We start from the raw sequence: 576,716 nt of genomic DNA, 5'->3' as shown, positions 1-576,716 counted from the left end.
TAGGAAAAACCTGCCCCTATGATTCAATTATCTCCCACTGGGTCCCTCCCATGACATGTGGAGATTAAGGGTGCTACAATTCAAGATGAGATTTGGGTGAGGACACAGCCAAACCATATCACATGCTATGAACACACCTGTGAATAGCCACTGCACTCCATCCTGGGCAACATAGCGAGATCTCTGTCTCAAAAAAAAGTGAATGTGCAGATAAAACATCTTGTTAAAATGCAGATTCTGATTCAGTAGTTTGGGGGAGGGCTTGAGATTCTGCATTTCTAAAAAGCACCCAGACCAGCAGTTGCTGATACTGCTGGTGTGGTAACAATCCCTTGAGTGCAAAACATTCAAAACTCATCCAGTAGATGCAATGTTGGGTTTTAAAAGACTTTACTCTCTAAAGAAAAAAAAATTAATTAAATGAGAGAAAACCCAGACAGCAAGAAGCTAACATGATTTTCCAAGCTAAATGGTTGCCTCTTTGGACCAAGAGGGAGTTCTTTTAAGTTGAGACCTAGGGAGCAAACTGGCAGATAAAGCATTACAGACCAGAGCCAGGCAAGCTGAAGGAGGTAGGGACTAGTTCAAATTACCATATCCAAGGGGTTATGGCAAACTCGGGTCTAATGAAAGCCATTCTTAGTATTGAAGAGTTAAAGACTGGTTGGTGGGGTTTAGCAATAACCATAATTGAGCAAGAGGTCATGGTTATGTTTCAAAGATGTCCATCTAGATGGAAACTGGACCCATCTATATCTGGGTGGGAAGAGACAAAGTCCAGGCTTGAGAAGGTGGTTGGGCCCTGGTCAAGCGGGCTAAGACTCTGAGAACACTGCCTCTTACAGAGAGCTATACCAGGGCAGAAATCCAGTCAATCAGGATGGATAGACACATATCTTGTGGGTTAGGAAGAAAGCTCTAGCTTGGTGAAACCCATGGACTCATCCAAGAGATACCAGATGCTGGGATTAGGGCAGCAAAGCTAATCTCATGCCCCTGAACCTCAGCTGTTAATGCACTATCAGGCCTATTGCCAATTAACTCATGCATTGGGTGAGATTGAGCCTGGAAACCAGAAGTCTTCAATCCTTGGAGCTAAATAGTGCCCAGATAGGTCTGCCAAATATTTTGTGATTACTAGATGTCAGACACTAGGCTGGAGGCTCAATGCATACTATTCATATGTGATTAAAGAATTTTGTTCTGAGAATATCGGAAAATGTGTTAGATATAATATCTTGAAGAATTACAAGTCTAGTGGGAGAGGAAAACATTGACATAAATAATTACAAGTTCTCATAGTCTCCTAGATGGCTGTGGGGAAATTGAATGATTATGAATAAAAGGGAAATATAAAAACAAAATTATCTACCAGACTTTGTACATTTGACTGTGAAACCTAGCCATTCAAGTCAATGATTAGCAAGAATAATAATTATTGAATAGTATCAGGAGGAGGACGTTTGCTGTTGAAGAAAGTTTGCATTAAACTGGGTGGAAAATGCTCTTGCAGAAAATGCAACCGTTAACCTCATGACTATGAAACAAGCAAGTCCAAGGAAAATGCTCTTCCTTTCCTTCATGCAAAATATGAGATCATCTTCTCCTTTTGTGAGAACCAAACTGGTGAGGAGCTGCTGTGGATAATCCCCGTCTCCCTCACTTAACCTTGTTCAGCTCCTTACTGCCTTTTAAGTTGCCTTGTCAAATCTCACTGCAGGTGCAGATCAATTTGTTCTCTTTATTCAGGAGTTTACAAAAACTGACTTGCAAAAGATAACTTTAATAGTTGTGGAATACAGAGATATGAAAGTCGAAATGACTACAGAGATGTTTCCTAACTTGAACCTGGTAGTGGGAGCACGAGTAAGTCTGGGGTTGAACCTGGTTGTCATACTGTGTAGACAGGAGGTCTGGGTGACACCCATGGTGATCACTGCAGCCACACATTTTAGTAAAACTATGAAGCTGACTTTTATCGTTAAAATGGCTCTTACATGACAAAATCATCCCATCCTTCAATTATACCAAAAAAGCTTTTTCTGTCTACTTTTGGCCATGTTGCATTCTCGGGGCATAGATTCAGGCCCTAAACACAATAATAATAACAATAATTTAAGGCATTTCATGGCCTAACACTCAGAACTATTTCTCCCATTGATGCCTGAAAATACACTTTTGATGTCCGCCCTCATTTAGTTACTTTGGGTTGTGCAACGTTGCCCGTCCTGGAATTCTTATTTTTTTCTTAGGTACTATGTTTATGATTAGAGTACACTATCACTAGTGCCTTATGTATTGAACAATTTTCTGAACGAATAGGCTTGCCTGAGTCCAAAGAGAACAATAGGGTACATGATTTTTTTACTTAGTAGAGGAAACTGTAAGTAAAAATGCTGTTTGTTGTTGTATTTGTCAGGATTCTATAAAGAATAAATAGGAACTATACCGCTATCTATATCTATCTATCTACATATATACATGAAGAGAGAGATTAATTTTTTCAAAGGAATTCAACTGTCTCATAAAATTGTGGAGGCTGGCGAGTCCACATTCTGTACAGCAAGCCAACTGGTTGGAAATTCAGGTAAGAGTTGATGTTATGATCTTGAATCTGAAATCTGCAGGGCAGGCCAAGCAGGTTGGAAATTCAGGCAGAATTTCCATTTGCAGTTTTAAGGCCAAATTCCTCCTGTCTTTGCTCTTAAGGCCTTCAATGGATCGGATGAGGCCCACTCACATTATGGAGTGTGATCTGCTTTTCTCAGTCTACTGATTTAAATATTAATCACATCTAAAAGATAACTTCACAGCAACATTTAGGTTAGTGTTTTACCAATCAAGAGGGCACCGTAGCCTAGTTAAGTTGATGCATGAAATGAATCATCACTGTTGTATTCATGGGGAACATAGAACTTATATTTGTAAAAACGAAAAACGTCTATTTTTCAATAATCGATCATCATTGTTTAATCCAGCCCTGGTTTTTACCTCCAGACTTGAGTAAATCACACATTTTTAACTCACTCTAAGCAGTCTGGGAATGCTAGATTATCCCCCTGTCCCAAGTAGCTGTGCTCTGAACCTAGGAACATTTACCACCTCCACTGGGTGGAGAGGAATGATCATGGGTTTCGATCAACACTGTCCCTGTTGCATACACACATAGCTAGAGAACAAGCCCAGTGATTATTCTACAGACATAAGAAGCATCTACATCTCGGCTGTGGGCTGTTTGGTTACAGAAATGTGATCCTGCAAGTTGTCACCACAGCTTCTTCACACAGGACTTTTGTGAGCTATTAGCCCCTTTCTGTCTTTGGGTTCATTCATTTATTTTTAATAAAATTCCATCAGTTTACATTTTACACATGAACTGTTGTAAGGTATTTATATTCTCACTAATCCTTATAACCAATAAGATTGGTACTATTTTTTTTTTTTTGAGAGGGAGTTTCGCTCTTGTTGCCCAAGCTGGAGTGCAATGGCGCGATCTTGGCTCACCGCAAACTCCGCCTCCCGGGTTCAAGCGATTCTCCTGCCACAGCCTCCCTCGTAGCTGGGATTACAGGCATGTGCCACCACGTCCAGCTAATTTTGTATTTTTAGTAGAGACGGGGTTTCTCCATGTTGGTCAGGCTGGTCTTGAACTCCAGACCTCAGGTGATCCGCCCACCTCAGCCTCCCAAAGTGCTGGAATTACAGGCATGAGCCACTGTGCCTGGCCAAGATTGGTATGTTTATGATCTCTCTCTTTTTTTTTTTTTTTTTTTTGCCAATTTAAGAAACTTACTCAAGATCACAGGATCAGCCAATGGCCCTTAACCATCCTGTTAATTATTAGGCTACTTGCATGTTAAGAAAGCTGTTTTGTGGCATCCTACAATGGCTTGGAAGAAGCCAGAGATTAAAGTATGCATGACCTTTGCTTATCATTATCACAAATAAATTTTTCGTGAGAAGTGTTTACTAGATTATGTAATTATCTTTTTTATATTTTTAATTTCTGTGGGTACATAGTAGGTGTATATATTTATGGGGTACATGAGATGTTTTGACACCGGCATGAAATGTGAAATAAGCACTTCGTGGAGAATGGGGTATGCATCCCCTCATGTGTTTATCCTTTGAGTTACAAATAATCCAGTTATTCTCTAAGTTATTTCAAAATGTACAATTAGGTTATTATTGACTATAGTAACTTTGTTGTGATATCAAATAGGAGGTCTTATTCATTCTTTCTATTTTTTTGTACTCATTAACCATTCCCACTTCCTCTGTCCTCCCCACCAACACTACCCTTCCCAGCCTCTTGTAACCATTCTACGCTCTATCTCCATGAGTTCAATAGTTCTTTTAGATCCCACAAATAAGTGAGAACATGCAAAGTTTGTCTTTCTGTGCCTGGCTTATTTCACTTAGCATAATGACCTCCAGTTCCATTCAAGTTGTTGCAAATGACAGGATCTCATTCTTTTTTCTGGCTGAATAGTACTCCATTGTGTACATGTACCACATTTTCTTCATCCATTCATCTATTGATGGACACTTAGGTTCTTCCAAATCATAGCTATTGTAAACAGTGCTGTAACAAAAATAGAATTGCAGATATCTTTTTGATGTAATGAGTTCCTTTCTTTTGGATGCATACCTAGCGGTGGGATTGCTGGATCATATCATACCTCAATGTTTAGTTTTCTGAGGAACCTCCAAACTGTTCTCCATAGTGGTTGTATGAATTTACATTCCCAACAACAGTGTAAGAGGGTTCCCTTTTCTCTGCACCCTTACCAGCATTTGTTATTACCTGTATTTTGGATATAGGCCATTTTAACTGGGGTGAAGTGATATCTCATTGCAGGTTTGATTGCACATATCTAATGATCAATGATGTTGAGCAACTTTTGGTCATGTAACTATCTTTAAAACAAATGCAGCTTGATCCCTTTTTAATGTAATCAGTTCAGCTTCAAAAACTGGTATATTGCATTTGGGATACAAACAGTCAACATGAATCTTCCAACTCAATTTATTTGTTTCAGTTCACAAACTTTTCAGAATCCCTAGTGGCTTAGTGACAAAGACCTTTGGAGAGAATGATCATGGGTTTTGATCAACACTGTCACGATTGCATACAGACATAGCTAGAGAACAAGCCCAGTGATTATTCTACAGACCATAGGAAGCATCTACACCTCAGCTGTGGGCCGTTTGGTTACAGAAATGCGATCCTGCAAGTTGTCGCCACTATACATAAAGTCAGGCTATGATAGCATATTTCACTTAAAAATAAATTATCACAATGTAAGGCACATATGTATATGGAATCAGATTCATGATTTGAAAAATATGCTTAAATCACACTGAATCAGCTTAGCAGAAAAATAATTATAAAATTTGAAATATCCCCCTTTTTCTTTTTGTTTTGTACTAAATCGATGTAGAAAACACACTTTCTACCCTGAAGGAGACTGCTGTCTTATCTGATAAATTATATAAGCTCCAGTAAATGTATGTCATCACCCTCAGGAATGACAGGTCTCTCTTTCTCACGCTTGTGGGAGTTGAGCGTTGACACTGTAAGAACGCTTGCCTAATAACCTTTGCCTAGACCTTCCAAATTTTGCACGTAACTTCTTGAGAGATCTGAATAAAGGCCAATATTTTCACAGGTTGACAGGGTCTGGAGAAGTGGGTCACTGAGCACTCTGACATTTTTAGGTTCAGTTTACAGTAACTCTTTGCAAAACTTCAGGTTTTGCTGTACTTCAAATCATTTGGGCAAATTATAAGAAAATGAATACAAAATGTGTGACCCTTGGGTAATTCTGCACTTGGCTTTGTTCTCCCTTGGTGCTTTTGAGGACAATTTCTGCAAGGCCTGGTTTGGCTAAAAGGGACACTTCATTGAAGATCTCTAGGCTTTTTACTTTTTAAAGTGTCTTTTATTCTAAAGCTAGTTAACCACATATAGATGTATGGTGTTTATCAGTGAGGTAGATCCATTATGACAATGAATGGGAAGAGGTAATCTATTCCCCCCATTCTGTGCAAATCTCAAACGGCAAAGCTAAGTTTTACTACAGATAAATCCATAACCAGGGGAAGGAAGAATTTTTAAATGCCCATTTTTTTCTTGTCCAAATGTTTGAAAAAGAAACATTGAATCTCTATCCAGTGGTGTGGTTTCTGGTCTTTCTGGTGTGCTCAATTCTCTCTGTGTCATTTTGGTGTAAAAATACTATCCTACATTTACTTCCCTTGACCAGAAACCTTGAGACATCATAAAAATGTTAATTTAGCATTATTACTTCATGCATTCAACAATGCTGATTTCATGAAACCACACAAACAGGATTCTTTTGTTTTATTGATAACAGAAACTGTGCATAATTACAGATTTGATGAGGAATCTGCAAATAATAAAGAATGTGTCTATTGCCAGCAAAATACAATTATTCCATGCCCTCTCAACATACAAATATAGAGTTCTTCACACCAGATGGCTCTGGTGTAACAAAGCCATTTTAGAATGTTTAATTGTGCTTCTACAAAACCTTCAGAGCATGAGGTAGTTTCCTTTACCTACGATATTTTCCACATTTCCATTATTACACTTTTAGTGAGCTAAAATCCTTTTAACATAGCCTGCAGATGATCTTTCACAAAAGCCAAGCCTCATTTACAAAGGGTTTATTTCTTCCTACTCAATTTTTCTTAAAAAGAATTTCAAGAATCACTACACAGCTAAGATATCTGAGACTTGCAATGGCTGGAGTTTATCAGTACAATAGTAATTGCAATCAGATTCAGATACAAGAGAACAGGTTCTAACAATTTCATAATTAAGTTGATATTCTGTTTCTATCTATAAGCTCGAATTTAAAAACTACTTCCTCGAACTACTTATTTTTCCTCAGCCACAAGTAAGCACAAATTCTTAAAAACAGTGGGTTGAGCCCCAGCTCCATGTATTAGGTAGCTAGGTATATTGTGGATTATTCATTGTTGTTAAGTCACCCCAGAAAACATTTGCAGAATTTAGAAATGCATCCAGATTTGTGAGTTTATTTTTAAGACCTGACTCAAAATCTGCACTCTTCAAAAACTTATTGGTGAAGTAAAAATTGAGGCAGATATTTACATTCCTTTCTTAACCCTGAGAATGACTTTAATGATCATAGGAAACTAGTTTGAGGAAACTGCAATGTGTTATTGCACATTTTAGTTAAAAACTAATAGTCAACCAATTTCCAATTCAGTAAAACTTCCACCTATCAGGATGGGGGATAGTAAACAGTATCTCTAAGGGAAAAAAGTCACAATCTACTTCTTGTCTAAACTTATTATTTTATTTGGCCTCAAGAAGCTTCATGGATCTTAGAATAAAATGGTTGAAGAAATGACACAATAGATATTACTTACTATGCTATCATAAAATAAAGTCTAGTCCAAGTTGATAATAATCTAAAGTGGTTTCTATATAACACAACCTTCAGATTATAACCTCAATAGTGTGACCTAATTCTAATATCTGATGAAGTGTTTGCTATATTTAGTCACTACCTAGTAGCATTATTTGTATTTAGCAACTACATTGAAAGCTGAAGAAGATCTCAATGCTTGACAGAATAAGGAAAAAGCTCCTTTGGATAACACAAAAATATGTTTTGTTTTTTTCCCCTCCTCTATCATTCCTTTCTTCTCTACCTCCACTTATTCTTCCTCTGATATCATCTTTCATTAAATTTTTCTCCAGAATCCAATAGTGAGCAACAGGAAACCTAGCCATTGTGATAGTGGATATGTAGAGAAAAGCCAGTGAAACTATATTTTAATTCATTCTTACACCACAGCCTACATCAATTCTTACCATCCCAACAGTAGATTACATAAACTGAACATCATGCAACTCAAGTTATACGTCTTGTTGATTGGGTCTATTGTAGAATGAAAAATACACTTTCAGACAGAATAAGATGACTTAAAACTTCAATACTTGTATCCAGCAGATTTGAAAGGGCACTTCAAATTTGTTCTTCTTTTTCTCCCCCATCACCCCCCATTTCAATTTTTAAGACTGATTTCATGCCTTTATCATTTTGAAGCAAATATGTTTATATATGTCTGACCCCAGGAAATTATTTACCCACAAACACTACTATAACTACTATACTCTGTTGATATGTTTCATTATCAACCTCCCCAAATTAAACATCTGACAAGTCTTTTATATATGTATGCTGAAGAGAAAAAATAAATCACTTTCTTCCACCTTTGAATCTTTAAAAGGGGTTTGTGGTAATGATAAAAAATTTATCTCTTTCCACACATTTAAGACCTCATACTGTGCAAAATCATGGTTATATGAAAGTTATTTTCTGAATAGCTGGATCCATCACCTTCAAGCTAATACTTTAAACAGCATGGTTCATAATAGATGTTTTCTAGAAAAATTCACTCTAGGATCATTTTCTTTGTTTATTTCCATCTAATCTGGCTTTGCTGAGAAAATCAGCAAGGATGCTGTAATCTGTGGTGTTAATTTATTAGGTGCACCATGATAACTCAACATTGTTTGAAAAGAATTCAGTCAACACATGTACTAGGTTGGTAGTAAATAGTAAAGAAAGAGAAGGTAATTCACACCAGATGAGGAGTGGTGTGAACACTAACCTAAACACCAACCTTATTAAGTAGTTTTGCACTAGAAGAAAGGAAGGAATTAAAGAAGGATAAAGTTGCTTTAAAAATGAGATAAACTATTCATTGATTTCTTGATAAGAGATGTGTTCTGGCCTTCTTTGCTTATGATCTAACTATTCGGCTATCTAACTATGCTTTTATAGCTACAATCAGTTCAAGTAGTAGAATACAAACTCCATGAGGGTAATGTCTATATGCCATTGATTTCTTAAAACTAACTTCCTAATCTCTATTGTTGGTTATGTCAACATTTATCAAATGAACTATTAATAGAGTCTTCATCATCTTTGCCAAGTAATAGGTAATGCTCATTGAAAAGCTGGTACCCTTTGCCTCCTTTTGTGGGGAGATATCTGGAAAACAGCTGAACAAACTCTACATGTGGCAAAACAAAGTGACAGTTGTTATAAAATGTCCACTAAAATTACCTGCTAGCATTACTATGTATAACTGAAGTTTTTGCATATCCGCATAAGAAGAAATCCACATTACAAGGAAAAAGTACTTTGATCATTTTAGAATCAAGACATGAAATAAGGGGTTTCTCTAACCCTTAACTCTTCTGCCGGCTTACTTGGTACCTCTGATGAATATTTATTGCTCTAAATGTTTAGAAACTATCACTCTTTGAAAGTGAACAAACACTGTTTTCTGCTGAAAATTCATCTTTCCCAATCATAAGGGGAAACCAAACATGCAACTTGAAAAAAAAAAAAAGGAAACAGAATAGAGTGACTGAGCACTGAGTGGGACTGAAGAAAATAAATGAGCTTATTTTGGCAGCTGCTTTCATAGCACAATTCCCCAAAAGCAGAACTGAAACTGCAGCTTTAATAAAAAGCTCCAACAATTCTTTTGACTAAGATATACTCATTAATTGCCTCCAAGTGTTCAAGACTGCTTGGATTTGAGGCAAGCAAGACCACTTGCTTAGGTAAATTTTATGAAGCAGCAAAACTAATATGGTGAAGAATTTTAACCCAAGGTGTAACTTAGGTTTCCCATGTCTTCAAGAGAGCTGACATTGCATGTCACCATCTAGCTGATGTTACGCTCTGCTTTCTTGCTACTGCCTGCCTCTGCCTCTGTTTTTTTTTTTTTTTTTTTTTGTCTTACATTTTTTCTTACAACAATCTTTTGAGAAAAGAATAGAGAATGTTTACCAGGTGGAAAAAAACCTGTTTCCTTAACAAGACTTCTCAGTCACTTATTTCTCTTTCCCTTTCACTTTTCCTTTGTGCTTTTGAAAACAAAGGCTAAAGCAGGTGTTATAAATTTATTCATTCCTGTGCTAGAGAGCATGGAACACATCTCTGAAGTCAACTCTTCTTTTGGTGTATCACGAGTTGAATCCTTAATAAATGACTGCCACAAATAAAATTTCTAACAGCAAATCTTTTTAGGAACTGCTCAGGTTTTGCCTTTGTCTTGATACTTCATTTTAAAATCTTGGTTTCTACTGATGTGTTTTCAAAAAAGCTGACAAACTCGGTCTGAAATGTAAAAACTGAAAAAAGTGAAAGGAAGAGAACATGCAATATAAGTTAATCATTATCATTTTAAGTGCCACCAGTTCTGTTTATATTAATGCACTTGTGAATTGCTGAATCTCATTTGATCAACCCAATTAAACATTAAATAATTGCAGCCAATTATGCAAATATCAGCAACAATATTAATTTGTTGATCTTTTTGAGCAGATTAGCTTCACATGTTCCTAATGCTAGACCATCTTATGCCTTAAACGATCAATTAGTGTGACAATAACTAAGTCTTGAAGAATGGATAATTTCCTAGTTATAATGTGGCACTCTTGCTGTATTAATCCACTGCAATTAAGCAAATAGTGCACAAGGAAAAAAGATGTGCAGATGTTCCTGTTAAATCTGTTTAACAAGAAAGCGTCAAGGTCAATTTCCTGTCTTATTACTTAAATGACAATGGTGGATTGTGTTCTGCTTGTCAGGAGACCTCCAGTTTTTAAACATCTATCCTTAGTTTTCACTGGGTCTGATGAAAAGGGCTTAAAAATGCTCTTAAGGTTTTATGAAAGAAATGATACAAACATAATATTCTCTAACTTTCACAATGGACAAGTCTCGCCACAATAAATTTGGAGATGCAAAGTATAAAATGTATTGATGGCAAATAAATAATTCTCATTTCTCATAGGAATAGAAATTTAGTTACTATGTACCACTAGACAGTTTAAATTACCTGCAACTTTTTCCTAGACTACTATATGAAGAATGAGGTCAAAGGAGTTAGCCAAGGCGAAAGCACACCCTTAGAATGTTGCTCGGGGTACACAGTGCGCAGGCGACAGTCAAGAGCACCTCAGGCCTGAAAAGAACAGCCTCTCCCAAGATTTCAGATCACCAATTAAAAGCCCCCTAAAAGATATTTTTACCATTCCTTTTCATCTTACATTTCTCAATTTTCATTTTACTATCCCTGTCTATAAAAGATCCTATGGCTAAAAGTTTTGGAAAAGAATCAAAGCCCATTTGCTATGCGTTGCTAAATGCCTCAAGGAAATTTTTCCAATGCATCAAACTTTTAGAATCCTTTTTATTTTCCTTCTCTGAAAAGAGAATAAAATATGTTCAGCAAGAAGGAAGTTATGAGGACTGAGGGAAACCAAAATACAATGTCTGAGAGTTGACCTTCCAAGGAAAAATGTTTTCTGTGAAGATTTGACTTTCCTTAGATAAACCAGAAAGGATACAATTTTAACTCACAGCTCCTAAACAAGGAAAATATCACCCATAATAGCTCTCCCTGTATCCTAACCACTTGCTCATCAAATTTCCATTCAAAGAAAAGAGCACCTGCAAAAACAGAGTATAAAAATCAGAGTATGCCTCTTTGTTTTCTACCAAAAAAAAAAAAAAAAGATTTCTGCAATTAACACTTGACATAAAACATTTGTCATTTCCATTTGGTTGGTATGATATCATGACCTCTCTCTAGAGCAGTGGTCCCCAACCTTTTTGGCACCAGGGACCAGTTTTGTGGAAGACAATTTTTCCACAGACTGCAGGGTGAAGGGTGGTTTCAGGATGAAACTGTTCCACCTCAGGTCATCAGGCATTAGATTCTCATAAGGAGCGCATAGCCTAGATCCTTTGCACGCAGAGTTCACAATAGGATTTGTGCTCCTATGAGAATCTAATGCTGCCACTGAGCTGACAAGAGGTGGAGTTCAGGTGGTAATTCGAGTGATGGGAAGTAGCCATAAATACAGATGAAGTTTCTCAATGGCCCACCACTCGCCTCCTCCTGCTGTGTGGCCCATGGCCTGGGGGTTGGGGTCCCCTGCTCTAGGGATATACCTTCAATTCCAAGATAATTCTAACACAATCAATATGAAGTGATTTCCTAAACTAACTATGCTTCAGAGTATCTCTAATGACTTAGTAGCTCATGGAAAATAAAGACAATATAAGGTAAATCTATACACTGTCAGAATCAATCACAAATTCTAATAAAGAGGTTTCATAATATAGAAACAAAGAAGGTACACTTCTATAGAAGCAAAATGTTCATTGATTCATTATAAAACCATTTACTGAGTACCTACTATGTGTCAGCCATTGGGGATACAAAGATCTATAAGGCACAAGACCCTCAGTCTTGTAGTTGCCTGACAGCCAGCCAGCTACAACATAATGTGGAAAGGACAATGGTGGGAAATGCACTCAGGTCTTCCTAATGCACAGGGTATGCTCAGGCTGTGACATCAGGAAGAAAACAGATATTTACCTTAACATGGACTTGGAGGACCTTCAAAAAACAGTGATAGGAGGAAATCCAGTTTTAAAAGTCTTGATTTTAAAAAAAAGAAAACACTTTCTGTGGATAAAGATAGGCTGCAGGAAATGTAACCTATGAAATTTTCTCAAATTAGCTTTCAAACACACACAAAAAAATTGCATTGGGTTGAGGAGCAGAATGTAACTTATATTAAAGAATAAAATACTATTTAGTATCTGAGTGAAGTACAAAAGGAGGCACTAAAATCATTGAGGAAAATCCCATGTTATATGGCTTACATTAATATTTTTCTAGGTAAGGTAAGGTAAGCTACTACTACCAAGTTATGAAACACCATTTGATGATTGCAATTCATTTTCTCTGGCATGAAGAAACAATCACTCTTGTAACACATTGATACTACAAACTACATTATGCACAGGTAGCCAAAGAAATCTATCACAATTCAAATGCAACAGTCCGTCCCAGTAGCATACAGTTGGTATCCTCTATTTTCCATTGTATCCTCTATTTTCCATTCAGGATAGCACAATTGTCCAGTCGCTCTCTTCTCTTCCATACTGCAACAAAAGCAAGAAAACGTGTTTCAGTACAGAAGCTAACAGGGCAGAAATAGCTTACAAACAAACTTAATACCACCAAGGTTACACAAAAGGTTCGCTTCTGCTTTGAACAACATTTTCACATTAAACATGTTCACATTAAAAACTGGATTAGAGAGAAAGAGAGGAAAAGAGGGACACTATATAAAACATAAGATAAAAGCATACATAGGGAGTTTTTAAAAAACCAAATACCTGAAAAGAATTACAAATTTTACAATTATTGCTGAACTCAGATTCATAGCTGGTATAGGTCCTTTATCTATTTAGGTACATGCCTTTTCATTATCATTTCTCATTGAGTTAACTTGTTTAATGACTGTGACTTTTACTGTGAAAAAGTGATCCTCAAAGTGTATTCTCAGACCACTAGCATCAGCATCACCAGACAACAAGTTAAAAATGCAAATTCCCAGACCTCATCTCAGACTGAATCAGAATCTGGGGATGGGTTCCAGCAACCTGTGATTCAGCAAGCATCAGATGATTCCGACATGCACTAAAGAGTGTTTTATGCTCATAAACAAAAATATGAAGTTGACAAGTCCCATGGATTTTAACAGAGACTCTGTTCTCTAAATCAAAGTTGTTTATGCTGTGTTACCATTTTTCTTATTCCTTCAAAAGTTATGTAACTCTATCATAGTCAGAATTTGATTCTTTGCATCAGCAAATACTTTGGTTTAAAAGCAAGCCTGAATTTTAATATTCAAAATGAAATTAAATGAAATAGAGATATTCCATACATCACAAATAGAAAGCTAGCTCTATATTCATTCATTCAATCAGTCAGTCATTCAACAAAAATGCCTGTGTTTATAATAAGCTCTCACTCTGTGAGCAATTAATGTAGGCCAATGTCATCATGCCAGGAGTTTTACAGGCTTATTACCTCATTTAATACTCATAGTAACTGTACATAGAAGGTACCATTATCAATCCATTTTATGGATGAGAAAACTGAATATTAGGGAGATTGAATAACTTGCTCAAGTTTGCAGTTAACAGATGGAAGAGCCCAGACCCTAACCAAGCTCTCTCTCACAGCAAATTCCATGTTCTTGACCACCACCAAGACTGCTCTCCATGTGTTCACCGAGCCTTGTGTATTGAGACTGACTTGGAACAGATCTTTCCAAGCCAGTGTATCAGGCCACTAAATCTGTCACTATAGGTTTGCCTAAATCACTCAGGCTATGTCTATTTTCACACAAAATGGCTCTTGTAGTCCTAATTTAACTTTAGTTTAAATTAATATAAAACATCAGAATTTCTGAACTAGAAACAATGTTAATAACCATCTAAAAGGTAGGAGATGACTCAAATAAGTGGGGCTCTGGATTTTACTTCTTTACTTCAGAACAATCCTACTTTTATCCATTTTGTATATTGGGATTCCAGGAATGATCTCTTTTGAAGAAAGTTCTGCTGCATAAAAATCAAGTGTAAAGAGCAATGAATTTTAATCCAAGCTTCTCATCTTACATATAAGGACACTAAGGCTCTAGGTCACCCTTAATTTTGACAAGCCCAGTTCTCTGCCTCTGTCTGATGTTCTTTCTCCTATATCACAATGTACATGTGCTGTGTTTGTCTTAAAGACCTCAGAGAGCAGAATCTATCCAAGTGGTAAAAATACTGGCAGCCAAGAATGGGTCTACCTACCACCTGGTAGTTTACATGCGAAGGGGAATAAAGGAAGCCAAATGACTGTAAGTTTCTTGCATAATCCACACCAGAAAGCATTGCCTACAGACTGTAACTGCCCGCTATTGACTCTGTTGCTTCATGATGAATGCTGGATGAAACATCTTCAAATTCTACCTGATTTATGTATGATGTCAACATGACTTAAGGTAAGGGCAAAGTATGTGTTTTATTTTCCTTACTTGGATTCCCATCAATATATTAAACACTTTCACCATTAATAACAGTGCATTGGCATTTTAGCAGATCTACAGAACTGTGATTCATGACTACTGTCACTTCATCTGGAATTTCATCAGTTAAAGTAAATTTGCTTTCAATTAGTTGTTTTAGTTTTATAAATGATCAAAAATCAATTTTGATTACAATGACAGTCGTAGGCCACATATCACTCTGTGAACCTGCATAATACTCACTAAGCTTTACTCCTCTCATTCTGTAATTTATGCTTTTATGTAAAATCATAGCATTCTGAGAAGTGCCCAAGAAATGTGATATTACAGGTAATTCATGATGTCTAGAAGTAGGCATTTAGTAATCAAATTTTCCATTTGGCTGATGGATAATGCAATTTAATTTTTCAAGGGAAAATAATTCTAAGTAGAGATGGCAGATTTAAGCAGAAATAGAAATTATATTATTTCCTTAAGAGTAAGTAAGTATACATAGAGGGAGGGAAAAGAGAAAACATGTCTTCATGGACTAGGATGTCATTATACTCTTGTCATTATACTCTTGTCATTGTCAATACGAAACAACAGTGCAGACTCACACCTTCAATGTTTGGTAGGGCGGCTGTAAGTCACACTTACTTAGTTTTGTTCACTGGAATCAGAGATGGTGTCAAAGCAACGTGGCAAGTCAGGTCGAGCCTGCGGGATGGTATTTTGAGCCCATGTGGAAGACTTAATGAAATGTGCAGAATTTTAATCTTTTGCAAATTCCAGCGAGAACACTAAACTAAAACACGACTAACGACAAGTTCATTACCTCACATTCGAGGTACATAAGGCAGATAATTTCATATGGCCTTTGCTAAATGCCTTTAAATTCCTGGCAAAACAAAAGCGCAATCTGTGTATCATGCAGTCACTCAACGCAACGCCAATAAAAATATAGTCAGTGCTGCCTACCAGGTAGCAATCTGTCATTCTTGCTCTAAACCCTATTGAAAGGCTGTGCAAAGCTTTGTAATCCTGTAACACGTGGAGGAGGATGTGGTGGAAACAGAAGGGGCTGGGAAGCTGGTCCAGGGACTGAGTCACACGAGGGCAGTCTGGAAACAAAGTTTGTATGCACACGGAGGACAGCTTAAGACATTGGTAGGGAAGGGGGTGGAGCCTTTAACTTCTTATGTAACTAAGTCATGGAGCTGCTCCATTGAAAACAAGAAAAATACAATAACCACTAATAGTCATTTGTGCTTAGAAAACTGTAGCCACTAGTGAGAACATAGATTTTTTAAATTCTATCTGGTGACCTGCAATCAATACAGATCCTGCTCCTATCTCATTCAAGCTGCCCCTTTCCTATGCTTCAGATGTCCATCTCTGGATCTTTGCAGTCGGTGCTTCCCACTTTATGGAGCTTCAACAGCAGCAATGCTGGTTATTCACACATGCTCCCCCTGATACTTAAAAGCCAGGCTCTAGCTTTTATGTGATTATTTGTTGACAGCAGTGTCAACATGTATCTCATTTTGAAAAAAATCTAAATCAAGATCTCTTAAGAAATAATTTGACATTATTCAAGACCTTCCTCCCATCTCTTCTCAGAATGTGTTAATATACAAGAGCAATACATGTTTTGCTCTTTAGTATTTGTTTGGTGTTTCACTTGCCCATTCACTCCTTCAAGAAACATTACTGCATACGCATTATACCCTAGGCTCTGTGCTGAACACTGGAGGTATAAAGAGAGTGAACGATTCAAACAGCCCCAGAGCAGAGACAAGTGCATGACTAATTATAATGTAATTTAAAGGCCTTACGGGATCATCCCCAGCACTGTGAAACTGGAGGAAGAAGCAGCATTCAAGTGAGTGAATGTGTATTTGGACTGAGCAAAGGGAATATTCTTCAAGAGAGATTCAAAAGGCTCCTGAACGAGATGAGTCATAAAGGACAGCCAAGGCCTTATCCAGGTGAGCAATTTCTAGGAGGTGCAGCAAAACCTGGAGGCATCAGAGAGCAGAACACAACTGCAGAACAGAGGACCCCAAGTGGCGGAGGCAAAGGTGAGTATGATGGTGAGTAACTGGAACAGTAAGGAATTTAACAGTAGAGAAAAGAAACATGTCGACAACACAGCCAATGCTCTCCAAGTTTAAGTTTGGTTAAATATAAACACAGACGTGCTTTTCTTTGTTGCTTTAAAAGAAGAAAAAGGAAAAACGAAACTGTCATTTGAAAAATTCTTCTCTTAGGAGGTATTTATAGAGCAATCTAAGACCCAGGGAGCTATGTGGACAATTAGCTAAATGGGATGAATACTTAACCTCAGAGATTATTACTCATATGCAGAAGTACAGAAGTTGAAAAGTCAAATCTGTGGTTATGAGGGAATTTTTCCCCTGAGCCATACTGGCAAGAATCTTGAAGGTTTTTTTGGTGGCTGTTGTTGGCCTCTTCTTCAATTTATCAGAGCACTTTGTAGAAAACATCCATGCTCCCATGTAATGCCAAAAGTAATGAAATGTAAAACATGATGCAATTCTATGCTTTTTCCTTAATAATTACTGAAATTTATTTTTCTTGGAGAAACAGACAATCTAGGAGCTTAGCTGACAGCCTCAATTTGCCATCTTGTAAGAGAGTAATTTTGAGACTTTAAGTTCCATGCACATAGGCATGAGATAACCGAGACGTGCTCTTCGATTCTGAAGGGATGGTCCTTTGTTACTAAACAATTTGTAGCACATTTGGTAGTTCTGGTTTGTGGTTAGTTCAGAACCACTGTTTCCACCTGTCCCGTGATTGCATGCCTTTGTTTCTTTGTTTAGTATGAGGTTCTGAATATATCATTTAGTTTTTTGTGTTAACTACCATTATACTTTACTACCAACGGTGAAAAAAGAAATTATTCATTTCTTATTGGCCATAAGCACTAATTTATAGAGGGAGTGTATAAAGTTAGGGAGAAAAGTTTTTTTTCCCCCTGTCTCCCATCCTCTGCTTAAACTATATATTTTACTTTTAAACTTTTTTACGTGGTCTCACATTTACACTGAATATTTGTTTTGACTTTTTTTTTTTCATTTGTTTTGACTTCTTTTTTTTTTCAGATGGGGTCTCACTCTGTTGCCCAGGCTGGAGTGCAGTGGTGCTATCATGGCTGACTGCAGCCTCAACCTCCCTAGGCTCAAGGCATCTTCCCACCTCAACCTGTAGCTGGGACTACAGACATGTGACACCATGCCCGATTAATTTGTTTGTTTGTTTGTTTGTTTGCATTTTTTTGTAGAGACAGGGATTTGCCATGTTACCAGGCTGATCTCAAACTCCTGGGCTCAAGCAATTCTCACGTCTCAGTCTCCCAAAGTGTTGGGATTACAGGCGTAAGCCATCATGCCTGGCCACCTTCTTCATTTTTTTGCCCCCTTTTTCTTGAGTAAACCACCAGTACCTAGAATAGCCCCTGCATATGGCTTGCACTCAATATACACATTAAAGAGTTAATCAAGAACATTTACTTTAGTCACTAACATTTTGATATGGTTTGAATTTGTGTCCCCACCCAAATCTCATGTGGAATTGTAATCCCCCATGTTGGAGGAAGGGCCTGGTGTCAGGTAATTGCATCGTGGGAGCAAACCTCCCCTTGCTGTTCTCATGATAGTGAGTGAGTTCTAAGGACATCTGTTTGTTTTAAAAAGTGAGTGGCACCTCCCACCCTCACTCTCCTCCTCCTGTTCCCACCATGTAATATGTACTGGCTTCCCCTTTGCCTTCCACCATGACTGTAAGTTTCCTGAGGCCTCCGCAGCCATGTCTCCTGTATGGCCTGCAGAACTGAGCGTCAATAAAACCTCTTTTCTTTACAAACTACCCAGTCTCAGGTAGTTCGTTACAGCAGTGTGAGAACAGACTAATACATATTCTTTTGGCTTCTATAATCTTACTTTTAAAAATGCTCTTTCTCAGAAATTTGGTAATGATTTCCCATCTTACCCCAAAATTGTGTGTTTGGGCTTCTCTTTCAGTCACTTTCAGGTTTGAATGCACATATTTTGTCACCATTTCAATTTTGATGAGTTGCATTTCTGCTTTTGCCTCCTAGAGTTTCCTTCCTCAGTGAAAGCTTCATGATCATGTCTGCCAAACACCTCCACTTAGATCTTTATACCAATTATAATTCAATAGAGTTCAATTTTTCTCAGGCTAGTGACTACGTTTTCCTTTTCTATTAATCCTTTACAGCCAAATCAAATGAGTTTACATTTCCTTCCTTCCTTCCTTTCCTTCCTTCCTTCCTTCCCTCCCTCCTTCCTTCCTTCCTTCCTTCCTTCCCTCCCTCCCTCCTTCCTTTCGAGACAGGGTCTCTTTCTACAGTGAAGGCTGGAGTGGAGTGCTGTGGCACAATCATAGCCCACTGCAGTCTCACATTCCTGGCCTCAAGTGTTCCTCCTGCCTCAGCCTCCTGAGTAGCTGGAACTACAGGTGTGTGCCACCACACTTGCTAATTATTTTGGTTGTTTTGTGGAGACTGGGTCTTACTATGTTGCCTAGGCTGGTCTTGAAGTACTAGCCTCAAGTATTGTTCCTGCATCAGCCTCCCAAAGTTTTAGGATTACAGGAATGAGCCATCATGCCCACCTAAATGTTTTTATTTCATACAATCTCCAAGAGGTAACCCTGAAATCTTATTTGGTGTATTAACTGCTACAGAATGTACAATTTGTTTAAGAAAATACTGTACAATTTGTTCAAGAAAACTTTCCAAAAGGGTCTTTCTTTCTTATCACTATGGGCACACTTCTCTTAAAAATTTCTAAACTCCTAATTTTTTAAATTTTAATTAAGATAAAATACACATATATAATTTACCATCTTTACAATTTTTAAATGTTCAGTTTGATGGTAATAAATACATTTATATTCTTGTTTTTTTCCTTTATCCTCTACTTCCCCTTCTCGGCCTCTGGTAACCTCTAATCTACTCTCTGTCTTCATAGGATCTACTTTTTTAGCACCTGCATGAGAACATGTGATGTTTGTCTTTCGGTCCCTGGCTTATTTCACTTAACAAAATGGCCTCCAGTTCCATACATGTTGCTGCAAATGACAGGATTTCATTCTTTTTTATGGCTGAATAGTACCACATTGTGTGTGTGTGTGTGTGTGTGTGTGTATACATATATATATATATATATATATCTTTACGCCACATTCTCTTTATCCATTCATCTGTTGACAGACATTTAGGTTAATTCCATATCTTGGCTATTGTGAATACTATTGCAGTAAACATGGGAGTGCAGATATCTCTTTGATACACTAATTTTTTTCTTTTGGATATATACCCGGTGGTAGAATTGCTGGATCACACGGAAGTTCTAGTTCTACTTTTATTTTTGGAGGACCCTCCATGCTGTTCTCCATAGTGGCTGTACTATTTATATTTCAACCAACAATATATGATGGTTCCCTTTCTCCACATCCTCCCAGCATCTGTTATTGCCTGTTTTTTTTTTTTTTTAATACAAGCCATTTTAACTAGGGCGAGTGGATTTTACATTGTGGTTTTGTTTTGCATTTCTCTGATAATTAGTGATGTTGCGCATTTTTTCATGTACCTCCTGGCCATTTGTCTGTCTTCTTTTGAGAAATGTCCATTCAGATCTTTTATCCATTTTTAATCAAATTTTTTTTTCTGTTGAGTTTTCTAATCAGGTCTCATGCCCATTTTAAAACCAGATTACTAGATTTTTCCTATACAGTTGTTTGAGCTCCTTATAGATTCTGGTTATTAATCTCTTGTCAGATTGATAGTTTGCAAATATTTTCACCTATTCTTTGGGTAATCTATTCCCTTTGTGGATTGTTTTCTTTGCTGTGCAGAAGCTTTCCAGCTTGACATAATCCCAATTGCCTATTTTTGCTTTGATAGCCTATGCTTTTTCAGGTCTTACATAAGAAATCTTCGCTGGCCAGGGACAGTGGCTTATGCTAGTAATCTCAGCACTTTGGGAGGCTGAGACAGGAGGATCCCTTGAGTTCAGGAGTTCAAGACCAGCCTGGGCAAGATGGTGAGACTCCATCTCTACAAAAAATTTAAAAATTAGCGGAATGTGGTGGCATGCACCTGTGGTTCTAGCTACATGGAGAGCCAAGGTGGGAGAATTGCTTGAGCCCAGGAGGTCAATGCCACAATGAGCCAGGTTCATGCCACTACACTCCAGCCTGAGTGACAGCCTGAGTGACAGAATGAGATCTTTGCTCAGACCAATGTCCTGAAGCATTTCCTTAATGTTTTCTTCAAGTAATTTCATAGTTTCAGGTCTAAGATTCAAGTTGTTAATATACTTTCATTTGATTTCTGTGTATGGTAAGAGAAGCGAATCTAGTTTCATTCTATTATCCAATTAATTATATAATTAATTAATATAATTATCCAATTTTCCTGGCACCATTTATTGAAAAGACTGTCTTCCCCGTTACAGTTCTTGGCACCTTTGTCAAAGATGAGTTGATTGTAAACATGGGGACTTAGGTATCTGGGTTCTCTATTCTGTCCCATTGGTCTACTATGTCTGTTTTTATATCAGTACTATGCTGTTTTGGTTATTATAGTTTTATAATAAATTTTGAAGTAAGGTAATGTGGTGATTCTAACTTTGTTCTTTTTGCTCAAGATTGCTTTGGCTATTTGGGGTCTTTTGTAGCTCCATATACATTTTAGGATTGTTTTTTCTATTTCTGTGAAGAAAGTCATCAGTATTTTAATAGGGATTGCATTGAATCTGTAAATTGCTTTGTGTAGTATTGTCATTTTAACAAAATTAATTCTTCCAATCCATGAATATGGAATATCTTTCCACTTTTGTGTGTTTTCTTCAATTTTTTAAATCATAGTTTTATACTTTTCCTTGTATAGATCTCTCATGTCTTTGGTTAGATTGATTCCTAGGTATTTTATACTTTTTGTAGCTATTATAAATGGGATTGCTTTCTTGATTTCTTTTTCAGATTGTTCACTGTTAGCATATATAAATTCTACTGATTTTTATATGTTGATTTTATATCCTGCAACTTTGCTGAATTCATTTATCAGTTCTACAAGTTTTTTGAGGGAGTCTTTAGGTTTTTCTAGGTGTAAGATAATGTCATCTGCTAAGAAAGCTAATTTAACTTCTTCTTTTCCAATTTGGATGCCCTTTATTTTTCCTGCCTATTTGCCCTGGCCTCTAAACCTCTGTTTTGGAAAAAGGCTTTCATGTAATCTAGCCAGTTATGTATTTTTTGTTCTATTTGTGTTCTTTATTTGAGCAAAACTAATAATTTATTATTTTCAGATTTACTCAGGCAACCTTAAAAAAATTAAAATGCCTAAGCCATCCATGCAGAAATTTTTATTAGCTACTCTTCAAATTACTTGTAAGTGTTGCTGTGTACAAAGGTAGAAAACAACTCTGACTAAACTTTATTTCTTCCAATATTAAGATATTCCTTTACTTAGCTTACAGAAAATTCTCATAGAAAACCTTTGCTGGAGAGCAGAAGTATGGCAGCTCATTGATTAAAAAACCACAATCAAGGCCAGGGTGCGGTGGCTCATGCCTGTAATCTCAGCACTTTGGGAGGCTAAGGTGGGCAAATCACTTGAGGCTAGGAGTTTGAGACCAGCCTGGCCAACATGGCGAAACCTCGACTCTACTAAAAATACAAAAATTAGCCAGGCATGATGGTGCATGCCCGTAATCCCTGCTATGTGGGAGGCTGAGGCACAAGAATCACTTGAACCCAGGAGGCAAGGGTTGCAGTGAGCTGAGATTGCGCCACTGCACCCCAGCCTGAGCAACAGAGTAAGACTCTGTCTCAAAAAAACAAACAGAAACAAAAACACACATTCTTTCTTTTTAATACTATAAATTTGGCAGAAAACTTGCTGAGTAAGTCTCTTTTAAAACTGCCTTTTAAACTCTCTTTTAAACTTTTATTTTTATTTTATTTCCCTTTTTTTAGAGGAAGGTTCTCACTATGTTGCCTAGGCTAGTCTTGAACACCTGGCCTCAAGCGATCCTCCTGTCTTGGCCTCCCATAGTGTTGGGATTATAGGTGTGAGCCACTGCACCCAGCCAGAAATGCCATTTTTATCACTACCCAAGGACCTCCATTGCTCTCTGGAGGCCTGTTGCATTCTCAGCCACCTTTAAGTTTCGCTTAGTTTCATGACTTAATGCCATCCAACATCACTCAAATGATCAAACTTTATTTTACTTTTCAATGTAAGTCTCAGGCCCTCTTGGATATTTTTACTAATTGACAAGGATAGTAACTGGCTTCAACAAAGTCTTCTAACCTGTGAAATGCTTGCAAATTACAGGACAATCTCTTTTCCGAGTATCCCAGTGTTATCTGGTATTTAGCATGCCTGCTTAACTGCCTGATGAGACATTACTGTAGATTATTGCTCAGAAAAAAATAGGCAAAACAAAGTTAGCAGTATGAAAAAATAGACGTGTATACTCTTTGATCCCAGAGATTTATCCTTAGGAAGTAATCAAGGATGTACTGTTCATACTAGTGAAAAAAAAAATTGCCAACAACATAAATGTTCAATAATATAATTTTTTAAAAAAATTATGGTACATCAATATAATGGAATTCAATTAAACTTTATAAATGGTGTTGGAGAAAACTACTTATTGATATAAAAAAGCAAAGCATTTATTCAGTGAAAAAACATGTAACAAAATTATGTACAATATGATCCCATTTTGTTAGGAAAAAATAACTATCTAAAAGTATACTGGCTGGGCATGGTGGCTCACGGCTGTAATCCCAGCACTTTGGGAAGCCAAGGCGGGTGGATCACCTGAGATCAAGAGTTCAAGACCAGCCTGGCCAACAGGGCAAAATCTCATCTCTACTAAAAATACAAAAATTAGCCGGGAATGGTGGCATGAGACCTGTAATCCCAGCTACTCGGGAGGCTGAGGCAGAAGAATCGCTTGAACCCAGGAGGTGGAGGTTGTAGTGAGCTGAGATCATGCCACTGTTCTCCAGCCTGGGTAACACAGCGAGACTTAGTCTCAAAAATAAATAAATAAATAAATAAAGTATATAAAAGCTTACAAAATATTGAAGGTTAAGACATCAAAAAATGGCAGGGCACAGTGGTTCATGCCTGTAATCCCAACACTTTAGGAGGCCAAGGCAGGTGGATTACCTTAGGTCAGGAGTTCAAGACCAGCCTGGCCAACATGGTGAAATCCCATCTCTACTAAAAACACAAAAATTAGCTGGGCGTGGTGGCGCACACCTATAATCCCAGCTACTCAGGAGGCTGTGGTAGGAAAATTGCTTGAACCCGGGAGGCAGAGGTTGCAGTGAGCCAAGATCGTGCCATTGTACTCCAGCCTGGGCAACAAGAGTGAAACTCCAGCTCAAAAATAAAAAGACATCAAAAATTAACAGTGATTATATCTCAGTGTTGGAATCACATGCACTGTAATTTTCTTCCTGAAGTTGCTTCTACTTTCAAATTTTTTCTTCCTTTTTTTAACAAAAGTTATGTTATAATTCTTAATGAGATTTTTAAATGTTACCAAAAATTACATCTATTTTTTAATGTTAAGTAATGTGGAGTCCTGAACAATATTTTCTTTCTTTTTTTAAAACATACATCTTCTTTCCCATTTCTGCTTTGCTCATGCCCACATATTGTGTTGGGAATATCTTCCTTAAATTTAACTTATTGATCTCAAATTGTATTAGTTAATCCTCTTCATTGAAATATAATTTAGTTGTAAGCTCTGACAGAAATAAGGTGACATAAGAAAAAGAAAAGAAAAGGAAAGAAAAGAAAAGAAAAGCTTTACCTGGATATCAGTTAATTTGCTCAAGATGCGGCTTGCCAGCTTAGGACCATTCTCCATAGTTGGAATGTGTATTGTCTACAAAAGAAAGGGAAATGAGATAATTTGAGGGTACTCATGTATATGGTGATAACAGATAAGACACTCAAGCAATTCTTCTATACTAAGGCAATTCCACTGAAGTTAAGGAATAGCACTAAAACCTACTGACTCTGAGTGCTAGCACCTTATGCCAAAGACTTTCATATCCAAAATTTGAATAAAAACTAGCCAATGATAGCTTATACATTGCCTACCAATTAATTTTAGGGCATAACTGGTTTGTATACCAGCCTTCAGGATCATTTGAAGAACCAAGGAGAAGCTACAGATACCTAAAATAGTGGCTAAACTTAAAGAACCCTACCTCTTCCAAGATTCTGAGAATCTGTAAGGATGAATGATTGTCTTCTACATATTAACCCTCTGGCTAATATGAGAACTCAAAAGATATTTTGCCACAATTTAATGCAAGTCATTCTGGGAGCATAAATTAAAGCAAGTCTATGACTTCATAAAAGGGGCTTCTATATCTATATCTGGCCCAAGGTAAACTTCCAGGGGCCACTACCTCCACAATATCGGATAGCATGATTAAATGCGTGGCTGAAAGAGATTTCATGCTTCTAATTTGTATCTGAGTCATGCCTACTCATGCCTTGCTGGCTTGCATGTTTTGATAGTTTGATTTTAGGAGATAGTCTGTGCTCTCAAACACTTTTCATATTATACCCTTTAGTATAATACGATGATTAGATATACTTTTTGGCTGTAAATGCTTCCTAAGCCTGGATCATTAAAATTATGCTAAACCTTATAAACTTCTTATTTCTAGAAGTGAAATAATAATTCAACTTTAAAAAAATCTGGCCTAATGACAACTTCAGTGGATGGATCACATTACCTTGATGCATTATTATCAATGTAAGTATTGACATGAAACAGAATAATTCTTCTCCCATGAAACAGTCAATCTGTTGATGCAATTATGTCAAGAGCAATCCCTTAAAAGCAAGTTCTAAAACCTCAACAAATGAAGCAGCCATTATTAAAGTCAGAGGAGTTGAGCAAAACTCCAATCAGCTGAGGGAAAATAACTCTAAAGTAAAATTTGAAAACCAGTGGAGTTTGCATTTACGGTTGACACTTGAACAACATGGGTTTGAACTACACAAGTTCACTTATACGTGGACTTTCTTCTGCCTCTCCCACTCCTAAAACAGCAAGACCAATCCCTCCTCCTCCTCCTCAGCCTACTCAACATGATGGACAATGAGGATGAAGACCTTTATGATGATCCACTTCCATGTAATGAATAGTAAATATATTTTCCCTTCCCCATGATTTTCGTAACTTACTTTATTGTAAGAATACATACATAACATACATAACATACAAAATATGTGCCAATCGACTGTTTTTGTTGTTGATAAGGCTTCTGGTGAACAGCAGGCTACTAGTAGTTAAGTTTTTGGGAAGTCAAAAGTTATATGTGGGCCGGGCATGGTGACTCACGCCTGTAATACCAGCACTTTGGGAAGTCAAGGCAGGTGAATCACTTGAACTCAAGAGTTTGAGACCAGCCTGTGAAACATCTTGAAACCCCGTCTCTACAAAAAATACTAAAATTAGCTGGGTGTGGTGGTGCACACCTGTGGTCCCAGCTACTTGGGAGACTGAGGTGGGAGGATCGCTTGAGCTTGGGAGGTGGAGGTTGCAGTGAGCCGAGATTGTGCCCCTGCACTCCAGCACAGGTGACAGAGAAAGACCCCGTTTAAAAAAACAAACAAACAAAAAAAGTTGTATGTGGTTTTTTCAACTGCATGGGGGTTGACACCCCTAATCCCTGTGTTGTTCAAGGATCTGCTATAATATGAATAACTTAAGCCAGTTCACATTATAAGAATAATACTTACATGCCTTTAAGTTATAAAGTTAGATGCCAATGTTAATCATAAGTATTGGAGCTTTGTTATAAAGTGAAAAGCAAAACAATTTGACAAGAAAACAAAAGTATGGCACATATAAAATCAGACTAATTTACTAAGAGGAGAACATTTCTTCCAACCAAATCCTCAAATTCCTTTTGTAAGACTTTAGTAAATGCACCAGGTTTGCCAATGAATAATTCTTGTAAAGTGGTCTACTTACTATTAATAATAACAGCATTAATAGTAAAAACATCAAGGGATTGACCATTCGAATGCATTTTCCATAACTATTTGCCATTCCTAATCCAGTAGTTTGGAAGTACTTTTGGTTAACCAGAAACTGAAATGTAACTACCTATAGAGCCTTCCTTAGTGCGCTGGTAGGAAGGAAGAGAGAAGAGTAGAAGACTGTCGGCATAGCTCCAATCCCGACATGTAGGTAAGACAGATCTTACATGTGTCCAAGGACAAAACTAACTTCCCACCGTGTTTAAGCTTACACGAAATCACTGGAAACATAGTAGATATATGCTAATACAGTTTCATCTGGATAAACTGTCCCAGTTATTTTTTTTTGTAGTGCCAAGTTAAAAAACAAAAACAACAACAAAAAAGACCTAGCATGGTGCAGTGGTGCACTCCTGTAATCCCAGCAACTCAGGAGGCTGAAGCAGAAGGATTGCGTGAGCCCAGGAGTTTGAGGCTGCAGTGAGCTATGATCACACCAGTGAATAGCCACTGCACTCCAGCCTGGGCAACACAGCGAGACTCCATCTCTTTAAAATAAAGAAAAACAACAACAACGACAAAACTTTTGCATCTTGGGTCTGGGTCCAAATACAATTTTATTCATACACTTAAATTAAATGTAATTTAATGTGATTGGAAATGATAGGAAATGAGGAAATACTTGACGTACCTCGCCTTTGTACAGTATATCAGAAACTGGGCAAACAACACAGGCTGTACCAGAGCCAAACATCTCTCTCACTCTGTTCCCCTCCAGGGCTGTTGTCAAGTCATCCATGGTGAGGTATCTCTCTGACACCTTAAATTCACCCTGCATGGAATATAAAAAATAAGAAGTATATTTTAAAGGAAAAGGCATGCAAAACAATTGCAATACTTACTGTTCTGCTTAACATTCTGATTGCACTTAGACAAGGTCATAATCATCCTTTAAGGGAAAGCTGGAAGCAGCACACCACCTTATTGGTGAACACATTGAGGTGTTAAGTAACCTACTTCAAGGTCACAGATTTATATATGAGATTATCAGAATATAAAATATAAGATTATCACCACAAGACATATGGTATACTTTAACATATGCCTTCTTTTTTGCCTTATTTGTTAACTTGTATAAAGTCTCACAAAATTGATGCATCCCAAATGCTGCTTGATGCATGCTCCGTGTTAACAGTGTCTTAGGCCGGGCACGGTGGCTCATGCCTGTAATCTCTGCATTTGGGGAGGCTGAGGCAGGCAGATTACTTGAGGTCCGGAGTTTGAGACCAGCCTGGCCAACCTGGTAAAACCCTGTCTCTACTAAAAATACAAAAATTAGCCAGGCATGGTGGCAGGTGCCTGTAATCCCAGCTACTCAGGAGGCTGAGGCAGGAGAATCGCTTGAACTCAGGAGGCAGAGGTTGCAGTGAACCAAGATCACGTCACTGCAGTCCAGCCTGGGTGACGGAGTGAGACTCTGTCTCCAAAAACAAAAGAAAACAAAAAAATCAGTGTCTTAAAACCTACTTTACCATAAAGGAGAACAATGTATTATATAATATTAATAATTATAGCTACCATTTATCAAGCACCCGTTATTATGCCAAGTTCTGTAATTTTAAGGGCGAGTACTATCATCCCCATTTTACAGATGAGGAAACTAAGGTTCAAGGAGGTTGAAGGACATCTCCAGGGCCACAAAGGAAGTAAATGACAGAAACTCAATTTGAACCCAGGTCTGATCTGATTGGCTCCAAATTTGGTACTCTTTCTACCTTTGTCTCTCTTTTTTTTTTTTTTTTTTTTTTTTTGAGACAGGGTCTTGCCCTGTCACCCAGGCTGGAATGCAGTGGCATAATCTTGGCTCACTGCAGTGTCGACCTCCCAGGCCCAAGTGATCCTCCTGTCTCAGTCTCCTGAGCACCTGGGACTACAGGTGTATGCTGCCATGCCCAACTAGGTTTTATATTTTATATTTTATTTTGTAAAGATAGGGGTCTCCCTATGTTGCCCAGGCTGGGCTCATGTGATCCTCCCACCTCAGCCTCCCAAAGTGCCAAAGTGCTGGGATTATAGTTGTGAGCCACTGTGCACGGCTTACCTATATCTTTTATGGAATAAAGAACAGACTGAGTTCAAATATCTGAAATACTCATTATTTTTAAACATTGAATGTATATTTGGACTTTATTTGAGAAATTGTATTGTATGTATTTTTTTTCTTAATATGACTAACAGTTGACTTTACAGTGACAATTCTCTTCCTTCTCTTTCAGTATCACATTCAGTGGATTTTCATCATGGAATTAGTGGTATAACCTCATTGACGTCTGCCAAAGTGTTTGAATATATTCTTTGCTCAAGGATAGGAAATGGGAAAAAGATCCTTTTAAGCTATGTGTTTAAACTATCTGTTTAATTCTCGTTCTTTTACCTCAGTGGTTCAAGTTCAAAGTTTGTCAACAAGTTATTTGAATAAAGAGCAACAAAAATAGAGAGGTTTAAAAAAATAAGATGAGTATTTTTTCTTAATTTATAAACCCACAAGAGATAAAAATGGAAATCAAAACTCTTGGCAATTTTCAAAATATTTTGAACATATTCAAAATATTTGAATATTTAAAAGAAGAACTCATGCTGTAAGTAGATTTGGAAGAGCAGGAAAATATATCTGCAATAGAAATATGGCTCTTTGAAAGTTTCAATTTCTCTCAGTCTACAATTGCAATTATGTTGTTCAAAGGTAAATGAACTGCAGAAAATCAGGCAAATTAATTGAAAACAAGCTGAGCTCTGTGTCCTGAAAAAGAAAAGAAAACTCTTTTGTAAATAAGCAGAATTGTTTTTGCTCTGCTCACCCTTACTTATCTTTGGACAATTTCCCCTATCTGGCAAATAGTGGTGACCCCCTACATGCCTCTTGACATTTCACGTCTCATGTTTTAAAATAGCTTTTAAAATAAATTACAGCTATGAAGTCAAGAAAAAATTTCCTCCATAATAACCTATTTTTCATGCTAGCAAATCATTAGTGTGGGAAAGTATTTCCACTTGCAACTTGTCATCGAACCTTCTGTACTTGGTTGATATTTTTCTTCAATAAAACAAAAATTACTGAGCTTCAAAAATATCTTTCCAATTGCAAACATATTTAGGACAGGGCAAGCTGTTTGAAATTATACCAACGGTTTGTAAATGTCATGCCCAATGTGCCAGCCAGCATGTAGCAGTTGGGTCTTGTCTACTTCAGGGTTTTGTAGAATTATTTATAGCACATTTCATCTATTTTGAAAGTCTTTTCCAGAGAAACCATGCTGGTATGCTCCTAGATAACGTGTGTGTTTCTAAACATTTGTCCTATTACTACTAGTACTCTTTGACCACAGTAAGCTCAAAGCCTCTTCATGTTCTTTGGAGACCATTTTAACACCTGGGTCAAAAGTTCCATCCAAGAACCTTTACCAGACACCCAATTCATTCAATAATTTGTCTTGAATACATTATGTCATTTCCAAAACCAAATCTTTTTAAATTTTATTTTATTTTATTTATTTATTTATTTATTTATTTATTTATTTATTTACTTTTAGAGACATGGTCTCACCCTGTATTCAGGCTGTAGTGCAGTGGCTTGATCATAGCTCACTGCGACCTTGACCTCCTGATCTTATGCCATCCTCCCACCTCAGCTCCCCCAAGTAGCTGGGACTACAGGCATGTACCACCATGTTCAGCTAATTTTTTTGATTTTTTTTGTAGATTCGGGGTCTTACTATGTTGCCCAGGCTGGTCTTGAATTCCTGGGCTCAAGTGATCCTCCTCCCTTGGCCTCCCAAAGTGCTAGAATTATAGGCATGAACCACTGCACCCAGTCCACCAAATTGTTTAATATGCTTGCCTGTGTCACACGAATTTGAAAGTCTACTGAAAACAACTTTACATTTGCTTGCATGTTCTGATTTTAAAATAGGCATGTATATGAATTTTGGAGGATGGGGGTAGGACAGAGAGAAAAAGAAGGCAGTCAAACCAATAATGTTATATTAGTAAACATTTATATGTCAGTGAAATTATTTCATTTCTATGGCAAGCATGGTTACACTGGTATAAATAAAGGAAAGGAAGAAGTATCATTGCCATTTGGAAGCAACACAGACTTGGGAAGTTAAGGAATGTCTGGATGGAAGCACATCAAGTATGAACCAGACAAAAGTTGGTGGGAGATACCTGGTAGACTGAGACTACTACTAGAATACTTCTCCACTATGACATCTTGCTAAACTGGTTTCTCTCTGCCCTTGCTATCAACAATACTTATTTTAATAGTCTTGCCAAGAAAGCCCTTCTAGAAGAATACTTTTCATTCATGTTAGAATTTAAAGATTAGATAACATTGGTTGGAACCACAGGATATTATTTCAACACTAGGCTGGGCTTATTTTGATTATTTTTTATTTCAGGCTTACAAAAGTTGTTCATATCAAAGGCACTCACCCACTGATGTGCCAGGTCCAGAATGCACCGCCTTGTCACTCCTGGAAGAATGATGCCATCTAGTGGAGGAGTTGCCAGTTCTTCTTCTGTCAATCAGAAATTGGGACATTTTCAAACTTTCACTACATTAGGCATGCCTTATTATCAATAGCCATTTTTTTTAAAAAACCATCACAATTTTGCTAGCAACAAACATAAAGAAAATTTTACTGTTCTGCATGATCAAATTTCCCAAATCAGTTCACACTTCAGGTAGACCCTTATTTAAAAAAAGAAGAAAGAAGGAAGGAAGGAAAGAAGGAAGGAAGGAAGGAAGAAAGAAAGAGGAAGGAAGGAAGGAGAGAGAGAGAAAGGAAGGAAGGAAGGAAGGAAGGAAAGAGAAAGAGAAAGAAAGAAGAAAGAAAGAAAGAGAGAAAGAAAGAAAAGAAAGAGAAAGAAAGAAAGAGAGAGAGGGAGGGAGGAAGGAAGGAACAAAGGAAGGAAGAAAGAAAAGAAAGAGAAGGAAAGAAAGAAAGAGAGAGGGAGGGAGGGAGAAAGGAAGGAAGGAAGGAAGAAAGAGAAGGAAGGGAGGAAGGGGGGAGGGAAGGAAGGAAGGAAGGAAGGAAGGAAGGAAGGAAGGAAGGAAGGAAGGAAGGAAGGAAGGAAGGGAAGTTATCTAATCATCTTCAGTTTACTCTTAACCAGTAAAATAATGAGATGGTTTTCCACCAACAAACAGTAAGAGTTATTGCATGGTCTTAAGAGGAATATTCTGAAGTGAAAATTTACCTTAGCAGATGAAAGGTGGTTACTAATTAGAATAATGTAGATAGGATCTTACTCAGAAAAACTGGTCATTACCAAACCTTCTAAGAATGCTATGGAGGAGGCTATCCCCAAGAAGTGTGCGTGCCTACTCAGGCTGGTCACTGCTTCCACGCTGCCCTTGGAAAGTCTAATTTTTTTTTTTTTTTTTTTAGGTTACCCAGGCTGGAGTGCAGTGGCACCATCTCAGCTCACTGCACCCTCTGCCTCCCGGGGTCAAGTGATTCTCCTGCCTCAGCCTCCTGAGTAGCTGGGATTACAGGTACGCGCCACCACGCCTGGCTAATTTTTGTATTTTTAGTAGAGACGGGGTTTCACCATGTTGGTCAGGCTGGTCTCGAACTCCTGACCTCAGATGATCTGCCCACCTCGGCCTCCCAAAGTGCTGAGATTACAGATGTGAGCCACCGCGCCCAGCCTAAGAGTCTATCTTTAGTGATTTTCAAACCTGGTGGAGCATCAGCAACAAGTATGGAGATGCTGCCTTCGCCCTCTGAGATTCAAATGTAATGGGCTTATCAGAGTGAGCTCAAGCACGTATACGGTTAAAAAAGAAGACATTCAAGAAACAAAACTCCAAAGCTGAGCTACTGCTCTACTGTGAGATGACTGCAGACATCCCTAACTACTGTGAGGTCTAGTAGGACAATTGTTCACAGGCATCATGCGTGATCCATCAGCTGCACAAGCTCTCCTTACAGTACCCTCTGGCAATCAGCATCTCCCTTTCCTCCCCACTTCTGACACCCAGGAGTCTGAATCTAGTGAGTCCTGACACTGAGGCCACCACCCTCTCCCTCAATACATGGTGGTTCTAGGCTCGCCCACTCCACTGGGGTTACATCAGACATGCCCAATAATCAAGCTCTATCTGGAATACCAAACTCTATCTTCATCCTTCTATCCTCAAAACTGGGCATTGTGCCTAGCCCAGAGTGTATATAATAAATGTTTTTGAGTAAAAAATAAATGAATAAGTTATCTTTGCTAGGATACAGCAGTATGGCTTTTTTGAATTTTGTTTCTGAAAATCATCTGCTGAAAATTGCTTTCTGGAAAGGAGAAAATTTGTTCTTGGCAATGTTCTTAGGGCTACTCTTTGTCATGTTTAGAAGTGTTGATGATCTCAAAATAAACATGTGTTTTGCAATAGCTAGCCAACTAGATACATAAATGTATGGATCTATTTGTGTGTGTATATATATGTACGCACACACACACACTTCCAGTGCCCCCAAACCGGACCTTTCCTAAAGCTTGCTGAGTCCTGAGACTACATGAAGTTAAATGAAAACGGCAGCCCCGCATGTGCAAGTGCTGTTTTGTGAAACATATTTAACACCCAGAACTGTAACCACTAGCCTGAGGTCAAGGAACAGAACATCTGCTTCTCTGGTTGCCAGACAGAGATGATGACATGACAACATTTGGATGAGAAATATTCATTTTCCTCTGCAACCACAAACATACTTACAAGAGCCAGAAATCACTCCAGATTGCCCAACATGAGGAAAACAGAACCTACAAATGCAGCTTGTTTTTGACAAAGAAATCATTTTTAGGAGATGAGGAATTTAGAAGCAATAACAGCAGGATTCATCTGTGACTTCCCAAAGTCAAACACTAATGGAAACCAGGAATGTAGGTCTGCATAAGTGCCCTAAACACCATCAGCACAATTAGCCATTTATTCTACAAATACATATTGAGTGCTGTTTACTGTTTTAAGCTCTATGAATACAGCAGTGAACAAAACTGGCATATCTCCCTGCTTACTTTCTAATAGACACAGGTAAACATTTATTGTGTTGATAGTATGTTAGACTACACAGGGGGAAATAAAGAAGGAAAAGCAATGGAGAATGCTGGAATGCTGGGGAGAAATGGGAAACGGAGTTTATGATTTTGATTAAGAGCTCAAGGAAAGCCAGACTGAGAATGGGATTTGTAAGCAAAGATTTGGAGGATGTCAAAGAGCAAGCGGTGCAGACATCTGAGGAAGAGTGCTCCAAGTCGAGTCCGTATACACGCCTGACGTGTCCGAGAAGACTCATGATGTGGCCTGAGCAATACCGAGATTCACTGCTGTGGTTGTTTTCCCAAAGTGACTGTGAACTCAACCACAAGGCCTGGGTCTTATTTTTCAGGGTATCTCCAGGGTTCAGGATATGATACAATGCTTTGTTCAAACGGTGAATAGCAAGCGTATGGGTTAAATTACTCATCAACAGAGTGATGATGTGTGATCTTACCACCATGGGTGCTGTTACTGAAATCAAAACTCCCATGAGTTACAAGCTGAGTGCCACACATAGTGACTGTGCATAGCACTGTGCTTTGAACACACACTATCCACCACCCCATCCACCTTCCTGCACCAGCCATCTCAACCAACAGGAGCAGTGTGTGTGGGCGCTCATGAAAAGACGGCAGGCTATTACCAAAAGAACTCTGTTTATACCTCCTATCGGTAACGTTTGTGAAAATCAGTATTGTGCTGATTTCCAACTCGTTTGTTCATTGTATTTTCTTAAAATCATATGATATAAATCAAAGTTACTTCAGAACTGCATGTCTTTTTTTTTAGCCCAAAGGTTTTTCCTAACATTCTATTTACTTCAAATATTTATTCTATTTCCTTTCTCCTTATTCTGAATTTTATCTGTTCTGTTAGATGAACATCCCCAAAGTGAAGGAGTATATTAAAACTAAAGTTATCCCAGGCAACCATAATCCGAATAGTAACTAACAGTCTTAAGGTCTTGTATATTTTGCAAGAGGCAGAAGACAAACTCACTCATTTCTATTCTGACCTTTAAAAGCCACGGTGGAAATGTTTCATGATTATTGTTTGGATAAAGAACAATTTTCCACCAGGACAGTTTCTGGTGTTTCTGGTTAAATCATGTAGCTCTGATTCAGAGTGTACTTAAATTCTGACATCTCCCATCCATAAAAATAATGATGGTACCACCTCTGAATGATGTAACTGTTTTTGTTTTGAGCTGTGTGGTTTTTTGGTGGAGTTTGGGGTGGGGGTAAGAGTGGGCAGATGGGAAGAAGGGTTGAATCGGCCTATTATCTTCTAAGTGCAGAGGTCAACACTGGCTACAATCTTCCAAGTGTAACTTTTGTTATATGTCACATACAGTAACTCAAATTTATAAATCATAAATATTCCTGTATAAATTTTATTTTCAAACAGTGCCAAGTACAAACAGCAGGAATGGAAGGATGAGGATGATCTGTATCTGGTTTTTCATATGCCAAGGATTACCAATGGCCAAGCCCAGGACAAGGCGTACTCACCATATCTTCTGTTTATTCTACCTCTGACTGCAGTATAAGACTCATCTTGTTAGTCTCTGCAACTAACACTAAAATTAGTACTTAGCTCTGAATTCAGCCACATCTAAATTACCATTTTCCTCTTTTTGTAGCCAAATAACATTAGAGCAAGAGAGGCTACTGTAGCTACTTTCAAATATAAACTGCATTTTAAAAAATTTAATTGAAACTACTAACACTGAGACTTCATAAGTATTTGGAAACATCATTTATATTTCTAGTCTCTATAATTACTACTGTGAAATGAACAACCTAAGAATGTAAACAAGTCTAAAAATACATTTCTAAATTTGGTATGATTATCAAAATTCTAATAGAAATAAATGCCTGTTTTTCTCCCACCGTTGGCCATTTAATTCAATATCATACACATTGCCAACACTTCACTGAACCCCTATGGTCTCTGCCAACTAATAAAAAAAAAACAGCAAAGAAAAGTAATGAGTACTCAGGATATTAAAGATAATAGAGAAATATTGATATCTATAGTGGATATATGAAATTGTCTTGAATGAACCAGGATCTAGATACAATCCCAAGATACATTGATTTATCTTTTAAAATGGTGCTCTTTAATCAGATTGAGTTCTAGAGTAAATTTGGGAGATTGTGATACATTTTCAAAATATGTAGAAAAGGCAACAATTGTTAAAACAATTACAGCCAGAGAGTACACAAAATCCTTCCAGTAGAATCAGTACACTGCACTTATTACTATAGCATTTTATATACGGTATATGGTGAATGACCATTGACCTGATCTGAGACCTGTGTCTCAATGCAAGGTGTTCAGATAGGAAAATCGTTGGGGAACTGCAGAAGGGATAAGGAAGCAAATTTTCCAATCATGGTAACTTAAATCCCTTAATGTGACATCTCAGTATCTCAATAATCAGTACATCTAGAGCCAGAAAAACAAAAAAACGAAAAACAAAAAACCTCTAGAGCTTCTTTAAATCGAAACTCGGCCGGGTGCAGTGGCTCACACCTGTAATCCCAGCACTTTGGGAGGCCAAGGCCGGTGGATCACCTGAGGTCAGGAGTTCAAGACCAGCCTGACCAACATGATGAAACCCTATCTCTACTAAAAAAAAATACAAAAATTAGCTGGGCATGGTGGCAGGCTCCTGCAATCCCAGCTACTCGGGAGGCTGAGGCAGGAGAATTGCTTGAACCAGGGTGCAGTGAACTGAGATCACACCATTGCACTGCAGCCTGGGCGACATAGTGAGACTCCACCTCTTTAAAAAAGAAAGAAAGAAAAAAAAGAAACTTGTGTCTATTTGGGCAGCAAAAGCACAGTAGTCCTTACTTAGCCTTTGGAACTGTGCTACTTACTCCCTTGTACTAAGTTTCTAGCTCTTGTCTTTCTGGTCCTGTTGAAAATGACTGAGAAATGCACACAGTGAAATCTGAGTGGATTACCTCCATCTTCATTTATCCAGTAAAGAAAAAGATTCATAGTTCCCACTTCAGTGATCTGATGGTCCTCTCCATAGAGCCACAGGACCTGCTGACACCCATTATCTACTGCTTCACATTGGGCAAAAAGAGATGAGCCGTAATTCCTTTAAGAAAGAGAAAATACACAGGTTACAAACATACTTCATCCCCACTCCCTCATCTTCTACCCTCTGATAGCCTCAAGCTCTTAATTCACATGTGGACGTAGTGAAGGTATTATGTTCTTAATATATATACACTCTCTAGTCAACTGCATAACATTAAAGGAAAACTCATTAGAAAATCTAAGTGATTTAACTGCATTCATCGGAGAGAGAACAACGTGAAACCTTGAAATTTTAACTTGAAATGTAATGATAGAAGAACACAGGTAAATAGCCAAGTTAATGAGAACAGTTAAAAGTTACTATGTTTCCACACACCAAGCAATTTTACATGAATTATTTCATTTAAATCTCACACCAATACTATGAGATAGACACTATCATTATTTCCATTGTTCAGATGAGAAACTAAGGTTTAGAGAAGTAACTTCTGTCAAGTTGCAATAGAAGAGCAGCAAGTGTGAGCGCTCTTATCTAACACCTTTTAATGTATCCAAGGAATACATAATGCCCAATGTCTAAATTCCCCTAAAAGATAGGACAAATGTTAAAAGTCTCGATGTTGACCAAAAAGTATTTCAAAAGCCTATTTTTCTCAGCCTGCACCATTCATCTCAGATTATTTAAAATGAAAGGAACACAGCACATTTTCCCGGAATGACAATTTAGTGTTATAATACTTTTAAGGTATCATCTTTTATCTAAACTTATATGGGAAAATTATGGAATATATTATAAAATAGGGATGAATATTTTAGACAAAACATGAGAGTCCTCAAATAAATGTGATGACTGCTTGCCTCCCTACACCCCTGGTTGTATAACTCAGTAGGTCTGAGAAGTACTGCCATAAGACAGTCAGCGGTCGGGAATAAACTCTAGACCTCCTGTTGCACCATGAAATCCCCAGAAATACACAGAAACAAACAATGAAAAACAACTAAAACAACTACAAATGTAGTAATGTAAAACTCCTACATTACATTACATTAATGTAATCTACCACAAAATATCTATTTAGGTCTCTTAGACTCTTTTACATCTGGGTAAAATTACAATTTGTACCGTTGTCTAAATAAAAGTTGAGCATGAGGCCAGGCGCAGTGGCTTATGTCTGTAATCCTAGCACTTTAGGAGCCTAAGATGGGCGGATCACTGAGGTCAGGAGTTCGAGACCAGCCCGGCCAACATGGTGAAACCATGTCTCTACTGAAAATACAAGAATTAGCTGGGCGTGGTGGCGGGTGCCTATAATCTCAGCTGCTAGGGAGGCTGAGGGAGGAGAATCATTTTAACCCGGGAGGCAAAGGTTGCAGTGAGCCAAGATAGCACCACTGCACTCCAGCCTGGGTGACACAGTGAGACTCTGTCTCAAAAAAAAATAAAAATTAAACATTAGAGCCACATGTTAGTGTATATCTACTGTTTTCATCTGCACTGTATTCCATACTCTTATAAAAACATAGTCTTTCTATAGAGCTATGTCATTCTGCTTGGACTGATAATATAGCATCTTGCCCTACCACAACTGATGACAATATAGCATCTTGCCCTGCTGCAGCTGAGTTAAAGGGTGAGCATATAACCTAAGACAGTCACATGATTCCTTTTTTGGGTGCATTCACTCATTTTAATGTCTATAACCTGAAATACAGGCATTTTCTCCCTTCTGGGGTTGCTTACTTGGTATGCTGTAAAACTGGGGTCGGCTGTGTCCATGATCACCACACTTCACAGAAGAAAGCGTCTGAAGTGGGAGAGCCCTAGGCCAACATGGAGCCAGAAGCTCTGACCAGAGGCAGAGGAAGAAGGGAAGAAAAAGGGGGATGTGCAAAGGACACAAGAAACTTGGAAATAATTGCTTTAGCCCCTAGCATCTTAGTTTCATAAGCCCTTGTCTGCTTAAGATCATTTCCAGGCCGGGCACGGTGGCTCACGCCTGTAATCCCAGCACTTTGGGAGGCTGAGGTGGGCAGATCACCTGAGGTTGGGAGTTTGAGACCATCCTGACCAACATGGAGAAACCCCGTCTCTACTAAAAATAACAAAAAAATTAGCCGGGAGTGGTGGCCCATGCCTGTAATCCCAGCTACTCTGGAGGCTGAGGCAGGAGAATTGCTTGAACTCGGGAGGCGGAGGTTGCAGTGAGCCGAGATTGTGCCATGGCACTCCAGCCTGGGCAACAAGAGCAAAATTCCGTCTCAAAATAAATAAATAAATAAATAAATAATAATTTCAAGTTGGTTTTCTGACTTGCAACTGAAAGAATATTGACTAATAGCTGAAATATTCCAGTAAGCTGTGGAAAATAGACATCATACTATGGTGATTGCGATTGGAGCACGATGAGGTTGACTCACACCAAGGTAATGTTAAGAGTCCTTAAAAGGGCCAGGCGCGGTGGCTCACGCCTGTAATCCCAGCACTTTGGGAAGCGAGACGGCCGGATCATGAAGTCAGGAGATTGAGACCATCCTGGCTAACACGGTGAAACCTCGTCTCTACTAAAAATACTAAAAATTATCCGGGTGTGGTGGCTGGCGCCTGTAGTCCCAGCTACTCGGGAGGCTGAGGCAGGAGAATGGCGTGAACCCGGGAGGTGGAGCTTGCAGTGAGCCGAGATCACGCCACTGCACTCCAGTCTGAGCTACAGAGTGAGACTGTCTCAAAAAAAAAAAAAAAAAAAAAAAAAAAAGAGTCCTTAAAAGGGCCAGGCACAGTGGCTCATACCTGTAATCTCAGCACTTTGGGAGGCTGAGGTGGGCAAGTTACTTGAGGTCAGGAGTTCCAGACCAGCCTGGCTAACATGGTGAAACCCTGTCTCTACCAAAAATATAAAAAATTAGCTGGGTTTGGTGGACCACGCCTGTAATCCCACCTACTCGGGAGGCTGAGGCAGGAGCACCACTCGCACCAGGGAGGCGGAGGTTGCAGTGAGCTGAGATGGTGCCACTGCACTCCAGCCTAGGAGACAGAGCGAGACTGTCCCCTCCCAGCAAAAAAAAAAAAAAAGAGCCATTAAAAGATGCTTAAAACATATGCTTCTAAATACAGATGACAAAACATAAATTCTTGGTCAATGTGGAGATGAAGCAAGTCTGGTATACAGATAGGAAGCTATTTAAAAAACAATAAAATAAATAAATATTAAAAAGACAAAGACAACAGATAGGAAGCTATTGTTTAATGACCATAAAAAGTCAAATAATCCTTATTCATAACTGATAGTAAATAAATAACTGAGTTAAATTACAAATGCTTTTTAATAATGAGTATAAACCAGATTGCAGGGGACGTCTGGTAGAAAGACCACAGGTTTGTCGTTAACAGACCTGAGGACAGCTCTTGCATTTCTACTATTTGGTATATGTGAACTTAAGCAAGTTAGTCCTTATTTTTCCCTCATTTAATTATCTGGCAGATAAAAATATCTGCTTTATATATCTCATTGGGTTGCTTGGAAAAAATAAATAATAACAATAAAAGCCAAAGGATGAGTTACATGAGACTGTTACATCCTAATGAAATTAAGTTTTTAAAAAAATAACTATTTCAGTGGGGTGTGGTGGCTCATGCCTGTAATCCCAGTGACTCAGGACACCGAGGCAGGAGGATGGCTTGAGGCCAGAAGTCCCAGACCAGCCTGGGCAACACAGCAAGACTGCATCTCTAAAAACTAATAATAATAACTATTTTACTTGAATTTTTTCTCATTCGTAGACACAACTACGAAGTAGTGAAGCAGTGAAGTTTTACCCTACCTGAAAATAAATTATTTTTTCATATACAAAATGCCCTTTAGACTGTATTAAAAAACACATAGAGAATTCTTACAGGATGAATATTTAGCCTTTCAAAGAAGCTTCTAAATACAAATGCATACACATTTCTGAAAGTGTAGCTGAATTAAAACCACGGCTCCTCAGCTTCATGAAGCACTGGGCAAGGAAAGAGGATTAAAGACAGTGACTATTTCAATGCACTGAAAAGAAAAGGGTTTTTTATGTTTAAGTTTTAATTGATTGATTGATGTATTATTATATTCTGTAGATGGTCTTTATTCCCCCAAACAAGTTTTAATTTTCCCAGAGTTCTCTCACAGGTGTAAGCTGTATTATTAATGTCCACAGGATAACTGATACCATGGTAATATAGTTGGTTTCCGCCCATGTGCTGCCAATATTCATAAGAGAAACATGTTCTTGGAGGAAACAGAAAAATGAAAAAGTAAGAAAGCTGTTGACATAGAAACATTTCAATATGGTTTTAAATAGGTTATCTGGGAGAACAGACATATTAAATACATCCCTCCAAAAGAATAAATTCTATTATGTAAAATTTAACTGATTTCTTCTAAGATAAAGAGAGTCCAGGAAATGAAATGAGAAAGTGAGAAAACCTCACAACATCAGTGACTGTGAGAGTTTACTACAGGTTGAGGATCCCTAATTTAAAACTTTGAAATGCTCTAAAATCTGAAACTTTTTCGGTGCCAACATGATGCTCAATTTGGATTTCAAATTTTTTGGATTAGGGATGCTCAAAGAGAAATACTCCAAAATTTGAAATCCAAAACACATCTGGTCCCAAGCATTTCAGATAAGATATGCAACCCATACCTGCCAGACTGGGTACTAAGTACTTAACTACATTATTTCATTGAGTCATCTAAAAACAACCCTAGACTTTATTGTTCTTTGGAAGACTTGGAGAGAGGATTCAGTTGTAGAAGATCTCACAGATAGTTAAGCGTGTAACTCCCAGACATTTGACTCCTAAACCCAAGCTTTTAACCATTAGATTATCATACTGCATTTGCTGAGAGCTTTCTATATGCCAAGTACTATCCTAGGCACTTTCTATTATCTCACTTAATCTGTGCAAGGTATTATTGCCTCAACTTTAAAAATGAGGAAACTGACACATAGAGCAGTTAAGTAACATGCCCAAGGCAATTAGGTTGGTTTGTTTTTAAAGACTTCAGGTTTTTTTCAGAGCAGTTTTAGGTTCCCACCAAAACTGAAAGGCAAGTACAAAGATTTCCCATATCCCCTTCTCCCCATCCAAATGAATAGTTTCTACCATTACCAATGCCTCACACCAGAGTGGTACATTTGCTGAAATTAATGAACCACATTGACATACCATTATCACCTGAAGTCTAGAGTTTTCATTAGTGTTCATTCCTGGTGTACATTCTATGGGTTTGGACAAATCTATAATGACATTTACGCACCATTATGACACTTAGGTTTTTAAGCCAGGTCTTTCTGACTTCAAAGCTTGTACTCTTAAATGCAGAATCAGAATGCAAGGAAAAAAGAAAAATCTAAGAGAGAGAGATAATTTGTGTGTGTGTGTGTGTGCACGTGTGCATGTGCAAGAGAGAGAGAAAAAGAGAGAAAGAGAGAGAGAGTGACAGAAAGCCTTATTCCTCCCAAATTAACCAAGGAATCACCTGGAACTAAAGCTGTTTCTACAGTGCAAGACCTTTCTCTAGCTCAGTGCTTCTCAAGCTTGGCTGCATGCTAAAGAATCCTGATGCTCAGTCTCTGCCCTAGATTCACTTAGATAGAAAGCAGAAAGTTCTTGACTTTATGAGACTCAATAGTTATTTAATAATACCAGTTGACTACAGGTGTCAAGGGTAACTGTTGACTTAATTAGGTTTACAGATGTAATAATACACAAAACTAAAGTTGACTCCAAATGTCTTTGCCAACTCAACAGGATAATATTAAATGCGGAATATTTTGTTCCCCTTGTACTTCTCCAGGACAGAAGCATAGGAGGAGACAGCCCTAGAACTTTTTGGAAGTGATAGGCATATAGGTTAAATGCCCATCCTTTTGGTTACCACCTTCCTTCTTGCCATTTTTAATTTATGAGTTCAATACTTTCTTCTCCGGTCTCTTCCTTTCCTAAGAGATTTCAAGTCAATTTCCATTGATCATAGTCCACCTGAGCCTAATGAATCAAATATTTTTATAATAGATTTTATTATTTTAGAGTACTTTTAGATTCACAGAGAAATTGAGCAAAAAGTAACAGAATTCCCCTATTATACCCCTTCCCGACCACCCTCTCAGTTTTTCTTCTTATTATCATCTTGCATTAGTGTGGTCCACAAGTCCATAGTTTACATTAGGGTTCACTCTGTGTGGTACTGAAAACATTAATTTTTATCTGGCCTACAGTGATCATGTATTCTGCAATAGTGCATGAAATCATTGTTTACAAAATAAATTACAACCTGCCCAAATACCGGTTAATAAAGATTGCCCTGCAATTTCTGTGTCCCCATGTTATCTTTTTCCTAAACAGGTGGGGGAGCTAGAAAGCAATATTTTAAACAGGGAAACTTTTTCCTTATTACTTCTCATCAAGACTGTTTATTTACTCTCTATATACGGTATATATATGGTATGCAGTGGTACATAGGCACATGCTCTGCGAAGAAGTTTGAACCAGTAAAAAAAGAAATCAAGAGTCAAAAAAAGGAGTTTTCAACCTGGCTAGCCTAGGACACAGGAAGGTGTGCTCTAAGCCAGAAGGAGAATAGACTTCCTAGTTTTAATGCACTCCATTTGGATTTCTCTACCCATTGAGGGAATGCAGTTGCTAAAGTTGCCAGTGGGGATGACTTTTATAACCGTTCTTTTTTAATTTGGGTAGGTGAGGAGAGAAAAGAAAAAGGAAATACAGCAAGACTACAGAAAGGTCAAAGCCAGTGGTCATTGCCTCTAATACCCCAGCAGCACGTCATGTGACTCTCCCCTGCCTCCTGGACCTAAATGTCCTACCAGGGCCCACAAGACTGCCATGGAGTCACCTTCTAGGACAGCTGCTGCCCTGAGTATGCAAACAGCACCATTTGATACATGCAAAGCAAGAACCCATGCTGCTTAATCCAGTTATTCTCGTTCACCCATAGGGGCATTCCCAACTCATGGCCAAGTCCACCCCTGAAATCGTCCAACACTTTTCAAATGCTCTTTTATTTCCTGCCAGCTACATATGGCCTATGAGACTGGCCTGACAGAGCCAAAGCAGGGCTGTCCCGCAGCCAGTTGGCAGCAGGTGTGGCCACAATCTGTGGCAATGAAGACAGCACTTCAGTGAAGCGGGCACCTTCCCCAGACATGACTCCCTGGAGCCAACTGAGAGCCTGGGTCCCAGGACCAGATGCTCTTTAATGCCAGCCGTCAGCCTGCAGCCAGAGACCAGCGCCCAGGGGAAGTTTATCCAAAGCACCGATGTGATGCTTGTTGTAGTTTCTTACTTCAGTTCTTGCCTAGATATCATATCCAGTGTTTCTCCCTTACAAAGGGCCATGGGCTATCCTTTAAACTAGCACATCTAAAAGCGAGGGCACTGAATTCATACTGCGTTTATATAGGAAAAGCTACTATAGCTGGCTTGCTGAAAGATTAAACTGAAAATTAACCATGAAACACAATGAGCATTAAAGTTTGAAAAGTATTATAGGTGTTCATACTGAAGTGAAATGGCACTAACTAAATGGTCATGAAGGTGTCTTTCCTTTAGACAGAGACACAGATTTACTTACCCTCCCATCTTGCAGTCCCCAGTTCCACCTTTCCAGGCTCTTACATACTTGGGATTGGCCCACAGGGACACTGGGTTAAAGGTTCCACTTGAAAAATAAGGTCCCACTGGGCTCAAGAGTACAAAGAGCAGGGCTTTGGTAGGCTTCTTGACTCCAAGAGAAGGCTGCAACAAAGTAGAAGTACATACAACTGTAACTTAAAATGTGGACACCAGTCTTAAAGTCTAGAATAGATTTATATCTGTCTCCCAGAAGAAGCCATCGAATGACAGGAGCTATTACCATACTTTTAAAATTGAGTTACACAAAGCCTGATGGTTTTTAAGAAGGAAATCCTGAGAATGGAGTACATACATTTCATTTTGCTTTGCTTTCTGAGTTGTTAGAATTTTAGCAAAAAAAAGCTAGATTTGTCCATTTTTGTGTGTTAGTAGGGTTTTGGAGGACAGACATATTTCTAACAACTATCTATATAACACCTTTCAAGGTTGCATGATTGGGAATTGAGAAAGGGGAGAACCTAGACATGGTTTTAGTCTTTGGGGGGTAAAATATAATATTTACTTCTCTAACTCATCCTTCTGTTTCATAGCCTAAGTGACTGCTTCAGGACATGGCAGGGTCTTCAGCAGGTGGTAGGTGCAGGGGAATGTGTCATTAGCACACCTGCCCACATCAACTAGCAGGTAGCAAGAGTGCAATTTCAACAGAGGGATAAGTACTGTTAAATCAAGTTTAGCCTACAGCTGCCTCATTACATTTTAAGCTCAGCTTAAAGGTTTCTTTGTACATCATGAACTATAACCTAAGTGGACATTATAAACAGATGGTAGCCTACTCTTGTGCCAATTACTGAGTTTTGGCCAATCAAACGTGGCCAACTGTTCAAACCATGTTCAAATAAGGCAAACGCTGAGTTATAACCAATTCAGCTGTTTCTGAATCTCTTTTCTGTTTCCTGTATGTCACTTTCCTTCCTCTGTCCATAAATCCTCTTCCACCACGTGGCTGCGCTGAAGTCACAGGGACTACTCTGGATGGGAAGGCTGCCCGAATTGAGAATGGTTCTTTGCTCAATTAAACACTTTTAAATTTAATTCAGCTGAAGTTTTTTTATTTAACAATATCTTCAACAAAACAGGGAATGAATGACTTATAAATAACAAAGATAGAAGACCATCTTTCCCACAAACACTGTAAAGCCAGAAGCCCACAATGCAAAATCATGCCAATTCCTCCATCACAAGAGCAGTTATAAATAATTAGAGTTCATTGTTTATTAAGGAAGAAAACTGAGAGACCCAACGTTTTGAAGCCTACATATTAAGGTAGAAATGATCACTGGGCTATCCTCAGCAATTCAAGACCACATGAAGTAAAAAAATAAGGCAGGACTATTAGGTTAAGAGCTTCGGGATATAAACCACTTGTGTCCAATCTTCACTAGAGCCTGGTCTACCTGGATAGGAATGGGGTTCTGTCAGGAGAAGAAAGAGAATCTTTACAATAGAAGACTCAACTTCAGCTGATTTTGTGGCTTTGTAATGTTTCTTGAGGGATATTTTTATCTGAACTTCAATTAAACTTCCCCTTACTACCCATTGCCCCACCATCCCTCACCCACTGCTCAACACTCAGATCACCAAAATCAGGCAGGTAAAATATTCATGAGCACAAAAAAATGTGTTTACACAAGCGCACACCAATGCCATCTGAAAGGCATGTCACCTTAGGAAATGGGAAGGTAATTTCATTAGCATTCCATGGGAACATGACGACCAAAGGGCCTGGGTGGCCACAACAAACCTATGATGGTTGATGGAAGACTATGTTAGAGAAATCCGTCAGCAAGCAACAACAGGTTTTTATTGTTAGCTTGTGTTTGTTCTTTAATGGAGACTGAAGATTAAAGAAGGACCATCCTACCAGTAAAGGATAAAGCACCTTAAAGTTTCATTTGCCTTTTTGGGTTTCATTGTTTGGGAGGAAAAACCTAAGCATAATACACACACCTGCTTTTCTTCCCAGCTTCGATAAAACTTAACCATCTTATTTCTGCACTTTTATTTAACCTCTCAGTTAAGAAATGACACCTTCATTTCATGGGTGCCTTGAAGCAGAATATGTTAGATTTTTTAACAAATCCTATGATACGGTTTGGATGTGTGTCCCTGCCCATATCTCATGTCAAATTGGAGGAGGGACCCAGTGTGAGGTGATAGGATCGTGGGGGTGAATTTCCTCCCTGCTGTGCTTGTGAGAGTGAGTGAGTTCTCCTGAGATCTGATGGTTTAAAAGCGTGTGGCACTTCCCCTGTGCTCTCTCTCTCCTGCTGCCATGAGAAGGTCCTTGCTTCCCTTTCACCTTCTTCCACTGTAAGTTGCCTGAGGTCTCCCAGTCATGCTTCCTGTTAAGCCTGCAGAACTGTGAGTCAATTAAACCTCTTTTCTTCATAAATTACCCAGTCTCAGGTAGTTCTTTATAGCAGTGTGAAAATGGACTAATACACCCTAGTGATGAGGAATTTAGAGAAGCTTCTCAACATAATTTAGAGATATAATATGCTGGCATCGTCTCAATAATTTACCTAGCTTCTAAGTTTCTGAATAGAATAGCTTATTTGTGGACAAGCTAATAGCATTTTAATAGCTATCACAAAAATGGCTGGGACTTTTTTCACTCCAAACTAATGTATTTTATGCAAACTACATTATACTAAAAGAAGTAACAATAACGTGTTATGAAAATTTTTTCCTGAAATAAATTTCCCCTGGTTCATTTTCTTCTCCTGATTTTGACAGGTAAATTTGCATTTTATTCCACTAGGTGGTAGTATACAGAGCACAGATAGAAAATGGAATAATTCTGTACATTAAATCCATTTCTAGAAAAAAGGTCTTGATAAACCTCTAAGTAATATTTTTATTCTTAGCAAGCAGGTAAATTATAGACTATAACTTTTCAATGCTGAGAGAAAATGTGTTTATGTATACTAATACTTTATTTTCTGCAATTTAACCAAGGTCAATTCACGTTTTACAAGTACTTCAAGTACTGGTGTTGATCACAGACTAGTCACCTTCACCTCAAATGATTACTTACACCAATTCATTGTCTTTTCATGAATAAAACTGTGATTTCACTGAAAATGGTCACAGTGCTTTAAGACAGTAAATAAGATCTAACACTAGGCAGAAAGAGAGGAAGAGAGCTTTATGATTGGGTCTGTTTCTATGCTTAGGAGTCATTATTTTTTTCTATGTTTCAATTATCCCTTCTAGCCTGAAAAGCAATCTAAATTCTGTGCTACTGTTAAGAGTATTTTACTATGAACTGTTATACAAAAAAAAAAAAAAGGTAACTGCACTCATATGTTTATCACAGCCCTGTGCACAATAACAAAGACATAGAATCAACCCAGGTGACCATCAATGGTGGACTGAATAAAGAAAATGTGATACATATAAACCATGGAATACTATGCAGCCATAAAAAAGAATGAACTCATGTCATTTGTAGCAACACAGATACAGCTGGAGTCTCTCTATCCTAAATGAATTAACACAGAAACAGAAAACCAAAATATCACACGTCCTCACTTATAAGTGAGAGCTAAGCATTAGGTACATATAGACACAAAGATGGGAACAATAAACACTGGGGATTCCAAAAGAGGTGGAGGGGAAAAGTGTTTAGAAAAACTACCTATAGTGTACTACATTCACTACTTGGGCAATGAGATCCTTAGAAGCTAAAATCTTAGTATCACAACATATACCCATGGAACAAACTTGCACATGTAACTCCTGACTCTCACATAAATTTTTTTTAATTAAAAAAAGTCAATTAACTTGTTTCACACAAGAGTATTTTATTATATAATATTAAACAACTACAAGCAAAATCCCATGATGATAAGTTCAGTCATCTGATTAAATAAAGCAAAAGCCACATAAATAATGAGAACATATGGATGACAATAGCTGATGAATTGTGTAAGTCAATTTCGATGAGTCACATTCCTTATAAACACTTTAACACTTTGGCTTTTTACTCTACTAGCTTCCTGGAATATTCAAATACATGAGGAATTAAAAGGGGCTTTAAAAAAAAATGAAAAATGAGAAACATAAAATTTCAAATGCAGCATATTTAACTTCTCAAGAGACCACATTGACTTTGAAGCTGAAATGATGATGTGTTTAAAAAAATAAAGACTTTTTTTACTTCAGAAGCTATACCTCACAAATACATGGCAAATACATATACAAGGGTTTTTAAATACATGGATATTTTGCACAGAAGGACAAGACACTGAGTGTGATGGAAAATAAAAAGACATGTCACAGAGAAAATCATCACTTTCCTCTGGGTCAGTCAGAAATTACTTTATCAAAAGGCAGGATTTCAGAGGTGATTTGAATGACGGCAGGAAAGAGCTCAGTGAGCTGAAAAGAGTACTATTAGCCTATGTTTTGGCCTAGAAGGCAGAGAGGCACAGCAGCATGTGCAGGCTTGAGAATAATTCTGCCTAGGCAAGGCAGATGAGAGGCAGAAGAAATAAGATAATTGGAAAAGACAGAAGAACATTTTCCCTAAAGCAACACAATTTTTTTAATTTGAAGAGTAGCCTGTTTTCTTTTTTAAAAAACTACTGCCAGTTGTTTTGAAAGAAGTTTAAATTGTTAAAGGGGAAAATAGTAAAGAATACTAGACTAAGGGGTGCTGCAAGGGAGAGCTCAGCGGTCCATACAGGGCTTGAATGCTGTGAGGGTCAGGAAGGCGAGGGCACTGAATTCATACTGTGTTTATATAGGAAAAGCTACTATAGCTGGCTTGCTGAAAGATCGAAAAATAATAATAACCCCCAATAGTATGCATTGCTTTTTGGCTCCAAAATATTTCACTGTCATTATCTCATATAACAGAACAATTCAAAAAGTTATAATTCCTATTTTTAGGTTGAGGAAACTGAGACTTCAAACAAACAATTTGCCCAAATTTCATGGTTATTAAGTTCTAGTTCTTCTCCTCTTAATCCAGTCATTTCATACTTTACCAAAGCTTGAAAAAAATATTCATAAAGTACCCAAGATCTCCTTACTTTAAGAGAGTTCAAACTGGTGTCTAGCTTTCTTCCCGCTGAGCCTTCACCCATAGTGAAACACAGCAGGGATACCTCTTAGGGACCTGCTGAGTGCCCCCCGCCCCTGAGCATAAAAATAAAGGAACATCTTGAGTTCCTTCAAGAGAAAGTCCAGTCATCCTGCTAGCCTTGAGAAGTAAATGAGCAACTTGATAAGCAAAAAGGGAAACAGTAGCTTAAAATAATCACCAAGGAAGTCAGAGTCAGAAGATGTTTGGTTTCCTATAGAAACTAAAGATAACATCTTAACAGATGTCCCAGAGTTGTTTTCAGAACCTGGATCCCTGTCAAATGGATCCTCCAGACCACAGATACGAGGGAACTGAGACAACTCTGGACACACTAGCTATGAGGTAGCCCTGCTCCGCAGGAGCAGTAAAAAAAAAAAAGAAAGAAAGAAAGAAAAAAAAAAGAAAAGGAATTGAGGACTGAATTATCACCATTCTTTGTTTTCCATTTTGTTTTTTTAGATGGAGTCTCAAGTCTCGCTCTCTTGCCCAGGGTGGAGTGCAGTGGCGCAATCTTGGCTCACTGCAACCTCCGCCTCCCAGGTTCAAGCGATTCTCCTGCCTCAGCCTCCTGAGGAGCTGGGATTACAGGCGTGCACCACCACACCCGGCTAGTTTTTGTATTTTTAGTAGAGATGGGGTTTCACCATGTTGGCCAGGCTGGTCTCAAATCCCTGACCTCAAGTGATCCACCCTCCTCAGCCTCCCAAAGTGCTGGGATTACAGGCGTGAACTACCACGCCTGGCACCATTCTTTGTCTTAAATTTCTTTCTGAGAAGTCTGGAGGAAGTCCGCCCATGGGCCAGACCTAACATTCCTTTCTGCTGATTCCATCTTTATTTTTTTCTTTTTCTTTTTTTCTTTTTTATTTTTTTTAGAGACAGAGTCTTGCCATGTTGACTAGGCTGGTCTTGAAATCCTGGCCTCAAGTTACCCTCCTTCTTCAGCCTTTCAAAGTGCTGAGATTACAAGCATGAGCCACCACACCTGGCCTGCTGATCCCATCTTTAGACAAATATCCCCTTCCTTAAACAATGTGCAAATCAGAAAATATTTGGATTTACCTGTAACCTGTAAGCCCCTACTTCAAGATTTCCCACCTTTTTAGGCCAAACCAATATATGGCTTCCATGTGTTGATTGATGCCTTTGCCTGTAACCTCTGCACCTTACATGTAAGCCACTGTGGAGTTCAGGTCTTAAGCATGAGCTCCCTGATTCAGTTTGCTTCTTCACCTGCAAATAAACACCCTCTTTCTCCCACTGTAAAACCCCGGTGTGGATGATAGAGCTTACTGCACTGGGTGAAATAGCCTTCACCCTCTACACACCCCACGCTCAAACCATACTGAACCCCTTCCATTGCTCCTCACTTTCCTACTTCCATATGCTCTACTGCACTACTTCCTCTGCCTGGAACACTCTCCTTCCAATGCCCTCCTATTATGGGTTGAATTGTGTCCCTAAAATTTCTATGTTGAAATCCTAACCCACGGTGTGACTGTATTTGGACATCGGGCCTTTAAAGAGGTAATTAAACTTAAATGAAGACATGAAAGTGAGGCCTTAATCCATAGGCCTGCTGTCCTTATAAGAAGAGGAAAAGACACCAGAGATAGCTCCCTTGGCCAGATAGAGGAAAGGCCCAGAGAGGACATAGGGAGAAGGTGGCCATCTACAAGCCAGGAGGAGAGCTCTTACCAGAAATCAGCTTACGGGCACCCTCATCTTGGACTTCTAGACTCTGGAGCAGTGAGAAAATAAACACCTGTGGTTGAAGCTGCCTAGTCTGTAATATTCTATTATGGCAGCCCTAGCTAGCCACAGGATAGAATGCAGGCCTAGGAATCCTACAAATCTGGTCTTCAAGCTGGCCCGCAAACTGGTCAGTTACAAACTTTTCTGCAAGTCCCTGAAACAAAAACTGGATGAAGTTTCCCTCTCGTCTTGTTTTATGTCCTTGAAAGCTTGACCTTGTAACCACGTGGGGGTACTTTCTCCTGATCTCTGCCATCCAGAGGGTGTGAATTTTGGGGTTCCTGTCAATTAGTCCTAAAAATTATCTTGAGCAGTTAAAAGCCTTTGCAAGCTCAAAATTGGCTGCTTTAGGCTCCTTCTTGGAGGAGCAATGGAGACTGTGCAGTACGGCAGCTCAGTAACTAAGGCTTTGCTATTTCACAGTGGTGGCCTGGATTCAATTCCTAGCTTCGGGAATGAGTCCTTTCTGGTTTGATATCTATGTGACCTTTGCCATTTATTAATTATCTTCCCCTCATGAACAACTTCTGACTCCCTGTCTTGAATCTTCCTTTCTCTGAGCTATGTTTGGAGGTTCCAGATCTTGTAAAAACTGCTTACCACCTCTTTGAAAATACCTCCCACACCTGTGGTTAAATCATAACCTTAGTTAAGGCTTATTGGTTTCACCTGGGAGGTTACTTTTGGTAAAGTTCAAAAGCCAGAAATATTAGCTGTTTGTCCTGGCTAGAGTCTGATAATAAGAGATTTGGTTAAAAGTCAGCTTAATTAAAAGTGATGTCCAAGATTATCTATCTATCTATCTATCTATCTGGCAGGTTTTATATTGATTTTTTTCTAGATAAAAGTTTTTTCTTCTCAGTTTTTTTTCTCATTTTGTTTTCTTGCCACTCTTGATGCCCACATTGAGAGGACCTAAGACCATTTCTAACAGCCTGGGCTTCCTTAGAAAAAACTGAGGGAGCACCACAGGCTCCATTTTGGGAAAAATCTGTTTTCCTCATGGAACCCCAGGAATTGAAGGCAAGCAAATCCCTCTCAAAATCCAAGGCATTGCTCTGATTTGCATTGTGTTACCTAATGTTTTTTACTTGTAGGGGTATCAGAAATTACTTTGCATTATGGGAGAGCTTTTAACCTTGGTGTGTAATAACTAGGCAGGAAATATGCTTTAAGGGAAGGCTAATAGCAGTTATAGGGGAATACCCCACTCTGTGCACGTTTGGATCAGAGAAGCATGCTCTTGGCCACCTAGAAGGTATGGAAACATTCTTCTATACCTTCCAAAACTCCCAGAGGGGATGGGCTGATTCCCTCTTTTTGGGATCCAGAATCCAATATAAAAATGAGATCTGTAATTTTGGGGAATCTGTTTTGCCTTCTAACTGCACCTGTTTATTAGGCCCCAGAAACTGCATGTTTTCCTAGCTCTGTCCCCACACGTTGCTCCACCCTGAAGCCAGTAATCCAATTAAGATTCTTAAAAGCTGGCAAATGAAAAAATTAACAGCTACTGGGTCTTCTGTCTGTCTGTGTATTTTTGTGTGTTGTATGTGTGATATGCATAGAAAAGAGCTCTAATTAATTGGCTTGAAAAATAAGCACTTAAATTGAATATTTTGTCAGAAAAATAAAAACTTTAACACCTTTTAATTCATGGGACTTTAATAATCTTTGGGAAATAAAGAGAATCAAATATATTGGTAAAATAAAAATGTCTTCAAAATTTAGACATCTGGTCTAAATTAGGTCAGATTAAATTAGATTTGCTGAATGCTTCAGTGCCATAAACTGCTTCTTTAACTTGATAATTGTTCAACTCACCTGCTTTGGAGCCATTAGATTCTAGATAGGGCCTGGGGACATGTGGAGTTGGCCATGCCCCCTAGCTATGCTGGAAAGACTCAGACCTTATCTGCACTTCTGTCTGGCGTCCTAGGCTCCACACCTGGTACATAATTAAAACCACTTACTTATCAGACTTTTCACCAAATATAAAAGTTGCTAAGAGTTAACATTGTAGCACATGTAATTGAGGCTACCAGAGAAACAGTGTTACCTGCAAGGCGTGTAAGGAAAATAGAATGTGTTTTTGGTAAAAGATTATAAGAAGGCATGGGAATGTGGTCTTACTGCCTAGTTTACAGAGTTAAAGGATTGTTTTAAGTTACATAGGATAAAGCTAAAGGTTTGAGTAAGTTGTGGGAGGTCAGTGAAAATTAATCTTGTAAAAGAAATTCTGTGTGTTAAAATATTAGCTAAAGTTAAAGGGTATTATTCAGTTTTTCCATAAATAGAACATTGGAATAAAAGCACAACAGGGTTTTCTTAGAGCATTAATCTGCTCTTTAACAACAACAACAACAAAAATTGTAAAGGACCACAAAAGGTTTATGAGAATCTTATCTCATGGTAAAATTGATTAAGATTGAATAATTTGTCTACAAGGTTTTCTTAAGAATTGGATTTGACATTTATTAATGCAAAGATGAAATTTGGCTTTCTCTCTTGAACAAAATTTTCATGTAATATTAAAAGATCATGGAAGATTTTTGTTTGCCTTTTGAATAAACAACAAAATAAAGAAGAAAAAGTGAGACATTGTTTGGAAAGCTGTCTTCCCTCTATCAATGAGTAAAGGAATTTGCTGGCTGGGCGCGGTGGCTCACGCCTGTAATATCAGCACTTTGGGAGGCTGAGGCGGGTGGATCACAAGGGCAGGAGATGGAGACCATCCTGGCTAACATGGTGAAACCCTGTCTCTACTAAAAACACAAAAAAATTAGCCAGGCATAGTGGCGGGCACCTGTAGTCCCAGCTACTCGGGAGGCTGAGGCAGGAGAATGGTGTGAACCCGGGAGGCGGAGCTTGTAGTGAGCCGAGATGGCGCCACTGAACTGCAGCTGGGCGACAGAGCCAGACTCGTCTCAAAAAGAAAAGGATTTTGCTTTTGGAAAATCTTTGTGTTATCATTTTGGCTAAATAAATGACTTTACAGTGACCTGGGATTCAATTTTATAATATCAAGTGTTTTAAATCTTTGATATTTGACAAACTTTCCAAAATCAAATTCTATATTATGCCTTTTCCTGATCTGGTCAATACTTTAGATATGAGGTCCCCTAAAGTCCAAAAGTGACATATTTGGCTTACTTGGTATATTAAAATCATACAGGAAGCACTGTCAAATATGAAATGGTGTTTAGCTTTCTTTGGGTTGTATTTGTATAAATATGTTATTGGTATGTGCTCCAAAATTATGGGAAACTCCTAAATTCTGATATGACTTAGTTTATGTTATAAGTAATAATTATAACTGTTATGTAAAATTATTGTATGCCACAGAAGTAACCAAAATTTCTAGTCAATTGTGTCTTTAACCACAGCTTCCCTAAGACTTTATGTTATCCACAGAAAATTGTTGTCTTGTTTTGATCCTCTTTAAAAGATGGTTTATAATCAGATAGAGGGCTCTTAAATGCAGGTTTCTGAAAAATTTTGTAAAGTGTGCCATTAAGATAGAGAGGAAAAAAACTTTCAAGAGTCTCCCTTGGGAAACTAATATGTTCATAAATATTGAGCAAACAGGAATTAAGAGCATGGACTAAACTAATAAAAGAACAAAATAACCTTCTAGTGACTTGTTGCTTAAAATGTTGCTGATCCTTTGTTTCATTTTTCAGAGTCAAGAAACTTTTTTTTGAGCTATTTACAGTTGTTAAAAATTGAGTAAATTATACTCCTATGAGCAAACTTTGGAGCATATTTCTTTCTACCTGATTTCTCAAGAATTTGAAAACTATTTGTGAGTATTCTTAACTTATGGCAGCATAGCAATTTGCATATGTGCAATAAAAATCTGTTTTCCTTTGTAACAGGACACAATTAGAGACACTGCCTGTTTTACCAGGGCTTTGACTGGAATGGCATTCTTTCAAATATAAACAGATTGCTTTAAGGAATCAAAGTTGACTTACAGAACTGATGAAAGCCTCTGGGGAAAGCTGGCCTCATACCTTGTCTATTCAATTCCTTTACAGGGTTCCTGACCTGTGGTAAGTAAAGAATGTCACTTTCTGACAGGCCTAGGAGCTCCAGTTATCTTGGGATCTCAAAAGGAGAATTCACACAACTCATACAGTATTTGCAGGCACAGATAAATCTGTGTCTCAGCTCAACGCTTTAGAAAGTCTAAACTGAGATTTCTTATGGAACAAAGTTACATCAAAGTGAATTTTTAAAAAGCCTACGTGGCAAATAATTATTATTGCTATGCTTTATACAAATAACCAGGCCAAGCATAATAAGACTAAAGCTTACTGTGCAAACAAATCAGTCCTACCATGATTTGTTTTCAATAGAAATGGGAGACTGGAGAGAGAAAAATTATGTTTCAGAAACTATGGTATACTTGTTATTCAATTCTAGTCCCATTCATTGTTTCGAGTTTTTTCTTACATTTAGATTGACCCTGTTTGTTCCTATGAGCCAACCAGTGATCTCTAGCTGCTGCTCAGAAGAAATAGAAGGGTAACATAAATATCTGGATCAGTATTTTAATTCTGAACATGTGTTGGAATTGGCTAGCAACCCCATATAAGCTTGGTTCCAACAACTGCCTAGTTCATGGAAAGGCTTATTATTTAGTTTAGTTGGGATAATTATACTTATTTTGCTTTACTGTTGTAGAATATATTGCTGTGGTACTCCTTATGTAGCAATGCAGGATAAGATTACTCAACGTTTTCTTAAATTGAACACTTATTAATCTTCCAGATACCACCTTTTGTGAGAACTCGAGAGTTAGGAATGGCTTTCACCATACTGATGCTTTCTCACTGAGCTCCACTCTACCCTGAATAGTTACGCAAAAATATCATCACCTGTATTCAGCCAGAAGAAGCTACAGAAGATGGATCTTCATCTGTCTGCAAATTTTAGGATTAAGGGTCCCTTTGGGGGTATTGGGGGAAATATGTCAGAATTATTTAAACCAGAGCAACTCCATCTTGAACAGGGGATGGATAAAATGAGCTGAGACCACCTGTGCTCCATTCCTAAGAGGTCACGCATTCTTATTTACAGGATGAGATAGGATATCACAAGATAGATACAGGTCACAAAGAACCCACTGAAAAAACAGGAAGCAGCAAAGAAGCCAGCCAAAACCAAGATGGTGAGGAAATTGACCTCTGGTCATCCTCACAGCTTATCTTAGGCTATTTATAATGCATTAGCATGCTAAAAGACATTCCCACCAGTGCCATGGCAGTTTACAAATGCCATGGCAACATCCAGAACTTACCCTATATGGTCTAAAAGAAAGAGAAACCCTCAGTTCCGGGAATTCCCCACCCCTTTCCAGGAAAACTCATGAATAATCCACCCCTTGCTTAGCATATAACCAAGAAATAACCATAAAAATAGCCAACCAGAAGCCTTCAGTGCTGCTCTGCTTATGGAGTAGCCATTCTTTTCTTTCTTTACTTCTCTAATAAACTTGATTTGATCTTACTCTGTGGACTCACCCTGAATTCTTTCTTGTGTGAGATCCAAGAATCCTCTCTTGGGGTCTAGACTGGTATCCCTTTCCAGTAACACTCCAATTAAGCTTTCTTCTCTAAAAGTTAAACAGAAACCAGTGCTTCTGAAAGACTGGTATCAACCACCTGCCTGACACTGCCCCTCCCTTTTGCAGTTTCAACACAACAACAAGAATTCTTTCCTGATAAGAGACCTCTGACCATAGAGTGGTTCTGGCCAGTCTACAGAGGCAGAACACAGAGGGCTTTCGTGTCCTCTGCTTCACCTTTTGATGTATAGGCCCTAACTGTAATACATTTAAATGTTAAAGCTCCACCCCAAAGTGACTTGTGATGCATGCTGCATACACATTAGCCTACTATGTATGTGTGTGCCACCCCTTCATGAATACTAATAGCTCCTCCTATAGCCTGTTGAATATATATACTTAGCCACCCTGCTCAGCATAAATTCCTGTTCTCTTTACCCCCTCTCTCCTTTCCAAATTTATGAGCCCCATCATTCTTCAGTTAACAATATTTAGGACTGCCAGAACAACCTAGAGGACCTTCTACCACACTTCAATTATTTTCATTTGAAATAAAAAAAATCTGATGCTAGTCCTAACATGTTGCATTGACTGACACCCTAGAGAAAATGTCCTTTGTCTCTTGCCTGATTTCCTTTAGTGCTAGTCAATAAACTAACAGGCAATTCATACATAGGCATTTGAAAATGTATCACTGGGGAAGCTGAAGTCCAAATTTTCTGAGACTTGCTATAACAGGGCTAAGGGATAAATCCAGGTTTATTTGCCAGCCCTGTTCAAAGAAAAAAGATGGTATAAATTTAACACTTGATAAAAAGGCTGATCAACTCTTAAGTTTTTAGATAAGAATGACCTTAGAATTTAAAAGAACAGCTAAGAGAAAACTAAAGACAAAGTGGAAAAGACTAAAAGAACACTTAACACTCTTCTCTAACTTCCTCCTGTGTAAAAGAAGTGATAATGACTACTCCCAGGGTTAATATAAGGATTACATTAGATAATATGTAGAGAGCGCCAGGGCTTGATATTTTTAAGCACGTAAAACTAGCAAGTGTTATTGTTTTTGCAAGAAATCATTGCTAACAGAAATGGTAAATACATTCCATATGTAGAATACAAAGAGCATAAAAACGACTGTAAACATGACCATAGAACTTCAGTCAACACTCAACGTTTGAAGAGTGGAAAATGAGCATTTGGGAAAAAGACAAGAATTATCATGCCAGTTATTTGGGAAATACAGGTTGGCAAATTTGGAATCAATCCTAAATGTGGATTTTAGAATGAATTATTTAAAAAGTGGTCAAGGATACTTGATAGGAAAGTACTCAGGAGGTGCTAAAATGAGTTACCCTTAGAAAGGCCATGCTTTGGCTGGGCACAGTGGCTCACACCTTTAATTCCAGCACTTTGGGAATCCTGGGGCAGGAGAATCACTTGAGACCAGGAGTTTGAGGTGAGCCTTGGCAACATAGCAAGACCCCATCAATACAAAAAATTTAAAAATTAGCCAGGTGTGATGTCACATGCCTGTAATCCTAGACACTCAGGAGGCTGAGATGGGAGGATTACTTGAGCCCAGCAGGTCAAAGCTGTAGTGAGCTATGATGACACCACTGTACTCCAGCCTGGGTGACAGAGCAGGACCTTGTCTCAAAAAAAAAAAAGAAGCCATGCTTTTATTTCACTTTCTGGAATGATTCCAAATCAGGAATCGACAAACTTCAGACTGCTGCCTGTTTTTATTGGTTTTATTGGAACATGTTCATTTATTTATGAATTGTCTATGGCTGGTTTTGTACTATAAAAGCAGAGGTGAGTAGCTATATAGCCTACAAAGTCAAAAATATTTACTATAAGACCATTACAAAAAAAATTTGCTAATGCCTTCTCTAAGTGACAAGAAAATGCTACAGGATGGTTATTATTGCACCAGGAATGACCTCAAAACCAAGATCTCCTCACTGGCTTCTGCCTTTGACCTTGTGGTTATATCCAGTTTGGCTCAGTTGACTAGGCCTCCCACCGTGCTGGCCCTAGAATAGAAAGACAAATAAGACCACAAAGGATGCTAATATCTGCAATGAAGATGTACCCAACAACCCCAGCTGAGAAGATGAGGAAGAAGATATTGAGTCAAGTAATGAAGAGCTCACACCAAGACACTATGGTGTCAATGGAGCAGTATTTGTGTGACCGTGCAAGGTGGGGGTTGGATGCTGCTCTACTTAGTCACACGTCCCTGCCCACTTACATGGTCACCCTTAGAAGGAGAACTATGATAGGAGTGTGAGAAATCTTTTGAACATTTTAACTATCAGTTTTCCCTTCCTTCTGGCTAATTACTATTAGCTTAGAGATATGCCATAATATCTCCCATCTAAGACACACACTCCCTTTAGCATATATCCCATTCCAGGGAGGCATCCATTCTCTGTCCCACTGTGCAGCAAAATTCCTCCTGACATTTGTACATATTCAGCACCATAGCTACCCATTCTCTCATTCTCTCTCAAATCCCAAACACTGCAACCCCACCACCCTACTAACACATGCTTATCAAGATCACCAAGGCCTTCCACATTGACAAATCCAATACTCAATTCTCAGGCCTCATCTCACTGGTCCTATTAGCAGGATTTGCCACAGCTGCTTGTGGTTTCCAGGTTCACTTGGTTTCCAGTCCACTAAACCTCTCTTGTTTTTCTTTCTACCTTGCAGGCTGCTACTTCTCAGACAGTTTAGCATTTTACAAACTCCCTTTCTTCTAAATGCTGACCTGCCCCAGGGGTTAGTCCTTGCCTTCTTTTAATCTCTATCTACAGTTCTCCCCTTAAAGATGTAATCTGGTTTCTCACCTTCAAAGGCATTTTTATGCTTAAAGACAAGAATCTATCCCTTAAATTCCAAACTCTTCCCTGAATAATAGACTTTCACATCTATAGTACCTACATGCATGACTGTTTTAACTCTTTATTCTACCCATATCACTCCAACAAACAAACAAAAAAAGACTTCTTTCTCATTCTTCTCCATCTTAGTAACTGATTACTATCCAGTTGCCATCGCCCAAAAGGAAAACATCATCTCTCCTCTCACACCCACATCCAACCTATCAGCAAATTGTGTGAGCTGCAGTAAGTATCCTTGAATGTATGTCTTCACATGCAACAGAGGATATAACTATAACATAAATTTCTTGAAGAAAACCTACATCTTTAAGGCTCCCAAATGTAATTTTCCTGCTTTATTCAATTTACTAGTAACAGTTCTTATATTTATTGTATCAACAATATAATAGTTGATTAACAAGAGACTGAGAGTGAAATTATATTGGCTGTGTGTATGTATGTATATGTGTATGTTATATGATACATATACATGTTATAAAATATAGAATATAATATATAAAATCTGGTTAAATACATCAAATATAATTGTATCAACAATATAATGGTTGATCAACATTATAACGGTTGTTATCAACAATCTAACGGTTGATCAATAAGAGACCAAATTTAATTTTCCTGCTTTACTCAATTTACTAGTAACAGTTCTTATATTTGTTGTATCAATAATATAATGGTTGATCAACAAGAGACTGGTTATATAAATTATGCTACTGAGAGATGACAGTGCTTGCAGCCCTCCCAGCCCTCGCTCACTCTCAGTGTCTCCTCGGCCTCGGCGCCCATTCTGACCGTGCTTGAGGAGCCCTTCAGCCTGCCGCTGCACTGTGGGAGCCCTTCTCTGGGCTGGCCGAGGCCGGAGCTGGCTCCCTCAGCTTGTGGGGAGGTGTGGAGGGAGAGGCATGGGCGGGAACCCGGGCTAGGCATGGGTGCTTGTGGGCCAGCTGGAGTTCCGGGTGGGAGTGGGCTTGGCAGGCCCCGCATTCGGAGCGACCGGCCGGCCCTGCCAGCCCCGGGCAGTGAGGGGCTTAGCACCCGGGCCAGCAGCTGCAGAGGGTGCACTGGGTCCCCCAGCAGTGCTGGCCCACCAGCGCCGTGCTAGATTTCTTGCCGGGCCTTAGCTGCCTCCCTGCAGGGCAGGGCTCGGGACCTGCAGCCTGCCATGCCTGAGCCTCCCGCCCCCGGCCACCGCTGTGGGATCCTGTGCGGCCTGAGTCTCCCTGACGAGTGCCGCCCCCGCTCCACAGTGCCCAGTCCCATCAACAGCCCGAGGGCTGAGGAGTGCGGGCGCATGGCGCGGGACTGGCAGGCAGCTCCACCTGCAGCCCTGCTGCAAGATACACTGGGTGAAGCCAGCTGGGCTCCTGAGTCTAGTGCGGACTTGGAGAATCTTTATGTCTGGCTAAGAGATTGTAAATACACCAATCGGCACTCTGTATCTAGCTCAAGGTTTATAAATGCACCAATCAGCACTCTGTCTAGCTCAGGGTTTGTAAATACACCAATCAACACTCTATCTAGCTAATCCAGTGGGGAGGTGGAAAACTTTCCGTGTCTAGCTCAGGGATTGTAAATGCACCAATCAGCACCCTGACAAAACAGACCAATCAGCTCTCTGTAAAATGGACCAATCAGCAGGATGTGGGTGGGGCCAGACAAGAGAATAAAAGCAGGTTGCCTGAGCCCCGGTGGCAACCTGCTGGAGTCCCCTTCTATACTGTGAAAGCATTGTTCTCTGGCTCTTTGCAGTAAATCTTGCTGCTGCTCACTCTTTGGGTCCACACTGCCTTTATGAGCTGTAACACTCACTGGGAAGGTCTGCAGCTTCACTCCTGAAGCCAGCAAGACCACGAACCCACCAGGAGGAACGAACAACTCCAGACACGCCGTCTTAAGAGCTGCAACACTCACCGCGAAGGTCCGCAGCTTCACTCCTGAGCCAACGAGACCACGAACCCACCAGAAGGAAGAAACTCCGAACACATCCGAACATCAGAAGGAACAAACTCCAGACACGCCGCCTTTAAGAACCGTAACACTTACCGCGAGGGTCCATGGCTTCATTCTTGAAGTCAGTGAGACCAAGAACCCACCAATTCTGGATACACTACCATGTTTTACAGACTCGAAAATATCTTTTTTTTTTTACCTTTAACATGTTTGAGATCTGGACTCAGCATTCCACAATTGTTATTGGCTAAGCAGCAGTTATGGCAAAGCTGTCATTGCCAAACGTGGTCATAGCTGTTGACACTGATGATACTTCCAGTGGCTATGGGCATTGGTGACACATGTTGAGTGTGCCATGTTAAATGTCTTTAAAAACTTATGATTTAGCACTGAGAAGAAAAGTTACTGCACAGAAAAGCACAAAAGCAGGAGCATGGCACGTATTTGATGTTAGTGAAACAAATATTTATAAGACTATTAAACAAAAGCAAGTCAATGTTTTCTTGCAAAGCAACAACCAAGCCCTCTAATGAAACCCACAATAGGAAGAAACCTTTAAAAAGATAAAGCTGGCTGGTGGCTCACACCTGTAATCCCAGCACTTTGGGAGGCTGAGTGGGGCAGATCACCTGAGGTCAGGAGTTCAAGACAAGCCTGACCAACATGGTGAAACCCCATCTCTACAAAAAATACAAAAAGTAGCCGAGCATGGTGGCACATGCCTGTAATCCCAGCTACTCAGGAGGCTGAGGCAGGAGAATCGCTTGAACCTGGCAGACAGAAGTTGCAGTGAGCCGAGATTGCACCACTGCACTCCAGCCTGGGAAACAGAGCAAGACTCCGTCTCAAAAAACAAAAACAAAAAGAAGATAAAGCGGTGTTAGCATTTGTTACAAAATTACATGCAAAAATAAAAATGCCTATCACGAGCCAAGCAATGCAACTCATGGCAGGAGAAATGGCAGATTCCCTCAGAAAACGTACACCTCAAAGAAATAAGAGGCTAGTATAACTAACTCATGAATCACTCAGGATGATCAGGAAAGTACTGTGTTGCAGTTTGATCCTCCATCTCAGTGTATAAAATAATGTTACATCTTGTAATTTATGACATTCTATATTAAATTCAGTATGGTACATATGTCCAATAGATACCCCACATCTAGGAAAATGGAAAAAAAAATAGGGGTATATCCGTATGTACTAAAATGAAAAGATCTCCAAGACAAATTTTAAGTGCAAAAAACAATAATACAAACAAAATTGTTCATAGTATCACCACTATTTATATTTTTTAAAAAGGAAGGTACAGATAGAGAGCCCCAAAATATTCTTCATCTATGGAAACATGACATATCAAAACTGGCACTGTAATCAGTGAGGAAAGGATAGACCACTCAATAAATGGTGATGGGACAACTTGGTCTCCATGTAGAAAAAAAAGGAATATGTGACTTGATACAAAGTTCACTTTCATATGGAATTCATTTAAATGAAAAAAAGCAAAACTTTAAAAGAATGTTCTTGGAGTAAGAATTTCTTTAACCTGTATGACCTTGGAGTAACAAAAAATTTCTTTAAAATGCATAAAAATTATAAAACATAAAAATTTAACTACATTAAAATTAAGTACTTCTGTTCATCAAAAGATATCAGTAAGAAAGTGACAAAGCAAGACACAGACACAGAAGCTAGCCACAGACTGGAAAACTATTTGCAGTACATTTATCCAACATAGGATTTGCCACAGACTAGGAAGTTATTTGTGATACATGTATCAGACAAAGGATTTATATCTAGAATATACAAAGATGCAAAAAATTAAAAAGACAAAAGACTTGCAAAGGCACTTCACAAGAGGACTTCTGTAGCTAGTAAACATTTGAAAAGGTACTCAACATAATTTGTTATCAGGGAAATTAAACCACAAATAACACAAGACTGTATACATCAGAATGAGGAAAGTTAATAAGATAGTATCAGTATTGGCAAAGAAATGAAGCAAATACATACACCACTTATGGGAGAGTAAACTGGTATAAGCACTTTGGGAGTTTGGCAGTGAGACAGCCAGATGGGAAGGGGTCCCCAAAGAAACTCCAACTGGCCTGCACACTGGGAGGAGTGCACACTGGGGAGCCACAGACATTCACACTGTTCTTGGTGGGGAGGAGCCTGGGCCCTCCTCTTCCTGGGTGGTACCTGGGATTCAATCTGCAAGGCTGGACGCACACTAGCAGGACCTTGGCTTTGTGGAGAGTCCCTGTTTCCCTTTTTTCCCAATAAATTCCATTATTTTCACCTTTCAAATTGTCTGCGAGCCTAATTTTTTGTGGCCGTGGGACAAGGACCCCATCTTTAGCTAAACTAAGGAGAAAGTCCTACAACAGCAGTATCTACTAAAGTGAAACATACATACACCCTGTGACTCAGCAATTCAACTCCTAGGTAAATACCAAAGAGAAGCAACTACATATGTCTGCCAAAATGTCCATCTGCAGTAAAAGAGAATGCCATACCAGATGAGGGATGGGGGGACATAAAGAAGGAACTGCTATAACCCCCAACATGGTTGACTCTATTGGAGAGGGAAAGGAGGCAAAGGAGAAAGGTACACAAAGGCTTTCCACTGTACCCATCATGCTCTCATCTTAACCATGTGCTGGGTCCATAGATTTTCACTTTCACTCTTTTCTTTAAATTGTATGTTTATGGGTGTGTAATTTGTTTTAAAATTTTTGAGTAGTGGCAAAAACAGGACAAAGAATCACTGCCAATTTTGTAAAAAGACAGATAATGTACAAACACATGTAAGGGGGTGTGTGTGTGTGTGTATATGTGTGTATGTGTGTGTGTGTGTGTATTTCTGAAAGGGTATAAGAAAAGCTGGCAATAAGAATTGCTTGGAAGGAGGTGAACTGTAGAACCCTGGATGGAAATGAGAGTGTGAGAGTGAAAAGGAAACTTCCCATCTATTGTATACCTTTGGTTCTACTTGAATTTTTTACCAGATAATTTCTCTGCCAAAATGAAAACGAATAGTCCTGAACTTAGAAGCATTGTAATTGAACTTGAGACTTAATTGGCTGTGTGTATGTATGTATATGTGTATGTTATATGATATATATACATATTATAAAATACATAATACAATATATAAAATCTGGTTAAATACATCAAATATAGTTGAGAGCAAGAAAGCTGATAGCTCAGAAAAGAAAAAAGTAGAGATGAAAGTAGACATAGTAGAATGAGATGGGAAAGAACTTAGTCGCCCCCATCGGGGCTATGTTTCCATGCTAACCATTCCCACTTCTTCACAGCAGTGACCGCCATCAATATGCACTCATTTAGTGGGTTTATATTATGAAAGTCTGACCCCCTGCCAGACACTGAGCTCTTTGAAAGCAAGAAGATAGTTTTTGCTCAGCATGGTATCCCTAGACTTAGTGCAGGGACTGACACATAAAAGATGTTGCAGGATGGAGATTAAGAGCATACAGGCTCTTATTTCACTGCTTTGGACCTTACTTTCACATCCCTAAAATACTGCAGCAGCACCTGCTCACAAGATTGTTATCAGGTCGAGCTCAGTGGCTCTTGCCTGCAATTCCAGCACTTTGGGAGGTCAAGTGGATCACCCGAGGTCAGGAGTTCAAGACCAGCTTGGCCAACATGGTGAAACCCCATCTCTACTAAAAATTAGTCAGGTGTAGTGGTGCACACCTGTAGTCCCAGCTACTGGGGAGGCTGAGGCAGGAGAATCGCTTGAATTTGGGAGGCAGAGGTTGCAGTGAGCTGAGATCACACAACTGCACTCCAGCCTGGGCAACAGAGCAAGACTGTGTCTCAAAAAAAGAAGAAAAAAAGATTGTTATCAGAGTTAGTGCATGGAAAGCACTGAGTACAGTGCCTGACAAGTGGGGTCACTTCTGATGCCAGAGGACAGTGATGAGAACAGACCGAATGCCAATTTCGCCAAGGAGACCAGGCCATTCCCGAAAAGTAGCAGTACCTTCTTGGGGTGGAAGTGTAAGATGGGCCTGGGCCTTTTGCTGGGATATAATCACTTTCAATAATTCCTTGGGTTGTATGATTTTCCAGCTGTTCACTGGAGCATTGTGTGAGGTAGCAGGGAACTGGGATTCCAGTTAGGGAATTGGGATACAATGTGGAAGATGCCTCGCATCATGAACTATGCAACAGTTAGAAATGATGGACTTGATGTACACATAGTAGACTGGATAGAAATGGAACACACAGTGCTGGGCGAAAAAGAGAAGAAACACAATGAAATCTGTAGGACAAAGTCTCTTACATAAATTAAAATTACATGTATAAAAAGCGATGAGATTTTTAAAAACACATATAAGCCAGAATAATATTAATTTGATACATGAGAATGATTTCTAGTGGAGAGAGAGGAAATGAGAGTGGTGAATGAAGATAGAAGGGAATAAAACAAAGACAGGGACCTTATATGCCCCATGATGGAAGTACCATGAATCAGGAGCATAATTAATAACCTGGTGTACCTAACTCCAAAGAGTAAAAAACATCCCCTGTGACAAGTTGAAATGAGCAAGAACAGCCTCAAGATGATACTCACTGGTAAGGGTGGCCAGATAATAATAAGCTGATTATAACAGGCTAAAATCAAGGCAAATAGACTGTATCTCTAAAAACAGACTCGATGTCTTAAGACACTAAAAACGGAGCTGTTAATATAAAATATATTGAGTTATGCAAATAAAACTGAATATTGTTTATAAACAGTGGAATATATATATATGTATATGTATTTCACATAGGACTATGAAAAAGAACACATTAAATGTATAGACAGTACCCAAATTAATGATTTATAAATTGCTGCTGTGCTAACTAGTCTTTAAATCTTTCAGATTCTTCTGTTCATAGAAACTAACTGTAAAGGAAAAAGATGATCAGATGTATAAGCACAAATAGAGGCAGTGAATAAGGAAAATATTTTTCATGGGAATTGATATGATTACAGGCTGAATTGTATGTTCAATCTTAAGATTTAACAAGGTGATAAAAGGAAAAGAAAGGCATGTCTATGAAACGCACATGTCCTTAAGCTCCCTGTGGAGTGAACCAGAAATGAAGGAGTGAATCATTTGAGACTGACAAATCTCATCTCCAGCCTTTCTTCTGCCCACTCACAAAATGGCAGCAGGGTTTTAAAATGGGAGTTCTAATGAACATTTCATAATGTAAGATTTCCCAGGAAGTTGCAAATGGGGAAACTGCTTATGAGAGATGATTAAAATGTTGCTCTACATTATTCAAATTATATTGTGTGCATCCAATGCTGGTATTAACTAAATGCAGACAGCTTCTTTCTAGTTGAGCTCAACTCCAGAGATGTACTTACAGACAATCTAAGTGTAGGAGGATAAAGTTTACTGAAAAAGAGGAATTAATTAATTTCTGCACTAGCCAAAGTCAGCTTGTCACATCTGCAGGTAGCCTGCAAATCTGTGGTGGACAGCCTGGGATCTGGTCACAGTCCTGGTTGGGCTAACTCCTGACAGTTTCCAGGGCTGTCTCTAGCATCACAGATTCGACCCTTTTCAAAGACACTTATTCTCAGCCCTGGTATAGTTCAGTATTGTCTCACTCTACCACCTCCCAAATGGAGAGAGTGGGATGAAATGGGACTGACATATGCCTAAAAAGTGGAAGGCTAAGAGCAACAATCAAATGGAATTTCAGAGCTTGTGGTTGTGCATATTTCTGCTATTGACTATGGTCAAGACACCTCTACACTTACCAGAATCCCCGAGGAAATAAAGGTCTGGGTCTGTGTGTCCACATGTGTTCGTACCACTGTACCTGCACGGAGTTACTAGACAGGACGAGGTTAAAATCAGCAAAACCTGGCTTCCTTGGATGTAGTGTTGTTAAGTATCCAATATTGAACATGACAGTCATATAATTTTAGTTTCTTGTCTAGTAAAGTGAAAACTTAGAAATCATTCATGTAAATGTTTTTATTTAAATATTATGATCTGAGATTTTCTCTTAATTCCCAACTGATATGTAATCAGCAGTAGTTTAGAGCCCTCCAGACTCTAGTTTCTCTTTTAGATTTAACAACCCATAAATAAATACTTTAGGAGATACTGATTAAAATGCTGCTATAATCCTTTTTATAAATATGAGAAATCTTTTGGTAATGTGAATGATTTTACTCTCTAAACTTTTTACAAGAAGTTTATATAACATAATATCCAACAAAGTACATGGATTTAAATATTTGTGTACTATACTGATGCTATATATTCAGGTCAGTTATTATCCTGTATTATGTATTTATGTATTATAGGCTATACCTTATCCAAAAAGCTTCAGTCCAAAAAGCTTGGACTATCCCTTATCCAAAAAGCTTCTGACCAAAACTGTCTTTGATTTAGGATTCTTTTCAGATTTTGGATTAATCTGCATTATGCTTACCAATTCAGCATCCCTAATCTGAAAAAATGAAATCTGAAATGCTCCAATGAGCATTTTTAGTCATGTCTGTGCTCAAAAAAGTTTCAGATTTTGGAGTATTCTGAATTTCAGGTTGTTTTTTTCTTCAAATTTCCATGCACTGGTAGCCTGGTATTTTTAATTGGCAATCCCTACTCACTGGTTATATATGAACAGTTAATTAAACATGTTTCAGTAATACACACTTCCATTTATTATCATCATAAATCTATAAGGATTTTAGTAATGGATTTAATTATTTATCATGAGGAACTACACAAAAACATTAGTACAACAAGTATGTATCTATGAAGATTATTAAAAATGAAGGAGGCCGGGCATGGTGGCTCATGCCTGTAATCCAGCACTTTGGGAGGCCGAGGTGGGCAGAACACCTGAGGTCAGGAGTTTGGGACCAGCCTGGCCAACATGGTGAAACCCCGTCTCTACTAAAAGTACAAAAATTAGCTGGGCATGGTGGCACGCACCTGTAGTCCCCGCTAATCAGGAGGCTGAGGCAGGAGAATCACTTGAACCTGGGAAGCAGAGGTTGCAATGAGCCAAGATTGCACCATTGCACTCCAGCCTGGGCAACCAAGTGAGACTCTATCTCAAAAATAAAATAAAACAAAATAAAAATGAAGGATCAGTTAATTATAAAACATGTAAAGAGGCAGAGCTTGGCAAACATAATGAAATATTTTAAGTCCATCCAATAGCAGAGCCACTCCCTAATTATATGGCAGTGACTGAATCTTATTTTATGTGAAAAACAATAATATTAGACTGTTGTATCAGGGCCTATGGAAGTGAACTCAACACTGCCATTAGGATGAAGTTTAGCTTTCAATTATATAAATATTTCCACTTTGGTGCCATTAAAAGTTCAGCTTTCAATGACTTAAAGCACTGAAATTACTGGCAGACATATACTTCATTCCTTAACAAGGTTTGGGATGGTGATTCCTTTAAAAGTGGTTATGAAATCTCTGGAGAGTTTGTTGAATGCAGAGTCTCTGATCCTGGCTCTAGAAATTTAGATTTGGGTCTGGGCTGGGGCCCGACACCAATGTGTCCATTGTAGAATCCTCAATGTTCTATAAACACAGCGACTACCATACCAGGGAATAGAGACCGGACGCAAGTGATCAACTAGGTGTCTACAAAACCTAATACAGTAGCCTAACATAGATTTATTCATTCAAAGAAATCAAAATATCTCTTGGACATAAGACCCAGTTAATCTAACTATGAAAAGGACATGAAATAAAAACATATAGAAGTCAGCCAAAAGCAAGACAGGACCAAAAAAAAAAAAAAAATCACATAACTGACACAGAGTTGAGCTTGCAATTATACTATGAAGACAATGACAGGATAGGCCCATCATAGAAACAAGCAACATAAAAAGATAAGTAAAGCTAGTCATCTCTGATGAAAGAATCCCAGCAAACCTGAAGCTACTGGCACCAGTCTTCCAGCCAGTACTTCACATATCAAATGTAGCCACCACAAAAACCTAATGAATGATCATTACCAACATGAATTGCGTAACATCTGTGGGGGGCAGATCTATTTAAATCCATATACATTATTGGATGTTATTTGTATCATGTTCCTTTCTGAATCACAAGTGATGGTTTATTCTGCCTATACCATTAATTAGAAAATGATAGTTGATACAAATATACCAACCAAATATAAATAATATTGGCTCCCCAAATGGTATTCGTTAATAAATAATGTTGACTCCCCAAATGGTATTCATTATTTCCTTCAATTCTTACCTCACAACTTAGGAAGTAGATTTTTAAAAATTATTGATTTTGAGGTCCAAAGTATGATCAAGTACATAAGTTGATAGAGTGTATAGTGAAAGAGAACCACTCAGCAGGGCTTTTGTACCAAGGTTCTTGAATGTGGGCAGGCATCAGAATCACTCACCAGATCTACTCAGAGTCTCTGGAGCTTAGATTCCATATGTGTATTTTAAATAACACCTCGGTGATTCAAATGCAAAAAGTTAAGAATTCTCTAATAGTGAGAATGATCATGACTACAAGATGGACCACAAAACCTGATTTAAGATCTTGTCTAACTCTAGATTATAGGATTTTGGCAGTCTAAAGAATTCACTAAATCATGGAATTAGATACATAGATGTTCCTCAACTTGTGATGGGGTTACAACTCAATAAACTCATCCTAAGTTGAAAATATCCTTAAGGTGAAAATGCATTTAATATACCTAACCTACCAAACATCCATCATAGCTTAGCTTATCCTATCTTAAATGTGCTCAGAACAGTTACATTAGCCTATGGTAGGGCAGAATCATCTAAAAGTGTATTATTTTATAATAAAGTATTGATTATCTCACATAATTTATTGAATACTGTACTAAAAGTAAAAAAACAGAATGGTATGTGTACTCAAAGTAAGTTTCTACTGAACTCATATTGTTTTCACACCATCATACAGTCAAAAACTCCTAAGTAGGACCATCGTAAGTTGGAGTGCAGCTGTATTAGAAAACTAGATCAAGAGGAAGAGGAGATGTAAAAAAAAAAAAAAAAAAAATGAAAAGGAAAACGAAAACTAGATCAATATATTTCATGAACAGTGACACAAAAATTCTTAAAATATTAGCAAACTGAATATAGCAAGATAAAAAAAAATGGATTATTCACAATGACCAAGTAGGATTTAGCTTAGGAAAATAAGGTTGATTTAACATCCAAAAATAAATTGACATAATTCATTCATTAATAATGTAATAAAGTACAAAACCACATAATCATGTCAAGAGATTCAAAAAAAGCAATTGACAAAATCCAACATCCATTCATGACAAAAACTCTCAACAAACCAGGAATAGGAGTATCAGATCTTAGACTGAAAAAGTATCTCAGAATAACTGGAAGGTAGTGCTTTGAGATCAGTAACAATGTTTCAACCAACTTTAAAAAGTACTTCTTCCTATCATAAAGTTAAAAATAATATTAAAAGAAAACCAAACACTGCATGTTCTCACTTATAAGTGGGAGCTGAACAATGAGAACACATGGACACATGCAGGGAGCAGCACACACTAGGGTCTGTCAGGAGGGGCGGGAGGAGGAAGAGCATCAGGAAGAATAGCTAATGGATGCTGGGCTTAATACCTAGGTGATGGGTTGATTTGTACAGCAAACCACCATGGCTTACATTTACCTATATAACACACCTACCTGCACATGTACCCTGGAACTTAAAAGCTGGAAAAATAAAATTCAATTATCTTAAAATGTCAAAAAACTTATGGAAGTAGATGACTTTTTTAAATTGTTCCTATTCTTTAAAACTTGTCAGAGAGACTGCAATTCACGAAATTCATTATCTAGATCCTTAAAAGGCTGTCAAAAGGTATCAAGGATACCAAAGAAAACACTTTGGTATTTATTCCATGGCCCTATATATCTCTCTACCTTTTGCATTCATACAACCTAGTAGAAAACCTGGTAACCCTGCAACACTTAGTAGAGAATAGAATGGCTAGGCTATAGCAAAAGCGCTCTATCTCACTCTCTTATTCTAAATATCTCCCTATGTTCCCTATCTCTTTACCTGCCAGCCACATTCAATCTCCTTCCATCAATTATCCCTCAGTATCACCCACTCTCAAGCCACAGCTGCCTAGCAGATACCAGAGACAATGACAGGGTCTTCATATAAACATACTCGTCCGCTCAAAAGGCCTTGGCCCCTCCAGGCATGCCCAATCCATGCCTTTATTCACAAGGGCACCCAACCAAGAGACTGTGACCCACCAGGAAATCATAAGTTCATGTTATTTAAACCTACCATCCCAGCTCTTCAATTTCCTTCCTTAACTCCCACTGTGAACTTTATTTTCACCATTTTTCTATGTGGGAAGGGGAACCTCCATTCTCACTCCATGCCAAGTAATCCCAAGACCTCAGGAAAACGAAAAGTAGCAGCTCTCCCTCCCCTAAATTTTAAAACCATTTCTACCTCAGAGAAGTGCTGCCACAATGGGAGGCACTGCACTTGTAAACTTAGAAAATAATGACTAGTCTTAATTGGGCAAGGCAAACAGCACTGCATTTACTCATTTATGTGCTGTCTATGGCTGCTTTAGTACTAAAATGGCAGAGTTTAAGAATCCTTTCCGGTCAGGTGAAGTGGCTCATGCCTGTAATCCCAGGACTTTGGGAGGCCAAGGTGGGAGGATTGCTAGAGGCCAGGAGTTTGAGACCAGCCAGGACAACAGAGAGAGACATCATCTCTACAAAAAATTTAAAAATTAGCTAGGCATGGTAGCACATGCCTGTAGTACTAGCTACTTGGGAAGCTGAGGCAGGAGGATCACTTGAGCCCAGGAGGTCAAAGCTGCAGTCAGCCGTGATTGCATCACTGCACCCCAGCCTAAGCGACAACGTGGGAAAAAAAAAAAAGAGAGAGACCTCAAAAAAAAAAAATCATTTCCTACCTAAGGTCACAGAGATATTTTGTATTTCTTAATAAACGTCTTAGTATTTTGTCACATTTAAGTATATAATCGAATTATAATTGATTTTGGGGTATGGTAAGAGTTAGGGATCTAATTTCTTATTAGAAACTATATGGCCACAAAGCCAAAAAATATTTACTGATTGGCGCTTCACAGAAAATGTTTGCTACCTCTAATCTTGACAATCAGAAGGAAGAAGTCATTAATGATGCTACTGGGGGGCTACTGCAAACTATATGCTAGAAGTTTCAAACAACAATAAACAATAACTTGCCCAGCAAAGTAACCCAAAATAAGGAGTCAGTTTGCACCTCAGTTCCAATGAATGTAGGACGAATATACAGACTAGCAGATGTTGAATATGGGACCCATTCTTGATCCAATTTCACAAGCTGTTGAATACACTCTAAGAGCTCTTCTTTGTCAAATACCTGAAAGAATGAAAAACATAATAAATGACAGAATTTTCTCACAATGTGGCAATAATAAATGATCCTCACTGAAGCATTTCAACTGTTAAAAAAGTAATAATCCCAACACAAAGAAATAAGAAATGTTTGAGGTGATGGATATCCTAATTATCCTAATTTTTATTTCTTTCTTTCTTTCTTATTTATCCTAATCATTACACATTATATGCATGCATGAAAACATCAGTGTACCTCATAAATATGTATAATTTATGGTACCAATAAAAAAAATTTTAAAGTAATAATAAAACCAAACAATTTTTTCTGATTTTCCCCCCAAAAATTGTGATGGGATGACAAGCTATCCACATGTGAAAGATAAGATTAGATCCCTACATCTTACCATACCCCCAAATCAATTCTAATTAGATGATATACTTAAATGTGACAAAATACTAAGACTTTATTAAAAAGTACAAAATATCTCTGTGACCTTAAGGTAGGAAAGGATTCTTAAGTAGGAGATGTAAAACACAAATCATAAAGGAAAAAAATGGATAAAATGTGACTATTTGAAACTTAAAGACTTCCGTTCTTCAAAAGATGTAAAGCAACAAACTGGGTGAAGTTATTGGTAGCATGATCAACAAAGAATTTTAACTGGTATATGTATTTGGATATCCCCAAAGTCAGTGAAGAGATAGATAACCCAATAGGAAAATGGGCAAAAGCAAAGAGCACTTTATTTCTAAAGAAAAAAAAATTACATCTACTAGACGGGTGATACTTCATAAAATAATTTAGTCTCTGCTCACTTGCAAAGTAGAGAAACATACTTTCAGAGATGTGATGGGTCACCTAAGGTAGAAATGAGTCAGTCATAAGCATCTGAGTAAAGCTCATGACGTCAGAATTTGTCTATTTAAATATTAACCTGTAACAGCAATAATAATGTAGTAATGTTATAGCAATTGGGACTGTCAATCATATAGGTGAACCCTGTAGCACCTGCCTCAGCCCCTGGTATTGCTGTCTAGAGACAGAATTCAGTGAGAAGAGAACTTGACCAGGAATAAAAACACCTGGATCTAATTTCTTGCCCTGTCCTTTTGCTCTTTGTGACTTCAGACAAGTCATTTAATCTCTCTGGACTCAAGTTTTCTTCTCTGTACAAAGGCACTAATAAACTGTACAACAAATAATCTTCTCAGCAACGCCTTACTGCTGTGATTACACAGATAAGGAATGTGAAACTACATAACACAGTTTGGTGGCAAAATTGATGTCTAACAAATATTACTTCCCTTTCCTTCCAGCCCCATTTTAAAGACTTTTCCCCAGTGATCTAGCTGTAATGAGTAGAAGAGCGAAACTATGACCTAGTCCAAAGAATTTACCTTAATTTCCCCTCTGCTACTATATTATGGCCTCCAAAGGAGGTGGGTGAAATGCGGGTTACAAAAATAGGCAGAGGAATGAAGAACACTTGGATTTAGCCGTCCTCAGGCTTCCTGAATGCATAGGTTGGGCTAAATCCCTGAAGCTGGGCACGGTGGCTCATGCCTGTAATCCCAGCACTTTGGGAGGCTGAGGCAGGCAGATCACTTGAGGCCAGAAGTTCAAGTCCAGCCTGGCTAACATGGTGAAATCATGTCTCCACTAAAATAATTTTTAAAAAAATTAGCTGGGCATGGCTGCATGCACTTGTAATCCCAGATACTAAGGAGGCTGAGGCACAAGAATCACTTGAACCCCGCAGGTGGAGGTTGTAGTGAGCCAAGATTGTGCCACTGCACTATAGCTTGGGTGGCAGAGTGAGACTCTCTCAAAAAAAAAAAAAAAATCTAACCCATCTTACAATGATTTCTGCTCCATAACAAACATTGTGACAGCCACAATTCAATGGCCATGAGAAACCGTTTTGATATCTTTTATCTCAAAACATTACTTAAGATAAAATATCGAAATAATTAAGTTACTATATCTTGCTAGCATCTAAAGCAATTAGGCAAAATATCCCCAAAATACCTGTGCTGCACACCATATTTTCCATTTTTAATATTAATTTCATGTGGTCTTCCAATATTATTTTAGTTTGAGATACATTTTTCTTCCTTACTCTTTCATCTCTCACTTGCATATGAATCCCCCACAGACACTGATTTTAAAAAATTGTGGAATTGCCAAATGATATTATTTTCTTGGGTTTTTTTTTTGTTTGTTTGTTTTTTTACAGAGTCTCACTTTGTGGCTTAGGCTGGAGGGCAGTGATGTGATTATCTTGGCTCACTGCAGCCTCCACCTGCCAGGTTCAAGCAATTCTCATGCCTCAGCCACACCGATGGGACCACAGGCATGTGCCACCAAACCTGGCTAATTTTTGTATTTTTTGCAGAGATGGTGTTTCACCATGTTGGCCAGGCTTGTCTCCAACTCCTGGTTTCAAGTGATCCACCCACCTCAGTCTCCCAGAGTGCTGGGATTATAGGAGTGAACCACCGTGCCCGGCCATTTTCTTGTATTTTTACCTAACTAAAGTAGATCAGAAATAATGTTAATGTTCATATGGTTTGTACTGAATATTTATCTAACTATTCAGAAATTATTTATTTGGTGGTTAACACCGTGACCCGTTACATTAAAAGAAACACAAAAGAAACTCCTACACTTACATACCGGCAGAGTTGCCCTCACAGCAGAGCGATACATTCTATCCATGTTGAGGTTTGGCTGAAACAGTCGAATTTTATTATCTACTCCTCGAAATGCCTTCAATCCTTCAAATAACTGGAGATCAAAGAGAAAAAATCTTAGAGGGTAACCAAAAGAAAACAATCCCTGTGTTCAAGAGACTGACTTTCCTATGGGCGTTCATCTTATTCATCCCATAAAGCTGTTGACATTGACCTCAACTTGAGATCATTAAATCCAGGAAAGCTAACAGTTGACAGGACTGGTAAAAACAATGGTTGAGGTGGAGGAAAGTTATTTTATTATCAGAATTTGGTAGGAATTCCGAGTTCTCCTCTGCTTAGCAGGAGCCACACTGCTGAATAACAATTTAGGTGTTATTTAAGGGAGCAGGAAGAAAACATCTAGAATCACACAGCACAGGTTAATTCCCTAGGCAATGGAGATCGAAACCAAAGGCCTTGTGGCACCGTGGCCCCCAAAGAGTACCCCCATATCCTTTCATGTAATCTGGTTCATTTGAATGCTGGATAGTAGATAATCCAGATGTGACCAGAGCTGGTTCAGTCCCTAAATCACAGAAACCAGGCAGCTCAAGACCATACTATGTTAAGCCACGTCACCTCCTTCAAACAAAGTGCTGTCCCGAACAAACCACTGATCAGGGATTTGAAAAGACTTCAGTAGATACATACTGATAAATACAGAGAAAGACAAAAATCAATAATTTTAGTGGGAAAATTTAACACAGGTTCTCTAAGTAATTTATAGAACAAACAGGCTAAACCTTAGTAAAGATATGCAAGATATGAACAACAGGAAGAACAAACTTCCCTAACTGATACAGAGAACTCTTACACAGGCCAGCTGTAGAATTCACATATTTTCCAACCACAAGATAAGCCAGAAATCAATACCAAAAATTTGACTGGACACCATCCATATTTTGGAAAATAAATCCACCACTAACTAAACCATAGGTCACAGAAGAAAAATGGAAATTAGAAAATAAGTTAAACTGAACGATAATGAAAAGTAAGGCCTTTAAAGATGTATACCCTAAAAACTTACATGGGAAAAAAAGAAATACAAATCATGTATAATTAAAAAGCATAAAATTAGATGTTGTATTTAAGTGCAAATATATTATTAGTTTATTAAATATAACAGGACTAAAGCTTTGGTTAAAATATAAGTTTGTTAGATTGGACTCAGCTGACAATATCTGAATCAAAAAGACAGAAAAAGATATATCATGCAAATACTTTATTTTTTATTATTTATTTATTTATTTATTTATTTATTTATTTATTGAGACAGAGTTGTTTTTCTCTGTCACCCAGGCTGAATGAAGTTCAGTGGCAAGATCTTGGCTCACTGCAACCTCTACCCCCTGGGTTCAAGCAATCCTCCCACCTCAGCCTCCAGAGTAGCTGGGACTACAGGCGCGCACCACCACGCCCAAGTTAATTTTTTGTATTTTTTGTAGAGACGAGGTTTTGCCATGTTGCCTAGGCTGGTCTTGAACTCCTGGGCTCCAGTGATGTGCCTGCCTCGGCCTCCCAAAGTGCTGGGATTACAGGCATGAGCCACTGCACCTGGCCTGCAAATACTTTCTAAAATAAAACTGGCAAGCTTCCATTACTATTTATAAAACAAAAGAATTTAAGCCAAGAAGCACTACTGAAGATAAAAAAGGCAACTTCAAGGCTGGGTGTGATGGCTCACATCTGTAATCCCAACACTTTGAGAGGCCAAGGCTGTTGGATCACTTGAGGTCAGGAGTTCGAGACCAGCCTGGCCAACATGGTGAAACCCATCTCTACCAAAAATATAAAAATGAGCCAGGCATGGTAGCACGTGCCTGTAGTCCCAGCTACTTGGGAGGCTGAGCCAGGAGAATTGCTTAAACCCAGGAGGCGGAGATTGTGGTGAGCCGAGATCACGCCGCTGCACTCCAGCCTGGTGACAGAGTAGCAACTTCCTAAGGTTCAATTTAAACTTCATAATTTTAAAACTATACATACTTAGAATGGCTATTATCAAAAAGATAAAAGATAAGTATTAGTGAGGATATGGAACCCTTGTATACTGAGGGTAGCGGTGTAAATTAGTACAGTCATTACTTTTTGAGATTCTTACCAACACTAAAAATAGGACTGAGTGAGATGGCTCATTCCTGTAGTTCCAGAAATTTGGGAGGCTGAGTTGGGAGGATGGCTTGAGGTCAGGAATTGGAAGTTGCAGTGAGCTATGATTGAACTGCTGCATTCCAGCCTAGGTGCTAAAAATAAATTAATTAAACTAAATTAAATTAAAATTAAAATAAAACTACCATATGCTTCAGCAATCCCACTTCTGGGTATATATCCAAAAGCAGCAGTCCCCAACCTTTTTGGCACCAGGGACCAGTTTTGTGGAAGATAATTTTTCCACAGGGATGAGCGTGGGGAGTCTTGCAGAGTGCAATCATTCTACCTCAGATCATCAAGCATTAGATTCTCATAAAAAGTGCACCACCTAGATTCCTGCAATGCACAGTTCACAATAGGGTTCACACTCCTATGAGAACCTAATGCTGCCACTGATCTGAGATGAGATGGAGCTCAGGTGGTAATGCTCACTTGCAGCTGCTCACCTCCTACAGTGCGGTCCAGTACCTAACAGGCCACACATACCACTGCTGTTCCATAGCCTGGGGTTTGGGGACCCTTATCCAAAGGAATTGAAATCAGCATGAGGTATCTGTGCTCTCATGTTTATTGTAGCATTATTCACAATAGCCAAGAAACAGAAGCAACCTAACTGTCCATCAACAGATGAATCGATAAAGAAAATGTGGTATGTATACATGATGGAATGTTATTTAGCTATAAAAAAGAAAATTCCGTCATTTACAATGACATGGGGAACCTGTTGGACATTATGCTAAGTGAAACAAGACAAGTACAGAAAGACAAATACTGCACGATTTCACTCATATGTGGACTGAAAAAGTCAAACTAATGGAAGTAGAGAGTAGAATGGTGGTTACCAGAGGAGGCTAGGGGTTGGGGAATTGGAAGATGTTGGTCAAAGGGAACAAAATTTCAATTAGGAGGAATAAGTTTTTGAGACCTATCGGACAGCATGGTGACTATAGTTAATAATAATGTATCATATATTTCAAAATTGCTAAGAGATTAAATTTCAAATGTTCTCACCACAAGAAATGATAAATATGTGCAGTGATGAGTATGCTAATTAGCTTGATTTAGTCACTCTACAATGTAAACATATATCAAAACACTACATCGTACCCCATAAATAAATACAATTATTTGTCAATTAAAAATTTAATAAAAATTGTATGCACTTAATGACATGGCTTCAAATACATGTAAAGATTATGATAATCTCATTCAGTATTATAGATATAAGATATACAAAAGGCTAATACAACATGACTAAGTTGAATTTATCCCAGAAATGGAGATTGGTTTAACATTTGAAAAAATCAATTAATGTGATTCATTATATTCACAGTTTATGGGAGGAAAAAAACTATATGATCATCTCATTAGATGTAGCAAATGTATCTGATAAAATCAAACTAGCTTTTCTGATTTTTTAGTTTCCTAGATAACTAAAAAACAAAGATAACTTCCCTAAGTGACAAAGGATAGCTATAATAAGCTCGCAACAAACATTATACTTAATGGTAAAGTGTAAAAGCTTTCCTTATCAAATTGGGAACATCGCAAATTGCCTACTGCAATCACTCTAACTGAATATGTACAACCAGTATAAAGCAAGAATAATGAAATTTAAAATATCAGCTTGGAGATGAAAAAATATAACTGTCATAGATCATAAAACATAGATGATATGATTACAGAGATAGAGAACACAGAAAATCTGACAGATAATATTTTGAAATCATCTGTTTAGGCAAGCTGGCCAGATGCAAAATTATATTCCTATGTAATAGCAGCAGTTAGAAAATAAAAACACTATTTACAGTAGAATTAAAAGAGAGTACTTAGGTGGAGAAAAATCTAACAAAAGAAGTGAAAGATCCATAAGGAAAATATAAAACTTTACCAAGTTATTAATGTAGAAAGCAATTTCATGCTCATGGATAAAAAGCCTCAATATTATAAAGATGTTGATTTTCCCCAAACTGATTTATGTATTCAATGTAATCCAAATTAAAAAAAATCACATTAGGGCACTTTATTTTCTTTTAAAAAACTGCATGACAAAAGTTTATCGACTTGATAAACCAAATCTAAAAATTATATGGAAAGAAAATGACCAAGAATATCCAAGGCACTCTTGGAGAACAAAGTAGAAGGACCCTTCCTAGCAGGCAAGGCTCATTATAATGACTGAGAAACCAAGACTGTGGCATTTATGCAGACAAGTAAAACAACTGAACACAAATAGAGATCCAGAAGCAAACTCGTGTGTACATGACAAAGGTGTCATCATGACATATCAGAGGGGAAAGTACCGCCTGTTTAAATGGTGCTGGGAAAACTGGGTATACATAGGTGGAAAAAAATACATTGGGCCCCTACTTCATACAAAAATCAACTTCTAGGATTAAAGACCTAACTGTGAATGACAATATCAATACTATAGGATATCTTTAAAATATAAGGGCAGGAAAAGAGTCTTTAAAGGCACAACAAATACCAAACATAAGGCAGATTGACAAAACTGCCTTTAATTTAAACATATTTCTTGTCATCAAAAAATTATAAAGACAGCAATAAAAAAGTGAACAAAAAACTTGAACAAGTGGGCACTTCAAATAAGAACATATTTAGCAACCCAATAAACATATGAAAAGGCGAGCTGGGAACCGTGGCTCACGCCTGTAATTCCAGCACTTTGAGAGGCTGAAGCGAGAGGATTGCTGGAGCCCAGGAGTTCGAGACCAGCCTGGGCAACATGGTCAGACCTTGTCTCCACAAAAAGTTTAAAAATTAGCTGAGCATGGTGCTGCACACCTGTGGTCCCAGCAACTAAGGAGGCTGAGGCAGGAGGATCACTTGAGCCCAGGAGGTAAAGGCTGCAGTGAGCTGCACCCCAGTCTGGGTGACACAGCAAGACCTTGTCTCAAATAAATAAATAAATAAATAAATAAATAAATATCTGCCAAATGGCCGAATCTGCATTCATATTCATACTTTGTTATTTCAAGTAAAAACGGTGCTCGATGAAAAAAGTAGTTCCACTTACAAACTCAAGACAATCACACAACTCCTTTTTCTTGAGACAACCATAGTACTTAAGTATGTAAAAGCACTTTATGTGACATTGCTATTTCATCACACAGAATATTAAAATGACATTTGCTCAAGAGCCAAGATTTAATAAAATTAATAATTGTTACTGTTTCACCAAGAATATTCTGAGGGAAAACTGTTATTCTTTTTATACTGCAATGGATGGCAGTAAAGAACATAATGACTGAGCCAGCACTTTGGGAGACCAAGGACAGAGGATCTATTGAGGCCAGGAGTTCAAGACCAGCCTGGGCAACATAGTGAGACCCTGTCTCTTAAAAAAAAAAAAAAAAAAAAAAGAGGCCGGGCATAGTGGCTCACATGCCAACATGGTGAAACCCAGTCTCTACTAAAAATACAAAAATTAGCCAGGCATAGTGGCACGTGCCTGTCATCTCAGCTACTTGGGAGGCTGAGGCAGGAGAATCGCTTGAACCCAGGAGGTGGAGATTACAGTGAGCCAAGATCACACCACTGCTCTCCAGCCTGGGAGAACGAGAGAGATGCTAGCTAAAAATAAAAAAATAAAAAAATAAAAAAAAAATATATATAAAGCTGATGAGCCCCTCGGGTTTATCATCCCAAGAGCAGACACCACTAGTAGGGTACCCAGGCCTAAGTCCAAAGGACAGGCAAAGGTCATCTGCCTGCAGGTGGTATGGGTACCTATGCAGTGTCTGGAAGACCCCTTGTAGCACAGGGCAGAACTGGGATGGGAACAGATATGGAGTGGACCATGTCATCTCTGTCTATACTTAGGTCCCAGGCCCCACAAATGTTAGGTTGGTCCTTCCTGGTTAGATCTTACATAATACTAAGCTCAAACAATAAGGGGTATTCACACGTGTGCAAGCACACACACACACACGCACACAAACACACAATATATATATTTTTTCATTTACATTAAGTTCAAAAAGAGGCAAAACTATAATGTTAAGAATCTACACACTCCATAAAGGAAAGCAAAGAAAGGTTATCACAAAAGTAAGAATAATGGTTACCAGTAGAAAGATACAGAGTTTGTGATCTGAATGGGACACGAGAGGGCTTCTGTGATGTTCAACTGTTCTATTTCTTTATCTGGATGGCAAATATGAGCATTCATTTATTAGTACACATTAAATAGTACATACATGTCTTATCCATTTTTTAAAATTATGCTTTATTTCACTCAATATTTATTATAATCTGAAAATGAAGTGCCTATTATCAACTTTTCATTCCCTTCAATCCGCGTTCCCTACTCACAGTTGGCGTCTCTCCTCCACTATTTGAAACCTTCAAATATTATCACTATTTGAAACTTTCAGATATTAAAAATTACTTTCAGATATTAACAGAAACCACATGTAGTTGGAGCTCTCAAAATAAAATGGATTCTAGACTCAATAGGTCCGATGAGTGAAGGAGAACCATGTTCAAGGATATTACTCCTATTTAATTTTGCATTTAAAAAATGAAACTATTATTGAACTTAAAAGTCAGGTCGACACTCAATCATGTGATGTCCTAAGTCTGTCAGTCTAAGAGAAACAGTAATATCTATGAAAAAGCCTGAAACATAAATGGACTAGATGTTTCACCACAATATTTGGGAAGAAACTCTTTGAAATTAAATCCCTGCCTAACTTTCCATGTGGGGGTTAAAAAAAAAAAAGATAGAAAACAGGCCAGGTGCAGTGGCTCACGCCTGTAATCTCGGCACTGAGGCAGGTGGATCACTTGAGGTCAGGAGTTTGAGACTAGCCTGGCCAACATGATGAAACCCTGTCTCTACTAAAAATACAAAAATTAGCCGGGCATGGTGGTGGGCACCTGTAATCCCAGCTACCTGGGAGGCTGAGGGAGGAGAATCTCTTGAAGCCAGGAGGTGGAAGTTGCAGTGAGCTGAGATCAGGCCACTGCACTCCAGCCTGGGCGACAGAGCAAGACCTTGTCTCAGAAAAAAAAGAAAGAAAGAAAACAATTCTTTGAGAGCAAGGTCATGGTTGGTTTGCTTGCCATCCTGTTCCAGGCACCTTGCACAGCCCTGGGCACATAGTAGCCACTCAACATTTATTAAACAGGTAAACAGGGAATGAAATGAATATGATTAGTGAGAAAATCCAGGGACCCTGAAGTTCTCTCCAGAAGGCAATCACACTTCCTAGATTCCTATGACACTATAATAATGATACAGGAGTTAAGAAGAAATCACCTGCAGATAGTGAGGGTACAAGAGTCCTCAGTAAGGTTTTTGTTTTAATGAAAAGCAGCCCCTTTCTAAAGAAGAGCAGCCTGTAAAATCAAGCTATAGACATAGATACCCACAGCTGCGTCAATCATGTTCAAGATGGCGGCTCCATCTTCCCTTCTCTTTGTCAGCCACCTTTACAGTAAGGAGCAGACAAGATAGCTCCAATCAACTAGGAAAGCCCATTTGCATAAATGGATTAGGGTGGGGCAACCAGACATCCCGGTGTGCTATGTAAACGTCATACCTGATCAAAGCAACCTGTTAGCCCTAAGTAAATCAGACACTTCCTCCTCAAACCTGACTATAAAATCCAGCTCATCCGCTGCTGGATGGTCTTTTCCCTCGAAGATCCCTCTCTCCCTACAGAGAGAACTGTTTCTGTCTCTCTTCTGCCTATTAAACCTCCACTCCTAAACTCCTCGTGTGAGTCCTTGTCCTAAATTTTCCTGGCACAAAATGACGAACCCCAAGGTATATACCCCAGACAACGTAGCTACTTCAATAATATTTGGCCTGTGAAATCTTAGAACCCAATCTGGCACTCAGAGGAAAACAATACATCCACCATAGCTCCCCATTTATCACTGATGTCTATTACAGACTGTATTTTCCATGAAATGGCCGAACAATATTTCCAGTCCCTCCATGATCTTCCAGAACCCTGACCTTCCTCATCAAGAAGTGGAGTGCTTTTTTCCTCCTTTTGAACTTGGACAGGCCTTTGTAACCATCATGACTGATAAGAGTAAGGCAGAAATAATACTGTGTGATTTACAGTTCCTGGCTGGTAATTCCCATAGCCCTTGTTACAGTCTTTTGTTATAATGCTGGGTGTGTTAGGCCTCAGGGGCAGGAAGCAGAATCTCTCTGACCTTCTCCTGCCCTCCTTTCTAACTGTGAGTCTTAAGATCCTCTCCAAAGGTGCCGGGTGGCTCATGCCTGTAGTCCCAGCACTTTGGGAGGCAGAGGTGGGAGGCTTACTTGGGCCCAGGAATTCAATACCACCCTAGGCTACATAGCAAGACCCCATCTTATATTTTAAAAATAATGAAATAAAATAAAAGACCCTCTCCAGTGAAGGTCCTGCCTCATACCCCAGGGGAAGGAATATTGACGTGAAGCTTCCATAAAAACCCAAAAGAATGAGTTCAGTGAGCTTCTGGATAGCAGAACACATGGAGATTCCTAAAGGGTGGCACACCCCAGGAGGGCATGGAAGCCCTGCACTCCGTCCCCCGATACCTCACCCTACACATCGCTTCATCTATACACTTTGCAATATCCTTTATAATAAACCACTAAACCTAAGTGTTTCCCTGAGTTTTGTGAGCTGCTCCAGTAAATTAATCAAACCAGAAGAGGGGGTCATGGGAACTGCAACTTGATGCCACTCAGTCAGACATTCCAGAGGACAGGACTTGTGACTGGTGTCTGGGCCAGGTGAGGGTGGTTAGGGTCTTGGGGAATGAGCCCTTAACCCATGGGATCTGACACTATTTCCAGGTGGATAATGTCAGAGGTGTTTGGACCAGAGCGACTCCATCCTGATTAGGGGCTGGGTAAAATAAGGCTGAAACCTACTGGGCTGCATTCTCAGGAGGTTAGTATTCTAGGTCACAGGATGAGATAGGAGGTCGGCACAAGATACAGGTTACAAAGACCCCACTGATAAAACAAGATGTGGTAAAGAAGCCAGCCAAAACCTGCCAAATCCCATATGGCAATGAAAGGGATGTCTGGCCGTCCTTGCTGCTCATTATAAGCTAATTATAATGCATTAGCATGCTAACAGACACTCCTACCAGTGTCACAACAATTTACAGAGGCCATGGCAATGATGGGAAGTTAACCTACAAGGTCTAAAAAGGGGAGGAACCCTCAGTTCCAGGAATTGCCCATCCCTTTTCTGGAAAATTTATGAATAATCTACCCCTTCTTTAGCAAATGATCAAGAAATAACCATTAAAATAGCCAACCAGCAGCCCTCGGAGCTCCTCTGTCTATGGAGTAGCCATTCTTTTTTTCCTTTACTTTCTTAATAAATTTTATTTTACTTTGTGGACTCTCCCCAAATTCTTTCTTGTGCAACATCCAAGAACCTTCTCTTGGGGTCTGGATTGGGACACCTTTCCCGTAATAACAGTGTGAGAATTGAATTGGAGGACACCCAGCTGGGGTTCACTGCTTGGTGGTGGGGAGAAATCCCTACACCTTTGATCATAGAAGTCTCCTATGTTGACTATTGTTGTGGTGGTGTGAGAGTAGAGGAAAAACTCGGTTGGAGAATTTTTCCTGAAAGAGTAGTTTTGAGGCTAGGGCGTAAACAGCAATAGAGCTTCCATCTGGGCTCAGTCAACTGACACATACAGATTTTGGGCCCTAGGTCAGCACATAAGAAGGCTGCCTACTCTGTGACTGCCATCCTGAAGAGACCACATGGAGAACAAGTAATGCCGGAAGAGCCTTCAACTCCTTGAGTTTTGCAGCCCAGATGGCAATGAAAGTGACCTCTGGTCATCCTCACTGTTCATTATACACAAATTATGAAGCATTAGCATACTAAGAGACACTCCCTCCAGCACCATACGAGTTAGGAAGCCTGTGAGCTGACTCTAACCCCAGCCACTGACAGCAACCGTGTGACGGACCCCAAGCAAAAACCACTTAGCCATCCTAGTCAACCCCAGAAACATGAAAAATAATTTTAAAATGATGCTTGTAATTTTAAGCTATTAATTTTGTTACATAGTGGTAACCATGCAATATACAATCCAGTTATTAATACAAAACATTTATTTTACTTATATTGTAAGCAGAAGACTAATAATAAAAGATTTTGGTTTTTAACAAAGGATAACAGTAATTTGAGAGTTTTTTTTACACTACCCTAATTACAAAAATCTAAATTGGCAAAACCAATCAAAGTAGCATTCCAACTCATCTAAATAGATGGCCAAAGAGTTTTGTTTTTTTTTTTTTTTGAGATGGAGTCTCGCTCTGTCACCCAGTGTGGAGTGCAGCGGCGTGATCTTGGCTCACTGCAAACTCCGCCTCCTGGGTTCACGCCATTTTTCTGCCTCAGCCTCCTAAGTAGCTTGGACTACAGGCGCCTGCCACCACGACCGGCTAATTTTTTTTTTCTTTCTATTTTTAGTAGAGATGGGGTTTCACCATGTTAGCCAGGATGGTCTCGATCTCCTGACCTCGTGATCCGCCCGCCTTGGCCTCCCAAAGTGCTGGGATTACAGGCGTGAGCCACCTCGCCTGGCCGTTTTTTGTTTTGTTTTGTTTTGTTTTGTTTTGTTTTGTTTTGTTTTGTTTCAATAGAGTCAGGGTCTCATCATGTTGCAGCCCAGTAGGTCTCAGCCTTATTTTACCCAGCCCCTATTCAGGATGGAGTCACTCTGGTTTGAACGACTCTGACATTATCTACGTGGAAATAGCATCAGATCCCATGGGTGGAGGGCTCATTTCCCAAGAACTCCATCTCCCTGAAACTGCTGAAATTACAGATGTGAACCACCCCACCCAGTCTTCAAAGAGTTTTCAAAAACCAGTGACCAACAAAATCTTTTTTAACTTCCAAAAATGACATTAAATCATTTCTCATTTACTTCCCATAGGCCAGCAATTCCCAAAATGTGGTCCCTGGAGCGACAGAATTAACATGATCTGGACACTTGTTAGAAATGAGAAACTCTGGAGATGTAGCCAGCTGATTCTGATGCACATTAAGTTTGAGAACCAGTGACCTGGGCTTGGGCATATTATTCCTTTCAAATTTAAAAGCACATAGCCAGGAGCAGTGGCTCATGGCTGTCATCCCAGCACTTGAAGAAGCCAAGGCAAGAGGATTGCTTGAGCCCAGGAGTTTGAGACCAGCCTGGGCAACATGGCAAAACCCAGTCTCAACAAAATATGTAAAAATTAGCCAGACATGGTGACATGTGTCTGTGGTCCCAGCTACTCAGGAGGCTGAGGTACGAGGATTGCTTGAGCCCAGGAGTTTGAGGCTGCAGTGAGCCACGATCGTGCCACTGCACTCCAGCCTGGGTGACAGAGCAAGACTCTGTCTGAAAAATAAATAAATAAATAAAAGCACTTCATTTCACGTGTTCTTTATTATACCTTATGACATGGTGAGGGCTTGTGGCAAATAATGAAAGAACTCATTCAAATTGACATAAGAGGAAGAGCTGGGAACAGAAACTTAGATTCCTAAATTCAACATTTTGTGGATACATATGGACAGTGAATATCTTTCCAAAATTATATGAATTTATAATTTTGAAGCAGTTAATTGCAAAAGCATCCTAGTAATTTTGGCGTATACATGTAGGGGCTATATAACAGAAAGAAGCTTCTCATTAGAACCTTAGCTCCACCCTTACTGCTGTGTAATATTAGTCAAGAAACAACTCTTCTGAGCCTCCTTTTATAATGGATGAGACCACTGCTTCAAGAGTTAATTATTATTGCTAACAACTGGGCTCTCGCTATGCACCAGACGTGACTCTATATGCTTAGATAAATTACTTTATTTTACACTTATGAGATCACTATAAGATAGATATTATAACTACCCCAATTTTATAGATAAAGAAATTAAAGCACAAATGATTAAATTCCTCAAGTCATAAAGGTTCCTATGGAGCAAATGAGACTGAATTTGAGCCCAGGATGTCTGACTTCAAAGCCTGAATGCTTAATCACATGCCTTCTCACTTAAGGTAATTAAATGAGATGATTCATATATGGAACATAATACAGAACGTATTGCAGGAATTCAGTAAACAAAAGTTGTTATTTTATCATTAATCTATTAATATTTTACTATTACCATATTTTAGCACTTAATAGGAAGACTATTATTATTTCCAGCACCCCTATTATTCTGGGAAAGATGTCCAAATCATTCAAAAGTAAAATACAATGAGAATCAAGACAATGGGAAGTATACTGTGCATCTGGTTAATTGTGCACCCTGAAAAGGACCAGGGAAATAATTCTTTAAACATTTTATGCTTATAATTATTTCAACTCATGGCTGAAGGAGGACATTTAATTACATGTCCCTTAACATGCATAACTAGACATTATTACTGGTCATAAAAACATGGAGTTAGCATTAAAATCGAATCATAATATTGTTCTCAATGACCCTTTCTCAATTATTAGAAGATCTAAGAAGAAAGGTGACTTATTAAATTATCAACAGTGCTGGCTTTTTAATTGCCAATTTTCCCACCAGCTGTCCTTTCTATTTGCTTTAAATAATTTTTTTATTGACATCACAGAAAATGCAAGATTATCTGAAAAATTAGCTGCTAAGATTTATCTTCAATCCAACTGTCTACAGGGAAATTTTTAAAGACATTTTCGGCTTCCTCTGGTAAATATGATAAAGCCCATACTGCCCAAGAGCTATTTTAGCAGGAGAAGCTACTTAGTACCTACAGTGAAGTGCAAGCATGTCACTCTCTTTAATTCCCATGTACTTACTTCCACTGCATAGTGCAAAGCTGATGAGCCAGGGTGCAATGACAGGTTCTGAAGAGGCTTGATATGAGGTTTCTCCCATCCAAACTCTAAGGACCACTCCACCGTCAGCATATGATCCGTGAACACAGTTCCAAAAACCAGATTATTGGGGTCTGGTTTTTCCTTTAAAATGGTAGCTGGTGTGACTATTAGGTCTTTAGCCTGGGGAAGAAAAATCATCACTATTTACAGAAAAGTTACTGAGCATTCGCTGGCTAGATGATACAGAGGGGAAAAAAAAAAGGAAATCAATTGACTTTTAAAGGTTGGCAGCTAACACAGAAATTTAACACTCTGAGCTGAACAAATCATGCCTGCATTCAGAATTCGGCCAGTTATTCATAATCTCTGCAATGGACACTGCCTAATAGAATATCAGAACCAAATTTCAGTGATATATAGAAGAGGGACAAAATAGCAGATGGGGTAAGATGATGCAAAAAAAGAATACAACCCTTTTTCACTCTCACCATAGGACTCATGTTGAGTATTTGGGAAAGATGAAAGAGATGTTTTCCCTAATAAAAAATGGCAACACTCACAATGATTTGTTAAACTAAAATGAATGTCATTAAGTACTAAACTGCTATTTAGCAATGGTTACACTCCAACTGCCCCAAAGAATTGTTGGCATAAGCCTTCAAAATCCTCTGGGTGCACTGGAGAAGAAATGAGCAAAGTGAAGCAAATGTTTTCCTCTTTGAAAACAGGAAAGTTGATAATGAACACTAAGATATAAATCCTCTGTTCTGTGTGGAGGAAACAGTGAACAAAGGAACTCTTATTTAAACAAAGATAAATCAGAGTAATAGGAAACAACTCCCCACAAGCAGCATCTCACCAGCTCCCGACATAGCCAGTTTGCCCACTGCAAATGGTCAAACATTAAGCGTACAAATTGCATGCGATACCACCACTAACTTTATAGCAGCTGTGGAATGCTGACAAAAACACAGGAGACCAGCACTTTGGGAAGCCGAGGTATGCAGATCACAAGGTCAGGAGATTGAGACCATCCTGGCTAACATGGTGAAACCCCGTCTCTACTAAAAATACTAAAAATTAGCCAGGCGTGGTGGCATGCACCTGTAGTCGCAGCTACTTAGGAGGCTGAGGCAGGAAAATCGCTTGAACCCGGAGGGTGGAGGTTGCAGAGAGTCAAGATCGCACCACTGCACTCCAGCCTGGGAGACAGAGCAAGACTCTGTCTCAGAAAAAAAAAAAAAGAAAAGAAAAGAAGAGAAAAGAGAAGAAAAAAGAAACACAAGAGAAGGAACTTTTTGATCAGTTAAAAAAACAGGGGCAAGTTCAACCTGTAACAGGTTGTGAAGGGATGTCAAACTCCATCTCTTTGAATATACAAAAAAAGTCTTTTCCCTCCCAAATTAAATACAGACCTTCACTTTACATCATCAGCTCTTATCATTATTTTTAAAATGATCTAATTCTGTTTAATTCACTGCCTTGCAGCTACGTGAGTCATTTGATATATTATGAATGATAGTAAATTATATTTTTAGAATAATATTCAGGCTGAAAACATTCTAAAACAACCAGAAAGCTCATATTACAATGACACAAAAGGCATTAAGGACAGAATATTACTGTAATGTTCAGGCTAGTCTAGTAATGCTACTTTGTAATATGGCAATAAAATGCCAAGTTTCAATAAAAAATTGACTTTGTTCTACCATGATTATTATTATTATTTTGTATTTTTTTTAGAGATAGGGACTCACTATGTTGCCCAGGCTGGTCTTGAACTCCTGGGCTTAAGCAATCTGCCTGCCTCGACCTCCCAAAGTTCTAAGATTACAGGCATGAGCCACTGTGCCCAGCCTGTTTTACCACTATTTAATTCAAGTAAAAACGTTAATTTAAGACTTTTTACTAAGTATAATAAGTTTATTTAAAGAAATATATTCCAGCTAAATTATTTTTATCTTTGAATCCCTTTTCTCTCCCGTTGTCCTCTGGACTAGGTAGGGGGTCAGGCAGACTTTACTTGCAGACCAAATGCAGCCAGCTGGCCTGTTTTGAAATTAAAATGTTATTGGAACATAGTCACGCCATTCTTGTATCTTCAGTGGCAGCACAGCCAACTAGTTGTAACAGAAACCTGATGGCCCTCAAGCCTAAAATATTTATCATCTAGCCATTTAAGAAAGTTTAGCAGGCCGGGCACAGTGGCTCACCCTGTAATCCCAACACTTTGGGAGGCCGAGGCAGGTGGATCACCAAAGGTCAGGAGTTTGAGATCAACCTGGCAAACACAGCACAACCCTGTCTCTACTAAAAACACAAAAATTAACTGAGTGTAGTGGTGGGCGCCTGTAATCCCAGCTACTTGGGAGGCTGAGGCAGGAGAACTGCTTGAACCTGGGAGGCAGAGGTTGCAGTCAGCAGAGACACACCAGTGCACTCCAGCCTGGGCAATAAGAGTGGAACTCCATCTCAAAAAAAAAAGAAAGAAAGTTTAGCAACCCCTATTCTGGACTATTTAGACAAGAAGTCTGGCTAGAGTATTCACAGTTGAATTCCAAAGCTAACACAGTGCCTAGCACACAGAATAGTAAAGGGTTTCTTAAATACTGAAGATGTCTGGCTGCTTTCAGATACACTCACAGAAGATGTCCAGGATTTAAAGAGAGTGAAATTGTAACACAAACTTTTTATTACATGAATAATTTCACAGTATTCTTGCACAACAAATACCTGTGATTTACCTTAGTTAGCTTTTATCAGTGAATGGGGAGGACCCTGGGCTAAGAAACATTTGGAGCCATATCAATACAGTACGACAAACTTAATGCAAATTTTCTTCTACTAAGACTACTTAGTAAAAGGGGGAGGGTAGTAAAACACAAAACAAAAACAGAAAGATGAGAGTGGGTGACAAGAATGATTATGATCCAGTATATATAATTTTTAGTTTTCTGAGACCTCTCCTTAAAATACCCATAGGACCCACAATAACCCACTAATCCAGAGAGATCAAATTAGTGGCAAAGCAGGGATAGAATAAGGTAATTTTTAACCTCAAATAAGTGTTCTTATAATTAGAACTTCATAATATCAGTTAAATTTCTGACAATTAAAGATAAATTATTACATTTCTAGGTATGACCTCTATTTCAGTAAACTGCTACATTCTTTCGTAAGACACATTATTTCTTAATGATATGAATAGCAACCTCTAACTTTCTGATTTGTACCTAAGCACTGCCCTATATCCAGTTTTGTTTTGTTTTGCTTTTTCTTTTAGATGGAGTCTGACTCTGTCACCCAGGCGGAAGAGCAGTGATGTGATCTGGGCTCACTGCAACCTCCGCCTCCCAGGTTCAAGTGATTCTCCTGCTTCAGCCTCCCGAGTAGCTGGGACTACAGGCATGTGCCACAACACCCGGCTAATTTTTGTATTTTTGGTAGAGATGGGGTTTCACCATGTTGACCAGGCTGGTCTCGAACTCCTGACCTCAGGTGACCCACCCACCTTGGCCTCTGAAAGTGCTGGGATTACAGGTGTGAGCTACCGCGCCCGGCCTATATCCAGTTTTTCAAAGTAATATACGATTAGGTGGCTTCAGAATCTCATCATGAAGTTTTCTCTACTTGAAAAAAAAATTCTGCAACTCTGAAAACTAAAAATAACAACTTTTAACCTGAGCTCAAAGAGAAATTACCTAAGAATACTAAATTACTAGGTGATAGAATTGAATAAAGTTCAAACGTAAACAAGCAATATTAGCTGAAGACATGTGACTCGTTTGGGGCAGATATGAAATGTAGTTTTAAGGGAACGATTTGTTTCCTAAAGGAAACAAATTTTATAAACAATTTTTATCAGTGTTCTTTAAAAAGTATTTTATTTTTCTAGATTTCCTTTTCAAAGATAAATAAAAATAATATTTTGTCAAATGATACTTTCTTCTGCATAATTAATCTGTCTCTTTCCAATGCTCCACATTCCCTGATGATATCGAAGTCAGGATGTTTCACACCATATGTTTGTGGAAGAATTTGGAATGCCACAATAACTGATTGTGAAATGGCAAGAAATATTGACAAAAACAGGGCATATTAAAAACAACTTCCTAATTCAAAGTTTGCAGTTGGGTAATCATTTGTTCTGAAATAGGGAGGCTCAGGGCAGGGAAGTGTAAATTTGTTGAAAGCACCTGAAAACTGTTTCAGCCAGGGTTCAGTCAACACCCTTTTTTTTTTTTTTTTTTTTTTTTGCTCTGTTGCCCAGGCTGGAGTGCAGTGGCACAATCTCGGCTCGCTGCAACCTCCGCCTCCCCGGTTCAAGCAAGTCTCAAGCCTCAGCCTCCCAGGTAGCTGGGATTACAGGCATGTGTCATCACACCTGGCTAATTTTTGTATTTTTAATACAAACAGGGTTTCACCATGTTGGCCAGGCTAGTCTCAAACTCCGGACCTCAAATGATCCACCCACCTCAGCCTCCCAAAGTGCTGGGATTACAGGGGTGAGTCACCATGCCAGGCCTGTCAACACCTTTTGCTCACCATCGTATAGCACATTTGCTCTTCTCTTCATTGGCCACATTTTTCAAAAATCAAGTCTGTATTACAACTGTATCAGACATTTAATAACTTTATTCTAGGTTCTTGTGCATTATTCTTACTCCATTTGGAAAGCCTTAGGCACTATGCTCATCTTTTAGAGATACTCTTTTAAAATCTAATAAAGAGGATCATGAAGAGAACTGCAGATTTGCAGTGTTGCATTCTGTGGAGATATGTGAAGCTGGAGGAATTGGAAGAAATAGATGGCTGACCTCTTGCAAATGAAGAAAAAGAAAGGAAAAGATTATTTAAATTTGAGTTGATATTTTTCTTTGCAAAGAATTCTTCAGGCTAGGCTTGGTGGCTCACGCCTGTAATCCCAGCACTTTGGGAGGTGGATTGCATGAGACCAGCCTGGCTAACATGGTGATAACCCCATCTCTACTAAAAATACAAAATTAGCTGGGAGTGATGGCACACGCCTGTAATCTCAGCTACTCAGGAGGCTGAGGCAGGAGAACAACTTGAACCTGGGAGGCAGAGATTGCAGTGAGCCGAGATCGTGCCACTGCACTCCAGCCTGGGTGACAGAGCGAGACCCTGTCTCAAAAAACAGAAAAGAAATTGCAATATTCTAATTTTGCTTTTTAAAAAATCCTTGCTAAGATGACAGCAAGAGAAGGAAAAAGAAAAATAAAAATCCCTTGCAAGTAGAGACCTAATCTTGAATTCACCTTTGGATGTCCAATGCATGGCACAGTCTCCAGCACACTGTGAGAGAGCTGAATGTGTGAGAAACTGATGAGTCAAGTTTCCTTCCCTCTCTGAACCGCCAGGATGTGAGATCATTAGGACACTCTGTGCTATGGATGACAATTGACAGTGACTCAAACAGGCAGAAGAGCAGCACTAGGCATAAAACGAAGAAGCTAAAACCCCCACGAGGAGGGAGGGTAGGAGATCATGACTTATAGAAAAAATAATATTACATCTTACATTTGTATTTGTACAATTTTCAACGTGCTTTATTTGTTTCTCACTGTTTGAAGTATGAGCTATTTACTATATAAACCCCGCAATTCAGATAGAAAAGAAGAAAATGCAACACTTTCACTGTAGAGTGTTATGTGCTACTGAAAGAGAAAAATCACAGTTTAACTTTTTCTACAAGTAGACTGAAGGTTTGTACGTATTATGGAATCAGATAAACAACTAGGTTAATATTTACGAATTGACTATTTTTCAAGAAAAATATATGACTCAAAATAAAATCAGCAATTAGCTGCTAGATAATTTTTGTTGTGATTAATGTACTGTCACTCTCTAAATGGCTTTTTTTCCTCTAAGAGTGGAATTTTAAACGTCTGGCAACACAACCTAGGAACTGGGTAACCCACACAGTGAAAATTTCCCCGAATCTCAACAAGAAATGGATTTATTCAGTTGAACGTTGCTTTAGACACTAAGCCTCTGGCAAGCAACTTACCTTAAAAGTCCCCACCACCTCTTTTGATCCTCCTTCTCCGGTACACTCTGCGGAGCATCCGTTACTGCAATCCTTAAAGAAGAATTAAACCACCATTAAGTAAATGCAGGTGGGTAAGCGGGACCCGGGGTAACCTACATGACACTCACCATGATACCGTGCGCTCCTCTCCAGGACCCAGGCAAACACAAAAAAGGAGGCTCAGACAACCAAGCACCCAGGCCCGAACCTCCAACAAGCGTGTCTTGGGAGTGCTGCCCTGCACTTCCCACCCTGCCGGGGTCGCGGCGGTTTTTGTCCTCCTCCGCCGGCTCAGGGAAGACTGGTTAAATTCCAGGTCAGCTCTACAGAGCCAGGGTTCGCCGGCAAAGAACAAAAAAACAATTGTCTCCCTTATATCCGAGCAAATAGTCTAGACTGGGGTGTTAAGCCATTTATAGAAAAATCTCCAGGGCGCGCTCAGCCTCGTGGTCTTGTCAATCACAGACGCACAATAGCAAGCCTGCAAAGGGAACGGGGACGGGCGTGAACCATTTCCTCCACCAGCAAGGTCCTCCGATGCCGCAGCATCCACCCCACACCTTAAACCTCATGGTATTAGTGGGCAATTTAAAAGATAAAGACACAGGGAAGCGGGACTAATTGGGAAAACCTGCAGACATTTGTTTTAATGCCTAATCTGCTAAATAACTACGGGGGTGGGGGTGGGGGTGGGGGTGGGGGTGGGGAAGGAAGAGATCCAAGGAGGCAGAAGGCTGCGGTCAAAATATTTTGGGGTGGCAAAGTCACGTAGGATGTGGCTGTGGGTTCTGGCAGCCCAGAGATTCAGCTCCCGCCTCCTCCCTCAGAGCGAGTCCATAGCTACCCTCACGTTCCCCGTGGCGGTCCTCGCCGCGCTCCGGAGCGGGTTACCCATGAGGGTGCTAGACCTGGGCAGCGGGAACCTCGAAGAGGTGGAGATTGCAGGCTGGGACTCCAGATTTCGGGCAGGGATGCGGGGAAGGGAAGACGCCTCGCTGGAGGCGGAATGGAGGGCAAGGCGAAGGAGGATGGTGCAGGAAACGGCGACAAGGCGCCCGGCCAGGCCCGCGAGCTACCGAGACCCGGGTTCCAATCCGCCCCCCTTCCGCAAACGCCCGGGTTCGAGGTACCTGGCGGGCAAGGGCCGCAGCGGAGCGAAGCGGGCTGGCCATGGGGAGGCTGCGGGGACGCGGGGCTGCCGAGAGCGGCGGTGGCACGGAGCGCGCGGCTGGAAGCGAAAGCAGGCGGTGTGGCCAAGCCCCGGCGCACGGCCCATAGGGCGCTGGGTACCACGACCTGGGGCCGCGCGCCAGGGCCAGGCGCAGGGTACGACGCAACCCCTCCAGCATCCCTTGGGGAGGAGCCTCCAACCGTCTCGTCCCAGTCTGTCTGCAGTCGCTAAAACCGAAGCGGTTGTCCCTGTCACCGGGGTCGCTTGCGGTGGCCCGAGAATGCGCGCCACGAACGAGCGCCTTTCCAAGCGCAGATATTTCGCGAGCATCCTTGTTTATTAAACAACCTCTAGGTGAATGGCCAGGAAGCGCCCCTCGGTCAAGGCTAAGGAAACCGCGGAGAAACTACATTAGGGCAGCTTTTCCACCGACTCCAAATCCAACTGACAAAAAGCAGTTTCTGCCCTCGAGAGTTTGCGGGCGGGGATTGACATTTGTGCGTCTGCTCTTGTCTGCCACTGACCCCTATGTGCAAACTGAAGGGGGAGAACGTGAATCCAGCTTTTAGATTTCCCTGCGCCACCTACCCAAACGGAATTTGTAACTCGGGGTGTTATGGGGCTACCAGGCTCGCATTCCCTAAGGGCCATTTCTGCCCAAAGATCTCAATGCCTTTCATCGTTTTCAGGCAAAGCAGACCATCAAGAGCTCCAATCATACTGTTTTCATAGTTTTCCGATGTAGGCTCGCGATCGCAATATTTAGAAAGAGGACTGGAAAAGTGATGTTAGAAATACTATTCGTTTTAGAAAGGGAAAGGAGGATTGGAATAGCTATTGTCTTATATGCAGTGTTCGCCTGGGGCACCGTCAGCCTAAATTATGAGCCTTCCTGGTTTTTAAATTAATAGGAAGTGGTAACTGGGGCTGACTTGATCTTGGAAAGAGGGGGAGGGCAGTTTATTCTGGGTGAAAGCGGTTAAATCCGGTTTGGTTTTTTAAATGGTTTCATACAACACTACTGATAATATACTGTGGCTCTAATCTTATCAACTCAGAAAACCTACATTTTTCCTCTCCTTTATACAAGGCACAGAAAGGCCTCTTACTCTGGGGTGGGGCCCCAAGCTCCAAAGACCACAGAGTCCAGGCAGGTCACGTACCACCATAGAGCGGCGAGTGTCCCTGGAAGTCCAGGGTCGCTTATAAAATAAGTTTTGTCCTTGTTGTTTTGAGACGGAGTCTCGCTCTGTCGCCCAGGCTGGAGTGCAGTGGCGCGATCTCGGCTAATTGCAACATCCGCCTCCCCGGTTCAAGCAATTCTCCCACCTCAGCCTCCCGAGTAGCTGGGACTACAGGCCTGCGCCACCACGCCGGGCTAATTTTTGTATTTTTTGTAGAGACCAGGTTTTGCTATGTTGCCCAGGCTGGTCTCAAACTCCTGGACTCAAGCCACCCACCCATCTCAGCCTCCCAAAGTGCTAGGATTACAGGCGTGAGCCAGGCGCCCGGCCTCCATCTGTATTAACTGCTTCTATTTCCTCCCCATCAAGGGCTTCTGTCCAATTATTCCACCTAAATAAGGTCTCTAATAGCCTTCATTTTGTTCCTGCCAATGGTTTTGCTTCTCGTGCATTTTCATGGCTGCACCTATGTGCTGATGACTCCCAAATATATTTTTTCAGTCCACCTGTCTCCTGAGCAGTAGGTACTTGCTACTCAAAAATCTGTCTAAAATAAAAACGGTGTATCTATCCACCATGTTCGAAGAACTGGGCTAGTTGCTGGGGGAGGGTTGAGAGCTTACCATCATCCTGTTATCATGCATTGCCCCCAGCCAGAGAGAAAAGTGTTAATTGTGTTAGAAAGTGTTAAGGAATCCCACAGACAGGTGTAAAATTATAACAAGTGCTGCCTGTGCTCTAAGAGCCTCTAATAATGGATTGTATTGACTCAGAAAGGCCTGGAAAGGCTTTCAGCAAGTGATCCTTGAGCAGAAATCTGAAAGATTAAAGAAATTTACTAAAGGAAGAAAGGATGAAGAGCACCTGGTATGAAAGTGAGTTCCAGGACAAAAGAACTTCTCTGAGGAGGGCTGGAACAAAGGGCCAAAAGAGAGCCTGGGGCTGCGGTAGACAGAAGAGGATGGAGCTTAGGCTAGTGAGTAGCCAAAGGGCCAGCCAAGTAGTGCCTTAGGGAGAGCTAAAGAATAATTTTAAAAAGCAAAAATAAGATAAAAGCCTGACTGTCATACAGGTATAAAATAAACTAAATTACAGAGTTTATTTAAATTATTTAATGAAGTTACCAGGCAGATATAAAAACTGGTTCAAAGAACAGGCATGTTTATAGGTCAGAAATATTGAAATGAATATGCAAATGAAATTGGCTTCTTCCACAGTAGGGGAGAGAAGTTAATTGAACCCTGACCTTCAGATTTTACTTGCATGACTGCATGCAATAATTATTTTGCATTTCTATCAGTCATCTGTAAAATAACTCAAAAACAATGAAACAATGTAAGACCCAATGAAAGGGCCCATGGAATCAGAATCAGATAACCTTAAAGGTTTGCTCTAAACAATTCAGTTTTCCATTGAAGTACAAATTTTTCCCTACAGTAGGGTAATATAATTTCTTCATTCAAGAAGTGCTATTAGTCAGCAACAGCTGAAGTAAACCAGACATAGTAGTCACTGTACTTACTAGTTACGCTAAGAAGCTGTAGCTTTAGCAGTTTTCAATTTAGCTTAACCTAGGGGCAAGAGAAACCATTGAAAGGTTAAGGATTAGGTGGAGTGTGCAGGAGCGGTGACAGAATTGAAGGTATTGGCTGCAGTTTGGAGTTTGGAAGAGGGTCTGGGTGGAGAGGAATGGATTTTGAAGAAGATATTACAGAACCCACATACGAGATGATCCTTTTAATAAGTCAGACTTGGCTGGTGGTTGGTAATAGAAGTGGAGAGAAACAGCCAGATTTCAGCAAGAATGGAGATAAGGTGGCAGCCTGGGCAACATGGCAAAACCCTGTCTCTGGTAAAAATACAAAAATTAGCCAGGCGCGGTGGCATGTGCCTGTAGTCCCAGCTACTCACGGGATTAAGGTGAGAGGATTACCTGAACTTGGTGAGTTGAGGCTGCAGTGGGCCAGGATCACACCACTGCACTCGCCTGGGTGACACAGTGAGACACAATCTCAAAAAAAAAGAAAAAGAAAAATAGATGATATAAGGTGGGACAAGGATGAGAGAAGTGCCAAGGAGGCCTCCTTGGATCTGACTTGCTTATCTATTTGGTGATATTCACTAAGAAAAAAGGAATGTTGAAAAAGAATGTGTTTGAGGGGATGAGGAGGAGTCTGGTTTGGGACCTATGATTTCTGAAGTGTCTCCAAGACTGGCTGTGAGAGATCTGCCTGTCTGAAGCTCAGAGAAGAGGTCTGGATTAGAGGTATTATTGAATCATTGGCATAGAGGTGGTAACTGAAGCTATGGGTGCGAAAGAGAATCTCTATATGTCAGTTTTCTCCTCTGTAAAATGAGACAATAGCAATACTTCATGTTTGTCAACTGGGATAGATGAGCATTAATATATGAAACTTATGTATATTACTTAGAACCATGCCTGATGTCAGCCATGGAGAATAGGTGAAAGAATGGGCATGGCTCTGTTTCCATTAAACTGTATTTGAAAAACGGGACAGAGCAAATGTGGTCTGTGGACTGTAAGTTGCTTACTCCTGCTCTATGTAGTTGCTCTAGTAGAAACATAGCAGTTGTCCCTCAAATGCATCCAAGTGATGATCACCAATGTCTATCCATTCTTGCTCCAAATACCCTGACAGTTGCCATTTCTCCAACCATGTTATCCGCATCCTAGTACCAAACAGCTTCCAAGCAGCTCCTCTGACCCCAGCCTTGCTTCTCTTTAAGCCATTCTTAGCATGACAACCAGTGAAAATGTCTCAAACGCAAATCTGAAGACATCTCCTCTTGGTCAAAAAACCTTCAAGGCTTCACATCACCTATTTGACAAAATGATTGGCAAGCTCCCAGCCCATCCCAGATTCTGCCTTCTGCCTCTGACTCTCCAGCTCACCTTTTGCTAGGCTTTCTTTCTCTCTCCCCCGAAACATTTAATTTATTTCAGTCCTTTCGGACATCAGGCCTTCTCACAGGTGCCCAAATACCTGTAACATTCCCTGCCTTTGCCAGGCACTGTCATCCTTCCTTGTTCAGTCCCTGTGCCATGTCCTTGGCAGGAACGTCTCTGAACCCTGTCTAGGCTACAGTGGGTTCCTCTGCTGTTTATTTACATACAATGCTTGCCATTTCAAAATAATGGTAATATTTTATTCTAATCATTTGATTAATGCTCTTCTAATTTTATGATGGGAAGTTCATGTCTGTCAGGCCTCTGAGCCCAAGCTAATCCATCATATCCCCTGTGACCTGCACGTATACATCCAGATGGCCTGAAGCAACTGAAGATCAACAAAAGTGAAAATAGCAGGTTCCTGCCTTAACTGATGACATTCCACTGTTGTGATTTGTTCCTGCCCCACCCTAACCGATCAATTGACTTTGTGAGAATACACCCTCCCTGCCCTTGCGATAATGTACTTTGTGATATTTCCCCACCCTTGTGAATGCACTTTGTATGATACACCCTCCCCACCCTTGAGAAGGTACTTTGTAATATCCTCCCCCGCCCTTAAGATACTTTGTAATATTCTCCTCGCCCTTGAGAATGTACTTTGTAAGATCCATCCCCTGCCCACAAAAAATTGCTCCTACTCCACCGCCTATCCCAAATCTCTAAGAACTAATTATAATCCCACCACCCTTTGCTGACTCTCTTTTGGCCCGCCTGTACCCAGGTGATTAAAAAGCTTTATTGCTCACACAAAGCCTGTTTGGTGTCTCTTCACACGAACGCACATGACAATGCCTATATTATTCACCTAGCCATCCCACCTCACCCAGTGCCGGACATGCTGTGGAGAGTTAAAAATCTGTTGAACTGCAGCTCTCTAATATTTTAGAAAGCATGTACTTACTATACTTTGGAATTTTAACTGCCAAAGTTTAGAATATAATAGACTAACATGTTCTCAGGGTCCACTCCACTCCTAGATATGAGCTTCTTTGCTTCATAGAACTGCTCTCCCTCACCCTAAATCTTTCTTCTTCCTTTTTTTCTATTTTCTGCCTTCCTCTACTTGTTGTCTTCCCTTGTACAGTCATAATAAGGACTTTATATGCATTGTGACTGTTCAAAGAGATTGGATCAATGCTTTCCAGTAGAACTTTCTGTGCTGATGGAAACGTTCTATATCTGCCAGGTAGCCACTAAGCCACACGTAGCTACTGAGCACTTCAAGTGTGGTTAGTGTGATTGAGAAACCGAATTTTTAATCTTGTTTCATTTTAATTTATATTTAAATGTAAATAGCTGGGCCGGGCATGGTGGCTCACACCTGTAATCGCCCCACTTTAGGAGGGTGAGGCGAGTGGGCAGGTCACTTGAGCTCAGGAGTTCAAGACCAGCCTGGGCAACATGGTGAAACCCACCTCTACCAAGAACACAACAAATTAGTTGGGCGTGGTGCCATACACCTATGGTCCCAGCTACTTGGGAGGCTGAGATGAGAGGATCACTTGAGCCCAGGAGGTGGAGGTTGCAGTGAGCCAATATCACACCACTCCACTCCAGCCTAGGTGACAGAGCAAGACCCTGTCTTAAAAAAAATAATAAACATTAAAAATCTTTTCAAATGTAAATAGCTAACTACATGGGGCTACAGTCTGAGCACTGGTTTGGGCATTGAAGTCCCTTGGTTGAGATTCGTTATCCTGGTTCTATCATTTATAAGCCCTATGACTTTTGGCAAATTACTAACCTCTTTTGAGTCTCATATTTAAACTCAGAGTAAGTCATGGGCAGTGACGACACTCAACATGAAGATATCTATAAAGGACTTAGCAGTACTTAGCACTTAGTAACTGCTCAGTACATGTTAGCTAGTGTTATATACCATGTTTTAATTTTTTTAAGACCCATTTATTTTTCAGTTATATGTAGCCCTTGGATTACGGTATACTGATGATTAGGATATTATGTGAGAGAAAACTTAAAAATATACATCTAGTATTTCTAGGTTTTTGTTTGTTTAATAAAGTTTGTTTAAAAAAAATAAGGCCCAGTTTGGTTCAGAAAACAAACTGCACAGCTATTATTTACATGCTTCCTGGTTGGTATTGGGAAGACAATGACAGATGAGTATAATTCCTACCTGCCAAACCCTCCCCTTACTCCTGCCATGTCACGTCTCTGGAAAAGTGAGCCATAAAAAAATCTTGACAAAAGAATTCTCATTTGGGCTTATTCAATGCCAAGTCCCATTCAACGAAGTAAAATGAGCAATTCTATGTACTGTGTATGTAGTTACTGTATCATTTGCCTAGGACGGTAGTAACAAAGTGCCACAAACTGGGTAGCTTAAACCCACAGAAAGTGATAGTCTCATAGTTCCAGAGGTGAGGTGTGGACAGGCCCAGCTTCCTTTGGAACCTGTAGGGGAGAATCCTACCTTTCTTCTTCTAGCTTCTGGTAACCCAGGTGTTTCTTGGCTTGCAGCTGCCAACACTTCAATCTCTCCTTCTGTTGCATTGTGTTTTCCCTTCCTGTCTGTCTGCTTCCTGTAACTGCTTTGATTAATGGACTATGGAGAAATATGGAAGTGACACTGTTCTAAGACTAAGCATATACACTAACTGGCCAGGCAGTTTCTGCTTTCTTCCTCTTGGAAGGATCTTGGAACTACCCCACCTAGAACCCAGTCACCCCAGCTATAAATAGCCCAAATCACATGGAGGAGCCATGTGCAGGCTCATTAGTCAACAGTGCAACATCCAGCATCACTGTCAGCCCTGTGAGTGGCTGTCTTAAACATCCAGCCCAGTCAAGCCTTCAGATGATGCCAGCCCCTCATGACTGATTAAAAACACATGAGAGACCATAAGGCTGACTCAGACTGCTCAGCTGGGCCCAGGCAATCTAGAGACCATGAGAGATAAAAATAAATTATTGTTGGCCACGCACAGTGGCTCACACCTGTAATCCCAGCACTTTGGGAGGCCAAAGCAGGCATATCACCTGAGATCAGGAGTTCGAGACCAACCTGGCCAACATGGTGAAACCCCCTCTCTACTAAAAATAAAGGAAAAATTAGCTGGGCTTGATGGCGGGTGCCTGTAATCCCAGCTCTACGGGAGGCTGAGGCAGGAGGATCACTTGAACCCAGGAGGTGGAGGTTGCCGTGAGCCAAGATCATGCCGCTGCACTCCAGCCTGGGTGACATAGCGAGACTCTGTCTCAAAAATAAATAAATAAATAAATAAATAAATAATTGTTTTAAGGCCACAAAGTTTGGGGTGGTTGGTTATATAGCAATGTTAACCAAAGCAGCATGCAAACCTAACATGCTTATTTCATTATTTATTTAAAAACCTAATAATAATAAATCATGCCCAAAAATAGGGATAAAAGGGTAAGATAAACATGAAATAAGTAATCCTTTAAAATATCTTTCTAACTATGGTTATTTTATTGTACCAGCCCTAGCTAAAGGCCCAGTATACACAAGGGCCAAGTAATCAGTAATGACAGTGATACAAATCCTTCTTTTAAAGTCTTCTTGATGATCAAAATTGTGTCACCCACTATTTGTCAGTTCCGATGAAATCATTGTTGTTTTTTTAATCTCATGATATGGTTAATGGAGAACTTATAATAAGAACTGGGGCCAGGCACAGTGGCACACGCCTGTAATCCCAGCACTTTGGGAGGCCAAGGCGGCCGATCACCTGAGGTCAGGAGTTTGAGACCAGCCTGGCCAACATGGTAAAACCCTGTCTTTACTAAAAATACAAAAATTAGATGGGCGTGGTGGCAAGTGCCTGTAAACCCAGCTACTCAGGAGGCTGAGACATGAGAATTGCGTGAACCTGGGAGGTGGAGGTTGCAGTGAGCCGAGATCGCACTACTGCACTCCAGCCTGGTGACAGAGTGAGACTGTCTTAAAAAAAAAAAAATTGAAAAAATATTAGTTATCATGAAAAACATGACACATTTCCTTGTTTTACATTACTAATATTTTCATTATTATTCTGGCTTTATCCTTTTAAATTTTTATTTATGTTTGTTTAGAGGTTTTTTTGCAGACATCTCTTAAAGCCAATGTCCCTTTTGCAAAGATTATCAATTAACACCAGATGTCATAATCTGTAACTCTCCTTAACCAGGCTCACACAAACCGCCACAAATCACAACCCTCTGGAAGAGAATGAATGCGCAGGGCTGCACAGGCAACCCCCTGGGAGCAGGAGCTATGCCCTCCTCTCCCCTCAGGACCCTGCTCGAAGTTTGTGACAGCGTGGCAGGGTGACACACAGAATGAGCACATGCCAATCTATGTGAGTTAAATACAAATGCAGTTTAATTTTTCCCACATGTTAGAGGAAAAATAAACATAAGTTCTTCTGACATTCCAGTGGAGTCTGTTGCATATCTCAATATATACACACCACGATGCAACTCACTCTGTGAGCAGACAAAGTGCAAATTCCTGAGCTTGGTCTGTGGGCTCCTGCACTTGCTGAATCACCTGACTCCCCCTTCCCTCCCCACCCCTCGTCCTCATTTGCACTTCCCATCTTCTTCTGCACAGGGAGGAAACCCTAAGCGTGGCAAGCCTCTAGGTCATCTCCAGGTACCTTAAAAAGGAGTGATAGATGGACAGAGAGACAAACACATGAAGATTCTGGATAAAAAGATTAGGAATTTCATTTCCTGTGTGGAAAACAATTAAGCTTATAATTTTGCGTTTTACAGAAACAGAATCACTTAACTTCTGAAAGGAGAAATTAATCCTAATTAAATGAGGCTGCTTTTTTAAAATCCAGATATTATATACTGGATTGCTTTGGAGAAAATTCTGTTTTATACCAGTACCTAAATAGCTTTTAAGAGTTCAGGTTAATGTATGCTGAGGAAATTAATAGCAAAAAGAAAAGGCCACAATCAAGATGGAAAGGATTTAAGTTTTATTAATGATTATTAAGTGCATTATTTATAGTAGAATCCACAACATATGCTCACGAAAATAAACCAATTCTAGTAAATACATGATAAATATAAAAAATTAGAAGAGGGCTGGGCGCAGTGGCTCACGCCTGTAATCCCAGCACTTTGGGAGGCCGAGGTGGGCAGATCACGAGGTCAGGAGATTGAGACCATCCTGTCTAACACGGTGAAACCCCGTCTCTACCAAAAAAGAAATACAAAAAAATTAGCCGGGCATAGTGGTGGGCACCTGTAGTCCCAGCTGCTCGGGAGGCTGAGGCAGGAGAATGGCGTGAACCAGGGAGGCAGAGCTTGCAGTGAGCCAAGATTGCGCCACTGCACTCCAGCCTGGGTGACAGAGTGAGACTCCATCTCAGAGAAGAGAAATGGTTGATGCCTGACAATGAGCAATATACATACACCAAAAGGAGAAAATGGGGCCGGGCATGATGGCTTATGTCTGTAATCATAGCACTTTGGGAGGCTGAGGTGAGAGGATTGCTTGAGTCCAGAAGCTTGAGACTAGCCTGGACAACACAGTGAGACCCCATCTCTTAAAAAAAAAAAAAAAAAAAAATGGAGAACATGGGTATTTGGGAAGACAGTAATCTTTTGGAAAAAGTGTTTTTCCTATGAATGTGACATATGTTCAAGAAAATAGAGTGACTTATCCGATATATCCCTTGTGGCAGCAAAGGGAATACTTCCCCATCACTTTCTTCAGAAGGTTGCTCAAAATCATTGACAAGGGGCAGATTCATAGGAGAAAAGTCATACAAATTTATTTGATCATAATTTTATGTGACACGAGCGCCTCCAGAACGAAGACCCAAAGATATAAGGGAAACTGTCCATTTTTATGGTGAAACCCTGTCTTTACAAAAATACAAAAATTTTAATGGACAGTTTTTGTTTTGTTTTGTTTGTTTTTTTAAGAGCAAGGAGAGTATGCTTTTTAAATGCCATTGGTTCATGTGCCACAGAACCTAAAACAGCTTCAAATGGACACCAACTAAAAAATACCAGTTTTCAGAAGTCTGTCATTATGTATTTACACGAATTACATAATCCTGTATGTATTTACAATTACAGATTATCAAGTAGATAACACAAAGCTGTAGTGTTAATGAGACAAAATAGAATAAAAACACCACAAGGTAGCCATTTGCTTATCTACCAAGCAGGACCTAGCAAGGCCGATCCTGGCATGTGCTTCAACATTGCTTGGGGACATTAACGTGACAGATGGGAAGAGTTGTTCAGTCCATGCTAGGTAAGTCTTTGACCACAGTGCAAATGTTGGCACCAAGTAGATGAGAGTTCGGCTGTCTGAGTATCTATTTGTGAAACTGGAACCCCCCTTCCACGACGGCTCAGAGTTGCCATCCAACAGGCTTTGGGCCTTTTACAACAAGAACCGGATGCAAACCCATGAGCTGGGGATGACTCACTCTATTCCCCAACAGACAATGCCCAGGCCAAAACCCTGAGCCCCCTTAGGTTAAGTTAAACAAAGTATGGAGAGCCACGTAGAAATATGATTGGACAAAAAAGGTATGGTCTAATGCTAATAGACTGAGCAGGGAAATCCAGCACAGCCTGTCTGTCTGGACCCTTCTTGCCTCTCTGAGCATGCATTTCTTCCTTCTGGGTGTGGTGCTGGACCCTCTCTGGAAGGGGGGTCTTATAACCTTCAGTCAAACAAAGTGAGTCAGATCATTTCTTTATGGCCTTACACAGACAGGCTGGGGGTGGTGGAAGTTAGAGTACTATTTTTAGGTTTTATGGTTGGCTTTGGGGAAAAGGGGTTTGGTTTCTATGGCCCACTTTGGGGAAGAGGGGTTGTAGTCTTGATGGCTAGCCTCAAGGGAGAATGAAGGGTCAGAGACAGGAGAGCAGGAGCCCAACATTCCCCAGTTGAGAAATTGGGTTGGTAGATTATCTTTTTTTTTTTTTTTTGAGATGGGGTCTCACTGTATTGCCCAGGCTAGAGTGCAGTGTCATAATCTCAGCTCACTGCAAGCTCTGCCTCCCAGGCTCAGGCAATCCTCCCACATCCACCTCCCGAGGAGCTGGGACCACAGGCACATGCTACTATGCCCGGCTAATTTTTTGTATTTTTGGTAGAGACAGGGTTTCACCATGTTGCTCTGGCTGGTCTCGAACTCCTGAGCTCAAGCAATTTGCCCACCTCAGCCTCCCAAAGTGCTGAGATTACAGGTGTGAACTACTGTGCCCAGCGGGTGGATTATTTTATAAGCCATTGAACTAGTCTTGCAATCTCGAGAATAGGCCACTCCAATTAAACGGTTAACAGTTATATCTCATTTCATGCAGTGGTGTTGCTTCCACCAAAGTCAGGCCTCTATGAATCAAGCAATCAGATGTTTAATAAAAGGCATTTCTATGAAAACAAAAGAAAAACAAAGATTAACATCTGGAGTTGTCTATAAACTAATTTTCCTAGAGTCTCTGAAGTAGCTTCAGATTGCAGTGGCAATCTTACAGATATTTCTGGATTATAGTTTGAATCAGGTGTTCAAGTAAACCTTCTGAGTAATCCATACATCAGCTGACATGAACACTGCTCATATATTAAGTTGCTGTCATTATTTCTTCCAAAGTTTATATCAAGTTGTCTAGCTAAAGCCTGCAGGGCTTAGTGATTCCAAGACAGAAAAATGGTAGAAAAATTAGGAAACATTAGTTTGGAGACTTGTACCCAGGAAGGAATGCAGGATTCAGCCCAAATTGTAGGCAAATAACAAAAACTCAAAAAAAAATTGTCAAGACTAGAATCTAATAACAAGTATGGTATAATTTTCTTCTGAAATATAATTTTCTCTTCTACAGTCATCCCAATTTTTACCCACAAAGATAATAATAATAAAACTAATTTATTTGCAAAGTCAGTTTAGTCTCTGGCATGATTATCTGCTTAAAGTGCAGTAAGAATGGTGATTTATCATGAATGCTCTTTTTTTTTTTTGCTTTGATATTTTTTATTTATTATAAAAACTGAGTTTTCAACAAAGGCAGTTTAGCAGGACTATAGTTGTGAAAATAAATCTGAATGTAGCCATTCTTTAAACTTAAACTAAAAATCATTGTGGAATAAAATGTCAAGCAAGTGAAAACTTTTCTGTGATATATACAGAAATGATATAGACATAAATATCTTCACATAAACAAAAGCAAAGATCAAGAAAAAAATTAAATATCTTGGTGCGCAACAGAAATACACAGATTAAAAAGTTATTTTTATTTTACTTCAATGCTTCTATTGAGCACACCTGTCAGAGCAATAGGAATTAGATAAATCTTTACATTTCTTCAGGGAATTACATACAATAAAGACACCTCTCTAGAAGAAAATATATTAGCATCATTAGACTCCTGAAAGTCATGACTTTCAATTAAGTTACTCTTTTTGCTCTACCGTGAAGCTACATGCTTTATCAGAATTTTGCCAGTTGAAAGAAAATAAAGCTAACCCTGGTAAGATCCAGCACAGACACAGGTGGCAGCAAATTAGGCACAATGATGTCTGGATTTTCCTCTCAAAGTGGATTACCCATGCCTAGGAGATAACGGCTTGCAACGCAAAACAAACATTGTGGGATAAAACAGACAATATTTAAATAGATATATTTTCTACAGGGATGGCTCTTAAGTTGGCTTTGTTGGAACTTTTTCATAAGGAATCTCAGATTAAGACTTTTGAAACCTCTCAAGGGCCGGGCACAGTGGCTCACGCCTGTAATCCCAGCACTTTGGGAGGCTGAGGTGGGTGGATCACCTGAGGTCAGGAGTTCAAGATCAGCCTGGGCAACATGGTGAAACCTCATCTCTACCAAAAATACAAAAAATTAGCTGGGTGCAGCAACACATGCCTGTAATCCCAGCTACTCGGGAGGCTGAAGCAGGAGAATCACTTGAATCCAGGAAGCAGAGGTTTCAGTGAGCCAAGATCTCACCACTGCACTCCAGAATGGGTGACAGAGTGAGATTCCATGTCAAAAAAACAAACTCTTGAAGCAATGAAGCCAAGCCAAGGATTCGCCATCAGACTGTTCCTGTAAAACCTGTATGAATTGGGTGAATTGCTCTCTTTTCAACGTCTCCAAAATATCTTGAGGTTCCTGGGCCTGTCAGAAAGTGACATTCTTTACTTATTGCAAAGTTAGAAACGCTATAAAGGAATTGTGTGGGCAAGGTACCAGGTGTGTCTTTTTCCAGGTCTACTGGCTTTATAAAGTCAACCTCAATCCCTCGAAGCAGTCCGGTTGCATTCAAAAAAATGACATTCCAGTCAAAGCCTTGGTAAAATAACCACTGTTTCCATGTGTCCAGTTACAAAAGAAAATAAGCTCTTTTTTTTGTTTGTTTGCTTTTTGTTTTTTTGTTTGTTTGTTTTGAGATAGAGTCTCGCTCTTGTCCCCTAGGCTGGAGCGCAGTGGTGCGATCTCGGCTCACTGCAACCTCTGCCACCCAAGGTTCAAGCGATTCTCCTGCCTCAGCCTCCCGAGTAGCTGGGATTACAGGCGCCTGCCACCGCGCCTGGCTAATCTTTGTAGTTTTAGTAGAGACGGGGTTTCACCATCTTGGCCAGGCTGTTCTCAAACTCCTGACCTTGTGATCCACCGGCCTCGTCCTCCCAAGGTGCTAGGATTACATGCATGAGCCACCACGCACAGCCGAAAATAGGTTCTTATTGAACTTATGCAAATAACTATATTGCCAGAAAATAAGAACACTAATGAATAGTTTCCAAATTCTGAAGAATTCAGGTAGAAAGAAAGGTAAATGTTCCATTTTGCTCACAGAAGTATACTTTACCCCAATGCTGTAAGCTATAAATAGCTCAAAAGAAAAAAATATTTTCTTGAGTCTGGAAAACAAAACATAAAAAAATCAGTAATGTTTCAAACAAAAACCCTTTAAAATAGTAATTTCAATCCTTCATTCACTCAGTCCCATGTAATTCTCGTTCTCCTTGATGTTGGGTTAGCAATCTGCATGAATGCATCAGTTTTTCATTAGAGCTTTGGACTTTTTTTTTTTTTTTTTTTTTTTTTTTTTGAGGCTGGAGTGCAGTGGCGCGATCTCGGCTCACTGCAAGTCCCGTCTTGCCGCTTCGCTCCATTCTTCCGCCTCAGCCTGCCGGGTAGCTGGAACTACAGGCGCCCGCCACCACGCCCGGCTAATTTTGTTTTTGTGTTTTTAGTAGAGATGGGGTTTCACCGTGTTAGCCAGGATGGTCTCGATCTCCTGACCTCGTGATCCGCCTGCCTTGGCCTCCCAAAGTGCTGGGATTACAGGCGTGAGCCACCGCGCCCAGACGAGTTTTGGATGTTTTTACCTAGTCCAAAGGTGTGATCTCCAAAGTTATCAGAAACCTGTATTTAAGACTACTTGTCAAGGTCCCTTTCATGAATTTCCTTGAATACACAGCACTTCAGGATTTGCAAAAGGCTTTTAGAAAAAAAACATCAGAATAAAGCAATTTACTGCATATACCATGACATATCAGCCTTTTATTTTTATTTTCACTTTTTATTTTTGGAGTAATATGGAACTTTTTAATTTGGAAGGCAAAAGGTTACACTTAATTGAAGGCAGAAGTCAGGTTAATAAATGTTACAAAGTTGTTCTGACAGAGAGAGGGAACTTCTCTGGGCTCTCCTCCGGCACACCAAATCAGAGTTGGTAGTAAGCACAAATTTGAAGAAAATTCATGTGTCAAACAAGCTGCCATCTCAAGAACTCTTATCCAGGAAAATCAAAGTGAGCATTGTTCCAGTCTCTTACTCTTCAATTAAGTAAATGGGAATGATTCAGCCAACAAAGTTCATGACGATAAGGTACAAGATGGTGCTAGCAAAGAGAAAAAAGCAAAGTCTCACTCCAAGGAGATGCCTTCGAAGTCCACTTCGTTCTGTGGGTTCACCTGTATTCTCAGGCAAACTACTAGGATGAAACTCCCCACCCAAGATGTGAAACCCAAGAGGAAAGTGTTGAAGGGGAAGGTCCCCATGAGAAGACAGTAAGTGAACTGCAGCGCCCTAGTCAGCAGTTTATACAGCAGGTATATATCCAGCAACTTCAGACACTGCAGAGTAGAGCTCAAGTACTCTTCTAAGAACCATCGGGTGCCTGATACTACCAACGCTGACATGAATGGATGCAAGGTAACCGGCCAGTGCTCCCTAGGCTCATAGAGGACCCAACAACCACACTGGATGTCCATATCAGATTTTTAGGAATCTCATACAATGTTGGAACACATATTAACAACATATCCATATAAATATAACTCAAAGAAAGTGTAACACCATTTCTTATTTAACAACACTTCCTGTATGACTTTAACATACCAAATAAGCCTCATGTCTCTCTTGGACTTCCAGGGGTCCTATTTATTATTAATAATATATGTTAATGTATTATAGTATTATGTTCAAGTTAGTTAAGGGCAAAAATACTTAATTTTAGAATATGAAATTTGATTTTCAGAAGTATATCATATATCAAAAGTTTAAAACCCTTGCTATCAAAATAAAGATTTAAGACCTATGTTCAAAATAGAATCACAAGTCACTGTGACCTGATCGAGGACCTGGGAACTGACTGGTTTCCTAACACATTCCTGTCCTCTGTACTTCTCTGGAAAGTCTTCCTGTATCCCCAAGAGCACAAGTTTTGCATGGTAGAGATGCTAGTTTAACATTGCATGTAATAGACTAGTTATGACACTTGATTATTACCCTGCTTGTTTATGTGTCACCCTCCACCTGTCTAGGCAGTGACTTCATTCTCTTTGGGTTTCCAGTGCTTAGTACACAGTCAGGTAAATGTGTGAGCCTCGATAAATATCTACTCAATAAATTGATTGAATATATTAATCTACCATGTTTTTGCTTAAATTAAAAATTGATCAGTGGGCTGATATATTTTATAACACATGCATACACACATAAGTAGAGACAGAAAGAGCGACAGAGCAGAAAATAGATACCAGCATAAAGTCAATTGTGTTAGGCACAAAAGAACCAAATTAGATTTTAAATATGGCTATTTATTCAGGCTACTTACTGAACTGCCTTTATCTGTTTATGAGATACTTTGCCTTTTCTCCTAACTTCCTCGCATTTCTGGATAGACAGTGAAATGTCCTCAGGACTTTTCCCAAATCTTATTAAGCCTTGAGTTCTGAGCTCATTAGAAGATTTTGTTTTAAGCTCTAGCTCCATTGTCCAGCTGGGTTTAAGTTCTAGCTTTATTATCAGATAGATAATTATCTAGTTTCTAGTAGATAAAGCTTGGGTAAACCACCTAATGTCTCTAAACCCCACTTTAATGTCCCTGAACCTCAGCCTCCTCCCCTGTAGGAGTCAAAAGGAAATGCAAACTACTGAACAGAATATGTCATGGTTATTTGTTCTAACATAAGGTTATCAAGCTTATAGGTAGACCCTATAATATACCAGTAAATCACATAGACTCTGGAGTGACATTGGCAGATTTAATTCCAGCAATACCACTTACTAGCTTTGCAAGATTTGTCTAATTACTTACTGATATGGGTTAGCTATGTCTCCACACAAATCTCATCTTGAATTGTAGCTCCACGTGTTGTGGGAGGGACCCAGTGGAAGATAACTGAATCATGGGGGCGGTTTCCCCCATATAGTTTCTGTGGTAGTGAATAATTGTCTCACGTTACCTGATGGTTTTATAAGGGGAAACCCCTTTCGCTTGGTTCTCATTTTCTCTCTTGCCACCACCAGGTAAGAAGTGCCTTTTGCCTTCTGCCATGATTGTGAGGCCTCCCAGCCATGTGGAAATGTGAGTCCATTAATCCTCTTTTTCTGTATAAATTACCCTGTCTTGGGTATGTCTTTATTAGCAGCATAAAAATGGACTAATACACTTACCCTCTCTGTGCTTCCATTTCTCTATCTGTAAAATAATATTAATAATAGAGTTTTATGAGAACTAAATGAGATAAATCATGTAAAGCCTATTTCAGCATCCAGGAAGATCTCAATCTGTGTCAGTTATAATTGTTAAGTTGAAGATTCATATTGAGTCTTTAGACCTCGTGAGGTAATATGGCATGTTTGGAAGCTGCGTTATTTATAATTTTAGAGAGAAGAATGAATCCACAGGAACTCCACCTCTCTGTAAACTGCACTCTGTGGCATGGCTTAATTAGAGGTCTGCTGCAGGGCTGAGAAGTAATGCTTGACCTTAGATGCTCCATAAATCCTCTTGGCAAACTGACCACTCCAGATTTTTATTTTTATTTTCATTTTCATTTTTTATTTTTGGGGTAGCATATTTTATTTTTGGAGTGTTTCTACCACTATACTAAGAGGGGCTGTTTCCCGAAAAACTCTCAAACCATTTTTCCTCTGCTCTCACACAAAAACAATCAACACGGAAGACTTCTGGACCCCAAAATATATAGGGATTTCTCCCCAGCAGGAAGCAAGCAATCAGTTCTGCAGTGGACACAAGCTAGGTGTCCTCCAATTCAGCTCCAACACTGTCTACCCAGAGATAGCATCAGATCCACAAGTTGAGGGCTCAGTCCCACAAGAGCACCCCGTCCTTCCAACCAGTCATAAGTTCAGGTCTCTGGAACTGCTGACCAACAGGTTTCAAGTTGGGGTTGCCATGACCCCCTCTTCGGGTTCGATTAATTTGCTAGCGTGGTTCACAGAACTGAGGAAGACACTTACATCTACCAGTTTATCACTCAGGATATTTTTTAAAATACAAATAAAAGCCAATGAAGAGATACAAGGTCCAAGTCTGGAAGGGTTCTGAGCACAGGAGCTTTTGTCCTCGTGGAGTTGGGATGTGCCACCCTCCCAGCATGTGAATGAGTTTTTGCTTACCTTCCCGTGACCCTCCGTGTGTTCAGCACAGGAGGCTCACGGGAAGGTAAAAAACACTTCTTAGAAGCTCCCCAGTCCATTCCCTTTGGATTTTCATGGAGGCTTCATTACATAGGCATGACTGATTAAACCACTGGCCATTGGTGATCAACTTGGCCAGCCCCACTCTGAAGCTATCAGTCAACACTAATATACAAAAAGACAGCACTTTGGAGATTCCAAGCATTTTTAGTAATTGTATGCCAGGAAACAGGAACAAAGACCACATATATGTATTTCACAATATCACAGGGACACTGGCTTTTTTTAGGCCTTTCCTCAGATCGCTAGAGCAGCATACAGGAAAACCAGTTTTCCACTAGGGTTCCTTAGGTGTTCAGACTTGGTGCGATCCTCCAGTGAGTTAAAACGTACCTCCTCCAAAAGTCTGATTCATTTATCTCTCTACTTAGAAAAAACTGCTATGGAAACTCTTTTTCACCAATGATGATGACATACATTTTTCCCAATAATGTAAGCCCAATATATGCCAGTCTCAATTTACAAGACAGATACATCATAGGATCTTTGATACACATACCTAGGAAGATCTTTGAATTACTTAATAAAACATTCAGGAATATTCCCTCCACCCCAGAGCTGACAAAGAACAACAGTTATAGAAAAATAGTTGTAGAGGCAGTGAATATTTAAGATGGGTTGGTACCTTTTGTTTTAATAGCTTCCATTAGTCACAACTTGATAAACTGTAACATTCCTTTCTAAATCTGCTTCCTGCTCCTTCCTCACCTCTGTCATTTTCTGCAGCAGAATATGTAGTACACATTGGCTCTATAAATTGCCAGGTGCACATCAAAGGAAAGCATGAAAAAAATAGTAATGAAAAAGTAAACCTCCCAAAGGACTTCGTCGTTAGATAAGAAAACTAGCACACATGTGCACACATACACACACACATACACACTTTAATGAAAGAACTAGGGGTCCTGATAAGCTGGCACATAAACCTGTTGTTCCCATCAAATGAATAATCAAAGATTTGAGAGTTAATTTGAGTGACTGTGTCAGTATTATTCCAACAAAGACATGAGCACACACACAAACACAAGATTGTTCCTTTTTTTTGAGACAGACTCTCATTACGTTGTCCAGGCTGGAGTCCAGTGGCTATTGATAGACGTGATCATAGCGTACTACAGCCTTGAACTCCTAGGCTCAAGCGATCCACCTGCCTCAGTCCCCCAGGTAGCTGGGACTACAGGCATGTGCCACCTTGCCCAGCTACAAGATGTTTTTTACCTGAAGAGTTAATATGATCCATAATAATAACCACCCACTGTATGACTCATCCTACATCTGGCCCCTAGTTTCACACATATTTCACCATATTTTTCATACTTAAAACAACCCTATAAGGTAGATATCATCATTATTATAGCAACCCATTTTACAGATGAGAAAATTGGAAGCAGTTTGGTGATTCTCTAAGTTGATTCACAGGACTCAATACTTTCGACTATAATTTATTACAGGATAAAAATTATGGCCGGGCACAGTGGCCCAGGCCTATAATTCCAGCACTTTGGGAGGCTGAGGCAGGCAGATCACGAGGTCAGGAGATCAAGACCATCCTGGCCAACATGGTGAAACCCCGTCTCTACTAAAAATACAAAAATTAGCCGGTGTGGCAGTGCGCGCCTGTAGTCCCAGCTACTCGGGAGGCTGAGGCAGGAGAATTGCTTGAACCCAGGAGGCAGAGGCTGCAGTGAGCCGACATGGGGCCACTGAACTCCAGTCTGGGCAACAGAGTAAGACTCTGTCTCTCAAAAAAAAAAAAAAATTACAAGGCAAAAATCAGCAAAAGGAAAAGGCACATGGGACAAAGGAAATCAGACATGTGCTTCCCAGAGTCCTCTCCCAGTGGAGTCACACAGGATGCACTTAACTCCTCCAGCAATGAGTTGTGATAATATGTGTAAAATATTACTTACTAGGGAATCTCATTAGACACTCAGTGCCCAAGGTTTTTATGTGGGGCTGTCATGTAAACACCCCTACCTAGCACATCCTAAAATTCCAGACTCCCAGAAGGAAGCAGATGTTCAGCAGAAACTTCATTGTTTGTACAAATATTTTAGGCATCGTGAGCCATTCTTTTCAGGGAATGGTGAGAACCCTCCAGAAATTCAAGTTCCCAGACACCAGACAAGGGCCAACTTTGCAAGCCTTTCTAAGACTAGCAGCCTCAGGCCTACTTTAATTCTTTTCTACACAGGAGTAGACTGAGAAGCCTTGGTCAACTGTGCAGAAGCAGAGGACGGGGCTGTCACTGAGCAAGGGACATGAAGCATTCAAGTGTGTGTGTGTGTGTATATATATATATATATATATATATATATTTTTTTTTTTTTTTTTTTTTTTAGACAGGGTCTCTCTCTGTCACCCAGGCTCCCAGGCTGGAGTGCAGTGGCACAATCTCAGATCACTGCAACCTCCGCCTCCCAGGATTCTCCTGCCTCAACCTCCTGAGTAGCTGGGACTACAGGCGTGCACCACCATGCCTGGCTAATTTTTTTGTTTGTTTTTTGTAGAGTTGAGGTTTTGCCATGTTGCCCAGCCTGGTCTCAAACTCCCGAGCCCAAGCGATCCTCCCACCTCGGCTTCCCATAGTGCTGGAATTACAGGCATAAGCCACCATGCCCGGCCTTCAAGTATATTTCTTATGCTCATATCAGAGAGAACCAAACTGAGTATCAAGAAGATTGATTGCCTTGACCAAAGTAACACACCTGCAGAGGGAGAGCTCGTACTAGAACCCAGGTCTTCAGACCACACAGGGCAATTAACAAATATCAGAGTGAAAAGCAGAATCTGCTCAGTCCATCCCCTTCTCTGCCATTAATGAAGATACTGATCAATTAATTTAATTTTTATTCATACACTATAAGGATTTATTAAAAATCAGACAAAACAAAACAATACAAGTTGATTTTTCACAGGTGGCTTTTTAATCTGCATGATGGCATAATTACAGCACTAGACATTTTCAACCGATTATGTCGATAATATACATTCTCATTTCCTCCCTTTTTTTCCCCTCAGCTTTCTGACCCATCCTCCCTTTTCTAGAGTGAGAAGACCATAAATTACCAATGATTTATTGAAAAATACTGCCTTTGAGTAATTCTTAGTAACTTGTAAGAAAATAACAGTAACAAATTATAATGAGAGGAGGGAGAGAAAGAGAACCTCTTCTTTACACAAGAATGCTACTCAATGCCAAGAATGATATAATTAGATCCGTTAATGCTAAAGTCATCAGAAGAAAGGTTGTCAGAGAATGGGATATTTACACAGTCTCAAAGTCTTGTGCCACAAATTACATATTAATTTAAAAGGAGAAAATGTCCCTTTACAAGAGTGAGAAATGGTGGCGACCACCTTCACCAACTAATCAAACTTAACATGACTAATGCAGGAACCAATGCATATCATGTGTCTTTGATGCAGGGCAATTAGGAGTACACAACCTCACTTCAGTGTTATTCTTGCCAAGAATTAGAGCCTGGCTCTAATCATAAAGATAAAATTAGAGAAATTCAGGATGTGAAATAGCCAATGAGCCTGAATTATTCAAAACAGACAATGTCATTAAAAAAAAATAGCAGCAAAAACACACAAATATTGATCCGTATTAAAAGAAACATAACTATAAAGAGTAATATGTAAACAAAACAAACACATTTTGAGGTCAGCTAGGGAAAATTATATATGAACCAGATATGACATGATCTCTCTGAATTAATACTAATCTTCTTAGGTGTGCTATGTAGGAGAATGTCCCATATGAAGTATTTAGATAGGAAATATCACAACCATAATTTCTTTTCATATGATTCAGTACTTGGGAGAAAGAGAAAGCATATAGAAAGGTTAACCATTGGGTGAATCCGTTGATAAATGACGGATTCAAAAACAGTTGTTTTTTGAAACAGTAGTTCTTTCATCTCTACAGAGTGATGGTTAATTTCATGTGTCTACTTGGCTAAGCTATGGTGCCCAATTGCTTAGACAACACAAGTTTAAATGTTGCTGTGAAAGTATTTTTTAGATGTGATTACCATTTAAATCAGCAGACTTTGAGTAAAGCAGATTGCCCTCAATGTGGGAGGGCTTCATCCAATTAGTTGAAGGCCTTAACAACAAAAAAGACGGAGGTTTCCTGAAGAAGGAATTTGGCCTCAGGACTGCAATTGCAATAGATACTGTACCTGACCTGCCCTGCAAATTTCAGACTCACGACTGCAACATCAACTCTTACCAGAATTTCCAGCTGACCAACTTGCCCTATGGATTTCAGACTTGCCAGCTCCCACAATCACATGAACCAATTCCTTAAAATAAATCTCTCTCTCTCGATCTCTTGATAGAGAGATAGAAAGATTATAGATATGATATAGATAAAGATATAAATATAGATATAGATATGCCCTATTGGTTCTGTTTCCCTGGAGAACCCTGCCTAACACAATAGGTTTGGAAATTGCTAAATAAAAAATTGCAGCTCCCCCTCCCCCTCTCCCTCTCCCCACGGTCTCCCTCTCCCTCTCTTTCCACGGTCTCCCTCTGATGCCGAGCCGAAGCTGGACTGTACTGCTGCCATCTCCGCTCACTGCAACCTCCCTGCCTGATTCTCCTGCCTCAGCCTGCCAAGTGCCTGCGATTGCAGGCGCGCGCCACCACGCCTGACTGGTTTTCGTATTTTTTTGGTGGAGACGGGGTTTCACTGTGTTGGCCGGGCTGGTCTCCAGCTCCTAACCGGGAGTGATCTGCCAGCCTCGGCCTCCCGAGGTGCCAGGATTGCAGACGGAGTCTCGTTCACTCAGTGCTCAATGTTGCCCAAGCTGGAGTGTAGTGGCGTGATCTCGGCTCGCTACAACCCCCACCTCCCAGCCGCCTGCCTTGGCCTCCCAAAGTGCCGAGATTGCAGCCTCTGCCCGGCCGCCACCCCATCTGGGAAGTGAGGAGCTTCTCTGCCTGGCTGCCCATCATCTGGGATGTGAGGAGCCCCTCTGCCTGGCTGCCCAGTCTGGAAAGTGAGGAGCGTCTCTGCCCGGCCGCCACCCCATCTGGGAAGTGAGCGTCTCTGCCTGGCTGCCCATCATCTGGGATGTGAGGAGCCCCTCTGCCCGGCTGCCCAGTCTGGGAAGTGAGGAGAGCCTCTTCCCGGCCGCCATCCCATCTAGGAAGTAAGGAGCGTCTCTGCCCGGCCGCCCATCGTCTGAGATGTGGGGAGCGCCTCTGCCCTGCTGCCCCGTCTGGGAGGTGAGGAGCGCCTCTGCCTGGCCGCCTCGTCTGAGAAGTGAGGAGCCCCTCCGCCCGGCAGCCGCCCCGTCTGAGAAGTAAAGAGCCCCTCCGCCCAGCAGCCACCCCGTCTGGGAAGTTGGGGGCAGGCCCCGCCCGGCCAGCCGCCCCGTCCGGGAGGGAGGTTGGGGGTGCCTCTGCCAGGCCACCCCTTCTGGGAAGTGAGGAGCGTCTCTGCCCGGCCGCCACCCCGTCTGGGAGGTGTACCCAACAGCTCATTGAGAACGGGCCATGATGACGATGGTGGTTTTGTGGAATAGAAAAGGGGGAAATGTGGGGAAAAGATAGAGAAATCAGATTGTCGCTGTGTCTGTGTAGAAAGAAGTAGACATAGGAGACTCCATTTTGTTCTGTATTAAGAAAAATTCTTCTGCCTTGGGATGCTGTTGATCTATGACCTTACCCCCAACCCGGTGCTCTCTGAAACATGTGCTGTGTCCACTCAGGGTTAAATGGATTAAGGGTGGTGCAAGATCTGCTTTGTTAAACAGATGCTTGAAGGCAGCATGCTCTTTAAGAGTCATCACCACTCCCTAATCTCAAGTACCCAGGGACACAAACACTGCAGAAGGCCGCAGGGTCCTCTGCCTAGGAAAACCAGAGACCTTTGTTCACTCGTTTATCTGCTGACCTTCCCTCCACTATTGTCCTATGACCCTGCCAAATCCCCCTCTGCGAGAAACACCCAAGAATGATCAATTAAAAAAAAAAAAAATTTGCAGACAAATTTTTAAAATCCTCACTTGTATGTTACATGTGGGACAGAATAATTTTAAAAAACACATATAATCTCCAAACCCCAGTTCAACTATAAGTTATAATCTTTTCTCCCTGATTAAGATTTGTATTTGAAACAATAGTCATTTGCTTTGAGTTAAATTTCATCTCTTGGATGATAATGAAATGAGTAAAAATCAAGTTATAAGATGTCTGTAATCCCGGCTACTTGGGAAGGTGAGGTGGGAGAATCACTTGAACCCAGGAGATGGAGGCAGCAATGAGACGAGATTGTGCCACTGTACTCCAGCCTGGGCGACAAAGTGAGACTCTGTCTCGAAAAAAAAAAAAAAGAAAAGAAAAGAAAAAAATCAAGTTATAAGAGAGAAAGAAGAATGCAAGGTGATCTACATAGACAAGCTACATAGCAATACTGGAAAAACCTAGAATGTTATTTTTCCTTAAAAATCTACCAGTGACTCCAATTAAACATGGTAGACTGAACACATGAATCTTTCTCCACATCTTTTTAGATATTCACTTAAACAAATACCATTGTCTTTTAAAGTTTAATCCATAAGGGAAAGAGAATGGGAAACATGATAATGAGTGACATTAACACATTTTGGAAGGTAGAAAGCTGACAGTAGAGAAGGAACTAACTCTGTAGATTAGAAAGAACTGAAACTGTATTGCACAAAGAAGGAGATACTGATGAGAAGCCACCTTTCCCTCATCTCAGAAAGTCTCAGAATAGAGAATCCAGGTGTTTCCAAAGGTGAGGCTGAAAACAGGGACTTTTGATGCAAATCTATATAACCATTCATTGAATGACCTTGACTTGGGAGAGTACAACCAGAAATAGTTTTATTTTTCTCTCATTACTGCCCTTCACTCCCACTTTCAAAAATCTACCGTCCCTATCTGGAGATGATCACACTGATCCTATTGAGTTTCCAGTCACTTTTAAGTATTAGGAAAATCTTGCTGCAAGTACTTAAAAGACCAGTATGATCTGTAATAAAACTTTGACCTCACATTGCATTCAATGCTTTACTGTCTGAGCAGCCACCACCACCAGCCCCCAGCAAGCTGAGGTTGTTAACATCTGTAAAAGAAAACAAAATTCTTAAAACTCTCTAAAATTATTTATTATGCCAAGGGAGAAGTTAAGTCCTGGAAACTGAGTCACACAGCATGTTTGCAATTCTGCTTATTAGGTTATAGATTCACTCTCTTCTCATCGTTCTAGTTCTGTAAATGACTAGGAGAGACCAGAGACCAGACCTTCCCCCTTCACTGATCTTTGTTATGGATTAATGGATTAACTGCCTCCTTTATTGTCCTGTACCTAACTCACACCAGATGGCACAAAAGACCCCATGGGATGAGCACAGTAGCCCATGCCTGTAATCCAGGCACTTTGGGAGGCTGAGGCAGGAGAATTGTTTGAGTCCAGGAGTTTGAGACCAGCCTGGGCAAAAGGGGGATCCGGTCTCTATAAGAAATAAAAAATAAATTAGCTGGGTGTGGTGGCACATGACTGTGGTCCCAGCTAGTCGGGAGACTGAGGTGGTAGGATCACTTGAGCCCACAAAATCGAAGCTGCAGCGAGCTGTGATTGTGCCATACCAGCCTGCAATACAGAGCGAGACAGTCTCAAAAAAAAAAAAAAAAAAACCAAGAAAAACGAAAATACAAACCCATGACTGTTACACCTTCAGTGTGAAATGTCTGTTGTTGTTGTTGTTGTTGTTGTTGTTTGAGATGGAGTTTCATTCTTGTTGCCCAGGCTGGAGTGCAATGGTGCAATCTCAGCTCACCACAACCTCTGCCTCCCAGGTTCAAGCAATTCTCCTGACTCAGCTTCCCAAGTAGCTGGGATTACAGGCACGTGACACCATGCCCGGCTAATTTTTTTATTTTATTTTATTTTATTTATTTTGTATTTTTAGTAGAGAAGGGGTTTCCCCATATTGACCAGGCTGGCCTCGAACTCCTGACCTCAGATGATCTGCCCGCCTTGGCCTCCCAAAGTGCTGAGATTACAGGCATGAACCACCGCTCCCAGCCCGTGAAATGTTAAATATGCCTTTCTCAAATGAAAGAGACCTCCTTGACTAATCAGATCATTGTAACTAGGCATTAAGCCTTACACAGAAAGATGTTGAAATTCTGTTAAGCTTCCCTAAACTCTCTCTCTATAAACAATCCCAAACTTCTAAAGTTCAGAACGCTGACTTCCATTCTTTGGGATCCGTGTTTCCCTAGCACTGTCCTTAAACTTTGCACTTGAATAAAGTCTCTTTAAACTAGATTCTGACCCTTTTGATTATTTTAGGTTGGCACATCCAACAGAAATGGGGTTCCTGTTTTTTCAGCATTGGAGCTCAGGACGCACCATCCCAAAATATGACCAGAATATGCCACATCAGGATATGCTTATTTGATGTATTTCCAGTTAGTTATTCTGAGACACTGTAGACACAGGAGTAGCTCTGAAAAACTGTCTTTTTGTAAACAAAATTTATATCTATAAAGAAAAAAACTTTGATAAGAATCTCATCAACCAGGGAAGATTTTATCACCAGGGAGAAGATTGGACAGGTAGACCTTGTCACAGGCTATTACCTATTCTTCTGATGGGGGACTCTGAGACAACTTTTATCACCTGAGAGGCTTTTTATCTGCATAACAAGACAACCTATGCTCGCTATACACTTCCTCTCCTCACCCTCTTATAACCTGTCACCATCTCCCCTCAATAAGCCCCAAGCCCTGATTCCTTTTCTGTAGCTCAGGAACACTATATAAACTTCAATCATCTGGCCTTTCTTTGAGTCTCATATTTTATGGGACTCCCATGTGTACGCACAAAATAAATTTATGTCTTTTCTCCTATTTATCTTTCTACTGTCAGTTTACTTCATAAACTCAGTTATGAAAAGGGTAAAGAAAGTTTTCTCTCTCCCACATCACTTTCCTCTCCACTCTCCAGCTGCTGTTTCCAGGACCCACGGGGTTAAGTGTGGACCATTAATTAGAGGAAATAGTTAAAAATCTCATTTGTCTGTGACCATTATAATCTGGCACTGGGGGCCCTCTCCTATGGCAAATGCCCAAATTCTGGCTTTCTATTGCATCATGGTCACTTACGGATTCTTCACAACCTCCCCTCCCCCTTGTCCTCACCTCCTGTGGAGACCACTGCCTTGCACAGCCCCACTGCAATGATGCACATTCTGTCTCACCTCTAAGGATTCTCCTTCAACCCCAGCTCTGGCATTATTCCCTACACAGCCTCTGACCCCTGGGGTCTCCTTGCCCCAGCAAGTAGCCTTCTTAGACAGTGTCCTTTTGAGGTGTTTCTATGACACCTTTCCTCAGAGTTCACATAGTTCATGACGTCTTTGCTCTACTAAACTCTGGAACGGCAAACTGCACCCACTGAAGACCCCTCTCTTGACTCTAAACACAGGCAGCACCAGCCAGCCTTGACTGTCCCAGGGCAGAGCTGACACGGCTATGTCCCATACACCAGTGGCACAAGTCAAGTGTTTGCAAGCTACAGATCCTCTAGGCAAAGCATTTCTCACTTAATTTTTAGTGAATGCCCTGTTGGGGGAATGGGAGAATCACTTTTTTACCTCTTCCAGGGTAAAGAAGTTTCCAGAAATGCCAAACTCTCCTTGCTTGGCTGACAATTTTTTATTTCCAAATAATCTTATTTCCTTTCTGTTCAATCTCCAGCCTTCTATTAAATATAAATTGGAGATAAGTTAGAGGCTAAAGCTTGCAGAATTAGTTTAGTCATCCTTTAGAAGGTTCTTTAGATGTGTCAAACGTGTTTGGAATTTGGAGGTAGTATCCCTCCGTGCTCAGCACTGAAGCCTCAGTGGAACAGGGCCCCCCCCTTTTTTTTTTTTTGAGATAGAGTCTTGCTCTGTCACCCAGGTTGGAGTACAATGGCACACAATCTCAGCTCACTACAACCTCCACCTCCCAGGTTCTGGTGATTCTCCTGTCTCAGCCTCCCAAGTAGCTGGGACTACAGGAGCCCACCACCACGCCTGGCTAAGTTTTTGTATTTTTAGTAGAGACAGGGTTTCATCATGTTGGCCAGACTGGTCTTGAGCTCCTGACCTCAGGTGATCCACTCCCCGCTCAGCCTTCCAAAGTGCTGGGATTACAGGTGTGAGCCATTGCACCTGGCCCAGGATGCTATTTTTTTAAAGGATTAATCAGAAGAAATATGAAGAGTAAAATTTTAAAATTCAGGGGAAAGGCTGAAAGATAACATTGATGAAATCTTTCTCCCACCTCAAAAATTGGACACTAGGAGAGAAAAATTAAATTAGAAGATCAAACAAGGAGGTCTAATGTCAAACAAATAGAAGTTTAAGAATGACAAAAGAGGGAAAGCAGAGGAGAAGAAATCATCAAAGCTATAGGAAAAGAAAATTTTCTAGGATGAATGACTAAGGACCCATGTTATGATAAAGCTCCCCAAATTAGCAATAAAAAGAGACCCTGAATACCTCAAGGAATAAAAAACAGGTTACACATAAAAAGGACCTGAAATACGAGCCCCTTTGGACTTCTTATCAGTAACACAGGAAACTAGACAACAGAAAAGCAATTCCCTTAAAATTCTGACAAAAAATCATTTCTAACCTAGGATATTATTCAAAATCAAGTATTAACCTAGAGCAAAAGTAGAACAAAAAGTCAGGCATGTAAGGAATCAAAACATCTACCTCTGATGCACTCTTTATCTAAAAACAACTAGAGCATATGTACAACACAAATGAGGAAGTAAAGTAAAAAGGAGAACGCCACAAGATTCAGAAAACCGGGGATGTAACATAGAGAGAGGGTAAAAGATGCCAAGAGGAAGTCTTAGGCAGGCAGCTGTGCAGCTGGCTCAGAGAGAAACCAGCACAAATTAGTGCAAGAATGAGAATGGTAGCAGAAAGAGTACAGAGACAAAAAAGAAAATGAACTGTCAGATACATTTAACCTAAGTAGAATTACATTGCGAGGCTGTCAGGAAGTTGGGAATTGGAAAGAATTCATAACAAATATACAGTAAGGTAAGTAAATAAAAGGAAATAATGCAAGAATTAACTGCAGGAAAAACAAAATGAGGTATAAGGGGAAAAAAATGTAACCATAGTACACTACTTGACTCACCAGTGACTTTTAAAAATGGAATTCCATCTACTACCCAAAACCTCTCAGGGGCATTTCACCACACTTAGAATAAAATCCACACTTACCAGGACTAAGGAACTTCAATGATGTGGCTCCACTCCTGAAATCCCCCCTCTCAGATTATGCTCTGGGAAGTTTCATTTGCTGTTCCATATGCATGGGACACTCTTACCTCCAGATCATGGTACTCAGGTGTCAGCTGAAAGTTCACCTTTTCTGTGAAGCTTTCCCTGACCAGTCAGTATAAATTCGTACCAGCTTTCTCTCAGTTCTGTCACTACTGCATCATTTCATTTTATTCATATTGCATCACTGATTGAAAATATTTGATATGTTACTGCATGAGGATAAATTGTAATAATATTAGTTAATACTTACAGTACTTACATAGTACTTATTTCAGACCAGACCCTGTTATAAGTGCTTTATGTTTGTTTTCGGTTCTTTGTTGCAGACAGTCTCCATCTATCGCACAGGCTGGAGTGCAGTGGCACAATCTCAGCTCACTGCAACCTCCACCTCCTGGGTTCAAGTGATTCTCATGCATCAGCCTCCTGAGTAGCTGGGATTACAGGTGTGTGCCACCATGCCTGGTTAATTTTTTTGTGTTGTTTTGTTTTGTTTTGTTTTGAGATGGAGTCTCACTCTGTTGCCCAGGCTGGAGTGCAGTGGCGCAACCTTGGCTCACTGCAACTTCTGCCTCTCAGGTTCAAGTGATTCTCCTGCCTCAGCCTCCCAAGTAGCTGGGACTACAGGTGCCCACCACCACACTTGGCTAATTTTTGTATTTTTAGTAGAGACGGGGATTCACCATATTGGCCAGGCTGGTCTCAAACTCCTGACCTTGTGATCCACCTGCCTCAGCCTCCCAAAGTGCTGGGATTACAAGCATGAGACACCACACCTGGCTTTTTTTTTTTTTTTTTTTTGGATTTTTAGCAGAGATGAGGTTTCGCTATGTTGGCCAGGCAGGTCTCAGGCTTCTAACCTCAAGTAACCCTCAGGCCTCAGCCTCCCAATGTGCCGAGATTACAGGTGTGCACTACTGTGCCTGGCAACATTTGTTATTTTATTTAATCCTCACATCATCCATGAGAGGTGGGTTGTACTAATACCACCATTTCATAAACAAAAAAACTGAGGCACAGTTTAATAACTTGCTGGGGGTCACTCAATAGCAAAGCTGGGGCTCACACACCTGCAGTCCAGTCCCAGTTTGTGCTCATAACCATGTGTTATATGGCCTTTCCCTGCAAGTTGCAGGAGAGCTGCAACTTTACCTGCTCTTCACCCTCTGATATGGTTTGGTTTGGCTCTGTGTCCCTACTCAAACCTCATGTGGAATTTTAATCCCCTCACGCCAGGGGAGGAACCTGGTCGAAGGTGATTGGATCTTGGGGGTGAATAGTGAGTGAGTTCTCACTTAAGTGGCTATGTTTTCTGGGGTATATACCCCAGGTTCATCCTCTCATGCCGGGAAAATTCAGAACAGACACACACAGGGAGTTTAGGAGCACAGGTTAATAGGCAGAAGAAGGAGAAAGGAAAACAGCCCTCTCTCTAATGAGAGAGAGGGGACTTCTGAGAGGAAACACCAGCGGGTGGCGAATGCACCAGATTTTATAGTCAGGCTTGAGGAGGTGGTGTCTGATTTACATAGGGCTCACAGATTGGTTCAATCAGGTATGATGTTCACATAGCGCACTAGGAAGGCTGGTCACCCCACCCTAATCTTATTATGCACATGAATTCTCCTCTTGGCCGGCACCAGCTTGTCTGCTCCTTACTGTACACTTGGCTGGCAGAGAAGGGAAAATGGAGCTGCCATCTTAACGTGTCTGGTTCCTAGTTTCTGCCGGCATTCACCCGTGCAAGCTCCCAGCTTGCTTGTCTATGTTTGGGGCTGCTTTTCATTTAAAAGAAAAGCCTTACCAAGGACTCCCGTACCCTCACTATCTACCTAAGTGATTTCTTCTTAACTCCTATATCATCATAAGATCTGATGGTTTAAAAGTGTGGCACTTCTCCCTTCTCACTCTGTCTCCTGCCACCATGTAAGATGTGCCTTGCTTCCTCTTCACCTTCTGCCATGATTGTAAGTTTCCTGAGGCCTTTCTGGCCATGATGAACTGTAATTCAGTTAAACCTCTTTTCTTTATAAATCACCCAGTCTCAGGTAGTTCTTTATAGCAGTGTGAAAATGGACTAATACACCCTCACAGCCTCAAGACCTTGAGCAGTGTCTGATGCTTACATAATGAGTACTCCTCAAATATTTGTTCAATAAATGCATTATAAGAATCTCAGTTATCCTGAGGCAAGAGAAAAGAAGAGGGTACAAATTTTTCTTTTTATTTTTTTGAGACAGAGTTTAACTCTTGTCACCCAGGCTGGAGTGCAGTGGTGCGATCTTGGCTCACTGCAACCTCTGCTCCCAGGTTCAAGCAATTTTCCTGCCTCAGCCTCCCAAGTAGCTGGGACTATAGGTGCACACCACCATGCCCAGCTAATCTTTGTATTTTTAGTAGAGACAGGGTTTCACCATATTGGCCAGGTTGGTCTTGAACTCCTGACCTCAGGTGATCCACCTGTTTCAGCCTCCCAAAGTGCTGGGATTACAGGGGGATACAAATTTTTCCTCCTTGGCTATCAGTTGTACCACTTGCCACATCTCAGTTTTTTCCACATTTTGATACCAGCTGCTCTGGTTCTTCCAGTTTTAGGGTCTCTTGATCAAGATATTGTGGTTTCCTCTCTAGAAACAGGCTCCATAACATTCTTCTTCTTCTCTCTCTCTCTAATTAAGCTATTGCTGTATTAGCACTTGTAAGCTACCCAGTGACTGCAGGACATGACTGCCTCACCTTCTAGTCTGTGCCCAAGGTGAAATGGATGTGGTAGTGATTCTTCCACAGACCAAGTGGATCCAGTGAGTTGCCTATAGGACATCCAGAAGACTCACTGATGGAGTGTTGTGGGAAAGAGCAGAAAGCTAGAAACCACCTCTCATTGGATCTTTAGTCCAGAGAGGAATCCAGCATGCAAAATGCAGAAAAATATGATTTGTCCTCACGTGGACATGAAGGCAGGGCATTCTGGAGAGAGTCAGGGATATGGTCAGAGAGCTTAGGTGGCCAGGAAAGAGAGCTCTACATGTGTTTCCACTCATGGAATCAAGGAACTCAATACAAAGTCCCAACAGAATCAACTCATTCCTCTCTATTTTCCCATACCCTGTCGGACCCCTAGTCCAAGTCACCATCGTCTCTTCCCTGCATCCCTGCCACAGCCCCTAACCTACGCCACAAGGAACTCACCCTTGGCTTCCTCTCCAGAGCACACGTTCCTGACAATGAATCTTCTAATTTTAGCATCTTTTACAAACCAGGTATCCTGAGAATTTCCCAAGTCATCATGTCTTTGTTCCTTTTTCTTAACAGTTCCTACCTCAATTTATCCCTTTTTCTCTGGCATTTTACTATAAAACAGCAAGAGAAAACCAGGCTACACCTTCAATACTTTACTTGGAAAGCTAAGCCAAATATCCAAGTTCAAACAAATTCTGCTTCCCATATAACTGTAAGACACAATTCCACAATTTCTTTCCACTGTATGACAAGGATCTTTTTCCTCCAGTTTCCCTAAACATGGTCCTCATTTCTTTCTCAGCCCTCACCAACAACACATTATGAAAACCTACACTTCTGCCAACCTTCTACAATGACTTTGATATTCTCTAAAATGAAACACATTTTCTTTACCATGCTCTTCACTTCCAAGTCCTCACCAGCAGCGCCTTTAACATCCCTACTTCTACTAACAGTCTTTCTAAGGCAAGCTAGGCTTTTCCTATCATGCTTCTCAAAATTCTTCCACATGCTACCCAACACCCAATTCAAAAGCCACTTCCACATTGTTTAGGTATCTGTTACAGTAGCACACCATTTCCAGGTACCAAAATCTGTATTCGTGTACTACTGCTGTTGTAACAGATGACTGCAGACTTTGTGGCCTGAAATTATACAAAATTATTCTTTTTTTTTTTTTTTTTTGACAAAATCTCACACTGTAGCCCAGGCTGGAGTGCAGTGGCACAATCTTAGCTTACTGCAATCTCTACCTCCCGGGTTCAAGTGATTCTCCTGCCCCAGCTTCCCAAGTAGCTGGGTCTATAGGCGTGCACCACCACACCTGGCTAATTTTTGTATATTTAGTACATACAGGGTTTCACCATGTTGGCCAGGCTAGTCTCAAACTCCTGACCTCAAGTGATCCACCCACCTTGGCCTCCCAAAGTGCTGGAATTACAGGCATGAGCCACCGAGCCCAGCCTCAAAACTACACAAAATTATTATCTTATGGTTCTGGAAGTTCCAAATCAAGGTGTCAGCAGAGCTGCATTCCTTCTGGAGGCTCTAGAGTGAGAATGTTTTCTTGGCTTCTCCAGCTTCTACAAGCCACCTGCATTCTTTGGCTCATCCTTATCCTCAGATCAAGCAATGGAGCTCTTTTAAGTCTCAATCTCTCTCTCTCTCTCTCTCTCTCTCTCTCTCTCACACACACACACACACACACACACACACATACACACATACATACACACACACCCCTTTGCTTCCACTGTGGCATCTCCTTCTCTGATTCTGCTTTTGACCCTCTGCCTCCCTCTTATAAAGACGCTACTGATTATATTGGACCCATTTAGATAATCAAGGATAATCTCTCCATCTCAAGATCCATAACTTAATCACAATCTGCAAAATCCCTTTTACCATGAAAGCTTCTGGGGATTAGGCTATGGGCATCCTGGGGGGCTCAGCCTACCACATTCACCAACCCCCTATTATGGGCCAACCATTGGACGACATATGGTTGCACAGTGGTAAAAAAACTGGATATGCTCTCTGCTCTCAAGAAATGTATGGTCTAGTGGAAGAGTCAGATATCAATCCCAAAGTCATACAAATAATCACCCCAATACAATCATTGCAAGTTGAGATGAGGGCACTGAAAGCCTGGGAAACATGGGAGTCCCAAGGGTCTCTTTGAGGAAGTAGCATCCAATCTGAGGTTGGCAGGGCAGGGTGATAAGGCACCCCTGGATGGGGAATCAGAAGAAGACCTTCCAGGCAGAGGCATCAGCAAGTTCAAGGGCCCTGAAGAAAAAGAGTTTGGGGGATGAGGGAGGTGGAAACAGCAAAACAAGATGAGGCTGTAAAGATGAGAAGGACCAGATCCCTTGGGAACTTCTGGAGCATGGTGGGGACTTTAGCTTTTATTCAAAACATAACAGGAAGAGGTTGAAGAGGTTTTTTGCTTAATAAAAAAATTTTTTTTGGTTTTTGTTTGTTTGTTTGCTTGTTTTTGAGATAGGGTGTCACTCTGTAGCCCAGGCTGGAGTGCAGTGACGTGATCACAGATCACTTCAGCTCCTCCTGGGCTCAAGTGATCCTCCCACCTCAGCCTCCCAAAGTGCTGGGATTACAGTGCTGGGGCTGTGAGTCACCATGCCCCACCGGGTTGAGGAGTTTTTAAAGCAGGTGACTGATGTGATCACTCTGCTCTGGAGAACAAATTGTGTCTGGGAAACAAATGGGGATGAGAAAAAACAGAAACACATATATTCAGTGAAGAGAAGACAGTGGCCTAAACTGGGTACATGGTTGTTAAAATAGATAGGACTGCATAGATGTAAGATAGGTCTTGGACCAAAAATGACTCATAGGACTTGATGGAATTTGGTGTGTGATTCAAAGGTCTGGGATATGGCCATAGGGGTAGCTGGCATATGAGGAATGTAGCAAATTAATGGAAATGAGAAATTAAAGGGATTAAGATGCCAGGAAGGGGAATGGGCCATCCACATGCACCTTAAAATAAATGGGAAAACAGCACATGGTGGGGAAGAGAGGAGGTAAGTGCTAAAATCTACAGTGGATAATGGGGCCAGAGGGATTGGGGTGTCTTCCAATGATGGTTAGAGGAAGAGAGAGCACAGACTGCTGGTCTGAGTAGCAGAGAGCAGATGCTATGCAAGGAGTCTCATGTGGAAACAGTACTGGGCAGGGTGAAGGGCATCAGTCCCACTCCAGCCCTGGATGAGGGACAGAGAAAATGAGCAGCTTCCACTTTAAAGGCTGGCAGAGAAATGACCTCACCTAAGACCAGGAGGAGCAGGAAACCCTTAGGGAAGATAAAGTGTAGTGTGGTAATATTGGTTGCAAAGGGTATTGGGGGCAGATTTGAGTGGGAGGGTCTACTGTGGGTCGAGTTAAGAGACAAAATGCAGAGCATCAAGAGAGTGAAGGTGATGGGGACAATGTGGAAACAGTGACAAGGGGAATTTAACTGGATGCTGGGTTGCCAATGCTTTAAGTCCCAGTGGTGTATTCCCTGGGGGATGTTGGGTGCTTAGTCCTCTCTGTATTTACCAGTGGGCTGGAAGGGAAGCCCAGCATGCTTTTCCTCAAGGTCTTCTATGATTAGGGAATGAGCAAGTGAGTCTGAGCCCAGGAGTATGGGGTTGTGTACAAGTGCTCTTACCCCCATGTTCATCAGGTCTTCTTTCATGATTCTGCTTAAATGTCACCTCCCAATAAAGCCTTTCCTAATTTTTCTGACTTGTCTTTTCCACATACACAGAACCTTGTGCAGACTTCTACTGTAGCACCTACTATATGCACATTATTGCCTTTGCTATTTATTTATTTATTCATTGAGATGGAGTCTCGCTCTGTCACCCAGGCTGGAGTACAGTGGTGCAATCTCAGCTCACTGTAGCCTCCACCTCCCAGGTTCAAGCAATTATCTGCCTCAGCCTGCCCAGTAGCTGGGATTGCAGGTGCATGCCACCACACCCAGCTAATTTTTGTATGTTTAGTAGAAACAGGGTTTCACCATGTTGGTCAGGCTAGTCTCGATCTCCTGGCCTCAAGTGATCTGCCTGCCTTGGCCTCCCAAAGTGCTGGGATTACAGGCATGAGCCACTGCACCCAGCCACCTTTGCTTTTTATATATATCTCCCTAAATAGAATTGTTTCTCAAGAGTGAGAATAATGCTTGAATTATTTCTGTTTTCCTGTTACTGGGTACAAAGTCTGGTAGCCTTGGTAGGAGCTACACAAATGTCTAATTAAGTAAAACTTAGCCATTGTTTGCTGGTCATTATTGTACTATATAAATGGTAGATTTGAAGAAAACTTTAGACACTCTTCATATAATGGTTACTATGAATCATTATAATGTGTATACTATGAAGTATACACATTACATTTAACTTGCTTTCTTAATAGATAATTTTCAATTAGTTAAATTAAATACAACACTTCGGAAATACTGTCAAAAATATGTTACTGGTCTTAACTAAAATTTGCTTAAATGGCCGGGTGCAGTGGCTCACGCCTGTAATCCCAACACTTTGGGAGGCTGAGGCAGGTGGACCACCTGAGGTCAGGAGTTTGAGATCAGCCTGGCCAGCATGGCAAAACTCTGTCACTACTAAAAATACAAAAACTAGCCAAGCATGGTGGCAGGCATCTGTAATCCCAGCTACTCGGGAGGCTGAGGAGAATCACTTGAACCTGGGAGGCTGGAGATTGCAGTGAGCTGAGATCACACCACTTCACTCCAGTCTGGGCGACAGAGCAAGACTCTGTCTCAAAAAATAATAAAACTAAAAATAATAAAATAAAATGTGAATACGTACCAGTATTTCAGATTTTCTTGATAATGACTCTGGTGTCAAGCTAATTTCATTAAAAGGCTTCAATTTTTTTCATTCAATCTTGATTATAATAAACTCACGTGTCAAAAATCAAATACATAAATATATACAGTGAAAAGGCTCACGGTAACTTCTTTTTATCTCTACCTGAGAGCTTACTGGTTCTTTCCTCAATTGTTTTCTTTTAATGTCATTATTTTTTACGCCTAATGACTATGCAAATGACTTCCAATCTTTGTAATCACAAACAATGCTGCAATAAATAATCTTGTTGATAAGTCATTTCACATGTGTACAAGTTAATATAAGGCACTTTTAATTAAACTAAATATTAACAATGATGTTGAATCATTAAATCTATTGCAAACTATGCAGTTACGTTAATATGGTTAAAACAATCCCTTATTTCAAGCTTCGAAGTGTTGTCCTTGAATATCAAGTGGTAGACTAAAGTACTCCTGTACATACTGTTCTAAGAACATTGATCAAGAGGAGGGAAGGTGCCAGTTAACCAGCAAATACAACATTAACACACTCAGTTATTAAGGGGCATAAACTTTATTGACATCCTACATCTATATATTCATGGAACTACTGACAATATTAATAAAATATTTGCTCTAATGTTATTGAATTTTTAAAAGCCAGTTTAGTTAATATCATGCTTTATAACCAAGTAATGGTTATATGTTATATGATTAATGTTATATGATTTCTTTTAAATAAGCATAAAGAATCATGGAAAACTATCAGCAGAGCCAACCATGAATAGTTGATGTGTATAACCAAAAGAAAAAGGAAATCAGTTATCAGGACACTTTCAAAAGTGAATATAGTAGGTGCCAGAACTCTCCACAGGGAATTTGAGAAGTCCTATTTCTCGAGGCATTTAAATGGAATAGAACTGAAAGCTAGAAAAATAAACTCAAAAGAACAATCCTTCTTCAGCAGAAGTAAAAGCCCAAAATGACCTAATAGATTTTTTCTTTCAAAATTCTAGGATTCAATGAACACTGCTCTAAGTGCCTCTTTTGTTGGATTTGTTTGTCAGGGTATGCATTCATTAGTTTGCTTAAAAACTGCATTGTTTGCAACAAAGAAAAACATGTTGAACAGTATTGGAATTGGTTAAGATTCCCAAACACATGACTTTGTTCTATATTCTAAGACCATTCCAAGGATGTTTCCCTTTGCATACTGCCTTAATCTGAAAACTAGTGATTGAACAGGCTGGCATTACTGAGTTTGTTCATTACGATTTTTGTGGTGTTCAGTTTATATTCCTATGTAGCATCTTTTTGTATGAATTTTCCTACAATCAATTTAAAATCAACCAGCTATGTGAGTTTTCCAGTAGACATATATAGCAGCTATATGAGTTTGGCAATGGGCATTAAGCTACATGAGTTTGCAGCTATATGAGTCTGGCAATAGGCATTAATAGCAGCTATATGTGTTTGGCAATAGGCATTAAGACCGTGTAAATACTTTACTGTTCTCTGTGTTTTTATAATCCTCTGTCTTTTGGAAGTCAATTAAAGCTTTAACTTCAAAGAAATCCAAGTGTGGAAAGATGTATGTGCCATTCAAAAACAGAGAAGTATAAAACAGAATCACTTAATCTGAATCTTGAAAGTCCAGAAATAGGCTCTCGATTTAACTCAACCAATATCTGTAAAGCACCAACAATGGTGCAAGGTTCATGCCATGGTAGAAGAAAAGGTAAGTGCAGAGGAGTTGCAGCATATGATCAATATCTTTTTGGGGCAAGGTTCATGCTACAACAGAGGAAAAGGTAATAAGCACAGTCGAATTAAAGCATTGATCAGTATCTTATTTCCTGACTTCAAAATGTAAATCTATGCATACCTTCCCACCTTTCGCCCATGTTCATTCCACTGCAAAAACACGATCACTGTTCTCACAAGGTGTCTGGGGAGTGGGCTGCATGGTGAGCAACATGGTGCAAATTATAGATAGGATGGAGTTAAAAACCAGTAAATGCAAATATAAGAACACATTTTGAGATAGATCAAATCCTCTCTTATGACTAGAGAAATGCATGCACATAGAAGAGGTGTAGGTAGATTTTAAACGGTCTCATGCACTAAACTAAACTCAGGAGACAATGGGGAAGCCATAGATTTTGCGTGGTGGAATGACATCGAACAGCACATAATGAAAATTAAGCTTCAGATCAGTTGGGAGACTTTTGGAATAATTCAAGCGAGAAGTAATGAGAGCATAAACCAGTATGCAGGGCAATGGGAAAGAGAGAACCTATAGATTCAGAGAAGACAGAGTCCACAGGACATGGTACCTGCTTGAATATGTGAAATAAGAGAATAAGAAAGAAGTAAAAGATGGCTGGCTGGGCATGTAATCCCAGTAGTTTGGGAGGCCAAGGCGGGCGGATCACTTGAGGTCAAGAGTTCTAGACCAGCCTGGCCAACATGGAGAAACCCCGTCTCTACTAAAAATACAAAAATACAAAGCCAAGCGTGGTCGTGGGTGTCTGTAATCCCAGCTACTCAGGAGGCTGAGGCAGGAGAATTGCTTGAACCCGGGAGGCAGAGGTTGCAGTGAGCCAAAATCACACCACTGCACTCCAGCGTGGGTGACAGAACAAGACTCTGCCTCAAAAAAAAAAAAAAAAAAAAAAGATGGCTGGACTTGGGCCAAATATACACCCTTGTTACAATCAGCTGTGGCTAAGGTGGAGTCACCTGCAAAGAACATGGCCATACTGGCCTTCTCCTTTGACAGGTACAACAGGTAGGGGAAATTATCTAAGTGGGAAGTAAGAAGGCTAGGCACCCCAAACTCCTACACTCCACTAAGAAATTGCATATTAACCTTGGCTAAGAAAACACCCACACACACTTCCAAACTAGTTGAAGATCGAAGAAATTAGGGTGCATATGGTATGAACCGAGTTCTATTCTGTAACTATACACCTTAGATCTTGATGGGATGAAACAGAGAAGAAAGTGATAACTTATGTGCTGTGAACAAACAAACCATTGGTTGTTTATCTCTTGAACTAAAAGTGGAGATTTTCAATATTCAAATGGCAGCGTGAAGCTTCTGCTTATATAGTTTCATATCTCAGCTGACTGCAAAGGCAAGAGCCAATAGCCCTCCACTGCTCTGAATAACTAAACCATTTCAGTCTTTTCTACCTGTCTTCCATGCTATATGCACTCTATTGTCCTGGCTTTAATAACCAATAATTTAGATATAAAACTTTGTGTCTATATGTGTTTGCACATTTTGCAAAAGATTGGCCATACTTTTCATAAGATTTACAAACTGGCCCAGTGCAGTGACGGATGCCTGTAATCCCAGCACTTTGGAGGCCAAGGTGGGTGGATCACTGGAGCCCAGGAGTTCAAGACCAGCCAGTGCAACATGGAGAAACCCCATCTCTACAAAAAATACAAAAATTCACCAGGCGTGGTGGCACATGCCTGTGGTCCCAGCTACTCAGGGAGCTGAGGCAGGAAGATCACTTGAGCCCAGGAGGTTGAAGCTGAAGTGAGCCATGATTGTACCACTGCACTCCAGCCTAGGTGACAGAATGAGACCCTATCTGGAAAAAAAAAAAAAAAATTTACAAAGTGGTGTCAGACCCAAGAAAGCCTAGAACCTGGAGAGATCAATAGCACAATAGACTAGGAGTCTGTCTACTTTCTCATTTTCCTCTTTTATTTGTATTATTTATTTATTCTTAAGCAATTCTAGTAAGTTTTCTGATGCTTTCCTTAGGAGAATGTTTCCAGTTAAAGTAGTTTGAGGCCGGGAGCGGTGGCTCACGCCTGTAATCCCAGCACTTTGGGAGGCCGAGGCGGGCAGATCACTAGGTCAGGAGATCGAGACCTTCCTGGCTAACATGGTGAAACCCCGTCTCTACAAAAAATACAAAAAATTAGCCGGGCGTGGTGGCGGGCGCCTGTAGTCCCAGCTACTCAGGAAGCTGAGGCAGGAGAATGGCGTGAACCCAGGAGGCGGAGCTTGCAGTGAGCCGAGATCGCACCACTGTACTCCAGCCTGGGTGACAGAGCAAGACTCCGTCTCAACAAAAGAAAAAAAAAAAAGTAGTTTGCATGGCATTTAGAAAATGGAAAGCAAAAGCACCAATTAAGCAAGGAAGTCTTGCCTGAAACCTGCATGTGTTTCTTCTATAAACACCAGCACTATTCTTATAAGTGTACAGAGCACTCACCGACACTGAAAACCATGGAACCCTGAGTCATGCATTATGCTTCCCCATGTAGACTTTGCAGCTGTCTTTTAACTCTACCTTTTATCTTCAAAGTTCAAGGAAACATTTATTATGATTTCAAATTCCTGAACTCACATCTAGTCCTAAAGTCAAAACAATATAACTTGGTATCTAAATCAACTGAAATGAAATGAAATGCACTTGGCAAAATCACCCTTTTATGTAGTGGTGGAATGCTAACAACTGCCCTGTGACCATCCTGTGCAAATCCACCCTTGGCCTCATCCCAGGATATACCCAAACTTCGTCTCAACTGTGTCTCTTTGTCAGTCACGTTAAGAGACAGCTGTGGAATGTTTGGTCTAGAATATCCCAACAGGTGCTCCTTCCGTCTCAACTTCTATGGAGTCAAATAGAATTTGATCTGTAATCCTATGTCCCAGGCTTCCTAAGTCTTCCTAAAGCAGATATCCATTTATAGTCAAAACAGCAAAAACAGTTCTCACACTGAGGGATAAACTGTAAATGCAACTGATGAAACATTCAAATCTACACACCGAAATAAAGAACTGACAAATGAATTTGTTCTTTTTAGATTAAAGACTATTCTTAATGGAACTAGCTGAGTTTTGCAACTATTTCACAACTTTCAATAAGAAAGAGCCATATGTTTTTCAGTATGACTTCAGTTTATTACTTGTAATGTAATTTCCTCTATTTTTTTTTCTTTATTGGTCTTCCCTGTTTCCATTCTTCCATTTTCCTGTATTTTTGGGACATAACTGTCTCTTTCTTTTAGAGTTTGTTTTTCCCATTAATTACTGAACACAAGAAAAATGTTTTGCAAAATAGTCTTTCCCACCAAAAAGGTATGACAGTAGAAAAACGTTTATGTGACATGCTATGCTGTATTCATAAGGTAATCTAATTTCCAAGCTATTTTAAGGATATGAGGACTCAATTTTTAGGGGAAAGATAATTTAGTTTTGTGGACTTCAGAGCACAAATTATAAGCATAGTTGAAACCGATACCTGAACCTGGTGTTCCAGAAAAGACAGATTCTCCTTTGCGTTCACCATTGACATTGTGAGTCACTGACAAGGTCTTATGATGAAACTGTTTACCAATATTTGCAAAGTCATGTTTATGAATAAAAGCACCTAAATGCTTAATTTTGAAACATTTAAAAAATGTGAGTTGCACCTCACATTTATTTCTTGGCTGAACTGCATACAATCCCATTGCAGTGGCCTTAGTTGAATGGACAGAGGCTCAGGAAAGGCCAACAGTAGGAACATTTACCATATGTTAGGTGAAATGTATAGACCAGTTGGACAGCTGTTAAGGGGATAATGTTACAATACAAAAGCTGCCTATATTTTTGACAGTAAAATGAGCAGATCAGCCATAGTTTCCTCCTGTGCTCAAAAAGAGTGATAGCACATGCCTGTAATCCCAGCACTTTGGGAGGCCGAGATGGGCAGATCGCTTGAGGCCAGGAGTTCCAGACCAGCCTGGCCAACATGGCAAAACTCTGTCTTTACAAAAACATACGAAAATTAGCTGGGCATGGTGGTAATCCCAGCTTCTCAGGAGGCTGAGGCACAAGAATTGCTTGAACCTAGGAGGCAGAGGTTGCAGTGAGTAGAGATCACTCTGAGGCACTCCAGCCTGAACAACACAGTGAGATTCTGTCAAAAAAAAGAAAAGAAAAAAGAATGATAGCATCATATCCCTGGGGTGGGCATCTGTTATTTAAAGAAACTGTGGTTACCAACACTAAAGGGAAATAAAGAAAGTTCTTTATTTTCCAACTTCCTATACCAGTTGAGAAGAGGCCATTTAAAGAAGCTGGCAACCTGAAACCCCAAAAGATGTAACTAATCCAAAGGCTCAAGATAGCCGCCATTTAGAAACAATCTTTCATTTATGCACAGAAATAATTTACTCATAAGCCCAGCCCTCTCAGTTAGGTTAATAACACCACTATCAGCTTTCCAGCTGTTTACTTCCCTAGCTTTATTTCTAGACATGAGAAATAAGGAACAAAATATATAATTAGGAAAACAATTGGAATGTCAGCCTACGGACAAAACTGAGACAAAATTTACATAAGTAGAGAGTATATTGAGGTCAAATTTGAGGACTGCAACCAACGAAACACCAAATCAAGTTGCCCTGAATATATACAGCAGTTACAAGTGGGTTTTTAAAAGAAAAAAGAGGCAGTTTCTAAGTTGAGAAGAATTTATATTAAAATAACATAAACTACATAAACTATTGATAGGCTAAACATTGTTTTTTTGTATCACAAATTCCAGGAACATAATGAGTGAGGCAGTTAGTCAGGAACAAATTGTCTTTAAATAATTACTCCTGCGCATGCGTACGGCGGGGCGTGACTGAAGTCTCACACTCCTATCTCTCTGGGCCTGATAAATTGTGTAGCCTTCACAAAGCTCAGATCGCTCTGCGCTATTTTTCTTTTTTCAGGGAGTTGCACAGCTACTGACAGAAAGCACATCTTGGTTTTAGTCCATAGTACAAAACTCAATTGTGATCAAATGTTTTCAACTTCCTTTCATAATAAGGTTTTAAACTCATTTCAAATAATTAGATCTGGTTCTAATGGGCTGAAAAGCAAGAGAAATTCTTGCGTAAAAAAGGAAAAATATTTTTCCCCTTTTCTCTCTGTAGTTCTGAAATCCAGTGAAATTACTCATTACTGAAACTTATCAGATGAAAATATTGGCCAGCATTAAATTCTTTTCCTCCCCAACCCCCACCTCTTTTTTTCCTTTTTCTAACCACCACCCTTTTGTTAGGCCAGCTTAACTAGCTTTACATCTCTGAGCCTAGCCTGAGGGGCCACATCCTGTGTCTGGAATGTAAAACCTCTCTCCCCACTAGGCCTCCGGTCTTCCCTACACACACACACACACACACACACACACACACACACACACACACGGACTTCCCTTGCCTCCAATCCCATTTACATGTGTATCATTTTTAAATCTCCATCTAAATTTATTAAGTCATAATACTCACTTACCATTTTTGTACACATGCTACTCAGTGTATATCCTATGTTTCTTATCCAGTTGCCCATTCTGCATGTGTCTGTCTTAAAATACAAGCTTATGCATGACTTAAGCCCGGAGAATTTGCTGAGGACAAAGGCAATCAATATGCCATGTGCAAATAACATTTTTTTTAAAAATCAAGCTTGTGATAGCAATACATATTTAAGAGATAAGTGGAAAGATGTTTGAAATATTGTGATAAAACTAACTTAATGGAACCTTCCATACTTCTTCGATCATACCTAGAATACAATCATTTCTTTCTTAATCTTAGGAAATATCAGGAAACAGAAAAGAGACTACTTGTAGATATCTTACCTAGTTCCCCATGTTATAAAAGTATCTTGTGGAAGGGACAGGGTTTTTTGGACCTACAAAAATGCGTAATTAACCACAACTGCACATGGACAGGAAAAAGCTGGAAAAGCAAGACTGTTCATTCTTAGTTTTCTCCTTTTACTTACTAAAGCTATAATCAACTAAAGTGTGTTTTTCATCTGAAATGAAACAAGCACGAGGAAGCCAGAAATAGAACCTCTAACTATAGAAGAAAAGTTGTGTGATCTCTGTTGAATACAAAAACGCATAGTTTCCACTCGGTTACTGTTTAATTGTAGTGAAAGTTTTTGTTTGGCAACAAAGGCGCTATTTACATATTATTTCTTCTAAGTGAAACTATGGTCTGGGATGGGTTGTAGATAAGAGCAGTTGAGAACCACGCTTCATCTCCCTCCTTAGAAACTCTGAAACGAGGCTTTATTCCTACCAGAAGTTCAGATTGCATTATGGTCATCTCAATTCCAAAATGTTAGATGGCAAGAATATCTGCCCATCCTTCACTTTCCTTGGAAAAAGTTGCTCTTCGGGTTTTATATGCGATTGCAGTTTTCCAGAGTGTGAAACCAGGAAAACAAAACACTCAACGGTGTACATCCCTACACCTAAATAGTCAGAAATAATAGGCAGCTAGGCTAATTATCCGTGATTAGCAAGATCAGAGCCATTAGGGTGCTCACTGGTTTAACAAATGAATGCCCTTAGGCGTCTATCATTTGTAACTCCTAGAAGCTTTAATTTCCACAAGAAACAAAATAAGAGGCCCCTTCTGCTTTTAACAGTGAAAAGATCGTTCTCCCTCCCCTCTCCACCCGGGTCAACTCTTCCAGCCGCTCCCTCCTGCATCACGAACACACGCTGCAGGAAAGCGCATTTACAGCCCGGGACATCCCCAGACCTCCTCTCCAAAATTCCCCACCTCCTGTGCATAGGAGAAACTGAGAGAAGCCCTCACTTCCTTTCCAAACTTCACAAGCAGGGGAGGGAGCTGTAGCACACTTTCACCTCCGTTCCCAAAAGCGAATGTGAAAAAGTCCGAGAAGGCACGTCCTGCGAGTGGAGGTTAAACCGAAATCTGAACAGAATGCACGGTCCCCGCAAACTACGATTGATAAAGAAGATACTGCAGACGTTTGCGGGGGATATAAGCCATGGTTGTCTCGCCTTCCTCCCCTCCCTGCCAACTGTGTTTCTTGGAGAAATCGCCGGTTCGATTCACGCACACATTTTTGTAAAACACCGACAAAACCATAAGTAGTTACCTTCATTGTTCCGTCGGCCACGAGGGAAGCTCGAGCTGAGCGGAGGGCAGATCCCAAGGGTCGCAGCCCCTGGCCGTGTGGACCGGGTCTGCGGCTGCAGAGCGCGGTCCCGGCTGCAGCAAGACAGTGCCCGAGGCGGCGGCGAGTACACGTGGCGGGCTGGATTGCAGACCGGCCCTCTCGCGGCGGAGACTCGCGACCTAGCGGATTGCATCAGCAGGAAGACACTAAGGCTGCTCCCCCAGGCCGCCCCCAGATGGTGGAGTCTCTCCCAGCCCGAAGATTCGGAGCCAGCGCCCAGACCCGAGCCTCACTCACTGCTCACTCCCGGGGTGCAGGGCAGAGGTACCAGTGTTGTAAGCAAATGACACGGTTACCCCCGAATCAGCCACTGTGGGTGCGTATCCGAGTGTGGGGATGCCCGTGTAACATTTATATGGAGACGTCAAGGAGGAGGAAAGAAACAGATCAGAGGTCAAATGTGATTGCCATTCCGTCATCACTGGCTCCTGCCCACCTCCCTACTGTCCCCAAAGTAACTTTGCTGCATGCTGAGAGGACCACGGCACAATCCTGCCCAAAAGTATACATGTATCCCCCGCGGCTACTTTAAATGTACTTTTGCAGTAGTCAAGAACATGTGCCTGGTTTGCCGATCTCTTTCCCGGAGTTCCTTAGTCCACCCTCAAATATAACCATTTTTGCCAATTTATTACGTACATGGGGGAAAATTTTTAATCCTTTAATTTGAGCATATAAAATTCTTTATAATGTGAAATTGCCCAGTAGCCTAGTTGGTCCCCTGTAAGTTCCCTCCCCACATCTATACAAAGCTCCAGAATTGCTACTTTTCCATGTCCAGCGCCTAGGTCAGCCTCCATGACTGCTTAAGGGTGCTGCTGGTTGACCTCCGCTGCCTCTCTGTCAAGCTGGCAAACTCCTATTTTTGTAAATTTCAACCCAAGTCTTTGCTGTGGAAGTTGCCTCCAATGCCCTCAAACAGAATTGGGCCCTTGGTCTATGTGCTGCACTTTGTCCATATCCTTTCTCAAAATCAATTATTTTATTTTATTATTTTTTAATGGAGATGGGGTCTCACTAAATTGGCCAAGCTGGTCTTGAACGCCTGGCCTCAGCAATCCCCTCGCCTCCGCCTCCCAAATTGCTGGGATTACAGATGTGAGACTGTGCCCAGCTTCTTAATTTTACTTTAATTATTTGTTTGCACAGTTGTCACTTCAGTGGATTATGAGATTCATAAGGGCAGATCCTTTGTCATATTTATCTCCCATACCAAGTGGCCTGCCGTGGAAGAGAGGGAGTGTTGAAAACAAATGTGTCAGTGCTTAATGACTGTTGGTCAGGTGAATGAATGGTTAAATTATGTGTTCAATAAATGTACTGAGTGATTTCTACATGCTAGGCTGGTATATAACAGTGGTTTGTAATCTGAAATGTCTCAAAATGGAGCCATTTATGACAAGGGTTTCAGCCTCCAGTGAAATTGTTGACCCCTCAAATTGATAAGCATATGTATGGTGGACTGAGGTGATAAGATAACACCTGCTGTGGCCTGGCACCATTGGCAAGAGAGTAAAGAGAGAGGCAGCTGAGATAATGGCTATGGGCACTTGCGGATGCTGTGAAAACCAAAAAGTAATGAAAACCTGAAAGTAACTGACCACAGCCAAAATGCTTGCAGAAGTTCTGCCCTGAGAAATCTGTATCTGTAAGCATTTAATCAGCCATTGAGTCCTTGTGAAACCTCCTGGCCCCCGTCAGCGAAAGCACCGCTAGATAGATTTGAACCTGACACTGACATGAGACAGGCAATGTGCAAAATGCTAGGGACTGAGTGGGAAATAACAAAAATGTTCTTACCCTCATTAAGCTCATATACTAGTGTGAGAAACAGAAAGTAAGCTTTAAATCAGGTAGCAAAATGTTTATCAACTGAGGAATGGCTAAATAAAACATGGTATCATCCATACAATGGAATATTATTATATTCTGCAATAAAAAGAAATGAAGTACTGATTACATGCAGTCACATGGATGAACCTTGAAAACTATGCAAAGTGAAAGAAGCGTCTCACAAATGACTATATATTATATGATTCCACTTATCTGAAATGTGCAGAACAGGAAAATCCATAGAGACAGAAAACACATAGTTGTTTTCAATCTGGGGACAGGGTGGAATGGAGAGTGAATGTTCATGGGCATTGGATTTCTTTTTGAATTGATTAAAATGTTCTCAAATTAGATTGTGGTAATGGTTACACAACCCTGTGAACACACTAAAAACCACTGAATTATACCCTTTAAATAGGTGAATTGTATGTTATGTGAATTATATCTCAATAAAGATGTTACTCTATGGCCCGGCATGGTGGCTCACACCTGTAATCCCAGCACTTTGGGAGGCTGAGGCAGACAGATCACTTGAGGTCGGGAGTTCGAGACCAGCCTGGCCAACATGGTGAAACCCCGTCTCTACTAAAAATTAGCCGAGCGTGGTGGGGGGGTGCCTGTAATCCCAGCTACTCACAAGGCTGAGTCACAAGAATCGCTTGAACCTGGGAGGCAGAGAGGTTGCTGTGAGCCGAGATCATGCCACTGCACTCCAGCCTGGGCAATAGAGCAAGACTCAGTCTCAAAAAAAAAAAAAAAAAAACAACAGGTACCATGTGGTAAATTTTATGAGAAAGAGTAATAAGGGGATAGAGAGTGATGGGGTCATAGATATAAATGCATTAATAAGTTCTAGAGCAAGCCTGGCAATTACTCCTAGATCCAACGACCGCCCCTCGCCCCCCTCTCCCTCAATGCAGGATTTTTCTCAGTCCCTTTGCCAGTCAAGGACCTCTAGCCGGCAATGCCGGAGGCCTAGCTCGGGGCATACTACCTGCTGCAGGAGGCACCCCACGCAATTTGCCCGCCTGAGTCAAGTTTGCCTTGCACACTGGTTCCTGAGTTCTTGCCCCATGCCCAAGAAAAATGAAGATGTGCTGACAATTGAAGAGTGAGCAAGGCGGGGAGTTTTACTGAGGGATGAAACAGCTTTCAGCAGAGAGGGAAGCGGGGGTGGTCCCCCTACCCGAAGGCAGGAAAGTCCCCTCCATGAGGCTGAGTCCTGGGGCTTTTTATCGGCTCAGAATAGGGGAGGGGCAGGCAAACAGGAACAGAAATTCTCACTCTGCGTCATGGATTTCATCCAGGACCAGCAGTCTGGTCTTTCACCTTCAGGCTGTTTTTGGCTTGAAGGTACAGTTTCACCTCCAACCCTGTTGCTGTTACCCCTACTTAAGGATTCTTTTGATGTTAGCAACAAAGGAAGAGAGAAGGTAGTATATATTAAAAAAAAAAAAAAAAAAAAACAGCTTGAAGGGAAGTGAGAAAGTTAGGGAATTAACATCCACAGAAGAATATGAGGGCCGGGCGTTCACGCCTATAATCCCAGCACTTTGGGACGTCAAAGCAGGAGTTCAAGACCAGCCTGGGCAACATAGCAAAAGCCAGTCTTTACAAAAAATGCAAAAATTAGCTGGTTGTGGTGGTATGTGCCTGCAGTCTAAGCTACTCCCAAGGCTGAGGTGGAAGGATCACTGGGGCCCAGGAGATCCAGGCTGCAGTGAGCTGTGATCACTTCATACTTCACTGCACTCCAGCCTGGGTGACAGAGTGAGACATCATCTCCAAAAAAAAAAAAAAAAAAAAAAAAAAAGAATATAAGAACAATCTAGCTATGTCTCTCCTCCCATTTCCCTTCAGGGTTGATAGAAGGGCCCCACAGTTCTCCCTCATTGTCAACTGTAAACTCCCAAAGCTTCTCTCCCAGACAACACACATGCTTTTCCCAAATGATGAGGCTCATGATCAACCAAGGTTGTTACTCTGACAGTGGCACTGTACTTCAAACAAGTCACAGTAAAAGATATTTAAGGAAAACTGGATCCAAACTGGATATATACCATATACCCATCTATGGGCAGTGTCTTTTACTGAAGAAGAGACAGCATTTCTAACATTTCTAATAGACACTAATTTTGAGGTTGACTCGAGCGCCAGACAGTCCAGCTTCATTTTGTCCTCACTGTTATTAACAAAGGCTTTTATTGCCATCATTATGAAAAATACGTGCCAACTACCTGCAGAATGTCTTCCCTGTATCTTACTAAATTTTCTCTAGGAAAGCAGAAACTCACAAATATTCTCTGCCTTGAGTTATTAACAGTTCCTGGAATTTGAATAGGAGAGTTTACATAAGGCAATGATACTCTGTCTTAAAAGAGGAAAATCTACCCTAAAATTCTACTCTACACACTCAGAAAACAATGTCATTCTCTTTCTCTATTTCTCATAGTAAAAAATACTTCAAAATTGTACTGTTTTTATATTTCTTATAATACTTGCATTCATTGCCCATTACATACATGTGCACACACACATGCATACACACACAGACACACACACACACACCAAGTTCAATACTCGAAAATCATTTATACTGTACTTTTTCGGAAATTTCCCATGACAATTTTGACTCACTGGATTTATTTTTATCCTTGTTGTACACACTCTAGTACCTAATCCCCATGTAAAATTAGATTTACTGGGTTGGGCGCGGTGGCTTATGCCTGTGATCCCAGCACTTTGGGAGGCCGAGGTGGGCGGATCACGAGGTCAGGAGATCAAGACCATCCTGGCTAACATGGTGAAACCCCGTCTGTACTAAAAATACAAAAAATTAGCCAGGCTTGGTGGCAGGCACCTGTAGTCCCAGCTACCGGGAGGCTGAGGCAGGAGAATGGCTTGAACCCAGGAGGTGGAGCTTGCAGTGAGCCGAGATTGCACCACTGCACTCCAGCCTGGGCGACAGAGCGAGACTCCATCTCAAAAAAATAAAAATAAAAATAAATTAATTCCTATCTATTTTGAAAGGATATTGTAAAGTCTTCTTTCTGCTAGTTCTCTAGAACCTCTCAGGGTACTTTCCACCCTGACGCACAAAGCTATCCTCCTTCTCCTTGAAACTCCTCCCTTCCATGATAGGATTCTGAATCTCCTCCAGCCTCTCTGGCAGGTCCTTACACCTTATTTATGATCACCTCATGCCCTCTAAATATAGGCAAGGTGTTCATCCCACCTGTATCTGATCTTGAATCTCCTCTTTATACTCTGTCCTCTAGTGTCTCTACTATGACCTGTAGTCTGATAACTTTTAAAACTATACTAGATCTCTGGTTCATCTCTATTCTAACGAGCCCAATTAATCCAAATCCAAGCACATAATCTTCCCTTTTTAACCTGCTTCCCTCTCTCTGCTGATGTCATTAATGTGCTTCCAATTATCCAGCCTCCAAACTTTCATATAGCTCCTATCTTTATAGATAGTACTTAAAGCAAGAGAGAAAGATATGAGCCTCCCCCATCCCGTAATCACTAAGCTGTCCCAATTGTATCTCCACAAAATCTCTTAGTCATCCCCCTCAGTTCCCACTCTCACTGCCCTAGTTTGGTCATTCATTGTACCTTCCCTCTGGATTACTGTTATCCCTGCCTTTAATCTCTCCCTGCCCCAATCCACCCAACACACAGATGGCTAGTAATCTCCCTAGTCCTCCGTTCTGATTAGATTTTTTTCTCCTGTTCAAAATCATGCAACTTGCACTCAGATGCTCTGGTGAGAGCCTGACATGAGTACATGTTGTGTGCCTAAGCACACCTGAAATCTTCCATCATTGCTTCTGCACAAATGCTCCTTGGAATTTCTTTTCCTCCGACTTTGCTTGGCTAAATGATATCCGGTCTTCGAGATCCGTTTTAATTACTATTGCCCCATTTGCAGCCTTTCCTGAAGCACTCCTTGTTATAAACCAGTGATTCCCAATTAGGAGTGATTTTGTCCCCCTGGGGAGATTTGGCAATGTCTGAAGACATTTTTATTATAATACCTAGGGAAGTGGGGGAGATTTGCTACTGGCGCCTAATGGGTAGAGGCCAGGGATGCTGCCAGGCATCCTACAATGCACAGGACGAGCTCCCACAATAAAGAGTTATCTGAGCCAGGCGTGGTGGCTCACACCTGTAATTCCAACATTTTGGGAGGCCGAGGCGGGAGGATCACCTGAGGTCCGGAGTTCGAGACCAGCCTGACCAACATGGTGAAACCCCATCCCTACTAAAAATACAAAAATTAGCTGGGCATGGTGGCAGGCATCTGTAATCCCACCTACTTGGGAGGCTGAGGCAGAAGAATTGCTTGAACCCAGGAGGTGGAGGTTGCAGTGAGCCAAGATCATGCCATTGCACTCCAGCCTGGGTGACAGAACGAGACTCTGTCTCGAAAAAATATATATATATATCTGGTCCTAAATGTCAATAGTGCCAAAGTTGAGAAACCCTGCTTATAGACCCACACCAACTTTTGTACTTGATATGGTTTGGCTGCATCCCTACCCAAATCTCATCTTGAGTTGTAGCTCCCATAATTGCCACATGTTGTGGGAGAAACCCAGTGGGAGATAATTGAATCATGGGGGTGGTTTCCCCCATACTATTCTTGTGGCAGTGAGTAAGTCTCATGAGATCTGATGGTTTTATAAGGAAAAATCCCCTTCGCTTGGTTCTCACTCTCTCTTTGCCTGCTGCCATCCATGTTAAGATATGACTTGCTCCTCCTTGTCTTCCGCCATTATTGTGAGGCCTCCCCAGCCATGTGAAACTGTGAGTCCATTAAATCTCTTTCCTTTATAAAATTACCCAGTCTTGGGTATGTCTTTCTTAGCAGCAGGAGAACAGACTAATACAATACTGTTTCTATAATTACTGGTGTATAAGTCTTAGCTACTCTTCTCTTGGATAAATTCTGTGAAAACACAGAACCATTTTCTTTGTAATGACCATGGTGTTAGCCTACTAACTACCTCTCAAGAGTCTGCCTTCTCAATCCTTCACAATCTCTTTTACCTCTTAACATCTCCTCAGATAGTGTTCTCCCTTAGGGTTTCATCCCATGTCCTTAATTTTTTTTCTTTTTTTTTTCTTTTTTTTTTGAGGCGTAGTCTCGCTCTTGTCCCCCAGGCTGGAGTGCGATGGCGCGATCTCCGCTCACTGCAAACTCCGCCTCCCAGTTTCAAGCCATTCTCCTGCCTCGCCACGCCCCGCCCCCTCCGCCCCCGCCCCGGGGAGCTGGGATTACAGGCGCCTGCCATCACGCCCAGCTAATGTTTGTATTTTTAGTAGAGATGGGGTTTCACCATGTTGGCCAGGCTAGTGTCGACCTCCTGACCTCAGGTGATCCACCCACGTCAGCCTCCCAAAGTGCTGGGATTACAGGCGTGAGCTACCGTGCCCGGCTATTTATTTTTTCTAATTCATTTTAAATCCTCTCCATAAGGAAATCCATCTACTCCTTGGCTAATACTCTTACTTATCTAGCAACGGGCCATTTTTCCCGGGCGTGGTGGCTCACACCTATAATCCCAGCACTTTGTGGGGCCAAAGCAGGTGGATGGCTTGAGCCCAGGAGTTTGAGACCAGCCTGGCCAACATGGCAAAACCCCATCTCTACAAAAAATACAAAAATTAGCCAGGCGTGGTGATGCATGCCTGTAGTCCCAGCTATTCGGGGGGCTGAAGTGTGAGAAGCACTTGAGCCTGGGAGGTTGAGTGAGACGTGATTGTACCACTGCACTCCAGCCCAGGAGACACAGAGAGACCCTGTCTCAAACAATAAAAATGAAAATAACAAAAATCCATTGTTCTTCTTTTTTCTTCTAATAGAGCCCTGGTTCTTTTTTCTATGGTGAGGATACAGAATATGCCTAGTCCTGGGGATTAATAGTTAATCTAAGGCAGTGATGACAATCTCATTGTACTTTGCAATATATTTACTTTCCCATACTCTCTTGAGCTAGAGAAGATCAAATAATCAAGTTCGGATCAATGAGACTTAAGAGAAAGTCACCCCAGGAGCTTTTAAGGATTTCCCTTTTGATTAGGAAAACATAAATCAGGCAAGGAGAGCTTACTGGTGCCTCCTTCTTTTCCTTCTTCCTTTCCTCCCCCTACTCCCTCTTCTTCTCCACCTCCACTTCCTCCTCGCTCTCTTTTTCTGCTTTCTGCCTTCTTCTTAATTTTATTTTAGTAAGTATGCTTAACAGCTCTATCCTCTTAACAGATGTTTTTTTTTCTTTTGAGACAGAGTTTTGCTCTTTTTGCCCAGGCTGCAATGGCGTGATCTTGGCTCACCGCAACCTCTGCCTCCCGGATTCAAGCGATTCTCCTGCCTCAGCCTCCCAAGTAGATGGAATTACAGGCATGCGCCACCATCCCCAGCTAATTTTGTATTTTTTAATAGAGACAGGGTTTCTCCATGTTGGCCAGGCTGGTCTTGAACTCCCAACCTCAGGTGATCCACCAGCCTCAGCTTCCCAAAGTGCTGGGATTACTGGGATTACAGGCGTGAGCCACCGCGCCCGAGGTTTTTGTTTTGTTTTGTTTTGTTTTGTTTTTTCTTTAGACAAGGTCTTGCTCTGTCACCCAGGGTGGAGTGCAGTGGTGTGGCATGGCTCACTGCAGCCTTGAACTCCTGGGATCAAATGATCCTTCAGCCCCAGCTTCCCAAGTAGCTAGGACTAAAGGTGTGCACCCCTACACTCAGCTAACTTTTGTATTTTTTGTGGAGACAGGGTCTTACTTTGTTGCCCAGGCTTGTCTTGAACTCCTGGGCTAAAGTGACCCTCCCACCTCAGGCTCGCTAAATGCTGGGATTATAGGTGTGAACCACCATGCCTGGCCCCTCTTAACAGATTTTTAAGTGCACAATTCGGCACTGTTATTTATATGTACAATGTTATACAGCAGATCTCTAGAACTTACTCATCTTGCATAATAGAAATTTTATATCTGTTGCCATTGATTAGCAACATTTTCCCCTTCCCCCAGCCCTGGCAATCACAATTCTATTCTTTGTTTCTCACCCCATTCTCTTCTTGTTTTAAATGTTGTATACAGATAAATGTTTCAGAATGCTGCCAACAACCATCCTGCAACCATGAGTGGCAAGCCCAAGACCAAAAACCAAATATTGAGGATGGCAAAGAAAAAAGAAAGAGACTGGACTGTTGGGGACATCACTGAGCCACTTTGCCAAACCCGGAGTTGCCTACCTTCAAAAGTTTTGTTATATGACATAATTAATCTTTACTGCTTTGCCACTTCTGGTGGAATATTTTATTACTATCACCAGAAGCATTTCTTGGCTTCAATAACACACATACTCCAGTGCCACCTGCTTCAAGAGCACTCTACTCATAATTCTGACTAATGTACATTTCCACATGTCTGACCCAAAGGCATGTATAACTCAGTAGACTTTTATCGTATATATAATTAACTTATATTTACTCTTAAATCCTTCTCTGTGTGTGTGCATGTGTGTTTGTATGTGTGTGTGTGTCTTGCTACTATGTGTTGCATGCTTGGTAGACTCTTCTTGAATTTTCTTTGTTTTTTTTTTTTTTTTTTTTTTGAGATAGAGCCTTGCTCTGTTGCCCAAGCTGGAGTGCAGTGGCGCAATCTCAGCTCACTGCAATGTCCGCCTCCTGGGTTCAAGCAATTCTCCTGCCTCAGCCTCCCTAATAGCTAGGATTACAGGTGCACGCCACCATGCCCGGCTGATTTTTGTATTTTTTTGTAGAGATGAGGTTTCACCAGGCTGGTCTCAAACTCCTGACCTAAGGTGATCTGCCGGCCTCAGCCTCCCAAAGTGCTGGGATTACAGGCATGAGCCACCAGGCCCAGCCTTCTAGCTTTCTTAATAACAACACTATTAAACCAATATCCCAAACAACAGTCAGTCAACATCAGATCCTACCTTTCCTGAACTCTCTTCAAATCTGATCATTTATAATGTCCCTTTATTATTATAAAGATTTCCCTTTATAATTTCTTAAATTTGTCTTTCGCTCTTCACACTCATTAGAATATCTTATTTCAAACTTCTGTCATCTCTCCTTCAGCCATTAGCTTCTTTTTTTTTTTTTTTTTTTTTTTAAAGACGAAGTCTTGCTCTGTTGCCAAGGCTGGAGTGCAGTGGCGCGATCTCAGCTCACTGCAACTTCCACCTCCTGGGTTCAAGCAATTCTCCTGCCTCAGCCTCCCGAGTAGCTGGGAATGTAGGTGCCCACTACCATGCCTGGCTAATTTTTGTATTTTTAGCAGAGACAGGGTTTCACCATGTTGGCAAGGCTGATCTTGAACTCCTGACCTCAGGCAATCCACCCGCTTCGACCTCCCAAAGTGCTGGGATTACAGGGGTGAGCCACTGCGCCAGGCCCAGACGTTAGCTACCTAACTGGTATCCTCACGACATTTTGACATATTAACCTATCTTAGCCTTATTGTCCTTACCTGTAAAATGGGGAAAATAAAGCCCATGGTTTTCATGAGTATTAAGACTTAATATGCATGAAGTAATGAAAATAGTGCCTCGCACATAGTAAATGTTCAATAAATATAAGCTCTTATTATCATCTTCGATCATAATGTTTTTTAAAATTATTCTATGAGATTTTTTTTTCTACAAAATAAAACACTTTTCACTCAATCACCATTGCCCAAATACTCTTCCCTTTACCCAAATCAAATGTACTGATGGTTCTAAAGATAATGCTTAGAGCATACTGAATTAGGTTCAAGTCACTCTCTTTTATGTCCTCTCCACACTATTATTTATTACCTACTTAGGCTCTCTCTTTCAAAAAGATGAAGGTTTCCTTATTTGGTTCACAAGTTTCCTCTCTATCCAGAACCTTGCCATTATCTTAGGTCTTCAAGTGAGGACCAACACCTAGAATCTGGATGATCTTTATTTCTACTCTACATAAACCATTCCTTTCCATAGTTATACCCTTGACTTCTGCTAAAGATGCTCTCCCCCAGGTCCCATCCAAGATCTACTGATTCATAATTACTGGGGAGTAAGGTATAGGAGTAAAACACAAACATCTGCATTTTAGTAACCACCTGAGATACTGATATATTATTGTGCATACCAAAGTTTAACACAACCGAACTAGATCTTTTCATCTCCCAGAATTACTGTATCTCTAAATTTTTCATTAAAACATTATCCTTCAGGAGGAAGAGGCAGAGCAAGACGGCTCAATAGAAGCCTCCACTAATTGTCCTCCCCACTGGAACACCAAATTGAACAACTATCCACACAAAGAAGCACCTTCGTAAGAACCAAAAATCAGGTGAGTAATCACAGTACTTGGTTTTAACTTCACATCACTGAAAGAGGCACTGAAGAGGGTAAGAAAGAAAGATAGTCTTGAATTGCCAATACCACCCTTTCCTCATCCCTTGGCAGAGGCCATATGGCATGGAGAGAGACTCTATATGCTTAGGAGAGGAAGAGCACAGTGACTGTGGGACTTTGCGCTGGAACTCAGTGCTGCCCTGTCAGCAGAAAGCAACACTGGGCAAAACTCAGCCAGCACCAGCAGAGGGAGCATTTAGATCAGCCTTAGCCAAAGATGAATCACCCACCCCAGTGGTTGGAACCTGAGTTCTAGCAAGCCTCACCACAATAGGTTAAAGTGTTCTGGGGTCCTAAATAAATGTGAAAGGTGGTCTAGGCCACAAGGACTGTAATTCCTGGGCAAGTCCTGGTGCTGTGCTGGGCTCAGAGCTAGTGGACTTAAGGAGCATGTGACCTAGTGAGAAACCAGCCAGGGCAGCCAAGCAAGTGCTTGTGCCACCACTCCCCTAACCCTAGGCAGCACAGATTGCAGCTCTGGGAGAGACCCCTTCCTTCAGGCTTGAGGAGAGGAGAGGGAAGAGTAAAGAGGGCTTTGTCTTGCAACTTGGATACCAGCTCAGCTACCGTAGGATTGGGCACTACAATAGGATAGGCAGAGTCTTGATGGCCCCATTCCAGGCCCTAGCTCCCAGAAGACATTTTAAGCACACTCTGGGCCAGAAAGGAACTCACAACCTCAAAGGGAAGGGCCCAGTCCTAGAAGAATTCAACACCTGCTGACTAAAGAACCCTCCTTGGGCCAGGCCAGGTGCAGTGGCTCACGCCTGTAATCCCAGCACTTTGGGAGGCTGAGGCGGGTGGATCACGAGGTCAGGAGTTCAAGACCAGCCTGGCCAACATGGTAAAACCCTGTCTCTACCGAAAATACAAAAAATTAGCTGGGCATGGTGGCAGACGCCTGTAATCCCAGCTCCTCGGGAGGCTGAGGCAGGAGAATTGCTTGAACCCAGGAGGTGGAGGTTGCAGTGAGCCAAGATCACGCCATTGCACTCCAGCCTGGGTGACAGAGCAAGACTCTGTCTTGGGGGAAAAAAAAAAAAAGAAGTCTTGGGCCCTAAATAATCAGCAGTGGTACCCAGGCAATACTTGCCATAGGCTTTGAGTGAGACTCAGAGATGTGATGGCTTCAGATATGACCCAGCACATTCCCATCTGTGGTGGCTACAGGGAGAGACTCCTCCTGTTTGAGAAAAGGAGAGGGAAGAGTAAAGGAGACTTTGTCTTATAGCTTAGGTACCAGCTTGGCCACAGTGGGGTAGAGTACCAACTAGACTCTTGGGGTCTCTGATTCCAGGTTTTGGCTTTTAGACAGTATTTCTGGACCTGCCCTGGGCCAGAGGGGAGCCCACTTCCCTGAAGGAACAGACTCAGAACTGCCAACATCACCAAAAGCTGACAGAAGAGCCCTTGGGCCTTGAGTGAACATCGATGGTAGCCAGACAGTATTTGCCATAGGCCTGGGGTGGTGGTGGTCATGGGGAGAGACTCTTCTGCTTATAGAAAGGGGAGAAAAGAGTGAGAAGGTCTTTGCCTTGCAGCTTGGGTGTCAGTTCAGCCACAGTAGAATAGATCACCAGGTAAATTCCTAAGGTTTCCAACTCTAGGACCTGGCTCCCAGATGGCATCTCTAGTCATGCCTGGAATCTGGAGAGCTAGTCACTCTTGAACAAAATTCAAGATAACACAGGACACAAGCCCAGCTGGCTTCACCACCTCTTGATTGTAGAACCCTGGGGTCTTGAACAAACATAGGCTGTCACCAGGCAGTGGTTACAGTGGGACTTGAGTAAGACCCAGTGCTGTGCTGGCTTCAGGTCTGACCCAGCACAGTCCCAGTGGTGGTGGCCACAGGGGTGCTTATGTCACCTCTCCCCCAGCTCCAGGCAGCTCAGCACAGAGAGAGAGACTCCATTTGTTTCAAAGAAAGTAAGGGAAAAGAACAAGGGCTCCTTCTGGTAATCCAGAGAATTCTTGCAGATCTTATGCAAAACCACCAAGGCAGTACCTCTTGAGTCTGCAAGAGCCATAGTGTTATTGGGCTTGGGATGCCCCCTAATGCAGATAAGGCTGCAGTAAACAAAAACTTAGATCCCAACACCTAACTCACTTTGAATACCTGGAAAGCTTTCCCAAGAAGGGCAGGTACAAACACGCCCAGACTGCAACAACTACGATAAATAAAATAAATACCTAATTTCATGAATGCCCACACATCAATAAGCATCCACAAGCATCAAGACCATCCAGGAAAACATGAATCCACCAAATGAATTAAATAAGGCACATATCTCTGGAGACACAGAGATATGTGACCTTTCAGACAAATAATTCAAAATCGCTGCTTTGAGGAAACTCAACAAAATTCAAGATAGCACAGAGAAGGAACTCAGAATACTATCTGATAAATTTAACAAAGAGATTGAAATAGTTAAGAATCAAGCAGAAATTCTGGAGCTGAAAAACGCAATTGATATACTGAAGAATGAATTACAGTCTCTTAATAGCAGAATTGATCAAAAAATACTACACACATGAAGGAGAAATAAAGACTTCCCTAGACAAAGAAAAGCTGAGGAATTTCATCAACATTAGACCTATCCTATAAGAAATATTAAAGGGAGTTCTTTAGTTTGAAAGAAGAGGATGTTAATGAGCAATAAGAAATCATCTGAAGGCACAAAACTCACTGGTAATAGTAAGTACACAGAGAAACAGAATATTATAAAACTGTAATTGTGCTGTATAAAATACTCATATCTTGAGTAGAAAGACTAAAAGATGAGCCAATCAAAAAAATAACTACAACTTTTCAAGACATAGACAGTAAAATAATACATAAACAGAAACAACAAAAAGTTAAAAAGTGGAGGAATGAAGTTAAAGTGTAGAGCTTTTATTTGCTTTCTCTTTGCTTGTTTGTTTATGCAATCAGTATTAAGTTGTCATCAGTTTAAGATAATGGGTTGTAAGTACTATTTGCAAGCCTCATGGTAATGTCAAATCAAAGACAATATAACAGAAACTGTGAAAGGCAAATAAATCTTGGGACCCCAAAGTCACTAAGCTAAAGGGAAAAGTCAAGCTGGGAACTACATCAGGCAAACCTGCCTCTCATTCTATTCCTAAGTAATATAACTACAAAGATGTTTTAAAAGCTATATATGTCCATCACAATTCGCTCATAAAGAAATCCTTCTGGGCCTCAAAATCTTTACCCTAAAACAATTCTGTTGAATTTCACCCTTGTGATGTAAATTGATACCTTATCTTCACAGGTGCCAGACAGAAAGTCATCTCTCTGCTCAACTGAGACAAATGCAGATTCATTGAGCCAGACTAAGGCATAAGTGACTATTCCTCTATGTTCCCCAACATGTAAATTGTGGATTCAGTGAAAGGCTGATTGAAGAGTCAGAAGAATGTAACTTTTTGTCTCTTATCTACCTGGAACCACACCTTATCTACCTGGAACTGTCCCCTCCCCGCCCCCCCAATCCCGCCCTGTTTTGAGTTGTCCTGCCTTTCTGGACCAAATCAATGTACATCTTACACATATTGATTGATGTCTCATATCTCCCTAAAATGTGTAAAAGTGAGCTGTACCCTGACCACCTTGAGCACATGTTGCCAGGACAGAGCCTCCTGAGGGTACATCCTTAACCTTGGCAAAATAAACTTTCTAAATTGATTGAGGCCTGTCTCAGACACTTTGAGTTCACAATACACAAAAACTAAAAAGGAAGAAATTAAAAGATACCACCAGAGAAAATTGCATTCACTAAAAGGAAGACCACAAACAACCAGAAAACAAATAACAAAATGGCAGGCATAAGTCCTTACTTATCAAAAATAGCATTGAATGTAAATGAAATAAACTCTCCAATCAAAAGACATACCATGGCTGAATGGATTTAAAAACAAGACCCAATGATCTTTTGCCTACAAGAAACACATTTCACCTATAAATATACATATAGACTAAAAATAAAGGGATGGAAAAATATATTCCCTGCAAGTGGAAACCAAAAATGAGTAGGAATAGCTATACTTACATCAGATAAAATAGATTTCAAGACAAATGCTACCATGCCCAGTTAAATGTTTTTTTTTCTTTTTTAAGTGTTTGTAGAGACAGGGGTCTTGCTAAGTTGCCCAGGCTGGTCTTGAACTCCTGTTCTCAAGCCATCTTCCTGCATCAGCCTCCCAAAGTGCTATAGGCATGAGCTACTGGGCCTGCACTGTTTTTCTTTTAATACTTCAGAGACATTGTTCTACTACCTGCTGGCTTGCATTGTTAACACTGAGAATCTGCTGTAATTCTTATGTTTGTCCCTCCGTATGTAATATGCCTTTTTTCTCTTGCATTTTTAACATTTTCTCTTTGCCACTAATTTCAATCAATTTGATTATGAGGTGCCTTGGCATAGTTTTCTTCATGTTTCTTTCACTTGGGGTTTGTTGAGCTCCTTCAATCTATGAGTTTACAGTTTTTGTCAAATTTGGAGTTTTTAGCAATTATTTTTTTACATTTTTTCAGTTTCTTCTCTTTTTTATTTATTTCTCTTTCTTTCTTTCTTTTTATAAATAGAGTCAAGGTCTTTCCCTGTTTCCCAGGCTTGTGCAGTGGTACAATCATAGCTCCCTGTAGCCTTGAACTCCTGGCCTTAAGCAATCCTTCTGCCTAAGCCTCCCAAATAGCTAGGACTACAGGTTCATGCCACCACATCTGGCTAATAGTTTTCATTTTTTGCAGAGTTGGGGCCTCACTCTGTGGCCCAAGATGGTCTTGAACTCTTGGGCTCAAACAATCCTCCTGCCTTGGCCTCCCAAAGTGCTGGGATTACAGGTGTGAGCCACCACACATAGCATATTTTTATTTTTTCTTAATTTTTGTCTTTATTTTGCTTTTTAGTTTTTCTTTCAATCAGCTTTCTGAGGCTGAATGCCCTTCTCTCTTGAATAATTTAGAGACTATAATTTTATATATATTAGGCCTCTTGAAGTTGTCCCATAGCTAATACTGTATTTATTTTCCATTACTTTTTTCCTTGTCTCATTTTCAATAGTTTATATTTCTTTCTTTAAGTTTACTAACCTTTTTTCTTTTGTAGCATCTAATCCACTGTTAACGTAGTCTCTATTTTATCTCAAATATTATCTTTTTTATTTTTTATAGTTTCACTTGAGTCTTATTTTTTTCTCAGAGCTTGCAGGGATGAAAGAGTCATTTAAATATCTTCTTTATATTAACATACTTATGTTTCCTCTATCTTTGTGAACATATAAAACATAATTTATAATGCAATATAAATATTCATTATAACTTTTAGTATACTTGCTTTTGAATTCTATTCTCAATCTCATTTCTGGATCCCTTTCAGTTATTGATAATTCTCCCCATTTTGGGTCATATTTTCTTGCTTATTTTCATGTCACATGATATTTGTTGGATGCCAGACATTGTGAATTTTGTCTTGTTGAGTAATAGGTATTCTTGTATTGCTTTCATTTCGATATTCTTGTGCCTTGTCCTGGGACACAACTGTCGGTTGGAACCAGTTTTATCTTTCCTTTCTTTCTTTTTTTTTTTTTTTTTTTGAGACAGTCTTGCTCTGTCACCCAGGTTGCAGTGCAGTGGTGCAGTTTCAGCTCACTGCAACCTCCGCCTCCCAGGTTCAAGCAATTGTCGTGCCTCAGCCACCTAAGTAGCTGGTATTACAAGCATGCACCACCACGCCTGGCTAATTTTTGTATTTTTAGTAGAGACGGGGGTTTTGCCATGTTGGCCAAGCTGGTCTCCAACTTCTGACCTCAAATGATCTGCCCACCTCCGCCTCCCAAAGTGCTGGGATTGCAGGTGTGTGCGTCACCAGGCCCAGCCTATCTTTCCTTACTTTTAAACTTTGTTAGATGTGACCAGAGCAGTCTTTAGTCAAGAGTGATTTTGTCCCACTTCTGAGGAAATACTCTTCTGAGTTCCATACCCAATATTCCATGTATTACAAAGTTTTCCCACTCTGATTGGTGAGAATGTCCACTATTCTAGGCTCTGTGTTTTTTTGCTTGTTTGTTTTTTGAGACAGAGTCTCGCTCTGTCACCCAGGCTGGAGTGCAGTGGCGTGATCTCAGCTCACTGCAACCTCCATCTCCCGGGTTCAAGTGATTCTCCTGCCTCAGCCTCCTGAGTAGCTGGGACCACAGGTGCCCACCACCACGTGCAACTAAATTTTGTATTTTTAGTAGAGACGGAGTTTCACTATATTGTCCAGGCTGGTCTCGAACTCCTGACCTTATGATCCGCCGACTTCAGCCTCCTAAAGTGCTGGGATTACAGGCGTGAGCCACTGTGCCTGGCCAAGCAGTGCTTTATTGAGTTGTCATTAACCTTGGGAGGAAGCAGCAGAGCTGCCTCTCCATGCTCCAGGAAACCGCGGCTTGCAGGTACCACATCTATCCCATCTCACTTTACAGAAAAGTCCTGAGGCTGGGCGTGGTGGCTCATGCCTGTAATCCCAGCACTTTTGGAGGGCAAGGCGGACAGATCACCTGAGCTCGGGAGTTCAAGACCAGTCTGTCCAGCATGGTGAAACCCAGTCTTTACTAAAAATACAAAAATTAGCCGGGCGTGGTGGTTGGTGCCTGTAGTCCCAGCTACTCTGGAGGCTGAGGCAGGAGAATCGCTTGAACTTGGGAGGTAGAGGTTGCGGTGAGCCGAGATCATGCCATTGCACTCCAGCCTGGATGACAAGAATGAAACTCTGACTCAAACAACAACATCAACAACAACAAAAAAACAGTTCTGAAGCTTAATTATATAAAACTACTATACACGAAATTTACATTAGAAAAAGAGAACTGGGTGTAGGAAAGCCGGGTGTGGTGTCCTCTTTAAGCGAAGGTCTCTCCGCAGTTGGGGCATCTTCGCTTCCTCAAGGCAAAACGGCAGATGAAACCAAAGGGGAACAGGATGATGACCAAGAAAATGCCCAGGAAGCTGAAGCAGTCCTCCAGCACCCCCGACCCTGCAGACGGGACAGCTTCCCATGACCATGATGGAGTTGGCAGGGTACCAGGTGGTGGTCTGGCTGTGGATGTTGTAGACCCTGGGGTGGCGGGTGGGTACCCCTGTGACGAGGTAGGGGTAGGGCCTTGGCGGGGGCTGGCAGGGGTGGCGCCATAGCTGTGCAGGCAGCATGCATAGTTGAACTGGATGGACTCCAGGTTGTAGGCCAGAGGCCGCTTCTGCAGCAGAGGTTTGTGGTCCATGGCAGACCCACTCAGCTCAGTCGGCCCCAGTGGGGACCCTAATCTTGAGGAGCTTCCTCACAGATGTGTGCTGATCAGTACCTGCATAAGGGATGGAGGGATCCACTCACTGCAGATCCGCAGAGTTCTCCTTCCCCCACTCCTCTTCAGCACTGTGTTCTGCAAACCCTGGCTGCGTTGGCCTCCCCATACTCCCGACAATGTCTCCTCAACTCATTGACAACCCAGGTATATTCTCTATGCTGTAGTCTGGAAACTCTAGGCAGGAAGCTGGGTCAATCATTAGGCTCATTTGTTTTCCTGCTCTCAGGGATTACTGCTCTGTTCTGTTATTCAATGTCTGAAAACCATTGTTTCAAATACATATTTTTTGCTGTTTTAGTTATTTAAGGCCAGAGAGTTAATCTGGTCCTGTTACTCCATCTTTTTTACAGAAAGTACTAGGTGTGAGGGCAGGGTTGGGGTGGCAAGTAATTTAGAACTATTTGTCACAAATAAGCATTTTGGCACAACAGCAAAGCTGGAAAGTGCGCCTAATACGACCACTGCTCCCCACCATCAGATATGTGCTTTTTACGCCTTTTAAAGTGGTAACATTGAGCTCATGCACAATTACATAATGCAAAGTACTAGCCGTGCTATTTCATAAAAATAAAGAGCAAAAGTATATATTAGCTCCCAAAATTATATTTGGTGATTTATGCTTCAGTATTTTATCTTACTTCAAAATTACCCAGCCATCCAAAGATTATCTATTAATTAATTCAATTTACTATAGTCCAAAGACTTAATTTAACTAAAGATTTTAGGTATTATGCTTAATCTAACACATTACAAAATATAATTAATGCTGATATAAAAACATGTATCAGAATTATAATTCAGCCAGGCGCAGTGGCTCACACCTGTAATCCCAGCACTTTAGGAGGCTGAGGGGGGTGGATCACTTGAGTTCAGGAGTTCAAGACCAGCCTGAGAAACGTAGCAAAACCTTATCTCTACTAAAAATACAAAAATTAGCTGGGCATGGTGGCACGTGCCTGTGGTCCCAACTACTCGGGAGGCTGAGGTGGGAGGATCACCTCAGCCTAAGGAGGTTGAGGCTGCAGTGAACTGAGAGTGCACCAGTGCACTCCATCTTGGGTGACAGAGTGAGACCTGCCTCAAAAAAATAAAGAAAGAAATTATAATTCAGTGTCATTGATTGTATTATTTTATCTTTTCAGTATTCTTAAACATTATGTGGAGTATAATGTTATCTGATCGATAAATAGTATAAGTTTAGGAAGCTCAGATTAACTAGTCTCTTCATTAGAAAACAAACAATCTTATTTTTAAAAATTATATGTTTGTATTATACTCCATACTGATAAAATTGAGGAAAGGCAATGCTGTTTTTTAAAACATTATCAAACTAATTTGTCTAAGGATTCTGGTGATCTTTGAACTCAGCTTCTTATATCAAAATGCTCCTGAGCAAAACCTTCTATGAGAATACTTTGTTATTTTTTTTTTCTTGGCACTTCCTGAGTAGTGTATTACAAGTTTCATTTCTTTATTTTCAAGGACTTCTAGGAATATTAAATTTATATAAACATTTAGTATTCTCCATAAACCAATAAAATCAGAGCTCTTTTTTAAAAAATCATAATCTAATTTATTAATACTTTATACCCTAATTTACTAATATTTCATCTTCCATCCAAAAGAGGTAAAGGCTGTTTCAATTGCAGACACATGGACATCAGAGAGCACGCAGTTCAGTTCTACAATCTCATCCACAGGTCAAAAGTCAGCTTGGTAACACAATAACACTCTGGCCAGATCTCAAAGAGTTGTTCTCCTTTTCAGTGAGCAGTAAATATTGTTTTAATTGGCTTGCATTCACAATAGACAAACAGAAACAAAAAAGACTAACAAACCATATTTTCTGTTTGTCATATTTCACCCAATGGAAAATAGTTCCTCATCATCCTAAGAGAGATCACCAAGGGGACAGGCAATAAAACCAGGCTCTTAATTATTGCTGCCAACAGTGAGGAATTAATTATCAGTCGTGTTCAGAACCCAGAGAGCCTCAGGTTCTCGTATACATAGTGGGTGCCTGATGACCAGTCTGGTAGTGCATTACACACAACTTCCTTGAACATGCTGTAGAAAAAGACATGGCTCACACCACTATTTTCTAAGAACACATGAATATATGAGGTGCTCTCTTGATTATGAAGCCAAGACTGGCCTAGTGGTTCATTAGCAGAGGTGTGCTGTGGCCGGGCCCCACTGGCTCATGAGAGACGACTGTGCTCAGCTCTTCCTAACTCTGCATTCAGTGATGTCACATTGGTAGGTTAAAAGAGTCCATGTTACCAGTATTGATAGCACAGAATTTAATAAATGTTGAAAATCGGCCCCTCCCGCCACCTCAAAGTGAAGCAGCTGTGTTGTCTGGGATGACACCTGAAGTTCTTGGTTTCACAGCCAAGGAAATCAAGGATGTGGACACACCAAGGGTGAAGTTTAGAACAGAAATTTAATAGGTGAAAGAAAGAACAGCTTTCTGCAATAGAGAGGAGTCTTGGAAAAGGGTCGCCTTTTTTTTACAGTTGAATGCAAAGGCTTTTATAAGAAACCCATGAGGGCTGGGCATCTCATTTGCATAAGGTGCAAACTTCTGGGGGCCCCACCCCATCCTCCTAATGCACATGCAGGCCCTTAGCTTGAGTTACTCTATATTCCTTTGTTCCCCTTACTGTGCACGTGTTAGGGGATAGAATTTTCCATTGCAGGCATACCTGGGCAAGTCACTTGAGTAGCCTTTCTTATCTGGGTGGCTGTGGGCACGTCTTAGGCAAGCCCCCGTAAGCTCCCTTATCTGTGCCTGCAGGCTGTTCTTTTGTTTGAAATAATTCAACCGAGGACCCACCCTAACTGCCTGCCTGACTGGGTTTTTTCCTTTCTCCTCTCACGAAAGAACCAATTGTTAAACATTTACCTGCATATTATTTTTTTTTACTCACTAGTTCCTGAATCTGGGTAATGGAAAAAGAAATGGCCCAAATCACAAATTAGAAAAGACAGATTAATAGAGTTGTCCAACAAAGTAAACGAAAACAAAAACATGGAATGTTAAAAAAAAAAAAAAAGGAAGCAGAGGAACAGTCAGCCAACTCAAACTTGTGTTGCCACATACCTGGATTTCAGCAACCCATAAGGTAAATTTTTAGTCAGTTTAATTGTCTCTGCCAAGTGACTCTACCTGGACATTTCAGTGAGACCTCCAAACTGGTTTTAAAGTATAAATTGCAAAAACTAGTAACATGACTCTCACATACATATAGAATGAATATGTGTCAAAAAATTTATTCAATTTATCAATGAGAAAGCCAACAAGGGATTCAAGCTCATTCAAAGACGTATAGAAGAAATTTTCCATAAATCTGGTCAACCATTAAAGGCATTCTCCCAAGTCTCACTTAGTTTTGGCCCTTCCTAGTGCCTTTGATAGCCATCTTGTTATTACTAATCTGGTCCTTGCTTGTTTAATCTCTTGGTAAAAGTCTGTGTCTTCTAGATTACAATTCCAGATAAAGATGATGCTAACGCAAGGCTTCTAACACATCCCATCTTCTGACCCAAGAAATAAAGATATCCTGCCTTTTGTTCCCTTAGATCAGGCATCCAGAGATTTTTACACCTCCAATACTAGGCAAGGCCTACGCCCATCAAATCATCAGGCCATCACACAAACAAGAAGCTCCCCTGCCTCCCTAGAGGCTGACAGCAAGCTCTTATGAGAGAATCCTGTCTCTAAGGTCAATGTTCACTGCCAGCAGGAAGAAGTTACAGAAGAATGACCTTCAGCTGGGTGTGGTAGCTCACATCTGTAATCTCAACACTTTGGGAGGCTGAGGCAGGAGGATCTCTTGAGCCCACAAGTTCAAGACCAGCCCAGGCAACATAGCGAGACCCTGTCTCTACAAAAAATACAAAAATTAGCTAGGCATAGTGGAGTGTGACTTTGATCCCAGCTACTCAGTAGGCTGAGGTGGGAGGACAGCTTCGGCCCAGGAAGTCAAGGCTGCATTGAGCTGTGATTGCGTCACTGCACTCCAGCCTGGTTGACAGAGCGAGACCTTGTCTCTAAAAACAACAACAGCTTACATCTGTAATCCCAGCACTTTGGGAGGCCAAGGCAGGTGGATCACTTGAAGTCAGGAGTTTGAGATCAGCCTGGCCAACATGGTGAAACTCTATCTCTACTAAAAATGCAAAAATTAGCCAGGCATGGTGGCAGGTGCCTGTAATTCCAGCTACTCGGGAGGCTGAGGAAGGAGAATTGCTTGAATCAGGCAGAGAGGCAGAGGTTGAAGTGAGCCAAGATCGTGCCACAGCACTCCAGCCTGGACGACCCAGTGAGAGTCTGTCTCAAAACAAACAAAACCAAAAACAAAAAACAAAAAAACTAGCAACAACAACAACATCAACCTTTGTCCTTCATCTCCCTTTAAGATGAAGAATTGTCTCATAAGTAGAGGGGGGATTATGTTAAGGAGGCAAGAGCATAGGAGAGCCAAGGTGACACCATTTTACAATCAACTCCATCTTAAAACCAGCAAGGTGCAGTCCTTGCCAGTGAGAACCCATGATTATAAGATGTTTACAGCTAAAGAAATAGCTTAATAATGTCTGTAAGGACTGGTTCCCAAGACAATGGGTCACATGACCCTACTGATAAGACAGGAGACAGATAAAAACAGGTCACAAAACCCTGCTAGTAAACAACAGGTAGTAAACCTGTTGTTCAGGAGATAGTAAACAACAGGTAACAAGATTCTGCTGCTAAGAGAAGAGACAGTAAAGAAACCAGCCCAAACCAGCCAGAACCAAGAAGGTGATGACAGCAACCTTCACTGCTCATTATACGCTAATTATAATGCATCAGGATACTAAAAACACTCCCACCAGTGCCATGACAATTTGCAAACGCTGTGGCAACGTCCAGAAGTTACCCTATATGGTGAGGATAGGGGAGAAACCCCAGGTTTGGGGAGCTCCTCTGCCCTTTGCCAGAAAACTCATGAATAATCCACCCCTTGTTTAGCATATCATCAATAAATTGCAATAAAATAGCCAACTAGCCCCCTCCCACCCTGCTCTGCCTATGGAGCGGCCCCTCTTTTATTACTTTACTTTTTAATAAACTTGCTTTCACCTAAAAAAAAAAAGTATAGAAGAAACAGAAATATTTATAGTCAATGAAAGAAAGAATGCAAAAATAGGATTGCAAAGTTAGATACAAAGTAGTCAATTTCCTACAGAGCCTATTGGAAAATAAATATTTCATTAGCTATGAAAGCTGTAAATAATAGCTGTAATTATTATCTCACTTGAACAATCTTGTTTAAAGAGTCTGTTTCTTGCATCTTTACTTTGTCTGAGCTGGACCCTGGCAAAGAAGAGAAGGAAAATATTCATTCTGACATAGATTCCTACCCCTGAGAAAAGAAAAAAATTAGCTTCTAATAATGTTAATGTTAATTGGGATGTCTTATACAAAAATGATGTCATAGCTATTTTTCCTTGTAGATGTATCTGGTTTCTGTTATTACCAGTGACTGAGATTATAGAAAAATATGGAATAGACCAGTGTTTATCAAAATTTGAACTCACACACAAAGAATGTGTGAGCTTTAGCAACACTTTACTAAAAGCTGTATTAGTCCATTCTCGCACTGTTATAAAGAACTACCTGAGACTGGGTAATTTATAAAGAAAAGAGGTTTAATTGACTCACAGTTCTGCAGTCTGTACAGGAAGCATGGCTGGGGAGGCCTCAGGAAACTTACAATCGTGGCAGAAGGGGAAGGGGAAACAGGCACGTCACGTCCTACAGGGTTGGAGCAGGAGGAAGAGAGGGGAGATGCTACACACTTTCAAACAACCATATCTTGTGAAACTGTATCACGAGACAGCCCTAGGGAGATGGTGTTAAACCATTCGAAACTACCCCCATGATCCAATCGCCTCCCACCAGTCCTCACTACCAATGTTGGGGATTACAATTCAACATAAGATTTGGGTGGGGACACAGACCCATACCATATCAAAAATTAAAACATTGTTACTTAAGGTGAATCCTTCAATAATGTGATTATAAATACACACTTAAATGTGGGCACTGAAATCATGATAGTTTCTGGCCACAAGATGGTCATTAGAAAATGTAGGGGATAGTGAAAAAAACAGATAATATATGAACACATACATATATATAGTTTTGTTTTGTTTTGTTTGAAATGTAGCCCAGCTCTGTCATGCAGGCTGGAGTGCAGTGGCACGATCTCGGCTCACTGCAACTTCTGCCTCCCAGGTTCAAGCTATTCTCCCGCCTCAGCCTCCCGAGTAGCTGGGGATTACAGGCACCTGCCACCACGCCTGGCTGATTTTTTGTATTTTTAGTAGAGATAGGATTTCACCATGTTGGCCAGGCTGGTCTCGAACTCCTGACCTCAAGTGTTCTGCCCACCTCAGCTTCCCAAAGTGCTGGGATTACAGGTGTGAGCCATCGCACCTGGCCCCAAGTGTGTTGCCTTTAAGTGGTGTGTTTTTCCAAAGAGTGAAAGCCTTTTCCAAATTCCAAAGTTTGAAATTTGTCCCCTCCTACATGGCTGTTAGAGTCCTGGGAAATTGTTTATTAAATGATGCACAACATATTTTGAGTTTAGATATAAAAAGTAATTAGGTTCTGGACTCAGGTAATTACACTTTTTCCACCTCCATGGCTTTCTGGTGAGACGTTGGAACACCAGCCTATTTATCATGCAGTTAACAGCCTACGAGTCTAAATTTTAATGTGTAACTAGCAGAACAAGTGCAAATTTTCTGAAGATATAGGTGAGCATGAGGGGCCCCTCATAATTTGCTGTCTCAGCTCTTCAGTTGTAAAATATTTAGAATTTTTGGGAAAAGCTAATGAATGTGGAGGTATGTTGGTGAGGATGTTTTGGAAAGAGGCAAATTGGACATACATCCTGCTTAAGTTCCTATTTAACAAGACAACGATGACCCGGGGAAAATTTTTGGTTGTTGTAATTATTCACCTTTTAAGACATAATAATAAGCGTTAATTTCTCAGGAAAGCCAATCCTGGTTCTAGCCAGATGAATTATTCCACTTAACACTTGTTTATGGCAGTTTTCACAATAGTAATTTAAATAATTACTTATATAATTTTATTTAAAACCTGTCCCCTAAAAAAAAAAAAACCTGTCCCTCCATTGTACTGAAGGCAGCAGGAGGGGTAAGACAATGGTATTATCAGTGCCTAGTACAGTGCCTGGCACATAGATGAACCCAATGTTTTTGCAGAATGAATAGACAAATATCAGAAGCATTACAAAATTAATAAAAAGTCTATGAAAATGGCTGTATAAATAGTAAGACACAATATTTATCTTTGTTTTGGGACAGCTTAAAATCTGCATTTATTTATTTATTTATTTATTTATTTATTTTGAGCTGGAGTCCCACTCTGTCACCCAGGTTGGAGTGCAGCAGCACAATCTTGGCTCACTGCAATCTCCGCCTCCCAGGTTCAAGCAATTCTCCTGCCTCAGCCTCTTGAGTAGCTGGGATTACAGGCGCCCGCCACAACGCCCGGCTAATTTTTGTATTTTTAGTAATGACGGGGTTTCACCATGTTGGCCAGGATGGTCTCGAACTCCTGACCTCAGGTGATCCACCCACCTCGGCCTCCCAAAGTGCTGGGATTACAGGTGTAAGCCACCATGCCCGGCCATTCATACACTCTTACAAAGAGAGCCGCTGCTCCCAGATCTGTCCTATTGGTGCGTTTTAAGGTAGGCTTGTGTCATAATGAGACAGAACTGGAGTGAGATGCGGCTCTTCTTTTGCCTATTTTTTTCTTATTTTTTTTCTTCTCTTTTCAAAACCTCCTTTACACTACTACCTTGCTGACGCTGTACCTGCTAACCCTGAGGCTTTAGTCATAAAAGGAAACTAGCCAGTCCTCTGTGCTCTCATAGTGTCTAACCAGGCCTGTTACTTAAAGAACTCCAGAAACTGTCATTAGGAGAGCCAAACAGCAAACCAAGGTTGTGGAGTGTCCCACCTTGGAAAGCAATGCTGAACAATTGATTTATAGCCTTGTTGCTGCCAGCCAGACCACAGATGGCCCATTACTCAAGATAACTATGGCAACCAGATATGCTGACCTGCACACTCTAACCCACCCTAGCCTTGCTTACCCTACCCCTGATGTCAATTCCCACACTTTGCCTCATAAAAAATCCCTACTGGCCCTTTTCAGGCTGCCAGCCAGAGAACCCTTGTGCCTCTACTGCCTCCCTTGTGCTTGAGCACAAGCCCCAAAGTAGAGCCTTGTCTGGGAAACGTACTTGGTCCCGTGTTAATTTCCATTACACAGGGAGCCTAAGAGCCTGTGGGTCTGTAACAAAAATTAAATACTTAGGGAGAGAATGTGTCTGAAAACACTTGTTGCAAAATTGAAGCTGCTGGGGCTCTTTCAGGAACCTTCCTTCTCTTCAGCTTATGTCACCCAGGCATGATTATTTAAACTAAAGTTTAAACTAGAATACCAGCTGGGTGCAGTGGCTCACATCTGTAATCCCAGAACTTTGGGAGGCCAAGGTGGAAGGATCGCCTGAGGCCAGAAGTTTGAGGCTGCAGTGAGCTATGATCATGCCACTGCACTCTGGGTGACAGAGTGAGACCCTGTCTCTAAAAAAATAAAAATACAGCCGGGTGCAGTGGCTCATGCCTGTAATACTAGCACTTTGGGAGGCCGAGGTGGGTGGATCACCTGAGGTCAGGAGTTCAAGACCAGCCTGGCCAACATCGTGAAAGCTCGTCTCTGCTAAAAATACAAAAAAATTTTAGCCAGGCATGGTGGCGCATGCCTGTAGTCCCAGCTACTTGGGAGGCTAAGGCAGGAGAATCACTTGAACCCAAGAGACAGAGGTTGCAGTGAGCTGAGATAGCACCAGTGCACTTCAGCCTGGGCAAAAAGAGTGAAACTCCATCTGAAAAAAATAAAAATTTTAAAAAAATTAATTAATTAAATAACATACCAAAATAATTTCTCAAATAGAAATATAATTTGATATCAGGGTTTTGATGATCCACGATATTCAGGAAGGAATGTGATATTACACTTTCTTTAACAGATGGCCAGGCGTGGATCATGCCTGTAATCCTAGCAGTTTGGGAGGCTGAGGCAGGAGGATCACTTGACCTCAGGAGATTGAGACCAGCCTGGGCAACATAGTGAGACCCTATCTTTAAAAAAAAAAAAAGTTAAAAACCTGTTAATGAATGGCAATGGCACTACTCAGACTACTAAGATGAAAAAGACAAGCTGCTCTCCAAGAGCTTATCAGGTAATGGAGATAGATATGTGCAGAGACCTCTCTAATAGATGGCAGGATTTAATACCTGCTGAAAAATGAAGCAAAGTGTTCTAGAAGGTTAGGAAAGAGAGATATTTGTGCTTTTAGCTCAAGACATTTGATACTTTACTTGCTGAAAAAACCTTGAATAACTTAATTTTGGCTGACATTCACTGAGCACTACCTCCGTGGCAGGTACCATTTTAAGCACTTTATACGTTTTAAGTTATGAAATGTTTACAGAACCTCTTAATATTGGTAGCATTATCATTGTTGTTTTACTGATGATTAATTTGAAGCACAGAAAGGTTAAGCAACTTGCCCAGAGTCACACAGCCAGAAAGTATTAATAGCATAACTGAGATTTGAAACCAGGCAATGCAAGTCAGGACTTTCACCACCATGCTCTGCCACTAAGGAAGAAAGGAAGTTGCAGGAGGAAGTGGAATCAAGGAACTCCATATGAAAAAACTGGTCTTTGTGTTTTGTTTTGTTTTGCTTTTGAGACAGGGTCTCGCTCTGTTGCCCAGGCTAGAGTGCAGTAAAACAATTACGGCTCACTGCAGTCTCAACCTCCTGGGCTCAAGTGATCCTCCCACCTCAGCCTCCCATGTAGCCACCATCCCTGGCTAATTTTTGAATTTTTCGTAGAGACATGGTTTCACTTTGTTACCCAAGATGGTCTCAAACTCCTGGGCTCAAGCAGTCCTCCTACCGTGGCCTCCCAAAGAGCTGGGATTACAGGCATGAGCCACGAAGCCTGGCCAAGAACTGGTCTTTAAACAGAGTCTCCCTATAAAAGCAGAATCCTATGTTAAAGGAGTAATTCCTTTTATGCAAAATGGCAGGAAAATGTCTGCATCTACAGAAGTCCTACATCATTATTATTTTTCACTCATGTCATAACCTCCACTGAGGGGGTTTATGGGAAATTTGGAACGCCAGTGAAAAGTAAGGTAACAGATTACTGTAATTCACATCACAGTTCTAGAAAGTGAACCCCCCAAAGGCATTCCTGAGGTCTCATTCATTTTTGCAGTCTCAGTTCCAAGAGATAAGAAAAAACTCTTATATTATGTACACATCTGTGTCAGAGAGTAAGTAACCAGCATTTTCTGATATCGGGCAATCTTTGTATAATAGAATGAAGCTCTGTAAAGTAAAACTTACTGTGATAGATAGTTCTATATGCTACACTGCCCAATATGGTCACTAATGGCCACATATGGCTGTGGAGCACTTGAAATGTGGCTTGTGTGACTGAGGAACTGAATTTTAAATTTTATTTAGTTTTAATTAATTTAAATTTAAATAGCCACACATGGGCAGCACGGATTGCTATATGGATTTGAGTTCTTCCAAAACCTCTGGTGTGGTTCCAGATAATGGGTGGTGTGTGGACTGGGCAATAATCCACTGATGGGTCAGTGTAGAACAAGCAGGATCTGCTTTTAGTCTGGAAGTGACTGTCACAGCAATTTCCTCAAGCTTAGGAAATATAAAGGTGGAATGCATAGATTTGAGAACATATTTAATTCCTGTTTAATTAACTAATTTTTGCCACTTGGGAAAACACTTTTAAAAACAGGCAGCATTGGCCGGGCGCGGTGGCTCATGCCTGTAATCCCAGCACTTTGGGAGGCCGAGGCGGGTGGATCACGAGGTTAGGAGATCGAGATCATCCTGGCTAACACGGTGAAACTCCGTCTCTACTAAAAACACAAAAAATTAGCTGGGCGTGGTGGCGGGCGCCTGTAGTCCCAGCTACTGGGGAGGCTGAGGCAGGAGAATGGTGTGAACCCGGGAGGCAGAGCTTGCAGTGAGCTTAGATCGCGCCACTGCACTCCAGCCTGGGCAACAGAGCGAGATTCCGTCTCAAAAAAAAAAAAAAAAAAGGCAGCATTTCAGACATGCTGCGTCCACAGAAGAATGACCAACTAATCCTAAACCTGGAAAAGATACAGGTTCTTAGTTGGGCTATAGATTTTGAGAGAGATTAGATTGTCACTGTGTTTGTTCTAGAACAGAACAGGCTGCCTATATAATGATGTGAAGGGGCAAGAGCGGTGGCTCACGCCTGTAATCCCAGCACTTTGGGAGGCTAAGCTGGGGCAATCTCTGGACTCTAGGAATTTGAGACCAGCCTGGGCAACATGGAGAGACCCCCCTGGGCAACATGGAGAGACCCCATCTCTACAAAAAGTGCAAAAAATTAGCCAGGGATGGTGGCATTTGGTCCCAGCTACTTGGGAGGCTGAAGTGGGAGGAACGTTTGAGCCTGGGAGGTCGAGGCTGAGTGAGCTGTGGCTGTGCCCCTGCACCTCAGCCTAGGAGACAGAGCAAGACCTTGTCAAAAAAAAAAAAAAAAAAAAAGGCCATGAAGGAATTTTCTAGGTTTAGATGTTACCATTGTGTCCATCTCACTCTCCCTAAATTTATACCTTGAAGCCCTAACCACCAATGCAACTGTATTTGGAAATAGAGGCTGTAGAGAGGTAACTATGGTTAAACGAGGTCATAAGGGCGGGGCCCTCATCCTCTGGGACCGCTGTCCTTATGAGAAGAGGAAGAGATCTTAGACAGCTTTCTCTCCACTCGCCACAGAGGAAAAGACATAGGATGACACAGCAAGAAGGCCACCATCAGCAAGCCAAGCAGAAAGGACTCGCCAGGAACCAAGGCAGCTGGCACCATGATTTGGGACTTCCAGCCTCCAGAGCTGTGAAAAAATACATTTCTGTTGTTTAAGCTGCCCACACTGAGGTATTTGTGATGGCAGCCAGGGCCGACTAATCCACATGTTAACCTCTATATTCAAGGATAGCTGAATTCTGCCTTTTTAGCTTTCTAGAATGAACTTTCTGCATTAACACTAAAAATTCAATATGGAAGAACCCTGCTTAAAGCATGGATATGTGGACACACACGCACATCCCAAAAAGGCTTTATTTTGGAAATTTCGGAAGTTGAAGAAAAGTAAAATATCATCCACAATTTCACTACTCAGAACCTTCTTTGTTCCTAATTTGGATATTACTTTTGGGGCTTTTCTTCCTGTTGTCTATATATTTGAGATAATAGTGTATATAATTTGTTTTTATTCACTTAAAACCTCAATTTTTAAATTTAAAGACAATTTTTGTACTATTCTTACGTTATCAGTTTTGGATACTCCCTTTCTTTGAGTCGTACTTCAGTGTTCATGGAAGATCAACTTCTCTGAAGTCTGTGAAGCAGAAATGCCACAACAGCCTTTTGAACTGCCAGAGAGGGCTTTATTAAGTCAATAAAATACTTTCTCAGCTTTGAGTTACTGTGCAGTGGGATTCAACATAGACATGCCACTTGACTGGATTTTCTATTTTGAGCCTCATGTAAGTTAGAAAAATATGTAAGTTCAACCATTTTCTTTTTATTATATCCTTCACTTATTCTTTTATTTGTAGCCATACATTTTCAAAATTAGAGGAGGTTTTCAGAGTTGGTAGGACCTACAGAAAATCATAGAGGAAGGCATTATAAAGTCTGCTGTGTATGTATGTATGTATGTATTTTGAGACAGTCTCACACTGTTGCCCAGGCTGGAATGCAGCGTCACGATCACTGCTCATGCAGCCTCAACCTCCTGGCCTCCAGCAATCCTCCTACTTCAGTGTCCCTAGTAGCTAAGACCACAGGCATGTGCCATCATACCTGCCTAATTAAAAAATTTTTTTGCAGAGGTCGGGTCACCCAAGATTTTTTGTTTGTTTGTTTTAGTTTTAGTTTTGTTTTTGAGACAGAGTCTTATTCTGTCACCCAGGCTGGAGTGCAGTGGCACGATCTAGACTCACTACAACCTCCACCTCCGAGGTTCAAGCGATTCTCCTGCCTGAGCCTCCTGAGTAGCTGGGATTACAGGCACCTGCCACCACGCTCAGCTAATTTTTGTATTTTTAGTAGAGACAGGGTTTCACCATGTTGGCCAGGCTGGTCTCAAACTCCTGACCCCACCTCGGCCTCCCAAAGTGCTGGGATTACAGGCATGAGCCACTTAGTCCCGCGGGGTTGCCCAATGTTGCCCAGGCTGGTCTCAAACTCCTGGGCCTAAGCAATCCTGTCTCTGACCTCAGCCTTTGAAAGTGCTGGAATTACAGGTGTGAGCCACAGCGCCCAGCTGTAACTTACTTTAAAAATTTTAGTGTCATTGGCATATCATTATATACATGCCAACTAGTTTAAGCTATAACTCTAGGGGCAACCAGCTGACCTACCGTCAAAGATGTGTTCCAACATGGTCATCTGACACTGCACAGAAGAGGCCAGGCCCAGATGATTCCTGCAAGGTTCTCCACTATCCCATCCCCTCCACCAACCAGGCTTTGGTTAATTGCACATTGGATGTCAAAAATGGGTTTTATTGGCAGAACTAGTGTCTGTATATTATTAGGAGGGTAGATGTTGGAAACTAACTATCATTGGTGAAAATAATATTCTCTCTCTATACGTGTATAGGCAAAATAATTGAGGGACACTCCCTAAATCAGGTCACAATCTATGGTAGGGTGGGTTGGCCCCAGAGATGCCTGTCTTTCTGTAATCTCTTCTTTTAAGTGTGGGCTGAATTTAGTGACTTGATTATAATGAATAGAATGTAGCGAGTGATGAAATGTCACCTCCAAAATTAGGTTTCAAAAGACTGTTGCTATTTTTGCACACTCTTTCTTTCTCTCCCCTCTTCTCTCTCTCTCTTTTTCTGTCTCCTTCCCTTGGAGCATTCATCCTGGGGGAAGCCAACTGCCAAACAGTGAGGCAGCCCTGCAGAGATGCCCATGTAGAAAGGGATTGAGACCTGCCAATAATCATGGGAGTGATCTTGGAAACAGAACCATTTAGCTAACAGTACCAGATTTTTAAGCCACAGAAACTGAGAGTATGAGTGTTTATTGATCTAGACCTCTAAATCTTGGGGCGATTTGCTTCACATTAGTAGATAATAAAAATGGGTAAGACATAGAGAAACTGTTCAGTGTCTGATATGTTTTTGGCAATAATATAGCTAACATCTCAGAGTACCTGATATGTGCTAAGCAGTGTTCTATGTATTTTACACATAGCAATTCATTTTAACCTAACTTTGATCCTATTAGATCACCATTTTACAGATAAGGAACTGCTATAGAGAGGTTAAGTCACTTGGCCAAAGGCAAAATTTGGAGGAAAACCTAGGCAATCTAGATTTTGAGTCCATGCTCTTAACCCCTGCTATGCTGCTCCTCGCAGTCCGTTATGGCAGATGGAGTGAATCAAATTCTGTTAAAAGGCCATTATGGGCAGGGGTGGACAGGTGCAAGAACAGAGACAAAAAGTTGAAAAAGTTCACTGAAAACTAAATTTAAATTCATTAAGAATAATCTATATTAATTATGTTACCTATTCCCTGTGTCTTAGTCTGTTTTTTGTTGCTGTAACAGAATACCACAAACTTGATAATTTATAAAGAAAAGAATCTTATTTGGCCATGGTTCTGGAGACTGGGAAGTCCAAGAGCATGGTACTGATATCTGGTGAATGTCATCCCTGGCAGAAGGCAGAAGCAAGTGTACTAGACAAAGAAAAGATGGGGACTTATCAGGAGCCCAGTCCCATTATAACTAACTGACTCCTGTGATAACAGCATTAATGCATTCATAAAGGTGGAGTTCTCATTACCTAATCACCTCCTGAAGTTCCCACCTCCCAATATTGCTGCACTGGGGATTAGGTTTCCAACATGTGAACTTAGGGAACATATTCAGACCATAGCTTTCTGCCCCAGGTCCTCAAAACTCATGTCCTTCTCACAATGCAAAAACACATTCATTCCATTCCAATCATCCCAAAAGTCTTAACTCATTCCTGCACCAACTCAAAAGTTCAAAGTCCAGAGTTTCATCTAAATCAGATATGAGTAAAATTTGAGACACAATTCATCCCAAGGCAAACTCCTCTAGCTGTGAGTTTGTGAAATCAAAACAAGTTATCTACTTTCAAAATAGTAGGACAGGCATAAAATAGACATTTCCATTCCAAAAGGAAAAAACGAGCAAGAAGAAAGGGGTAACTGGTACCAAGTAAGTCCAAAACCTAAAAGGGAAAACAACAGTAAGTTTTAAAGCTAAGCTAGGTGTGGTGGTGTGTGCCTATAATCCCAGCTACTTAGGAGGCTGAGGTAGGAGGATTGCTTGAAGTCAGGAGTTCAAGTCTGTAGTGAACTATGATCATACTTGCAAATAGCCACTAACTCCAGCCTAGGCACCATAGTGAGAACTTATTACTTAAAAAAAAAAAAAGTTTTAAAGCTGGAGAATAATCTCCTTTGACTCCATGTCCTGCATCCTGGGCACACTGGGGCAGGAGTTGAGCCTCTGAGACCTCTGCCAGCCCTACCTCTATAGCTTTTCTGTGCTCAGTCATGCCTCAGCTCTCCCAGGCTGGAATTGCATGCTGCTAGCCCTACAGTTCTGTGGTCTTGGAGGTAGCCCCACTTCTTTGACTCCACTAGATATTGTCTTAGTGGGGCCTCTCTGTGGCATTTCCAACCCCACATTTCTGATCGGCATTGCCCTAGTAGGAGCTCTTCGTGGTGGCTCCATCCCTGTGGCAGGTTTCTGCCTGGGCTTCCAGGTGGTCCGTGGCATCTTTTGAAATTTAGGTGGAGGAAGCCATGCTTCCACAGCTTTTGCATTCTGCATGCCTGAATGCTACCAAGGCTTAACTCTTATACCTCCCAGAGTACTGAGTCAAGCAGCACCTGAAGCTGCTTGAACCACCACTGGGGCCGCCAACGGGTGCTTAGATGGAACGCAGGGAACAGAAACCCAAGGTGGCTCTGGGCAATGAGCCTGTGGACGAGGCCCCTGGTCCATCCCCTGAACCTATTCTGCCTTCCTAGAGCCCTAGGCCTGTGATGGGAAGGGCAACCTCAAAGAACTTTAAATGCCTTTGGGATCATTCTCCCATTGTCTTTATGAATAGCACCCGGCTACCTTCAATCCATGATAATCATTTTAGCTTCTGCCGAGTATCCTACTTCATTGCTCTTTAAATTTTACATTTCACAGGGCCTTAGGACATTAACACAATTTACCTAAAGTCCTAGCAATGGTATAAAAAAGATGGCCCTTACTCCAGTTTTCAATACCTTTTTCCTCATTTCCATCTGAGACGTCATCAGAATGGCCTCTACTGTCTGTATTTCTATCAACATTCTGGTCCAAACCACTTAAGTAAGCTCTGTGAAGATGCAGACTTTCCTAAGTTCTGGGATCTTCTGAGCCCTCACCAGAATGTTCCTTAGTGTTTTATTCATGGCAATCTAGCCTTTTTCTAGCCTGCTTCTCTAAATTCTTTCAGCCTCTACTCATTACCTAGTTCCAAAGCTGCTTCCATATTTTCAGGTAATTATTATAGTAGCAACTCCACTCTCGGTACTAATTTTCTGTCTTAGTTCATGTTCTGTTGCTAAAATAGAATTCCAGAATTTTTAAATGCCAGGATAATTTACAAAGAAAAGAAGTTTATTTGGCTCACGTTTCTGGAGGCTGGGAAGTCCAAGAACATGGTGCTGTATCTCATGAAGGTCATCCCATGGCAGAAGTGGGGAAGGTGGAAGCAAGCACACTAGACCAAGAGAAGAAGGAAACCGAACTTATCAGGAGCCCACTTCCTTGATAACTAACTCACTCCTGTGATAATGACATTAATTCATTCATGAAGGCAGAGCCTTCATGACCTAATTACTTTTTTTTTTTTTTTTTGAGACAGAGTCTCGCTCTGTAGTGCAGGCTGGAGTGCAGTGGTGCGATCTCAGCTCGCTGCAAGCTCCGCCTCCTGGGTTCATGCCATTCTCCTGCCTCAGCCTCCCGAGTAGCTGGGACTACAGGCGCCCGCCACTGCGCCCAGCTAATTTTTTGTATTTTTAGTAGAGACAGGGTTTCACCATGTTAGTCAGGATGGTCTCAATCTCCTGACCTCAAGATCCACCTGCCTCGGCCTCCCAAAGTGCTGGGATTACAGGCATGAGCCACCGCACCTGGCCCTAATTACCTCTTAAAGTTCCCATCTCCAAATATTGTTGCGTTGGGGATTACATTTCCAGTGCATGAACTTTGCACATGCCAACATAGCACCCTATTCCCACTCAGAACAACTAGCAGGCTATGAGGAAATCTGCCTCTATTGGCAGGGAAGGGCACTTTTCAAAGGAGGTATATAGCCCAAGTGATAGATACAACAGATATGCCCATCCATGCTCTTTTGTGATGCTGTATGTTCTGACATTTCCACCCCAACTGATTTACTCAAGAGAAATAAACTCACCAACAATTTGATCCATATGGCCCTCCTTCAAGATAAAATAAAATCTATTGTTGCAATTTTTCACAGACAAATAATGAAAGTCATAGACTACTTTGTCTTATTTGTCTTCCTTTCCATAGTGACTTCCATGTGCCTATATCTGGCATTTAGAATGGTGTGAAGAAAGAAGGCCCCTGGGAGTCTCAGCGAGCCTAATACACTGCACCCCAGTTCTGCCCCTGCAGATGACACCAAGAGATTCCGTGTCTTTACTCTGGGCACTGTCTGGTCTGATCAGTAAAAAACATAAGTCCGGCTGGGTGCAGTGGCTCATGCCTGTAATCCCAGCACTTTGAGAGGCCGAGGCGGGTGGATCACAAGGTCAGGAGTTCAAGACCAGCCTGGCCAACATAGTGAAAACCTGTCTCTACTAAAAATACAAAAAAAAATTAGCCAGGCGTGGTGGCGGGTGCCTGTAGTCCCAGCTACTTGGGAGGCTGAGGCAGGAGAATTGCTTGAACTGGGGAGGTGGAGGTTGGAGTGAGCCGAGATCATGCCACTCCACTCCAACCTGGGTGACACAGCGAGACTCTGTCTAAAAAGAAAAAGAAAAAGTCCCCAGCATCCTTTGGTTATTGCTGATAAAAATGTCTTGTTGACTGTCAGGGAATGACACCCAGCAAAGTTGTCCTAGTAATATATTGTAGACAATGGACATGCAAATTGGAACAAAGAATTTTAATGCAGGTATAAGCAGTGCTGTCTTCCTCTCATAACCTACATGGTGCTAATATATATTACAATAGTAGGATCATCCTTCCATTATAAAAACTTCACCCTGGGCTTCTGATTTCCAAATCCATATATTCAGGACTAGAAGTTCTTCTCTGACAAATTTCCTCTCTTCCATAAAAATGACAAAGGTAAGTCTGTTAATTTTGGTATGTAGAAAATACCGAGATTTTATGTAGGGTGCTTGATTTATTATACAACTCTGTGTGCTAGTTACTCTGAGTAGTTTTATGGGGAAAAAGTCATGGTGAATAAGTAATTCCATTTTGCACATTGTAAAAATAAGAAAGTAAATGCAATACTTGTGTAACACTAATTCTTACCTACCAGGCTGGAAAAATAAAAACATGTTTGTCCTACAAACTAAATAGGGCTCTAGTTCAAGCACTTATGATTGCACATTTGGGAGGAATGAAATACCTCTTTCATTTAAAAAATACTAGTATGCATTCTATTTGGTGTTCTAGTATATAATATGGACACATGAACCACCCAAGTGACTATTTTCAAAAGTACACACAACACATGTATAAACAGTGCACCTAAATCATATAATTCAGTCACTAGATGCCCTATGAGGCCTCCTCTTGGAGGCAGAATATAAACTACGGGTACAAGTAAAATGAGGACTGTGAAATGACCTTGGATTTATATAATAATAAATGAGGTGGCAATTGGTGATCTTGATGATAGCAATTTCACTATAATATGTTCTAAAGTGAATGGGTGGAGAGAAATTAGAGACTGTGAGTACAGACACTGCTTTTTAAGAGTTCGCTGGGCCGGGCACAGTGGCTCATGCCTATAATCCCAGCACTTTGGGAGGACGAGGCGGGCCGATCACTTGAGGTCAGGAGATCGAGATCAGCCTTGCCAACATGGTAAAACACTGTCTGTACTAAAAATACAAAAGTTAGCTAGGCGTGGTGGTGCACCCCTGTAATCCCAGCTACTCTGGAAGCTGAGACAGGAGAATCGCTTGAATTCAGGAGGCAGAGTTTGCAGCGAGCCAAGATGGCGCCACTGCACTCCAGCCTGGGCGATAGAGTGAGACTCTTTCTCTCTCTCAAAAAAAGAGTTTGCTGTGAAAGAAAGGAAAGAAATAGAAACCAGCAGAGATAAGTAGAGTGTGCATACAGCCACTCACTCCACAGCCTCTGCAACTCTTGCTTTCTGCATGCCTACAGAATTAGCACCACATGGATACTGCCATACCCTTGACCTTATTACCAATAGCTGCAGCCCTGTCCTATCTCAAGTGCTGTATTCCACACTTTGACAAACACCTGCTAACTTTCCAGCTCACTCCTTGTAGTATCTCAAATTCACCAACCTTCTATCTTACCAGAATCTTTAATCCACTGACTTTATTACTATTATAATGTCCCTCATCCCCACACTTGTGTCATTTGTTTTCTCCCTACCTAGTTTACATCCTATGGTCATCAGTAGAGTCACTACTTTGCATACATTCCACTCCACTAAGTCCTTCTTACTTCTCACATCATACTTGCTTGGATAGATCACAACCCTAGTTAACTGCAACTCCCCACCTGCTCCGTGCCTGCAGCCATGCAGTTAAAAGACATAAAACTGTGCTAGCTGCTCTCCTATTAAATTTGGGACCATGAATTTTCATGCAGTCTTTCATGCTGCCCAGCAGTCATACAGTGTTTCCCTAATCCCTTCTCTCTCACATTCTCCCCTAGATTATTTTATACTTTCTCCTCTCCCTTATTTAACACTTCCTCCCTACAGCTTTGCTGAGATGGTTGAAGCAATCAGAAGAAATCATCCCCACCTCCCTCCCCTATAACTGCCCATCTGCCCCTGTGCCCACACTCCAACCTTCCCTTCTTAGGAATCACCTGTCTCTGCTGCTGGTGAAGTCCCACCACCTGTGCACTTAGAGTCACCCCTGACTCATGCTCAAGGACAGGTTCTGGCATTCTCATCTCTCTCTTCTGCATCCTCAGTTTCCCCCTCCTGATTGGATAATTCCCATAAACATGCAAACATGCAGTTATTTCTCCCAACTAAAACAAAAACTCCATTAACTCCACTTCTCTGTCTGCTAGTATCCATTTCTTTCCTTCCTTTTACAGCAATTTTTTTTTTTTTTTTTTTAGACAGAGTTTCTCCCTTGTTGCCCAGGCTGGAGTGTAATGGCAAAATTTTCACTCACTGCAACCTCTGCCTCCCGGGTTCAAGCGATGCTCCTGCCTCAGCCTCCCAAGTAGCTGGAATTGCAGTCATGAGCCACCACGCCCAGCTAATTTTGTGTTTGTAGTAGAGACAGGGTTTCACCATGTTGTCCAGGCTGGTCTTGAACTCCTGACTTCAGGTGATTCGCCTGCCTCAGCCTCCCAAAGTGCTGGGATTACAGGCCTGAGCCACCGCGCCCAGCCCAAGCAAACTCTTAAAAAGCAGTATCCATCTTGGCAGTTTCTCATTTCTCTCCCCCATTCACTTTTGAACAAGTTATAATGAAATTGCTTTCATCAAGATCACCAATTACCTCCTCCTTCACTACTAATCCAAGATCGTTTCATAGTCCTCATTTTACTTGTCCTATCAGCAGCCCATTACTTTCTTCTCCGTAAAACACTTTGTCCACTTGGCTTCCAGGACACTGCACTCACCTGATTTTCCACCTACCTTTCTGCTGTTCCTTTTCAGTCTCTTGCTAGTTCCTCCTCATGTCATCATTCAGACTGGTGAGTGCTGATGTGCAGTAGGGCTCAGCCCTGGACTTCCCTTCTCTGTCTGCCTTCACACCCTGGGTGATCTCAAGAGCTCTCGCAGCTCGAAGTGCCACCTGTAGGCTCAGGACTCCCAGATTTTTATCTTCAACCCAAAACCTCTCCCTTGAATCCAGACATATATCCAAATTCCTATTTGACATTTCCACTTCACTTTTTTGACTTTGTACTTTATACAAATGCATTTTATTTTTATTTTATTTTATTTTATTATTTTTTAGAGATGAGGTCTCGCTATATTGTCCAGGCTGGTCTCAAACTCCTGAGCTCAAGCAATCCTCCCACTTCGGCCTCCCAAAGTACTGAGATTACAGGTGTGAGTCACCGTGCCTGGCCTACAAATGCATTTTATGTACAAGATTAATACATAAAATAGGGCAATAAAGAACTATTCTGGGTTTGGTGGGAGGATTGGGGAGATATTGGTCAAAGGGCATAAGATTTCAGAAGAAATAAGTTCAGAAGATCTATTGTATATCATGGTGACTATAGTTAACAACAATATATTGTATTCTTGAAAATTGCTTAAGACAGTAGAGTTTAGGTGTTCTAGTCACACACACACAAATGATAAGCATGTGGAATAAAGCATATGTTAAATGCTTGATATAGTCATTTCACAATATGTACATATATCAAAACCGCATGGTGTACACCATAAATGCATGCAATTTTGACTTCTCATTTAAAACAAACAAAGAAAAACAAATTACTCTGAGTGAACTGGGTGAAAAGCAACCCTAAGGGGCTTTTCATTCACGTGAATATTTAATAGCCTCTTTTTTTTTTTAAGTTAATAGAGACAAAGTCTCACTGTGTCTGGTCTTGAACCTGAGGCCAAGTGATCCTCCCACTTTGACCTCCCAAGGTACTAGGATTATAGGCTTGAGCCACCATGCCTGGCCTTAATAGCATCTCAGACTTCACATTCTAAAACAGCTTCTGGTATTCCTCCTGTTCTCGAAACCATCTCAATCAATGGCAGCTACATTTTTCCCATTGCTGAGGTCAAAATCTTGAAGTCATTCTTTATTACTCTCTTACTCTCATACCCACATTTGGTCTGCTAACATATTCTGTCTCATCTAACAGTCTATCTCCCTCTCTCTCTCTCTATCTCTCTATCTATCTATCTACAATTTACTGTCATCATTTCTCCTCTAGAATTATTGTGGAGTTTTTTGGGTTTGTTTGTTTGCTTGTTTGAGATAGGGTCTTGCTCTGTCAACCAGGTTGGAATGCAGTGACACAATCATGGCTCATTGCAGCCTCGACCTCCCAGACTCAGGCGATCCTCCCTCCTTAGCCTCCTGAGTAGCTGGGACTACAGGTGCATGCCACCATGCCCAGCTGATTTTTTTACTTTTATTTTTTGTAGAGATGAGGTCTCACTGTGTTGCCCAGGCTGGTCTCAAACTCCTGGGCTCAAATGATCCTCCTACCCTGGCCTCCAAAGTGTTGGGGTTACAGGCAAGAACCACTGTGCCTGGCCCTGGATTATTGCTGAAACCTCTAACTTGTCTCACTATTTCTGCCGTTAACTCTCTTCAGACTCTCTTCAATTTATTCATTTATTCAGAGCACAATTCTGCTCCGTTTAAAATTCTCCAGAGGCGTCCCTTCTCCCTTAGAGCAAAGGCCAATGTCCTATAACCCTAAGATCCTGTATAATTTTCCCCTGGCATTAGTGCTCCGCCCTCATTTCCTGCCACTCTCCCCTGTATTCAGGTCACTCCAGCCCCGCTGACCTCCTTGCTGTTTCTTGGCCATGTCAGGCACACTTGCACCTCAGGTCCTTTGCATCTGCCCTTCCTTCTGCCTGAATACATTTCCTCAAGTGTCCTCTCCCCAGTTCCTTCACTTCCTTAGGTCTTTACTCAAATATGCCTCCTGGAGAGCCCTTCCTGGGCTACCCTGTCTACAACTGCAAACCTCCCACCAAACTCATTCTTTGTATTTTTATATTTTCCTTTGGCATTTATCAGCCCATAACATGCTATATTTTTTGGCCTAGTATGTTAATTTTCTGTCTCCCCCTGTGAAAAGTAAGCTGTATGAGAGCAGGAAGTTTGTCTGTTTTGTTCACTGTTTATCCTTAACACTGCAACATGCCTGATCCTACCAAGTACTCAGTATTTGTTGAATGAATGAATTATAATGGTGATGGGCATGATGAAAATAGGCAGACAGACAAGGCAAACATATACAATAATGCTTACTTTTATACACATTGGTGACAATTGTCAGTTGCAACTATTGTTAAAAAGTTATTTTATCATCAATGTTCCTACATCACCAAAATAGAGTTCTGCACCCAGACAAGAGTTAAGGCACTAGAATTGTGGACTGCTACCAAAATGTGTGATTTTTGTAACTTAAAAAAGTCCCCACGGTGATATTTTAAATATTATGCTACCAAATATTGTCATTCTTTTTTTTTTTTTTTTTTTTTTTTTTGAGACAGGGTCTCGCTCTGTCACCCAGGCTCAAGTGCAGTGACACAATCACAGCTCACTGCAGCCTTGACCTCCTCTGGCTCAAGCAATCCTCCCACCTCAGCCTCCTGAGTAGCTGAGACTACAGGCATGCACCCACCATGCCTGGCTAATTTTTGTATTTCTAGTAGAGGTGGGGGTTTCGCCATGTTGCACAGACTGGTCTCGAACTCCTGAGCTCAAGCAATCCACCTGCCTCAGCTTTCCAAAGTGCTGGGATTACAGCCATGAGCCACTGTGCCCGGCCTTCTTTAAAAAAAAAAAAAAAAATCTTTCTTATGATACACAATTTGAGCTCACGAACCAGTAATCACAAAATTGAGAATAAGATAAATCATAGGTAGATTTATTAATGACTTCCAACTACTTACCAGCAGAGGGTGCTACTTATCCATATTTTCACACGTATAAAGCGTGTTTCGCTGAACTAATGGGCAGGCTTCAGTACTGTAAATGACATTATCTTACAAATCTGTATTGTGTGATAATGAATCAGCCACCCAAACATAAACATAAAACCTTCAGTTTTAAAAATCTGTATTTTTCTTTTCTTTATTTGTGAATTTAAATAGATGATACAGTACATGAATATGGTACAAAATGTACAGAAATAATTAACTCTTTCTTCTATTACAGTCCTCTAGTTCCTCAATTTTCTCTTCCAAGGTTATCATTGTCTCCAGTTTCTTCTGTATTTATGTGTATGTCTGTTATGTTTTGTGTTTGTATTGTATGTGTTCTTTGTTTTGTTTTGTATTTTAAATCAGAAATGCTATAAGTGCTATTCTTCAGCTTAGGGTTGATTTATAAACAAGCCCATAATTTTGGGATTCCATATCAGTACTTATAGAACATCTTTCTTTTAAACAGCTATATTTTATTCCAGTGTGTAAATAAACAGAAATTTATGTAACCAGTCCTCTGTTGATAGATGGTAAGGTTATTTTAAATATTTTGCCTTTCCAAACATTAGTAAATTAGTGTATTTTTACATTTATCTTTGTAAATATGTGCAAGTATATTTGTAGGGTAATTTCTTAGGGAAAATTGGGTAGCCATCTGAAAAATAATGAAGGTATAGTTTCATCTCTCTATACAAAGATAAATTCCAAATGTATTAAATCAAAGACACTAGAGAAAAACAGAGGAGAATGTCTTTATGATTTTGGAGTCATGAAAGCTTTTCTAAGGCTAACACAAACTCAGAAGGTATAAGAAAGAAGATTGAAATTTGACTGTACATTTTTAAAAATCTGTGTGGCAAAAACACCATAAACAAAAAATACAAATAACACCTGGTAAAAATATATTTGTAACACATCCTACAAAGAACTAAATCTTGTAATATGTAAAGAGCTTTTGTGTATTGATAAAATCAAGCCCCATTCAAAAATGACCAAAGCATACAAATAAAACATAGAAATGGAAATACAAATGGCTTTAAACACATGAAACCATATTCATAAGGAAAGAAATCGCAAATTACACTATTTTTTTGGTCTTTTTTTTTTTTTTTTTTTCCTTTTTGTGGAGAATGGGGGGGGGGGTCTCACTATATCACCCAGGCAGGTCTTGAACTCAACCTATCCTCCTGCCTCTGCCTCCCTAAATGCTGGGATTACAGGTGTGAGTCACCACGCCTCTTGAGAAATGCATATTAAAATAATGAGATGCTATATTTCACCTATCAGATTGGCAAAGACCAACATATTGTGTTCGTGAGGGTGTGGGGAAACAAGCAGGCTCACAGATTGTTGGTGAGACTGTAAATTGGTACAACCTCTGTGGAAACCAATTTGGCATCAGCTAGCAAACTTTTAAAACTAGCCAGGTTTGGTGGCTCACGACTGTAATCTCAACACTTTGGGAGGCCAAGGCAGGTAGACTCTTGAGCTCAGGAGTTTGAGACCAGCCTGGGCAACAGGGTGAAACACTGTCTCTACTAAAAATACAAAAATTAGCTAGGTGTAGCGTGGCTGTAGTCCCAGCTACTCGGGAGGCTGAGGAGGGAAGATCGGGCTTGAACCCAGGAGGTCAAGGCTGCAGTGAGCTGTGATTGCACCACTGCCCTATAGCCTGGGTGACAGAGTGAGACTTCCTTTCCCTGTCTCTCAAAAAAATTATATGAAAGTTTGTAGAGTTTTTTTTTCTTTTAGTCAAATCTGTTTATTTGGATTATCTGCATGTTCTTAACCAGAAGGAAATGCTACACAGAGTTGAAGAATACAGACAAAATATTAAAAATTTAAGGTAGGTATTATGTTCTTAGTATAATGTGGATAACAGCCATATTGAGCTATGGAAAGTAACATGACAAAAGAATCTCTGAGTGTATATCACTCACGGTCCTTTAGGAAATCGATAGTACCTTTTTTTTTTAAAAAAAAGGGAGGCTGCAAAGAGTTTCAATTCTTGAAAGTGTAGGCAAGGTTAAGGGAAACGGCATGGGGTGGTGGGCACCCTCAGGTGCTGGCATCTGGCTCTAGGAAGCCATTACCCTCCCTGGCAAGAGGCAATGGAGAAAACACTTACAGAACCAAGTGAACACTGTCACTTTGGGAGAGGCCACCTGACAGGAGCTGTGGAAAAGCGTGAGCCACTGTCAGACAGAGGCCTGGCAGGGTGGGAGCCAGGAGAACAAATGCTGCAGGCCCTTCCTCCTCCTGGCCCTCCATCTGCTGGGGCCTCCCACTGGCCACATTCAATGGGAAATCAGAGGGCAAAGGAGCCAGACTGATGCTGTCAATAGAGGACTGTCTCCTGGGATGCTGAACAAAGATGGGTTGCTCTTGCTCTGCATCCACGGGGTAGATCCGGAAGGGCAACGGATGATTTCATTCAGTGTAATATGCATCTTGGTAATATATTCAGGGCCTTGCTTCATTGCCACCTTTCTCCAAAAACATATTATCACTTTTCTTTCAAAGTAATTACTTCTGTAGTAATCCTTTTTGGAATGGAAGCCATAGATCATTCAAACTCCCAATCCTTTTCTTTCCGAGACAGCATCTTTATATGAAAATTGTCATAGCATGATGTAGGCTGATTTAAAAAAAGAAGAAAAAAGGCTTTCTGAAGACACTGCATTTGCACATTAAAGTCCAATTAAAAGGCCGGGCACAGGCACTTTGGGAGGCCGAGGCAGGCAGATCACTTGAGGAGTTAGAGACCAGCCTGGGCAACATAGTGAAATTCTGTCTCTACTAAAAATACAAAAATTAGCTGGGCATGTTGGCACATGCCTGTAGTCCCACTTACTTGGGAGGCTGAGGCATGAGAATTGCCTGAACCAGGGAGGCAGAGGTTGCAGTGAGCCAAGATCACACCACTGCACTCCAGCTTGAGCAACAGAGCCAGAATCTGTCTCAAATGATAATAATAATGATACTTCATTTAAAAAAGCAACTTAAAGGCAATGACACCTAGAATATAAGCACATTAAAGAGTATATTATGAGAAATAAATAGTGCATTTTACATAGAGTGGGTTTTCAAAAATAAAAGTTATGTTTGGCCATGCATGTACTGGAGGAGGATTCCATTATCTGGTTTTCTTCTTTTCTTTCCTTTGTTTGTTTTTATTATTATTGTTTTTGAGACAGGGTGTTGCTCTGTCACCCAGGCAGGAGTGCAGTGGTGCAATCTCTATTGGCTAACTGCAGCCTCGACTTCCCAGACTCAAGCTTGATCCTCCCACTTCAGCCTCCCAAGCAGCTGGGACTACAGGTGCGTGCCACCATGCCTGGCTAATTTATTTTTTACTATTTTATTTTATTTTATTTTATTTTATTTTATTTTATTTTATTTTATTTTATTTTATTTTATTTTATTTTATTTTATTTGAGACAGAGTTTCACTCTTTGCCCAGACTGGTGTGCAATGGCTTGGCTCACTGCAACCTCCACCTTCTGGGTTCAAGTGATTCTCCTGCCTCAGCCTCCTGAGTAGCTGAGTTTATAGGCATGCGCCACCACGCCCGGCTAATTTTGTATTTTTGGTAGAGATAGGGTTTCTCTATGTTGCCCAGGTTGGTCTCAAACTCATGGGATCAAACGATCCACCTGCCTGGGCCTCTCAAAGTCCTGGGATTACAGGCGTGAGCCACTGCACCTGGCCCCTTTCTTCTACTAGTGCCTCTCAACCATACACCTCCCCCCTCATTTATATTTGGTTAGACAAAGTGACTCCCTCAGATCAACCAGGGATTAATCCTGGAGCTCCAACACATATTTAAAACTACTGGCTTGATAGTCTAACAACGTTGTAGATTACCTAGAGAGAAGCACATATGTTATTTAAACGGATTTCTTGACCTATTTACATGATAAGATTTAATTTCCTTGAAATGCCATTTTGAAAACTGGGATTGGCATCCCTTACAGGTTCTCTAATTAGTTGCTTTCAGATTACTTGGCAAGTAAAGGACTATGTTGTTATGAACCCCACCTGCAGTGTATCCCGAACAGGAATCTCCATCTTGGGTTTCTTTTTGTAAAGTCTGCATTTGACCCCTTTACACTCTTTTCTGTGTTCATAAACGTGCTCAGGGTTGGAAAACCTGTTTCAGTAGAGATGGCATATTTCTGGTGGCATTCGGGGGCAGGTACAGGAGTTGCAGGCATCCATCGTATGCCGTCCAGCGTCTGCACGTTCCCTTGTTTGCTCCCAGTGGGCAGAGAACCCGGCATTGTGGGTACCTTATTAGAACTGTCAGGAGGTAATATTACATAAATAATGAAATAACATGTTTATGCAATTCATTACAGGTCCGTTGGAATTTATTGTTCAGGTTATTCCTTTCACTGCTCTGAGAAACATCAGGTATACTAGACTCACCTGAAGCAGGAAGTAAGAGTATAATTTGTCAGACAGGCAATATGGTCTAGTGGATCCAGAATTTGAATATTATTTCTGGCTCTGCTACTGGCTTCCTTTATGACTAGGAGGGAAATGTCTCTGGGTGTTGCCAGTTTCGGTATCTGTGGATTGATAAGCAGGTCTCAAGCATGGATGTTATAATAGGTTATTTCATGGGAAATTAAACACAGCAAATCTAATGAGAGGAGCGGGTTACTTGGTCATTTCTTTCTAGGTGCTATTTGGTGCTTTAAGAGGACATCTAGTATTGGATAAGTTAAAGGAGTTTCAGAAAGTGCATCATAACAACATTACTGAGAGCTCAGAATGTGCTACATGGTTCTGAGGGCCGTCTGCGTATTAACCTCATTTAATCCCTGCAGCACACCTGGAGGTCATTGCATGATATTGATGCAATTTTACAGATGAAGAAACTGAAGCACTTATGGTTAAATAATTTGTCCAAGATCACAAAGCTAGTAAGCAGCAGAACTGGGGTTTGAACTCAGGTTATTTAAATTCAGAGCCCCAGTTCTTATTCCCCAGTATTTGACTCCCCTTTGCTCTCACCTGGTGATAGAAACGATAATGAGCAGGCTGAGCACAATGGCTCACACCTGTAATCCCAGCACCTTGGGAGACTGAGGCAGGTAGATCGCTTGATCTCAGGAGTTTGAGACCAGCCTGGGCAACATAACAAAACCCCGTCTCTACAAAAAATACAAAAATTAGCTGGCTGTGGTGGCATGCCCCTGTCATTTCAGTTACTTGGCAGGCTGAGGTGGGGGAGTGGCTTGAGCCCAGTAGGCAGAGATTGAAGTGAGCTGAGATCATGCCACTGCACTCAAGCTTGGGCAACAAAGCAACACTCCATTTCCAAAAAACAAAAGAAAAAGTATGAGATTTAACTTAAAAATAATTTTCCTTCATCTGATTAGAGAGTATAATCAGGATGAACTTTAGTGTGTTGTTTTTTGTAGAGACGGGGGTCTCACCATGTTGCCCAGGCTGGTCTTGAACTCCTGGGCTCAAGCGATCCTCCCACCTCACCCTCCCAAAGTGCTGGGATTACAGGTGAAAGACACTGCACCTGGACTATCTTTCTGTTATTGCTGTGGTGGGGAGCACACCAAAATAGTGCCTGTCATCCTCATCCTCCTAGGCATCTTTCCCAGCACTGCTGCTGTGATTAGTACCTTAACTCCAGCCTAGGCAGGTGCAGTGCATCAGCGGCTCTCTTCTCTAGCTTCTTTTACCTCAGCCCAAGCCACTCTGTAGAAATGGGCTCCACCCACATCATCTGACCTGTAGGTCTCCACTCTTTCTTCCCAGTTCTCAGATGGTTCTTGGAGCACTGGCGAAGTCAAGCGAAAATAAGGTGGTGAGTTTTCCCCAACGAAATAATTAAATTTTGGCTGATGCTGGCCTTTAGTCATAGAAGGCCGAGAAAGTACCCCCCTAACCAGGGAAAAGCAATATCAGATGTAGGCTGTTCTGTTGTGTCTCAACCTCAAAATGCTTGCGGCAAAAGGGACAAACCTCCAATCAGTCTATATTAGAAGTTCAACAGAGTTCACTGAAAACTTGAAACAAATCTGAAAAGAAAAACACTCTACAAATAGGGGAAAAAGATGGGTAGCTGAGAGTGATAAAGTGAGATTCCCCAGATATGTTGCTGTCACCACAGGCAAATCTCAAATTGTTTTCAGTGGAGCTTTTGGAAATTTAAATTAGCCCTGTCATTTTCAGGCTTGGTCGTTTGGAACGTGTGTTAGTGAAACGCGGTGATGTAGTTTTATAGACCGTAAGAACCTTGGAGGCACCTGAATTCTTGAAGCTAGAGATTTATTGTAGGTCTTCTCTTGTTCTCTGAGAAGAAAACCAGACTTCATATAACAAGAAGTGAGACAGAAGAACAGTTTTCAGAAGCATGTGTCACTCTGCTATTTTAGGAATTGTTCCAATAAGAGATGTTTATAGTAAGCTTGGTGTGACCCAGCCAAGAAGCTTAATATAACAAGGTTAACTGAATGGTGGGAGGAAAGGTTCTAGCCTATACCAGCTTGCATTTATTAATAATCAGAAAGGTTGCGGATGACAGACTTGCTGAGCATTTACTAAATCTGGTACTTGTGGTTTGCAAATCATGTGATTAACAGCTGCTATCATCTATCCTAGAAACGGCAGGAAGAAGTGTTATTATTTTATCACATAAAATAGTAGTCACAAAGAGAATGAAAACAGTTTAATTTGGCAGATATAAAATTCACTGGTTAAGCAGAAAACCATGCTCTGCCCTCCCACTGAGCTCACTAAAGATGGGTTTCCTGGGAATGTCTCGGTGAACAGATGTTTCTTCTTAGGTTTTGACGAAGAGTTTAGTGGCATCTAATCATTAGTGAAGGGTTGTTTTGGCAAAAGGAATCTCTTGTCTATCTACACACATACTTAAATTTTTTTTTTACATATATTAAGGATTTTGCATTAATTACCAATAGGATCTCACATAGATGAATCATGAATGATTGACTGGCTTTCCTAATCAAGTTTTGAATGATTTTAAAAATCAGCCTGCCTGATCTAAGGTTTGGAAGTTCAATGCTCAATAAATAACTTCAGTAAAGGGAGGAAAACATTTTAAAGAAAAAAACAGGAAAGATAATTACATTGTTTACATAATCTGTTTGGAGTTAGAATTTGATTCAGAAAGCTTTCTAGAGAGCCTTTTGAATCACCCTGAAATCTGCCAGCTTTTTCCAGGATGCTGCTTTTGTACCTCTGTATACATCATATGCCATTCTTTGCAATAAAATGCAACTTTCTTAGTGATTGAATAATATAGATGTTGATAAACACAAATTATGTCATGTTGTTTACATATACATTCCTAAAGAATAAGAAATATTGTCTACGTTGCACATACATAGTAGATTAACTCATTGAAGTCAGAACAAATGTAGATTTCTATAAGTCCCAAAGAGTATGGATGTCTTAGAGGTTGATGTTGAAGTCTGCAGTTACACCGGTGGTGAAAATCAAATATATAACGAATAACTTTAGGTAAGAATCAAATCGGACTTGTTTTACAGATGTTGCCATGTGTTAGAGGATTTTACTTGTTGCTTTATAGTTTTGGATCGGGCAGATGGTTGAAAAGTGTTGATTCAAGAGCTTTGACTGTATGGAACAAGATAATTGAGGCAATAATAATAATAGGACTCAGAATCTATAAGCCAGAGCAATGAAGCATAGTTCAATCAATAGGAGGAATAAAAAAGATTAGCAACATAAGCAGTATCGATAATCTCTAACATCATTTTACATTACATTTAGCTCACATGAATCCAAGTGGAAATTCCTCTAACAGATTTATAGTTCCACTTCTTAATTTTCTGTTTATAACCCTAGAAATAGCAAACAATATGTATAACATTCTGTGCAGTGCATATAATAGCCACATAATAGATGCTCCTAAATTTTTCCCTAGCCTCACTCCCAAGCTGGGATAATTTCCTATTATAGGTTCTCATGGCTCCTGACTATGTAATTATTTATTTGACATTTTTCAGGTTGTCAGATTTAGCTAAAAAAAAAAAAAAATACAAGACAGCCAGTGAAATTTGAATTTCAAATAAACAACAAATAATTTTCCAGTATAACTATGTTCTGTGCAACATTTGGGGGCATACTTACACTAAATAATTAGTCATTGTTTATCTCAGATTAAAATTTTATTGGGCTTCCTAAATTTAACCTAATAGCTCTAGTGGCTTACTTGTTCATAGGTGTATCTTCCACAGACTACGAGTTTCAGGATACTGTTTTCTTCATCATTGTATCCCCAATATTTGCACAGGGCTTAGCACTTAGCAGGAATTCAATAAATATTGGTTGGCTGCCTAAAGGGATGGATATTAAATCTACTTTAATATATTAGATACATTGGCTCACACCAGTAATTCCAGCACTTTGGGAGGCTGTGTTGGGTAGATTACTTTAACTCAGGAGTTTGTGACCAGCCTGGACAACATGAGGAAACCCCATCTCTACCAAAAATACAAAAGGTTAGCTGGGCATAGTGGCATGTGCCTGTGATCCTAGCTATTGAGGAAGCTGAGGTGGGAGGATCACCTGAGCCTGGGAGGTGGAGGTTCCAGTGAGCCAAGATTGTGCCACTGCACTCCAGCCTGGGTGACAGAGGGGGCACCATCTCAAAAAAAAATGTATTTTAATTAAAAGTATACAAACTGAGCCAGGTGTGGTAATCCCAGCTACTTGGGAGGCTGAGGCAGGAGGATCACTTGAACCTAGGAGTTTGAGGCCGTGATGTGCTATGATCACACCTGTGAATAGCCACGGCTCTACAGCCTGGGTAACAGAGACCCAGTCTCTACAAAATTAAAAATAATTTTAAAAACCATGGAAAATGCAACTGAGTTTCATAGAACTTGAAAGCAAAAGAAGCAGTTCTTGCCATTGGGTTATCTACAAGTGTACTATCTTTATGTAGTAAATAATCAGCTAAGATCGCTAAGAGGGAAATTCCTTTTAAAAGAGAGAGACTCCAAGCAACTGATTCTCCTAGTACAATTCACTTTCAGTTCTTAATTTTCACTTAATGCCTTTTCAAAGGCAGTTACTGTACAAAGCAAGTTGGGCTTGTATTTTTAAGTATTCTGGCAGATTGCAGCTAATCCTTTCTACCAGGATTGAAAATTAAAAAAGACGTTAAGAGGTTTAGACAGAAGAGACAGGAGATATTTCCAAGCTGCATATGGAGAAGATGGCACAAATTTTGAAATCTTTATCGCCCCATCTTATTTATTAAACTCCCACCCATGTTCTGCTCTATATTAGAAAAAGCAAAACAAGTTAATCTTATGCAGCTTTGGTAGCTCATGAAGAGTCATTGTTTTCAGTGCACTCTTTATAAGGTTTAGCTTATAAACCACGAAGCAGGGCTCAGTTAGGTAAGTCAGGAAAGTTTAGAAGACAGTAGAAGAAGGCCTGGGAAACATGGTGAAACCCTGTCTCTACTAAAAATACAAAAAAAAAAAAAAATGCTAAGCGTGATGGTGCACACCTGTGGTCCCAGCTACTTGAGAGGCTTAGGTAGGAGGATTGCTTGAGCCTGGGGAGTTGGAGGTTGCAGTGAGCCATGATTGCACCACTGCACTCCAGCCTGGGTAACAGACCAAGACCCTGTCTCGAAAATAAATAAACAAATGAAAACAGATGGTTAAAGGAAAAAAATGCCTTGGAAATGCAAGTAGAAACATGTGCCTTATGTGCTAGGAACATTAATCTAGGTCAGTTACAAATGCCTACAAAGTGAGACTGTTTGTTATGGCTTGAACAGCATACCACATCATCATTCAGTGACAGGAGGAGACAGGATTTGGGAGCATGAGGTTCCAGTTCTGGGGTCTCTTTTAGCCTCATGTCCAACCTGTGCCTAAATTCTCTGGTTCTATAAGGGAGAAACGGTCAACTCACATTGAGAACAATGACAGATACTTAACTACTCTTCTGTTTTTGTTTTTTTTTTTTTTTTTTTTTTTTTTTTGAGACAGAGTCTCGCTCTGTCACCCAGGCTGGAGTACAGTGGCACGATCTCAGCTCACTGCAACCTCTGCCTCCTGGGTTCAAGCAATTCTCCTGCCTCAGCCTCCTGAGTAGCTGGGATTACAGGCATGTACCAACCATGCCCTGCTAATTTTTGTATTTTTAGTAGAGACGGGGTTTCATCATGTTGGTCAGGCTGGTCTCGAACTCCTGACCTCGTGATCCACCCGCCTCAGCCCCCAAAGTGCTGGGATTACAGGCCATTGTTCCTGGCCTTAACTACTGTTTTATAAGGCTCTTTGCTCGACATAGGGAAGTCAGATATGTTCCTGCCAAGTCAGTCAACTGTAGATTTGGAATGCTTTGTGTTCAAGGGTGAAGCCTCTTCTGTCATTACTGCTGCTGCACTTCTACCTTCCCCCTGGAGCAACTGAGCAGCTCTTATTTATTCAAGGTGGGAATTTCTCCAGAAAAGGTGATCCTGAAAAGTAGTTGGGAGCCAACAATCACAGCAGCTGGGGGATAAGTCCATAAGCCCACTAATTATATACTTTATATATAATTGTAGATTATCAGTTGTGCCAACAATAATGTATTGAGTATCTAGAAAAAATCACATCATGGTTTTGAGTACAAGAATTAAAAAGTATTTTTGAGGAGAAGGCATGCACACACATTGGAAACAATCCAAGAATAGAAGACAACATTGAATTAAATGACAAAATGTGTGTTACAATTATAAATCCTAGGAGAGATCAGAAAGAATGGAGTCCCATGATTAAAAACTGATTCTAGAATTTCAAGAGAGGAGTGTATTTTAGACTTCACGTTGAGAGATCATTCTTCTTCTTTTTTTTTTTGGACAGAGTCTTGCTCTGTTCCCCCCCCCCCGCTAGAGTGCCGTGGCATGATCTCAGCTCACTGCAACCTCTGCCTCCAGTGTTGAAGCGATTCTCCTGCCTCAGCCTCCCGAGTAGCTGGGATTACAGTCGCCTGCCACCATGCCCAGCTAATTTTTGTATTTTTAGTAGAGATAGGGTTTCACCATGTTGGCCAAGCTGGTCTGGAACTCCTGACCTCAGGTGATTCACTCACCTTAGCCCCCCAAAGTGTTGGGATTACAGGTGTGAGCCACCATGCCCAGCCAAGAGATCATTCTTGAATATAGGGAAAGAAGGGTATTGTCAGAAAACAATGTAAAGGTTGAGAGATGGTCATTACCTTAAGTGGTAAAGGATTCTGTTGGTGGAAACTACACTGGCTAGAACTGGTAGTCCTCATATTGAAGATCAAGTAAGATTCAGAGGATTTTGAGCATTTTCTTCTTCCCAGTAATTCTAGATACCCCTTCCAATTACAGTACTTTTAAAATTTCTGTATTATTGTTCATTCTCTATTCAGGGATTAAAAAAAGATTCATGGAAATTTCTGCTAATGTCCTAAGAAATCATAGTTTTTGAAATCAGTAATTCCATAACTATTCAACTATTTGTTGTAACTATTGAAACTATTTTAACCTTTTGCCTAGAGTATTTAAAAAATATCTATCTAATCTAATCTAATCTAACCTAATCTATCCATCCATCCCTCTGTTGCCCAGGCTGGAGTACCTGTGGTGACACCTTCATGGCTCACTGAAGCCCTCCCATACTCAAGTGACCCTCCCACCCCCACCTCCTGAGTAGCTGGAACTACAGGCACGCACCACCACACCCAGCCTAGATTATTTTAAATCTTACTAGTTTAGGTAAAATTTTGAATGTATTTCCAAATTTCTGAATTACTATAAGAAGTGAGATTATGCCTTTTTTTTAAAGGTCATATATCTTGCTATGCAATAAAACTATGCTGGAGTCAGACATTCTTTGACTCAAATCTTAGAGATGGGACCATTAGCAAATTACTTGGCATCTTTGATTCTTAGTTTCCTTATCTATAAAAGGAGGATATTTCCACACAACTGATAGGGTTTATGTGAAATTTAGACATAATACACATAAAACACCTAATATGGGGCATATTTAGTTAAGTTCTGAATAGAGGGCAACCAGTACAATACCAATGGTAGGTATTCAAATGAGAGTTGTTAGCATCATTGTCACCTGCCCTATTATAAATAAAAAGCAATGTGGTTATCTAGCCTCTGGAGCTGGACTGCCTGGGTTAGAATCTGAGCTGTGGCATTTATTGGGGTGTGTTGCTTATTCTCTTTCTGTCAGAGAATGGAGAAAGTAGTAACGTTTATCTCAAAGAGTTGTTTTAAGGATGAAATGAGTTGATGGGTATGAAGAGCTTAGTACCATGCCTGGCACTTGATAAATACTTTATACATGTTAGCTGTTATTTTCCTGAAATCTGGGGGCCAAAGTTAAATGCATGGAAAATTTGCTTAGAGAAATTGAACATCTTGTCATGATCCCACCAAAGTTGATTTGGGAATAAATTGCCTATTGCTAAATTATTGTTAGGAAAATACTGACTTTTAAACATGTGTCTACTTTTGCCTATACTTTAGCCACTTCATCTGTATACTAGGAGGAAAGTCAACAATGTCCTCTCCAAGGAAGGTAACTGAGAAGCGGCATAACCCAGTGGAAAGCATTTGTAGAAAGATCAGAGCCATCCACAAGAGAGAAGCAATTTCAAATCCAATTCAGCAGATTATCAAATACCAATCTAGCAGTTTTGATAGCCCACAGACGAACACCAAGAAAGATTTTGAAGAGGTACTGAGGAAAATGACTGCTGCTTGTGTTCCTATGCCTGACTCTCATTGGTCAAGTTCTGAGGAAGTCGATGCCTTCATTTCATCGCCTCAAATAATATCTCCAAGAACCCCGTCCACCTCTCACCTCAGCTCCCCTGAGACTGCAACATACTCTGTTATTCTCACAAGTTCTGAAAACGTCTCAAAGCCGAAGTCACAGAGCAACAAGAATTATACATCTTTGATGTCACAGATCAGAAAAGCAGAGTTTTTCTCTAACAGGGATTTGAATAACTATTGTAGTGAAAATAATTTTAGTACCTTAACACTTGACTTTGATTCCACCTTTGTTCAAAGCTTGAAGTGTTTTGATCCTCAGGATTCAGTGGTAAAAAAATTATCTCTGAATGAAGATGGTAAATATTCATCTTTTAATGTTTGTCCTTCCAATACAGCAATAAACATATCTACTTTTAGAATACCTGAACTAAAAAAAAATCTACATTATTAAATTTTGGATGGAATCATCCATCTTTCCCTTTCTGTTTTAACTATGTTTGTTTCCAGAACAAAACAGAATGTCATGATGGGAATACTTAGATATAGGGGAATATTTCCCTATATCTAAGGGGAAGGCTGTTTATTATGATAGGTTTTCTTTGTTAAACCAAAAAAAGGAAAATTAATCATTATAGCACAGAAAGCATCAGGATTTACAAACTTTTTCTTCTAATAGGATGGAAACAAGAAGCTGATGATGGTAAAGAAGATGTAATATACAGCATCAACAGGGCCTGTAAAGAAGAGGCACTCACAAGTATTTTTAATGCATGTGACATCAAACGGAAAGGTAAGCTAAAAATTATCTGTTTAAACATTTGGTAGGACTCGCCAAGTCATCTGAACTTTCTATTGTGAGAGAAAGGGAAATGATTTGTGTGTGGGTCTCATTGTCTGCGTCTACATATGTGATGGATGCCACCTAATTTGGGAATAAGGTTTGCTCTGTAGGGCTTGGTTATTTCGTTATAATTTCCCTGTACCTGTTTTGCATCAGCATATTTTAACAGTGACTTGAATGATTCTTTTTGAGCTTATCAGCTGACTTACCATCTTTATTTATTGCAACTACTTACATGTTGTAGGTGGTGCCCCACAGGAAATGTGCTTTTCAAATATGTAAAACCACTACACAAAATTTTTAGTTAATTTTGGGCTTTCACTTCTGTTTTTCTTTAATTTTTATTTTTGAGATGTGTTTTTAAAAAAATTTCCAGACCTAAAACTGCAAAAACCCTAGGAAATACCATTCTGGACATTGGCCTTGGCAAAAAATTTATTAATAAGTTCCCAAAAGCAATTGCAACAAAAAAAAAATTGACAAGTGGGACCTAATTAAAGAACCTCTGCACAGCAAAAGAAACTGTCAACAGAGTAAACAAACAATCTACAGAGAGGTAGAAGATATTCACAAACCATGCATGTGACAAAAGTCTAACATCCAGACTCTGTAAGAAACTTAAACAATTCAACAAACAAAAAAATAACTTCATTAAAAAGTGGGCAAAGGACATGAACAGACACTTCTCAAAAGAAGACGTACATGCAGCCAACAAATATATGAAAAAATACTCATCATTACTAATTATTAGAGAAATGCAAATCAAAACTGCAATGAGATACCATCTCACACCAGTCAGAATGGGTACTATTAAAAAGTCAAAAACCAGCAGATGTCGGTGAGGTTATCGAGAAAAGAGAACACTTACACATTGCTGGTGGGAATATAAATTAGTTCAGCCACTGTGGACAGCAGTGTGGAGATTCCTCAAAGAATTTAGAGCTACCATTTGAGCCAGCAATCTGCCCACTGGGTATGTACCCAAAGGAATGTAAATCATTCTACCTGAAAGACATATGCACTTATATGTTCATCACAGCACTGTTCACAATAGAAAAGACACAGAATCAACCCAAATGCCCATGAACAGAAGACTGGATAAATAAAATGTGGTACCTACACACCATGGAATACTATGCAGCCAAAAAAACAAACAAGATCATGTCCTTTACTGCAACATGGATGCAGCTGGAGGCTATTATCCTAAGCAAACTAATGCAGGAACAGAAAACCAAACACTGCATGTTCTCAATTTTAAGTGGGAGTTAGACATTGTATATACATGGAAACAAAGATGGGAACAATAGATATGGGGACTACTTGAGCAGGGAGGCATGGGCTGAAAAACTACCAGTCACGTGTTATGCTCAATATGTGGGTGATGGGATCATTTGTACACTAAACCTCAGCAACACGCAATTTACTCATGTAGCAAACCTGCACATACACCCCCTGAACCTAAAAGTTGAGAGAAAAAAAATTCCACAAGTAATTTTAAGTATATAAATGATTCATGCTCATTTGTAATAAAATTAATAATATACTGACAAGCAAAAAGAAGGAAAAAAAATTGGTAATCCTGTTTCCCTGAGTAACCATTGTTAGTGACTTGTTGTATATCTTTCCACAATTCCTGTCAATATGGTTTTGTTTTATTTGAATTCATAATTGTTTGTTATAGAACATTTCAAACATATACAGAGGTAGAATTCTATGATGAATCCTTATGTATTTGTCATAACCAATTATGTCTCATTTCTAACCCTGCTCATTTTCCTCTCCTCTACTCTGGATTATTTTGAGGCAAATCGCAGAGATCATAGTATTTCATCAACAAATATTTCAGTACATATTTTTAAAGATAATTGACTAATTTAAAACACAACTACAATGCCATTATCATGATTTTAAAAGTAATATACTTTTCTAATATTATCAAATGTCTTGTTAGTAGTCAAAATTTCTCATTTGTGTGATAGATACATATCCTTTTTTTCTTAAACAGTTTTACTGTTCAAGCCAATATACAAGAAAGGTTTGTTCATTGCAGTTTGTTGTCTGTCTTATCTCTGTGTTTCGCTTTCCATCTGTTTTTTGCATTTTGTTGTCTGTTAAAGAAACCCATCCATTGATTGATTGAGACAGAGTCTCACTCTTGTCGCCTAGGCCGGAGTGCAGTGATGTGATCTTGGCTCGCTGCAACCTCTGCCACCCGGGTTCAAATGATTCTCCTGCCTCAGCCTCTCAAGTAGCTGGGATTACAGGCGCCCACCACTACACCCAGCTAATTTTTGTATTTTTAGTAGAAATGGGGTTTCACCATGTTGGCCAGGCTAGTCTCAAACTCCTGACCTCAGGTGATCCACTCACCTCGGCTTCCCAAAGTGTTGGGATTACAGGTGTGAGCCACTGCACCCAGCCCATTCTTTTATTTCATAGTTTACCACAATCTGAAATTTGGTGATTGTGTATCTGTAGGAACACAAGCTGTTTCTCTGTCTCCTATGTTTAGAAATATAATCAGATAAAAGTTTGAGGGTTTTTATTTTATTTTTTTTTATTTTATGGGGGCAAGAATTCTAATAGGTTGGTACAAATGTGACTGCAGTTTTTAACCATTGAGAGTAATGGCAAAAACCACAACTACTTTTGCATCAACCTAAATACATAGATGGTGTTATGTGTTTTCAACAGAAGGCAACTATTGATGATGAAGGCCTAGACCTATATTTTCATTAGATGTTGCAAATGGTAATATTCTATCATTCCTTCCTAATGTATCACCTGAAATACATCTATAATGAGAAACTCTATTCCGCGTTATGAACTATTTTGCTATACTGGTGTCCTAAAGGAGAGAGGCAGGATAAAAGCTTGATTGATTCTCTTTACCTACCAGTTTTAAAAATACTAAATTGGGGCTGGGTGGGGTGGCTCATACCTGTAATCCCAGCACTTTAGGAGGCCAAGGTGGAGGCTCTGCTTGAGCCCAGGAGTTTGAGACCACCCTGGGAAACATGGTGAAACCATGTCTCCACTAAAAATAGAAAAATTTAGGCTGGGTGCAGTGCTTCAAGCCTGTAATCCCAGCACTTTGGGAGGCTGAGGTGGGCAGATCACTTGAAGCCAGGAGTTTGAGACCAGCCTAGCCAACATGGTGAAACCCCACCTCTACTAAAAATATAAAAATTACCCAGGCGTGGTGGCACACGCTTGTAATCCCAGCTACTAGGGAGGCTGAGGCACAAGAAGCGTTTGAACTCAGGAGTTGGAGGCTGCAGTGAGCTGAGATGGTGCCACTGCACTCCAACCTGGGAGACAAAGCGAAACTCCATCTCAAAATAAAAGAAAAATTAGCTGAGCAACATAATTGTTAAAGATAGTGTAAGGTGTTTTCTTGGTCATCCTTTTTTTTTAAAAAAGTGATATACTAATGTATTCTCTAGTATGTGTGAGAATGTTTTCAAACTTGTTTTATAATCTGCTTTTTCTCATTTAATAATTTGAGTACCTGTCTGCATCAAAAAATTTTCTTCGTATGCTATACCATTTTTGATGTAACATGTTTAACCAATCCATGTCAATTGGATATTAATTTTTTCTGCTTTAAAAATTATAATATGCCAGACATGGTAGCTCATGCCTGTAATCCCAGCAATTTTGGAGACCAAGGTGGGAAGATCACTTGAGGCCAGGAGTTCAAGACCAGCCTGGACAACCTAGCAAGACCCTGTCTCTACAAAAAATATTTTAAAAATTAGCTAGGCATGGTGGCACATGCCTGTAATCCCAGCTACTCAGGAGGCTGAGGTGGGAGGATGCCTTGAGCCAAGGAGGCTGAGGCTGCAATGAGCTATGATCATGCCACTGCATTCTAGCCTGGGCAACAGAGTGAGACTCTGTCTCAAAAAATCCCAAAACTATAATAAATATTTTACATATAAAATCACTGTATTGAACACTTGTAGCAAAATATTTGCATGTACCCTTATTTATTTCCTTAGGATGAGTGGGGCTTATTTGTTCCCAGAGAGCTTCTCTGCTTGGACAGGATTTAAGAAATTAATTCTCTGAAGAAAATAAGAAAGCTTCACTGATGGGAAATGGGATGTGTATTAGCCAGGGCTCTCTGGTGGGAAGAGATATGTATATTTGTATCTGTCAGTTTAATCTAGCTAGCTAAAGAGACTTATTATAAGGAATTGGGTCATGCGATCATGGAGACGGGCAAGTCCCAAGATCTGCAGGATGTCAGCAAGCCAGGGATTCAGTAGATCCAACAGTTTAGTCCCATTCCAAGTCCACAGGTCTAAGAACCAGGAGAGCTGCTGGTGCAGTTCCCATCCAAAAGCCAGCCAGCAGGCTTGAAGCAAGGAAGAGCCAACATTTCAATTCAAGTCTAGAAGCAGGAAAAAAAAAAAAAAAATCAATGTCCTAGTTGGAAAGAAGGCAGGCAGGAGAGATTCTCTGTTACCTGGGAGAAGGTCAGCTTGTTTGTTCTATTCAGGCCTTCAACTGGTTGGATGAGGCCCACCTGCACTAGATGGACAATCTGCTTTACTTGGTCTACAGATTTAAATGTTAATATCATCCAAAAATACCCTCAGAGAGAGACCCAAAATAATGTATAGCCAAATATGTAGGTACCCATTGATACATGAAATTAACCATTACAGGAGGCCTTTCTAGTTTTGATATGACAGAGGGCTTAGAGTTTCAGTGGAGGAAAATATGATAAATGATTATTGCTGGCTTTCCAGCTTGCTTTCCAGTTCTTCTACAAATAAAATAATGCAATTCTCTGCTGGGTACAGTGACTCACACCTGTAATCTCAGCACTTTGGGAGGCCCAGGCAGGTGGATCCCTTAAGTCCAGAAGTTCAAGACCAGCCTGGGCAACATGGTGGAATCCCATCTGTACAAAAAATACAAAAATTAGCTGGGTGTGGTGGCACATGCCTGTAGTCCCAGCTACTAGGGAGGCTGAGGTGGGAGGATTGCTTAAGCCCAAGAGATTGAGGTTGCAGTGAACCAGGAGCATTCCAGCTGAGCAACATAGCAAGACCCTGTCTCAAAAAACAAACAAAAAAAACCAGTTCTCTCTCTAAATAACTGTATTAGTCATTTTATTTCTCTTTCTAATACTGTCACATCTAAATGACATGTTAAGTTTAAATCATGTTAAAGTTATTAAAAACTTGAAGTTATTCAGCCTCCTTTATGAGTATCTCCTCCTTCTAATTAAGAGACTTTTTTTTTTCTGATGTCATGGTCTATCCTTATTTCCTTAAGGGAAGAACCTTCTCTGTGGCATCTGCCCTCTCAAACTTCTACTTAATTTTTCCCTCTCCTTTGCAAGTAGCCAGCCCAAGGCAGGCCTTTGATGGGAGTAAAAGAATAGTCTTATGTTTAAAAAAGATTGGTGTGTCAATGACTAACATAGTTTGGATGATTTTCTTTTCTGCATGTGATAGTAGGGATGACTGTCTAAAAATGCCTCCTCCACCCCCTAAAAAGTAGAAATTTTCACTTGAGATTGAAATTTTAACTAAAGCAGAGAAAAAAACTTCCTTCATTGAAGGCTTTTCAAGGAACTGAAAGGAAAAAGTGTAATGTCATTTTGGTCACCTCCCACGAGAAATTATTGATTACGTATATCATCAATATTTAAACCTTGCAACTCTGTGTGATAGGTATCATCGTCCCCATCTCAGATAAAGAAACAGGTTCAGAGAGGTTAATAGTCCCAAAGCTACACAGCTGGTAATCTTCAGAGCCAAGATTTGACACTAGGTCCATTAGACTTTAGCCCAAGGCCAGTGTTCTTTACAATATACCATGCCAGCTCCACAGGACTGCCAGGGTTATATATCATGTTTCTAGGATCAGGAAACATTAAAGAGATAGGGGCTTCACTTGTTAAAAATATAACTTTTCTGTCTTTCAGAACTGATCTGCTCTTCTTTTTCCAAAGGCTCAGTCGGAGTGGCCAAAATAATCAATTTCCTGAGACAAACAACTAGCCAAAATTCTGAAGACAGTGGCCTTGAGCAATTGTGGAACATGCTTGATCCTGAGAAGAGAGACCCACATGTGGACCTGGAAACTTTCCAGGCCATGATGAAAGACTGGATGGCTTACTGTGGAAACAAATGGTAATCAGAGTCCTAGTGGGATGCAGTTTAAGGTTCTATTTTAACAATTGATTATAATTATGCTAATCACTGTTTCCTGTGTTGATGGAAATACTATCGTCCAGTGCTTTAGCATGCATTAGAATCACCTGAATGATGTTAAACCCGATTGCTGGGGCCCCACCATCATGATTCAGCAGATCTGGGGTGAAGCCTGATAATTTACATTCTAACAAGTTTCCGATGATATTGATGCTGGGAGTGGGCTGGACATGCTTTGGGAACCACTGGTGTCATTCATTTCTTGTGATTAGTGGGGAGCACATGTGATATTCTCACAGAGAATTGAGCTGACATACGAGTCAGGTGAATTATTGATACTATCAAATCTCCAAATGTATTTAAATTCAATAATAGACTCCCTTTTAAGGGCAGTGGGGCTAGTCAGTGAATGTAATTTGGAATCCTAGAATATAGGGAGGCTAAGGGGAACAAGAAAGAATAGTAGAATAGAAAAAAGAAAAAAGTAAAGGAGGAGAAGGGCACCCCATGATCTCAGGTGCCCTTGGCAGATGCTGGAGATGTGTGTCTTCTTCCACAGAAAGCGAATTCCTTTTTATTTTTCTGAGACGGAGTTTCACTCTGTTGCCCAGGCTGGAATACAGTGATGGAATCTCTGCTCACTGCAACCGCTGCCTCCCGGGTTCAAGCAATTCTCCCGCCACACCCTCCAGAGTAGCTGGAATCACAGGTGTGTGCCACCATGCCTGGCTAGTGCTTGTATTTTTAGTAGAGAAGGGGTTTCACCATGTTGTCCAGGCTGGTCTCGAACTCCTGATCTCAGCTGATCTGCCCACCTCGGCCTCCCAAAGTGCTGGGATTACAGGTGTGAGCCACCCACTGCACCTGGCCAAGAAACCTAATTCCTATGCCTCCTATTCAGCCACCAATCTTCAGCTATCTGCTGATGCATGCTAGGATTTGCTTAAAGAAAATGTTGACTGGGCGCGATGGCTCACACCTGTAATCCCAGCATTTTGGCAGGCTGAGGCAGGTGGAACAGCTGAGGTTGGCAGTTGGAGACCAGCCAGGCCAACATGGTGAAACCCTGTCTCTACTAAAAATACAAAAATTAGCTGGGCATGGTAGTGCATGCCTGTGATCCCAGTCACTTGGGAGGCTGAGGCAGGAGAATTGCTTGAACCCGGGAGGTGGAGGTTGAAGTGAGCCGAGATTGTGCCATAGCACTCTAGCCTAGGCAACAGAGTGAGACTCCATCTCAAAAAAAGAGAAAATGTCAAGCCCAAGGAATGGAAAAACTTACCAGATTTCTGGTAGGATTAGGATGTATAGATAACTTAAGAAAATATGACTGAAATGTTGCATGCCATACACAGGTTATTCGTGAAGTCAAGATAAATATATAGAAATAAGTAATGTTAGTGTAATCAAAAACTGCAAATACAGATATAACATTTTTACCCATGAGTTTAACAAAGATTTTTTAAAAATGACTCTAGCCCATGTGGTGGACTGTGAAAAGGGTGGAGAAATAAGCCCTCCCATATATTATTGGTAGTAGTGCAAGTTAGCATAGCTTTTTTAAGAGCAATTTAGGAATGTGTATCAGGCCCTTAAAAATATGCAGTCTTGGCCAGGTGTGGTGGCTCGTGCCTGTAATCCCAGCACTTTGGAAGGCCAAGGCGGGAGGATCACCTGAGGCCAGGAGTTTGAGACCAGTCTGGGCAACTTAGCAAGATTCTGTCTCTACAAAAAAATTTTAAAATTAGCCAGGAGTGGTGGCATGCGCCTGTAGTCCAGGCTACTTGTGAGGCTGAAGCAGGAGGATTGCTTGAGCCCAGGAGTTTGAGGCTGCAGTAAGCTGTGACAGAGCCACTACACTTCAGCCTGGGCAAGAGAGCAAGGCCCTGTCTCCAAAACAAAAACAAAAGACAAAAGGCAGGCCCTTTGAGAAGTAATGTAACTTTAAGAAAGATAAGAAAGATAATTAATTGTAAATGCTAATATAGAAGGTAGAAGGTAGTTTATGACAGTGATAAATACAAGCAATCTAGATATTTAAAAAGAGACAATTGGACAAATTATAGTGCTTCCATACACTAGAATACTAGTCATTTAAAGTAATAATATTTGATAAGAGAAATTAATATGTAATTACTTCAAATAAATAGGTCATAGATCTATTCATGTAGTATAATCCCATTTTTGGAAGAAATAAAAATATGCATAGGAAAATATTAGAAAGAATTTATGCCAAAACGATTATTTTTGCATAATGGTTTTAATTTTTTGTTTTCTTTTTCTTTTTTTTGAGACAGAGTCTCGCTCTGTTGCCCAGGCTGGAGTGCAGTGGCGCAATCTCGGCTCACTGCAAGCTCCGCCTCCAGGGTTCATGCCATTCTCCTGCCTCAGCCTCCCGAGTAGCTGGGACTACAGGCTCCTGCCACCATGCCCAGCTAATTTTTTATATTTTTTAGTAGAGACGGGGTTTCACCATGTTAGCCAGGATGGTCTCGATCTCCTGACCTCGTGATCTGCCCTCCTCTGCCTCCCAAAGTGCTGGGATTACAGGCGTGAGCCACCATGCCCGGCCTAATTTTTTGTTTTCTTAAGAATTTAATATTTCCAAAATATGTAAGTTTGTATAATAAAAATATTAATAATTATAAAACAGCATGAAGACAAAAGAAAAAACATTTTTATAACAAGTGTAAAGGAAAAAACATGGAGGCTAGAAATACAGAAGATAAGAGCAGAAACTCAGAAATGGCGATGGGTGTGAACACGAGAATAGTCAGAACTCTGTGTGAGTTCTTTCATTCCTCCAACATGTGACAGACATCTCACAATGACAAACAATGAGATGTAAACATATATTTGTTGAATTTTGTGGCTATTCCAGAGAGAAGCTTGAGGATTTGGTGCTTAGGTTAAGTAACAAAACTTAAATTATAATATAGGACTCTGAAAGGAAATGGTTGAAATGTTAATATGTTTATTTTGCAGTTCAAGCTAGAGTGTGTGTGCTACACAGCCTGTACCGAGGCTTTCCCAGATTCCAGAAGTAAAATGCCCAAAGTAAAATTAGTCGAGGTTCTATTTGATTCTCCATGAGAAAGGGAAAATGTATCCCTGTCAATGTATCCCAAAGTATTCGTTGTTCGTGTATTTCCTTCTCAGTCTCTTAAGCCCCATGATCTTGCAGCCTCCACAAGTCTCCACTTACCAGTCCAACCTATGTCTATTTCCTAATCCACCGAGACCCCACATCTCCTAATCATACGCTGCCTGTGAGTTTTCTTTTTCATATTAGGTAAAAGTGTATGGATGATGGAGGTAATGCCTAATGTACCACCTACATTAGAAACAGTTTCACTAGGAACACAAACTATTTTCTATCACTCTAAGTACCTAGCATAGTATTGAGCTCCAAATAGTTGTTGAATGAATATGTATTTTTTTAACTCAGAAGGAATTACCTAAAAAGGAAAGTACAGAGCATAAATCTGAAAAAAAAAAAAAAAAAAAGGACAAAACTTGGTCAGGCAAAGAATCCTAGCTCACTGGTTTTTTTGTTTTTTTTGTTTTTTTTTTTTTGGCTACAGGGAAGGAGTGAATCATAGATTAAGCAGCATCATCGATGATTCTGTTTGTGAACAGGATGGCATAAAATCAGATGGAACAAGTATGTATGTGTTTCTTCAGGATTGTTCTGTTTTCTTACGGTTTGGAGAAAATGATTTTTTTTCATAAAACTCTTGTATGTGTTTCAGTGAAGATGAGCACAGATATAACAGATTCTACATCGGGGAGCTTCGAGGCTTTGGGAGGAGAAACATCTAAAGGAGTCTTGTAAGCCTTCTTACTCTGCTTTCGCAAGTGTTTCAACTTCATTTTTCTTGTTTATTTCATAAATCTACGTATTTCAGTTACAATGAAGTCACTTTGCTCTTTTTTTGCAGTAGAGCTAGCATAACTGATTTTAAATTCTTCACTGATTCTAATAATGCCTGCATTAGAAACAGTTTCACTAGGAACACAAATTCTCGTATGACTAGTAATCCAAAATCACTTGCTCTCTCATGAAACCCTTCTCCCTCATTAATTTCCTGTGCTTTCTGTAGGGAAAATTTCCACCTGAAGTAGGGTTATGATATTGACCTTACACTCTTTTGGAAATTATTTTAAAGCACTTCTTTAGTAGAATCTTTTAGGCATGAATGAGAAAAGCTGTTTTCCACGACATGTGTAAGTTTTGGGTATTAAGGAGAGTGATTCTGCCTCTCCCTTATTTTATCTTTGCCACTTCAGATTTATCCGTAAAGAAAAGTGGTGTGGGCTGGGCGCGGTGCCTCACGCCTGTAATCCCAGCACTTGGGGAGGCCGAGGCGGATGGATCACTTGAAGTCAGAAGTTTGAGACCAGCCTGGCCCACATGGTGAAATGCTGTCTCTACCAAAAATACAAAAATTAGCCGGGCATGGTGGCACGTGCCCATAATCCCAGCTACTTGGGAGGCTGAGACACGAGAATGGCTTGAACCTGGGAGGTGGAGATTGCAGTGAGCTAATATCGTGCCATTGTGCTCTAGCCTGGGTGACAGAGCGAGACTCCATCTCAAAAAAAAAAAGAAAAGTGGAGTGGGAACTATGTTCTCAACCTGAGCCCCAGGATAAGATAGCAAAAAAGAAAAAGAGACCTGGGGCTCCATGAAACACACAGTCCAGAGTCTTAAAGGATTTGTGAACTGATATCATGGCAAATGATGCTCATAAACATTGACAAGTTATACAAAACATTAGGAAAGATGAGTACTGAATTGTGACCTTCAGACTACAATGATAAGACTCTAGGAACTGTTTCCTAGGTAAACCTGCCGAGATCCCTTCGCTGAAAGAATATAGGCTGGGCACAGAGGCTCATGCCTGTAATCCCAGCACTTTGGGAGGCTGAAGCGGGCAGATCACTTGAGATCAGGAGTTCAAGACCAGCCTGGCCAACATGGTGAAACCCCATCTCTACTAAAAGTACAAAAATTAGCTGGGCATGGTGGTGCATGCCTGTAGTCCCAGCTACTCTGGAGGCTGAGGCAGGAGAATTGCTTGAACTTGGGAGGCGGAGGATCGTGCCACTGCACTCCATCTTGGGCGACAGAGCAAGACTCTGTCTCAAAAAATGAAAAAAAAAAAATGAATATTGTGTCCATTTATTTCAGGATCTCTCATATTCCAGGCAGAAATAGGAACTCTTCGTTTAGAAGACAAATGTTGAGAGTGAAGAGGAAAAGAATCAACAAAAACTGTAGAAGTTGATTTTACATCTGGCAAATGATGGCTACTTGGAAATTTTGGGAAACATCTTTGATGCTATTGTAATAAAATCTGAATAGCTATTTATTATATACATTAATTATGTTTATGATGACAGATGAGGGTAAAGTTAAAAAAAAAACTCACCAGAATATCAAAGTTTGGTTTGTTTAACCGTATACCTTATTTTATTAGAAGGAATTAGTGATGTGAAGGTTATTCTCATCTATTCTTTTACTTGCAGAGAGGTGTCTGATTTGATTGCCTACGTAGCAGACCTTCATTTCAACAAAAGAAAACTTGAGGAAGAAAATAATAAGTTTAAGTTGGCTTTAGAAACCCTGGAAGAAACTAACAGCCAGTTATCAGAGGACTGTACTGAATTGCGCCTTCAGGTAAAAAGGTGAGCCACAGTGGGGTCCAGTGTGCGGGGAACTTTCATTTCTTTTTTCTTTTTTTAAAAACCTTTTAAATATTGAGAGTCACACAGCATAAAATTCATTCTCTTAAAGTATACAATTCAGTGTTTTTAGGGTATATTCTCTGGCTGGGCATGGTGACTCATGCCTGTAATCCCAGCACTTTGGGAGACCAAGGCAAGTGAATCACTTGAGATCAAGAGTTTGAGACCAGCCTGGCCAACATGGTGAAACCCCATCCCTACTGAAAATACAAACATTAGCTGGGCATGGTGGCACGAGCCTGTAATTCCAGCTATTCCGCAGGCTGAGGCAAGAGAATCGCTTGAATCTGGGAGGCGGAAGTTGCAGTAAGCCAAGATCGTGCCACTGCATTCCAGCTTAGGTGATAGAGCAAGACTCTGTCTCAAAAACAAAAACAAAAACAAAACTTGAGTATATTCTCAAGGTTGTGCAATCATCACCATTATCCAATTCCAGGATATTTTCACCACTCCAAAAACAAACTCCATACTTACCAGCAGGCACGCTCCATTTCCTCTCTTCTTAGACCCTGGAAACCTCTATTCTACTTTCTGTCTCTGTAGATTAGCCTATTCTGGGCATTACATATAAATGGAATCATACAATATGTGAACTTTGGTGTGTAGCTTATTTCACTTAGCATAATGTTTTTAAGGTTCATCCATGTTGTAGCGTGTATTACTACCTCATTTCTTTTTGGCTGAATAATATTCAGTTGCATAGATATATCAGATTTTGTTTATCCATTCTTCAGATGATGGACATTTGGAGTGTTTCCACTCTTTGGCTATTAGGAATAATGCTGCCATGAACATTTGTGCAGGAGTTTTTGAGTGGAAATGTTTTTCTTTCTTTCTTCTTTTTTTTTTTTTTTGGAGACAGGGTGTCATTTTGACACCCAGGCTGTAGTGCAGAGGCACGATCTCAGCTCACTGCATACAACCTCCGTCTCCTAGGCTCAAGTGATCTTCTGGCCTCACCCCCTACCCCTCAAGTAGCTGGGACTACTGGTGCGTGCCACCATGCCTGACTAATTTTTGTGTTTTTGTAGAGACAAGGTCTTGCCATGTTGCCCAGGTTGTTCTAGAATGCCTGGTCTCAAGCAATCTGCTCACCTCGTCCTCCCAAAGTGCTGGGATTACAGGAGGGGGAACCACTGTGCCCAGTCATATGTTTCACTAAAGCATTCTCATCCTCAAAATCTTTGACCTTGTCCAGTCCAGTCTCCAAACTAATCTTTAAAAAAATTGCTTACCTCAAGTCCTCTTCATTTCACAATTGGCTTATTTATTATTTAACTGAGATATAAAAATTCAAAGTTTCTTTAACAAAACTGCTTTGGATGAATATGTTGGTCAGGATTTTTGGTTGCAAGCACTGGAATCTAACTCTGGTTTAATAAGCAGTCAAGAAATATATCAGAGAGGAATTAAGTAACTCACATAATGGACAGAAAGGCTGGAGAATCCAGATGGGCAATCAGAATGCCACTGTCTACAAAATTAAGCCACGTGTCTTTCTCTTTTCTCCTTCCCCTAATCCTTTCTGAAGACTGTCTGTTTCCTTTGGGTTCCCGCAACCTAGTTTTGATATTGTCCAATTGTCCCATCATAGTGTAATTTGTTTTCTGTATTAACCGTTGAGGTGGGAGGGTTCCCTTGACTGCCTCGTGGGACTTGCAACCAGGATGGCTTGTTGGCTCAGCTGCCATGCTCAAACCCCTTGCAGGAGGGGGAGCATGCAGGTGAGCAGGTGTAGGAGCTGGGGTGAGTGCCTTTGGGTGCCAGGAGGAACAAACCCCATACCAGCCTGTGGCAGCATCTAGGGGTTGCCCACAACCTCTGGAGCCCCAGAGGGTGTGTGTTACAAGCAATACTCTTTTAGCATTTGCCATCTATGGACAGCTAAGAGTTAAACTAGCTCAGTGGAGGATCAGGGTGACAGCCTTTTACACCCTACCCTCTTGGTACCCAGGTTCTTGTCCAACATCCAGGAAGAATCAGGTCACACAAACTTGAAGGATGGTGAATGTGGAGATTGTATCGAGTGGTGGAAGTGGCTCTCAGCAGGATGGGGAGCTGGAAAGGGGATGGTGTGGAAAGATAATCTTCCCCTGGAGTTTAGCTGTCCCAGCCAAACTCCTCTCTGACAGTCCCTGGCCAAACTTCTCTCTGACCTTAGTCTCTGATGTCCAGCTGCCTCTTCTCCTCTTGATGTTCAGAGCTTCTTCTCTTCTCTCCTTCTCTTCCACACTGCTCTGCTCCTCTGCCAGTGGAGCTTGGAGTTTTTGTGGGTACAGGATAGGGGGCATGGTGGGTCAAAAGGCAGCATTCAGGTGGGAAATCAGGGATGCGAAGTTCTCATTTAAGGCCATGGGTCCAGGCTTGAGGGTGGAACCCTTGCCAGGAACCCTGCCCTTTTCTACCTAGTGTTTCCCTGCCTCCTGTTTATATCACTGTGACCTCCTTGATGGGAGGAACTATGTCATATTCATCCTGTTTAGCCTAGTGCTTAGTAGAATACCTACTGTAGAACAGCACTACTTTCCTTCTAGTTACCTAAAAGCCAGAAACCCTTATTTCTTTTGATTCTTATCATACTGTATTGTCATTATGATTGTCTGTTTACCCCACTAGGCTATAAACTCCAGATGAGTAGAATTCTCTGGATTCAGTCATTCTTCCCTTCTTCAATGCCTAGCACAGTGCCTGGGACAGGTTCAGCACTCAATTAGTATTTGTTAAATGAGCAATGTAATTTCTTAGGAAAAAAATTGTATCTCCTTTGAAGGCTTTGTTCCTAAGGGAACAGTCTATAATCTAATGGGAGCTACAAGTAGGTAACTTCATGATATGGATTACCATAATTCATTTAATCAGTTTCCTGTTGGTGGATGTTTAGGTTTTTTTTCCAATGCTTTGTTATAATCAACAGTATGATAAACTTCTTTATAGAATATGTCATATAGAGACTTGGTAATTATTTATTTGTTTAGTTGTCATCTCCCTCCATAGTATGTAAGCTCTATAAGGCCAAGGACCATGTCCGTTTTGTTCACCATCGTAGCCTGCATTGTAGAGCACCTAGAACATGGTATTATTCAATAAATATTGGTGGAACTGCATTAACTAACATTACATCTTCTTAGTAGGGGGAAAGAACCAGGTAATTCAGCCAGTGATGATTTTCAAAGGGATCCTCTAAATCTTTAGCTTCAGGAATACATTTGTCTGTTTTCCCCATAGTCTCCATTCCCCATTCCCCATTTTCTCCAAATTCCTTCCTTTTCCAAGGACTGAAAGATCATGGGTATATTTTTACTATGCGGGCATCTGGTTTAAGCCTTTAGTGGTTTTCAACTTGGGTCCAAAATAGTCCTTGGCTGTTCTTAGTGTCTTTGACGGTTATATTTGAGGTTCTGCTCATGGCCTTCTCCCCCCACCCCCACAGTGCCCACCAGGCTATTATGAGAACAAATCTGTTAAAAGAAGAACTGGAGGAACTGAAACTTAGTATGAATGCTTCAGAAGAGCAGAAGAGCATGATTGTAGCCCAGAGCAAACAATTAGTAAGTCATCTATTATAGTACTTTGAATTTGGCATATAATTTACATAACTGAAATATACAAGAGGACTTATCCGGTGGAACATCAGAAGTCAATATCCTGATGAATGAATTGGTAACACTTTAGAAAAGTAAAGGCAGGTAGGATTTTTTTAAATCTGTGTTTTCCTTTTCTTTCTTTTTCTTTTCTTTCTTTTCTTTTTTTTCTTTTTTTCTTTTTTTTTGAGACAGGATCTTGCTTTGTTGCCCAGGCTGGAGTGCAGTGGCAGGATCGTGGCTCACTCCAGCCTCGACCTCCCAGGCTCAAGCGATCCTCTCACTTCAGCTTCCCAAAGTGTTGGGATTATAGGCATGAGCCACTGTGCTTGGCCTCCTTTTCAATCAAGATTTAAATTTTTTACATATTTGTCAGTCACATTCACAATAGTTTCTGAAAACCCAGAAAATATCTGGAATGCCTCCTAAAGTCGATAGGAGAATTCAAAAATATGTGATACTAAAAACCACTTGAATTTTAAAAAATCTGTGAAACTTTCACCTTTTTTCTCAGATTTAAAAAAAAACAGTTCTCTCGGTACTTACAGGTTACTGAGAAGCTCCATAAATCATTCCTTATGCTAAATAAGCACAGGCTTATAATTTCAGAGCAAAAGAGTCATTTAGACTAAACTTTAAGTCAGATGCCAGAGAAGTGATCATTTTTATTGAGAAGGTTCAACTGTTGTATAAAGAATTAGTAATAGTCTTCAAAATCCTGATAGATGCCAGCAGTACTCTAGTATCATTAACTATGGTAAGGAGTGGCTGAAAGTCATTCCGACTAATTTGTTTCAGGTATCAGTTGCAAAACTGTTTTTAGAGTCTCTAAATCATGGAGAGACTTGGTTCCAGCCCTGTGGCAGTCCCTTATGACCTCCCACAAACAAAATAACTTTGTTTAGCTTAGCTCTTGCCTCAGTAGTAAAATATGGGGACTAGATCATTGAATGCCAGGTCTTTTGTGACCCTGCAAGTCTATATGGATGCATTATAGGAAAGACTCAATCTGGGACCACTGAGGAGCTTCTAACTGAAGGCAATGGAGAGAACTGGTCAAGAGCCCACGCTTGGGAGTCAGACTGCCTGCCTTCAAGCTCCGGCTCCAAGGGCTGTGTGACTTTAGCCCTGCCACATAGTCACTCTAAGCCCGTGGGTCCTCCTAGATAAAATGGAGATAACAATACTACTTACCCTAGGGCTGGGAGGGATAAATGAGCTAGCGCATGTAAAGCATTCAATGTCCTTTCTTTCCTCTTAGGAATTGGTAATGTTAAATTGCTATTGATTAAAGTGCAGAATTTTGGCCTGCACTTTGGGAGGCTGAGGCCGGTGGGTCACTTGAGGTCAGGAGTTCAAGACAAGCTTGGCCAACATGGTGAAACCTCATCTCAACTAAAAATATAGAAATTAGCCAGATGTGGTGACACACACTTGTAATCCCAGCTACTTGGGAGGCTGAGGTGGGAGGATTGCTTGAACCTAGGAGGTGGAGGCTGCAGTGAGCCAAGATTGCACCACTGCATTCCAGCCTGGGTGTCTGAGACTTGGTCTCAAAAAATAAATAAATAAATAAATAAATAAATAAATAAATAAATAAATAAAAATAAAGTTCAGAGTCCTAGATATGGAATCCTAATCATTTGCATTTTGTAGTGCTTTATAATTTTAAAAGATTTAGTTGATACTTCATCTCATAGGTAATAACAGAAAATCTGTAAGGTAGAAACAGAAGTTGCTATATTTTTGTGTACTAAAAAATGTAATAGAGCAATAAAGTCCAGAGGAAGTTTTTAATTGTTCAAAGTCAATTGTCTAATAAATGATAGAGCTAAATTAACCATTCTATGGTATATATGTACTTTAGAACATCATGTTATACATGGTAAAAGCATATGATGTTATTTATCTGTCAATTTTTTAAAAAATGGTAGGGCCACCGGGCACGGTGGCTCACGCCTGTAATCCCAGTACTTTAGGAGGCTGAGGTGGGCAGATCGCCTGGGGTCAGGAGTTCGAGGCCAGCCTGGCCAACATGGTGAAACCCCGTCTCTACTAAAAATACAAAAAGTAGCCAGGTGTGGTGGCAAGTGCCTGTAATTCTGGCTACTTGGAAGGCTGAGGCAGGAGAATCACTTGAACCCGGGAGGTGGAGGTTGCAGTGAGCTGAGATTGCACTATTGTACCCCAGCCTGGGCAACGAGAGCGAGACTTCGTCTCAAAAAAAAAAAAAAAAAAAAAGTAGGGCCAGAATTGAACTCAGGTATTTAGATTTTAAGTACATGGATGGGGAGCGGGTGTTTATTATTGTGTCAATGAAATCCTAGCTTGAGATATTTTTTCTTTCATTTTTATATTATAAAGGTAATACCTATTTACTTTATAAAAATAAAGAAATGCACATTAACAAATAAAAAGTTTTGCAAAATTCTTAACCTACCCTTGAAATTTACTGTTAACATTTTGGCAAATAGCCTGTCCTGAAATATATTGATTTTTTTTTCTGATGGTTCTGAATTTGAGGCTGTTAATTGTAAAACAGTTTTTGATGCTCATATGTTGTGATGATGTTGCATCTGAGAATATCCACAGCTTCAAATAGAACGCTAGAGCTCTGTGATTTCAAGGTGCTATTTAAATAGCTGAGTTTACAACTACCTGTCATAAATGAAGCAGCAGGGAAAGAAGCCAGGTTGTTACTTTTTTGTTTCTTTTGTCTTTTCCTCCCTAACAACCATAGTTACATTGAGTCCAGGAGGAGAATGACTTCACTTAGATCCCCAAGTACCTGTAGGCCAAGGCTTAACCCCACATTGAAAATATTTTCAGAGTAGGCTCATTTGTGATAGGTGAATGCTACATTCAAAGTTGGTAGAGAATGTCAGCCTTGGAGGTAAATATGTGGTATTTTCATAAACATCTTAAATATATTTTAATTATTTTTCTCACAATGAATTAGGAGACAGAAAACCGGGCTCTGATTCTTAAGATTCGGATTCTACAGGAAGAGGTATGTCAGAATCGTTAAACACTGGCATAGACAAACATGCAAATCATATCATCGTGGTTTATGGCTGTGGGTTAAATAAAAATCATGTAAATATAGCCTCCTATAGGCCAGAGAGCAGGTTGACTTGTCAAATTACAAGTGAGGAGGAATGAATGGGATTTTCATGTCTGAACAGAGAAACTGTTACTTTTGCAATTATCCTTGGAAGAAATGGGATTTAAGAAATTCAAATTTAAGATGAAATACAATGAACCTATCTAAAAAATATCCAAATCAAGAAGGAAAGTATGGATGTTATCTAATCATTTTCCATTTAATTCCATTGAACAAAGTGGCAAAAGTCTTGAGTCTACGATTCAGATCTTAAATTCACTGAAAAAAGGACCTTGGAAAAGCCATTTATCTTTTCTGGGCTAATAGTACCTATGCCATGGAGTTATTTTCGAGATTAACTAAGATAATTCATGTGAAGCCATTTGGTAAACCACAATGTAGCTTATAAATATTAGGAAATATTAGTATAATCTCAAAGAAAAAGAATATAATTTTTTTAAAGCAACAAAATTGAAGCATTGGAAGAACAGGGAACAAGCTACTAGCAAGTTACTATTTTGCTGGGAAAATTCCTTTTATAATAGATACCATTTGAATATCAAGTAGTATGCCAGTTTTTAAATTTTGCTTTTATGTGAGGCTATCAGAAGTACTTATGAAGCTATGCAGCACAATCTGGAGAGTTATTCAAAATGTGGGCCAAGTGGGTATTTTAAAATTTCATAGTGGATTGGAAAGGAACAATTAAAGTTTGGAAAGAAAGCCTATATTAGATTCAGAGTTGGTATAGCCACAAGGCCAGGCTTTTGTGAAACTAGTGATTTACAATTAAACTACTAATGTAAGATATTTTTCTCCTCTTATTTAGATGAGTGACACGTATCAAAGAATTGTACCAAACCAGTTCAGAATTGAGATAGAAGGAAGATTGAAAGCCCTTCATCATGAAATAGCATTGCAATTATTGACTTACATTAGAAAACGAATATAAGTGTTGTCACTAGCTAAGATTCCTTTGGGAGGTAAAAATCTGATGCATTGTGAAGAGTAACATCACAATGGTTTGGGTAGTGATTCACTTTTATTCATTCATTCATTTTGTTCATTCAACACATATTCATTGGAAGATCTTAGAGCTATTCTAAGTGCTGACTATATGAGCTTAGCAAAATAGCTCATGTGGAACTAGTATGTTAGATGGTAAAAAGAGCTATAGAGAAAAGAAAAGCAGAAAACAGAATTGAGGCAGAGAGGAGTGCAATTTAAACTAGGGTGGTTAGGAAAAGCAGCCTTATGAAGCTAATCCTTTGATTCAAAACTGGGAAAGGAGGTTTATCTGTGAAAGAGCCTTCCAGGCAGAAGAAATAGCTGAAAATCGTGAGGCTGCAGCCTGCCTGCTATTTTGGAGGGACAGCGAGGCCAGAGTGTCTGGAGCAAAGTGAACAAGTAGCAAGAGATGCAGGCCAAGAGCTGGAGGGTCCAGACACAAGGGGCTTACACACGCATCCTAAGGACTCTGTCTTTTTTTAAAACAAAACAAAACAAAACAAAACAAACACTTGAGTGAGATGGGAGCCATTGAAGTGTTTTGAGCAAAGGAGTAATATGATCTAATTCCGTTTTAACAAGACAACTCTGGCTGCTGGGTTTAGAATCCATTGTAGCGGGGCAAGAGAAAAAGCAGGAAGACCAATTAAGAGGTCTTTGCAATGATCCAGGCAAAAGCTGATGGGGGCTTGGACTGAGTAGTTGCAGTGGAGGTGGATAGAAGTGTTTGGATCAGGAAATGCTTTGTAATATATCCAAAGATATTTGTTATGTTTTCAGGTAAGAAGGAAATTTTCTTCTGGTTGTTTCTAGTGTCTCAGTGAAATACAAAGCAAAGTCATCAGCTGAGAGTGAGGATGTTGGAGGGGTTATTGGAAATTTGAGGAAAGAGAAGGAATGAAATGAGCTAGGGGTTGGAAAATTTTTTGTAAAGGGCCTGATTATAAATATTTTTAGGCTTTGCTAGCCACAAAAATGACCTTTGTGTCAACTACTTACCTCTGCCTTTGTATTGTGAAAGCAGTCATAGACAGTATGTACCTGAATGGGCACAGCTGTGCTCTAATAAAACCTTATTTACAAAAACAGGTGGTCAGCTAGATTTGGTCTTTAGGGGTGGAGTGAGGGGGCTGGGCATAGTTTGCCACCCCCTGATTTAGGTAAAAGGCAGTATAAATATACCAGGATGATATGATATGGACACCAGTAAACACTGAGGTTGAAGGCCATGAATTAAACGTGTGACCTATCTGTTCATGCTTTCTTTAAGCATGTTCATCTGAAAGGGTGCTGGTGTGGAGTGGGTGGTAAGCTCATCTAGGTAAATGCTAAGAAGCAGGAGTTAGGCAGGGAATGGAGGCATTTGGAAGGGAATGATTATAATGATTGCCCAGGGAAGAACTGAAGCTAAATAAAGAGGGGTCTGAGTTCATGGGAAGGTTGAAGGATAATGAAAAGGTGGTCGGATCAATGGATTGCGGGTTCCAGGGGGGATTGAAGGTTTGTGGGTATAGAGGAAGTAATCTGGAAAGCCAAGAGGTGGTTGTTGAACGGTGGGATGCTTGCAGTTAAGGTAATGGAGGGGCTGCAGTGACTGGTAATAACAAGTTTGAATTTATGACTATGGGAGTAGTGGCTGAGGTTGAATGGAAGATAAAAAGGCAATACTGAGAGTGATGAAATGCCACCTCCTAAAAGAGACTTTGTTTGTCCTCATCTTTTATTTTTCTTGGTGCTAAATCCAAGAATACTATCTTTTACATTAGAATTTCAAGAACATCATGGATATAGACAGACTGGAAAAGAAGATTGAAGACTTGTCTAAAACTGAGACAGAGCACCAAGTAAGCACTTCCCAAATACTGGTAAAATATTTTTTTTCTGTCAAACCAGTATTATTTTATGAAAATGTCTATGCCTCATTGACAAACAAAACTTTGGTTATAAATTCTGAAACTTTTAGTCTACAAAATATTTGAGTTATATAAAAGCTAGTTTCCTTTTCCTTCTTTTTTTTTTTTGGCAACTGCTTTACTGATATGTAATTCACATGCCTTAAATTTCATCAACTTAAAGTATACAAGTCAGTGTGTTTTAGTACGTTCACAGAGTTGTACAACCATCTCCAAAATCAAGTTTAAAACATTCTCATCACCCCGAAAGAAATCCCTTTTACCATCCCCCACCCACCGTCCTCTCCCCAACCCTAAGCAGCCACTAATCTATTGTCTGTCTCTATAGATTTGTCTCTTCTGGACATTTCATATAAATTAAATCATATAATATGTTGCCTTTTGTGTGTGGCTGATTTCACTGAGCATAATGTTTTTAAGGTTCATCCTTGATATAGCACGTATTACTACCTCTTTTTTTTTCTTTTTTCTTTTTTTTGAGACAGAATCTCGCTCTTTTGCCTAGGCTGGAGTGCAGTGGCGCAATCTTGGCTCACTGCAAGCTCTGCCTTCCGTGTTCACGCCATTCTCCTGCCTCAGCCTCCCGAGTAGCTGGGCCTACAGGCACCCACCACCACACCCAGCTAATTTTTTGTATTTTTAGTAGAGACCGGGTTTCACCATGTTAGCCAGGATGGTCTCAATCTCCTGACCTCGTGATCTGCCCACCTCGGCCTCCCAAAGTGCTGGGATCACGGGCATGAGCCACTGCACCCGGCTGTATTACTACCTCTTTTTATGGCTGGATAATATTCTATATGGATATATCAAATTTTGTTTGTTCACTCATCAGGTGATGGGTGTTCAGGCTTTTTTCACTTTCTGGCTATTATGAATCGTCTGCTATGAACATTTGTATACAAATTTCTATGTGTACATATGTCTTGATTTCTCTTGGGTATATTCCTAGGAGTGAAATTACTGGGTCACTTGATGTTTCTATGTTTGTTTGTTTATTTATTTATTTATTTATTTATTGAAACAGAGTTTTGCTCTTGTTGCCCAGGCTGGAGTGCAGTGGTATGATTTTGGCTCACTGCAACCTCTGCCTCCAGGTTCAAGGGATCCTCCTGCCTCAGCCTCCTGAGTAGCTGGGATTACAGGCGTGCGCCACCATGCTTAGCTAATTTTTGTATTTGTGGTAAAGATGGGATTTCACCATGTTGGCCAGGCTGTTCTCAAACTCCTGACCTCAAGTGATCTGCCTGCCTCAGCCTCCCAAAGTGTTGGGATTACAGGAGTGAACCACCACGCCTGGCCTTGTTTCTATGTTTAACCTTTTAAGGAACTGCCAGGCTGTGTTCAAAGTGGCTGCACCATTTTACATTCCACCAGCAGTGCATGAGGGCTCAAATTTCTCTACATTCTTGCCCAAATTTGTTATCTTTTTATATTATATGGCAATTTTTAATTTAATTGTATCTGATTTTATGAATTTCTAAATCAGGAAATATTTCAGATATTGTACCTTCTTTAAATTTTATTTTATTTTTTTTGTAGTTTACCAACCTCAACCTGAGATAATGTACCTTCTTAATGCTAAAAATGAGGAGAGATGGGAAAAATTTATCCCTAATTATATTAAGAAATTATACCTTACAAAAATATTTTTTGTCTAGATAGTGTCTAAAAAGTCTATATTTCATACATATTTTTGTTATCTGTCACACATTCTCATCAGGAAACAGATGACAACGACTAGTAAATTCATGAATTTGTGTCATGCTTATTGTCATCTCTAATGGCTTATTTGAGAAATATTTTGTTGTTGTATGTGTCTGAAATGATGATATACTTAAATTTCTACATTCTGATGTAGAGTTTTCCAGTTTCCTAGCAGAAACTAACATTTCATGTGTGTGTTTACATATATATGTAAAACAACAGTTATAATTTAAACATCAATTTTTAAAAAATTAACTAACAAATAATCAGTTAATTTGTGAATTTAAAGATGGGATCTCACTCTGTTACCTGCGCGGTAGTGCAGTGGCATTATCATAGTTCACTGCAGCCTTGAACTCCTGGGTTCAAGTGATCTTCCCATCACAAACCTGCACGTTGTGCACATGTACCCATCTCAAACTTCCAAGTAGCTGGGAGTACAGAGGCACACCACCATGCCCAGTTAATTTATTTTTAAATTTTTTGTATAGATGAAGTCTTGCTATGTTGCCCAAGCTGATCTTGAACTCCTTCCCTCAAGTGATCCTCCTACTTTGGCCTCCTAAAGCATGGGATTACAGCTGTAAGCCACCATGCCCAGCCTTCTTAGACATTAAAATTAATTCTACACTAGGAGTGGCTGTCTTTGCAAAACACAACTGTGATAAACCAGTGGAAAGAGCCAGAAGACACGGGTTCAGATCCTGTCTTTTCTACTGAAAAATTTTATAACCTCAGGCAAGCTTTAAGTCTAAATTTTCACATCTACTAAATGGATGTGATGTTTGTACCTATCCCACAAGCTTGTTATAAACTCAGATGATGATGTGATTATATCCAGTGTATAAGATTATGGTGATGATTCTGCTTCTGACCATGATGATTATTTTTCCAGGTTCTCAATTCAGTCAATATACATATTTATTCATTCTATAATATGTAGCAGCATATGCCAACAAGCTTGCTTTTGATTTGAATAAATTGATATATCCTTTATGTTCACTTAGCTAAAAGAAATCTTAAGCATTGTTACAATATGTTTTTTTTTAATTTAAATTTTAGTTTTAGAGATGAGAGTCTTGCTCTGTCACCTGGGCTGAAGTGCAATGGTGTGATCATAGCTCACTGCACCTTCGAACTCTGGGGCTCAAACCGTCCTCCAGCCTCAGCCTCCCGAGTGCCTGAGACTACAGGCATGTGACGCCATGCCAGGCTAAACTATGTTTTTAAAAGGGGAAGAGTCTTCTATGTGTCCTCATGGAATCTCTATGTTCATATTGTATCTAGACTTTTTATTTTCACCAAAAAAGTGAAGATTCTGAACATTCCCTTATTATGTTAAGTGTGGAATGGTGGGAAGGGCACTTGGCTGGAGCTGTAGACTTGCATTCCAGGCTCAGCTCTGCCATTGACAGTGTGCGACATTGGGTGGGTGAGTCTCTGGGTAGTGTGGAGTTTGGTTTCCTCACTGGTAACATGAGAGCAATGACTCCTGCCTCTAGAGTTGGAAGGGAAAGTACTTTGTAAAGTGAAAAGTACATGCATGTTAAAGGTGCTTCAGAAACGTCTTACTGGAATGATTTTATGGCACTGTCCTTTTACCAAAGCAATGTCCCAACGGCCTTCCCTAAATTCGTCTCTTTTCAGATGCAGTTACACACATATGAGAACACTTTGCTTAATAAAGATACAAGTTTGCAGAAGGTTGGTATTGTTCCTTACCACAAAGTCCCGTGGAATTGGCTAGCTCTCTCCAAATCTGATTCTTTTTTTTTTGACGGAGTCTTGCTCTGTTGCCCAGGCTGGAGTGCAATGGCATGATCTCGGCTCACTGCAACCTCCACCTCCCAGATTCAAGCAATTCTCCTGCCTCAGCCTCCTGAGTAGCTGGGATTACAGGTGTTTTGCCACCACGCCAGCTAATTTTTGTATTTTTAGTAGAGACGGGGTTTCCCCGTGTTGGCCAGACTGGTCTTGAACTCCTAACCTCAGGTGATCCACCTGCCTCAGCCTCCTGAAGTGCTGGGATTACAGGCGTGAGCCACCGCGCCCAGCCTAAAAAATCTGATTCTAATATGATGTCATGAGACTTTCCTTTATAGTACTTCATAAAAATAAGTTTGAACATATCTTCTCTAAATTCTGGTGGTGTTCATCCACACGTGACAAATATTAGTGTGCCAATCTACCAGTCACTGGCTAGATACTGGTGATGTCATTTTAATTTCTAACAACATAAATGAGTCTGCAGCCATTCATTTTAGGGTGGAAGAAGAATATATACCCAAATTATTTGAAACCCAATTTGATTGATTGATTAGATAGATACATAGATAGATATCATTCTATTCTTGTATCCTGTGATCATAGCCAAGGATACCGGCTACAAAGGTGCTGGTTACGGTAACTTTAAGAGACACAGGAAGGAACACAGCCTCAGTCAATAATCTTCCACAGTCCAAAACAGAGAAGTGAAGAAAGAATGATATTTGCCACTCCTCTTTTCCATGCACATTTTGAAGTTTCAAAAGAAACATGCATAGCTGTGGACTTTGACTGGGATACTGCGTATTGTCCTAACTTGATGTCTTCATTGCGGGTGTTCTCTATGTAATGATATTGCGATAGTAGTGGCTACTCAGTTCCTCCCTAACTCTGGTCTTCTCACCATTCTGCACTCCTGCTCAGGGTTCATCAGGTATTGATTGATCATCTCCCATGTGCCAGCCACCACGCTAGCCATGGGATAAAATTAGAGATCAGGTACTCACTACCTGTACCTTTTGGTCTTGTAGAAGAAAACAATGATTTTAAGGAGGTATCATTAGTACTGAAAAAAATCAGATGCCTTTATTTCATTGGTCACTTGCAAGACGGAATTTTTTCTTTAACACATCATGATGATAAATATAATTTTGTTTTGGGCTTAAGAATCACCTTTTAGAGTTTGATTCCACTGGGTCAGACAAACAGATTATATTGACACCAGTTATATATTGCTCCCTTTTTGTCCCTGTGTGTGTGTATGTGTTTGTTTTTGTTTTGTTTTTTTGTTTTGTTTCACTCTTGTTGCCCAGGCTGGAGTGCAATGGCATGATCTTGGCTCACCACAACCTCCACCTCCTGGATTCAAGTGATTCTCCTGCCTCAGCCTCCTGAGTAGCTGGGATTACAGGCATGCGCCACCACGCCTGGCTAATTTTGCGTTTTTAGTAGAGACAGGGTTTCCCCATGTTGGTCAGGCTGGTCTGGACCCCCGACCTCAGGTGATCCGCCCTCCTCGGCTTCCCAAAGTGTTGGGATTACAGTCGTGAGCCACCACGCCCAGCCGTCCTTGTGTGTTTTTAATCGCAAAACACCGACTGGTTCAGTTTTCAAATAGTGAGACTGGTAGAATCGCATGACGATTGGGCATTTACAATTTTTCTGTGGCTCACATTAATAGTCTAATATATATGATTTGGTGGACCCATTACTTTTTTGCTATTATTTCTCTCTTCTACTTTTCAGAAAGGCTTATATATAGAAGAACTTAAATCAACCATCATAGAATATGGAAGCATTATAGAGGTATACCTGTTATTATTAATCTCACACCTTGCAAGGTGGGCTTGTTAAATGTAAATTCCCCACTAGAGTAACATGTACAGCCTAATGTTGTGTGCGATTCCAGAATTTACGAGGGGAAAAAAATAAACTGGCTCATGAGTTACAGCACTTGCAACAGGAACTCATCACGTAAGTAGAGGGCAACTCTTGCCAGCCTCCTCTCTTGTTCCTCTACCCTACATTATTGGCCCAATTGAGCTTTGTATGTGCCACATTCTTTTCTTCTATACGTTTGTATGTGATATTTTCTCTATTTTTCTCCATGAGAACTTCTTTGTGAGTTTTCTATGACCCCTGATTGTCTTAGACAGCTCAGGATGCTATGACAAAATACCATAGACTGTGTGGCTTCAATAATACTCATTTATTTCTTACAGTTTTGGAGGCTGGAACTCCAAGATCAGGGTGCCAGCAGGGTTGAGTTCTAGTGAGGGCCCTGTACTAGGTTGCAAATTGCTGACTTATCCTTGTACAAGCATGGAGGAAAAGCAGTTAGCTAACTCTTTGGCTTCTTCTTATAAGGACAATAATCCCATTCATGAGGGTTTCAACCTCATAACTTAATTACCTTCCAAGTGTTCCATTTCCAAATACTATCGCATTGGGGTTAGGAATTCAATATATGAAATAATGGGGGGCAAACAAACATTCAGTCCATTGTGTTGACTTTCCCTTGCTTGCTTTTCCCTTACCCTGGAACTAAGTAACTCTTTTTTTCTTTCTTTTTTCTTTTTTTTTTTTTTGGGAGGTGGAGTCTTGCTCTGTCACCCAGGCTGGAGTGCAATGGCGTGATCTCAGCCCGCTGCAACCTCCACCTCCTGAGTTCAAGCAATTCTTCTGTCTCAGTCCCTCAATAAGCTGGGACTACAGGCATATGCCACCATGCCTGGCTAATTTTTGTATTTTTAGTAGAGATGGGGTTTCACCATGTTGGCCAGGCTGGTCTCGAACTCCTGACTTCATGATCTGCCTGCCTCGGCCTCTCAAAGTGCTGGGATTACAGGTGTGAGCCACCCAGCCTGGCCTAAGTAATTGTTTTGAATGTAAGCATGGCACCTTGTTCTCACCTCTTTCCTGACACACATCATCCTGTATGATAATTATTTGTTTCTGAATGTGAGTAATATGCTAGTCCAGGATCCACAGGAGCCACTCAGATAACAAAAATGAGTAAAGCTAATGGAATATGCACGCATCTACATTATGCAAATGGCAAAGGAGATAAGTGCATTACCGATATAAAAGCAAAGGGGTTACTCTGTTTAGCTCCAACTAATTGTGACATCAAAATGGTATGGACCTAGTCTGGCCACATCTTCTGATTTTGGAAGAAAAGCCAGAAATCCAGATTTTTAAGTGACATTTTCTGATTTTTAACTGTTAGTACCAATTCTTTTAAAAAATGTGGCCTGGTGTATGACCTCCTAGACTCACCAGTCTGTGCAGCTCCTGGAGGACAGAGACAATTTCTGACCACTCTCCCTATTCCCAAGCACATTATACAATCCTTGGCACATGGCACTGATTGTTTGGTGATAAATGGACCCTATATTCTGTTGACTTCAAACGTAATGTTGGAGGCACACCTAACTAGACTATTGTTTTTGTTTTTTTCAAGAAATGGGATCCAGTTGAATGTTAATGGAGAATGTAACAGTATCATCTCTGAAGGAGAAAAGTCTTTACATTATGAACTCACTCTTGCTCAGTCTGCAGAGGTAGGTCATTATAAGAAGATGGAAAGCTTTGAAAGATAACTACCCCATGTGATAGCTTATGATTTAATGAAGGTTCACAGCTTGCCAAAAACTACCAGGGACACTGAGAGAATGTGCTGATAGTTCTTAGAGTCCAAGTCTAAAGTTTCTTAGCTTGGGGAGAAAGGACCATTTTCAAGTTATGGCCGAAAGCTACAGCAAGGTTGAAGGTTTGTGGAAGTGTGCATTCAGGGACTTTGGGACTTTAGAAATCTTTGTTTTCTTGACAGGACAGACAACCTGCCCCGATTCCCCAGCCTGGGATCCCAAAGGTAGCAGTAGATATCCATGAATTATTTTTTAGAATTTTCCAAACCCTCAAAGTAAATATATTTATCAAAAAATAAAGATGCCCAGAAACAATACCAAATTTATTTGCTTTAGATTATAATTGTATCAGCCCAAATTAATGACATTGATTATTACATTCTGAACAGAAACTAGCATTTTCTTACATGTGTTTCGGTTAATTTTAAAGTGGCAAAATGAATTTATTAGTTTAAACAATTTCCTTTTGTTTGGTAGACCCAGTACTTTATAACATGGGAAGAAATATTTTAAAAACCTTCTCGGGGATAAAGACGTTCTGACTCCCTTATGCTATATTTTCATTCCTTTGTATTCTCCAGTTTTGTGCTTGTTATGCTCAGAAATGCTTTATTTAGAAAAATGCTTTCTTTTCACCATTTGATGGTCTCTTCCTATCTGTGGACGATAGATATGTCAGAATGTTCTCCTGTTGACAGCTGTGATGCCACCTTGAAAGGAGAGAAAGAATGCCTTTGGGCAAACGCTATTTGAATTGCTTCTGCCAAGGATGCAGGGACAACATATGCTGCCTTCATCTGAAGCCATCTCCGGCAGCCCTGGACATTCTGCTGAGGGCTGTGCTTTCCTGACATTCTGTTTCAAATACTCATCATTTCACTGTGTTTTTGAAACCAAGCCAAACTGCCAGACTGAATGAAACTGTGGCAAATCTGCCACAGCAGTGTGTTTTTATCCTCAGTCCTCTGAGATAATAATGATGTCAAGATGCCAGCCCAGAAAGTTCTATAGTTCTAAACAGGAAGGTTATCAGCCGGCAAAGTTCTGGCTCTGAGGTTTACCCACTGATGAGTTGGGAAGTTTGTCTTCTAACTAGAATCTCGAAGTAAGAGTCCTGTAACCTTTTCAACAGGCAGCAAAAAGAAGGCTTGGGTCATATATTTAAAATATGACAGGAGGCAGAGATTTTGAGAGAAGTATAGGGAATGTACTTTGTGAAACATCATATGGTCTTTTATGAATGGAAGGGAGACAAAAGAAGCCAACCCGTTTTCAGTGGGATTGATTGAGCAGCCCTTCTCCACCAATTTTTTCCCTCTGGGTATTTCTTTACCTATTTTTATGTTAAAATTAGAGCCATAACCATTTATATCATCAGCATGTAAATGTCATCTATTGATAAATGAGTTTTCCTTAAGACAGAATAAATGTTCAATTGGAGCCATCCCAGAGAGAAAATATCAACAGCTTTTTTAGGATGTAGGAGAATTTCACAAGACTATTGAGAACCAAATGACAAGGACAATGACATTAACTCATGAGCATCATTTTTGTTAAGTGAAAATAATGAATGTTCTTTATTCAGATGTCAATTGTGGGCATTTCGATCCTTGTTTCAGAACACTGAAACAGAGAGGCAGCACAATGTAATCAACTTGTCATCTCTGGACGCCATGATGGATCAGGAAATGCTGCTATTACTAAGAGAGCCTGCGCAGAAGGCAGTGGAATTCACAGCCACGCTTCAGAAGCTGGTATTGTATAACATACCTTTATCGTGGTGTTCTGTTTTGGCTGGGAATATCTGCAGATAACTGACCTGCAACCTGTTTGCTGAGTCCAGATGTATCTGTGTGCTGCTGAGACCCAAATTAATACACTCTGAAAAGCGAAGGTTTTTCTCAAACCTTTCTGAAGCTGGCCTTTTAGTTCTGGGTCAATCAGGCCTAACAGATTGACCATTAGATACGGATTGCTTGAGGTTATTTTTTCCTGTGAGCTAATCTTTAGTATCAAAGGGCTGAAGACATGGTATCTATTAAACAGTTTCCTTCTTTAAATTTTCTTCTGGTTAATGGCTGGTATTCCTTTCTCCATTTTGACTTTTCACTGGAAACTTTGGATGATTGGAGAAATCAGAGAACAATATTTTCATACTGGTATTGCCAGTCCCTTTCATAGTGCCTAGCATATAGTAGGTAGCATTTAGTTTGGTACATTTTGGTACATTTTACATTTTGTACATTGTGGTACATTTTAGAATGGTAAAAATAAGTGAAAATGGTTGTTTTCTTCTATTTAAAAAGATGGGTTTTGTTCTGGAAAATGATTCTCTCTGTATATATTCAACATGTATAGAGCACCTGACGATATAGCATATACACATGGCAACATCCTGGAATAAAAGAAAGTCACTGGGGGCATTAGATGCAAAGGAACATATTCTGGTATTTTCCTGAGTTACCTATATAGTAGAACTTTGGTCTCAGTGGATTCTGATTATATAATAGCATATGTCTTCCATCTAAATTCCTAGTCGAAGATGTGGAACTCTTTTTTCAGCACGAAGAAATTTCTAAAATTGCAACCCTCATTGAAAACTCTCGATGGTGGGTAACTAATCCAGAAATTACTGTGAAAGAAAAGTGGGAGGAGCAGCTTACTGTAAGTGTTTTATATTTTGTGATTTTCCTGGTTTTTCTTCTACTTTGTTAAGCCAGGTAATAGTATATACAGTACCATTTCTAAGACTTTATTGTAGTCTTCTGCTATCTTAGTCTGATCATGAGTATAGACTATGTGTCCAGGGGTGTGTACGAGTGTGAGGGTGAGGAAAGTATGTGAGAGAGAGTGAGTGTGCAGATATGTGAGATGTGATAGAGAGAAAATAGTAAATAAGATGATTTAATGAAAAAATGCATTTATCTCCTTGTAAGAATTGGCTAGTCTAAATTAAGATTTTTCCTTAGCCTATTAAAATTGCCTAACTTTGAAAGAATGATTATTGTGTAAAAGAATCGTTTTCCTGAGACTTTGACGGTTTTACTATCTCAGGAACTTGCAGAACATTGGAAAAACAGGAACTTCTTAGGTAGCTATTCCCAGCTTTATTAGAAAGGAAGCATATGAGAAGGTATCTCTTTCATCTGTCCCTCACCTATTTACCTCTACTTCTTGACTGCCAGCCACTTTCTAGCATCTATCAGCCCCTTAAGTTAAGCTAAAGAAAAAAAGTAAACTCTGGAATATGATTTCAACTCCTTTGCCAATCTAATTTGTTTTTGTTTTTGTTTTTTAAGATGGAATCTCACTGTTGCCCAGGCTGGAGGGCAGTGGCGTGATCTTGGCTCACTGCAAACTCCTCCTCCTGGGTTCAAGTGATTCTCCTGCCTCAGACTCCCAAGTAGCTGGGATTACATGCATGCACCACCACGCCCGGCTAATTTTTGTATTTTTAGTAGAGACAGGGTTTCACCATTTTGGCCAGGCTGATCTCAAACTCCTGACTTCAGGTGATCCACCCACCTCAGCCCCCCAAAGTGCTGGGATTACAGTCAATCTAATTTTTTTAAGATTACATGTGAATATGATAATCTATAAATGCTGATATTATTGCATTATCTTGTCCCATCCTGTTCTAAAGCAATTGTGATGACTACTGAAGTTGTCAGGGGAAACTTAAGAAAAAGAAAGCAAAGCTCAGTTTTAGGGACACAATAGACACTTTATACATACTTGTTACATTGACATAACCAATAGGATAGTCAATCTCTGGGCAATTGGGAATTGGTATTAATTAACATACAATTGAGAATTGGTACTCATTGACATACAATTTTGGCATCCAGTATGCCATTGAGATGGAATGTCCACAGCTTTTTAGATTGCCTCTGTTATTTGTCCGTGTTTAACATTGGAGTACTGGGGTTTGTTTTGTGACTTTTCTTGTAGGAATTCAACAATATCATGGAAGAGAAGCTAGATCTTTGCATATTAATGCTGAACATCTTGGGAAACCACAAAGAGTCTCTTGATAAAGAATTTGCCAAATTAATAGAGATTTTGAAGAGATTCAGGCAGGAATATTTTTATTTCAGAAAAGAATTTCTTGCCAGGTGATGATCATTTATATATAAGAAATCCATGCTTTATATACATGGCATGTTTATGATCATGCCACTGCATTCAGTTTACTTTCTGCAAGTTGTATACATTGATTTCAGATGATACTTTTTTCAGAGAAGATATTCTGTTTGATAATTCTGAATTGTAAAATAGTATGAAATTGACTTACATGTTCAAAATTGCAAATGACGAACTATAAAATCTGTGGAAACCAGCCAAGCGCGGTGGCTCACGCCTGTAATCCCGGCACTTTGGGAGGCTAAGGTGGGTGAATCACCTGAGGTCAGGAGTTTGAGACCAACCTGGCCAACATGGTGAAACCCTGTCTCTACTAAAAATACAAAAATTAGCTGGATGTGGTGGTACATGCCTGTAATCCCAGCTACTTGGGAGGCTGAGGCAGGAGAATTGCTTGAACCCGGGAGGCAGAGATTCAGTGAGCTGAGATTGCACTACTGCACTCCAGCCTGGGTGACAGAGTGAGACTCCATTTCAAAAAAAAAAAATCTGTGGAAACCAGTATACTGAGTTATTTTTTCCCTAGAGAAGGAATTTGGAATTACAAAATATAATCTTTTACCAGAAGAAGCCTTAGAGATCCTCTAGTAACCTCATAATTTTTCAGAGGACTAAGGCATGAAGAGATAAAGTGAATTGACTAAGACCTGAGAGTTACTAATGGAAGCTCTAGAACTCGAAGCCAGGTCTGTTGGCTCCTCCCCATTGGGTTTTATGTTTGACCTCAGTGTATCATGTTGGGCACTGGGCAACTAAATGTCAGTTAAATGGAGTCATAGGGAATAGATGGTAACAAATGTAAAATAACTTACCCTCTTATCCTTTCTCTACCCTCAATTCTTATGATAATGGGGAAATTCTTGAAATTTTTACACCCTGGAAACCATAAGCACAGTGATTATATCTTTTGTTAACTACCATTTATATAGCTGCTAGGACCATACTTAGCACTTACTTAAGAAATGCTTTTTGAGCAAATGAGCAAATGAACACGGGTATATATTTCACTTAAACAAAATTTTAAAATGTAATTAGAGACTGAGGTAAGCTTGAAGCAAATAGCCAGAAGAAACTATTTTATTCCCCCCAAATATAAGGAAACTGGATACCAGAGAGAGAATACCAGAGGAACTCTCAAGAAAATGATCTTCTGCTTTCCCTAAGAAGCAGAGAACCCACACTTCCCCATAGTGGTAAAAGATGGGGGCTAAGTGGACACGCAGCTTCCTTACACAGATACCGTCTCCACAAAAGGCAGCGTCAACATTCTTCTTTTTTTTTTTTGAGACAAAGTCTCGCTCTGTCACCCAGGCTGGAGTGCAGTGGTGTGATCTCTGCTCACTGCAAGCTCCGCCTCCCGGGTTCAGGCCATTCTCCTGCCTCAGCCTCCCGAGTAGCTGGGACTACAGGCGCCTGCCACCACGCCCAGCTAATTTTTTGTATTTTTAGTAGAGACGGGGTTTCACCATGTTAACCAGGATGGTCTCGATCTCCTGACCTCGTGATCCGCCCGCCTCGGCCTCCCAAAGTGCTGGGATTACAGGCGTGAGCCACCACGCCCAGCAACATTCTTCTATTTAGCAACAAAGAACTATTTGGAGAGAGGTCTGCACTAATGTCATCTCGAAATGAGTGAATCTTCTGTATTGTCCTACTTAGACATACAAGCAGCCCGGTTAAATAACAGTAGGTGTCATTTGTCTAGAGGCTACTGTGTCAGATGTAGTGCTAAGAATCTGACATATATTTATCTCCAGAGAGGTTCCATAATTTGCCCAAGGTCACCCAGCTGGGATTAAGTGACAGCTGGGATTCAGACCTAGTTCTGTCTGACTTCAGAACCTGCGTCCTTTCAATGGTTGATCTCCCACCATCGACTTGTTAAATCTGATACAAGATTCTTTAAAAATATTCTGGGAACCTGGCATTGGGCAAAATACTCCTTATCAGCATAAGATGGTTATAACCTCTGGCTTTTGGACCCAATTTAAAACTGACAAAGCCACATAAAGGCTACACACAAAATAATTTGACTGTGGATTTTAGCTATGAATAAGTAAATAGCGGGGTGCCCCAGCTCATGCCTGTAATCCCAGCACTTTGGGAAGCCAAGACAGGAGGATCGTTTGAGCCTGGGAGTTCAGACCAGCCTGGGCAACATAGCAAGACCCTGTCTCTAAAAAAAATTTTACATGAGCTGGGCGTGGTGATGCATGCCTGTAGTCTCAGCTACTTGGGAGGTTGAGGTGGAAGGATTGAGCCCAGGAGTTTGAGGCTACAGTGAGCTATAATTGTGCCAGTGCGCTCTAGCAGCTTGTGAGACAGAGCAAGACACTGCCTCTTAAAAAAAAAGAGAGAGAGAGAGAGAAAAGAAAAGAAAAAGAAAATGAATGGAGTATTTTGTGAGAATGAGAGAGAATTCTGTTTAGATGAGGTAGGAAATGTTTATTAAAGGTAAATTTTTAGGGGCTATTTACTGAGGAAGAGAAGGTTCCCATTCTGCTGTGGGACAAATAGGCTCTAATGCTGAAGAATGGAAATAATTGAGTGGGCCAAAGAGAGGCATGGACAGGAAAGTTCTCTCAGAAGCCTTGGCGAGGAAACAAGTCTTGATTCGTACGACATCCGTCAGGATGTCTGCTCTTTGCCTGGCTTCCACCCCTTCCCCAACCCCAGGTGCTAAGCAATTATAGGAAATAAGACAGAAATCTCTGCCTCTATGAAACTAACATCTAGTAAAGGATGCAAATAACAAACAAATAAACATATAATGTCAGGGAGTGTTATAAAGAAAATTAAATCAGGATAAGAAGACAGAGAATGACTGGGAGCATTTTAGAGAGAATAGGCAGGAAAGTCCTGCCTGAGGAGTGATGAATTGAGTAGAGAGCTGAGTGGGGCAAGGGAGTGAGCTATGTGATGATCCGGGTGTGTTCCAGGCAGAGCAAGGAGCCGGTGCAAGGAGCCTGAGGTTGTAGTGAGCTTGTTGTTTTTGAGCAGCAGCAAGAAGCCGCCATGGCTGGGGCAGGGTCGGGGGTGGGCAGTGGTAGGATGTGGGGCCAGAAGGATAGACAGGGGCCAGGCCACACACAGCCTTTGCAGTCCATGTTTAGGAGTTGGGATTTCATTGAGTATGGTAAGAAGCCATCAGAGGGTTAGGAGCAGAGAAAAAATGTGATCTGTGTTTTGTTTTTGTTTGTTTTTATTTTTTTCTTCTTTCTTTGTGATTTGTGTTTTGAAAGATCTGCTGGATGAAGAATTATTTATAGAGGGCAAAAGTGAAAGCAGTGAGATGAGTAAGAAGAGTTTTCTTTTCTTTTGTTTTCTTTTTTTTCAAGACAGAGTCTCACTTCATCACCCAGGCTGGAGAGCAGTGGCACGATTTCAGCTCACTGGAACCTCTACCTCCCAGGTTCAACCTCCACCTCCCGAGTTCAAGCGATTCTCTTGCCTCAGACTCCCAAGTAGCTGTATGCCGCTATGCTCAGCTAAGTTTTGTATTTTTTTTTTTTTTTCAGTAGAGATGGGGTTTTGCTGTGTTGGCCAGGCTGGTCTCAAACTCCTGGTCTCAAGTGATCTGCCCACCTAGGCCTCCCAAAGTGCTGGGATTACAGGTATGAGCCACAGCACCAAGCCAGAGAAGAGGTTTTCAATAACAGATAACCATTTAGACATTCTGATATCAACTTACTGGTTTGTGACCCATTAAAAAAAAAAAGACATAAAATAATAGAGTGCATTACATATATTAAGAATAAGCAGTGCTGAATTGAATTTTTGTTTCAGCTGTGTGTGTGTGTGTGTGTGTGTGTATGTGTATGTGTGTTTGTTTGTATACTGAGTTGAAATATAAAATATTTCATGATTAAAAAGTTATAGACTTAGGAACTATTGCTGCAGTCCAGGTGAGGGATGTAGTGTGGGTCAGGGTAATAGTCATGGAAGTGATAAGAAATTATTAAATTTGAAGTGTATTTTTGAGGGTGGATCTGATCAAACATGCTGGCAAGTTATATGTGTGGAGAAAGAGAGGAGTCATCCTTGACTTAGAGGCTTTTGATCTGAAAACCAGGTAAATGGTGTGCTATTTAGACAGCAAAGTCTGAGAAAGATGCAGACTGGAATAGAAATCAAGATTTATCATTCGAACATGTTGGCAGGGAGAATTGTTGGATTTAAACACAAACACAAGCTAATATATACCTCTTTACATGATGATAAAATTTCTGTGGGAGAAAAATCTTCAAAGGTTTATCATCTGTTGAATATCTTTAACAGATGGTACCATCTAATTTTTTTTTTTATGAGACAGAGTCTCGCTCTGTCGCCAGGGTGGAGTGCAGTGGTGCTATCTTGGCTCACTGCAGCCTCTGCCTCCCGGGTTCAAGTGATTCTCCTGCTTCAGCCTCCTGAGTAGCTGGGACTACAGGCACGTGCCACCACGCCCAGCTAATTTTTTGTACTTGTAGTGGAGATGGGGTTTCACCATGTTGGCCAGGATGGTCTCGATCTCTTGACCTCGTGATCCACCTGCCTCGGCCTCCCAAAGTGCTGGGATTATAGGCATGAACCACCGCGCCTGGCCCCCATCTAGTATTTTTAAAAAGCTATTTCTAAGACTTATGATTCATAAAGTTCATAAAACACGTTGTTATATTAGTGAAAATACATATAAGTAATTGAAAGTATGAGTATTAATAAATAAGGATTTATGATGGTCCTTAAAGTCCTTTTGCTTTCTCTTGGAAGATAATGGACACTCTTGAGAATATAGACTATTCCTGTAAGAGAGAAAAGTAGATAAAAGTGATGTCTTTAAAATTAAAAAAAAAAAAGAGGAATGATTCCTGCAAGATGGTGGAATAGGAAGCTCTGGACCCTCCTTCTCTCCAGGAGCACATGAATTCAACAACAATACATGAACAAATTCCTATTGTGAAGAACCCAGAAACTAGTTGAGAGGCTCCTGAATCCTGAGTGAGAGTGAATCCAGCTTCATCAAGGCTGGTAGGAAAATCTGAGGAATCCTCACCATAATCCTTATCCCTAGCTTAGCGCCACGTCAATGGAAAGAAACCTCCAGCTCTCAGCTTCTCCCTAGCATGGTGGGGTGGGGAGGAGAATCAAACCACATGTCCAACATTTCAGCTTTCCTGGGGGCTGCCTAAGATACTGGCTTCTGTTTCACTTGTCTTATAGTGCTAATGGGACCTGGCATACTCTAGATGCCTGGATACCACTGAAAACGAAGAAGGTAGTTTGAACTAGCATGCATGCGCTTGCTGGAGCCCCTACTCCCAGCTCAGTGAAAAGCCCTAGGTCTCAGCTTCTTTCCAGGGATGAAAGGATGGAAGAGCTGGATTATGTATCCAATGTTTCAATTTTTCTGGATGCTGCCCAAAGAATTGGCTTCTGTCTTACCTGTCTCGGAGTACTATGAGACCCATCATGCTCTAGATGCCTGGGGGCTGCTAGAAACAAAAATGGTGGTTTGGATTAGTGTGAGTGTTTGAGACCACCTTTGGCCTCCAGAATCTCTTCCTGGATTGATTAAGGGATTTCTCCGGTATGAGACCAGTATGTGAAGACTGGGAGAGTTGGCTATTTTTTCTAATGCATAGTTAAAAAGAGTCAAGGACAATAAAGAAGTAGGAAAATATGTTGCAAACAAAGGAACAAAATAAAGCTCCAGAAACGGACCCTAATGAAACAGGTAAAGAACTTACCTGACAGAGAATCCCATAAAAATGCTCATGGTCAGAAGAAAATGCCTGTGCAAAGTAAGAATTTTAACAAAAAGAAAATACAAACACAGAACACTGTAACACTGTAATGGTTGCGGTTAAATCACTTTTAATTCTTATATAAAAGTTAAAAGTATTATAAGTAAAAATAACTATAAAAATGTTTATGATACATAACTAAAAATATGTAAATTATGATATCAATAATAAAGTGTTTGAAGGAGAGATTAATAGAATAGAGTTTTTATATGTGATGGAATTTAGGTTGTTAGCTTAAAATAGACTATTATAAGATGTTTTATGTACACTCCATGGTAATGCCAAAGAACATACCTATAGAGCAGACACACACACAAAGAAAGGAATCAAAGAATATTAACACAGAGAAGTCAACAAAACTCAAAGGAAGGCAAGCAGAGAGGAAAAGAGGGAAAAAATAACTACAAGACAGACAGAAAAATAATAAAATGGCAATAGTAAGTCCTTCCCTATCAATAATTACTTCAAATATAAATGGATTAAACTTACCAATCAAAAGACATAGAGGGCTGAACATATTAAATTTTAAAAAGCCCAGATTCAACTATATGCTGTCTCAAGAGACTCACTTTAGATTTAAGTACATACATAAACTGAAGGTGAAGAGATGAAAAAAGATATTCCAAGCAAATGGCAGCCAAAAGAGAGTATGGGTAACTATATCAGACAAAATAGACTTTAAGTCAAAAACTGTCATAAGAGACAAAGAAGGACATTATATAATAAAAGGATCAACTCACCAAGAAAATACGATATCTACACACCCAACATTAGAGAACCTAAATATATAAAGCAAACACTGACAGAACTGAAGGGGGAAATAGAAGACATAGACAGCAATAAAATAATAAGAGACTGTAGTATTTCATGTTCAATAATGGATAGAACATTTAGGCAGAAAATCAATAAGGAAACAGCAGGCTTGAATGGCACTAGAGAGTAAATGGACCTAACACAGAACATTCTGCCCAACTGCAGTAGAATATACATCTTTCTTAAATGCACATAGAACATTCTTCAGGATAGACCACACATTAGGTCACAAAACAAATAGTAACAAATTTAAGATTATTGAAATCATACTAATTATCTTTTTCCTACCATAATGGAATAAAACTAGAAATGTATAGCAGAAGGAAAACGGAAATATTCACAAATATGTGAGAATTAAACAACACACTCCTGAACAACAAATAGGTCAATGAAGAAATAAAGAAAATTAGACTTGAGACAAATGAAAACAAAAGCACATACCAAAATCTTTGGGATGTAGAAAAAGCAGTACTCCTAAGAGGGCATTTTATAGTGATAAACACTTATACTAAAAAAGAAAATAAATTTCAGATAAACCTAACTTTTTATACTTCAATGAACTAGAAAAAGAACAACTTAAGCCCAAAGTTCCTTCCCAAAAGAAAGGAAATAATAAAAATTAGAGCAAAAAGTTGTTTAAAATAGAAAAGCAATTAAAAAGCAGCAAAACTAAGAGATGGATTTTTGAAAAGATAAACAAGACAGACAAACCTTTAGCTAGACTAAGAAGAAGACTCAAAATCAGAAATGAAGGAGATATTACAACTAGAACTGCAGAAATACAAAGGATTATAAAAGACTAGTATAAACAATTTTATGCCAACAAATTAGATAACCTAGAAGAAATGGAAAAATTCCCAGAAACATACACCCCATCATATTTCTTTATGAATCATGAAGAAATTGAAAATCTGAAAAGATCTACAACCAGTAAGGAGATTGTCTCAGTAATTAAACACCTCCCAAAAAAGAAAAGCCCAGTATGAGATGGCTTCACTGGTGAATTCTACCAAACATTTAAAGAAGATTAATGCTAATCCTTCTGAAATTCTTTACCAAATAAAAGATTAAAAAAAAAAAAAGGAAAGGAAAAGGAAGGTACACTTACAAATTCATTGCATGAGGCCAGCATTATCCTGATACCAAAGCTAGGCCAGTACCCCTGATGATGCAAAATCCTCAAGAAAATATAAGCCAGTCAAATACAAAAGCACATTGAAAGGCTTATACACCATGACCAAGTGGGATTTATTTCTGGGATGCAAGGATGGTTCAATATATGCAAATTGATTATCTTGATATACCACATTAACAGAATGGAGCATAAATATTTTGTGATCATCTCTATAGGTGCAGAAAAAACATTTGATAAAATTTAACAGTATTTTCTGTAAAAACTCTTAAGAAACTAGGAATAGAAGAAAATTATCTCAACATAATAAAAGTAATGTATGAAAAACTCGGTGAACATCACTCAATGGTAAAACACAAAGTTTTTCCTCTAAGATCAGCAACAAAGCAAGGATGCTCACTCTCACCACTTCTGTTCAGTGTAGTACTAGCCAGAGCATTTAGGCAAGAAAAAAAAATAAAAGGCATATAAATATAAAAGGAAGAAGTAAAATGATCTCTGCAGATAACATGATCTTATTTATAGAAAACTCTAATGATTTCACAAAAAAACCTGTTAGAATAAAATTTAGTAAAGTTGCATGACACAAAATCAACATACCATAATAAATTTCGTTTATATATGAGCAACATTGAACCATCTGAAAAAGAAATTAATAATCTCATTTACAATAGCATCAAAAAGAATACTTTGAAATAAATTTAAAGAGGTAAAAAAATATAATAAAAACTACAAAATATTGATGAGAGAAATTAAAGAAGACACAAATAAATGAAAAGGCATCCTATGTTCATAGATTGGAAGAGATCATGTTGTTTAAATGTCCATACTACCCAAAGCAATCTATAGATTCAATGCAATCCCTAACAAAAATTCCAATCGCATTTTTTTACAGGAATAGAAAAAAAATCCTAAAACTTTTATGGAACCATGAGGGACCCTGAATAGCTGAAAACAATCTTGAGAAGAAAGAACAAAGATGGAGACATTACCGTTCCTGATTTCAAAATATATTACAAAGCTACAGTAATTAAACCAGTATGGTATTAGCATAAAGACAGATATATAGACCAATGAAACAGAAGAGAGAGCCTAGAAATAAACCAATGCATAGATGGTCAATTGATCTTCAACATAGACACTAAGAATATGTAATAGGGAAAGGATAATCTCTTCAACAAATGGTGCAGGGATAACTGGACATCCACAGACAAAAGAATGAAATTGGACTCTTATACCATAAACAAAAATCAATTAAAAATGGATTAAAGATGTAAATTTAAGACCTAAAACTGAAAACACCTAGAAGAAAACATGGGGGAAAGCTTCATAACATTGGTCTTGGCAAGATTTCTTGGATATGACACCAAAAGCACAGGCAACAAAAGCAAAATAGGCATGTTGGACTGCATCAGTCTGAAAAGCTTCTGCACAGCAAAGAATACAATGCAATGAAAAGACAACCTATGGAATGGGAGAAAATATTTGTAAACTAAAAAACTGATAAGGGGTTAATTTTTTGTTGTTGTTTTTTGTTTTTGTTTTTTCCTTTAACTTTTAAGTTCCAGGGTACATGTGCAGGATGTGCAGGTTTATTACATAGGTAAATGTGTGCCATAGTGGTTTGCTGCACAGATCAACCCATCACCTGGGTATTAAGCCCAGCATCCATTTGCTATTCTTCCTGATGCTCTCCCTCCTCACCTGCTTGACAGGCTTCCAGTATGTGGTGTTCCCCGCAATGTGTCCATGTGTTCTCATCATTCAGCTCCCACTCATAAGTGAGAACATGTGACGTTTGGTTTTCTGTTCCTGTGTTAGTTTGCTAACAGCTTCGAGCTCCATCCATGTCCCTGCAAAGGACGTGACCTTGTTCCTTTTTATGACTGCGTAGTATTCCATGGTGTACATGTATCACATTTTCGTTATCCAGTCTATCACTGATGGGCATTTTGGTTGACTCCATGTCTTTGCTATTATGAATAGTGCTGCAATGAACATACGCATGCATGTATCTTTATAATAGAATGATTTATATTCCTTGGGTATATACTCAGTAATGGGATTGCTGGGTCAAATGGTATTTCTACCTCTATTTAGATCTTTGAGGAATTACCACACTGTCTTCCACAATGGATGAACTAATTTATACCCCACCAACAGTATAAAAGCATACCTTTTTCTCTGCAACCTCACCAGCATCTGTTGTTTCTGGGATTTTTAATAATTGCCATTCTGGCTGGCATGAGGTGGTATCTTATTGTGATTTTGCATTTCTCTAATGATCAGTGATGTTGAGCTTTTTTTCATGTTTGTTGGCCATGTGAATGCCTTATTTTGAGAAGTGTCTGTTCCTGTCCTTTGCCCACTTTTTATTTTTTTATTTTTTTGAGACAGTCTCTCTCTGTTGCTCAGGCTGGAGTGCAATGGCAGGGTCTCGATCTCGGCTCACTGCAACCTCCACCTCCCAGGTTCAAGCGATTCCTCTGCCTCAGCCTCCCGAGTAGCTGGGACTACAGGCACACACCACCACACCCAGCTAATTTTTGTATTTTTAGTAGAGATGGGCTTTCACCACGTTGGCCAGGCTGGTCTCAAACTCCTGACCTCAAGCAATCCACCCGCCTCAGCCTCCCAAAGTGCTGGGATTACAGGTGTGAGCCACTGAGCCTGGCTTGACCACTTTTTAATATTTTTTTCTTGTAAATTTGTTAAAGTTCCTTGCAGACTCTGGATATTAAACCTTTGTCCAATGGATAGATTGCAAAAATGTTCTCCCATTCTCTAGGTTGTCTGTTGACTCTGATGATAGTTTATTTTGCTGTGCAGAAACTCTTTAGTTTAATTAGATCCTACTTGTCAACTTTTGCTTTTGTTGCAATTGCTTCTGGTGCTTTTGTTGTGAAATCTTTGCCTGTGCCTATGTCCTCAATTTTACTGCCTGGATTTTCTTCCAGGGTTTTTATAGTTTTGGGTTTTACACTTAGTCTTTAATATATACTGAGTTAATTTTTGTATAAGGATTGAGGAAGGGGACCAGTTTCAATTTTCTGCATGTAGCTAGCCAGTTCTCCCAGCACCATTTATTCCCATTGCTTGTTTTTGTCAGGTTTGTCAAAGATCAGATGGTTGCTGGTGTACAGTCCTATTTCTGAGTTCTCTATTCTGTTCCATTGGTCTATGTATCTGTTTTTGTACCAGTACCATGCTATTTGGCTACTGTAGCCTTGTAGTATAGTTTAAAGTCCGGTAGCGTGATGCCTCTAGCTTTGTTCTCTTTTCTTAGGATTGTCTTGGCTATTTGGGTTCTTTTTTGATTCCATATGAATTTTTAAATAGTTTATTCTAATTCTGTGAAGAATGCCAATGGCAGTTTAATGGGAATAGCATTGAATCTATAAATTACTTTGGGCAGTATGGCTATTTTCATGATATTGATTCTTCCTATCCATGAGCATGGAATGTTTTTCCGTTTGTTTGTGTCCTCTCTGATTTCCTTAAGCAGTGGTTTGTAGTTCTCCTTGAAGAGGTCCTTCACTTATGGGGTTAATATTTAGAAAATATAAGAAACCCCTACAACTCCAGAACAACAATAAAAAAACACAAATAACTAGATTTAAAAATAGACAAAAGACTTGAATAGGCATTTCTCAAAAGAAGACGATAAATGGCCAAACAGGTGTACAAACATACTCAACATAACTAATCATTAGGAAAATGCAAGTTAAGACTATAATTAGATATTGTATCATACCTGTTAGGATGGCTATTATTTTAAAAGACGGCCGGACGCGGTGGCTCACGCCTGTAATCCCAGCACTTTGGGAGGCTGAGGCGGATCACGAGGTCAGGAGATCGAGACCATCCTGGCTAACAAGGTGAAACCCTGTCTCTACTAAAAATACAAAAAAATTAGCCAGGCATAGTGGCAGGCGCCTGTAGTCCTAGCTACCCGGGAGGCTGAGGCAGGAGAATGGTGGGAACCCGGGAGGCGGAGCTTGCAGTGAGCCAAGATTGTGCCACTGGGCTCCAGCCTGGGCAACACAGCGAGACTGTGTCTCAAAAAAAAAAAAAAAAAAAAAAAAAAAAGCTACTCGGGAGGCCGAGGCAGGAGAATGGCGTTAGCCTGGGAGGTGGAGCTTGCAGTGAGCCGAGATTGCGCCACTGCGCTCCATCCAGCCTGGGTGACAGAGTGAGACTCCGTCTCAAAAAAACAAAAACAAAAAACAAATAAAAAAAAGTGTTGGTGAGGATGTAGAGATATTGGAGTCCTAGTGCACAGTTGGGGGAATGGAAAGTGGTGCAGGCACTATAGAAAATGTTATGGAGGGCCGGGTGTGGTGGCTTATGCCTGTAATCCCAGCACTTTCGGAGGCCGAGACAGGCGGATCTCGAGGTCAGGAAATCGAGACCATCCTGGCCAACATGGTGAAACCCCGTCTCTACTAAAATACAAAAAATTAGCCGGGCATGGTGGCGCGTGCCTGTAGTCCCAGCTACCCGGGAGGCTGAGGCAGGGGAATCGTTTCAACCCGGGAGCCGAAGGTTGCAGTGAGCCGAGATCGCGCCAGTGCACTCCAGCCTGGAGACAGAGCGAGACTCCGTCTCAAAAAAAAAACAGTTACAGAGTTTTCTCAAAATATTAAAAATTAAACTACCATCTGATCTAGGAACCCCACTTCTGGGTATTTATCCAAAATAATTAAAATCGGCACCTGGAAGAGCTATTTGCATTCCCATATTCACTGCGGCATTATTCTCAATAGCCAAGATTTGGAAACAACCTGAATGTCCACGGATGATTGGATAAAGAAAATTTGGTATATAAATACAAGGGAATATTATCCAACCTTTAAAAAGAAGGAAATTCTGCCACATATGACAACATAGATAAACCTGGAGGACACTATCCCAAGTAAAATAAGTGAGTCACAGAACAACAAATACTGCACGATCCCACTTCTCTGAGGTATCTAAAACAGTTAAACTAATAGAAAGAGAGAGAATAGTGGTTGCCAGGAGCTAGGGGAGGGGAAATGAGGAGCTGCTACTCAATAGGTATAAAGTTTCAGTTATGCAAGATGAAGATGTTCTAGAGATCTGCTGTACAACATTATGCCTGTAGTTAATAATACTGTATTGTACACTTAAAAATTTGTTAAGTGGGTAAATCTCCTGTTAAATGTTCCTGCCACAGTTAAAGAAAAAGAGAGAAAAAGAGAGAGAGAGAGACAACTATAAGCTATTGAAGGACGCTCAGTGGAAAGTGTGGTGATGTAGGCAGTTTTTATTTTTGCTTAGGATTTTGTTTGCTTGTTTACCAGTATGATAAGCATTCTGTGAGACCATTCTTGCCTCTCATGTGGTCCTTCGTGTAACCAGGGCTGGATTTGTGCCAGTGTGCAGTGGCATTCTGACTAAATGTTAACGTTTGAGAGGCATGCACAAGGCCTACGGCTGACAATGTCTTCCTTGTTGTTTTGCAACTCCCAACATTTATCACCACTTTGAGTTAAGGTCCATATTCAAGTCAGATTGTTTCCAGATAATCATTGATGTACTGGCATGTAACACACATTAAATAATCTCATCTGCTAACAGAGAGTAAGTGCATTTTTACATGTTTTAGAGATTAGAATTGGATCCAAATGAGGTGTAACGTAATGGCACCATGAGATCTGTGATGGGGAAGGGTGATGGGGAGAAAAGCTTCAGCAAAAAGAGGACTAAAGTAGAAATATCAACCGCCAGCTTTCATCTGTGCCTGGGGGCGGTCCTTCCTGTGCTCGTGGCACGTGTTTATACTATGATTGACAACCCTTAAGGAGAAAGGCTAAGGTCATGAAACAAAGCTCTCTTTCCTTTTCTTTTCCCTCCCTCTACCTTTACCCCATTCCTTTCTTTTTTCTGTAAAAGCTAGCTGTGATGTGTAAATGTTGCACCTGTCACCCTGACCTCATTGTAGAGCCATCTTCTGAGTAACTGGCAACTGGCAACTGATGCTAAGTGCTATGAATGCAGCTGGTGGGAACTGAACACACCAGTGTAAAAGATGAAACTAGAAGTCCTTATCTGTAAAGTGAGGGTGTCAGGCTAAGCGACCAATAAGCTTTGCTTAAGATTTTATATTTGTGAAGCATTTATATGTAAATACTTTCACTTTTTCCTCTGATCTCTAAGGAAGTGGTGTTAAGTTTGAGTTTGTCATAATTTCACAGCGTGACTCTTAGTTGAAATGTCACTGACAGCTTGTGGTTTGGACTTTTTTTTTTTTTTAACTCCAGTCAGAAACAACTAGAAGCCATTAAACAACTACAGGAAGATGCTGTCAACCAGGAAGGCATCCTTAGGAAGAGGCTCCAAGAAACCAGCCGACGGCTGGAGGATGTGGAGGAGCAGGTAGGGTGGCTCATGGCTACATTAGATTCAGGGGACATCTCCTCAGATGCCCTGCAAACCATGAAATAAAAATGGAGGAGGAACAACAACAACAAACAAAAAAAAAAGCAAAGAGGAACTGCAAGTTCAGTCCCTAGCGACTAACAGTGAGCAGAGGAAGTAAAGGGGGAGTTGTAAGAGAGGCGGTATCAACAGCCTGCTGATGAAAGAGGCGACTCTGCAGAAAGAGGCAACTTGACATATCAGGACTTTAACCGCTGTAGAAATAGCTCAGGCATACCAAGCCCATGCAAACACAGAATTGCAGAAGTTCAGGAGAGGCTTATCACTTCCCTGAGAAGAAAAACACATTTTCAGTTTTGCCTGCATCATAAAAGTGAGCACTCCATTGCTTTCTTTCCTGGCCACACTGCTACAATCCAGTACTAACTATCCATGTCCAGGGTAAGGATCGAGATCGAGAAGCCCACACTGCCAGTGAAAAAGCTACGTCTTTACTGCATAAATTAGAGGAAGCAATTTCGGAACAACGGAACCTTCAAACTATAAATACTGAATTATCGAACACTTGCCAGGCACTTCAGCAGAAGACAAGGAAACTGAAGAGTGAGTAGCAAATATTCCTTTATGACCCAGTTTTTGTCCACCCTGAGGTGGGGCATAGGACTACAGACATTTTTCTAGATTACAGCTAGGATATTATTCCTGAATTTATGACAATGAAATGGTTTGAGAAGGCAATATTGTGGGGCTTTCAGAAAGGTTTGCTGAGTGGCTAGGTGCATGCATGGGTTTAACCATTAACTTCCCTTTTTGCTTTTTTATTATAAGCTGGTTTTGTCTGTGGCTGTTTTTTTCTTTTAAATTAAATAAAACTTCTCAAAATTTCTAAAAGTAAACAAGGAGAAAAATCTAGTATGCATGGTATATTTGAACTTGCAAGTTGTTATATATTATACTCTGATTTTATTAGCTAGTTTTTTTCCTCTCATATGGTAGAAAAGGCCTTGCTCGTCTATTTTCTTTGGAAATTTTAGGGGGTTGGGCAAAATAATTATGAATTCAATGTATATCAGAATATCAAATGTGTGAAAATTCTTTTAAAGTTTTAATGCATTCTCTACATACATATTTTGCATTTTAAAAATTGGAATATTTGTCATTTTTCTGTATTACCCAAAAGTATATAAACAGTTACCAGAGATTTATGTGAGAAGACAGTTGTCACATTACAGATGTCAGATTAGCTATAAAATTGTTTCATTCTAGAAACATAATATGGTAAAAATAAACCTTACTTATTTAGCCATCTATCAGACAATTGCTTTGGTTCAGCCAGTTTCTTGTTCTAGCAGTATAAATATTCTTTTTATAGAAAGTTACTTGGTTTGAGAAATAAACATTGTTTATTTGTTAATTGTTATATAATTATAAATAATTATATATTTAATATATAAGCTTAAGGTAGGCTAGAGATGAAAAATTTCAGACTTGTGTTTGTTTTGGATTTATTGTACCCTTTCTACTATTATCTGGGAAAGCTATTTAGGAGTTTAAGAAATAGTCTAGTTTTAAAATAGCAATGGTTTGCCGGACACAGTGGCTCACCCCTGTAATCCCAGCATTTTGGGAGGCCGAGGTGGGCATATTGCTTGAGCCCGGGAGTTTGAGACCAGCCTGGACAACATGGCGAAACCCTGTCTCTACAAAAATTACAAACAAATAAATAAATAAAATGTTAAAATAGCAGTGGTTATTCAACATATTATTGTCATAATTTTTAAACCTTTATTGAATTTGCCAGTTTTCAATATTCTGAATATTCTGATTCACTCTGTTAAGCTAGTAAGGCAGTCTTTAAATTACACAGTCTGTGTGTTATTTTACTACTGCTCAGAGGGCATTGGAAAAGGTTCCCTTGTGATTAGAACTGTTCATGTTGAGACATGAATCATAAGGCATTCCAAAGTTGGTTTAAGGTGTGTCTGCTTTAGACACTGTGCCCAGGACTATTCTTTTGCTCCAGTTTTGCCTTTTGATTAAATCAATATTATACCTGAGTTTTATAAACTACTAAGAATTTGTTCCCCTTCCTCACTGTGATTTTCTTGCAGTATTTTCTTAGAAGAGTCAACTTTAATAACTTACCCCAAAGTGCACGTTCTTGATATTATGAACTTGCTATTGTTGTCTTCCCAGTTTATCTTCACGGCCTAATAGATTCAAATACACTTAAAAGCAGAATATGAAAGCTGCCCTGGCTTGATACGTGTATTTTTTTCTGCCTGGATAAAGTAGAGTGGACACTTCCTTTCTGTCTTGAGTTATGCATAACCTGTCCAGATGTATGAAATCCCTTACTTGTTACTTGTATCTTTTGCTGCCCAAAAAACCCATACAAATCAGGATTTTGCTTATATGACCATGTACTTACGATCTTTCTAACAATGCCCTTTAAATTCAATCTTTGAGAGAAGAGGGAAATTTAGATAGCACGTATTTTCGTAATGTTCTATATAGCAGATGTTCCAGATAGACTGCAAACAAATGTCAATGACTGCAGTTATCACACAAACACGTCCACGCACATCCCGCCATGACCACTGCCACCCCATGCTGTTTGAGTTCTGAGTCAGACATCTGATTCTGAGTCAGAAAACAAAACATATTTATATCTATTTAGCTTTTCTGAAACTCTCCGGCTAGTTTAATTCACAAAGTATTTCAGACAATTGTTTTCTGATCCATCTACGTTGCATCAGCACATTGTGTGGGGATGCAGCTGGTTTGTCCAAATGTTCAGATCAATGTGCATAATGTTCACACTACAACTGGAAATTTATATGTGACATTTGATCAGAAATCCTGAACTTTATCTTGAATAAACGATATTGTTCAAGTTTTCAATTGCCTTCAGGACTGGGCTGATTTATGAGGCAATTCATGTGCATGATATTCTTCAAGAAATGTGCCATGAAAACTGTTCAATTGCTTGAATGGTTACTTATATATTTTATTTCTTCTGCGTCTAAACTTTGTTTATATCCAAGTATCTTGTTAATAGACACATGACTGGATTATAATTAGTGTTTGCTTTAAAAAGGAATTTTTTTTTATTATACTTATGTTCTAGGGTACATGTGTACAACGTGCAGGTTTGTTATATATGTATACATGTGCCATGTTGGTGTGCTGCACCCATTAACTCGTCATTTACATTAGGTATTTCTCCTAATGCTATACCTCTCCTATCCCCACCCCATGACAGGCCTCAGTGTGTGATGTTCCCCGTCCTGTGTCCAAGTGTTCTCATTGTTCAATTCCCACCTGTGAGTGAGAATATGCGGAGTTTGGTTTTCTGTCCTTGCGATAGTTTGCTCAGAATGATGGTTTCCAGCTTCATCCATGTCGCTACAAAGGACATGAACTCATCTAAAAAAGGAAATTTTTAAAAGCTTATAGGATGTGTATATAACATATTAGGGTGAATCTTATGTACAGAAATCATGGACTAATTGATACCATCCAAAACTATCACCCCCTTACTATTCACCATCTCTTGTTCCCATCTGACGTGAAATCTTCATGGAGTCAGTCTTCTCATACACAATGAGAGAATTACCTTTAAGAATCACAAATTTTTCCTTGAAAAGAGATCCTGGGAAACTCTGATATAGCATAATTTCTTATTTGAACGTAGTATCTGCACATGAACTTCCTAGTTTAGAGGAGACTTTCACCTAGATGATATCACTGCAAACACTCTTTTAGCTTGCTATTCTTAGCATGGAGGGCGGGAGGTATGGGAGAGGTAAAACCCTTAGGGCTAGGAGCATGGATTCAAGATGAAAGCCGTGTCCTAAGCAGTCAGTAAACAGGAGGGAAATGAGCCAAAGAAGGCGGGTGAAGGGATCCAGGTGATTGAGATACTTAAAGATAGAAGGTTTTGGGGTGACGGCCAAGGAGAAAACCAAAGCCAAATACAGCTTGCTCAACAACTCTGATAGGATAGGGACCCAAGTTTTCCCAAATGAAAAATGCAGATATGGAGAAGTAATCTGGGAAGTATAGTATAATGATTAAGAACATGGGATTTGAAATTAACAAACCTGTGTTCTCACTCAAAGTCCACAGAAGAGTGGCTGGGTAAAGTTGAGCAAATCACATTGCCTCTCTGAACTTCAGCATCCTCTTCGGTTAAATGCAGTTGTTGTGAATTACATAAATAACATAATAAATGCAAAATAGTAGCTAATGCTTGGCCACAGTTGATATTTGTGTTCTGCTAGAATATGTTTCTATAACATGAATCATCTCATTTGTGATTTGTAAATGGGGAAATGCTGTGGTTATATAGTATAGAAATTATGTTGTTTCATTCACGATTTTCTTGGCACTTGGATCTGGATTGGTAGGAATAGAACTCTCACCTTCCTCAGGAAAGGAAAAAGTCCTTAGCTTGGCTGCTGAACAGGCAACAGGAACCCTTTCAGCTTTATTTTGAGAAAATTAAAATAAGTGTCTGCACCTGGGCCTCCCTCCCAAGAGTCACTCTGGGCTCTACAGGGCTCTGGACTCTACAGGGCTCTACCCCAGCCTTGTAGAGCCCTGGTCTGTGTCCAATCATACTCCCTCCTGCGTTCACCTTGTTAGCCTCGCTGCCTCTATCTACATTTGCCTTTCACCCCACCACCACTGTTCTAGTGAAAGCATCACCAGCATTTCCACTCTCTTGTTTTTGTGTATTTCTAATATCCTGTGAGGCATTTAAAGTTGCATGTCTGAGTGATGCATGTGATCTTCTTAGTACTAATAATAAGTGTGTTTGTTAGTACTCTGGTTACAGTGTTGCACATACATACAGATAGGTAGGTAGGTAGGTAGGTAGATAGGTAGACAGATTTTTTTTTTTTTTTTTTGAGGCAGGATCTCATTCTGTCACCCAGGCTGGACTATGGTGGTGGGATCATGGCTCACTGTAGCCTCAACCTCCTGGGCTCAAGTGATCCTCCTGCCTCAGCCTCCTGAGTAGCTAGGACTATAGGCGAGCAACACTATGCCTCGCTAATTTTTAAATTTTTTGTAGAGGTAGGATCTTGCAGTGTTGCCTAGGCTGGTCTCAAACTCCTGGGCTCAAGCAATCCTCCTGCCTCAGCCTCCCAAAGTTTTGGGATTACACGCATGAGCCACTCTGCCCAGCTGCATGTATTTTTTTAGTGGTTTCTTCTTAACCCTATTTCTCTCATAATCCCTGCATTATTTTGTTCTTATACTTTTAACTTCTTTTTTATTAATGTATTTAACATGTCATAAAATGTTCAGATCTCGAGTATACTATTCAACCAGGTAGATAAATACACATCAAAACACGGAATTTCTATCACTCCAGAAACTTCCCTTGTGCAACTTCCCAGTTAATGCCCCACCTCCACCTCTATCACCCTAAGGAACAACCACTGGTCTGATAGGTTAGCTTAGCCTGTTCTAGAACTCAGTTACACAGTATGTACTTTTTTGTGTGTTTGTCTTTTTTCTGTCAGCGTGATGGGATTATGTTGTGTTTCTTAGTAGTATTTTTTTATTATTGAGTTGTATTTCCTTGTATGAATATTCCAAAATTTGATTGTTTTTTCTGCTGTTATTGGATATCTGCAGTATATGCAGTTTGGGATTACGACGGACAAAGCTGCTATGAACGTCTGTGTACAAGTCTTTGTGTGCACATATGTTTTTATTTCACCTAGAATAAATATCTAGGAGTAGAACTGTTAGGTCATAGCATAGCTGTGACTGTCACTTTTTAAGAAACTGTCAAACGGTTTTCGGTAGTTTTTATAGCATTTCACGCTCCCACCAGCAGTGTGGGTGGTTTTAGTGTTCCACATCTTCAGTATTTGGTAGTGTTAATCTTTGTCATTTTAGCCACTCTACTAAATGGGTATTTCATTGTGATTTTAATATATATTTTTCAGATGTAATGATGTTGGGACCTTTTCCATGTGCTGATGGGCCATTGTATATCTTCTTTGTGAAGTGTCTAAGTCTTTCACCCATTTTAAAATTAAGTTTTCTGTCCTTTTATTCTTGGATATAAGTCCTTTGACAGATATGTGCTATGAATAGTTGATCTTAGTCTGGGGTTCTTTAATGAACCCTGATATTTTTAATATACAATTTTACAGAACATGAGGTTTTTTCCAGTATAGATAGTATTATACAAGCCCCGTACTCTATAAATGTCATCCATCATAGATAGCTAACATGATTACGGCTCTAATAATGTTATAATTTTCATTTTCAACAGGCAATTAATTGTGGGGCCTTTGCCTGAGACCTCATTGCTTAGTCATTTAGAAAGTTGCTTTATCTCAACTTTCTTCACAGGCAATGTATCCAAGACACCTGGTCCCATTCTACATAGCAGATGGCAACAGCAGGGGATACAGTACCCATTGTTTTACTTCCTTCTATATGAAGCATATATTTGTTCTAGAGGCATTACAGGTCCAACTCCAAACATGTAAAGCAGAATGCAAAGGTGAATGCAAATTGTGGTCATAAGCCAACTTGTTTTGCCATGTGGAAAATATGGAAATAGTTGCTATGCATTGCACAAAACATCTGTTGAAATAAGGCTTTCAATTTGAATGCTTCAAGATAGACTGTTTCTAAAACCCAAGATTGCCTGGTGAGCAAGCAGATGGGCAATTTAGACAATCTTATACTAGCTCATCATCGCTTCTGAAACACAGCTTCATTGGCAATTGTAAGATAGTATTCTGAATTTGTATTTTGGAGATACATGACCTTCAGAAACACATTATGGCCACTTCTTATTGCTTTGGTTGCTATTGTGTAGATGTAGATCAGAAAGAGGGCAGGGCCTTCCTTCTTAATACAGTTAAGACAGAATTTTTTTAAAATTTCATCTTTACCAGGGTCCTAAGTATTAATAAGAAATAAATTTTAAATTACTTTTGTAGGTTAGAAATACTTATTTTTTTTTTCCCCCCTGAGACAGAGTCTTGCTCTGTCACCCAGAGCTGGAGTGCAATGGCTTGAACTCGGCTCACTGCAACCTCCGCCTCCCGGGTTCAAGACATTCTCCTGCCTCAGCCTCCTGAGTAGGTGGGACTACAGGTGTGCGCTACCATGCCTGGCTAATTTTTTTGTATTTTTAGTAGAGACAAGGTTTCACCATGTTGGTGAGGCTGGTCTCGAACTCCCGACCTCAGGTGACCCATCTGCCTCGGCCTCCCAAAATGCTGGGATTACAGGCATGAGCCACTGCACCCAGCCCAGAAATACTCTTTTAAAAATATGCTTTTCTTCCTATGTGAGGGAGATGTTTGAAAAACAAACATCTGTTTTGCTCCTAGTGGGCCTAGTAACACTATGTCAAGCTTGATTGAGAAGTAAGTTATTTTTACCAAAAAAAGTCCTATAAAATAAAAAATTTACATAGGTAATTTTCTACATAATTGAAGCTTTTAGAGCCTTTTTCCTGACAAAAATTAAAAATTAGATTATGTGCTTCTTTTCATTAGCATTATGCTCATGACTCAGAATTTCTTCAGGCTATTAAGATATAAAACTGTTGGTTTATAAAATAAGAAGCACCAGATTTCTATGTATTTTGGATGCCAGAGTATCTGCTGTTAATAATTTTCCTGGCTGTTAGTGATTTTAAAAAAAAGTGGTAGCTATTAATATGCTTCCATCTAGCAGAGCTCCTTATATCCTTGTTTAAGTTTTGCTTTTAATCTTCTTTGGGCTGAGAAGGCAGTCAAACTGGTGAAAATTATATATATACCCAGAGCCCACTGCTTGAGTTGAAGTGTGAGATTTGCCACGTGAATAAAGGGCATAAATATCAGTATCTATTCTAGTTGTTCAAAAGATTTGGGTTTATTTTCCGGTTTTGACTATGTTTCAGAGAGTAGGATTTGTCAAATAAATAATATGTTATTATGTACATCAAAGAGCTAGTTAAATATTAGATACTTTTCCCCCATTTCCATTATTCCAGGCATAAGACTTTTAGAGATTTTACTTAAGCAGAAAAACAAATATTTTTAGTTTCACAGAATGATACCCTGAGTTAAGCTCTGTTCCATGAGTCTAATCTCAGCTCCATGATTTACCAGTTACCTTTTCAATCCTCTGCACATCAGTGTTCTCATGATCTGAGATCTACTTGTAGGATTCTGGGATCCTAGGGCTGTAATTTGAGGGCTCAAGCAGAGGCTTATTGGAGAGAGGATTTCTTTATCAGTAGGAGGTCAGACTGAATGACCTCTAAAATGTATTCTTTTTTTTCTTTTTTTTTTTTTTTGAGAGGGAATCTTGCCCTGGAGTGCAGTGGCATGATCTTGGCTCACTGCAACCTTCACCTCCCAGGTTCAAGTGATTCTCCTGCCTCAGCCTCCCAAGTAGCTAGGATTACAGGCATGCGCCACCACACCCAGCTAATTTTAGTATTTTTTTTTTTAGTAGAGATGGGGTTTTGTCATGTTGGCCAGGCTAGTCTCAAAGTACTGGCCTAAAATGATCCACCCACCTTGGTCTCTCAAAGAGCTGGAATTACAAGTGTGAGCCACTGCACCAGGCCTAAGATGTATTCTTGGCTTAAGATTAGACAATTCTGTGACTCACTTCTAGAAGACAATTCACATGTATCTATCAAAGTAAAATTTAAATACCCAAGGGAGATAATGGCTTATCTGTTCTAGCCTGCTTTTCCATTTTTCCCGAGTCATAAGTTGATAGTGCCATTCTCAGAAATCATTATTTTCCCTTTCCTTTTCTTCAGGCCCCAAATTTAAAGCCATTAAAAGTTTATGAAGCAATGAAATGAATTAAAGAAGACAAGGTTAAATATGCTCATACTGGGCATAGTGGCTCATGCCTGTAATCCCAGCACTGTGGGAGGCCGGGGTGGGTGGATCACCTGAACTCAGGAGTTTGAGACCAGTCTAGACAACATGGTGAAACCCATCTCTACAAAAAATACCAAAACTAGCTGAGTGTGGTGGCATGTGCCTGTAATTCCAGCTACTTGGGAGGTTGAAACAGGAGGATGGCTTCAGCCCAGGAGGCAGAGTTTGCAGTGAGGTGAGATCATGCCACTGCACTCCAATCTGGGCAATAGAACCAAATCCTGTCTCAAAATAAATTCATTAATTAATTAAATTAAAATGGTCATATTGAGCTGGTTATAAATTCTCTTTGTAGCAATAATTGAGTCACTTCAAAAGGAGTTCATTGAAGGGGAACACCATGGCTTGCTGTTTCAGGTAAAATATCTCTGATATGTGTTCAGTTACTGTGGAGGAAATTGTTCAATTCATGTAAGGTTTTGAAGCTAATTTATAACAGACAATGACTTTAATCATTAAGTTAAATAACCAGTTTAGAAGAAAATGTTTTGGTGGACTTTGTTCTCTTGTGCACTTAAAGTATTTAGCAAAATAAGAAAGGAGATCTTACATTAGTGAGTGGCTACTGATAATATCTTCTAGAGAGGAAGCATTTCAGAATTTTCTTTGCCCCACCACTATATCTATTAGCAAACAGCCAGTTTTTCAGTCTTGGGGACCTCCTTTCTGAGAGTAAGGGCATATCATTCAATTTATAATACGCTGAAATTTTGAGTATTCTTGAATAGGCTTTGATGGTTACTGTCTCTTTTTTCTTTCTCATATCTGAATTAAACTTTCTATTTCTTTCTGTATGGGTCATCTCAAGATATCCCTGGTAAAGTGTATTTCCTTCCCTTATGATACTTGGTGAATCTCCTTTTTGTTCAGAAATGAAGAACATAAGGGAACAGCAAGGCAGCAAGGTTGGCACTGGAGGAAGATGATGGAGGAGGAAAGAAAGAAGGGTGATATTTGCATGTATCTGTTTCTAGGGCATCATGCAGACACATCTGTTAAAGCAGGAAAAAAAAAAATCGTGGAAGATTAAGCTAGGCAGAGTGCCTAAAAAGCCCTCTGCAATAAGTTGAGCTGGAAAAACCTCCATATCTAAAGATGCTTTAATCATCTCAAGAACACCAACAACATTTTCTATTATAATATAACTATGATAGATGTGAATCTACCTCTTGGATTAAGGCAATAATTTTATAGCTATCAAATTTTCACAGACACCATTTTCACTACTCTGAGTTGCATCTCTAACAAGCTTCTTTAGCCTCTGCCTACAGATTTCAGTGACAAAGCCATTCAGTTTCTTGTTCCCGATCTTCAGATTTCATTCCTAGATCAAGTAATGGGGCAAATACAATGGGAGGTTTAAAATTACAAATGTGTTCCCTTGGAGTAGAATACAAAAAGAACTTGTCAATTTCACCCACTTTAGGTAGTGTCATATCTTCTATTAAGTCTAATGTGTTTAGAATATTTGACTCTTTCATCATTCTGTCTTTGAATACACTCTACCATTTTCTCTTGACAGAGCTTTTTAGATGAGGAATTTCCTCACTATGATTCCCTGTCCTGCACAGATGCAATTCAACAACCTCTTCAAGAAAAATTGGTAATTGCAAGCTTTTTGAAATTATTTAGGTAGTAATTGTGAATCAACAACTATCCTGTAATAGAAAGCTAAGTCCAGTATGTATCAGTAGTCTTAGAACTGCATATATTGCTTTTATCAAGAGATTATCAAGTGAGGCAACAGATACTTGTTTTTGTAAATGTACACATACACACACACAAACCTAGTTGGTCCTTTGTCGCCCAGGCTGGAGTGCAGTGGTGCGATCTCAGCTCACTGCAACCTCCACCTCCCGGGTTCAAGAGATTCTCCTGCCTCAGCCTCTGGAGTAGCTGAGATTACAGTCACACACCACCACGTCCGGCTAATTTTTGTATTTTTAGTAGAGATGGGGTTTCCCCATGTTGGCCAGGCTGGTGACCTGAAGTGATCCACCTGCCTCAGCCTCCCAAAGTGCTGGGATTACAGGCATGAACCACCGCACCCGGCCTGTTTTACTTTTTTTAATTGCAGTATCACGAAGAATTATGTAACTAAGTTTATTCCTCACCTATACCTCTTTCCTCAAAGCCTTTGTTTACATCAAAGTGTCAATTATTTGGAGTTGATGATGTTAGCATTCTCCTAGATTACTAAATTGTGACTTTTAAATAAGAATTATAAGTTACTCATACGTATACCTTTTGATCAAACACTTGAAAGCTTTTTTACTTGACAGAATTTATTTTCTTCTTGATCTCTCTCACAGGGTCACTTGAGACTAGAGATATTCTTTCCATCTTTGAAATGGAGGTAGTAGATTATGAAATATATGTTACATTCCTTTAGATGGCTAATACTACTTGGTTTTCTGTTCAGAAGCAGTGTTGCCACAAACTATATGGTGGTCAAGAAGCAAGAATACATCAGACACCCCTGACCTTGAAACATACGTGCTGGTACACACCTCTGCTGGGTAAGCCCCCCTTCTATACCTGCTCAGACACAAGTAGGGGTAGAGTTCTATTTGAAAGGGAAAATAACTAGTTATTATTACATTTGTATAGGAAGAATTGTTGAATACGTGTATATTTACCCCTGAATTCAGTCAATCAATATGTATTTGAGTACCTGCTCTGTGCAAGGCACCATATTATGCATGATAAAGAATAAGTCCTGGCCAGGCACGGTGGCTCATGCCCATAATCCCAGCACCTTGGGAGGCCACAGCAGGTGGGTTGCTTGAGCCCAGGAATTCGAGACCAGCCTGGGCAACATCTCTAAAACAAACAAATGTAAAAGAATAAGTCCTAAAGTAGCTCACAGACTAGCAAGGAGACAAGACCTGGACTCAGAGAAGTCGAAGATGATTCCATGGAAGCGGTTAGAGTTGAACTGGCCTTGAAAGATTAGTTGGCTTTGGAAAAGCAAAAAACATCAAAAAAAGTATTCTAATGGGTGAGAGTAACATGAGCAAACAAAACAAAAAAAATAAGAAGAGAAGTAAGAATCAAAAGCCTTAAGTGTTTGAAAAAGAGCCAAAGGTAGGCAAGTCATTTTGAAAACGAAAGGTTTCGGGTTGAGATACAGTAGAAGAGACATTTGGAGAAGGAAAATTGGGTTGTGGGTCAAATTTATACTCAATGCCAAGAGAAAGAGCTTTATTCTAAGAAGTGGTCAAAGTAGTGATACCTCTCAGGATAACATGGATGCAGTTAAAAGCTAAAATTAACGTCTAGTTCTGAAATGACAAAAGAAATGATTATCAAAGTAAATTTAAGAAGGAATAAAGAGAAAAAGTAGAGTGATTTGTGGATCATTTAAATTTGAGAAGGAAAAACTACTAATACTAATGGAGTGTCTATTTTGTGTCAGGCAATATAAATTAGTGCTTTTTAGAGATTACTTGCAATAACTCAGTAACAATAACCACCACCAACAGTGGGAGTACTTAAACAGTGCTTGCTGGCCAGGTGCAGTGGCTCAAGCCTGTAATTCCAGCACTTTGGGAGGCCGAGGTGGGCAGGTTGCTTGAGGTCAGGAGTTGGAGACCAGCCTGGCCAATATGGTGAAACCTCATCTCTACTAAAAATACAAAAATTATCTGGGCATGGTGGTGCACACCTGTAGTCCCAGCTACTCAGGAGGCTGAGGCAGGAGAGTCACTTGAACCCAGGAATTGGAGGTTGCAGTGAGCCGAGATTGTACCATCACATTCCAGCCTGGGCGTCGCAGTGAGACTCAGTCTCAAAAAAAAAAAAAAGAGAGAGAGAGAAAGAATGCTTGCTATGTGCCAGACACAGTTCAATGCTCTTAACATATCTATTAACTCATTTAATCCTCAACACATCCCTGTGAGGTAGATGTTAATATAATTACCATTCAAAAGATAAGGAAACAGAGGAACATTGAGTTAATAATTTGCCCAAGGTCATCTGTCACTTTATACATAAGCAAACTGAGGCTCAGAGTGGCTTAGTTATTTATTCAAGATCACACAACTGGTATGTGGCAGAGCCAGGATCTGAACCAAAAATTTCTGATTGACCCTAAACCATATGTTTTTTCTATTAAACTCTGCTGCTTCCTATACTCAGAAACACACATAACAAGATGGTTTTCCCTAATAAATGATTTGTGATCTCAACCTATTTCCCCTACCACTCTTTGATGGGTTCTAATTACCATGTCTAATGCTTTTCTCTTCCGGAGGCTGCAAAATTGTTCTGTAAAAGACCCGATAGTAAATATTTTAGTTTCTGCTGTAACTACTCAACTTTACTGTTGCATCACACAAACAGCCATGGACAATGTGTGAACAAATGGGTGCAGCCGTGTTCCAGTAAAACTTTATTTATTTATTTTTTGAGACAGGGTCTCACTTTGTCATTTAGTGGCACAAACATGGCTCACTGCAGCCTCAACCTCTTGGGCTCAAGTGATTCTCCTGCCTTAGCCCCTCAAGTAGCTGGGACTACAGGCACATGCCATCACACCCAGTTAATTTTTGTCATTTTTGTAGAGATGGGGGTTTGCCATGTTGCCCAGGCTGGTCTCAGACTCCTGAGCTCAAGCAATCAACCTGCCTCAGACTCCTAAAGTGCTGGGATTACAGGCGTGAGCCACCACATCTGGCCACAGTGAAACTTTACAAAAATGGGCAGCTGGCTGGATTTTCACCCGCTGGCTGTAGATTGTTAACCTCTCTAGTTGCTTAGTGGGCAGGGGTTTTCTGACCTCTCCCACACTTAAAAAAACTTTTTTGAAATTATTATTTTGTAAATATTATTATTAGAACTAAACTTATTTTATATATATTAATATTACTATCATTCCCAAATGCTTTGTTAAAATTAAGCATTTGACGTTTTTACCCTCTGTGATTAGGCATCAAGGGAGTTTATGTTAAAATGTTAATAGAAGCGGGTTAACTTTCACTTTTTCAGTCTCTCAAGAAGGAAAGACTTTATGCTTCAATATAGTTTGAACCAGAAATTGGTCTCTATTTTTATTTTTTTCTGTTCTACTGCAGATGCCTTATCTCTGGATAGTTTTACAGCAGTTCCAACTCTGGAATCAACACCTTTCTCAGGTGTAGCCAACCAAATCCACACTCTGTGTGAAAGGCCCACATATGGAGAAGTAAAGGATGGTGCTTTGGATGTAAGAAGACAACACAAGTAGGTTAAGAGCAAAATTTACTTACTCTACTCCTCATGGGTGGCCCATTCCCATTGCCTAACATTTTAATTGGTCGGATTTTCATAATGTGAGATCACATCTTTATTGTCGAACTTCTCTAACTTCCTGAAAATTTACAATTTCTTTCTTTCTTTTTTTTTTTTTTTTTTTTTTTTTTTGAGATGGAATCTCGCTCTCTTGCCCACACTGGAGTGCAGTGATGTGATCTCGGCTGCCTCCTGAGGTCAAGCAATTCTCATGCCTCAGCCTTCCAAGTAGCTGGGACTACAGACGCATGCCACCATGCCCAGCTAATTTTTGTATTTTTAGTAGAGATGGGGTTTTGCCACATTGGCCAGGCTGGTCTCGAACTCTTGGCCTCAAGTGATCTGCCCTCCTTGGCCTCCTAAAGTGCTGGGATTACAGGTGTGAGCCACCACGCCCAGCCGAAAATTTACAATTTTGAGATAAAGTTATTGCTGTAGTTTTCTTGCTTTTCTTGAATTTCATAATACCACTCTAAAGCTTAAAAGACAAATTAGACTACCTAAAATGTTTCCACTTTTTAGGAATATACCATAGACTGCTAAGTTAACATAGGTAGATTTTGATCATAATTCTCTTTCTTTCACATTCAAAGTTAACGCATCTTTGGGAACCTGTCCTTGTCCCTGCACCCTACCCTCTTCCTCTTTAAGTACACAGACTAATCTTCTAATCTAAAGGAAAAACACACTCACCAATGGAGTGTTTTTTCCTACTGTAGTCTCAATACCACACTTCTGATACCAGATGTGTGGGGGTTTTTTTCCCCACACTCCAAGCAATTTTCCACACACCAATCACTTCTCCAGCCGACATGAAATGGGCGTCCAATAATTCAGTTCAATTCCAACATTATCTACCTGGAAATAGCATCCGATTCCACAGGTTAAGGGCTCAGTTCCACAAGGCTGGTCCCTGCTTGAGATGCCCCTTGCAGGTTCCAGACTGTGACCTGTGCTTCTGACCAACTGTCTATAAATTGGGGGTTGCCAAGACCCCCTTCTTGGGTTCAAATAATTTGCTAGAGTAGCTCACAGAACTCGGGGAAACACTTTCCTTACATTTATCCACTTACTACAAAGTTTATTTTATTCATTTATTTATTTATTTAAGTTTATTTTTTTGGAGGCAGGGTCTCACTCTGTCACCCAGGCTAGAGTACAGTAGTAATTTGGGCTCACTGCAACCTTGACTTCCTGGGCTCAGGTGATTGTCTCACCTCAGCCTTCTGAGTAGCTGAGACCACAGGTGCCTGCCACCACACCCCACTAATTTTTGTTTTTTGTTTGTTTTTTGAGACAGAGTCTCACTCTGTTGCCCAGGCTGGAGTGCAGTGGCATGATCTCGGCTCACTGCAACCTCTGCCTCCCGGGTTCAAGCAATCCTCCTGCCTCAGTCTCCCAAGTAGCTGGGATTACAGGCGCTTGCCACCATGCCCAGCTGATTTTTGAATTTTTAGTAGAGACAAGGTTTCGCCATGTTTGCCAGACTGGTCTTGAACTCCTGACCTCAGGTGATCCACCCACCTCAGCCTCCCAAAGTGCTGGGATTACAGGTGTGAGCCACAGCACCTGACCTTGTATTTTTCATAGAGACAAAGTTTCTCCATGTTGCCCAGGCTGGTCTTGAACTCCTGGACTCAAGTGATCCTCCCATCTCAGCCGCCCAACATGCTGGGATTACAGGTGTGAGCCACTGTGCCAGGTGACAAAGTCTATTTTAAAGGATACAAATGAACAGCCAGATGAAGAGATACATCGGAAAGGTTTGGAAATGTCTCAAGCACAGGAGGGTCTGTCTTTGTGGAGTTGGGGTGTGCCATCTTCCCAGCACATGGCTATGTTTTAGTTCACCAAATCAGAAGCTTTCCAAGTGCTGTCCTTTCAGGTTTTTATGGAGGCTTTACTAGGCACGATTGATTAAATCATCGGCCATTGGTGATCAGCTCAGCCCCCTCCCCTCCCAGGAGCTTGGCAGGGTGGAGTTGAAAGTTCCAACCCTCGAACCACAGATTGGTTCCCCTGGCAACCAGCCCCTCATCCTGAGGCTATCCAGAAGCCCACCAAGAGACACCGCTTTAGAACAGAAGATGCTCGTAATACTAAGGAAATTTCAAGAGATTCAGGAGCTTTGCGTCAAACACTCCTATCACTCAGGAGATTACAAGGTCTTAGACACTCCGTATCAGGAACCAGGATCAGAGACCAAATATTAGAGTAAAGATTCCCCTAGCACCTCTGTCTACAAGGATTTTAGGAGGTCTGTCTCAGGAACTGGGGGCATTGATCACAATATCAACGACATCCTCCTAAGTTAACTTAGACATGTTTTGATCCTATTTCTGTTTCTTTCACACTCAAGGTTAACAAGCCTTTGGGAACCTATACCTGTCCCTGCCCTCATCCTCCTTCGGTGCTCATTTGCACCTGCCTTTTTAAGTATACAGACTCATCTTCCTTAGGAAACATTCAAAAATGTCAGTGCATTTTGTGAGGGCCTAATCTACCTCAATAAAATTTCCCTTCTGTATTGAGGGTGAGGAAGGATGGCTTTGAATTGCAAATGCTTCATTTTCATTTTTGACTGGATTCTCTGTTGTTTGTAACCTCTCTCTGATGGAGGTGGGAACTCTCTTTCATTATGTGTTACTTAAACCATGAACTTAATTAGAAATTTGATAAAATTAGGACTGGGCGTAGGGGAGTGAGAACCATGCTATAGTTTAGTATCTGCTAAGATTTGCAGTTTTTTCACCTGTAGTAAATAACTCTACTTCCTACTGCCAGGTGCCCAGGCCCCACAAGTGGCCCCAACCCAGGAACAAATCTCTCAGGCTGCATCAGGATGAATGATGACCCAAGTATGGAAGTGAGTGTTGGACTGGATTTTGGTTTCATTTTCAGTATTACCATATCCTGTTCTTCTTCTATGGGTATTCTTTTTCCCTGTCTTTTTTATTTTTTAAGTATTATGGATATTCTTGTAGCAAGTCTGAGTCTGCTATTGCAAAACTCAGATGCATGAGAAATAGCAACCTTTGAAGTCAAGAAATTAAAATTATTTAATATGAGGGCTTTCTACCCTGTGTTTAGTATGCACTGTGGGTTATAGAACCAAAAAGAATTTCAATGAAGTGAGCTAAACTTTTTGTTTGAGAGGCAGGCTGGTTTGGGACTTAAATTCACGAATGACTGTAAGAAGCCTCGGATCCCATTGATTCTCCAAGAATTGAGGTCGAGGCTGGATAATCTTTGAGGGGCTGGTACCCTTTGTCAAAGACCACAAAGCACGGCCATGCCCGTGGAGAGTAGTAAGGTATTAATTGGCAAAGTTAGGTGCTAGTGCCACTTTTCTACCCAAGAAGAGAATAATGCTAAATGACCTGAGAAGGTCACTTAGGTCACTGTCTCTATCATTGAGATGTGGTTGGAATGCCTTCCTCAGTCTGCACCCTGAGCCACGTGATCTTCTCAATCAAACAGAGCAGGCAGTTCTGTTTCAGGATCTGGCAGTCCATCATTCTTCTTTCTTTTACATTTTAATTGAGATATAATTCACCCACCAGACAATTCATTAATTTAAATTATTCACTTAAATGACTTTCAGTATATTCACAGAGTTGTACAACCATCACCACAATCGGTCTTAGAATACTTTGATCACCCCAGAAATAAACTGCGTACCCATTGGTAGTCTCTCCCTATTTCCTCCTGTCCCCAACCCCCAGCTGGAGGCAACCACTAATCTACTTTCTGTCCTATAGATTTGCCTATTCTGGACATCTCATATAAATGGATTCATACAATATGTGGCCTCCTGTGCCCAGCTTCTTTCAGTTAAGGTTCTCAAGGTTCTCAGCATAAGGTTCTCAAGATTCATCCATGTCATAGCATGATATCAGTACTTCATTCATTTTTATGGCTCAATAATATTCCACTGTATAGATACACACCACATTTTGTTTTTCCATTCATCAGCTGATGGGCATTTGAGTTGTTTTTACTTTTTGGCTATTGCAAGTGATGCTATTATGAGCATCAGTGTATTGGTTTTTGTGTAAACATGTTTTTAATTCTTTTGGGTGTATTCCTGTGGCAGAGTTACTGCATCATATGGTAACTCTGTGTTTAATGTTTTTGAGGAACTGCAAAACAGACTTCGAGGGTGGCTATATCCTTTTACATTTCCAACAGCAATGTATGAAGATTCCGGTTTCTCTGTATCCTCATTAAATATTTGCCTATTTTTTATTAAAGCCATCTTTGTGGGTGCAAAGTGATACCTCACTGTATTTTTGATTTGCATTTCTCTAATGATTAATAATGAACATCTTTTCCTGTGTTTGTTGGCCATTTGTATAACTTCTTTGGAGACAAGTCTACTCAGATCCTTTGCTCATTTTAAAGATGGGATTATATTTCTTTTTACTATTGAATTGTACAAGTTGTTGTTATTCTTCCTGTTAAGTGGGTATATGGCATTGTTTTTGTTCATAAATACCTGTCTGAGCAGCTAAGAAAAAGGAAATGAATCTATTTTGCTCTTACCTAGAGGCCAAGGTGGGCGGATCACTTGAGGTCAGGAGCTCAAGAACAACCTGGCCAATATGGTGAAACCCCATCTTTACTAAAAATACAAAAATTAGGTGGCGGGCACCTATACTCCCAGCTACTTGGAAGGCTGAGGCAGGAGAATTGCTTGAGCCCAGGAGGCAGAGGTTGCAGTGAGCCGAGATTGCGCCACTGCACTCCAGCCTGGGTAACAGGACAAGACTCCATCTCAAAAAATAAAAATAAAAATAAATTGAAAAATTTTAAAAATATATCTTGCTCTTACCTAGCAATTCTTATAAAGTTTTAGTAAAGGAAGTTGAACTTGGAAGCTTACAGGATGTTTGGTTATTAGTAATTTCCCTTTTATCTGGCACTGAGTTTACTAAGAAGAAGGAAGAAACAAATATCAGTTGTGTGCCAGGAACTTTGTACAAAAGCATTTCCACATGCCATGTGATTAATCTGCTCCACACTTCTCTGCTTTTTACAAAGGAGGCAACTGAAGTTGAGGGAGTTAAATAACTTGCCCATGATCACTCAATTAATAAATAACAAACCTGGGATTAAAATTCAGATTTGTCCAGCTTCAAAGGATACAGGCCTTTGTCATGGCCACTCTTAGTACACTGAATTCAGACATTTTAATCATAATTACTTAGCATTACCTTGAAAGTTTTTTTTTTTTTTTTTTTTGGCTAAGAAATGTACTGCCTTTTATATCTAAAAGGACCTCCATATTGACTCTTATTAGGATATGTGACTGCGTGGTTTTGTCTATGCTTCACACCCATTAAGAAATAGGAGCTGGGCTGGGCGCAGTGGCACACGCCTGTAATCTCAGCACTTTGGGAGACCGAGGCAGGTGGATCACCTGAGGTCAGGAGTTTGAGACCAGCCTGGCCAATGTAGTGAAACCCAATTTCTACTAAAAAATACAAAAATTAGCCAGGCATGGTGGCAGACGCCTGTAAAACCAGCTCCTTGGGAGGCTGAGGCAGGAGAATCACTTGAATCCGGAAGGAGGAGGTTGAGTGAGCCGAGATCGTGCCATTGTTCTCCAGCTTGGGTGACAAGAGTGAAACTCCATCTCAAAAAAAAAAAAAAAGAAAAAAAAGAAATAGGTGCTAACAGACATCACAATCGAGCCTCCAGTCACATGCTCCTGTAAGTTCCCTGAAGATTTTCTTGTGTCTTCTGTAGTTTGCAACAGCCCAGGAATTAGTCTGTTGGCTGCACCTTCTGACTGACCCCACCAATTCTCAACCTTCCCATTCCAGGTTTCTGCTCCACTGGAGAATCTCAACAGCCTGGTAACTGTACTCTCTGCCTCTGCCCCTTGTCCCTTGAGCAACTCCCCACCTACCATCATTTTATACTCACATTATCTCTTAAGAAAATAGAAAGCTCTCCTTAGAAAACACTTTTCTAAGCATTGTCATTGGTAATAAGTACAGGGAATTAGAGTAAAATATAAGATATAAATTATTTTTAAAACATAATATATGTTTATCATCCCAGTGGACCCCCCAAACGATGGGTGTTTTTTTAACTCCTTGTCCCTAAATGATGGATTCTGTCAATCTCTACAGCCTTATAACAAACGACTTGACCTGGTGTTGGAGTCCCTCTCTAAACTGGTTGCAGTCTACCTTTTTACCTTTATTTCCCCATTGTTGTGTATGGTTGTGCCTGTACGTCAGCCAAACCAGGTAGCATGTATTGTCAGAATATATCACACAAACCTGTTTGTGCTGTTTTCTTTGCCCAGAACAATGTTATGCTTTTCCATTTATCAAAATTCTATTAGACTGTCAAGCCCCATTTCAAAAACCAATAAAAACTTTTTTTGTGGTAGCATAAAATGTTGACATTCAAGCATCTCCAGTCCTTCTTGAGGTGGAAATCATAATGGATTAAGAGTGGGGAGATGAGGTTTTTCTGTGGGTTGGCCTCTGTGTGACTCTGGGAAAGTCGTGTTTTCAGGCCTGTTTCCTCATTTCTCAATGATCCAACTCAGAAAAAAACTAAGCTCACTTCCTTCTTTAAGACCCTTGTAATTCTCTGTGCCCCACATTTCTTGTCACCTGTATGCTGGTTTGCATTGTAGTTATTTATTTTCTTATATTTATTTGTATATTAGGTGATAAAATTGCTGGACAGTACCTTTATTTGGCCATTAACCAATGTGCATGTAGCACCCTGCATAGGATTACATACAGTAGCTGCCCAATACTATTTGTTGAATGCCTATTAATTTAGGTTGTACTCACTACAACGTCTGTTTAAAACACTGAGAGTGAGCACTCAATTAGCTTACCGCTTTCTGACTCATTTCTTTGGGCTGGTGCTCCTAAGAACTTGAGATTTACTTTCTGTTCCTTCCCCATATTCACAGAGGAAGCTGTCTTCTAATATCTTTCCCAGAAGGCACAGTGCAACATAAAAGTGAACATCATTATTCATAAGCAGGTCTTTGGGAGAGCAAAGAACGCTAACAAGGTTAATGTCTCAAAAAGAACATCTCAAAGTAAAATAATTTGGAGCCCTGTTTGGGACATTCTTGAGGAAGAAAGAACTTCTTTATTCACCCAATAAATTAGTTTATTTGGGATATTCTGGTGTAGTTAGGAAAGAAGGAAACAAATTATTTCCAGTCCTTATCTTTTGGAGATTCATTCTGAAATATTTACGGATAAAAATGTTATGATGTCTGCCATTTGCTTCAAAACAAGGCAGGTGTAGGTTTAGAGGGTGAGAGTTTGAAACAAGATTGGCCATAGGTTGGTAATTGTTGAATCTGCATGACGGATATACCAGGATTCATTAGATTCTTTGTTTTGTCTACTTTTGTATTTATCTGAAATTTTTCCTAGTAATGCTCTAGAATCTTTAGCCACATAGCATAGGCTGTAGAATGAAGCACATCTAGATTGAAGACTGGCTTTATTACTTATTAGCTGTGTGAACTTGGACACATGACCTAACCTGTCTGAATTTGCTGTGTCCCCTGTGAAATAGACATTGATTTTCATAGCTCTTTTGAGGATTCAAATAAACACACACAAATACTTTACATATATACATATATTTCCACATATCTGTATCACTGAGTTCTGGCCTAACCTGTCCATGGAAACAAACCAACTAGGTCATATGTAGAGGCAAGACACTGCCTCTCAATGCCTTGTTTCCCCACTTGCTGATGACTAAGAAGGCCTTTCCTTTCATGGAGTCGTTTCCCAACATTTCCAGTGAGCTCCAGAGGTGAATACCAAATATATCCCCATGTTCTTCAGGCCTCACCGACTAGTGGCTTCCATGTAGACTTTTAACCTCTCGAGAAATTGTGGGGCCAAGAAGTTGGTTTCACGACTCATGTCTCCGCAGTTCTTTTGGTTTGTTGTCCACACTGTCCTATGACAACAAAATTGATTCTTCCTTCTATCTTACTTCAGTCTCAACTCTGACCCCACCAAGATACTCTGTAACATACGCAAAATACCTGAATCATAGTAAAACCTCAAAAAGAAAATTAGCTGGTCATATTTCCCAGAATCAGAATTATCAGCAGCATGAAGGCCAGAGTATATCTTGAAACAAGCCAATGATTTGGAGATGAATTTCTCTGTTTTTCTTTTGGCTGTTAAAAAAATTACATATACCAAATATTAAGTGTCTTGTCTCTCTTTGCGTTATCCTTCATGTTATTACATGCTTTTGTCTAAGATGTACTATCACTGGGAGGAGGTGATTTATTAAGGCCAAGAACAGGATCAATTTAAAAATATCTCAGAAGATTTTCTGGCTATTGTCTATCCTGTTCTTCCAAGTTGTATGTGGGTGCAGCATTAATAACCTTGGAGAATAAATAACATTGCCAGTTGCAAAATTGGAACATGTAGAAGTTGACTGATAACTATATTATAAATGAACCTGAAAGTGGTGGGTGTAACCTGTAGATCTGAGGGTGTGGTATACCTTTAGTTAGAAAGAGAAAAAATAAATGCAAACCTATAAGCAAATTTAGCTTTGTTTAGGTTCCAGTAGTTCTAATCTTTTAAAATTCAACTTAGCATTGTTCCTCTTTTTGGAACATTTAAACAGACACTGAGTCAAGTCAGAAGTAAGTCTAATAGACTCTTTGTTAAGTTATTTTTTTGTTCTCAGAAAATCACGTTTATTTAAGTATCAGTTATCTAAAATGGGTCAAATAGTAAACATTACATTGGAACCATAAATATTTATTAGTAGAAGGTTTCTGATCACAAAATCTGTAGTTTAGTATTTCATATAAAAGAGCAAAAATAAAATAATCCTGGGATATTAGGCCAATTAATCTTAAAAGTTATTTTTTATTGTTCATGTTGTTCAATCTAAATATTGAAATAATATTGCTGTGTGTGTGTATGCGTGTGTGTGTGTGTGTGTGTGTGTGTGTGTGTGTGTGTGTGTCTCCTGTGTTTGCTGACCCAGCCCATGGGAGAATCTGTTTCATTTTTTCCATGAGTACTTTTGCTACCCCACCCTACATTAGACTCTTGCTGTCAAAAGCAAATGGGCTGGACCATGGATTTTTCATGTAAATGTTATGCAGGTTAATATTTGAATGGCTTGGACAGAAAGAGCATTCTCCCTGCTCTGTGCTATCGACATGTGTTAGATTCATTGACTTGAGCCAATCTTCTACATGTAAGTGAATCTCTCATCTGAACTTTCTTTTTCTTATTCTTCATTTTCCTTGATTTTAAATTATATCTAGTAGATTATCTTTCTCATGATCTGTCCAGGTGTCACAGTTGGTGCGTGCTGGTTATGTTCTGCTGTGGGCCTGGTTTGCTGGTTTAAATAGAGGTGACTTTAGAAGCTAGAAGAAAAGAGCCCAAATGTGGAAAGTTTTTGCCCAAACCCCTTGAGGGTTTCATCTCCAGCTTTCATGAACTGTTGTCCTAAATTTGAAACCAGGTTAAAAAAAAAAAATCTTCTTTACTCTAGTTAGTCTCACAAGAAGAAAAAAAAATTGTCATTAGACCAAACTTGTGAAAACTTAGGATTGGGATATGTTGTATATTGGGTTGTTTTCTGATTACTGACTTTTACAAAGATGAGTGCTTTGAGAATAACATCCAGTTGCTTACCTTGCTACTGTTCCACAACAAGGTAGTATTAAATGGCTACTAAACATAGGCAATTTCTCCAAAATCACATAATTATTTGTTTAATCAATAAATATTTTGTATTTATTGAAAGACTTCTAACTACAATGTTTCATATCTAAGGTATAGGGCAAAAGAAGGCCTTACACAGAGCATTAGGGCAAATGAGACTGATATGTAACATAATGGAGGCAAACTGTATTTTTACTGTATTTATTACTTTGGCTTTAAATACTAATTAGACCTTTTTTTGAAAAGGTTTGCAGAAATGATGTACTCTCTTTTCCCCAAACTGGAAACTGGCATAATGGAATAGAAAATAAGAACTGCATTCTCTTTCATATTTCTTAAATATGAATACCCATGATCTTGACAGGTACAAAATGAAGGCTTTTCTGACAAGTGTATAGTGTTTTTTAGTTATAGTGCAATAATAAATGTTATTTCATGCTACAGATAGTAACAATGTGTTTATATGTGTTAGGATATTATACTTTATTATTATTAAGAAATCAATTCTTATTGATTTTTATGAAGTGTTACACTCAATAAAACTGAAGGATATTTAATTTTCTCCTTTTTTTATAGCTTCCTTTCTTTTGTTTTCTTTCTTTCTTTTCATTTTTTTTAAAGCAGGGTCTTGCCCTGTCACCCAGGCTGGGGTGCAGTGGTATGATCACAGCTCACTGCAACCTTAACCACCTGGGCTCAAGCAATCCTCCCATCTCACCCTCCCAAGTAGCTGCGATCGCAGGTGTACACCACTGTGCCCTGCTCATTTTTTAGTAGAGATGGGGTATTGTCATGTTGCTCATGTTGGTCTCAAACTCCTGGCCACAAACAGTCCTTCCACTGCAGCCTTCCAAAGTGTTGAGATTGCAGGCGTGTGCCACCGTGCCTTGTTCATTTCATATATATATATATAATATGTATGTGAAATATATATATAATATGTATGTGAAATATATATAATATATATGTGAAATATATATATAATATGTATGTGAAATATATATATAATATGTATGTGAAATATATATATAATATGTATGTGAAATATATATATAATATATATGTGAAATATATATAATATATATGTGAAATATATATATTACATATGTGAAATATATAATATATATGAAATATATAATATATATGAAATATATATAATAAAATATTATATATATTATATATAAAATATATATACACATAATAGTATAGTTAAACAGATAAAAATTACTAATATATTTAAATATTTTAAAATAGGGCCATTATCACGTAACTACAATTTAAGGTACAGTTTCTCTTTAAAATTGAATTCAGATATCCCCACGCTGTTAATTCTGCCCTGTGCATATTACTTTCCTCTGTGGCATGCTGCTTATAAATTGTAGAGTAGGATTTGTATTATTGGCCTACAGGCTTCTTCAGGATAAGAACTGTGTTTTTATATATACTCTTTAGCCCTTGTCCCTGTTCCTAGCACAAAGTGGGCTTTGGATGAAAGTTTGTTGAATTAAATTAAACTGGTGTCATGAGGGGTTTCAGTCATGTATGAACTGACCCAAAGTCACTTAAGGCAGAAACAAAATGAAGTAAAAAAGAGAAAAAGTTGACCAACATCATTGATGCAGAAGTATTAGGTATAAATCCTCGCTTTGCAAGTTCGATTGTAGATTTTTCTAAACATTTGAGGTGAACATCTTACAAGTCTACATTACAATCATCAACCAGTCTAAGACAATAATTGGGAAGTCTTTTCCTCTCCAATAGCCTAGGTTAGTGTATGCCCAAGTTGGTTTTGTTTACAGTGGAGAGGACACTGTATTTAGTTCGATATGTGTTTGAAAGCTGACTCCACCATTCTGACTGGTCTTGGGAAATTACCTTATTAACTGGCCTTCATTTCATTACCTGTAATAAGTAAATCTTTTCTTGCTAAAATCTGCTAAGGTTGTTGGGAGAATTAAATGAGGTGATACATTAAAGGGCTCTTGTAAATTTTAATGTACTAAACATATATAAGCTACTATCATTGTACTGGATAAATACAAATTCAGCAAACCCTTAGTAAACCTGTACTTTACTTGTCTGTGACTATGGGAGATACTTTCTGGGACTGATTCTAAATACTGTGTGTGATATACAATATTCCCCCATGGGAACCTGTTGTTGGTTGTGACAGTTAATAAGTTCTGTTTGATTATGGAATAACTAAATGCCTTCTTTTTACTTTGTGTAGGTTTTCCATATGTCTGAATGATTTCAGTTTTATTGAATTTTAATTTATTTTTCTAAACTAAATCAAATAATTAAAATAATATACTAGAAAAGCTTGTTATTAGAAACGAAACTATGTTCTCACTGTATTTTTTGAAAAAGAAAGTTGTACAACTTTAATGCCCTAAAGTTACCCCCAAAATAGGAATTCCTTGTAGAAATTAAGAGGTTCATAGAAACTTTCAAACACTTGCCCTGGCAGGCTGGGACTATAATTTTGTTAAGTTCTTTTTGAGAATCAAGTAATAGGTGCTAACTTAGATGTAATCCTTCAGATCTCTCAGATATGGATTAAGTTTGAAATGCATGATTTTTCTAGCTAGAAAACTAAGAGCAATTTTAAAATTACCAGGTCAGAAATTTTAGGTTGAGTGCTATTCCCACACATAGAAATGTTGTTTCATGCCCTTGTAGAATTTTCTGTTTAAAGAAAACTTGACTTAAGCGTATGAAATAAACCCTATCTGCCATTTGAGTTTAGAATTTGTTTTGCCCAAAATTTTTATCAGATTTTTAAAAATATCAGACTTGTAAATATACTTAATATTGGATTTTTGGGTAAGTGCAGCTTTGAGGAAGTGTGTATATCCATCTGCCCTATACCATCCCATTCCCATATCCTTTCCAAAAGAGCAGAGTAAATATGGGTTCATTTAGAATTGTATGAAAATGTTTGCTTAAAACAACCTCTTTGGAATGGAAAATGTCAGATTGTTGAACTTATGTCTCCTTTCTTTTTCCTTAAGGAGAATGGTGTTGAACGCGTGTGTTCTGAGAACCTGCTGCAGTCCAGGTTTGCTTGTTTGTGTTGTGTGTGTAAATTTGTATGCATATTTAGTTGGTTTTAAGAGAATTATTTGGACCTGACATTCCAAAACATGTTTGCTATCTTTTTGGCAGGGAATATTCCTCACTACCATTACCCAGACGCACTTCATCGACAGACGGTACTATAACTTCAAGTGGTAAGTGGATTTGGAAATAATATTAAAATAGACTGTTAGTATTATAGCTTTCAGCCTGATGTTCTGTGACCTGCTGGGGTGTGAGCAAATGAGAAGAACATAGGCAAATACTCCTTTTGCATAGTATAGTTAAATACACTATACTATAATATTATGTGCATAGTATTCACACCATTTGTTTCTCCTGTTGACAGATCCTGGATTAGAAATTCTGAATATGGCTTCTTGTGACCTTGACAGTAACTCACTCTGTAAGAAAGAGGAGGATACAAGATCAGCTTCTCCCACGATAGAGGCCCAAGGTAAAATGTTGACAGGTGTAAGCGTCATTTTAATTCTAAAACACGAAGCAAGTCTATAAGCTAGTGAAGTAAGTATCCACACTAGCTCAATAATGTTATTTAATTTTTTTTGTAAAATAATTCTTATAAAACAATTTTGAAGATATAGTCTGCAGAAAAGAAATCCAAGTGGTAACTAACCATGGCCTTTCACACATAAGGATGGTATCAATTTTTTTCGATTTCGTAGCCAGAACAAAAATTATGATATATTGTAATGGGACAAATATTTCCTATGGCAGAGATTGACTGGAATTTACTGGGTTTCAACTGTAGCACAGAAGTGACATCACCTGCTTAGGAAATTCTTGGAATCCTTGTTCGAATTTATCAGGTTAGAACGATGGAGCAATTAGCAATGGTCCACCCAGAGGCAACAGAACTAACCAGTTGGTTTGTTAGGTCCTTTTCTGCTACTTGACTCTGAAAACAATGTAGTTATTCTCGACCATTCCCAGTGAGACACCACTTTAGTTGACATTCATGGGAGGAATAGGCTCTAATTCCCATAAAAAAAAATCAATCAAGGAAAATTCATTCTTTTTCTTTTTTCTTTTTCTTTTCTTTTTTTTTTTTTTGAGACGGAGTCTCGTTCTGTCGCCCAGGCTGCAGTGCAGTGGCGCGATCTCAGCTCACTACAAGCTCCGCCTCCCAGGTTCACACCATTCTCCTGCCTCAGCCTCCCAAGTAGCTGGGACTACAGGTGCCCGCCACCACGCCCATCTAATTTTTTTGTATTTTTAGTAGAGACGGAGTTTCACCATGTTAGCCAGGATGGTCTCGATCTCCTGACCTTGTGATCCACCCGCCTTGGCCTCCCGAAATGTTGGGATTACAGGCGTGAGCCACCGCACCTGGCCAAGGAAAATACATTCTATTGTTTGAACTCGACATTTAAGTTTGAGATAGAGGTGCTAAAATAGAATAGCCACAAAATTGCAGAAATGGAATCCATTTCATGGGTTAATTACAGAATGTCTTTATACTCCACCTTACGTCTAATAAGTAAATCTTTTAATTAAAAATACACTAAGGTTCCATTTGTTACCTATCATATAGACAAAGATGCACAAATTTGATTACACTCTGTTGGTAAAGTTGTAAGAACAAAAGAAAAGTGCTGTAGGGAATGTAACTTTTTGTAAATATAGTAGTCCCCTTTTATTCACTGGGGCTACATTCCAAGACCGCCAGTGGATTCCCAAAACTGATAGTGCCAAATCCTATACACACTATGTTTGTGGCTATATAGACATACCTACGATAAGTTTAATTTATTAATTAGATATTTACAACAATAACTAGTAATAAAATAGAACAATTTTGACAATATATTGTAATAAAACTTATGTGAATGTGGTCTCTCTCTCAAAATATATTATTGTGGCTGGGCGTGGTGGCTCACGCCTGTAATCCCAGCACTTTGGGAGGCTGAGGCAGGCAGATCACAAGGTCAGAAGATCGAGGGACCATCCTGACTAACACGGTGGAACCCCGTCTCTACTAAAAATACAAAAAATTAGCCAGGCGTGGTGGCGGGCACCTGTAGTCCCAGCTACTCGGGAGGCTGAGGCAGGAGAATGGCGTGAACCCGGGAGGCAGAGCTTGCAGTGAGCTGAGATTGCACCACTGCACTCCAGCCTGGGCAACAGAGCGAGACTCCGTCTCAAATATATATAATTGTATGTAATATTTTCAGACCATGGTTGATAGCAGGTAACTGAAACCATGGAAAGTGAAACCTTGGATAAGGGAGGGCTACTATAATGTGGAGAGAAATGTTCTAATATCTATCAAAATGTTGAATGTATATATCCTCTGATACAACTATTCATTTTCTAGGAATTTATCCTGCAGATAATATGCACACACATCCCAAATAACATATGCAAATGCTTATATATTGCAGCATTGTCTGTAATAACAAAATATTAGATTTTGGCATATCCATGTAATAGAATACTAATATGCAGGCATAAAACATAAATAAGGAGACTTTTTTCTTACAATAACATAAAAGGCTACTCTTTCTTGGGGGAAAAAAGTACAGAATGTTAAGTATAGTGTACACAATTTTGTGAAAAAAAGGACAGAAAAAGTTGGTTTTTGGTGCACATGGGGACGGTCTTACTCTGTTGCCCAGGCTGGAGTGCAGTGTTACAATCATAGCTCACTGCAGCCTCAAACTCCTGGGCTCACACGATCCTCCTGTCCCAGGTTCCTCAGTAGTTGGGACTACAGGTGCAAGCCACCACGTTTGACTAATTAAAAAAAGATTGTGAAGATGGGGTCTCACTATGTTTCCTAGGCTGGTCTCAAAGAAAAAGTTTTTATGTATGCATGAAATATCCCTGGAAAGCTAGACAAAATTTAATAACATTGCGTCTAGGGAGATAAACTGGATTTCTGGAAGTCATGGATGGGAGGAAAAATTTTCACTGTAAAACATTTTTACGCTTTTTGATTTATGAACCATATGAATCTACTACTTGTCCTAAAATTTTTTAAAAACTAAAGTAAGGGCTAGGCACGGTGCACATGCCTGTAATCCCAGCACTTTGGGAGGCTGAGGCAGCAGGATTGCTTGAACGCAAGAGTTCAAGACCAGCCTGGGCAACATAGTGAAACCCCGTCTCTGCAAAAAAATACAAAAATTAGCTGGGCATGGTGGTGCATGCCTGCAGTCCCAGACACTTGGGAGGCTGAGGGGGTAGGATCACTTGAGCCTGGGAGGCGGAGGTTGCAGTGAGCTGAGACTGAGCCACTGCCCTCCAGCCTGGGTGGCAGAGTGAGACCCTGTCTCAAAAAAAAAACAAAAAACAAAAACAAAAACAAAAACAAAACAAAAAACCTAAAATAAAATTTTCATAAGGAAAAAAATTGTATAGCTGTGAAGAAATTGCTTACCATTTTGTTCTTATTTCCATATAAATTTTACAAATATAATACATGCTTTAAATATTTTTCTCTTAAAAAGGAAGAAACAAAACCTGCCTGTGTCTGCTGACCTTTGTGCCTGCACTGAACTAAATGTAGGACAATGGACTGAGTAAACAGGAGAATAATTATCCGGTACATTTCAGTACAAATAAAGTACATAAAGATAAACAGAAATTACCAAAAGGAATGGCACAAGTTAAAAGTGCATCTTTTCCTCTTGGTTTCATGACATTTAATTTAGAAAGGTACCATGTTTTAGAAGGATATCATATTTTTTGTTATCAGCCTTGCAAATACAATATTGAAAGAAAATTTGTTAAGCTATTAAAAAAGCTACTAAGTTACCAATTGTTCATCCTTCCGCCCTCCACTTTCTATTATTGTACCAGTCATGTGTTCCATTAAAAAAAGCAGCAGCAGCCTAAAAAATGATTTTTAAAAAATCCTATTAGAAGGCCATTTGTACAGATGTTCACTTCTTTTAAGAAATCTTTTATGGCCTTAGCTGCTCCATCCTAATTCTGAGTCAATGGGCACGTATACATTTTTTGTAGTTCATAATTTGTCTCATATGTTAAGACCTTTGTCAGTTACTGGTCAGCCCATATTGCCACTCTCACTGTTTCCTCCTCTTTTACTTGCTCCTGCCCCCCTAACTGCTTTGTGTGTTTCCTGTTTCTCACAGGCACAAGTCCAGCTCGTGATAATATTGCATTCCAAGACTCTACGAGTAAGGATAAAACCATATTAAATCTGGTAAGGAAATACGTATGTTCACAACAAAGGTGGTGGTATCTTACAATGGTAGAACTATCCCTCTAAAAAGTAGTCTTAAAAGTATTATCTCATTTATCCTTTCAAAATATTATGAAGTTCATATAATTTAATTAATATTTTATCGGCAAAGTAGTTGAGGCCAAAGTGTTTTTGTGACTTGTCTAAAGTCACACAACAGGATCAGAACTAGGATCTCCTAGCTCCACCTTAATTTATTGTTCATTCATTCATTTGCTCACTCATTTATTCATCAAAAGTCAATTGGAAACAAGCTAAATATTTCTCAGTAGAGGACTGCTTAAATAAATGAATGCATTAATAAATGAAGTTGAATAAAACGGTGGTATCTATCCTAACGATATGTTCTAATCAGGTGAAGAAACAGATAATTACTGAATAATTAGAGTGTGCTTAGTGCTTTGAAAGAAAAAATGCTTGAGATGGCAGGCCAGAAAACATGTCACGGAGGAAGTACCGTGTTAATGGCATTGAAAGTTTTACAGTTGCATGGTAAAGCTCTATAAAACATAAGGAGAGCTGGAAATGATTAGAGAAAAGAGTTAAATTCCTTCCTTAAAGAGAAAATTCATTAGGCCCAGAGTGGTGGCTCATGCCTGTAATCCCAGCACTTTGAGAGATCGAGGTGGAAGGATTGCTTGAGCCTAAGAGTTTAAGGCCAGCCTGGATAACATAGGGAGACCCTGTTTCTACAAAATATAAAAACAAATCTGCCGGGTATGGTGGTGCTTGACTGTTGTCTCAGTTATATAGGATGGCAAGGCAGACAGATCGCTTGAGCCCAGGAGTTTGAGGCTGCAGTGAGCAATGAGCATGCCACTGCACTCCAACCTGAGCAACAGAGCAAGACCCTGTCTCAAAAAGAAAAAAAAGAGAGAGAGAGAGAAGACTCATTTCCACTTCTATGAATTAATAATCATTAAAGAGTAACTACAGGTCTAATTTCATGATTCTTCAAGGGTCTTGCTTATGTCTTGCTATGTTGTATGCATGGAGGGGTGTGCGTGTGTGTGTGTGTGTGTGTGTGTGTGTGTGTGTGTATTATTGTTTTTTTCTTCTCAATATACAAGCATTGTTCTAGTTAAGCATTTGGTTGCAAGAAACAGAGACCCATGCAAGCTAACTCAAGTTAAGAGGAGGCCATGGCACAGACTTGGGGCAAAAAAGTAGATGAAAATTTTTCAGCATTTCATTCTGAAGATAGTGAAATGATTGGATTTGTGATTTGGAACAATGACATGATGTCATTCGTTTCCTTTGTTATCCAGAGGCGATGGATTCCAAGAACCCCACAGATACCAAAATCAGAGAATGCTCAAGTCTCTTATATAAAAATTGCATAGTATTTGCATATAACCTAATGAAACGGGAGAGTTCCCTGATTCCCCTTGCAGGACATGCAGCAGTGGTGTGTCTCACCTGCTTAATCACCCCATAGTTCAAGCCCCTAGGGGGAACATGCAGACCAGAAGCTGCAGAGGCCAGGGCAAGCGCTTTTGGGCTCTGCCCCCTGGCAGCATCTAGGGGTCAGTGTCTGTGATTCCCAAAGTCCAAGTGAGTGTGTGTTACAAAGCTCTTTCAGATTTGCCATCTGCAGACAGCTTGTGTGTTAATTAGCTCAATGGACCCTCAGCCTTATCACAAGGGCAGAGGGCCAGTGTGACAGCTTTCTGTATCCTGAGCTGTCGCTCAGTGTCCCAAAAGAATCAGATCACACGTGAGCTGGAAGGATGAGTGCAAGGTTTTACTGAGTGGTGGAGGTGGCTCTCAGTAAGATGGATGCAGAGCCAGAAGGGGGGATGGAGTGGGAAGGTGGTATGGAATGGGAAGGGGGTATTCCCCTGGAGTCAGGCTGCCCAGAGGCCATACTCTTCTCCAACTGCCCCAGGCTAAACTCCCCTTGGCATCCAGACATCCCCCCTCTTCTCTTTTTCTCTGCCATGTCATTCCACTATTGTCAGTCTGCCAGTCTGCTGGTCTGCCAGTGTTGTGTGCTCACTTCAGCTGCTTGTGTTGTGTGCCCGCTAAGGTCTCGGGTTTATGTTGGCACAGGATGAGGGGCATGGTAGGCCAGAGTGGTCTTGGAAAATACAACATTCAGACACAAAAACAGGAGTGCCTGTTCTCACTTACGTCTGCAGGCACAGGCCTGAGGGTGGAGCCCTCACTGGGGACCCCGCCTTTCTCTATCCAGCACTTCCCTGCCCACCTCCCATATCACTAACACATCCTCTTATATACTTTAAATCATCTCTAGACTACTTATGATACCTAATACAGTATAAATGCTATGTAAATAGTTATAATGACAAGAAAGGAAATCTGTGTGTGTTCAGTACAGATACAACCATTGTAGGCCTAACTACATTTTTTTTAGTTAAATCCATAGATGCAAACCCACAAATACAGAGGGCCAGCTGTATAGGTAGGATATAGTGTTGGCTAGCACATAGGCTGAAAATGGTTGCTCCTAGTAAAAAATGAACAGAAGAAAATTCAAGTCCTTTACTCTTTCATAGTAGAATCTTCTGAGAGAATAAAATTCCTTCTCATCTCAAAAAATATATAGACATAAAGACACTTTTTAAAATAATGGATCAATTTGCCATTGGAAGTTGTGGGACTGGTTAAGATACTCTGGCAATAATTCAGATGAGATGAAGGTAGTATGAATTTAGTGAAGGTGGAGAAAAGGAGATAAATTTGAGAAATATTTAGGGGTGGAATTCACAGAGGATGATGACATGTCACGGGTATGGGAAACGGTAGATACCCAGGCTTATGGCGTAACCTACCGAATGAATAGAATAACATGACAGTAGGGAAGGAGGAAGGAGAGTAGAATTTGTGGGGTAAAATAAGATCAGTTTGAGACAAGTCAAATTTCAGGCTGACCTGAGACATTGATAGTCGGTAAGGAGATTTTATATACGGCTGCATACCCATATTCATGAACTCACCTGTGCGGTTTTTGAAAGCTGACATATATTTGTGAGTTATCAGCAAAAATCCAAGTGTGTGGATGAGATTTCCCAAGGACTGTGGCAGGAAGGAAGGGAGCACTGAGGATAATGGAATCCTGGCTAACAATATCTACTAGAGAAGGCAGAGGAGACTGAGAACGGGCTGTTGTAGTGATGTGGGGCTGGGGCATCAGAACAGGGAAATCAAGGGGAAAAAATCTTCAAGAGGAAGGGATGGATAGATAATTTTAGATGCTATGGTAAGGTCAAGTAAGATAAAGACTGAAAATTATCCACTGGATTTGGCAATAGGGAGTTCAGATAGCTGGTGAGAACACTTTCCTTGGAGTGCTGTGTAAAGGGGTAGAGTAGTTAATTGATCACGAGTGGGAGAGGAAGAGCTGGAAACAGCAGCCACACACAACTCCTTATGTGACCTTAAAACATATCTATATGCGGTAAAAGCCTAACATAACACTGTCTTAGCAGCCATCTTTGTCACAATTTCTCCAAAAACCTATCTAGAAAACTCCATGTGATAGCCCTATATCACCCACACCTTACCTTTTCATCTATCCAGTCCTACCTCTTCATCAAACTTCAGCATGTTCCTTGTCTGCAGAAATTCCATGCTACTCAAGTCATGGTGTCATGGTGCCACTCTCCTTTCTTTTTATCTTTTTTTTTTTTTGGTTGAGACAGAGCCTTGCACTGCTGCCTAGCTTGGAGTGCAGTGGCATGATCTCGGTTCACTGCAACCTCTGCCTCCCCAGTTCAAGTGATTCTCCTGCCTCAGCCTTCAGAGTAGCTGGGATTATAGGCCCGCACCACCACCCCTGGCTAATTTTTGTATTTTTAGTAGAGACGGGGTTTTGCCATGTTGGCCAGGCTGGTCTTGAACTCCTGACCTCAGGTGATCCACCCACCTCAGCCTCCCAAAGTGTTGAGATTACAGGCGTGAGCCACAGCGCCTGGCCATCTCCTTCCTATTTAAGAGCACTTGTTTATCTATCTCATTTATTTGGCAATTAATCCTAGTTTGCATTGTTGTAATTCGCATCATGTTTGCATCTTTTCATGTATTTACGCCCTTTTTGCTTCAACTAGATTGGAAGCGCCCTTGCAGCCAATTTTATTTCCTTCTTAACAGCATTAAAAACTGTACAGCAGGGGTCCCCAGTCGCTGAGCCAGAGATCAGAACCCATTCGAGGCTGTTAGGAATTGCGCCGCACAGCAGGAGGTGAGCGGCAGGCCAGGGGACATGACCCCCTGACCTCCGCCTCCTGTCAAATCAGCGGTGGCATTAGATTCCCACGAACCCTATTGTGAACTGTGCAAGCGAGCCATCTAGATTGCATGTTCCTTAGGAGAATAACGCCTGATGATCTGAGGTGGAACAGTTTCCTTCCGAAACTGTTTCCCCCTCACCTCACCCCCGTGGAAAAACTGTCTTCCAGGAAACTGGTCCCTGGTACCAAAAAGGTTGGGGACTGCTGTTATAGAGTGTTTTTGTCAGAGTAGGCTTAGGAGAGGACAGGAAGTAGGAAAATGACTGGTTATGAAGTATTTCCACTCTATGTACAGCGGTAAAATCTTATGATTTTAGGAAGCCAAAGAGGAACCAGAAACAATAGAAGAACATAAAAAAGAACATGCTTCAGGAGGTAAGGAATGTTTCTTTCAATCCCCATGTGAACTTTTGTTCTCTGCTGATATTTTTGTGGGTGAAATCTGTCTGAATAAAGCTATGTCACTTACAAATTCTGCATCTCTGGATAAGGTCAGTCAATAGGACCAATGATTGATTCCATTTGTGTCATTTTCAAAAAGCCACATTTGCATTGTGTTGACTGTTCAATCCCAGAAAACTTGTAATAACTGGTGCTCTATTGTGAACTAAGAACCAAGCGAATGTTGGTAGCAAATGCTATGCTCTACTGTTAGTTCTTTTTTAGTATCCCATCTAAAAGTAAAGCCACTATTTACAGAATAAGTGCTAATATGCTTTTCCCCTTAGCCTACCTCCATTGGGATGGAATAGTGGATAGAGTTCAGGCTTTGGAGTCATAGAGACTCTACATGGGATCAATCTCTGACTAGCTATTGGTCTTGGAAAGTTACCTAACCTTAAGTCTCAATTTTCTCATTTGCAAGAGGAAAATGAAAAGAAGAAAAGCACACTTAATTGAGAATATATTCTATGCTGAGAACTAGGCTAATTTCATGTGCATAGTTTTATTTAGTCCTCCAAATACTATGTGAGGTGGTAAATTGTGATTCAGTTGCCTAGCCTATAAAATGTGGACAATAAAAGTATCTACAACAGAAGGTTTGCTGTGAGGATTGAATAAATTAATATGTATGAAGCACTTTTCTAAGTGTCTGGCACCAAAGTTCTCATAAAAGTTAGTTACTATTATAAAAAAATCAATCTTATCTTAGATGATAAGATATCTTTATCTTATCAATCCTATCTTAGATGGCTTAATGACTTTGTGACTTGTTCAAGATCACATAACTGTTAAGATTCAAACAAAGCTCAGATTTAAACCAAGTTTGTTTGACTTCAAATCCAATGCTCTTAATAACTAATACATAGTCCTTGGTAAAGTTGTCATAAAATCATATGTGTAAAATGCTTTGCTCTGTGATTGGCAATATAATAAAGCCATGGTTGATGCCATGTTTATTGTCACTGTTATTGTTACCAGTATTATTATTACTACTACTATTATTACTACTACTGTTCCTGCTACTGCTAATAAAGCCTTGATCCAAAGAAGAACCAGGATACCAGTAGGAGGTTTAGGCTTTTAGCCATGGGATCAGGTATAGCAAACATGCAAATGCAAAGAGAACAAATTGGGCTGTTGCTTGATTCTGAGACATCTTTAAGTATGAAAGACTATTCACATGCTGAGGTATAAACAAATGATTGTAATGGCATTGTGATCCCAGTAGCTTAGCATAACATTATAATTTAAGTGCATACATTATTAGCTGGCGATCATCTCAGACATATTTAAATGAAATACTTTTGTTTAGTGGAGATATAACATTAGATCAAATGTGCTTTTACATGTCAAGCCTTTTTAACCAAATAATATTTTATTATATTTTAATAGACTCTGTGGTTTCCCCTCTTCCTGTAACCACCGTGAAATCGGTTAACCTTAGACAAAGTGAGAAGTAAGTGCTTCTTCATGTAGCATGTTAACATGTTTTATTTTTCTGTTGGATTATGTTTAAATATGTTTTTTGTCGTATCCTACAGCACTTCTGCTAATGAGAAGGAGGTGGAGGTGAGTTTAAAGCAAATTTTTTTTCCTTTTAAAAAAGTGTTCCAGACTCACCTGCTACAGTCACTTCATGTTTTGGCACAAGCTCTCATATGCTCGGTGTCTGTTTGGCTTGGCTGTGACTCAGTGCGGGTGAACCCTGTGCATGTCAGCAGTATGTTGCTGGGGGAAGAAAGAAATGCCTCAGTATAAAACAGTATTAAACTGAAACATCTGACCACATCCGGTTTTCTCTCCTCCTCCTCACCCTCACATTATTTTGACAACAGGCAGAATTTCTCAGATTATCTTTGGGATTTAAGTGTGACTGGTTTACCCTGGAGAAGAGAGTGAAGCTTGAAGAGAGGTCCCGTGACTTGGCAGAAGAAAATTTGAAGAAAGAAATCACTAACTGTTTAAAACTATTAGAGGTGAGAATCAGAACATTTGGGATATAAACATTTGGTCTAGCCAGGCACAGTGGCTCACACCTATAATCCCTGCACTTTGGGAGGCCAAGGCAGGAGGATCACTTGAGGCCCGGAGTTCAAGATCATCCTGGGCAACATAGTGGGACCCCATCTCTACCAAAAAAAAAAAAAAAAAATCAGCCAGGTGTGATGATGTGTGCCTGTAGTCCCAGCTACTTGGGAGGCTGAGGCAGGAGGATCATTTGAGCCCAGGAGTTGGAGATTGCAGGGAGCTATAATCACACCATTGCATACCAGCTTGGGTGACAGAGTGAGACCCTGTCTCAAAAACAAAACAAAAAACACTCACAGAAAACATTTGGTCATATTTTCAATAACACTTTCATAATTACATATGCAATTACTTGTATGACCCAAACCAGTACCAGGTGCCAAGCTCTGCCTGACCCAAATGTGAATCATAGAAAGTAAGAATGCAGGATCAGGCTGAAATAAAAGTTTCACTAATAGGAGAGTATCAGCTATAAAATGAAAAATGTCTTTTTAAAGTAGGTTGCATGAGTCATCTGCCTTTTCTCTGGATTTTCAAATTTCAGGCAGAAAAGGAATCATACAGAAAACTGAGCAATAGGAAATATCAATTTTAAGCTTCAAAGAAGAGAATCGAGTCTATTTCCATTTATGATTAACTGAGGAAAGAGAATGATAACTGATTCAGTCTTGCAGATGATGGGCAAGCCTGCTGTAGGGTACTGAGAGAAGAATGGGGGTGCATAGGAGTGTAACAACTACTATTATCCTTCCATATGGTGAAGTTACCATACATTTAGAGATGAGCTGGAAAATTAGTAGGCTTAGTTTTGGATGAAGGACATTAAAATTGAGAAACCATGGAAAAGAATCACGTTATTTTTTACCGTGATAAAATATGTAACATAAAATTTATCATCTTGAACATCTTCAAGTGCACAGTTCAATATAAGTTTATTTACATTGTTGCAAAACAGATCTTGAAACTCTGTACCTGTTAATTTCCCTTTTCCTCCTTACCCCATCCCCTGGTAACCATTATCCTACTGACTCTATGAATTTGACAACTTTAGGGACTTTGCGTAAGTGGATTCATACAGTACTTGTCTTTTGTAACTGGCTTATTTCACTTAGCATAATGTCTTCAAGGCTTATCCATATTATAGCATGTGAGCGGATTGCCTTCTTTTTAAGGCTCAATAAAATTCTCTCGTAGCTGTCAATTTTTGCTTATCTATTCATTCATCGATGGGCATTTGGGTTGCATCCACTTCTTGGCTATTGTGAATAGTGCTGTTAGAAACATAGGTGTATAAATATCTCTTGGAGACCCTTGGAGACCTTGCTTACAGTTCTTTTGATTATATCTAGACTCAGGAGTGGGCTTGCTAGGTCATATAGTAATTATATTTTTAATTTTTTAGAAACCACTGTACTGTTTTTCATAGCAGCTATATCATTTTAGATTGTTACCAACGGTGCACAAAGGTTCCAATTTCTCCAAATCTTCACCAACACTTGTTATTTTCTGTTTGATTTTATGATAGCCACCCTAATGGATGTGAGGTGGTATCTTATTGTGGTTTGGTTTGTATTTCTCTAATGGATAATGATATTGTGCATCTTTTCATGTGCTTGCTGGCCATTTGTACATCATCTTTGGAAAAATGTCTATTAAAGTCCCTTTCTATTTTCTTAGCAGAAAGAAAATTTTATTTATAAAAGTATGGTTTCAGGGCTGGGCACAGTGGCTCACTCCTGTAATCCCAGCACTTTGGGAGGCTGAGGCAGGCAGATACCAGAGTCAGGAGTTTGAGACCAGCCTGGCCAACATGGTGAAACACCATCTCTACTAAAAATACAAAAATTAGCCAGGTGTGGTGGCGGGCGTCTGTAGTCCCAGCTACTTGGGAGGCTGAGGCAGGCAGATCACCTAAGGTCAGGAGTTTGAGACCAGCCTGGCCAACATGGTGAAACACCATCTCTACTAAAAATACAAAAATTAGCCAGGTGTGGTGGTGGGCGCCTGTAGTCCCAGCTACTTGGGAGGCTGAGGCAGGAGAATCGCTTGAACCCGGGAGGGAGAGGTTGCAGTCAGCCAAGATCACACCACTGCACTCCAGCTTGGGCAACAAGAGTGAAACTCCATCTCAAAAAAAAAAAAAATTAACTGGGCATAGTGGGACACACCTATAATCTCAGCTACTTGGGAGGCTGAGGCAGGAGAATCGCTTGAACTCAGGAGGTGGAGGGTGCAGTGAGGCGAAATCATGCCATTGCACTCCAGCCTGGGTGACAGAGCAAGACTCTATCTCAAAACAAACAAACAAACAAACAAAACAAAACAAAAAACGACAGTTTCAGAAGGTAACATAGTAGCATAAGAGTACTCTTTCTATAGGCATATTTTAGTAGACTGGTCTCTCATTCCTGGTGGAGGAGCTTCTCTCATTGATGGCTGATATTTCACAGAAGATTTTCAGCTCCCAAAAGTGTTCCTACTTTAAATAACACCTGGAAGGCTGGATGAATCTTATGTTTCCTTTACGTTTGGTTCTTTCTCCTGAACATCTGAATACTTCCGATGGAGTTGTTTTGAATTAGATAAGAAATAGCTGCATTCCTAAGGGAAGACTGTTCTCTCCTTAAGTTCATAATATTTTGTTTGTAGTTGTTTCAGTTGGTGGCTCTAACCAAAGCAGCTCATCCTGGACTTCAGTCAAACGCTGTCATTTCTTTTTGATATCTGAAATTACCTTAGCATTCTTCTTTTTCAGATTTTTCAATATCTGGACTTTTTAAGCATTTTGTTGAGTTCTTCTTTACTAGTAAAATAAAATTTATTGATGTGTTTCTTACAAATTTTAGATTCTATTCTATGTTTATACTGGACGAGGGTTTTCTCAAATGCAGGCAAAACAATATTCAATTCCATGATGTCGTTGGTTTTCTTTCCTTCCAGACACCAAATATGCACAATGTTGGAAATATCTGAGTCTGTTGCTTCACTTCTTGATTTCTTCCTTTTGCCATAAGATGTATTCCCTTTTTTCTGGGTTTTGCTTGACTTTCTGTTGTCAGTGTGTCTTTTTCAGCAGATGGCTGGGCATTAATGGGTCCTATGGTTTTGGAAGTGACTGAGTCGGCTGGTTTCTCTGAAAGGGCTGAAGATGCTGTAGTTGGAATAGCCTCGTGTTGTTGGGTCTTTATTTTCTCCACTGACTTAACTTTTCTTCTCACATCACTTTCTTCAGACTCATCGCTGAGTTTGAGTTTCTTCCTGGCTTTTTGCACTCATTTTTGCAGATTCGTTTTCACTTCCTTCATTTTCAGAAGTGCTCGAGCTTCTTTTTGCTTCTTTTCCTGGAGGAGTTGAAGTGATAGATAATCCACAATATTTGGAGAATTCTTCATTGGCATACATAGATGAGCTGTGTAAAGGAGGATCAAAGGTTTCATAAGGTTCTTCATCTTTCTCATTTTCACCAAGCCTGCCAATTCTTGAGACGGCAGAATTATTAGGAAAATCAAACACATTGGTAGGCTTGCACTTTTGACCAGCTTTATCTTTCACAGGATGTATTCTTCATAAAATGTTCTTTGAATATCATGGACCTGCATGCCCGGGAGGCTGCACTCAATGTGGCAGGGCCATCAGGCCACTCTCTTTCCATTTTTTAATTGAGTTATTTGGATTTTTAATTGTTGAGTTGCAGGAGTTCTTTATATAGTGTGGATATTAACCCCTTATCAGTCATATGGTTTGAAAAGATTTTCTCCCATTCTATAGGTTGCCTTTTCTGTTGACTGGGTCCTTTGATGTATAAAGACTTTTAAATCTGATGTAGTTCCATTTGTCTATTTTCACTTTTGTTGTCTGTGCTCTCGGTGTTATATCCAAGAAACCACTGCCAAAACCCATGGCCTGAACTTTTCCCTTATGTTTTCTTCTAGGAGTTTTCTAGTTTGGGGTCTTACTTTTAGGTATTTAATCCATTTTGAGTTAATTTTCATATATGATGTAAGGTAAGGGTCCAACTTCATTCTTTTGCATGTGGATATCGAGTTTTCTCAGCAATATTTTGTGAAGAGACCATCCTTTCCTCATTGTGGATTCTTGGCACCCTGGTTGAAGATCATTTCATATACATTTATTTCTGGGCTTTTAATTCTATTCCATTGGTCTATGTGTCTGTTTTTATGTCAGTGCCACACTGTTTTAATTATTGTAGCATTGTAATATGTTTTAAAATTAGGAAGTATGAGTCCTCCTACTTTTTCAAAAGTGTTTTGGCTATTAGGGTCCCTTTAGATTCCATATGAATTTTGGGATAAATTTTTCTATTTCTGCAAAAAAAAAAAAAAATGCCATTGGGATTTTGATAGAGATGCCCTTGAATCTGTGTATCACTTTGGGTAGTATAGATATCTTAACAAAATCAGGTCTACCAACCCATGAACACAGGGTGTCTTTCCATTTATTTGTGTCTTTTTTAATTTTTTTCAGAAATGTTTTGTGGTTTTCGGTGTACATCTCTTTTATCTCCTTTGTTAGGTTTATTCCTCAGTATTTTATTCATTTTGATGCTATTGTAAAGGGAATTGTTTTCTTAATTTTTTTCGGAAATTGTTAGTGTGTAGAAAGACAACTAATTTTTTGTGTTAATTTTGTACCCTACAATTTTGTTGAACGTGTATATTAGTTCTAACAGGTTTTTTTGGTGGAATTTTTAGTGTTTACTATGTATGAGATCATATCATCTACAAACAGAAATGATTTGACTTCTTCCTTTCTGATTTGGATAACTTTTCATTATTTTCCTTGCCTAATTGTTCTGGCTACAACTTCCAGTATTATGTTGAATAATATTGGTGAGAGTGGGCATCTTTGCCTTGTTCCTGACCTTAAAGGAATAAGCTTTCAGTCTTTCACCACTGAGTATAATCGTAGTGGGGTTTTCATATGTAACTTTTATTAGGTTAAGGTAATTTTCTCCTATTTCTATTTTTTTAAATTAGCACTTCAGTGACATAGTAAAAAGAATGTGTGGTTTTTTGCATCTTTTTGTTAGTATTCCTAGTTTTTGTGTTTTTTAATCATAAAAGTGTGTTCAATCTTATCACATGCTTCTTCTGCATCAGTTGAAATGACTATATGGTTTTCGTCCTCCTTTTTGTTAATGTGGTATATTATATTGATTGGTTTTCATATGTTAAACCACCCTAACATTATAGAAATAAATCCTACTTGTACATGATGTATAATCCTGTTTATGTGCTGTTGAATTCAGTCTACTAGTATTTTGTTGAGAATGTTTACATTAATATTTATCAGAGATATTGGTCTGTAGTTTTTTTTCTTTAATGTCTTTTTCTGGCTTTGGCATTAAGGTAATGTGGACTTCATAGACTAAGCTTGGAAGTATTCCTCTTCAATTTTTGGGAAGAGTTTTATGAAGATTGGCATTAATTCTTTAAATGGTAGAATTCCCCAGTGAAGCCATTCAGTCATGGACTTTTCTTTTTTGGGTGATTTTTGATTACTGATTCAATCTTCCTACTAGTTATAGGTCTGTTCAGATTCTCTGTTTCTTCATGGCTTAATCCTGGTTGACCATACTCTGTTTTGCTAACAATTAACATCTGCTCTTTCCTTCCCAACTGGAGGTGGTGGTTTAAACCACTGTAAGAAACTGCATGTCTGACAATTGCCATCCTAGTTGGTTAGCAACTCTCTAACTACAACTTATACATATCTGTCTGTTTCAAAAGTGGTTGTCCTTCATTGAGCACCAAATGTGCAACAAGCAGTTGGCATCTCTTACCTATCATATGACAGTATTTCTGGAGAGGATACATGATTGTCCCCACTGGCCAGATAAGGAAACAGCAAATCAGAAAGGTTGATTTTTTTTTAACATTTCTAAAATTGTGATGCAATTTACAGTCGGTGGTGCCTAATGGTTTTATTGACAGCCTTTTCTTTCTTAATGATATACAAAATCGTGGTATCTCTTAAAATTCATGTTGCTTTAGATTTGGGAAAGTTTTAGAAATTTGCTCACAATCACACAGGTAATGAGCAGTGTCATGTCTGCTTCCAAATCTGTTATTCACTTAATCCTGTCTGTACTTTGGTGAGAAGGATGTTCATCAGGAAGGGCATCATATTGTGTAAAGGGCACAGGATTGAGAGGAAAATTCATAAGGCAATGAATGTATATTCACCTAGCCAGCCCAGTCATACCTTATCATTCATGGAAGAACAAGCATAGTCGTCAGAGACATTTTTAATACCAATATGTTTGGTTACGTTTCTTAAAATTCCAACCTATGCTCCTTATATGATACATTCACCTCTTTTGTAAGCATAATCTCTTTACCATTACCAATTAATTGCAGCCCATCCTATTAGCTGTAGAAGAAAGATGTGGCAAATTTGGGAAGTAAAGAAAAAAGGGATCAAGAATAGACATAAAAGATTTGTGGTCACCTGCGTATATCTACCCAGTACCCAAAAAAGATAATAATATATCAGTATCATTCATTATTGGTCTTTGCTGCTTCTTTTCATCTTCCACCGAAATAATTGAGATTAGAATGTCATCCACATTTCCAACTTAGTCAGTGTTAGAATCACTCGCTGAATGCTTGTGTTAGATATCTTTTAATATGCTGTTTTCTATACAGTCTTTAACACCTCTGTGTGAAGATGACAACCAGGCACAGGAAATCATTAAGAAGCTGGAGAAGAGTATAAAGTTTCTTAGCCAGTGTGCAGCACGAGTGGCCAGTAGGGCTGAGATGTTGGGAGCCATCAATCAGGTAACCTGTCTTCATTTCTCTAGTTAGAATGAAATTACAAAAAAGATTCACTTTTCCTGAGACTATGGATTTCTCACTTCTAGGAATAAGTTTTAAAAAATACTTTTGTTGTATAAGACATATGTGTTTAATACATATGTGTTTAATACAGAAAAAATGGAATATACAAATAAAAAATGTTTAAAACATCTAATAACACGATCTAGTGACAATCATAACATTTTTGTAATATATTCTTCAAGATGTATAGTGTTATAGTGTTTATAATCCCTTATATAGTGTTATAATCTGCTTTTTATTCATCATATAACATAGGTAACTTTCTGTGTGATATAATTATATACTCACATGTCACCATTTTATGGTATTCTACTGGTTGAGTAGATATAAATTATTTAACCAATTCCTTGTATTCAATCATTTCAGGATGTTTTTGGTATTTTTCTGTTATAAACAATGCTCCAGTAAATATCCTTGTATATGCATCTGTGTGTATTTGTCCTTAGAGAAGTAGAATTCCAAAATTTCTTTGTGGGCAAACCTGGGGAGATATGAATTTTTTAAATCTATACCTAAGCAGACTTGTTAAAATATATTTTCTTAAGGAGAAATTTAATTGTGGTAGTAATTTTAGTTTGATCATTTGTTATATACTTTCACACCTTAGTTCCTTTTTAACCCCTCACTAGAGAATACTGTTATTCTTTGTTTCATTTTTACTAAAGTTATATATGCATATAGTTTTTTAAAAGGTCAATCAGCTCTATAAGCCTTACTAATTTCCCGTGATCCAGAGAAACAACTTTCAACTCTTTTGTCTTACTTGTTTTGTATTTGCATTCACATTTTTCAATAACATGCTCATGCTGCCATTTAGTGATTTATTTTCAGTTTTAGGTATTATCTGTTGCTCTTCCACTATGAAGACAAATATTTAGTTCTTTTATCAATCTCTGGCCCATCACACCTTTTCACTGTCCCTCAAGCTACTGTTGGCCATCCTGCTTTCCTGGCCAAGCTTATACTCCACAGTTAAACATAGTTTTCACTACCTTGCATGTCCCCTCATCACTTACCCCTTTCTTGCTTTGTCTTACTCATTTGGCGAATCTACAAGTAAATCCGCTTCTCCACCTCTCATGCCTGCATAGCTGGAAAATGTCACATTCTCATGCTGACCTGTTTCTCTTTGAATTCATTATCACAAACCTCAAGCGGGTCCTTGGGGCTTCCCCTCAATCACCCTCCTTCTCTTTTAAATATCAATTTCCCACCCTTTCCTTTCTCCTCAAACCACTGTCATGTCTTTCCCCATATTCTCTCTCAAACACAGGTAATGACTGCTTCCAACCTCACTGAGGAAACTGGGACAATCAAAGGAAACTGCCACAAAGCCTCCCGGCGTGTGAATCCTTACACACTCCCTTGCTCTTGTTCCTAAAGATGCGTTGTCTCTAACCCTATCCAAGGCCAGCCTTCCCCGCTGTAGATGGGAGCCTTCCCCACTAATTTACTCAGAGTCATGGGACCAAATTCTCCTGACTTTTCTCCATTTACATTTTCTCCACTCTACTGAACCATTTCTATCAGCACACAAATAATATGTTGTTTTCTAGATGGGAATAATAACACAAAACAAACACAAACAAAGTAACTTTTTATCCTTTCTTTTCTGGCCACCACCCTGTTTCTCTGCTCCCATTTACAGCAAACCTCAACAGAATGGTACTCACTGTGTTCAGTCTCCCTCCTCCCACGTTCTCTCAAACCCACTCTGTATCAGCCTTTTGCTTCCACAAAGCAGATTTTTCCAAGGTCACTAGTGACCTCCACATTACCAAATTCAGTTTCTCAGTCCTCATCTGGCATGGCTGATGTCTTCCTCTTCCTGGAAATGCTTTCCTCACTTAGCTTCCAGGCACCATGTCCTCTAGCTTTTCTCTACATCACGGGCTGCTCCTTCCAGGCTTCCTGCAGTTCTACCCCTTCTCCTGGACCTCTGAATATTGAAGAGCCCCAGGACTCCACTCGTGCACATCTGATCTCCATGTGCACGCAATCCCCCTGTGATCCCTTGCAGTCACCTGAGGACTCTCAAATTCGTATGTTTAGCCTAACCCACTCCCATGAGCTCCAGACCAGAGTATGCTACTGCTGACTCAACAGTTCCACTTGGATGTTTGATAAACTCAAACCTAACATTCAAAACTGACTGTTCATGGTCCCCCCGCCAAACCTACCCCATGCATAAGCTCCTTACTTCACTCAAGGGCAGCTCTGTCCTTTTAGTTGCTCAGGCCAAAATAGGGGCAGAGGGAGCTGGGGTAATTCTCAACACCTTTCTCTCTCACTTCACATTAAATCCTACAGAAAATCCTATTGGCTGAATTGTCAGAATATATTCAGAATTCAACCATTTATTTCCCTTTCTACTGTTACCATCTTGATCTAAGCCTCCATTCTATTTTGTCCAGATTAATGCAATAGGTTCCTATATGGTCTCCCTGCTTCCATCCAATTCCAATCCCTCCTCCCAACATAGTCTGTTCTTAATAAAGGAGCCAGAGTAATCCTTTTAAAATTAGATTGTGTTACTTTTTGGTTCAGCGTCCTAAAGCTCCTCAATTTACTGGGGGTAAAACCCAATGTCTTACTGTGGTTTGAAAGGATGTGTGGCCGGGCGCGGTGACTCACGCCTGTAATCCTAGCACCTTGGGAGGCCAAGATGGGTGGATCATGAGGTCAGGAGTTTGAGACCAGCCTGGCCAATGTGGTAAAACCCCGTCTCTACTAAAAATACAAAAATTAGCCAGGTGTGGTGGCACGTGCCTATAATCCCAGCTACTCGGGAGACTGAGGCAGGAGACTCACTTGAACCCGGGAGGCAGAGGTTGCAATGAGCCGAGATCGTGCCATTGCACTCCAGCCTGGGCAACAAGAGTGAGACTCCATCTGAAAAAAAAAAAAAAAAATGGGCAAAAGACTTCAATAGACATTTCTTCAAAGAAGATACACAAATGGTCAATAAGCAGGTAAAAAGATATTTAACATCCTTAAATGTGTTAGGGAAATACAAATCAAAACCACAATGAGATACCACTTCACACCCACGAGGATGGCTATGGTGAAAGAAGAAAGGAAGTAAGGAAGTTGGAAAGGAAGGAAGGAGGGAGGGAGGAAGCAAAGAAGGAATAGTGTTGGTGAGGATGTGGGGAGATTGCAAACACTGTACGTTGCTGGGAGATGTGAAATCGTCCAGCCACCGTAGAAAACAGTTTGGTGGATCCTTAAAAGTTAAACATAGAATTACCATATGACTCAGCAATTTCATTCCTAGATGTATACCCAGAAGAATTGAAAACAGGCACTCAGATACTTGTACACAAATATTCATAGGACTATGAACATTCCAGATGTTTCACTGGGGTACTCCTAATGTCATTAGTTATAGGACTTTTATCTTAGAATATTAGAATCCCCAGAGAAAAACCTTCCAACTGCCTGCCTTGAGGGTGTAACTCTGGCTGCCAGTGTTTGGAGGCTGGAACGAGGAATAAGGCTGGATCTCAATATTCAATATGCATATAAGTTGTTGCTTAAATCTGTTGTTTTCAGCATGATAGATCCATCATCAACTATCTGTTCTTTCCCAATCCACAGAACCTCAAGTTAACTCTCTCTAGATATCCAACTGTATATAGTCTTTCACCAAAATAGTGGAGGGAAAATTGCTGTGCTGGCCAGAGTAAGGAAGGAGTCTCTGGACCTAATCTTTTTTTTTTTTTTTTACACAGACTTTTAACCATTTCTTCTGTTCACATACCCACCATCAACCTTACTGAGGTGCAGTGTAGGTTGCTTCTAGGCTTTTCTTACTGCCTTTTTTAGGGTTCAGCTTTTCCAGGTCTTAGTCATTTGCCACTAGTCCTTCTATCCAGCTTTCAAAGTCTTGTTGTCATATTCTCTTCTGTTTGCCCCTGTAGATGCATGTCTTTTTTAAAAAAAACCATTTATTGCCACTTTAGTGGGATTTAGGAATGGAGTGAAGGTAAATGTGTTTAATCACCATCTTTTAATTGAGAGTAGTATTTTCAATGTAAATGTGCTCGTTTTTTCTCTTGCTAGGAAAGCCGGGTTAGTAAAGCAGTTGAAGTGATGATTCAGCACGTAGAAAACTTGAAGAGGATGTATGCCAAAGAGCACGCTGAATTAGAAGAACTGAAACAGGTTCTTCTGCAGAATGAAAGGTCTTTCAATCCTCTTGAAGATGACGGTAATAAAAGTTTATGACAATAGTATTAGTTGTGTTTTTCTACATTCTCCTCTTTTTTGCTAAGTCTTATTATTACTTTAGTATAATAAAACTCTTAGGTTAACTTTATATTAGAAAAATAATTCATTCCTGTTATTTATATAGCTAAAAGTGAGGTGTCAGAAAACAGGTTGGGACACATGAAGGATTCTTTGGTAATGACACCAAAAATTTATTAACTCAATTTAGATTACTGAGATGACAGAATATATTTAATCCAACTCATGAAGTTGACCTTAGTGTTCCCCTACTTAGGATACATTAGAATTTCTCCACACGTAAAAAGTAAGGAGAAATAATTTAAATGGGCGCTGCCATCAGCAACGGTTTTGATTCCTCACGGAAGGAATGACCCTGGCACAGTAAGCTGATTGATGAACTGGAAAATAGAGAAACATATCAGGCCACGGGGAGTAACATATCATTTCTATAAATCTTACAATAGTTTTATTTAAAATAAACAATATGAACTTTTCTGAGCAGAATTCTTATTTCAAGAATCTGTTCCCTGTTCTAGAACAGTAACCATATTTGATACTCTTCTGAACTGTACTTTTGGATTCCTTTCTCCAGCAGACACACATGTAGTGCCTACCCTGTGCTAGCTAGGCATTATGGACATCACAGTGACACAGAGGACTGTATTCCATTGGTTAAGATGGTAATTGTTATGAAGCATGAAATGAATGATAAACAGATATTTATATTGCTCAGTAGTCTCTAAAGTCTTAATATTTTCTGAATTTTGCTTTACCTTTAAAGAATTAAGACGTTGCTTTAACCTAAATGGCATGTGTAATAGCTAAAATGTGTCAATGTGTTTTTCCTTTCAGATGACTGCCAAATTAAAAAACGTTCAGCTTCTCTAAACTCCAAGGTAATTACTAATTCACTTAACAAATGTCTAGCAAATACTTACAAGATGGTTTTAAAATGTTATTTGAAGTTTCAGGCCTTTATATGTAAATAACAAAATAGCGATTTTAATTCATATAGATGTATTTGTTTATCTAAGTATGCTTTTATACTCTTTGCTATATTTTTGTATCAATTAAGTGTGCCTGGCAGCATGAAGAAAGTCAGTACAACAATGGTTTCTCTCTGTTGTGTAAAACTGAAGTTGGAAGTGGGTAACCCGACAATGGCACAGCAGCTTCATAAGATCCTGAGGGATCAGCCTCCTCTTTTCGTGCTGCCTCACTACCCTCAGCCCTTGGCTTCTGCCTCAGGGTCTAAGATGGCTACTTTAGATCCAGGCACCAAGCCCTCATCATTACATCATCTCATTCCAAGAAAAAAAAAGAAGCAATGACAAGTATTCCCTCTCCCTGTAAAGACACCCCCTAGAAGTCCAAAATAACATTTCTCTTTCCATTCTTTGTTACGAATGAGACTGGAAAATACAGTGTGTATTTGGGAGGCTGTATGCCTAGCTAAAAATCAGGAGGCTTATTACTAACTAAGAAGGAAGAATGTGATACTGAAGGTCAACTGGCAGGCTTTGCCACAGTGTAAAAATCAGGATTTCATAGATATGCAGAATTTTTGAATAAGTGACTTTAAAATCATTCTATACAAATCCCTCTTTTTCAGATGAGGGAAGAGAAACACAGAAGTTAAGTGATCAGTTATGATCATGTATTGGTAGGAGCATGATTAGAAACCAAGTTTCTTGGGCTGCAGTTTCATATTCTTGATGCTCAACTAACCTATGAAATTAAATTAGGGATGATGGTTTAAGAAAACGATTCACATGGAACCCCCTTAAATTAGTTTATTTATTACATATTTTAAAAATTTATCCTGATGTACTTATTTAAACCTTAAGAACCACATAATACTATATAATGCTTTTCTGTACAAATCTCAAGAAACACTTTCATTCATTAAAACATCATGACAATCCTTATATGTGTTAAATGGAAAAAAATGAAACCATGAACAAAAAAGCTATACATGTAGGTGCGTATTTATCTCCTCCTGAGTTGGGAGAAATCTTTCTAAGCATAGACACAATGGTAGCAAAAGAGAAGAATAGATTTGGCTGGATTAACAATAAAAAATTTCTGCCAGAAATATGAAAATTCAATTTAGACAAAATTCAATATAAACAAAATTAATATAGACAAAGGTGGTAAACATAAACAGGTGGTTCTCAGAGAAGATAAATACATGATTATTTAACATAAAAAGAAATGTTCAATGTTTCTAGAAGACAAATAATTACAAACCTAAACAAGAAATTTTATATTTGTTAGATTGGCATAAATTATAATAATCCAACATTGAGTTAGGTGGAATATAAATTGGTAAAATATTTTTGGAAGACAATTTGGCCACAAGAGGATCCTTTAAGATATGTCTGTTTAACTCAGCTGTGGTCAAGTGCACGGATATGCATGTACAAGGATATTTATTGGTGCTGCATATAATGATAAATTATTATAATGATAAATTATTGAGAGTTTTCTAAATGTACATTTTCCTCCTTCTGGTAGCCATCTTCTCTACGAAGAGTGACTATTGCCTCTTTACCCAGAAATATTGGAAATGCAGGAATGGTAAGACAATTCCTAAGTGTTCTTAGTCAAAGGTAAATTCATTTTCATATGACAGAAAATATAAATGTATATTTTATCATTTCATTTCTTTTAACATTTGAACTTCTACTAAAGGTGGCTGGGATGGAAAATAATGATCGATTCAGTAGGAGGTCAAGCAGTTGGTAAGTGTAATTTTATGGTTCCTCTTTGGGAACCTTACTATTTTATACTTGGGCTAACCTAAATGAGTGCTCGAATTAAGTGATATAGTAATGTTTGATTTGTACAAAGTGTAAACAGAATAATTATATAAATTGGTATCTAATTATGAAGTTTTTTTTACCATAAAGTAGGAGATCTGTGAATGTGCCAAGAAAAAATAATTAGGACATATAATTTTGTATTTACTTAAGCAGTAGGAAATAAATTTATAATGGCTACAGATGTATTTGATTTGACAAGTGGCTATAATCATCTTTATTTAGGCGTATTTTGGGGTCAAAGCAGAGTGAACATCGTCCCTCATTACCTCGATTTATTAGCACCTATTCCTGGGCAGATGCTGAAGAAGAAAAATGTGAACTAAAGTAGGTGAAGCTCAGTGTGTTTATTAACCTGACATGAACTGGGGCATAAACAATGGGAATCACTTTTATTCCATGGAGATGAAATAATGCTGTATAATTAAAAAGATAATTCATTGTAAAACACTTTTATAAACTGTAAAGCACAATATAAATGTTATTTGTGAATATTAATACATTCACTCTCATAGCTCTCAGAATGGCAAAGTTTGAGGTCTTAAGTTAGAAAAGACCCTGGAATTTGCCATATTTGTGAAGATAATTTTTTTCCTGTCCAGGTCTCTGTCTACAATGGGGAAAGGTCAATAAAGAGCCACAGAAGTAAAATGTCCATCTATTTATATATTTTTAAAAACATGAGATATATAACGTACGTATTATATAACATATAGGCACATATGTAACATGTATGTACATCTATTTTCCATTTATGTAAGTGAAGAGTAGAGGAAACATGAAATTCTGAATTGCCATCTCTGTATCTAGTAAACTAAACAAATATACATCTACAGTGAAAAGTAGAGGGCAAGAAGGAGGGATATGCAGAAATGCTACCTCTGAGTCCTTGGGTGACATTAGAAAAAGTGCCTAACCTTACTTGCTCTCAGTTTTTTTTTTTTTTTTTTTTTTGAGACGGAGTCTTGCTCTGTCACCCAGGCTGGAGTGCAGTGGCGCAATCTTAGCTCACTGCAACCTCCACCTCCTGGGCTCATGCCATTCTCCTGCCTCAACCTCCCAAGTAGCTGGGACTACAGGCGCCCGCCACCACGCCTGGCTAATTTTTTACATTTTTAGTAGAGACGGGGTTTCACCGTGTTAGCCAGGATGGTCTCGATCTCCTGACCTCATGATCCGCCCGCCTCGGCCTCCCAAAGTGCTGGGATTACAGGCTTGAGCCACCGCGCCCGGCCTTCAGTTTTCATATCTGTTAAAGTGAAGGATCTTAAGGAGATGATTTTATGTTTATTTTATACATTTTCGTGAGTGCCTACCATGGGATGGACACTCTGCTCAATTCTAAGGAATATAAAGATGAGCACGACATGGTGCAATCCTCAAATAATCTGTTTGTTTTGGTGTTTTTTTTTTTTTTTTTTAAGTCCTGGGAGCCTACTGCATGTGTTACAAACTCTTTTCAGATTTAGAGTTAACATAATGAATTTGAGCTGGTTGGAAAAAAAAAAATCAGTTCAAGAGTCTCCTTCAAAAGATTATCTAGTTTTTGCTTTTTGTTAGTATGGTATGATTTCTACTGAGAAGTCTTTGTAAACAAGACTGAAACCTTGAGAATCTTATAGAAATGCAATGCAATTTATTCTGGCTTTTGGGTCTTGTTTTCTTTAAAAACTAAAGTCTATCATATTTATTTCCCATAGATGTTTGAATGAAAAAAAAGTCTTTGAGACACATTTCCCTTTGGCAATTCTGAGGGTATTATGAGCTTGAGATTTCAAAATTCAAATCCAACTAGGAACTCATCAGCAAATATAGTGGAACAATTACGTTTTGCTTAGGTGGAGGAACACCTCTTTAAATAATATGATTTGATTTAAAATGCAGTCAATCAATTGCTATTTCCAGTTCACTGAATACTAATTTATTTTAACCAGTTTTATATTGAGAATATTTTCAAAAACACGTTTTAAATTATTAAGATTTTCAGAGAAAAACTCTGATGTTACTCCAAGTTAGCACTGATTGGAAATCATACAGAGAAAGGAATAAAATCAATAATAATGAGAAAAGATTTTTACTAATGTTAAATAAAATTTAAAAGGAAGAAATATGGTGCCCACATTTGTTTTATATATACACATACACACACGCACACACAGGTATATGTACACATCCATATACAAAATATATATACAACATATACATACATATTTTTATATATAAAAACATATATTATGGAATATGTGTGTATATATTATAAACTGTATAAGCATATATTAATATGCATATATTATATGTAGATATGTGTGTATATATTATATATATGTGTATATATAGTATATATTTATATATACTATATATATATGTGTATATATAGTATATATTTATATATACTGCACTCCAGCCTAGGCAACAGTCAGACTCTGTCTCTTAAAAATATATATATTATATATACATGTATTTATATATATGCACACATATAAAAATATATATTAAATGTGTACATATATTATATAAAAATGTGTATTACTAAATATGTATTATATAAATACATAATATATGCATAATATATAAATATGTGTATATATAATATATATTTTTTTAAGAGACAGAGTCTGACTCTGTTGCCTAGGCTGGAGTACAGTAGTGCAACCATAGCTCACTACAGCCTCCAACTCCAGGGCTCAAGCAATCCCTGGAGTCCTGAGATCCTTGGGAGGAATCCCCTTTCTTGGCCTCCCAAAGTGCTGAGATTAAAGTGTTTAATAAAGTATGGTTAAACATGCACACACAAACACACACACATATATATATATAGTTTTGGAAACAATCTGCCTCCCACACTTTGTAACTATTAGGATTAAAGAAATGCATATATATATATATATATATATATGCAGAGAAAGAATTCATAGTAATAACATTGGTTAATGATGAGACTAACTTTTGAAAGTTCTTTTTAAATTTTCCCTTTTTGTATATACTTGGCTAATATTCTAACTAACTTTCTACACATTTATTATTTTTCTAAATAGAAGAACTTATTTTTTAATTAAATTTCTATAAAAGGTTTAAATTATAAATCTGGTGATTTGATTTTTAGAGTTAGATATTTATTGACTTTCCCTAAACCAGAACAAATATTTGTGAGCCTCTTGAGTTACAGTAAGATTTAGCAATATTTTATGAATAATTATAGCATATTATCCTTAGTTTCAAATATTAAAAACAACGTTTATTTACAGAACTAAAGATGACTCAGAGCCACCTGGAGAAGAAACAGTAGAAAGGACAAGGAAGCCAAGTCTTTCTGAAAAGAAAAATAATCCATCAAAGTGGGATGTCTCTTCAGTGTAAGTTATCTACTTGATAAATTCTACCATTTCAGTGGAATGGGAAAGGGTGAGGCAGGGCTGACAGTATTAATCCTAATCAAATTACTAAAAGACATGCCAAATTGTTGTATTTAAGATGAATAACAAACTTTGTATGTCAGGTTATCCTTGAACCTATGTTATCTATTTTGAGAGACAGACTACATTCACATAACTTTTACTGTAATATATGTTATAAATTATTCTATGTTAGTTATTGTTCATCTTTTACTGTGCCTAATTTATAAACTCAATTTTGTTATAGGCATGTATCCATAGGAAAAAAACAGTATATACTGGGTTTAGTACTATTTTCAGCTTCAGGCATCCACTGGAGGTCTTGGAGCATATCCCACAAGAATAAAGGGGGACTACTGTACACACACATAAGTACATACACAGACATCCACTCTACCCAGCAAATAACATTTTTGTTTCCACTGTAGGAATATGTTGCCTTATCTTACTGAAAGAATGAGATACTTGTATGTACTTATTAGAAGATACTGCCTACATCACGTAATTTTCAGATTCTCACCGTAGCACATCATTTCTTTAATCCTAATAGGTACAAAGGGTGGGAGGCAGATTGTTTCCAAAACCAAAATGATAAATCATAATATGTAGATTAAAAGGCAGTTTTGGGGGTATGGAGGGCAGATCACCTGATTGGTGGTGTTAGCAAAAGGAATGTTTCTAATGACAAATTACCGATTACCAAATTCTATTTGTGTTTTCCTTACAGTTATGACACAATAGCTTCCTGGGCAACAAATCTCAAGTCCTCCATCAGAAAGGCTAATAAGGCCCTCTGGCTCTCTATTGCATTCATTGTACTGTTTGCAGCTTTGATGAGCTTCCTCACAGGCCAATTATTCCAGAAGTCTGTGGATGCCGCTCCCACACAGCAAGAGGACTCATGGATGTCTCTAGAACATATCTTGTGGCCATTTACCAGACTCCGACACAATGGGCCACCACCAGTGTGACAGCAGGACATCCTAATATATGGATCTTGATTTTTAAGTTTCAGTATCTGAACTTTGTAAATTAGTAACTTTTAGCTGGGAAAGTATAGCATGAAACCAGAGGTTCTCAGAATCACTGTAAGATAGCTTACATTTCCTCTTTTTGCCTTTATCTCCCCAACTAAAATACAATGGGGAAGAAGTCTGCCTATGATCTTTGAATGAGCTTTTTAAGGAAGAAATATTATATATTGTTTGTTAAAGTTTATTGAAATAAAGAATCATTTAAATCTTCATAGAGTGAAAGCTGAAATTCTTAACAGGCCAAGTATTCAAAGGAAAAAAATACCGTTTTTAAAACAAAACTTGAGTAGAAAATGCAGATTAGAACATTTTAATAGTTGATTTGAAATGTATTCATTCACTCATTACATTGTGTTGCAGAAATACCTGTCTTTCACCATGCTTGGTTCTTCATACTTACAATACAGTTTGTAAGTGGAGGTTAGGAGTAGCTGAGCAATCTGGTAGAGAGCAGCATGTGGCACACAGAGTTGACAAACTGACAGTTGGAACTCCTGACTTTCTCCATTGCTTCCTCAGAAGAAAAATCCTTCACCATGTGATATAAAGTAGAATGAAACTCAGTTTCTTCTTTAAGCGCTTCAGAAAATGCCTCACTCTCTTCCTTGATCTTCAGTCTTTGTGCTCTGTCACCACTAAACATTAAAAGGGCCCAATTAGGATTCTCAGTACATTCTTCAGTAAGGTGTTCCCTCACCTAAAAAAAAAAAAAAAAAGAAAGAAAGGAAATTCAAGCAAGTTGTTAATAATTCCTCTTCTATTCAGTATTTTGGTAGCAGATTATTATTTGAAGGGCTCAATTTATCCCCCAAAATTGCAAAGGTTAAAAGAAACAGTCTATGTGTTCCATTACTGGGTTTTGAAAAACCATCACACTGTTTATATTTTGGTGATTATGGAGCTTATCCACATGTATTAATTCATGCAACAAATATTTATTGAGTGCCTATCATGTGTGAGGTACTGTTCTAAGTGCTGGGGATATAACAGAGAAAGAAAACACAGAAGAAATACAGACATACAACATATATAAATAACAACTGCAACAACAAAGCCCTGCCCTCAAGGGGCTTATATTTGAGTGGGGGAAACACACAATAAACAAGAGCAATAAATACAGTGGCTTGTTTAGGCCAAAATATTCATCAGCTTTTAGAATTTGATATGGTTACTACCACCTGATAACAAGAAGGTATCAGGAAGTTAAGTTGGAGGACTAACCCTCTCAGAGGAGAGGGGCTGTAAGTCACAGATATATTAATGTTAAAAGCCTCCATTTGTTGTTTTTTTTAAGAGATGGGGGTCTCACTCTGCTGTTCAGGCTCGGGTGCAGTGGTGTAATCATAGTTCACTTCAGCCTCAAATTCCTGGGCTCAAGCGATCCTTCCACCTCAGCCTCCCAAGTGGCTGGGATTACAGGTGGGAGCCACTGCACCCAGCAAGGCTTCCATTTGTTCTTGAGTCAATTTGTAAACAGATACAAGGACTCTGGCCTGGCTTGAAGTCAAGAGCTTGGACAACAAAGGCATAAACTTTATATAATTTGGATTTATATTTTTGACAAAAAATTTGAATTTTTTTTTTTTTGAGATGGAATTTTGCTCTTGTTGCCCAGGCTGGAGTGCAATGGCATGATTTTGGCTCACCACAACCTCCATCTCTCAGGTTCAAGTGATTCTCCTGCCTCAGCTTCCTGAATAGCTGGGATTACAGGCATGCGCCACCACACTTGGCTAATTTTGTATTTTTGGTAGAAATGGGGTTTCACCATATTGGTCAGGCTGGTCTCGAACTCCTGACCTCAGGTGATCCGCCCACCTCAGCCTCCCATAGTGCTGGGATTACAGGCGTGAGCCACCGTGCTTGGCCCAAAATTTGAAATTTTAAAATTCCGTATTGAATGTTAATTTTTTTAACTTTTCTAAGAGGGGAAGCCATGGTCTACATTCATTTAGTCTTTGAGTACTTTATCTTCTTTTGGAGGACAAAGTAGTTTTATGGGTTTCTACATATCATACCTTAAATACGACTTTTGTAGAATTACATAGTAGGTTCCACTTGCTCCAACCAAATGCAAAAGCAGAACTTAGTAGGGCCATCTGTCGATAAGCTTTCACTTCTACCAAAGGAACCTGTCAATATAAAAACAAATAGAATTGATCTTTGAGCCTCCCAACAAGTCTTCCTCCATCTTTGGCCTCCTTCAGTCTATTCTCAACACAGACAGATGCACTTAAAATTGTAAGTCAGAGTACGTGACTCCTCTCTCAACACTGGGCAATGGCTTCCCTTTCTCTGAGAATAGAGTCCAAAGTTAACAAACGACTTGCACGGCCCTCTGACATCCCTACTCCCGACTCCACATATACCCCATTACCTGCTGACCTCTTTTTCTTCTCCCTTTGCTCTCTCAGTTCCAGGCCCCATGGTTTCCATGGTGTCCCTCCAATCCTCCAGGACACCAAGCCACTCCCTCGGGGCTCTTGCTCCAGTTGTTTACCAGGAAGCTGCTTCCCCAGATGTGCACATGGCTAAAGTCCCCACCTTTGAGTTTCGCTCAAGTGTTATCTCTCATTGAGCTGCCCTCCCTGACACCCTATTTAATATGGGTGTCATATGGCCTCAGCCTCACTATTCCTGATCTACCTTTTCTTTTTTTCCATAGCACTTTTCACCTTTTTAACATACTAATCACTTATTTTTTAAATGTTTTCCTTCGACTGTGAAAGAAAACAAAGGTAAGGACCTTTGTTTCATTCATTGCTATATCCTAATAATCTAAAATAATGCCTAGCACACAGTGTTCAGAAAAAAATATTTCCTGGAGTAGAATATTCTGAAAGCATGAACAGAACACTACATTCAACAATGTAGAGTAACAGGCAATTTGAGTTACTAAAACCAAGGGTTTTTTTCCTATGCATATATGTACATACACTTATTTCTAAATATTATCTAAATACCTACTTATATTGTCATTTTCTGATATATTCATAAATATTCTTGAGTATAGAACTCTTCTGCCTACAAATTCACTTTTCATGATTAGAAGTTACTTTGTGTCTTCATATATCACAAATGTTTACTAAGCATCTACTATATTCTAGGACTATGCTAGATGCTAGAAGAATCAATGTTCATTAAGAAATGACCCCCATCCTCAAGAAGCTCACAGTTTAACCTGGAAGGATCTTACTGAACTAAAGCCCTTATGACGAACATGAAACAGTACATAGACAGGGAGGCTTTGCCAAGAAACTAAAGGAAGTGGGTTTTGTACATTGGTGGTCCTTGTATTTTTAATTCTGCCTAACTTACCGTGTTTGGGAAAGTGCAGTTATTTACTCTTTTAAGAAATCTCATATAATATCCAGTAATGCAAAAAGAAAGTATATAAAATGAGAATTGCTTAAACTACCTTTGCACTAAACTGACCGTCTGTGGATATGCTCCATTTGTCAATATGAAGATCGTACTACAGGCTTACTTTCTTAGGGAAAATTAAGAGAACCCTGGATTTCTGGTCTTTTCACTTATTTCTTTATAATACGGTATAAATGAATATATAAAATACAGTGTATATAATATTAAATTATATAACGTTTAATAATTGCTAACATTTTAAATGCATGCCACATTAAATTTGGAAAGATTCATTCTTGCCTTATTGTTTATAATAACATAAAAATGAGAGTGTCTAGTAGGAAAGATATTCAGTCCAGCTTCTTTCAAAGCAATAATGAAAGGAATAGGAGTCATCCAGGTTCCTTCCAAAATAGAGATATGTTTCTTGTCTTTTAGTTTGATTGAAGATAACATGCAGAGGTTTTCCTAGTTTAAATAAGAAAAAAGAAGCTTTTATGTAAGTTAAATCATTACTTCAGTATCACTCCAGGTGCAGCCTTTAGATGCTTTATACATTTTTAAAAGTCATCTATCACTCTATATTAGAAAGAATGCAGGGCAAGTATATCTTAAGCCTCATCTGAATGCTCTGACACAAAGTCCCCATGTTACGTTAAGCAGTTTACTAACTCTTTTTGGCCTTCATCAGAACATTCAAAGAATGGACTATAGCATCTCTCAAGCCTCCTATTTTAGAAATTGTAATATAAGAATATGCATATGTTCACACTGAATTAAAATAGTTATTAGATAACAATTATGATTGTACTTTTAGGGATCATTCTTTTCACATCCGTAAAAGTTAACATCATGAGGCAATATTATTATCCAGTTTTAAAGTCTTGTGCGAAGTGACAGTTTGAAGGTGTATAGAATTCACATCTGGTTTTTTTTTTTTTTTGAGACAGAGTCTCCCTCTGTCTCCCAGGCTGGAGTGCAGTGGCGTGATCTTGGCTCACTGCAAGCTCTGCCTCCCAGGTTCACACCATTCTCCTGCTTCAGCCTCCCTAGTAGCTGGGACTACAGGTGCCCACAACCACACCCAGCTAATTTTTTGTATTTTTAGTAGAGACAGGGTTTCACCGTGTTAGCCAGGATGGTCTCGATCTCCTGACCTTGTGATCTGCCCACCTCGGCCTCCTAAAGTGCTGGGATTACAGGCATGAGCCACCACACCTAGCCTACACATTTGTTTTTTTAAATGTTAATAATATATTTCATTTAACCCAATATATCTAAAATATTTCAATATGTAATCAGTATGGAAATTATTGAGAGTTTACATTTTTTTCTTCATACCAAGAACTCAAAATTTGTGTTAATTTTACAGTTAGAGCATGTGCTAATTTGGACTAGTCACATGCAGTAGCTACATACGGCTGGTAGCTACCACATTAGACAGCACAGATCTACTAACCTGAAAACGCACACTGAGCAGCCTTGGGTGTTTCAATCGTCATATTAATAAGTGAACTTTGTGAAGATGCTTGTATTTTTCCATGAGTCTAGAGGAAGAATCTCTGCACAAGGGTCGTCAGGGCTGCTGGAATGGTGCAGGGAAGCCTGAAAGGAGGCTCCAGCAATACAATCCCCTTACACAATCTCAGAAAGGTCACATAACCTCCTAACCTCTGTGGGCCTTAGTTTCTCTCTATATACAACAGGAGGGTAGACCAGAAGCATTTTAAGGGCACTTGCACACTAATAATTCTATGGCACTCCATCTCCCATCTCACCTAGTTTTTTGTTGTTGCTGTTGTTGTTGTTGTTGTTGTTGTTGTTGTTGTTGTTGTTGTTTTTGAGATGGAGTCTTGCTCTGTCACCCAGGCTGGAGTGCAGTGGCACAATCTTGGTTCACTGCAACCTCCGCCTCCCGGGTTCAAGCGATTCTTCCGCCTCAGCCTCCTGAGTAGCTAAGACTACAGGCGTGTGCCACTATGCCTGGCTAATTTTTGTATTATTAGTAGAGATGGGGTTTCACCATATTGGCCAGGCTGGTCTCAAACTCCTGACCTCACGATCCACCCACTTCAGCCTCCCAAAGTGCTAGGATTACAGGCGTAAGCCACCGCTCCCAGCCCTCATCTAGTTTTAAAAGCAAAGTTTAATAATATTCTAGGCTTTCTGTGCTCATAATGAATTCCAGGCTATCTCTGTTTTTAAAAACAACTTTTTAAGATATATTTTACATATCATAAAATTCACGTATTTCAAGTGTATAATTCAATGATTTTTAGTAACTTTACAGACTGGTACAACTATCCCCATAAATCCATTTTAGATCATTTTCATCCCTCCCAATAAGATTCCTCATGCTCATTTACAGTTAATCCCCACCCACTCTCAGCCCCAGGCAACCACTAATCTACTTTTGTCTCTAAACATTACAGGCTATGTAATTTCTTTCTTTCTTCCTGGGTTTTTTTTTTTTTTGAGACAGAGTTTCACTCTGTTGCCCAGGCTGGAGTGCAGTGGTACGATCTCGGCTCATGGCAACCTCCCCTTCCCAGGTTCAAGCGATTCTTCTGCCTCAGCCTCCTGAGTAGCTGGGATTACAGGTGTGTGCCACCACGCCTGGCTAATTTTTGTATTTTTAGTAGGGCTTCACCATGTTGGCCAGGCTGGTCTCGAACTGCTGACCTCAGGTGATTGCCCGCCTTGGCCTCCCAAAGTGCTGGGATTCCAGGCGTGAGCCACTGCGCTCGGCCCAGGCTATGTAATTTCTGACTGATGAGCAATAGGGGATCATTCAGAGAGAAACCAACCTCAAAAAGGATTTCAAATGGCTGGATGATAAAGATCACATAGCCCCTTTAGGGTGGATCAAAAACTCTGAAATTCATACTGCAATCAGGGTTGTTGGTTCATCAGTTGATCTATCCCTAGTAACTTTAGGGTACAAATTTAAGTTTGAGCCTTGCTATTTACATGTTATTGCCTATTTAATTATTCAACTAATATTTCATTTAGAAATATAGCTCAAGGTACATTTTTAAGGTCATTATAAGACACTTATATTTCAATATATAAATCAGCAGCCACTGATTGCTTTTGACAAACTAGTATTCCATCAAAATGGTTTACCTCTGATACGACAGTACGTAACAGCTACAAGAGTAACTCACCTTAATTTGTATTTGAATCTCAGTAAATACTGTAGTCACAGTTAAAAGTACTTTATTTACATCAAGTGGTCTTAGTTCCCATGACTGGTACGGCATGTTAATATGAGCATCTTGAATCAAGGTAACAGGGCCAAAGGTGTCCAGGCTGAATGTTACAAGTCTTTCTTTTGGTTTGTAGGATACATTGCTGATGCCATCAGTTCTCCAATGTTTACCTTTATAATTGATGAAGAAAGTGACACTAGTTTCATTTTTTCCCTATTAAAAAAAGATAAATGAAAGCACCGAAAAAATTGCTTTGTGTATAAATTGATCTTTCATATTTAGAATAGAAACTCAAAAGAAGGCCAACTTCGCTGAGAGATTTCCCCTGACTACAGGATCAAGTCCCACCTCCTCAGCATGGTAAGACCTTCAGAATGAAGCTTTGACTCACTTTCTTGGCTCCATCCCTTGCCACTCCTCAAGGGAAAAAGTTTTTCTCTTTTCAGCCCCACTTTTTTCTTTCCCTAACAACACTGTATGTATACCTCTGGGCCTCGGCACATACAGTTCTTTCCTCCTACAATACTCTTCCCTAATCTTTCAGAGAAACTCTCTTCAGCTTTGCTTTAAAATGACTTCAAAATTCATGTATTTTTTGTATACAATTCAATTATCTTTAATTTACCCAGTTGTGCAACCATCACCACAATCCAGTTTTAGAACATTTTTATCCCCTCAGTAAGATCCTTATGTCCATTTACAGTTAATTCCCATTCCCACCTCCAGCCCCAGGCAACGATTAATGTACTTCCTGTAGGTGGTCTTTTGTATCTCTTACAACTCAATAATAAAACACAACCTAATTTAAAAGTGGGTAAATGATTTGAATAAACATTTCACCAAAGAAGAGATATGAAAGGCTAATAAGTACCTAAAAAGATGATCAACATTATTAGTAATTAGGGAAATAAATTAAAACTACAATGGAATACTACTTCACACCCACTAGAATGGCTATCATCAAAAAGATAAATAACAAATGTTATGAACAAACAGAAAACCTCATATAGTGCTGGCAGACATGTAAAATGGTACCGCTACTTTGAAAAACAATTTGGCAGTTTCTTTGAAAGTTAAATATAAACTCAGCACTCAACCCAGCAATTCCACTCTTAGGTACATACTGAACTGAAAACATGTCCACATAGAGACTTGCATGCAAACATTCTCTTCATCTTTGAGGGCCCTGTTCAACATTCCAACCTGTGAGAAGCCTTCCAATACTCTAAAGACTGAGCCATCTGTGTCGTGCTCTATAGCACTTTACATCTATGCTAGCACCCTACTATGTTGTATCACAATGTGGTGTTTTCCCATCTGCCCCTCCTACAACTTTTGAAACTCCAAGAGGAAGAAACTATGCCTCATTTATCTCTGTATTTCTTTCTTTTTTTTTTTTTTTTGTTGGGGGGAAGGGTCATCTTTATAGGACAAATAAATGAACCATTTTCTTCCCAGACGTGCTCTCCATTTCTACTTAGCTCTCTTTCCTGCTCTCGATTGGAGGGTTCTGTTGACAAGTTTTTACTCTTAAATTTCATATAATAAATACAATTACATTCACAAACTTATTTTTAATTCCTCTTTTTGTCGCTACATTAACAAATAATTTTAATTTATAAGGTAAAAAGTTATTACCTATAAATAAATTCTCCAAATTTCTAGTAGTTCCGGGCAAAATGTTTCCCCATGGTTTAAAAATTACTAGAGTTGTAAATTACTGCTAATTACTGAAGTTGTAGAGTGAAATTATTCCCCTGAATTGTGTGGAATAATTTACCTTGTCTAATTCTAATTTCATGTGAATAATTTTTTTTTTCAGACAGAGTTTCACTCTTGTCACCCAGGCTGGAGTAAAATGGTGCGATCTCAGCTCGCTACACCCTCCGCCTCCCAGGTTCAAGCAATTTTCCTGCCTTGGCCTCCTGAATAGCTAGCATTACAGGCACGTGACACCACGCCTGGCTAATTTTTTTAAGTAGAGACAGGGTTTCGCCATGTTGGCCAGGCTGGTCTCAAACTCCTGACCTCAGGTGTTCCGCCTGCCTCAGCCTCCCAAAGTGCTAGGATTACAAGCATGAGCTACCATGCCCAGCTGTGTTAATAATTTTTAATGTGATAAATACTTAGGAATATTACCATTAAAGTGACACCTCTGAAACAATATCAAAAGAGATACAGTTGTTCATGTTGATGTATTTTATAGTTTAATATGTAAGAATTTACTAGATTTTTTAACTTATTTTTTATTTTTTGAGACAGGGTCTCACTCTGTCACCCACCCTGAGTGCTGGGGCATGATCACAGCTCACTGCAGCCTCAACCTCCTGGGCTCAAACAATGCTCCCACCTCAGCTTCTGGGGTAGCTGGGACTACAGGCATATGCCACCACGCCCGGCTAATTTTTGTACTTTTTGTGGAGATGGTGTTTCTCCATGTTGCCCAGGCTGGTCTTGAACTCCTGAGCTCAAGTAATCCACCCACCTCAGCCTCCCAAAGTGCTGGGATTACAGGCATGAGCCACTGCGACCGGCCTACTGTTTTTAATACATAGACTATTTCTAGAATATAAATAATACATCTTGTAGGTCTGTCTATACAAACAAAAATGTAGAGCACCAGGGCATTCATTAAAAAATTTAAAATACAAAATATTTAAACTTCTTGGTATAAATTCCTAAATTCTCTGTTCCTAAATTTTCCATAACTAAATAAGTAGATTATGTAAAAGCTCTGTGCCTTAGTGATATTTGTTCCCAGCCTATCACCAAGTATATAAATCCCTTCACCAACAGATGGATATAAAACAACCTTAAAAACAAAGGTGTACTCCTCTCATCTAGGATCCTTAAAATGGCATACATTAACTCACCAGACCAAGATTTTTCAAAATTCAGCAAGCCTACTCCAAAAGAGGTATTTGTTAATGATTAACAAATCATTAGCTTATATCACTGTAGATACTTATAATTTTATTAATATTTAAGTTTTGAATAAGCAATAATGTCCCATGGCTCAAAAATAAAAAGGTATAAAAAGGTATACAAGTGGCTAGTTTTCCCTTTCTCAGGTTTCCCATTTGCCCATTCCTCATCCCCAATACTTGTGTACAATTTATAAACGATTAACATTAAAGTAATCAAATACTAATTATCCAAATCCGAACTATTTGGTTATTTCAGAAGAGTAGACTTTTTATCTGTTTTTGATTTGCTAAACTATTTTGATATTTTCTTTTTCTTTTTTTCTTTTTTTTTTTTTTTTGAGACGGAGGGAGTCTCGCTCTGTCTGGAGTGCAGTGGCGCAATCTCAGCTCACTGAAACCTCCACCTCCCAGGTTCAAGCAATTCTCCTGCCTCAGCCTCCCAAGTAGCTGGGACTACAGGCATGTGCCACCATGCCCCATTAGTTTTTGTATTTTTAGTAGAGATGGGGTTTCACTATGTTGGCCAGGCTGGTCTCGAACTCCTGACCTCAGGTGATACGCCCGCCTTGGCACTCCAAAGTGCTGGGATTACAGGCGTGAGCCACAGCGCCCAGCCTGATTTTAATATTTTCATTCATTTTTGCCTGTTTGTTTTGTTTTGTTTTGAGACACAGTCTTGCTCTGTTGCCCAGACTGGAGTACAGTGGCGCCATCTTGGCTCACTGCAACCTCTGCCTCCTGGGATCAAGCTATTCTCCTGCCTTAGCCTGCGGAGTAGCTGGGATTACAGGTATGTGCCACCACGCCCCGCTCGTTTTCTATTTTTAGTAGAGATGAGATTTCACCATGTTGGCCAGGCTAATGTCAAACTCCTGACCTCAGGTGATCCATCTGCCTCGGCCTCCTAAAGTGCTGAGATTGCAGGCATGAGCCACCATGCCTGGCCTGTTTGTTTTTTTGAGACAGACAGAGTCTCACTCTGTCGCCCAGGATGGAGTGCAGTGGCACCATTTCAGTTCATGGCAACCTCCACCTCCCGGGTTCAGGTGATTCTCATGCCTCAGACTCCCAAGTAGCTGGGATTACAGGTGCACACCACCACGCCCAGCTAATTTTTGTAATGTTTTAGTAGAGAGGTGGGGTTTCACCATGTTGCCCAGGCTGGTCTTAAACTCCTGAGCTCAGGTGATCTGCCCACCTCGGCCTCCCAAAGTGCTGGGATTTACAGGCATGAGCCACCGTGCCCAGTGTTTCACTCGTTTTTTAGAAACATAATGATATAACCATAAAGTAATTGTTCATAGGCAATGGCAGATACAGATACTTTAGGAGTTAATAGTTACAACACTCAGCAAATTTTAAACTCCAACACTTATTCATTTCCATTAAGAACAAACAAAACAAGACCCTTGAATTGGCATAGAAATATGTAAGATAGTAAGCTCAGTTAATACACTACACTTTCTGATTCAACTTAAGGGTTTTTATGATTATCCCTCCTTTTATTACATAATTATAAAAGCTGTACCTTCAGCATCCCACCTTACAACCACAGGATCCTCAAAAAAGATTACATTCTCATGAACCTCAAGTGTGACCTCTATAGGTGGGAAAGCATTTTCTGTCTCAAACTCTTCTGTAGTTTCCGGAGGATATGTGTATTTCTGTAATCCTTCTTTGAGTATCTTTTAAAAATGACCAAAACAACATCAAGTTAGTTGACTGGTAGCAGTGAAAAATGTAAATAGTACTGAATAAGTTATATAGTTATTTTTAGTAAGCACTGCAGTTTGATCCTATTTATACATAGATTAACAAAATGTCACAACAAAATTTAAAAGATACATGATTGAGAAAAAAGTTACTAAATATGAATGTACAGAACTTCCTATGGGCCAGATTGTGTGGTGGGGCTTCCTCAACATTTTATTCCTCTAAGCAATCCTAAAGGCCTATATTTAACAGAAATGATAACTAAGACTTAGAAAAATCAAGTAATTTGACAAAGATTACAAAATGACTTCAAAGTGGCACCAGAACTCAAAAACCGGTGTATGGGACCCTAAATCACATGCTCTAATACCATGCTAAGGGTGTGTAGGTAAAGATAAAAAGAAACATAGACAACCTATTGAGAAGAAAGGAAATGAATGAATGAAAGTGAATTAACCAGACAGCAGATTTTTCTGGGGTAAGGAAGATTTGTGCATTATCTGAATGCAGCAGACAAGGATCTAGGGAAGGAAGAAAGATTTAAAAATATTAGAAAATAGAGGAAAAATTAGGGCAAGATTCTAGAAGAGGTGGAAAGTTATTGAAAAAGCCTTGAAAATGAGGAAAGCCTCTTTGTTGCAGGAGAGAAAAACAGCTGTGAAGGAGGATTCTTTGGGTTCAAGGGGAGAGCATGAAGTGGTCTCAGGACACTGTGACAAAAGTCAATAACAACAGATCTTTAGATGGAGTCTTGAAAACCCCAGCGCAGGCTGGGACCTTATGGATAAAGAGAATATTAAAATTTTGTTGGAGTGGCAGGTGATTAGGGCAATAACGGGGGAAAAAAGGTTGGGAAACACTTCTCAAAAACAAGAATGCACCAAGGTCCTTAATGGATAGGACTGTGGGTGAGAAGTACCCAGCAATCTGTGTACAGGCGTGTTAGGGGAGAGAGGGTGAGGAGAGAGAGAGAGACAGGAAGAGGAAGAGGGAGAGAGAGAGAGAGAGAGGAAGGAAGGGGCAGCCTATGACAACATAACTGGGTATATATGGTATTATTCTATGGGAAGCAAGCCACCACGAGGTTAAGTTAAAAATAAACCAAGTCAATAATAGCGCAAGTGTTACTACTTATAAAACAGGGGTGAGAAACTCCTTGAAAGGTGATCTAACAACTATTATCACCAAAGTGTGGTCAGGGCATCAGCAGCACTGGCATCATGTGGACTGGTGATTTTCAAACTTCAATATGCATAGGAGTTACCTGGGGATCTTGTTCAACTGCAGATTCCGTAGCTCTGAGGTGCAGCCCAAAATTGTGCATTTCTTGCATGTTCCCAACTGACACTAATGCTGCTGGTTCAATGCTGTTGATTTAGGACCATATTTTGTATGTCAAGGATTCAGACTAGTGATTTCCAAACTTTAGGGTGTATTTTTCCAAAACAGATTGTTGAGCCTTACCTCCAGGGTTTCTGACTTAGTAAGTTTGAGGTGGGGCTCATTAATTTGCATTTCTAGCAAATTCCCAGATGATGCCAGAGGATGCTGATGCCTCTGCTCGAGGGAACACATATTAACAACCACTGATTTAGACTGGAGTCCATAAACTACGGTCCCTGGGAAATCCCACTCACCACCAATTTTTGTAAATAAAGTTTTATTGGAACATAGCTGTGCCCATTCGTTTATACACAGCAGTTTTAGTGCTGCAATGGCTGAGTTGAGTAGCTGCATCAGAGCTAGTACGGACTGTGAAGGTGAAAATATTTACCATCTGGCCTGTTACAGAAAAAGTTTGCCAACCTCTGATCTAGAATATTATTATTAAGACCAAATTGGCACTAACAAAACATAATGATGTAAATTTACAATGAAGTTAACATATATGAATTCTAGTATAAACGTCATATTATTTTAGATTCTTTTAGCATCTGATTCAAATTTTCAATACCAATACATTTAAGACAGTTTAAAATTACATTTTTTCCTTTGTGTTTGATAGGATTAAAGCTTATTAGATGTTAGATAATATGAAATAAAGTAAAAGCGTGAGCAATTATTTTACTTATAAGTTTTGATTCAAGAATCAACCTACTTCCACAATCATCCATCCCTTCACTGGTTTACACTGTGGAGGAAGCTCCAAAATATCCAAGTGGTATACTCCACCCAGAGTTGTGAACTGGCATAAATCCACCACATTGTCTTCAAAGAAATCTGGCTTTTCAGAAGAATTCTCTACCAGCAACAACTGTGCTAAAATTAATCAGATTAACAGTTTTCAAATAGATTACAGTTTAGTATGTTCTTAGGAAAGAAATTTAAAAATTCTCATACTGGTAAAGGAAGTTTCTATTCAACCAGCTACTAAAACTTTTCAAAAAGCAGTTAACTCAAAATGATTCATAGAGCTGACCTTGGAAGTGGAAACAGGCATGAGTAATGGTGGGGTGTAGGGGAGGACATAATTTTTATTTCATCTATGAAACCATACAATAAGCATGTGTTATTATTAAAATGAAAACAGGCTGGGGGCAGTGATTCACGCCCACTACTTTGCGAGGCTGAGGTGGGAGAATCGCTTGAGCCTAGGAGTTTAAAACGAGTCTGGGCAACATAGCAAGACCCCATCTCTATAAATAATTTAAAAATTAGCTAGCCTGGTGGTGCATGCCTGTGGTCCCAGCTACTCAGCAGGCTGAGGTAGGAGAAATACTGGAGCCTGGGCAGTTGAGGCTGCAGTGAGCCATAATCTGCACCACTACTGGGCAACAGAGCAAGATCTCATCTCAAAAAAAAAAAAAAAAAAAAGAAGGAGAAGAAGAAGAAGAAAGAAAAAGTGAAGTTTAAGGCCTGTTATGAAAAAATATGCTAAGAAATATATAGAAAATAGATTCCTAGAAGTTACAGGGAAAGAAGCATAAAGTTAACAGAAAAGATGTTTATAAATCTCAAACTAAAAGATTGACAAATTAGACATCACTATTGCCTTGACATTTCTAAACTATATCCAACTGCTATTTGCCAGGACAAGACTGAATGCAAACACTTGTTAATACCCAGAAGTATTGCGAGATTTTCAGTTGTGTATGTGTACTTGTGAAAGTTCATTACAATATTGTAGTAATACAAAATTAGAAACAACCTGTCTATCAATAGGGATTTAAAAAGTGTTCCATTATTGGATGGAATTATACAACTACTTAAAAAAGTGAGGTTACCAATGTATTCTTGGAATAATGTTGAATATTCATTTACATGAAATATATATTGTGTTCTATATATGTAACACGTTGTTAGGTGGGAAAAAAGTAATTCTCAACAAAAACATTTGTATAATATAATCCCATGGTTTTATTAGAAATTAAGAGAGACAGGGATAAATTGAGCAAAGAAATCTGTTAACACTGGTATCTCAGAAAAGGGACTATGAAGAATTTTCACTTTAAATATATTTTTGCAATGTCTGAATTTTTTTTAACAATGATCCTGTATTTCTTCTGTAAGAAGAAAATCTCAATAAAGTTAAATTCTTAAAATGTAATTTAGAATACCTGCTGAAACAGTTTCACTTAATACTTTCATCTCTCGTTCACATTTTATGGCTTCAGATTCTTCCTCAGCAGAACTCTATAAAAAACCACAGACATATGTGTGTGATTGTCAGTGTCTACATAGTACAGTCATTGTCTTTGTGTTCCAGTCCTCACTTCAGATGCCTGCTACCTTAATTCTAGGCTGAAAACCCCAAACTGATACTTGCTCTACCATAAAACTGGACTCAAAAGCAATATTTTAACAAGCAATTAAAATATCTACAAAACTTCACAAGGGCAAGAGGTTACCCTGCTCAGATTCTCTGCTGAAAATCCTCAAGTGTAAAAGATGGAGATTAGGAAGCAATGCAAGCTATAAAAAATATTATTTATATTTGCATTTTGGTTTATCCAGGAGGTAGATTTTGCTTAAATTTGATAATCAGCTCTGGTAGAGTCATCCCAAAGCCTGCTTTTGGGTAAGTCTCTCAAGGAAATTAAAGATGTTGCAGCTCAAGTAATGTAGAAGATAGTATCCCATTGTACTCTAGTGCAGTAAAAATAATCTAGACTTTATGTCTAAATCTGCCACTAACTTACCTTTCTGACCTTGAGCAAGTCATTTAACTATTATGAGCCTCAAATTCCTGATGTAACAATAACACATTTGGTATTTAACTGTGTATCAGACATATAACACATCTTGCAAACAATCCGAAGAAATAAGGAAACTGAAGCTGAGGGAGATAACTGTTTTAAGGGTCAAATAAGATAATGGAAATAAAAGAACTCTGGGTAATGTAAAGCACTAGATAAATGCAGTGTTGCTAGTATAAAAATTGTGTGTGTGTATGTGTGCTAATACTTGCAAATTGAATGATATCCAGCAAACTTCACTTGACTTCAGGTAGTACCTGTACTTCTGCAGCAATAGAATAACCTTATACCAGAGTTCTAGTCAGAAATTTAAAGCTAGTTATTCCCATGACTCTTAACCATCATACACAGACAAGTCCCCCTTAGTAAACTAGCCTTTCCCATCTCTCATCACCATATTGCCCTATGTGTCTTCCTCCTGACCAGCTTTAACACTATTGCATTCTCTGCAAACCCTTTCCATCATGCCTCTGAACCTTCTCCCTTATTTATTCATTCAAAAAAAAAATTACAGAGCTCCTAAATAGTAGTGGCATTGCTAGACACTGGCAATAAAAAACAAGGTCCCTGACGTAAGGAACTTCCAGTCTATTAGGGAAGCAAGTAAACAAATGGGTATATTTTTGTGAGTGTTGTAGTATAAAGGAGCCACAAGAGGAGTACAAGGAAGAGGAGTTAATTCTGTGGGAAAATGTGTGGGTGAAGACAGGCAACACCTCTCTTACCTAAAGGTAGTAAGTTTGAACTAAATTTTTTTTTAACTTTTATTTTAGGTTTGAGGGTGCATGTGAAGGCTTGTTGTATAGGCAAACTCAGGTCACAGGGGTTTGTTGTACAGATTATCTCATCACCTAGGTATGAAGCCTAGTACCCAATAGTTATTTTTCTGCTCCTTGCTCTCCTCCCACCCTCTATTGCTAAGTAGGCCCCAGTGTCTGCCATTCTCTTCTTTGTGTTCATCAGTTCTCATCATTTAGCTCCCACTTACAAGTGAGAACATGTAGTATTTGGTTTTATGTTCCTGCATTAGTTTGCTAAGGATAATAGCCTTCAGCTCCACCCACGTTCCTGCAAAAGACACGATCTCATTCTTTCTTATGGCTGCATAGTATTCCATGGTGGGTATGTACATTTTCTTTATCCAATCTGTCACTGATGGGCATTTAGGTTGATTCCATGTCTTTGCTATTGTGAAGAGTGCTACAATGAACATTCACGTTCATGTGACTTTATGGTAGAATGATTTATATTCCTCTGAGTATATACCCAGTAATGGGATTGCTTGGTGAAATGGTAATTCTGCTTTTAGCTCTTTGAGGAATCACCATATTGCTTTCCACAATGGTTAAACTAATTTACAGTCCCACCAACAGTGTATAAGTGTTCCCTATTCTCCGCAACCTCACCAGCAACTTTCATTTTTTGACTTTTTAGTAGTAGCCATTCTGACTGGTGTGAGATGATATCTCATTGTGGTTTTGATTTACATTTCTCTAATGATCAGCGATATTGGGCTTCTTTTCATATGCTTCTAGGCCACACGTATGTCTTCTTTTGAAAAGTATCTATTCATGTCCTTTGCCCACTTTTTAATAGGGTTGTTTCTCTCTTGTAAATTTAAGTTCCTTATAGATGCTGGATATTAGACCTTTGCCAGATGCATAGTTTGCAAATATTTTCTACCATTCTGCAGGCTGTTTGTTTACTCTGTTGATAGTTTCTTTTGCTGTGCAGAAACTCTTAAGTTTAATTAGATGCCACTTAATTTTTGCTTTTGTTGCAATTGCGTTTGGTGTCTTTTTCATTAAATCTTTGCCCATCCTATGTCCAGGATTGTATTGCCTGGGTTGTCTTTCAGGGTTTTTATAATTTTGGGTTTTACATTTAAGTCTTTCATCCATATTGAGTTGATTTTTGTAAACAGTATAAGAAAGGGGTACAGTTTCAATCTTCTGCATATGGCTAGCCAGTTATCCCAGAACCATTTTTATTGAATAGGGAGGCTTTTCCCCATTGTTTGTTTTTGTCAGCTTTGTTGAAGATGAGATGTTTGCAGATGTGTGGCCTTATTTCTGGTCTCTCTTATCTGTTTCATTGGTCTATGTGCCTGTTTCTGTACCAGTACCATGCTGTTTTGGTTATTGTAGCCCTGTAGTATACTTTGAAGTCAGGTAACATGATGCTTCCAGGTTTGTTGAACTAAATATTGAAAGATAATTATTAATAGATCCTCCCCCAAAAAGGGTAGGAGAGAATTCTAATGTGAGTGAAAGTGAAAAGCATGAAGCAAAACAGGATTCCAAGCACTCCAAGTGGTCAGGTATAGCTGGAGTGAGGCATGCTAGGAGGGTGTAAAGATCTGAGGCTGGAGAGATGCAGGGGCCAGATTGTGGAGAGCTTTGAATGCCACTCTGAAGACTTTAAAATGTCTCCTATGGGTAAAGGAGAGCTCATAAAAGGCCTTCAGTAGGAACCTAATGTGAAGAAATTTGCATTTGGAAAGAGTATTCTGGCAGCCACCTGATGAATGGGCTGCTCAGTGAAGTGCTAGAAGTCCAGTGTAGACAAGATCAGGACCTACCCAAGGCAGAAGCAACCAGGGCCACTAGAAGGAGCTTATAGGAGAGATGATAAGGAATTAAAAGCAATCTAACTTGAGGAGGGACTGGATATAAAAGTAAAGCAAGGGAGAGGCTACGGCTGATGTTCAGGTGTTGGATTTAGGTAATTAAGGTAGAGAGTGATAACAATTAGCACCAGAAAAAAGAAAAGGAGGAAGAAGGACAGGTTTGGGGGAAAAGTAATGAATTTGATTGTGGAATGTTGAATTTGAGGTGCCTGTGGGATAGCCAGGTGGCCTTTGGCATTATTTACCTTTAAAAACCAAGTTGCATTTATTTCTTTCAGGGAGGATTATGATCAATAAAAATACCAAAGATATCAGACCAATAGGTAAGTCAGTCTAATTCATATCTTTAAAAAGATGAGAACTCTTCAAAGAGTTTAGACCAAACTGGCTTCTTATCTTGCAGGAACACTAGGAATTCAGACTTTCTCAACAGAACTTTTCCCTTGATAAACACGAGTACTTCACCTCAGCATGCAACAACAGGAATTTATCAGTTTCTATAGTACCACATCATAAAGAGGATATTCTTGCATGTAACACATTGCCTTTACATAAGTCAATTTTTAAAAAAATTGTACTACTCTTTAGCTCAATTGACTCTTTTTTGAAGTTAGACTTCTAGAAGGATGCAGTGAGTCAACTTACATTCTAGCACAAGCTCCTTAATTTTGATAACTAGTCTAGAATGGGTTCCTGTAATTGCAACAGTGTCATCAGAACGTGCTCCTGCACAAAAACTTCAAATCTCATTTGCTGACAATACAGGTATAATGTATAAGCTTTATATATAATAATAATAATAAACTCCTTGTGTTTGTTGGCAATGAAGCCAAAAAAATACTTCTTTATTGCTATTTTCATCATGTTTTATATCTGGTAATGAAGGTCCTCTTTCATCATAATTCTTTTACAAAATTGGGTGTTTTCCAAGTATTTTTTTCTTCTAGGTAAACTTTAATAGTATTTTGTCAAGTCTCAAAAACTGACAACTGGAATTTTTACTTCAATTGTATTAAATTTATAGACACAATAGATTTAGAGTAAATAACAATTTCTAAAAGATGTTTGCTTAGAAATGTTGACAGAATATGAATCAGACAAGGTAGCTAAAGTACAACTTTTCAATGATATCTTGGCTCAATGTATACGAGAACTGGCTTATACCATGAAAGAATGTCATGGGACACTAGCAAATAATTTTCATTGCAACTTGATAAATGCACAGATATTATAGAAATTCCTTAGTGTATGTGCAATTTGAATTTGATATAAAAACATAACCTATCATTAATAGGTGGATCAATAAAAACAGAATATAGATTCCAGACATAGAGAATAGGATCCACTTGAAAATTTAGCATATGGCATTTCAGATCAATGGAAAAAGCCTAGGTTTATATGGTATGTGTTTTGAGACAGCTGGCTAAGATTTGCAATAAAATAAATTTAGATTCATTCTTCTCACTTTACACTAAAATAAATTCCAGATGGATATAAGATTTAAATGTAAAAACAAAACTAACCCAATCAAAAGCTATAAAAACCATGAAAGTATTGGAAGAGAATATATGAAACTGATGCCAACAATTATTAATGAAGTAAATGATCTTGATAATATCTGCAAAATGTCAGCACTGAACACTTTACAAGTTTGACAGAATGTCTTGAATTTTATTATCCATCAACAGAAGATCTATGCAAAAGAAATTCATTGATCTGAAATATACTTTTTCATCAAAAGATAACTTAAATTTTACTATAACTCAAAATAAATTGTTGTAACTGATTCTTGATAAGGAATTGAAAATGAATTTTGAAAATACAGCATTAATTAAGAATAATTATCCTGGGTCTACTGGTCTCATTCATTCCAGTGGCTTTAAATACTATCTACAGACCAATGGTCCCCAAATATAAGCTAGTGATGCTCTGTAGGTCACACACATTGTACCGCTTGATTCCAGAAGTTCAGAACATAACCTGCACATGAACATGTACGTAGCAGCTGTGTCTGACTTTCCTCTAAACTCCAGGTTCACATTGGCCTACCTGTCATTTCCACTTGCATCCCCCAAACTTACCCAAACAGAACTCTTTGTTTCACAGCCACTCTCAACTGTTTCACTCTATTCTTGTTCATCTCTGTAAACTGTATCACCATATGCCTCATTTCTCAAAATAAAAACTCAGTAAGATATATTTTACCTCCAAAACATCTCCCAAACATATTCATCTTTCTATAACTCTTACTGCAACCTCTGTCCAAACCACCATGACTTCTTATTACTTACCAGTACTATTTAACTAGACACTGTGCTTTCATTCTGGCCCCTCACAATTTGTTCTCTATACAGTAGCCAGAATAACCTTTCAGGGCCATACATCACATCATGTCACACTCCTACTTACCACCCTCTAATGGCTCCCCACTACATTTACAATAAAAGCCTAAATTCTCACTCTGGCCTGCAAAGCCTGACTTTATCTGGCTTCTGCCTCCCTTTCCAACTTTATTACATACCACTTTGCTTCTTGCCCATCATACATCAGTCGCTGGCCTTCCTTCTCACTTCCGTTTTATGACTTCTGCAATAATTGTGCCTGAAGACTATTTTTACCTTCATTTTAAATAGCTGATTCCTTCTTGTCATCTGGGTCTCGGCTAAATAATACCCCATCAAACAGGCCCTCCCTAACTACCCAATGTAAAGTCACTCCCAGTTTAATCCTGTTTAATTTGGTGCATGAATGATTACTATATGGTATTTTCTACTTTTTCTTATTTATTGTTGATTTCTCCTAACTTGTATGTAAATTATGAGAGAAGGAGCCTTATTTGTCCTTTGGCCATCCTCCCCGGAGGGCCAGAATGGTGCCTACCACATAGAGGTAGGCGTATGATAAATATGCAGTAAGTGAGTAAGGAAATGAGAACAACTCCCAGGGTATGACCTGGAAATGCACTGAAAACATACATTTGTGGCACGTTAAAGGTTGTTGAATGTTAAGGAGCTCTGATGCTAGGTTTTTTATATAACTTATTCCCATGGATTTTTAATTTATCCACGATGATCACAAAACATCCCAAATTACTAAGGCTATTTCATGTCTCCATACTTTTCCCTCTGACTAGAATAACTTCCTTTCCTTCCTATCTAAACTTCTCCATGCTATACCAAAAGATTCAGCTCATGTTACCTCATGAGAGAAGACTTCCAATCTGTTCATTTGTTTTTATTTGGGGTTTATTTTGATTTTTTTTTTTTTTTTTTTTCGAGATGGAGTTTCACTCTTACCGCCCAGGCTGGAGTGTAATGGCACGATCTCAGCTCACCGCAACCTCTGCCTCCCAGGTTCAAGTGATTCTCCTGCCTCAGCCTCTTGAGTGGCTGGGATTACAGGCACCCGCCACCACACCTGGCTAATTTTGTATTTTTAGTAGAGATGGGGTTTCTCCATGTTGGTCAGGCTGGTCTCAAACTCCCAACCTCAGGTGATCCCCCTGCCTCGGCCTCCCAAAGTGCTGGGATTATAGGCATGAGCCACCACACCCAGCCTATTTTGATCTCTTAACCCCCATGTAGAATCTCTCTCATTGCATATATTAGAATATATGGTAACTGTTACTCTTCTAATCCACAAGATTGTTAGCTCATTAAAAACAAGATCGTGTTGAATCCCTTATCAATAGCAGGTATTTAGTAAATGTTTGCCAATAACATATACATTACATATATAAAATATTTATATGGGCCGGGCGCGGTGGCTGACGCCTGTAATCCCAACACTTTGGGAGGCCGAGGCAGGCAGAGCACAAGGTCAGGAGATCGAGACCATCCTGGCTAACACGGTGAAACCCCGTCTCTACTATAAATACAAAAAATTAGCAGGGCGCGGTGGCAGGTGCCTGTAGTCCCAGCTACTCGGGAGGCTGAGGCAGAAGAATGGCGTAAACCTGGGAGGCAGAGCTTGCAGTGAGCCGAGATAGCGCCACTGCACTCCGGCCTGGGCGAAAGAGCGAGACTCCCTCTCAAAATAAAATAAAATAAAATAAAATAAAATAAAATAAAATAAAATAATTTATGTTAAATCCTGTATATGTTTGCTTAAACTATCTTAAAGCCAGAGACTACTTTAACTTTTAAAAGTTCAAAGACCCACATACTATAATGCATGCCCCTTAGATCACTAATGTAGTTCTGAAGGTAATTCTCATTAGAAAAAAAAATTTCTCACAAATGTGCTACACTTAAATTAGGCTTTTCTAAAAAGTTTGCATGATATAGTAATTGGGAAGACGGTATTACCCAATACCTATAATATTATTAGTATTACACATTTAAATGAACTAAAATGTGGTATTAAGAGCCCTCTAGTGGCAAACTTCTTGCTGCACTCATGAAAAAGAAAATGTGTACATCATCTAATGTAAGAGATTTAATTTTTTAAATGACCAAAATACTAAATACTTGTTATTTGTGATTACCTAACGTATCAAACATAACTCATATGTTCTGGGCCATAATTGCCTGCAGTATTATATCATACTTGCCTTGCATCAGTCTCTAAAGTCATTATAAAGATATAAAAAATGTAAGATTTATAATAAAATATGCCAACCTAAAATTGTGAGGTAAGCAGTTTACCCCCAACCAAAAAAAAAAAAAAAGCTGGAAAAATAGAGAATTTTTTTCTCTAAATCCAAAACATAGTTAAGTTTGCCTACTGATCTTACATGTAGTCCCTAATTTATACACATACACAAAAAAGTTGAGTATCATGAATTTATATGGCAGTTTAAAACATTTAGAATACATTTTGTCACACACACAAATTGTGTTATGAATGAAATTTAGGGTTATGTTAGTTCTCCTGTAGCTGTGATTATATAGGAATACAAACATAACTTTACACTGTCTGTAAATATTGCTTCACACACACACTGAATTCCAACTGGAATGGGGGGAGCACACCTTTCCTAAGGCTGAAGTAGTGACAGCAAGAGTCTTCCTATTACCACATACTATGCCGGATCACTAAAGGGGTGGAGGATCAGAACTGCAGAGGAGAGAGTCCCAAGAATCCCCAGTAACCAGCTTGCAGAATCCGTAAAGGTAGCAGAAGTGATCTCCAGCACACCCAACTGTAATAAAGAGGATGTTCAGTATCTCTCAAAAGACAGGATAACTTTGAGGAGGATAGTGGTTGGATTGCCCAATTTATGTAGGCTGCTCACAACAAATCAGACTCAAGTCAGCGCCTGCTTTTCATCACTTAAACATCCATTCATTCACTTCTTCCTTCCTTCATTCAATAAACATTCACTGAGCCCTTATCATGAGCTCTATGCTCTCTGCTTAAATATGAAGTCTCTCAAGAAATTCTTGCCCTCAAGATCATAATTTAGTGTTTAAGGCAACAATTATAATAATTAAACAATGACAAGAGCATAGTGGAGGGACATCTGATTTAATCTGAGGAGACGGAGGATTCTCTGGAGGTAAAATTTAAGGTAAGTCTTGAATGAAGACAAGTAGAAGTTAGGTACAGGGATTATTAGTGTGATGGGAGGAAGGGAATTTCACCTCAGCACAGAGGCTTATCATGAACTTTCCCCCTTTAAAGCCAAAATGGGAAATACATTGTTTCATTTCCTATGAGGAAAGTATTGCGCGTTCAGTACTTACTTATTGAAAATTCAAATAATACAATAGAGTATAGAGAGTAAAAAAATCACTGATAATATACCACCATCCCATCCTTCTCACGTTCTTTCCCCCACCACCAAAAGATAGCCACTCTTTGGTAAAGAGGCCTCTAGATTTTTTCTGTGCATTCATAAAAACAGAATCATATTGATAATAGAGTTTTAACTTTAAAAAAAATTTAACAATACAGCTTAGGGATCTTTCTATAGAAAAGTATATAAATCTGTGTCATTTTAAATGATAAAATATCCAAATATCCAAACAAACTAGTGTTGTTTGGATACTTTACAATTATTTTAATTTGTGGACTGTTTTTGCTACTATAAAAAAAACTTCAATGAAAATCTTGGCACAATCATTTTTATTTATTTTGTTCTATTATTTTCTAATAATAAATTACTATAAGTGAAATCACTAATCATAGGCATGTTTACATGGTGCCAAATAAGAACTGTACAGATTTACACTTCTAATAACAGTATGTGAAGACGCCTGCCTGCTCAATCTGATAGGAAAACAAATAACATCTTTTTTTCTAATTTGATTACTTATTTGGTTCAGTACATTTTTGTATTTTTATTGGCTAGTTGTATTTCTTTTCTCAGCTGCCTGCTCATGTCCTTTGCTTAATTTTATATTAAGAAATTGTCTTCTCACTGATGTGTACAAATTCTTTATATTGGGGTATAACCCCTTGTCATGTATGTTGAAATATTTTTCTTAGTCTGTTATTTGCCTTTCAGCTTTGTTTTATAATGAGGTTTATGGGGCTACACAAATATTTGAATCCAATCTTTTTTCGTTCATGCTTTTGGTTTTGATGCACTGGTAAGTATGAAAGGTCTTCTTAGTAAAGATAATAAAATAAGTTTCCTATATTCTGTTCAAATACTTTCATTATTTTTATAATTTTTGAATAGTTCAGTTTGTTTTTATATTTAAAACTATGTGATTTTTTTTTTTTTTAATCTTTAGGGTAAAGTGAGAATCGAAATTTCTTTTAAATCTTAGTCAACTGCCCCAGCACCAATTGTTATATCAAACTCATCCTGTCCATTCTCGACTTCGAGTTTCTTTTATATAGATATTACACTCCTATTTCTATCCATCATCTCTCATTCTTTTCCCCTAACAAATCCCATCAAATTATCTCTGTCTTCCTCTTTTGAGCTGCTGATTGTCTTTATAAATCTAGTGATTTTTGCTCCCTGCAGTCTACTCACACCTACAAAAGGCGGTTTACACTGTTCAGAATCTGTGGCAAGTATAGGCCCATCTGACAAGTAGTTTTGTGTTGGGGGATTCTTCGCTCTAAGCAGTCACCCACCACCCTTCCCCCTTCAGCACAGAAGATGGCTTCCCCCTCCTGCCCTGGCACACCTCACCAATACTATGGGGTTCTTCTGCTTCTGTGGAAATCATACATACTTCAGCATTATTCATATTAGCATTTTCAGAATGCTGTGGGGTTTTCAGCAGAAGGATAGAGCACAGATACATAAGCATAAGCGTCTACACATGTGTCTGTTGGGTGGTGGTGAGATATGTTCCTGGAAATGAGGGTGCTGAGTTAATGTTACTCTCACTTTCTAGGCAATCACCTGTCCCTTTCTAAATCCCATGGATATAAATCCTCCAGCCAGGTTCCTGTATCTACCATTCACACAATTCTTACCATTCACAGACTTTGGACAAGTTTTCATTGCCTTTTATAAAGTAAAATTATTTCTGCCATATCACTAATTGCCTGCTGATCTTTATTTGAGGTTTCTGGGACTATGTATTTGTTTTGTTTTTATTTTTGTTTTTAAGACAGGGTCCCGCTCTCTTGCCTAGGCTTGAGTGCAGTGGCATGACCACTGCTCACTGCAGCCTCGACCTCCTGGGCTCAGGCAATCCTCTCACCTCAGGGTTCCTAGCAACTTGAACTATAGGCACATGCCATCACATCCGGCTACTTTTTTTGATTTTTAGTACAGACGAGGTCTTGATATGTTGCTCAGGCTGGTCTTGAACTCCTGAGCCCAAGGGATCCTCTTGTTTAGGCCTTGAGCCACTGCACCCAGCCTAGACTATGTATTTGAACATAGCCTCAAATTTGATAAAATGTGCATCTTGCCATTCATTATAATGGTTTTCCTTGGCGTACTTTTTTTTTTTTTTTTTTTTTTTGAGACAAAGTCTCACTCTGTCGCCCAGGCTAGAGTGCAGTGGCACAATCTCGGCTCGTTGCAACCTCTGCCTCCCAGGTTCAAGTGATTCTCGTGCCTCAGCCTCCCAAGCAGTTGGGATTACAGGCACATGCCACCATGCCCAGCTAATTTTTGTATTTTTAATAGAGACAGGGTTTCACCATGTTGGCCCGGCTGATCTCAAACTCCTGACCTCAGGTGACCCACCTGCCTCAGCCTCCCAAAGTGCTGGGATTACTGTCATGAGCCACTGCACCCGGCCTCCTTGGTGTACTTTTGTGGAACTTTCAACGTCATCATTTGCATATCTTTATTCATCATTATAACCTAAAATGGTTCAATGTAACATTAAATAATAACAAAAACTGGATGTAGTTAAACTCATTGGTAAGGGCCATTCAAACTAAGAAAAGCTTAGCTCGGTACTTTCAGGCCCACTAGCTGTCTACAGTAATTGATGACAAATATTGAGAAGAAGATATAAATTCACTATGCAGTCAGTATTGTAGTGGATTCATATGCTTATATATTTAGTATAAAAGTATTGCCATTTAGGAAAAATGGCAGATATGAGGCAGGACTAACTTGAAGCTCCCACTTGGACAGACAGAACAGTGTATGGAGACTCACTTCATGAACTTTTGCTCCAAGAACTACTGCAGGAACACACCAAGAAAACTGAAATAATTCACAGACTCTGAAGGAAGCACTTGCCACTGCAAACTCCATGACACAGCCAAAATACTGTGAGTGTCCAAAGTGTGAGGGGGGATAATCCGCCTCCAAACACACATCCTCACTGGAGAACCTGAAAATCCAGATCATGGGAGAAGGATTTAACCTTACCTAGAACTGAAATGGATTTAGAAAGCCGAATGAAATATAAAAGTAGAAGAAGCAGTGGGAAGAGCCCTGTAGGCGCTCCTGGTCTCCAGGGAAGCCATTTCTGACTTTTATCTCACAGGGGTCCTTGGGGAGAGCTGCCAGTGGAATTGGGGAAGGACCACAGGGAGAAGGAAACTTCTAGCTGAACTTTGCAATAATTTCCACCAAGCACAAGTTTTCCTGGGCAGGATCCGGGAACAGGGGATGGGGGGCGGTGGGAAATGGGAAGTACAGACACAAGCACAGCAGAAGCCACAGAGGGCAGCGGGAAGGGCAGGGCAGCAAAAGCCCTGTTTGCTTTCTTAGCAGGGAGGCTGGTAGCCTGGGGCAAGATCTCAGCCCTACTCATTGGTTGCCTGGATATAAACTCGGTGCTGTTGGTGGTGCATGGTGGGAATGAGACTGGCCTTGATGGATGTGTAGGAGCTGGGTGAGGCCCATCACTGCTGACTTTCCCCCACCTCTCTGGCGGCCTGTATGACACGGCAGAGGCAGCCATAATCCCCCTGGGAGCATAATTCCACTGGCCTGAGAAGCATACCCCCATACCCCAGAGCAGCCACAGCAACCCCCGCCCAAGGAGAGTCAGAGCCCAGACATGCCTATACCTGCCTCCACCTGACGGTCTTTCTTTACCTACCCTGATAGCCAAAGGCAAAAGACATAATCTCTTGGAAGCTCTATGGCCCCATCCATCACCTGAGAAACCTGAATACTTATCCAGGTTACCTTAGGGCAAGCTTGTATCCTCCCACACTACCGCAGCTGATGCCCTCTTGAAAGCGCCACCTCCTGGCTGAAGGCCAACGAACAGCCAGCATTTGAGAAAACCAGTGCCCTAAACAAAACTACAACCAAGAACCCTCACAGAGTCCACTTCATTCCCCCGCTACCTCCACTAGAGCAGGTTCTGGTATCCACAGTTGAGAGCCCTGAAGATGAATTACATCACACGACTCTTTGCAGACACTCCGCAGTACCAACCTGGAGCGCAGTAGCTCCACTGGGTGGCTAGACCCAGAAAAGTAATAATAATAACTGCATTCTGGCTCTCAGGAAGCCTCATCTGTAGGGGAAGGGGGAGAGCCCATCAAGGGATCACACTGTGGGACAAATGAATCTGAAAAGCAGCCCTTGAGCCCCAGATCTTTCCTCTCATATAGTCTACCCAAGTGAGTAGGAACCAGAAAAACAATTCTGGTAATATGAAAAGACAAGGTTCTTTAACACCCCCAAAAGATCACACTAGCTCATCAGCAGTAGATCCAAACCATGAAAAAAATCTCTGAATTGCCACAAAAAGAATTCAGAAGGCCGATTATTAGGCTACTCAAGGAGTCATCAGAGAAAGGTGAAAACCAACTTAAAGAAATTGTAAAAATGATACAGGCGATGGATTAAAAAAATCCCCAGAGAAATAGATAGCATAAATAAAAAACAATCACAACTTTGGAAAAGAAAGGCACACTTACAGAAATGCAAAATACACTGGGAAGTTTTCAACAATGGACCTAAACAAATAGAAGAAAGAACTTCAAAGCTTGAAGACAAGGCTTTTGAATTAACCCAATCCAACAAAGACAAAGAAAAAAGAATTTTAAAAAATGAACAAAGCCTCCAAGAAGTCTGGGATTATGTAAACAACCAAATCAAAGAATAACTGGTGTTCCCAAGGAAGAAGAGAAATCTAAAAGCTCAGAAGATATATTTGAAAGAATAATCAAGGAAAACTTCCCTGGTTTTTGCCAGAAATCTAGATATCCAAACACAAGAAGCTCAAATAATGCCTGGGAAATTTATCATAAAAAGATAATCACCTAGGCACACAGTCATCAGGTTATCTAAATTCAAGACAAAGGAAAAAAATCTTAAGAAATGTGAGGCAAAAGATTAAAAGCAGATTTCTCAGCAGAAACCCTACATGCTAGAAGGGATTGGGGTCCTATCTTTAGCCTCCTTAAACAAAATAATTATCAGCCAAGAATTTTGTATCCAGCAAAACTAAGCTTCATAAATGAAGGAAAGATAAAGTCTTTTTCAGACAAACAAATGCTAAGAGAATTTACCACTAAGTCAGCACTACAAGAATTGCTAAAAGGAGTTATAAATCTTGAAACAAAACCTCAAAATATACCAAAATAGAACCCCCCTAAATCATAAATCTCACAGGGCCTATAAAACAATAACACAACTTAAAAACAAAACAAAACAAAAAAATAATATATTTAGGCAACAACTAGCACAATGAATAGAATAGTACCTCACATCTCAATACTAACATTGGATGTAAATGGCCTAAATGCTCCACTTAAAAGATACAGAACCACAGAACGGATAAGAATTCACCAACCAAGAACCTGTTGTCTCCAAGAGACTCATCTAACACATAAAGAGTCACATAAAGTAAAGAGGTGGAAAAAGATATTCCATGCAAATGGACACCAAAAGCAAGCAGGAGTAGCTATTCTTATATCAGATAAAACAGACTATAAACAACAGTAGTTTAAAAAGACAAAGAGGGACACTACATAATGATAAAAGGTCTAGTCCAACAGGAAAATATTACATTCCTAAATATATATGCACTTAACACTGGAGTTCCCAAATTTATAAAACAATTACTACTAGACCTAAGAAATGAGATAGATGGCAACACAATAATAGTGTGGGACTCCAATACTTCAACACTGACAGCACTAGACAGGTCATCAAGACAGAAAATGGAAAAAAAAACAAACTATACCCTAGAACAAACGGACTTAACAGATATTTACACAACACTCTATTCAACCACTGCAGAATATACATTCTATTATTCATCAGCTCAAGGAACATTATCCAAGATATACCATAAGAGAGGACACAAAACAAGTCTCAATAAATTTAAGAAAATCGGGCCAGGCGCAGTGGCTTATACCTGTAATCCCAGCAGTTTTGGAGGCCAAGACGGGTGGATCACCTTAGATCAGGAGGTGGAGACCAGCCGGGCCAAATGGTGAAACTCTGTCTCTACTAAAAATACAAAAAATAGCTGGGCATGGTGGCATTTGCCCGTAATTCCAGCTACCCAGGAGGCTGAAGCAGGAGAATCACTGGAACCCAGGAGGCAGAGGCTGCAGTGAGCCAAGATCACGCCACTGCACTCCAGCCTGGCAACAGAGTAAGACTCGGTCTCAAATGAATAAATTTAAGAAAATCAAAATTATATTCAGTATTCTCTCAGACCACAGGGAATAAAATTGGAAATCAACTTTAAAAGGAACCCTCAAAACCATGCAAATACATGAAAATTAAATAATCTGCTCCTAAACAATCACTGGGTCAACAATAAAATCAAGATGGAAATTTAAAAATTCTTTGAACTGAACAATAATAGTGACAAAACCTATCAAAACCTCTGGGATACAGCAAAAGTGATGCTAAGAGGAAAATTCATGGTATTAAATACCCAAATCAAAAACTCTGAAAGAGCACAAATAGATAATCTGAAGACATACCTCAAGGAACCAGAGAAAAAAGAACAAACCAAACCCAAACAAAGCAGAAGAAAAGAAATAGCTAAGATCAGAGCAGAACTAAATGACATTGAAACAAAAAAAATACAAAAGATAAATGAAATAAAAATCTGGTTTTTTGAAAAGACAAACAAAATTGACAGACCATTAGCGAGATTAACCAAGAAAAGAGGAGAGAAGATTCAAATAAACTCAATTAGAAACAAAATGAGAGATACTACAACTGATAGCACAGAAATACAAAAGATCATTCAAGGCTACTATGAACACCTTTATGCACACAAACCAGAAAACTTAAAGGAGATGAATAGATTCCTGGAAATATATACCTCTCCCAGATTAAAACAGAAATAAATAGAAGCTCTGAACAGATCAATGGCAAGCAGCAAGACTGAAATGGTAATTAAAAAAAAATTACCAATAAAAAAAAGTCCAGAACCAGATGGATTCACAGCTGAATTCTATCAGGCATTCAAAGAAAAATTGGTACCAATCCTATTGACACTATTCCAAAAGGTAGAGAAAGAGGGAATCCTTCCTAAATCATTCCACGGAGCCAGTATCACCCTAATACCAAAACCAGGAAAGGGTATAACAAGAAAGGAAACTACAGACCAATATCCCTGATGAACATAGATGTAAAAATCCTCAACAAAATATTAGCTAACCGAATCCAACAGCATAGCATAAAGATAGTTCATGCAGCCATAAAAAAGGATGAGTTCATATCCTTTGCAGGGACATGGATGAAGCTGGAAACCATCATTCTCAGCAAACTAACACAAGAACAGAAAACCAAACACTGCATGTTCTCACTCATAAGTGGGAGTTGAACGATGAGAAGACATGGACACAAGGGGGGGAACATCACACACTGGGGCCTGTCGGGGGATGGGGTGATAGGGGAAGGATAGCATTAGGAGAAATACCTAATGTAGATGACAGGTTGATGGGTGCAGCAAACCACCATGGCACGTGTATACCTATGTAACAAACCTGCACGTTCTGCACGTGTATCCCAGAACTTAAAGTATATAATAATAAATACATTTTTTAAAGAAGATAATTCACCATGATCAAGTGGGTTTCATACCATGGATGCAGGAATGGTTTAACATGTGGAAGTCAATAAATGTGATATACCACATAGAATTAAAAACAAAGCATCTGACAAAATCCAGCATCTCTTTATGATTACAACTCTCAGCAAAATCGGCATAGAAGGGAAATGCCTTAAGCTAATAAAAGCCATCTATGACAAACCCACAGCCAACATTATACTGAATAGGGAAACATTGAAAGCACTACCCCTGAGAACTGGAACAAGACAAGGATGCCCACTTTCACAACTTCTATTCAACATAGTACTGGAAGTCCTAGCCAGAGCAATCAGACAAGATAAAAAAACGAAGGGCATCCAAATCAGTAAAGAAGAAGTCAAACTCTCATTGTTTGCTGATGATATGACTGTACACCTAGAAAACCCTAAAGACTCATCCTAAAAGCTCCTAGATATGATAAATGAATTCAGTAAAGTTTCAGCATACAAAATCAATGTACACAAATCAGTAGCACTGCTATACACCAACAGTGACCAAGCTGAGAATCAAATCAAGAACTCAGCCCCTTTTACAGTAGTTGCAAAAATAAATAAATAAATAAATAAAATACTTAGGAATATACCTAACCAAGGAGCTGAAAGACCTCTACAAGGAAAACTACAAAACACTGCTGAAAGAAATCACAGATGTCACAAACAAATGGAAATACATCCCATGCTCATGGATGGGTAGAATCATATTGTGAAAATGACCATACTGCCAAAAGCAATCTACAAATTCAATGCAATTCCCATCAAAATACCATCATCATTCTTCATGGAACTAGAAAAAAAAATCCTAAAATTCATATGAAACCAAAAAAGAGCCCACATAGCCAAACCAAGACTAAGCAAAAAGAACAAACCTGGAGGCATTGCATTACCTGACTTCAAACTATACTATTAAGCTATAGTCACCAAAACAGCATGGTACTGGTATAAAAATAGGCATATAGACCAATGGAACAGAATAGAGAACCTGGAAATAAAGGCAAATACTTACAGTCAACTGATCTTTGACAAAGCAAACAAAAACATAAAGTGGGGGAAAGGACACCCGATTCAACAAATGGTGCTGGAATAATGGGCAAGCCATGTATAGAAGAATGAAACTGAATCCTCATCTCTCACCTTATACAAGAATCAACTCAAAATGAATCAAAGACTTAAATCTAAGACCTGAAACCATAAAAATTATAGAAAATAACATTGGAACAACCCTTCTAGACATTGGCTTAGGCAAAGACTTCATGAAAAAGAGCCCAAAAGCAAATGCAAAAACAACAATGATAAATAGATGATACCTAAACTAAAAAGCTTCTGCATAGCAAAAGAAATAATCAGCAGAGTAAACAGACAACCCACAGAGTGGGAGAAAATCTTCACAAACTATGCACCTAACAAAGATTATTAGATGCAGAATATCCACAATCTATAAGGAACTCAAACAAATCAGCAATAAAATAATAATCCCATCAAAAAGTGGGCTAAGGACCTGAATAGACAATTCTCAAAAGAAGATATACAAATCGCCAAGAAACATAAGAAAAAATGCTCAACATTACTAATTATTAAGGAAATCCAAATCAAAACCACAATGTGATACTACCTCACTCCTGCAAAAATGACCATAATTGGCACGGTGCAGTGGCTCGTGCCTGTTATCCCAGCACTTTGGGAGGCCAAGACAGGTGCACCATGAGGTCAGGAGATTGAGACCATCCTGGCTAACATGGTGAAACCCTGTATCTACTAAAAATACAAAAAATTAGCCAGGCGTGGTGGCACGTGCCTGCAATCCCAGCTACTCGGGAGTCTCAGGCAAGAGAATTGCTTGAACCTGGGAGGTGGAGGTTTGCAGTGAGCTGAGATCATGCCACTGCTCTCCAGCCTGAGTGACAGAATGAGACTCTGTCTCAAAAAAAGAAAGAAAAAAGGCCATAATTTAAAAATCAAAAAATAATAGATGTTTGAGTGGATGTGGTGAAGAGAGAACACTTTTACACTGATGGTGGGAAGGTAAACTAACACATTCCTGAAAAAACTAAAGGTAGATCTACCATTTGATCCAGCAATCCCAGTACTGGGTATCTGCCCAGAGGAAAATAAGTCATATGAAAAGGACACTTGCACATGCATGTTTATAGCAGGACAATTTGCAATTGCAAAAACATGGAACCAGCCCAAATGCCCAGCAATCAACAAGTGGATAAAGAAAATGAGGTATATGTGTACCATGGAATACCACTCAGCCATAAAAGAGAATGAAATAATGGCATTTGCAGCAACCTGGATGGAACTGGAGACCATTATTTTAAGTGAAGTAACCCAGGAATAGAAAACCAAACATCACATGTTCTCACTTATAAGTGGGAGCTAAGTATGAGGATGCAAATGCACAAGAATGATACAATGGACTTTGGGGACTCAAGGGAAGGGTGGGAGGGGGATGAGGGATAAAAGACTACACAATGGGTACAGTGTCCACTGCTCAGGTAATGGGTGTACCAAAATCTTAGAAATCACCACTAAAGAACTTATCCATGTAACCAAATGCCACCTGTTCCTCAAAAACCTTTTGAAATAAAAAAAAAAAACTACTGCCAAAATTAACAGAACTATAATGAATTATTACTATATGAGGCCACTTTGAGATAGATGCATAAGAAAAAAATGCTTTAGCCATGTAAATGCAAGTAATAGTTCAAATTATATGGTTTCAAATTATTATTTCACAATTTTAAAATCAATAATGTGAAATTCTTATGTAAAATACTGATAGGTTCTTTGTTTTCAGGAATATAAAATCACAAATCCTCCCTAATTTTATTTTAGGTTAATGGGGTTTAATTTTGTATTTTATTCCATATTGAAACAATGTTAAGTCCAAGACCTATTTACCCATTCTTTTTTTCCCCCCTTGGAAATGAGTTTGTCATGTCTAATCACATCTTATTAGTTAAGTCACATGGTCATGCCTAGCTGCAACATGGAAAGGAGTATAATCCTTCCATATTCCAGGAAAGGGAAGAGAACTGGAAATACTATTGTCTCTAGTAAAGCTTCTAAACTACCTGAGAGTTCACATGAAATTTTTATTTTAAAAACTATCTTATTGCCCAAAAAGCATTTAAACAAAAATGACAAATTTTTAAAGAGGAATAAATCATTTCCCTCCTCTCTAAAATATGAGCTATGCACAGATTTCTGGGTTCTCATTTCCTTATGCCTTTAAAATTTTCACGTGCTTGTCATTAGAGTCTAAATACAATTTTTTTATACTTAGCATTATGTCATATCCATTTTTCTACATTGCTACAGAGTCTTCATAATTTTATTTATTTATTTTTTTTTTTGAGACAAAGTCTCACTCTGTCACCCAGGCTGAAGTGCAATGGCACGATCTCGGCTCACTGCAACATCCGCCTCCTGGGTTGAAGCAATTATCTTGTCTCAGCCTCCCAAGTAGCTGGGATTACAGGTATACACCACCACGCCCGGCTAATTTTCTGTATTTTTAGTAGAGACAGGGTTTCACCATGTTGGCCAGGCTGGTCTCGAACTCCTGACCTCAAAGTGCTGGGATTACAGGCGTGAGCCACCACGCCCGGCCTATAATTTTTGATACCAGTGTAATATTTTAAATTGAATTCTTAATAAATCACATGTTCTTAGAGTATCTAATAATTCCTATTCTGATTTTAAATTTGTATTCAATCTAATCCTTAATCCTTTCCTGTGTTTAAAGAAAATAAATCAATAAACCAATACATTTCATGTCTTAAGCACTTGTCAGAAAACTTGAGATTTTTTGGTCCCTCATAACATGCAAATAGGCTATTAAACAAAGAATCTGCTTAGCTCTGAGAAAGTATTACTAAATTCTTAAGAGACATTTTTTCTAACATAAATAAGTAGCTTGACAATCTAGCCAACAGAAAAAAGAGAAGAAGCTATCTAAAGGAATATGATTATTAAATTGGTCAAAAGCTATATCTAAAGATGTCAAATTTTCAGAGAAGAGTGTAATATTTTAAGAAAATTAATTTTTACTTTATAAAATTATTTCTTACAAAACCAAAAACTGAGGAAGTAACAGGGTAATATAAGATTATTTACTGTAAGTTTCCACTTAATGGCAAGTTCCCTTGAATTTGAAATATATAATAAATATACAAAAATTAAATGTCATCAAAGCTTCCCAGTTGTGTACCTAATATAAAAATAAGCAATTCCTGTGCTGAACTTTAGGATGTTGAAGCCAGTGGCTCAACTATTAATTGACTATTAATGGAAGGCAAGAAAAAGATACATATTAAAAATTGAGGCACTGGCAAGAAAGTGGCTCCCAGACAATTTCCAGTTGTTTAGGAAAAATCTTGAGAACACTTTAAGGGAATCTAATAACGCATGTTGCATGAATAAAAAAATGTGTATATTTAAATGTGTCCTACCATTTTCACTTCAATATCATCTTGTTCCTCCTCAACTTTTATTTCTTCCTCCTGAATTAAGTGAGACCCTCTTTCTTGTTGTTTGGACTCTTCTTCGACCTCTTTGCTGATTGCTTTTTCTACATTCTTAACATCATCTTTGACAAGCTCAGTTACTGCAGAAGTGTGTTCTTTTGATGGTGTTGAAACAGGGTGCAGTGCAGAAACATGATCATAGTGGGTATGCAGGAGTCGTATAGCAATGTCACTTGTTGCTAATATCCTTGGAATCTCAAATCCAATTTGTGTTTCAGAGAATCTAACACTTCTGTGCCTGTTAATAATTAATTACAACAAAAAAAGATGAGACCCTAGGAAACTCTAGATCTGTGTCAAATTTATACCTAAGCAGTATTTCTCTTCACTTTGATTTTGCTCCAATTTTGAGTCTGATCATATGTGCTTTCTTTGCAGCATTTGGACCCAGTTGCTGATGCTATCCTTCTCAAAACAGTTTATTGGGATCCATAACCCCACAGTCTTCTCCATCTCTGGAAGTTCCTTCTGTCTCCTCTACATGGCCTTCTTCCTAACCATCCCTTCAATGTTGATATTACTCAGTGCTCCATCCTAAGCCCTTTTTCTCCTCTCCCTCAACATACACTCTCTGGATATTGTTACTTCTGTGGCCTGAATTACTATCTATACTATCAGAGGTTTGTAATATGAGCTTTATTTTTCCTAGGTTTGGGTAGGAGTATGATGCATCTCTGAATGGACTTTAAGAGGTCTAAAAATGCCCTTCCACAACTGCAAGCATCTGTAATTACTTGACATTCGGAAGAATCTATGACTCCCAAAAAGTGAAGAACCATTGGTCTATATGTTGATGACTCCTCAAAATATACTACACCTCAGATTTCTCTCAATGCCTTCAGCCAGTTGCACTTTGATATAAGTACTTCAAACTCAGCCAGTTCAGCACAGAACTCATCATCCTTACAACCCCTACCCCAATCATCATCAAAGTGAAACTTGTTCTGCCTGCACTATTCCTTATCTCGTAAAAGACACCACCTAATTCTCTTCTTAAACCTAGGTAGTGAGTACAGAGCTATTCATTTTATTTTTATTCTTTTAAAACTATACAGAGTTATTTCCTTAACTTTTCTGTACTTGACATATTTTACAATGAGAAAGGTTACTATATTGTCTCTGATTAGATGTAAACCAAAAAGTTGGTTTTTTTGCTTTTCATAGCAAATGGAAGGAACTTAGGAAGTATTTTTTTCTTCCCTTTTACTAAGTATCGAAAATAAAGTCCAGTTTTTTTTAAATGTCACATAGCTAGTCTTTTCAGAGATAGGACCAGAACCTAGGCCTCCTAATTTTTATTCTGCTAATTTTTCTCTAAAACTCACTGCTATACTAATGCAAGTAACTTAAAATGTTTAAATATCAAGCAGCAACCAAACAATCATGAATTTGCCATCATCACTGTCATTCCTCAGAAAGATGTTTCTTTGTTGAAAACTATTGGGGAAATAGCACTTAAATGTCCAAGAAATACACATATGAAAACCTATTATGTTTGCCGGGCGCAGTGGCTCACGCCTGTAATCCCAGCACTTTGGGAGGCCGAGATGTGCGGATCACCTGAGGTCGGGAGTTTGAGACCAGCCTGACTAACATGGAGAAATCACGTCTCTACTAAAAATACAAAATTAGCCAAGCATGGTGGCACATGCCTGTAATCCCAGCTACTCAGGAGGCTGAGGCCGGAGAATCGCTTGAACACAGGAGGCAGAGGTTGCAGTGAGCCGAGATTGCACCCTTGCACTCCAGCCTGGGCAACAAGAGCCAAACTCTGTCTCAAAAAAAAAAAAAAAAAAAGAAAAGAAAACCTATTATTTTTAAGTCACAAAGATACATTAAAAAAAAAATCCAGATTGCCATATAGAAAGTACCTATTAGCCAGGCGCAGTGGCTCACGCCTGTAATCCCAGCACTTTGGAAGGCTGAGGCAGGCTGATCACTTGAGGTCAGGAGTTTGAAACTAACCTGACCAACACGGTGAAACCCCGTCTCTACTAAAAATACAAAAAAATTAGCCAGGTGTGGTGGCGCACACCTGTAATCCCAGCTACTCAGGAGGCTGAGGCACAAAGAATCACTTGAACCTAGGAGGCAAAGGCTGTAGTGAGCCGAGATCACACCACTGCACTCCAGCCTGGACGACAGAGCAAGACTGTGTCTCAAAAAAAAAAAAGAAAAAGAAAGCACCTACCACTTCTACTTTTTTGGAGGGCAGAGGAGTTAAGTGGGTAAAGAGAAGAGGAAGACCTGGTATTTAATGAGCGTATATTTGTAATAAACACTATGCTATAACTATGCTATAACACATGCACTAATGTTTAATCTTCAATCCAATCCTATTAAGTGACACAATCATCATTTTACTGATGATATACTGAAGCTCAACAAAGTAACTTGTGTAAGAAAATGGCAGGTTTCTGATTCAACCTTAGTGGGCTAACTTCCTGAAATGGGCTTTTCCAAACACACCATGCTGCTATGCAATAGGCATCTGTCTGGCAATCATGATGTGGCTCAATGTCTTTCTTTCCACCTACAGGGAAAGTATTACCCACAAAGGTACCTTGGATTCTTCTTGAGGTTTGCCCACACATACAGAGTAACATTTTCATCTTTAATGACTTTTTCCATATTTCCACTGTCCAGATCTGCCAAAGTACTAGCTTGCTGTAAGAGAAAAAGAAAACATTATAAAGGGCCACAGGCCTCATAAATTATACAAATTAGATAAGTTACTTTATCACTTATGTGTTGGATTCCCTTTATTAATCACCTAAGAGAGTAACTTGGGTAAAAATAAGGTTCAATCAACATGACAAAGAATTGTTTAAAAAAATTCTCTAAAGAATGCAAACATATTTACTTACTTAAATATGCATCTCCTTTTTCCATTCAGTTTCTCCTAAGGTGTCTAAGAATTAAAGTTGCTCTTAGGTTGGGTGAGGTGGCTCATACCTGTAATCTGAGCACTTTGGTAGGCCAAGTCGTAAGGATCATTTGAGTCCAGGAGTTCAAGAAAAGCCTGGGCAACATAATGAGACCCCCCCAATCTCTACAAAAAATTAGCTGGGTGTGGTGGTGTGCACCTGTAGTCCCAGCTACCTGGCAGCTGGGAGGATCCTAGGTGGAAGGATTGCTTGAGTCTGGGAGGTTGAGGCTGCAGTGAGCCATGATTGCACCATGCACTCTAGACGGGGTGACAGAGCAAGACTGGGTCTCAGAAAAGTGAAAAATAAAATTGCTTCTACATTTCTGGGTAGCACCTGTGGATTAATATGTTACCTTTCTCAGTCATAACATCAGAATCATGACTTTTCATTTTAACTATACACATGCTGCTTTATCTGTATCTTATTATAATGTAGACTATTCTACTGCAAAAGTTAACCTATCTCCGAACACATCAAGTTTAGAAAGCAAAATATCTAGCTTATAAAATCCAGATAAGTCATGTTTTCACTAGTCTAATATTTAATATCCAATATTAACCATAAAATTCAAGTATGTTAGGAATTTTAAAATAAAAACTAACACAGTTTGATGCCTATTGCTCAAGAAATCAGCTGTCATAAAGGGTTTGAATAAGTCAATATGTGGTTGCTAGAATGTAAAAACTTTAAAATGTTGAAGATTATATTTATTATTAATTTTTTTAAGTGTGATTATTCCTGCACACTTTTTATTTTCTGAAACTAACTTTTTGAAGTGTTCAGGACAATTGTCTTGTAGAACTGTCCCATATTGTGGATTTCTATTATTGTTTCCTCATGGCATTGTTTAACTTGCTCCTCTATCCTCTTTATTTTTGTACACTGGAAGATCTAGGGGTTTAACTGGATTCAGATCCACCATTTTCAGCAAGGAGGCATCATAGGTTATGCTGTATTCTTCATACTGCATTCTATCGAAGACATATGATGTTCCACTATTAATGATATGAACTTGATCGCATGCTTAAGGTGCTGACCACCAAATCTCCCCACTGCAAAGTACATTTTCCCCAATCTGAGGTCAAATACTTTCGCACTAGAAGAATTATGTATTCCTCAACAGCTTTTCACCTAATCATTTAGGTAGCCATTGAGGATCCTTATTTGAAACAGTTATTACACTGGGGATTGAAAAATGGTGATTTCCTAACTGATCACTGCATCCACATTAGATAGATGGCATTCTACTGTAAAGAACTGTTCTTTCTTCACTCCACCTTCCCCCTTTGTTTCTGAAGTATCACTATAAACTCATAAATTTTTATTTATTCAATTTGTTATAATTGATTATAATCATTATTCTGATATTCAAATTATTCCAAATTTGATCAGTGGGACTTCTAAGCTAGCCTCTTAGCTAACGGCATCCCTTTCATACAATGTCATTAGTCTCTGAGTGTTTGCTTGCCTTCTAGCACAGTAAGATAATCCAGCCTCATCTTTCACTTTTCCTGCCCCAGAACTGAAATCCCACATCCTATTTATGGAATAAAAAGAAATCTGGTTCATGCTGATATTTCCATTTCAAATATAACATTATAGTTTCTTCTTCTTCTCCTTCTTCTTCTATTTTTACTTTTATTTTTTTGAGACAGAGTCTGCCTCTGTTGCCCAGGTTGAAGTGCAGTGGTTCACTGCAGCAGTGACATCCTGGACTCAAGCGATGCTCCCACCTCAGGCTCCCAAGTAGCTGGGACAACAGGCAAACCATGCTTGGCTAATATATATATTAGGATGAGGTCTCCTATCCTATCCTTACATATTATTATCCTAAGAATAATAAGGTTGGTGCAAAAGTAATTGCGGTTTTTGCCATTACTTTTAATGGCAAATAGAAATAGTATTGTATTTCTTTAAAAATAAAATATTTGGCGAGGAGCAGTGGCTCACACATGGTATCCCAGTACTTTGGGAGGCCAAGGAAGAAAGACTGTTTGTGTCCAGAAGTTTGAGACCAGCCTGGGTAACACAGGGAGATCCCATCTTTACTATCTCTAAAAAACAAAACAAAACAAAATAAATTATGTTTAAAAATAAAATATTATCAGTTATTAAATCTGGATAAATATATGTACTCTAAATTATTCTGCTAACTTTTCCATAATCTCTTCATTTTTCAATTTAAAAAATACTGTATTATTTTATAACATAAAATGTTAGCTCTTATAAAACTTAATATATAAGCAAAATATCACACTTACTCTGAGAAGTATTTCTGTGGCTACACCGAATTTAAGATGAAGGAGGTCCTGCAGTTGTAGTATTGATTCTTGGTACTGTATTATATTTTTATCTTGCAAATCACATGGTGGAGTTTCCAATAAAATAAATTTCAATTTCTCAATTAACTGTAAAGTAAAAGAATATTTGCATTAATTCTCAGAGAAATAGTCAAGGACAAGTGAAAAAGGGAATGTTTTATCCCTTTTGAATTGAGGAACACATCCTTAGCAAAACATATAGAAACCTTTCCTGTATTTATTCTGTAATTTAAGATCATAAAAATTTCCTCCCAAACTCCCTTAAAATTAATTATAACACACTGAATAAATAAAAATCCAAGAGTCTATAGTGTTAGACGTTCAGAAATGAAGGGGGAAGGTGGGGTGAAGAAAGACCAGTTCTTTACAGAAGAATGCCATCTATCTAATGTAGATGCAATGATCACTTAGCAAATCACCATTTTTCAATCCCCAGTGTAATAACTGCTTCAGATAAAGATCCTCAATGGCTACCTAAATGATTAGGAGAAAAGCTGTTGAGGAACACATAATTGTCCCAGTGCCAAAGTATTTGACCTCCGATTGGGGAAAATGTACTTTGCAATGTGGAGATTTAATGGCAAACACCTTAACCATGTGATCAAATTCGCATCATTAAATTAATAATGGAGGCCAGGCGCAGTGGCTCATGCCTGCAATCCCAGCACTTTGGGAGGCCGAGGCGGGCAGATCATGAGGTCAGGAGATCGAGACTATCCTGGCTAACACAGTGAAACCCCGTCTCTACTAAAAATACAAAAAATTAGCCGGTTGTGGTGGCGGGCGCCTGTAGGCCCAGCAACTCGGGAGGCTGAGTCAGGAGGATGGTGTGAACCTGGAAGGCGGAGCTTGCAGTGAGCCGAGATTGCACCACTGCACTCCAGCCCGGGAGACAGTGAGACTCTGTCTCCAAAAAAAAAAAAAAAAAAAATTAATAATGGAACATCATATGGCTTCTGATAGGATGCAGTATGAAGAACACAACATAACCTATGATGCCTTCTTGCTGAAAATGGTGGCTCTGAATCTAATTAAACCCTCGGATCTACCAGTTAACTATGTGTGACAGAGCTTTCATTAGCAAGTTAATAAACGAGTAGTAACTTGTCATTACCTAAGACTGAGAGATAATAGAAAAAACAACAAAATGTAACAACAATCAGGAGAAGGAGATGGAAGAGAACTACTAATATTTTTACTGAATGCTTACAATGCACCAGGAACTGTTTTAAATGCTGTATATGTTTTAATACATTCATTCTTCATTATAACTCTATGAGGTAGATATTGTTATTGTGCATATTTTACAGATAATGAAACTGAGGCACAGTGTGATGAAGGAACAACTAGTAAGTGGCAGAATTAAATTCTGAACACTAACACAGATAATATATAGAAATTTTCTGAATTAAGACAGGCAGCATCGTAGCGTAGGGTAGTATGGACTCAAGCAAGAATGCTGGGCTTCAATCCTGGCCACCTCTCAACTAGCAGTGTGGTCTTGGGCAAGTTATTGCCTCAATTTCCTCATTGGAAAAATGGGGTTTTTAGTACCTATCTTCTAGTGTTATTATGAGAACTCAGAAAGCCAATATTTCCAAAGCTTGGCATAGATTAAGCACTATATAAGAGTTTATTAAATAAATTTGAAAATTTGGAAATTGGTGTTTACTACGGGGCCATTTCCTTCTGTTACTGCTATCCAACTCCACTTTTCTGCAGCTTTCTGCTTTCTTCCTTTCCTATTGCTGTGATTACTCCCCTCTTCTGTCTCCTGTGTTATTGAACTTATCCTTTTCTCATCGTTTTTGCTATTACTTCTACTTCTGACTCCTCATTCTTGTAACAGGAAGATGTCCCTTGCAGCTCATCACTGGTGAACTCTAGTACTACTTCCCACTGCCTCCCTGCTAACTGCAAAGTACCAGATTCCTAAGCTGACGTCATGCCATGGCAGCCTCTCTGGTAGACAGGATGTGTAGTAGCAAGAACACTGTATGATTAATCCACAGGCATTTAAATAGCTCAGACTGCACGGGAGACTCCTTGGGCCTACGGAAAGTCAGAGTAAGGTCCATCTAAGGTCTCATAGTGGACTGTAAGCAAATCACAATCTATGTTTATTTGTTAAATGACTCTTATAATCTTGTTTAGATTAAATCACGCAATGCATGGTATGAGCTTAAAAGAGTCTACAGTTCTACCCTCTTATGACAACATGAAGAAGTTAAACTATAGCAGCAATGACAGGAAGCATACAACTGTGAGGAAGTGGACCAAAAAAGCATTAAAGGATAATAATAAGAATAAGAGTAGTGAATTCCTTCTAGTTTCTATTATCATATAAGTGTGTTTAAGTGTGAATGTATTTATCCTAACTTGACGTGACATAAAAAGAAATAAATATTTGGTCTCTGCCCCCTGTTCCTGGCACAAGCTTCTTAGAATTTCTTGAGGGATAGTAATGACAGAAACAGCTTTTGTTATTTATAATAAGCCCTTTTCAACCTCACCTGAGTTTATGCTAATATGATGAGTCTCAGAGGATGGGGGCTGATTGCCAGAGGGACCAACCATGTGATTAGAGGGCTGAAACTTGCAGCCCCACTCCCTAGCCTCCAGGATGGGGAGAGGGGATGAAGATGAACTTAAATGCCAATGGCAAATGATTTAATCAAGCATGCCTACATAAATGAGGTTTCCATAAAAAACTCAAACAACGAGGTTCGGAGAACTTTCTGGTTGGTGAACACATTGAGGTGCTGGAAGGGTGGTGTGCCCCAAGAGGGCACGGAAGCTCTACACTCCTCCCTACGGACCTCACCCCTTGTATTTCTTCATCTAGTTTTTCACTTGTATCCTTTGTAATATCCTTTATAATAAACCAGTAAAGGCGAGTAAATGTTTCTCTGAGTTTTGTGAGCCATTATAGCAAATAACCTGACCAATGGCTTGTGGCTGATTTATAACAGGCTGATCAGAAGTACAGGTGACAAGCTGGGACTTGTGATTGGAAGTGAAGGAAAGGGCAGTTTTGTGGGACTGGGGTCTGCACTAGCTCTAAGTACTCAGTACCAGCACTGGATCGAAGGACACTCAATAGGAATCTGGAGAGTTGGATAATTGGTTGGCATGAGAAAACCCCACATACATTTGGTGTCAGAAGTGTTAAAAGTATAAACCCTAGTTTTTCGTTTTACTTAGAATTTCTTGAGCTTCCTGAATGTGAGGATTCACATCTTTCATCAATTCTGGAAAATTTTCAGCCATTATCTCTTTGAATATTGTCTCTCTTCCATTCTTCTGTATCCCTTCTTTTCTTTTTTAGTCCTTCTTACTCTATCATACATGCCTGTCAACTGCTCTTTCATATTTTCTATCTGTCTCTGTGCTGTCTTCTGGTAAATTTTTCCAATCCAACTTTTGATTCACTCCTGATTAAAAATTCTTGGCTAGGTGCAGTGGTAATCCTAGCACTTTGGGAAGCTGAGGCGGGTGGATCATTTGAGGTCAGCAGTTTGAGACCATCCTGGTCAACATGGTGAAACCTCATTTCTACTAAAAATACAAAAATTAGCCAGGTGTGGTGGCACATGACTGTAATCCCAGCTATTGGGAGGCTGAGGCATGAGAATTGCTTGAATCCAGGAGGTAGAGGTTGAGGTAAGCCGAGATCACGCCACTGCACTCCAGCCTGGGTGACAGAGCGAGATGCCGTCTCAAAAAATAAATTAAATAAATAAATAAAAATTCTTAGTGGAGACATTTTTGTTTCTTATTCACTAAGCTAAAGATAAGCCAAACACATCTTCTCTCCTTTTGCACAATAAATTTTTCCTGTTATCCATAATATCTTTTGAGGCTCCCAGCCATATAGGAGTCTCTGGTTCAACTTACCACCTTGTATGTACTCTAGGCTTTGCCTCCTGATGGCCCTTTGAACCAATGCTAAGCCATAGCAGTTAGCTAGCTAAGCCACTAACTAGTTAGCTGTGAAGCCATTGGCTTCAAGACTTTCTTACTTTCTGGATTGTTTTATGGCCTCTAAGGTTTTACCTTACTTTTTTTGATTAGAGCAATGAATTTAAATTTTTTTTAATAAATTAGTTTTTTTTCCCCCAGTATTTTTAAGTGCATTGTAAAGTGGCAGCTTCTCAGGCTAGTCTAACCATCCTATTTGCAGGAACAAAAGTTAGAATATTCTCATTTGTCTTTGTACCCCCATTGTCTAACAGAGTGTATACCTGGCACCTAGTAAACATGAAAAATCATGTGTACTAAATTACTGAACAGTGGATATTCCAACTGAGGATAAAATTACCCACTACCCCCACCCGAGTTATCTACATGAATGCATGCAGCTTGATTTTTTTTTCTTGATTAGACAGACAAATAATCAATGTTTTATGATATGCTGACCTTAGCTAATATGGCAAGGAATTCTTAGGACTTGTAAAAAAGAAAAAAGAAAATGAAAAGATTACCAATTACTTCTTTTGCTAAGGGTTCAAAAGCAGTAGTGTTATTACTTGGCAAATGATATATTAATTTATTTTTATTTTGAGTTAATATCAGACTATTTGTAATAGCCAGTTTATAGGAAAATGCATAAATACCTACATTTAGCACTACTTTACTCTTCTCAATCACTTCCTCAAAAGTCTCATTTGTTTTCTCTGTCCACAAACTAATAAACGTGTTCATTTCTTGGGCTACTGAAGGATCAGGACTCCCATCACATTGAATGTAGTGCTTCCACTGTGGAATAAAAATGTTTAAAGGTTCACATTGATGAAGATTCAACCAAAGATTAAATGACTTCTTTTTTGAAGGTGAATTTTTATAACCTAGTTTAACCAACTTAGATAAAAACATGATGGCTTTAACCAGTAACTTGAGAGAGCTCTAAAATAACCAAATTCTTCTTTATCCAAGTAATTTCTAATCCTTAATATTCAGATACATAGAAGCACTAAAATACTTTCACATTTTTATTTTTAAAGCATTATTTATAAGTAGTTTTGTTTTGCTTAGTTTTCCTCTCTAATCATAGAGCTGCTTATTTGCAAAGGCCAACACTTAGGCTAATTTCTACTTCCCAAGTTATTACTAATGTCTAGTTGCCACTGGCATTTTAGTACGAGGCCTTCCATTCATTTTGTAGTTTATGCAAATTTCACATTTGTAATCATATTGTACTGTACTTAGAATTTTTCACTTGATTATACCACAATCTTTAGCCATATTATAATAGTTTTTCATTTTTCTCCTGATATTCACCTATATTATTTCCAAAGTTATGCAGTTTTGAGCAAGACTAGATTGCCTTAAGCACAAAGCTTTTACGTTTTCATTTAGCATAATTTCCAAGTATACATTCCCAGCAATTGAGTCAGAGTCAAAGAACATAAACATTTCAAGGACATTATTACTGACAAATAGCTTTCTATAAAGTTATGTTAGTTTACTTTGCCATAAGCAATCAATTTGTCAGATGAGAGGGTTTTTTAAAACAGAAAAATTTAGTTTCTTTTCTTGGCATCAAAATTGGACTACACCTCCCTCTTGTGGTGACAAAGGTATTAGCTAAAAAAGAGAAATCAGTCCTACCTGAGAAAGCAATTTAGTTTCGTGTTTCAATTTCTCTGCTTCAGGAAAACACCTCTCTAATAAATAAAGTTCTTCAAGTTCTTCATTTCTCCTTTCTAGATCCTGTTGCACAAGGACAGATACATTGATCAGCTCTTTAATTTTAGCTTTATGTTTCACAAGTAGCATCTAAAACTGACGTGGCTAAATATATAACTGCAGTTTCAAAATGAATATTAAAATTAGTTTGAATATAACTGATATCTCCAAAAGGTTTCATCTGAAACAGTGGCTTACAAAGTGTGATCTACAGACTCTTGATGGGTACCTAAAACCTGGGATCTGTGAGGTCAAATCTATTTCCATAATAATACTAACATTATTTGACTTTTTCATCATGTATCTATTTGCACTGATTGTGCAAGATGGTGTGAAAGTGCTGATGTCTTAGCACAAATCAGACAGTGACCCCAAACTGTACTACTTCTAGGGGGAGAGGTGAAGGGAAGGAGCCAGCTTCACAAAAGAATGCTCGGATGGGCCGGGCGCGGTGGCTCACGCCTGTAATCCCAGCACTTTGGGAGGCTGAGGCAGGCGGATCACTTGAGGTCAGAAGTTCGAGACCAGCCAACATGGTGAAACACCGTCTCGACCAAAAATACAAAAATTAGCCGGGTATGGTGGCGTGTGCCTGTAATCCCAGCTACTCAGGAGGCTGAAGGGGGAGAACTGCTTGACCCTGGAGGCAGAGGTTCCACTAACCCAAGATCGCGCAACCGCACTCCAGCCTGGATGACAGGGCAAGACTCTAAATCACGTTACAAAAAAAAAAAGAATGCCCCGATGAAGACGTGAAAATTATTAATTGTATTAAATCTGAACCCTAAGTACATGTCTTTTAATATCCTGTTGGATAAAATGGGAAGTCAGCATAAAGCTCTTCTGCTGCATATCGAATGACAATACTGTCTTGAGAAATATCACTTGTGCAATTATTTGACTAATTTGGTAGACATTCTCTCAAAAATGAATGAATGGAGTGTGTCACTTCAAGGATACAACTCAAAATAGCTGTTGCCAATGATAAAATTCAAGCTTTCAGGCAAAAATTCAAATTTTAGAAAACTTGTATCTATCACTGTAAGCTTGAAAGTATTCCGATCTTTAAAAACTTCTGATTTGGGCCTGGTGTGGTGGCTCACATCTGTAATCTAAGCACTTTGGGAGGCAGAGGCGCATGGATCACAAGGTCAGGAGAGTTTGAGATCAGCCTGGCCCCGTCTCTACTAAAAATACAAAAATTAGCCGGGCACGGTGGCGGGTGCCTGTAATCTCTGCTACTCAGGAGGCTGAGGCAGGAGAATCGCCTGAACCTGGGACGTGGAGGTTGCAGTGAGCCGAGATTATGCCATTGCACTCTAGCCTGGGTGACAGAACAAGACTCTGTCTCAAAAAAAAAAAATGAAAAAATCTTCTGATTTGGTTGGTGATTATACTAATGTATGTGATTTTTGATAATGAATAATCAATTACATCAACATTTGGAAGCAAATAATTCAGTAAACCAAAACTTTTCAAGCGAGCAACACATGATAATGCCAAATCATGTATGAAAACAAGATCTATTCAGAGGGTAAGATGGATCAATGTTTTAAAATAACAGAGTATGAATAGTTGATTGATGTGGTTTCATATTCCACATTAAGAAACTACAACTTGGCCGGGCGCAGTGGCTCACACCTGTAATCCCAGCACTTTGGGAGACCGAGGCGGGCGGATCACGAGGTCAGGTGATCCAGACCACGGTGAAAGCCCGTCTCTACTAAAAATACAAAAAACATTAGCCAGGCGCAGTGGCGGGTGCCTGTAGTCCCAGCTACTCGGGAGGCTGAGGCAGGAGAATGGCGTGAACCCGGGAGGCGGAGCTTGCAGTGAGCAGAGATTGCGCCACTGCACTCCAGCCTGGGCAACAGAGAGAGACTCCGTCTCAAAAAAAAAAAAAAAAAGTTTTGATACAGTATCAAAGAAGAATATCCACAATTATCAGAAAAGCTATTAAAATATTACTTTTTTTCAATTGCATATCTGTATAAGGCCAGATTTTCCTTATATGCTTCATACAAAACAACATATTGCAACAGATGGAATACTGAAATAGATATGAGAATCCAGCTGTCTTCTGTTAAGTCAGATATCAAATAAATTTTTAAAATATAAACAATGCCTTCATTTCCTTAATTTAAAAAAAATAGTTGTTTCTTTAAAAATATCCATGTATTTACTTATGTTTAATAAAATTTCTTTTTATCAACATGTAATGTCTGTTAATGTAAGCAGTTTAAAATTTTTTAGTTTTAATTTCTAATATGGTAAATATTGATAGATGTAATCCACATAAACATAAGCTCCTTGGAGGGTCTTCAGTTTTTAATAGTAATGGAGTTTTGTCCTGAGACCAGAATATTTCAGAATTACTGATCTAAAAGATTCTAGTGAAAAAGAGAAGTGAAACTAAAAAAGGAGAGGTAGAATTTGAATATTTTGAATTTTTTTTTTTTTTTTTTTGGCTCCTGTTATCTTGTCTATACAACAGATTCATGTACGCTTAAAGGTTACAAGCATAGGCTCTGCAGCAAGACTTGTTTAGATCTAAGTCTTGGCGGCCAGGCATGGTGGCTCATGCCTGTAATCCCAGCACTTTGGGAGGCTGAGGCGGGTGGATCACAAGGTCAGGAGATGGAGACCATCCTGGCTAACAAGGTGAAACCCTATCTCTACTAAAAATTACAAAAAATTAGCCAGGTGTGGTGGCAGGCACCTGTAGTCCCAGCTACTCGGAAGGCTAAGGCAGGAGAATGGCGTGAACCCAGGAGGCGGAGCTTGCAGTGAGCCAAGATCACACCACTGCACTCCAGCCTGGGCAACAGAGCGAGACTCCATCTCAAGAAAAAAAAAAAAAAAAGATCCAAGTCTTAGCTATGCCACTGATTAGATGCTTAATTTCTCTATGCCTCAATTTCCTCATCTGTGAAATCTGGATAACAATGTCACTTATTCTATGGTACGATTAAGTTCATGTAGGCCTAAATATTACTGGTAGCTATGGGCTGAGAAGGACATTAAATGACAATAAATCTGATAGCCATAGTTTAAGTATTCATTAAGAACATTATTAATGCTTATTTACTTTTGCTTCAAGTTGATGCCATTTTTCTTTCTCAATTCGCTGTATTTCAAGCCTTTTCATTTCTTCTTTCTCATATTTCAAACGGGCTTCCTCTAAAGAACCAAAAAAAATTTTTTTTCTCAGTGAATAGATCACTGTATTTTTAAGCCCTTAAAATTACTCCTAATATTTTCAAGATGTAGTGGTGGAATCTTTTATAGAAGTCACAGTCTTTATTACGTGGTAGATATGAGAAAAGTGTCAGTTCTCCTTTCTTCAAGACAGTAACTACAAGAAAAAATCAAACAACCCCATCAAAAAGTGGGCAAAGGATATGAACAGACACTTCTCAAAAGAAGACATTTATGCAGCCAACAGACACATGAAAAAATGTTCATCACCACTGGCCATCAGAGAAATGCAAATCAAAACCACAATGAGATACCATCTCACACCAGTTAGAATGGCGATCATTAAAAAGTCAGGAAACAACAGGTGCTGGAGAGGATGTGGAGAAATAGGAACACTAATGTTGATGAGACTGAAAACTAGTTCAACCAATGTGGAAGACAGTGTGGTGATTCCTCAAGGATCTAGAACTAGAAATACCATTTGACCCAGCGATCCCATTACTGGGTATATACCCAAAGGATTATAAATCATGCTACTATAAAGACACATGACTCCCAGCCATTGTCTCTTCTTTGCTTCTTGTGGAAATGATGTAGGAGTGTCTCCCTTGAGCACTCACTGTAGCTTTAGATGTGCTTCCTCTCTGCAGCAGGAGCTACTCAGCCTTACTATTCCCCTACTTAATTTGAGAATATTTATTCAATTTGAGTATGTTTTTGACCTGCCAGGTATCTGTGAAACAAAATAACTCCTACTGATAGTTTCTTATCAAGAGTAATTTAAAACATCCATCATCTCCTGCTGAATGTGTCAAAATAAAGGTTGAGACAAATTCCCATTTCCCTAAAAAAAAAAAAAAAAAGAAAGAAAGAAAGAAAGTAACATGAGTCAAACTTTGTGGTCAAAAATAAAAAAATAAAAAATAAGCCACAATAATATTTTTCTTCTCCAAAAGGTTTATAGCAATCCAATAGTGATTTTTACCAATAAGGTATGGCAGACCTATCATGGCAATGAAGAGGAAGTCAAGCCTTCAGAAGACTTCCATAATCTTGTGACATCTACATCTCTGATGCAATTACCTTAATCTTCTCCTGCTCTCACTATTAAAAACAAAATGTGAAGTACATATTGAAGAGTATAAGTTTAATCCAATATAAATAAAACATGCCCCAAGATATAGATCCTGATATTGTATTTGTATCAGGAGTCACCGAAAAAAAAGGATGTATAAAATTATACATAAAAAGTCAATATGGAACCTGAGAACAGTCTTTTAAAAACCTCTATCTAAATACTCAGATTTTAAAAATCACTTTTTGGTACTTTAATTAATAAACACTTTTATCAATGTTTAATTAGTTTTTTAACAAATAAAATTAGTATTTTAAATTTGGCAAATAAATATGATAAAACTGTAAAAATTTAGGCTGCTCTATGTATTTCTTGCTAGTTTATATTTCCCACATTTAATGAATTTGAGTTTCAGAATTTTTGCTGAACAAACAGCAGCAATGCTCCTAATTTCTTTTTTTTGTTTTGTTTATTCTTTTATTTTTATAAAAGAATAAAAATATACATGGTCTTTTAAAATTCCAATGCTCCTAATTTCATCAGTAAATATAAACACTTCAAGATAGGGTTACCAGAATTAGCAGATTAAAACATGGGATGCTCAGTTGAATTTGAATTTTAGATGAACAATAAACATTTGTTGAATATGAATTCTAAATTTCTCTTCAAAGAATTAATATGTCAGTATGTTCAATTCTTTGCCTTCTACTTTTTAACTTAACTTCTTCGTAAAGCAACCTTTTTCGATTACTGACTCCACCCTGACTCATTCTGATCACCTGCTCCACCCTAACTCATTCTGATCACCTGCTCCACCCTAACTCATTCCGATTACCTGCTACCTGCTCTGCCCTGAATCCGGCCAAAGCGCTCACCCCATCATTCTCTTTAAATTAGCCAATCGGAATTAGTTTATCCTGTGTGGTCTAACCCTAGCCAATAGGGGAATGACACAGTAGCAGGGGCCACATGCGCCAGGGATAAGAACCCCTTCCCCTCCCTTGTCCAAGTGTGCACCCACCATTGCTCCATTGGTGAGAGTGCACCCTTCTATAGAAGTACCTTGCCTTGCTGAGAAATAAAAAGAAAATTTTATATTCGAGTGCTATTTCTTTTGCGGCACCAAAACTTTATTTATAACAATTTTTTTTTAAGTTAAGTATGTCCCAAGTATTGCATGGGGCAAATTATCCCAAATTATCCATGTGATTATCTGAAAGTTAAATTTAACTGGGTTCTTGTATTTTATCTCTGGCAACCCTAATTCAATATATATCTGAAAGAGACTGGCATGTACTAACATCTTTCTGGATACTTTCTAAATGATAGATACCTATTATAAAACAGATTAAATTTTAAAATTAAAGAACTTTGAAAAAATATTGACTTTACTACAAAAGACCAACCTATCGTGACTATTACCTGTATAGGTAAATAGTATCACTATTTATTTTGTACCTTCCTCTTTCAGTCGTCTCTCCTCCTCCTCTTGTAGCAGCTTCAATCGTTCAGCTTTGGTGACTTTCTTTTTCTTACTGCCAGACTTAACAAAGGCCACATCATAAAAAAAGCTATTAACATGCAAGTTACTTGAAAAACACATCTTTTCAAATACTAATTATGAAAAACATTTTTGCTTTCATAAAACCAGCCTTTCATGCATTCATTCAACAAATAAGACTGCCTGTTAGTGTAAAGCTTTGACTCAGTGCACTGAAGGACAAAGTCTGGGAACAAGAAAAATAAGAATATAAATTATTCAAAGGCAAGGGTGACAGTGGCAAGTACGTGCAATTTAAATAATTCTCATTCCCAGTTTCCATATCTTTAAAATGGTGCTAAAGAAAACCTCATCTTGTTGTAGAGAATAAAGTAAAACATATGTAAAAGCAGTTTGAAAACTACACTTATAAAATTGAAAAGTATTCTTATGACTAACAGGTATACAGAGAGCTATTTTGCAAGCTTGGAAGAAGGAGAGATTACTTTCAATAGTGAGGAGCAAGTAAAATATTTATAGAGTAGGTGGTATTTAAATCTGTGCTCAAAGGATTTTTACCATTCAGAGAAGATATTCCAAGAAGAGGGAAATGCAGGTACAAGATAGGGGATTGAAAGAGCATTGGATGGACAACAAGTTCAGTGGGCCCTGGAAAGACTCCAAGAAGAGGTGGTGAAGAAAATGAGAATGTGAAAGAAGGCTAAAGAGTTTGGACATTATTCTAGGAGAAATGGAAAACTCCTAAAAGTTTTTGAGAAGGGCTGTGGCTATAAAGAATATAATTTTGAAAATTAACCTGGTATTGGAGAAAAAAACATAAAGAGGATACCATTTTGGCAACAATTAACACAATTCAATAAATTGAAGTCCTGGCAGAGTGTTTATAGTATAGATGGCATCTAAATTTGTGGCCAAAGGATTTTAACATTCAAGGGAAGATATCCCAAAAAGAGGGAAATGAAGGTGCAAGATAGGGAGCTGAATGGGCACTGGATGGGCCAACAAGGTCAGTGGGCCCTGGAAATGTAGAGAAGATCCAATAAATATTTTATAAGCTAACTTACTTAGTAATGATTAAAATTGGAGGCAAGGAGAGGAAAGAGGAGAGAGTCTCACAGAGGGAGAATGGCAGTCCAGAACAGGTGAATTTGAATGAAGAATTGTTAAAAATAACTTACATATAATTAGTACAAAATGCTGGTAGATCATTCAGGCAATTCTTGCAGGCACTAGAATTGTAGAACTGAGGTTTAGCAAAGGTCAGTGCTACATAAGCAGATATGAAAGCAATTTCTGTGATAACGACCTCTCCTCCATTTTCACAGGGGAAAGCTAAAAAGAAGAGCACCATCTACATTTAAGAAGAATTCATAGAAAGAGTGGTTAATTCTTGGGATGTATAGACTCTTGGATCTTCTCTTTTTGGTTCACCTTCTCTAAGATACTCATAGACCCCATTAGCTCCACTGGAATCTCTAATCCATTGCCTCTACCACTTTTTCACTGTTCATCCACCTCCTTCCACCTTCATTTCTTCCTTTCCCAGGTTAGATTTCACAGTTCATCGCCCTTATCACTAATTTATATACCTCCACTTCCTCTATCCTCCTCTTCCTCTAAAAAGCTCAGCTGGCTAAATCATAGTTCCAGTGAAACTCAACTTTGCATTTATTCTGTGCTAGCAATACGAGCAGCTGAACCTTATCAGAGAAAAACACACATGGGCTCAAATTTATCAACATAATTTTAAAATAGACTTCAGATTGTGAATTTTAGCTCCAGATTGACTACAAGAACAAACCAGCAATCCCAAGAGGACCCACAGACCCTGTGAAGGGAGCGATCTGCTCCTGGACGACCTGGGAGACACCCCAAATACTGTGAGTGCCCCAATTGCGCAAGCGGGAAAGGGAGACACTCCTTTCAGAAACAAGACCTATAAAACAAAAACGCAAGTTTAAAAGCAAAAACAAAAAAACAAAACCAAAGTATACAGGCAACAAAGAGCATGATGAAAGCAACGGTACCTCACATTTCAATACTAACTGTCAGGCCTCTGAGCCCAAGCTAAGCCATCATATCCCCTGTGACCTGCACGTACACATCTAGATGGCCGGTTCCTGCCTTAACTGATGACATTCCACCACAAAAAAAAGTGAAAATGGCCTGTTCCTGCCTTAACTGATGACATTATCTTGTGAAATTCCTTCTCCTGGCTCATCCTGGCTTAAAAGCTCTCCTACTGAGCACCTTGTGACCCCCCACTCCTGCCTGCCAGAGAACAACCCCTCTTTGACTGTAATTTTCCTTTACCTACCCAAATCTTATAAAACGGCCCTACCCCTATCTCCCTTCGCTGACTCTCTTTTCGGACTCAGCCCACCTGCACCCAGGTGATTAAAAAGCTTTATTGCTCACACAAAGCCTGTTTGGTGGTCTCTTCATATGGACGAGAGTGAAATCTGGTGCCGTGACTTGGATCAGGGGCCCTCCCTTGGGAGATCAATCCCCTGTCCTGCTTTTTGTTCCATGAGAAAGATTCACCTACGACCTCGGGTCCTCAGACCAACCAGCCCAAGGAACATCTCACCAATTTTAAATCTGGTAAGCGGCCTCTTTTTACTCTCTTCTCCAACCTCTCTCACTATCCCTCAACCTCTTTCTCCTTTCAATCTTGGTGCCACACTTCAATCTCTCCCTTCTCTTAATTTCAGTTCCTTTTATTTTCTAGTAGAGACAAAGGAGACGCGTTTTATCCATTGACCCAAAACTCCGGTGCTGGTCACTGACTTGGAAAGACAGTCTTCCCTTGGTGTTTAATCACGTGGGGATGCCTGCCTGATTATTCACCCATGTTTCAGAGGTGTCTGACCATGCAAGGACGCCTGCCTTGGTCCTTCACCCTTAGCGGCAAGTACCGCTTTTCTGGAGGGCAAGAAACCCCCAACCCCTTCTCTCCGTGTCTCTACCCCTTCTCCGCTTTTCTGGGAGGCAAGAACCCCCGACCCCTTCTCTTCATGTCTCTACCCCTTCTCCACTTTTCTGCGGGGCAAGAAACCCCCAGCCCCTTCTCCTTCACCCTTAGCAGCAAGTACCGCTTTTCTAAAGGGCAAGAATCCCCCAACCCTTCTCTCCGTGTCTCTACCCCTTCTCCACTTTTCTGGGGCGCAAGAACCCCCCACCCCTTCTCTCCGTGTCTCTACTCTCTCTTTTCTCTGGGCTTGCCTCCTTCACTATGGGCAAGCTCCCGCCCTCCATTCCCCCTTCTTCTCCCTTAGCCTGTGTTCTTAAAAACCTAAAACCTCTTCAACTCACACCTGACCTAAAACCTAAATGCCTTTTCTTCTGCAATGCTGCTTGACCCGAATACAAACTTGACAGTAGTTCCAAATAGCCAGAAAATGGCAGTTTCAATTTTTCCATCCTACAAGACCTAAATAATTCTTGTCACAAAATAGGCAAACGGTCTGAGGTGCCTGACGTCCAGGCATTCTTTGACACATCAGTCCCTCCCTAGTCTCTGTTCCCAGTGCAACTCATCCCAAGTCTTCCTTCTTTCCCTCCCGCCTGTCCCCTCAGTCCCAACCCCACGCGTCGCTGAGTCTTCCTATTTTCTACAGACCCATCTGACCTCTCCCCTCCTCACCAGGCCGAGCTAGGTCACAATTCTTCCTCAGCCTCCACTCCTCAACCCTATAATCCGTTTATCACCTCCCCTCCTCACACCCGGTCCGGCTTACAGTTTCGTTCCACGACTAGCCCTCCCCCACCTGCCCAGCAATTTCCTCTTAAAAAGGTGGCTGGAGCTAAAGGCATAGTCAAGGTTAATGCTCCTTTTTCTTTATCCCAAATCAGATAGCGTTTAGGCTCTTTTTCATCAAATAAAAAACGCAGCCCAGTTCATGGCTCATTTGGCAGCAACCCTGAGATGCTTTACAGCCCTAGACCCTAAAAGGTCAAAAGGCCATCTTATTCTCAATATACATTTTATTACCCAATCCGCTCCGGACATTAAATAAAACTCCAAAAATTAAATTCCAGCCCTCAAACCCCACAACAGGACTTAATTAACCTCGCCTTCAAGGTGTACAATAATAAAGTAGAGGCAGCCAAGTAGCAATGTATCTCTGAGTTGCAATTCCTTGCCTCCACTGTGAGACAAACCCCAGCCATATCTCCAGCACACAAGAACTCCAAACGCCTGAACCGCAGCTGCTGGGGTTCCTCTAGAACCTCCTCCCCCAGGAGCTTGCTACAAGTGCCAGAAATCTGGCCACTGGGCCAAGGAATGCCTACAGCCCAGGATTCCTCCTAAGCTGTGTCCCATCTGTGCAGGACCCCACTGAAAATTGGACTGTTCAACTGACCTGGCAGCCACTTTCAGAGCCCCTGGAACTCTGGCCCAAGGCTCTCTGACTGACTCCTTCCCAGATCTTCTCAGCTTAGCGGCTGAAGACTGACACTGCCCAATTGCCTCGGAAGCCTACGGGACCATCACAGATGCTCTGGGTAACTCTCACAGTGGAGAGTAAGTCTGTCCCCTTCTTAATCAATACGGAGCCTACCCATTCCACATTACCTTCTTTTCAAGGGCCTGTTTCCCTTGCCCCCATAACCGTTGGAGGTATTGACAGCCAGGCTTCTAAACCTCTTAAAACTCCCCAACTCTGGTGCTAATTTAGACAATACTCTTTTAAGCACTCCTTTTTAGTTATCCCCACCTGCCCAGTTCCCTTGTTAGGCCGAGACACTTAAACTAAATTATCTGCTTCCCTGCCTATTCCTGGGCTACAGTCACACCTCAATGCTGCCTTTTCCCCCAGTTCAGAGCCTCCTTCACATCCTCCCTTTGTATCTCCCCATCTTAACCCACAAGTATAGGACACCTCTACTCCCTCCTTAGCAACTGATCATGCACCCCTTACCATCCCATTAAAACCTAATCACTCTTACCCCACTCAATGCCAATATCCCATCCCATGGCATGCTTTAAAAGGATTAAAGTCTGTTATCACTCGCCTGCTACAGCATGGCCTTTTAAAGCCTATAAACTCTCCTTACAATTCCCCAATTTTACCTGTCCTAAAACCAGACAAGGTTTACAGGTTAGTTCAGGATCTGCACCTTATCAACCAAATTGTTTTGCCTATCCACCCCCTGGTGCCAAACCCATACACTCTCCTATCCTCAATACCTCCCTCCACAACCCATTATTCTGTTCTGGATCTCAAACATGCTTTCTTTACTATTCCTTTGCACCCTTCATCCCAGCCTCTCTTCGCTTTCACTTGGACTGACCCTGACACCCATCAGGTTCAGCAAATTACCTGGGCTATACTGCTGCAAAGCTTCACAGACAGCCCCCATTACTTCAGTCAAGCCCAAATTTCTTCCTCATCTGTTACCTATCTCGGCATAATTCTCATAAAGACACATGTGCTCTCCCTGCTGATCGTGTCCGGCTAATCTCCCAAACCCCAATCCCTTCTACAAAACAACAACTCCTTTCCTTCCTAGGCATGGTTAGTGTGGTCAGAATTCTTACACAAGAGCCGGGACCACACCCTGTAGCCTTTCTGTCCAACTTGACCTTACTGTTTTAGCCTAGCCCTCATGTCTGTATGCAGCGGCTGCCGCTGCTTTAATACTTTTAGAGGCCCTAAAAATCACAAACTATGTTCAATTCACTCTCTACAGTTCTCATAACTTCCAAAATCTATTTTCTTTCTCCCACCTGACGCATATACTTTCTGCTCCCTGGCTCCTTCAGCTGTACTCACTTCTTGTTGAGTCTCCCACAATTACCATTGTTCCTGGCCCAGACTTCAATCCAGCCTCCCACAGTATTCCTGATACCACACCTGACCCCCATGACTGTATCTCTCTGATCCACCTGACATTCACCCCATTTCCCCATATTTCCTTTCCTGTTCCTCACCCTGAACACACTTGGTCTATTGATGGCAGTTTCACCAGGCCTAATCGCCACACACCACCAAAGAAAGGCAGGCTATGCTATAGTACAAGCCACCAGCCCACCTCTTAGAACCTCTCATTTCCTTTCCATTGTGGAAATCTATCCTCAAGGAAATAACTTCTCAGTGTTCCATCTGCTATTCTACTACTCCTCAGGGATTATTCAGTCCCCCTCCCTTCCCTACACATCAAGCTCGAGGATTTGCCCCCGCCCAGGACTGGCAACTCTTAACTCCCTCTTAGAGTGGATAGATGATCTTTGCTGGCAGGGGACCCTCCAATACTTCCACCCTGATGAAGTTCTATTGTTTAGTTTTATACTCACTCTTATTATCATTCCCATTCTTATGCCACCCTCTACCTCTCCCCAGCTATCTCCACCATACTATCAACTTTACTCATTCTCTCCTAGCCGTTTCTAATCCCTCCTTAGCGAACAACCGCTGGCTTTGCATTTCCCTTTCTTCCAGTGCCTACACAGCTGTCCCCGCCTTACATGCAGACTAGGCAACATCTCCTGTCTCCCTATACCTCTGAACTTCCTTTAACAGCCCTCACCTTTACCCTCCTGAAGAACTCATTTACTTTCTAGACAGGTCCAGCAAGACCTCCCCAGACATTTGACATCAGCAAGCTGCCACCCTCCTCCGCACTTACTTAAAACACCTTTCTCCTTATATCAACTCTACTCCCCACATATTTGGACCCCTCACAACACAAACTACTATTCCTGTGGCTGCTCCTTTATGTATCTCTCGTCAAAGACCCACTGGAATTCCCCTGGGTAACCTTTCACCTTCTCGATGTTCCTTTACTCTTCATCTCCAAAGCCCTCTTCTTGTTTACTTATACCCAGCCCCGAAAATAACAGTGAAAGGTTGCTCGTAGACACTCGACGTTTTCTCACACACGATGAAAATCGAACCTCCCCCTCTACACAGTTACCTCATCAGTTCCCATTACAACCTCTGACGGCTGCCGCCTTAGCTGGATCCCTAGGAGTCTAGGTACAAGACACCTTTTTCAGCACTCCTTCTCATCTTTTTAGTTTGCATCTCCAGTTTTGCCTCGCACAAGGTCTCTTCTTCCTCTGTGGATCCTCTACCTACATGTGTCTACCTGCTAATTGGACAGGTACATGCACACTAGTTTTCCTTACTCCCAAAATTCAATTTGCAAATAGGACCGAAGAGCTCCCTGTTCCCCTCTGACACCGACACGACAAAAAAGAGTTATTCCACTAATTCCCGTGCTTGTCAGTTTAAGACTTTCTGCCTCCACTATTGCTCTCAGTATTGGAATAGCAGGCATTTCAACCTCTGTCACGACCTTCCATAGCCTCTCTAATGACTTCTCTGCTAGCATCACAGACATCCCACAGACTTTATCAGTCCTCCAGGCCCAAGTTGACTCTTTAGCTGCAGTTGTCCTCCAAAACCGCCGAGGCCTTGACTTACTCACTGCTGAAAAAGGAGGACTCCGTATATTCTTAAATGAAGAGCGTTGTTTTTACCTAAATCAATCTGGCCTAGTGTATGACAACATAAAAAACTCAAGGATCGAGCCCAAAAACTTGCCAACCAAGCAAGTAATTACGCTGCACCCCCTTGGGCACTCTCTAATTAGATGTCCTAGGTCCTCCCAATTCTTAGTCCTTTAATACCTGTTTTTCTCCTTCTCTTATTCTGTTTAGTTTTTCAATTCATACAAAACCATATCCAGGCCATCACCAATAATTCTACATGACAAAATGTTTCTTCTAACAACCCCACAATATCACCCCTTACCACAAAATCTTCCTTCAGCTTAATCTCTCCCACTCTAGGTTCCCACGCCGCCCCTAATCCCGCTTGAAGCAGCCCTGAGAAACATCGCCCATTATCTCTCCATACCACCCCCAAAAATTTTCGCTGTCCCAACACTTTACCACTATTTCGTTTTATTTTTCTTATTAATATAAGAAGACAGGAATGTCAGGCCTCTGAGCCCAAGCTAAGCCATCATATCCCCTGTGACCTGCACGTACACATCCAGATGGCTGGTTCCTGCCTTAACTGATGACATTCCGCCACAAAAAAAGTGAAAATGGCCTGTTCCTGCCTTAACTGATGACATTATCTTGTGAAATTCCTTCTCCTGGCTCATCCTGGCTTAAAAGCTCTCCTACTGAGCACCTTGTGACCCCCCACTCCTGCCTGCCAGAGAACAACCCCTCTTTGACTGTAATTTTCCTTTACCTACCCAAATCTATAAAACGGCCCTACCCCTATATCTCCCTTCGCTGACTCTCTTTTCAGACTCAGCCTACCTGCATCCAGGTGATTAAAAAGCTTTATTGCTCACACAAAGCCTGTTTGGTGGTCTCTACACATGGACAAGAGTGAAACTAACATTGAATATAAATGGCCTAAATGCTCCACTTAAAAGACACAGAGGCCAGGAGCGATAGCTCATTCCTGTAATCCCAGCACTTTGGGAGGCCAAGGCAGGGGGATCACCTGAGGTCAGGAGTTCAAGACCAGCCTGGCCAACATGGTGAAACTCTGTCTCTACTAAAAATACAAAAATCAGCTGGATGTGGTGGCATGCACCCGTGATCCCAGCAACTTGGGAGGGTGAGGCAAGAGAATCACTTGAAACCTAGAGGTGGAGGGTGCAGTGAGCTGAAATCACACCACTGTACTCCAGCCTGGGTGACAGAGCAAGACTCTGTCTCAAAAAAAAAAAAAAAAAAAGAAAAAAAAGATACAGAACCACAGACGGATAAGAACTCCCCAATCAACTATCTGCTGCCTTCAGGGGATTCATCTAACACATAAGAACTCACATAAACTGAAAGTAAAGGGGTGGAAAAGCATTTCATGCAAATGGATACCAAAAGCGAGCAGGGGTAGCTATTCTCACATCAGACAAAATAAACTTTAAAGCAACAGTGGTTAAAAGAGACAAAGAGGGATAGTGTATAATGGTTAAAGGCCTTGTCCCAGCCAGGCCCAGTGGCTCACACCTGTAATCCCAGCATTTTGGGAGGCCGAGGGGGGTGAATCACCTGAGGTCAGGAGTTCAAGACCAGCCTGACCAACATGGTGAAACTCTGTCTCTACTAAAAATACAACAATTACCCTGGTGTGGTGGTGGGTGCCTGTAATCCCAGCTTCTCGGGAGGCTGAGGCAGGAGAATCACTTGAACCCAGGAGGCAGAGGTTGCAGTGAGCCGAGATTGCGCCACTGCACTCCAGCTTGGGCAACAGAGCGAGACTCCGTCTCAAAAAAAAAAAAAAAAGCCTTGTCCAACAGGAAAATATCACAATCCTAAACATACATGCACCTAACACTGGAGCTCCCAAATTTATAAAAACAATTACTAATAGACCTAAGAAACAAGACAGACAGTAACACAACAATAATGGAGGACTTCAATACTCCATTGACAGCACTAGACAGGTCACCAAGACAGAAAGTCAACAAAGAAACAATGGATTTAAACTATACCTTGGAAGAAATGGACTTAACAGGTATATACAGAACATTCCATCCAACAACTGCAGAATACACATTCTATTCAACAGCACATGGAACTTTCTCCAAGATAGATCATATGATAGGCCATAAAATGAGCCTCAATACATTTAAGAAAATTGAAATTTTATCCAGCACTCTCTCACACCAAAGTGGAATAAAACTGGAAATCAACTCCAAAAGAAACCTTCAAAACCATGCAAATACATGGAAATTAAATAACCTGCTGAATGAGCATTGGGTCAAAAATGAAATCAAGATGAAAATTGAAAAATTCTTCCAACTGAATGACAGTAATGAAATTACCTATCAAAACCTCTGGGATACAGCAAAGACGGTGCTAACAGGAAAGTTCATAGCCCTAAATGCCTACATCAAAAAATCTGAAAGAGCACAAACAGGCAATCTAAGGTCACACCTCAAGTAACTAGAAAAACAAGAGCAAACCAAACCCAAACCCAGCAGAAGGAAGTAAATAACCAAGATCAGAACAGAATTAAATGAAATTGAATCAAAAAAATGCAAAAGATAAATGAAACAAAAAGCTGGTTCTTTGAAAAGATAAATAAAATTGATAGATCATTAATAAGATTAACCAAGAAAAGAAGATAGAAAATCCAAATAATCTCACTAAGAAATGAAATGGGAGATATTACAACTGACGCCACTGAAATACAAAAGACATTCAAGGCTACTATGAACACCTTTATGCACATAAACTAGAAAACCTAGAAGAGATGGATAAACTCCTGGAAAAATACAACCCTCCTACCTTAAATCAGCAAGAATTAGATCTCCAAACAGACCAATAACAAGCAATGAGATTGAAATGGTAATTTAAAAATTACCAGAAAAAAAAGTCCAGGACCACACAGATTCACAGCAGAATTCTACAAGACATTCAAAGAAGAATTGGTACCAATTCTATTGACACTATTCCACAAGATAGAGAAACAAGGAACCCTCCCTAATTCATTCTATGAAGCCAGCATCACCCTAATACCAAAATCAGGAAAGGACATAACCAAAAAAGAAAACTACAGACCGATATCCTTGATGAACACAGATGCTAAAATCCTTAACAAAATACTAGCTAACCAAATTCAACAACACATCAAAAAGATAATTCACCATGATCAGCTGGGTTTCATACCAGGGATGCAGGGATGGTTTAACATATGCAAACGTGATACAACACATAAACAGAATTAAAAACAAAAATCACATGGTCGTCTGAATACATGCAGAAAAAAGATTTGACAAAATCCAGCATCCCTTTATGATTAAAACTCTCAGCAAAATCAGCATAAAAGGGACATATCTTAATGTAATAACAGCCATCTATGACAAACCCACAGCCAACATAATACTGAATAAAGAAACGTTGAAAGCATTCCCTCTGAGAACTGGAACAAGACAAGGATGCCCACTCTCACCACTCCTCTTCAACATGGTACTGGAAGTGCTAGCCAGAGCAATCAGACAAGAGAAAGAAATAAAGGGCATCCAAATTGGTAAAGAGGAACTCAAACTGTCACGGTTTGCTGGCACTATGATAGTTTACCCTGAAAACCCTAGAAAGCTCCTAGAATTGATAAAAGAACTTAGCAGTTTCAGGATACAAGATTAATGTACACAACTCAGTAGTTCTTCTATACACCAAAAGCAACCAAGCAGAGAATCAAATCAAGAACTCAACTCCTTTTACAATAGCTGCAAAAATAAAATAAAATACTTAGGAATATACCTAACCAAGGAGGTGACAGACCTCTATAAGGAAAACTACAAAACACTGCTGAATGAAATCACAGACAACACAAACAAATGGAAACACATCTCATGTTCATGGATGGGTAGAATCAATATTGTGAAAATAACCATACTGCCAAAAGCAATCTACAAATTCAATACAATCCCCATCAGAATACCAACATCATTCTTCCCAGAATTAGAAAAAACAATTCTAAAATTCATACAGAACCAAAAAAGAGTCCACATAGCCAAAGCAAGACTAAGCAAAAAGAACAAATCTGGAGGCATTACACTAGCTGATTTCAAACTATAAGACCATAGTCACCAAAACAGTGTGGTACTGGTATAAAAATAGGCTCATAGATCAATGGAACAGAATAGAGAACCCAGAAATAAACCCAAATACTTACAACTAACTGATCTTCGACAAAGCAAACAAAAACATAAAGTGGGGAAAGGACACCCTTTTCAACAAATGGTGCTGGGATAATTGGCTAGCTACATGTAGGAGAATGAAACTGGATCCTCATCTCTCACCTTATACAAAAATCAACACAAGATGGATTAAGGGCTTAGACCTAAGACCTGAAACTATAAAAATTCTAGATGATAACACTAGAAAAACTGTTCTAGACATTGGCTTAGGCAAGGATTTCATGACCAAGAACACAAAAGCAAATGCAATAAAAACAAAGATAAATAGCTGGGACCTAATTAAAGAACTTTTGCATGGCAAAAGAAACAGTCAGCAGAGTAAACAGACAACCCACAACGTGAGAGAAAATCTTCACAATGTATACATCTGACAAAGGATTAATATCCAGAATCTGCAACGAACTCAAGCACATCAGTAAGAAAAAAACAAACAAACCCATCAAAAAGTGGGCTAAGGACATGAATACACAATTCTCAAAAGAAGATATACAAATGCCCAATAAACATATGAAAAAATGCTCAGTATCACTAATGATCTGGGAAATGCAAATCAAAACCACAGTGTGATACTACTTTACTCCTGCAAGAATGGCCATAATCAAAAAATAAAAAAAAAAACACTAAATGTTGGCATGGATATGGTGAACAGGAAAAACTTCCAGAAGGCAGGTGGGAATGCAAACTAGTACAGCCACTATGGAAAACAGTGTAGAGATTCCTTAAATAAATAAAAGTAGAACTATCATTTGATCCAGCAATCCCACTACTGGGTATCTAACCAGAGGAAAAGAAGGTATTATTCAAAAAAGACACTTGCACACACATGTTTATAGCAGCACAATTCACAATTGCAAAATCATGGAACCAACCCAAATGCCCATCAATCAACAAGTAGATAAAGAAACTGTGATATATATATATACACACACACGTGCACACACAAATCATATATATACACACATCATATAATACACACACATCATATATATACACATCATATATATACCACATCATATATATACACATATGTATACCACATCATATATATATACACCACATCATTCATATATATACCACACCATATATATGGAATATATATATCATATATAATCATATATATGGAATATATATATCATATATATGGAATACATATATCATATACATGGAATACATATATCATATATTTATGGAATATATATATCATATATATATCATCTATTGGCCATTTGTATATCTTCTTTTGAGAATTGTGTATTCATGTCCTTAGCCCACTTTTTGATGGGTTTGTTTTTTTCTTACTGATGTGCTTGAGTTCGTTGCAGATTCTGGATATTAGTCCTTTGTCAGATGTATATATTGTGAAGATTTTCTCTCACGTTGACGGTTGTCTGTTTACTCTGCTGTTTCTTTTGCCATGCAAAATTTCTTTAATTAGGTCCCAGCTATTTATCTTTGTTTTTATTGCATTTGCATTTGTATCATATATGATATATATATCATATATATATCATATATATGGGATACATATATCATATATATCCCATATATATGGGATATATATGATATATATATCATATATATATCATATATATGGGATACATATATCATATATATCCCATATATATGGGATATATATGATATATATATGATATATATGGGATATATATATGATATATATGGGATATATATGATATATATATGGGATATATATATGATATATATATGGGATATATATATGATATATATATGGGATATATATATGATATATAGGATATATATGATATATATATGGGATATATATGATATATATATGGGATATATATATGATATATATATGGGATATATATGATATATATGGGATATATATATCATATATAGGATATATACATCATATATATGGGATATATATATCATATATATAGGATATATACATCATATATATGGGATATATACATCATATATATGGGATATGTATATAATATATATGGGATATGTATATCATATATATGGGATATGTATATCATATATATGGGATATGTATATCATATATATGATACATATCCCATATATGGGATATATATATCCCATATATATCATATGTATCATATATATGGGATATATATATGATATATATGGGATATATATATGATATATATGGGATATATATGATATATATGGGATATATATATGATATATATGGGATATATATATCATATATATGATATATATATCATATATATGGGATATATATATCCTATATATATGGGATATATATATCATATATATGGGATATATATATTATATATATCATATATATGGGATATATATATCATATATGGGATATATATATTATATATATCATATATATGGGATATATATCATATATATGGGATATATATCATATATATGGGATATATATATCTCATATATATATGATGGAATACTACACAGCCATAAAAAGGAATGAATTAACAGCATTTGCAGTGACCTGGATGAGACTAGAGACTATTATTCTAAGTGATGTAACTCAGGAATGGAAAACCAAATATTGTATGTTCTCACTGATGTGTGGGAGCTAAGCTATGAGGACACAAAGGCATAAGAATGACACAATGAACTCTGGGGACTTGTGGGGAAGAGTGGAAGGAGGGCAAGGGATAGAAGACTACAAATATGGTGCAGTGTATACTGCTCGGGTGATGGGTGAACCAAAATCTCACAGATCACCACTAAAGAACTTACTCAGGTAACCAAATACCACCTGTACCTCAATAAGTTATGAAAAAATAAAATTTAAAAAATAAATTAAAAAAATAGACTCTAAGCAGTGTCCAGAATTCCCACAACTATTTCATTCTCACTTCAAACCTCCAAAATCCTCTCTTCCACTCTACTCTCAGCTGCTGACTTTACCTCTTATGTCACTGAAAAAATAGAAGTTTTCAGAAGAGAAAAATCTTTACACACCAAATCTTTGAGCCTATCTATATTTTTGTCTGCCTTCCTTCCCATTGCAGTGGATGAACTATATGCTTTGCTTTTAAACTTTTCTTTTTTTTGAGATGGACTCTCGCTCTGTCATGCCAGGCTGGCACAATCTTGGCTCAGTGAAACCTCCGCCTCCCAGGTTCAAGGGATTCTCCTGCCTCAGCGGGATTACAGGTGCCTGCCGCCACTCCAGGCTAATTTTTTGTATTTTTAGTAGAGATGAGGTTTTACCATGTTGGCCAGGCTGGTCTCAAACTCCTGACCTCAAGTGATCCACCCACCTTGGCTTCCCAAAGTGCTGGGATTACAGGCATGAGCCACTGCGCCCGGCTCTACACATTTTTAAGGTGTCACTGAAAACTTTTTATCATGAGTTTAAATAGCTGTGAATATTGTCCTTTCAAGTATATGATCCTTAAAATAAAACTTTCACAGTACTCGTTGAAGTATATCCATCACTGCTTAAGATATATCCAATAGAAGGCTGGGTGTGGTGGCTCACACCTGTAATCCCAGCACTTTGGGAGGCTGAGGTGGGCAGATCACGAGGTCAGGAGTTTGAGACCAGCCTGGCCAACATGGTAAAACTCCATCTCTACTAAAAAATATAAAAAATTAGCCGGGTATGGTGGCAGGCACCTATAATCCCAGCTACTCGGGAGGCTGAGGTAGGAGAATTGCTTGAACCTGGGAGGTGGAGATTGCAGGGAGCCGAGATCATGCCACTGCACTCCAGCCTGGATGACAGAGCGAGACTCCATCTCAGAAAAAGGGATATATCCAATAGAATCTACATACCACAGAGATTTAATGACCAATTTAAAATATAAACAAGCTTTTTTAAAATAAAAATGTTCATCTGTTTTCTATTTGAGTTCATATTTCCACGCCACTTCCCTCACAGACTCTTATCCTAATGTAATATACTTGAAAAACTTTTGTTGATCCTTTTATATTTGTTATAAAAATATGAATAAAAATTTAAATTAAAACATTTATTTCCTTTGTCTCTAAGTATTAAAAATTCTGCTCTAGATTGAGTTAATCTTATTTTCAGTACACAACTGAATAAAGTAACATATTATAAATTTTGATAACTAAATGTTAAACATAAAAACTAAAATTTTCCTGGATGTACATCTCTTGATGAAATGTTGGGCTTTTTCTTTTTTCTGGTTAGCTCATAATCCATGGATAAATGCTAGCTAGTGCTGAATGAAACAGAAATTCAGATTAATTCTATTTTTATTTTTTAATTTTTATAAATATGTGAGAGAGAAACCTGGTTTATATTTAAAAATCAATCAGAATAGGTTATAGTAACATCATGCAATTCTTTGAATTCCTTCACCTCCTATGCCAAAAATTATATGCTGATTTACAATAAAAATTAACCCTACGGATAATCTCTGACTTTTGTGATCATTTCCTTGTTTTTCTTTATAGTTTTCTTACGTATATATATGAAAAATATAGATTTTTGAACTTTCCATAAATTTAATGATACTTTATGTATATTATTGTGATTTGCTTTTTTTTAATTGTGGCAAAGTATACATAACATAAAATTTACCATTTTAACCATTTTCTTTTTTTTTTTTTTTTTTTTTTGAGATGGAGTCTCACTCTGTCACCCAGGTTGGAGTGCAGTGGTGCGATCTCGGCTCACTACAACCTCCACCTCCCAGGTTCAAGCAATTCTCCTGCCTCAGCCTCCTGAGTAGCTGGGATTACAGGTGCCCACCACCCTGCCTGGCTAATTTTTGTATTTTTAGTAGAGGTGGGGTTTCTCCATGTTGGCCAGGCTGGTATTGAACTCCTGACCTCAAGTGATTCACCTGCCTTGGCCTCCCAAAGTTCTGGGATTACAGGTGTGACCCACCTTGCCCAGTCATTTTAACCATTTTCAAGTGTGCAATTCAGTGGCTTTAAACATATGCACACTGATGTACAATCATCACAATCCACCTCCAGAACTTTTTCAGCATCCCAAACTGAAACCCTGTATACCATTAAACAATAGCTCCCCATTGCCCCTAGCCCTGTCACTCACCATTCTACTTTGTCTATATGAGTTTGACTACTCTAGATATCTAAGTGGAAAAATACAATATTTGCCCTTATTTGTGATTTACTTCTTTAGATATACATTATGGTTTGCAAAATTCATTCATGTTGATGGACATTGCTATGGCTGTATATTTTCACTGCTGAATAGTAATCCATTGATTTATTTATCCTTTTTCTATTGCTAGACATTGGATTGTTTCTGGTTTCTTACTATCATTAATGCTGCTATAAACCTTTGAATATATCTATCCTGGTGTCCGTCTGCAAGGGGTTTTCTGTTGTATGTCCCTAGAAATAAAACTGATGGGTACGTACATTTTCAACTTTACTAAAGATGAACTGTCCAAAGTAGTTATTCTAATTTACACCTCCACAATCATTATTTCAAATTTATACTCCCACAATTATTATCCAAGTCAATATTTGTTAATTTCAGCACTTTTGCTCATCTAAAAGGTGTTAAAAAATACAGACATCTTTATCAGACTAAGAAAGTGCGCTGTAACCTATCAAATGGTAAAGTGCATTAAATGCATTTCTAATTCAATCTAATTATATTTATTTAATTTCTCATATTAAAGCAACTCTCCCTTCCTGGGATAAACTGAATTGTGTCATGATTTATTATCATCTTCCAGATTGAGCCTGGTAACATTTTGTTTAGGATTTTTGTATTTGTGTCATGAATGCACTTACATTTTCCTTTCTCGTAATATCTTCAGATTATCCATTTAACTCAAAATGACTTAAGGAGTGTTCCCCCTTTTGTCATGCTCTAGAAGAATCTGTATTAAGTGTGAAATTATTTCTTTACCTCTGAATGAAAAACTAGCATATAAAGACTTATGGATCTAGAATTTTCTTTCTGGGAATATTTATAACCACTGATTTAATTTCTTAAATGATTATAGGACTATTCAGGTTTTCTACTTCTTCATGAAAACAGTTTAATTTTTTTCTGGCTATTTGTCTAATTCATCTAAGTTTTCTAATATATTGGCATATAAAGTTGCTCAAATAATGTCATTTATTGTTAAAGTCATGTCTCCCTTTTCATTCTTAATATTTATTATTTATGCCTTTTGTTCTTCTTGACGTATCAGATAATTGTCAATTTTATCAGTTTTCAAAGAAATCTACTGTGACTTGTTCATTTATTTAATAAATACTGAGAGTCTAACATGTGCCTCTTATTTGAGATATAAAAGTAAACAAAAATCCTTGCACTTACAATTCAAATGTAAAGAGGAAGGCAAAAACAATATACTAAAATTTAAAATAAATTATACAATATTTTAAGGAGTGATAAGTGATATGGAAGAAAGTAGGGGGACTCCAGATGGCTGGTGTAGTTGTGAAAGGGACGAAATCACAATTTTAAATACAGTGGTTTGGATTGGCCTCATGGAGAAGGCGGCATTTAAGTGAAGACTTGAAGGATATGCGGTTACTGACTCACTCTATTCTGTGTTTTCTATTAATGTCCATATTTGTTCTTATTATTTCCTTTCTTCTCCTTCCTTCTATATTTGTTCTTATTATTTCCTTCCTTCTCCTTTGGGTTTTATTCTTTTTCTGAATTCTTGAGAAGGATACCTAGGATCATTAATTTTTAGCCTCTTTTCTTCTAATATAAATATTTAGGTCTACATATTTCCCTCTAAGTATTGCTTTACATACATTCCACAAATTTTTAAGTATTTTCCTTAACAATAAGTTTAAAATATTTTCTAATTTCCATTATATTACTTCTTGACCCATTTTAGAATGTTTTAAAAATTCCAAGCATATTGTACCTTCCTGTTTGCTACTGAATTATTTTTACCTTCAATATAATATTCATTATGATACATTGTCTGAATTGTTTTCATGCACTGAACTTTGAGAATAGTTTTGTATCATAGTATACTAGCAATTTTGGGGGAAAATGTTTGCGTGCTTAGAATCCTCTACTTGTTTGGTGTGGTGTTCTAAATATGTTTAATTCATGAGATTTGTTTATCATGCTGCTCCAATCTTCTAAATCCTTACTGATTTTTTAAACACTATTCTATTAATTATTGAAAGAGAAAATCTTCCACTATGATTGTGGATGTGTCTATTTCTCCTTGTAGTTCCCTGAATTTGTGCATTGTATATTTCAAGGCTTTGTAAGTAGGTATACACAAATTTAAAATTAGATTTCCTTGGCTAATCAAGTCTTTATCATCATGCAAGGATGGTTCAACATACACAAATCAATAAATGTGATTTACCACATAAGCAGAATTAAAAACAAAAACCATATGATCATCCCAATAGACACAGAAAACCCTTTTGATAAAATCCAATATCCCTTCATGATTAAAAAAAAAACCCTCAAAAAACTAGGTATCAAATGAACATATCTCAAACTAGTAAGAACCATCTATGTATGACAAACCCACAGCCAACATCATACTGAATAGGCAAAAGCTGAAAGCATTCCCCCTAAGAACTGGAACATGAAAAGGGTGTCCACTCTCATCACTCCTATTCAATAGTACTGGAAATCCTAGCCATACCAATCAGTCAAGAGAAAGCAATAAAAGGCATCCAAATAGGAAAAGAGAAAGTCAAATTATCTTTGTTCACTGACAACATGATCCTATGCCTAGAAAACGGTAAAGATTCCTCCAAATACCTCCTGGACCTGATAAACAACTTCAGTAAAGTTTCAGGATACAACATGCAAAAACAAGTAGCATTTCTACACACCAACAACGTTTAAGCTGAGAAGCAAATCAAGAACTCAATCCCATTTACAACAGTCATGCACACAAAAATAAAATATCTAGAAATATATTTAACCAAGGAGGTGAAATATCTCTACAAAGAGAACTACCAAACACTGCTGAAAGAAATCACAGATGGCACAAACAAATGGAAAAATAATCCATGCTCACGGATTAGAAGAATCAGTATCACACTAAAATGATCACACTGCCCAAAGCAATCTACAGATTCAATGCAATTCCTATCAAATTACCAACGTTATTTTTCACAGAACTAGAAAAAACAATTCTAAAATGTATATGAAACCAAAAAAGAGCCCACATAGCCAAAGCAATCCTAAGCAAAAAGAAGAAAGCTGGAGCCATCACGTTACCAAACTTCAAACTATACTACAGGCTGTAGCAACCAAAATAACATGGTATTGGTATAAAAATAGATCAATGGAACACAATAGAGAACCCAGAAATAAAGCCATACACCTACAACCAACTGATCTTCAACAAAGTTAGCAAAAATAAACAAACAATGGGGAAAGGCCACTGGGTTCAATAAATGATGCTAGGAAAACTGGCTAGCCACTTGCAGAAGAATGAAACTGGACCCCTAACTCTTAACATATATAAAAATTAACTCAAGATGGATTAAAGACTTAAATATAAGACCTCAAACTATAATTTTTTTTTTCACTCCTGTCGCCCAGGCTGGAGTGTAGTGGTGCAATCTCGGCTCACTGCAACCTCTGCCTCCCGGGTTCAAGAGATTCTCCTGCTTCAGCCTCCTGAGTAGCTGGGATTACAGGCGCCTGCCACCACGATCGGCTAATTTTTTGTATTTTTAGTAGAGACGGGGTTTCGCCATGTTGGGCAGGCTGATCTCGAACTCCTGACCTCAGATGATCCGCCTGCCTTGGCCTCCCAAAGTGCTGGGACTATAGGCATGAGCCATCGTGCCCGGCCTATAATTTTTTTTAAGAGACAGAGTCTCGCTTTGTCATTCAGGAAAGAATGGGAGTGCAGTGGTGCAATCATAGCTTACTGTAATCTCAAACTCCTGGGCTCACGCAATTCTCCCACCTCAGCCTCAGGAGTAGCTAGAATTACAGATGCATGCCACTGCATCTGGCTAATTTTTTATTTTCATTTTTTGCAGAGGTGGGGGTCTCACTATGTTTCCCAGGTTGGTCTTGAACTCCCGGCCTCAAGCAATCCTTCTGCTTCAGCCTCCCAAAGTGTTGGGATTACAGGTGTGCACTATTGCATCCAGCCAAGACCTCAAACTATAAAAACCCTAAAAGAAAACCAGGAAAAACTCTTCTGGGCATTGGCCTAGGCAAATAATTTATAACTAAGACCTTAAAAGCAATTGCAACAAAAACAAAAATTGATGAATGGGACTTAATTAAACTAAAGAGCTTCTGCATAGCAAAAGAAACAACACAGTCAACAGACAACCTACAAAATAGGAGAAAATATTTTCAAACTATGCATCTGACAAAGGACAAATACCCAGAATCGATAAGGAACTTAGTAAGAAAAAAAAAGCCCCATTAAAAAGTGGGGAAAGGACATGAACAGATACTTCTCAAAAGAGGACATATAAGTGGCAACACACATGAACAAATGCTCAAGATCACTAATCAGATAGATATCAATTAAAACCACAGTGAGATATCATCTCACACTAGTCAGAATGTCTACTATTAAAAAATAAAAAAAGAGACATGTTGGTGAGGATGCAGAGAAAAGGGAACTGTTGGTAGGAATGTAAATTAGTTCAACCCCTATTGAAAACAATATGAAGATTTATTAAAGAATTTAAAATAAACCTACCATTCAACCCAGCAATCCCACTACTGGGTATCTGCTGAAAAGAAAAGAAATTTTTTTTTTTTTTTCAAAGAGACACCTGTAGGCTGGGCGTGGTGGCTCACGCCTGTAATTCCAGCACTTTGGGAGGCCGAGGCGGGCAGATCACCTGAGGTTGGGAGGTTGAGATCAGCCTGACCAACATGGAGAAACCCCATCTCTACTAAAAATACAACATTAGCCGGGCATGGTGGTACATGCCTGTAATCCCAGCTACTCGGGAGGCTGAGGCAGGAGAATCACTTGAACCTGGGGGGCGGAGGTTGCAGCGAGCCGAGATCGCACCATTGCACTCCAGCCTGGGCAACAAGAGTGAAACTTCATCTCAAAAAAAAAAAAAAAAAAAGACATCTGTACTAGTATTTTATTGTAGTACTAGTCACAACAACAAAATCATGGAATCAACCTAATTAACCTAATCAACAGTGGATTGGATAAAGAAAATGTAGGGTGTGGTAGCACACACCTATAGTCCCAGCTACTCAGGCTGAGGTGGGAGGATCGCTTGAGACTGGGAGGTCGAGGCTGCAGTGAGCTGTGATCGTGCCACAGCACTGCAGCCAGAGTGATAGAGTGAGACTGTCTACACACACACACACACACACACACACACACACACACACACAAGCCAGATGTGGTGGCTCTCATGCCTGTAATCTCAGTGCTTTCAGAGGCCCTGGTAAGAGGATCACCTGAGCCCCAAAGTTTAAGACCAGCCTGGGCAACATAGAATGATCTCATCTCTTAAAAATTTTTTTTTAATTAGCTAGATGTGGTGGCACATGTCTGTGGTCCCAGCTACCTGAGAGGCTGAGGTGGGAGGATCGCTTGAGCTCAGGAAGTCAAGCCCGCTGTAAGCCAAGATCATGCCACTGCACTTCAGCCCAGGAAATGAAGTGAAAAGAAGAAAGGAAAGAAAGGAATGAAAGGAAGGGAGGAAGGGAGTAAGGGAGGAAGGGAAGGAGAGAAGGAGAGAAAGAAAGGAAAGAAAGAAAGGAAGGAAAGAAGGAAAATGAGGTACATATACATCATAGCATACTACACAGCCATAAAAAGAATGAAATTATGTCCTTTGCAGCAACATGGATACAGTTGGAGGCCATTACCCTAAGTGAATTAAAGCAGAAACAGAAAATCAAATACTAAATGTTCTCACTTATAAGTACAATGGGTACACATGGTCATAAGGGTAGAAACAATAGACACTGGGGACTCTAAAAGAGGGGAGGGAGCGGGGACAAGGGTTGAAAAACTACGTATTGGGACTAAGTTCACTGTTTGAGCAATGGTTTCACCAGAAGCCAAAATCCCAGCATCATCCAATATCCCCATGTAACAAACCTGTACGTGGGTATATCGGGTAATGCTGGGATTTGGGCTTCTGCTGAAACCAATGCTCAAAACAAAACAAATAAACAAAAATCTTGATCACCACAAAATGTCCCTCTTTATTTCTAGAAGTGCTTTTTGTCTTAAAGTCTATTGTGTCTAATATTAATACAGCTATATAAGCTTTTGTTTTTCTAGTAATTTGTATAGTATGACTTTTTCCATCATTTCACTTCCAACTTTTCTGTATTTAAATTTTTTTTTTTAATTTTTTACTTTTTGTAGAGATGGGGTCTATGTTGTCCAGGCTGGTCTCAAACCCATGGACTCAAGCGATCCTTCTGCCTCAGTCTCCCAAATTGCTGGAATCTTTATTCTTAAGGTGGCTGTTTGTAAGAAGATTATTGTTGGATTTTATTCTTTATTATTGACGATCTTTCACTTTTAACAAGAGTAATAGATCCATTTATATTCCATGTATTTACTGATATATTTGGGCTTAAATATACTATCTTACTTTTGAGTGTTATTCTGTATTATTTCTTGGTAACTTTTCAACTGATTTTTTTTTTATTATTCCACTATGTTCTCTCTACCAGTTGAGAAGTTATACACTGTGTAATTTTAATGGCTACTACAGAAAGTCAACAAATATGCCTTCTATATCCAGACCTGTATCCTCTTTCCCAAGGACTTTAGAATGTCTTAACTCAATTTGTCCTTCCCCTACCAAATTATGGATTAGTATTATCATGCATGTTTTTAACAATAGTTTTATTGAGATATAATTCACATTCCATGTAATTCACCCATATAAAGTGCACAATTTAATGGTTTTTAGTATATTCACAGAGTTGTGTAACCATCACCACAATCAATTTTAGAACATTTTTCATCACCCCGAAATAGAAATCTTATACTCATTAGTAGTTACTCTCCACTTCTTCCAAATACCTAGCTCATGGAAACTATGAATCTACTTTCTGTCTCTGTAGATTTGCCTCTTCTGGACACTTCATATAACTGTAATCATGTAAAATGTGGTCTTTTGTGACTGGCTTCTTCCATTTAGCATGCTTTCGAGGTTCATCCATGCTATATCATGCATCAGTACTTCCTTCTTATGCCCAAATAATATTCCAATGCATAGATATACCAAATTTTGTTTATTGATTAATCAACTGATGAACATCTGGGTTGTTTGTTGTCATGTATCTTAGTTTAATTACTGTTAAACCCACATGTTTTTTACTATGGTTTTTGTTTTATACAGTACAGACATAATCTGTTTTGCAGGTGGCAAACTCAGTTTTGGTTTGTAAGAAAATGCTTTTATTCCACCTTTATTTTTGAAAACTTATTTTACCTGGTACAGAATTCTAAGTTGGCAGCTATTTTCTTTCAGCACATTGAAGACATCATTCCACTGTCTGGCTTTCATTTTTGCTATGAAGACCAAAGCTCAAGTTCTGCCCAGCTCTGCAAATACCCTCATGATAAAAATTGCTTTGGACTGGGCATGGTGACTCATGCCTGCAATTCCAGCACTTTGGGAGGTCAAAGCAGAATTGCTTGAGCCCAGGAGTTTGAGACCACCCTGGACAACACAGTGGGATCCCATCTCTATTAAAAAAGAAAAAGAAAAAGAAAAAGAAATTGCCAGGCATGGTAGCACATGGTTGTAGTCTCAGGAGGCTGAGGTGGGAAGATCACTTGAGCCTGGGAGGTTGAGGCTACAGTTAGCTGTAATTACACCACTGTACTCCAGCCTGGGTGACACAGCAAGATCCTGTCTCTAAAATAAAATAAAATAAACAAAAAACAAAAACAGTTGTAGTGCTTCCATTACTTCTTTGGTTTATGTCTTCACTCAGGTTTTTTCCTGATAATTTCTTCCTGTATTATCGCCTCTTAAATGTTTTTAAGATGATAGCTTTGATCTATCTGTATACATTGTAGTGAGCACTATTTATTGTTTTTAGCAGAAATGGCAGTCCCAAAAATCCTAAGCCTCAAATTAATGAAATCAGAAAGATCAAAATATTATTTCTGGTAATTTTTTTATCATATCACTTTCACCAAAATCTTAAAGCTGCAGATTTAGCTCATTTGAAGTATAAAAAATGTCTACCATTTACCTAATTGGCAAAACTGTTTTCGAACTTAAACTAAATGGCCATATTAGACTTACTTTCTATCAGACAGTCTGACTTCATTTTTTGGTACAAATAAATATGTTGATATGCATGTTCATGGCAACCTATCTCATTTTTGATTATAAGCCAGATGTAAATTGATTTAATTCCTTCATATATTGTTTTTAAAAGATGCAATTTTAATGTCCTGAACTCAATACCATTTATATTTTAGTGTCAGCACTGAATGTTCCATGAAAACCAGGACTCACTCTTGGGCCACTGAAGCCTGTTTGTGATGACAGTGTTCCTAAATGAAAATAGAATTTAAAGTACAGACTATAGCAATAAGCACCCCCCTTTTGCCCATTCATTACAGTCCCATTCCTGGGGGTAGTTGAGCATGATTTCAATCAAATAAAATACAATCAATTCAAATAAAGTATTAAAAGTTTTGTAAAATCTCTTCACAGTTGTATTCCTAAACAGTAATTTGAACATCAAATTTGTATTAATAATGCCATTTTCTTCACTGGAAGAAAAGTCATAAATTATTAACTGAGACTAACTGGAATCATCTATATATTCATCAATTTGTAAGGCAATTCTTCTCATAGTCTAATCACTGTTTTCTGTATTTCATGTATTCTGTGAAGTACAGTGGTTTCTGATAAAAATATATTAATATAAATGTAGTGATGGGTTTTTTAATAGTACATCAGGTATCATAACCTTTTCTATAGTCTTACACAATTTTCTAACTTTTGCAATGAACAATATTAATTTAAATTACGTGAAGTTTCAAAAGGCAACTTTGAAATCTGCGTAAAAATATTACACTCACATTTTTACTAATACACTAATCTTTCTTCATTAAAAAATTAATTACATTATCTTTGTAGTCTGGTACCAAAACATTATTATCAAATGATAGTACCAAAAAAATCTCTCACAATGTAACTTGATACACTCTTTGGTACCATAATTTGATAATAATCTCATGGGCAATGTAACTAAACAAAAATGATCACCACTTCACACTACCATATGTATAAATTCACAATATCTCAATACTTCTAATGACACATTTCACCACTTCCAAAAAGACAGGTAAGGCAGACAAAAACAGGAAGTCCTTAGTGTCTGATGTTAGCTTTGCCAACATCAATGTTTCGAATTGTCTAAAGGTTTCACATCCCAGTCCCAAGGGCAAAGAATCACAGAATGGGAGTAGATAACAGATAAGCTTTACTTTGTAAGAAGGGTGATTGTGACAGAGGAGGATGCAATGGTAAAAAGGCAGGGTTTTTTTTAATGTATGACTACATTTTCTCAGGAAAAGGTAAATATGGAAGTCAATCATCTGAAGATTGATTTCCATAAGACTGTGTCCTTGTATCCTTAGAAAACCTTTGTACACCTGTCAGAGTATGATTTACTTCTCAGTTTGAAGACTTCTAACCTACACTGCTGTAATGGATTCCTAAAGGGTACCCCTACTTTCACCCTTGTGTCCCCCTACAGTGAATTTTCCACATGGCAATCAAAGTGATCCTTTAAAAATGTAAATCAGATCATGCCACTTTTCTGTTTACAACTTTCCCAGGCTGCCCATCACACTCACAATAAAACCCAAATACTTTACCATGGCTTACTTGGCCATGAACTACAAACCGGCTCCTGATTAACCACGGTCTCCATGTCGTGTTTTTATCTTTCACTTTCTACCTCACTGTCTGTTCTAACCACACTGGCATTTCACCAAGGTCATTCTAAACTATGTCTGTTTCTCCTGCTTAATATACTCATTCCCCCAGGTAATTACTAACCTACTCCCTTGCTTCATCCAGGTCTCTTCTTAAATTTTACTTCCTTAATCATATTATATGAAATAGCATCATCATTAGCCCTACCCCACATTTTTTCATGACCTCTTAGTTTCTATGTATTAAAAGCTACCTGAAATTATATTATTTATATTCCTGTCTCACTTCCCACCCTCAAGTTGAATGTAAGCTTCATGAAGGCAGGAACTTGGTCTTGCTGCTGTTCACTTAATGCCTTGAACACTGCTAAATCAATGAAATAAATATTCTTCCATGTTTGCAAGAACTTATATATAAGGATCTTCATTCCTGCCTTGATTGTGATAGCAAAAAATAGGGCCAACATAAAAATCATGTAGCATACTTTCAATGAGATATGATGCAGCCATGAAAAAGAGTGAGGTAATTTCAATAAGCCAAAACAAAAAGGTCCCCAAGGTATACTTACTCCATTGAACCTAAGATGTCATCAGATGTAAGATGTATTTATTATGTCCCAAAAAAGGAAATAATGCCTAAGATGGCAGTTAAAGGCGATACCTGTATAAAACTGGATATAGGGAAAGACAAACAATCCCACAACACAGTAATGCAGAGCAAAAAAAAAAGAAGGCTTGCATATCTCAACTCTGACACTGGTAGAAGGAAGAAAAAAAATTCCTGAGAATTTAAACCACAAGCCGGTTCATGTGGATTTGCAGTCTGACTCATACCATTGGTGTGGTCCAAAACCCTCAAGCATAGAATTTAAGTAGTACCAGACTGGTAATAAGCCCAACTGACAGATAGAAGCAAACATCTTCTGTTGAAGAAGTGGATGTCAATCCAGGACTACAATGATTATAAGACACATCTCAATTTCAGTAATGTTAAAATGTAAAAAGATGAGTATCCTATAATTAATAAAATATTGTTAAGTGAAAAATAGAAGGTGCAGAATGCTCCCATAGGCAGGGAGAAAAGGGGTCTCTGTGTGTGTACATATGTGCGCCCTTTAATGTTTAGAAAATTTATGAAAAGATGTACAGTGGTTCTAGGAAGGCAGATCAAATGTCTTGGGTGGAAGAAAAGTTTCAATTTTTTAATGCTATTTTAATTTTGTACCATGTGTGTTTATTAATTTTCCCTTAAGAAAACTTTAAAAAACCAGAAAGTATAAAATATATCCTTCAATGTTTTCCTACCTACACTGTAAATTCCCTTTACAGAACACCTCATCTCCAAACTGCAATATTTAAAAGTGAAATAATTAAAAAGTAAGTGATTTCTTTACTTGAACCTGGGAGGCGAAGGTTGCAGTAAGCCAAGATTGTGCCACTGCACTCCCACCTTGGCAACAGAGCAAGACTCTGTCTCAAAAAAAAAAAAAAAAAAAAAAAAAAGTAAGCGATTTCTTCTCTGGGTTTGGTTTCAAATTTCATAGGAAGAATCTCACCATTCTTTCAGAGAAACAATACTATCAACGTAATAGCCCACCCATGTATATCATGAAGTACCAAGGTAATTTAAAACAATGAGTTTTCGGATTTAAAATGATGCCTCTAAGATTTCATAGTCTAAAGCACAAAATGAATGTCCACACAAATCAATGAATGATTACAGAGACACACAGGCCCCCCAGAATGCTTGAATGCTTCCAGAGCCTTCATAAATTTTGTTCAGTTATATCCACAATTTCTAAAAGAATATCAGGTTGGTCATGGGTCCAAGTGACTGACAGAAGCAAACAAAGAAGGCACTCAATGGTATTTCTTGAAGAAATGTTTAACTGTATAAATACTGAATACACTGTATATAAACATTTCCTGGAATGAGCCCAAGTGTTTTTAAAGGTGGTAGATTAAATGGGGTTTCGCATATTCATTCAACAAATATTGAATGAATTTCTACTATGTGCCAGGCACTGTGCTAAACATTACGGATGTAAAAATATGACACGCTCCTGACCATGAAAAGCTCACCATTATAAATAATTACAATAAAATGATAAAGGGTTATAATTGAGGTATGCACGAATGCATGTGCTATGAAAACACAGAGTATAAGCCGGGCGCAGTGACTCATGCCTGTAATCCTAGCACTCTGGGAGGCTGAGGCCGGCAGATCACTTGAGGTCAAGAGTTCAAGACCAGCCTGGCCAACAAAGTGAAACCCTGTCTCTACCAAAAAATACAAAAATTAGCCAGGCATGGTGGTGCGTGCCTGTAATCCCAGCTAATCAAGAGGCTGAGGTGGGAGAATTGCTTGAACCCGGAAGGTGGAAGTTGCAGTAAGCCAAGACCATGCCACTGCACTCCAGCCTGGGTGACAGAGTGAGACCCTGTCTCTAAAATACAAAACAAAACAAAACCAAGAAAATACAGAGTATAATTGATCTGTAACAGAGAACAATGGGAAAATTTACAGAGAAGTGACATTTGAGATATGCCTTAAAGCAGGCATTCCAGACCCAAATCCCTGTTGGGACCAAGCAGGTAAATAAACTAAGAGGTTTGGTTATGGTTAAGACTATGGCAAATCAAAGATTTTATGCATTCCCAAAAGGGGTAGCTGTTATTCAGCCCAGCCAATTGTTGCCTTACAGGACTATTTAGGCCCAATGTTATCAGGTTTCCAATTTCTTAAGAATAGATGGAAATCAGATTGTTGCATAAAAATAGGTTGGCAACTGATTTAAAAAAAAAAAAAACACTTCTAAGGTCAAACAAAATATGTCTGTAGGGTAAATTTGGACTGCCAGCCAATGGATTATAAACTCTAATTTAAAGTATAAATCTACAAAGTAAAGAGAGAAAAAGGCATTCTGGAAAAAGGCATATAGAATGGTACATTGTTTATTGAACTCAAATTTCTAAACAGTACAAAAAAAACCACCAAGTATGTGTTACCATGCAACCCATTTAAAGTTGTATTACCTTAGATTTCACTTTAAAGCCATAGCACATTTTATAATTAAAATTTTATATATGTATCTAGAGTGAAGAAAAAGGGGTTCCTAATCCAACATTTTCTAGAGCAGAATTAACAAAAAGCCCCAAATCTAGACATAAGTAAAAATTAAAAGCTATTTTTAAGAGTATTTGTGAAATTAGAACTCTCTTATGTCAAATTTGAAATGCGTCCTACTGTTGTAAAGGATTATTCCATGATTTAAACTGCATTAATGTCTAAAAAGTAAGCTTAGTAAACTCTACAAACTAAAACTATAAAAATATTTTATAATTCTGTAAATATTCTGTTCATACACTGTAAGTGATTATACAACTATCTATTTTGAAAAAAATTCTACATACCTTTTTTGCTTTGGGACCCTAAAAGTTGGAAAACAAAAGAATTGATCAATTTTAAAGACAATTCTGATACAACAGTATCATGATTATGTAAGATGTTAAAATTAGAAGAAGCTTGGTAAAGGGCATAAGGGAACTCTCTGTACCATCTTTGTAACTTTCCTTGCAAATCTAAAATTATCCCAAAATAAAATGCTTTTTTAAAAAGAGTTCAGACAAAACTACAAATAAGTATAGAAAAACTAAGTTCACCTACTGAACCATTTTTTTGTACGTAGATTTTACACTGTTTCTTAGGACAATCAATGATCCATGTTTAATGAAATGCCCTGTTACTAAACAGAGTACTAGTCAAGAAGGCACTAGTTTAAAGGGTTCAAAGGACAATAAATCATTGACCAATTATTGGCACTAATGTCAAATTTGCAAGTGTGGGAATGATCTCATAAAGAAATAACCTTTCCATAAAGTTAGATTGATGATTTTTATAGAAAGGGAATCAGTTATTTAAAGCACGCAAAGTAGCCTCACACGGTGGCTCACTCCTGTAATAGCACTTGCGGAGGCCAAGGCGGGAGGATCACCTGAACCCAAGAGTTCAAGATCAGCCGGGGCAACACAGGAAGACCCCGTCTCTACAAAAAATTTTAAAAATTAGCCAAGCACATGCGTGTGGTCCCAGCTACTTGGGAGGCTGAGGTGGGAAGATCACTTGAGCCCAGGAGGTCAAGGCTGCAGCGAGCCATGACACTCAGCCTGGGCAGCCAAGCGAGACCGCATTTCCAAAAAATGAATAAATAAATAAAACAGGCGGCTGGGTGTGGTGGCTCACACCTGTAATCCCAGCACTTTGGGCGGCTGAGGAAGGTGGATCACGGGGTCAGGAGATGGAGGCCATCCTGGCTAACACGGTGAAACCCCGTCTCTACTAAAAATACAGAAAATTGGCCGGGCATGGTGGCATGTGTCTGTAGTCCCAGCTACTTGGGAGGCTGAGGCAGGAGAGTCCCTTGAACCTGGGAGGCGGAGCTGCAGTAAGCCAACATCGCACCACTGCACTCCAGCCTGGGTGACAGAGCAAGACTCAAAAAATAAACAAATAAATAAATAAATAAAGCAGGCAAAGCTATGATAAAATGAAGATTCTATTCAGCAATGTGTTTTAAGGCAGATCTATTCTTTTCTGGAAATTATTTTGGAAAGCACAGGATTTCAAAAAAGACTCACAGTTACAATAATATCACTTATACTTTCCTGATTAGGCTCATGTGTTTATCAGATTTCTGGTAAGGAATTTATAGGAGATCATGTGAACATAAGACACTTTACATATTTGAAGAGTTATACATGGGAAATATTAGTTCAACCCATAAGATTATACTGTGTAAAACTGAAGTTTAACACATATCAGTAGATTCCATCTTCTTGAAGAGTGCATATATTACACTAATTCACTCAGCAGATATTAATTAATGATTTACACACAAGGCAATCTGAGGCACTGGAGATAGAAAAGTAGAGACTTTGCTGCCATATAATTTTTACAAATAGATTCTATTTTTATCATAGCTTCTATCAATTAATAGTTAACATACTTCCATCGTGAAATAAGTACTAAACAGCTGAATATGTAAATAGCATTGCTCCAGTTCTCAATTAGCCATATTTTAAAGAGGGGCAAATTGTCACTTCTCACTTGTGCTTTTAATATAAATCAGGTTTGGGGTAAGTACATATCCTCATTTCTCCTATATGTCATAATAGCCAGTATGTAGTGAAGTAGTTCTCAAAGTTCAGAGGGCATAAGAATCATATGGGAAGCTTGTTAGAAATGCATATTTATGGACTAAACGTGTGTATACTCACTTCTCTTCCTACACTGTGGTTTAGTAGATGTTATGGGCTGAATTGTATTGCTCAAAAAATTACATGTTGTCCGGGTGCGGTGGCTCACAGCTGTAATCCCAGCACTTTGGGAGGCCGAGGCAGGGGGATCACCTGAGGTCAAGACCAGCCTGGCCAACATGGTGACACCTCGTTTCTACTAAAAATACAAAAATTAGCTGGGCGTGGTGGCATGCACCTGTAATCCCAGCTACTCGGGAGGCTGAGGCAGGAGAATCGCTTGAAGGAGAATCGCTTGAACCTGGGAGGCAGAGGTTTCAGTAAGCCGAGATCGCGCCATTGCATTCCAGCCTGGGCAACAGAGCGAAACTCTGCCTCAAAAAAAAAAAAAAAAAAAAAAAAAAAATCATATGTTGGCTGGGTGCACTGGCTTACTCCTGTAATCCCAGCATTTTGGGAGGTCAAAGTGGGAGAATCACTTGAGCCCAGGAGTTTGAGGGCAGCCTGGGCAACAAAGCAAGACCCTGTCTAAAAAAATTTAAAAATTAGCTGGGTGTGGTGGCACATGCCTTGTACTCCCAGCTATTCAGGAGGCTGAGTTGGGAAGATTGCTTGAACCAGGGAGGCTGAGGCTTCGATAAGCCATGATGGTGACACTGCACTCCAGCCTAGGTGACAAAGCGAGACAGTCTCAAAAAGAAAAAAAAAAAAAGAAAAAAAAATTCATACGTTGAAATTCTGATCCCCAGTACTTCAGAATTTGATCTAATTGGAGACAGGGTCACTGCTGATTTTATTAGTTAAATTAAGATGAAGCCATACTGAATAGGGTGGGCCCCTAATCCAATATGATTTGTGTCCTTATATAATAATAATTTTTAAAAAAAGGAAACTTGGATATATATACTCAGATGGAGAATGCCATGTGAAGAATGAAGTTTTGTTGCCACAAACCAAGAAACTACTAGAAGCCAGGAAAGGTCTGAACAGATCTCTCCCTAAGGCCCTCAGAGGTATCACAGACCTGCTGACACTTTGATCTTGGACTTCTAGTCTCCAGAACTACGAGACAATAAATTTCTTTTCTTTAACCACTCAGTTTGTGGCAATTCCTTTCTTGGCAGACTTAGGAAACTAATACAGTAGATTTGGAGTTGAGTGGGGTCCTGGAATCTGCATTTTTAACAAGTACTCCGGGTGCATTAGAAATAAATGTTCCATGGGCCACACTTTGAGAAACATTGGGAGAAGGATCTAAGAAGAAGAAACTCAGGTAACAAATTGGAAGGTAACAAGTAAGTGCTTACTGTTCCCCCAATTTATTAGCAATTATAAATTGACTTAAGGTCCATTTGCATTCCGCCAGGAATGCTCTCCACTCCCTATTTCTTTTTTTCTCTTTTTTTTTGAGACGGAGTCTCGCTTTGTAACCCAGGCTGGAGTGCAGTGGCACAATCTCGGCTCACTGCAACCTCCGCCTCCCAGGTTCAAGCGATTCTCTTGCTTCAGCCCCCTGAGTAGCTGGAATTACAGGTGCGCGCCAACACGCCCGGCTAATTTTTGTATTTTTAGTAGAGACTGGGTTTCACCAAGTTGGCCAGGCTGGTCTCAAACTCCTGACATCGTGATCTGCCCGCCTCGGCCTCCCAAAGTGCTGGGATTACAGGGGTGAGCCACCGCGCCAGGCCTCCACTCCCTATTTCTTCCCACCATATGTGGAAAACTCGTATTTATACTTTAAAACAGGTTGAAAAGCACCACTCTCCTTCCCTTGTTTCCCCTCACTGAAATTTCATCATTTCCAACTGTGTGTTACCCCATTTTAGATACTTCAATTGTTACAGTTGTAAAGCTGTATTGTAATTAATTTGTTTAATCTGTATCCTATAAGCAGAGTTGTCGTCATGTTCTTCTTGGTATTCTTGGCTTCTAGCCCAGTGCCAAGTACAAAGAATGCACTCCACATTTTCCCTTAATTAATGAATTAAATAAGTAATTACATTCTCCACTTCCTCTGGTTTTAATTATAGAAAATGTCTTCATGGAAACCACATTTAAGAAAATCAGACAGAGATACTCTCATAGCTACATGTTGGCCTGTCTCCTTGCTGAAAACATGGCAGTTGAGGAGTGCAGAAAAACAAAATGAGAAGCTTTATCATATTTAACTAATGCAGGATGAGAACCTTGAATCACAAAACAATTCATATTCCCACAAAAGACGACATAAAATATTTTTTCAAAGCAGAGTAAATTGCATTAGCTTTTAATTAACTGCTGGAGAGGTACTAAAATATTTCCGCCAAGTTGCAATAAGAAAATTTAGTGGGAACGTCTATCACTACTGAAAGTTACTAGGTTGGGACCAATTTTCAAGCTTAGCAACATTCGAGATCAGGATACCGTGTGGCAGCTTTGACCATCTCCCGTTTGCAGAAACTGGTTTGGGACTCCTACCTGTCCGCCCGATCCAGGTAAGGAAAGCCATTGCTGAGAAGAGGGCCGACCCACCCCAAGGTATGAGTTATTTCCCAAACCGACCCGCTTCGCTGTAAAATATGACTGGCTCTTGATTACATTATTTAACACTGGTGAAGCAGAATCAGTGGTCGCCCCTCCACCTGTCTGCCTCATTTGCCTTGCTCACCATTAAGAGTCAAGCTCCACTGCAGTAGTCCGCAGAGTCGGGGCAGAAATTGTGTGGACAAACGCTCCCGGGTTGCCCGGACGACAGGCCCCGCCCACTTGAGCTCCAGGAAAAGAGCGCGGCCGCGCGGAGGCTCTTCCGGCCGGCGCCCCGCCCCCTTTACTGACAGGTTGCCCACCTCCCCCAACGCCACCCCGCTTCGCAGTAGACGGACAGAGGAGTCGAAGTGGTCGAGGCTTTTGCGGCTCCGGCGTGCCGGAAAGTGCGTGAGTGCCGCCGCCGCCGGGGAGTTTTGTTCCATTTCCCGGATCCTGGGGTCTGGAGGCGAAATATGCTCTGGGCGAGGACCACCGGGTGTGGGAAGAGGGTTCTGAGCGTCTCCTGATGTTGACGGTTTATTTCCTAGAGTGTGTTGGGTCTTTCTGTGAGGGTTTCGAGAAGAAACCGGCATGCGACTGGTTCATGCAGCGGACACCCGGTGGGAGGCCTGGGCCACTGCGGTTTAAGCCAGCAGGGGGATGGGGCTCATTCGGCAATTTAAAGAGAGAAATAAGTTGGCTCCAGAGGGTTGGTTATTTTAAGATTAATGACCTTCGGATTCTTCTTTCTGCTCTATTGTTTACTTTCTGTGCAGCGTACGCGTCCTTTTTCCTAAGAGCGCCCTAAACAAGAATTGAAAATGAAGCAATTCCTGGGTAAAATATTCCTTAACATGAAGATCGCTGAGGCCCCAAAGACTCATTAGTTTCCCGAGGTCACAGACTAATTGTACTAACCACACAACCTTCAGAATTTCAGTCTCCTCCCACATGAAGAAACGCCGGCACCTTACACCGACAGGAAAACTACAATTAAGTGAGGCTGTTCTCCTCAAGCCCGACTGAGTTCTCTGTAATTGTAGGGCATACCTACACCCTGTTTTAGCATTATGAGACCTGAAATACTTTTAAATTACTGGCACCATTTCTCATCTCTGAATTATAAGTTTATAATGCTCTATCCCTTCCAGTGTTATTGACTACATGCATTATTCATAGATAAGTAGTAGGACTAAGCTAGTCTTTGTGGGTTAAAGTGTTATTATCCCTATTGTAACCTGTAACTATTATAGGTTGTGTAATAGTTATTAGCATTTTACATCCATATCCTGGTAGCAAGATAAAAACATTTTAATAGCGACTTCGTACAGAGTTCTTACTCAGTTTACCATAGCTGTTTGATATGAAAGTTAAGGCTTCCTTTTAAATTAGTTTCAGTAAAACTAATGTTTAATGATAAAACACCTCAGTCAACTCAAATTAGGATTCATCGGGGTAAGGAGATAGTGCAGTAATCCCAAGTTACCTTAAAATAGTGGGCTTTTAGAGGAAAGGCTTTACTGAAGCTCTCACTGTATCTACCCCATGCTGGGCAAGTGTTTTATGATACATAATTTGTAAAAAGACCAACAACTAAAAAGGACAACTTAAGCCAGGTCCCTGAAAGCTTTCACAAGCTACAAATTGTGAATTAAATGAAGCTGTGCTGTTAGGCATTAAACAGGTTATAGTTTGCAATTCAAAATTACATCTATGTAGATTTAATTTTAAATTATGTGAAAAGAACATGGTTCCCAAGAGGTGTTTTTTGTTTGTTTTGTTTTGAGACAGGGTCTCAAAATGAATTTTGCCCAGCTTGGAGTGGTGGAACAATCACGGCTCACTACAGCCTCAACCTCCTGGGCTCAAGCGATCCTCCCACCTCAGCCTCTCAAATAGCTGAGACTACAGGCACATGCCACCATGCCTGGCTAATATTTTTTTACTTTTAGTAGAGCCAAGGTCTCACTCACTATGTTGCCCAGGCTGGTCTCAAACTCCTGAGCTCAAGCCATCCTCCAGCCCTGGCCTCCCAAAGTGCTGAGATTACAGGTACAAGCCACCATGCCCAGCCTAAGAATCATTCTTAGTAAGATTATTTCACACTGCTAATGGCTCTCTGCCAAAAGAAAAAAAAGGAAGTTTAAAGAATGAAGTAGTTAATATAGTGGGTTAAATACCCTCATCTAATTTTACTCCCTTCCAAAACTACTAAATCTACGGTAAAATGATATAAAAATAAATTGGAAAAATGGGGACAGGAGATAACAGCAATAAAACTCAGAAGCTGGAAAACAGGTGAATGAATGTGACTTAGCACACCAGAAAAACCCAATTCACTCTGCAGAATTCTCAAAAGGCACTGAAACACACGCCCTGAAATTGGAAGTGGACTACATGAAAGCTATTTGAGAAACACCTCTAAGTAACTCTACCCCCTTACTCCCATAGAAGACTAGAGGTTTATTTCTGGACAAAGTAATACTAATCCCTGGACTGGGGCATCCTCAGGCATTCTAGAGAAGCACACTGGAAACAAAGTTAAGTGAATTTAGGAATACATAATGCTGGATGCAGGGCCCGCATTCCTCTTTCACGTTTTAATGTTTAGTAGGCAAATCCTTAGAAGACTGGAAGACTCAACTCTGAGGAACTGACCAGCCCAGGAGGAACAATCCAAGATACTGACATCAGAGGTTCCCCAGGAAAGGCCCACCCAGAGCACCCTAAGTGAAGCCCAGAGTCTATATGCTTCACCCACGTATACAGATCTAAAAAGCTTTTTTGTCTTTTCATTCGTAAGAGTAGACAGAAAAGAATGACCAGACTTTGGAAGAAAGCTCAGAAGTGATAGAGACAGAAGCAAGCAGAAAAGCAATTTGAAGTAAAACAGCTCAGAAGTGATAAGAGACAAAAGCAAGCAGAAAAGCAATTTGAAGTAAAACAACAGAAAATTTCAAGAAAGCAAGAATCAGTGAACTTGGAAAGAAAAAATGCCCACATAATATGCTTGTTATGTGAATTAGCTCATTAACTAGTAGTAAGTACAATTTAACAAGTATTAATGTAGAAGTTTTTTTTTCCCTAGGAAAGAGGAGCCAGAAAAGCAGTAAATGTATGACCTTCAGTAAGAAAAGGTCATGGCTTCACTGCTATGCTGGCGGCAAGTGCCTTTCAGATTTTTTCATTGATTCAAGTGTATATTCCCAGGGTTCCTTCCCCAGAGAGGCATACCCCAAGTTCTGTGTAGCCACCGACTGAGGACAGGTAGAGTCACCTATCCTACCCACGAATTGGCAGCCTTGTGGTTTAGATGGATTTCTACTTCCATGTGTTATTTCAGCATCTCTTAGCTCTGTTCTTAGACTTTGGCTGGCATTTCTATTATTTTTTTAAGTTTTGCTGAAGTAGAATTGACACTGAATTACACTTACAAAGTGTAATTCGATAAATTTGGTTTATATACACATCTATATATGCATATTTATAGATATATATGTGCTATATAGTATATATACTACCTATAGTATAATATATAGTATACATATTTTTGTTTCCATAGAAACAAAAATAAAAGGAATTACTATGTACTATATACTATATATATCTACTATATACTACGTAGTATGTACTACGTAGTACATATAGTACATATAGTACATACTGTACTATGTAGTATATAGTAGATATATATAGTACATAAATATATATGTACTACGTAGTACATACTATGTAGTATATGGTAGATATATATACCATAGTATACTATATACTAAAAATGGCTGGCTACCTCTGTTTGTCAATATATATTTTAATATATTTTTGCAAGTAATAGAAATGCCAGCAAAAGTCTAAGAACAGGGCTAAGTGGTGGGAAAACTACATACTATATACTATATAGTATCTATACTAATTATATAGATTTGTATATATACACATATGTATACACACACACACACACACACACAATGAAGCCATCACCACAATCAAGACAATAAATATATCCATTATCCACAAAGGTTGCCTTGTGCATCTTTGATTCCTTCCTGGTCTCCAGCCCCTACTCCCATTCCCAGGCTACTCTATTATAATTTTTGAGTATTTTTAACATCTCTATAGTAGTCTCCAGCTATGCTGAGAGCAATCTGAGTGGTCAAAATTAACTGTCCAGGAAGAGCAGAAATGAACAACTCAATAAACACTTGGAAGATGAAAATGAGAAAATCCCCCATACAACTGAATAAAAGGCCAGGCGCAGAGGCTCACACCTGTAATCCCAGCACTTTGGGAAACCAAGGAGAGTGGATCACCTCAGGTCAGGAGTTCGAGACCAGCCTGGCCAACATGGTGACAAGCCATCTCTACTAAAAATACATAAATTAGCCATGCTTAGTGGCAGTCGCCTGTAATCCCAGCTACTTGGGAGGCTGAGGCAGGAGAATCACTTGAACCCAGGAGGTGGAGGTTGCAATGAGTTGAGATCAGGCCATTGCTCTCCAGCCTGGGTGATAAGAGCGAAACTCCATGCTTAAAAAAAAAAGACAAATGGAAAATAGTACAGAAAAAAGGAAGAGAACATGTTTAGAAGTTCAAACATCCAAATAATAAAAGTTCCAGGAAGGGAGAAAAAAGAAAATGGAGGAGGGAGGAAATCATGAATGAAATCATTTAAAATTTTTTTCCCAAATTGAAGGAAACAAGTGTCCAGATTGCAAGGGCCAGCTGAGTGTCCAGCACAATGGATAAAAATAAATCCATTATCAACACATCACTAGCATTTCAAAATCTTCATGGAGAAGATTCTGTAAGTTTCTGGGGAGAGAGAGAAAAAATACATCACATACAGAGGATCACTTACCAGGACTGCTTTGAACTTCTTAATAGCAATGGTAAAAGCAAACAGATGAGCAACTACTTCAAAATGTTGAAAAGAAAATTATTTCCAGCTTTCAATTCTATACTCAGACAAGCTATCAAACAAATAGAGGGAGCCAGCCATTTTTAGACATCCAGGGTCTCATTTACCTTCCATGTACCCTTTTCAAGAAGTTAGGATGTGCTCCACAGAAACAAAAATAAAACCAGGAAATGGAACACTTTGGAATGTAGAAAATGGGATAATCAACACAGAGGATAGGCAAAAGGAATTTCTGGGAGCATGGTCAAGTAGGATTCCAGCACCACAGTTGTGCTTCTTGATGTAGAGAGCAGTCAGTCCAGAATCAAGCAGCATGACTCACATTGATGGCTGTTATCACCAAGATCCCTGCTGCCATTGTATCATCTTTTTAACCTGAGGACATTATGCCCAGGCAAGCCTGGCTCAGATTCTTACCGGTATTTGCCTTGTCTTGACCATGTCTTGACCTTGTCTTGACCATGAGCATGAAATTCCTGCTCTCTTCTGTGCTGTGCTGACTGGACCAACTGAGGACACTCATTTTTACCCTTCTTTTTCAACCTATTCCTGAAAGCTGATGTTGGGCGTTGGTGAGCTTAAAGCAGAAAATAGTCTTCCTCCTTCCCATTTTTGCTATGTATTGGCCAGAAATCAGGTATCAATTCTACACTTTGATCTTTCCACATGCTTCAGTTGTGAGGAGCCCAGTATTCACTCATGACGTTGCAAATTAACTTCTCTAGAAGGGATCCATAAAGCCTGGAGAAGGTAAAGCCAGACTAGGACTGTTTGGCTTTAATTAACAGCAGCATTGTTGCCCTTTTCCTTGCTATATTTGTGCTTGCTGCTCAAGTTGCCAAAATTAAATATTTAGGGCAATGTTCATGAGTGCTGGGAAAACTAAAGAGAATAAGCAGGAAGTCATTAGAGGCTATCTTGGTAGAGATGGGGAAGGAGAAGCAATTGGAGAGGGGCACATGGGGGCTTCTAAGACTTTTGTTTCATAACTTGAATGATGGGTACCCAGATGTATATTTTGCTTTCTTTAATTTGTACATTCATATTTTATGCAGTTTCTATGTCTAATACGTATAAAAATTTCAGATTAAATGAAATACATGAAGGCACTGGCACCCTGCCTTTCAAATTGTAAAAGGTGTAAATTTTGCAAAATGCCTAAAGGGGCAGGTGAGGTCACAATGAGAATCTACACTATTGTACTTCGGGGTTCAACCCAAACAGAAGTAACAGGAGAACTTAAATTATGTAGCACATGATTTTTAATTGAGTATGGTACTGTAATTTTAATCCACATTTTCTGCTAGTTAACTATAAAATAACCCTTAAAACTGATCTAAAAGGCTATTTTAAAAATATAAGTTGCGGCCAGGCACGGTGGCTCACACCTGTAATCCCAGCACTTTGGGAGGCCAAGGTGGGTGGATCACGAGGTGAGGAGATCAAGACCATCCCGGCCAACATGGTGAAACCCCATCTCTACTGAAATACAAAAAAGAAATTAGCCGGGCGTGGTGGTGCGCACATGTAGTCCCAGCTTACTTGGGAGGCTTGAGGCAGGGGAATTGCTTGAACCAGGGAGGTGGAGGTTGCAGTGAGCTGAGATGGCACCACTGCACTCCAGCTTGGGGACAGAGCAAGAATCCGTCTCAAAAAAAAAAAAGTTGCTTCCTGCTTGCCCTTCAGAGTAATTCAGTCCAAAAGTCATTACGTGGGGCTGAGCAAGGCAGGCATCTGGGGAAGGTGGGGGCCAGAGAAAGGCTGGCAAGGTAGTAGCCCAGCAGGGGATAGTGGAGCCCAAATGCAGTGAGGAGGGCCTCTGGGGGTAGGGACTTGTGCACAGCAGCAGCCTAGCAGGGGATGAGGAGGGCATCCTGTTAGGGTGAAGGAAATGGTGGCACAGGTTTTTGGAACGGGAACAAAAGGTGAGCCTTACCCAGGAGGGAGGAAATGGTGCAGTGTAAGTTGCTTGAGCCCAAGAAGGGTAGGTTGGGGGGAAAGGGGGAAGAGAAGACCATGCATGTGGGATGGTGGCAGTGGCACTCTGGCATTAGGTGGCAGAGCTCAGAGAGTAGAGAGTGTGTGCCGAATGGTGACAGCAAGAGGATTTTGATTACATAGTGAGAGAAGGGGTGATGATTATAAAAAGTAAATTTATTAAGGACAAGTGGGAACCAGACTTCTCACTGTTCAGCAAGAGTATTAAACCCATGTAAAGAGGGGAAATGAAAATAAACCCTGTAGTATTGGAATTGTTAGGTAGCAGATTATATGGAGATTAATATAAAGTCATACACACATACAACACCTAAATCTGTAGGTATATACACTTGCAGCTTTGTCACTTAGAGGACCTGGGAACAGTGACAGTCCCATGGTGATTAGCATTTTTAGCACCCAGACTTTGGTTTCTAAAGCATTCCATCCAGATTATAGTTTCTAAATGCTATTCTCCATTAAAAGGACTAGGTTCCTTGGAGAAATAATTTTACAATGGACAATCTTAGCAAATACATTAATTGGGTAATCAAAGTTATCAATCACAATGGAACAAATTTCAGTTGCATCCACCGGATAGGATGCAATGTTAAGAGCTTACTATTCAACTCTAACAGGTAGTGGGAATTATTTTCTAGGTTTAGACTGTCATGATGCCTTTAAGTTTGGAGCCTCCTCTACAAAGTAGAATTAACACATTACACATAAAGAAGCATGATTTCGCCTGTTCCTCAGGGACACCCTCTTACAGGTTGTTCATTTGGCCTCTTCACCACCAATCTTACTGCCCATCTACTATTCCAACCTGCTTAACTCACCCAGTTTCTGCTAGTTTTCAGCCTCCCTTTGGATAAGCACCCATCAGCATTTGATCAGGCTTCTGCTCAATGTCCTTCAAGTGGCTCTGGCTTTGCCTTGAGAGCAGGGTAAAGATAATCTCTTGTTTGTTGATAAGGAAAACTCAGGCTCAGCAAGGTTAATTAATCTGTACATTATGCAACTGGAATTTAAATCTAGTTTAACTCATTCCACTGTGGCATAAAAGGAGGTACACGTACCTATCTGTGATGACAATCCACTTTCTCTCTCATTTCCTTCATATGACTTCTCACAATCACAATTGTCTTTGCTTATGTCTCCCGTAGGAAAACGTCAATTATGTGACAGCAGGTAATTTTATCGGAAGTGTTTATAACTATATCCCAGTACGTGGAACGAAAAAGTTATCAAGAAATATTTATTGAATGTAAAAAAGGTTACCGTTTCCTCAATGTGTGTAACCTTTTTTTATTTTTTTAAGACTACAATGCAGCTAATTGCAAAAAATTTTCCTTTCTTTAGGTATGTTATGCATAAAAGTGGATAATTTACATGATAAATGAAAATGGCCAATTCTTTAAGAGGAGAAGTACTAAAACTTTATAAAAATGTAAGTAATTATGTTGCCAATTTTATAAAAATGTTATTATATTACATGGATTGTTTAGAAATATATAATCTTTCTTTTTGAAGCTGCTGTATCTTGGACGAGACTATCCAAAAGGAGCAGACTATTTTAAAAAGCGTTTGAAGAACATTTTCCTTAAAAACAAAGATGTGAAGAATCCAGAGAAGATCAAAGAACTTATTGCACAGGGCGAATTTGTAATGAAAGAGCTAGAAGCCTTGTACTTCCTTAGGAAATACAGAGCTATGAAACAACGCTATTATTCAGATACCAACAAAACTAATTGATCATTACTACTTTAATTTAGCTATCAGTGCCAGCTGTTTATGTATACCAGATGTTGTAAAATAATTCTAACTTACTTAAAATGGGAAGATAGATATACATGTTGTGTAAAAAAATCCCTGAGCTGCCCTACTGAACTAAATAGGTTTCAACTTCTGTTCATACGGAGAAATTATCAGCAACTTTATGCTCAATTTTGATACAAACAAACATAGCAACTTAGCTATACTACCGATCATAAATTAATGAGCACCCAATTTTGAATGAAAATATAATACACTTAATCCTCTAACTTAATAGGACTTAGCCAATTATTTTTAGCTTATTTCTCCATTTTACTGACAAGAGAATGCCATTTACCGAACATTTAATAAGCAAAATAATTTCTTACACACTTACTTCTCTTAACTTTTGAAAGGAATCCCTTAATTTTTCACCCAATTTGGTGTATTAACAGCACATATTCAAGGTTCACTACAAAACAAACAGTTCCTGGTAATGATTTAAATGTAGTTATAGAAATAAATAATATGTATGGAGTCATTACTTCTGACCTTGAAATAGCCTGCTGGTGACTGGCATTACATACATAACTAACTATTCAATTATTTCCATTATTAATGTTGCTGCTGCTACCTTTGGGCCTAAAACCAAGTCACCTGTTGTGTATCAATTACCTTCTTTGATAAAAGGAAATAAATAATGATGTTATCCTATTTTTTTGTCATAAAGGCAGATTTGTTTTGCATCTACTTCTAAATATGGTTTTAAGTTTAAGCAAACAAACACACCTTTACATACTATCCACAGCACCTTTTAGAAATAAAGGATACTTCTAACAAGCTGCATAAAAGATTCACTGGTATACTATAGTGTCTATGGCTTATAAAGTATTCCATATCCATTTCGGGGCAAACAGTTCAAATTCCATGAATAAATACACACTCATAGTCACTGTAACTATTTTTATTACATTACAATAATTAGGAGTAGTACAGTTCATGACAAAAATATTACAAATTTTAGATCACTTCACAGCACATACTCCTATAAACATTTAAAAGTTAATTTCAATTAAAAGAGTGGTCATTTTTAATGTTTGATATGACCAACATTCCTAGGTCAGCGCAACCAAATGATGGAAACAACTGGATCACACTGCATATGTCCCACAAAAGAAAGCACAATGTACAAAATGTGCATGTTTCAGTTTACACTATACAAAAATAGTTAAAATACATTCCAGGTAAACATGTTACATTAAGAAATAGTACTAGTAAGAAATTGGCACTCAAAGGAAAAATGCAAAAGTATTTTCAACATGAAAACACAAGACAGTGGAATTGGAAACTTTCGGATAAAACACTGTAACCCAGTTAGCTCTGTGGGGGTGTGGGGGGAGAGATGGGCCCTCAACATTTCTGCAGATAACTTTTTTTCCCCTAAATTCATCTAAATTACCTAACATTATCCCAAACAGGCACTTCAAACTATTAAACTAAAACACAGATCTTAATCTAGTTATGACTATTCTTCAAGAACTCGTGTGAGTATCTTTAGAAAGAAATTTTCATTTTATGACAGCTATTCAGTTTCTCAATGCAGAATTCATGCTATCCAGTATTTATTAACACAGAAGTTACTAAATATAAATTCAGCTTTAAGGTAACTGCTGGGTTCGAAAAAAACATTACTACATAATTATCAAGAAATCATTACTTTTTGACAAATGGAAATCTTCAGATAGTTTTTGCTGTCTAAAAAAAAATCCCCTAAAAAAAATGTTATATACTGTTTGAAGAAAAAATGGTTAGAAGAAAAAAAAAATTAATGGAATACAAATGAGATGAACTTGTGCAAACTGTAACTTAACATGCCCCACAAAGTTTCTATGTATATATTAGGACAAAATTGTGCAATGGTGACAACAGTTTTGATAACCTATAAAAGTTAGGTTCTAAATTCCTATGCAGTGTGACTCAGTTAAATAGAGCCTAGAATGCCTACTTGGGAACATTCACTCAAATGATACAATATACGTCTGCTATATTCTTCCACAAACATGTTAATGCCTAAGTCTATGTAATTTAGCTTTTTTTTAAAAAACTTCAACAAGGATTTTTATCTTTAAGGCTGTAATAATTAGGTAACATTTATTTCTAGAATTCTCCCCCTTTAAAATCTCTACAAAAACAAATCTTTTGTTAAACCATTCAAAGTTCACGTAAAGGTAATTACCACTACCTTTAAAAAATGCCCATCTACATCAAAAATTCAAGAGGCCTAAATATCCCCTCATAAGCACTGCAGTTCCTGAAGTATGGCCATTTCTTTCTCTGTGTAGAAACGAGGTACTGTGTAAGTCTTAACACCCTACCTAAACAATGTTCCAAAGATCTGTAGTTTAGCATAGCAATTCAGAAATCATAGTGATTTTTACATAGAAGTTTCCTTGTCTGTGAACTAGTTCAGGCACCTGTTTATTTGTACCCAGATAAAACTATTAATTTTTAAGTATATTTTAATTACTTATGCAGAGAAAACTGGAGTATTACACATTTGGGTCAATATGAATATCTGACATACACCTTAATGTGTACAGTAATTGTCCCAAAAGAATCACAGTTATGCCAAATAAAAAAATATATAATCAAGTTTATTCCTTTAAAACAATGAAGTGATTTACATAAAGTAGCTCGATCAAAGAGTTTCATTGGAATCGTAGCAAAACAATTATAGAGCTGGCACAGAGACCAGAACCCTTCTTTGCAAAACTAAAATACGCATCGTGTTATCTCTGGGTCATATACCAAAGGCCTTAGTAAGATATTACAGACCACACTAGCACTACCTAAGGACCGGGATTATGTCTCTTGTTTGGGGATACCATATACCCAGTGCCTTGTGTGGTGACTGGCATCTGGTAGGCACTCAATAAATATTTGCTGAATAAATGAGTTCTGCAAAACAGGTTTATGAGGCCAAGGCAGGTGAACCACTTGAGGTAAGGAGTTTGAGACCAGCCTGGCCAATAGGGTGAAACCCCGTCTCTCCTAAAAATACAAAAATTAGTCGAGCGTGGTGGCACACGCCTGTAATCCCAGCTACTCAGGAGGCCAAGGCACGAGAATCGCTTGAACCTGGGAGATGGAGGTTGCAGTGAGCTGAGATGGCGCCACTGCATTCCAGCCTGGGTGACAAGAGCAAGACTCTGACACCAAAAAAAAAAAAGTAAGCTTCATGAATTAAAGTATTTTTCATTGCATGAAGATTTCTGGTTACTAAAACAATGGAATGTATTACTGTTACCAGGAGTAGTCCTAGTTGTAGATTACCTAAGGAATTCTTTCAGCACTATCTTTATTAAATTCTCCTTCCACTGGATAGGGTTCTGTCTATTCATACCAGGTTTGAAAAATCCTACTGTCGCTAATGGATTGGGCAGCAAAGAGATGTTCAAAGGATCAGCCACCACCTGAAAATTAGTGATTAGGTCAAATCCCTTTATGGTATCTGTCAGATTCTCTTGAGCCCTGAGGAAATAAGATGTAGGGTATTTCTGATGTGACTTAATGGGAAAACTTCATGGAGATATCCACAGCAGCAGTAAATCTTATGGTTAGGGGAATTACAAGTATTAAAACTGCATCAAGTCATGGGGCATGTGGAAGGTAGGGAGGCAAGATGACACTAATATGGAGGGAGAGTCCTAAAACGAGAATGGATATTCAAATATAAACTTCACCTCTTGCACAATTTTGCCCAAGACTGGCACTGAAGATGGTGTAACATAGGTTAAAAAGTTACAGATTGTGCTGAGCTTGACAAATAAGTGTATCCTTATGTAAACGGAATATAAATCACATAGTTGTAAAAAAAAAACTAAGAGTTTGAGATGACTTCTTTTAACATGAAGAAATGGATAGTAAGTGATGTCCTCAAAATCAGAGTCCTAAAAGACACCTATCTAGAACCTAAGTCACCTTCTTCCTAGTCCAGTGATACTTTCACCTCACCATGCCATCTCACTTCATATATTTTAAAATAAGTAACATTTTAAATTTATCAAAAGGATTGTTTTTATTTTTATTTTAAAGCATTATTAAATATGGATCAGACTTGAAAAGTGTTTATGAAATGTTAATTTAACCAGTGTTAAGAGAACTAGCCAAACCTAGAGATTGTAAAACTTTTTCACTTCATTGTTTAAAAAAAAAATTAATGTCTTGGCACACCACCACCCCAAAATCTCAACTTTTGAGTTAATATTTAAAAGTAATTTTTAAAAAAGAGTTTGTTTTCTTAAGAAACAAAAGCAATGCTCTTGATTTGTCAGCAGGACCACCACAGAGTGAGATTGTATCTTGTTGAGCTATCCAAAGTGCCCTAGTCCCTCCCCATTTTGACTAACCAATGCATGACAACACTGGATGACCGTGGGGACACAGTCCATGCTGTGAAACTCTATGAAAGCTCAAAGGTTCACACAGGGCCTGGCCTTGCAACCTTGGTCTCTTCAACACCTAATAAGCTATAACTGGCCCACATAATCTTTTAATGTCACAAGCAGAATTAAAACTATCTTCGAAGACTCAAGTTGAAGAAAAGATTTAAAGTTATACTATGAAAGAGCAGTCTGACACAGGGAGACTACATTTAATTCCTATGAGAATTTTTTATACTTGTTAAAATCTTTTCAATTATTATAAAAATTTAGTAGCATGTAAATATAGCCCCAAAATGGTTGCTATAATAATCCCCATTTCATACTGGGTCTGCCTTAACAGGAAAAGCTATTAGGAGTCTTTATAGTAATTTATCTAATGTGAAAAGGAAATGGCCTTATAATAGTTTCCATTGCCTTGTAATTTTTTTCCATTTTTTTCTTTTTATAGAAAAAATATAATATTTTGGGGAGAGTGACCATGACTAATAGCAGTGGAAAGGAGATTCAAAACCTTTGTGAACAGTGTTAACTTTACATTCATCAGGGATGACAAACTATAGGACATGATGCCTAGAAGAATCATCATCAGGAAGCCCATAAATTTGTGTTCCCTCAATGTTTCAGTAAAACCAATTAGAAGGTCTCAACTGAAATTATAATTAGTAATTAATCCATTTATGTGACTAGATAAAACACAGAATAGGGATGATTCAAAAGCTTCATTAATTTGTTTCACACCAACATTCACAATTGGTAAGAAAAATAAGAAGTAATCAACTGCATGCACCAAAAACCCCAAGACAGAAATCTTAGGTATTCAGTTTCTTTTTCACAGGCATTGCTAGTTCAAAAACCAAAACTCTGGGGATACTGGCACTTAGAGGAAAAAAAACTTCCACTGTCATTTTAAAATAAGCATTTAAGGTAAAAGCTAACAGTCTGCATGGAGCAGGAAAAAAATTAGGTAATGCTAAAACAAATGCTAATAATTTAGTGTAATGTACAAAAATTACCACTTGTACTAGTATGCCTTAAGAAAAAAGTACAAATTGTATTTACATAATTACACACTTTGTCTTTGACTTCTTTTTCTTCTTTTTACCATCTTTGCTCATCTTTTCTTTATGTTTTCGAATTTCTCGAACTAATGTATAGAAGGCATCATCAACACCCTGAAATACATAAAAAGTATTAAAATGTGAATATATACGATGGCTTCATGTGTACAGGTAACAAATTTCCATTATTAATGGAAAAAATATTAAGAAAGGATTCTTTATGTTTCTCTTCAGGCAACTGAATATATATTACATATATTAGGACTTTTAGAATTCTTAAATGTCATCCGCATAGGTGTTTTGTCAATATTATAAACAGGAACACTAATTTTCACAAAAGACAAGGATAACCAATGGCACAGAATTTTAAATAAGGTAACAACTTTTTCACAGGAGAACTTAATTTGCTACTATTTTTTCCACATTGGCAAACCTAAGTCATCAAAATCCAAATGCATGTGTGTGTGTGTACACTTAATTGTCCTTATGTTTCTGGACTTTAGATATAAGCCATGCAACTGTAAACTATGTTCATATATCTTCACACACAGTAACAGTATTTGCAAGCTCCAGTTCTATACTTACGTAAAATCCATTGGATTTAAAAATTTACCAAGAAGTAAACAGTATTCGAACATCCTATTCCAATAATTTATCAACAAGTAAACAGTATCTAAACATATTATTTCAGTTTTCAAATGATATATATTAAGGGATTAGTTTCAATTCATATATTTATCATTAAGAAAAAGGTTTAAAGTGACCCCAACACAGGAGAATACCACTTTAAAAAAAAACTAATACCTCAGATTTGTGGAGAAATTAGCTAAATCATTTGAAAGGTCTTATAGTTTACCAATTTGGAGGAGATTCTTTCTATCCCATAAAGTTTTAATTTCTGTTGTATTCAAAAGCTTGCCATATACAGCCAAATATCCTGTCTTCAAAGAGCTTAACAGTTAGTCATTGTGACCACCATCTATTTATGATTAAAGCAAGGTTATTTAAATTTAATGGCTAAAAGTGATTTTAAGCCATAATAATTTTCAACCTAATAATCTACAGTGTGAAAAATGGCACTCTCAAAGTGGTAGTAGATTTTAAACCTGCAATACTTAAATTATGCAAGATCCATACACAAGTCAATTCTTGTCATGTCTCCAATTAAAAGAAAAATATAAATAAAAGCAAAAAATGAAGAAAAAATGTGATTCTCTCTGTATTTTAAAGCTTGTTCAACTGAGTAGTAACTATAAAAAGAAAATCTGTTAACCTCACAATACTTCCAAACCTAGACAGCAGAGGGAGTCTTAGAAACAAATACCCAACACATTAAGTTGTATAAATCAAGCCTCTTTAAGAACAATGAAAACTGGGTTTTTACTCATTGTAATCACTTTGTAGGATATTATAAACTGTGTAAATAAATGTATTAAAAATTATATGTGTAAAGATATTCAAGTTATATTATCTTGAAATTAATTTAAAATGTTAAGTGGGCCGGGTGCGGTGGCTCAAGCCTGTAATCCCAGCACTTTGGGAGGCCAAGACGGATGGATCACTTGAGGTGAGGAGTTTCAGACCAGCCTGGCCAACATGGTGAAACCCCGTCTCTACTAAAAATACAAAAATTAGCTGGGTGTGGTAGCAGGTGCCTGTAATCCCAGCTACTCAGGAGGCTGAGGCAGGAGAATTGCTTGAACCCGGAGAGGCGAAGTGCGTTGCAGTGAGCCGAGATCGCACCACTGCACTCCAGACTGGGTGACAGAGCATGACTCTGTCTCAAAGAAAAAAAAACAAAAAATGTTAAGTGGTATTTCTCTTTTACTGTGCTACTAAGAATAACGGTATTTCAAAATAATAAAATCTGGAGCATGAACAATGAAAATTAGCTACAGTTCATGAGTTTTCCTAATAGATCTATAATTCAAGAAAGCGTGACCAATATTTTAAGAGAGGTAAACATAGAATGGGAATGAGAGGCTAGTCCACATTAAGCAAACAGTAGGATAAAAACCAGCATTATTTATTTGAGCACTAGTGAAAGTCTCCAATAAAGTCCCCAAACTGCACTCACTGATGTTTCCCACTCTCTAATATCATTACTGATACTACACAAACATATGCTTTTGTTTCTCCCACAGGAGAAAGGAAAAGTGGTAAGAAATAATTTATCAGCAATACAATACCATCAAGGTTTGATTACATATATGTATGTGTATGTATCCCTTCAGGCTAAACTCTTTAACACATATAGAGGGGAAAATTTCCAATGATATAATAAAAATTATTCCGTAGCTTGCCAGCACTTGACAATTTACTTGACAGTTTAGAATCATAAACCCTTAGAATGTGATGGAATCTTAAAAGAGGATCTAACTCCCTTACCCTGAATGAATAAATTCCCTCTGATCACATCCTTATGTAATCTACTCCATTTCTACTACTTTTACAATGAAGAAAAATGCCAATGGTACTAAAATGGTAAAGCAGAAAACAATGAAAAACCATGTGATGGATACAGAGAAGACACATTTTATGGTGAAAACACAGAATTTGAAAACATTACTTTCTAAGATTCTGACAAAGATTCTAGGCTTATGTTGCAATGAACTCTCCTCTCTACATCATCTTGTTAAAATTAAGTAATTTTGGCCCAGTGCAGTGGCTCACACCTACAGTCACAGCAATTTGGGAGGCTGAGGCAGGAGAACTGCTTGAGGCCAGGAGTTTGAGACCAGCCTGGGCAACACAGCAAGAACCTGTCTCTATTTTAAAAATAAATAAGTAATAAAAAAAATTAACTAATTTCAATCATGAAGGAAATGTCACAACCTACACAGAGCAATGAATTCTTTTTTTCTCATATGAGAACTAATCATTCTCACACATACACATAACATTATCTTTTTCAGGACTAAGAAAAGCTAATTTATATATGTTTATCATTGTCAGATTTTTATTTATGTATTTATTTCCTAAAGGTGGGGTCTCATTACGTTGCCCAGTCTGGTCTTAAACTCCTGGCCTCAAGCAATCCTCGTGCTGTGGACTCCTAAAGTTCTGGCATTATAGGTGTGAGCCACTGTCCCTGTGCCAAAATTTTTTTATTTTTACTTTTTTTAAGAGATGGAGTCTCTTTCTGTTGCCTAGGCTACAGTGCCATGGCACCATCATAGCTCCCTTCAACCTCAAACTCCTGGGGTCAGGCAATCCTCCTGCCTCAGGCTCCCAAGCAGCTGATACTACAGGCACACACACCACAGCCAGCTTGTCAAATAAATTTTTTTAATTGTATTTAATTTTAAATTTTTAATTACCAAGTATACTTCTCTTTTATATAAATTACTTCCATGTGTACTGAAAAACAAGGATTCGTCACATCAAACAATTGTGACATTCACCTACAGTCACTGTATAAAACATAATTTGCACAAATTAGAAATTTTAGAATAGTACATGCTTACACCTTCATTTTAAATATAAATTAGAGCATAACACTTATTTTACTCTAAACAATTCTATTTTTAAAATCATCTAATGGTGAGACAATAGGAGGAGAAAATAAAAAATTAAAACCACCACCTAAATCTGGTCATGGTACTGTTATTTAAAATGTGTAACTTTTCAAACTGTATTGTTAAATTTGCAATATTTTAGAGGTTGTGGTAAAATTTAACATGCAAAATTGCTTTAATTGCAAAATATTGCTTTACAGAATGATATTCAAAAACACTCAGAGTTCATAAATTTCAATAAAAATTAATGCCGGTCATGCTTTGTTTCTGAGTTTAGTAGATTAGTACACCATGTAATATCTTTTGGGATTGAGTCTACTATTCAAATGTATATTTTATACTTTTGGGAAATACCTAAAATTCATGTAATAAAGAACACCAACTTGTAATAAATATAATGATATGCTAGTAGTTTTTGAAAACTGTAATTTTATTGCCTATTCTTAAGAACATGATATATTACAAACAATATGCATCCAAAGCTTAAGCTCTGCCATGAACTTTACGTTACCTAGTGAAGTATTTTCTGAGCAAGACAGAGTTTAATACGGGTTTAGAAACGAAAATGAGAATTCCACGCAATAAATATTTACTGGGTAGTTACTATGTCCCAGGAACATTACTGGGCAATGGGCGTGCAAAGATTAAAAATATGTAATTCTGGCTAAGATTTTGCTGTCAAATAATATAGGAATGAAACAGAAGAGGTTACTTATTTCAACATAACATGGGAAGCATGTAATATTTAAGAACAGTATTCTGGGAATACACAGGAAGGGCTCCATGCCTAGTCTAAGGGTTTAAAGAAAGGTTTTTAGAGAGTAGGAGACTGGGGAATCATGAGAGTGTTAGCTAATTAGTAAGACTAGGGATAAAAATACTGGCATTCCAAACAAGAGCCAAGACTCAAGGGAAGGTAGGAAATAACATGGTATTTATTTATAGAAGAACAAAATAAATTCAGGCAAGATGAAGTTTTTAGATATAAGACCAAAAAAGAGCTGGAGTGGTGGGAAGGTAGTAAGGACTATCTGCAACACATGTGGAACATGAGATTTTATTCTATAGCTAAAATGACTTTTTTTTTTTTGAGACGGAGTTTTGCTCTTGTTGCTCAAGCTGGAGTGCAATGGTGCAATCTCAGCTCACTGCAACCTCTGCCTCCCAGGTTCAAGCAATTCTCCTGCCTCAGCCTCCCAAGTAGCTGGGATTACAGGCACGTGCCACCACGCCCGGCTAATTTTTTGTATTTTCAGTAGAAATAGGGTTTCACCATGTTAGCCAGGCTGGTCTTGAACTCCTGACCTCAGGTGATCGCCCGCCTAGGCCTCCCAAAGTGCTGGGATTACAGGCGTGAGCCACCGTGCCCGGCCAAAAATGACATTTCTTTAAAGTGTATCTCTCCGGTTTCACAATGAATGATGGCAGCAACTGGTAAACCAAATAGGAGGTTCTAACAGTCCAACAAGAAATGATAGGGGCCTGAACTAATGATGACATAAAAGACACAGAATGTAACGTCACAGGAATTTGTGGATACTTCCAAACCAGGGGGAAAAGAGGGCGGTAGGAGTCATCCTAAAATTCCCAGGTTTCTCACTGGGATAAGAAAGTGCTGTGCTGCTGATGTCACTGAGATGGAGAACTTTGGCAGAAGAATGGTTATTTGCTTGTAAAATATCCAAAAGAAAAAATACATTTAAGAGTGGCTTTTTCCCACCTTCTGGGCCATTCAATATTACTGCTCTCTACTATAGCTCATATCTTTTTCTCCCTACTAAAAAAAAAAAAAAAGGTGCTGATTATCTCAAAACTTTTCCCTTAAAAATAAAGGTAAATATCAGTTCCCAAATATTTAGTTTACTTAAGACTCATTAAATCATTAGACTTTATGCCAAATATAGATTAGTCTACTACAGCCATCAAAATTGTCTCAATTATAATTAATTCCCACTAGATTAAAAATAAATGTACTAATTATGGAAACAAGTTTCTTATCTTTTAATACTTCAAGTTAGAATACTACACCTAAGTAGTTCTAAAGTGGTTGCCACCTTGTTACCTTTAAAAGACATCTGCTTTCTGCCAAAATTAATGTGCTGAACTTAAACTTACCAGATTACATTATAATGCATTTTTTAATTTTCACACAGCCAGGAGTCTTTTCTTCTTTGCTGATTTTTTTCAATCTGTATTGTCGGATCTCTCTCACCAATGTATAAAAAGCATCCTCCACTCTCTGCATTGTAAAACACAACTTCTTTAAAGTCTGTTGCATTGGTAAGAGTAATTTACTGGGAAAGCCATGTGCAAGAAGTTTGAGATTATGAGCTTGAGATTTTTTTTTTTTTTAAACAGACATCACACTGTTTGAATAAAACTGAGGATGCAGTTTTAAAATATGGGCTAGAATCCTGGTTTGTTCTTAAAAGTCAGTTTTGTTTTCTAATGGAATTAAATTTTAAAATTTTTAAATTAGGAATTAGGAGAGATTATGACAAGCCTAAACACAGGTATTAGCATCTGTTTGTCAATTAATGCAACCATTTTAGTTTGCTAGTCTTGGAATTAAAGCCTAAACTGAAGTTAGCTTTAAATTACTTCTTTGACTTAGGAAAAAAGTGATTTATATACCATCAATTCCCACACCCTCCTCCAGGGGAGAATGAGAAGAAAAATGGTAAAATATGGACGTGAAACCTTTGTTAAAAAACAACAAAAACATAAAAGAATCTCAAAGGTGAGTCAAGAAACTGGAACCTTGAGTTTTATTTTAAATTTTAATAACTTTCAGTCTATTTCCAGGGTATACAAGTGAAGCTGAGACTGGGTCTTCTGTACATGTTTAACTACATTATTAAAATCTTAAATGAGAGCTGCTTACCATAATATAAAAACATCATGAATTAAAGGACACACACAAAATAGGAGCATTTTGTATCCTTACTACAAGTTCTTTTTTTATTTTTTTGTTTTAGAGACAGGGTCTCACTGGGTTGCCCAGGATGGAGTGCAATGGCAAGATCATGACTGCAGCCTCGACCTCCCAGGCTAGGTGATCCCCCTGCCTCAGCCTCTCAAATAGTTGGGACTACAGGCAAGCACCACCACACCTGACTGATTTTTGTATTTTTCGTAGAGACAGGGTTTTGCCATGTTGCCTGGGCTGGTCTCAAACTCCTGAGCTCAAGTGATCCGCCCACCTTGGCCTCCAAAGGGCTGGGATTACAGCCATGAGCCACCAAACCTGGCCTTACTACAAGTCTTAAAAATAATTTTTAGAACAGTGTTAAATCATACTGGCTGTGTGCCTTCTATTCTAATTTAAATACTCTTAATAGGGTTTTTCTTGCTTAAACATAAGAGAGCTATGACAACAGGTACAATCATATATTGGCCATATGGAGATAAAGTTTTTAATATTTTCCAATCTAGAAAATTAGGCAGTCATCAAACGGGACAAAGTGCTTAGTTAACTGTGCTGCTAGTTTGTTCAGAAAAGCATACCATCAAAGTAGGGGCACAGAGAAATACACAGAAATATTAATCTATATATAGTGCAAATTAAAAGATGTAATATTATGTTCCTTCTTCTAACAGAAAGGTGAATATTTTTTAAAGCTGATATATTTTACTCCACATTTAATTTTAAGGGAATTCTATTCTTTTATCTTAAAATTAAGAATGAATTACCTAATTTGGGGATTGGCATACATATTTTAGCTTTCTGAGATTGGTAACATCAATGTTTCTACTGAACCGAATGTAACAAAGTGGACCTAGCACCTAAAAAGTTAATATATCACCAGTACCATTTGTAGTTTTAAATTCAATCACATACAGAGAATTGGCAACTAAGTATTAGTTGAAGTAAACCAATGGCTAGGGCTTAATTTTTGCATGCAGAAGTCATCTGTACATCTACTGCCTACAGTAGTTAAGAAAAACACACCTCAATTCTTTAGGGCACACTAATTTTTAGAAATCTCAGAAGTATATTAAGAACTGCTTTAGTAAAGTACAGAAATTTACCTCTAAAGTCAAACTTTAATTTAAATTCATAATGTTAAGTTTCAGTTCAAAAGCAGGCATTTAAGTAACGTGATTATATGTTAAAATGCGTATCTCAAGTCATTAACATATACCATCCAGTGATATATTTATATTTAATGAATAACAAAAATCATTCTATTCTAAGAACAGTCTTATCTTATTTTTAATGGAATCAATTTAGTTAACTAGTTAGCTAAGCCAACTACAAATACAAACTTTCAACTACCTTTGTTGGCACTTTCAGTTAGATACCCACTTACACCTGTATATAAAAGATTTTAAGTGTCAGGTGTGGTGACTAATGCCTGTAGTACCAGCACTTTGAGAGGGCAAGAGATGCCAGGAGTTTGAGACCTCATCTCTACTAAAAATAAGATAAATTAGGCATGTTGGCATGAGCCTGAAGTCCCAGCTACTCAAAAGGCTGAGGCAGGAGGGTTGCCTGGGCCCAGGAGTTTGAGGCTTCAGTGAGCTATGACTGCACCACTGCACTTCAGTCTGGGCAACAGAGCAAGACCCTGTCTCTAAACAAATTTTTTTAATCGTTTTAAAGTTTATATTTATCATTAATCCTCAGAAGGAAAGGGTTTATTATTTTTACCTTTGTCTTGAAAAAATTATGTATCCAAAATTTTCATTAATAAGCAACATAATTTAAGGCACTAAAATAACTCTGTAGCATGTAAAATGTAAAGCATGAGCTCTGTTAAGATACTTTCACAAATGGTTCTCTTTCAATTTGAAAATCAATGTAAGAAATTTAAAAATATGTGTATATATATATACACACACACAAACCAGGTAAAAGCTCATATTTTCATAAATTTTCTAAGAATGTAAACTTCTATTCCTGTTTAAAAAAAAAAAGTTATAATGTCAATGTAGAAGTACCAAAACATACTATGAAGGAGAAAAACAGTATTGGTCCTCTACTAATTTAGCAGAAGCAAATTTTGATTTTAACTTATTTCTAAAATCAGTTTGAATGTGTCTACTTTTTCAGTGACAGCATCCCCACCACCAATAGTGAAATATATGATTTTTGTTTCCAGCAATGCAGAGAGAATTGGAAGCCAATAATTAAAAAGAAGAGATTATTATCCACCACCAAGAATTCAGTGTCAGGACCTCAGTGGCTCATATAATTAACAGCACAGGGTGACTTTTTCCATTTCTTATTTTTAGTAATAAGAAATTTAGGTTTTAGAACAGTTATTTACCACAGTTTTTCAGAATTAGTTATTTCTTGATAATATGCTTTAAAGTCATACTGACATCAAGAGAACATGAGAACATTATCCTTGTGTACACTGTAAACCACTGGCACTAGCTCTTATTTTTAAAATGCCTACAGTATATACCTATGAAACAAAACACTGGTTTTTCACATTCCAAAATTTGTAGATAATTTTTAAAGATAAAATATAGCTGAAACAGATATTTAATACCGACTGGCTACTCATTAAGCTCTTAACTAGCACACAATAATTTTTTTGAGAATAGGACTTGTTGCCACATATACTCATTTTGTGGGGTTTTTTTGTTGTTTTTTTAACTTTTTCTTTTTTTGTTTTTTTTGAGATGGAGTCTCGCTCTGCCACCCAGGCTGGACTGCAGTGGTGCAATCTCGGCTCACTGCAACCTCCACCTCCGGGTTCAAGTGATTCTCCTGCCTCAGCCTCCCGAGTAGCTGGGACTACAGGCATGCACCACCACACCCAGCTAATTTTTGTATTTTTAGTAGACGGGGGTTTCACCATATTGCCCAGGCTGGTCTCAAACTCCTGACCTTGTGATCCACCTGCCTCAGCCTCCCAAAGTGCTAGGATTATAGGCATGAGCCACCGCGCCTAGCCTACTTTTGTTTTTATACACATATACTCATTTTCAAATGTCACTTATTAAACTTTAAGAACAACTGAAAATACGTAGGAACAAAAGTATACAACTTTGAATATGTAAATTTTTTAAAATCAAGAGATTGACAACATTTTCAACTCAACTATTATCTAAAAACATACTTGTGAGGCTATGGAAACAAAGCACTCCATATAGAGAAAGAACTGTTAGCCAAAGTATCATTCTAAATCTTGCTAGACTATGCTTTTACTAAGAGATTTTGTTTTAAGTAAGTTTTTGTTCCTGTTAAATCTGCAAATTCTTGCAAAACTCTGTCAAGGAAGCAACACATCAAATACCCTAACTATATACAAATGCAAGACTACCAGCCTTTTGGTGGGGAAGGGCATGGAGGAACAAGATGTATTCTAAAACCCAACTGTGCATCCCTCACTTTCTCAAGAAACCTTGCCACCCACAGCCTATCTCATGTACTATTGAAATGCAGAAAAACCACTACTTGGGAGACTACCATGGTGCACAGCAAGTGCACAGTAACTGTTCCGTCAATTTTTAACTCATAAAAAGCTAAAGTTCAAAATATTGATCTCATGTACACAAACTCAACTACTATTAAACAGAGACATAGCACATAAGGAGGTTGTTTTGCAAAGCATTCTTTAACGGGGTTCTTCTAACAATTAATTTAAATATCTAGAAATTAACAACAAAACCAGGAAATTAATCACTCAACATTTTTAGGTTCGTAAAACTAATTTTCACATTATATTTAAATTGAGACTCCCAGAGAGCAGAAAAGCCGAATGAGGAGTAACAGATACCCCGAAAACTCTGCTTCTGTCATTCACCTTACTGAACCCTCTCACTTTTGATTTTAGCAGACTGGAAAACACACAACTTTCATGGTGTCAATGTTTCAATTTTGACAGCTTTTGCCAACATGGCCATGCACTGTCCAAAGGGACCAGGAAAATCTGTCAATAACCCAGATAAATGTGAACTAGGTAACAGTCCTTATACACTAGGAACATAGGGACTACACAATGTACTAGGAGAAAATAATTCTATTTGCCTTTCAGATATGGACTGAACTGAGTGTAAATAATATGTAATATTATATTCTAGCCAAGTAATTAGCTTTTTAAAATTATAAGTTATTAAGTTGGTAAAAATATATGTCCTGCAATTCTTATCTTAAAAAGTACAGCTGGGCACAGTGGCTCACGCCTGTAATCCCAGCACTTTGGGAGGCCGAGACGGGCAGATCACGAGGTCAAGAGATTGAGACCATATTGGCCAACATGGTGAAACCCCGTCTCTACTAAAAATACAAAAATTAGCTGGGCGTGGTGGTGTGCACCCATAGTCCCAGCTACTCAGGAGGCTGAGGCAGGAGAATCGCTTGAATCCGGGAAGCGGAGGTTGCAGTGAGCCAGGATTGTGCCACTGCACTCCAACCTGGCAACAGTGAGACCGTCTCAAAAAAAAAAAAAAAAAAAAAATACTAGAGGCCAGGCACAGTGACTCACGTCTGTAATCCCAGCACACTGGGAGGCTCAGATGGAGGATCACTTGATGCCAGGAGTTCAAGACCAGCCTGGCCAACATGGCGAAACCCTGCCTCTACTAAAAATACAAAAATCAGTCAGGTGTGGTGGTGCGTGCCTGTAGTCTCAGCTGCTCTGGAGGCTGAGGCACAAGAATTGCTTGAACCCAGGAGGAGGAGGTTGCAATCAGCCAAGATCCCACCACTGCACTCCAGCCTGGGTGACAGAGGGAGACTCTGCCTCAAAAAAAAAAAAAAAAAAAAAAAGAGTACTAGGGTAAAATTTCTATTTCCTTTTCATGAACTATGTTAAGTTTTACTTTATTAAGGTTAGCCTGTAAAATACAAAAGTTTAACGTAACTTCTAGTAGCTAATCAAACACTAAAGTTACCCAGAGAATTAGGAATCAGCATATTACAGCCAATGGACCAAATGCAGCCACAGCCTTTTTTTTTTTTTGAGACAGAGTCTCGCTCGGTCGTCCAGGCTGGTGTGCACTGGCATGATCTCGGCTCACTACAGCCTCTGCCTCTCAGGTTCAAGCAATTCTACTGCCTCAGCCCCTTGAGTAGCCAGGATTACAGGCACCCGCCACCACGCCTGGCTAAGTTTTGTATTTTTAGTAGAGACGGGGTTTCAACCACGTTGGCCAGGCTGGTCTCGAACTCCTGACCTCAGGTGGTGTGCCCACCTCGGCCTCCCACCTCATTTCTGGGATTACAGGCATGAACCACAGCGTGCAGCCAGCCTATTTTTATACTATGCACAAGCTAACAACGATTTTTGCATTTTAAAGGGTCATAATTTTAAAAAAATGCAACAGATACCACTTGTGGCCCTCAAAGCCTAAAACATTTACTATCTTGGCCCTTTACAGAAAATGTTTGCCAGCCTCTGATTTACATGGATGAGAACTTCTAAATGAATGTTTTGTTCCTTTAACCGGAATATAATTCTTTTTGCGTGTTTATGTGTTTTAGGCTCATGATCAAGACCCCAAAAGTTAGGGCATAAAACAACTTGCTGATAAAATACAACAAGGATATGCACACTAATTTTGTTTAAAAAACAAATAAGGGCCAGGCGCGGTGGCTCATGCCTGTAATCCCAGCACTTTGGGAGGCCGAGGCAGGCGGATCACGAGATCAAGAGATCGAGACCATCCTGGCTAACACAGTGAAACCCGTCTCTACTAAAAATACAAAAAATTAGCCAGGCATGGTGGCGGGCGCCTGTAGTCCCAGCTACTTGGGAGGCTGAGGCAGAAGAATGGCGTGAACCCGGGAGGTGGAGCCTGCAGTGAGCCGAGATCCCACCACTGTACTCCAGCCTGGGTGACAAAGCAAGACTCCGTCTCAAAAAAAAAAACCAAGAAAGAAAGGAAAATAAATAAATAAATAAGCTGAATAACAGATGAGTAACAAAATACTCTGCAGAAAGGAGGGCTTGACATTTTCACCAGTAACTGGAGATGTAAAATTTATTAAAATTCCCATATTTCATTTTATAATCTCTACAGTTACTCGGAATAGCTCTTTAAAGTCTTCCAGAAGCATGCAAATATCAAATTAATTTCAACGGAGGAAGATTAATAAGACTTTTGAAAGGCAAATTAATTTCTAGGCAAATCAACAAGTCCATTTAATAATAAAAGGAAATCAAAGAACAGAAATTAAATATCTAATTTATAGTTTAGCAACATAAATTACATAATAACATCAGTGAAACAGGATATAAAATAAAGGTTGAGTGCTCTGTTAAGAAGTACAAGTATTCTTTCATACTGTATCCCTCCATTTTTAATTAGATGATCCACATAAAAATGTCTACAAATCAAATTTGTTTATCTACTTACACATTATATACCTTCAAAAAAACAAATCAAACAAAAAAACCCAAGGCCACAAAACTGTATAAAACCTAAAAATCTCTTATAAAAGGAAGCCAGATAGTTTTCTGATCAAATATGAATGCTGTGTTATATTAAAGTATTAAGGTCAAATAGCAAGAATCAATTAGTACTTCTGAGGTAGTAATCATACAACCACCAAAAAGGAGACACAGCTATTTTAGGATATTATCAAATGAGAAGTGGACAGCAACAAAGTGGGACTAACAAGACTCTTTTTATGTCCTCTACTGCTTTTCTACTCAAAGTATGGTCCAAGTACCAAGAAAAATACCACCTAGGAGTTTGTTAGAAATGCAGATTTGGTCCCCACCTAAACCTTCTGAATTAGAATCTGGATTTTAATAAGCCCAGCTGATTTGTATGCATAAGAAAATATAAGAAGCACTTCTTTACTGCAACCCCTTAAAACATTATGCAAAGTCTCTTAAATTTTTTCTTTTCTTTGTGAAATGTAAGCTAAAATGTTCAGTGGTATAAAAAGCATCTTTTAAAAGTTGTAAGTAAAGCAAATATAAAACAACAATGGTAGAATCTAGGTAGTATATTTGCAAATGTTTTAAATAAAACTCAATTTTGTATTTGAAAATGTTTCATAAGAAAATGTTGGAAGAAAAAATAATAAATATTAGAATCATGTTTTCTCAGTACCTTCTCTCCTAAGAAAAATCAAGGAGACTGGTTATAGAAGACCAGTAAAAAGAAAAACAAAAACCAAGCCTCTTCCTGGTCTTTGCAACCTGGAAATGGATTTATGTGAAATCTTAATTCCTCTAAAGTAAAGTGATATGATATATACCAAGTTTAACCTATAAATCAGGTTTTAGTAAAATTGCCAGAGAAATTTGTATAATAGTCAAACTAGAGAAATGCAGTTTTTAATCCTCCCAAAATGACCTGAAGTAGAATTTACTGTTCTTTACTATATATCAAATTTGTATAACTAGGAAGAGGTACATATGCTCTCCTACTAGGGAAATACAACATATGTATTAGCTGGATAATGATTTACATTTACATTTTTGCACCTTTATGAAATTTGATAAACTTCTAGAATGCTTGTTTTTAAATGTTTAACAATGTAAAAGTTGTTCAGCAATTTTTTTTAACTCCTAGCATTACAGAAGTTAATTTCTACAAAACTGGTTTTCTGGGCTTACAGGTAAATGTAACCAGAAAAAGCCCTAAACAAATTGATGGAATATAGATGGATCAATTTCTTAGTACAGTCATGTACCACATAATGACATTTTGGTCCACAGGAGATTGCATATGTGATAGTGGTCCCATAAGATTATAATGGAGTTTAAAAGTTCCTATTGCTTAGTGATGTTATAGCCATCCTAACATTGTAGTACAACACATTACTCACGTGTTTGTGGTGATGCTAGTGTAAACAAACCTACTGCACTGTCAGTTGTATAATGGTATAGCACCTATATTGTTATTTTATAGTGTACTCCTATTTACTAAAAAAAAAAAAAAAAAAAAGTTAACTATAAACAGCCTTGGATAGGTCCTTCAGGAGGTATTCCAAAAGAAGGCAATGTTATTATAGGAGATGACAGCTCCACGTGTGTTACTGCCCCTGAAGATCTTCCAGTGGGACAAGATGTGGAAGTGGAAGACAATGATATTGATGGTCCTGACCCTGTGTAGACCTAGGTTAATGTGCATGCATGTCTTAGTTTTTAACAAAAAAGTTTAATAAGTAAAAACAAATAAAAAATTTTAAATATGGAAAAAAGCTTACAGAATAAGGATATAAGGAAAGAAAAATTTGTATAGCTGTATAATGTGTGTTTTAAGCTGTATTACAAAAGTCAAAATGTTAGGAAAAATTAAAAAGTTTATTTAAAAAGTTACAGTAAAGTAAGATTAATTTATTATTGAACAGAAATTAAAAAAAATATATAAACTTAGGGTAGCCCAAGTGTAGGTTTAGACACACAAAACTTACCATTGTGTTAACAATTGCCTTATAGTCATTAGTACAGTTACATACTGTACAGGTTTGTATCCCTGGGGCAAGAGACTATACTATATATCCCAGGTGTATAATAGGTTATACCACCAAGGTTTGTGTAAGTATTCTATGATGTTTGCACAATGACAAAATCACCTAACGATGTATTTCTTATAAAGTATCTCTGTCATTAAGAGACATATGACTACATATAACAATTAATTCCTTCCTATCTTTATGTATTCATTTCCTATATGTTAAACTCTTCATACAAACAGGTTAAATAATAGCAACTGAAATTATTTTATTTTACCTGAAGAAAAAGTCATTTTTAAAACAAAGATGATTTCTGAAACAAAATTCAGGTTCTCTCTGGCAATAATTTTTGTCAGAAAAATGCATTAAATGAATAACAGAATTTCTGTTGGCTTTCTGGGTATTTTCTTTCTTTAATGAGACCTTTCTCCAGAAATAAACATATCCTCAAAAAAATTCTGCCAAAGTAAAATTCTTCAAATACAACAACGTTTAACCTAGAAGCATGACATAATGGTTTAAAAGTACTACCGAAATAGAAAACTCAAAAATTTGTTGCCCTGTTATTTATTTATATATATATATGTAACCATGGGAAAAAAAAATCCCCACCTCTTGAATTCTAAATGTTAACATGTGCTCAGAATTGAAGAGAAATTTTCAATGTAGAAAGAAACCAAAGCCAAAAGCAGTACCATGGACACTGGATTAAGAAGCAATGCCCTCTCAAGAGACAAAAACATTTACTAAATATTGTTTTATTTCCTAGTATAGCATAATTGAGAGAAAAACTGATATATTAAGTGACATAACAGTTATGATTTTGCAGAAAACAGATCTGTATTTATTTCAGTGTTACTTACCTGTCTTGTCTTTGCTGATGTTTCAATAAAAGGAATTCCATAACTTCTTGCTAAGTCCTGAGCCTGTTTTGTGTCTACTGTTCTAGAAGGCAAATCACATTTATTTCCTACTAGGACCATAGGTACATCTTCAGAGTCCTTAACTCTTTTAATTTGTTCTCTGGGAAAGAAAAAAAAGTTATAGCACAGGCATTAGTAACACAAATATCTTTCAAAACCTGTCCACAACTTTTGTCATAAAATTTGGCTGAAAGAAAATAATGTAATTCCTAGTTTCCACTACACCAAATTTTCCTTCCTTCTTCTACTAGTTATTTTTTTTTCTTTACCTTTTTAAACAGAAACCTTGTATCTCTCTCAAAAGATCAAATACCTAGAAGTATAGTAAAACTATAACCTAATAGGTTAATATGCAGGTAGATCATAATAGTAAAACAGAAACTACTCAAAAATTCTAGACCCAAAGTGCTATATAACAGACTATAATTTTAGAAACATATGTTAAATGTGTAAAGATAAAAAATATTTTACAAAAACCTGAATTAAAGCATTAACATAATTTTCATATTACTTTTTCAAAAAACAAAGTGGACAAGTAGAAACATTTTGATTTCTAGGTAGGCAACACTGAAGTTACTACACCACTTATTCCGTTAAAAGCCCTTCTACATGTTAATCATTTTCAATATAACAAGTGCATAAACTCTAAATTTGGGGTGAAATTATATTCCCTCACAATTTTAGGTGACTTTCAAAGACACAGCACAAAAGAAGGAGCAGAGCAGACAAGAGTCAAAATCGGCTCAAATTCCCAGTTCCGAACACTATTAGCTGGGTAAACTTGGATAATAGAGCTGAAATTTGGTAACTCCTCTATAAAAATACTACCACTACCACCCACCCAATGTCTTTTGCTCTATTACTAGACTATACAGTAAACATGCTGTAACAATGTTCTTAAATAAAATGTTAAACTTCTTATAACTAGGCTAACTCGTTATTATATGACATAGCCAGTGAGTGATTTATTTGCTTAATATGTAGTTTTTGGAAAACTAAACCCTCAAAGAAACAGAATATAAAATAGCATAATAATGATTATTTTAATAGTTTTATGCAGCTTTGTCAGATTTAAGAAAACTGTAATGCCCAAATTCTTCAATCTTTCAAAACTTTTATTTTTTAAAATATATAATGCCACTGTTTATCCAATCCAAGCAATTCTACGCTATACACACATGATTGCTTTTAAGACTGTTAAAGTGACACCATCTCAAATCATCTTTTCATATTCTTTTTTATGGTTTTCTTTTTTAATGATGTATCTAAAAAGTTTAAAGTCTTGCTTTTGTACAACAGTCAAGAGTACAGAAGGCTGTGGAGTCAAACAGGCCTAGGTTTCAATCCCAGCACCACCACTACCGATGCAGTCTGGAGCAAGTTACTCCACTGCTCTAGTCCCCCAAGAACTTCATTTATAAAACAGGGATATTACCTACCTCATAAACATTATTTTAAAATTTTTATTAAATATTATATGCACGGCATTAGCAAAGACTCAAAAAATAAAAACTATAATTACTCCTTAATGTCAACTTATTATATTCAATTTAAACCCACCTATAATGGTGAATATCTTCAAATGATTTAGTATTATTTATGGCAAATACACAAAGAAAGCCCTCCCCAGTCCTCATGTACTGGTCCCTCATTGCACTGTACTCCTCTTGACCTGCTGTGTCGAGAATATCCAAGAGACAGGTTTCTCCATCAATTACTACTTGCTTCCTGTAGGAATCCTGAGAAGGGAGAAACACAGTCTGGATTATTACAGTGCACCTTGTACTTCAAAAAAGGTGTTACATACAACTCAACAACAAAAAATTCAATTTAAAAATGGGCAAAGGACTTGAAAAGACATTGTTCCTGCTCCAAAGATGATGGACAAATGGCCACTAAGCACCTGAAAAGATGCTCAACATCATCAATAGTCAGGAAAATAAAATCAAAACCATGAGATGCTACCACATACCCATTAGGATTGGCTATTATTAAAAAAAAAAAACAAAAAAACTCAAAAAATGGAAAATAAGTGTTAGCAAGAATACAGACACTGAAATCTTTGTGCATTGCTGGTGGGAATGTAAAACGGTGATGCCATTGTGGAAAACAGTGGTAGTTCCTCAAAAAGTTAAACACAGAATTACCATATGATCAGCAATTCCCTTCCTAGGTGTATAACCAAAAGAACTAAAAACAGGGACTCAAACAGATACCTGTAAACCAATGTTCGCAGCAGCACTATTTATAATACCCAAAATGTGGAAATAACTTAAGTGTCTGTTAACAGATGAATGGATAAACAAAATGTGGTATATACATACAGTGGAACATTATTCAGCCATAAAAAGGAATAAAATTTCATATCGGTTGAGTATTAATGCAGGTTAATCCAAAAATCTGAAATCCAAAATGCTCCAAAACCTGTAACTTTTAGAGCCTGACATGATGCTAAAAGGAAATGCTCACTGGAGCATTTGATTTTGGATTTTTTTTTCTTTCATCTTTTTTTTTTTTTCGGAGAGATAGGGTCTTATGTTGCTCAGGCTGGTTGAACTCCTGGGCTCAAGCGATCCGCCTGCCTTGGCCACCCAACGTGTTGGGATTACAAGCATGAGCCACTGAGCTCCATCTGATTTTGGATTTTTGGACTAGGGATGCTGAACCAGTTAAGTATCTACGAATATTCCAAAATCCAAAAAAAAAATCTGAAATCCAAACCACTTCTGGTCACAAGCATTTTGGATAATGGATGCTTCAACCTGTATATACATGCTACAACACAGATGAACCTTGAAAACATTATGCTAAATGAAGTAAGCCAAACACAAAAGGACAAATACCACATAATTCCACTTATATGAGGAACCTAAAATAGGCAAATTCAAAAAGATGAAAAGTAGACTACAGATTAGCAGGGGCTGGGGGAGGGAGGATTACTGGGGACTATTTGACAGGTACAGAATTCTAATTTGGGGTGATAATAAAAAGTTCTCAAAACAGATAGTGCTACTGGTTAGACAACATGGTGATGGTTGCACAACATTATGAACACACTTAAGGTCACTGAATTGAACACTTAAAATTAACTCCCATGGTCTAGGCGCAGTGGCTCACACTTGCAATCCCAACACTTTGGGAGGCCGAGGTGGGCGGATCATGAGGTCAGGAGATCAAGACCATCCTGGCCAACATGGTGAAACCCCATCTCTATTAAAATACAAAATATTAGCCGGGCATGGGGGCGGGCGCCTGTAGTCCCAGCTACTCAGGAGGCTGAGGCAGGGGAAGTGCTTGAACCCGGGAGGCGGAGGTTGCAGTGAGCCAAGATCGCTCCACTGCACTCCAGCCTGGCAACAGAGCAAGACTCCGTCTCAAAAAAACAAAAACAAAACAAACGAAAGAAAACTACCATGGTAAACTTTATGTTACGCATATTTTACCACAAAAAAAAATTTTTTTAAAGGTATTATATGGAGAGTCAACAATGCAAGTGTACATGCTGGTAACAAAAAGTTATTGACAAAACAAAATAATTTCAAAAATGGGATAGCTCTACCAACTCTATTATTCAAGATGATTTAAATGACAAGAAAAATCAATCAACTTATAAATAATTGTCATGCATCTATTTTATTTATAGTCAAAGGCACACGAAGGAAATGGGCAATACTCAAGATTCTAATGCCCTCATCCACTTCTGAAAACTGTGGAAAAATAATCTAACAGCCAGATGGATATCTCTAAAGAGCAATATTGTTTCATCTGCAAATCCTGAGGGGCCTCTTTTTTTCTTTTCTAAAAAGAGAGAGAACTGCAACTATAAGATTGAGTAAAAGAAGGGAGTGGGTAACTTTAACAGAATCTTGAAATAAAAATCTGATTTTCTTCTGACTTTTGGGTAATACTTCTGCCCAAGATTTCACACATTCTGCCAAAACAGTCCTCAAAAAATATGGTAAAGGGATGTTACAATGTGAAGCCATGAAATCATGAAATAAGAGGCAGGGCTAACAACAGGTATAAAGCATAAACATAAAGGCAATTATTTTCTTAATGTTCCACATGTGGGCTATAGTATTAATGTATCTTTTTTTGTTTTGTTTGGTTTGGTTTTTTTTTTTTTTTGAGATGGAGTCTCACTCTGTCGCCCAGGCTGGAGTGCTGTGGTGCAATGTCGGCTCACTACAACCTCTGCCTCCTGGGCTCGAGCGATTCTCCTGCCTCTGCCTCTTGAGTAGCTGGGATTCTAGGTGCACGCCACCACGCCCAGCTAATTTTTGTACTGTTTTTTAGTAGAGATGGGGTTTCACCATGTTAGTCAGGCTGGTCTCTAACTCCTGACCTCGTGATCCGCACGCCTCAGCCTCCCAAAGTGCTGGGATTACAGGCATGAGCCACTGCGCCCAGCCTCTAAAGTATGTTTAGTTTATGAATTACTCTGTAGACCATTCTATCAGAGGGAGAAAAAGAGAAAGAATGGTCATTACAAATGTTGTTAGTAAAGTATTTCAAAATGTTTACAGTATAAGGAGAATATAAAGATGTCTAAGTGCAGCATGATCACAATAATGTGTTTATGTATTTATATAAATCTATTACGTGTTTAAAAACTGGTAATATATACATCAAAATGTTATAAAGGTTATGTCTTTGATGGAGATAATTTAAAAGACATTTATCTTGGCCGGGTGCGATGGCTCATGTCTGTAATCCCAGCACTTTGGGAGGCCGAGGTGGGCAGATCACCTGAGGTCGGGAGTTTGAGACCAGCCTGACCAACATGGAGAAACCCCATCTCTACTAAATATACAAAATTACCTGGGCCTGGTGGTGCATGACTGTAATCCCAGCTACTCGGGAGGCTGAGGAAGGAGAATCACTTGAACCCGGGAGGTAGAGGTTACGGTGAGCTGAGATTGTGCCATTGCACTCCAGCCTGGGCAACAACAGCAAAACTCTGTCCCAAAAAAGACATTTATCTCTTGCTTATCTCTTTTCTTTGTACTAGATGCTATGTTAAATGTTTTTCTTTGGTTTTCAATTTTTTAAAGTGTGAAAACCTACCATATTAGACTATAATTTTGTGCTTATCTTTTAAAGCATATGGTATTTTCCAAATCGTCTATAATAAAAATTATCTCACCAGTCAGAAAAAAAGGATGGATATTTATTTTCTAAATAAGAGGCTCTTTAGTAGAGATTTGAGCATTCAGTTGACATTTACTTATTTCAGCCTATTCTCTTATTAAATACTTGAAAGAACTCCTATAGATCATAAATTAAAAACCATTCTAAAGAGTAATGAAAAAGCAGGAGGTGGGAGCAAAGTACAGTCTTAGAGTCAACCCATTACCCAGGCATGGCTACAGAGCATGTAAAGCTGACCAAAGACTCTTCCTACCTATTGCTGCCACCTCACATTCTTTTTTTTTTTTTTTTTTTTTTTTTTTGAGATGGAGTCTTGCTCTGTTGCCTAGGCTGGAGGGCAGTGACACAATCTCGAGTCACTGCAACCTCTGCCTCCCAGGTTCAAGCGATTCTCCTACCTCAGCCTCCTGAGTAGCTGGGACTACTGGCACGTGCCACTGTGTCCAGCTAATTTTTGTATTTTTAGTACAGATTGGCCAGGCTGGTCTTGAACTCCTGACCTCAGGTGATCCGCCTCGGCCTCCCAAAGTGATGGGATTACAGGCGTGAACCATCGCGCCCAGCCTGTCACCTCACATTCTTTACTTACCAATGTAGGCTGAGTATCCCTACTCTGAAAAACCAAAATCCAAAAATACTTCTAGGTCCTAAGCATTTCAGATAAAGAATAGTCAACCTGTAATGTGGGATATTAGTAGTTTATGTACATATTTCATAAGATGCTTCCATGGTGAATACACCAGTGCGACCGAGAAACTGGGAAAGCAGTCCCCTATTCACTGATAAATCTCATTCCTATTATCTTTTCCCTACCAGACCTTAAAAATATCGATAGCAAAGTTCTGAGACACATTCAGTTTCAAAGTAATCTACAACCTACTCAGAAACAATACTGTTGATTAGAAATAAAAGGTTTAGGTTAAAAATTCAGTATTTTTAGAGTTAATTTTAACTAGGGTCCTCACTCTTAGAAGTGCAATTAGTCACTGAGCTATTTTCAGTGCAACTTGGTAAAAACTAAAGAAGAAAAAGTGTTAAATGAAATACGATCTAAAAAGAACGGATAAATATAAAGAGAAAACAAATGCAACAAAAATTATATATTAATAAAGATTCTGTTCCAACTTCAGGTCAGGCCATAAGAAATAGTCATCCCTGGTATACACACGGCATTGGTTCCAAGACCCCCCCAGCCTCCAGTCCTACAGTTGGCCCAGGAACATCCGGGTATATGAAAAGTCAGCCCTCCATATCTGCATTTGGTTGGGGAAAAAACGTGTATTACAAGTGGACCCATGGTCACTCAAACGCATGTTGTTCAAGGGTCAACTGTATTTGGAGGAAGAAAAAAAATATGCATCAATGTAGACTCTTTCAAAAAATTTAGAGTCTAAATAAGGGTTCAGCAAGCTACTGCCCACAGGCCAAATCTTGCCCACTGTTTTTGTATTGCCCATTAGCTAGGAATAGTTAAATAGCTGTTTAAAAAAGCAAAAACAAAAACCCAAGACTTTGTGACAAAGACCCATATGGCCCTTTATAGAAAAGTTTGCCAACTCCTGCTGTAAGTTAATAACTCTTCACATTTTTGAAGTATTCTCAACAAATATTATTTATTCTCTTTCTCTTTATATATTTTTTTAAATTTACCACTCTGAGAAAGTACTGGTTATGAAAACTCATCTGATTTTAAAACACAGAGATTCTATAATGAAACTAGTTAATAATGGAGCAAAGACAAGGATGAAGGTGTTACGTTTTTAATTAGTATTTCCAGCCTTTCAAAAAAGTAAACTTTTAAATTAGGTACATAAGTTACCAAGGTTACTAATTTGTAGCTTTAGGAAACTACGATAAAATAAAGTAACTTAAACTAACTCACAATAAAATATTAAATGAAGGAAAGTTATTCCCCATAGTCCCCTCACTCCCAGCTAAAATATTATTTTTTCCATCTACATAAGTAATAAAAAAATTTTCTAAATGAAATGTACTATACTGGCAAGACTGAATTGTAGACAGAATTCAAACATTTCTGGTGACATAATAAGCACGATATTTTTGGAAAGCAATTATAGTATTTATCTAAAGTCATTCAAATGTTCATAGCCTTTGACACAGTAATGCTACTATGGGAAATTATGCTAAGAAAATATGTGGTTTTTTTTAAAATGACAGTTATAAAGAGATTCTTAACATGGCATCCTAAAATGTCTTACAAAGAAAATTTACTTACGCATTTAAAACTGACCCATAATCTTGCACCATTTACCTATCTTCAAAACATATCCTACATCCAACCACCTACCACCACCACCACCACTATCCCCCTAGTCCATGATAACTATTTTGTCTCAGGCAATCTGCAGCAATTGCTTCCTAGCAGGTATCCCTGCTGTTAATCTTACAATATATTCTCCACACAGCAGCAAGTGATAGTTTATAAATGTAGGTTAGGGCTAGGCACCATGGCTTACACCTATAATCCCAACACCTTGGGAGGCCGAGACAGGTGGATCACCTGAGGTCAGGAGTTCAAGACCAGCCTGGCCAACATGGTAAAAATCCCATCAAAAATACAAAAAATACAAAAAAAAAAATTAGGTGTGGTGGTGTGTACCTGTAGTCCCAGCTATTTGGGGGGCTCAGGTGGGAGGACTGCTTGAGCCAGGAAGGAAGAAAATGAATGAATGAATGAATGAATGAACGAAGGTAGGTTAGATCATGTCATTCACTAGCTCAAAGTCCTCCAATAGCACTCTTCAGTCTTAAAAATAAAAATGCAAAGCATTCTTCCTTCCCTGGTACCTCCTATGTTTCCTTCATAGCATGTATTATAATTTGTAATTATGTATTTACTTGTGAAATTGTTTAAGTCTATATCCTCTACTAGGCTTTAAACTCCATGTTGGTAGGGCTCACGCCTGTTTTACTCACCACTACACACCCTCTACCTAACAGTCTTGAACACTATAGGTAATCAGTACTGCCTCTTAAATAAGTGAATGAATCCATTTGATGTAAATATATGCAGATACTAAAAAGTGAATGGAAATTTTTATTAGAATTAAGCAGTTAACATAAATACAATTTAACAGATTTTTCAATTATATAATACAAATCCTTCTCAAATATTCTGAAGATACTACATATTTGAAATGAATGTTCACAACAAATGCCCCACTTTCAATGTAACAGTGTGCAAAGGCAGATTTTTTAATCTTTCAACAATTTGTTTTAAAATCTATGTTTCAATGTTCTCTTAGGAAAACAAGCACAGGTTTAAGATACTATAAATTTTATCAAGACAATGAAGCTGTTTATTTTTAAATTACAATATATATTAAGAATAATTTAATAAATTTTACCTTCAATTACATTTTATATAATATGTAAAGTTTTATGTAAAAATACAACCAAAACAATACACACAGATATTTTAATACATTTATGGGAGGGAAGAAAATAAGACTAGGGAAAAGAATGCAGGAGTCTTCAACAGTATTAACTTTTCTATCTTGGAAAAGAAAAGAGCTAAATCAAATGTTGCTAAATGTTAAGATATGAAAGAGCTGGTTGGTACACACATGAGGTTCATTATACTACTATTTACCTATCTTCAAAACATATCCTACATCCAACCACCTACCACCACCACCACCACTAATGGGTGCACTAAGAGTGCACCCATTTTATCATTACTTAAAATGGATTTCATATTTTTAAATTTTTGTTGGTTTGACAAGCTACACATTTTTATTGTTTTCATACCAATTTCTTTGAGGAGTAATAATGTTATATAGGTTTTTTTTCTTATCTGCATATTTATCGCCAACGTGTGTCCTTTGCCCATGTGGAATTTTAATCTTCTTTTACACTGACTTGCATAATTTTTTTAATGAAGTGTTTCCTGGTTTATTAAATGCCTTTATTTTGAGGAATTTAAAAGCTAACTCATTCAAGATAAGATAACCTCATTAACCAGAACATCAAGTTTGTCATTTTTCCATTATCATTAATAACTACATTATTCAGTGTGTTCACCTTTTAACATACTCGAGTATGGGTTTTCCAACTCAGGCAGTGACCCTGACACACAGACATATTCCATGTATCAAAACAAAACAATATATACATTCCAAGTATAGATTTTGTTTACATATTGTAGTAAACAAAAAACCTAAAGAAACTAGTAACTTTTACTAAAGGTAATCATATTACTATTAATAGTAATTACAGCAGTCAACATTTACTGAGCCCTTACTTATATGCCAGATACTGTCATAAGCATATTACAAACATCATCTCATTTAATCTCCATCTTCATTCTACCAATTCCATGAGATGCTCTTCTCAATATAACTAGAACTGCTGAAAATGTCAATAATGTATTACTTGGGGATTTCCTCTTGAAATTGTACGTTTTCTTAATATATTAAGTATTGTAAGGACTTTTTACATACTGCTTAATAACACCTGTAGGAAAAGATGAGAAACTTTTACTCAATTAATGCTCAAGTACTTTACGTTACTCTTCCGAAAGGTTATTTAAATTCACTGTAGCATGATGTGTTCCACACTTTCCGTTTATAAGCCATCAAAGACTGTTGTAGACTGTCAGAATTATAATAGGGAAGAAACAGGGAATTTAGGGTATGTAAACAGAGGTTGATGAGTTCATTCCCATCTACCCACATCAGTCTCCCTTGTATCATAGAAACACTTATCGAAAATCTAGGTGTCACATTCCGTGTCACACATTATATAGTTTCTGACCTCAAGCAACTAAGGTGAGTGGAAGAGACATGAACGTAAATAAATAATTAAAATAAAATGAATGTAACACCATATGCAAGACGAAGCACAATGGTGGCACACAGGAGAGACCAACTTTGTATGAATTAAGAAAGACGGGGAGGGGAAGGACATTCCAAGCAGGAAGGAGCAAAGAGAATGTAAAAAACATAGAACAGCATGTTGAGGACACAGAACCAAGGAGCTCCATATAACTTTAGCTTAGAACAGCGGTCCCCAACTTTTCCGGCACCAGGGACCAGTTTCGTGGAAGACAATTTTTCCAAGGACCGAGTTGGGGGTGATTTCAGGATGAAACTGTTTCACCTCAGACCATCAGGCATTAGTTAGATTCTCCCAAGGAGTATGCAACCTAGATCCTTGCATGGGCAGTTCACAACACGGTTCACGCTCCTATGAGAATCTAATGCTGCCGATCTGACAGGAGCTAAGGCAAGTAATGCTCACCTCCTTCCGGCTGTGCAGCCCAGTTCCTCTCAGGCCACACAGGTGGGTACCAGTCCGCAGTCCAGGGTTTGGGGATCTCAAAGGCTTAGAGGATCTCTAAGGCTTAGAGGCCTTAGAATAAGCACCAAGAAGTGAAACTGGACAATCAAGCAGGGGCCAGCTTATGGACGGTCATGTGTATCATATTAAGGAGTTTTAAACTTCATCCTATATAAAATCACTAAAAGGTTTTTAAAATAGGAAGGGAGATCAGATTCATTACTAGCATTATCATGACAAATTATAGAAAGGGACAAAATGTTTTGGCCCTTCCCAGACACTGACTCATCATACCCATTCAGATGCACCAGTAGCAGCCAAAGGCACCTCTGCAGGGATTAAGCCTCAGCGACAAGGGGCCCCTCCTCTGAGCTTCCAGTTCTGATAACCCCCAAATCTTCCCAGCATTCCCTGAATCTTAGGAGTCGTGGCCATTCTTGATGTTACTGTGTTACTTCAGTGTTTTTTTGCCTTTCAGTCTTCCAACACCTAATTAGTTCTCCGTGCTGAAATATCTAGTGTGGTTTCTGCTTTCTGAACTAGACTTTTGGCTTCTATAAATGTTAAAAATGGGTGGAAATAAGAGAGAGAAGAAGGGGGAGGGAGGGAGAGAGGGGAGCAGAGACTGGGAGATGAGCTAGGAATTATTACAAGAAATGACAAAACTTGAACTAAGGCAGCAACAGCAGTATGGACCGAGGAGATTAAATAGATTTGAGACATACTTAGGTAAAATTGTTGGTAGGAATGTAAACAGTACAATCACTATCAAAAACCACTTGGCAGTTCCTCAAAAAGTCAAAGACAGAGGTACCATATAACCCAGCAATTCTACCTTAGATATACACCCGAGAGAAGTGAAAACATATGGTCACCCAAAAACATGTACATAAATGTTTATAGTGGCATTATTCAAAATTGCCAAAAAGAGGAAATCACTCAAATGCCCATCAAATGAACAGATAAACAAAATAAGGTATATCCATATAACAGAGTATTATTCAGCCAGAAAAAGGAATGAAGGAATGATCAACAAGCAAAAACATAGACGAACTCTGAAAACATCATCCTGTGTGGAGGAAGCCAGACACAAAAGGCCACGTCTGTACGATTCTCTTTATATGAAATAATCAGAGTGGACAAATCCACAGAGATGGAAAAATTAGCAGTTTTTAGAGGCTGGTGGGAGAAGGGATTGGGGAGTGGCTGCCAATGGATGTGGGTCTTCTTTTGGGGTGATAACAACATTCTGGAATTAGTAGTAATGACTGCACAACCCTTGTGAATATACTAAAAACCATGTACACTTGAAAAGTGTAAATTGTATGCTATGTGAATACATTTCAATTTTTTAAAATAACAGAGCTTACCGACAGGGGATGAGTACAAAGGGGAGGGCGAAGGAAAAGATGAGTGATATTGGGCATGCTGAATTCCCTGTACTCATGGGTTGTCCTGGTGGATATGACCTGCAGGCATCTTGATATACATACATGTCTGGTGCTCAGGACAGAAGTCCAGGCTAGAGATAAACTTGGGAGTCTTCGATCTATGGACAGCCAAAGAACTTCACTTATTTGTGCTATGGGCTTGGGCAAACTACTTTTTCTCACATCTTCTCTAAGCTATTGTTCCTTCAGCTGTGAAAGTAGGTAAAAAACTGCATACAGGACTTTATACATAGATTAATATTAAAGACCATGAAAATCTCTTTATAAAATGAAAAGTGCTATAAAAAGTTAACTGCATTATTTTATATACTACACGCAGGCCAAAAAGTAGGGGCAGGCCACTGGCTACTGAGAACTGTTCAGAAACAGTATCTTCTCCTTACAAAATCATTGGGCATCTACAGTTGAAATAATTTTGCAAAACTGGTCACCATATTTCAAAATAAATATAATGGAGCTGGACAAATCACAGGGAAGGATAGCTAAAACTGAAGGCTATGAAGGATTTCTGTTTTGATTAGGGAGTGAAGATGTTAAAGAGCTTATTTTCATGGCAGAATTTTCAATTAAAAACTAAGACATTCACTAAAAGTAAGGATAAAGAAAACAAAGACTTCTTTACTAAATGCTGGATACTTAAAATTATAAGAATGGTGAACATTAGCTTAGTACTAGAGAGAATTAAGTGTGTACCACTCCCAAGAGAAAAAACTAGTTCAAAAATCTGAATGAACTCAAGGAAAATTTATATGACAAATTTTGAAAATAACGATATAATGAGCATACATGTGTAACCTGTTCAAGTCACATGGCATTTGCCCACAAGTGATCACTTGAAGTCCAGGTAAGAATGAGAGGCTGGAATGACCGTGGATCCAATCTTAATGCCAATATAATGTTCATATTTTATATTATATACCTCTCAGATATTATTTATTTAGCCTTAATAGCAATTTCCTTAATCCAAGACTACATGTGAATTATGTAATTTATTGAGGCTTGAAAAATAAGCATGAAATAATCTAATGGTATCTGAAACTTTAGTGCCCTTTTCTCTCTCCAGAATGAGTATTTACTTTTCCCCCAGCCCCAACGGTATAAGCTTATTTTAAAAAACTAAAACACCACAAAGAATGAGGGAGTAATTTTGTTTCTAGATGAAATCATACTCAACACAAGGTGCTGTGACCCAGCTTCACTTACATAATGGACATTTTTGAACATCAGTATATCTAAATCTACCTAATATTTCCAACAACTATGTAATTTGTATATATGGAGATACCATACTTTATTCACCCATTCTCTATTGTAGACATGAAGATGACTTCCATTTTTTTAAAATCATAAACAACACTGCAATAAACATTCTTATATATACATCTTAAACATTTATCCAATTAAATCCTCGGATAAATTTCAAGAAGTTGAATTACCTGGTCAAAAGACATGTAGTTTACATTTTGAAACATATTTCCAGACTGACCTCCATAAAGTCTGAGGGTCTATACTCCCACTACAGTGCAAGGCGCACACTTCTCCATACCCTTCCTAGCAGTTATCATTTTAACCTTAGCCAATATGAAAGTACAGAAATGTTATTTATTGTTTGAACTTGCATCATATTCATGAAGTAAGTGTCTTTTTATATGTTCATGTTATTTATTTTATTTCTTTTTTGGTAGACAAGCTATTTATATCTTTAGTACCCCCCATCCCTTTTTTTCTATTTGTGTGTTTGCTTTTCTCTAATTCATATATAAGATAGCTTCCTGTTACTTGAACCAAATGGTTTTTCTAGGTTTTCATTTGTCTTCTATCTTTGTTAAAGAAAACTTAATTTTTATGCAGCCAGATAGCTCAATTTTTTCCCAAATGTTTGCCTTAATGGTTTAAGAATACTCTGATAATGAGAAAGGAGTCTCACTTTTCTCAAGGGAGAAAAATATTTATCCAAATTCCACAAAAAAGGAAACCTAAAGTTAAATCACTCAATCTATGTTACTTAGATAATACTGCAAGATCCATAATTTAAGAATGACATTATCATTTTTATTTCACAAGTGTATAGTTTAGCGTTAAAATTTACACAAGGAGAAACAGGGTAGAACCAGGGTTCTCACCGCAGGAGAAAGAAGGTGAAAAATAGTTAACTCTTGATTTCTTAATAACATGCATTTCTGAGCTCTGTGCCTTGAAAACGGTCTAGAAGCAGTGACACTGCTGAGGCGGGCAGATCACGAGGTCAGGAGTTCGAGACTAGCCTGGCCAACATGGTGAAACCCCGTCTCTACTAAAAACACAAAAAGTAGTTGGGTGTGGTGGTGCATGCCTGTAATCCCAGCTACCCAGGAGGCTGAGGCAGGAGAATGGCTGGAACCCAGGAGGTGGAGGCTGCAGTGAGCCAAGATCGCGCCACTGCACTCCAGCCTGGGCAACAGAGCGAGACTCCATCTCAAAAACAAAAAAAAAAAATTAATAGAAATAGTGAAAATAAAATATTTGAAAGGATTAAGGAGGGACACACTAACTACCTTAGATACTTTTTTCAATGTTTTATTTTGAAAAAATTTCAAACCTATAGAAAAGTAGTAAAAAATAGTACAGCGAATAGCCTCAGCCTCCCAAAGTGCTATTACAGGCATGAACCACCACACCTGGCTTATTTCTACTAATTTCTATATTAAGATCCCAATAATTTAACTGTTCCATAACCTACACATTATGAAATAATAATGGTTAAGAGACGCCAGAAATGTAATGCTCTTAAGTATAAAGCCTCTAAATTAAGTCATATATAATTAGCATGATTGCCTAGAAACACTGCTCTTCAAAATAAAGTGGGCCATCCATATCCATGGGTACTGCATCTACAGATTCAACCAATTATGGATAGAAGATATTCTGAGGAAAAAAATCCATGAAGTTCCGAAAACTAAAACTTGAATTTGCCATGTACTGAGTACTACGCTGAACCCACATGAATGAACTGATGTGCAGGCATTGTAATAGGTATTACAAGAAATCTAGAGATACCTAAAAGTAATAAGCTCCATGAAGGCAGGAATCTGGTCTGTTTTGTGCCTCAGTGTATCTCTAGCCCACAGGAAGACTGCATGGTACAAAGTGGGCAGTGAAGAACATTTCTAGGATTAAGGAATTAGTTGTATTGTTAAAACCAGAATCTTAGGAGATTCCAAACCATAAAATCATTTTTCCCTTTCACTTACTTCCATTACCAACTTCCATTTGTATGTTTTTAAAGCTTTGGATTTATAAACACCCAAGGTAGAAAAAAACCATGACCAGTAAAGTTTTATATTCAGGTCTTAATAAATACTTATTCTTAATTTGACCCAAATACAGTACCTGAGTTTTCTGTTAGTTTATTCTAAAAATCAGGTGCTCACAACTATTCTACAGTCCTATAAAACTCTACAAAATGTGCACTTTCACAATTTGCCACTTCTGAATAGGACCCTCCTATCATCCCCTGTAACACACCACCAAGCCTTGGACTCCATTAAGCAGCTCCTGAGTGCATGCAAAGAAGCTCAGAGGGCCACACTGCTGCCTTTTAGTCCCTTCAACAAAGTAAGCTCAGTAAGTGTTAACAACTGAACCACCCTATTTTCTTATATACCGCCTCGTTTCCTTTCTTAGTTCACTATACTCACCTACTTAGTTAGGCCTAACTAATACAGACAGTAATCTTTATATTAATATTAGCAGAGAGTAAAAATGATACTTTAAGTTTTTTGAAATCAATCATATAAAATAAGACTTTTAAATAAAACGAATATATTTATAAATTAATGACACCCAAAATTTAAACAGCGAAACTACACAAACTTAGGATTTCATTGTTACTTGTTATAAAGCAAATAATTTGACCAGTAGAGGGCACTCACAAAAGTGGGGAGAGCTTCACAGCCTTGAAGAGAAATGATTTATAAAATTGCTGTGTGTCTCTGATTTTAAAAACAGAATGTTTTAATAGAAGACTGGAGTAAGCTAACATATTATTAATGTACAAAAGGTAAAGTTTAAATCTTTGTTATACTTGAAAATCTAACATAAACCTTATGTCAGGGACATGAATTTGACAATTTAAAGGATGTTTAAAGCTACAGGTTAACATATCAAGGTTTGGACCTTAACACCATTGAGGTTTGGGGTCAGATAACCCTGTTGTGGGGGCTTTCCCGTGCACTGCAGGAAGTTTAATATTAGGTTGGTGCAAAGGTAACTGCAGCTTTGCCATTTAAAGTAATAGCATCTACTCAATAGATGCCAGTAGCAGTACTCTCTCCCCAAGTTGTGGCAACCAAAAACATCTCCAGATGTTGCCAAATGTCCCCTGGAGGGCAGTCACCCAACCATCCCTCATTGATTACTAAAGATATATGTATAAACTCAGAAGAATAGCAGCTTACAAATTACATAAGGCTTTTCTTATACCAGTCTTCAGTATCAGTTTAATTTTACAAATTTTCTCTCTATAATCTACATACTTCATTCGTAGGTAAAATGAATTCTACAATGAACATGGAAAAATAAAAGAAACTGAAAACTGATAAACTTTGGTAAATAAATACTCTACAGCTCAGAACACTAAAGATGAAACAAACCAATCCAATGATTAATCTGGTCTTCCTTACTGAACAGGAAACTGTTCCATCAAAGAGGGGCATAATACTTGAGCTGAATTATAAGTGCCACAATAAAAGCATGCTGATGTCAAACAATTAGAGCCTGGGAAAAAATACTTCCTGCTATATTTATTCTTACTAGCATATTATATACAGTAGATACTTTATATTTGGTAAGTGATCAACTAATCATTCTGATCTCTGTAACTACCTACATTTTTTTAAAACGAGACTTTTCCTCTTCCACCAAATTTTACCTTAGAAAAAAAACTTCAGGGTTTTGATAATAAGTGATCTCTGAACTATAAAGGTATATATTTCTAGCCAAGTATTGTGTTTGGGGGCTATTTTGAGTTTTCAATAATCTTGCCCTAATAACAAGGTATTTCATTATCTCTTTAGTGGGCTTCATAAAAGATAACAATATATACTTCACAATACAAGTAAAGGTGATTATGTGCACAGCCTCGAATACAAACAGACTCCATCTATGTGTCATACCTGAATGATTTTACATCATACCTTTGCCACTAAGTTGCCATTAGATAGCAGGCTAAGTTCAAATTTTGGTATACTTACAAATCTGAATTAGTCTCCATTAGTAAATATTTTCTTAATTTGAAAGATAGCTAATTTTCAGTTTTAAAAAGTTATACAAGAGTACAGTGCAAATTCTACTTAACTTGGTCTCAGAGAATTTAAATTCAAATCCTACCACTTATTAGCTACGTATCCTTAGATGAGTTACAACCTCTCAGAGACATTATTGAAAGAAAAAATAGCCACCCTCCTTACTATCTCTTAGTGTAAATTTTGCAAAATCTAAATCACCAAAAAATACAGTATTACTTGATTTAAATTTTTAAAAAATTTATTTCCATTTTAAATGTAGAAAAACTGCTAATAATTCCAAAATGTGCAGTCATATCCTTTCTAATTTTCTCTCTGACCCACACTGATTGGTAAATACCAATCAAAACCTGCAATGGCAGTGAAATCCCCATATCCTCCTAAATTTTTAACTTTTTACAATAACATGGAGTCAGCATTTCCATTTAACCAACTATTTAACTACTAAGTTCTCCTGCCTTTCTTACAGTTTAACTACACCAAGAACTTAATGTAATGTGTCAGTTACCTCAGAGACTCATTGTAACTTGGGAGATAAGAGATAATCTCAGATACCTTTTCCCAGGTGACTAAACTACGTCAGGGACCGTCAGTTTCAAAGTTCACAGGTAACCAATGCTTCCCAGAGTCAAGTCTTCTGGTTTGGCAGAAATCATAAGCAGAGTTATAGGTTTAAGTTTATAAACTTTTTCAACCTTCCGCCCAAATAAAGGCTTAACTGTTAGCTTTATTTCTTCAACATTTATATTGCATTTTAACAATCATTAGCAAAAGGTTTCCTAACCCACTTTATCACATTCATGACGTCATGCTGTATATACTCATATAGCACTCATGACCTCTGATTGGAAACAAAGTGTAATGGAATTTCTCAGATTTTCAGGGAAGACAGACAGCATTTCCAGTAAAATCACCTTCCAAAATCCCAGGAAAACTTTCAGGCATAAAGTGAATTATATTAAAACTTCCTTTTACATCTGATTTAAATAGTAGAGTCTGCCAAGTAACCCTAAATTTGCAATACAGATTAAAATGGGTGCACTATTCAAACCTCTTCAAAGAAACAAAACTATAGTACACATTGAATTAACTTGTCAAAAGTAAATATACAGAGACTATTGCATAGGCAGTCTACTTCAATTAGACTGTTCCCCTTTACTGCTGTAAATTCTTAAAACTGGAAGCCAAATAAAGTTGCTTCTATGTTTAAATCAAATCTTTGCAAATAGGCATTATTTCTCCACTTTTTTACAGTACCAAAAATACGTGACGTTTCCTTATGATTAGTTATCTAATCAATTCTCCGGGTTCTAAACTGCATAAATATCTTCCCAAGGCCACCAATGCCCTCAGAACTTGCCTCAGTGCAAAGTGTTTCTTCAAGACATTACACAGTACAGTACGTTAATAAGGCACTTTGACCTGTTCTAGATTTCACAGCTTGGAACTTGAAGAAAGTTCTTAGAAATTTTTCAGAACTGATTTTTTTAAATTAGTACACTAGATGTAGAATAAATGCTAAAGGATTAGGACTGCTTAATCCAGGGTAAAGAAGCCTAAGAAATAATCTAACAATATAGGGCTATTTCAAAGACAAGGCGATATGCTTATTTTCCATCTCCACTGATGTTAAATTTAACATGAAGATTCAAATTATGTGCAAAATATGCTAATAAATATGTTCTGAAAATGAGTTAACAAGGACAGTTGGGGAATGTCCCCTCCTGGAGGTCTTTGAGATTAAATAAATCCTCATCTGCTTGGGATGGAAGTTCTACTACATGACCTTCAAGGTGTCTTACAGGTTGTTACTTATCATTCTGCTGCTGGTCTTTGGTAAATTTTCATTAAACTAAAAACATCTGAAAATAATCCTCAAAAACATGGTAACAATTTAAATTTACTCAAGGAATTTTTTTTTAAATCCTAGTATTTCCTTGAGTAAATTTAAAAATGACAACAAAGCAAAGGTAAAGTTGGTAATAGTACCTTTATATAAATCACACCTTAGGCAAATAATTCATTTTGTAAAATTTATCCGGTAGTTGTAGGTTCTCTAATGTTGAGAAGAAGATAGGAAAATACTGCTGATGAAGTTTAAAAAAATCAACCATCAAACAATTATATTTCACTAGTACAATTAAAGCTAACCTTTACATATGATGTCACAATACCAAGAAACCCATAAAAATAAAAGTTACAATAAAAAGATTGTCTTTTAGGTCCAAATAGGAAACAAATTTCTACCCTCTCACAAAACTCTGAAATACACTTCCAATCAGAATGCACAGAGAGTGAACATCATGGACCTGACATACTCCCAAGGAAAGTAAAGTTCCCATATTAATGGTTACATATAACTTGAAACCCAAGGTGCATTTCAGATAACTTAACTTTCAGCATAATTATCTTGTAATAAGTACTCATGAAAATGGTCAGAGAAACCTTTATCTGTATCAAAGAATGGTCCTGCACCAGTAATATGCATAACATTAAAACAAGATTTACCTCTATTGTTGGATCATATTCGTCCACAAAATGATTCTGAATTAGCTGTATCGTCAAGGCACTCTTGCCTACGCCACCAGCTCCAACTACCACAAGTTTATATTCAGTCATTTTCAGCAGGCCTTATAATAAAAATAATGAAAATGTGACTATATTAGAACATGTCACACATAACGTTAATACACTATCAAATACTCCACCAGTACCTTTTAATACAAACTCACCTTTATATGAAAAATTATTTCAAAATACCTTACAAAATTCAATCATGAAAATTCCAGTTGACTACAGATGTGTATCGTAATGAACTGTACTTCATTTACAAACTCCTCCATCGACGCTTAAGAAAAATGCATAAATGCTACACAGACTGTTCTTTTATCTTAAAATCAAGTTGTTCTATCTAAACAGCCAGACTGCTGTTCTGCGGCGGCTAAAGGCTCTCAAAGGATCATATCACGACTTCACTCATCCAAGTGTCTAGCACAGTGCTCTACACCCTGTAGCACACCCTCACAAAAGTTGCTGACAGCTATCTCCACTCTTATTGTTACAGTTTTCCTAGTGGACCCCCACCTCTAAGTGTTAGAAGTCAATATGCAACAGCTACAGAAAAACTTTTAAAGCATCATGGCAGTAGTTCTCTTGGATAAATATTAACAGTAAGAATCAGATGAGAGTTGAGAGAATGAGTGTCAAATAAAGCTGGATTGTGTCATGGGGAAATAAAAATTTAAACACTGAGGCAAAGAAGAACAATATTCGATGACATTTTAATGTGTGAAATATCTCTGGGGAAAATAGGAGTCCGAGGTTGCAGTGAGCCGAGATCGCGCCACTGCACTCCAGCCTGGCGATAGAGCAAGACTCCATCTCAAAAAAAAAAAAAAATCTCTGGGGAAAATAAAGGCAAAACCAAGACAACTCCGAATTAACTGTTCAGTACAATACATAATCCTGTATCACCGCTGCACAAAAAAAGATGAAGATTAGAAAGCCGGGTGCGGCGGCTCATGCCTGTAATCCCAGCACTTTCAGAGGCCAAGGCCGGTGGATGACCTGAGGCCAGGAGTTCAAGACCAGCCTGGCCAATATGGTGAAACCCTATCTCTACTAAAAATACAAAAATTAATCAGGCGTGGTGGTGCTCTCCTGTAGTCCTAGCTACTGGGGAGGCTGAGGAAGGAGAATCACTTGAACCCGGGAGGCAGAGGTTGCAGTGAGCCCAGATCACACCACTGCACTCCAGATTGGGTGACAGAGTAAGACTCCATCTCAAAACAAACAAACAAACAAAAAGATTAGAGATAAACACTGTTTTTAGTAAGAAAACAGCTGTTAAGAGATGCAAGTGAGCCAGGCACGGTGGCTCATGCCTATAATCCTAGCACTTTGGGAGGCCGAGGAGGGTGGATCACGAGGTCAGGACATCAAGACCATCCTGGCTAACCCGGTGAAACCCCGTCTCTACTAAAAATACAAAAAAATTAGCCGGGCGTGGCGGCGGGCGCCTGTAGTCCCAGCTACTCGGGAGGCTGAGGCAGAAGAATGGCGTGAACCCAGGAGGCGGAGCTTGCAGTGAGCCGAGATCGCGCCACTGCACTCCAGCCTGGGCGACAGAGGGACTCCGTCTCAAAAAAAAAAAGATGCAAGTGAATATATCTCAGTAATCAGTAATCCATGTGACTGTTACTCTTTGCTTTTCATACACTGTCTCCCAACAGGTGCATGAATATTGACAGCTTGTATAACAAACACCATACAGAAAATAAAACATATTTTTTAGTTAGTTGTTTCAAATTTTTTGAAATAATATGAATGTTTAATTTCATCTCCTTTCCCTCATGTAACACATAATTATAAATAAAGAGAGAAATGCAGAAAAAAATGGGAGTAAATGCACAAGTATTTATTATAGGATGAGTAGCTCCAAATTAATGAATGTGCATATATTATAGATAAACACTAAATATACACAGCATCACAATTTACTGAAGACCAAAAATAATAATTTGGTTTCCCAAATGATAACATACTAACCTTACTCCTAAGCCCTGCCGCAAAAAGCACCACAGGCTAGAAAAATTGTATCACACACGGTCACGGTATAGTTCCCCGCCTTACTCTGCTCTACCTAGACTTACTGGCTGCTTGTCTAGGGTGAAGTTAACAACCACTACAAACATGTATCTTATCCCATTTGCCTCCACGCTTTATTTCAAATGTAGGCCAAAGCAATTAGGAATAGATGAGAATTACACTAAAATGTATCTTCTAGCTCTCTGCCTACCCCAACCTCCCCCCAACCAGTTTGCATAGCCTGAAACAGTTCTCAAAATGTGGTCCAGGAACCCCTCAGGTTACTAAGACTTTTCTGGTGTGCAAGAGGTCAAAACTGTTTTCATAATAACATTAAGATGTCCTTTACCCTTTTCACTCCCATTCTTTCACAAGTTTTCCAGATGTGTGATCATAATAGATTGAATGCAGATGCAGATATAAGAATCCATATCTTCCATTATGCCACATCATTAAAGAGATTTACTAAAGTGTGAAACAATACCACTCTTCTAAGTTTTGGTTTTGTTTTGGAAAATAGTTATTTTTCATAAAATATTTTATTCATGTTACCAAGTAATGGGCTTATTATTTCTATTTTTAAATGAATACATTTTTTAAAATTGTTTTAATTTCCAATACGGTAAATATTAATAAATCCCACACAAATCAAAGATTTTTTTTAATCCTCGATTTTTTTTTTTTTCTTTATAACAAGGTCTCACTATGTTGAGTACGCTGGTCTCCAACTCCTGGCCTCAAGCGATCCTCCCGCCTCAGTCTCCCAAAGTGCTGGGATTACAGATAAGAGCCAATGTGCCCGGAGTGTAGGCCAGGTGTGGTGGCCTGTAATCCTAGCACTTTGGGAGGCTTAGGCGGGCGGATCACCTGAGGTCAGGAGGTCGAGACCAGCCTGGCCAACATGGTGAAATCCCGTATCTAAAAATACAATTAGCCCGGTGGCGGGAGCCTGTAATCCCGGCTACTCGGGAAGCTGAGGCGGGAGAATCGCTTGAGCCTGAGAGTCGGAGGTAGTAGTGGGCCGAGATCGCGCCACTGCATTCCGGCCTGGGTGACAGAGTGAGACTCTCTCTCTCAAAAAAAGAAAGAGGGTAGAGGGGTCGTTAAGGCCAAGAAGTTTACTAGCCTAGGAAATACTGTGGACAGACATTGGATTAGAGTTTGTGTATATATATATGAATTCAGAGCCACATATATCTTCTGGTTTACTTGTCCATGCGGTGGTTGTTTCCAGAAAAAAAAAAAATTCCTTGAATGAGATTTTTAAAACCAAATCACATTTAAATCCACTAGAGAGAACTGGGTTCCAAAGGAGTCTTATCAAATGAAGATCATGGGCTGGGAGGGGCTCCCTCACCGAGAGTTAGAAAAGCTAGTAAGGAGTGGACTGGACTCGAATCCAACAATTTTGTAATGGAAGAAAATTCATTTTTATTTTTCATAAAACTGAATTACCATCTACCATCTCTTAAAAGCAAGTATACTGTGGATGGCTACAGTCTCAAAGTAAACTATTGTTAGCAACCATATTTGATATCTGTAGTCTATAACATGCAGAGTCAGCATTTTGGACCTCAGTCACTTCAGTGACACCAGTTTTATGGTTAATTCTGAGCTGATAATTACAAATAGACCTTTCCCATTTATAACTTATTTGTAAAATGATTTCTATTATAAACATAACATATACATTGTATAACAATTAGAAAACCTGTCTGTTTTGATGGATCTCAAGATTTAAGAAGGCTTAGACTTCAGCTATAAGATGCACATGCCACTATGGGAGGCCGAGGTGGGCAGATTACGAGGTGAGGAGTTCTAGACCAGCCTGACCAACATGGTGAAACCCCCGTCTCTACTAAAAATACAAAAAATTAGCCGGGCATGGCAGCAGACACCTGTAATCCCAGTTATTCGGGAGGCTGAGGCAGGAGAATTGCTTGAACGGAGGAGGCAGAGGTTGCAGTGAGCCGAGACGGCGCCACTGCACTCCAGCCTGGGCAACAGAGCAGATGGAGACCATCCTGACCAACATGATGAAACTCTGTCTCTACTAAAAATACAAAAATTAGCTGGGCATGGTGGCGTGCACCTACTAGTCCCAGCTACTCGGGAGGCTGAGGCAGGAGAATTGCTTGAACCCAGGAGGCGGAGGTTTCAGTGAGCCGATACCACGCCATTGCACTCCAGCCTGGGCAACAGAGCGAGACTGTGTCTCAAAAAAAAAAAAAAAAAAAAAAAAAAAAGGAGATGCACATGTTTAAGTCTATTTCAGGCGGTTAGCTGGTGGATTGCTACAATTCCTCTGTTAAGTTTAAAAAATCATGTAAGTGCTGTTTTGGAGTACTGTAATAACTCTTGAAATGTAGAACACATCTGCAAAATGAGGGTAGTATAAAAGAGATGAGGGGATGAGGGTAATACATAAGAAACAAGGGAAAGGACAAGAACAGGTAAATTAAACTTCAAGTACTATTTTTGCTATTGCTGTCTACACTCAACTAGCAAGGAAAAAGCCTTGCTTCTGCTCTGCGGGTTTTCTTCGGGTTTAACTTGACCAAGCAAAACAGACCATCTGGGATTAACTTTTTCCTTTTCACTGTAGGTCACAGGCTCTACGTGTAGGGTGTTGGCCACCTGTTCTTCCACCATCTCTACCTCCACCTCCTCCTTTGTGGCCACAGCAATGTCACAGCCCATACATGGGGGAGGGGAGCAGTCAGGAACTCGGAGGCAGATGCATTTTTTTCCAAACACAATAACCTCAAACAGTGGTCTCTAAGCACTTTCCTATGCTCTTCCAAAACGTGACCTCCCCTCTTACTCACATATCCCCTACACACGGAAAAGGACCACTATCCGTCCAGCCTGCGCTCGAGGGAGAAGTTTATACCTTCGTCCTAGAGATGCCAAATGCAGCAGGGAAGGCTGGACCGAGGCAGCCGAGTGCTGGAAAGGGAGGCAAGAGGTGCGGGAGCGGGGAGAGGGGGAGGGGAGGCCGGGGCGCCGCGGGAGTAACCTCCACCGCACCCCACCGCTCCGAGGGGCAGCCGGCCCGGCCCGAGTTTCTCCCCAGAAGCCTCCAGCCGCGGCTCTCGGGGAGGAGGAAGGAAGGGGTTCCCCGTCCAGGAAGCAGCACCAGCGGCGACCGCCTCCAGCCTCACCCTCCTCAGCCCCGCACCGCCCATTCCTCACTCCCCGCGCCGCCGCGTCCGCGCGCCTACCCCCTGCAGACCCCTCTCACCCCGCCCGCCCCGGCCCCGCGCCCGCGCCCCCCACCCGCCCCTCCGGGGACCCCTAATTCATTCACTCGCCGCCGGCCCCGCCCGGCGCCGGCAAAGAGGGTCGGGACCCGGGCAGGGGCCCAGGAGGGGTGGTCCGCTCCGTACCTCTCTCCCGCACCTGGGAGCCGCTGAGCCTCTGGCCCCGCCGCCGCCTTCAGTGCCTGCGCCGCGCTCGCTCCCAGTCCGAAATGGCGGGGGCCGGGAGTACTGGCCGAGCCGCCGCCACCGTCGCCGCCGCCACTGCCGCCGCCGCTGCTGCCTCCGCCGCCGCGGCCGCCGCCTAGGAAAATCGAGCTCCGAGCACACCGATGAGTTCGGGGCCGGGCGGCCGCAGAGGGCAGAGCTATCGATGCGTTCCGCGCTCGATTCCTCTTCAGACGGGCGTACGAGAGGGAGCGGCTGAGGGCGGTGTGGGAAGAGGGAAGGGGGGAGGCAGCGAGCGCCGGCGGGGAGAAGGAGGGGGCCGGGCCGGGCCGGCGGGGGAGGAGCGGGGGCCGGGCCGGCGGAGGAAGGGGTGGCTGGGGCGGTCTAGGGTGGGGAGCCGGGCCGGCTGGAGAGCGGGTCTGGGCGGCGCCTTGGCGGGAGGAGGGACTGCCGGACCCACGCGGCGGCCCGCCCCCTGCCTAGCCGCAAGGTCGTCCCCGCAGCCGCCAATTCTGACCCGGAGCGGGACCGGACCGCGGCGGGCTGTGCGGATGCCACCAGGGAGACGCCGCGAGCGGCCACTCCACGAGCGGCCCCGCCGCCCCGCTGACCGGTCTCCACAGAGAAGCTGCGAAGAGCACCCCGCCACCCTCGGGGTCGGCCTATACTGGCGCGCATCCATTTACTATCATTGACTGCATGTAAATAAACAAGCAGTCACCGAAAGTGGGAGGCGACTTCGGGGACTTAGGGAGACCGAGCGGACGATTTCCCACACCGGGGCTGTCTGATCGCCGCCCCGATTATTATCAGCCTCAGCACTTGGGCTGGGAATTTAGCCCCAGGCCCAAACAAACACGACCGACCCTTTCAACGCTAATCTTCTCGGGTCAGGAGGCTTGTGATATTTTGCTATCTTTCTTGATATTTTGAACCCATCACAAGGTCTCTAAACAGGGACTTCGCTTATACCCAGGGCCCCTGAAATCACAAACAAAAGACAACTGTTTTTAAGTAGAGGTGGCCTTGGTAGTTTAGACCTGAGGAGAGTCATTCAAACATTAATTAGAAGACAGATTAATCAGTTAAAGTTCGTGGAGTTAAGACATTAAACAATGGGGCAATTAAACATGCTAGCATACCCGGAGTCTGTGTTGATAAACTACCTAGAAATGTATCTTGGGAGAGTCTTGAGGATTGAGGGCTGGAAAAGCAGCGCCTGTACCTGATAGGATCGCCCCTCCTCCGAGACTTTCAGTTCCATTCCTCTAGTCCACATCATAAACCACCAATAAAGCTGAATTTAAATCCCAGCTATTATGTCTGTTAACCAAGGCTTTACATCAACTGTCATCCTTTCCTTTCTACTCTTACACGGGCTGTAATCTGCAAGGTTTATTCCAGTCTCCCCCTCCTAGCGCCAGGTGGAAGGGGCAGAAGAGAAAAGTGAAAGACAGGGAAGGGGAGAAAATGTGCCTACTCTATGTTAAGTATAAGCTAAATCTTTTGCACTTATCGTATCATCTTATTTAATCATCATGACAACCTTATGAGGTAAAATACTTTTTACCGTTTTACAAATGAAGAAACAGATTTAGAGGTTAAAACGTTGGCACAAGTTCACATAGTTAAAAAATGGAGTATACTTCATGTCGGATCATAGTCACTCTACTCCCAGATCATCAGTGGCCCTCATTCCACTTGACATAAAAGCAAAATTCTTCTCAAAAATCCTACATGGCCTTAAATTATTTGATATCCCCTACCCTCTTCTCTGAACTCTCATCCTACTGTTCTCCCTTCCTTACTTACGTAGATAAACATTGGTTACTGGCTGTTCCTTGAAAATGCCAGGCAGGCGTCTTCCTCAGGGAATATGCACTTGCTACCCCTCTGGCACCTCATTTAAATCTTTGTTCCAAAGTGTTTTTAAAAGGAGATCTTCCCTAAAAAGATCATCTTTGATACTGTAATTTCGCCCTTGTCCCAGATCTGTCTCTTTTCCTACTTTTTCTCCAGAGCTCTCATCACCTTCAATAATACACTATCTATTTTGTTTTCTTGTCTCTCTACCATCAGAATGTAAGCTCCATGAGGGCATGGGTTTTGGTCTGTTTCATTTACTGCTAAATTTCCAGCACCTAAGACAGTCTCTGACACAAAAAGGCATTCAATAAATATTTATGGAATGTTGAATGAGTGAATCTGTGGACCCTCTGTGGATTCTAAATCCTAATCCATGAACTCTGTGACTCTAAATCCTTACTTTAGACAGAGTGTCAAACCTCCTGTCAATCTCTGTCTTCATCTTAACAAAATCTGCTTTGAAACTTAGGTCACCTTCTGATAAGCCACATTCCGTGCAGCTCAGAGATACTTATCTCGTACATAATAGACACAAGGAATTCTTAAATGAATGAATTTGCGCTTATGTGTATGCTACTTTGTGGTCACTCAAGCATAAATCACAGATTTATTTTGTACAACATCAAATGCATGATAAGTTCTTGTTTCCTCTTACAGCTGTGAATATGATGTTCTTCCTATAGTTGATGTTCCATACATCTTAAAAGGACTATAATATAGAAGAGGGGAAAGCTTTATATAGCACTTTTATGCTGATTATAAAAATTCTGGCATTAGCAGAAACCTAATCCATCCACATGGTCTCAGTTATCATCTAGGCTCATGATTCGTAAAGCAAATCTGCATCCAACCATTTGTTCCACACACCCCACACTCCAGTTTTACCTCAGACACTTTCTCTTTCCTTTTCACTTCCACAGCAATTTATACATATGGTATGTCAGGTCTTTCTGCCGTTCAGTCCTGGGTACTTTCTTAGAAGCTGGCACCACCTCCTTGCAACATTACCTTTCTTTCCTTAACATAGAGGTCTCAAGGGTAAATGCTTTAGGAATCACCTGCCATGCCTACCAAAAATGCAAGTTCCTAGGCCCCTCACCCAGATATTTTATTCAGTTGGTCTAAGGTAGACCAGTAATCTTCATTTTTAGCAAATCAAATGATCCTAAACTGGTAGTTCACTGTGTGCACATTGAGAAACTCTGATGTAGATATTCAAATTCTTGGCACCTGCACTTTCTACTGTCTTCAGGGGTTCCTCTTTCTCGAGCCTGGTGGCTCCCTTGAACAGTCTTCCTGGCTCTCCCTTCCCTTGCTCTCTCCAAGGACAAGCACACTGAAATAGCCTGTGATCACAATGGGAAAGGGGGGAGGAAATAAAAAGTATAAGCGTGGGGATTCCAGGCCTGCTCTCAGCTACAACTGAAGTTTCTACCCTCTACTGTCAGACTGTCCTGGGAAGGCAGCCACGTACAAAGGTGTGCACGTACATACCCTTTTTATCTGCTGTACAGATAAAAGACCATACTGACCCTTTCTTTCACAAGAAACCCTCTTCTGCAGATAGAATTAAAGCCAGAACAACAGGAGTACCCTTATGTTACCTGGGCTCTTAGAAAAAAGGTATAAAATGCTAGGACACCCTCAGAGCACTGCAAATGCTGAGGATTTACTTTAAGGCAATAAGGACACTTTAAAAAACCCTATCATCAGGCGGAGAGCTGCTGTTCAGTCCAGCAATCAACTGCACTTGTGAGCCAGCAACAGGCTGTGGGGCCCTGCTCATCCCTTCATTAACAAGTATCCATTGCCTATGACTCTAGTAATTTTGCCATTCTCATAAATCACCATCTGTCCGCTGCTTTTTCATGTAGTCTTAGCTTCTACTGCTATCTGTGCTTCTAGTGGTCACTCTCTGTGACTAACATTCAAAGCATTCCAAGAGAGAAGATCTGGCCATGTCTGTCATTCACTGTTCAGTAGGAAGGGCCTTTAAGGGACACAATTTTCCTGATTGGTGGCTGGCCTTCTTTATGTCTGGCTAAAAGATTATTGTGTTTGTTTGTGTGTCAACCCTGGGTCCAGACGGTTGTGGCCAGAGTAGCAGGACGCAGAGCAGGGGAACTTGAGCAGGAGGAGCCATCTACGGTGCTTTCATGGACTCTACTTCAGCACAACCTTTTGACTCTGGCAGGAAGTTGAACACATGAATGGGTGCTGCTTAATTCACTTACTCTGCACTTTATCCTTACTGGACACTTATTTCATTATACTTTGTATACCTTTTTTGCAAATATGTTTTCCCATAACTGCTTTACTAGGTTGTAAATTATTCCAGGCCCATTTCTTTTAATTCTATGTTTTCATAGTTCTTAGCACGTTTGGGTCCTCTGTAAATATTCTTGAAGTGAATGAAATTATAACAAACTTCAGTCCTCTCTCTTCACAGGCACTTCATTCTCATCGAACCAATTTCCTGGACCATTTCTAAATGAATATTCTGTTATCACGGCAAATGCCTGTCCAAAGCCAAATTCCCCATGTTATTCCCTCTAACGAATTCCCTCTCTCAATTCCTCCATCTTACCTGAGTGACATCATGGTCCTCCAGAACATTTAGACATGAAAACTTAATTTTTAACCCAGTCCGTATTAAAATTAGTCACAGCTCCTTTTAATTATACTTCCTGAGTATTTTCCCATATCTGCCTCTTCTGTATTCCTTCCTTCTCAGCTACATTTCTGGAATAACTTCTTCATTGACTTTCCTACCTCCTGGCTTTCTTTGTCTCAATTCAGTTTTATGATGTTGCCAAATTAACCTTTCTTCCGCATGTCTTTTATCATCATCAAACATTTACTCTGTGCCTGCTCCATATAGGCTACATGCATACTGGGTATATATTTGAACAGTGGAAAGAGTTACAAGCTAAGTACCTAATGAGTACCTAAAGATGATAAGTACCTTTAAAATTATAGGGGAAAATGATCTCTGGTCCCAGTTAAGTCTCCCCTTCCCGGAGACTTAATCTTGCTTCCAAGTCTGTAATAACTTCTTATATCTAGCTGAATCCAGTCCAAATCCTTGGTGCCTAGCTTTTGAGAGCATCCATAGTCAGGCACCATCCTGACCCTATGACTTTGTTTCCCAGCTTCTCAAAGCAGATAGATGGTCTCCCCTCCTTGAGTGAATACCCTCTCTATACCCTTAAAATTGGATATTTTATTTATGTCTCTGCTCCTTTTCTCACCCAGCACCTTTTTGTCTTTCTGTTTGCTACAATTCTCTCTCATTCAAGATTTAGAATAAGACCTATTTTCTCCATGAATGCTTTGTTGATTATGCTGCCTCTTTTTTATCTCCTTCTCTATTGTTTTATGTGGGTTAATCATGTCTCCCCAAGTAAATTCTAAAATCCTAGAGGCAAGAGCCGTATCTCAGGTGTGTGAACCCCACTCACCTGTAAAGCCTAGTTCATTGCAATTACTCAATAACCACATGAATACACATAATGTGCTTATCAGCAAGGTAAACATGATGAAAGCAATGTTTGAGGAAGATTAGAATGGCAGCTACATGCAGAAAAGATTGGAAGGAAAAAAGACCTCAGGTAAAGTATTTTGTGGATAGCATAACAGTACCTAGTAGCGGTGGGAATGGTGCGCTGGCTTAATTTACTAGTCCTGTGAGCTAGAACAAATCCGTGAATCCCTTCAAGATTCACGTTTACGAATGGAGTAATGCAATAACTGCTACCATTTTTAAAACTCCTCCTATGAGCCAGACAAGATTTACACTATTTTATTTTATTTTATCTTATTTATTTGAGATGGAGTTTTGCTCTTGTCGCCCCGGCTAGAGTGCAGTGGCTCAATCTTGGCTCACTGCAACTTCCGCCTCCCGGGTTCAAGCAATTTTCCTGCCTCAGCTTCCCAAGTAGTTGGGATTACAGGCAACTGCCACCATGCTCAGCTAATTTTTGTATTTTTAGTAGAGATGGGGTTTCACCATGTTGGCCAGGCTGGTCTCGAACTCCGGACCTCAGGAGATCTGCAGTCCTTGGCCTCCCGAAGTGCTGGATTACAGGTGTGAGCCGCCATACCAGGGCAGATTTACATTATTTTAAACAAATCTATCCCACATTTGTCCACTTCTCAGCTTCTTCGCTGCTCCCAGTGTAGTCCAAGACATTGCTTTCCCTCCCCTAGGCAGGCAGATAGCAGCTAACAGGTCTCCTTGCGTCTGCTCTTGTTCCTCTACAATCTATTCTCCACAGAGCAGCCAGACTGGTTCTTTTAAAAATGCAAAATGGGTCATGTGACCAGATCAAGCTCTCCACTGGCTTCTGTTGCACTCAGAATAAAATTCACACTCCTTCAAGCCGTTTCATGATCTAGTTTTTGCCTACTTCTGATTGCACCATGCAAGACCCTTATCCTCACTAGGCTTCAACTTCACCAGCCACCTTTTTCTTCCCAGTACACAGCGAGCTCTTTTCCTCCTTAGGCCTGTGACTGCTCTTTTCTCAGTCAGGCATGCCCCTGCTAGCCAGGTTTTCTGTCTTTCAGGTGTCAGCTGAGAGACATTGCTTCAGTGAGAGACTCCCCAACACCAGGTCTAAATCAGCAATCCTCACCTTATTCCCTAGCTTCAATCCTTCAGTGAATCTCTTTCACATAGTGGCCTGTGTTATTCTTTTATTTAGCGCTTATCATATCTGAAATTATCTTGATCATTTGTTGACTGCTTGCCTGTTTCCTCCCCTGAAATATAAATTTCATGAGCCAGGGACCACTGAATCCTCAACGTCCAGAAAGAGCCTGGCACATAGTAGTCACTTAATAAAGATTTGTTGATAAGTTGCCATAAAGAAAATAATAGGACGAATAATCCACTCTAAGTGAGGTCTCTGCAAGTCAATTTAGATCTCTTGGCTTTGCTTCTATCTACATAATACAATAGTACTTCATTTAGGCCAGGCATGGTGGCTCATGCCTATAATCCCAGCACTTTGGGAGGCCAAGGCAAGAGAATCGCTGGAGTCCAGGAGTTTGAGACCAACCTGGCAATGTGGTAACATGGCAAAACGCCATCTCTACAAAAAATACAAAAATTAACCAGGCATGGTAGCATGCGCCTGTAGTCCCAGCTTTGGGGGAGGGGGGATTGCTTGAGCCCAGGAGGTCAAGGCTAAAGTGAGCTGAGATCACGCTACTGCATTCCAGCCTGGGCGTTTGAAAAAAAAAAAAAAAGTGCTTTAGTGCTTGGTTTTGTTTTTAAGGATATCAGAAATCAGAAGTATTTTTAAAAATCATTTCCTTCTAATTCCCCAAGCATGTGCTAATTGGACTCCCTGCTGATTACAAGCCTGATTTTCCTACTTTCTGTCTCTTCTCTCTAATCACAGTTGTTGGATATGTTGTCAGGTGCTTCTAGTTCATTCATGGTGATATGTATTCAAATAGAGCTTTATTTGTGCACATCAGTTTAACATTATCGAGTCTAGGGGCATTAACCCTTTGGGCCCAGACATCTCATTTAGGATCCACATGTCCTCAGTTGAATAAGGCAAGTCACCTTTGAGGTAAATTCTTTTTGGAAGATTGTTCTGCCTTGTCAATAATTTTTTATATTAGAAGTCTATAAATGTAGAGAGGTGGTAAATGGAAGTATAAATGATTATTTCACTTTAATCTGAATTATTTTCATAAATAGTTGTAATGCCTGCATAAATTAATTCTATCTTAATGTATGAAAACCTCAACAAACTCAAACATTACCATTTGTTACAGGCCCTTAAGAAGCCAATATTAGCAGGCTAGGCACGGTAGCTCACACCTGTAATCCCAGCACTTTGAAAGGCCGAGGCCGGCGGATCACTTGAGGTAAGAAGTTCAAGACCAGCCTGGCTACATGGTGAAACCCCGTCTCTACTAAAAATACAAAAATTAGCTGGGCGTGGTGGTGGACGCTTGTAATCCCAGCTACTAGGGAGGCTGAGGCAGGAGAATTGCTTGAATCCAGGAGGTGAAGGTTGCTATGAGCCCAGATTGTGCCACTACACTCCAGCCTGGGCGACAGGGCAAGACTCTGTCTAAAAAAAAAAGAAGCCAATATTCAATATTAGCTAATCTAATATGTTAATAACATTTTATTCAGTCAGTCAATAGGTATTTCTTTACTGAGCCCTTACTATATGCCCGGTATCATCTTTGATATTTGGGATGCATTGGTATACCAAACAGACACATATCTCTGCTATCTTGGAAGTCACATTCTAAGGCAGTGCTCCTCAGACTTTTTGATGTCAGGATCATTTCACATATTTAGAAGTTATTTGTTTAAAATAATAAACCCATCACATATTAACATAAATAACATTATGAAAATAATTATATTTTTAAAAATATGTAATGAGAAGAGTGGCATCGTTTTAACATATTTGCAAATCCTTAATGCCTTGTTTAATAGAAGAGGCTAGATTCTCAAATCTGCTCCTGTATTCTATCACATATAACCTCTGGAAAACTCCACTGTACACTCATGAGAGAAATGAAAATGAAAAAGGAAAATAACATCTCACATCTCAGTATTATTATGATTAGAGATTTGACCTTCCAGACCTCCTGAAAAGGTCTTGGAACCCCCCACCCCTGAACAAGGGTGCCTGTAGAACACTGAGAACTGCTGTTCTAAAGAACTTTTTATTAATTTTTTTTTTTTTTTTTGCTAATGAAACAGGGCCAAATTGAATAAAGACCAATGCAATAATTAGCTTTTCCAAAACTATTGTTTTACTCCTCAGAACAGGTTATCTGATTCCCTCTTAGACAGTATCTATTGATAATGGTAACCAGGATAAATTATTGTTAAGATAATATACAAAGTAAAACAGATGCCCGAAATGATGCACTTTTTTGCAATAACTGAAATTTCTTGTTTTTAGGTCAGTCTTGTGTTCTTCAGCATCTTGAAGTACTTTACAAATTTTAATTAATTGAACTTCCCAAGATGCCAATAAAATGTTTCCAAATACAATTTTTGTGCACTTTGTGAACAGTTTGACAGGGTAACAGAGCTTGTCCTAGCTTGAAGGAAAGCTGTGAGCAAAACCAAAGAATTATTGTGTATTTATTGTGACTATAAACACACTATATTGTCTCCAGACTTTTTTTTTTTTTGAGACAGAGTTTCCCTCTTGTCGCCCAAGCTAGAGTGAAATGGCACAATGTCAGCTTACTGCAACCTCCACCTCCCAGGTCCAAGCGATTCTCCTCCCTCAGCCTCCCACATAGCTAGGATTACAGGCACCCGCCACCACGCCCAGCTAATTTTTGCATTTGTAGTAGAGATGGGGTTTCACCAGGTTGGCCAGGCTGGTCTCGAACTCCTGACCTCAGGTGATCCACCCGCTTCAACCTCCCAAAGTTCTGTGATTACAGGCGTGAGCCACCGCGCCCGGCCCAGACTGTTTTAATTTACCATGTTTGTCAGGAGAATGGACTATGTTGTTATAATGAAAGTTACTGCTCTCAATGTCTTGACAATATTTTATCTTATCTTTCATTTTGTTTTTTATGCCTTTTTCTTTCCTGTCTTGTTCTCTCCCTTCTTCCCTCCTTGCCACCCTCCTGCCTCCTTCCATCCTTCCTTCCTTAATATTTTTCAGAAAAAAATGCCAAAACCATAAAATTCCTTGAAACTTAATTTAATCATGAAATCTTAACCCACCTCCATGAAATATCCAGCTCTCTAGAAGTCATCACTTAAGTGACCTCAAACTCATTGTATCTCATCCACTGATGTTCAAGTCACAATAAAATCTTGTCACTCCTCTGTTCAAAACTTCCAATAGCTTCCCATCTCATTCAAAGGTAAAACCCTCAGATGACCCACAAAGGGCCTCTTACCTTTCCAATTCCATGTCCTACTCCTTTCCTCCTAGTTTGATCTTTTACTGTCACAGTGACCTCCTCTTTTTCCTTGAACATACCAGGCAGACACCTACCTCAGGGCCTTTGCACCTGCTGTTCTCCCTGCCTGGAAGGCTCTTTCCTGAGATAACTCATGATCTGCTCCCTCACCTCCTTCAGCTCTGTGCTGAAATGCCACTTTCTCATTGAGGTCTTTCCTGACCACCTTATTCTTAAAAAATGAAACTTCCATCCCAGAACTCTCTTTTCTTTATTTGCATATTTTCCCATATAACTTATCACCATCTGTCACACAATATGTTTCACTTATTTATTTGTTCATAGTCTGTCTTCCCCCAATTAGAAATTAGGCTATACAAGAGCTAGGATTTGTGTCTGTTTTATTCACTATGGATTTCCCATCACTAGAATACATAATAGACACTCAAAAAATATTTGTTAAATGAAAAAATAAATCGTAAAATGCACTTTGACATGTGTCAGAATGAATAAGAATGTAGCCAACTAAGAAAACATGCTTAAGTGTAATAAATAGGTATTTCCAGAAAATCATCCGGAAGTCGCTATTTCATCAACAATCAAGGATAAATGGATATTCCATTCAACTTTTTCTACTGGCTTCAGAATATTATACAGCTTATATTGTTGTTTTTTTTTTAAGTGAATGGCAGGACTACCAAAATGAATTCTGTTAATAGAGAAATTTGTGAGCTGAGTGTAAATTCTCCTCAAAATTTTATGAGAGAAGGCACTTAACTACCTTTGAACTTATTCTTGTACATTTCTTATTTTATCTTTATGGTTTAAGAAAGCTACTGGCCTAAGATCAGTTTTATCAAAACAAACAAAATAAACCCTCAATAACCAATCTAATTTTCTAAGTGAAAATGTGTTATGAGTAAAGATATTTATGTATTATAAAAATCAAAGAGCACATACTAGGCAATTGTATATAATTTTTCATAGAATTTGAAGAATCAAATTCAGAAAATAGAAGTACGAATGAAAAACTGAGTCTGCTGTGGTTTGAATGTGTCCACCAGAAAGCATGTGTTGGAAACTTAATCCCCAGTGTAACATATTAAAAAGCAGGACCTTTAAAAAGTGATTAAGCCATGAGGGCTCTGCCCTCATGAATGTAGTAATATAATTATCTAGGGGGTGGGTTTCTTATAAAAGAACAAATGTGGCTCCCTTTTGTCTCTCTCTCTTCCTCTCTCTTTGCCCTTCCACCATGGCATGGTGCAGCAACAAGGCCCTTGCCAGAAGCCAGCCCCCTAATCTTGGACTTCCCAGCCTCCAGAGCCATGAGATAATAAATTTCTGTTTATTATAAATTACCCAGTTCCGCTGGGCACAGTGGCTCACGCCTGTAATCCCAGCACTTTGGGAGGCCGAGGTGAGAAGATCACCTGAGGTCAGGAGTTTGAGACCAGCCTAGCCAATATGGGTGAAACCCCATTTCTACTAAAAATATAAAAAAATTAGCCGGGCATTGTGGCAGGCACCTATAATCCCAGCTACTCGGGAGCTGAGGCAGGAGAATTGCTTGCACCTGGGAGGCGGAGGTTGCAGTGAGCCAAGATCATGCCACTGCACTCCAGCCTGGGTGACAGAACAAGACTTCATCTAAAAAAATAAATAAATAAATAGCCCAGTTCCACATATTTTTTCATAGCAAGACAAAATGGACTCAGACAGAGTCTAATTAATACTGGGAATGTGCACATGTGTGTGGATGGTGGGGGAGTATATTGTGTGTGTAGACCTTATCAACCCTCAATAATGCCTGGTGGTGATAGCATCAAGTCTAGCAAACTGTTGAGATGTATTTAGCTGTGAGGATATCTACAAGTCATTTGTAACTAATGTTAAAGTACTTCACACTTCAGTTGGCTTTAAAATTTTTAATTCATGCTCAAGGTTACCCCTAGCACAATGCTTCTCAAGCTGGCTTGAATTGTCATATGGCTTTCTTGAGTGGGAGTTGCAGTGAGTTCCCATGGGAGTATTTTATGAATGTGATTATCCTCAATCATTTGTGTCTCAGAGAGAAAACATTGAGAATTATTGGTCTGATTCATTTTCCAAGGAAAATTAGAAACCCTACAAAATAAAGAAGAAAGCAAGCAAAGCTTTGATATCATTATTAATAAGCTGCTGGGCCATCATTTTCTAATAATTTTAGAGTGAAACACTAGATAGCCATTCATCATGACCATGGTTTCAGATGGTTAGAAGCAAGCTGCTGTAATGCATGTAGGTTCACAGGGTGAAATGGGAGTTTCAAAATTTCCAAATGGTGCAGTGTTATGCATTGACTCATTAATATATGAAACTCAACATCCAAAGGTAGATCACTTTTGGTTTTCTTTCAAATCTAAGATTTCTCAGAGCATCTGAAAAAAACAAAAAGTATTACTTTGTAAGAGAACTTGGGGCTGATTAGGCTTCCAGTAACACCTCTACACAAAAAAGTAAACAATGTGTAGAGTAGTTATTATTTTTCCTTATGTGCTGTTAAAGAAACAAGCTGTTATGGAACCGCATCTTGTATGTGATTCCATTGCTATAAATTAAAGAAGGATGTGTAGTATCGCTGTGACACTAGCTTACTATAGACAGCTGTAATAAATAAATAATGATGTGTATAAATGCAAGACACTGACACACATACTCAATACTACCACTGAAAAGTATATGTAGTTTTATAATGATAATACACATAATCTTTCACCTAGGCTTTTGCACTGGGTTCCTAACTGGTCCCCTCAACTATGATTTTTCCTTCTTCAAATCCACTTCATATACTATTTTCAGATTAATCCTCTTGAAGTACACTGCTGACATCCCTCCCTTCTTCAGAAATCATAAATGCCTACAGCATTAATACCTATGGAATAAAATTCAAACCTGAGTCTGCTGTTTCAACCATATTTGCCACTACCCTTTCCCTTAAGGTGCCTTACTGAAGCTAAACTTCTTCACTCTTCTACTTGTCCTGCCACTGTGATTTTGCCCGCTGCCTGGAATTCTTGTTTCATGTCAGAATCCTCCATGATTTTTAAGCATTAGCAAAGCAGATTCTAATGGGGAGACGGTTCTAGACCTGTGTGTTATACCTACTCCTTGGTTTTATGGGGAAGTGAAAACTCTCCAAAAGTGCAAATATTTGACCACTATTTTTACAATATTCTCTCTGATGTATTTTTATCATAGCCTCAAAAACTTTCATGACAACATAATACCTTCAAAACACTGTAAAAGTCTCATTTTTAGAGAATATGTCTGGGGGAAGCAATCCCCCCCTTCACACCCAACTTGGCACCCTGTTACTTCAAGGCTCTTCTCAGATGACACTGTCATCATAAAGCCTCATCTCTGATTCTCTCAGTAAGAAATGATTTTCTACTTCTTTGCAGAGTTTACAGGAAAAAAAAAAGACATAATTTCCACTCTTCTTGACTCTCATTATACTTTATCTGTTTCTCCTATTCATTCAAACATCTGTGTGGCCTCTGAGTGTCTGGTGCTGAAACTGCAAGAGTAAGAAGCATCCTGCTGCTAAGCATTTAACCCTCTTATGTGTGTGTTGTGTTTGGAAGGGTCTTTTCAGTGTGCCACAAACAGGCACACCCAGGCTACTCCTAATCAATAGGAATATATTGTGAAGCTCTGCAGGGAAGTGAAAGAAAGAACAAGAAAGTGTCTCAATAGCCACATCAATTGAGAAAAGAACGTTTCCCAGGACACAGCTGTGCTTGGGACCCTCTAGGCTCAGAAGCACTAGCTATCTGCCTCAGCTGGCCATCCTCATCCCTTCAACTCAAGCAACACAACATCAGTTACCCCTTGTTCTAGTTTTCCACTATCACCATGCCTTAGCAACCTTCCATCTCTGCTTCTCAACTGCAGCAACATTATCAACACATTTACTCTCTCTGCATGTCTCATTCAAATTTCTGGAGGGTGATTTTGAATGAGCTAGCCAGTGAGTGACTTATCAGCATTGAACTCCTGTATTGGGCAGAGTTCATGCCCCAGACCAGCTCTGGAAATAGGTTGTTCATCTCAGATCCAATCTTCTAAGCATTAAGATGCACAATGTATACACGAAATAATTCTAACTTTTTAAAAAAAATCTAGGTGAAGTAAGGCATGCCCCCATGGCTTTTGCATTTTGCATGCCTGCAGAATTAGCATCACAAGGACACCAGAAGGTTTATGGTTTGTACTTTCCACAGTGGCAGGTCAAGTTGCACCTGAACCCACTTGAGCCATGGCTGGGGTGACCAAGGAGCATTGCACCAGAATCCACAGAGACTCAATGTGGCTCTGGGCAGTGGGTCCATGAAAACTGACCTAGGCCTGTTCCCTCAAAGCATTTTGCCCTTCTAGAATCTGGGCCTGTGATAGGAGGGGCAGCCTCTAAGAGCTCTGAAATGCCTTTGGGCACAGTCTCCTATTGTTTTGATGAATAGCACCTGGCTCCCTTCTATCTGTATTAATCTCCTTAGAAAACAGTCACTTGGCCACACCCTCGACTTGCTCTCCTGAATATACTTTTTTATTCTCTACATGGCCAGGCTTAAAACTCAAAATCTTTTCATTCTGCATCTCTTTTAATTATAAATTCTGTCTTTAAGTCATGTCTTCCTTTGCATCTTACTGTATGCTGTTAAAAGTAGCCACACAGCTTCTTCAATATTTTGCTTAGAAATTTTTTTCCACCAGATGTGGTAGCTCATTGCATTTAAATTCCACCTTCCATAAAGCCCTGGAGCATGGACACAATTTGGTCAAGTTCTTTGCCAGTTTATAACAAAAATGGCCTTTATTCCAGTTTTCAATAAGTTATCTCTGATTTCCATCTGAGACTTTATCAGAATGGCCTTTACTGTCCATATTTCCACTAACATTTTGATCATGGCCACTTAAGTAATCTCTAAGAAGTTCCAGACTTTCCCTACAACTTCTCTTGTCTTTTGAGCCCTCACCAAAATTGTCCTTAATGCTCCACTCACAGAAATGTAGACTTTTTCTAGCCTGCTCCTCTAAATTATTCCTGCCTCTACCCATTACCCAGTTCCAAAACTGTTTCCACATTTTCAGGTATTTGTTATGGCAACAGCCCCACTTCTTGATAGCAATTTTTTTATCTTACTCCATTTTATGCTGTGATAATAGAATAACACAGATTGGAAATCTTATAATAAAAAGCAAGGAATTTCTCACAGTCCTGAAGGCTGGGAAGTCCACTATCACAGTGCCAGCATCTTTCAAGGGCCTTCTTGCTGTGTCATTCATTGTGGAAGACAGAAAGGTAAGAGAGCAAGAGAGAGCAATAGAAGAAAGGGGTCAAATGCGTACTTTTATCAAAAACCCACTCCTGAGATAATGAATGCCATTATCTCAGGAGTGGGTTTTTGATATGCTCTCTTAAGTTTCTGACACACAAACTTGATTAACACAGTCAAACCATAGCAGGTGGCTATGAATATATTAGACAATCAGAGCATTGCTTGTCAGGGCAGACCTTTATTATAGCTGTATGTATTGTTTTATAACCCCTACTTGATTGTAAGCCCCTTAAAGACACAATCGTGTTCCATTTGTCTTTGCATCCTCCATAGACAGTAGCTTAGTATCTGGCACAGAGTATATGCTCAATAAAAATATATTAACATGTGCCCAGATTATACCCTGAATATAACCCCGATCCCTCCCAACAAAATAATGTGAAGTATAATCTGGCATTGGTTATTCTTCATGGTGGTTATTTATTACCCCTGTTATCAGTAACAGTTACGTTAAAATAGAGTTTCACTATTTCATATATAATTCTAGCCAGAAGGGTACAAAGCTGCAACCAAAGGTAGGGTGGAGGTGCGGGTAGTTTGTCATTTGCTTTTTTTATCCACTATAAAATATGTTGTAAACAGTTTTATAAGATTTCACCAGAGCCTAGTGCCCCCGCATACATAAGAAATGCTGAAGTAATTACCAAGTGATGTTTTAAATGTAGGAAAAAAAATTTCAGGGTGGAGCAAGAATGTGAAACAAAGTTTCTATCTTAGGTCTCCTAAGCATATTTCTAGTCTAACTCTGACTTGGCAGCCATCCAGAGGGGCCACATTAAGATGTAGATGACATTTTTTAAAACAGAGATTTACTAACATATTTTCTGTTTTATGTTTTTCTCTCTCAGTAATTTGTTGTTTCCTCTTTTTTTATGTCTTCTGGATTGTATTTCCAGGTAGCATTCCTATCTTCATATAAAACAAAACATTTTTGTTTTTATTGTCTTTAATACTATTCTCCTGGAATATTTTTATCATTAGGTTCTTTCTTATATTCTTCTTCCATTAAGTTCTGAGTTTATACTCTACAAGATTTCTTTATTTCTCTAGCACAAATTATTCATAACTGTACTTTGTCATACATATTTTTATATGTGCATATTTCTTTTAGTAATGATTCTTTCCTGAAAAGAATACCAATAAAGATAAGTCCATAAAAAATGTAAAATGTTTATGTAAAATCTCATTTTACTTTCAAAACACTTATCAAATATGAATGCTTTCACCCCAAAGAAAATGATTTATTTGCTTTTCCTGCATGATTACCTCAGTATGTGAAAAGAGAAACACAAAATCATTTTGTTAGACATTTAGTTTGAAATTTTTTCATTAGAAACATTGCTGCTTGAACTGAAAGAATGAGAAGAATGAATGTTACATGCCCAGTAAGAATTTTTTTATGGGTATATGAAACAGCATTAACTTATGTTTAAATTAGAATAATTCTAGTGTAAAACATTAACAAATTAAATAAATGAATATTTTGCCTTTCTACTGGAAAAATAAATCAGGATGAATTCTTCAGACAGTTCTATTTCAGTATATGATCCATCAGTTTTAACCTCCTCTGTTGACCTGATAAATTATATACATAGTTTCCATATTAAATGTTTTGTTACCCAAGAAATTCAGGTTCCTGTGACATAGCTCTCCAATGTTATACATAATGTATCACCACCACTAGTCTTGATTTCTATTCAGCAAGTCTTTGTCACAAAGCATCCATACAGTTAACAGAGATAAACATATTTACCCAAAGCTTTACATACTACCCTGAATTTTCCATAATGAAAACATTAATAGCCCAAATGGCATTCTATTTTATCACTAAATGTTCTTCTGGTCTATTATTTGCCGTTTAAGCAACACTGATCATGTGCATCAACTAATATCATCAACATACAGAGAGCCCTTAACAAATCTCAGTATCACACACCATCTGTGCATTGCTCCTGCAGGATTCTGTAGGAGCTAACAATATATTTTAGAGTAAGAACTACCCTTGTGGTTGAAAATCTCTCTTTAAAAAATCATTTTCTGTGTTTATTTGGGAACAAGGACTTGTGATGTTCAACAGCATCATTTGCTTTCATTTTAGGCGATAATTTTCTTTCCTATTTTTTTTTTTTTTTTTTTTTAAGATGGTGGCTCGCTCTGTTGCCCAGGCTGGAGTGCAGCAGTACAATCTCGGCTCGCTGCAACCTCGCCTCCCAGGTTCAAGAGATTCTTCTGCCTCAGCCTCTGGAGTAGCTGGGACTATAGGCACGTGCCACACCTCCCAGCTAATTTTTGAATGTGTAGTAGATAATGGTGTTTCACCGCGTTGCGCAGGCCAGTCTCAAACTCCTGACCTCAAGTCAAAGTGCTGGGATTACAGGTATGAGCCACCGTGGCTGGCCAAAAAATAATCTTTTTTCTTTTCAGGCTCCAAGCCAAGTGACTTTAAATGTAGAACACAAGTTATTTTATAACAGCCTAAAGTAGAAGCACAGGTAGTAACTGAGCCTGGCCTTCAGCTTTCTCACTTATATTTAGAGTAGAAAGATGTGGTGAAAGAATTGGACACCCTTACTTTTACTTTCTAGTTTGTTCTCTGAAGGGAAGGTTTCCCTCTTAGTACTCAGCAGTTTTCAGAAATTTGGTCCTCCTAGTAACTCAGGAACCCACAGACTCCCTACCTCTGGTTTTGTTGTTCCTAAGGACCCACACTGCTTTTTTTTTCTCTTTTCTTTCTCTGCCTCACTGTAATATTCGACCAGAAAGGACAATGTCTACATCCATGGTAAAAAGGGAGGCTAATGCTAAAATTATTTGTTGAAATTTGTATTTGGACTCCATGATATCTAATAAAATGGAAACAGACATTAAAAGCTAGTCGTGAAGAAAAACTAAGGTCTTAGATATATACTAGCAGCAAACTGACTGAGAATAAAACGTTTGACTCAGCTCAACACATTTGGCTAGGAGGTAGAACCATTGATTTCTCATTTATCATCCTCCCAGTCTTCCTGCAGCCTATGGCAAACTGGGGAGACCAAATTTTGCAGTCCCCGGCCCTCTCAAACCACCTCAAGCTGGATCTGGTACCTTTGCTCCCATTTTGCTTATCCCTATGGGAGCACTGCCTTTGTCTTTACTTTACTAGAATATACACTTCTGTAGGACAAGAGTTGTATCTTGTTCATTCATTCATTTATAAAATATTAAGTGAATGTCTACTAGGTACCAGTCACTGTATCAGGTATTGGGAGTATAACAGCAAACACACATACACAAGTCCCTGCCTTCATGCAGTGTAAGAGGCTCAGTGTTGTGTTCCCTTTCTCAGACCTTCTTGATCAGGTGTTTTCCTTGCTTTGATGGCTCTTGTGCCCTCAAGGTTTTTACTCCCTGACCCTGTTCCAATCCAGTCTTACTTAGTGCCTGGTGGTCAATAACTATGTGTTGAATTGAATAACTGTTTCTCTGCATTCAATGGAGATGTGGTCTATAATATTCCTTGAGTTAGAAAGATAACAATACACTGTTGTGGGACCCATTCATAGGTAATATGGGACCTGAAAAGAGAGAATGACTTTTGGGGGTGACTTAGGTGTGGCAAGCAGAAGGAGTGGCATAGGGTCATGGTGACATGGCCTGTGCCTCTCCAAGATGGGCTCAGTGTCTTCACTGAGCAGAGATGGGGCTGGTGGCATAGAAGAGGAATTTGAGAAGTACCAGGAAACTCCCTTTCACTGCCTGTCTTAGTCCATTGGATGTTACCGGAAAGGAAGACCTGAAGCTGGGTAATTTATCAAGAAAAGAGGTTTAGCTCATGGTTCTGTAGGCTATATGAGAAGCATGCCAGTATCTGCTTGTCTTCTGTTGAGGGTTTTTGTGTTGGGTCAAAGCATGACAGAGATGGTAAAAGGGGAAGTGGGCATGAGTCAGTGGGACCAAACCTGAGGGTTGTCCTGGCTTTATAGCAACACATTCTTGCAGAACTAATCTATTCCCCCAGAGAACCAGTTTGATCTCAAGAGAGTGAGCACTCACTCACTACCCTAAGAACAGCACCAAGCCGTTCATGAGGGTCCACCCCCATGATTCAAAAACCTCCCACTAAGCTTCATCTCCCAACATTGCCACACTGGGGATCATATTTTAATATGAGATTTCACAGGAACAGACAAACCACATCCAAACCATAGCACTGCCTAAATGTGTAAGCTGAAAAGAGGTAGGCAGAGGTCAATGAGCTGGTTGTAAATAGGTAGGCCACTCTAAGAGACGCAAATGTTTGTCTTAAAGTAATGGAAAATCTCTTATCCTGCCAGGATTACATCTTCTGGCTGGGAATGGAGGTAAAGGGAAGAGGGTGGCAGAGCTAAGCAATAGACCGTGAGGCTCTCCTAAAAAATAAAGAGTAGAGGGCTATTCTAAAGATAAATAAATCAGGGATGGAGATGAGGGAACTCCGCAATGGGGCAGAAGGCTATGACTAAGGTGAGAAATGGCTTTTAGGCCCTTGGGGGACCCATGTATAGGGCCTTGGGTCTGTAGACTCTGAGAGTTACCAGCTCCAGCATCCAGTTTTAAGCTTTCTGTACCGTTATTCTCTGCTGTTAAATTCAGCTGTAATCCCTGCACTTTGGGAGGCCAAGGCGGGTGGATGACCTGAGGTCAAAAGTTCGAGACCAGCCTGGCCAACATGATGAAACACCGTCTCTACTAAAAATACAAAAATTAGCTGGGTGTGGTGGCACATGCTTGCAGTCCCAGCTACTTGGGAGGCTGAGGCAGGAGAATCCCTTGAACTCCTCAAGCAGAGGTTGCCATGAGCTGAGATCACACCACTGCACTCTAGCCTGGACGACAGAGTGAGACTCCGTCTCGGAAAAAGAAAGAAAAAAAAAATCAGCTGTCCGTAAAGCCTTGTTGAATGTTTAAAAACAAGTAAGATACATATTTAACATAGTCGTACTAGCAAAACAAACAAACAAACAAACAAAAAAGGACACCAGGGATTTTTAGTATAAAATATGGTATATAGCCATCTAAGAATGCCATATGACCATTGAGAATGGTGATATAAAAGTATATTTATTATAAGTGTTTTCAATATATTGTTAAGTGAAAATAATAGATTATAAAATTGTATGATCCTATTTTTATAATGAGAAATATTTACACATGTGTATGGAAAAAGTTTAGAAGGCTATTTATTAAACTACTAAGGATGAATATGATGAATTTGGTGGGTGGTGAAATGAAGTTTTTAATTATTAAAAAATTTTAACAATAAGTTTGTTACTTTTCAAATAATAAAACAACGCATGGCTTATAAAAATGGAAAGAAAAAGCAAAGGAAATGGGAAATAAGAATTACTCTTAAAGGGCTTTGTAATCTTTATAGCAGCCAATTTTGGGGGTTCCCTTACATGTATCCATTTTTTTTCCTCAAAGCGATTAGGAATGAAATCCTTAACACAAAATACGTCTTACTTAGTCAAGCTACACATATTTACTGAGCACCTACTTGGTGCAGGTACCATGTTAAATGCTCAGAGCACACAAGTACCTCCTCTTACTGAATTGGGAGCCTAAGAGTAGAACCATCAAGCGGTTTGCCACCATCTATCCCATAATGGAGCTGCACACGGCCCAGCTTTGGAATCAGGCAGAAGTGGGTATAGCTGTTTTGCCTAGGAAGCCACCAAGTGAAGAACTCAGTTGCTGTGGTTGAAGCCTCATGACATCCACTGGTGCATAAACTCCTCTGACCTACTTTCTAGCATGATACTCCTTGGCTTTTCTTGTCTGGGCACCAGGAGGTTGTTTTGGGGGATTTTTTTAGCTGTCACAACTCCTTTTATTCAAGTTCTTCTTCCCTCTAAGCCTAACTATCCAGTAAGAGAGTTTCTCCTTATTACCTTCTTTAAATGAGCATCTACTCACTGAGAGCAATTTTTAAAGTGATGCAAGTTAGATGATAATGGCTAGTGAATGGGAGATTTTTAATATGTGTGTGTGTGTGTGTGTGTGTGTGTGTAAGGGCCATGGGGGTGAGATGCAGGGGCTCACTCGCAGCAGCATTCCTCAATGACTCGCCCATCACAAGGTCAGTCCTGCCCCTAGAGCAGTAAACCTCTGTACTATGTGCTGATTGAAGATCTTTATGAAGACAATGCCTGACAATACATTTGATTAATTAATGATGCCTACCATTCTATTTCCCAGGGGCATCCAAGGAGAAAGAGGCATTTACTTATTCATTCAATACACATTTATTGTGCACTATTTTATGGTAGGCATTGGGTTGAGTGGCAAAGACAGAACAGTGAACAAAATAGGCAACACCCCTGGTCTTAAAAAGTATGCAACCTACCAGCAAAATAAAAGACCCCATCTGCGTAATGGTTTCTGTCTTTTTAAAAATCCCATTACACCCACTAGAAAGGCAGCAAAGCATAGGCTCTTTGCATTAAGATTAAGACAGAACTGGGGGCTGGACACAGTGGCTTATGCTTGTAATCCCAACATTTTTGGAGGCTTAGGCAGGAGAATTGCTTGAGCCCAGGAGTTTGAGGCCAGCCTGGCTAACATAGGGAGACTTCATCTCTGTAAAAAAAAAAATTACAAAAATTTTCTGGGCATGATGGTATGTGCCTGTACTCAGAGCTACTTGGGAGGCTGAGGTGGGAGGATTGATTGAGCCCAGGAGCTAGAGGCTGCATTGACCCAAGATCTTGCCACTGCACTCCAGGCTTGGTGATAGACCAAGACCCCATTTAAAATTTTAAAAATTTTTTAAAAGAACTGGGTTTATTTCAGGCCCAGTGATTTTTTTTTCAGATTCTATGTTTTAGAAATTTATTTTATTTTATTTATTATTTTTTTTTGAGACAGAGTCTCCCTCTGTTGTGCAGACTGGAGTGCAATGGCGTGATCTCGGCTCACTGCAACCTCCGCCTCCCGGGTTTTAAGCGATTCTCCTGCCTCAGCCTCCTTAGAAATTCATTTTTTAACCAAATTTTTCTTCTAAGGATTTCCATTTACAAAGAAAACATTTTTATTTTTAAAATAAGCTTTATATTTTACAGCAGTTTTACATTTACATAAAAATTGTGAAAACAATACTGTCCTGTGATTTTAGTTATGTGAACTTTTGAGAGAAGACTCAACCTATTTAAGCCTCAGTTTTCTTCTCTGTGAAATGGGAAATATAGATTTGTTTTCACAGGTTTTGTTTTCAGAATTAGAAATACTATATATAAAACATCTGTATTTGGTAAGTGTTCAGTCAATGTTAGCTCTTCCCTATTGCCCTCCAGCCGTATTGCTGGGTTCTGCTAAAGCCTGTTGTCATTCCTGGATGTACAGGTCAGTCATTTATGGACTTTCAATCTCTGTGTCATCTGCCCAAGGGACACTTGGGCAGTGGCCACATTTAGTGACCTGATTATACTCTGTTTAGGATCAGAGTCGTGCCAGTGTTAAAAAAAGAAAAATCCTACTCTAGGAATTAATGACTATGTAACCGTTAAATCACAGTCATTCTTTTAAATGACTGACATACTTATTAGGCAGAAAGAATGTAGAATCACAAACCTTCATATTCTCCAGCATGCTGCTCCACAGCCAGCTGAATTCATCCAGAAATGAGTAAGATCAAATGATTCACTAATGGGGAGAATGGCCAATGAGCCTGTTGGGGGGAAAACAAAGAGGTTTTTTTTTTTTTTTTGAGACAGAGTCTCACTCTGTGGCCAGGCTGGAGTGCAGTGGCACAATCTGGGCTCACTGCAACCTCCACCTCCCGGATTCAAGCAATTCTCCTGCCTCAGCCTCCTGAGTAGTGGGACTACACTTGCACCACCATGCCCAGCTAATTTTTGTGTTTTTAGTAGAGATGGGTTTTCACCATGTTGGCCAGGATAGTCTCGATCTCCTGACCTCGTGATCTGCCCACCTTGGCCTCCCAAAGTCCTGGGATTATAGGTGTGAGCCACTGCGCCCGGCCTAAAAAAGATTTTTAAGAGTATTACCTGTAATGTTTCAGGCTATGTTGATAAAATGTGCATGACTAAATCACAATGTGTGTGTTAAAAAAATCAATTTTTATTTTACTTTTGTAAAAACTTTATTTTGCTGAGAGAAAAATGCTTGGATTCATTGTTCAGGGAAAAATACTTATTATTATTATTATTATTATTATTTTATTTTATTTTATTTTTTGCGATGGAGTTTCACTCTTGTTGCCCAGGCTGGAGTGCAATGGCACCATCTCAGCTCACCGCCTCCTGGGTTCAAGTGATCCTCCTGCCTCAGCCTCCCAAGCAGCTGGGATTACAGGCATGTACCACCACGTCCGGCTAATTTTGTATTTTTAGTAGAGATGGGGTTTCTCCATGTTGGTCAGGCTGGTCTTGAATTCCCAACCTCAGGTGATCCACCTGCCTCGGCCTCCCAAAGTGCTGGGATTACAGGCGTGAGCTACCGTACCTGGCCCTCATTATTATTTTTATGAGCAACATGTTTTGGAACAGTATGCCAACAATATGCCAACACCATGCCTAGTGCTGTACACATATTTCCTCATATAATTCTCGCTACAGCTCAAGGAGGTAGGTGCTGTTACCATAGCCACTAAACAGATGTCAACGCTGATACTGAGTTTGATTTCAGAGCCTGTGCTTTTAACCTCTACACATGATTGTGTTATAAAGTTTGATTCAACAAATACTTCTGAGCTAGGAATTGGTGGTAACAATTCTGCTAGGTGTTAGCTGGCTCTGGGAATAGTGGAGAACAAGACAGACACAAACCCTATCTTCACACAGTTTACAATGCACAGGGCAGACAGACAATTAGGAAGTAATTTCAATGAAGTTTGATAAGTATTACAATGGGAGAAGAACAGGGTGTTAGGAGAGTAGAGTGAAAGTAGAATTTTATACCAGCTGAGGTCTCTAAGTCGCTCTGAAACTTAATGCATTCCACAGAGAAATTTGGGTTGTTGATTATATGTCATTTAGTTCAGCAACATATAATCCTTTAACATCTCAGTAGTTCTTTCTCCTCCCTCTCTCTCTGTTTCTCCTTTTCTCTTCTCTTTTTATACCCCAATTAATTATATGTTTGGTTTCTTCCCTGTTGCTCAATAATATATTAATATTCTGGAATTCAAATTTCTGTCTTTTTGATTGTAACTGGGAAAAAAGGGAGATTATTCAGAATTACTTTTTTCTCTTATACAAAGGAAGAAAAAATATTTGGTAAAGTTTGAGGTCAAGCACTGAGACCCTTTTAAGAAAACATCTAATTCAACCTTTTTCTCAGAAGACAGTTTTACCATCCAACAATACTTCTTAGTTCAAACATTTATTGAATTTTTAAACATCCATCAATTCCTATTAAACAATATTGAGTTATGTAAAATGAGTCAGAAATATGTACATTACATTTCCCTTGAGACCTTTTGAATGTTAAGAAGACAAGTTCTTTTAGAAAATCATTTTGTTTTTGCCAAGCCTGTAATATTTAAAAAATAATTTGAAATATTTTGTGAAGCCCCATATCCCAAGAGATTCATCCATCTCTCCCAAATTATGAGAACATGTGTTTTATTTCCACACCTAAATTTATCCAATTTGGGCTTTCTCTTAGAATTAAAAAACCTTTAAAGCAAGAGGGGGAAAAGCTACCAAACTGAAAATCCAAACCAACTGTGACTCTTGGATTTGAGAGTTAGTCTGCAATTTCTGCTTTTGCTCATAGAAGCTCTTTTAAAATCCTGATAAGCACACTCTGTGGAGCTCCCATTATGTTCCAGGTGCCATGCAAGCTTCTTTCAATATTGTGTTAATTTGATTCTTTCAGAGTGCAAAGAACAGAGAAATGACCACTTGGCACAATTAATGCAGGTTTATTAAGAAGGATATAATGACCGGGCATGGTAGTTCACGCCTGTAATCCCAGCACTTTGGGAGGCCAAGGCGGGCCTGAGGTCACCTGAGGTCAGGAGTTCGAGTCCAGCCTGACCAACATGGAGAAACCCCGTCTCTACTAAAAATACAAAATTAGCTAGGCGTGCTGGCACATGCCTGTAATCCCAGCTACTTGGGAGGCTAAGGCAGGAGAATTGTTGAACCCAGGAGGCAGAGGTTGCAGTGAGCCGAGATCACACCATTGCACTCCAGCCTGGGCAACAAGAGCGAAACTCCATCTCAAAAAAATAAAATAAAATAAAATAAAGAATATAATGTGGAGAAGTAAAAAAATATATAAAGGTCTCATTAACAGGACTAGAATTGCGCTATAGTCACTAAGCCACAACTGAGTAATAGCTCTGATCTAGTAGTATAACTTATCCCCTGGTGACCTCACACAAACTCTTGGCTCCTTGCCACGCACATGACTCAGCTCTTCTGTCTCCATTTCTCTGTACCTGCTTATTTTTCCAACTATTGCTACTGACTGTACTCACTCACTTTCTCTCTGCCTCATGGCTTTGCTTATTCATGGCTGTCTTCCCTCTCTCCACTTCTGCATTTACCCAATGCTGACCCCTCCTTGGATGTTTCCTACTCAGACCCTATAAGACAGAAGAAAGGGCTCTCCTCTTGCGCCAGGCTTCATCATAGGCCATTGGTCATCAGGTCATGTTTAATTAGTAGGGTGACAGGGCAAACAACAACAACAACAACAACGGGGAACCTCTCTCAAAAAACTACTCTGATGCTTTTCAGTTTCAGAAGAGAGCAATGAAGCTGGCTAGGAGCCATAAAGGCCTGCACATAGTTTGTTATTTAACTTTGAAACTAAACAAATGTGCAGTGTTTACATAGAGTAAACTCTACCATCATTATCATTGTCATCACCACCGCCATATCTACCTTATATAATATCTACAGCCTCACAAACGTTATCTTACAAAAATGTGTCACTCTGGTTTGTCAAGTATTCTTGTTTATAGAGAATGGTTTGGTACACTAAATGAGGATTGTTGATTTTAGAAAAACTAGGACAAGACGGCATCAAGGCAAAACGCAGTCATTTTCAAACGGGGGGGTATTGCAGGGCAGAGGGAGGCAGAGACAGAGAGGGAAATGAAGCAGCAAAGCTAGCTGCACAAGCAGAACATCCAGGAGTTTATCTGTTTTATACTTTTCATATGAACAGAAGGTTTTCCTATTGGAAAAGATTCCATAGCTTAACAAAAAGTTTGAAAACTCTTGTTAGAGATATGTGTTCAAATCCCAGGTGCCCCTCTTTCTTGCCATGTCAAAATGCCTAAGTTAATTACTTTCTTTTGCCAGTCCTTCTTTGTTTAAAAAATGGACATAATGGTAACTCCTTCATAGGTTTGATGTGTAGATCTAAAGAAATATAGCATACAATGCAAGGGGATTATTGTACCTAGGTCAATGTTAGCTCCAGTCTACACTAAATACTAAACAGGGCCAGGCGCAGTGGCTCATGCCTGCAATCCCAGCACTTTGGGAGGCTGAGGCGGGCGGATCACGAGATCAGGAGATCGAGACCATCCTGGCTAACACGGTGAAACCCTGTCTCTACTAAAAATACAAAAAAATTAGCTGGGCGTGAGGCTGAGGCAGGAGAATGGCATGAACCTGGGAGGTGGAGCTGGCAGTGAGCTGAGATCGTGCCACTGCACTCTAGCCTGGGCAACAGAGTGAGACTCCATCTCAAAAAATAAATAAATAAATAAATAGATACTAAACAGTAAAATTTTACTGGTCATGACTTAATGTTTCATTGCTGATTTAGAGGAATTTTCAGCAGCATTAAATAAAATGCTGGCTGAGATTTACATACGGTGTTTGCTGTAGAAATATTTATGTTATAGCTATTTAAATACACTTTTATTGTAAAAATCCAGTGTTTTGGAAATTTTTCATTATAGGATCAAATAATTAGGAAGAACATAAGGAAGAGACATTACCTTATTTGATTATTCAATTCCTTAACTAAGATATAATTTAGTTGTAATTTAAATCATAATGCCTTGAAAAAGATTGTTTTTCAAATATAAGGTATTATCTGTTTTATAACTCTGGCTCACTCCTGGTTTCTATGCACTTTTTCTTAACAGCATTTTAAGACATTAATTTTACCTTATTGATAATGTTTCCTTTTTGAAATCTTTCCAGCAGTGAAATTACCATGCAAAGTATAACTTCAAGTGTCAAGAACGCAAACATGACTAAAAATATATTGCTTTACACATACAACAAGTGTATGTGTTTCTGTTTTACTGGTTTAGAAGATGTGTCACTTGAATATTCAAAATTCAGTGACTTTCTCGATTTCGGAGAATTTTAGGATGTAGTTGTTCAAGGCGCTTATTTGGTAGATGAGGGAAATCAAGTGCCAAGAAGTTACATGATGGTACACCACCACTCAGGCTAGGGCCATGACCCAGCATCGATCTGCTGGTTCTTAGCGCTCTGCCTCACATCAAGACCAGTGGAACAGCCACCTGCATCATTTGCTGAGTAAGCATTTGAACGTGAAATTGGATGGACCCTAAGAGAAAGTATGAACCAATTATCAAAACTAGAAAATTTGAAGGATAAAAGTAAAAAAAAAAAAAGAAAGAAAGAAAAAAATTAATGCTATTTAACAAGCCTAAAACACCACATGAAAACTTTAAAAAAAATTGTACTGTATTTGTGTAATATTCTACATCAAGGTAAAAATCCAATCTTCTAGTAGAGAAGCCAATTAAAAAATTCAATTAGAGTCCTCTTTAGACGATAATAGCAGAAATCCTCACTCATTAGTCTAGAGAAAGTCTTGCCTTCATTATATTAACCAGTGGGAAAATGTGTTTAAATTTCTACAAGAAGTTAATATTTATTTTTCTATGAGTAACAGTGACTGAGATTTAATATGTTTAAGTAAGTGTCAATATAGAATCTTAACTAAACTAACAGATTATTCTTTGTCAGATTATTCTTTGTCATGAAATGCAATTTGAATGAATCAATTTGCTATTTTTCATCTATTATAAGACATTAGTTTCTATGATGGTGAATGCTAATATGTATAACCAGGTAAGTGCTTAAAGCAGATAGGAAATTGGAGTACCGGGTAGCCCTGGCTGCCCACTTAGTCACTACCATCTCTCTGGGAAATAACCATTTTATTGTATTAGGATTCTCACTCTCCTTTTTCTCTTTTGTAATATTCCTACAAGGTTGTATGACTTACTTATTGTTATATAGGTAAAAAATATTCTTAGGGCAAAACATGACCCCCAAATCTAGTGGCTTAAAATAAACAATAAACATTTATTATTTCCTACAGTTTCTGTGGGAAGGGACTGTGGGGGTGGCTTGGCAATTGATCCTGAATTGGTGTCTCATGAGATTAGGATCATTCAAAGAGTTCACTAGAGTTAGAAGGTCTGCTTCCAAGGTGCTCACTCACATGGTGGCTTGTTGACACTGGCTGTTAGCACTTGGCCTTAGTTCCTTTCCATGTGGGTCTCTTCATGAGATTGCCTGAGTGTCTCTACAACATGGCAGCCAGCTTTCTCATCTGCAAGCAATCCAAGAGACCAAGATGAAGCCTCAGTATTCTCTGAGACTAGCTTCAGTAGTCACATGCCGTCATTTCCACATTTGCATTTAGTCAATCAGGGTTCTACACAAGGATATAACTACCAGAGTTGAGGACCATTGGCTGCTATCTTATAGCCTGGCTATCAAAAAGACAATGTATTAGCCAGGGCTCTTTTTGGTTCTTAAATGACAGAAGCACAACCCAAACTTACTTAGACAAAGGAGAACTTATTGGCTCACATAACTAAATTGTCATTAGAGGTGACATGTATGTGTGCCTTGGATATTAATGAAACTAGATGCCCTGAGAACTCTCTGTCCATTCCATGCACATACTACTCTTTGCATGTCAGTGGTATGCTCTCAAACTGCCTGCTTCCACGTGGCCATCTTATGGTGAGGTCTATCCTTTTCACTTTTGCCTTCAGAGAAGAACTGACTCTTTTCCATGAATTCCAGTTAGAAAAGTCCTGGAGAAAAACTCTCATTGGCCCAACCTGCTCATGTGATCTCTCCAGTGGTCATTGGTTTGGGTACTATGCTGTCTGTTCCCCCAGAATCATCTAATTAGACTTCAAGGCAGAGAAGTTTCCTAAAGTAAGTAGTGCTATTCCCAGAAGAAGGGAAGGATTGGGAGACAATTAAATAATAGTGGTCTACGAAAATTAAATATCATCAGTTACATAAAAACTGAGCACTTTGGCACCTTTATTTTTTCACTACTCTGCTGTGAGCAGGCAACAAATACCTCTCCTCCCTGCCACAATTTCCTGTTACTAAATTTTACCATGAATATACTGTTTTTTCTTTATCAGAAACAATCTTTGTTAAACAAAAAAGCCTTTTAAATTCTATTTCAAAGGTTTGTTTTAAAAGCTATAGATTATGCATTAGTTTAATTTGATATCAGTGTGATTTGCAAATGTTTCAAATGAACAGTGCAGGTGCTGAATAATTTGACGTTAACAAAAGATAATTATAATGGTAAAAGCAACAGAACATTTGAAATCTGGAAGAAGACGAGATTTGAAGAAAATGCTAAGGACATCAAAATTGGTTCTCTATCTACATATTTATAATATTTGATGTAAGATGATATCACATGTATACCCACTAACATATATCTATATACTTAAATATGTTTTTACAAATACATACATATTTATGTGCTGTATACATGTATGTTTACATATGGGTGTACATGCATGTATGTTTACATATATGTGTGTGTGTACACATATAATCCCACAGTGTATTCAGAACAGACAAACAAGGAAGAGATATACTCACTGCTGACACTATATGGTGAAATATTAATGGTCTAAGAAAAACAGAACTCCTCAAACCCTCCTTCTTTCTTCTACATAGAGAACACTGAACTTTCAACTGGAAAATGTAGATCAATCGTTGCTAAAAGGAACCTGAAGCTGGCTGGGCGCAGTGGCTTACACCTGTAACCCCAATACTTTGGAAAGCCAAGGCAGGGGGATCACTTGAGGTCAGGAGTTTGAGACTAGCCTGGCCAAAATGGCAAAACCCCACCTCTACTAAAAAATACAAAAATTAACTGGGTGTGGTGGCATGTGCCTGTAAGCCTAGCTATTAGGGTGGCCGAGGCATGAGAATTGCTTGAACCCAGGAGGCAGAGGTTACAGTGAGTTGGGATTGCGTTACTGCGCTCCAGCCTGGGTGCCAGAGCGAGACTCTGTCCAAAAAAAGAAAAAAGAAACCTGAAGCCAAAGACAGATAAGAGAATAATAAGAAAGCATCTAATTGCTTTAATCATTTCAATACTTCTGGCTGAGACAAAGTTACTACATACCTTGCAAATGTGCTTGAAAACTCGATTTCAGTAATCTTTTAGAATTCATGAGGTTTTTCAAGTAGGTTATGCTGCCCAACTGTTATTCCTGAGTCAAACCCAGAAATATTTCCTACTATGGATGTGAATAAACCAGAGTGCTTTCAAAAGGTAAAGCAGTAAATTACCTCATCCATGTAGTAAGAACAAGGGCTGTATGCCTCAGAAGTGAGACCTAGAGAGAGGTTCAGTACAATCCAAGTGCTGGAGTCAGTCCATACAAGTTGCCCAGGGGATAGTCAACATCATCCACATTTCACAGAAGCTGGGAAAGGGACCTCAGAACCTGGGGTCATTTATTTGAGCTAGACTTGCCATACCCCTCTTTTAGGAAACCCTCAGAGAGATAACTTTCTTATACATCCCATGAGCCTTTTAGAAAACCATTTTCATGACAGGGAAGCCATAGGACAATCTTTTGTCTTCTAGACAAATCAGTTTCCAATAGAAATATTATGCAGTCCACAAAGGCAAGCTGCATATGTAATTTGAAGTCTAGTGGCCAAATTTTAAAAGGTTAAAAGAAATAAGTACAATTAATTCAATTTTTGCTTATTTCTGATATATTAAAATATTATCATCTCAAATGTAACCAATATAAAACATTATTGAGATACATTTTATTTTTTGTTGGTACTAAGTCTTCGAAATTCAGTGTGTGTTTTAAACTTAGTACATCTCAATTCTAACTAGTAACATTTCAAGGGCTCAGTAGCTGCAAATGGCTAGTGGCTACCGTACTGGACAGCATAGCTGGAGTCTAAGGTCACAGACAAGAGGTCCTCAAAATATTGTTTTTCTTTTTCAGGATGACCTGAAGACTTAGCAAGATTGTTCTTGCCCATGTAAAGGGGCAAAGCTGTGATTCCTTACGAAGCCCAGTTTCTGATTTCTCAGCTCCTTTCCATCCCATGTCACATACATGTTTGGTCAACTTCATAATGCTAAAGGGGCCAATTCAACATACTTTCTAGACCTTTCTTCATAAACAAATCTGGCTTAGAAAGAGCATGAGGGCAAGACATATCTGAGTTCAAATCCCATCTTTATTACTTATGACTACTGCAGAGACTTCTAGTTGTTCCTAATATCTGTCCTCCCCTTCTGTAGTCATAGAAAACTTGGCACAAAGCCACTTAGAAAAAGAATGACTACACTGTCAGCCTAATTTGCAGCTAGATATGTTCACATGCCTAAGTTCTGGCCAATAGGATGTGAGCAGAAGTGTCATGGGGAAGCTTCTGGGAGCCTTCCTAAAGAGCAGCATATGTGTCCTGTTTTACTTCTTCCTTCTTTCTGCTTGGAACATAGATGCTACCACCTTGGACCAGAAAGTCAAGGCCACGCATGCCTCAAAACACCATATCAGCTCACAGACTTTTACACAGGAGAAGTAAACTTCTATCTGTGCCACCGTAATGTTGGATCTTCTGTCACTTATAGCAAGCACTCTAATATAATGACCTTGAGTAAAGATTTAACCTCTAAGGTTATAAGAATCAAAGGTGAAAGTGACTATTCTAATGCCTTGTACAAGTAAGCACTTCATATTGTTAGAATTTTTTTAAGTATATTAAAATCCACTAAACTCCATGAGTTTCTAAATAAACTTGTTTTTTCCTCCTCTAGCTGAGCTTTCTGGCTTGTTTCAGAACTACCGGTAGATGATACAAGTATCTTCATCACATTTGCATCTCTCCCCAGAAAATTGCCTGACTGCCAGTATAGTCATGTTCATGAATGCCTGATGGCTCAGAAAAGCCTCTGCTAGAACACCTCAGATAAATATTTACAAAGGCATTAGGAGAACACTTGGCAGTGCTATTCCAGAATTTCTAAAGCAACTAGATACTGGAATCAGGAGGCCTTCCTCGCTATGTCACACTTCTCAACCAAACAGATCTATTTACCGTATTTTTTTTTTAATAGGAAAAAAATGAAATAATTCTTTTCACAGATTTCTCACTTTCCAGAAGAGTGAGAAGCAGGAAGTGAAAAAGTACAGGAAATACTCAATGTTTTATCAGTTGTTTTCAAGTTCTTTTTTTGTAGTGGAACAATATGTGAAAATTTTCAAGGAATTTCATGTTTTAAAACAAGAGTTTAAATCTATGTAGTGGTATCAGAAGGCATCTATTGCCAGAATGCCGTAATTAAAGGTCCCTGCCAACACAGTTTTGAAGATTGCCAGTGTGCTCAATGTGTATACATTTTTGTGTGTGTTGTCATTTATTATGCTTTAAAAGAATAGTTAAAAATGAAAAAGGATGGGAGTATGTTAAAAAGACAGAGGAGTTACCCCAAAAAAGCTTCCAAAATAAACAACAATAGTATTGGGCTATAATTCAAAGAAAAAAATAAATATTTACGAGTCCATACTGATATAAATACATGACTGAATAAATAAATCGGGTGTAAGAGACAAATCTTTCTTCTACGAAATTGCAAATAGTATATAGACAGACATTCCTGCTCCAGGATGTAGAGCTTAGTTCCTCTCCCCTTCAGTAGGGGCTTAGTGACTTGCTTTCAAAGTATGGAAAGGAAAATAAGTATGAAAAGAAAAAAAATAGCAACTTTACAGTAGAGAAACCTGGAAGACACCACCTTAACCAAGTCATCAAGGTCAGTTTTATTAGTGATACGTCGTGTTAATATTATGCATGCTGTCATATGACATAATGAAAATGGAACTTCACCTCTGTGGAATTCTTCCCCAAATCCACAATCTTAAACTAATTACAAGAAAACATCAGACACACCTAAATTGAGAAACATTCTACAAACTACCTGACTAATACTCTTCGAAAGACATGCAGACTGGGCGCGGCAGCTCACACCTATAATCCCAGCACTTTGGGAGACTAAGGTGAAGTGGGTGGATTACCTGAGGTCAGGAGTTCAAGACCAGCCTGGCCAACACGGTGAAACCTCATCTCTACTAAAAATACAAAAATTAGCTGGGAGTGGTGGCGTGCACCTGTAGTCCCAGCTACTCAGGAGGCTGAAGCAGGAGAATCCCTTGAACCTAGGAGGCAGAGGTTGCAGTGAGCAGAGATCGTACCACTGCATTCCAGCCGGGGTAACTGAGTGAGACTCCGTCTCAAAAAAAGAAAAGAAAAAAGACGTGGAAAGACTGAGGCAGATAAGAGGAGACTAAGAAGACACAATGATTAAATGTCATGTGGGATCCTGGACTTGATCCTGTAACAGAGAAAGAATATTAGTGGAAAAACTGGTGAAACAGAATAATGTCTGTAGTTAATAGTTTTGACAAATGTACGATGGTTATGTAAGATGTTAACATGAGGAGAAAGTAAAATGAACATTTGTAGAAAGCCTATTGGGTGCCTGACATTATACTAAATTGTAAATGTGTATATATTATACATATGTGTATGGCATATGTAATCTTCATATTACACATAGCTCACCCATGGACTATTAAATAAAAAAAAAGGTTGTCCCCAGAGAGTTAAACTATAAAAATAAATGACAGCAGATACAATAAAAATTACCTTTAAATGATGGCTAACATTTATATAATGCTTAATGTATATCAGGCACTATTCTAAAAAATTTACACATATATATCAAATCATTTAATTTTTCTGAAATCCTATGAGGTAGGTACTGTTATCATTCACATTTTTCTGAATTTTTTTTTTTGAGATGAAATCTTGCTCTGTCGCCCAGGCTGGAGTGCAGTGGCACGATCTCGGCTCACTACAACCACTGCCTCCCATGTTCAAGCGATTCTCCTGCCTCAGCCTCCCGAGTAGCTTGGATTACAGGTGCCCACCACCACACCTGGCTAATTTTTGTATTTTTAGTAGAGACGGGGTTTCACCATGTTGGTCAGTCTGGTCTCAAACTCCTGACCTCAAGCCATCCACCTGCCTTGGCCTCCCAAAGTGCTGGGATTACAGGTGTCAGCCACCGCGCTGGACCATTTTTCTAACTTTTTATTTTGAATAATTATAAATGAACACAAAGTTGCAAGGAAATATACAGTGAAATCCCAAGCACACTTCTCCCCATTCAATGTTAACATTTACACAACTATTATATAATACCAAAACCAAGATATTAATATTGGTGCAACCCACAGAGCTTATTCAGACTTCACCTTTTATACATGCACTTATTTCTGTACATATATCTAGCTCTATATATTATTTCCATTTTACAGAAGATGAAACTGGGGCTTAGAAAGGCTTAGAAATAAGGGTCACTGAATTTGTCCATGGTGAAGATATTCTTTAAATCTGGGCAATTTGGTACCAGAGTCCATACTCTCAATTATGAATCTCTACTGTAGCACATTGCAATAACTTGAATGCTTATATCAGCATATCTAAAGAAGGATTGTAACCACCAATATGTGCACAACTTTATGTGTGTAAAGTTGTCCTTTCAAAAGGACAGAGCAACTGTGCCCACCCTATAATTGTATAGGGGCAAACATTTGGGGCCAATGGACTTCAAATTTTGTAGTACAGCCATGATAAAAAGCAATCTAATAATTAAAAAAGAGTATCTCTAGATATTCTACCTGAAGAATGTATCTCAGGAACAACAAATAGCCCCTGTTTTTATCCATGACCACGGAGCAATGTTTTAGCCATCCATTTTCTTCTTGTGTCTCATACAACAATGGGGTCCTCAAAAACTATTATGTAAACTCAACTGCAAGTTTCTTGAGGACAGAGATGGCATCAGTTCTGTCCATGCTGCCTTTTGTTGAATGAGTGAATGAATGAATGAATTGATTAAAAGTGTTGTCAGCGACACCCCTCCCTACTACATTTACCTATAATGCTGAAAATGTTCGAGTGCTTTTCACTTTTTTATTAAATCCAATCAATCTTTATATCCTAAGGAGTCTCTCACAAGTTTTTCATCGTTTCATATATTTTATTTATGTTTTCCCTCCAGCAAATCCACCATCTTATAGTGTTAACATTGGACATGGTACTAATGTAGTTCTACCCACGTAATAGTGAAATACACTAGTACCCATGTGCTCTGCTTCCCTTCCTCTTGCAACCAGATTCCTGCTCCTGAGGCCAAGCCTGCCTTCTGTGCTCTTGATTTCAACCTGTCATTTTTAACAAGGATCTTATTTCATAAATTATTTCGTTTTTCTTTCACTTTCTCCCTCATGGCTAGTTTATTTCCATCTGCATACAAATATGCCTTAATATCATCCCAAGTTAAAATTAATGAATAAAACAAATCCTTTGATTCAATCTTTCTCTGCAGATTCAGGACAAAATTTTTGAACTTATTTATGTTACCTGTCTCCTTTTGCACCTTGTAATCACTCCTGTATCCACTATGATCAGATTTTTGTGAATACCACTCTACTGAAATGGCTTTTATTAGGTCACTAGATAATTCCATCTTGGAAAACTTCTGCAGGTCAACTTTCCACCCATCATTTGATTTGATCTCTTACCTAGTCTTTCTTTGTTGAAACATTTTCTTTTTCTTCTCTAGGCTTCCTTCATATCATAGGCTCCTGGCTTTATCCTATCATAATAGTTTCTTTTTTCCAGTCTCCTTTGTTCCTCAGTCCTCTTTTCTTCTTTAGTGATCTCATCCATGCCCATGGTTTTGGATACTTGCCATATGCTTATGACTCCCAGGTACATCCAGTTCTGACCTTTGTCCTGAATTCCAGACTCATATATCCAATTATCTAGTCACCATCTCATCTTGAATATTTAACAGACACCTCAAACTTAACATTTCCAAAATGGAACTTCTGATTCTTGGCCTCTCTTCCTTCCCACTCCCTCTGCCCAAATGTGCTCCTCCTTCTTATCTCAGTAAATGGCCCCATCATGCACCCAGTCCAGAAAAAGTGGTAACCACCTTTGATCTTGTTCTCCTCATATATCTTATTCAGTCCATAAACAAGACCTGTCTATGCTACCTCCAATATACCCCATAGATTACCACCATTTATCCATTCCACCGAGGAACTCTGGACCAAGTCTCTCTTCTCTCCCACTCAGACCACTGCAACAGTCTCTCAACTGATCTCAGGGCTCCCTTTCTTGCCCCACCTACCCATGTCTATTTTCCACTTAGGACCCATGGTGGTCTTTACAAAGCATACACTATATCATCTATAGTATATATGATAAGTCTTATTATATCATCTTGTGATTTTACTAACTTTCTTTGCAATTAGAATAAAATCCAAGCTCCTTTCCATGGTCCATGAGACCTATAGTATTAGGCTCCTGCCTACGTCTGTAATTGCATTTCTTACCACTCTTTCCTTGGACTGCATATTTCTCCTTTCCATATATAGTTGCCTCTGCCTAGAATATTTTCCCTCTGGCTTCACTGACAGAATAACATCTACTTATTTTCTCAAGTCTGAACTCTGTGAAGCTTTCTCATAAACCCTTCTTGCTAGACACACTCAGTTGCTCAATAATTGTTCTTCATTGGTCTAAGCTGGATTTCACCTCAGGGCTTTTTTCATTTTCTGTTCCTTTTGCCTGAAAGGCTCTTGACCCCTCACAAATTCTTACGAATGCTCCATTTTCATTATTTTTCTCAACTCAGATGTCACTTTCTCAGAGTCCTTCTATGACCACCTGAGGTGAAGTAGTTGCAACATATCCTCCAATGTCCTCTACCCCTTTCCCTCGTTTTATTATCTTTATGTCACTTAGCATTATCTGCAATTATTTTATTCATTTATCTATATAGTTTTGTTTCTGTGTTCCCCAGGTAAGATTTAATCTCTGGTATATGTAGACACATGATAAAGAGTTTCATGGATAAAATTTAAAGAAAATTTACGATATATCAGTTACTGTGCTACATGATAGGAAATAACACTGAATAAGGTATTAGCCCCTACTCATGACCTTTCAGACTAGTTGTGAAGAAAGGTATTCCAACAAAAAAAGATATTGCAACCCAAAACAATCATAATATAAAATGATAAATGATATTGAAATATACACTATGCAACTAGTTATGGATCTCAGAGGAAGGAATAAATAATTCATTGTACCCCCAGAGAAGGTTGACTGAAAGATTTAACAGAAGTGCTATATGAACTGAGTCCTGAAAAATGAGCAAGAGCTGCCTTTTAATAGAGATAGGAAAAGTGAATTTCAGGCAGTTGAACTAGCATTCAAAAAAGCATGGAGAAAAAAATACTTTTTTTAAAAAAAGAACATAGGTGTCTATAGATCAATGCCATCTAAATCATAATCCCAGCAGGGTTTTTTTTCTTTGGTAGAAATTGACAAGCTGATTCTAAAATTATATGAAATTATATGAAAATACAAAAGATCTTGAAGCAGAGTAAACTTGAAAAATAAATTGAAGCATTTATACTGCATGATTTCGAGACTTACTATAAAGCCACAATAATCAATAAATTATGGTCCTGGCATAAATATGAACAAATAGATCAATGGGATGAAATTGAAAGCCCAGAAATAGATCTACGTATAGAGAATCATTTTAAAAAATGACCAAAGCAATACTATGGGAATACATTTTTCTCAACCAACTTTTGAAATAACTATCAATATAGCAAAAATGAATCTCAACCTCTACCTCACATTGTACACAAAAACTAAATTAAGTTGGGTTATAGTTCTAAACATGAAAGCAAAAACCATAAAGCTTTCAAAGGAAAACAGGAGAATATCTTTGTGCCTTAGAAACAGCTTTCTTAGACATGATATGGAAAGCAATAACCCAAAAATAAAAATTGGATAAACTAGACTTTATGAAGTTAAAAACCTTCAATTATTAAAAAAAATCATCATTAGGAAAATAAGTAGGCAAGTCACAGACTGGGGAAAATGTTTTTAAAATTCTTTGACAAAGGACTGGTAACCAGGATTATAAAGAAATCCTACAACTCAATAATAAAAAGGCAAATATTCGAACAGACACATCATGAAAGGAAGTATACAAATACATAATAAATGTATATGAGAAAAAGCTCAACATTGTCAGTTTCCAGGGAAATGCAAATTAAAAAACGAGAGGCCCCCACATACCTATCAGAATGGCTAAAATTAAAAAGACTAACAACATCGAATGTTGAAGGGTATGTGGAGCAACTGGAACTCTCATACATTGGTAGAGAAGTGTAAAATAGTACAACCACTTTGAGAAGAGGTTTGGTTATTACTTAGACAGTTAAACATAAACCTATCATATGACCCAGCAATTTCACTAGTATTTACCCCAAGAGAATGAAAACATATGTCCAAATAAAGATGTGTACAAGTATGTTCACAATAGCTTTATTTGTGATAGCCAAACACTGGGAACAGCTTAAGTATCTGTCAACAGGAGAATGGATAATCAAACTGTGATATATTCATACAAAGGAATACAACTCAGCAATTAGAAAGGAATGAACTGATACACTCAACTGTACTCAAAAACACTATGCTAGGTGAGAGAAGAGTGCATGCTGTGTGATTCCTTTTACGTAAGACTAATCTTATCTCTGGGAAAAAAATTTGAACAGTGGTTACCTCTGGAAGACAGACTGGGTTTGACTGGGAAAGGCTATGAAGAAAATCGTGGAAGTATGGTAAAGTTCTGTATCTCAACACGAGTTTTAATCACACAGCTGTGTATATTTGTCAAAATTCAGTGAATGGTACACTTAGGATTTATGCATTTTACTGTATGTAAATTTTTTACTACAAAAAAGAAGATAAAAGGCCATAAATAGATATTGATCTCTAGTTAAATATATGCATGCTGAAGTGTTTAGGGGAAAGACCATTGGTGACTGCAATTTACTTTGATAGAAGAATAGATAGAAGGGTAGATATATGATAAAGTAAATACAGTAAAATAAAAAAATCTAGGTAGTGGAGACTTGGATGCTCACTGTAACATTCTTTAAAACATTGTTTGAAAATATTCAAAATAAAATGTTGGGGAAAATAGCATGGAGACGTGAAGGATGTGGGGAATCTCAGGTGGTGTTCAGTGGCTGGAACATGAGGTAGTTTGGCAAAAGATGAAGTGGGAAAGGCAATCAGAACTCTGATTGTGAAGGGCGTTTCATGTCATGCTTAGGAATTTATATTTTATCCTGTGCAGCAATATTGCTCAACTCTTTCTACTCTCATTGTTACCATCTTCAGTCATACCCTCATTAACCTTCATCTGGGCTTTTACAATGTATTTATTTTATCAAATTGGATTGAACTGAATAAGATACAAAGGATGCACTTATATTTCCTGTGAGTTTACATAATTTTTCCTGCTTTAATGTCAGGCAACTTTGAGATTTTTTTGCATGTAAATAGAAATTACTGTTTGAATGCATTTCCAATGGAGGGTAGCTTCCAAATTGCATCTTTGTTTCTAGGCCTTAGGGCCTTACTTTGAATGTATCCCCAAATAAACAAGGAGCAGACTTCACATGTAAGTTTTACAAATAGGCAATGAGCAATGAATTCACTTTATGTTTCTCAGTATAAAATATTTAAGCAAATGTTAATACAAAAGACTGTAAAAACACTAGGGGGTTGCAGAAAGTACCTAATTATAAATGATAACCCTTGCCTCCAAGGTTTTGACAGTCAAAATACCTACATTTTATGAAACACAAATAGAATTCTTTGAAATTTATGCTTTGTTAGCTGTAAAGACATGTATTTGCTAGATTCTGTGGGTTTCCCTCCTCTCATTTTTCTATTCCCATTTGATAATGAGATAACTATTTGCAAAGGTGTAATGGTAGATGATATCATAGGTTTGGCCACATTAAGTGTTTACCATCTATGGAGATAAAGCAAAAGGACTGAGCAAGCCTTCTATTTCCCAGCAGTTCCCTCCAAACTGCAAACTGACTTCCGCAAGAAGCTTTTAAGAAAATAATTCTTAAAACACAGTATTAATTATGTTCCAGACCATTTCTCCCTTTAAAGAAAATTTGGCTTTCCATTTATTTTATTTTTTTATTTTTCTTTCTTTCTTCGTGTAGCATCTTTTCTGATTTGGGTGATTTTTAAAGTATGGGTATCCCTCAGGAGATTTACTTTTCCAAACCTACTGAGTAAAACATCTATCTGTTCAAGAGAATCTAGTCCATTTTTATTAAATTTTATATTCCCAGAGTTTTGCCTAGTGCCTGACATGAAATATATCTAGAAAACAAATATAATTTGAATAAATAAATTAATGAGTAAACAACAGCCAGACTACCCAAATACTAGACGATACAACTAATGGTTATAAATCTAAATATTAAACTAACATATACTCCCCTCTTAGAACTAAATCACAAAGCATTAGACACCCATGCATGTTATCAAATAACCCTTCAGTAAATTACAGGATACACGTTGTATTTTGTCTACAAAATCATTAACACAAAAATTAGTTGTTTTAGCCGGGCGCAGTGGCTCAAGCCTGTAATCCCAGCACTTTGGGAGGCCGAGGCGGGCGGATCACGAGGTCAGGAGATCGAGACCATCCTGGCTAACACGGTGAAACCCCGTCTCTACTAAAAACACAAAAAAAATGAGCCGGGCGCGGTGGCAGGCGCCTGTAGTCCCAGCTATTCATGAGGCTGAGGCAGGAGAATGGTGTGAACCCGGGAGGCGGAGCTTGCAGTGAGCTGAGATCGCGCAACTGCACTCTAGCCTGGGCGACAGAGCGAGACTCCGTCTCAAAAAAAAAAAAAAAAAAAAAAAAAATTAGTTGTTTTATACTAGCTTTGGTGGGAAATGGAAAGCATGATGGATGCCTTAGTTACTCCATAATGGAAAGCATGATGACTTAGTATACTCAATAATTCTATTAATAGACTGTTTCTATTAGCATGTATTTGGTAACTAGAAAATCTCTAATTGACACGTGTTTCTGAGACTGATGTACAACAATAATAGATATTAATTAACAATGAATTTAAAACCAGAGTTGAGCCCCAGGCAAAAATTTGAAGCTTATAAATTTTGTAATTAGAGTGTCTTCCCAGCTCTCCTCCACTTCACAGAATAATGTCTCCTTCAGGCTGGTAGCAGATGCTGATTCCTAATCAACAACCAACTTTTTTGCTTCTTCTCTACTAACAGAACTCTAGTTTTGTTTAGGTATCCATTCTCCTCCACGGGGCTAGGGGCTTCAAGGGATATTGGCTCCACTAATTTAGCACTAGAGGCTAAATTCTTGTTGGGTCTTGAGGCAATCACGACATTCTTAGTTCCTGACCAGAGATTGGCTTAGGTGCCTCTTTGTGACATAACTCTCATGAGAAGAAAGCTTGCTGGGGGCTTTGGGAACGGGTTTAGCCATCCTTTGTGACACAAAGAAAGACAATGCCATCCTCTTCTGGATATTGTTGTGTTGCATCTGAAGTTGACACCTGGAATTGTTACAGTCTCCCTGCTGCAAAGCTGAAGATAAAGCCAGCATACAGAGAAGGCAAAGGCAAGAGATTATAGAGAAGTGGACCTAGACTCTATGCGTTTGTAACCTGCCTTACTTCTGTGTAACCCTATTTTAACCGAAGTTTCTGTTACTTGTTGCTTGATATGGTTTGGCTGTGTTCCCACCCAAATCTCAGTTTGAATTGTATCTCCCAGAATTCCCATGTGTTGTGGGAGGGACCCAGGGGGAGGTAATTGAATCATGGGGGCCGGTCTTTCCTATGCTATTCTGGTCATAGTGAATAAGTCTCATGAGGTCTGATGGGTTTATCAGGGGTTTCCACTTTTCCTTCTTCCTCATTTTCTCTTCCCACCACCCTGTAAGAAGTGCCTTTAACCTCCCGCCGTGATTCTGAGGCATCCCCAACAATGTAGAGCTGTAAGTCCAATTAAATCTCTTTTTCTTCCCAGTTTCGGGTATATGCTTATGAGCAGCATGAAAATGGACTAATACACTGCTAAAAGTATATAAATAATGTTATGTGGATTTTATCAACTCTAAATCTTGGACAGTTGACCATCTGTGAATGGCAGATATAGGAATATAATTAACTGGAATCTTTAAATTTTATTTTCAACCTGGTCTGGAAGATAAGAATTTAATGTGTGTGTGTTAAATAATTAACATAAAACCCCTCCCTAGAGTCTTTTTTATTATGGTTAAAAATATATGAAATACAGTTATATTAGAAAGGAAGGAAAATTATTTTCCTAACCAAAATGAATAGTATGGTGTCTTGTGTACCCCGCAAAGAACTAATTGCTAACAGTAAAGCTTGTTTGACAGTCTGTGATTATTTACTTTCTACAAGGCTTGAAAACCTAAAGGACTACATTGAAATAGGGGCTAGCCAACACCATGATCACATGATGGGCTTTCAAACATAATTGGCGCCACTTAATAGGATGGTGGTTAATATTGCTGTCTGAGTAAGGAGAGCATGTGACTGAGGATCAATTTCACATCATCATGACTAAAGATTTCTTCTTTCAAATCAGATTCTTTGGGGGATACTTTGAAAACCTCAGGTCAAGTGACAGAGAAGCAGAGAAATGCTTTTATGAGCACTTATGATGAAAGGAGCTATTTTAAAGGCTAAGACAAAAAAATAAAAGCTGATCCTTTCTGTATAGGACATTCCAGGCATTTCCTATGAGTGAAGGCAAATGGGAAAACACCTTTCTCAGATCCACTCATGGTAGCTCTATTATTCCACCAGATATAAAGCACCATGAGAAAGCAATTATGAATTATTGTGCCCAATACCTACCCTAGTTACTGGTACAGAGGATGTATACAATAGTTATTTACTGGATATCCATGCAGTTGAAAGGCTGAAATGAAAGGGTCAATTTTCCTTTAACAGTAGCCATTCCCACGACCCCCAAAAGAGTTTCTTTATTCATTTGCCCTTGTGGTTTTTGCCATTTACAAAAATTAGAAAAATAATAAGAAGAAACAATTACATTTTATTGAGCACTGACTATATGCTAGGTACTATTTGAATACAACAATCAATAAACCAGGGCTGCTGTTCTTGAAGAATAAAGAGTTACAAAACAATAATCATGACAGGAGCAAGTCACTGTGGGATTCCCAAAACAGAAAGCAATTAATTGCCTGGGAGAGCCAGGTGCATTTCCATTAAGGTGTAACAGCTTTGCAGTCAATGAATATTTATTAAATGACTACTAATGTGCCCATGGTAGGCATTTGACTGGCGAGGAAGAAATGGGAAGCTTATACAGGCAGAGGAAGGCCGAGTTGGGAGAATGCTCAAAGGCTCAGTATAATTGTAATGTAAGGTATCTCTGGAGTCCATGGGGAGGTAGGGTGGTGGGTGGAGAGGAGGGATTGGTGGAAAGAGATGAAACTAGAAGCTGGAATGAGCCATTAGGATTTCAAAGAGAGGAACTGGCATGATTAAATCGTATATCATGTGAAGAATGAATTAGTGGAGGAAGAATGAATTAGAAGCAGAGGAGAGAGGAGGAGTCAGTTAGGAGGTCATTTTAATAGCTCCTCAGAGGGAATAGTGGCTTTCTGAAGTAAAACCATTTCCAGGGGGAAGGAGGAAAATACAGAATCTGGAGACAATTAAAAATAGAATGAAAGCACAATTAGGAGGACCAGGTTGGTTATGGAGACAGAAAAGGGAAAGTTAAGGATTATTCCTAGGTTTATGCAGGTAGTATAAAGTCCAAGGAGATCTACAAATGATTTCTTCCATAAAACTCCTGTCTTTATGTATATCACTAAATTACTGAAGAAAGAATAATATTGTGGAATTAATTCATGAATGAATTGCTAATTTATTAATAGTAGTAGATAACAGAATCCTAGACATGGTAGGGTACATTGAAGAAAAGATTTCCACCTAGCTCACAAAGTGAATAATTTTAAATAAAACAGTCTCTGAAATTCAGCATATATAATTATTATTTATTACTATTACTCTTATAGATGATATTGATAATAAATAGTAAATTTTAAAAAAAAATCAGCTGTACACAAGAAGCTAGAGGAAATGTGACAATATAAGTTGTGCTTATAAGTCTTCACTTAGAATTTTCTTTCTTGGTTTTCAACTCTTACCTTGAGTTTTCTGATTTAATCTTCACATAGGCCCAAAGTCATATCAATGAGCATTACTAGTCAAATTTAAAAAGAAAAGGAAATAGCTAAGTCATCTGTTTTCACTTTTGATGCTGAGTTGGTCTAGACAGGATGAATTCATTTCAGCAGAGTTTTAGGCTGGTAGCCATTTTGCCCTTAGAAATGTGATATTTCAATTTAGGATACGCTGCTCTAGTATTTTCATTGTGAAGATGTCTCTTTGGTCCTTTATAGTTATTTATTTTGTAATTAATAGAAAAAAACAGCAGTATAAATGTGTGGTATGTTACAGGCTTAAAGTGCCTTTGCATTTCTTATTTGACTCATAACAAGTATTTGACATAGATAAGGCTGATAGAATTACGTCTTTCAAAATGAAATTTAACCCCTTCATTATAAAATATAATATACTTGCAATAAGGTACACAAAACATGTACAGCTCAAGGACTTAAGAAAATAACCTGGGTAACCACCTCCAGATCAAGGACCATTGTCAGGTCCCAAAAGTGCCTCCTGTGCCCTTTTCAACAATTATCCCAACCTCTACACCGCAGGTAGGTATGTTTATCTCCTGACACCTATGGCCATCACTTCCTTGCTTTTCTTTACAGTGCTGCCACCCATAGATACATCCCTAAACACTGTAGTTTTTGTTTGTCTTTTTAACTTGATTTAAACAGAATTGTTTATGTATTATTTCGCACCTGGCCTCTCTGACCCAAGATAATTTTTTTTATATTTATCAATATTATTTTCAGCTATAGTTCATCCATTTTCATTGCTATGGAGTATTTTCATTAAATGAATATGTCATAATTTATTTATCCATTTACTTTTTTTTTTTCCCCACAGTCTTGCTGTGTTGCCAAGGCTGGTCTTGAACTCCTGGGCTCCAGTGATCCTCCCATCTCAGCCTCCCAAGTAGCTGAGACTACAGGCATGTGCCACTGTGCCTAGATTCCATTTACTAATGATGGAAATTTGGATTGCTTCAGAGTTGGCAAATATAAAAAATGCTTTTATGAACTTTCTTGTGCATGTGTCTTGGGGCGCACATGTGCACAAGTTAGGGTAGATAAGGAGTGGTGAAATTATTGAGTCATAAATTATGAACTTACTAGGCAATGTCATATTGCTTTCATTCAGTTGTACCAATTCACACCCCCTTCAATAGCATATGAGAGTTGCTCTCATTCTGGCCACTCACTAGCATATTGCTGTTGCTGGTCTTTAATTTTATCCTTTCTGGTGGGTATGTAGTACTATCATATTGTAATTTTAATTTTCATTTCCTTGATTACTATCACTGGGATCCAGCCTCTTTTCATCTGCTTATTGGCCATTTGGATATTTGTGTGTGTGTGATGTGTGTGTTGAAATCCCACGCCCATTTTTCTATTATCTGTCCTTATCTTTATTGACTTAGAGAGTTTCTTTGTATATCTTGGATATATTCCTTTGTAATTCAGTTATATTACAGATATTTTTTTCTAGGCTAACAGCTTGTTTTTTTACTTTCATCATAGTGTCTTCTTTGAACAGTTCTTAATTCTAATGTAGTCCAATTTATGAATCTTTTCCTTTATGACTAACATTTTTTGTTGTATAAGAACTCTTTGCCCCCAAAAACAGGAAGCCATGTTTTTTTACAGATGAAAAAATGAAGACAGAGAGAGATGGAGTGGTTTGCTAAACTTGAATCCAGGTATTTTGACACCAAAGTCTGCATTATTTCCATTACACCATGCTAATGTCAATTTTTTATAAAAAATTATTTTTATTTATTTTGTTTACTGACTTTTCCTCATCACTTGATGTAGTACAAAGCTTTAAGAGTATGGAGAAGCAGGTGATGGTACTTAGGGATAAGAAAAGTTCACAAAGCTCCCACACGTGCCTCATGCCCTCAGCCAGAGGTAGAAGGATATTTTGCAAATATTCCCAACTTTGCTGCTCATGCAGCCTTTTCTCTGCTGATTAATATTCCCACACCTCCTCTGGCCTAATTTTTGTCCTAAACACTTGAGGCCAGGCAAAATATGATAGCAGCAGAGGACTTAAATTTGTAGATAGTATATATGCTAACCAATACATCATCATTTTAAGGCTTTGTCTTAAAAATAGCAAAAGATATGGAAAGTTACGAAGAACGATATATAAGTACAGCAGTAATCCCGCATGTTTCTAATTGAATATGGGCCTCCCGAAGTTTCCACCAACATACAATATCACCTTTGCTGAATAAGGATTCCACCAGATTTGAGAAGCATTCGGAGCTTCTGTAAATATTCTGGTAACTTCCCCTTAAACAGTTCTAAAAACTCCAGTTGCATCTCTGCTTGCTCACAGGGAGCAGATGATTGGTACAAAACAACTCTAGCATATCTCTAATATTATTTTTTTAAAAAACTTAACTATTTTGACATAATTTTAAACTTGAAAATGTTGCAATAGTAGATGGGTCTCCAATATATCCTTTATCCAGATTCACCCAATATTTTTTTTTTTTTTTTTTACATATTGCCCTGTTGGCTTTACCATTGTATCAACTCATGCATGTATTTTTTTCTGAAATGTAGTAATGAGTTGGAGACCTCATGTCCCTTTCTTCCTAAATACTTCACTGTGCATTTCCTGTAATCAAAATCAGGATATTTAACATAGCTGTAACACTACTGGCAAATCCATAGTCCATATTCAAATGGGATCAATGGTTCTCTAATATACATCATTGCTATTATTTTTCCTAATCTAGGATTCTAATGGTAGGCATTGTGCTTAGTTGTAATATCTCTTTGGTCTTCTCCAATTTGGAATAGTTCCTCAGCTTTTCTGTTTTTTGTTTTGTTTTGTTTTTGTTTTTACCTTGTTATTTTTGAAGAATACAGCCATTACTTTGGAGACTGTCCCTCAGCTTGTGTTTGTCTGATGTTTCCTCATGTTTAGATTTTGATTATGCATTTTGCCAGGAAAACCATGGATGTCATGGTTTGGCCTTCGTTTTGTAGCAATCATAGCAAGTGGCACATAGTATTGGTAATATCGACTATGATCACTTGGATAGGGTGGTTCTCTCTAGGTTCCTCCACTGTGAAACCATGCAAATATCCTGTTCCTTATCAAAGTTTGGTGTTCTTGGTTTAGCATCCATTGAACATTCAAAAACTCTTGTTCCCCCCCACCCCACCGGACTCACTGCAAGCTCTGCCTCCCAGGTTCACACCATTCTCCTGCCTCAGCCTCCCAAGTAGCTGGGACTACAGGCACCCGCCTCCACGCCTGGCTAATTTTTTTGTATTTTTTAGTAGAGACGGGGTTTCACCGTGTTAGCCAGTACGGTCTCGATCTCCTGACCTCGTGATCCGCCTGCCTCGGCCTCCCAAAGTGCTGGGATTACAGGTGTGAGCCACCACGCCTGGCCAAAAACTCTTATTTCTTTATATTTATTAGTTGACTTTCTATTGTAAGAAAGAGCTTTCCTGCATGTATGCATGTATGTCAGTATGAGCTCACAGATTTTTATTTTACTCAGTAGGTTATAATCCATTGCTGTAATTATTTTTGTATTTTGATGTTTAAATTGTCCTGCATTTGGTCAGTGGGGAACCCTTTCCAGCTGTCTCCTGTGTCCTTTCAATACAGTCCCTCCATTCTTTGGGTGAATCCTAACTTTCTGGTGCAGCGAGATATTCCAGATTCATATTATATCTCTCTGCTCAAGCATTGGAATCAATGCTTTTTTTGTAGGTCTCTTGTTCTATTTAGTGGAGAATGGCATTTAGAAAGCTAGATAAGGTGGTGGTTACACAACCATACGCCTTTGTCAAAACAGGTTATAGAACTGTACACTAAAATAAAGATAATTTATTTTTTTCTTTTACTCCATGGTATATATAAAATAAAATACGTAAACATTATAATAAGGAAAAAAGAAAAAAGTTAAAACTGAATTATAGACAACTACTAATATGTACACCAAACAATTAAGATATGGTATATTTTCAGCATCAACAAAAATTGCCTTGTTTCCCCTTAAGGCCAACCTGTCCTTCATCCTAGCCCTTGGAAACCACTGATCTATTTTCTGCCCCTGTAGTTTTGCCTTTTCCAGAATGTCTAATAAACTGGATCATACAATGTTTAACCTTCTTAATGTTATGCATTGAGCTTCCTCCATTTTATTGCATATATTGGTAGTTTGTTCCTTTTTATTGCTGAGTAATATTCTATTGTATGTGCTACAGTTCACTCATTCACCAGTTGAAGAACATTTAGGTTTTGTCAATTATGAAAAAAGTTACTATAAACATATATGACCAGTGTTGTTATTGTTCTTCAGTAAATACGTAGGAGTGAGTTTACTCACTTTATAAAGTGTGTTTAACTTTATAAAGTAAAACTTTATGCTTTACAAAGTATTTTTAAAATTCTTAACTTTATAAAGTTAAAAAAACTTTATTAATTAAAACTGCCAAACTGTTTTCAATTCCATTCCCACCAACAATGAATGAGAGTTCTAGTTCTAAGTTATTGTCAGCACTTGGTATTTTCACATAAAAAAATTCAAAAATGTAATAAGTATATAGTGGTATCTCATTTATGGTTTTAATTTGCATTTCCTTGATTGCTAATGATATTGACCATCTTTTAATGTAATATACATACATTTTAAAAGCAAAAGTAGAATTGTATTGCATATACTATTGGTAACCTACTTTTTATTTCCCACTTAACAGTGTGTAATTCATATTGTTCTACAATATAATTAATTAATTACTTTGTTTAAAGCCTAAGCATGACTGACAAATGTGAAAAATAGACAAGGAATCCTGTAATGCAATGCCACTCTCTCTAATAAAAAAAAAAATCTAGAATTCACATTTTGATGCTGAAAGGAAACTTGTTTCAACTCTTTTGTGTTATTCATCTTTTTCCCCTCAGAATAGCCATAGATTATTATTTAGTACTCATTCCTCAGTTTCCCCAATGCCTTGCTGGTCTGCTGAGGTAGCTTCTGGCTGGGAATGGAGCAGGCAGAATAATCTGCCCTGTAGCTCAGTCTTCAATGCCTTCCCCCCACCCTCTTCTCCCCAGTTCAACTCCTCCCGCTTTATCACCCTCCTCAGGAGGGAAGCCTTCGGAAGGAGTCTGCTCCTCTCTCAGCATTGTGGGAGACTTTCCTAAACTATCACCTTTTAATTGCGATCTCAGAGACAGCCTTACTACCATGACCACCACCTCTATTTCTCTGGGACCTGTTGGATATCTCAGAATCCAATCAGTAGCCAACCTGCCCTCAACCAGCTCCTACTTGATCAGAGTTGTGTTAGTTTTCCAAGCGTTTCATCCCACGTGCTTCTGCTTGGGTTGATTTTTGTAATCTAATGTTAATTTATTTTATTTTATTTTATTTTTTGAGACAGGGTCTCATTCTGTCACCCAGGCTGGAGTGCAGTGATGCAATCACAGCTCACTGTAGCCTCAATCTCCTGGGCTCAAATGATTCTCCCACCTCAGCCTCCCAAGTAGGTAGGACTGCAGGTGCCACACCACCACACCCAGGTAATTTTTCTTTTCTTTTTTTTTTTTTTCCAGTACAGATAGGATCTTGCTATGTTGCCCAGGATGGTTTCAAACTCCTGGTGTCAAGCAATCCTCCCACTATGGCTTTCCAAAGTGCTGCAAATTCAGGCCTGGGCCACTGTGCTCGGCCATAAATTTGAATTTTGCTTTCAGTATTTCCATGAAGTCTTCTATCTAGCTGGGTAGGGATCCTCGAGCAAGACATATATACCAATTCACTGTTTTGTCCATCTCACCCATATGGAAATTTGAAAGTTATTAGTGGTTAATCAAAAAAAGAGAATGATCCCTTCAAATCGGGCTTTTAAACCCCTTCCTGATATGAAGAGGCTGTTCATATGAGAAGCTGTTCAGCACTTCTTTTTCCCAGAATGCAGAAAGATTGTTTGGTGAGGCTCACCATGCATGCCTGGCTCTCAGGCCTCCCCAAACGGTCTCTGACTCTTTAACAAGTTGAGGACCTTCTTGTCCTGAATGGTCATTTTTCTTTCCCTTTTCAAGTGGAGGATTTACGGAAAGCAAGTTTCTCCACTAATCCATTCCCCCTTCGCATTGGTAGGTACTTCCTTCTACTCTTGAATAAATTCCCTGGAGCTTCTCTCAGCCTAGACCCTGACTCCACTTGGCTCTTTCCAGTTGTGTTTCTATGGTCTAGAGTGGGCATTTTCTTCCCTCAATCTGATGAGGACAAAAGTGAATCCACCATCTCATCCCTCAACCAGAGTCCAACCAAAGGTCCCCAAAGGAAAGATGTGGTGGCAAGGAGCTGGGATGTTGGTAAGATCCGAGTCTCCCTCTTCTTGTTCACATTCTTCCTGGACTTCTTAGCTCTATACTGTTATGCCTTCATTATCTATTATTGTGCAACAAAGATTCCATCATTTAGCAGCTTGAAACAACAAACATTTGTTACCTCACAGTTTCTAAGGGTCAGGAATCTGAAGTGATCTAGCTGGATGGTATGGCTCAGGGTCTTGCATGAGGCACCAGTCACAATAACAGCCAGGATTGGCTAGGCATGGTGGCTCATGCCTGGAATCCCAGCACTTTGGGAGGCTGACGCAGGTGGACTTGAGTCCAGGAGTTCAAGACCAGTCTGGGCAATATGGTGAACCCTGTCTCTATTTAAAAAAAGAAAAAGAAAAAGAAAAACAGCCAAGACTTCAGCCTCTGAAAACTTGACTTGGGTAAACACCGCTCTGCTGTTAGAGCTTTCTGACATCATCTCCAACACTCTCACTTATTCCTTCTCTTTATAATCTTTAATAGGGCTGACAAATCTGGAATAGTCAAACAAGATTTTACTGCAAGGCTAGACAATTACAAAGAAACCTAACAAGAGAGTAAAACAAATTTAGAAAATCTAGCAAACGAAGTAGTTTAGAGACTTTCATCCTATATGGCACTTTGAATGCTGGCCTGTCCTTGCTGGCTATCTCCCTGCATCCACCTGAAAAAGGGTATTGTTAAAACCCAGGCTGTAGGGCTCACTTTCCTGGACACCTACATTCTTTACAGTTTAGCAAGAAGGGAGGCAGAGCTTTTTTCTCTTATCTACCTAGAGGTCACTCAGTTTTTCTGCTTTAGGAATTGCCTCTTCTCATGAATATACCGGGAAAGACCTGTCTGCCCTTAAGGGGAAACACTACTTCCAAACCCAAAGAATGGTGGCTCTGCCCTGGTCAGATTTAACCTGATAACCATTTCTCAACAAGTGCAGTAACCCAATATTCACATAAGTGATACAGAAACTGGAAGTTGTTTTCTTAAACTATGACCATGTTTAATTATTTTAATTTCTTCATGTGATTTCAGGTCAATCCAATCTATACCGAAAGGTTAATTCCCAGAGTTAATCAGAAAATAGCTACAACAGGCCGGGCGCGGTGGCTCACGCCTGTAATCCCAGCACTTTGGGAGGCCGAGGCGGGCGGATCACGAGGTCAGGAGATCGAGACCATCCTGGCTAACACGGTGAAACCCCGTCTCTACTAAAAATACAAAAAATTAGCCGGGCGTGGTAGCGGGCGCCTGTAGTCCCAGCTACTCGGGAGGCTGAGGCAGGAGAATGGCGTGAACCCGGGAGGCGGAGCTTGCAGTGAGCCGAGATCGCGCCACTGCACTCCAGCCTGGGCGACAGAGCGAGACTTCGTCTCAAAAAAAAAAAAAAAAAAAGAAAAAAAAAAAAAAAAAAGAAAATAGCTACAACAAATACTTCGACAGATATATTTTATTTAGTTTCTCCTGCTAGGATTGGCATTAAATTGAATATGACATCCTTTCAAAAGTGAAGGGTAGAAAGATGGGGAAAAATGGCAGACAGGAGGCCGGACTAGCTGGCAGGTCCCACTCAGATGAACAGAGCATGTAGAGACCCACATCATAAACTTTTGCTCCAAGAACTGCCACAGGAACATACCAGGAAAGCCGAGAGAATTCACAGATCCTTTAAAGGAGGTGGCTTGCCACTGCAGGCTCTGCGGGACAGCCAAGGAACTGTGAGTCCATTTGCTTTCTCAGCCGGGAGGCTTGCAGCCTGGGTCAAGTTCTCAGCCCTGCTCACCGGCTGCCTGAATATGTAACTCAGTGCTGTTGTGGGGCACGGTGAGAGTGAGTCCGGCCTTCAGGCTGCTGGCTGTGTGGGAGCTGGGTGAAGCCTATGACTGCCAGGGTTCTCCCACTTCCCTGGTGACTTGTGTGAGGAAGCAGAGGCAGCCATAATTCCCCTGGGAACATAACTCCATTGGCCTGGGAACCACATCCCGATCCCCCACTGCAGCTGTAGCAAGCCCCACCCAGAGTCTTAGCTCAGATGTGCCTAACCCTGCTCCCACCTGATGGTCTTTCTCTACCTGCCCTGGTAGCCAAAGACAAAGGAGGTAATCTCTTGGGACCTCTATGGTCCCACCTACCACATGATCCTCCCTATACTATCACAAGCTGATGCTCTCTTGAAAGTGTCACCTCCTGGCTGGAGGCCAACCAACACAAAACCAGTGCACTTAACAAAAACACAACTGAGGCCCCTCACGGAGTCCACATCACTCCCCAGCTACCTCCACCAGATTAGGTGCTGTTATCCATGACTGGGAGACCTGAAGATGAATCACATCACATGACTCTTGGCAGACAGTCCCCATTATCAGGCCAGAGCTTAGTAGCTCCGCTGGGTGGCTAGATCCAGAAGAGAAATAACCATCACTGTAGTTTGGCTCTCAGGAAGCCCCATCCCTAGGGGAAGGGGGGAGAGCACCACATCAAGGAAGCATGCCATGGGACAAAAGAATTGAAACAGCAGCCCTCGAGTCCCAGATCTTCCCTCTGAAATAGTCTGCCCAAATGAGGAGGAACCAGAAAAACTATTCAGGTAATATGACAAAACAAGGTTCTTTAATACCCCCAAAAGATCACAGTGGCTCACCAGCAATTGATCCAAACCAAGAAGAAATCTCTGAATTGCCAGAAAAAGAATTCAGAAGGTCAATTATTAAGCCAATCAAGGAGCCACCCGAGAAAGGTGAAGTCCAATTTAAAGAAAACAAAAACCAGGATATGAATGGAAAAATCTAATGAAATAGATAGTATAAATAAAAAACAATCACAGCTTCGGGAAATCAAGGACACACTTAGGGAAATGTAAAATGCACTGGAAAGTCTCATCAATAGAATCAAACAAGCAGAAGAAAGAACTTCAACTTCAGGGCTTGAAGACAAGCCTTTCAAGTTAACCAAATCCAACAAAGACAAAGAAAAAAGAATCTTAAAAAATGAACAAAGCCTCCAAGAAGTTTGGGATTATGTTAAATGACCAAATCCAAGAATAATTGGTGTTCCTGAGAAAGAAGAGAAATCTACAAGTTTGGAAAACATATTTGTGGGAATAATTGAGGAAAACTTTCCTGGCCTTGATAGGGATTTAGACATTCAAATACAAGAAGATCAAAGAACACCTGGGAAATTCATCACAAAAAGATTATCACCTAGGGACATAGTCATCAGTTTATCTAAAGTCAAGATGAAGGAAAGGATCTTAAGAGCTGTGAGGCAAAAGCATCAGGTAACCTACAAAGGAAAACCTATCAAGTTAACAGCAGATTTCTCGGCAGAAACCTTACAAGCTAGAAGGGATTGGGGTCCTATCTTTAGCCTCCTTAAACAAAATAATTATCAGCCAAGAAATTTGTATCCAGTGAAACTAAGCTTCATAAATGAAGGAAAAATACCGTCTTTTTCAGACAAACAGATGCTGAGAGAATTAGGCACTACCAAGCCAGTACAACAAGAACTGCTAAAAGGAGTTATAAATCTTGAAGCAAATCTTCAAAATACACCAAAATAGAATCTTCTTAAAGTGTAATTCTCACAGGATCTATAAAACAATAACACAATGAACAAAAACAAGGTATTCAGGCAACAAGTAACATGATGAAGAGAATAGTACCTCACATCTCAACACTAATGTTGAATGTAAATGGCCTAAATGCTCCACTTAAAGGATACATAATGGCAGAATGCATAAGAACTCACCAACCAAGTCTCCGCTGTCTTCAAGAGACTCACCTGACACATAAGGACTCACATAAACTTAAGGTAAAGGGGTAGGAAAAGATATCCCATGCAAATGGACACCAAAAGCGAGCAAGAGTAGCTATTCCTGTATCAGACAAAACAAACTTTAAAGCAACAGCAGTTAATCAAACACAGAGGGACATTATAAAATGATAAAAGGACTAGTCCAAGAGGAAAATATCACAATCCTAAATATATATGCACCTAAGACTGGAGCTCCCAAATTTATAAAACAATTACTACTAGACCTAAGAAATGAGATAGATGGCAACACAATAATAGTGGGAGACTTCAACACTCCACTCACAGCACTAGACAGATCATCAAGACAGAAAGTCAACAAAGAAACAATGGACTTAAACTATACACTAGAACAAATGGACTTAACAGATATTTACAGAACATTCTACCCAGCAACTGCAGAATACACATTCTATTATTCATCAGCACATGGAGCATTCTCCAAGAAGACCATATGATAGGTGACAAAACAAGTCTCAACAAATTTAAGAAAACCAAAATTATATAAATTATATAAGTACTCTTATAAGTAATACACTTACTCTCTCAGACCACAGTGTAATAAAATTGGAAATCAACTCCAAAAGGAACCCTCAAAACCATGCAAATACATGGAAATTAAATAACCTGCTCCTGAATAATCAGTGGGTCAACAATGAAATCAAGATGGAAAGTCTTTGAACTTAATGATAATAATGGCACAACCTATCATAAGCCCTGGGATATGGCAAAAGCAGTGCTAAGAGGAAAGTTCATAGCATTAAATGCCTACATCAAAAAGTCTGAAAGAGCACAAATAGACAATCTAAGGACACACCTCAAGGAACTAGAGAAACAAGAACAAATCAAACCCAAATCCAGTAGAAGAAAATAAATGGCAAGATCAGAGAAGAACTAAATGAAATTGAAACAAACAAAACACAAAAAATAAATAAAACAAAAAGCTGGTTTTGTTAAAAGATAAATAAAATTGATAGACTATTAGCAAGATTAACCAAGAAGAGAAAAGATCCAAATAAGCTCAACTAGAAATGAAACAGGAGATATTACAACAGATACCACAGAAATACAAAAGATTATTCAAGGCTACTATGAACACCTTTATGTGCATAAACTAGAAAACCTAGAGGAGATGGGTAAATTCCTGGAAATATACAAAATATACAACTCTCCTAGACTAAACCAGGAAGAAATAGAAACTCTGAACAGACCAATAACAAGCAGTGAGATTGAAATGGTAATTTAAAAGTTACAAAAAAAAAACATCCAGGACCAGATGGATTCACAGCTGAATTCTATCAAACATTCAAAGAAGAATTGGTACCAGTCCTATTGACACTATTCCAAAAAATAAGAAGGAAATCTTTCCTAAATCATTCTATGAAGCCAGCATCACCCTAATACCAAAACCAGGAAAGAATATAACAACAACAACAACAACAGCCAATATCCTTGATGAACATAGATGCAAAAATCCTCAACAAAATAGTAGCTTATTGAGTCCAACAGCATATCAAAAGATAATCCACCATGATCAAATGGGTTACATACCAGGGATGCAGGGATGGTTTAAACATCCTCAAATCAATAATTGTGATACACCATATAAACAGAATTAAAAACAAAAATCACATGATCATTTCCATAGATGCAGAAAAAGCATCTGACGAAATCCAGCATCCCTTTATGATTAAAACCCTCAGCAAAATCAGCATAGAAGAGACATACCTTAATGTAATATAGGCCATATATGAAAAACCCACAGCCAACATTACACTGAACTTGGAAAAGTTGAAAGCATTCCCCCTGAGAACTGGAACAAGACAGGTGTGATAATATTGAGTGTCAACTTGATCGGATTGAAGAATGCAAAGTTGTTCCTGGGTGTGTCTGTGAGGGTGTTTCCAAAGGAGATTAACATTTGAGTCAGTAAACTGAGAGAGACAGACCCACCCTCAATCTGGGTGGGCACCATTTAATCAGCTACCAGCAAGCTAGAATAAAGCAGGTAGAAAAAGTTGAAAGGACTAGACTTGCTGTGTCTTTCAGTATTCATCATTCTCCTGTGCTGGATGCTTCCTGCCCTCGAAAATCAGACTCCAAGTTCTTAAGCTTCTGGACTCTTGGACTTACACCAGTGATTTGTCAGGGGGCTCTCAGGCCTTTGACTACAGACTGAAGGCTGCACGGTCAGCTTCCCTACTTTTGAGGTTTTGGGACTCAGACTGGCTTTCTTGCTCCTCGGCTTGCAGATGGCCTATGGTGGGACTTTACCTTGTGATCGTGTGAGTCAATTCTCCTTAATAAACTCCCTTTCATATATACATTTATCCTGTTAGTTCTGTTCTTCTAGGGAACCCTGACTAATGCAGATTTTGGTACCAGGAGTGGCTCTAGAGGAACAGAATTTTAAGAATGGATTTCTTTAGTTGGTTTGGAGGTTTCTGGAGTTGGCTGTTTAATCTGATTAAACCCAAAAATGCTAAGCACTCTACTTCTAACAGTATGAAGAACACTGAGAGTCCTTGCCATTCACTGTTTAAAGAGTTATGCAAAATAAATGCATTTGATACTCCTGGTTCACCACTCATGAGAGGCAAGGAATTTAGTGACTCTATACATAATACTTTTGACCATATGTGGAGAACCAAGGAATATAATGAAGATGGTTGGTTGCTCATAAGCTTGCTGGAAAAGTGATGAAAGAAAAGGATGAGCTCAGGAATTCTAACTACTGGCTCCAGAAGCACAGACTGAGCCTCAAGTCTTCTGAGATTTCCCTTAGTGAGTGTCTTATCTCCTCTAGACAAAGGTCTGAAATTGCAGAAAATGAGACACAAGCTCTTATCATGAGAGTGGCTGACCTGCAATGAAAGGTGCATGCACAGTCTTGCCAGGTGTCTACTGTTAAGGTGAGGACATTGATTAGAAATGAATGGGACCCTGCAACTTGGAATGGGGTCACGTGAGAGGACCCTGATGAAGCCACAGACACAGCTCATAAACTCTGATGAACCTTTTTTGCCAGAAGGAATAGCTTCCCGATACCCAGCAGTGGCAACATCCCCTCCCCTACCCACACTGCCATCAGCCTTTCTACCTCTGTCTGAGGAGATAACCCTGCACTGCCTGAAGCAACAGTGAAGTTGCCAGGCAAAAAAATACTTATTCTCCTCAGGACCCACCCCCAACACCCCTGTTTGCTTCTAGACCTATAACTAGACTCAAGTCCTAACAGGCCCCTTAGAGGTAAGGTTTAGAGTGTGACCCACAAGGAGGTGTGCTACGCTCCAAAAGAACTGCTTGAGTTTTCTAATTTATATAAGCAGAAATCTGGAGAACATGCATGGGAATGGATACTAAGGGTGTGGGCTAATGGTGGAAGAAACATAAAGTTATACCAGACTGAATGTATTGACATGGGTGCACTAAGCAGGGATCCTGCATTTAATGTTGCAGCTCAGGGAGTTAAAAACAGTTTTAATAGTTCATTTGCTTGGTTAGCTGAAATATGAATCAAAAGATGGCCCACTGTGAGCAAGCTGGAAATGAAATGCCTGATCTCCCTGGTTTAATGTAGAGGAAGGAATCCAAAGCCTTGGGAAGATTGGAATGCTAGAGTGGATTAGTCACTTTAGACCTACTCATCCCAGCTGGAGTGTACAGAAGACATACCCTTCACCAATACTTGGCGAAATAGATTTGTGAGGGCAGCACCTGCATCCTTAAAGAGGTCTGTGATTGCCCTTCTCTGTAGGCCAGGTCTTACAGTGGGAACTACAGTCACTTAATAAGAAAATTTAAATGCAATGGGAATAATTGAAAGTTGAGGTGGCAGGGGCCAAGTGATGGCATTCAACCTTCAAGGGCAAGGTGTAGTTACCGTAAGAGACAGCAGAGGCAAAGCAGCAATCAGAATAGTCTGACTCGTGTAGAGCTCTGGCACTGGCTAATCATGGTGTTCCTAGAAGTGAAATTGATAAGAAGCCCACTGCATTCTTACTTATAGTAATTTGTATAAGCAAAAGCTTCTAGGCCGAGTGGACAAAAACTAATTTGAATTATAAAAATAAAGAATTATGTCCCCTCAATCAATTTCCAGACATGAACCAATTTACAGACCCAGAATCCCTTGAATGAAGGGGAGGCCAGGCTCCCCTTGAGGAAGGACCACACTACACTACCAACAATTTATGCTGTTAATCTTTCTCCCATCCTCCCCCAAGAAACCTCCAGCCTTTTACCAGAGTAACTGTGCACTGGGGAAAGAGGAATGATCAGACCTTTTGGGGACTACTGGACACTGGCTCTGAGCTGATGTTGATTCCAGGGGACCCAAATGTCATTGTGGTCCTCCAGTTAAAGTAGAGGCTTACGGAGGTGAGGTAATTAGTAGAGTTTTAGCTTGGGTCTGACTTACAGTGTGTGCAGTGGGTCCCTGGACTCATCCTTCGGTCATTTCCCCAGTGCCAGAATGCATAATTGGGACAGACATACTTAGCAGCTGCTGGAACCCCCATATTGGCTACCTGACTTGTAGGGTGAAGGGCTACTGTGGTGGGAAAAGCCAAATGGAAGCCATTAGAGCTGCCTCTATCTAGAAAAACACTAAATGAAAAACAATATCTTATCCCTGGAGGGATTGTGGAGATTAATGCCACCATCAAGAACTTGAAAGATGCAGGGATGGTGATTCCCACCACATCCCTGTTCAACTCTCCTATTTGGTCTGTGCAAAAGACAGATGGATCTCAGAAGATGACAGCAGATTATTGTAAGCTTAACCAAGTGGTGACTCCAGTTGCAGCTGCTGTACCAGATGTGTTCATAGCTTGAAACACATTAATACATCTTCTGGTATGGGTTATGCAGCCATTGACTTGGCAAATGCCTTTTTCTCTATTCCTATCCATAAGGCCCACCAGAAGCAATTTGCCTTCAGCTGACAAGGCCAGCAATATACCTTTACTGTCCTACCACAGAGGTGTATCAACTCTCCAGCTTTGTGTCATAATCTTGTTCTCAGAGATCTTGATCACTTTTCCTTTCCACATATCACACTGGTCCATTACATTGATGATATTATACTGATTGGATCCAGTGAGCGAGAAAGTAGCAAACACACTGGACTTATTGGTGAGACATTTGCATGCCAAAGGATGGGAAAAAAAGTCTGACTAAAATTCAGGGATCTTCTACCTCAGAAAAATTCCTAGTGGTTCAGTGGTGTGGGGCCTGTCAAGATATTCCTTCTAAGGTGAAGGATAAATTGTTGCATTTGGCCCCTCCTACAACCAAGAAAGAGGCACAACATCTAGTGGATCTATTTGGTTTTTGGAGGCAACACATTCCTCATTTGGGTGTGTACTCTGGTTCATTTATCAAGTGACCTGAAAGGCTGACAGTTTTGAGTGGGGCCCAGAACAGAAGGCTCTGCAACAGGTCCAGTCTGCTGTGAAATCTTCTCTTTCACTTGGGCCATATGACCTAGCAGATTCAATGGTGCTCGAGGTGTCAGTGGCAGATAGAGGTGCTGTTTGGAGCCTTTGACAGGCCCCCATAGGTGAATCACAGTGGAGGCCTCTAGGATTTTGGAGCAAGGCCCTGCCATCTTCTGCAGATAACTACCCTCCTTTTGAGAGACAGTTCTTGGCCTGTTGCTGAGCTTTGGTAGAAACTGAACGTTTGACTATGGATCATCAAGTCACCATGCGACCTGAACTGTCTATCATCAACTGGGTGCTTTCCGAGCCATATAGCCATAAAGTGGGCCATGCGAAGCTGCATTCCATCATCAAATGGAACTGGTATATACATGATTGGGCTCAAGCAGGTCCTGAGGGCACAAGTTTACATGAGGAAGTGGCTCAAATGCCCATGGTCTCCACTCCTGCCACCCTGCCTTCTCACCCCCAGCCTGCACTGATGGCCTTATGGGGAGTTCCCTATGATCAGTTGACAGAGGAAGAGAAAACTAGGACCTGGTTTACAGATGGGTCTGCACGATATGCAGGCACCACCTGAAAGTGGACAGCTGCATCATATAGCCCCTTTTTAGGACATCCGTGATGGACAGTGGCAAAGGTATATCTTCCCAGTGGGCAGAACTTTGAGCAGCGCACCTGGTTGCGCACTTTGCTTGGAAGGAGAAATGGCCATGTGTGCGATTATATACTGATGCATGAGCTGTAGCTAATGGTTTGGCTGGATGGTCGGGGACTTGGAAGAGGCACGATTGGAAAATTAGTGACAGAGAAATTTGGGGAAGAGGTATGTGGATGAACCTCTCTAGTGGGCAAAAACTGAAGATATTTGTATCTCATGTGAATGCTCACCACAGGGTGACCTCAGCAGAGGAGGATTTAAATAATCAAGTGGATAGGATGACTCATTCTGTGGACACCACTCAGCCTCTTTCCCCAGCCACCCTGTCATCCCTCAATGGACTCATGAACAAAGTGGCCATGGTGGCAGGGATGGAGGTTACACATGGGCTCAGCAACATGAACTTCCACTCACCAAGGCTGACCTTGCTATGGCCACCGCTGAGTGCCCAATTTGCCAGCAGCAGAGATCGACATTGAGCCCTCAATATAGTACCATTCCTCAAGGTAATCAGCCAGCTATGTGGACTTCTTCCATCATGGAAAGGGCAGAGGTTTGTCTTCACCAGAATAGATACATACTCCCGATATGGGTTTGCCTATCCTGTATGTAATGCTTCTGCCAAGACTACCATCTGTGGACCCATGGAATGCCTTATCCACTATCATTTTATTCCACACAGCATTGCCTCTGACCAAGGCACTCACTTTACAGCTAAGGAAGTGGGCTCATGCTCATGGAATTCACTGGTCTTACCATGTTCCCCATCATCCTGAAGCAGCTGGATTGATAGAATGGTGGAATGGCCTTTTGAAGTCACAATTACAATGCCAACTAGATGACAATACTTTGCAGGGCTAGGGCAAAGTTCTCCAGAAGGCTGTGTATGCCCTGAATCAGCATCCAATATGTGGTACTGTTTCTCCCATAGCCAGGATTCATGGGTCCAGGAATCAGGGGGTGGAAGTGGAAATGGCATCACTTACCATCACCCCTAGTGACCCACTAGCAAAATTTTTGCTTCCTGTTCCTGCGACATTGTGTTCTGCTAGTCTAGAGGTCTTAGTTCCAGAAGGAGGAATGCAACCACCAGGAGACACAATGATTCCATTAAACTGGAAGTTAAGATTGCCACCTGGACACTTTGGGCTCCTCCTATCCATAAGTCAACAGGCTAAGAAGGGAGTTACAGTATTGGCTGCGGTGATTGGTCCAGACTACCACTATGAAGTCGGTCTACTATGGAGGTAAGGGAGTCCACGATGGAGGTAAGGAAGAGTATGTGTGGAATACAAGAGATCCCTTAGGGTGTCTCTTAGTATTACCATGCCCTGTGATTAAGGTCAATGGGAAACTACAATAACCCAATTCAGGCAGGACTACAAGTGGCCCAGACCATTTAGGAATGAAGGTTTGGGCCACTCCATCAGGTAAAAAACCATGACCCACTGAGGTGCTTCCTGAAGGCAAAGGGAATACAGAATGGGTGGTAAAAGAAGGTAGTCATCAATACTAGCTACAACCACGTGACCAGTTGCAGAAAAGAGGACTGTAATTGTCATACGGATTTCCTCCTTATTTTGTTAGGAACATGTTTGTGCATGTATACACTTGTACTAAGAAAATATCTTCATTTTATTTTCTTTCTTTTTCCTTTATCATGTGACATAAGATTTATTGACTTCATATCAGTATTTAAGTATTGTTAACTTTATGTAATAGCATTTAGATTAAGGATTAGTGTAATTCTGATTGTATGAAGGATAGCCATATTATGTTAGGCATAACTATGACCTTATTATTGTCTTTATTTGAAAATTATGTATGATTGCAGGAGATGTGTATGGGTTCAAGTTGACAAGGGGTGGACTTGAGATGGTTAATATCGAGTATCAACTTGATTGGATCAAAGGATGCAAAGAGTTGTTCCTGGGTATGTCTGTGAGGGTGTTTCCAAAGGAGATTAACATTTGAGTCAGTAGACTGGGAGAGACAGACCCACCCTCAATCTGGGTGGGCACCATCTAATCAGCTGCCAGTACAGCTAGAATAAAGCAGGCAGAAAAAGTTGGAAGGACTAGACTTGCTGTGTCTTTCAGTCTTCATCTTTCTCCTATGCTGGACGCTTCCTGCCCTCGAACATCAGACTCCAAGTTCTTCAGCTTTTGGACTCTCGGACTTACACCAGTGATTTGCCAGGGGGCTCTCGGGCCTTTGACTACAGACTGAAGGCTGCCCTGTTGGCTTCCCTGCTTCTGAGGTTTTGGGACTCAGACTGGCTTTCTTGCTCCTCAGTTCACAGATGGCCTATTGTGGGACTTCACCTTGTGATCATATGAGTCAGTACTCCTTAATAAACTCCCCTTCATATGTACATTTATCCTGTTCGTTCTGTCCCTCTAGAGAACCCTGACTAATACAACAAGGATGCCCACTTTTATCACTTCTATCCAACATAGCACTGGAAGTCCCAGCCAGAATAATTAGACAACAGAAAGAAATAAAGGGCATCCAAATTGGTAATAAGGAAATCAAACTGTTGTTGTCTGCTGATGACATGATCATATACCTAGAAAACCCTGAAGACTCATCCAAAGAGCTCCTAGAACTGGTAAATGAATCCATCAAAGTTTCAGGATACAAAATTAATGTACACAAATCAGCAGCTCTGCTATAGCTCTGTTAGAACAGTGAGCAAGCTGAGAATCAAATAAGAAACTGAACCCCTTTTACAATAGCTGCAAAAAAAAAAAAAAAAAACTTAGGAATATACTTAACCAAGGAGGCAAGGAGGTGAAAGACCTCTACAAGGAAAACTACAAAACACCACTGAAAGAAATCATAGATGATGTAAACAAATGGAAACACATCCCATGCTCATGGATGGGTAGAATCAATACGGTGAAAATGACCATACTGTCAAAAGCAATCTACAAATTCGATGCAATTCCCATCAAAATATCATCATCATTCTTCACAGAACTAGAAAAAAATCCTAAAATTCATATGAAATCAAAAAAGAGCCCACATAGCCAAAGCAAGACTAAGCAGAAAGAACAAATCTGGAGGCATTACATTACCCAACTTCAAACTATACTGTAAGGCCATAGTCACCAAAACTGGATGGTGCTGGTGTAAAAATAGGCACATAGACCAATGGAATAGTATAGAGAATCCAGAAATAAAGCCAAATATTTACAGTAAACTGATCTTTGACAAAGCAAGCAAAAACATAAAGTGGGGAAAGGACACCCTATTCAACAAATGGTGCTTAGATAATTGGCAAGCCACATTTAGAAGAATGAAACTGGATCCTCATCTCTCATCCTATACAAAAATCAACTCAAGATGGATCAAAAACTTAAATCTAAGACCTGAAACCATAAAATTTCTAGAAGATAGCATTGGAAAAATCCCTTCTAGGTATTGGCTTAGGCAAAGACTTAATGAGTAAGAACCAAAAAGCAAATGCAACAAAAACAAAGATAAATAGACGGGACCTAATTAAACTAAAAAGCTTTCTGCACAGCAAAAGAAATAATCAGTAGAGCAAACAGACTACCCATAGAGTGAGAGAAAATCTCCTCAATCTATATATCCAACAAAGGACTAATATCCAGAATCTACAAGGAACTCAAATCAGCAAGAACAAAACAAACAATCCCATCAAAAAGTGGGCTAAGGACATGAATACACAATTCTCAGAACAAGATATACAAATGGCCAACAAACGTATGAAAAAATGCTCAACATCACTAATTATCAGGGAAATGGAAATCAACACCACAATGCGATATCACCTTACTCCTTAAAGAATATCCATAATCAAAAAATCAAAAAATAATAATAGATGTTGGCGTGGATGTGGTGAAAAAGGAACACTTTTATACTGTTGGTGGGAAAGTAAACTAGTACAACCACTATGGAAAACAGTGTGGAGATTCCTTAAAGAACTAAAAGTAGAACTACCATTTGATCCAGCAGTCCCACTACTGGGTACCTAACCAGAGGAAAAGAGGTCATTATATGAAAAAGATACTTGCACATGCATGTTTATAGCAGCACAATTCACAATTGCAAAAATATGGAATCAGCCCAAATTCTCATCAATTAACAAGTGGATAAACAAAATGTGGTATATATGTATATACCGTGAAATATTACTCAGCCATAAAAAGGAACAAAATAATAGCATTTGCAGCAATCTGGATGGAATTGGTGACCATTATTCTGAGTGAATTAACTCAGGAATGGAAAGCCAAACATCATATGTTCTCACTCATAATGGGGAGCTAAGCTATGAAGGCACAAAAGCATAAGAATGATACAAGTTTTTGGCCGGGCATAGTGGCTCAGGCCTGCAATCTCAGCACTTTGGGAAGCCGCGGTGGGAGGATCACTTGAGGTCAGGAGTTCGAGACGAGGCTGGCCAACATGGCAAAACCCTGTCTCTATTAAAAATACAAAAATTACCCGGCATGGTTGAGCAGGCCTGTAATCCCAGCTACTGAGGAGGCTGAGGCAAGAGAATTGCTCGAACCCAGAGGCAGAGGTTGCAGTGAGCCGAGATCATGACTGGGCAACAGAGAGAGGCTCTGTCTCAAAAAAAAAAAAAAAAGAATGATACAGAAGTTTCAGTGAGTGGAGATTGCACCATTGCACTCCAGCCTGGGTGACAGAGCAAGACCTTGTCTCAATAACAAACAAACAAACAAACAAAACAAAAAAGAATGATACAGAAGTTTCAGTGAGTGGAGATTGCACCATTGCACTCCAGCCTGGGTGACAGAGCAAGACCTTGTCTCAATAACAAACAAACAAACAAACAAAACAAAAAAGAATGATACGATGGGCTTTGGGGACTCATGGCAAAGGGTGGAAAGGGAGTTAGGAATAAAAGATCACCTTGGGTATGGTGTATACTGCTTGCATGATGGGTGTATCAAAGTCTCAGAAATCACCACTAAAGAACTTATTCATGTAACCAAATACCACCTGTTCCCCCAAAACCTATTGAAACAAACAAACAAAAAGTGATTCCAAGTTAATTTCCACTCACAGATTTAACTCTGGCTGTATCTCCCTGGTTTGCGCTGAGTATACAAATGGCATCTAGAACTTTCAAAAGGGTTTGAAGGTTCCGGAGGACAGGCCCCAATCAAAGGATCCCCCTTGCTGTGAAAAGTACCTCTCAGAATGTATTTTCCTCTGCAAAATACCTGTCATCTGAATCTGTAGTTCACATACTTTGTGTCAGTATTCTCTGCACCCGAGATGGCAAGAGGCTTTCCTGCCTCGAGTGCTATACCGTGAGGAGTGATAGGTGGCATTCATGATGAGTAACAAAGAATCTCTACGATTGGACAGAAATTCCTGCAGCTGAGTCTGAATGGCCTTGTGTAGCCCAAGTGTCATGAATAGATTGTGCTCACCCTAAAAGCATTGTCTAGTTGGTGGGTTCTGGTATCGCCTCAGGTTCTTTGATCATTAGCTCATCTGGAACAAAGGCGCAAGATACCCAATCCCAGGGAGTTTTAGAAGAAAAAGCCCTTTTGGAAAATATTTTTTATGGCTTGGGTGTAGTGGCTCATGCCTGTAATCCCAGCACTTTGGGAGGCCAAGGTGGGCGGATCACGAGGTGAGGAGATCGAGACCATCCTGGCTAACATGGTGAAACCCCATCTCTACTAAAAATACAAAAAAAAATTAGCCTGGCATGGTGGCGGGCACCTGTAGTCCCAGCTACTGGGGAGGCTGAGGCAGAAGAATGGTGTGAACCCGGGAGGCGGAGCTTGCAGTGAGCTGAGATTGCGCTACTGTGCTCCAGCCTGGGCAACAGAGTGAGACTCCATCTCAAAAAAAAAAAAAAAATTTCTTTTTCTAAATATCTGTGTGTTTAAAGAGTGTGAGAGGGTGTGCATGTGTGTGTGTGTGTGTCTAGAAAGGAAAGTCTATTCATTCCCTAATCAAGACCTTGGAAGGTAAACTCAAGTAGTTCTTTTGTTTGACAAGGTCAACCAGAAGAAAGAGGAAAAACTGAAATTTTCTTATTAACACCTTCTCTTTTGGTAAACTTGCATTTTAAATGGAAAAGTTTTATATCACATGGCTAAGCTAAAAAGTTAAAAGAATTTATGAAGTTGCTACAAATATCCAAAAATATACACTATGAAAAGAAGCTCAAGAGGACAATAGTTTCTCTAAAAGCAAGCGGAAAAAAAAAAAAAGCTCCTGACATGACTTTATAAAACACCACAACAAATATTTTAGGCATTCATGAGAACTAGTTCTGGAAGCCTGTGCAAAGAAAAGACATATTCTTTTCCAGCACCCACATAGTCGTAACTACCCTCCCGACAGTCTTCAGAGTTCACATAATTGGCCCCTAGATTTTCAAATGCTTTAGCCAAGTCCCTGGAGTAAAATATTTGCCATTTAAATGTGCGTTGCTTCCTTCAGTCATGTCAGTTTTCAAATATCTTACTTGCTTCTTTGTCTAATATTTAATCTTGTTGCTCTATATGATCTATTTTTTTTTCTCCTTTTAGAATGAACATATAGTTTCAGGGCAAAGAAGCGTTTCCAGGATTTAGAACATGTTATATTACTCAATTTGGGTTTAGTTTGTGGCTAAATTTAAAATCTTCATGCTGATATATATGAAGTACAAGAAGGAAAATGTCTTTCTATACCTTGAAGATGAGAAGGAGTTATTTTGGTATATCAAGTCTCCCTTCAGGTAACCAGCTAACATACATTTATTTATTTACTTGGCCCAGGCTGGAGTGCAGCGGTATGATTACAGCTTACTGCAGCTTCAACCTCCCAGGCTCAAGCAATCATTCCACCTCAGCCTCCTGAGTTGCTAGGACTACAGGCACGTGCTACCACACCCAGATAATTTTTTATTTTTCAGTTTTTTGTAGAGACGTTGTCTCATTATGTTGCCAAGACTGACCTCAAACTCCTGGGCTCAAGTGATCCTTCCGCCTCGGCCTCCCAAAGTGCTGAGATTATAGGTATGAGACACTTTGCACAGCCCAGCTAATATTTAAAGTATTACGAATATTTCAATCAGACAATTTTTAAATCCCACACATATTTGCTAAATACCTATGTTGTACATTGCACAGGTAATAGAGGCTATGAAGATTAATAAGGCAGAATCCCTGTCCTGAAGAATTTACAGCCTCATGAAGAAAGTAGGCATACAAGTCTAATTTCCTATTCTGCTGTGATAATTGAGTAATATTGGATTATTGCTAAGCTGGCATGCTCCCATCCCCAAAGCAACATTGTTTCATGGTATAAGAAAACCTCTGTGTTAAGTTATTGTGATTTCATTTTGCACATTAATTTAGATAAAGAAACAGAATTTCATAAAGATTATATTACATAAAGAAACAGAATTTCATAAAGATGATATTACATTCCTTTAAAACCATACAGCTAGTAAGAGTTAGAACCAAGACTCAATCTCAAAATATTTGTTTAGTTACAACATATATCCATGTTATTTGTCTCTATATTAATATAAGCATTTTTATGTACAGGAAGGCACTGCAATGCAGGGGTTTATAATTCACTAACTACACTTTCTAAATTTTTAAATGTCTTTTCTTGAGAAAAAGAAATGACTTCATAAAGTAATTACACAAAGTTACCTAGTTGTTCTCCAGCTCCACTGAAGAGACGAGAAAGAAAGGTTGGAAAGGTTCGGTTAGAAATAAGACTTGAGGCCGGGTGCGGTGGCTCATGCCCGTAATCCCAGCACTTTGGGAGGTAGAGGTGGGCAGATCACCTGAGGTCAGGAGTTTGAGATCAGCCTGGCTAACATGGTGAAACCCATTTCTACTAAGAATACAAAAAAATTAGCTGGGCGCGGTGGCGCTCGCCAGTAATCCCAGGTACTCGGGAGACTGAGGCAGGAGAATCACTTGAACCCAGGAGGCAGAGGCTGCAGTGAGCCGAGATCACGCCATCGCACTCCAGCTTGGGCAACAAGAGTGAAATTCCATCTCAAAAAAAAAAGAAAGAAAGAAAGAAGACTTGGGCTATTAAACACTAAACTGGCTATTGGTGGTGGTTGTGCAATCTCTAAACGTATCTTAAAAACAAGACAAACTAATCTGCTCAGGGAAATTTTTTTTTTTAAAGAACAGTGGAGTTTTATTGTATCATTGCCATTAATTTATTTTAATTACTATAAAGCATGTGTTAATGTAGTCTCTGCTGATACTGAAATTTGTCTTTACTTCATCAAAAGTTGTCCCTAACCATTAAAAAAGTGTTCAGGTTATAAATGGACAAGAAGCAACCAAGCTGACTTATTTCTTATTTTCTCAGTAGGTCAGTGTTGGGGACAGATTCTGGTTTAGAACTGATGAAACCACATCAATTCCTTTTTTATACCACTTCAAGGACTACAAAAAAGAAAAAGTTTAGCTACATCTGACTTCTTCATGACACTGCAAATAAAGCAAGCCAGTACCTATTCCCTCTATGTCTGTACGAACTAATGCTACATACAAAATTCAAGACACAACTGTAATGATTTTTACTTAGGGAAAATTTTAAACATATTTTCTGCCTGAAGGGCAAAGACTAGGTCCAGTAATTTCAAAACCCCTATAATTATATGATTTAGGAGAAAATGCAGTGAAAGCCTCTTTTTTTTTATCCCAAGTGGAAGAAAACATTGAATGTCTAGGTTGGTGGTCAATAGTGTACAGAATGAACTTTACTTTGTGTAAGCTTTTAAAATAGAGACATTTATCTCAAACTTTTTTTGTTGTTTGCTAAATTCTAGAGTCAGAGACTTGTGATCAATAGCCCAGACACTTCTCCATTGTACCAGCCAACTTTCCCCCTGAGGAAAACAACTTTAAACTTCAGAGACAAAAACGAGAAGTGCTCAGATGTGAAAGTTTCACTAGCATTTCTTATCATCAGACATGCATTCATCTAGCATGTATAGCAAACCTACTATATTTAGACACTATGCAGGCTACCAGAAGGAATACAGAGGAGAAGGCATAGCACTTGTAATTGAGCCAAGCACAGCAGTTTTATTGGGATAGGTTTGATTCACCAAATGGCAAAGAATCTGTGTGATGAATTTGCAGTTCTAATTAAAATTCCCCAGAGTTGGTTCTTTAAGTCTCAGCCCTAATTCATTTCCAGAAAGCCCTGTGGTTTTAAGGTGATTTATATTGCTTCTGCAAAGACTGTGGAGAAAGCTCTTGGCAATCACATGTCTTGTACAAATACAATTTACAGATCAAATCAGAGAAAAAGTACCGTAGCAACTCTGGGGGAAGAAACCATGAAATGTCCCAAACCCCATACCGTTCCTAACACACATAGGCACCTGATGTGTGTTGACTAAATAAGAGTGCTATGTCAGATACTAGGAGGCCACAAAGGTTAGGAATGCATAATTCCTCCTCCCAGGAAGCTCACACCTCATGGGGACAGGGTGAGACAGATGACTGTTAACAAGACAGACTTGCTTGTGTCAGATCCCTTAGCTCTCCCAACTTGGCCATCACAGAGGTCATGGGTACTGTGTTTAAAGCTGTCATGAGCCCCTGAACTTGGGCTCAGGAAATTCCCATCTGCTCATCTTGCAACTGTCAACCTTGAACTTCCTCACACATCAGTGCATCTCATTCCTGACCTTTTTGGTCCTAATCGTTGGTGTCTAGCTTCACGGAGACTGGCAACCTTAGTTAAAACTACTTACGTTGGTGCTGCTCCGGACAAACTTTTAGGAAAGTCAGCATAGTGATAAGTGAAGCACAGACTCTTGACGATCTCAACTATCTGCACTATATGTATTTGAAGCTTGGCTGTGCTATTTATAATGATTTTGGAAACCTGGCATAACTTTTTGTGTATGCTTCAGTTTCTTAATCTTCTGAATTACGATCCTAATAGTGCTTAACTCATAATGTTGTTATAAGGATTAAATGAGTTAATATCTCCAAAGCACTTAGAAATGTTTCTGGCAAATAGTTTTTATGTCAAATAAAGGCTATTTCCTGTGGTTTCCTCTTGGTACCATTTTAATAAATGCAGACAATTGGCCACATGGCCTAACCAGACACCACTAGTTGGCAAAGAGCATGAGTGATCAAAAGTAAGGAGCTAGGAAAGTAAAGAATGTCGAATTAAGGGTCCAGTCTGGCTAAAGCACTGGGCTCAGGGGACTGCATATGCAGCCGTGATTTTAAAAGGTTGAAAAGGAACAGGTTGTGGAGAAACTTAAATACCAAGATGGGGAGCTTGTCATCTATTCTGTAAGCCATGTAGCATTGCAAGATAATAGTGCTCTAGAAGGAGTTCTAGCAGTAGTAACGAGGATGGACAGGAGGCTGGGAGATAAGCAAGAAAATATTTTTAGAAAAGTTGCAATCATCAGGCAAGTGGTAATGAGACGCAAAACTAAGGTGGTGACAATGTCAGTAATATCAAAAGAGAAACTGTTACAATAAAAGAGACTATTTGTAAGCAAAACTAAAAATGTATAAAAATTATTTGCCTGGCTGTGATACGTCAGGCACATAGAATGTGCTTTGTGAACATTGTTTCATTTAACTGGTGCAATACCTGGGCTGAGTAAATATGGGTACCTGATTAATTCAGATGAAGAAACTCAGAGAGATCACGCAATTAACCTGAGGTCACAGTTCTAGAAAGTGGCACAACAGGGATTCAACCCAAGTCAGTCTGGTTTCAAAGTTTCATCTTTTTTTTTCATCATTTAAATTCATGTAGGGTATGAGAGAAAGGGAGAGGCTGAATGTGCTCCCAAATGCTCTTGGAGGCTGAAAATGTATTAGTTTAGATGAGAACATTTCAAAGATGAGATGCTTCATTTGGCTTTGAAATTTAAAATTTTAATTGTTTTGGAGATATGGCAGTTTAGCAGGCAACTGGAAATTCAGATGCTGAATTAGGAGAGAAGTCAGGATTGGAAACACATATTTTGGAGTCATTTGCAGAAAGTTGAAAAAGTTGAGTAAATAAGCTTTCCAAAAAAGATCACCAAAGAGAGTAAGATAAAAAGAGGGTCAAGAAAGACTCTTTGTAGTATTTCATTTAATGAGTAGAAGTGAAGGAAAATCTGTGAGGTACAGTGAGGTTAAAGGTTCAGAGAGGGGAGTCTAAGACTTCAAGGAAGAGAATTCAACAGGAAGTAGGTGTCAGCAGTGTCAGATGCTGCCGAGATCAGAGAGGGTAAGAATAGAGAAAAGTCCAATGAATTTGTGTTTAGGGAGGCCACTGGGGACATTTAGGAGAACCATTTTTGTAGAGTGGGAGACCTAGATTTAAAGTGGCCATTTTGTAATGAAGGTAGAAAAGCAGAGGGGACATTAAAATGGGGATGGGAAACACCCAGCATGTTTCCATTAATAGGTCAAGGAGAAATCAAGGAGAATCAAGAGTGATTGACACTTTGTAGAAGGATGACTGATGGAGGGCAAGGCCGTGGAGAAGACTGGAGAGAATGAGAACAGGGCATAGATGAGGACTTTTCCCTGGAGAGGGGGTTAGTCTCTTCCTCTTTAGCCATCTGAAGAAATTCAGGGTAGAGGCAGTAAAGGACATGTTGCCTGCTCTCTCTTTCCTTAAAAAAGTAGATGCAAATAATGATCTGCTAAAGTTGAAGGGCTTCGATGGGGTATTTGAGGGGCAGAAGAAGAGTGTAAACAATCCAGGGCTTTCTTTTTTACCTTTTACTACCATATTGTTAAATGACTCATTGCAGACACTGCATTTCCTTTGTCTTCCCTTTATTGGCTTGTGGGTTGTTTTTACTGGCATCAAGCGTGAGATATAGTATACTTCCAGCTCTTTAAAGTGTTCTCATTTTTTCCTGGCACTTAGGAAATATATTTACTATTTCATGTAAAAAGTGAGAATACCAAAAGAGGATACGATTGTCACAAAACAATAAGCAAGTTAATTAAATAAGATATGACAACTCAGCATAAAAATACTGAAGTGATGAACCATAAATGAGATTTTTAAAAAATGAATTCCTTAAAATGATAGTTAAATCACTTAAGTAAGCTTTGTCTTAGATAGCCATCACATTTTCTAAGCATTATCCCAGAAAAATGAGAAGCATATTTTTACTTTCAAGCATTGTTCCTCATACTTCATTTGCCCTATTTCAAGATAAGAAGAAATATCTTTCATAATGTGAGTAACAATAAAACCACTACTGATGATAACGGTAATAGAAACATTCCCAGTTCTTCCAAACTGTAGGTCAGGGACTGAACTTCAAAGGAAAGACTCTGAAATTCATGCAGAATGGGATGAATTCCAGCCCACCCACTGCAAAATGCTTCCCTACTCATCTATTTTCCAGAGATATGCTTAGTGTCGTGGGCATGCTCAGGGATTTTCCTGGTCATGGAGAAATGGCTGGTGTGTAGCTGCTCTGGTTCAGTTCTCATAGCTCTCTGAGGGACACAGAAAAGGGCTGAATCCAGCAGCTGTCTTAGCTGAAAGCTAAGGGGAAAAAGTGAGAGGGGGATGGTGAGATCAAACTTTCATGTGTGGCCCATTTTTGATGTGGCTGAAAGAACTGGTTAGAACAACACTTTTCATCTTGAGGAGCTCAGATATTTTTGGCCTCTAGATAATTCTATATGTGGATGGGCATAGTAACTAGCACAAGATTAAAGAAAAGACGGAAGAGGCACTCAGTGATGTATTTAGTTTGTTTAGTAAAGGCAGAGGTTTAATCACACACTTGCATTTTCCCTCTTCAAAACTTTTTCCCTTGAGGAAGAGCCATGCACTGTTTTACTGTTTACTAGGTGACAGTGAATTCTGTAATATGCATAGTGTAACTCTATGTTAGACAGTTACATAAATTAACCCACTTAATATTATCAACAACCCTGAAAGGTATATTTTGTTGCCTCAGTTTTGAAAGTGGAGACACCAACTGTCTAGAAAATAAGCCAATTTCCCAAGACCATTCAGCTAGAAAACAGAGAAACTGAAATTTGAATACAGATTGTGTGGATACAAAGCCCATGCTCCACCAAAGGAAGCTTATCCATGGACTTCCCCTACCCCTACCCACACATATACTATAGCCCTCCACCCAGAGATAGTCTTATTTTTTCTCTTGATTAAAAAAAAAATAATAATTTCAGGGCAGGGTGGCTGAAGCCTGTAATCCCAGGATTTTGGGAGGCCGAGGTGGGAGGATCACTTGAGGTCAGGAGTTCGTGACCAGCCTGGCCAACATAGTGAAACCCCGTTTCTACTAAAAATACAAAAATTAGCAGGGCATGGTGGTGTGCACCTATAATCCCAGCTGCTTGGGAGGCTGAGGCAGGAGAATCACTTGAACCCAGGAGGCGGAGGTTGCAGTGAGCTGAAATTGTGCCACTGCACTCCAGCCTAGGTGACAGAGTGAGACTCCATCTCAAAAAACAATAATAATAATAATTCTAAATTTTAGGCTTAAAAAGTCCTGAAGAAGAGAGCTCTAAGATTTGACTTCTGAAAGGTAAGTTCCAATGTTACCAATGTTCACTCTGTTAAATTTTTATGAGACTCTAAACCACTTTTAAAAATGTAATAATGGTCTTTGAGCAAAATTGGAAAATACACATACATATATAATTTAGGATACACTGAAGTCTGGCTTCAGCCTCCGAATTCAGACAAAATTTACTGTTTGGTTTCAGTTTCAGACTTGACCTTGACTTTCGAAAGGCAGAATGGTTGAATGCCTACTCTATAATATAATGTCAGGAACACAAACAAGGTTTGTTATTCTGATTAACATTAATATCTGAATATTCACTTTCAAATATAAGTGATTATAATATTATATATAGTATAATATGAATACATAAGATTTCTATTATAATGCTCATCATGTAAGTATTCCAGATAGTACTTTGAGTAAAAATTCACTTGTGTGCTTTGTTCCGGTTTTGACAGTTGAAGTATAAATGCATTTTTACTATTCTGAGAGTAAAATGCTATAATAATTAATGATTATAAAGTTACTAATTTTATCTACCAAAAAAGTTCCTCAATTATTAACAGCTTTCAAATAGTTAAGTAAAATAGGATTGACAGTTACTATGAAAATAGATTTATAATCCCTTATCTGAATTCCTTGGGACCATATGTCTTTTCAAATGAAGAACTATTCAGATTTTAGGAAGGTAATAGATTGCATGTACTATATTTATCAACCTTTCCAGGGGTCGGGGGGTTAGGAAACAAGTCGATGTAGCACATTACTATGTGGTAAAATGTGTGACCATTCCCACTAAGCCTCACATCAGATCACACAGATTCTGTGGCCAAATGAGTTATGAAAATATTTCCATTTCTCAGAGCTTTGGATGTTTAAATTGGACATAAAGGATTGTGGACATTTTAAGGGAGGCATTCCTAGACAACTTTAGGAAAAATAACAAATTATTTATAAATAAATGTTCATAAGCATAAAAATAATAACATAAGACAGAAAAATCGAGATACTGTTCAAATTACATCATAATGCCAATCTTAAGAGTTGTTTTGTGATGTGAAATTTTTAAGATTAAACAAAAATAAACTTTTAGGATTGCATTTAATTGTAGTCATTTAATTCCACATAGACCATTTTTCAGGAAAAAAAGACCCTATTTGGGATTACTTTAAACCTTGTAGAATGAACTAAAATAATTCAGTGTTACCATCTATAATTTTCACAAAAATGAAAAGCTCTAAAATTGTGTATAATAACACTCATGATAAAGATAAAGCATATGATAGCCAAAGAAAAACTAAAAAGAAAAAAAAAGATAAAGCACATGATGGAAAAAACAGAATCTTAGAGAAAGAGAAGTCACTCAAAACATACCTTGTACTCACTACTCAAACTCCAAAGCAATAGCCTTTATAAGAGTGCTTTAAGATACTTTCTTAGGATTTTGAATCTATGGATTCAAAAAATATTTTAAAAGCTTGTTAAAATGATTGTTACAGATTGTAACCATGTAAAGATAAAGGATATTTTAGACTTACCCAAGCTGTGAGTCCTAGGTACAACATTTCTTCCAGAAAACATGTTACTGAAAATTATTTTCTGCTTTGCACAGAAAAGGTGAGTGTTGCTATTATATGTGCCACTTGAAAGGGGGCGTCTCTCCAGTAACACAAATGCAGGCGCTAAAACCATCTTAGCCAACTTTGCTAAGAAATGACTGTTCCTGAACTGTCATATCAAACTGAAAATTTGTCTAATTTTTAATAATATAATTGTAATCATAATACAGTTTTAAAAAATTACACTTCTAATTTATTTTTGTATCCCAGAAGTTGACTCTCTAATGGTGATAATAACATTCAGCTTTGCTGAATATTGATTTTAACACATGGCTACTTGGCCAAAATGTATATTTGGTACTACATATACGGCAATTTATATATATTTATTATCTTTATTTTATATACAGAATCATGATGCGCTTACTGGCTAAACCATTCTTCTGTTCTTAGGTTGGTTATCTTGCTGCCCAACAACTGTCTTAAGTAGTCCAGTGGAAAACGTAATTTTCATATTTGGGCTACAAAACTGTACAGTTACAGATTTTGACAGTATGTTACTAATGAAAATTAACTACTATTTATTGAACGCCTATTAGGCGTCACACATTGATCAAGGTACCTTCAACAACAGTGAAAAAGTGGTTTTGGTGTTATTCCAGTTGTACAGATGAGTAAATTGAGACTCAGATTTAAATGTTAACTTAGAACTCAAGCCTTTTTTTAACTTCAATTTGAAGGTTATTTTCACTGTATCAAGTGTTTTTCAAAATTGAATAAAGAGGGAGAGAGCCATGAAGACTCTAAATATTGACTTAAATTATTTTATTATATTATTTAAAATCACATACAAATACTAGGTGAGGGAAAACTCCTTAATTATTGTGGCTTTCATATGACAATAAAATCAAAGAAAATTAACAAATCAGAACCAAATTACAATATACCTCTACAACATTAATCTGATGACTGATGTTCTGCGGAAACTAAGCTGTCAACGTCGAATTAAATAGTAGAACAATGTGTTTGTGTTTTTGTCTACATGATTCCTTTGCTTTCTCACATGAGGAATCCCTTGACTCACCGCCGTTGTCTGGGCATTTGAAATTCTTTTTAACGTTTATCATTTATTATCTTGTTCTGCCAACAATTTTAATAGTTTCCTGCAAAATAGAGTACATGAGAATAGTTTTTTGGCCAGGCACAGAGCCTCACGCCTGTAATCCTAGCATTTTGAGAGGCCTAGGTGGGTGGATTGCTTAAGCTCAGGAGTTCAAGACCGGCCTGGGGAACATGGTGAAACCTCATCTCTACAAAAAAATACAAAAATTAACCAGGTGTGGTGGCTCGCACCTGTAGTCCCAGCTACTCAGGAGACTGAGGTGGGAGGATCGTTTGAGCCCAGGAAGCAGAGGTTGCAGCGAGCCAAGATCGTGCCACTGCACTCCAGCCTCGGTGACAGAGTGAGACCCTGTCTCCAAATAAATAAATAAATAAATAAATGTATTAAAGAAAAAGAGAATAGTTTTTTAAAGTTTTAAAATTGTAACTATGCTAATGTTAATGAACTGCCATGAGAGGGACTGTATAAAACATAATATGTACACTCCAGACTCCTGCTCTAGCATAGAGTTGTTCACTACAGCACATTTTCTCTTGAGTTCAACAAGCCAGTAAATCATGCTCAATGTAATGATTCCATTTTCCTACCACTTTCCTCTATTCAAATCGCTGGGAACCTTTGCTTGCTTGTGCAACAAAGCATGATGTCATTTGGCTTGCTATTAACCTGCTCAGAAGCAGAAATGCAAACGAGGACACCAAAACCACGTGACACTACTCAGCTATAAGATAGTTATTCTGATGATTCACAGCATGCTTGTCTTAATTGTTTTAGATTAAAAACAACAACAATAAAAATGCACAAAATTAAAAAACAATTATCTTTGGACTTCTGTACTCCTGAGAAGACAAACATGGAAACAAACATAGGTTCTCTTAGATATTAGTAGACGTGCTGTAAACAAAACAAAATTTAAAAACTTCCATTGTTGAATATGTCCAGGAAACCCATTACCATATTAAAGGCTTTGAGAAATTCCAGTTAACTTTGTTTTGCTCAGTTCAAACTAGAATGTATTTTGGCGAATGCCAATGTAAACAACAATACACTAGGTACTAGAATCAATACATCTAGAGAGAACCACATAACTTCAGAGACAAATCATCTCAAAATGTTGACTGGCAAATTGCTTTCAGCTCAGATTTTCTAAAATTTGTTTTTCTTTTTTTCCACAGCTCAGTCTTCAAAGGTCTACAGAAATCGGATGTCTGTTTGTACGATATTAAGCACACATAGTAATATCTGTATTCAATTTAACTCTCATCTTAAAAAGAGGAATTGTATTTTTAGTTTGAATATGCACAATGCCTAGTGCATTGTCTTACATGTCATAAACACTCACCAAATGTTTAATATTTGACTGACGATGCAATTTATCCAAGCCCTAATTGTAATTCACAGGCATGATTTTTGTTCATAATAACCACGTCCTTGGAGACTGAAGCAAATGAACACAAATGATAAAGCCAGAGTACTGTTGGGAACCTCTAGCCTTGTTGTTGTTGAATAAATATGAATAAATATTGATGGTATATGTATGAATAAAATATATGGTAGGATATTTTTATTTATGAATACAATAAACAAGATTGAAAAGAACATGGGATATATTTTTAGCTGGTGCCTTTCCCTTTTTACGGGACTGGATGGTTTGATGCTTCATATTTTAAAAAGGTATTTTCACCTCCTTTGAGATTTTTATGAGTCCTTTTTAGTTGGGAAAAACTGCTGCCTCCTGTAGCACGAGGTCTGTAGAAGCTGCTTGTGGATTTTGGCCCTGGGGATGTAGGCGTTATTGTGTATTTCTATAATTTCTCAGGGATATGTAACTTGCCTATAAAAATATGCCTGTGGGTTGAATCTTGGCAGTTAACATTTCAGTAAGAGAATATATTTAGTAATATCTGAATGTCTAAAAGAGTAACACATAGGTAAGCTATTTTAAAAAACTGGGTGACAAAAACATTGGTTGTTATTGCCACTTTTTGAATGTGTTTTGCTATAAGTAAATATCAACTTTAAAATTTATTTTTTAAAAAACATTTGAGAGGCAAGGATTTGGGTTAGCTCTGCATTGGCTCCCCTCGTCATGAAAAACAAAGAACTCAAATCCTTCATTTGGAAAACTGGTGACACTGAGCTAGACTTTCTGAGGATCTGACATCTTTGCATACTAGGTATTTCCGTTGCCTCTGTAGTGTTGACATAAGTCAATACATACTGACTTTCGTTTTTGGGCTCAATTTTTGTTTGTTTGTTTGGTTTGGTTTTTGAGACGGAGTCTTGCTCTGTCCCCCAAGCTGGAGTGCAGTGGTGCAATCTCGGTTCACTGCAGCCTCCGCCTCCTGAGTTCAAGCGATTATCCCACCTCAGCCTCCCGAGTAGCTGGGAATAGAGGTGTGCACCACCACGCCCGGCTAGTTTTTGTATTTTTAGTAGAAATGGGTTTTCACCATGTTGGCCATGCTGGTCTCAAAGTCGTGACCTCAGGTGATCTTGGGCTCAAATTTTGATGGGTAGTAATGATCTGGAGATCTGGAGTTCTCATTATGATCTCTCTTTTTCATTAATTCAGTTAGTTTAAAAAGTATGTATAGAGAGTGTTTAGCATTCCTAGCCTTGTATTGAAAATATACAATGACAACACCTAAGAATTGGAGGGCATTATCTTTGTCTAACAGGTGATTGTAACTTAGAAATGCAGATGAAACAAAAGTAATCAGCAGTGTAATGTAAGTCTTTTGCTCAGAGATACCGTGATTAGTAGCTTACGGAACAGACACAAGTTAATTAGCCTACAAATTTAAAAAACCAAAATGAATGAATAATAAACAGATTTGGAAGGTAGATTAGTGGAGTGAAAACCTCATGCTTTGAATCTAAGTGCTACTATTGATTGTTACCTAAACTTTTTTAGCTTTAATGCCTTCATTTGCAAAATAGGGATAATTATAGCTACCTTGCAGGGTTGTTGTAAAAATTAGATAAATACAATGTGTTCTATAAATGGGGACTATATGTAGTGAATATTATTTTCATGACTAAATCTCCATTGGAGCTTCACAGCCATTAAGTACTAGTAGTAATACCCAACAAGGGAAAAGTTGCGTTGTTTAGAGTAGCTGGAAGGGTCTCGTCCTGGCGGAGGTGAGACCTGAGTGAGAGTAGATTACAGACAATTGATGCGAGCCAAAGGGAAGAGTAACTATTACCAGCCAAAGCTTGGCTTAGAAGAGGGCCTTTCTTTGACCTTACTTAGGAACTGAAGCCCCTAGATGCTAAAGCCACATGGCAGGATTATAAATCCAAAACCTGCATGTTCATACTCAATAGTGTGGCATATTCTTATGCAAATTTTAAGTTGGATATAGTTATTATTACTGAAATTTATTTAAGTAAGAGGAGACCTATTGCAAGACTAAAGAAGGAAAATAATCAGACTGTATCAAAACTCATCTGTTATTGGCCATATTTTCATATTTTGAAAAATACACTGGTTTATCTTCCAAGCACACAGCAAGTTGAGCATTAGACTTGGTGTTTTCACAGACATTATCTCATTCCACCCTGACAGCATAGTTGGAAAGTGTGCATTCTATCCTCATTGTAAGTATGAGGAAAAAGGCTTAAAGAGCCCAGTAGGGCCAGCATCAGAGCCTGGGTTTTATTCGCCTGTAACTACACCACGTTACACAGCTCCTGCATATCACATATCAGTGATTTTCTGCTGCTATTCATAAATTTCAAGTAGGTAACTGAGAGAGAGGGCATTGAGGGTGAGGGGATAGAAGTGTGGAGTGAGACAGGTGCTCTTGCGATGGAGATGGGGATATATATGGCACATAAACCATGGGATTGCAATGGGGACTGGGCAGGGAGGAGACCACAGACCATCAGGCAACCAAACTCTAAGATAATTGTCCAAGGACTATTAATTCACCAACCTTGGGGCTCCCAGTGAGACCCCAGAAACGCTGAAACCCTATTTCCTGTTTTCTCTTTTACTTGCTAGATGTCCCAATTCTTTTTTAGCATAACTTGATGTGACACCAATGTCTTTGATACGTGTGTCTGAGAAAGCAGCTACTGAAAACCATCTTCTCCAGCAAGCCTTCCAGGACTGCAGGTAAGGGTGTCTGTCACTACTCCCAGCAGCCCCCGAGGGTGGACAGTAGTAACCTCCTGGGATTCACTCTCACCTGTCACTCTGTGCATCTACTCACCTTTCTTTTTATTCACAGTAAACCCTTTCCTTGAATTCAATGTTAACAACATTCTCTACACCCCCTTTATAGTCCAGTGTTATCTGGTTATCTGCCTCACTTTGGAAATCAGAACCTCCTAATTAGGCAGGGTATGGTGGCTCACGCCTGTAATCCCAGCACTTTGTGAAGCCGAGGTGGGCAGATTACCTGAGGTCAGGTGTTTGAGACCAGCCTGGCCAGCATGGTGAAACCCCATCTCTACTAAAAATACAAAAAAATTAGCTAGGGGTGGTGGTGTGGACCTGTAGTCCCAACTGCTTGGGAGGCTGAGGCAGGAAAATCACTTGAACCCAGGAGGCAGAGGTTGCAGTCAGCCAAGATCATGCCACTGCACTCCAGCCTGGGCGAGAGAACCAGACTCCATCTCAAAAAAAAAAAAAAAAAAAAAAAAAAAAGAACTTTGTAATTGTTTACTAGAAGCCTTGGGAAAGACCTTGAATTTGCAAACCTGTGAATTTTTCCACTCTGAGGACGGGAGCAGAGCCTGCAAGAATCAGACCAGCCCTGTCATTGAAGCTTTGGGCTGTCTTCTGGACTATTTTCTGTCTTTTACTCTTGAGTTAGCAGTTTCACTCTTAGTATGGTATAAGTCAAGTTTGCAATGACAGTGAGTTTCAGCACTCTGCCCAGGTGTGCAACTGTATTAAGGTGTCCATTGAACAATGCACAACGAAAGCTTTTAGATCACTGGCAGAAAATAAATAAATTGAATAAGTAAAAATTGAAAGCAGATTATAGAATTAGTTAAGCATAGTTTTTAAAGCACTATGTTTCTTTATTCCAAAAGGAATACATGTCTATTGCACAAACTTTGGAAAATGTAAGAATTTGACATGATTGTTAACAGAGCAGAGGCATTTATCTCTTAGCTGGCTTGGGGTCCATTCTCCTTTCCACATCATTTTCTCCTGTGAGAGAACAAATGTGACAAAGGGTATCAAGAAGTTTCTTTTCCTTCCCTCTTTTCAAGACTGCATCTTACAGAGGTGTGTCAGATCTAGAATTCTACATAGAGGGGCTTAGAAGTCATGTCTTGTTACAAAGAGAGGATTAAAGCTGTGAGTTTGTAAAGCATGTGACATAAGACCTGAAAAACATCAACTATTCGTTTTGAAGAAGGGCTCACAGAGAGATTCTGAAAGACAAAACCCTCCCAAGCTACACTCCTAGTGCCTCAGTTGCTACAGAGGGGTGTCCACAAGACTATTTAGTTACCTATTCCGTTAATAAGCATTTATTGAGCACCTTCTATGTGCAATGCCATAAGGTAAATCCTAGACAAAACAAGAAACAAAAATGAACAAACTGTGGTTCCCAGCTTTATGGAATTTTAAAATAACAAAAGATTTTGCTTGACATTTAGGTCATTTTCTACTAAAAATAATACTGTGATGAAATCCCTGTGGTTGAATTCTTTTGCACATCTCTGAATATTTCCTTAGGATTTATTTTTAGAAGGAGATGTGCAAGGTGTCAGCTTGATGATCTTAGAACTTGTAAAATAATCAGACAAATCAGAAGACATAGCCAGAATTTAATGGATTATTAATTTATTATCTATAGTAGTTGCGTTGTTCTAAAACTTAAAAGTACATGTAAAGAATTCAGGAGTTTGACTAAAAAGACATTTAAATGGCCGGGTGCTGTGGCTCACGCCTGTAATCCCAACACTTTGGGAGGCCAAGGTGGGCGGATCACCTGAGGTTAGGAGTTCAAGACTGGCCTGGCCAACATGGTGAAGCCCCATCTCTACTAAAAATACAAAATTAGCCAGGCATGATGGCACATTCCTGTAATCCCAGCTACTTGGGAGGCTGAGGCAGGAGATCACTTGAACCTGGGAGGTGGAGGCTGCAGTGAGCCAAGATCATGCCATTGCACTCCAGCCTGGGCAAGAAGAACAAAACTCAGTCTCAAAAAAAAAAAAAAAAAAAAAAGCCATTTGAACATCTCAGAAGCCAAAGAAATATAAAATCCAATCCACTCAAATGAGAAAGCTTCAAAAGTGAGTGTTACAGATCCCAATATGATTTGAAAATTAGGTAATAAGATGACTCACATCTAAGGACTTTTGTTTCAAATGATGAAATCTCTGTTTCAGGCTATAAATAGGGCTCAATACGCCAGTATGCCCTTTCAGTGTCATAAACACCGATCGAGTGTCGTCTCAGCCTGTATCACCTGGCACCCACAAAGCTTCAGCAAGTCAATCCATAAATTACACAGGGAGGTAATCCTCCAAACTGTGAAGGATGACATCATCACTTCCTTGATGACTAAGCCTCTTCCAACTCTACGAAGATTTAGAAAGTTTTTCATGGTATTAACATATTTTGTGTTAGGAAATCTATGTATGCTTAGTATTTTTGGTTCTTTCTTTTTCTTCCTTTTTTTTTTTTTTTTTGAGACAGTCTCACTCTGTCGCCCGGGCTGGAGTGCAGTGGCACAATCTCAGCTCACTGCAATCTCCACCTCCCAGGTTCAAGTGATTCTCATGCCTCAGCTTCCCGAGTGGCTGGGATTACAAGAGTCCACCACCATGCCCAGCTAATTTTTGTATTTTTTAGTAGAGACAGGGTTTCACCATGTGTACTTTCAATGTTTATAATTTAGCCTATTACAGTTAACAGATCAGTTCTTAGTTTCTATTTTAAACACGTATGTTATGCGTAATGGATTTAGACTTTTGATTTAAGTTGAAATTTTACTGAGTTGATCTATGTATTAGAATAGTGAAGAGATCCTAAAGCTCATTGTATTTATAAGCTTATTAGAGTCATGGTTTATTTGGAACCAGGAAAGTTTGTTTGTTAGAACATACAATTACAGTGTTGAAAAGAAAATGAATGTTTAAATCTATAGAGTTTAAGGTATTTGAAGGAGCCCCTTTATTTTTAAATGAGATTAAACATAATTGATGGCCCCTAAATATAATTGTTATTAATTACTGGACTTTTGAATAATTCTTTGAATTTAACACCTTAATGAAGAGCTACTGTTTAGAACTTGTCATTTTAATTTAAAAGTTCAAAATAATCATTTTTACACAGAAAATTCTCTTTCAAAGACGCCAAAAAAAATACTCACTTAGAATTAATATAAATGCACAATTCTAGGCTTTTAGTACCTATTAGGCTGTCTATATTTGAAATTTTAAATTCTCTATCCCTGAGTAATCACAAAGTTATCCTAACAACACATTTTAAATATTTCTTTCTAATCTCTCTGTCTCTCTCTCTCTCTTTTCTCTTCTTACTGAATTTTGAATAGTCTAGGTCTAGGGCACACGCTCTGACCATGTTTATGAGCTGATTAGCATAATAAAATTATAGGCGAAAAAATAAATCACTTAAAGGTACATAGAAGAAAAATAGAAAGTTATATAATTTTCTTCAGTGAGGATATAAATGCATGCTTTGGATATCCAGAGATTCAAAAGAAATCCATTGGTTGGAAAGCTTTTATACTAGAGGAAAAAAGCTTTCATTACTAGAGGGGAAAAAAGAATTGAGATGACTTTATGAAAGAACCACAAAACTAATTAAAGTTCTGTGAAAGAGGCCCCATAGGGAAAGGCTTAAAGATCTGGGATATTTAAACTGCAGAAAACTGAGGTGAAGTGTCTAGACAAAGTGGTTTGACTAAAGTTGGCTTTTAAATACTGGTTGAAGTTCTTCCAATAACTGGCCCCCTTATAAAGCAAATAAAGCTTATTTTAAAAATTCTTCAGCTGACCTATGAAGTGTAGAATTTAAGGATCTTTAAATATAGGAAGAGATATTCTATGAAGTATATACTAAACAGACATTTTCTTTCCTTTACAGATAGTGCAAAGGAAGAATGAGCTACAGCAAGAAAATTGTAGGTCGACATTAGAAAAATTTGTAGATCTAAGATTGCATTATACAAATAATATACTGGATGATCCTTTTTGGAAGGAAAAAGAAACTAAAATGCATAGAAAGCATTCTTTCTTAGTAGATGAATGTAAAAGGTGATGAGAAAATCACAGGGTGAAGGCACAGGGAAGAAAAGGGAGGATAAGTAGCCACTGGGCTTGGTCAAATCCTAGACAAAAGGTTAGAGAGGTCAAACTCAGCCATTTAATGCCCCTGCCCCTTCTCACATTCAGGTCCAGGAAACTAGCTTCTTGGGATTCTCACTTTCACAGTCGCTGCTCTGAACTCCACCAGTCTTACTCTAAGCCATCTAGCCAACTTCTCCCCATCACTCAGGGCTTTGTTTTTTCTAATTAGATAAAAATCGCTCATCAGGAAAAGTGGCATTTATCAAGGTGTTAATGGGTACCCCTCGGCTAATGTTATCTTTGTCCAAATATCACATTTGCTTTATAATCAGATTTCTTGAATATTTATAACTTTACTAAAAGGAATGACTTTAACAATAGAACTCTCTAGAACTTTTTTAGGTCAGGATGGGAGGGAGAAGAGTTTTGAGGGATCTAAACACTCCATGTACATTCGTTCAACAGCTAATTATTAAGCACTTTCTGTTTCAGACACAGTTCTAAGCACATGCTATAACTTCATATAGTGAAAAGTACTACGAATAAAAGACAACAAGGTGATGAGATAGAGATGAATGGGTAGAGCTGGGATAGGCGGTGCTGGTGGCTACTTTTTCTAGATCGTGCAGTCTCGGAACTCCTTTCTGAGAAGGTGATGCTTGAGCTGAGAATCTGAGTAAGACGGAGCTTGTTAGGTTAAGCTTTGGAGGCAGAGAGTATTCTAGGAAAATCTTTAACTGAGGTTGGATGGCCTTTGCATGCATTCAACCCGAGAACATCAGTAGCACTTATGAAATTAATATTGGTCTCTCATCTTCTCTAGAGGTTTCAGAAAACTCTAGGAAATTCAGATCAAGCTTTGACATCCTCTATGATCTTTTTCTTCTTAGATTTCAATCTTCTAAGGCGATTAGAACAGATATACTCTGCTTATATGGGAGTCTATTATTTATTCTTTTTTTATTAGTTCTTGAACATTTATTCAACAAATATTTATTAAACATCTACCACGCGCCAGATAATACAGCAGTGAACCAAACATAAAAATCCATATCTAGGCTGGGTGCAGTGGTTCACACCTGTAACCCCAACATTTTGGGAGGTCAAGGCGGGAGGACTGCTTGACACCAGGGGTTTGAGACCACCCCGGCCAACACAGCGAGACCCCATTTCAAAAAAAAAAAAATCCACATCCATATGGAAATTTGCATTTTAGTGAGAGAGAAAAACAATAAAGAAAATACTTTATTTCATCAAATGTAAGATGGACAATTTTTCACACTTCAAAATCTCTGAAATTGTAATCTGACTTAGTACCATCTTACATTTGTAATTGGCAGCTGCTTTTCTTTTTTTGTGATACAAAAATAATGTTGCATCTTATTATCAAAGACATCTAAGATTTCATCAAGTGTTTCTTGCTGATAATAAGAAAAATAAGTAGATGGTTAGATAGTGTTAAGTGCAAAAGAGAAAAATAAAGCAACTTTCACTGCCAAAATGAGTGAGAATAAATTAATTTTAAGAAAAGTAAAGCAAGAGGGGGAAGGGGATAGAAAGTGCTTGTGACTTGGAGGGGCGGGTGGGAAGGGAGTTATAATTTTAGATGGGAAGGCCTCATTGAGAAGGTGCCGTTTGTGCACGACCTGAGGGTGGTGAAGGAGGAAGCCATGTGAATATCTAGGGGAAAGGTATCCCAAGAAGAGAACTGCAAGTGCAGAGGTCCTGAGGCAGGTGCTTGCCAAGTATGCTTAGAAAGCAGCAATGAAGGCCACGTGCCTGTGGTAGAGTGAGCAAAGAGGAGAGCAGTAGGAGATGAAGTCAGGGAGGTAAGGAAGTGCCGGATCATGAAGAGCGTTAACAATTGATTTGTCATCGATGGAGAAGAAGCTGATTTGATGAGAAAATATCAAGGGCCCAACATAAGACACGTTTTAGAGATGTCTGGGAGTCAGTTTATCTGAGGCTGAAATTCAACAGAGGTCCAAGTTGGAGATGTACATCTAGGCTCTATATAGCCAAATTATGGACATGGTTGTGGTGTACATAAATAATTCTAAGGACAGAGCCCGAGGGAGGACTCCAGCATTTTATTGTGACCCACACAGGCCAACTTGGCCTCAAAGACAACTGACTTACCCATTCACTAGCAACTGTATGCACAAGGCTAAATTCTAGATTCATCCAATTACTTTAAAAGGCCCCGTGGGAATATACTCAACAACACTGTGTGTTTATTACAGAGGATGCTGTGACATGTGGTTATTCCTTGAGGAGCAGTGTTTTGTCTATTTCATCTGCTCTGGATATCTTCCAGTACTGGCATATCTTAGGACTGAGCACAGTTTTTCTCTGGATGGCTTCTATTCCATCTATTTTCCATTCCTTCAGAGGTTACAAATAAAGACACTGATTTCCTTACTCATAAAATGAGAGTTTAATGGCTACGTCACAAGATAACTGTGATGACCATTTCAAAGGAAATAAAGAAAGCATTTAGTGCAGCATGTGGGGGCATAGTGTAACATCCATAAATGTTCATTTGCTTATTTCTTTTTCTAGATATGGTCTTGAAGACATCTTAAAAAATCCGTTGGACCAGAGTATAAAGGTGTGTTCCAGAAAATTAGCCAATGGCGCCTGCAGTTATAAAAGAAAGTATGTTCAAAGATTTTCAAGATTATCTTGGAATCATATGAAAAGATTTAAATGCAAAATCTCCTCCTTGGTAATGTATAAGGAACTCCTGTGCTGCTTTGCATCATTGCAACAGGTCTTATACATAGCCTCAGTTATATCAATAATATGATTAGCCATTTATGTTAATTTTGCAGATTGGTAATAAAAATCTAGGCATTTTAATGGATGTCCTTGTACTTCTTTAACAACTGTTTTTAAAGGATTTAACGTGTACCCAGTAGTGTACTAGCTACTGGAAATCTGCTGGTGAGTAAGACACCATCTGTGCCCTCAAAAAGATAATGTATAGCGAGACTGAAGAATAGAGTGAAATATGGCAAATTTGTCGAGAGGACTAAGTTGAGCACTACGTGAGAACGAGAGCACCACGAGTTTTCCTAAAATGTGCCATAACTTACTGGCAATTTAATTTTGGATGGGGGTCTAGATTCTGATGTTACAATTCCACTCTGTGAGTGGCAGATGATTTCAAACATACCTTTGAAATCAAATACTTCATTCGTATCATTACAGTTTTCTTTCTCCTTTCTATAGTCAGAATTTTTCCTTTCTACAGTCGGAAGTGTGAATATGAATGCCTGATCCTAACCCAAGCATGGACGGCTACAATAAGAACAGGTATTACAGTCATTTTGTCAGTCAAGCCTGAATCACCGTGTCAATGAGTAAATTATCTCTCAATAGATCCTTTTGTAAAGGTGTGAGAGTACACATGTTCTGCTTAAGAACACCAGCCAACTGGCCGGATGCGGTGACTCACGTCTGTAATCCCAGCACTTTGGGAGGCTGAGGCAGGAGGATCACGAGGTCAAGAAATGGAGACCATCCTGCCCAATATGGTGAAATCCCGTCTCTACTAATAATACAAAAAATTAGCTGGGTGTGGTAGCGCATGCCTATCGTCCCAGCTACTGAGGAGGCTGAGGCAGGAAAATCGCTTGAACTCAGGAGGTGCAGGTTGCAGTGAGCCAAGATCGTGCCACTGCACTCAAGCCTGGTAATAGAGTGAGACTCCGTTTAAAAAAAAAAAAAAAAAAATAGAACACCAGCCTTATTTTCCTCCAGGGAAATCAAATGAATGTATTAGTCCATTTTCAGGCTGCTGATAAAGACATTTGGGTAAAGATACCCAAGACTGGGCAATTTACAAAAGAAAGAGGTTTAATTGGACTTACAGTTCCATGTGGATTGTGAGGGAAGCCTCACAATCATGGTGAAGGCAAGGAGGAACAAGTCACTTATTACATGAATAGCAGCAATCAAAGAGAGCTTGTGCAGAAAAACTACCCCTTATCATAACCATCAGATCTCATGGGACCTACTCACTATCACGAGAATAGCATGGGAAAGACCTGTCCCCATGATTCAATTACCTCCCACCAGGTCCCCCCCACAACACAAGGGAATTCAAGAATAGATTTGGGTGGGGACACAGCCAAACCATATCATTCACCCCTGGCCCCTTCCAAATCTCATGTCCTCATATTTCGAAGCCAATCATGCCTTCCCAACAGTCCCCCAAAGTCTTAATTCATTTCAGCATTAAATAAAAAGTCCACAGTCCAAAGTCATATCCCAGACAAGGCAAGTCCCTTCCACCTATGAGCCTGTAAAATCAAAAGCAAGTTAGTTACTTCCTAGATACAATAGGGGTAGAGGCGTTGGATAAATACAGTCATTCCAAATGGGAGACATTGGCCAAAACAAAGGGGCTACAGGCCCCATGCAAGTCTGAAATCCAGCAGGGCAGTCAAATTTTAAAGCTCTAAAATGATCCCTTTTGACTCCATATCTCACATCCAGGACACACTGATGCAAGAGGTGGGTTCTCACAGTCTTGGACAGCTCTGCCCCTGTGGCTTTGCAGGGTATAGCCCCTTTCCAGGCTGCTTTCACAGGCTGGAGTTAAGTGTCTGCAGCTTTTCCAGGCACACGGTGCAATCTATCAGTGGATCTACCATTCTGGGGTCTGGAGGACAGTGGCCCTCTTCTCACAGCTCCACTAGGCAGTGCCCCAGCAGGAACTCTATGTGGGGCCTCTGACCCCACATTTCCCTTCTGCACTGCTCTAGCAGAAGTTCTCCATGAGGGCCCCCCACACAAAGGCCCCCCCAAACGCCCCACAGCAAACTTTTGCCTGGGCATCCAGGTGTTTCCATACATCTTCTGAAATCTAGATGGAGGTTCTCAAACCTCAATTCTTGACTTCTGTGCACCTGCAAGCTCAACACCACATGGAAGCTGCCAAGGCTTGGGGTTTCCACCCTCTGAAGCAACAGCCAAGCTGTACCTTGTCCTCTTGTAGTCATGGCTGAAGTGGCTAGGATGCAGGGCACCAAGTCCCTAGACTGCACACAGTAGAGGGACCCTGGGCCTAGCCCACAAAGCCATTTTCTCCTAGACCTCCGGGCCTGTGATGGGAGAGGCTGCTGTAAAGACCTCTGACATGCCCTGGAAACATTTTCCCCGTTATCTTGGGGATTAACATTCGACTCCCTGTTACTTATGCAAATTTTTGCAGCCAGCTTGAATTTCTCCTCATAAAATGGGTTTTTCTTTTCCATCACATGGTCAGGCTGCAAATTTTCTGAACTTTTATGCTCTGCTTCCCTTATAAAACAGAATGCCTTTAACAGCACCCAAGTCACCTCTTGAATGTTTTGCTGCTTAGACATTTCTTCTGCCAGATACCCCAAATCATCTCTTTCAAATTCAAAGTTCCACAAATCTCTAGGGCAGGGGGAAAATGCCACCAGTCTCTTTGCTAAAACAGAACAAGAGTCACCTTTGCTCCAGTTCCCAACAAGTTTCTCATCTACATCTGAGACCACCTCAGCCTGGACTTTATTGTTTATATCACTATCAGCATTTCTGTCAAAGCCATTCAACAAGTTTCTAGGAAGTTCTAAACTTTCTCACACTTTCTTGTCTTCTTCTGAGCCCTCCAAACTGTTCCAACCTCTGCCTGTTACCCAGTTCCAAAGTTGCTTCCACATTTTCGGGTATCTATTCAGCAACACCCCACTCTACTGGTACCAATTTACTGTATTAGTCGGTTTTCATGCTGCTGAAGACTTACTCACTATCACGAGAACAGCATGGGCGAGACCTGCCCCCATGATTCAATTACCTCCCACCAGGTCCCTCCCACAACATGTGGGAATTCAAGATGAGATATGGCTGGGGACACAGCCAAATCATATCAATGGGGTAAAAGCATTTTTATTTTCTTCCTGGAGTATTTATATTCAATGGCTCCTGGAAGCAAAATCTCCAACCAGACATAGTGAGAGGTGAAGCCAGCTGGACTTCCTGGGTCAAGTGGGGACTTGGAGAACTTTTTTCTCTAGCTAGAGGATTGTAAACACACCAATCAGCACTCTGTAAAAACGCACCAATCAGCGCTCTGTGTCTAGCTAGAGGATTGTAAACGCACCAATCAGCACTCTGTAAAAACACACCAATCAGCACTCTGTGTCTAGTTAAAGGATTGTAAACACACCAATCAACACTCTGTAAAAATGCACCAATCAGTGCTCTGTGTCTAGCTACCATATTGTAAACGCACCAATCAGCACACTGTAAAATGGACCAATCAGCTCTCTGTAAAATGGACCAATCAGCTCTCTGTAAAATGGACCAATCAGCAGGATGTGGGTGGGGCCAAATAAGGGAATAAAAGCTGGCCACCCGAGCCAGCAGCAGCAACCTGCTTGGGTCCTTTTCCATGCTATTGGAGCTTTGTTCTTTCGCTCTTCATGATAAATCTTGCTGCTGCTCACTCTTTGGGTCTGTACTAACTTTAGGAGCTGTGACACTCACCACGAAGGTCTGCAGTTTCATTCCTGAAGTCAGCAAAACCACGAACCCACTGGGAGGAACAAAAACTCTGGACACGTTGCCTTTAAAAGCTGTAACACGGCCGGGCGCGGTGGCTCACGCCTGTAATCCCAGCACTTTGGGAGGCCGAGGTGGGCGGATCATGAGCTCAGAAGATCGAGACCATCCTGGCTAACACAATGAAACCCCGTCTCTAATAAAAATACAAAAAATTAGCCAGGTGTGGTAGCGGGCGCCTGTAGTCCCAGCTACTCGGGAGGCTGAGGCAGGAGAATGGCGTGAACCCGGCAGGCGGAGCTTGCAGTGAGCTGAGATCGCGCCACTGCACTCCAGCCTGGGCGACAGAGCGAGACTCCGTCTCAAAAAAAAAAAAAAGCTGTAACACTCACTGTGAAGGTCTGCGGCTTCACTCCTAAAGTCGGCAAGACCACGAACCCGCCAGAAGGAAGAAACTCTGGACACATCTGAAGGAACAAACTCCAGACACACCATCTTTAAGAACTGTAACAACTCACCGCGAGGGTCTGAGGCTTCATTCTTGAAGTCAGCAAGACCAAGAACCCACCGGAAGGAACCAATTCTGGACACAATGGTTCCTGTGTGTGATAACGTGTGAAACCATTTCACGGTGGTTATTTTTCTCTTAAGTTTCCAGGTAGATCACCAGTTTCCCTCAACATTTATTGAGTGTTTACATACCTGGGTTCGCGGAGGTGAGGAACTTGATAATGATCACCTTGTTGCCTCACTCCTCTCTTTCTGGACATTGTGAATTCTCTTTGATCCATTTTCAACCATAGACATCTCTGTGATCTTTGTTCTTGGAGGTTTACCAACTGATGCTACATCTAAAGAAAACACGTAATTAAAATTCAGTTGGAACCACTTAGAAATGAGCAATACTTAGTTGGAAGCAATTGTCTTCAAAATTCCTTGGTTATTCATTAAGGAGTAACCTCAGAAAACATCCCAGAAAAGGCTGACACTTTACAGTTTGGAAGACATTAATTAATTTAATAAGGTTGAATTAGGGGCAAAATGTGGAGAAGGCTACTCTTTTTGTTTGTTTTTTGAGACAGAGTCTCACTTTGTCACCCAGGCTAGTGTGCAGTGGCTCTCTGCAGCCTCTTCCTCCTGGGCTCAAGTGATCCTCCGGTCTCAGCCCCCAAGTAGCTGTAAACATAGGCACGTGCCACTGCACCTGGCTCATTTTTGTATTTTTTTATGGAGAGGAAGTTTTGCCATGTAGCCCAGGCTGGTCTTAAGCTCAAGCCATCTTCCTGCCTCGGCCTCCCGAAGTGCAGGGAATATATAGGCATGAGCCACTGTGCCTGGCCCAATATTAATGTTTTTTAAAAAGTAAGAAATATAATTTCCATTTAAACAGGAAAGAATTCTTACTGTATTTGCCTAAAATAAAGCAGTATTTATTTTAAAGCTAAGCTTATAGTGCAAGTAATAATTCATCATTTTTATTTCCCAGTTAAAAAAATACAACTTTAGCATTCAAATTTGCATGCTGTTGTTGCCTTTGTAGTTATCAGTGTCTTCAGCACACATGCTGGTGTGTGCGTGCTCATGAGTGCTTAAACTGATACACATTTTGAAGTGAATTCGAGATTTCCAGAGAAGGATGTATGCTTACAATTTTGTTAATAAGGTAAAGCATATGCTAATTAGGTCAACTGATGAAAGGAGACGTTAGGTCCCTGGGCTTAATAAAAGAGCTGTATTGTATGTATTTCTTTACATCTCTGATCATGAGTTCCTGACGATCAGGGACCATGTCCTACTCATTGTTATAGTCAAAGCATTAAGTATGTGTAGACCTGACAGATAGTGGAAGCGTAATAAATAATTCTTGAACTGACTCTCAAACAGGCCCTACAGGCGATTATAGTATGGATAAATAAGAGTAGAAATGAAGATTAAAAATAAACTTATAACCCTGATCCTGTATTTCTTTAAGATATTGATATGCCCTAGCACTATTGTATGTGGGATTACTAACATACTAATAGGTAGAAGTTAATGCAGGCCTCCAGGGCAGCAGCATATTTCATAAGTAAATTTTTTTTGGATCTTTTCTTAGTAGTTGTTATTTCTAGTATCTGCAATTCAATAAACCGAACTGCTGCATCTAACAATTTTCAGTGCTTATTGTGTATCTAAAGCCAAATATAGCAAGGTTCCCAGAATACTGGATTCCTATAATGGCATAATTGATTTCCTCTTAACGGCTGTGTGTCTGTGTGTGAGTGTGTGTGTGTATGTGTTGTGTGTGTGTGTTTTTCACATCATTACTTATCTATTTAAAGGGGAAAACTTCTGAGAAAAATCACAGGAGGACTGAATTTAGCCTGCTCTGACGAACTAAAAATATGAAATAAAAAATGAACCAGTCTTGGTAAACCATCTCTTACCTCACTTTCCAAACAAATCCATCTGCAAAATTTAAAAATTTTCACTTAAAAATCATCTTTCTGTAGAAATATATAACGTGAAGAGGAAGTATAATAAAGTCATATACTTAATGCAAAGCCCTTTTGCATATACCAGATCCACATTAATGCATATGGGCTAACATCATTCAGGATGTTTCTCTTTAAAATGCTGGACTCATCTTATCCTCCATGCCCAAAGGACAATCTTGGGTGTAAGGAAAAATCTTTTTAAAACAGCTCTATTTCCAGTTACTTTTCTTTCATTAATTAGTTGTCTATACTAATTTATTGAATGCTTGCTAAATATCCCCTGCACTAGGGGATATGAAGGTGAATAAGACTAGGTTCATCTCCATAGTGAACAGGAGAGGAATTACTGGAATGTACCAGAAGGGTGCTGAGGGAGACTTGTTGCCTGCCTAGAGAAGCTGGGGAGGCTTCACCAAAGTGTTTTTCAGCTGGATCTGGGAGGGGGAATTAGATTGTTGGGGGGAAGTAGGGAAGAAGGATGCTGTGGCCTGAATGTTTGTGTCACCTGCAAATTCATATGTTGAAATCCTAACCCCCAAAGTGATAGTATTAAGAGACGGGGCTTTTGGGAGGTGATTAGGTCGTGAGGGTAGAGCCCTCATGAATGGGATTCGTGCCCTTGTGAAAGGCCCAGGGAGCTACCTCAGCCTTTCCTCCCGGTGAGGATGCAGCAAGAAGGCACCATCAGAGACCGGGAGACCACTGGCCCTCACCAGACACTGGATCTGCCGGCACCTTGACTTTGAACTGCCCAGCTTCCAGAACTGCAAGAAATAAATGGTTGTTGTTAATAAGCCACTAAGTCTGTAGTATGTCATTATAGCAGCCCAAATTCCTAAAGGAGAGTTGGAAGGAAGGCCCTTCACTTCAGGCAGGCTGGAAGCACCGAAATAAAGGCCTCAGGCAGCTAAAGGGCCTTCTGTGTCTGGGAAGTGGGGAGGCATTTGAAAGGGACAGAGAGCAGAGTAGGTAACTGGCACTCAGACTGTGAAGGGCCCTATGAAGGGATGTGGGCTTATCCTTTCGACTTTCAATGCCTGTTTCTCAAACTGCTGCGTATGTACTCACCCATGGGCATTTTAGGTTTTAGGATACACAGAGTGCAACTTTCTAGACTATCAATTTACCATAACGATTTGTGGGGGGCAGGGGCAAAGCATCATTTTTATACAAAAGTAAATGTGTATATGTTGCAGAGAGTGAAATTTTATGTTTGGCACAATTGCTTAGGGCTCTTCCCTAGATCCTCACATATTTCCTCTCCCTCCATCTCTTCCACCATTAAGTATCCTTTGGTAAAGTCTAGAAAGTTCGGGGAAGTCTTTCCTTAGCTGCTGCAGAGCCTGGACCTAGGTGTGGCCTCCCAAATCTAACCAAAAGACAAGAACCTTCACACTGACTCCCAGTCTCCTTCCAAAAGCAAAACCACCTTGTCAGTGTTAGGTACATCCCATCCTTCCTCCCTTCTCAGGTTTGTATTTGAATAGGTGTTTACACTTTACATGAAAGAATATTCCTGATAACAGCCTTCTGTTAAGACTACTACATGCCATATACTTTATATATATGACGACATTTAATCCTCACTGAGACCTAAGGTCACGTAGTTTGCGATGGTAGGGTCAGAATTGAAGTCAGATCTTTTGGACCCCAGAACCCATTTTTAAATTTCTTACCTTTATGCAACTCTGTTTAGAAGATTAAAAAAAAAACAAAAACTTCAGACTTAGCCAACCATTTCTGGTCAGAAGAATCCTGATCATACTTGTATAATACATGGTGTCTTCAAAATCCACAGAGACAAAGAAATACCTATAGGTATAATCCTGGCTACTGTGTATGTGCAGAATCTCCACCTGGTTGCCACCCCTCTTTTAAAGCCATAGGACCCAAAAGCAACACTAGGGGGTCTGTGGTTGTAGAAATCATATACCTCCGGCTGGGGTGGAGAGCATGAAGTCTGCCCCAGCTTCCCAAATATGAGGACTGCATATGTGCATGTTAGCCGTACACCTTGTATATGGAAACTAAAGCCAAGCAAAAGAGCTAAGGCAAGCAATCTCACTGAGCATCCCTTTAAGATCACTGTTGTCCCAAGTAGATGGAGGCAGGGTTCACTCATGAATTTACAGAAATTGACACCTAATTTCCAAATTGATCAGCCTTCCCTTTTCCCTTCCCTTCCCCCCTCCCTCCCCCTCCCTCTCCTCCCCTCCCCCTCCCTTCCCCTCCCCCTCCCTTCCCTCCCTTTCCTCTCCCTTCTCCTCCCCCCTCCTCTGCTCCCCCTCCCCTCCCCCTCCCCTCTCCTCTGCTCCCCCTCCCCTGCCCCTCCCCTCTCCTCCCCTCCCCCTCCCTTTCCTCCCTTTCCCTCTCCCTTCTCCTCCCCTCCCCCTCCCCTCCCCCTCCCTTCTCCTCCCCCTTCCCTTCCCTCCCTTCCCCCTCCCTTCTCCTCCCCTCCCCCTCCCCTCTCGTCCCCTCCCCCTCCCTTCTCCTCCCCCCTCCCTTCTCCTCCCCTCCCCCTCCCTTCTCCTCCCCTCCCCCTCCCATCTCCTCCCCTCCCCCTCCCTCCATTCCCCTCCCCTCCTCTCACCTCCCCCTCCCTACCTTTTTTTTTTTACAGGGTCTCACTCTGTCACCCAGGCTTCCAGGCTTCCAGGCTGGAGTGCAGTGGCACAATCACAGCTCACTGCAGCCTCAACCTTCTGGGCTTAAACAATTGTCCACCTCAGCCTCCCAAGTAGCTGGGGCCACAGGTGCTTACCACTACACCTGGCTAATTTTTGTATTTTTTGTAGCAATGGAGTTTCTCTATGTTGCCCAGGCTGGTCTGGAACTCCTGAGCTCAAGTGGTCTGCCTGCCTTGGCCACCCAAAGTTTTGGGATTACAGGTGTGAGCCATCGCACAGGGCTGATCAGTATTTTTCTTATACTTTATACTCACCCTATTGTAGAAAGATTATCTGGGCAAAGCATTACTTCACGAGAAACTTGCAAAATTGTTTTACAGAAATTTACAAATCATTTTACAAATCAGACATTTTCAGAATCTCATATGCTTTTCTATATTTGAATGAAAAAAAATTAGTAGTAGAAGGTTAAGATACATGTTAAATATATGGTAAGAGTCCAGGTATATAACTTTCATTTGCCTTAAGAGTCACTTGTGACATTTATTAAATGTAGATTCTGGGTTCCACCCTCAGGGATTTTGATTTAGTACTTTTGGAGGGTTCATAAAGTTGCATAGTTAACAAGCAACCAGCAGATTCTGAAGCACATCACATTTTTGAGAGATACTGTTCTGGACTATGAGAAGTCATTACATTCTAATTTATTAGAAATGAAATGGCAATGCTATATAAATACTTGATCAAGAACTAGAGCAGAACTCCTATGGAGCAGAACTAGAAAGGCAAGTATGTCTGTTCTGGTCACTGGGGACACAAATCACACAAATCAGAATGCGCAAAGCTTGCTTTTAAGGCCTTTCCATCTCCTGGCTGTCTCTCGGCACACCCCAAGTTCCTCTGCTTTAGGGTCTATGGTTCCCAGGTTAAGAAATCCTGGACTAGCCTGTTGAGGTAGTTTTGGAAACTACCTCATCATCTAGGTATTTGTTGTCCTCTGAGGATACGAAATTCTGCCTTGAAGGGAGTTGGCCAGTTTCAGGAACTCCTTGGAGAGATTCCTTAGCTCCATTAGCTCCACAGAGTTCACCAGGGGTAAGAGTGGAGGAAGAGTACACCACAGTTGATGATCAGCTTGAGCCCCAGGCAAGATGCTATGCTAGCCTTTCATGTATATAATTTCACTTCACCTTATCTAAACCTCACAATTACTCTACACGTTAGAGACGAGACTAGGGAGGTTAAGCAACCCTCCCAAAGTCACACAGCTGCTAAATGGCAAATGAAAACTTCAAAGGAAAGTCTGTTTGACTTTCAAGCCCCAAATACCTCAAGTCCAAGGAGGGTTACACAAGAAACCTTGAGTAAGATCTCAAAAGACGCAAAAGATAATCCTTGAGTGTTACACCATCTCTGAGGCCAATGCAGCACTGGGTTGGGCAAATGAGACTATGGAAAAATTAAGGAATGATGAGGCTATGAGGTAAGTTTCAATGTGGTTTTTATACAATGAAACATATTTGAAAGGACATCTTACATCCAGAACAGCTAGGATAGAAAATACAGCAGAGGGAAGGAAGAAGTATTCATGCAGCTAGTTTTCAAATGGAAGTATGTAATCAATGACATCAGCAGCTTAATTAGGAAGGGATGATGATAAAGGGGGCAGATTTTCAATTAAGAGCAGCACTATGCAAGATCAGTTTAACTGCTACATGTTCTGCAATAGTAAAAACATTACACAACTGTGATAATATCTTATTTATATAGCTTAATGTACTAGGAAGGATTTGTTCCATGTTGTTTCAATTCAAATCATAATTCTATGAAAAATTTTGTTAGATAAGCAGTGAAGAGACGTTAAATGTGTAGGTCACCAAAATGTTTTCCCTGACTGAGTCATCTGATATTGACACCCCGGGCTCTGTCTATCACATCGCCCTGTTTTGTTTTTTTTTTCAGAACAATTGGTACTACCTGGAATTATCTAACTTATATATTTACTTCTTAATTATATTCTCCAGTAGAATAAAATCTCCACGTGAGCCATCTAGTTCACCACTGTATACCCAGTGCCTACATCCGTGCCTGGCACATTATAAGAGCTTGGTGCAAATTTGTTCAAGAAATGAATGACAAAAAACATCAAAACACTTGCAAGTAATTTATAAAAATAGATCTGTCTAAATTTATGTTTTAGATCTAGTGGTAGAAGAATAACAGCTGCGTCTAAAATAATTACTTCAGGGTGGGAGGGGGGCGAGGAATAAAAGACTACAAATAGGGTGCAGTGTGTACTGCTCAGGTGATGTGTGCACCAAAATCCCACAAAGCACCACTGAAGAACTTACTCATGTAATCAAATGCCACCTGTACCTTAATAACCTATGGGAAAAAATTTAAAACACATATGTAAAAAAGATAATATCTAAAATTGAAATAAGTATCAAGAGACTGATAATTGTGTTTGTTGCTGAGGAAAGTATACACAAAAATTGGGGGGTTTGTAGTACGCTTTGAGAATCTTAAATGTATACATATATTTTAACCCATTTTTTTAACTTCTTGGTGTTTACCCTGTGGAATTAATCATAGGTTGTGATTCATATTTAAATGATCATTATATTTGAATGATTTGGCTCAAATATGTCCACTTACACATTGTTTATATTAATAAAATTTGGGGGACAATAAAAAAATAATTACTTCATTATTTGGATTTTTATTTACTATCCTATATTGTTAAGAGTGCCCTAAAAAGTATATATTATGTATAAAATATAAATATATTACATATAAAATCCAAGATTTATTGTGTGTTTTATGTGCCAGATATGTATTATAAACTCATTTAATTCTGTAACAACACCATGAACTGGGCATTATTTTCATCTCCTAAATTTTTATAGATGACAGAATTGAAGCAAAGGGAAGTAAGGTCACTTACCGTGTTTTCCAGCAAAAAGTGGTGGAATTGGATTTAAACCTAAGGCATTTGACTTTAGAGTTTATAGTCTCAATCACATACTTAGAAAATATTTTTAAAAAGAATTCTGGCCGGGTGTGGTGGCTCATGACTGTAATCCCAGCACTTTGGGAGACTGAGGTAGGCAGATCACTTGAGGTCAGGAGTTCGAGACCAGCCTGGACAACATGGTGGAACTCCACCTCTACTCAAAATACAAAAATTAGCCGGGCATGGTGGCAGGTGCCACTCGGGAGGCTGAAGCAGGAGAATCGCTTGAACCTGGGAGGTGGAGGTTGCAATGAGCTGACATCGTGCCACTGTGCTCCAGCCTGGGTGACAGAGACATTTAAAAAAAATTTTTTTTTTATTGGCCAGGCGCGGTGGCTCACGCCTGTAATCCCAGCACTTTAGGAGGCTGAGGCAGGTGGATCACGAGGTCAGGAGTTTGAGATCAGCCTGGCCAACATTGTGAAACCCGGTCTCTACTAAAATACAAAAATTAGCTGGGTGTGGCGGCGGGTGCCACTCGGGAGGCTGAGGCAGGAGAATTGCTTGAACCTAAGAAGTGGAGGTTGCAGTGAGCTGAGATCGTGCCACCGCACTCCAGCCTGGGCGACAGAGTGAGACTGTCTCAAAAATAAAAAAATCTATGATGATGATCCTGACATTTTATTAGACTTCTAATTTTACAAATTTGGGGCAAACGCTAGTATAAGAAATAGATGTGACCCCATAAATGGCTTATTAGTCATAAATGGGTAAACAGTAAAAGAAACAAGACCACACCATAACCAGGTGACCAGAAAGAAATCGCCAGTGAGGGAAGTTCTAGCCAGAGCAAGTAGGCAAGAGAAAGAAATAAAAGGCATCCAAACAGGAAGAGAGCAAGCCAAACTATCTCTCTTCACAGATATGAGTCTACATCTAGAAAATCCCGCAGGCTCTGCCGAAAGACTCACAGTGATAAACAACTTCAGTAAAGCTTCAGGATACAAAGTCAAGGCACAAAAATCAGTAGCATTTCTATACACCAATAATATCCAAGCTGAGAGCCAAATTAACAATGCAATCCCATTCACAATAGCCACAAAAAGAATAAAATACCTAGGAATACAGCTAACCATGGAAGTGAAAGATCTCTACAAGGAGAACTACAAAACAATGCTCAAAGAAATCAGAGATGACACAAACAAAAAGAAAAACATTCCGTCCTTACGGACTGGAAGAATCAATATTGTTAAAATGGCCATACTGCCCAAAGCAATCTACAGATTCAATGCTATTCCTATCAAACTGGAAAAAAATGTTTTCAAACTAATATGAAACCAAAAAAGAGACTTAATAGCCAAAGCAATCCTAAGCAGAAAGAACAAAGCTGGATGCATCACCCTACCCTACATCAACCCATATTACAAGGCTACAGTAATCAAAACAGCATGGTACTGGCACAAAAACAGACACATAGACCAATAGAACAGAATAGAGAACCCAGAAATAAAGCTGCATACCTACAACCACCTGATCTTCAACAAAGCCAAAAAAAACAAGCAATGGGGAAAGGATTCCCTATTCAATAAATGGTGCAGGAATAACTAGCTAGCCATATGGAGAAGATTGAAACTGGACCCCTTCCTTGCACCATATATAAAAATCAATCCAAGATGGAATAAAGATGTAAGTGTAAGACCTAAAACTATAAAATCCTTAGAAGAAAATCTAGAAAATACCATTATGGACATAGGCCTTGGCAAATATTGCATGATGAAGTCTCCAAAAGTAATTGCAACAAAACCAAAAACAGAAAAGTGGGACTCAGCCAGGCACAGTGGCTCAGGCTGGGCCCGGTGGCTCACACCTGTAATCCCAGCACTTTGGGAGGCTGAGGCGGGCAGATCACCTGAGGTCAGGAGTTCGAGACCAGCCTGGCCAACATGGCAAAACCCTGTCTCTACTAAAAATATAAAAATTAGCTGGGCGTGATGGCGGGCGCCTGTAGTCCCAGCTACTCGGGAGGCTGAGGCACGAGAATCGCTTGGCCTTGGGAGGCAGAGGTTGCAGTGAGCTGAGATCATGCCTCTGCACTCCAGCCTGGGAGACAGAGCCATAACTCCATCTCAAAAAAAAAAAAAAAAAAAAGAAAAGAAAAGAAAAGAAAAGTGGGACTTAATTAAACTAAAGAGCTTCTGCATAGCAAAAGAAACTATCAACAGAGTAAATAGACAATCTACAGAATGGGAGAAAATGTTTGCAAACTATGCATCCAACAAAGGTCTAATATCCAGAATCTATAAGGAACCTAAACAAATCAACAAGCAAAAACAAACTCCATTAAAAAATAGGCAAAGTATATGAACAGACACTCCTCAAAAGACATACTCGCAGCCAACAAGCATAAAAAAAAAAGCTCAACTTCACTTATCATTAGAGAAATGCAAATCAAAACCACAAGGAGATACTATCTCATACCAGTCAGAACGGCTATTATTAAAAAGTCAAAAAATAACATTCTAGTGAGGTGGTGAAGCAAAGGGAATGCTTATACAGTGCTGGTGGGAATGTTCAGCCACTGTGGAGAGCAGTTTGGAGATTTCTCAAAAAACACAGCTACCGTTTGACTCAGCAATCCCATTACTGGGTATGCACCCAAAGGAATGTAAATTATTCTACCAAAAAGACACTGTATTAGTCAGGGTTCTCTAGAAGGACAGAACTAAGAGGATAGAATTATATCTGAAGGGGAGTTTATTAACTAGTATTGACTCACACCATCACAAGGTGAAGTCCCACAACAGGCCATCTGCAAGCTTAGGAGTAAGGAAGCCAGTCCAAGTCCCAAAACTTCAAAAGTAGGGAAGCTGACAGTGCAGCCTTCAGTCTGTGGCCAAAGGTCTAAGAACCCCTGGCAAACCACTAGTGTAGGTCCAAGAGTCCAAAAGCTGAAGAATTTGGAGTCCAATGTTCGAGGGCAGGAAGCACCCAGCACGGGAGAAAGATGAAGGCCGGGAGACTCAGCAAATCTCTTTCCACCTACTGCCTGCTTTATTCTAACCGTGCTGGCAGCTGATTAGATGCTGCCCACCCCAACTGAGGGTGGGTCTGCCTCTTCCAGTCCACTGACTCAAATGTTAATCTCCTTTGGCAATGCCCTCACAGACACCCAGAAACAATACTTTGCATCCTTCAATCCAACCAAGTTGACAATATTAACCATCACAGACACACACACTCATATGTTCGTTGCAGCACTATTCACAATAGCAAAGACATGGAATCAACCTAGATGCCCATCAATGGTGGACTGGAGAAAGAAAATGTGGTACATATGCACCATGGAATACTACACAGCCATAAAAAAGAACAAAATAATGTCCTTTGCTGCAACATGGATGCAGCTGGAGGCCATTATTCTAAGTGAATTGATGTAGGAACAGAAAACCAAATACCATATGTTATCACTTACAAGTGGGAGCTGAACATTGAGTACACATGCACACAAAGAGGAGAAAAATAGACTCAGGTCTACTCGAGGGTAGAGGGTGGGAGGAGGATGAACGTCTAAAAGCTACCTATTGGGTACTGTGCTCACTACGTGGGTGATGAAATCATTTGTGCACTAAACCTCAGCAACATGCAATTTACCCATGTAACAAACCTGTATATGTACCCCCGAACCTACAATAAAAGTTAAAAAATTGAAAATAAATAAAAATAAAAATTAGAAAAGAAAAAAAGAAAACAGAAATTGCCAGTGAGATGATTAACATCATGTGCTTATAGAAGAAACACCTTGAGAAGGAGATAACATCATTATATGGTGATGCGTAGCCTGAATCTAATCATGAGGAACCATCAAACGAGCCCACATGGAGGGATATTCCATGTAGCAACCATCTGTAAGAAAAATGTCAACATCAGGAAAAACAAAGACTGAGGGACTGTTTCAGATTAAAGGAGAATTAGCCGTAACGGCAACTAAATGCAATACATGAACCTAGAATGAATTCTATACTGAAGAAGGAAAATGCTATAAATTTCATTGTTAAATAAATGGACAAAATTGGAACACACACTCTCAAGTAGAAATATTCTGGCACTATTGAGTTTTCTCAACTTGTTAACTGTACTGTGACTACATAAAGAATATCCTTGTTCTTAAAACATACACATTGGTCTGGGTGCAGTGTCTCACGCCTGTAATCCCAGAACTTTGGGAGACCGAGGCAGGTGGATCACCTGAGATCAGGAGTTCAAGACCAGCCTGGCCAACATGGTGAAGCCCCGTCTCTACTAAAAATACAAAAATTAGCCGGGCGTGGTGACGGGCGCCTGTAATCCCAGCTACTCGGGAGGCTGAGACAGAGAATTGCTTGAACCTGGAAGGCAGAGGTTGAACCCGAGATCGTGTCACTGCACTCCAGCCTGGGCGACAGAGTGAGACTCTGTCTCAAAAAAAAAAAAAAAAAAAAAATACACATTGAAGTATAAAGGGATAAATGGAGAAGATGCATGCCACCTACTCTCAAATGGTTAAAGAATAATACATAGCAAATTTTTAAAAGTTGGTGAATCTGTAAAGCATATATGAGTTCCCTTGTTTTATTCTTGCTACCTTTCTGTGAATTTAAAATTATTTAAAAATCAAAGTTACATATTAAAAAGTTAGATACAATTTTTTAAAAAGTAAAGGTGCCTCAAAGAGCTATTGAGTTTATCACTTGGTATCACTGATTTATATAGACTGTGTTCCAAAAAACAGAATGTGGCTCTATCGTCTATCAAAACTAGAACACAAACATAGTTCCCATATAGGTTTAAGTTGTTGGTTTTGCCATCATGATTCGCTCATTAGAATCATAATGGTTGTCATGAACTATGCCCACTTACTATTAGCATTTCATTTCTTCTCTGTCAAACAGTGACTTTTTTGCGTTTGCATAGTATCCTGTACCCCTTAAAGATTCTCTGAATTCAAGCTGGGTATCTTGCTGTGAAGAAGAGATACTGAGTGATCTGAGGAAAAGACTAAGAAACCACAGGATGTTAGACCTGGGAGAGATCTGTGGGATTCTATTAGATCTCCAATTTTACAAATGAAGATATTTATTTATGTAATTAGGCAAAATGATGTATTCGTATAAAAAAAGGACAAAAGCAAGATTGGGAAATGAGGAATAATAAATAGCAGCAGTATAATGCATATTTATTGCATTGTTATGTCACAGCAATGTTACCTCTAGACGTTGGCTTACTTTACTATAGGGCACATATTATATTAGTTCCTAAAGTTTATCACAATTTGTAAAGCAAGTTTCTTCCTTTCTTTTTTTCTTTTGAGATGGAGTCTCACTCTGTTGTCCAGGCTGGAGTATAATGGCATGTTCTCAGCTCACTGCAACCTCCGCCTCCTGGGTTCCAGCGATTCTCCTGCCTCAGCCTATGGAGTAGCTGGGATTACAGGCGCCAGCCACCACGTCCGGCTAATTTTGTAGTTTTAGTAGAGACGGGGTTTTACCATGTTGGCCAGGCTGGTTTTGAACTCCTGACCTCAGGTGATCCACCTGCCTTGGCCTCCCAAAGTGCTGGGATTATAGGTGTGAGTCACCACACCTGACTACAAGAGTTTCTTTCTTAGTTGCTAATCTAACGTTTAAAAATTCCTAGTTTTGATAAAATTATTTTTAAAAATATAGATATTTTGGTAAGAGGGTAATTTCAGCTGAGCACCTAAGAACCGCCCCTGGAATTGAGGTCATTTTGATACTGAGGTCACTGGATCTATAGATTGAAGACAATTTTATGTGATTGTAATCATCATCGATAGAATTTTAAAATCTTCCTCTTTATATAGTCACAAGTGGTGAAAGCCTCTGGTACCAAGTCATTAAAATGCATTTTTAAAATTGTCTGGAAGTTTGCTTACAACAGTGACTCTAGCCACCTGAATGGCAATCCTGCTGTTACACGGCAAATCTATAAGGTAAAACTTGAATCCGTAAGGCAAACTTTGATTTCACACTAATTTATAGACCTAGAAATAGGAAAATATGGCTTTTAGAGCCTTGAAGATTGAACAAGCATTAACATGGCTTATTACTAATGTTGATAGATTGAGGAAAGTAAGGTGTTCCTCTAAAAACTTAGAAACTAGAAAAATAAGATTAATTTATTACTCTAAAGAATGGATGATAATAGTGATGAATAAGAGTAACCCAAGAGAGAGCAGAGCACGGTGGCTCATGCCTGAAATCCCAGCTATGTGGGAGGATCACTTAAAACCAGGAGTTTGACACCAATCTTGGCAACATAGTGAGACCCTGTTTCTAAAAAGAATTTTAAAAATTAGCCAGGCATAGTGGCATCTGCCTGTAGTTCCAACTACTTGGGAGACTGAGGTGGGAGAGTGGCTTGAGCCCAGGCATTCCAGACTGCAGCGAGCTATAATTGTGCCACTACACTTGAGCCTGGGCAACAGAGACCCTGTATTTAAAAAAAAAAAAAAGGGCCAGGCACGGTGGCTTATGCCTGTAATCCCATTTTGGGAGCCGAGGCAGGCGGATCATGAGGTCAGGAGATTGAGACCATCCTGGCTAACATGGTGAAAACCCATCTCTGCTAAAAATACAAAAAATTAGTCGGGTGTGGTGGTACACACCTGTAGTCCCAGCTACTCGGGAGGCTGAGGCAGGAGAATCGCTTGAACCCAGGAGGTGGAGGTTGCAGTGAGCCTAGATCGTGCCGCTGCACTCCAGCCTGGGTGACAGAGCAAGACTCTGTCTCAAAAAAAAAAAAAAAAAAAAAAAAAAGGAATCCAAGAGAGCTAAGAGAGTGCTGACATTACTGAATAAAGAGTTTTGCGGGAAGGGGCTGAGCGCGGTAGCTCGCGCCTGTAATCCCAGAATTTTGGGAGGCTAAGGCAGGCAGATCCTGAGGTCAGGAGTTCGAGACCAGCCTGGCCAACATGGTGAAACCCTGTCTCTACTAAAAATACAAAAATTAGCTGGGCATGGTGGTGAAACACCTGTAATCCGTGCTACTCGGGATAGGCTGAGGCAGGAGAATTGCTTGAACCTGGGAGGCAGAGGTTGCAGTGAGCCGAGATTGCGCCACTTCACTCCAGCCTGGGAGCAAGACTCCATCTCAAAAAAAAAAGGAGTATTGGGGGGAAAATGCACAAACCTACCCGTCAGGGTGTTTACAGTATTATTTAAGAAGCCTATGAATGGATGTGATTATAATTAAGAAAGACAAAATGGACAACTGTGTATATACAGTGAATAAAGACTTTTTCACAAAAGCAGGTGGGGACTTGGAAAGAGGTGTCTGAAGAGCAACAACACGGCACCTTAGTTATGAAAGACTTGGTGCTTCTATGAGGGACAGGTGTGTTTCATCGGCCTCACCTGGGCCTGGATGGAAGCTTCCCTCAAGACTGACTTCCTTCTTTGCTGGGTTTCTTGTCCCCACTTCTGCAACTGGCTGCTCAAAGGGAGAGAATGCACTGAGCAAATGAATTAGAGATTCTGCTCCATTTGTCAGCTACATTTCTCACTTTAAATGAAGAATTTATCGCTCTGTTTAACATAGAAATCTTATACCAAGGTGTTGCTAGATTAAAGGAGCTGTACTCCACAAACCATCCCTAAATTAGAGTTCTCTCTTGTAACCCTCAGATTATAATCATTATAAAATGCATCCTTCTGCTCATCAGCCATAATTAATTTTACAACCCAAGTTTCACATCCTATTGGTTTTAATGTTATTTCAAAATACAAACCAGTAGCAACTAAAGCATCACATCAACAATGTGCTAAGCAGTATCTCCTAATGCCTCTGCCCCCTCCCTTGTCAAAGCTGGCTGGATAGGGCTAAAGCTAGACGGAGACCTAAAGGTCTGGGGTGAGGGGTGGGGGCGCTGAGGACAGACTCCATTCAGATGAAGCACTGGTTTTCCACATTGCAGACCAAAAGACTTTAGAAATGTCAGAGATCACTAGGCAACATAGAATGCCCCAGGCAAACAGACCAAAGGGAGTCTAAACTCTCACTTTTCTCCACCCAAGGGGAGGAATATCTACCACCACTGCCTGAGAGCCTTCCTCCAGGAATGTTCCACTAACCATCAGTTTTCCCTGTCTCACCATCTTCACAACCCCATGGTTTGCTCTTTAAACCATACTATCACTCAATTGTGAGGCTGTCTTGTGACAAAATAATACAAATACAATTCAACCAATACCCGCTGAACATCCACGACATTCCAGGCATTATATGTCACTTAATCATCTCCTGTAATCTGCACAAGTCTGCAGATGGGTTAGTTGTTGTTGTTATAAAATATATATATATATTTAATATCATAAATATATACTTAAATTCATTTTATTTATTTACTTATTTTAAATAGAGACAGGATCTCCTTTTTGTTGCCCAGGCTGGTCTCAAACTCCTGAGGCTCAAATGATCCTCCCGTCTTGGCCTTCCAAAATGTTGGGATTACAGGCATGAGCCACCGCATCTGGCTATATTTAAATTTATATGAGAAAACTAAGGTCTACGAAAGTGAAATAACACAGGTCAATAGTCACACAGCATATAGGTGGAAGACCAGGACTGGAATTTATGTTTTCAATGTTCTTTACCACTCTACCGCGATAGAAGAGCACACTCAGGAAAATACCTAGCCAACTAGTGCCCCTGTTACCTCAGACCCAGGCCATTTTCTAAGACACACCTAAGGGTGTGTCTCTCTGGAAATGCAGGAATGAAACGGTTCTTACCCACAGAGATGGGCATTTATTATTAGCATCATCATTATCATTATCAACATGATCATTTGCCTTACTAAGCAGGAAAAACACAATTTTGCATAAATTGCTCTCTGTGAGTTTTACTTTCTTATTGATTTTTACCTTTTTAGTACTTTTATACTTTATGTCATATTATTCTAAACACTTATGACAAATATAGTCGATTTATATCCTTTCAAATGCTCACAATTCAAAATACCACTCACATTTTTAACATTTCAGTTTACTTTAGGGGAAAGCACTTCACTGACAAAAGACTGCAGTGTCCCAGAATACCAAACATAACTCTTGCTGAAAAACTCAGAAGTCCTGGAGAACACAGACCACATTTTGTAACCTGTAAAGGTTCTGGAAGAAGCTGGTGTTTAATAAACACTAAATAATACACCAATTGAACTTAAATTACCATTCAGCATTTTAGGCTAATTTTATAGCTTAGCTGAATGAATTATATTTTATTTTAAAATTATTATTTTTCTGAGACAGCATCTCAGTCTGTCACGCGGGCTGGAGTGCAGTGGCACAATCTTGGCTCACTGCAGCCTCAACCTCTCCGGCCCAGGTAATTCTTTCACCTCAACCTCCTGAGGAGCTGGGACTACAGGTGTGCGCCACCACACCAACTAGTTTTTTGTAGAGACGGGGTTTCACCATGTTGCTTAGGATGTTCTGGAACTCCTGGCCTCAAGTGATCTGCCCACCTAACACAGGTGTTAGCCACTGTGCCCAGTCGGATTTCATCTCAATAACAATACAAAGAAAATGATTAAAGCTGCCACTTATAGATTGTGTTTGTAAGATATTGCAGCCTTACTCCCCCACCAACCCCACTTCCAGTGGTATATTTAAAATATGAGTAGTATTACTATTATTATTCTCTCTTTTTATTTTTTAGACCAGGTCTTACTCTGTCACCCAGGTTAGAGTGCAGTAGCATGATCACTGCTCACTGTAGCCTCGACCTGCTGGGCTCAAGCAATCCTCCCAGTTCAGCCACCCAAGTACCTGAAACTATGTGTGTGCCACCACGTTTGGCTAATTTAAAAAAAAAAATGTAGAGATGAGATCTTACTATGTTGCCCAGGTTGGTCTTGAACTCCTGAACTAAGAGATCCTCCTGCCTCAGCCTCCTAAAGTGCTAGGATTATAGATGTGAGCCATCGCACCTGGCCTACTCTAATTTTTTAATAAGAAAAGGAAATCAGAGAGAGAGAGCAATTTTTCCAAGGTGATATGAAGATTACAGATCAATTAACAGCTCTTGGTTTAGTCAGCTCTGCTGTTATTTCTCAACTCTTTGTTTCCCAGAGAAATCTATGTTCATCATTCTTCACATCATCACTGAAGATAGGAAGGTATTCACGTTCCTGATCCAGGACATGAGAGGGTATTTTGCATTAGTAGTTGCCAAACCACATGATTTCTTTCTCTTTTCTTCTTTTTGAGATGGAGTCTCGCTCTGTTGCCCAGGCCCGAGTGCAGTGGCGTGATCTCCACTCGCTGCAACCTCTGCCTCCTGAGTTCAAGCACTTCTCCTGTCTCAGCCTCCTGGGTAGCTGGGATTACAGGCGCCCACCACCACGCCCAGCTTATTTTTGTGTTTTTAGTAGAGACAGGATTTCACCATGTTAGCCAGGCTGCAAACCACATGATTTCTGAGGTTTCTTACAAACTTGACATAACTTCAGGGGGAAAGCATTTAGTACTATATAATACAATACATGATATATATGTAATTATATCTATATTATGTAGTATATAACATATATTAAATATATAACAAAGATTTATTTGGTAATATATAATATAGATTTATTCAGTTTTAATATCTTTTTTTTTTTTTTTTGAGACAGAGTCTCGCTCTGTTGCTAGGCTGGAGTGCAGTGGCACAATCTCGGCTCACTGCAAGCTCCGCCTCCCATGTTCACACCATTCTCCTGCCTCAGCCTCCCGAGTAGCTGGGACTACAGGCGCCTGCCACCATGCCCAGCTAACTTTTTGCCCAGGGGTTTAGTAGAGAGGGGTTTTCACCGTGTTAGCCAGGATGGTCTCAATCTCCTGACCTCGTGATCTGCCCTCCTTGGCCTCCCAAAGTGCTGGGATTACAGGCGTGAGCCACTATGCCCGGCCCAGTTTTAATATCTTATCAAATGCTACCTATTTGTTATAAAATATATGAACAATATAAAATGTGGTGAACACAAAAATTAGGGTAGATGCTCTACTTCATACAGATTTTTCTCGGTGACCATGTCAGAGCCAGTTTCTTGCTCCCTTTTCTGAAGAACCATTTATTTCCCTCTCAGTTTTGCTTCTAGGTCGGAACCGCCCTGTTTTTACATGACCCCACATCCCCAGCCACAGGGAAAGATCAAGGAGAGGGCATGCGAATCAATCTGGGCAATGAGAGTACTTACATTCTTGGTCACAGTAATTGGGGGCAGAAATGGACCTGTGGCCCAAGCCAGGTCAATCACAATCCTTTCCTGAGATTTTTACTAACTCAACATGGGGAGGAAGAATTTTCTTCTCAAATGCTGTTAAGATGTGAGCCTAGAACCTGCCAGCAGTGGCCATGTCTCCACTGGGTGAAGAAAGCAAGTCCACAGTTAAGGAGGAATAAAGCTGAAAGCTAGAAAGAAAAATAGCAGTGAGTCTTGATGGCATTTAGATCCTTGGTTTTAGAGATGCCTCAGGACAGCTTCACCTATGCCCTTCCTACATTTGGGTACATGACCTAATAAATTCCCACTTGCTTTTGCTAGCTCAAATAGCATTCCTTTCATTTGTAGCCAAAAATTTCTGATTAGTACAATTAATGTCTAAAGTTGAAAGTGAAATTTTCCCAACCACTTCTCAAAATGTACTAATCAGAGTTTAAGGATACTAGTAACAAAAGCCTAGTCTGATCCATCTTGAACAAATAGGGAAAATTATTTGCTTACATAACCAAGACTTCAGAGAGGTAAGAGTGGGACCTGGTTCCCTGGGAAGCAGGGCCTCTTGACTGGCTCTGTCTCATCTCCACTTATCTCTGCATGTTAGCTTTGTTATCTCAGACTGGTTCTCTTCCACTGGGAATAAGAAGGGCCACCAGCAGCTCAAGAATCATCTTAGTGACTATAGAGGGAAGAAATCTTGCTCTCCTTAGAGGAAGTAAATTGGCAGAACCCGCAGAAAGCACTCTGATTAGTCTGGCTTGGGTCACACGCTAATCTCTAGACTAATCACTATGACCAGGAGGTCTTGGGTGGCACAATTGGCCGACTGCTGCAGCCAGAGGAATAGAATTGAAAGAAAGATGGCCATCCCCATTTGGACCAATTGACAAGAGTAGAAAGAGGAACAGTTTTTCAGATACAGAGGGCTGCTGTCTGAGAGAAAGGTGTGAAACAAATACCAATAAATGTTCACAATTCCCTTTGTTAATAGTTTGGTGCATTTCCTTTCAGACTTTTTTTTTTCAATTGTGAGCAAACTTAGAAATGTAAGAAAATCCCAGTGAATGCTGGATGTATACCAATAATCAAAACAAAGCATGGGGCCGGGCGTAGTGGCTCATGCATGTAATCCTAGCACTTTGGGAGGCTGAGGCAGGCAGATCACTTGAGGTCAGGAGTTTGAGACCAGCCTGGCCAACATGGTGAAACCCTGTCTCTACTAAAAAAAAAAAAAAAAAAAAAAAATTAGCCAGACGTGGTGATGCACACCTCTAATCCCAGTTACTTGGGAGACTGTGTCTCAAAAAAAAAAAAAAAGCATGGCTAGAATCTAGACTTCTTTTTTTTTTTTTTTTTTTTTTTGAGACAGGGTCTCACGCTGTCACCCAGGCTGGAGTGCAATGGTATGATTACAGCTCACTTGCAGCCTCAACCTCATGGGCTCAAGTGATCCTCCCACCTCAGCCTCCCAAGTAGCTTGGACTATAAATGTGTACCACTATGCCTGGCTAATTTTTTTTTCATAGAGACAGGGTCTCCCTATGTTGCCCAGGTTGATCCTGAACTCCTGGGCTCAAGCGATCCTTTCGCCTCGGCCTCTCAAAGTGTTGGGATTACAGGCATGAACCACTATGCCTGGCCCTTCTCTAATAGGTGGCATTCTACTTTCTTTTAGGACCAAGAGAAAACCAATTCACCAAAGAAAGCTGGAGGTACAGGTATATCCTGGGGGATTAGGGTTGAATTCCATGCCTAACTTTTGGCAGAGAACGTGATTCTGAAAAGATGTTACAAAGATTTCCTTCAGATAAAATTCCGAGATGCCTCTGTCACATCCCATAAGATATGTTCCCAGCAGTTCTGAGGATACAGCATATTCTCAATGAATAGATGATTATTTGCCTTGGAATCTGAAATAGGTACGCGTTTTCATTAGGTTTTTGCTGTCCACTAGGGATTTTTATATTTTAAAAATAAAAATATATACCTAAAAAGATTTTTATATTTGAAAAGAAATTAATGCCTTTGCGTTTTGCTAATGTTTAAAAATTTGGGCTAGTCGCAGTGGCTCACACCTGTAATCCCAGTGCTTTGGGAGGCCGAGGTGGGAGGATCATCTGAGGTCAGGAGTTCAAGACCAGCCTGACCAACGTGGTGAAACCCCATCTCAATTAAAAATACAAAATTAGTAGGGCATGGTGGCACATGCCTGTAGTCCCAGCTACTTGGTGGCTGAGGCAGGAGAATCACTTGAACCCAGGAGGCGGAGTTTGCAGTGAGCCGAAATCACACCACTGCACTCCAGCCTGGGCAACAAGAGCGAAACTTTGTCCAAAAAAAAAAAAATTAGGTGCTGGGTGTGGTGGTACACACTTGTAATCCTAGCTGCTGGGGAGGCAGGAGGATTGTTTGCACCCAAGAGTTTGATACCAGCTTTGGCAACACAGTGAGACTCCATCTTTATTAAAAAATAAAATAAGAATTATCTATAAGGTTGTATAGTGTAACCTATGGTAGCCAGCCTCTGAGGGCCGCCCCCACCCCCTGGCCCCAATTCTCACCTCCCTTGGTGTTCGTGCCCTTGTAAAGTCTTTTCCCACATGAAGCCAGGGCTGCTGTGTGGGACCAGTAAAACAAACAGATGGTTTCTGAAGCTAGGTGACTTTGCAGCTGTACCTTGTCCTCTTGTATTATTTACTCTAAATGAAGTCAGATGCCATGTTATGGATATTTAAATAAATCTACAGAGTGGCATACGTGGAGAGAAACTAAGTTCCTACCTATAGTCACCACCAACTTTCCAACCATGTGAGTGGGCCATCTGTACCTGGATAAAGCTTTTACATGTCAATCTCAGTAGACATTTGAGCAAACCTCATGAGAAGACCAAGCCTGAACTGTCCAGCCAAGCCATTCCCTAATTCTTCTGGCCCATTGTTACAGTGAGAAATAATACATGCCATTATTTTAAGTCACTAAATTATGGGATTATTTGTTACACAGAAATACAGAACTAACATATAAACTAACAAGAAAAATAAATCTAACAAATATTTCTGAGTAAACTTAACAGCAACCTTTTCTTCTGAAATGCGAAGTCAACCTTAAGAAGCCAAATTAGACCACATTACTACAAATGGAATATATTTTCTGGTTCCTTTTTCCTATTGAGTCTGCTATTTTAAGAAGTACGCATCTCTAAGGCACTCTATTTCTTTTTCCTCATTTTTTTTTTTTTTTTTTTTGAGACGGAGTCTCGCTCTGTCGCCCAGGCTGGAGTGCAGTGGCGCGATCTCGGCTCACTGCAAGGTGCAAGCTCCGCCTCCCGGGTTCACGCCATTCTCCTGCCTCAGCCTCCCGCGTAGCTGGGGCTACAGGCGCCCGCCACCATGCCCGGCTAATTTTTTGTATTTTTTAGCAGAGACGGGGTTTCACCGTGTTAGCCAGGATGGTCTTCATCTCCTGACCTCCTGATCCGCCCGCCTCAGCCTCCCAAAGTGCTGGGATTGCAGGCATTTGCCTTCAGCCAGTGAGATCTTTGTTGCAGGGAGGACTAGAAACACTTTTTCTTCACCAGTAGTAAAAACTCAGGCAAGAGCTGAGGTCACTAGCAAAATAATACAAAGTAGCAGAGAAGCAGTACCTCTCCACCCGCACCCAGCTGAGTTTTCCTTTAAATGCTAAACAGACCAAGACCTTAAAAAAAACACATGCAACAAAAGTGCTGCTGTTCAGATATTTAAAAACTTTTGTTGTTTATTTGTGCTAAGTAACTTGTTGAGAAAATGTGTGTTATTGAAATATTTTTAGCAATGTAAACTCCCTGTTAATTGCTAAAGGAAGGGGTTTTTGGAACCACTCATGCTAATATTTGCTTTCCTGAGCACCAACTGTCCGTTAGCTACACGTTCAAAGGATTGAAAAGAAAAGAGTGTTAAAAATTGTAAAGGGGGAAGAAAGGGAAAGATCTATTTTTAAAAAGAACCATTTTTAGAAAAATTTAACTTCATCTAGGCATTCTTGCAAAGGTAACGATGAATTGCCCTAAGTTAGTGTCTAAAATTAAAAAAAAAAAATTAACATCAAGTAAATATGGAAATACGCCCTCCCTTTAGCTACAGGGCTTAAAAAAAAAACAGCAACAGAAACCAAAACACTTCAAGTTAAAAATCATTGTCATTTAGAAAGTAGATTAGTGGTTGCCTGGGGCTGAGGGTGGGAGGGAGGAGAAGGACTGCTAATGGGTTGAAAGTTTCTTTTTGGGACGATGAAAATGTTCTAAAACTGGATTATGATAATGGCTGCACTGTTCTGTAAATATGCTAAAAACTGTTGAATTGTACATTTTAAATGGATAAAATCTGTGATAATTTAATTACATCTCAATGAAGCTGTTTTTAAAAATTGTAATTGATGACCTTGAAAATATTCAGCTAAAGGATTAGCAATGTGCAAAAAGTCACCAAAAGAATGGTTCTGTTTCAAATGCTTTCCTCCCACATCGAAGCAGTTAGAGCTAAAGTTCACATCAAATTTTAAGACACCCCAATGGTATGTTTAAAAAACTCTCTAACAAGATACACAACTAAGAGGCTTTTTTTGAGCTTGAAGGTTTGCTTCACCATGTGCTCAGACAATAAATTTGATAGATTTTGAACTTGCTGTCAGAACTGAATGGCTAATAACAGTCATTTGCAGTTACTATCAAGACAAATCTACAATGGAAAACTGAAATTCTTACAAGTGGAAAGACATGCTTTTCTTAGACATTTCTGTAACCACAATGAAGTATATCAGACATTTTGCATTTTAATTCTTTCAAAGGATTACAAATAAATTGTTTTCCTATAGATTACCTTAAATGTACAACAGTTGATATAAGTTTCATTTTGTTTTGTTCAGTTTTTCACTTCTGGCAATCTAGCAAATAAACCTGAATCTATGAGCTAGAATGTATTGGCTGTCTGTAATATAAAAGTTTTTTTGGGGAAAAAAAGGTACGTTTTTAAGTAAAAGACTAAAGATAATTAAAGGCACCCCAATTACAACTTTATACAGTTCAAATGAATAAAAGAAACCTATTATTATTAAACATCCCAGCTTCATATTGTAATGAAAGGTAATCAAATATTATATTTATAATGAAAGAAGCCAGAAACAAAAGACTGCATGATTCCGTTTATATCATATTCTGGAAAAGGCAAAACTCCAGGGACAGAAAACAGATCAGTGCTTGCCAAGGGCTGCCTATAAAGGCGCGGGAACTTTCTGGGGAATGGAGATGTTCTTTATCTTGATTGTGGTTGTCACTATATGATTTTGGACATGTGTCAAAGCTCATTGAACTGTACATTAGAAGGGGATGAATTTTAATGTAAATAAATTATGCTTCAAAATCTGATGTAAATATATAATTATGAATACTAGATTTAACTAGTCAAAGAGTATGCTGTTTGAGTTAACGATATGATGCTGAAAGTATACTGTGCCATCAAGCAAAAATTGTCTGCATTTATTGAAAGTTTTATAGTTACCAAAAGTTTTTAAAATCTTTGTTGTAGAAAACTTGAGGAGAAAAAGGTTCTAAAACAAAAATCTCACTACCCAGATAAAACATTTTTGGGTTGTTTTTGAGTGCATCTTTGTTTTTTTATATGTCACCCGTGTGTGTAATTCTTATGTGGTTTTTGCGAAGATTTTTTTGCGCACACACACATAAAACAGATACACACACACACATACATACATACATATATGCATGAGTGAAACAGCTCATTTCATTAAATATTTTTCCAAGATGGGCTTTTTCATCATCTATTTCCTCATGTGTAAAAATCAAGATTCATTCACTTCATTGAATTAAAATGAAATGAGATAAAGTAAACAAAGTATGTAAAAGTGACTGACACATAGTAAGCATTGGATAAATATTAGCTATTATCAGTTTTTACATTAGGGAAAATTATAATGTGGGTGGTCTGCTACCTCAACAAACAATAAAGAGGCATCTGCATCAAGGAAACGGGACTCAAATACATTTTAAAAATCATATGCAGTGGGGACAATGCCATGGTAAACAAACACACATGGGCAAGGTGGCCTTGTTTTTATTGTCAAAATATTGAATACCTATCCAGAGAAGACATACAGTAGTCCCCGCCTTAAAGGCAGGCAAATCAATTTCTGTTGTTTCTGACATCTGTTGGGCTTCGGTCTTGCCAAAGACACCCCCAACCTGCCCCATACTGGCCCAACAGCCTGTCCTTGCACAACCCCATCTGTCCCTCATTGGACTGTCCATTTGATGGGGGAATCTGGTGAGAAAGAACCTGGATTACAAGGCAGGGAAATAAGCCACTGGTAGAGTGCAAGAGGGCAAAAGCCAAGAAAAAACTGCAATGACCCTAACAGAGCTCACGCTGACCAGCAAACTTCCATGGATCAGTCTAGATAAAAATGTTAACACTTCGTGCTAAAATTAGCTTCTGCAATACAAATGATTGAATGCTTTATAAGATACTTACTTTCATCACTCACTTGATGACAATCATTTACTGTATCCTCTTGTAATTTATGTATTGCTTTTATCATTATAACTCCTCAGTAGCTATAGTTTATTCAAGGCCTACTAAGTTCTCGCTATTCTAGCTACCAAGTTTTCTCTCTATATCTATACTGATATATGTGCATATCTGGCATATACACATATATATGGCAATGTTACACATCTCATAGATAAAGTAGGAGAGATGTGAACCCAGATTTTTTTGAATTGGAAGGCACATCTTTCCATGTGTATTTGTTTCCCATTTTAATGTGAGTTGCTTGAGGAAAATAGCAATGTGCTATGTGTCTATTTTTTTCAATCTCTACTGTGTCTACTTAGATGTAATATGTGTAGCAGATGCTCATATATTATTATATGAGAACATAATTGATTCATTAATGCTCATCACAGAGAGTTACCTGCTACTGTAATATTTAATCCTATATAAAAATATCATTGGAGGTATATTTGCATTAAGAATTGTAAGGAAGGGATTCAACCCTAATTAATAACAAAATTGATTTATAACTTGCCATTGAAAGAGATAGTAATTTTATTTTTTAAAAAATGAAACAAAGATGACAAAAGTAAAAGTATTTCCATTTATCACTACAAGGCTTGGAGGCATACTCATTTAAATTCCAATGAATTTAAGATAACATTTGATTGTGGTTGTGATGATTTTTGTAGACTGGTGTTTAATACCCTTTCCATCATCTTTCCAATGTGCCTGCCTATTCTGCAGAAACTGGAAGGTCTCCCAGACTCCTTGCAGCTGGGTCTCAAAATTTATTTGGATTTAGCCAGTGTGAAACATTCATGTGAGAGCAAACCTTGCTTCTGTTACCTTGTCTGTCAAGCACAGTTGTGGAGGTGTTGGGCTTTCTGTGACAGCATTAGTAGAGCACCCTCACTGTCTAGTCATTAGCTTCATGGGTAAAAATGGCAAGAGGTAGGGCATGGGTTTTGCTGGTATGGATTATAATAAGTATGAAGCAGTTCTGAAGCCAGTAGGTATGGCAGTAGGTATGGTGACAGTGGTAATGTAATTCTAGAACCTGCAGCTTCCTGACTGGAGAAGAGGCAATAGCTACCTTGGTGGTCCAGTTCTGTGGCATAGCTTTGTGAGTTGTCCTTAAAGCTCCACCTCCAGTCTGTTTCCTCAGTATTTCAATGGTTCTTAAGCCAGTTAACACCCCATAATAAATCCTTTCCTGCTTAAACTAGCTTCAGTAGATTTTATTCTTTGCAAATGAACCCTGACCATTTCAGAAATGAAATGGATTACAGGCCTCTCTAAAGAAAAATTAAATGGATGGAGGCACAATACCGTCAATCAGTACAGTAATCAAAATGACTCATGAGCCTAGCTAAAAAAAATGGATTTACATTGTAAATTTAGATGGACACTCTCTATTTGTAATCTAATGAACTCCAAAGAGAAGGTCAAATACTACATGCAGATAGAATATTGCCATATTGACCAGGACTTATAAATTTATGATATCTTCATAAATTTAGCACTATTATTTAATAGTAATGTGCAGTATGCCTGGGCATAGCGGCTCATGCTTGCAATCCCAGTGCTTTGGAAGGCTGAGGTAGGAGTAGAGGTGACAGCATGCTGGCAGTAATCACAGCCCTTGCTCGCTCTCGGCGCCTCCTCTGCCTGGGCTCCCACTTTGGCGGCACTTGGGGAGCCCTTCGGCCCACCGCTGCTCTGTGGGAGCCCCTTTCTGGGCTGGCCAAGGCCGGAGCCGGCTCCCTCAGCTTGCAGGCAAGTGTGAAGGGAGAGCGGGAACCGGGGCTGCGCGTGGCGCTTGCGGGCCAGCTGGAGTTCCGGGTTGGCGTGGGCTTGGCGGGCCCCGCACTCGGAGCAGCCGTCCGGCCCTGCCGGCCCCGGGCAATGAGGGGCTTAGCACCCAGGCCAGCGGCTGTGGGGGGTGTACTGGGTCCCCCAGCAGTGCCAGCCTACCGGCACTGCACTCATTTCTCTCTGGGCCTTAGCTGCCTTCCTGCGGGGCAGGGCTCGGGACCTGCAGCCCGCCATGCCTGAGCCTTCCACCCACTCCGTGGGCTACTGTGCGGTCTGAGCCTCCCCGATGAGCGCCGCCCCCTGCTCCACGGCGCCCAGTCCCATCGACCACCCAACGGCTGAGGAGTGTGGGCACACGGCACAAGACTGGCAGGCAGCTCCACCTGCAGCCCCTGTGCGGGATCCACTGGGTGAAGCCAGCTGGGCTCCAGCTGGGCTCCTGAGTCTGGTGGGGAGGTGGAGAACCTTTATGTCTAGCTCAGGGATTGTAAATACACCAATCGGCACTCTGTATCTAGCTCAAGGTTTGTAAACACACCAATCAGCACCCTGTGGTCTATCTAGCTCAGGGTTTGTGAATGCACCAATTGACACTCTGTATCTAGCTACTCTGGTGGGGCCTTGGAGAACCTTTGTGTTGACACTCTGTATCTAGCTAATCTGGTGGGGACGTGGAGAACCTTTGTGTCTGGCTCAGGGATTGTAAAGACACCAATCAGCGCCCTGTCAAAACAGACCTCTGGGCTCTACCAATCAGCAGGATGTGGGTGGGGCCAGATAAGAGAATAAAAGCAGGCTGCCCCAGCCAGCAGTAGCAACCCGCTCTGGTCCCCTTCCAGACTGTGGAAGCTTTGTTCTTTTGCTCATCACAATAAATCTTGCTGCTGCTCACTTTACGGGTCCACACTGCCTTTATGAGCTATAACACTCACCGCGAAAGTCTGCAGGTTCACTCCTGAGCCGGCAAGACCACGAACCCACCAGAAGAAACTCCGAACACATCCGAACGTCAGAAGGAACAAACTCCGGACACGCCACCTTTAAGAACTGTAACACTCACCGCAAGGGTCCGTGGCTTCATTCTTGAAGTCGGTGAGACCAAGAACCCACCAATTCCGGACACAGGAGGATCACTTGCGACAAGGAGTTTGTGACCAGCCTGGGCAATATAGTGAGCTGTGGCAACCCTGTGTTTACCAAATAAATAAGTAAAAGTGATAGGAGGTATAATTAAATAGTACTTTTTTTTTTTTTTTTGAGACGGAGTCTCGCGTTGTCACCCAGGCTAGAGTACAATGGCGTGATCTTGGCTCACTACAACCTCCGCCTCCCGGGTTCACGTGATTCTCCTGCCTCAGCCTCCTGAGTAGCTGGGATTACAGGTGCATACCATCACACCCGGCTAATTTTTGTATTTTTAGTAGAAACAGGGTTCCACTATGTTGGCCAGACTGGTCTCGAACTCCTGACCTTGTGATCCGCCCGCCTTGGCCTTCCAAAATTCTGGAATTAGAGGCGTGAGCCACTGTGCCCAGCCGATTAAATAGTACAATTTAAATATGATAGGGCTGGGCATGGTGGCTTACACCTGTAATCCCAGCACTTTGGGAGGCCAAGGCAGGTGGATCACTTGAGGTCAGGAGTTCAAGACCAGCCTGGCCAACATGGTAAAACCCGTCTCTACTAAAAATAGAAGAATCAGCCAGGGGTGGTGGAGGGCGCCTGTAATCTCGGCTACTCAAGAGACTGAGGCAGGAGAATTGCTTGAACCTGAGAGGCAGAGGTTTCAGTAAGTTAAGATCATGCCACTGCACTTCAGCCTGGGTGACAAAGCAAGACTCCGTCTCAAAAAAAAAAAAAAAAAAAGATATTAGGCTGGGTGCAGTGGTTCACACCTGTAATCCCAGCACTTTGGGAGGCTGAGGCAGGCGGATCACTTGAGCTCAGGAGTTCGAGGCTAGCCTGAGTAACATGGTGAAATCCCATCTCTATGAAAACTAAAAAAATATTAGTCCAGTATGGTGGTGGGCACCTGTAGTCCCAGCTACTCAGGAGGCTGAGGTGGGAGAATCCCTTGAGTCCCTGAGGCGGAGGTTGCAGTGAGCCAAGACTGTGCCACTGAACTCCAGCCTGGGCAACAGAACCAGACCCCATCTCAAAAACATTTTAAAACTATATAATATTAGGTATGATTAAATAGAAGTGGGAGGGAAGGAAATATGTGATTAAATCAAATGAAAAATAGCATTTTTGAATAGAAACTTTAAGATATGCTAATTATATGAAAACCTACTAATTTTATTTAGTTATGAGAAGTCTTAAGTAAAGCCTGTGGTCCTTGTTTTTAGGTGTCCAAGAATAAAAAAGGAGGAGCCCCTAAAAGAAGTGGGAAAAGTGTTTGAGAATACTGGATTAAAAGGAGAGCCCTCCATGAGAAGTTTTGCTTGGCAGTCTAAAATTACAGGATATAAGTGTAAAATTTTATTTTGAAACCATATAATTAATTGGGGCTAGACAACTTACTGCTAAGGACTTTGAACTTTCAGAAGGAAAAAAATAACCAAAATGTAAAATATGAGGACAATGATCTATTTGAAGGAGATTTTCCTGGAATGGTAGTTATAGCCACCATAACAACTTTCATAATGCTTTAACTTAAAATAGTTGAAAGCCAGCTTTATAGTACCATCTAGGTGCCCAGCTTAAGTCATCATGAATGTGTCAGCAATGTAGAACTGCTATTTAAAAAGAGCTGACATGGTGCTCCAGTATATTAACTGAAATATGACACACAAAAACCATGAAGTAATTTTCCCAGTATATGTAAGGTTGGTCAAGCCCATATTAGAAACTCACATCCAGTCTGAGGTTTCATATGTTTAAAAGAATGTGGAGAAACTAGAAAGGATACAGAACATAGCACAAAGAATGATGAAAGAACACTGGGCATGAAATTGGTATGGGAACTAGTTTTACTTAGCCCTAAGAAGGCTAAGCTAAATGGTTTTAATATGTAACAGTGTTCTTGGCTATAAAAATAAAATAGGCAAATTACACTTAAAAGGCCAGGCACGGTGCCTCAGGCTTGTAATCCTAGCACTTTGGGAGGCCAAGGCAAGTGGATCAACTGAGGTCACGAGTTCGAGACCAGCCTGGCCAACATGGCAAAACCTCGTCTCTACTAAAAATACAAAAATTATCTGGGCATGGTGGTGCACACCTGTAGTCCCAGGTACTTGGGAGGCTGAGGCAGGACAACAGTTTGAACCTGGGAGGTGGAGGTTGCAGTGAGCTGAGATGGCGCCATTGCACTCCAGCCTGGGTGACAGAGCAAGACTCTGTCTCAAAAAAAAAAAAAAAAAAATTACACATAGAAGTCCTAACCACCCAGACAGTAACAGCACAGAATTAAATAAATAGGAGCATAAGGCTTGTAACAACACTTAAGTAAGAATTGGATCTACCTTTTGTTTCCAAAATAGCTAGCCAGACCAGCAGAGAGAATCTCCACAATGTGAAAACACCAGAAAAATAGGACTCCAGCTGAATGATAGAAACATTGTATTTGTGGATTGCTGAACAAATATTAACATATTTCAATATAGGAAGGAATAGTCCCCTTATTATTAATAACATAGAAAACAATTCATGGAAGACCAGCATGCTGTACTAATTGCAGACATTTTCAGAAGCAGAATAGGTCATTTGCATAGGCATCCAGCTAGCTGTACTGGCAAGTTGAAGCAAGTTTCATGAATAATTGTATAGGATATACTTAACATGTACTGGCAGATTTAAAACTCCAGTAGTAACACTCTTTAAAGCTGGACTGCATGCCAACGGGAAACAAACAAACAATTGGCCCCGGCTGAGTCCTTGTCCACTTTCTGTGAAGCATCTGCCTTGCCAGTCTCAGTGTTTTAAAGAATAATCTTGGTCATCAGGCTGGCTTCTAAAATAAACCAGGCTAGCATGGGATTAGAGAGGGCAAAAGAGCAGAAGGCAGTTTTCAAATGGCACTCACTGATTCTTTTGAAAACCTCCTAAAATATTTCAATAATTAAATGAGGGTCTTCAGTTGCCAAAAGAAAAAAAAATAGAATGACTGATTGTCAGAACAACACCTTAGATCTTGGGACACCCTGCTGACCACATATATCAGAAATGAGACCCAGAGGTTTTCTACAGAATCACAATTCAGATTTCTTGAGGGAAGGTGTGGGAGGAGTTGGGAGGGAAGACAGGAGGGAGTACAAATGTGGTGTTGCTAGAGAGGCTCTGAATGTTTTCCGAAAGTATATGTTACTCTGATGCTTTAACTTTGCCTCCTGAAGAAAGAGGCGTAGAATTCTAAGTAGAAGCGCTATTAAAAAAAGAAGTGCAAGGAAATGTCTTCTTAGTCAAATGAAGAGTAGAATGCACAATTATGCAGTGGTCTTGAACACTTCCAGAATTCTGTTTGGATAAGCAGAAGAATGAGTTTCAGATGTTCCCTGTAGTGTGGAAATCTGTGACTTGGTTACTGCCCTTTAAGCCTTGCTCTGGGCAACTGCTTCCCTCCCCAGCATCATGGGGTTCTAATAGAACTGTCAACCAGACAGCTCTGCCTTCCCCAGTACAGGCCTGAACATCAAGAGAGTCCCATTTCCTGGACACAGTGGTTAGTCTGGAGGGGGCCATGCAACCAAACTGGACCTTGGAGGTTGACAGGGATGTTGGGAAATAGATGGCATCTCTCTTTCTGAGGCCACCAGATAACAAGGACATGTAAACTTGGAAGGCCACCTTTTATCTTTATTTTTTGGCCACCAGGAGAGAGCCTGCAAGAGAATGAGGCCGAGGCAGAGCAGAGCTAATACACGGAGAGTGAAAAATAATCCCGATAGTGTCACTTGAGCCATATCTAACAATGGTGAAAGATTAGCCAACACTTGGAGTTTTTAGCTTAAGTGAGTCAATAAGCTGCTGGGTTTTGTTGTTGTTGTCGTTGTTTGTTTGTTTGTTTTGAGACAGTGTCTCACTCTGTCACCCTGGCTGGAGTGCAGTGGCGCAATCTTGGCTCACTGCAACCTCTGCCTCCCAGGTTCAAGCAATTCTCATACCTCAGCCACCTGAATATCTGGGATTACAGGTGTGTGCCACCACGCCCGGGTAATTTTTTTTGTATTATTTATAGAGAAAAAAATACAATACCTGGCCATATTGCCCAAGCTGGTCTGGAACTCCTGAGCTCAAAGCAATCCTCCCACCTCGTCCTCCCAAAGTGTTGGGATTACAGGCCTGAGTCACTGCGCCCAGCAATAAGCTTCTTTTTATGTATAAGCCACGTTGACTTAGCTTTCTGGTCCCTTGCCACCATAGGAGTTCTTGACTGCTGCACTCCCATTTTGCAGATTGGGAAACAAAAGCACAATTATTAAACTCTGCGGTGAACAAGAAGTGAGAACATTCACTAAAACATTCACTAGTTCATAGGAAACTGATGTATATAGGTACAATTACAGTATCACCGTTTTAATTATTTGGATTGACACACTTTGGAGTTTGTAAGACATTTACAGTACAGGGTTCAGAAGGGCCTGGGCATTGAATCAGACAGCCGAATGCTCTGGCACTAGCCAACAGTTAACTGCTGTAAGGTTTAGGTGGGAAGGGGAAGAGGGACACTAAACCTCACTAGGTATCAGTTTCCTCATCTGTAACATAGTAATGAGAAATAGTCCCTACCTCATAAAACTATTATATGGATTAAATGAGATAGTGTGTGTCATCTGTTGTTACAAAGGCTGTTTAATGATACAGTGGGTGGCACTTAGTAAAGATTCAATAAATTCCTCCTGTTTTTCCTGTTTTTGTTTTTTGTTTTTTTTTCCTTTTTCTGGAGAACGGGGTCTCGCTATATTGCCCAGGCAGGTCTCGAACTCCTGGGCTCAAGCTATCCTCCCGCCTCTTGCCTCCCTGAGAGCTGGGATTACAGGCATGAGCCACCACGCCCTGCAAATTCCTCCAGTTTTTCTACAGATTGCAAACATGAACGTTATAAACAAGTCCTAGGGGGAGGATAAATTTTGCAGGGGAAGAACTGTGCATTTCAAAACATTGAATTTCCTCTCCCACCATGTTAACAGACTCTACAAAACCATTCTAAATATTTATTAAAATTATTCTTTTAAAATTAAAAAAAATTTTTTCTTTTTTGAGATGGAGTCTTGCTCTGTTGCCCAGGCTGGAGTGCAGTGGCATGAGCTTGACTCACTACAACAACCTCCGTGTCCTGGGTTCAAGTGATTTCCAGTTAATTTTTGTATTTTTAGTAGAGACAGGGTTTCATCATGTTGGCCAGGCTGGTCTAAACTCCTGACCTCAGGTAATCCACCCGCCTCAGGCTTCCGAAGTGGTAGGACTACAGGCGTGAGCATCTGCGCCCGGCCTACCTATAATCTTAAGTATATACGTAACAATGCTACAATAAGGGGGACTTTAAAAAGTCAGTAATTCAGATTATATGTTTTTCTTATCTGTCTTCCCATGCTCTTCCTGATTTCCTAATCCCAGGTTCTGACACTATCCTCCAACCTTGATCTAAGCAAATTTCAGGGAGGAATTAATCTACCTCTTTATCCTCATTCCGTATTTATTTGCCTATTTATGCTCATATCTATTTTCTCACCTTCCCTTGCTTTGCTCTTTTTGCAAAAAGTCACATTTCCCAGGCTCCCTTCCCAACTGGCTTCTAGTTAGATTTGGGCAACTGAAGATAACGGGACAGCAGGAGGAGGAAAACCAGCCTGTATCTTCCCTTTCTTTGTTTCAGGGTGCTTCTCCCATAGTGACTGCCTCTCTTTTCTGGTCCAGCTGCCTCCAGGCAGCCATAGCTCCTGGACTCCGGTAATACCACCTGTCCCTTTGGTCCCTCCAGCTTTGGGGTAGTAGCCCTGCTCTGCCTTATTCCTTATAAGTTTCCTGTTTTCTATCCGCCTTTTCAGTTTTTCTAATGTCTTTTCAAACAAGTTCTCCATAATTAACTTTTTACTATTAAACTTGCTGGCATGGGTTCTGTTTTCCTGAGCAGACACTGACTGATAAGAGTTCTCCATATTCAGTTAGTAACCAAGCCTTGTCAATTTGTAGCTCTCTATATTTCTCTTCACCTTTTTTTGCTGCCCTAGTACAGTCCAGCAACTCACACCTAGACTAACTTCTCCATTTCCAATCTTTTGACCTTCAGTCTAATTCCCCTTAAAGACTTACTCCATGCAACCACAAAAAAAAAAAAAAAAAAAAAAAAAAAGGAAATCATGTCCTTTGCAGCAACATGGATGCAGCTGGTCACCATTATCCTAAATGAATTGACACAGGAACAGAAAACCAAACACTGCATGTTCTCACTTATAAGTGGGAGCTAAACATTGGGTACACATGGACACAAAGATGGGAGCAATAAACATTGGAGATTCCAAAGAGGGAAGGGAGGGAAAGGGGCAAGGATTGAAAAACTACCTATCGGATACTATGTTCACTACTTGGGTGATGGGATAATTAGAAGCCCAAACTTCAGCATCACACAATATACCCATGTAACAAACCTGCACATGTACCATCTGAATCTAAAATAATAATTTTTTAAAAGAGGACTATAACATGAAAAAAAGAAAAATAGTCACCTTATTTTGCCCTTGTCACTATTAACCTCATTGAAAACCCCTCCAGGCTTGGTGTGGTTGCTCAGTGAGCCTGTAATCTCAGTACTGTGGGAGGACTAGGCGGGCAGACTGCTTGAGCCCAGGAGTTGGAGACCAGCCTGAGCAACATGGCAAAAACCTGTCTCTACAAAAAATACAAAAATTAGCCAGGCGGGGTGGTGTGCACATGTAGTCCCAGCTAGCTGGGAGGCTGAGGTGGGAGGATTCCTTGAGCTTAGGAGAAAGAGGTTGCAGTGAGCTGAGATCACACCACTGCACTCCAGCCTGGGCGACAGAACAAGACTCTGTCTCAAAAAAAAAAAAACAAAAAAAGCAAACCCCACAAAACCCCCCCAAATAACCCTCCCCTTCCCCGCACCCCCTCACCCCCGTAACTCTTTATATCTTACACAAGAGCTAAGCTCCTTAGCATGAAGGACAAGGCTTTTTACAACCCATCTCTACCCTAGCCAGCTTCCTCTCTTGCTTCTCAAGGTTCTAGTAACAGCACATTGCTTACAACACTGGCTCACACACCCACTCACATTATGTGCATACACACAGCGACTCATATAAACATCCTGCTCTTCCTTCTCGCTGGTCTTGTCAGTTTGCTTCTTACCTATCTACTTCTGGCTGACTTTAACTCTCCTTCAAAACGCATCTCAGAAAGAATGTCTTCTCTGGAAAGCTTCTCTGAACACCTACGCTGGGCTGCCTCTGGGCTCATGCATACTTCTATGACTGCAGTTACCATGTTTTATTAAGATACCCTGTTTACAAGTCTTTTTCACTTATGTGGAGTGCCTCAAGAGCTCCAAAAATGCCCTCCTCATTTGTCTATGCTTCCATACTTTCTATCAAGAGATACTGGTGGAAATGAACTAAGCCATATCCCCATGTGCCCTGGCAGCCCAAATTAGAAACCAGTGAGTCATCCTTTATTTCCTTCTCCTTTACCCCCACATCCAATTGTCAATAAGTCCTCACTATTTTACCTCAGAAATTTCTCTGATATCTTGACCCTTTCTCTCTCACTCCATAGCCACTACCCTAATCTTCTAAGTCTGTGTTTTTAAGCTTTCTTCAACCATGACCCACGGTAAGAAATACATTTTGCATTGTGACACAAGAAATGCATTCTGGGCTGGATGTGGTGGCTCACGTCTCTAATTCCAGCACTTTGGGAGGCGAGGCGGGCGGATCACTTGAGGTCAGTAGTCCAAGACCAGCCTGGCCAACACGGCAAAACCCAGTCTCTACTAAAAATACAAAAATTAGACAGGCGTGGTGGCTGGCACCTGTAATCCCAGGTACTTGGGAGGCTGAGGCACGAGAATTGCTTGAACCCGGGAGGCAGAGGTAGTAGTAAGCCGAGATGGCGCCACTGCACTCCCAGCCTGGGCAACAGAGCGAGACAAAAAAGAGAGAAGGGAAGGGAAGGGAAATGTAGGGTAGGGTAGGAGGGGAGGGGAGGATTCTGTGAAAGCAAAATATCTTAGGCCTCCAAAATCACTATGGAGAACTCAAGCTGGAAACTACTTAGGGCAAACCTGCCTCTCATTCTATTCAAAGTCACCCCTTTGCTCACTGAGATAGATGCATATCTAATTGCCTCCTTTGGGAAGGCTAATCAGAACCTCAAAAGAATGTAACTGTTTGTGTATCACCTATCTGTGACCTGGAAGCTTTCTCCCCACTTCCAGTCCTCCTGCCTTTGCTTCAAGTTGTCCTGCCTTTCCAGACTGACCCAATGTACTTCTTACATACATTGATTGATGTCTCATGTCTTCCTAAAATGCATCAAACCAAGCTGTGCCCTGACCACCTTGGGTACATGTTGTCAGGACCTCCTGAGGCTGTGTCATGGGTGCGTCTTCAACCTTGCCAAAATAACCTTTCTAAATTATTTGAGACCTGTCTCAAATTTTCGGGGTTCATAATTCTGAAGTTCAGATTTTTAATAAAGTCACTTTTATATAAAACACAATTTTGTAAAATGTAGCCAAGAGGGAATCTACTCAAGATTTAAATCCAACAATTAACTATCCATGTTTTCCTCATTTTAACATTATACTTCATGGTTTCAATCTTGTCATACTTTTTGTCCAAAATGACAGTGTCTATGTTGAAAGTTAACGTTTCTGTAGTTAAACATGCTAAATTTTAAGTAATCTCACTTTCTTCATTTTAAATAGTTAAATCTATCATAGAAGAGAGTTTATTAAAAATTTAAACTGCCCAGAAAGTTTATGCATAACCTGTAATTATGAATACATAAAATGGGAGATGGATGAAACAACATTTTTTGGTTGTGACCCACTAAAATCATTTCAGGATTCACTAACGGGTTGTGAACCACAGTTTGAAAAACCCCTGTTCTAGGCTCTCGTGATCACTTGTCTAAGTTACAGTTACTTCCCATCTTGTCTCTTTGTCTCCAGTCTGGCTTCTGTGCAGCTACCTTTCTGAAAAAAGACAGCTCTAACCCTGTCACTTTTCTCTTAGAAAAAAAAAATGTCCTTGGAGCCTGACTCATTATTACCTGTAAAGTAAAATCCATATTTCTTTTCTTTCTTTCTTTTTTCTTTTCTTTTCTTTTTTTTTTTTTTTTTTGAGACAGAGTCTCACTCTGTTGCCCAGGCTGGAGTTCAGTAGTGCAATCTCGGCTCACTGCAAACTCCACGTCCCAGGTTCAAGTGATTCTCCTGCCACAGCCTCCTAAGTAGCTGGGACTACAGACATGTGCCACCATACCCGACTAATTTTTTGTATTTTTAGTAGAGATGGGGTTTCGCCATGTTGGCTAGGCTGGTCTTCAACTCTTGACCTCAAGTGATCCACCCGCCTCGGCCTCCCAAAGTGCTGGGATTACATGTGTGAGCCACCACGCCTGGCCAAAATCCATATTTCATAGCATGATATCTAGGGTCCTCCACAACCAGCCCCACTGTAATATTTCACCCTTATCTCTACCCAGTGCCCTCACTCTCCACTACACCTCACTTCCATGAACTTTCCCCCCACTTGCTAACTCTCCTATCTCCATCTTTTCACCACTGCTGTTCCCTCCACTTGACATGCCCCTCCCCTCCACTTGACATGCCCCTCCCCTCCGGATAGGTCTGTTAATCCTACTTTATTCTTCCATAGCCAAGGATCAATGGCATTATTTCTTTATACCTTCTCCACCTTCACCCTCACCTCTGAGAGTCTCGCAGATTAATTGCTCCCTCATTCAACATAGGTACCATCATGTTGGACACAAAGTACGACAGGGTTGAAACCATAAAGTGCAATGTAGGGTTTATTACCTGGAAAATAAATGACAAAAAAAAATGGAGAGTTAATTGTTGTATTTAAATCTTGAGTAGATTCCCTCTCTTAGTTGCATTTTGCGAATTGTTCACATCGCATATAAAAGTGACTTTATTAAAATTTGAACTGCAAAATGCATTTCTTGTGTCACAATGTAAAATGTATTTCTTACCATGCCTCATGGTCGAAGAAAGCTTAAAAACACAGAAGATTAGGGCAGTGGCTACAGGGTGAGAGAGAAGGGTCAAATCAGAGAAATTTCCAAGGTAAAATAATCAGGACTTATTAAGGACTCGTTAAGCCTTGACAATTTTGGCATTTATCATAGTTGGCTTTATATGAATTTTAATAGGTACCTGTGTCATCCTTCTGAGCATCAGCCTCTTGAAGGCAGTCTGGGCAACATTAAAAGAGATAAAGACTGTAAAGCACTTGGAACACAAGTCGGCAGGATCAATAAATATACATTTCTTTTCATCTTCATTCATCTTTTGTGTCCTATCACCTAACCATATGATGCTCAATAAATGTGTGTTGACTTTCAGTACATAACTGACCACTTTACAGTTACATTGCATATTAATAATACCCAATATTTATACACTACTTTATATCTTACAAACTGTTTTTATTGTGATAATCCATGGGGTATATTGTAGGTAGGTAGGACAAAACAAATTCCAGTTTACCAAGAATGAAGCCAAGGAAGGACCCAGAGAGGCTGTGCTATTGGTCGAGGCCACACTGCTAAACTCAAATCTAGCCCTGACTCCAAATCTGGCTGTATCTTGTTTTCTTTTGGGCAGGACTATCCTAGGCCACGAATGCCTGTCTTGCAGTCACCCACTTACCAGTGGAGCCCTGCCAAGACTCAGAAGTGCCATGGGTCTCATTAGGTCCCAATATACACCTTTATATCCCCAGCCTTGACTCTCCCGAGTTTCAGTCCTACTTCTTCAAAGACATTATGAATAAAGTTTCTTTTCTGAAGGTAGCTCCCCTCAAAAAAGAATTTTGGGAGCCATGTTCCTCCTTAAAAAACAACCAGGCTGGGTGCAGTGGCTCACAGCTGTAATCCCAGCACTTTGGGAGGCTGAGGCAGATGGATCACTTGAGTCCAGGTGTTTGTGACCAGCCTGGGCAATGTGGCGAAATCCTGTCTCTACAAAAGAGCACCCCCAAAAAATCAGCAGGGCATGGTGGTGTATGCCTACGGTCCCAGCTATTCGGGAGGCTGAGGTGGGAGGATCACCTGAGTCCGGGAGGTGGAGGTTGCAGTGAGCCAAGATAGCAGCACTGCACTCCAGCCTGGGTGACAGAGTGAGACCCTGTCTCAAAAACAAAAAACAACAAAAAACAAAAACAAACAAAACACAACCAATAAGCAGATCAACAGAGAAAATAAATGGAGGCAGTTTGCTTACTAACAACAGAGTGGCAATAAAAACTTAGGCCTAGGTTTCATAAGATGTCTTAAAACAATAAGCGATAATGATGCGGCATGTCTAGGAACCCACTCTAAACATCTTTCCCTTTCACTTGGAGGATGAAGGGTGACAAGGATGACAGGCACAAAGCATCAAATGGTAACTCCTAAGCTCCATTTTAGCAAGTGGTGGGAAAGACAATCCAGATTTACCCAATGTCTTTTACGTCCTGAGAACTCAATGTGCACATTTTTTTCGAATTCTCTCATCCCTAATCAATCAAACAGGTTCTTCCTGAGTGCCTACAACCATACACCTTGCCCTGCGCCAGGCACGGGGGAAATGGTGGTGACAGGACAGC

General features: G+C 39.3%; 7 protein-coding genes, 1 long non-coding RNA gene and 1 pseudogene across 18 annotated transcripts; 3 read left to right on the top strand and 6 right to left on the bottom strand.

Annotated features, from left to right (window-relative positions):
* Positions 1-6,352: 6,352 nt before the first annotated feature.
* Positions 6,353-142,953, bottom strand: BCAT1 (branched chain amino acid transaminase 1). 3 transcript variants are annotated; one of them, XM_003828874.5, is made up of 11 exons: positions 142,489-142,953; positions 95,337-95,408; positions 89,285-89,485; positions 76,253-76,363; positions 73,478-73,597; positions 44,814-44,977; positions 37,101-37,243; positions 31,524-31,609; positions 27,721-27,861; positions 24,835-24,909; positions 6,353-13,043 (listed from the first exon to the last, which is right to left on the bottom strand). In XM_003828874.5, the coding sequence occupies exons 1-11, from the start codon at positions 142,492-142,494 to the stop codon at positions 13,002-13,004; spliced, it is 1,161 nt and encodes a 386-aa protein (XP_003828922.1). In that variant the 5' UTR covers positions 142,495-142,953; the 3' UTR covers positions 6,353-13,001. The 3 variants fall into 3 exon arrangements, with proteins under 3 accessions (XP_003828922.1, XP_003828924.2, XP_034792057.1); XM_003828876.5 differs by lacking the exon at positions 142,489-142,953 and adding an exon at positions 96,488-96,974; XM_034936166.3 differs by lacking the exon at positions 142,489-142,953 and adding an exon at positions 95,486-95,617.
* LOC117975474 (uncharacterized) lies at positions 95,834-101,437 on the top strand. The gene is made up of 2 exons (XR_010108837.1): positions 95,834-95,930; positions 100,927-101,437. It is a non-coding gene; the product is annotated as an uncharacterized LOC117975474 (long non-coding RNA).
* On the bottom strand, positions 111,542-112,746 carry LOC117975472 (dolichyl-diphosphooligosaccharide--protein glycosyltransferase subunit DAD1-like). The gene has a single exon (XM_034936167.1). It carries the CDS (start codon positions 111,902-111,904, stop codon positions 111,557-111,559), a length of 348 nt encoding a protein of 115 aa, XP_034792058.1. The 5' UTR covers positions 111,905-112,746; the 3' UTR covers positions 111,542-111,556.
* A 17,745-nt stretch (positions 142,954-160,698) lies between the features above and the next one.
* On the bottom strand, positions 160,699-161,089 carry LOC100994009 (membrane protein BRI3-like; annotated as a pseudogene).
* A 25,094-nt stretch (positions 161,090-186,183) lies between these two features.
* LOC130540705 (putative uncharacterized protein C12orf77) lies at positions 186,184-190,969 on the bottom strand. The gene is made up of 4 exons (XM_057299581.1): positions 190,737-190,969; positions 189,721-189,863; positions 189,331-189,591; positions 186,184-187,927 (listed from the first exon to the last, which is right to left on the bottom strand). The coding sequence occupies exons 1-4, from the start codon at positions 190,737-190,739 to the stop codon at positions 187,897-187,899; spliced, it is 438 nt and encodes a 145-aa protein (XP_057155564.1). The 5' UTR covers positions 190,740-190,969; the 3' UTR covers positions 186,184-187,896.
* A 109-nt stretch (positions 190,970-191,078) lies between these two features.
* Positions 191,079-302,348, top strand: IRAG2 (inositol 1,4,5-triphosphate receptor associated 2). Of its 3 annotated transcripts, XM_055095843.3 has the most exons (40): positions 191,079-191,122; positions 197,822-198,429; positions 198,750-198,863; positions 204,889-205,069; positions 208,675-208,754; positions 208,843-208,921; positions 210,623-210,781; positions 214,272-214,389; positions 217,382-217,432; positions 220,300-220,377; positions 223,798-223,854; positions 225,661-225,720; positions 225,824-225,888; positions 227,378-227,477; positions 229,184-229,318; positions 230,127-230,228; positions 231,516-231,679; positions 245,720-245,834; positions 246,278-246,440; positions 255,069-255,130; positions 256,296-256,376; positions 257,196-257,292; positions 259,849-259,996; positions 262,829-262,910; positions 272,775-272,821; positions 272,929-272,993; positions 273,188-273,295; positions 276,960-277,030; positions 281,640-281,697; positions 283,159-283,222; positions 283,308-283,335; positions 283,602-283,742; positions 290,463-290,597; positions 294,723-294,870; positions 295,743-295,786; positions 297,408-297,470; positions 297,585-297,634; positions 297,938-298,039; positions 300,958-301,065; positions 301,832-302,348. In XM_055095843.3, exons 2-40 carry the CDS (start codon positions 197,856-197,858, stop codon positions 302,073-302,075), a joined length of 4,341 nt encoding a protein of 1,446 aa, XP_054951818.1. In that variant the 5' UTR covers positions 191,079-191,122; positions 197,822-197,855; the 3' UTR covers positions 302,076-302,348. The 3 variants fall into 3 exon arrangements, with proteins under 3 accessions (XP_054951818.1, XP_034792050.1, XP_008952555.1); XM_034936159.3 differs by lacking the exons at positions 191,079-191,122; positions 197,822-198,429; positions 198,750-198,863; ... (13 more) ...; positions 231,516-231,679; positions 245,720-245,834 and having other exon boundaries at positions 246,224-246,440; positions 257,199-257,292; XM_008954307.4 differs by lacking the exons at positions 191,079-191,122; positions 197,822-198,429; positions 198,750-198,863; ... (15 more) ...; positions 255,069-255,130; positions 256,296-256,376 and having other exon boundaries at positions 246,303-246,440.
* Positions 302,349-302,422: 74 nt separating this feature from the next.
* DNAI7 (dynein axonemal intermediate chain 7) lies at positions 302,423-389,402 on the bottom strand. 4 transcript variants are annotated; one of them, XM_057299485.1, is made up of 16 exons: positions 389,251-389,342; positions 384,762-384,779; positions 354,777-354,861; positions 352,134-352,225; positions 348,968-349,069; positions 347,978-348,115; positions 343,298-343,444; positions 340,670-340,773; positions 338,032-338,344; positions 316,911-316,986; positions 315,452-315,612; positions 313,169-313,325; positions 308,669-308,883; positions 305,802-305,969; positions 304,157-304,270; positions 302,433-302,835 (listed from the first exon to the last, which is right to left on the bottom strand). In XM_057299485.1, the coding sequence occupies exons 1-16, from the start codon at positions 389,251-389,253 to the stop codon at positions 302,560-302,562; spliced, it is 2,169 nt and encodes a 722-aa protein (XP_057155468.1). In that variant the 5' UTR covers positions 389,254-389,342; the 3' UTR covers positions 302,433-302,559. The 4 variants fall into 4 exon arrangements, with proteins under 4 accessions (XP_054951819.1, XP_057155468.1, XP_008952551.2 ...); XM_008954303.4 differs by having other exon boundaries at positions 389,061-389,336; XM_055095844.2 differs by lacking the exon at positions 384,762-384,779 and having other exon boundaries at positions 302,423-302,835; positions 354,777-354,853; positions 389,225-389,402.
* Positions 389,356-398,472, top strand: ETFRF1 (electron transfer flavoprotein regulatory factor 1). 2 transcript variants are annotated; one of them, XM_003828867.5, is made up of 3 exons: positions 389,356-389,512; positions 397,366-397,453; positions 397,537-398,472. In XM_003828867.5, the coding sequence occupies exons 2-3, from the start codon at positions 397,403-397,405 to the stop codon at positions 397,756-397,758; spliced, it is 273 nt and encodes a 90-aa protein (XP_003828915.1). In that variant the 5' UTR covers positions 389,356-389,512; positions 397,366-397,402; the 3' UTR covers positions 397,759-398,472. The 2 variants fall into 2 exon arrangements, with proteins under 2 accessions (XP_003828915.1, XP_008952550.1); XM_008954302.5 differs by having other exon boundaries at positions 389,396-389,516.
* A 234-nt stretch (positions 398,473-398,706) lies between these two features.
* Positions 398,707-444,548, bottom strand: KRAS (KRAS proto-oncogene, GTPase). 3 transcript variants are annotated; one of them, XM_034936164.2, is made up of 6 exons: positions 444,248-444,548; positions 438,767-438,888; positions 420,634-420,812; positions 419,014-419,173; positions 408,895-409,018; positions 403,239-403,375 (listed from the first exon to the last, which is right to left on the bottom strand). In XM_034936164.2, the coding sequence occupies exons 2-5, from the start codon at positions 438,875-438,877 to the stop codon at positions 408,899-408,901; spliced, it is 570 nt and encodes a 189-aa protein (XP_034792055.1). In that variant the 5' UTR covers positions 438,878-438,888; positions 444,248-444,548; the 3' UTR covers positions 403,239-403,375; positions 408,895-408,898. The 3 variants fall into 3 exon arrangements, with proteins under 3 accessions (XP_057155470.1, XP_034792055.1, XP_034792052.1); XM_034936161.2 differs by having other exon boundaries at positions 444,235-444,255; XM_057299487.2 differs by lacking the exon at positions 408,895-409,018 and having other exon boundaries at positions 398,707-403,375; positions 444,248-444,502.
* Positions 444,549-576,716: the final 132,168 nt, after the last annotated feature.

The sequence above is a fragment of the Pan paniscus genome, chromosome 10, assembly GCF_029289425.2.
Source record: "Pan paniscus chromosome 10, NHGRI_mPanPan1-v2.0_pri, whole genome shotgun sequence".
Classification (NCBI taxonomy): Eukaryota; Metazoa; Chordata; class Mammalia; order Primates; family Hominidae; genus Pan; species Pan paniscus.
Note: the sequence above shows the minus strand (reverse complement) of the source record. Positions and strands in the feature narration are given on the sequence as shown.

Excerpts from the sequence above, each read along its gene's own strand:
- IRAG2 (XM_055095843.3), top strand. The coding sequence starts at position 197,856 with ATGTCCTCTCCAAGGAAGGTAACTGAGAAGCGGCATAACCCAGTGGAA. Across the intron at positions 245,835-246,277 it reads TGGAGGATGTGGAGGAGCAG|GGTAAGGATCGAGATCGAGA; the intron begins GTAGGGTGGCTC and ends ATCCATGTCCAG. Across the intron at positions 294,871-295,742 it reads CAATCCTCTTGAAGATGACG|ATGACTGCCAAATTAAAAAA; the intron begins GTAATAAAAGTT and ends TTTTCCTTTCAG.
- KRAS (XM_034936164.2), bottom strand. The coding sequence starts at position 438,877 with ATGACTGAATATAAACTTGTGGTAGTTGGAGCTGGTGGCGTAGGCAAG. Across the intron at positions 420,813-438,766 it reads AATATGATCCAACAATAGAG|GATTCCTACAGGAAGCAAGT; the intron begins GTAAATCTTGTT and ends CTCCCTTCTCAG. Across the intron at positions 409,019-419,013 it reads CATCAGCAAAGACAAGACAG|AGAGTGGAGGATGCTTTTTA; the intron begins GTAAGTAACACT and ends TTTACAATGCAG.
- ETFRF1 (XM_003828867.5), top strand. The coding sequence starts at position 397,403 with ATGAAAATGGCCAATTCTTTAAGAGGAGAAGTACTAAAACTTTATAAA. Across the intron at positions 397,454-397,536 it reads TACTAAAACTTTATAAAAAT|CTGCTGTATCTTGGACGAGA; the intron begins GTAAGTAATTAT and ends TTCTTTTTGAAG.
- DNAI7 (XM_008954303.4), bottom strand. The coding sequence starts at position 389,237 with ATGAGGCAGACAGGTGGAGGGGCGACCACTGATTCTGCTTCACCAGTG. Across the intron at positions 315,613-316,910 it reads AAGTGAAACTGTTTCAGCAG|CACAGTTGTTGCTGGTAGAG; the intron begins GTATTCTAAATT and ends GATTAATTTTAG. Across the intron at positions 302,836-304,156 it reads CTACAAAAGTCGTATTTAAG|GTGAGGGAACACCTTACTGA; the intron begins GTATGATATGTA and ends TTTTTTTTTTAG.
- LOC130540705 (XM_057299581.1), bottom strand. Across the intron at positions 189,592-189,720 it reads ACTCTTACTTCCTGCTTCAG|TTCTAATAAGGTACCCACAA; the intron begins GTGAGTCTAGTA and ends ACCTCCTGACAG. Across the intron at positions 187,928-189,330 it reads CTGTTCGGGATACACTGCAG|CCTACATCATGCTATGACAA; the intron begins GTGGGGTTCATA and ends TTTTTAAATCAG.
- BCAT1 (XM_003828876.5), bottom strand. The coding sequence starts at position 96,706 with ATGCTGGAGGGGTTGCGTCGTACCCTGCGCCTGGCCCTGGCGCGCGGC. Across the intron at positions 76,364-89,284 it reads CTTTGCACTATGCAGTGGAA|TTATTTGAAGGATTGAAGGC; the intron begins GTAAGTACATGG and ends TTTGATCTCCAG. Across the intron at positions 27,862-31,523 it reads TGGACCTGGCACATCAGTGG|GGTGAATTTAAGGTGTCAGA; the intron begins GTGAGTGCCTTT and ends TATTCCATGCAG.
- LOC117975472 (XM_034936167.1), bottom strand. The coding sequence starts at position 111,904 with ATGGACATCCAGTGTGGTTGTTGGGTCCTCTATGAGCCTAGGGAGCAC.